We start from the raw sequence: 576,716 nt of genomic DNA on the forward strand, positions 1-576,716 counted from the left end.
AAGCTTAGGTTAGCCTTTCTCAACCTGTGGGTCCTCAGATGTTGTTGAACTACAGCTCCCATCACCCCTAGCTAGCAAGGATAGAGCTCAGGGATGATGGGAGTTGTAGACCAACATCATCTGGGAACCCACAGATTGAGAACTGCTGGCTTAGGCAGTTAGGTGATAAATAGGTTGTATGTCTAAATCTGCTCTCCAAGACTTTCCCAACCTGGTGACTCTAGATGTTTAGGGTTGTGCTGGCTGGGGAGCACCAGGTTGGGAAAGTGTTATGTACTGAGTTGAATAGGATCCAAAATGCAGCAACCTGATTGGTCCTAGCACAATAGGATTCAGAATGCAGCAGTCTGATTGGTCCTAGAACAATGCAGCAGTATGATTGGTCTGCAGGAGCCACCCAATCCAGCTCCAGGTGGAAGTGAAGCCACAACCTGATTGGCCTACAGGAGAATCCTGGAGTTAGCCAATCACATGCAGCCCATTGTGTAAATAATGTATATAAAGCAGATATTTGGGGAAACATCCATTCCTCCTCACCACTACGAGCTGAATAAAGAGCATGAAATCCACTCTCGACTCCGAGTATATTTCAGAAAGGCTGTTCAATATCATTCTGATTTCAGTTAGCCTGCTGGTTCCAGGTTTTCTGTTGCTTCTCTGGTTATCTACGAGGAGTCCAGGGAAACAGCTCAGAACCAATATATGGTTCTGCTATAGTCTAATGCTACCACATGGGGCTGTTTTTGAAGTAGTCTCCTATATCTGCTAAGCTGGCTGTGTTGGACGGGTCTCATAACAACAGATGGCGTCAGAGCCTTTTGCATAGGGCTGACTTTCCAGCAGTCGGATCACTCGCATGATCTTTTTCTGCTTAGAAACACACGGGAGGGATCTCTTTGTGATATCTATACTTTTGGATTAGGATTGGCTGAGTGGTGCAGAGAACAGGAGATCCACAAAAATGCCTCCGTAAGCTCCAGGAAGTGCGAAATATGTGGAGGGCAGGAGAGAGGGGTATGGCTTTGAGATTTTGAGGAAGAAAGTTTGTGCAACATATGAGTTGTGCTCTAAAGGAGCAGGTGACGCAGTATCTAGTGCAATCATAAAACTCCCCAACATAGCCTGTTAACTTCAAAATTCTATGCCCATAACATACATGTAGGGATGCTGGTGGTGATGTGGGTTAAACCACAGAAGGCCGGCGGTTCGAATCCCCGCGACGGAGTGAGCTCCCATTGCTCGGTCCCTGCACCTGCCAACCTAGCAGTTTGAAAGCACGTCAAAGTGCAAGTAGATAAATAGGTACAACTCCAGCGGGAAGGTAAACGGCATTTCCATGCGCTGCTCTGGTTCTCCAGAAGCGGCTTAGTCATGCTGGCCACATGACCTGGAAGCTGTACGCCAACTCCCTCGGCCAATAAAGCAAGATGAGCACCGCAACCCCAGAGTTGTCCGCCACTGGACCTAATGGTCAGGGGTCCCTTTACCTTTACCTTTAACATATATGTATCTCATAGAAGCCTGCATACAACCTTATTTCCAAAGCCCTCCCCCCCCCACAGCTACAGATGAACACAGTGCTGACGTATTAGCACTGAATAAACATTTTCACAATTGCTGCCTTTGCAGAGAGTGTTTCCAAAATAAGCAGCCCAGCAGCACAGAGAGGGACAGACTACAAATGCCAGATACTGCCTTCTCAATGAATGACAATTATGAAAACATTATTTTTCTCAAGCAAGCATTCATGATGTAATAAACAGATTACGATATATGGTGACTTGAGGACAATGATAACTAAGCTGTTGGTGGGAAGTTCTCCCAAGACCAGTATTTTTTTAAAAAAATTGGTCCCTGCTTTGCGAAAGCCCATTATCCTGCAAGATAATGAGGCATCTAATCATAAGCCTGCATTTTTATTGAGGCTTGATCAGGGCCTGTATTTTAAAATGAGCTTAAAGATTTTCAAATGTTCATGCCAGGCAGAAGAGCAGCTGCCTAAGAACCTTGGCAAAATGTTTTTTCTCCTAGACAAGGGCCCCCCCCTGATTTATAGCAGAAAACAATTCTCAAAGTCGTAAAAAGGGAATTACAGGCTGACAGCCAAGGTTATACTGACCCTACATATTACAGAAGATAAAAAAAGAGATAAACATAATTAAGAGTGGGTAAATAGTAAAATAAAACCATGTGCCTCCCATTCAACTTGAGCCATATTTTCCTAAGGTTCAAAGGTCAAGAGCAGTGAAAAAGGCAACTGGCTTGGCTGGAGAAGATAGGTTTTCTTTCTTTCTATTTTTGAGGCTGGAAACTGTTTCTTACTTTGAAAAGGTTTATTCTTCTAAAAAGCTATCTATGTTATGTATTAAAAATATATTGGCTTAAATGTAATTATGCAAAGGAATTAGAAGCTAAGAAATGTTAAATCCTTATGCTAGATTCTTATTTCATATAGTTGGAAGAGATCACAGGGGCCATCAGCCACCAGCCCCCCTTGCCAAGCAGGAAACATCATTAGAGCATTTGTCAAGCTTTTGTTTAAAAGACCTTCAAGAGAAGGAGATCTTTCAATGATGATCCTTGACATCTGTTTAAGATAAAAATTTAAGATTAACCATTTGTTTTGGAGGGCAATAGGGCGAGGTGAGCTGGTAATTAAGGTTCCTTGTTGAGACACATGTAAGATATATTACTACTTATTTGTCATTTATAGATAGAAGAATATATAGCTTTTTGATTCCCATAAAAGGACAGAAGGAAATGGGTGTATCTTTTATGATTGGTTCTAGCAAACAGCCAATAGGAATTTCAACCAGGCTGATTGGACAGAGGCAGCCACAGGAGGAGCAAGGGGGCTGGATTAAGGAAATATAAGTGCTGGCTAGAATGGCAGGAGGCCAGGCCAGAGCTTGGTAACCATATACCACTGTGCCTCATATTTATTTGTCTGACAAATAAATTATTATTTTAATTTCTCTATTGCTGCGTTGAATATTTCATTCCAGCTAAGTGTTAACCACAAGCAGGGTGCTACAATAATTGTAGGCACTTCACATTTTAACTCCCTTATGGGCCTATTCGCTCTAGTTAGACCTTTAAAAAAAAGGGGGGGGGGGAATTAACAGTGAAAAAGGAACAGTGCTTGCCTGAGAAACCACTTTAAATGCAGCATCTAGTATTGTCAGCCCCCTGCAGTGAACTCCGTAGAAGAACAGCAGGTCGTGAATCTCAGACAAACGCAGAAATCAAATGGTCTTTTTATCTATTATGCCTCATTCCTATTAAAAGCAGCTTAGCAGGTCAGGGAGGAACAGGGAGTAATGGCAGAAAAGCTGAGAGGGAAAGAGGAGTAGTATTTGCAACCAGTAACATTTAGGATAAACCATGAGTGTTAATTGTGGTGGGGAGCTGTTTTGGGAACTGAAAAGCAAGAAAGATTTGGCTGAAAAGCAAAACTCAAACAACACTCCTTGGCCGTGGTGGTGGGAAATACTAAAATATTTTATTCAGTTTTCTGGTTCAGTGTTAAGAAGCAAGGAAATGGTTTTCTTTAAATGTAATAACCTTTTCTTCTTTACGTTTTACAATACAGTCAAATCAGCAAGGTCTTAGAAAAGAACACAGTAGGAGGGCAGGTAGCAGCGGGGTGCAGTGGGCAAAATGGGGAGTTCACGTTAACATTTTTCTCTAGCTCTCCAGAGCAGATTATTGTAGCTCAAGGCAAGGGAAGTATATTGTTTGCTTTGCCTATCTAAAAACTATTTGTGTGATTTAAAATGGACAATACTGATGTGGAGTCATCAGCTACATAATGACTGTTCCCAAATAAAAGAGGAAAAATGAGATAACCTGCATGCATAAGGATAAGCTTGTTACAGTCAAGGCTGCAACAATACATTCAAAGCTGGAGATGCTGGAAGCTGTCAAATAAACAAGGTGGGTGCATTAACATTTGCGGACCCCAGTCAGTTCTTCCATTTTCCCAGTGAAATTTCCATTTATTAAGGCTACAATGGGACGTGGGTGGCGCTGTGGGTTAAACCACAGAGCCTAGGACTTGCTGATCAGAAGGTCAGCGGTTCGAATCCCTGCGATGGGGTGAGCTCCCGTTGCTCAGTCCCTGCTCCTGCCAACCTAGCAGTTCGAAAGCACATCAAAGTGCAAATAGATAAATAGGTACCGCTCTGGCAGGAAGGTAAACGGTGTTTCAGTGTGCTGCTCTGGTTCGCCACAAGCAGCTTAGTCATGCTGGCCACATGACCCAGAAGCTGTACGCCGGCTCCCTCGGCCAATAAAGCGAGATGAGCGCCGCAACCCAGAGTCGGTCATGACTGGACCTAATGGTTAGGGATCCCTTTACCTTTACCTTAAGGCTACAATATGAAATAATAAAAGTCTGTTGCTTGTGTTCCTGTGCTGCAAAGGCAGCGGCGGGGGGGGGAATATTACAAATTAGGCAGAGCTGGCTCTGAAAATATCCATGTCTGAAAACTCAAGGGTTTCTCTCCCCCCCACCACCCCAATTTCCTTCCAGGAGCTTTCAGAGGAAGTACAAATAGTATTTTGGATCCTGGCCCAGACAATGGATGTGAGATAAGTGATCACCAATGAATTACTAAGAAAGAAAGAAAGAAAAAAAATGGTGCTTCTAATATTGTGAACTTGAAGGTAAAATTAAAAAAAAATATCTTGTTGGGAATCTGAGGCGAGATACTCACGTAGCAGAAGTTGCCCCCAGTTCTAGTCACCACAGAGAGGCAGCTTAAGGTCCAAAATAATTTACTGCTGCAGAAGAGTAGGCTTCAGTAATACAGTTCCAGACACTGGTATATGCATACAGTTTGTAGGCTTTGCATATACAGATACAGATATGTACAAGTATAAAGTATCTCTGTTGCTCCAGCAATTCAAAATGTAATACAGACTCTGTCGCTTCTCAAGACTGACCCTGACACACTTCACAAGGCCCCAGGCCCAATGATCTGGCATGCCTTAAATCACATATAGAGATGGCACTGGACCATTGCCATAGCAACTGGCTTGGCTGACCTTGCACTGCTTGACTTACCTCAGATTATGAGGTGAACTGTGCTCATGAAGGAAATTAACCAATTCCTCCGCGTCCAGTTCCTCCAACTGGAACATAGTATGCTTTGGGGTAGCAGTGGGGGAACTCCAGCCCATGGGTCAAATGAGGCATTTGCAGGAGTCCTGTTTCGGTCCTTGAGGCCATTTTGTCCACACCATGCTTCCCTTCCCAGTACCTGATGTCATGTGTGAAAGACATGGCTGCAAAGGAGCAAAGCTTTGCTGCTAGGATCCGCAGCATTGCTTACACTGACTGGCAGTGAAGAGCACCAGGGAATTCAAATTTGCAGGGGGTGTTGTTGTTTATGCTGCTGGGACTGACCAACTTGGGTGCTGTGGAATCACAGTGTGTGTTAGGATAGGTGCAAGAGACTGTCCCGCTCGCTGGACATTCATCGGCTCCTCTGCATAGGGGTGGCATTTGGGCATCATCACTGGCAGCTGGCGGTGGGTTATGAAGGGATTTCCACAGATGTTGGGTCATCTCTGCTGTTTGGGGATTTTCTGGTTCTGTATTCTTTCTTGTCCCTCTTGAGCTGAGCCCACAAGATACAGCAGCTCTTCAGCCAGCACCATGGCAGCGAATCTCTGTTCCTGGTGTAACTAAGCCATAGGATTGCTCTGCCCATTCCAAACTATACAGCTGTCGGTTATCCAATCTCAGTTCCAATTTGCAAATCACAGGGGCATGATCAGATCACACTCGCACCCTGAGGGATAAATATATCAAATTATCTATGAAATTTTGGACATGAAAATGTAATCATATTGCAGAAATGATTCATATATTTCTAAATAGAATGAGAAGTCTTGAACTGTTGGATGTATCCATTGCTATGCATCTATTAACTCCAATCTACTTACACACTATTAACCACCTTAACATTTCTATTAATAATTTGCCATCATTCCATCCCTCCATTTTGTCTTTTTTTTTGCCAGGTTGCATCACCGTCCTGAATTACCCTTTAGTTACTAATTGTCCCTCTTGGAGTTGCTCCAGTAATTTGTTTATTTATCTATTTATTTTAAGAGGATTAGCCGGCGAAATGTTGCTTAAATCTCATTTGGAATATATCCAGCACTGAGAGTCCATTCCCCCCCCCAACTTTGATAATTTCCCTTAGTAAAGAGAAATTAGCAGTTATCATCAGTTTTTGTTTCCAAAACAAATAAAAATACTTTCTGAAAACAGTTAAGTCTCTGCTTTTGTTTTTATCTAGGCCCCATCTACACTATCTATTTAAAACGGTATCATGCCACATTATACAGTCATGGGTTTGTCCAAAGAATCATGGGAACTGTACTTTTTTTAGAGGTGCTGAGTTCTCCAGAGACCCCTATTCTCCTCACAGAGCTACAGTTCTGAGTGGTTTGGCAGTGAACTCAAGAGGAAATTCTGGAAATTTCAGCTCTGTCAGGGAGCAGGGGTTTCCTAACAACTCGCAGCACCCTTACAAAAACTTCCATCCCTGGGATTCTTTGGGGGAACCCCTGGCTGCTAAAAGTGGTAAGATTTAATTGTATAGTGCAGATTTAACTGTATAGTGCAGACTGGGCCCTAAGGGAGATAAAAACTGCAAAATGTAAGGTCAGCAAGGCACTAGCAGGGCTTTGGCACTATTGGCAGTTTTGTGGTTGTGAGTTTGAATCCTGAAGTCTCCAGACAACTTGAAACATCATCATCATTATTATTAACATAGCATTATTATATATTTTTAAAGGGTTTAATCATGGGTCATGTAGCTGAGTCAGTGGTGGAGCCTTCAAAGTCCTGCTAGACTTGCAGACATTTTTGGACTTCTGGACACTGGCAGTGAAACACTGCTTTCTAGACAGTGTCCTGGTCAGCCAGTTTAAGATGCAGCCACCCACCTTCTGGCAGCATTTCCTGGGAAGTTTTCTGTTCCTATTATTATAGCCAGTCATTCTGTTGATGAATATATAACCTAGTTGAAATGACTCATGGAAGAACAGACACCATTCTGGCAAGATCATCTCATTTGCGTAATAAGTGTCAATACACTCATTATGTGAATGAGACACACAGAAATGAAAGCAAACATGAGGAAAGGTAGTAAAAACAGTTTCAATTTAGCTCCCATCTTTTGTTTTAATGGCTCCTCTCTTGCATGTATTCAATTCCATGGGATTTCACAGCAGTGGTCCAAACTGGTGGCTTCAAATTTTCTGCTGTTTAGCATTGCACTTCACATATTTCTAGTATATACACCCTATTTGGCAGAAAATAACAGCCCCTTTTGTACTTTAAGACTATGATTAAGTCTGGCATAATCACCAACAATAATCAATGTTAATAAAGTAATAATAACTATGAGAACTGATGTAGCTTAGTTGCTAAGTGACCAAGATGTGACTCAAAAAGTCACTGGCATGAATCTTCCCTCTGCTATGAATCAGTGCAGGTCAGTTTTGGATCACATCATTTGCAAGCACCCACATCGCACTATGTCTGAGCGTAATTTAATCCTTGTCACAGCATCATCATTCCTGGTGGAATTGTTAAGGGTTGCTGGGCTAGGACTGGAAAGAGACAGGTTGTCAAGGTCTGGTTGGGTGAGAAAGAGTGGTGGGAATCACTGGCTCAAGAGCCCCCCACAGGGAGAGCACAGAAGGCAACGACTTAGATCCCAGATCCTGGTGGTGGGGACAAGCTAGGAGGTATTAGAAGTCCAAGGAGGGGACAAGCTAGGAGGTACTAGAAGCAGGAAACACGAGGGATATAAATGCAATCAATGAACTAAGCAATACATAAAGACACCACTATCTCAAATGAGCTCCCTTCCAAGGAAACCTAACCCAAGGCACTGAGACCTCTCAACGCTCAGAAACTGGGATCATCCAGCCATACCCAACGTAAAAGTACAGTAGATTTGGCAACCACTTTGAAGAAGCAGCCTCTTCTGTCATTCATGCCAATCACAAACATTGATTCATGCAGCCACATGTGTGATGGAGTGTGTGTGATGGAGTGTGTGTGTGTGTAATTGTTACCATTAAAGGTAAAGATAAAGGTACCCCTGCCCATACGGGCCAGTCTTGACAGACTCTGGGGTTGTGCGCCCATCTCACTTAAGAGGCCAGGGGCCAGCGCTGTCCAGAGACACTTCCGGGTCACGTGGCCAGCGTGACATCGCTGCTCTGGCGAGCCAGAGCCGCACACGGAAACGCCGTTTACCTTCCCGCTGGTAAGCGGTCCCTATTTATCTACTTGCACCCGGAGGTGCTTTTGAACTGCTAGGTTGGCAGGCGCTGGGACCGAGCAGCGGGAGCGCACCCCGCCGCAGGGATTCGAACCGCCGACCTTTCGATCGGCAAGTCCTAGGCGCTGAGGCTTTAACCCACAGCGCCACCTGCGTCCCCAATTGTTACCATTACACATGCTAAAAAGAACCCAATTTAAGGTATAAGAGGGAGGTGTGCCTTAAATTTATTTATTTTTAAAAGTGTCCCACCTATTGGAAATTTGTGGGGGTGGGGGGTGGGGTGACAACAATCTTAATACAAAGAGCCTTGATAGGTTCAATGTGTACTTACTTGAGTGCACTGGAATAAGTGCTACTTGATCTAATGACAAAGATGACACATTCCTTCTGAGGTTTGTTCCAGAGTATGAGCCTGATTACTAACTCCATAATTCTTTTGAATTGATGCTTCAAGAGATATCAGGTTTCTTAAAAAAATTAATGCATGTGTATGCTGGGAGCCAACCACGATGTGCAGGACAGGGAGGTTTAAACCTCCCCCAATATGGAGTGAGGGGTGGGGAATTTACCCAGGATGCCAAGTCTTCCTGTTTGGATAGACATTTGGCTTAAATCAGGGATGGGGAACTTGTTCCAGATGTTCCTACATCTCCCATTAGCATCAGGTATCAGGCCAATGGACAAGGATCATGGGAATTTTATTTCAACAACATCTGCAAGGCCACAAATCCTCTCACCTCTGATTTAAGTTCTTCCATCTAAGTTTTCAGGATTGAGTGCAATCACCATTGAAAACGATCATGTAGATTCCAAAATTATTTAAATGCTCCCAAATGTTTGCCCCCCCCCACCCCACAATCAGAGCAATCAGAGGGAAGAAATGAACAATCATAAGGCAATCAAATGGCAACAACCAGAAGAAGATGGGCAATCAAATGTCTCTGATTTACTCATGAAAATGTGCAGGATTATAAGAGGGGTTTGTGGTGTTCGGTTTTTTTTATTAAAAAAAACCAACAACCACCACACGCGAAATCTTTTATTTTGCCAAGAAAATTAATTTATCAAGTGAAGGAACAGCTTTTAACCTTTCTCACAGAAATGGATTCTTTGTTTAAGAAATGCCAGATCATACTGAACAAATGTATGTCAGGATGTTACTTTCTATCCCTCTCTCACACACTCCCAGCCCTCAAAACTGAGTGGAACAGAGCCAACCCTTCTTAGCAGGAAAATAGCAGGTGTCTGTCAGCCTGGAAACCTTTCCATTTCTTCCAAGTGTGTGTGTGTGTATGTATATACCATAATAATTGACACATTTGAAGGGCATTCGGATGTGCAGCACATCAAAGGTGAGGTATATCCAAAATGGGCATTAGGTAATATTTTTAAAAACTTTGGCATATTTTTAAACACAGGGTTCTTTCTCACCACAATAGCCTGTTCAGACATTTGCCTGAACATGTGACTGTTCAAAGCGTGGGCGGGCGCATGTAAGCCCCATCTCCAAAATCCTCGCCACTTGTCCATGCTTGACCTCCCCCATGTTAAAGCAAGTGCGCTCAATCTGCTCATGTTTAAGATGGCGTGTGCGAAGACGTTGGGTGTGGGGCTTGCATGCCCCCTTCCACTGCCCAATCCATACTTTACCTGAACTCACCTGTGGTAAACCCCCTTAAAGTTTATTTGATCAAATGGTGAGATGTAAAAGTAATAAATGAATAAAGTAAATGGGCTGCCAGAACTCTTTGGTAAGATAAGAAAAGGAGGGCAGTTCCCACCTAGCCCCTTAGCCAAGACAAAACAAAAGAACAATATTTTCCAAAGTAAATACATAATTTATTCAATGACAAGAAATCAATTGTATACATAGATATGATAGAAATTTAAACCTGCTAGAAGTTCAGCATTCTGTTTCCTGCCGTTACCCACCTGATGCTTCTGAAGAGGTCATAGCAGGGGTCACCAGCATGGTGTCAATGGGCACACAGGTACACACAGAAACCTTCCCTGTCAGGAGAGCTATGAGATTCAGGTGATGGTCAATCCCAGCAGGTATATAACAGGTATATAACCCGGCCTGGTTCCCTCTTTTGCCTCAAAGGTCTAATAACAGATTTGTATTGGGGAAACTGCCAGGAAGTTAAATAAACTCTTTCAGAGTATTGCCATGCTGATCTTGTCAAGAAACTGTGCTGCTGCTCCTTAGTTGACAGTAGCAACCTTGGAGCCACCTGAAAACGGATCTCTTGGGTCACATCTAGTAGGGAATGGGATGGAAAGTCACGTACCTGTTGAGCTGGCAAATGCAAGCAAGGGTCTCTGTGTTCCCTTGATTGACACAATTTATGGCATTAGATTTGGAGCCGTGTGATTTTGTTGATATTGCCTTTCAGAAATTACGAGCATCGGAAACTGACTTATACTGAATGAGACATTGCTTCATCTAACTCAATACTGTCTACATTGCTTGACAATGGCTCTCCAAGGTTTCAGACATGACTCTTTCCCATTCCATCTTAAACTGCTTATGATGGCTCGGTTCACACTGAGATCTTTGATTCTCTCTTGTGGAAATTAAAAAAAAGGCTTAACTGCAGCTATTATATTTATGTATATATATATTACCCAGAGCAACAAGCTCTGTAAGAAATTACTTTTCTCAGTATCAAGATTTAATCAAAGACATGAAATGAATTAAATATGACCACTACTATCTTAAAGGTAAAGGTAAAGGTACCCCTGCCCGTACGGGCCAGTCTTGACAGACTCTGGGGTTGTGCGCCCATCTCACTTAAGAGGCCAGGGGCCAGCGCTGTCCGGAGACACTTCCGGGTCACGTGGCCAGCGTGACATCGCTGCTCTGGCGAGCCAGAGCCGCACACGGAAACGCCGTTTACCTTCCCGCTGGTAAGCGGTCCCTATTTATCTACTTGCACCCGGAGGTGCTTTCGAACTGCTAGGTTGGCAGGCGCTGGGACCGAGAAGCGGGAGCGCACCCCGCCGCAGGGATTCGAACCGCCGACCTTTCGATCGGCAAGCCCTAGGCGCTGAGGCTTTAACCCACAGCGCCACCTGCGTCCCGGCTTAGCATCAGTCTAAATGTTACTTATCTTATCTAAATGTTAGTCTAAATGTTACTTATCTTAGCATCAGTCTAAATGTTACTTTTTATCCTCAGGCTACTTTTTAAAGCAATAGACAACATAATGTGCTATTCATTCATTATAAGCTATTAGCATATATTTGCACCACCTCATTAGCTTTAACAAAGCTATACTGATCACATGCCAACCAAGAGCATTGCCCTTAGTGTCTTATCAAGGTGACCGTCACCATTGTGTTTATTTTATAGATGGTTTTCTGCTTATTCATATTAAAAGTGTCTATGTCTAAAACTGCTGGCATCAACAAAAAAGGACACTTGTTGTTTTTTTTAAAAAGACCCATTGTTTTCATTGGATGGCTTTATTAAAATAAATATAAATAGAAACCACTGCTCAGCGGTTATGTGAAAGGGGAAAGAAGGTGAAGCCTAGCCCAGTAGCAATGAATGAGAGAAAGAAAGAAAGAAAGAAAGAAAGAAAGAAAGAAAGAAAGAAAGAAAGAAAGAAAGACTGGAGATTTGCCTAATCAGTTGATCTTCCTTTGTAAATCAGATCACCTGCTCTACATGAATCACTTAGCTTAATAGTCACTGAGGATTTCATTTCGCTGTGTGAGCTGCAGGACGGTGCCTTTGAATTTTATGGAATTAATTGCCCTGGCAGGGAGACTTTCCATCATAATTCAACTTTCTTCTTAATCTGTTTCAAAAAGGGGTGGCCATCTTGCCCATGTACATGAAGGATGGGGGATAATTCTGTCTCTAATCCAGGCTCTTCCTGTTTTAGGATTCCCCCCCTGCCCAATTCCTAAAACCACTAACAGATGCCTCCTTCGTAGCTAGTGCATTTTATGTCTGTCATACTGGCAAATTCAGGCTGTGCAATGAGAGCTGATTGGGAGGTCTCTTGCAATAAACCTGGCTTCCCCAAAAGCTTGGACATTTTTGTGATAAGGGAAGTGACAGGAAAATGCACCAGGCAGTGTGGAATAATGCCTGCTTTGAGGTGACCCCTGCTTTGAGGTGTCATCTAACTTCTCCACAAGCAAATCAGCACAAATGCCCATTGAATAGCCAGCCACCCTGCAAAGAAATCAGAATAAATAAGTTGTCTGGAAATGCCCTTTGTTTTGTTTTTTTTGTCAGACAATCTTAATGCCCTCCATGCATCCAGATAAGGCTGATGGGAAGCTTGTGTTATAATTGAAACTTCTAGAGCCCCGCAGCAAACATGTTGCCTATTTATTTAAGGTCAGAAATACAGTGGTACCTCGGGTTACATACGCTTCAGGTTACACACTCTGGTAACTCAGAAATAGTGCTTCAAGTTAAGAACTTTGCTTCAGGATAAGAACAGAAATCGTGCTCCGGCAGCGTGGCGGCGGCAGGAGGCCCCATTAGCTAAAGTGGTGCTTCAGGTTAAGAACAGTTTCAGGTTAAGAACAGACCTCCGGAATGAATTAAGTACTTAACCCGAGGTACCACTGTACATCTATATACCTAATCAGCTGAAGATGAGAGAATCTTTTCTCTGTCCCCTGCATTCCTGATCCATGGTTTCAGCCACTGCATGTTCCCTGTTTTCCTATCAAGCCCTTCTCTTCTCATTCTCCCATTGCTCTGCCTCCCATCTCCCCCAATCTTCTGATACATGTACAGTACTGTTCTCAGTGAGTCTTATTTGTTTGTTTATTTATTTAATTTCTATACCACTCTATACCTGAAGGTCTCAGGGCAGTTCACATAAAATATCAAATACACAAAATCAAAACAAAAACAACAAATAACCCCCACCTCCAAAAGAGACAGCATTCACTTCCACAAGGGCAAAACGGTACAGATATCTCCCCTTGTCTGCCTGCCTCTCAGCTATTTCCGCCAAGCAGGGTATATCTTTTTACTTGCTCAGCTCTAAGGATCAGGGCTTTCATAGTTTCATGCACTTAGTGCCCAAGACGCTGGCCTGATAGCCTGTCTTTGATGGATTGTCTGGGGGGCGATGCAAGGCTTTTTAGTTGCATAAACATTCATGTGTCAGAAAAGCATCAGTATGGTATTGTGCAAGAAGAGAAGAAGTGTCTGTATTTGATATCCCACTTTATCACTACCCTAAGGAGTCGCAAAGCGGCTAACATTCTCCTTTCCCTTCCTCCCCCACAACAAGCACTCTGTGAAGTGAGTGAGGCTGAGAGACTTCAGAGAAGTGTGACTGGCCCAAGGTCACCCAGCAGCTGCATGTGGAGGAGCAGGGACGCGAACCCAGTTCACCAGATTACGAGTCCACCGCTCTTAACCACTACACCACACTGGCTCCCGCAAATGGCCCTAGTGATGTATGGGATAAATGTCGCTGTGTGTCTCTTTTCTTCTGGGTGCAAAGATCACATAATGACACATAAGCCATATAACTGTTGCACCACAGATGGACCTAAACCATTGCTATTCTTACAAGGCCCTGAAAGCATCGAAAGCATTAATCAGCTGTGCAGATTCCTTCAGAAAAATCAATCACATTACTGTACTCTCATTTTTTGGGGGGGTGACAGTACGGCGCAGAACAGAAACCTCTTCATCAGATATGATTGAATTATAAGATAAGAGGAAGTGCTGAAGAGCCTGATACGAATGATGTAGTTCTATGGGGAGCAAAATCTTTATTTATAATATATATTTGGCTAAAAAACTGGGGTTTAGACAAGTAAGAATAGGATTCCCTAAAGAGGAATGGTACATCACTGAAAATGTAGTTTTAGAGCTCCCATCAATTCAGGGCTATAGTCACATCTTCTCATACATTTAAAACACAAGAATCCTGGGAACTGTAGTTTAAGGGTGCTGGGAATTGTAGCTCTGTGAGAGGCAAACTACAATTCCCAGGATTATTGGGGGAAATCACTTGCTTTAAAAATCTAGTGTGGATGTAACCAATGCGTATGCTTCATATCTATGCAAAACCTCACTATTACCAGCATCCAAGAAAATTGCACAGAAAAAGATAATGGAGGTAAGATTTATATTCCTGAGACTTATGCATGTCTTACTGCAAACATCACCTCTGTGGACAAACAGCTGGCTTGGGTGATGTTCAGTGGAATAATCAGCATGGACCACCAATCTGGATTTGTTTCTGACTGGTACCAGCAAATTTAACAAGACCCTTTACAAGGCCTGGGCATCCCATCAAAGCATATAGATACCAGGAAACAAGTTTGGATAAACATCTTCAGGTATGATCTGTGATGTAGCCTTGCTTTACCTTTCAAGGTAATGGGCTTGCTGCACAAGATGCACTCTGTGCCCAGGTATCTGTAGTAAAAGCCATCTATTCCCCTATGCTGGGCCCTGCTGCTTCCTGCCTAGGTCATAATAAGCTTAACTGCAGTGAACAATGAGACCAAACTATTACCATTATGAGTACATCTTCAGGCTTTTTATACCTGGGGCACTTACCCATAAGGCCATCCTCTGAGACCCTATTAAAGATATGAGCAACAGAAGAATGTAGAGAATGGATTTTGGGGGCTTACAAAATACATATAGATGTGTTTTAATTCAGCTATTAAGGGGGGATAAAAAACCTCAGGGAATGAGGGATGGGAAGCCAAGAAGGAAATGTGTAAAAAGCATGATACATATTATTGGAGTTATGTAATAATTCTGAAGATTTTTTAAAAATCATTGTAAAAATAGCTATATCTAGGATCAGGAAAGGAGGGGTGGGAAGTATTAGCTGCAATTGGGGTGTGTATGTGTATTACATGGGTACACAAAGAAAATGGAAATAGTGGGGCCAAAAGGTAATGAAAACAGGACATAGGAAATAGTGACATTTTTTTTGCACAGCTCAGATGCACATGAGATAGGAACAGAATGACCCAGATCTACAGCCTTTCATGGCCTTTTTGATCTCCTTGTTCACAACTTTTCTTCTCTGTACCAATGTAGTTATATCTCTGGCAGGTGGCAGTAGCATTTCATACATCTGGCATATGCTATGATGAGTCTGCTAGCCAAGGTGCTTCAAGATTCTTCGACTTCCATACTGCACCCTTTTACCTTAGAGTAAGCCCCTTTTGCCTTAATGTAGACATGCATTATATATTAGTCAGCTGTAGCAGAAACAACATTTGCAGCTTTGTATGAATATACCATTGTTATATGTAACTCTATTTTCATAATATTTTTTGTTTGAGTGGTCTGTTGTTGCTTCAGTTTTTCGTGCACTGCTTAGAGATGATTTTAATATGTTAAGTGGTATAGAAATTAAATAATCAATCAACATTTGACTCTCCCCCCCCCAAATATATTGAAAATGAAGGAGGTTATTCAATTTAATTTTACTCACTGACACTAATAGACCCAACTTAGATTTGCTCATTGATTTCAGTGGGTCTAAAGCATACACGGGACGTGGGTGGCGCTGTGGGTTAAATCACAGCGCCTAGGACTTGCCGATCAGAAGGTCGGCGGTTCGAATCCCCGCGATGGGGTGAGCTCCCGTTGCTCGGTCCCTGCTCCTGCCAACCTAGAAGTTCAAAAGCACTTCAAAGTGTAAGTAGATAAATAGGTACCACTCTGGCGGGAAGGTAAACGGCTTTTCCGTGCACTGCTCTGGTTTGCCAGAAACGGCTTAGTCATGCTGGCCACATGACCCGGAAGCTGTCTGCGGACAAGCGCCGGTTCCCTCGGCCTATAAAGCGAGATGAGCGCTGCAACCCCAGAGTCTGTCACAACTGGACCTAATGGTCAGGGGTCCCTTTACCTTTTTAAAGCATACTCAGTTGAGGTAAAAAATAGCACTCACAGACTGGGACACTTAGAGACTGAGTCACACATTTTTGAATGTTTAGGACTTAAACCAAATGTAAATCAGCTTGAAAAACTTCATGTTTATTGATTTGGGAGGTACTGCCCCTCTCTTAGTGGCTAACTTCCTAGCCAAATGCTAACTACGTTATCATTGCATTATTAGGTTTAATACATTTTACCCTCTCTGCTTAATGTGCAGAAACTTGCTTTTAAATTTCAAATCCATATAACCTCAGGTTACATATCTCGGAAAGCATGAAGTTAGCCAGGCAGTGAGAATTCATCACAGCGTAACATGTTACTGATCATTTCTAACATATTATTCTGAAATACTTATCAGATTTTAATTTCTTTAATGTTTTGTCTCCTGTTTCCATTAGAGAGGGCTGCCTGAGGTGTCTTGAGAAGCCATTTTGCCTAATGAAATGTTAGCAGCGCAAATGTAAACTCGCAGCAAAGGTGGTGGTTGACTGTTTGTTTTCAATATGAATTATCCTGAGGGTTATTGTGTTTTTTGTTTTTTGTTTGCAAAATGAAATAAAATGACAAGTGCAGTTGCACAACGTGAATCCCAGTAATATTATTCATTCTGAATATAATTCACTCCAAGAGAAAGGTTAGGGTCCCTGTGGATTGACATTAGCTGAAGTGGAAGAACATTGTGAAGGCCTGTTATCAGAATGAGAGGCGAAATTAATATGTGTATTCAAATTTGGACATGAAATTCAATGAATGTATAGTTTGTAAACACTCTCTTTTTTTTGTTCCATTTTAAAGAGCAGGAAATAAATGAAGACAGCCTTCTAAGATCCACTTTCAGATTCTGTCAGGGAGTATGTGAGAGAACCATGGTGAGAGGAATTTAATATAGCGCCAAGGAGATTGCGCCATCAAGGCAATACAGCGGTACCTCGGGTTAAGTACTTAATTCGTTCTGGAGGTCCGTTCTTAACCTGAAACTTTTCTTAACCTGAAGCACCACTTTAGCTAATGGGGCCTCCCACTGCTGCTGCGCTGCCAGTGCACAATTTCTGTTCTCATCCTGAAGCAAAGTTCTTAACCTGAGGTACTATTTCTGAGTTAGCGGAGTCTGTACCCTGAAGCATATGTAACCCGAGGTACCACTGTAGTTTATGCTTGCCCAATGGAACTATCACTCCTTTTCCCTTAAATACACAGTTCTGGGGTTCTCCTGACTCCCCGGGGGGGGGGAGTCTGCAGGGGGAGGGCGAAGGGGGGAAGGTCCATTGCACTAGTGGACGTTCTTGTGTGGACTTCTGTGGAGTTTAGGATGAAAGCTTCTTCCAGATGTTATTGTGCCTCTGAGAAGCACACCAGCTTGAATCACGTAAGGCACCTAATTCCCCAGTGAATAGTTGGCAGCACCTCCAGTTTGTTTTATCTGTGATTTCCTATGGATGGAGTGTTATCTCTTCTGCTTTCCCCTCTGGGTAGAGCACTCAGATGCTTGTGGCCACAGAGAGTGGGAGTCTCCAAATCCCTCTGCTTAATGGACGTTATGTGCTGAATAGGTGACAGCCACGTCCCCCAGGCAGAGGGCAAGTAGCCACCCTGTAAGCGTGCAGTTTGAGGTGTGTTATGCCAACAAACTCTCAAGTACAGGGAAGTTTCCACATGCATCAGTGAGAGCAAAGGAAGACAGCAGCCTCTGTTAGTGAACACCACACATTCTTCCTCATCTACTGCCACAACCAGCCAAGCATTCCCTTCCCCTGCCCCCAGAGTTTTTATTTATTCATCAAAGGAGCTCAAAATGGTGCATACTGTTCTACCTCTCTTCATTTGCCTGGGCAGGCTGCAGGCGATTGTTGAGTCAGGGTCCCTTCCAACTCTAGAATTCTATGATTTGAAACTCAGTGGGGGAAATGACCTCACTGCTTTTTAAGTCAACAATGTGCGCACAGGCTTAGACACTTACAATGGGAGTGTACGGTCCGGTCTACGGGTGATCAAAATCCCGGCTGAGGACGTCAGGACCAGGGGCAAGATGGTGGGGTGGGAGCAGGAACAAGAGTCCAGAAGCCAGGTGTCCGAGGGTTGAGAAGCAAGGAGCCAAACACAGCAAGGCAGGAAACATGTCTCTGTGGCAAAGAGCCGAAGGGAAATGCTGACCTTATATCCAGTGGCATAGCGTGGGGGGTGCAGGGGGGCCCAGCCGCACCGGGCGCAACATCGGGGGGGGGTGCGCTCGCCGCCTCCGGAGTCGCCGAAGAGCCTCGGGCGCAGGCTGTAGCAGAGCCCCATGTCTCGTGGAACCGACAAGCTGTGCGCGCGTCTGGGCTGAAGGCGTCCGGCAGGCAGCGGCTCTCAGCGCTCGCTGCGGAGGGCGCGCCAGGCAGCCCCTCCTCACAGTCCCGCTGCCGCCGCCGCTGCTGCTGCAGCTGCTGGGCCATGTTGCATTTTCCTCGCCTCTCTGCCCTCCTCCTCTGGGCAAGCGGCGTCGTTTGGGCGGCAGCGCCAGCGGCAACTCGCCTCAGATCACCTGACATGGACCCGCCGCCGCCGCCGTGGCTACCTTACCGTAAATACCCCAGCCCAGGCAGCAGCAAGAAGAAGCTGGCAGCAGCGGCAGGTTAGGGGTTAGGGGCGCAAATTACTTGCCTTGCCCCGGGTTAGGGCGCGCAAATTACTTGCCTTGCCCCGGGTCCTGACAACCCACGCTACGCCGCTGCTTATATCCCTTCCCGGCTCTTGCCACCAGGTGCAGTGAGTTACCAAGCGGCCTCACCTGTGCGGCTGCACCAGAACAAACTTAGGAAGGCCCCAGTCCTGTGAAGCCCTACTGGTCACAGGGCCTGGCTCCTGCACACATTCCTGACAGGGGGAAAGCCCCACAAAATCAAAGAGCTAGGTTCGCTTATGCCTTCAACTGTCGCAATATGGTTACAACGCTGTTACAACTCTGGTTATCTAGGTAGTAAAGCAACTCTCGATGGAAAACTAGGTGGAGAGGCTTGATGTGAAGGTTCACATGTTCAGAATTGCCATTGGCAAGTGATGTCCCATGGCTGTAGTTTCAAAAGCACAGAAGCTGTATCAAGGCTCTGTGTCGTTGTGATATAAGCAATGGAAGACACCAAGGAATCCTCTGTTCTATACAGCTAAATAACAAGTAGGTTCATATGTCTTTCTTCTTTGGCGATCACTCGTAGCTGAGTAAGATTGTCTTCCATAAACACGGTTTTAACAATGAGTCCGTAAGTGCCTATGGAGGCCAATTCATATGTAAGATCTTCCAAGCAGACCTTGGCAGAGATTCTCAGTGTAGATGTGCTTGTGGCCCGAATAAATAAAAAGGCTGTCCATGTTTTAGCACCAAGGTTTGTAATGGTCAACTACAAATACTCTGGATGTCAAAATTTCTAGCATCAGAATACCTTTTAAACATCTGTCTGCCAAGGGAGCACTATACATCTGTCAGAGAATCCCTGCATGTTAGAGAAGAGTGTTATAAACAAAATTGAGTGAAGCAAAGATGATCAAGATCAGTGTGGCAATGCTCTGAAAGAGCTTATTTAACTATTCCCTTCCTGGCGGTTTCACCAACACAAATCTGTTATTAGACCTTTGAGGCAAAAGAGGGAGCCACTTTGCATTGAGGGAAACCGGGAATTCTGGGTAATGCTACATTAGGCACGCGTTATTGGTTGTCTGTTTTCTGGTACACCAGAAAACAGGACAGACTTTGCTGCCTCTGCTCTGAATTCTATCAGATGGACAGGCAGTAACAGTGGGCAATTGTCTCTCAGGCAGTGGCGTAGCGTGGGGGGTGCAGGGGGGGCCGGCCGCACCGGGCGCAACTTCTGGGGTTAGGGCAAATCCACGGGTTAGGGGGCGCAAATCCACGGGTTAGGGGGCGCAAATCCACGGGTTAGGGGGCGCAAATTACTTGCCTTGCCCCGGGTGCTGACAACCCACGCTACGCCACTGCTCTCAGGTATTCTCTACTAGTGATCATCACATTCTACTGAGGCAGTGCTAAGCTTCAGACGGGGGGTAGGTTTCTCAAAAAAAGCTCAGCAATTTGGATGGATTTCTTTAAAAAGCTCAACAACTTTGCAGGTGTCAGGAATTTTTGAAATGTTGCAACCCTACTTCAGAGGAACCCCCAGATTTCATAGAACAGTTTGTAGAAAGATTGCTCTAGCTAGACAAAAACAAGGCAATATGCTAGGGGCTCACATACAGCTTGCAAAAACTGAGAATAGTGAGGCTGCAAGTGTCTTGTTTCATTCCTGCGATATGCTGGGTGGGTTGTAGTACTGTATCTTGAAATAGCTCAGCAACAGATGGCGTTTAGCCACTCCTCCTAAATGGAAGATTCACTTCCCTTTATTGGGATAGCTTATTCAAACCATAAGCAGAGTTGCTAATTTGTTTCGGCACCAAACAAATGTTTTCAGGCTATGCTCATAAAATGCAACAGCAACAGTCTTACTGGATTAGGCACCAAACCATCAGAAACTTCCTTTTCGGAATGAATTCTTCTGTAGTCAGAGGGTGTTTCATTCTCTCTTGGATATTTCCAGTTAGGTTATTTTAGTTAACATTCCACAGCAAATGAATGCTAACATGTCCCTCAGGGATGCCACATGTAAGTGCTTCCTCCTCACACAACACATAATTAGCTTATAGGATTCACAACCACAATATGTGGAGAGGTTTAAAGAGCTTAAATTCCCTTTTTTTGAAGGATTAGGAAAAATAATAATGGTAGAGAAAGCATTTCATGGTGGCTACTGCATTGCTTGGCCAAAACACCAAAAAGCTAGTAGGCATGATAGCCACGTTGAACTATATTCAGAAGCACTATACCTCCAGATATCAGACGCTGGGAACAAACAAGGAAAAGTTTTTGCCTTTACCTATTTTAAATTGTTACACACCACCGGGGCCAGATTTAGATGAAGAGAGGCTACTCCACTCTTCATCTAAAGAAAATAGAAGAATGTTATAAACAAAATTGAGTGAAGCAAAGATGATCAAGATCAGTGTGGCAATGCTCTGAAAGAGTTTATTTAACTATTCCCTTCCTGGCCGTTTCCCCAGTACAAATCTGTTATTAGACCTTTGAGGCAAAAGAGGGAACCAGGCCGGGTTGTCCTGTTATATACCTGCTGGGATTGACGAGCCATTTGACCATCACCTGAATCTCATAGCTCTCCTGACAGGTGATTTGGTCTGCAGCCACAGTGTGGAAATAAATTCAAATTAGGCCCAAATTATTCAAATTAGGCCCCAGTGTTTTTCTTATAATCCCCTTCTCAATGAATTAATCAACTTTAATCTAGCATGTAAATTTTCAAAACTTTCTTATTTGTTAATTCGAGCAACTACTGCTCTCACTTCATTTCAAACAGTATTTCTACCTGCAACACACTTGAGCAAACCTGCCCCTCTTCCTTTCACAGATATTTTGTTTCCATTTGCAACTGTAGCTGCCTCTGATGAGTTATCATTTAACTCTTGGGGGGCGGGGGAGAGTTAGCATCAGACATCATGTGCATGGAAGTTGCCAAATCAATTAACCAACTGGAAGGCTTATTATTAATAGCACCAGTTTTCCTATAACTTGATATTGCTGGATAGTTCTGATGAACTGCAAAAGCATTTTTAGTTTGCTTTCTGTTGCTTATGTAGTGCTTATGCGACTGTGAATAAAAGGTGGCTGGTCTCATTGTCTCGGGGTTTGGGGGGAAAGAGGTGACAAAACTGATTTCCAGTAAGTAAAGGTAAAGGTAAAGGTACCCCTGCCCGTACGGGCCAGTCTTGACAGACTCGGGTTGTGCGCCCATCTCACTTAAGAAGCCAGGGGCCAGCGCTGTCCGGAGACACTTCCGGGTCACGTGGCCAGCGTGACATCGCTGCTCTGGCGAGCCAGAGCCGCACACGGAAACGCCGTTTACCTTCCCGCCGGTAAGCGGTCCCTATTTATCTACTTGCACCCGGAGGTGCTTTTGAACTGCTAGGTTGGCAGGCGCTGGGACCGAGCAGCGGGAGCGCACCCCGCCGCAGGGATTCGAACCGCCGACCTTTCGATCGGCAAGTCCTAGGCGCTGAGGCTTTAACCTTTAGCGCCACCTGCGTTCCCCAATAAGTGCCCCCCTTTATTTCCATAACAAGTCCTTGAGTCTGTACTCTGAATGGTGAAACCAGGGACCTAGAAGGTGCAGGGCTTGTCCTTCCAACCATTGCACAGTCTCGTCAGGGCTGACCTTAAGGCAATTGGAGCAATTGGGCCAAATTGGGCCCCACTGTCCGCTCCTAAGGGGGCCCCTGCACCAGGGCAACCTAGATGAATGTTATTTATATTTATACGATTTTGCAGACTTTGGCTGTGAACTGGGGCCCTACAAAAAAACCTAAAGTTGGGCCCCAATTTCAATTCTTCAAATTGGGCCCCACTGGCTACCCTTGAGTCTCATAATTGCTGGGCCTGAGTTGCCCTACCCTTGCATGAAATGTTGGGTTTGCAGTTTTGGGAGAGGGGAGGTTGCCTGCTGGGGAGTGGGCAGGCTGCTGAGATTTAGAGGCCCTAGGCTTCAGCCTGCTTAGCGTATACATAAATCCAGCACTGACCCCGTCCTTCTGGCTGGGTTTCCCCAGTCACACTGGGAAGCTCCCAATAGAATATTAAAAACAAGATAAAACATTAAACATTAAAAACTTCGCTAAACAGGGCTGCGCTGCCTTCAGATGTCTTCTAAAAGTCAGATAGTTGTTTATTTCCTTGACATCTGGTGGGAGGGCGTTCCACAGGGTGGGTGCCACTACCGAGAAGGCCCTCTGCCTGGTTCCCTGTAACCTCATTTCTCACAGTGGGAACCACCAGAAGGCCCTCAGCGCTGGACCTCAGTGGGGGTGGTCTCCAACTGTTCTCCTATAGGCCTTCTAAACAAACATTCTACTCATCTGTGTGGCAGGTGGTGCTGAGCTCTCTTTTAGACTGCTTTACCTTTACTGTAACCTAGGGACGTGGGTGGCACTGTGGGTTAAACCACAGAGCCTAGGACTTGCCGATCAGAAGGTCGGTGGTTCGAATCCCCACGACAGGGTGAGCTTCCGTTGCTCTGTCCCAGCTCCTGCCAACCTAGCAGTTCAAAAGCACGTCAAAGTGCAAGTAGACAAATAGGTACCGCTCTGGCGGGAAGGTAAACAGTGTTTCATGTGCTGCTCTGGTTTGCCAGAAGCGGCTTAGTCATGCTGGCCACATGACCTGGAAGCTGTACACCAGCTCCCTCGGCCAATAAAGCGAGATGAGTGCCGCAACCCCAGAGTCGTCCATGACTGGACCTAACAGTCAGAGGTCCCTTTACCTTTACAGTATTTGCATGGGGTTGAATGATGTTAAAGAGTGAGCCAGTCAACCATTATCATGTGCTGATTGATTCCTTCCCAGGCGTGGACCATATGAGTACAGTGGTACCTCGGGTTCCATACACTTCAAGTTACATACGCTTCAGGTTACAGACTCTGCTAACCCAGAAATAGTACCTTGGGTTAAGAACTTTGTTTCAGGATGAAGACAGAAATCGTGCTCCGGCGGCGCGGCAGCAGCAGGAGGCCCCATTAGCTAAAGTGGTGCTTCAGGTTAAGAACAGTTTCAGGTTAAGAATGGACCTCCGGAACCAATTAAGTACTTAACCCGAGGTACCACTGTACATCATTAGCAATTGACAGTCAGATTGGTGGGTGCTAGTGGAATTTTGATGGCTACTGTGCGTGTGTTGGGGGGGGGTCCCCCTGGTGCCTCTAACTTGACTTTCCGCCTAAGCATTGTGCTTTTGACATTGCTGCTGTAATTGCCTAAAGTCATGACTATGTTACACCAATATTAGCTCCATTCTAGCAGCCGGCTCATTAAAAGTCACAAGACTTATGCTGAAGATTTTACAGCGATTTTACAGTTAACGGAGAGAAATCATTTTGCAGCCATGACTGTTTCACATTTTCAACGCATCCCTACCGAGATGAACAAGGGAAATTTATTTCAAATACTGTCTGTCCATTAGGAATGATAGATTACTTAAGCAATATATCAGAGAAATAAAAGCAAGCAGCAAGCTTGTCAGCTGTGGTTAGGTTGACACATGTCTTGCAACTTCAGAATGTGTGGATGCTGACATTTTTATCTTTAAGATAAATAGCATTACATTTCCATAAATATCCCCCAGAAATTCTGTTTTTTTAAAATTTATTTGGAATATTTATATACAAACACAATATGAAGCAAGGTGACAAAGAAAGAAAGAAAGAAACTGAGTCAAAGCAGCCAACAATAATATAGCTGGAAGTAAAGACACACATCATAAACTACAACATAGAAGAAATAACTGAAATAACCATTCAGATTAGCCACTTTTCAACATCGGGCTGAATAAGAAAGTCTTACGAGATCTGCTGTAACCAAAGATGGGCACAGGTGAATCTCAACAGGGAAAGCAAACTGGAGCCTGGGTTGTCATCATAAAAGCTGACCAATAGTTGCTTTCACCCCTCCCATAGAAAAGTCTGTGTTATTAATTGAATAGGGTTTTTTGTGTGTTAATAACAAAATTATCCCTAAGCTGTACTCCTCTGTATTTCCTTTCCTTCTGACCTCACTGTTTGCAATATCCCACCCACCTACCATTTGTATATGTATCTGTAATGCAAAACAACAATCCATGCATCTGATGAAGTAGACTGTAGTCGATAAATGCCTATACCGCAATAACTTTGTTAGTCTTTGAGGTGCCACAGGACTCAGTTTTTTCTTTCCCCTTTGGAAAAGTGGTCAATGCAACTAGCACATTCATCATTCGCTTGACAGCTGTGGACATTGAAAACAAATGCCCAGATCTAAGCAGGATGTGGAAATAGGTTTCCATGTCCACAGTATTTGGTGTGCAATTGCATTGTGTAATAATAATAATAATAATAATAATAATAATAATAATAATAATTATTATTATTATTATTTATACCCTGCCCATCTGGCTGAGCTTCCCCAGCCACTCTCGTCTTAGCCCCAGCGAACTGGGCTAGATATATATTTTGATGCTGATATGTACAACCTTGTGCATCCTCATTTAATGTTGTGCACGGCTAGTTGCCTGTAACTAGAGTGGATCGTTATCTAACCCTGCACTATCACGCGTGCTTCCCCAGAGAGGAAGCTCCATTGAATTCAACGGAACTGACTTCTAAGTCATGAAAATAGGCTTGGGTCTTCGCCTCATGCAGGAATGGTAACAAAATGGGCAGCAGGTGAGACTCTCTACGTATAATATTCCATGGATAGCTCAGTTGGTTAGAGCGTGGCGCTGATATAACACCATATACAGCTGTCCCATAATCCCCCTATGGGACAGCTGTATATTCCTGCCTTGCAGGGGGTTGGACTAGATGATCCTTCCAACTCTGTGATTCCACGAGATCTATGATAACTGCGGTGCTACCACCGAGAAGACCCCATTGTTCTCAGAAGGTAGAGCACTTGTAGAAGACCCACTATTATACTGAAGTTTTGGTCAGGATGTTTAAAATAAAGAGAGAGAGAGACAGATGGTCCTTCAGATATTCTGTTCCTAAGCCAAGAAAGGCTTTAAAGGTCAAAACCAGTATTTTGAATTGGGACTGGAAGCCATCAGTGTACAGTCATACCTTGGAAGTCAAACGGAACCCGTTCCGGAAGTCCGTCCGACTTCCAAAACCAAAGTGCGGCTTCTGATTGGCTGCAGGAAGCTCCTGCAGCCAATCGGAAACTGTGGAAGCCCCGTCAGATGTCCGGCTTCCAAAAGAACGTTTGAAAACCGGAACACTCACTTCTGGGTTTTGATCGTTCAGGAGACGATTTGTTCGGGAGCCAAGGCGTTCGAGATCCAAGCTACGACTGTACTGTTTCTAGAGTTCCATAGGCAACAAACAGAAATGCCATTGTCTTTTAGGAGATTTAGAATTTTTAAAAATATCATGTTTGCAACTACAGGAAACCATATCAGGTTAAGAATTTGGTCATTATTATTCTCCACAGAGAGACTGGGCTAAACTCTGTATATCATAACCTTTAACCCTTAAAATGCTCAATGCAGCCATTGCCTCCTTTACACCCCTCCCTCCCGTCTGTTCCTGGAGATTCCACCCAAGAGGGAAGCCTTTCTCCTCCTCCAACTGCAGAATGTGTTGCTGTGAACACAAAACCAATTTTAGAATGGGGATATTTTCAAAAACCCTTCCCAATCCTGAGTCTGTTGCTAGTTCCTTCAGTTGCCATGGTGAAGGGGGTGTAAGCTATCCTTCCAGTGGGGGGAGGGGAGGGGAGAAACTGCATGAAGTTAATAGTAATGTGGGGGGAATCATAGAATCATAGAGTTGGAAGAGACCACAAGGGCCATCGAGTCCAACCCCCTGCCAAGCAGGAAACACCATCAGAGCACTCCTGACATATGGTTGTCAAGCCTCTGCTTAAAGACCTCCAAAGAAGGAGACTCCACCACACTCCTTGGCAGCAAATTCCGCTGTCGAACAGCTCTTACTGTCAGGAAAACAGACAGTACATTGGGGTTGTTGTTTTTTTAACCCAATGCTGATTTGCAAATAAAAATTAATGTACCGCAGGCATTAATGAGACAAAGCAAAAAAATGTGTTGCTATACAATGGAAGCCACAGAAACAAGGACATTTCACTTATTTTGTGGATAACAAGAAGCTGAAATTGAGGGAAGTGGTAGGGGGGCAACATAGGAAACTCGGGGTCTTGTGTCAGGGATTATAATTCTGCTTCTAACTTTATCAACAACCTTCAGACAGATGAAAACTGGGCCAAAGCTCTAGGAAGTTATAGGCACATCAGTGGACAAATAGATGGTGTACAGTGGTACCTCGGGTTACATACGCTTCAGGTTACAGACTCCGCTAACCCAGAAATAATACCTCGGGTTAAGAACTTTGCTTCAGGATGAGAACAGAAATCGTGCTCTGGCGGCGCAGCGGCAGCAGGAGGCCCCACTAGCTAAGAGTGGTGCTTCAGGTTAAGAACAGTTTCAGGTTAAGAACGGACCTCCGGAACGAATTAAATTCTTAACCTGAAGTACCACTGTATAGACATTTTATTCCACAGTCAATGTACGCTGAGTACTTGTTTTTTTTCTACATCACACACAGTCTACATCTAGTGCACATTTTTTTGTCCTTGAAAAGTGCTTATTGAGAAACTGGTGTCATTCCAAAAATAAAAGCTCACTGCAGATTGATTCTGCCGTGTGTCCAGTTGAAAACAGACGAAATGGTCCCAGTTATGGGTTATAGGTGCATGTATCCACAACTGCCCAGTGTTTGTTATGCTTGTAATTATGTCCTCCCCCCCAAATGGTGAGGTGCCTTGAGAACGGTTTTAACTATGGAAAGACAGCATACAAATAAAATTAAGTATGTATGTATTCACTTAGGGCATGTGCAGGGAGGAAAAGGAATGGATAACTTAATAAAGGGGAGGATTTTCAAATGTTTGGATGGGATATGACCGGGAGCCTTCTGTAGGCTACTCTAGGCTTCCTGAAAATAGTGTTATATAATAAAGAGTACTGTAATGAATATAAGCAATGCAAATTGCACTCAGCCAATGTGTTTGCTGTATCCTTTACAGGAATTGTATGCTGAACAGTGAAACCAAAAGAGCAGAAGAATGAGAGCCATAAATTTACTTCTCTACCTTTCCATTTACTAGAACTAGATTAATTCCCTTGGCCTTATTATAAATGCTTTGCTTATTTAAGGAAGGAAAAGAAAATTGCATGGCTTATATGTCTTGCTACAATTCATTTGCATGCCATAAATTCTCAGTGAGGACATTTTTAATACCTAGCAGGAACTTTTTTAAAAAAAATCACATTAAATTTCTTGCATATCCAATCAATAATTTCATTGTGTTTTCATGTTGAATAAAGCAGTAGACATAGGCAGAAAACATAGAAAGAAGTTAGACTGACTGGAGTCCTGCTTTAATGGCAGCAGTCTCACTGTCCATTAACACAATAGTGAATTGGCATAGGGTTGCAGCCCTTTACTTTCCTTCTCTTAAAAGTGATATTAACAGAAAAGGGAGAAGAATCCTGGATCAAGTCCTACAGAAAAAAAGCTAGGTGAATCAGGGCATTTAGTTTCAAAACAAATTGTACCCCCTGTGCTTTCTGTTCTGAGACCTTCTGAGCTCTTCTTGACCTTGGGCTAAGTGGAGAAATGCTGTCCAGAGACTGTGAATCTATTAACCCCCACTCTTCCAGTGTTTATTCTCCTAGCTGTTCTCCATCCAGTTTTTCCCAGCTTCTGCCTTCTGAACTATGCCCCTCTGCAAACCACTGTCCCAAATCTATACTGTCCTGCTGCTCCTGGGAAGGTTCAGGTTCCCAGCAGTCCTTCTCAGTGCAGCCCGGCTCAGCATGGTCCCTGACATCTTCTTCCTCTGAGCCTGGATTCTGCTCTGACCCCGCCCCTTCCTGCTCACTAAACCCTGTTGCCTCTTCAGCTTCCAACGCTTCCTCCTCCCAGTCTTCTCCCTCTGACCCAGGTATCCTTCCACCAATCCCTGCCCCTGAGCCTTCTTCTCCTGGGGGTTCCCTGGCTGGTGCCTCTCACCACACCTCAGCATCCACCCAGTCCATAACAACAGATGACTGCCCTGAGGAGTTCTGCAATCTACAATCTGAAACAACAGAGGAAGGGAAGTGGAGATAAGGTAAACAAGAAAACGATGAGTTGTTTCATTGACTTGGGCTGAGGCTTCATTACAGATTTAGGGAGTGAACCTAACCTTTGACTGTGGGCAGAGGCACTAGGAAACTCAGGAACCAAGAGGACAAAACCTTTACAAAAGAATGGGGAAAATTTATAAGTTATTTAAGAGACCACTGTAAGCAGATGGAAACATTGGCAGGATTTTGATTTCACTTGTGATGTAACAATTACCATGGAAAATATGGATTGACACAACAGTTAGAGTTCGAAGAAGATGTTTAAAATGGGACTCCAGGGAGTGGGTAGGGGCAAGTCCTGAGATTCGGAGGAATTTCTGTATATGGGTATGTATCTGAAAAAAATTCTTTATAATTCGGTACTGTAAAATCAAATAAAAATGATTTTTTAAAAAAGATTGGGGAGAGGTGTGCATCTGCTTGGCCCCACCAGCAGAGGGAGCCCCTGCTGCAACGACTGAAGCCATGGGCTGTGTCAGAGCTGTTGCTGGCAGTAGTAGCCAACACAGGGACCCCAAATTCAGTGTACTGTAGGGGCAGGACCAGCCAAGGAGCAGTGGCCCTCCAGACAGCAATATTATTAAAACACAGGGCAACCACCAAGAAAGTAATGAATTCATAAAGTAATTAATAAACTAAGCAGTGTTGAATTATGGAGTGAATATGAGGGGGAATACAAAATGTAGGTGGGGTATTCAGCACAGATATTACTTGCAAATTACAAAAACAGCTGGTGGGATCACATTCTCTCTTATCATGTAGGATTTCTTTGAAAGTTGAGAATCATCCCCAGTATAGGCACAGATCCACACACCCACTAGTTCCATTGATGTATTTCTTTTCAAACACAACCTATCAAAGGGAAGAGGTGCACAGCCACTATGCTGTGACTCTGCCATTCGCTGGGAATTATCTCTTGTTAGCAGTCCGCAGTGTGGTCAAACTAGGCCATTCCAGGTCCTTGGGAGAGTATGCAGAACGAATAAGCTTTGTGCCATGCGCTGCTGATACTCCCTGGGTTTCGAGGACTCTGCCTTGTTATGATTAGTACAAGCAATCAAGGACACGAGAAAATATCCAAAGCGTTTGGCTGCCAAGTGCTGGCACACGCTCACACCCATCCTTTTGCAAAGGCTCTGTTGTGAGAAAACAAAACAGCAGCATTATCTTTCGAATTCAGGAGATGATGAGGGTACAGAATAGGCAGCAGGATTGCTGTGGAGTCAATGGATTGCATCATAATATTGCTGTTCATGGGGGCATTCTCTGCAGGTGTATTTGGGTCTTGTTCTTCATTAACAAACTGCAAATGGAAAGAACACTGCATTCCTTTAAAAAAAAATATAAGCACAGAAAGAGGATAAAATTTAGCATTCTTACGTTCTTAGGTCTGATGGAATTACCGGTAGATATTAGTTGACAGGACTTCATTATGGGTCCTGTCCTCAATTAATACATGGTAGACCTGTGGAAATGCAAACTTCACAGATAGCTTAGTTGGTGAGATTGTGGTGTTGATAAAAACGTATGAGGTGACACCGAAGCAATGTGGGAAATAATCTGATTAATGCAGAACCCTAGGAATGAGTTATTTACATATAGCCAAAACTTTTATAACTCTTTCCTGTTGTTCTTATTATAAATCAATTGCAGGAACCTTGTGCTCGTGGTTCTAAGGGATTGCCTTTGTGCTCTCAGTTCCGTTCACAAATTTCTAAGCAGGAAGCAAGACATGGGAAAACTCCTTCAATCTTTTAGATTTTCCGCATAATGGTGGGTATTAAAGAAGGGCTGCGTTTGGATGGCTGAACTTGAAACTGCACTCAGTTAAATGATTTGCCCATGTTTCATGTATCTAGCAACTGCACAGATCAGGGCTCAGCAAGCTTTTTCAGCCATGGGCCGGTCCACCGTCCCTCAGGCCATGTGGGGGGCCGGACTATATTTTGAGGGGGGGGGGAATGAACGAATTCCTATGCCCCACAAATAACCCAGAGATGCATTTTAAATAAAAGGACACATTCTACTCCTGTAAAAACACGCTGATTCCATGACCGTCTGTGGGTCGGATTGAGAAGGCGATTGGGTCGCATCCAGTCCACGGGCCTTAGGTTGCCTACCCCGGCACAGATCTTTCAGAATAAGATGAGGGCAGACGTGGCATTGAACCAAGGTGCTATGCACATTTCATCCTGTTAGCTTTTGCACTAAGACAAAGTGTTCAATAAATCAGCCATATTGTGCACGGTGAGCCACAGAATTAAATGCACAGCAGCTTTTTAATTGCCTGGTTCTCCGCTGAAAACACTGCGTGTCAGAGTTATCTTACAATAAATAAGGCCACTGGCATCAGACTGTGGAACATCTGTTGACCCTGCCTGCTATAGAGGGAAGACTTGCGGGAGTTCCTTAGTCTTGCCAAGATTCGTCTAGCAAAGTGTAATAAAATACATCTAATAAGGAACATCATATTGCAATAGCAGAAAAAGGCAACAGTATCTGAAACTGAAAAGCAGTGTTGATAACTGACCTGGCCAGCATTATTTAAATTAGAAAAAATAGGAACCTCTGGAATTTTGATGGCCAAATGTAAAGGTAAATAGGAAAAACTCCTGAAAGGTCAACAAGTCAGCACCTGTTGGATCAGCCTTCCTCAGCTTGGTGCCCTCCAAGTGTTTTGCACAATAATATTGTGATTATGGTGAGCCATTTTGTGCTCAATGTTTGTTGTTGGAAAACCAGAATGCAGATATTAAATCAAATCAAAGCATCAGCCAGCATTGGAGGTGTGGTCCTAAACATCTGGAAGGTTGGGAAGGCTGTCAGATAATATGTAGTACTATAGCATATCGTTTTCATGGGTGCCATACAGCAGTCATTGTACATTTACAGAGCAGTCCGATCTACCAAGCGGGAGAACTTGGGCAGAACCCCTACCTGCTGCCTCACAGCAGTTCGTACAGAAAATGGAACAACTGATGGCTCCTTTGTTCTTCTGCTTCTTCCCTTTTCCATTGCAACCATTGGAAGGAAATTAACTATGCTAGCTACAGAGCTTGTATAGTTTTAGGGTCTTTTTGTTGTTTTGCTTGGGGGTCATGTATGCCAAGGAAACAAGAGGGCACAGGATCCTGTGGAGTCATACCCCACCGCCAAGCTCTCTGTTTGATTCCCACCCCGCTCCGAGCATCGCCCTTGGAGCAATAGCGGTGAAACAAGCCTCCCCACCTTCCAGCTGTCCCATATTGTTGGGGACTCTTGAGTTCCAAGGCCTAACACTAGAGGGCATCAGATACCTGAGCTGCAGCAGTTCCGATGTAGCAGAATCTGCTTGCTTGCCTGCTGCAGTCAGAAATCAGCGATACCCTCATTAGAACATGTTTGCTGTGGAGAGGAGCAGAGGGACTTTCGAGATATTTATAGGAGAGGAAACTCTACAGCAACATAGAGCTTTGCCTGGCATACAGTTCAGGACCAGAGTCAGGTGGTAGAGGAAAGCACAGATTACAAGAGCTATCACCTTTTGGGGTACTAGTTTTTAAACATATTAATTTATTGATTTTTCGATTAAACACATAATGAATCAAAGAACAAACCTTTCCCCCTCCTCCTTCCTTGAGGGTCTGTTGTTTTCATTGGATGCATATTCAGGACATATCTGAATGTTCGCTGTATATGAACGTAGCTTAATCTATAATCTCTTTAAGAATTGTCTGTGCGCCATTGGAGAAGGTTTGGAACTTTATTTTTTTATAAATATTTATTAGAATTTCCAAATTAATACAAAGAAGAAGAAAAAGAAAAAAGAAGAAAGAAAACAAAAATACACAAAAAGTAACAAAAATACAAAGATACAAAATTAAAAAACAGTTAAAACAAATATAGTTTCCATTACTTATTTCCATTAACTTGTTTCCCAGACCTCCTCTCACCTCCCCCTTTTGCATTCCAGTTCAAATTCTTAACTCAGCAAATCCTTATTATAACTTATTGCTCAACCTTTAGGAGAAGGTTTGGAACTTTAACTGCTGAAAACACATGGAAACAAAAACCCAATTGTTCAACAAAATAATAATAGTCTACACTGTTCCCTTTTGCTTTCAACTGTTCTGTTAACGTTTTCTGAAACCATTGATCCAGAGTTAAGTTGGAGGCTGACTTCCAGTTTCTGCCTGGAAAAAAAACCTTGGTTAAGGGTAACCAATGTGATGTTGTCTAGGAGTTGTTGGACTAGAACTCCCATCAGCGTCAGTTATCATGGCCAATAGTCAGGGATTATGGTAGCTGAAGTCCAGAAACAAGTGGAGGCAGTGGCGTAGCGTGGGTTGTCAGCATCCGGGGCAAGGCAAGTAATCTGCGTCCCCTAACCTGGTAGGGGCAGAGAGCTGCGAGTGCGAGTGCCCCCCCCCAGATGTTGTGCCCGGTGCGGCCGGCCCTCCCTGCACCCCCCACGCTACGCCACTGAGTGGATGGGCACCACATTGCTGTCGCGTTTGCCTCCTAGGATGGGTCAAGGAAAGGGTTAAAATGGGTGTGATGTGATTGGCCAGTGAGAATGCAAGGGGGGAGTAAAAGATAGAGGGGTGGTTTTGAAAAGACAGTTGAGGTCTGGGGGTTGACGGTTGAGGTTTGTCAGTTGGGAGTTGAGGCTTGGGTGTGGGAGAAGAAAGAGGGTGGAATACGCAGTGGGTTGGTTGAGTTGTATTGTGAGAGAGTGAGAGAAATTGTTAGGGAGTTAGATAGATAGTTGGGAATAATTAAGTTTGAAGTTGTAGGAACTAAGATTTAAGAAACTGACAAGAGAAAAATAAACCGAAACCATACGCTTATTCCTGCACTTAAAAATAAACTTGATTATTTGTTTATTAACAACTGTCTGGACTCCATGTGTCCCCGTGAGAAGCGGGGTGGCGGCAGCAGTGAAGAAAGCAACCGCAGTGGTGGTACAGGGTCAATAGACCGTGAAACGTCTGGGGGCCCTGTGTGATCGCCACAATTGCCTACCTTTGCTATACCTCTGTGAAAATCACACCATGTGAGAATATCTAAATCAAGGTTCAGGTTAAACATCAGAGTCAGCTAACAATGTAGAGTTATCGTATTTTTTGCTCTGTAAGACTCACTTTTTCCCTCCTAAAAAGCAAGGGGAAATGTGTGTGCGTCTTATGGAGCGAATGCAGGCTGTGCAGCTATCCCAGAAGCCAGAACAGCAAGAGGGATCGCTGCTTTCGCTGTGCAGCGATCCCTCTTGTTGTTCTGGCTTCTAAGATTCAGAATATTTTTTTTCTTGTTTCCCTCCTCCAAAAACTAGGTGCGTCTTATGGTCTGGTGCGTCTTATAGAGCGAAAAATACCATAAGTCTACCACATATGGATGCGTATTTGATCAATTATCACCTGACTTTGCGCTTTGCATAGTTGTTACGGTTCAAACTTAAGCAACACTTGACATACCCTCCACATCCCTTGGTTACAAAGGGAATTATTAACTTTAACTTCCCCTCCATAGAAAGCCAAATAACATCCCAACCTCACGATATACTTCACATTTAATAGCCTAAGAGCTGCCAGGTGGATGACAGCTACTAGCAAGCTGATTTTGGCTAACCCAATGTATAGGAAAGGTGGGATGGTCTTAAAGAGAGACATGGATGGAGATAGGGTTTTCTCTTCCTTCCTCATAATACTAACACTTGGAGCCATCTAATTATATCGATTGGCAGGAGGCTCAGGCCAGACAAAAGGGGGGGGGGAAATAATTCAGACAATGCATAATTAATTTATGGCATTCACCCCAAAGTTGTGATGGCCAGTAGCTCAGATGCCTTTAAGAAGAGGTTAAATAAATGCATGCGAGATATTATGATGATCTCCAGTTTCAGGAGTGGTATCCCTCTGAATGTCATTTGCTGTGGATCAGCTATAGGGGAGGCTGTTGCCTTCAGGTCTTCTTGGCGGGCTTCCAGGCAAGTGTCATCAGGCTGGGCATCTTAGAGATCCAGGATGCTGGATGAGGTGAACCTTTGATCTGATCCATCAGGCCTCCTCTACTGTTCTTCCTCCATATCTGATGGTCAGAAAGGTATATATTCTATGCATGTTAATAGAATCAAAGAACTGTCGAGTTGCAAGGGACCCCGATGGTCACCTAGTGCAACTCCCTGGATTGCAAACCATGCAAACTGTTGAAAACCCTCCAAGGAAAGAGAATCCACCACCTACTGAGGAAGTCTGTTTCACTGTCAAATAGCTCTGTCAGAAAGTTCTTCCTGATATTTAGTCAGAATCTCCTTCCTTGTAACTTGAATCCATTGGTTCGAGTCCTACCCTCTGGAGCAGCAGAAAACAAGCTTGGTCCATTTTCTACATGACAACCCTTGAGATATTTGAAGATGGCCATCCTATCTCTTCTTTTCCAGGCTGAACATACTCACCTCCCCCCAATTCTAGGCACCCTAACCAGTAATTTGACCTTTGTGGATTTATTTCCTTCTGAAACACAGACCTTGGGAAGTTGACAGGAGTGCAGGGCAGGTGTGTGCGTTTAGCCCTTTCCCTCTGGGCCGTTTTCTCCAGTGAAAACCATCCTTTCTTATCCATGGCAAAAGGTCATACCATCTCCCTTCGGGAATAAAGGAGTTTGTGGGAGGTAGCTTTGACAGGAGAAGGGTTAAGCACCTTCCTGCCTTGTAGCTCCAGCGAAATTCATAGCTCACCATGGGTGCCTGTTAATAAAGTAAAAATAAAACAACACATCTGCATGGAAGTCCTGCAATATATCTTGGTGTGCCTCCACATTGTCATTATTTTGGGAGTAGGATTCAATCTTATACCGACAAATTCAGGTTGCTTGTTTACAGCTGATTGGCAGGTCACTCCCCAAAATTATCAGACTTTTTGCAATGAGGAAAATGCACTGCAAAGTGTAGGATAACTGTTGCTTTGATGATACATCATCTAAGCTCCCTGCAAACAAATCAGGATGGGTGTTCAGTAAACAAGTCATCTGGAAGTGTCCTTGTTTGGTGCTAACTGAACACTGCATTAAGATGGTTTTGCTGCATTTGGGAACTGTGAGTACATCTTAACACACCCACACCTGTAAAAAACATGCAAGATTTCTTAGATATGTACGAGCAAATGGAAAGAAAATCCGAACTTGAAACTATTTTGTTTCCCATTCCCTGACATTGTGACACCTGGAAGACAGACAGTTTTGAGGCTCTAGTTTTACTAAAAATGCATATAACACCCTTTCAGTGCAGAAATTCTGCAAGGAAGTGTGGAGCAGATGCCTTTATTTGCAGTTTTTAACCTTGATAATGAGAAACGTCCAGATTCTAAACTGAGGCATGTCACACTGTTTAAGTGGTGAGTATCTCATGACTTCTCCCATAATATTAAAATGAATTTCTCTACCTTTCAATTAGTCTATCAAAATAAAAATTTATGCACAACTTCTGTGACATATGGATGCTAATGAATGTATTATGCTTCCCATCTGCTAGGCAATAACTTAATGACACGCCATAGAAGGTTTGAAGTAAGGGATTGAAATAAGATCAGGTCAATGTGGCTACGTAGGTTTTTGTGGGGGGAGAAATTGCTCAGTAGCATAATTTAGCATATGAAATGTGACGACAGGGGTGAAAAGACCGAAATTCTTGCAAAATTAAAAATACCTTCAGTTTCATCTGAGAAGGATGGGATGCATAAGCTGTGTTTGCAAGTTGATCACAATAGGCTGCAATTCTATGCATACCTACCCGAAAGTAAGCCACATCGAACTCAATAGATGTGACTTCTGAGGCTTGCCAATGCATATAAATGGGTTTGGTCAGGTTCCATTTCTTTGATGTTAAAACACTAAACATTTTATGCGTTTGGATAGCCATAAAGACATCACATTTTAGTAAGCAACACAGAAAGCAAAGAGCAACTGGATATGACAAAAGCTGCCACTTTAAAATAAATATTGCAGATACAATCTCTAGTTTTGTGACACTGCAATGATTTATGCTTGCAATCTGATGCACACCTACTCTGTGTTACATCCTATTGTACACATTGACACTTCCTTCTGGGTAAGCATGCATTAGAATGAGCTGCTTGCAGTTACCTGCCAAATGTCAGGTTATGAATACAGTTGCCTCCACATGGACAGGAACCATAATGTGTTGATGGAGAGTGTCCAGACTAATGTCAGAAGCTGTTGGGCATATGACATGCTTGTATGGAAACTCTGCAAAGTGACCCAGACCATTCACATGTTTTGCACATGGAATACAGTAACCAACACTTAGGGGCCAGGGTCCCTTTGGCGCCCCCAATAAAATATTTGAGGGCACTGCCCCCCAAAGTTGAAGGACACTGTCATTCAAATGGTGTGTGTGGTGTGATGGATTATATGGGGGAGGGCTTCCCTGAACCCTTTCCAATATTTTATTCAAGTTGGCACCCCTGACATGAAACCACCAGTAGGCACCGTTCCCACTGACTTCCCAAATGGATTACAATGGTACCTCGCAAGACGAATGCCTCGTAAGACGAAAAACTTGCAAAACGAGTTTTTTGAGTTGCTTCGCAAGACGGATTTTCCTATGGGCTTGCTTCGCAAGACGAAAACGTCTTGCAAGTTTGTTTCCTTTGTCTTGCAAGTTTGTTTCCTTTTTCCTTTTTCTTAAAACCGTGCATTCACTTCGAGGAGCAACTCATAGTGAGGTTTTTGAAGACTTTGGTGATTTTTGAAGCTTTCCCAAAGTCTGTGCTTCGCAAGACGAAAAAATCGCAAGACGAAAAAACTCGCGGAACGAATTAATTTCGTCTTGCGAGGCACCACTGTATAAGAGTCATATATTCAGAACCAGGCTATCTTCAATCAATATTGATTGATTGAAAATGGCCAGCCAGCCGGACTGGTAGCTGGGTTCTTACTGAGGATATTTGGCAAGACAACATGACAGTGATGTGGGATTGAGGATTGGAGAGATCCTTCTGTTATATTATGACAATGGACAAAGCTGTATTGTAAATTTCGAATAAATGTTTTATATATATGAATCAGACTATAAAATTCTCAGGTTTGCTGGTTAAATCAGGATTACATTGCAATACGATAAAAAGCACCTGCCCCCTTGGTCTCAAAGCAAGATACCTAAGATCTCAAAAAGCGCAGATCATCATTTTTTAGGCAAGAATTTACATTTTAGGCAGGAATAAGATCTGGCCAGATTGAGAGTCTCCCTCACCTCCCTTTCTTTCTCAGGCATCATCTGGGAATATGTTCAAAAAATATGGTCAGGCAGGGATGCCAGCTTGAATTGGGGGAGCCCAGGTAAGCCATGCCCGGCTTAATCAACCACAAGACACGGCACACACACACCATTTGAATGGCAATGCCCATGAACTTTTGGAGGGTGAACCCCTCAAATATTTTTTTGGGACCTCAGCCCCCCATAGGCATAGGCAAACTTGGCCCTCCAGATGTTTTGGGACTACAACTCCCATCATCCCTGACCACTGGTCCTGTTAGCCAGGGATGATGGGAGTTGTAGTCCCAAAACATCTGGAGGGCCGAGTTTGCCTGTGCCTGCCCTAGGTGTTGACTTCCCTGCAGTCAGGCAAAGGGAGTGGTGGCTTTCCTCCCTCTCCCCACTTTTTCTTCTTCCCCAACCATATTCTGCATCACATTGTATGTAACTGGTATATGGAAAAAGACTTTGCAACCTGAAAAGAGAGACTATGGAGATACGCTTGTAAACAAAGAAAATATTTAATAACTATTATTATCATTATTTTTTAAAGAGTGTGTCTGTCTGGCAATAAGAAAGGTCTCCAAACTCCCTATACATAGTGTGCCAGCTCTGTTTACCCAGCTGGCAAGAAGTGGGGAGGCGAGAGACAAGTGTCCCCCGCCTCCCCCCCCCCCCGTGAGAGGAAAACACCTTGGGGGGGGGCAATTTTGAGGGAAACCTCTCTTCCCCCTCCTTCTCCTCCCCCCTCCCCCGCTCCTCAAATGGGGAGGCCTCCTCCCCCTCCACCACAATCCAGGACCAAGTTCCCCGCCACGGGGTGCAAGGCGCCCCTCTCCGGCCCGGGGCTCCGAAGTCGCCGGGCATGGCGTCGCGAGGTGCCCGACTCCGACGAGGTGGGACCTGGCCGCTCTCGAGGGCGCAGCCGGGCGAGGGGCTCCCACGACAGGGGGCGGGGAGCAGCAGCGAGCGAGACCCCCTCCCCGCCTCCAGCCCGGCAAAGCAGCGAAGGCGAGGTCCCCGCCGGCGGCTTCCCGCCATCCATTCCCTTCCCCTTCCTCGGCTCCACCAGGAGGAGATTGCCCCCGCCCCCTGGCGCCAGCAGGCCGGTGATTGGGGGGTCCTCAGAGCGGGGAGAGCGGGGCAGGCCATTCCCCCCAACCTCTCCTCTCCTCCCTCCCTCCCTCGGCTCGCTCGCTCTCCTCCCCCCCCAACCCCCAGTCGAGGGAAGGCAGAGCACGCCGCCGCTGCCAATGCGCCAGGCTGGCGGCGCAGGAGGAGATGACGCAAAGGGCCGTGCGCTCCCCCCAAAAAAGTGCTTCTCCCGGACGAAGATGGCGGCAACTTAGCGCAGGGCCCCAAGATGAGGGTGGCCCCCGGGCAGCAGGAGGCAGCCAAATCCGCGCCGCGAGCAGGGGGGGGTCGTGCCCGGCGGGAGCCTCAGCAGAAGCAACAGCAGCAGCAGCAGCAGCAGCAGCAGAAGCCGCAGCGCAGTGGCACCAGCAGTGCTAGCAGGAGCAGCCGCAGCAAGAGCCACAGCAGCAGCAGCAGCGGCAGCGGCAGCCTTCGCCCCGCCGCTCCTCCGGCGTCTCCTCAGCAGCTCGGGTCAGGCGACGCGCAGCAGCCAGCCTCTCGCCAGGAGGAGGAGGAGCAGGAGGGTCTCGTCTGGGGCTAGCGGGGGCCCGGCTCGCGGGGTCCCCCGGCTGGCTCTCCAGGGCGCCGGGGTGGGGGGCGGCGGCGGCGGAGCAGCGCGCCATGAGGCGAAGGGCGGGAAGCGGTGGGCTGGCCGAGTTGGCGCCAAAATGGGGGCCCGCGCTCTGACCATGCCCGGGTGACAGGGAACGTGAGGGAGGCAGGGGACGGCGACCGGCCCAGCCCAGCCCAGCCCAGCGCGCAGGAGCGCCACCCCCCCCGTCCCCGCCACCCCCATTAGCGCCACCGCCGCCGTCGTCGTCGCCCTTCTCTGAGGGGGGAGCCCGGCGCCCCGCCGCGCCGTGTCCATGCCCGTGGGGCCGCCGAGCCCGGCTGCGGAGCCCCCCTCGCCGTGGAGCCGGCCGGGGCTGCGCGCTCCCGAAATATGAGCAGCCGCCCCCCGGGAGGAGCCGGCTCGGGCGTGTGCTTCGGCCCGCGGGAGCCCGACAAGCCCTTCGCGGACTCGGAGCGGGCGCAGAAATGGCGCCTGTCGCTGGCCGCGCTGCTCTTCTTCACCGTGCTGCTCTCCGACCACCTGTGGCTCTGCGTTGAGGCCAGGCAGGTCGCGGCCGGGCGCCACCGGGACCCGGAGCGGGCGGCAGCGGGCCGGGAGGACGGCATGGACGGCGCGGCGGAGGCGGAGGGCGGCGGCGGCGGCGGCGGCGGCCAGTGCTTCAGCCTGCTGGGCGACGCCGAGGCTGCGTGCCGCCGCCTGCAGCAGCCCGGAGCCTCGGCCCAGGCGGAGCTCTACCTTCCCTTTTGTAGTTCCTACACGCTGCGCGAGCTCTTCGCCGGGCTTTCCCGCCCGGACACTCTGAACTGCACTCTGGACCTAGGCGAGGGGGACGAGGACGAGGCGCTGGATGGCCAAAGGCGCCGCAGGGAGGAGGAGGAGGACGAGGAGGACGATTGGCTCGGCTCTTGCCGCCGCTGCGTCCTGGCTTACCAGAACTACGACCAGCAAGCGCAGGACCGCTACCGAGAGTTCGAGCTGGTGCTGCAAAAATACTTGCAGGCGGAGGAGTACTCGGTGAAATCCGGCCCGGAGGATTGTAAGGTAGGAGTGTAGGTGGTTTTGTTTGTTTTTAACCCCCACCACTTTGGCCATGTCTTTCTCCCACCCCTGCAGTCCCTTGGATTCACGGTTGGTCTCTTTGGCGACGCTGAGGCTTGTGGCTGCTTCGTTTCTGGCTGCTTCTCCCTCCCTCCCTTCCCCCGGTCCTGATCATATGCGATGGGCTCCTGACTCGCGCTGGCCCCGCTCTGACTGCCAGGGGCTGGAATGCGGCTTGGCAGGGGAAGAGGCGCTGCGTGCCAATGAGCAGGACCCGGGAGCGCGTGGGCTGCTGCTGCTGCTGCTGCTGCTGCGCGGAGGCGGCGGGGGAGGGGGAGGGGAGGCCGAGACGTGGTCGCCAGCGGGGGTTTCCCTGGCCCTGAAATGATCAGGGGATCTCGCTTGTTTCCCGGAACTGAAAAAGCGTCATTCGCGTGGCGGTGCGAAGGTCTGCTTTCTTCGCAGGGGAGGGTGGGGGCATTAACTTCCGAGTTGCTGGATCAGGGAGGTTGTTGGGATGGATGGAGTTGGGTCCTGAACTTCTGAGTGAGGAGGCGCTGCTTCTTTCGGGCTTGATGGTTTGTCTTTCGTTTAAGGAGAGCAATGCCAAATACCTTGGGCATTTGTTTGGTGTCCCTTCCCCAGCTTCTGGCTAACCGGTATGACTACCAAGGACAGCTCTTGGACTGGTCAAGAACTTTCTTGTGTGTCCCTGGAGGGACAGCCTTGTGTAGGACATTTGCTGCGAAAGCTCTGCATGCTGTTGAACTCAGGGAATCAAAAGCCTGGTAATTTTCCTGGGGTGTCCAAGAGTGTGGTAATTGAGTCTTAGAGGAAAGGAAGTGGTCCCAGGTGGCTCTTCCTCTCTCTCTGTGTAAATGTCTCTGTTTCAAGTCTGCTCTGCGAATCCCTGGAGTTAGAATATGCCCTAGGTTTATGGGAGTCGCAAGCAGAGTCTGCAGCGAACTGTGTGGGGGAAAAGTAGTGATGGCAGAGTCTTAGTGACTGCCTCTTTGCTCTTTGTACATAATGCTGATTTCTCATTTTGCCCTAACCTCAGGCACCTTGTCCTTTAAGAAAAGTGTTGCTCTTGCTGTAGTGACATGTTTCAAAGGTCGCAGTTCAGTGCGCACTGCTGTGGGAATAAGTTCCACAGAAATCAATGGGGTCTAGCTTCAAACGTTCTGGATAATAGGTTCTGGATAGTAGCTGTCAACTTTGTAGATGAACTGTTGTTTGTTGCTTATAAACAACAACCAAGGGCTAGAAGCAGTTAAAAAAAACATATATGCAAGCCCTGATTTAGATATTGATGCATCTTGTTGATTTCAGTAGAAACTACTTCCAGGAATTGTGTTTGGGATAGTAATATATTATCTTGTGTAGTGGAACTGCAGTGTTTTCTTTAGGGCTTATCACCCTGATGTAATCTTAGAGCATCCAAAGAAAATCTAAAAGTTGTAGATTAGACTTACTTTTTTTTTTAAAGGAAAGCAACGCTTGTTGAAAGGATTTGCTTGTCATGGAAACAGGGTATAAGAAGTAAACCCCCCAGCAGATAATTTTTAAAGTTTACATTGAATATATTACCTTTATTCATAAGCAGAGCAGTGATGATCTAAGAGCTGCTGGGATGCAAGCATCATTTCAGGTGTGCAAGTCCTTAAATAGTACCTTTAAGAGTTTTAATGCTTACTTGTGTGACCAAAACAAATTGCTACTTATTGTTAAAGTGAAAGGAGAAACGGCTTTGTGGGCTGGAAATATTCAGAGTCTGCTTCTTAACAGCAGACATTTTATTTTGTTCGGGAATAAAGTCTGCAAGGCAGTTTTATGTGATGGAACTGCGGTACGTAGAGCTGCGAATGCTTGGTGCTCTCCATGGTGCTGCAGATTTTCAGTACTGTCCATGGTGCTTGATGTCATAAGCAATGCAATGCAACTGTGTTCTCAGAGCCTTAGGTTTAGTCATAACAAATCACCTATTTCGACAAATGTAATAACTGAGCACTTTAATGTTCGATACGTTTGATGCATATATAGTAGTATGAACGGTGGATATTGTGACTTGAATATTGGAAAGCACATACTACAGTATGCTAACTGTGTTCAAATATGTAACTATGAAGTTTTAATGCTTTTGCAGTCTGAAATGTTTGCTTTTTTGGGGGGAGGGGAATGGACCAAGGCTTGTAGTACTGTTTGAGAGTAATGTAACAGATATATTAGAATACCGTTTTACTGAACACACATTTGACACTCTATATCTGTGCTTTTATCCACAAATAAAACCTCTGGTCTGATGTAGATATGTTTCTTTCGGTTTAAGTGACAGTTAAGGGTACATTTTGTTATGATTCAGCTGTAGGTAGGCCTTACATAAACTGGAACCTTACTTACAGCCCATATTATGTCTTATTTAATTGTTTGGTCTGTTGTGGGCTACTTTTCACTGTGCATTAAAAGAGGCAAGAATATTGAATTAAGTCGGCCGGCATGCATCTAAGCAGCAAAGCTGTTAAAACTGTTCGTTCCATTTTAGAAAAGAGAGCACTTCTTCCAGTTTACAATTTGTACTTGATGACAAAATCAATGATGCTTGCTATGCACACCATCTCCTGTAGCATTTGTATTCTGTCATGTATTTACTTCCTACTAAAGCAGCCTCAGATAACAATTGGTTAGTATATTAGAAAGCAGAAACTATAGCATTGCTGATGTCCTGTCTGAACATTAAAATGTATGCCTAGAATGATATTGGCAAGGATAATTGGCAAAGGCTCTTAATACTACACAGTTTGTACATTTTATCAATATGCTATAGAGAGCTACTTATTCACATTTCTTTTTCCAATGTGCAGTTTTTAAATCTTTCCTATCTATGTGGCAAGCAACCCAAGCAAAATATGGTACTGTCCTGCATCAGTTTCTATGTACTAGAAGAGTATTTTTGCAGTCATAGCTCACAGTTCTCTCCAGTTAGAAAGATGCTATGAATTGCTGAGTATGAACCCAAGTTTTTAATTTTATAAATCAGATTAACACATAATTTATCCTGAACTTACTTGGATTTACCTGATGTACTGGCATGACTGGTTGGTTTAGAATTAAAATTAAAAACCACATCTAAGATTGTTAGATATTTTTGCATTGGTATTGGAAGTGGAATTATTTTGATAGCTCGTGGTAATGGTGTAAGTATGTTTATGGTTGTTCATGCAGTGGTACCTCCAGTTGTGATTAGGATCTGTTCCGGAGGTCCGGTCGGATCCCAAGGTTTCTGCAACCTGAGGACTGCTTCTGCACATGCGCAGACTGCTTCTGTGCATGCGCATAGGGCGAAACCCAGTAAAATACTTCCAGGTTTGCTGCGCACACATCCTGAAGTTTACGTAACCAGAGGGTTACGTAAACGGTGGTACGACTGTACAGTAGAATGCGCCAAATTTATGTGTCTGTTTAGATCTGGCCTGGGTGCTGATTTAAGGGCACATGTTGTTGCTGATTCTAACTTTGCAAAGTTTTAATTACAGTTGGACAATTTCATGCTACGCTCTTGAGAATTTTGCAAAGGCGAAGCCCTAGGCCAATTACCTGACAATTAAGATTATAGTTGTGTAATTTACTAGAATGCCCATGGCTCTTGACTTGAGTTGATGGGTGCTATCTTTTAACAACCTAGAATGAACCCTTTTGCTTTACAACTTTTCATTTATAATATCCATATCCTTGTAAACAAGTTGGAATTTTACATATTTACAAAGCATGGTATTCATATATTCATTTTGATTTTTTAAGCCATCCATTACTATGTACCTCACTGGAAAAGTTACTTAGACAGGTTTGGAGACATACCAGACACCATACAAGACATCCCTTGTTTTCATGGAAGATGGAATAAATTGGAGCTCAAACCTCATTCTTGTCTTCAGAGGATGTCTTCGAGTGTTTCTTAAGTTGGTAGTTAGTCATAAAGCAAGCCTCAGGTTGTTGCTAAATGAGAACTGGGTCAACTAATAAAGTTCATGCCAGCATGTATGCGTAAAAAACATTTTAGTGAAGCCAAGTATTTGAACACATGTGTTTCAGAAGTATTGCAGACATAGTTTTAGGCCTAGAATCCAGCGCAGAATTAGGCATGTTTGAGCCCACTTGGCTGAAATCTGGAGCCAACCTCGCTACCAGCCTCCTATTGAATTTATCAGTGGTGAAACATTGCTCCATGGTAGAGACAGTGCCATAATTTCCCCCTGCTTAAATACAACAGTACAGGCAGTCAAAAGCACACTGCTATTTCTATCTCTCTACTCCTCCAAGGAGGAAGCAGGGCAGGTTGAGTCTCCCAATCCTCTCTGATGTTTTCTGAGGGTTTAGTAATCATCCAGTGCTTGGAAAACTTTGGAACAAACCGGAGGGTTTCTTCCTGCTACTCCAGTATGCTCCAGTAAACAATGGTTGGGGGGGGGAGGCGGAGAACAAGACTAGGCCATTTTTGCAGTGGTTCCCCACTTGCGGAATGCTCTCCCCAGAGAGGTTTGCCTGGTGCCTTTGTTACAGATCTTTATCGGCCAGGCAAAAACATTCTTCTTCTCCCAAGCTGCTGGACAATTAAACAATCTATGGCCTTTTAATCTGTGTGGGTGTGTGCATGGGTGTGTATGCATATTGTTTTTGTTAGTATGTTACGTGTTTTTGTGTTTTGATATTGTAAAGTGCCCTATGATGCTTGGATAAAAGGCAGTATAGAAATTTAATAAAAAATAGATAAAATAAATCAAATGTAGACGAGGCTCAAACAGGATCATAAGCAAGAACAGGCTAAATTGGTATAGCCTGTGAGGGAGATGCAAATGTTGAGAAATGAGGGCTGATTTGATTTACATGCTTGAACTTTAATGCCTTGATCCAAAGTCATGGAAGTGTTTCTCATTAAACATAGTGAACATTGAACAAAATTCCTAGAGCACAGCATGGGCAAAGAATCAAGTTCTTAAGCAGCAAATACATTGAGATGGCAGAATGTATTTTCATATCCAAGTGCATTATACACTTAGTTCTAGGAAAATCATAGTGCAGTCCTGTATGTGTCTACTTAGAAGCAAGTCCCAGATAAGTAGTTATGAGATTGCAGCCTTGGGGAACGTTTTACTCATGTACACATCATTAGGATTGTTTGCGTAACTTATTTTGAAGCATAATGGGTTTCCTCTCTTCTTGTTCTACCTGGAGAATTCAAGGTATATAAAAATAGAATTCAGTTCAAGTTAATGCTATGAATAAAGTTTAAATATTTTTACATTTATGAACAATCATGCAAAAGTACAAGTATACAATATTGATATATTTTAATAAATCATGCATGTAGCAGGTGTTGCTTTGTCGGACTATAGAAAACAAAACATAGCCCTCTGCAACTTATTCCAGAACTTTGTAAACATTGTACAGGTTGCTTGGGGTCGATTGGTGCTTGTTTTATGCTGAATTGGATTTTATGGCTGGATGTATTGCAGGGTTGTTTTACCAGTTTATTGTTTTATTATTGAATTGCTGCAAGTTATATTTGAAATGTTGCTTATATTGCTGCTACAGGCTATTTAGAGAATATTTTTATTAGTTGACTCATAAATGGAAATAATAAATACATACATCGGCCACTTTCGTATAAAGCAATTATTGATGGTGCTTCATTCCTGAACCTTTGATCATGGCCTATAAATACAGTCAACAGTGAAGGCATAAATATAATCCTTGCAACCAGTAGGGAAATAATCTTCTTCTTCAGCAATCACACATAGCCGAGTAAGATTTAAGCAGAGGCTTGACAACCATATGTCAGGAGTGCTCTGATGGTGTTTCCTGCTTGGCAGGGGGTTGGACTTGATGGCCCTTGTGGTCTCTTCCAACTCTATGATTCTATGATTCTAAGATTGTCTTCCATGAACACGATCTTAACAGTGAGTCCGTAAGTGACTGTGGAGGCCAATTCTGGATCCACATGTCCTTCCACAGTGGGGACATAGGTTTCCGGGTAGGAGCTGATCACGGTGAGGGTTTGCCAAACTTGCACATTTCCCCCTTTCGTCCTGAGTTTGAGTGTCTTCAAAGTTCATGACACCTTTGGTAAAGACTGTTCTCCAACTGGAGCGCTCACAGGTCAGTGTTTCCCAGTTGTCAATGTTTATACTACATTTTTAAAGATTTGCCTTGAGAGAGTCTTTAAACCTCTTTTGTTGACCGCCAGCATTACGCTTCCCATTTTAAAGTTCGGAATAGAGTAGCTGCTGTGGAAGACAATTATCAGGCATCTGAGCAACATAACCAGTCCAACGAAGTTGATGTTGAAGAATCATGGTGATCTTTGCTTCTTCCAGTACACTGGCATTAGTTTGCCTGCCTTCCCAAGTGATGTGTAAATTTTTTTTTTGAGACACCGTTGATGGAAGTTGATCTAGTACCAAGATGAGATATGTTGGGCTTGTGAGACTTACTTTTTTAGTTTTACTAGAACCCTGAGATCTACCAACTGGAGCCAGGTACAAAATAGTGGTGGTGGTGATGGAAACACAGATTGAAAGAGCCATGTGCTCTCAAGGACATGTTTAGTAGCTCAGTAGTATGTTTTCAGTACCAGAACTGAGCAAACAGTCTCATCACACAAAAACTCAGTCCTGGTTTCCTCAATATGCAGGGGCAGGCTCAGTATGTGGTTTACCAGATATACAGGGGCAACCCTTTACTTAACAAAACTATTCTACTGTACCTCCTAAATATTTATTGGCTGGTTGTTTTGCTTTTGTCAAGCACACTTCAAGTGGCACCACAGATACACTCCCCCCCCCCAGGGTCTCAAATCTCTCTCAACTTACTGTTATATATATATATATATATATATATATATATATATATATATATGGGCTAGAAATTAATAAAAGATTTTGATTGGGATGTGAAGGGAGAAATACAAACGGCAGAGGAATTCTTGGACTAGCCTATGCAAAATGACCTGCCCTTTAAGAAACAATAGAGGGGCATTGGCAATGCAAGAGAACTGTCCTCCCCGCCCCTTGCCCTGAGGTGTGAACAGAGACAGGGGTTTGGAAAGCTGCCAGGGTAACTGTGTGTTTGAGGTGACAGGAAAAGAGCCTGGTTGAGGGAAGGAGAATGAGGAAGAAGGTACAAGTCCTTTTTGAAATGACCATGCTGTAAGATCTGGACTCCCTCCATGCAGACTGAAGGTGTTAATAGGTGGACAAACCTTTTCTCCCTTAAAGCTACGGCAGTCTCCACTGAGTTTCAATTCTCCAGAGGTACACAGAACTGAGTGAGTGCCTGGAATCCCATGGGCTCTTGCCACCGCTCAGCAGAGAGAGGGAGAGGCACCCAACTTTTGTAACAATACATTGAAAATCTCATTGGAGACCTTAAAAACACCCCAAAATCTATTAATGTGATTTTGATTATTTTTTATTTTTTTTGAGATTGGCTGAAGGTTAAAAAAGGAATAACTTGCAACTTTATGGAACAAACACCATTTTATTGTTGTATATTCATAAACAGGTGTAAGTGCTAACAAACATAATTGTGTTTATTTGTTTTATTTAAGACGTTTATGTTCATACTGCTTAGTCATTAGCATTTTTAATTGCTGTACATAAAAGCAAACCGCAGAAAATGAAACAATAATACAGTAAAAATTTATCAGGGAACCAGTTCATATGACTGGGAAAGAAAGGTGCTAATCACAAATGTTTATCATAATTAGGTTGGGCTGTTTAACTGATAATGTAGTTGTTACATGTGCCTTTTATATAAAGGAAGGTATCACTTCTAAAATGCAAAAATGTTGAATTAATTAGGATGTACATCTTGACTATGTGATATATATTTCACAAAAGGGATGTGGGTGGCACTGTGGTCTAAACCACTGAGCCTCACCAGAAGGTTGGCGGTTTGAATCCCTGTGACAGGGTGAGCTCCCGTTGCTCTGTCCCAGCTCCTGCCAACCTAGTAATTGAAAGCACACCAGTGCAAGTAGATAAATAGCTACCTCTGTGACGGGAAGGTAAATAGTATTTCCATGCACTCTGGCTTCTGTCACGGTGTTCTGTTGCTCCAGAAGTGGTTTAGTCATGCTGGCCACATGACCCGGAAAACTGTCTCCAGACAAATGCTGGCTTTCTTGGCCTGAAAGCAAGATGAGCGCCACAATCCCATAGTTGCCTTTGACTGGACTTAACATCTTGACTATGTGATATATATTTCACAAAAGGGATGCGGGTGGCACTGTGGTCTAAACCACTGAGCCTCATCAGAAGGTTGGCGGTTTGAATCCCTGTGACAGGGTGAGCTCCCGTTGCTCTGTCCCAGCTCCTGCCAACCTAGTAATTGAAAGCACACCAGTGCAAGTAGACAAATAGCTACCTCTGTGACGGGAAGGTAAATAGTATTTCCATGCACTCTGGCTTCTGTCACGGTGTTCTGTTGCTCCAGAAGTGGTTTAGTCATGCTGGCCACATGACCCGGAAAACTGTCTCCAGACAAATGCTGGCTTTCTTGGCCTGAAAGCAAGATGAGCGCCACAATCCCATAGTTGCCTTTGACTGGACTTAACCATCCAGGGGTCCTTTACCTTTTTACCTTTATATATTTCACACATACTTTGGGTGATATCCAATGTTTTATACGCAGAGTATGGCCCACTAGAATCAATGAAATCAATTTACTTAAGTCCTACTTAAGTGTGACTTATTTGATATCATTCTATAAACCTAAACATACCACTTTTACTGAAATCAGTAGACATTTTGAACCATGCATGAGGCACAACCAAAGTACAGGCTTGCCTTGTGATACGTTACCATTCGATTTCAAAATTCCTGCTTTACTGTGTTTTATCGGATACTTCAATATAATCAAATTTAGGCCACAGCTAAGCACTTCTGAAAGTCTCACACATGAAATCCTTCAGTGATACTTGTTAATCTCACAATGCCTATTTTAAAAGTGCAGTTCCACTCTGAAACTCTTTTCAAATTGATAATAGTTCATATTTATTTAGTGCAGCTTAAAAAAAGCTTACAATGCTCAGTTAATAAAAAAATGCATGAGAGGTATTTATGATCAAAAGGGAAATGAGAAATATTTCACCAAGCAGTAAGCTCTAATTATAGGAGTCATAATCATAAAAAAGATTTTTTAAAAAAATACTTTCTGAGTCTGAATTGTATTTTGGCTTGATTTCAATTCTGGAGGATGTATCCTGATACAAGCATTTTATTTAATTTTCTAAAAAATTAAAAACCACCAGTCCAACATGCAAAAGCTATACTGAGAATGTGCGCTAGAGCTATGGTTGGCAGCTGTTTTTAGAGGTAGGTAACTTTGAGGGAATTGGGAGTGGAGATTCAATTCTATCTCCCCTGCTAATGGCTTGCTGGCAAACTTAACTGTTGCTCTCTACCTCTTTAATGGGGGGTTTTGGAGGCAGCAGAACAAAGGATGACAATGAGGTGTAAAGTTAGATCGAACTCCAGAATCCTCTTTGACACTGCATTCACTCCAGGCAAGACCTATATTTAGGGCTCATGCTGTTACTGAAGTGATATGGTAACTCTGCCCTTTGGCTTATTGTGTGCCATAGTTGTTTGTGAAGCATATTCATTTCAATGTCAAGTTTCTTTGGTATAGACTGAGTGTTCCCCATCTGTCTTCCTTTCTGTAGTTCTATTTTACCTGTCAGGCCAGCCAGCAGCATTAAATAAGGTGCTTCCTAATTGTGCTGACCACAGAGAAGACTCCGTAGAATGGTATGAAGTCCTGTCTTTGGAAAAAACATGTTTGCAGTGTAGACTAATTGCCATGCCTGCACAGCCAGCATGGCTAGGATAGGTTAACCCACATTTCAACCACTTCAGATTGGCAGCTGTCACCACGTCATGCAGTCGTGAATTGCATAGCTTAATGATGCACTGTGTGAACAAGCATGTTGTGGATCTAGCTGGGTGGCAATGCTCAAAATGGCAGAGTGGTGAGATGTATACATGAACACATTTTGTGTGAGTCCTTCGCTTGCCACTTCAACACTGTATTATGTTCGTACTGGCCCTCATAGTGCAGCTGGCAAACCTTCTGCATGATGCGTTAGGTTTTGCCACTGGCACACCTGGCAAGGTTGCTTTTGACTTGACTGGCATCGTTTCTTGCACTGTCAAAGCATAAACTCACATTCTCACTTGTCATGGGGAGTGGTGCTAACAGAAAGAGGGAGAGAGGGGGGTGGGGTTCACCACTCCTGATTTGTTTTATTGCTGTTCTATGGGAGTCTTCTGTGAATGTACAATGCATAGAAGGCATCTTGTGGAGGAGTTTCATTCACTTTTTCTGACCTTTCTTTGCTCTTCTTTCCCCTACCTCAAGCACCCTGCTGTTCCTTGGAGAGAGAGAGAGAGAGGGGGGGGGGTGACCAGTCTTGGCAGCAGGCCACCGACAGCAGCTAGTGGTGGGACAGCGACAGGTTGACAGATAGCATCTCTTCAAGAACTAGTGCCAAAGTATGGACTCCAGCTTGTGGATCCCTAATGTAGAATCACTTTATCACTTTGAAACAAGGTTAATGTAGGGCTCTCTTTTACTAGCTCTCTGTCATACTACCAATTTCTCATTAAAAAGATGAACCTGTTGATATTTGCTCTTCAACAGTTTACTCCACGATGATTCTAAGCACATCTACTTGTCAGTAAGTTGTCAGTAAGTCCCACCAAAATCAGTGGAGCTCACTTCCAAGTAATGAGTTTAGAATCAAGGTAAGATGCAAGCTATAATTTATTTATTTCAAAGTGGTCTTGTTACAGTAAGTGAGATGATTCCAAAAACTAAAGTGTTCCCAAACTCAATAGCTATGATTCTGTTTTTTCTTTCTTCTTCAGTTGGTTTGCAGCAAGTTATTTATGAAGGGTATTACTTACAATGTAATATGCTCCTTTGAATCAGCATTCAAAATTTAATTTGTATCCGTTATGCTTTCACTTAGGAAACAAATTTTGATGTTGTGTTTCATTTTATAAGGAAGGTTTTGAACAACTCTGTGTATTAAAGCCAGTTAGAAATGTTAATTAAATTACTTTCCAGATTACTACACTGGAGCAGTTGAGCTCTAAATATAAAAATACAAACCACAAACCTTTATAGATGTGTTACTACCATTATTTTCCCTTATAAGAACTCTTGAGCTGGGACTTTCTAAATATATTCGAATGAGTGAATGATAAAATAGCCTCTTTCAGAGAAGCAAACACAACAAAAGAGAAGCAACACAGATAATCAGATGATGGAGTATTTTTGTTTCCAACTTGCATCAGTACTGTTTCATTATGGCAAACATGTCTGAGAATTGTGAAGATTTTGGATGCAAACCACAGATTTTGGATGGCAACACTGTTGAGTACCTTGGCTTTGCTCAGAAAGGACTCATAAGCATGAAGGTTTAGCAGTTAACAAATTTTATTCACTGTTATGGTGTTCCTAGTTCTGTTTCGAAGTTATATTTTTTTACAGAGCAAAGGGAAACAATTCCAGATTGATCTATAAACTGTATCTTTGACCGTCTTAGGAGTAAAAAACCCTTAAGAAAACACATGTGAAGTTCAAATCCTGTTATTTACTTCACCACAAAGTATATTGGAAAAGGGCATTCAAGTCTTACCCTGATGTTCCATTATGGGATTGGGAGTTACAGAGCTGCAAACTATTGTTTCATTTGGGAACTGCACGTGTTTGACCTTCACACAAAATGTGGTATTTAGTGTGAGATAGCCTCATCTTAAGCATATTTATCCAGAGATAAATCTTTCTGGATTCAACAGGAATTATCCCCCCATCTAATGTGCACATGCCTGGAATTGCTTCTCAGCCTCAGCCTCATGCTGTCTTGGAATAAGCTCCCTTGAAACCCTTTGAGATTCCTTGTTCTTCTTAGCTCCTGCATGCCAGCAGCCCATGAAAAAGGAGGAAAGAAGGAAAGGTCTCCTGACAGGCTGGCCAACAATTCTGTGCTTACAGAAGAATCAGCAGCCCTACTTGTTCTTCTGTCTCTGACCTCGACTGTTTCATCTGCCTTGTGTTGACCGTTCAGTTAGCTCTTTCTCCAAATTAGCTTCCTTGAGTCCTGTGCTGCATTAGTCTGCATTTTCCTGTTTATTATCCTGCCCTCGCCACCTTTCTCTGGATGCCTCTAGGGGTCCTGACTTCATCCTGGCTTGCCTATTGACCCTGTAGGGCCACATTTTGTGACATTAACAAAAGTCAGTCTGGCGCAAGAGGGTAAAAATATAATGTATGCTGATAATCATACATACCCATGGGCATGAGTATTCAGAAACTGCAATGATATATAGTGCATGTTAATATAACGGTTACAAATATCAAAGGCTGGGCCAGGGAAAATATATAGTAGAACAGGAAGAACAGTGTTTTGTTTTTGTTTTGCAAATTTCAGTGCTGCCATTGGATTTTTGCAGAGGAGCATTTTTATTTGCTCCAAAAAACTCGTGAGAAAGGTGCAACCCATGTTAAATACTGAACAGCCATGTTTAACATAAATTTGATATGAGTCCTGCTTTTTGTGAATGTTGGTAGAAAGTCTAATCGAAAGCATATGAACTACATATAAATTTATTTGGTTATGTGGTTTAAATCCACAGGAAATGATGCCTACTTACTGGTGAACTGAGGCTGCTCTCCTGTGCATGCTTACATGGGCGTAAGCTGCACTGAACACAATTGGATCCCCTTCCCCCGAGTAAACATGCAACGCTGTGAAAGACAGGAGTTTCTTTATATCAGTACTTTATTGCAATGTCAGTATAATCGGAACAAGCGTTAAGTTCACAATATATTTTATTCGCTTGTAAAGTGAAGAGCTAATGACAGGGTATGCTGATTGATAATGTCCTAGGAAGTTTGCCACATAAAGAACACATTCCTTGTTGAAAGCTCCCAGTTTCTTGGTTCTCAACCAATGACAGTAATTTATTGTTGTCAGATTAAATGCAGTTCCTGCTTTTCGTTGCCATGTATAACCTTTCCTTTCCTTTTAGTCTATTGATCTTTCAGACATCTAACGTCAAAATAGGATGTGTCACATTTGTTGGAGGCATGAGGTCATAAGAATGAATTATTCTCTTTCAAACATTGGTGTTGCTTGCACAGGTGACGACTCCTTTGTAAAAATCGAGTTACCAAAAGTAAGTCAGAGCACTACAACTGGACTTGTGGCTAAGTGAGAAGATCACAGGTAACTTCTGCAAATCATACTTGCCTCTTCCTGTTTGTCCTTTACCACTTATTTAATGTCAAGGATAAAAAAATTAACTTAATATTTCATTAAAAAAAATAAAAAGTAGGATGTAATGTGGTATACAAGTCTTAGCAAGCAAGCAAACAAGCAAGCAAGCAAGCAAACAAACAAACAAACCAACAAACAAACAAACATCAACCTGTGTTTGTATTTATGTTAAGCATTTAAAAGCTGCTAGGGACAATAGTGAATGCAATCTCTTATTAGCGTATTTTAATTTCCTTCTCACTTAGCATCCCTTTACAAATATGCTGCCCTTGCAGAGTAGGCTGGTTACCTGGGCCTCTCTATTCAGTTGTGGAAACAAAGATGGCTGCAACGAAATTGCCAGGTGGCATGACATAAAGAAAGCCTTAAAAAGTCTCTCTGACAAGATGTCAGCCTATGAAGTTAATTACTACACTTCAACACATGGTAAAGTACAGTTTATGAATTCTAAAAGTAGCAAATAGTTTGAAGAACAGAAAAAAACCACCACACGTTAAAAGCAAGCAATTCAGCTACATGGAAGGAAAATTATACTGCTTAAAAACACAGCGATCGTTTCAGCAGCGAACAATTAACTGAGTGACTTGTATGGAAAAGGTCACAATAAGGAGGACAAGTGACATTACAAATCACTATCTGCCAGTTTGGGTGACGGAGATCTGGACAATGCAAGAAGTATCCCTAGGAAAGCACTGATTTTCCCACTCCACAGGTCAAGTGCTGCCTTCTTATATTTCAATATAGCAGGGAACATTTGGACCTGAGGTTAGCTTTTATATCCAATCAAGTCATTTAATAGTACTGTTAATTTGACTTGTTGACTTTGCCATATCTGATTTTGTTTTGTTTTGTATTGTTACAAACTTAGATGTTGTATTTTGGTATTTTGCTTATATATTCTTTGCCTTATTTTCCACCCTTCATCCTAAGGCTGTAGAGTAGATTACAACTCGGAAATCACAACATAATTTTTTTGATGGCATCTCAGTTATTTAATAATTCAAAATATTGCAGCCAGACACATTGATTTAAACAGCTCATGGTGCCTAAAGCTATTTAGTGGTGGCACCAGCCCCTAGAGGAAGTGTATTCTACAAGCATGGAACTCTTGCTGAGAAGGTCCTGTTGATGGGTAATTGCAACTGACTATTGCGATAGCCTAACTGGGAGATTACTACTTGGATTGATGTTGACACACTATCCCTATCTGTTGTTTCTTGTGAGCTGGTTTGGATATGGTCCACTGCAAAAAGTGCCATATAACTTTCAATTTAGTTTAACAACACGACTGTTGAATTTTTGACCTGCTGAAGTTTCTGAATATTTTTCAGGCTTTTGTCTTCCAGATAAGCATGCAGTCAATGCACCAGGCACAGCTAATTTTTTTTTTTTAAAAAAATAAACTGCTTGTCATGGCTCTTACTTGCCCATTAAGCAGCTTGCTGGGTCCTGGAGAACTCCCAATCTACAAATCTGCCTTCAGCTTGCTTCCAAATTGGCTGACCCACCTACCATAAATATCTCTGCCTTGTGTAGCGTGAGCTTCAATTTATTAGCCTGTGTTCAGCCCACTGACTTCAGGCACTGCCGAGGGTTGCTTCACTGTGATTTGAGGAAGAACAGATTTAATTGGGTATCATTTGCTAATTGGCGGCATCATACTGCAAAGCCTCGTATGACCGCTCTCAGTAAATTCATGTAAATGTGAGACAACCTGGGAGACAAGGCAGAACTCTGTGGCACCACATAGAGTTTGCCAGATGCAAAACAGTACTGTAGTCTTCCCATTACCATCTTTTGGAATTTATCGGTCAGACAGGAGTGGACCCAGTGCCAAGGAGTGCTATGTCAAAATCTCAACCCTGACAGGAATACTGTAAGGGGTGGTTCTGAAGTCTTCCAAGATATCCAGGCAAATCAACAGTGATGCATGTCCCTGTCTACATTTCGGTGTATGTTGCTTACTAGCACTATCAAGACAGTTTCAGTCCTCAATCCAGGCTGAAATTAGTCTAGATAATTCATGTCCCATTCAAGGATCAATGAGACTGGTAGGCTGCACGAATCTTGTCCATGTCCTTGGGATGTGCTAGCTGCAGCTCATTCAAATGATTGCGATTAACAGAGGCTGAGAATACCTCAGGTTAAGTGCAGACAAAGGCGCATCTGAGTTGGCACAGGTTCTCTGCAAAAGTGTCTTGCAAACCAAACCGCCAACACACTCTCAAGAGTTGTGAAGACGCAAACTATCTAGAACTGCTCACCTGGATTAGAACTACTCACCTAGATTCACACTGTGCAGCTGGTTTTATATCAGTATACCTGTCAAAGAACCCTCAACTGTGGTTTGGTGAAAATTAGTTGTTGCAGATTGGTCCTCTCCTTTTAAGGAACTAGTTGCAATTTTCTGTAGGGCGTCGTGGCCTCTAAAATCTGACTTGTAAGTTTACTTGAAAGACCTGAGAGATGGCCAGGGAAGGGTGAGAGCTCTTCTGAACTCATTGCATCCTACCACCTCTCCTTCTTTTGTAGCTGCTTAAACAGGGTTTGAAACTGACACTGAAAAATAAAACAGTTAAAAAAGAAGAATTAGTGAAGAAATGAACCTCATCCATTGGGCCGTTGATTCTGTAATCTCTTCCCCTGCCCTTCCTTTCTCTCTCTTTTCCTTTTCCCTTAATGGCTGTATCTTTTTCCGATGGCAAGTCCCGTTTAGCTTTTGAGGTGTTGCTGTATTATTGTTTTGGATCTTCTTGCATTAACATCCAAAGAGCATAGATGGTTAAAAAAAAAAGCACTTAACTTGTTGTTGTTGTTGTTGAAACAAATCAGAAAATATGCAGTAATCCCTTCAGAAATGTATGGTTCTGTCTGGATGGCAACTCTGTGCCTCTGAGGGAACTCACTTCCCGCAGAACTGAAGTGTTGATGTTTTGTGAGGAATTGATCTGCACAGTCCTTGCTCCAAGGACGCCACTGTAATCGGAGGGTAGTGTAGTGTCACAGCACTGCACCACCTTCTGCCATTCACCTAAACTGCAGAAATGACTGCAGTTGAAATTATTCTCTTAAACATTAGTCTCTCTCTGGTGAACCTTTCCTGCTGCCTAGGTATTTATCTCAGCCATTTAAAATGAAGGACTTGGATTAAGATGATAAGGGTTGTCCACACTAGCTTTTTAAATGAAAGCTAATCTGCCTTTGATATGTATTTGTGACACTTCTAGCCATCAGCATCTTCATAAAGCACTGCTGCAAACAGTAGCTGCTGAAGGACCACGCCAAAATCTTATCTGGATAAAAGAGGGGCTTTAGTTTTACTGCTTCAGTTTTAGATGTAACAACTGACTGAGGGCAGTGCATTTTGCTCCGGTGGTTGTTGCTGTTGCTGTTCTTGTGGGAGTTGTAAGCTGAGTGGGCCTCTTTGCCCTCTGTCCCTCCGCCACAGATCACTTTCTCTGGCACAAATTATTCCCTGGCATTTTAATTCTGGCTTCTGCGTCTCCCCCTTCCTTCTTGTTTGTTGGCAGCACAGTTCTGCTTTTACACAAGCACATTCTGCAAACAGATTTAGGAGGGTGATAGACAAGCAAGCCCTTGCTTTATATCCATTTATGTGGATACAAAAATGGAAAGGTGCATGGCAACTTTGAACTGGCTCCTGTAGCTGTTCCTTTAACAGTAGTTTGAGCTACAGTCATGGGCAGACAGTACAGGAAGGTTCGTGTCTTGGTAGTAAAGGCAACGCTCTCTCTGCAGGCAGAAGGTCCCAGGTCCAATCCCTGGGGCATCTTCAGGTAGGTCTTGCAAAGATGTCTGTCTAAAATCCTGGAGAGCTACTGCTGGCCAGTGGCCTGGTTTGCTTGACACAGGTAAGCCAAACTATGCTATAGCAGGACCACACAAATGTGTGGGTTCCTTTAGTAGAACCCACAGCCACTTTGCTCATCCCTGGCCCTTTTTGCTCTCAAACTGTGCTGCACCTGGCCTACCATGCTGTCCTAACAAGGACTTGTTGTTTAGCTCTGCCTTCACTATCCATGAGCTGTAGCTGAGGCTTAAAGCACAGCAGGAAGAAGGACAAGGGAAAAAAGCAAAGCAGCTGTGGGCTCCTTTTTGGACTCCCCGCTCATTTGCATGGTTCCCATATGCCATAGTTTGGCTTAGCATTTCATGTAAGCCATCCTCGTTTAGTAGGCCTGGGCGATATATCAATATATCGTCCAAGACTGGTTTGAAGTCCACATCTTGATATCGGTCTCATAGTTTTTGACCAGGCAATATATCACAAATCATGGTTTGTATGTGTGTGTGTGATGCAAAAATCACAATGTGGGAAAACCATGAAGCCAGGCAGTGCCTCTACATAGTTCCATTCTTACTTCAAACATTGTGATATATCAGTATATCGCAATGTTTAGCTGGTGATATATCACAATGTTGAAAACCAGGTATCGCCCAGCCTTACTGTTCATCTCTATATAGCTTCATCCCTGTTTCAGACATTTTGATATATCATGAAGTTTAGCTGTTGATATATCACAATGTTGAGAACCAGCCCTACAGTGTAGGCTATACTGGCGTAGAAAGTCTAATCATCTGACTCAGCACATGGCAGTTTCCTATGGGTAAAGTTTAGTTCTGTGCCATGCAATGCTTCACCTTTTGATTTATGCACAGCAAATAGCTGTTAAAGGGACAAAAGCAGACTTTTTCCTGGTCTGTTTGGCAAGGAAAAGCACACACACAAAATCTAATCAGGAAATCCGCCACTACAGACATAGCCCAAGTCTGATGAACTGCAGCTAAGCCATTCACAAACCCAGCTTCTTCATTGGGCCCTGTTCTATCTCACTTCCCTGTGGAGTTATAAATTTACAGATAAAACTAATCCAGAGTTTCTTCTGTTTTGATGGGGCAGAAAAAATATCTAAAAGCGCTTGTGGAATAGAGTTTAATTAGGAAAAATAAGGCAGGCAGAGTATAAGATCTGATGTCCCCTATTGAATTGTTTCTATATCTCCCTGTTTGCTTTCTTTCTTCCCTTTAAGCTAAGGGAAAAGAAAAGGATGGATTATGATGTCTTTCTTAAAAATAGCCACAGTATTGATAACCAGAAACTGAATGAAAATCAGTGTGGGAGAAAATCAGTGGTTGAGGGAGTAAGGGAAGTGTGGTGAATGTAGGCTGTTTATATATATTTGAGTGCATTTACTTATTGCACAAATAATATGCTATGCTAGAAATGCTAGCTTTCTGTGTGCAAATCGAATGTGCAGCCTGTCCCTAACTGACAAAATTCTCATAGTGGAATGGAAGGTTTCCCACAACAAAACGTATAATCGAATGTATAATACCCACACATGGATTTTAAAGTGGGATAAGTGCACTGCCCATCTTTTTTTCTGAATGTTGGTATTGGTATTACTTCAAATGTACTTCAAATGATGGGCAACCATTGCTTTTCTTCTTCCTTTCAATATTCATATCTACCCATCACTCAAGTATGTCACTCAAGAAGTTTTCTGCCTGTTCCATTTTGTCAACCAAAACAAAATTGAGTTATCAGTAAATTTTTATCCTCTTCTTGTTTTGCAGTCCGCAAATAAGCTCTGGCACGAAACCTGAAGGCTTGCGGTGATTACCTTGAGCTATACTCAGAATTGACCGTTTATTTCTGCTCTTTGCTTTCTTTCTTTTTATTATTATGGCAGTTTGATTCTTGAAGTCCTCAGTTTAAAGTGAATGGAGACTTAGTGTAGCTGACAAGTGACGCTCCTGGAATTGTTGAGCCTCATCAGATACAGCTACTTAACTCCAGCAGCTGAATCAGTGGCTTGTTCCATCACAGCTACAGCAGCACCTTGAACTTGATAAGTAGGGCAGATCCACCCACATCTGTCTCGCTTACTATGCAAAACTGCTTCTATGTAGGCTCTAGTTGCCTAGGCACAGGGTTTGCAAAGCACTGATTATTGCAGATCCGGCATTGCCTCTAAGTGGTGTTGGATGCCTTCTATGGCACAGTTTTTTCTGGTGGGTTTTTCTATGCCAATGCTGGTTTCTGGGTTACATTTTCCCACCCAGTAGTGGTGCATGAAGGCATAGGGAGAGGTTATGTTTCTGAAAACAATAGTACTAGATCTTGCATATGCAGAGAGCTGCAGTGGCTAAGAGCTGAACCAGCACGTTTCCCATATAAATTCTCACCTTTGCTATGAACTCATTTGTTGACCTCAGAAAAGTAGGGAAGGAGTGTGTACTGGAGGAATATCAACATGTCCCCCTATGACCTTTAACCTTTTTGGGTGTTAGCAAGTTTCATAAATAGTCCGTGGGGATGCAGGGAGTTAGAGTGGGAGAGTTGTTGTTCTGGTAGGGTGCTAGGAAAGAGTTAAAAATCTGTGGCTAGGAGTGCAATGGGAGATAGTTTTCGCACTCATTTATCTCAGGGCATGCTGAGAGAAGTCAAAGATCTCTGAGGTGGAGAACTTTTGTGTTCTCTGTTCCATTTCTACAGCCACTCCGAGATAAGCAAACTGGTGATGCACTGAAGCTTTGTTAGTCTGTGACTGCTACAAATGCATTTGAGGTCTTAACCAGATATTGCAGGGGGTGGCAAGGAGACAAACTAACCTTAGAGGAAACAAGCTACAGTTTCCTTTTTCATCTGTCACGCAGATCCTGGCATGTTTAATAAACCACAGTCAAAGCAAAGCATGATTTACCATAACATTGTGTATGAATGCAGACAATGTATGCGAAACGCCTGGAATGTTCAAAAGTACAATATACACACTAAATAATTGTTATGTAATGTGCATTAGCAAAAGCAATGTGACATTTTTTTGTGACAGAGAATGTCCCAAAGGCATGCTTAATTGCACGCAGGCCAGTCCATCAAATTGTTGTTCGAACATTATTTGTTGACAAGTGCTAGAAGACCAGCTTTGTAAATGGTGTTTTTCTTTCTTTCTCTGAAGCCCAATCCACACACAAAAGCAAATGATTTGCACAGGGAATATTCAGATGCAGCCTCTTTCAATGTGTATCCATAAAGGGGTGGTTTTTGTTTCTCCATACCCTTGCATCTTATTTTTGCAATCAATTTGTAGTCATTTGCTGATTATACTCAGATCTTGTGGTGAGCAGCAGCTACACACAAACCGTGTTGCCAAAAAGCACAGTCTTTAAATCGTTGAGGTTAAAGTGTTTACTGCATAATGCCTGTTTGTCTGAATTAGGCTGCAATAGAGGCTGCTGGTGAAGGAAGTGGGTTCAGCTTCTCTAGTGGATATATTTGGTTTTTGAAGACTGGCACACTCCATGGAGGAATGGAGGCTCTTAATCTTGTTTGAATAGCAAACAAGCTGATGTTCCCTTGAATATTACTGCTCTCTGCTATGATTAGCTTGATTTACCAGAATATGTTGTTTTGCTTGCAATTTGAAAAATGGGCACCAGAATAGTTATGTATTAGTCCTGGGGAGGGATTAAATTGTGCCGCATTGTAGGAAATCTTGCTCTCCCTCTAAAACTGTGACCTGTTATTGTTTTGTTCCATTGAGTATTCAACAAGACAATTCTATTCAGATGTTCTCAAAACCTGACCATGATACATTTGGCATTTGGAGGTGCTGTCTGCTTATTTGTTTAGCAGGTTGTAGGGCATGAGGGTGTTTCCTTGGAGCATTGCTAGTATTTATTCTGCGATGTGGGTATTTTGTGGTGCCCATAACAGTTTCTTGGATTTCCAGGTGGGACCTTTGGCATGTGCCCTTCTTAAAGCCCACCTATTGTGTAGGCTTCACTGTGGTAAAGATGATACTGGTTATGAAGCTCTTGTAGTTTGCAGCTTTCCTCCCACCTTAGGAACTGGGAAGCTGGTAAACTGAAATCCCTGTGAAAGTTTGAGTTGTTAGCCAGTAGCCCCCAGCCCACTCACAGGTCCCTGTATGATTTGTAACAGTGGAAACAGTTGGTCCTGGCAAGTATTAAAAGGTAAAGGGACCCCTGACCATTAGGTCCAGTCACGGACGCCTCTGGGGTTGTGGTGCTCATCTCGCTTTACTGGCCGAGGGAGCCGGTGTACAGCTTCCAGGTCATGTGGCCAGCATGACTAAGCCGCTTCTGGAGATCCAGAGCAGCGCACGGAAATGCCATTTACCTTCCTGCTGGACTGGTACCTATTTATCTACTTGCACTTTGTCGTGCTTTCGAACTGCTAGGTTGGCCCGAGCAGCGACCAAGCAATGGGAACTCACCCCGTTGCGGGGAATCGAACTGCTGGCCTTCTGATTGGCAAGCCCTAGGCTCTATATTAACCACTCTCAATTCCAACCTGATAATTGCCACTTGCCCAGATTTTAACATGTCTGAATTAATTTTAAGATGTATTTTAATTAATTGATGTCTGTTTTTATGCATATTGTGTTGTTTTTATGATGTTAGCCGCTCTGAGCCTGGCCTCGGCCAGGAAGGGCGGGATACAAATAAAAAATTATTATTATTATTTAAGAAAAACAATCAAGGATAGAACTGTCAAAGGCTAGCCATGACACTTGTTACAATGGAAACCGTGTGCAGAGGCAGGAAACCACAAGGTATAAGATTATCAGACATTGTGAGCTTGAGATATATATTTCAGGCGACTGATAGACCCACTATGATGGATAGGCAAAATAAACCTTTGTCAAACCCAGTGAGACAGTCATGATCGTGTGTGTGTCTATGTCTGTCTGTCTCTCTCTCTTTCTGTGTGAAAGGATCCTGAATGCAACTGAAAAATATTCAACCCATTGTAGTCAATTTTCAGGTAAATATGCTTCCTGTCTGATGTTTAGCCAGACTGACAGCAAAAGTAAGTTATTGACAACGCTTTTGTTTTATATAAATGGAAGATTATGTATTGGCACAATGACACATGTATTTGTATGTATGTATTTTCATGGAAAATTACTTAAGCAACGCACTCTCCTCTTTCTAGTACTCCCTGTTCTGATTAAGTCTGACATAGCTATCCAGGTGTATATTTGGATTACTGAATTACCCTTTCCAGAAAATGCAGGACATTTATTGTTCCTTTATTTCTTAGGCTGTAAGCCTGCCATCCATCATTACTCACCATATTCTTTTTTAATCAAAGCAACTCTTATTATAAACATTGTCCAAAAGACTGTCACCTTTGGATGATGTACAACACAAGCCCCTCATTGCTTTGATGTGTTTCTACAGCAGAAAACTCTTGAGCTTATAATGCACTAGCAAAATATATTTCCTTAATAATCAATTATCATCAAAGCTTCTTCCACATCAGTATCTGTTCCTATTTCATCAGAAGAAATATTTTGCCACCAGAAGAGAGAATGAGGGAAGGGATAGAGTATATATACAGGTATATATAAAAGTCAGATGGCTAATAATAATAATAATAATAATAATAATAATAATAATAATTGCTGCCTATCTGACTGGGTTGCCCCAACTACTCTGTGTGGCTTCCAACAAATTAAAATGCAGTAAGATATCAACATTAAAAAAAAAATCCATATACAGCACTGCCTTAAGATGTCTTCTAAAAGTCAGATAGTTTTTTTAACTACTTGACATCTGATAGGAGGGTGTTCTACAGGGCAGGTGCCACTACCGAAAAGACCCTGTGCCTGGTTCCCTGTAACTTCACTTCTCACAATTAGGGAACTGCCAGAAAGCCCTTGGAGCTGGATTTCAGTGTTTGAGCTGGATGATAAGGTTGGAGACCCTCCTTCAGGTATGTAGGGTCAAAGCCATTTAGGGCTTTAAAGGTCAGCACAAACACTTTGAATTATGTTTGGAAACATACTTTATATTAGTATTTTTATCCTAATATATTGAGGGCTAGTCTTGGGACTGCTGTGCATGGTAGCCCTAGATCAGTTTGTGTGGAGAGATTCTGGAATCAAATAAAATTCTTAGATGAGGATGGAACTAGAAATTATGACATCACTTTATGGGCTGTATTCAGCTAACTCAGGCATAGGCAAACTCGGCCCTCCAGATGTTTTGGGACTACAACTCCCATAGTCCCTAGCTAACAGGACCAGTGGTCAGGGATGATGGGAATTGTAGTCTCAAAACATCTGGAGGGCCAAGTTTGCCTATGCCTGAACTAACTTATTGTGCTAGTGGAACCCAGTGCAAGGATCACTATTAATACAACAGGAATTTCCCCCCTCTCCTCCCACTCCTACGCATTTCCCCAGAACAAGGAAAATCCTTGTGTCGGCGGACGCTTAGCCTTAGTGCTGCGTTGAATACAATCTCATGGGCTAAGGAGATTGGGTTTGATATAGGGTTGCACTATTATTACCACATTTTTTTGCCAGAAAACCTATGTTTATGATGCCAAGTTCTACCCTGAAGCAATAATGATAACAATATCCTTATATATATTTTTTGTATCTTTCCATGAATAGTTATTTTTCTCAAAAGTGTTTTGTGGAGACTTGTCCTTCCCTCTTTCTTATCCCCCTCACCCGCTCTAATATATCTATTGGGAGCTTGTGAAACTCCTTGAAGGATGCTTAATTCTCCCATTTTTTTATTTTTCAAGCTGTTCTAAGGAACAGAGGTTTAATTTAAGGCTAACGCTTCAGGCTATTGAGGATGTCTCAGCTCCTCCTGCTTGTTCCAAAACCATGAGTCAGAGCCTGCACCAACTGCTCTGTTAGTGTCAGCTTCCAGCTCCAAACTGAAGTTGGGAGCAGTTAGTCACATATAAAAAATGCATGGGAATGGATGTGCATCCATATGCCACCTTGGAGTTGTCAGGCAGGCATCTCTTTAGGCTCCGATGCATCTGATTGAGACATTTGTAGCTCCCAGACATGGGAGATTTTATTCTACCCTGTGTGTTTGTGTGTGCATGGCAGGGGGCAGGGGCTTGGCCAGGTAGCCAGTTTACTATAGCTTAACGATCTTTATCCTTCGGAGTAGACCCTGCAAATTGCAATATGGGTACAACCATATATGTCCTTCTTTCGCCTTCTCTCTCTAGAAAAGGAGACTTGGACTCCAATACCTGGAATGTAGCACATTCAGGAGCACATTTTAGCAGGCTCAGCTTTGCATTGTGAGGTGAGAAGAGTGTGCCTTTTCGTGGACAGGGATAGCTTGGCCACTGTGACCCATCCTTTAGTGGACTGTTGTAATGTGCTCTGAGCATGTCTTCCCTTGTGGCCATTCTGGAGGCTGCAATTGGTGCAAAGTGCTGCAGTCTAAGTAGTGAGTGGTGCTCCTTATTGGGCACATATCACACCAGTGCAGGAGGATATACGCACTGGCTGCCTATTAGTCACCAAGCCACTTTTAAGCTTCTGCTAATAACATACAAATCCCTGAAGAACTCTGGACCATCTTACCTAGTAAGGGCACTTACGATCAGCTAATGGAACCCAATTAGTTTTACTGCGGCTTGATGACCACCAGCCAATTCAGCTTGTAGGCTTTTTCACTAGTGTCACCAGTTCTGTGGAATGTTCTCCCTGTTGAAATACCAGTGGCCCCATCAGTGTTGGCATTCCGTAGGCTCCTGAAGACACACTATTTAGACAAGCATTCCCCAGATCTGAACTTGTGATTGTATTGTTTTAAATGTTTTAATTATTATATTCTTTAACTGTTCATTTTATTGTATATTTTAATCAAGGATGTTTTAATATTGTCTGTTTTAATTATGTAATGATTTTATACTTCTAAATCTCTTAGAAGCCAATTTGACATATAAGTAGTACCGGTATATCTATCTATCAATCAATCAATCAATCAATCATTCAGTCAATATTAATAATAATAATGGCCATTTCTCCTGCACTGTTTTCTTCTTTCCCCTCTTCTTCTCTCCCTTTACTCTTGACCAATAGCAGTGAGAAAAAGCCCATATAAGGATAAAAGGCTCAGCAAGCTTTGGCAACCATAATGCACAGCCCAATCCAAGTTTAACGTGGCTGCTTTGGCATGTTTCTATACTTTGTGACATTTTCAGCAGGAAAATCTGATTCTCTTCCAACATGATAGAATTTTAAGTTGCAATCCCAAACCTGCTGATCTTGGAATAAGCTGCACTGAATTCAGTAGCACTTACTTCTGAGTTTACATGGTTAGGATTGTGCTGTGTCAGATGCACATGCACTGAACCATGGATGTTTTTTTGCTATGCACATTTCAGGCCAGTTGCTGGTGAAATGAGTTTCAGTAGAGCACTAAAGCTGAAGTCTGCATAACGGCATACAAGGTTTGCCTGTGTGTAAAAAGAGCAATTGATATCTATGGAAGGGGGCCATATGATAAGATTATTTTTGGAGTGGGTAGGAGGGTCTGTTATGATGCCAAATATGACTGTGCTGGTAACTGACTCGCACAAAAGTCCCAGCGGGGGGAAAATGTTGAACCTCTCTCTATTATTCATTTGAAAGTATCTTCATCCCATTGTCAAAGTCTGAGCCGTTGTTGGATTTCATAAAATCATAGCATGATTCATATAATTACTGTATTATGATTAGCTTTATTAAAGGACTGAACATATTTTTAAGGTTTATGACAAATGAAAAGAAAATGAAATGTGAAGAAATAGTTTTCAGGCGGAACAGCGACATTCAATATTTAAATGAACACCGCCATTGTTGGGTATTTCTCTCACACGAGATTAGCTCTCAATGGAAGAGCTCTGTACCCTGACTTCACTAATTCAGTCTAACCACCAAATAAGTGAAACTGGTATTAGAAGCTAATGCCTCTCAACAGACACAGAGCCTTCTGCATTGGGATGCATTACAAAAAATCAGAAGCCAGCCAGTTATTAAAGGAAATATCTGAAGGACTATTGTATTTTAATATTTTGTTGGAAGCTACCCAGAGTGGCTAGGGAAACCCAGCCAGATGGGCGGGGTATAAATAAATAAATAAATAAATAAATAAATAAATAAATAAATTAATTTCCAATTTGTATTTTCACTTATTTCTTTCCATGCTAGAAATCAACTATGCCAGGGTTTCCCAAACCTGAGTCTCCGGTGGTAAGGGGTAATGGGAACTGTAGCCCAAAAAAAACAGCTGGAGACTCAGGTTTGGGAAACACTGCAGTTTATTTTAAGACTCAAAGTAGAGAGAGTGCTGCCCATGGAGCATGTCCTTCTCCACAGTGGCAAAAAATATGCGTTGGCTTGTGCTGCAGCATGGCAGCGGGCATTGCACCACCGTCACAAGTCAGTTCATACCCATCTGGCACAATGGCTTAGGCTGATGCTGTTATGAAAGCCACCAATGGTTAATAGAAACCAGAAGCGATGTCGGAGCCCCGTGGTGTGGGTGCTGAGCCCCCACATTTTTTTGTGGGGGCTCAGGCACCCAGGGCCCCCTAGAGTTGGTGCTGGTGCATAAGAAGCTCCAGTAGGCAGGGGGAATGGGCAGAAATTACTTCTTGCCTTCAGTTAGTGGAGGCCTCTGCTAGATAAGTGACTTTTCCATAAAAAGGACACATCTAAATATAACCTCATCGCTTTATATTAGTATTACAAATCTGATTTAGCTGATTTTTACATGCTGTGTAAGTTTAAATACTGCTCCAGGAATATATATACAGTGGTACCTCGGGTTACATACACTTCAGGTTACAGACTCTGCTAACCCAGAAATAGTACCTCGGGATAAGAACTTTGCTTCAGGATGAGAACAGAAATCGTGCTCCGGCGGTGCGGTGGCAGCAGGAGGCCCCATTAGCTAAAGTGGTGCTTTAGGTTAAGAACAGTTTCAGGTTAAGAACGGACCTCCGGAACGAATTAAGTACTTAACCCGAGGTACCACTGTATATATATATAGAGAGAGAGAGAGAGAGAGAGAAATGTACAGATGTATACCTCTAAGAGAAGCAAAGAAACTGAGAAGAATAAAGTGAATCCTTTTAATTATGCGAACCACGCAAATATAATTAGGCATACACAGGTTTAACGCAAGGACTTGATGTAATAGGCAATTATTTAGGGATAAATATGAAAACATGCTGAAATTTATGAAATATCCATCAACGTATGGTAAATTCTGATTGATTTTTAGGGAGATATACTTCCTTTTGTTATATTGGATGAATATTTAACAAACTAAATAAAAATATATAAAATGAAATATTGCTGGAAGTAGTAATAATGAAAACGAACTGACACAAAACTGTAAATTTAGTAGGCTGTTAAAACAAACCTCTTTGAGGCTGCATTATGATTGTTCTGGCCTCTTTCCCCAATTCCTGAATAAGTCTTAAATAAGCAGAAGTATCTTTCCTTACTTTGCTTTTCAAGAAAATGCAAAATACCCAGGACCCACATTCACCATTCATTAATCAAAGTGCATCGCATATGGAATTGTTCCAATCATGGCATCAAAGAATCAAAGCTTAAAGCATTTCCGATTTCTAATATACATTTGGAAATTGAACCGGAGACTGGAGCCACAGTTCGAGTCATATTTATGTGAAACACAGTATACCGGTAATTCTTTTCATGTTTACTCAGAAGAAGTAAGTCCCACTGAGTTCAATGTATCTTACTCCCTGGCCAGACTACACATGACAGGATTGCATTCTTAGTCTAACTTAGTTCAACATGGCTAGTACATGACACTGTGTTTTCATTGCAGCCTCATACATTTAGCAACATGGGGATTGCGCCTGGAATCCTAATATGGTTATTATGAAACAGAGCCGAGGCAAAACTTTAGCAGTTTGCAAATTTTGGATTTTGGATTTTGCTGTCAATACATTTTATGGGGAAAAAATGGCATCCACATCTGTGTTGCTCTGCGAGGAAAGAAACTGGAGCACTGGCTTAGCTTGTGGTTTGTTTCTCTCCAAGCAAATTTTCAAGAAAAAAGTAGACTAGGAACTTAAAGTGCAGTGGTCACCAGAACTAAGATATGTTCCCCCCATGATTAAATAAGTTGTGGGCTCTTGGTGATCAGCAGATGGATAGTTGGATACAGATCTGGGAAAAGAGGGCTTGATGATGATGATAACAACAACAACAACAACAACAACAACAACAACAACAACAACAACAACAACAACATATTTATATCCCGCCCTCCCCAGCCAAAACTGGGCTCAGAGCGGCTAACAACAGCAAAATAATACAGCATTCTAAAATCAATTCATTATAAAGTGCCACATTTTCCTGTTGGAATATAGTGAGGGGCTGTAATTTTTTTTAAGCTAACTACTGTTGGAGTGCTGAAGGAAGACGAATTGTGGGGACAGTTCACAGGCTTGCCACTTGCCACTGTCTGGCTAAAGCATGGTTAAGGAAGCCAAGAATGAATTTCCAAACCAGCACTTACGAAGTGGAGGGTTCTATATTTCAATATTTGCCTTTATGCATCATATATATAAGAAGTTTAGTGTCTTCACCCATTCAGCGGGGAACTCCCAACAGCTTTTCAGAACCAGGCAAGAGCAGCTGGTAAGCATGCCAAGCATTAGATAAACAGGTCATCATGGCTTGTTTGCTCCTCTGTGAGAAGATTTGTGGTTTGTTGTAGAAACTATGGTTAAAACAAACTGCGCCATAGTTTCAAATGCAAGTGAAGCCATCATCTCACACTGTTGCATACCGAGACTGCCCCCTCCCACATTTAGGAGCGAAATATTTCCTGCTGTCAATAGTTGCTTGCGTTTTGTGGGGTGCTGATCTGGAGGGTCCCCAATCTCAAGGGGCTGCTGTTGAAAAGATGAGAAGCAGACAATCCCAACATGCATTAACACAATAGCACCCATGGTGCTTCGGATCCTAGTCTACCTATCTTTCTTAGTATTCAATTGCATGCAGCAGTTTTGATTGTCAAGGAATAGTATTTAGTGTCAAGGATGGGTGGGAGTAGCAGTAAAAATTGTGCATGCTGCAGCTGTCTCAGCCTTTTAAAAGTTAGGGCATGGAGATTTTAGACAAGCTTTTTACTTCTGAGGAGAGTCCCTTTCCCAGAAAAGGGAGAGTATCTCTGTTAAACCTGCAGCTGCCAGCGAGTCAGAGGAATGTGGAGCTTTTACAGTGTTAACTGGGGAGCAAGAAATCCAGATTCAAGGAGCATTAGGTAGTTATGGCAGTTATGTGAAAAGGAGGGATATTTTTGGCCCATGCTAATTTTGTATGTGTTTATTCACAAGGGTGTTTTGTCTCATTTGCACATTAAAATGCATCTAAACATGTATTTTGTATCATTGTATTTTATATCAGTGTATACATATTTTATCCTTAAAAAAACATTTTGGTATGGTTTTTGAGCTGATAACTCTGTCTCAAAATTTAGAGAGGCACAAAATCTGAAGGGTAATTAAGTTCTGATCCATCTATTAGTCTGGGATGTGTGAATTAGGTCAGTTTGCTTGAAAATACAAATCTGCATTGCTATGAAGAGTCTTCTGAATATGGAATAGCGAGAAAAAATTGTATTGTGTTGAATGTGATTATGTTATGCTGCAGTAGCATGCACTAAGTGTGTTTAGGGCTGGGCTTATTATCTCACCATCTCTTCAAAGTTAAAGAAGAAAAAAATCAGTCTGAATGAAGATGTGACTTCCTTTTTAGGCCAGGGGCTGATTTTCTGTTTTCTCTTTCTTGGCAGGCGTGCAGAAACCTCATTGACTTACTCAGCAGGGCCCAATAAATCATTGTGCCTCCCTCTTGAAGGTGGGTTGCTGAATAGGAAGATTCACTTTTGGCAAGTGGAGATTGAGCAGTTTTGGGTTTTGTCTTGTGGAAGAAGAGGCAGACGCAGGAAATTTATTTCTCAACAGGGTTCAGATAAACAACACCATGTTGCCTTTGCAGCTGGGAAATTGGGGTGTTTTTCTCCCCAGCAGAAAGACATAAATGCACAGAAGTATCTTCTTCATTCTTGGCACTGCAGTGCTGAGTTAATTAGAAGACCCTAGTCTCCAGCTGTTTGCATTAGAGCAAGGTAGTCTAGGAAGCACGCAACAAGCAGGTCACTGGGTCTATGGTTGGTTGCTCAAACAATGAAACAGTGAGGAAAGAAAGGATTGATTGGGGGGGGGGGAAACCCGGTCAGCTGAAAGCAGTTCCAAGGGATTGATTTGATTTGGTTTATCGTATGAACTGGGAGAATGTGGCTGCTCTTTTATGGTTCTTCATCTAAACACTGTGTTGAAGGACCATGGCACTTTAGTAGTCCTTCAACACAGTAATTAGTTCTAGCCAGGTATTCTTTCCCCCCAAAGGATGACATGAAAGAGTAATTTCAAATAGGTTTGCAAATCACAGTTTGGAATTGACCCTGATTGGCCTGTTTCAGGCAAATCATAATAGGGAGGAGGGAAACCATATATTAGAAGGAAAAAGAGCTTAAGAGTCTGAGGTATATTCCAGCTTCCCCGAAGATGATTTGAGGCCTGAACCGTGCCATAGAAATGGTAGGTCTGTGCAGGGTGGTATAAACACAATTCAGTGCATATTAGAATCTATCTTATAAATTGACCCTGTTTCTGAATGAGTTCTTGTTTTTCAGGCTGTGGATCCTAAAATAGCAGGCATCTGATTCAACACCCACTGTTTTGTGCTCCTTCCTCTTCCTTTCTTCCCTTTAAATACCCATCAAATGTATGAGCAAATGTCTTTCAGGCACGTAATGAAGCCTCCCTGTTTTGTGCTTCCAAGATGTTAGCATGTGATAACAGGCTTCATAGGTAACTTTCAGTAATATGACCCTTTTATATTTAGCTGCACTCTCTACATACAAATGAAAACACCTGAAGGTATAAATGCCATTTTACATACTGCTGATTTGTGGAATAATAATGACACCCAAAATGCAGTGAATAAAAATAAGGAAGCAATCTGTAATAAGGGAAAGTTTGTCTTTTAAGTCCTTTCAGAATGCCCAGGAGGATTTTTCTCGCAATCTCTGGTTGGATTAAAAAGACTTTTGACTAAATTCTGAGGCTACTACAAGGGAGAATGGCTGACAATCAATTGTGATAAAATTAATTCGCTGATTTTTAGAAAGGAACGTAAGAAATATAAACGTGCTCTAGAAAGGCATGTAAAACAACAAATTGACAGTTGTAAATTCTTGGGAGTTAGTTTTTGGTGTACTCTGTCCTGGTTATGCCAGATCTAAAATACTGCTTTGGGTGCATTGAATATTCCACAGCTGCATTACGGATGTTCTGCTATACAAAAGGAGGTCAGCCCAGGAGCAGTTAGTGGGGAAGGGTGCCAAGATAACCTGTTCTCCCAGAACCAGAGTAGCTGCCATTTTCCAGGAAGTCAGTGTCATGCAGGCCAATCCAGCACTCCCAGTGATGTTTACACACAGAACTGGCCTCCCTGCTGCCACCCTCCCTGTCTGCTGGGAGTGATTCTGCTGCTGGAAGGCCAAGTGTGTTGTGTTGCCCCTCCTCAAAAACTACTCCATATACCTTCAGGTTTCGAAGGGGTGTGCAAAACCAATACTGTACTGTACTAAGATTATTAATGGAATATAGCTTTGGATACTGGGGATTAATGGATCCATAGAGAGGATGCAAACCACTTCTTTGAGAAAGCTCTTTTGTGTACCCAGTGTAGCCTCTTACACTTTGAAGCAGGCATTTCCTCTTTAGAAACAACTTTGCGGTCCCTTGCAATTGGTTACTGTCTGTATTTTATTCTCAATAGATCTGAACCATCTATCCCTGGATTGGATTGATTAATTATGCTTGCTCCCGGCTAAAATTAGTTAACAAAGTTAATGCCATTGGCTATTCACTACCTCATGTTCTGCCACTCGTGTTAGAAAAAACAAAGTGCAGCGTTAAAACAGAGCCTTCTAGATCTTAACTTGAAAAATTTATTAGCTCTGGCAAACAGAGCCTGCACACCATTATACCTTGGTCTAGCCCTTAGCAGTGATTATGTACCTGCTAGATATTTAGGAACAATAAATATTCCTAGATACAGGAGAGCATTTTTTTAAATGGCTAGGTTCAGTGCTCTGTCATCAGTAGTTACGGAAGATTGATTTACCGGGCTGCCTTGGCACTTGAGAATTTGCCTTTGCAAAAGTAGCTCAGTCGAAACACCAGCCCATGTTCTCGCTGCAGTTTTTATAGGGATGTAAGATCCTGTTTGATCTTCCCAATATTTTTACATGCTTGGGGAACTTAGATGAATTCTACAGTATACATACATAAGATCTCTGAAAATATAGCCAAGTTCCTTGCTGTAGCCATCGAAACTGGGTCACAGTTATTAAAAGAGAAGATGAATTCTGAGTCAAAATTATCTTCACTCACTTTAACTATTCCTAATGGCGCTATAAGGATGTTATTATATAATCATTCTAAAAGGTAGAATTTGTGTGTATCCGTACACTATTTCCTAGGACCGTAGTATTTGAAGGGATTGCCTTCTTCCATTTGATTGTGATTGTGCTTACTGAGAAAACCAGGCTCCAGGCATTTCGACCTTGTATAGAAAGGCATTTTGCTTTCATATGAACTAAACCTAACTGCCTGGCAGTTTAGTCACCTACTTGATTGCATATGATATTGGAGCTAGAAATATGAATGGCCTTGGAAAAAAAGGCCTTGGAAAAAAAGAACTGGGAAAACATAAACACATTTTTTCAATGAATATGTAGGCATACTGTATACAACACATTGTAGAACAAGAATGAGGAATAGGGCCGAGCTCCCCCACCCCAGGTGGGCTGGGCTACCCAGATGCCAATCCCTTGATGTCCACATGATGTCAGGTGACTCAGCTTTTAAAGGGCTTGCAATAAGTGCTGATCAGCTGATCAGTACTTACATAGCAAGCCTCACTTGAGGCAGAGAGAAGCTGCATTTCGACCAATGAAGTGCAGCCAATTCCAGTGGGGCCTTTTTACTACTTTGAAGAAACTAGAAGCAAGTATTCCTGTGCTTGCCGTCCTTTTGATCTGGCCCATAAGCAGTGTGGGTCTTACTTTTGACTAGATGTGCATAGGATTTCAGTGTAAATTTCAAGTTTTTATGCTAAGATATAAATGATGAATTTTATGTTGTTAAAGCAGTGAAATAGGTTTGGCGGTAAAACAAATATTGCATATATTTCAGGTTCTCCTGGAAATGAACTGTAGGGGTGGTCGTGGGGAACAGTCCCCTCTCCTGCATGGATTTTATGTTTCTGGAGATTCTAAATCATTATACATGGGCACTTCAGCATGCGTCTAGGTACAGATGCAAACTGTACCTTGGCAGTCTGAATAGCTCCCAAGGAGCTATTCACATGATCTTCAGTTGGTGTGACTGATTTAGATTGACTTTGCAACAGACCAATACCATGTTTGGAGCCACTGCCTTCTGTCATCCTAAGGAAAGTCTTTTGCTTTCCTGACATTTATGCACTTCATCTAATTCTCTTAGGCCTCACTGATATGCTTGACATACTTTTCTCAGTTATGCCAGATAAAAACTCAAACTAAGGAGTTGGGAGGGGGTGGGATCCTTTAGAAGTCAGGTTTTTAAAGGCAGATTTTAGTCACTTGCATCTGCAGCCCCTGCCTCTTGAAAATTCAGCTAGTGTCTCTCTCCCTTTGAGGCTTTGGCTGTCACATAAACCCTGATATTAGTTTGGTGTGTTTGCCTTGTTTCCTTAGAAACCTTTCTGAATGATTCCCAGTAAAGGAAACTTACCACCCTACATTTTCGAAGGTGTAAGCTATAAATGAAAAATGTTTTGACATAATTATCGAAATTTAAATTGCACCTTTCATCTAAGTGTCCCCACTCTATTTAACCTAATGTTTACTTACAATCCCTAAATTGCCTTTATTGCAATTATTCATTGTTCATTATGTTGAGGCAGTGGCAGGTTTCAAGGCTGCAGCAGATCCTGAAAGTGGGACATATTCTGGGGTGGCAGGTATGGATTCAGGTTACACATCATAGAAACTCTGAGCCCTGGCAGAAGGAAGGAGTTGCAATAAGACTAGCTAGGTGGGCAAGGTGCCATGTACTAAGGCTTGATCTCTGAAAGAGTCCTGTTGTTTAGTCATGTCTGACACTTCGTGACCCCATGGACCAGAGCACGCCAGGCATTCCTGTCTTCCACTGCCTCCCACAATTTGGTCAAACTCATGTTCGTAGCTTCGAGGACATTGTCCAACCATCTCGTCCTCTGGCATCCCCTTCTTGTGCCCTCCATCTTTCCCAACATCAGGGTCTTTTCCAGGGAGTCTTCTCTTCTCATGAGGTAGCCAAAGTATTGGAGCCTCAGCTTCAGGATCTGTCCTTCCAGTGAGCACTCAGGGCTGATTTCCTCCAGAATGGATAGGTTTGATCTTCTTGCAATCCATGGGACTCTCAAGAGTCTCCTCCAGCACCATAATTCAAAAGCATCAATTCTTCGGCGATCAGCCTTCTTTATGGTCCAGCTCTCACTTCCATACATCGCTACAGGGAAAACCATAGCTTTAACTATACGGACCTTTGTCAGCAAGGTGATGTCTCTGCTTTTTAAGATGCTGTCTATGTTTGTCACTGCTTTTCTCCCAAGAAGCAGGCGTCTTTTAATTTTGTGACTGCTTTCACCATCTGCAGTAATCATGGAGCCCAAGAAAGTAAAATCTCTCACTGCCTCCATTTCTTCCCCTTCTGTTTGCCAGGAGGTGATGGGACCAGTGGCCATAATCTTCGTTTTTTTGATGTTGAGCTTCAGACCATATTTTGTACTCTCCTCTTTCATCCTCATTAAAAGGTTCTTTAATTCCTCCTCACTTTCTGCCATCAAGGTCGTGTCATCTGCATATCTGAGGTTGTTGATATTTCTTCTGGCAATCTTAATTCTGGTTTGGGATTCATCCAGCCCAGCCTTTCGCATGATGAATTCTGCATATAAATTAAATAAGCAGGGAGACAATATACAGCGTTGTCGTACTCCTTTCCCAATTTTGAATCAATCAGTTGTTGTGTTCCATATCCAGTTCTAACTGTAGCTTCTTGTCCCACATAGAGATTTCTCAGAAGACAGATGAAGTGATCAGGCACTCCCATTTCTTTAAGAACTTGCCATAGCTTGCATAGTCAATGAAGCAGAAGTAGATGTTTTTCTGGAACTCTCTAGCTTTCTCCATAATCTAGTGCATGTTTGTAATTTGGTCTCTGGTTTCTCTGCCCCTTCGAAATTCAGCTTGCACTTCTGGGAGTTCTCGGTCCACATACTGCTTAAGCTTGCCTTGTAGAATTTTAAGCATAACCTTGCTAGCGTGAAAGAGTTCTAGGTTAGGGCTTTGCTTTTGGACTATGGTGTGGTTGCTCAGCCAACTTTTGCTGATGCCCTACTTGCCTTTTCCGACACCTCACTCATGGTACCTTTTAAAAGGCTATTTGAAATCAAGTGTCCAAATGATAATATGAAGAGATAATTCAAATTCTACTTTGTTTGCCTGGACTGCTTAAGATCTCTGCCTCCTGATGTGTGGTCTAAGCCAGGATTTCCCAGACTTGGGTCTCCAGTTGTTTTTGGACTACATCTCCCATTATCCCTAGCTAGCAGGACTGATCTGGGGCCTCAGTTATTTGGGAAGCCTTCCAGCAATGGACCCTATATACAGGCTTGCTATGAAGCTTGTGATTGGAATGGTAGCACTTCCTTCTCTATGTGGTCTTAGCATTTTCCATGAATGAAGAGTGGTTTTTCAGGCTGCTACTGGCTGTGTTTTGGTTGTTAGATTTATGTGGGTCGAAGCAAAAGTCACTGCCATTATAATTATTGGATAGGGGAACTTGCCTGATGCAATTTCAGTGGCATATCTTCTTTCCCTGTATTGCCCTCTCTGCTTCCCTTGCAAAAGAGTTGTCCGGCTCCTCAGTTTGGGCTGTCAGGGGATTCAAACCTTGCCTGAAGCAAGCCCTGAATTCATGTTTCCTTCTAAGTACTGATCTATGGGAAACTTTGCGGACTCTCGTGTGTTTCCGTCTTGCTTTTCGGAAGGGTACGTGGAACAGATTTAAGTGAAGTCATAGGATGACGTTTGCATCCTAAGCTTCTCATTCTGGGGGAATCTTCCTGTAGGATTGCCTCCCCTCCCCCAAAGGTCATTGTTTGATATTTTCAGTTTGTGAGCATGCTGATGTTCAAAACTGGAGGTATTCAGAAGTTAAAAGTTCCATTGACCAGGACTCTGCACCTGCACAGTTGTTGAATTAGTTTGTCATAGAATCATAGCATTATCACAGTGACTGCTGTTATGAATGGGCCATTTCTTCTTCTCTTGTATATATTTGATATCTTCATAGATATGTCACAGATCACCGCTCCTGTTCTCATTTTATTATTTTTTATTTATATTTATATACTTTGTGGCTTGTTGGTCCCACTGCATGCTGGTCCCTCACCTCGTGCCCCGTATGCATATTTTCTCTGTGTGTATGCACACGCAACCACACACTACTCCTACTGACTGGAAATAACACTTCATGCATGAAATTAAGTCAGCTCTGGCTCACAAAAGCATATGCCATAATAAATTTGCTAGTCTTTTAGGAGCCACAAAATTCTTACTAGTTTTGTTGCAAAAGGCTTACATGACTTGTCCCCTCCCCTAAACTTGTCAGTTTAAGACTGCCTAATACATTCATATAAGAAGAAGAAGAAGAAGAAGAAGAGTTTGGATTTGATATATCCCGCCTTTCACTCCCCTTCAGGAGTCTCAAAGCGGCTAACATTCTCCTTTCCCTTCCTCCCCCACAACAAACACTCTGTGGGGTGAGTGGGGCTGAGAGACTTCAAAGAAATGTGACTGGCCCAAGGTCACCCAGCAGCTGCATGTGGAGGAGCGGAGACGCGAACCCGGTTCCCCAGATTATGAGACTACCGCTCTTAACCACTACACCACACTGGCTCTCATATAACTTCCATTTGAACACCTGGGACTTTGTTCTATGACTACAGCTGATGTGGATAATTTTATCGTGAACATTTAACCCACCCAGATGTTTGGCTCTAATGAAAGGAAAAAAAAGAAGTTGTTTTGTCCATGACCTCAGTATGGGACCTCATATGAGACAGTCTCATCTTTTTGAGACTTATTCTAATCATATGTCATGTTTGTTTATGCCAGCAGTCCCCATCGACCTCTTCGGCTTACTTTGGATTTTGTAGATTCAGACACATTTCTAATTTTAAGCATTAATCATATTTGACATTTGATGTAGATTACGTGGGAAGCAGCATGCAAGTGCAACCCACCAAGCACAGCTGCGGTGCAGCCTTAATTTTTGAAATGGAATAAACCATAGGTTATCTTCATTGGAGTGAATGGAGAATGTATACCCACAACACTGGGTGGTTTCCACATAACATCTCCAGCTTTTGGAAGGTAAACTCTATTGGAATAATTTTTTCTTGAACCATGCTGCTTATCCTGGCACATGCCCAGTTTCATTGCCATTCATGGGCTGTGTTAGGGTCTGTTTACAAATGGATCTGGCATCTGTATGATACATACAGCAGGTTGGCCTTGAATGTCCCCACTCAACCCTACAGAGAAACTTTTCTGTAAAACGGCATCTATGCACCTAAATTGCCTACTGCCAGGGACTCCCAAGGTTTGAGCTGGGAGCCCCATTGTCTGGTACCTGGGATTACAGTATTATGTGCTCTCTTCATATTCAAAGGGAGTGTGAATTTGCAACATCAGCCCTTGTGTGCAGTTGTTCGTATGATGCTTATGGACTGGATAGGCCTGGTAAAAATTCTAGGAAACTGGCTCTCTAGCCATGCCTGAACAACAAAGCAGTTCCTCTACAATTCAGGCTCCAGTCTCCCATTACTGGTTTCTAGCACCCAGGCCAGGTCATGACACATGTGTAGAGATGGATTGTAGGGATATCGCGGAGTGGGTAGTGGGGTCCGGGGGGAGCACACTCCCCACCAGCAGGCAGCCACAGTCTGCCTGCACGCGTGACCCTGGGGTGCAGGGCAAACTTCCCCTCAGACAAGCCACGGCTGTCGGAACATCGTCCCCTCTGCCTGACCTTTTGCGGCCTCAGCATTCTGCGGTGTCCTGTCTGTAACCTTTGTCCCTGAGACCTTTTGTCTCCTTCATCATACACTGTGCAAGGGGAAAATGACGCTGTGGAAACAGGTGCCCAAATAACTTTGTACCACCCCACGATCTCGGGACGGAAGATGTGTAAAGGTCACAGCCCAAAATGTATCTGCCTGGCTTGCATATTTGTCTCAATAAAAGGAGGCTCCACAGGACTGGCCAGCAGCTCGCTTCAGCCCACCTGTGCGCAGCTCACATGATGATCAACTCCTGTCTTGTGCCTTGTCTTGTGAAAATTAGTTTTGTTTATGTTCAAGGTGATGAAGAATAATAGAACCATAGGGCTGGAAGTGATCCCAAGGCTCGTCTAGTCCAACCCCCCACAATGCAGGAGTCAAAGAAGGGAGGCATGCAGTTTTGGAAAGGACCAATGGTTATTGCAAATATGTGAAAATGACCTTCCTGCTATAACTTTGACCACTGAGCTGTAACAGAGCCTTCCTTAACACTCTTGAATTTTAACAAATATGTATTCCAATGACATTGCATTTGAGAGGGGTTCTTGGGGGAAATTAATAAAGCTTTGGTGTGCTTCTCATCCTGACAGAATTTGGTGGGTTTTTTTTAATAAGCTCACTAAGTTAATATAAACTAGTTTTGCCTATGAGCATAGAGGAATATACTTGCAGAGCTGCAATAGCCCTGGAAAAAAAGACAATCTAGAGGAAGATAAATAACTGCAGGCAGATTAATAAATAATAATAAATAATAAGAAAATAAATAAATAAGTGTTTTAATTCCAAAGAAGTTACATTAATGGATTTTATTATGTAGGAAAAAGGAGAATAGTAACAGAAGCAAGTTATGAATACCAATAGTGACTGATTTTCTTGAGCGACCATTATTTTCCCTCCAGTTTTCACTTCACCTGCTGTGCAGCTTGAAGTATACAGAAATTAATATAACAAGTGAGGCAGATGGGAGGCCCTCTTCGTGACAATATAACACTCCTTGTAGGTGATGCTTTTTAACTCTCTTCATCTGTGTGTGCATGCATGCATTCATGGTATGTGCATGCGCTCATTTCATGCTTATCACCATCTAATAAGCCTTAATTTGGTTTCATGAATGAAAGGGGGGAGGGGGGAATCAGCCTTCTGGTTATTACAGAGCTATGTTTTTTTAACAGGATGTACAAGCAGCAGCTTCCTTAGAAAGAACAAAAATGAAACAGGCAGGCAGTTCAAATACAGGCAGCGACTGCTTTGCGTACGTCCAATTGATGTGCGACCACCGATACACACATTGCTTTTTTTAACCCTGAAAGTGGGGGGAACGGCGACTTGCTGATGCATGCGGTAACCTGGAACATAACCCCCACATAAATGTAGTTGCGTGTAGAAACAAGTTTGTACAACAACTTTGTAAAAGGATAATTGATTGCCCTTTTGAAATGCTTTAGTATAAGATTGCATGATGATGAAGCTGTTTCCTTCTAGTTCTTCTTCCTTCTAGTCATCCTCAGTTGCTGTCAGGATAGCGGAGAATGCCTAATTTCTATGTCTTTTGATGGCTCCAGCCCCTGTTCTTAGGACTGTAGGAACAGCAATTCACGCTTCCACGTGGAAAGGCAGAGAAAATGTGACATTTGTAAGGCTTAGCCTTACTGTTTGCAGGCATCTGAAGGGGCTTATAGTGGAGTGCTGATCCTCACAGCTCACTTTCAGAATTTGTAATGGCATCTGTCTCACTTTCCTCATGCTGATGTCACCAGTAATGATTGCTGTGACAGAGGTGGGACTCGGAATCCGTCATTTTAAAGGATTCTGTGTACCTTGGAAACTGTGTTGCCCATTCAGAGGTTTCTAGTCACCTATGTGAATGAGTATGTTTGTGAGGAGGCTGGCTGTGGTGATGCTCTTCAAATGCTTAAGCGCTCTCTTTTTGCTTTATTTTTCTCTCTTCTGGATATGCTTCAGGACTGGGTCCCTCTGTTATTAGTAGAACGTGGGGCAAAGGTTCAGGCTGAGCCCTGTGTATAACTCACATGCATGTCCATAAAAATAAATCTCTACAGAGAGGCTGAAGGCTAAACTGAAATCATAAAACATGATAGAATTATAAAATATATTATATCTTAGGCAAATGACAATAATGGGTTTTGCATTTTGATTGCATTTGTGTTTTTTGGTTTGTAAATTGCCAAGTGGACTTGATTAAATGAGTGCTATAATAATGCAGTGAACAGATAAATATAACTAATTTATAAGTAGACTAATAGGACCTAAGTTATCTATTTTGGGGAGTGTGGAAGAAAATTGAGATATTCTGTTATTATCACCACAGTTCTTAGGTTAGATAGTATCACTTGGCAAATTGCTGCATTTATGAACATCACATTTTATGAATGTATTTTGTAACTGGATCTATATGTCCATAAAATAACAATAACAACAACAACGATAACAACAACAAGAAGCATATGAGGCAGCATGTTTGCTACGTGAGGTGAAGAAATAAAGAGCAAGCAAAATGCTGTTAGCCCAGACACTGTTCAGGCACCTGGAAAACACTACAACCAGCTGATGATTAATTTCTCTGTGCTTTGAGATTTCTGAACAATTCTGAGACTCTTTGCCACAGATACTGTGGTTCATGATACTGTTGCTTGAGGGATTTTGCAGCTCACCAGTGCTTTTGCTGAACTGCTTGGCCTGTTGCTTAGCTGGGATCTGTGCAACCATCTAGGGGGCTGAATGGTGCAAGAACCAATTAGTGGTGGCCCATTAGAGGCAGCAGATAGTCCGAGTGCCTGGGTGTCATTTGCAATGTCATTTGGTGTTTTGTTTTCATTGCGATCAGAACAAAAATGTTAACCTCTCCACTGCCCCACACTTTCTTACACAGGATGCTTTATTGATCTACTTGTGCGTGAGCTCATTAAGCACCGCTGAACTCAATGATTAGGAGGAAAGGAGCCAAAAGCAATGCAAAAAGTGACCCATCTGACAGCAGCAAAGTGTAATGGCTGCTCTGTGCCCATTCTCTACTGTTCTTTGGGAAAAGCAACAGTTTTCTGACCAATGTCTTACAGAAAAGAAAAGCAAAGGGAAAAAACCCAGGAAGCAAGGATAGATAGATACTTTTTTTGCATACTAAATGTTGCACTGGAAACTTTCCCAGTATTGAGATGCTCTTTAAGTTTAAAAACACAGCCCTCTGGCAAGTTTTACGGCACAGGAGCCAATGAAATTAATGGGAGATGTACAAGAACACACAATTTCAGTGTGTTCTATTTCAGTATATGTAGGAGGACTTCCCAAATGATTGCACCTATCATTTAATGATCATATGCAAATATGTACAATTCTAATATGAACACCATCTTCAGGAACTATAGACTGATAAAATATTCTTCTGTGAGAGAGAAAACAGAGTGATCTATCAGTTTTTCAACACTAATAATAAGCAGACAGAGCTTGGGTGAGAATGATTGCAATAAGAAATATGCATAAATGTGTTGTTCAGCCATGAATATCTGGAATACAAATCTGTTGGTTGGCTTGCATCTGTCTGTCTTGAGAGACAATGGAGAGTGTGCCTTTGTGAGTAATGTCAAACTGTTGGAAGGTTGCAGCGCCTGCTGTGGCTGTAGAGACTGATAGAGGAGAGACATGTTTTGCTGCAACTTTGCAGATGAAGGTGTCCAGTTGTACTGGTAGACACCATACTGTTTCTTCTCCTCACTCCTCCCAGGGGTCATTCCTTTTCTGGTCATTGCAATGGATGCACAACCTGGCTGCCTGTCTCCAGGTACAAATCAAATTGAACAAATATTTAAAAGCAACATATTTATAGGTGACAACACAATTCTCTACATGTCTTCTAGGAAGTAAATCCCACTGAGGTCAATGAGGCTTATGCCTGTTAAAGGGAGGAGTAAGAGGAAACCCTGTTGTGTAGGTAGAAATCATAGTGCTAATATAATTAATTGATTGGATACAGCCCAGTAACGCATCTGGTGACATTCCAGGGCTGTAGTCTTTTTTGGCGATGTTGCTCATTTTAATAATAGAAAAGTAAAGTGTATGGTTGGTAGAGACTGGGGGGAAATTGATTCAGAGCACAGTATGCAAACAGAAACACATCCATCTGAAATTCACTCTTATCCAAATTTTGTGATGCAATTATTGGTGCAATTGGTATAAATTATCAAGTAATTTCTTTTATGTTTAATAATATGCATATTCCAGAAGTTCTGCTTACTGTACAGTTCCATAAGATATATAGAAGATCTACCATTTGAAAGCTGCATCTTTGATAAAAATCTTTGATGGTAGAGGTTATACATCCATTTCAATTTATAAGAGGCTAAATGTCAGTAATATTGAGCTTTTTTTTTTTTTTTTAGTGATAAAGCATTACAGATCTTCAAGCCTTCAGCATTGGTAGCAGACCAGCTGGCATTGATAAGGTCTATTTTTAGGGCAGTTGTGTTGTGTCCATTCATCATGGCCAGTGTTGAAGGGAAACTTTCGTGGAGTTTTCATATGTTGAGTTGTGGCAGAGAAGGAATGTGGCAGAGAAAGGTGGCTGCAAACGAATATGCTTTACACTGCCACAATGCAGATATCCATGACTATATTTAGTCAGCAGGCCAAGTAGCAGAAATCTACCAGTGAAAATGCCATGCAATGACTGCCTTTCAGTGTTAATTAGGGTAAGCAATGAAAACCCATGCTGATTCAAGTGAATGTTATGTTGGCAACACAGTGTGTGCACTTTTACTTAACCCTCTGACATGGTGCTCGATGACTACCTCGTACCTCTAGGGCAAACTCTCCTGAGGACTAGGGTCCACTAAAACAATGCCCTTAATTTCTCAGTGTTGCCTGCCAAATTACCACCAGCTCCATGCTGCCTGTTTCTGCAGTTCCTTAGTATTCTTTGTTCTGCCTAAGCTAGAGGAGAGCAAAGCATTCCCTGTGACTTGCCTTTATAATTGCAGCCTGCTTGTAACTGCTTATTCATTCAAAAGCTTTGCTGCAATATTTTGAAACAAATTGCCACCATTCTGGTACTGCAATTAATCTGCTGTTCAGAGAGGTATAGTCTTATTGCAGACTTACCGCTGTGCAAGGAATCTGGCAAGTCAAATTAGCTTTGGAAGCTGATTTTGAATATTGTATCAAAATCATCACAGCGAAGGTTCCTTGATAGCTGTCTGATACCCAAAGTCTGTACTCAGAGAGAGGGGGGGGCAGTGCTTGTGCTTGTATACTTTCATTACTGATGCACCAGTCTGTCTGTTTTAATTTCTCCCAGTTTTTCATTATTCCACTCTTAAATTCACTTGTCCACATCTCCAAATTTTTCCAATCGTTAAGAAAATCCACCAGCATTTTAGTGTGAATTTCTCATATAGACATTCTTCTATACAATTCTGTCTGATATACATATTCTTTTTGTAAGGAAGTTTTCCCCAGGTTTGCCTTTAAATAAAAAGTGGATCAAATTTCTTCCCTCTCTCTAGCTGCCCATATGTGGTTTGTCTTTTTTTGCTCTCCCTTAGAATCTCATAATAAGCTATTCAAAGTCAGCCTCATTTGACGGGCGGAATTTTTCCGAAGAGTTACAGAGGAAGGCTGAAGCGTGTATCAACTACACATAATGTACTGCTACATTTTGCAAATCAATTCCCTTGAAATGAAATGGTGAGATTTGTGTGGGTTAGCTTCTCAGCTGCTGTATGCTGTCTGGGAAATCGCATGAACCACTTGGATTAAATGGGGACAAATGCATAATTCTCTTTTGATAGCAGGGCCTTTCTCAGAATGCTAGGCCCTGAGTATGTTCATAATGCTTAGTTGCACTGCATGAAGTGCCGGCAAGAGTTTGGCTTCATCTTGTTATTTAGAAGTAATAAAAGCATTTGACAGTGAAACACTTAACTTGAATGGTAACACTTTTAACTTCTTGCTTAAATGTAAAAAGTGGAATACCAGCTGACACATGAAAACAAATGCTAATTTTCCCTGGTAACATATACACTCTTGACAGGAAGGATGCAAAAAATACATCTGTCACCATATGGCCATACTAATGACTAGGCAGTTTGAACATTGATGCGTCTTGATTTAGGCACATTCTCTGTTGCTAAATGTGTAGTTTTATATGGTAGAGTCAGACATCTTTCTTCTTCTGATAAACACTTAGAGGAATTTTTGGATCGGCGACAAACTTGCTGGGTTTCTGGAAGAAAAGTTGGAGAGGCACTTCGTTGAAGTTTGGTTAGGCTGAGATCAGAGGGCCAATGCCCTGGAAAAGATACCTTGCACCAGTAATAATGGGCCAGTCAGGACTTGGGTACTAGAGGGGTACATTACTCAGGCATTAAAAATTTTTCATCTGCTTTAGCAATAAATTGATGCTATCTTCTTCCGTTATGCATTGTTACTGCTTTATTTATTATCATTTGATTTTTTGTGTGTGTGTGAGCTGCTTTTGAACATATAGGATATGGGGTTTTTAAAACAGCTGTATATTAATTTTAAAGAATTTATTGCAAAACTCTACAATACAGCTTTACAGAGACAAACACAAACCAAAAAACAAAAAAATCCCCAACCCGATTCCAAAAGCCAAATATCCATTTTCACAAAAGCATAATCCTGATAATTTGGAGCAGATACACGCTACATTTATGTAGTCTTTATTTGATTAGTCTTTAAGGTATCACATGGCTCTTTGTTACATTTGTGTAGGTGTGTGTGCTGTAATTGATAGAGATTAATTAACTTCTCTTCATTTGAAGCAACAGGGGTGGGTAGAAATAATCTGTACAACAACACTGAAACTTTAATTTGCTTTTGCAGAAGCAGAAATTATGATTAAGATGCGAAAGGAGAGAATGAAGAAGAGTTAAGCACATGTGCAAAACTACTAATTTAACCCTCCCTTTCTTTGAATAATTAGGAATGATTGATGCAGCTCAGGGGCTCAATTTATCTCTGCTGCAATATCCCCGACACGCTGTATGTATTTTTGCTTCATCACAGCCTCATTTGCAAGTCACTGTAGGCTGTGCCCTAGTTCCTTAAAGCTTGCCAGGTGCAATTTGGAAGCCAGAACTCTGTGCTGGAAAGCGGATAGGGCTTTAACATATATCAGTGTTAGGTAGTATGAATTGATTCTAGGCTAACGTCTGGAGTGAGCAAGCTCAGATACCGCTTGAAAATGTGCTTTGGTTGCCGCTTGCTTCATGTAAATTGACAAATGTTTCTCCCACTGAAGAGTATAGATTAGTCTTTTTGTGTGTTGTGTGCCCTTTCCAATTTACCTTATTTTCATTAAGTTAAAAAATGAGCTACAAGCTTTTTGGTCTCTTGCTAAGCAAGCTCTGGCTGGTTCACGAAAGGAGATCATTACAATATCCTACTGGGCTCTTTATCACAAGACTCTTGTGACCGTGGCTGTTCAGTATGAAATCTTATTACAAATCCTGTCTGAGCACAGTTCAGTGCAGTGATTAGCAGACAACTTGGAGCCTACCTTATAGGAGTTTAATGCATTTAAGCAGCGTTTTTTTAAAATAAAAAAATCAACAGCAACAACTCAAGATTTAGAAATCAACATGAGGTTGTCAACCTGGAATTGGTTTCTGTGGTTAGTTAACTAAGTAATGCCTGCTTGAGTGGACACGCTATGGATTAATTTATCACATTTGCTGTCATTTTGCAGTGAATGTAAAGAGATAATGTCATATTTTGTGTCATATTTCACAGTGGTTATTATATTCACAGAGCTCGCAATCCATGCTTAGAGCTGTAGAATTTTAAGGAAAATCTGGCCTGCTTGCCACTTGTGACCCACCGAACTGAATGTGCGAGTGCGCCAACCATGTACAGCTGCCCACTGGGGACTTGGAAAATATTTTGCTTTTGCTGCCTGCCCAGGACTGCAAAAACAGGAGAGGTTGTCATATATCTGACAGGTCACAAAACACATCTGGGGGCTGCCTTCACTTTAGTGAGTTGTACATGCTTGAAATGTCTCTTGAGAGTGGTGGGGGCAGGTGTTGGGATGTTGAATCTTGAAGGTGTGAGAGAACTGGGTTTGCATTATTAATTAATCTACCCAAGAGATAAGACTCATGACGTCAGTGCTGAGTGTTAGGAAGCTAAGTGGGCATTCACAAAAAGAAAAAGTTGTCTTCTGTCTGAAACCTTCCCAAAAGAGAGGTATTTAAATTAGTAAAATCTGTATCCTCCTTGAAATTCCACGCATTCCACCCACTTTTCCAGGTCCCTTTCTCTTTATTCCACATTTGCAGACTTAAAGATACAACTTTAACAGATACTGTGTTCATTATGACCACATGACAGGGTCTGTGAAAGACAATAGTATCTGATTTAAAAACAGCAACAAATATTGCTGTAGTATCCATTCCTTCCAGTAAGCATTTCACTTGTCACTAATTTGAACATGCATTCTTACTAAACGCATATAATCACTGATACCAGTTTTGCCCTTCACTTTCAGAGAAAGAGGCGGAAAGAGCAAAAGCAAGTGTGGGTGCTTACAGACAAAATTGCAATTGAGCACAGTATGTGAGAGAGTAAAATGTCTTTATTGCTTTCATGCTACACCTGTTTATGCAGTAACCCTAGTTTACAATTTAAGTTAGGGTGGGAAACCTGTAGCCCTTCAGATACTGTTCAGTTCCCATCAGCCCCTGTCAATAGTTGGCATTGATGGGACCTGCAGTCCAGCAACAATGGGAGGGTAGCAGGTTCCTTACCCCTCATTTACATGATTTTGGGGGGAATGAGTGAACTTTCAAGAGCCATCTCTCTCTATGTCATAAACTGAAGGGTGCTTTTTCATCTCAGAAATTATTCTTTACATTTTGTACATCCTGCATTTTTAGCTCATGGTAACTGCCTAATGCAATTTACAGATAAAATCAAATGCAATAAACACACACAAAATACAAACTTGTAACATGCAATGCTGCAGTGAAAACACTCCAAGGTAAAGGACTGGAAAAAAACAGGCAACAATAGATCAGACATCAACTGAGTTATAGGCCTGCTGATTCTCTCTCTCTCTCTCTCTCTCTCTCTCTCTCTCTCTCTCTGTGTGTGTGTGTGTTGGTATCAAAACACTGTCATGGTATGAGCCAACTGGATCTTCTGAAGCAAGGAATTCTATAACCTGGAAAAAATACCACCTCCTGTATTACCAAGTCTTCTCCTGATAATCTAAGTGGGTTCATCATGTGGGAAGATATGGTCCTTTAAGTATTCAGGTCATAAACCACATAGGGCTTTAAAGGTGATAACCAGAACCTTGGGCTTGAAAACAGAACAGAAGCCATGCAATTTTAAACTCTTATTTCTTAAGTCGGCAAGAAGCAAGCAAGCAAGCAAACAAATCTAATCATGTAAACCTGCTGTTGTATCTGAATAATGTAGCCCTTATAACAAAGCTTCAGGTTTTTTGCAAACAAGTGCTTAGGGTACCATGGTGATTGACATGAGGTAAACACAGGTAAACACAGGAAAAGAAAGTATTTCTTTATCCTGGCTTCATATACTTTTTCCAAGGCCACTGTGGCATTATGCTTTTCCTTTTAGAACATGTAAATATTGGTCGGACTTTGTTTGACATAGCTTCCTAAATGAATGGAACAAGTTGAGAAAAGAATAGACCTGTCTTTCACCCCACATCCCTTTCCACCATCAGTATACCTAGTGGTGTTCGATGGGCTGGAGAAGCAGCAGTTGTTCTTAAATGCTGAAAACTGTGGCCTTCAGCTCCCCCTCCCCAGAATTAAGAATATTGAATTTAGGTCATCTAAATTATGGAAGAAGGTTATTGGCAAACTTTATATTAGCAGAAAGACTGTCCTGGCATTTTAGGAAATCCATCCTCTGTTTTCAAAAGAACCAACACAGCAATTTAAATTGTGCACAAAGATAAAGGAAAGTGTACATGGAAGACTCTCCCTTTCCCCAACAGGCAGTGATGGAGAGAAGAATTCTGATCAAGAGAAAACAAGAGTAAGGATGCTTTTGTAGAGGTTTTGGAAATTTTAAATTGCACAAGTTTTGGGGACAGTTTGGTGCACATAACAAATAAGGGCAACAATATCAATCAATCAATCAATCAATCAATCAATCAATCAATCAATCAATGTTTATTATGGCAAACAGCCAGTATATTTAGGAGCAACAATATCAATAACCTATAGTTGCAGCAACTGGCTTTCTGTGTGATTTGATGATTAAATTAAATAAATTATTTCTAGGTCAGCTATCTAAATCCAAAATAGGCTACAACTGTAGAAAAAAGGGTTTTTGTAAATAATTTGGGTTAAATATTGTCTGACTGCTGCAATCTGTTCAGTTCAAGATGCACGAATGCCTGAATGGGCTTTCAGACTCTGCTGCAGTTGCTGCCAATCAAAGATGTTTTCAGAGGCATGTTAATGAAGCTGGATGGGTGCTGTGGCTGAATTTTCCTTTCACTTTGATTAATTGAAACCATCATTTCTTAGGTATAACAAGGAGAAGGAATTTAGGTTGAGTTCTAAAGTCAAATTTTTTTTTGCACTTGATCTGGCGGGGGGAGAGAGAACAGAAGCAAATCCTTAGATCTCTGTAACACATTTTGATTGAATACACTTGAAGCAGAGAGAGGTGGATCTTAGCACACAATGTATGACAGCCTTTTAATGACAGTAAAACAAGTAATCAAAAGCAATGAAGGGACTAGGTAAATAAACAGAGAAGTGCCTGCCATCAGCAGAAGGTTGTTCTAACCTGTAATGTTTTAAAAAGCAGTTTCTTCAAGAAAATGTCTAGTTAGTTGTAGACTGAGAAAACCTAGGCAAGGAAATCTAGTCAATGCAGCAAACAGTGATGGAAGCAAAAACACTTTGCCCAGAATGCATCGCTTAGAGAAAGCATCCCTTTCCTCAGAGCAAGGCATGGGGATGCAGCAGGCATTCTGGTGATTCACAGAAGAACAGGCTGGCTAGCAACACTAGGTGGGTAGGTTTGCTGCCCCCTGCCCCTGATGCCTGAGGCAATTGTCTCAGTTTGCTTACTCTACCATTCCTGAACAGCATTAATATAAAAAACACCACCACATTTATGGAAATTCGTTTCCAAGTTTTAAATCGGATGGCGTTCAATAACTTCAAATAAAAGTAATTAAATGAAACAACTACACAATATTTTTGTCAGAATTATTGCAATTTCTGAATGCGCACAGAATTCTTTTGTGGAATTAATTGTTTTCAGTTCTTGTAATTCTTTGCATCAGTTTCTTTTTAGTTTTTAAACAAAATATTGAAAGTTCTTTAGCATCTAGTTAATTTGCATGATGAAGATACAAGCTGAATAATAAAAAGTCTAAGAAACTGAACTCATGATCTCCTAATATTGTTATCTTCCAAATTGTGAGAATGTAATACCGCACTGGCAAATAAAGTTTCCATAGGGACATATGTTTTTAAGTCTCCTAATGCATCAGAATGCAGCTAAGATCATTTAATTACAGTTTCACAGGCAAACATTTTAATCTTGGGCTTGTTTGTGATCACAAGATACCCTCTTTATTCACATGAATTCTATTCCCCTCTACTTATCCAACACATTGGATTTGTTGGCATATCATGTTAAACCATGGTTTAATGTACCATGGTTTAACGTGCAAGCTACAGTGATCCCTGGGTTCATTCACCTCCCTCCTTTGCTCCTGCTGCATGGCTCAGAGAAGGAGTTTGGAAGCTTTTGCTAACATGTTTGCTTCGACTTTTAGATAAGCATGATTTGCCATGTCGTCATGACACAGAATTATGGTTAACACACCCAAGATGAGGTTCAATAAACTAGTTGTATTACCCATGATTTGAAGATGACTTCAACATCCATGCTGAGTCAGCTGACTCTGGGTTGGCTCCGATGTAGATAACAACTTGTGCCTCATTTTAGATTGCTATTTAGATTCTCTGATTGCAAAAAAAAAAAAAAAGGCAGCTTAGACTTTAATATACTGAGTGTGAAGCTGGTTGTTGGAGAAAGTAATCACAGACGTAAATGTTTAAAGGGCTTGTTGCCTATAGTGTCTATCTGAAAGCTTGTCTGAAACATTTTATGTAAAATGTTAACTTACATGTCCTGCAGGCTCCTGTAACTCCCACTGTTATAGGGGAGCCCAGGACCAAAAATTAAGTATGAACTTTGTTGATTAAATAGCTGATTTAAATATTTTATTGATCATGCTAATCTACGTTTAGATGAAACACACACACACAAATATTAGTTTTACGTTTGTGCCCATCTGATAGGAGAAACTCTAAAACTCCTGGAGAATGTAAGCATGACTCGCAGGGTCTTCTAAAGGTCAAGGACAATTGATATAGAAATAAAACCGCAGAAGAAACTACTCAAGACTAAATGTCAAAGGCAATGATGAGATTGTGGGGAGAAAGTTAATAAAAAGTATGAAATTTCAAAGCACAGAGAGATGAAGTAAAGTTTTATACATGTAATATTTAACTGAATTTCATTCTTAAGGTGAGTCGCCTCTCTTACTAACATTTTAAATAAATGGAAATATTATTCCATAGGTGGTAATATGGAAACTAAAGAGAAAAATCAAGTAGCGTATGCCTTTTTCATTTTTGGTTATATATATTTTCATTCTTTATTCTTGGAAAATAACGAAAAGTCCTGGTGTTTAGATATAAGAACCCATTTTTCTTCAACTAAATCACCCCCCCCCCGACTATCTGGCTGGCACCATAAGAATGCTGTTACCCCACATACCCCAAGAAACTGCTTAAGAAGGTGTCATGTTTGAGGGGTGAAATTTCTCAGCGAGAAACTAATGCCTTTCCTCTCTTCCTTCCTTCTGTGCAATAATTCCTGTCGAAAAGTGTTGTGAGTTGACAAGCAGGACATAACTTTGGCCCGGACTATTAACTCATTCATGCTGTCTCCAAACAGTGACAAGTAGGCCCAAAGTGGCTAATAAAGGTAAAGGTAAAGGGACTCCTGACCATTAGGTCCAGTCGTGGACGACTTTGGGGTTGCGGCACTCATCTCGCTTTACTGGCCGAGGGAGCTAGCGTTTGTCTGCAGACAGCTTCCGGGTCATGTGGCCAGCATGAATAAGCTGCTTCTGGCGAACTAGAGCAGGGCATGGAAACGCCGTTTACTTTCCTGCCAGAGCGGTACCTATTTATCTAATTGCACTTTGACGTGCTTTTGAACTGCTAGGTTGGCAGGAGCAGGGACGGAGCAACTGGAGCTCACCCCGTCACGGGGATTTGAACCGCTGACCTTCTGATCGGCAAGCCCTAGGCCACAGTGCCACCCGCATCACAAAAGTGGCTAATAGTGGGTGCTTTTAGGACTGCATTTCTTAAAATAAAAGAAGGCAGCCTCCCCAAGCAAGGGGTGCATTCAGTTGTTTGGGGAGACATATGTCTACCCTATATCTGTCCACTTCCATGGGAGCTTGAGCCCCACAAGGAGGCTATCTAAAGTCCAAGCAGAGAGCAGGGAGGAAGAGGATGCTGGAATTCTCTAATGGACAGAGGGTGGCTGCTGGCTAAAGGGTCATCCCTCTGAGATAGATATAGGATGTGTTGCCTCTGCAGGGAGCTAGAGCCAATTGTATACTGACAAGACCAGTATTTTTCCAACAGTTGTTAGACTATGGCAGCAGAATTGGGGATGGTGCAATGAATGTGTTGAGACAGATGCTGCTGCTGCCATTTTTAAATGTAATAATTTGTACACTCCGAAAAAAAGTCAATGCTAATATCCCAAAGAAGAAGATTTCACTAACGCAAATGATTTGTCAAGCACTGTATTTACACAGATTTAACTCCTGAGCACCTTTAAAACACTTTTGTCTCCTACAAGTACCTTTATGTTGCCTGCTGTATTTATTAGGCGGCCAGGCTTAAATAAACCAAAGCAAATGATTATTTTTTCCAGTCTGGCTGAGGATTTGCAAATAATGCAGACAAGGTATTCTTTTCTAGTTCATTAATCTCTTCAATGCAACTCAATGAGATTTTTTTTTTTTAAAAAAAACCTTTCATGAAACAGAACAAGTGAGAGAGCCAACTAGTGTTTAACTGCACATCTTAAAACGTTGCTCCTATTTAAACACATGCAATCAAAAAGTAAATTAGTAGGAATTTGTTTGAATTGCCTCATTAGGTTCCAGGCCTAGCTGTAGAAAGCTTAGTTGTTTATATTGCTGCGAACTGTTCATTCAAGGTGCAGTTCTCTTCAAAGCAGTTCTCAGCACATCCTCTACATGGAAAACATATGTATCAACTTCCTGCTGTTTTTAGGATTTTGAAATATGCCCTTGCCAGAACGCACTGAATAATTCTTTGTACCAACTGCATGCATTGGTATTCAGGTAGAAGTATTTATGGAGCAGCTAATCTTGTCATCTGGTAGAAATATGTAAATTGCAATTAAACAAACTGCAATATGTAAGGACTGAGGAAAAGAATGATTTACTTTTGCTTTTAATTTTCAGAGTATAATTTAGGAGAGGAATTAGGATAAGACTTTTAGTCTATTTTTCATCAGTGTTGTCTGCAAAGTTGGCATGTTTGGTTTTATATCAAGCCCATTCTCCTTATATATTTCTCTCTCTCTCTCTATTTGTTTGTCCATTCTTAAAATCTGATGCCTAGCAAAGTAATGTCTGGCGTGGAACACACACAACTATAATGAAGTTACTGTAATGATAAAACTGCATCATTACTCTGAATTTATTTCTCAATTATTGATAGTACACTGGCGTTAAACGGGCATTGGTAGATAAGATGTAAAAACTCATCAGGGTTGGAGTTGTTTTTGTGCCTGTAAAGTATCATGAATGGTCACAGTGCTATAGACATAATTAATTATGATTATGGCCAGTTGAATGGATTTGTTATTTGCTGAATGTTTCACTGGCAGTAAAATGTTCTTCTGACATTTTTGCATAGTCAGAGTCTGAATGGCTGTGCATGGTATTCATAATAACATTTGTCGTGAGAAAAAAAATATATCAGTTTCTGATTCACAACTTAAGAAGTTCAGTTGCTTCGGTGCTTTATTAATAACACACATTATGATAGTTCCCGTTTTGGTTCATGTGGTTCTGGGTTGGTGTGACATGGAGCCTGCGTCTCCTGGTCCACAAAGATAATGTCACACACCACACAAATGCCTGGTTGCACAGAGACTCTGCATGATAGGCTGTTCACATGCAGAATGGAACTAACAATGCTATATGTGAAGTGCAAGAAAGGATACCTAGGTCACTTCTTCCTTATGTCAAACTTGATGCCATCCCAGATGGTCCTACTGATGTCCACAAAGCTTTCTAGGCCTCCTGACTTCAAACTTATCCCCTGGGCTGTACTGGCTCTCTGTTTTCATTGTCCTCTCAGTATTCTCTTTCAAAACAAAAGTCGCAAAGAAAGGCCTATGAGTTACCTCCATCTCACTAATGTTTTCCTCCTGTCCCAAGGCTTTTCGTCCCTGTGGTGACTCACCCATATATTGTTCCCCCCTAAGGAAGAGACTTCCCCCCATCCTATTGGGGGAAACACTAGACAGGCTGGATGCACTCTGCGGATTTTACACTGTATACCGTAGTCAACTCAAAAGTGGCTAAGTAGTATTAAAGTCAATTGCTTCAGTTGTTTTTGGATGTTTTGGGGGACATTGCTTTTGCTTTTAGATACTGGCAATCCTCAGCAATCTTTTGAATGTGACACGAGAGCTAGTGCTTTTACAGTACTACTTCTTTAAGGAACTAGACTCCTTTGGCTTAGTCATTTGGGAAATCTGAAAGGGGGGCTCTCGGCACAGAGTTACGGTTTACTGTGCAACACACCACCACAAGTGACATGCCACCCCACATTGCTTTGCTTTTTGGAATTCCTGGCTGCTGTTTTCAAATTTTCCTGTTGATTTCCTTACACAATTTTAAGACGCAGGGCATTTTTCTACCATCGGCTCCTCTCCTTACCCCATGTCTTAATTCCTTCAGACTGGATGTTCCCTTCCCCTGTTTTAGGTCAAGACAAGTTCTGACATTTCCCATTTGCTTCGTTAAAGGTAAAGGACCCCTGACAGTTAAGTCCAGTCATGAACGACTCTGGGGTTGCGGCGCTCATCTCACTTTACTGGCCGAGGGAGCCGACGTTTGTCCGCAGACAGTTTTTCCGGGTCATGTGGCCAGCATGACTAAGCTGCTTCTGGCGAAACCAGAGCAGCGCACGGAAATGCCGTTTACCGTTACCTATTTATCTACAGTGGTACCTCAGGTTAAATACTTAATTCGTTCCAGAGGTCTGTACTTAACCTGAAACTGTTCTTAACCTGAAGCACCACTTTAGCTAATGGGGCCTCCTGCTGCCGCCACGCCGCCGCTGCACAATTTCTGTTCTCATCCTGAAGCAAAGTTCTTAACCTGAAGCACTATTTCTGGGTTACCGGAGTCTAACCTGAAGCATCTGTAACCTGAAGCATATGTAACCTGAGGTACCACTGTACTTGCACTTTGACGTGCTTTCGAACTGCTAGGTTGGCAGGAGCTGGGACTGAGCAACGGGAGCTCACCCCTTCACGGGGATTTGAACCGCCAACCTTCCGATCGGCAAGCCCTAGGCACAGTGGTTTAGATCACAGTTGGTTCTTGAGTATTCACTGCATTGTGTTCCCCTGGCATGACAGGTTAAGTTGCAGCCAATGCAAAGCAGGTAACAAGTTAGCAAAGTGGTGTTTCTGATGAAGAGTGTGGACTCGTGCTATAGTAGGCCAGCTAGTTTGTAAGGCAGCCTTTGCTAACTTGGTATCTTACAGGTTCTTGCTAGGGCAAATGGGAGTTGTAGTCCAAAAGATCTGGAGGTCACCAAGTTGTCAAAGGCTACTCCAAGGAGCCCCAGTGCTTTGTTCTGCAACAGACTACGGACCACTTCACACACCATGTGTTTTAGGTGTACATCTGACTGTTAAGTGCATGTACATCTAAAAACTTAGAGTATGAATAGAATAAACATATGCTTGCAAATCACACAAATAAGTACACATATCAGAATTGACTGTGATTCCCAATACTCAGAAGCAAACCCAATGTTGTTGCTGTGTAATGTGTGAATCAGCCCTGAAGCACCTACATATATTTTTGAAAATGTGAAAGGAGATCACTTATTGGAACTATCACGAGCAATTGATAGCACACATTATAGTAGGACACGGTGCCTGGCCCTGTTGTGCGATTGGTGCATATGTGAATTTTGTTAGAAGAGGACAGAGAAGTATGGGGGAGCCATACTTTCCATTTCCTCTTACATTACAGACTGAATTATCATTTGTCCCTTAAGACATTGAGCACTTCATCATGTTTCAGCAGGCCAATCAATTGCCACTTTTCATTTTAGCTGGGAATGTTATATTAATTATCTGAGTATTCTTGCCATAATGAGATACCCACAAGGTTAATCTGTGTCATGTTCAGGATAAATGCTTGATACCTACTGGTAAATGATGGTAGAAAGGTCTGAATGTTTTGTGATGGAATGACTCAGAGCTGCTAATTTCCAAAATGCTTTGCACCTTTCTAACTATTCCCATCACTGTGCATGTTCTTCTAAAATTGGGAGAAGAGGGGTGGACAGTCAACAAAAATGTTTGTTATAGCATGCCTGAAATGGAGATAAAGTCATTCTGATTCTCTTACATTTGGCAGAAATGTTTGAGATGCCTGAGACTGCTAATAGTGGGTTAGCATTACATCTGAATTTAAGATGTAGTAAGGTAAGATTGAAAAGAGATCCTATAGTTCATGCTCAGCTATGTGCTGAGAAAACTGCATAGAATGTATGCTTTCATTTATATAGTTCTATTGTATAATCTATATTGGAGTACAAAGGAATGACCTTTATGAACTTCTAGCTCTTGATGAGAGTGAACACATGATTGCCCGAGAGGTGGTGCACCAGTTAAGATGGCCTGCCACAAGAGACTTATCCTTTAGAAATCTGAATGACTCTTGGTTGCCATGGCAGATTTTGTGGCCAACATTGCTGGTGATCCTTGTCAAGGCCCTGGTCTCAGTGTGGAACACTGAGATGGAGAGATCCATCAACATGATCACTATTAGATACCTGTTCTTCTGCTGCAGAGCCCAGATATCTTATTGCTTCTTTAGGGAACTTAAGGTGATGAAGCAGGTCAGATGATGGCAAGAACACTGGCAGCATTACTCTTGGAATGAGTATGTTTGAATACAAGTGAGAGTGCATAACTGTGTCCACCACATGACAATTTGTTTAAACTCTTGGTAACCAGTTGTGACAAATTTTCTAGGCACTTTGATGACAAAATAGTTTACACTGCTTAAGCCTAGACACAGCATTTGATACCGTTCTGATGGAGTTGTTCAGATCACCATTTGCCCATAATAATAATAAAATTTTATTTGTACCCTGCCCTCCCCGGCCAGAGCCGGGCTCAGAGCAGCTAAGATTATATAAATAATACAATATGCATAACAACCAATTGATTAAAATGCATCCCAAAATGAATTCAAATAAATTAAAATCAAAGTTAAAACTGGACAAATGACAATGGATTGTGTGGTTATCTTCCATTTTTTGCAGCCTGAGGATGTGGACTTGCAGTAGTACGTGCTTCAACCTGTAGTCTCAACCCTTGCCTTTCATGGCTAATAAAAACTTAGAACAGGAAGGTTGACTTACTGTATCTTAAATGTTGTTAATGCATCTTTGGGTCAGGTGGTGGCCCCCATCACGTTGAACTAAGTCATGTAGCAGCCCCTCTTGAAAAAGCCCTCCCTGGACAATCTAGTTTGAGGCAATTATCAACTGGTCAGAACTCTCCCTTTTGGGGGCAGAAGGTGATATTGCCACTCACCTGCAGACACTTTTGGAGTAGACTGATTATTCTGACCTATTTCAGTTTGGCTTTAGGCCATGGTTTCAAAGTGAAACAGCCAAGGCTTTCCTGATAGATTACCTTCTTTGGGAGAGACAGTGAGATAGTATGATACTGTTGATTAACCTGGATCTTTCATTGGCTTTTGATACCATTGATCATAGTGTCCTACAAGACCAGCTCATTGGGTTGGAAATGGAGGGTCTGTTGAAATGATTCCACCTATGGGGTCTGTACTAGAGAGTAGCATTCAGAGGCTTATGTTTGACTCCATATCGCTTGATCCATGGGGTCCCTCAGGTTTCCGTTTTCTGTCTAACAATGTTTATCATCTATATGAAACCACTGGATAAGTCATCCAGGGATTTAGAGTTGGCTGCCACTAATATGTGAATAACACCCAGCTCTTTTTCTCCTTGTTATCTGAGTCAGGCAAGGCTGTGCAGGTCCTAGACTGGCTGCTGTCATGTGCTGGATGCGGGCAAATAAGTTGAAGCTGAATCCTTCTAAGATGGCTATGTTTGGGTCTGGTGATTTCTGGGCCTGGGAACTGTGGGAGTGACCTACTCTTGAGGAGGTAGCAGTTTCCTTGAAAGAGCAGGCTTGTAGTCTGGGGATGTTTCTAGTTACCAATCTGTCACTTAAGGCATATATATCTTCAGTGGTATAGAATGCCTATGCTCAGCTTTGGCTGGTTTGGATTACTGTAGCATGCTCTATATGGGGCTATATTTGAAGATGACTCAGAAACTGCAGTTGGTGCAAAGTGTCCTGTCTGGTGAGAGAAGCCACCAGCCATTGTCATGTCATGTGAGTTCTTAACAATCTTCACTGGTAGCCAATACATTTCTGAGCCAAATTCAAGGTTATCAGGGTGGTGGTGGGGGAAACACTGTTCCCAAACTGAAAACTGCAAGTAAACATAGTTTTGAAACAAAGTACAGATAGCACAAAACATTCATTTCTTTAAAATGTCCCATTTATGTTATTTTTTTTGAAGTTTTATCACAAGATATATTTTCCTTCTATTTTATTCTCCCTTGAAATCATATTGATGGTGTGTTGATGACCTAACTTTGCCTAGAAATAAATCATTCTTCTAGTCTATGGGAACACAAGAAGAAAAAGATTTTTCACATAGGATTATGCTCTCAGTTGGGAAATAAACTGAAGTTACAGGCTGCCACTGAAAAATACTTTTTTTCTTGACTCCTTGTGATAAAGAAACAAGATCATCCTAGTAAGTTTTAAATGAGTTCTAACTTTTCTTCTTACAGTTGCAAAAAATCCTTTCCTTCCACTCTGCAGTTCTAATTGGAAATCTTAGGTGGGCTGCTACTCCCAGAGCTCCGAAATTGCTCCTGCTAATGCAATTCCCTGTCACAAAATGCGCCTAGAACAGTGGGAGTTTCGAAGGCTGGTAAAGGGAAACTATATACAGTGGTACCTCGGGTTAACTACTTCATTCATTCTGGAGATCCTGAAACTGTTCTTAACCTGAAGCACCACTTTAGCTAATGGGGCCTCCTGCTGCCGCTGTGCCGCCAGAGCACGATTTCTGCTCTCATCTTGAAGCAAAGTTCTTAACCTGAGGTACTATTTCTGGGTTAGTGGAGTCTGTAACCTGAAGCGTAGGTAACCCGAGGTACCACTGTACAAAGGTGAAAACTGGCTGTAAGCTTCTCTCTCACACTTATTGAAGTTGTCACTTTATTTACTCGATAAAACATTTGCATTATTCCCACCCTATATAGGCTGAACTAGGACAAAGATGTTGGAGAGATGGCACAATCCATCGGTGTGGCATGTTCACCTACCACAAGATCTGAGGATGCTACGTGTTGTTTAGAAAACAAGGGTCTATGGCAGTTTCATCCAGCATTGCACATATGTGAATCTTACTATGGTCATTCTTTGAGATCTGATATATTCGAGCACTTAGGAAAGCCCCATATGGTTATGACCTGGACTGGACTGCATGGGGAACCGTGATCAAATTCCTCTCAGTTATTAAGAAGCTGGGTGAAATATTCTCTCAGCCTAACCTACCCAATACGGATAAAATGAGATTATCTATTTTCACATGCTAGCAACATCCAGTATTTATTTTATGATCAGTCTCATATCACACCATTCCTTTGCCTCAATCTCTTCAGAGGAATGGTGGAACATAGATTTAACAAGTGGAGCCCTGCTGCAGCAGAATGTTGCAGCATGGAGCATTTCTGTTCAAGGTCCAGCCACTTCATTCCATTTATCTGCACATCACCCCTCAGGTTCCCATCTGTACTAACTGCAGTCTGTGTTCCAACTAGCATGTGAATCTATGGGTGAAATTACAGGTTTGGAAACAGACTTAGGGTTCCTAAGACTGCACTTGCTTTGTAACACTCATGCAGAATGTGGGTTTGTTCGCAGTGGAAAATCAGCAAATGGAAAGAGGGTCTTCTGCGCTTCCAGTGTGTACTGATTGCTACTCCACCCTTGTTGTTTCTTTGTTTTTAAAATAAATATTTCGCTTCCTTCCAGTCGGACTCTTGAGGCCGGAAGAAGCTCAGCTGTGGGGGGAAAAGCTGACCCTTGTTGCTTCTGTATTTAGATTTTTATTTTATTGCATTTTTACTGCAAAAGAATTTCATTGTAGTCTATATTGTCACTGAGCACCATCTGGATATATTTTCATGATAGGCAGTATAGAAGTATTTATAATAAGTAAATAAAAACACCCACAAGCATTTACGGGGCAGGGGAGGAATTATCTGGCAGAGGAAGGGTTAAGTATCCTCACCCCTATCCTGGCTACTTATTCTGCACTGCAAATCACCCTGCCCCTTAGTTCACATTAATCAGCCAGCCAGCACTGTAAGTTTCTCTGTGTGTGTTTTTTAAAAAATGAACAATCAATTGCACAGCATTTCAAGAGTCTATGATGCCCTAGGGTAACATGACACTTAAATTGCTGTTTGTTTTTAAGAGTTAATTGGTGTGTGTGTGTGTGTGTGTGTGGTTTTTTTCTATTATTCCCGCTGATGACACCAGATATCTTCAGTACTGCTTCAGGTTTCCTGTTGACCCATGACGTACTTGTGAAAATTGATATTCACAGCATGCTGGCCAGGAGGAATAAATTAGAGCAGAGTTATGGTCCCTAGAGATGGTGGATCCTGTTCAGGCATGAATTCTTAAGAGAATGAGGAAATGACATATTTAAAAAGTACAAGGGTAACCTGAGGAATTGATCTAAGTGTTTAGAGATTAGTGTTCGAGCTATGTCAATAAACAATGACATCTCTGCACATTGCACTGCAGCTGGCCATCAGGAAGACCACACTTTTGACATACTGTTCCTCCTTTATGGAAGCGGCTTAAGACAATTACATTTCTCTTATGGCAAACTCCACCCGAAATTGGATGGTGCAGGTGCTGTTCCATGTGGGTAGTTGCTTGGAAGCACAATGCCAGACTGGGACCCCACAGCTGCCTGCCACGCCAAATAATTTTTTAAATGTCAAGTATACATTTAAAAACTCTAGCATGTTTATTGTTCAGGTGTACGTGATTGCATGGATTCACAGTTATATGACCCCAGTCTTAATGCAGATCCAACTTTATTGGCATTTTAAAGGTTCGAAGGGATAAGGAACAGGAAAGAGTGGTAACACTGTACAGTGGTACCTCGGGTTACATATGCTTCAGGTTACAGACGCCACTAACCCAGAAATAGTGCTTCAGGTTAAGAACTTTGCTTCAGGATGAGAACAGAAATCGTGTGGTGGCAGCGCAGCAGCAGGAGGCCCCATTAGCTAAAGTGGTGTTTCAGGTTAAGAACAGTTTCAGGTTAAGTACAGACCTCCGGAACGAATTAAGTTCTTAACCCGAGGTACCACTGTATTTTGGCAAGCAACATGAGTAGATAACAAACCCCTCTCTGACCTGGTTCATGCATAACATTAAGCCAAACCATGGCTTAGTGCAAATGAACAACTGTGCAGGTTCCTAGACTGAAGACTGCAGGTGCAAAACTTTTCCACCAGTCCTTCTGCCACTACACTCTTCAGGGTTAAGCCGTGGTTCGGCTTACTGTTAACACCTGGACCAGGACTTGTGGTTTGTTTCATTTCAGACAAACCATAAGTTGTGGCCAAGACTTGTTTTTGGTTTACCACTCATATTTTTCTAAGTACTCAGCATGGTGGTGAATAGGTTAGAAGTTGACTATGAAGTTCACTTTCTGAAAAGTTCAACTCAGCTATTTGCTTGATCTGAACCAATTCCTTAGGTCTTTAGATTAGCTTGACACCCAGAAAACTTACCCTCTATACTGCTCTTGCTCCCGGCGGTTAAAAACTAAATAAAACTTGTATACAAAACAATGGGAAAGATTTGTTTGCGGCATAGCTAAGCAGGCACAGGACAGCAAGCCTTAATGGAAAACCAACTATCCAATCTGTAATATGAGACTGAAAGGGGAAGGATGAATGGTAAATTAAGAAGAATAGCCTTGCTCCATTTTTATTTTTATTTTGCTTTCCTATTGAGTACAAGTGTACAAATACAAGGATGAAGAGGCATGCAAAAGTTGGTGAATGAGTCCTGAAAACTCAGCAATTATATTTTGACTTATTGAGACACAAGCAATAGGAACATTTGACTATTCATTCAGTCAGCTCAAAATATTCAAATACTTCTCCACCTGCCCCAGTACCAAATTGGGATGAAATTGCTCTCTCCGTCCTTCAGATTGATCTCTGAAGAGCAGAGAGTAAGATTTTCCTATAATTGTGCACTAGGCTTGGTAGCAGGAACCTACCCATCCAGTGGTGAGGACGATCCTCTCCCCAGTCCTCAGCACAGCACTCCTACATGCTCCTCTGTTGACATTTACCATTGGGAACTGGTGGTAGCAAGATGATTGGTGAATAAGGTGCCTCTCCTCTGCCTTGTGGGCACTATTGCTAGTTGGCCAGGGCACTCTGGAAGCAGGAAGGACTGCTCTGCTTTGTTCTTGGTCCATGGCTTCTTCTGGTTTAGAATACAAACTTTAGAACCAGGCTGTAAAAGTGCTCCTTAAATACTATAACTACTAAATGAGTAGGGGAGTAATTATTATGAGTTAAGCCAATATAAAACGTGATATATGTTTCTAGGGTGGTGGTCTACTAGCATTTTTGTTCTAGCCTGGTTTTAGTTACGGTAAGTATTGGGGCTTGAATATTATTTTATTCCTTGCTGAGTGACTTACGTGCAATCTTGATTTTAATTAGGTGCAGAAAATGTGGGATTGGAAGAAAGTGATAGATTCAAAACCACATCCAGAATTGCTTGCTTTTACGGCGGGGCTAGAACACGGTGCCAAAATCCTAGTGCCCTAGTTCATGTCTGTAAATACATTTCACTGAGAGCTTTAAAACATTCTTTTCTAGCTGCTTGTGTAAAATGGATTGAAAGTCCTCTGCATTTTGCTTGAGTTCATGAAAGCACATTATATAACTGGCCTGCTTTTCTCTGTTTGTGCAAAAGGCCATTGGTCCACTGAACCATGAAATGTAGGAACTGGCGGGCTGCTGCTTCAACCTAACATGAGGGGAGGAGAGACCAGGGCTGTTTTTCAGCTGGGACAGTGGGCGCCATTGCCATTATAAGAGAACAAGGGAGATGTTCATGGTGGGTTCTGGCACCATGAAAAATAACACTGCTAGAGACAAATAGCAGGGTTGCTTTCTTTTAGAGACTTTTTCAGAAAGTTTGGGGAGGGGTTCATGTTAAGCAGGATTTGCAGGTCTCAGAAACCTGTTTTGTCAGGGGTGATGCCAGAAAAACAACATGGAAAATGAAATCTCTCAAACCACTTTCAACTTTCTTAAAAAAAGAGGTATCTATGTTCAGCATTGATAGCCATTTGTAATGTGTGAAGTGCCCTTAAAACCATAGTTACCTTGAAATACAGTTTTTGTGCTTTCCCCATTGAGGAGAATATGCTGAAATGAAATTGTGGAAGAACCCCCACAATGTACACATTTAATGTTTACTAGGCATTGGGCTTTTTATCAGCTTTGCTCAAGATCAGTGCTGAAATATATGGTTTTAGGGGTTGAAAATATGAGGCTCGCCCTTACCCGCAGCCTTGTGTTTTATTTTGCCATTTTAGTTTCCTCACATTAAAGCAGAATTAAGATTATAACAGTATGTATGTGCTCTTTTTCACTTCATGACTGTTTGACTTTAACTAGATTATTAATGTTAGGGGTTACGATGGGACAATTAATGTAGGACAATGGTTAATGTTAACAGGACCTTGGTTTTCATTGGCTCTGCTTCTGATGAATTATTGTCTTTACTTACTCTCATTCAGCTTTATTATTCTGTGATAGGTTGTAAACAATGCAGGTTAAATGCTTTCCTTCTGTTGGTTAATATAAATCAACACCCATCTGTCAAGATACTCAGCATCAACCAGTAGTGTGCTTTATTCCACTGCCATAAAACTAGATTTATGAAAACTGTTGCCTTCCAATAACTAACTCTCTTCCTGTCACATCAGCATTCAGAACATGACTGAGATACAGAATGATTCTAAGAAATAAGCTGTTTATTGTATACAGAAAAACAAATCAGCAATAATTAAACATTTGATGTTATGCTCCCTCAAAATCACAGTGGGAAGCCATATGTGTTTGCTTTGGAAAGAAAAATTGTCTCCAAAGTGAATAATTTGTTTATGATGGGTAACTCTTTATTTCTAGTTTGAAATACACAGCATTCATCACAGCACACCATGTATGGACAACTTTCTATTTGAGGGGTTAAAAAACTCTAACCCTTTTCAGTGGAAACGACTTGTATACTGGTTACATCATCTATGTTGTTAAATTAATAAATGTACCAATACAATGTAAAGTCTAGAACATAGTGATGTGTATCTGCAGAATTAATGGCTTCCAATAGTTTCTCAACAGTTGTGTGATAAAATGTTAATCACTGTGAGCAATTGAGACCTGGGTGTACCATGAAGCCAGGTTTAGTGCTCAGTTTCTGTGAGTCCCAAGACAAGAGATCAATAGTATCTTCCCCATTGCTTCTACAGTGTTTAATCCAATTTGCCCACTGGTCTCTTGAACACCAGGAAGACAATGAGGAATAAGCGGTTTCCCAACCAGCATTATTTTTTTAGTGCAGAATGGTTTGACATTTTGCATTTCCATAGTCAACTCCAACGTGTTTGCCAATGAAACAATGGATGTGAAATTAACATGGTGCATTACAGCATTTTCTTCATTTATGAGCCAAATAATTTTCTTAAGCTTCAAAGGGGATACATTTGATAAATTATCTCCAGTGTTACTATATAGCAAAGTAGCTGTTGATAAAGAGCAGAAACTAGAAAAAAATGATGGCATAATTATAGTTTATAGGTACTGTAGTGTATTCTATGAATTCCAATAAAGTATTCTATTTTCATCTAGATATAATCCTCTCTTTTCCAAACTCCACCTCTTCTTTTTATAATTTTACGTTGTACAACTGTAGCGTAATCATAATAGGCTTCTAGCCTTTTGAAACATAATTTGCTTCTAATGAAGTGAATAAAATGAAGCTATCTTCAGGTCAAATCTGGTTTACTGAATATAAAAACAATCAGATTGTATACAGTGGTACCTTGGTTTGCAAACAGTCTGGTATGCATACGTTTTGGATTACAAACACATCAAACCCAGAAGTGTGTGTCCCAATTTGCAAACTTTTTTTGGATCACAACCCCCCTTTTTTATGAACAATTTTTTTGGGGAGGCCCCATTGGCGAAAGTGCGCCTTGGGTTACAACCTGTTTTGGTTTACAAACGGACCTCCGGAACTACTGTACTAATAAACCTTTGTCCCTTGTTTCACATGTGGTTCCCACCGGCTTTGATTTCTCGTTCTAAAATGTTTTGTATTCTCTCTAATATGGACCTGCCCATCATTTTGAGAGCTTTAGAGAGTGTCCTGCTTTTAGATAATTTTTTTAAATCTTTAATTGTATTGTAAAATCATCTGTGGCACAAGGCAGAGTTTGTGCCTGCCAGAGCCAGAATGTGTATGACTTGGTTCACTAGGAAAACACATTTATTATACCTATTTCTGAACATTTATTAATTAATGATGACTTTGGACTCGCTGAATGCGGGAGAGTGGTGGAAGGCACCAGCAGCGGAAGCCCGAGGGAAGAAGGCTCAGAGCCAGGGGATTGGTGGTGGGATGGCAACGAATTGTCAGAGGGAGCAGGAGCAGGAGGTGTCAGAAGCGGAAGAGGTTGATAGGGTTTAGTGAACAGGAAAAGGCTGCAGCTGAGCACAGTTCAGGCTCCAAAGCAGAAGTGGAGGCTGGAGAGGAGAGGAGAGGGCCCAGGAGACAGAGATGAAAATGGCAGCGTAAGAAGCCAGGGAGTCTCCCCCTCTGGCTGCAACCAAAACATATGCATATTTTGCATATAAATATTTTTAATGAATTATTTTACAATGTTTCTAGGCTATTCTTCTCAGCTGAGAAGAACTCCTCTTTAGAAGAACTCTTCTAAAGTGATTTGCAGAATAGAAATTCAGAACACAATATCAACAACCCCTTCCCACCAGTTAATAAGCCAGCAGCAATAAAACAGACACCCAGCCGATAGTACAAACCCAGCTTGCCTTGAGACTGACAGTTAAAAGAAATCAAAGGAAAAGTCCTCCCAGTCAAGAGGAAGGTTGTTTTTGTGTAGACCACCTGAAATAGGTTGGTCTTTAAGGCCCTTTAAAAGATTTGAGAATGGTAGTGTTCAAATATTAGATTTTTTTTTGCTTTTTTTTTGCCCAATCACCCAGTTTATAGATCTTCCTAATCCGTCTACCATGCTTTGCCCATCCCAAAAAATTAGGTGCTACACGCAGAATCGACCAATACTCTAATAACTCCTGACTCAAGAGAACTGGTGGACCCAACCACTTACATAAATACGGTATTTTTCTATGTATAACATGCCCCCATGTATAAGATGACCCCTATTTTTTGGGAGTGAGATGAGCGCACAACCCTAGAGTCTGTCAAGACTGGCCCGTACGGGCAGGGGTACCTTTACCTATTTTTTGGGAGCACAACAAAAAATTTTTTGGGGGGGGATTGTTGTTAAGCTTTTTTTGGGGGGTGGGGGTGGGGCACCGCCACTAATCGTTCTACAGCCTGCCCACCACTGCAAATCACACACATTGCCACAGACACCAATCGTCAGGACACTCGTCACCCAAAGCCCCCTTGCCTACTCAACGCAACCACAGCCACTGCCCTAAAACAACGTCTCATTGACACAGCCAATCATCAGCAGGCCTTGCGGCAAGCAACCAATCACATGCCCAATCGCCACTGCCAATCTCATGCTGGCTGCTGCCAACAATCACCCCCTCTGATATCTGTGTATAAGACGACCCACAGTTTTGGCCTATTTTTTCTAAGAAAAAAATAGCGTCTTCTACACAGAAAAATATGGCACATGATTTTATTTGTGTTCTGGCTTTCTATAGTTCCAAATCATGCTCAGGAGGCTTACAACATGAAAAACACATAAACACAAGAAAAGTAGTCATAAAAAATAAATAAAGCATCAAAAGGCTAGCAACCAAATTCCACATAAATCACAATAAGAGCTAAAATACAGATTCACAAAATGAATATCAATAACAGCAATATACCTTCCCCCCACCGCCCACCAAAATCCCCTAAGCAATACCCCAGGTCTTCCAGGACTCACAGCTAAGGTGGTATCACTTACACCACAGTTGTGGAATCTGTTTTTTTCTACCCTCTGCTTCTTATTCTTTGTTGAGGGACTTCATAAAAAAGTTTTGGTAATTATATAACAGAATTACATCTCTCAACATATTTGCCAACATTCTTAAATAAATCTAAAAGGTTAATGAGGCAGGACATTCCTTTGCAAAGCCCATGTTGATTCTTCCTCATCTGGGATTGTTCTTTTAAATGTTTAATAGGTCTGTGTTTAAGACTTCTACCAATTTGCTTGGAACAGGAATTAGAACAATAGCTCTGATATTCTGGACCCCACCCCTTGCCCCTCTGAATCCATTAATGAGACCAATTTCACTGACCACAAGTTGTGAATTTTTGTTAGAAAACTGATAATTTCAGGCTTGATTTTTGGAAGGACTCTCTTTGTATGCCATCTGGACCTGATCACCTACATAATCTATCATTTTTATTAGTTAGCCCTCAAAATTTCATCTCTCATCTACCCTTAATTTGATTTAGCTCAGGCTTTCTCTCTGAAAAAAGTAGTTCAGAGACTAATGGCGATACTTACATGTTCCTTTATGAAACTGCTTGAAGACAGGACACTAAGATGTATTGTGTTACTCTGAAAAATGGAATGAAACAATGGGTAATGTTGGGAACATTCCCAGCCAAATGTAGGATCCAGAATAATAGACTGTGTGTTCTATGTCAGAAGGTTAATATTAGAAGTTATGGGTTGTATTCAGTGTAGTGCTAAAGAGATCGTTTTGTCAGCACAACCATTTTTGTTTGTCTGAGGGAACAATATATTCTGCGCTTCCTCAGGGTATTGTTCTAGGGGGTCTCCTGACCCTCTGGAGCAGATTTGGGGCTGGTGCATGAAGGAGGAGAATGGAAACAGTCTTGTTATCCTAGAAGCTAGCATTGTGATGGCTTTTGTTAGTGCAGTGGTTAAACTGAATACGTATTAAAGTGTTACTTAGAATGTTAGAAGCCCTTATTTCCATACTAAGAAGATTGCTTCCTACAGAGGTGGGGACATTTCCTGTAGAGTCACTGATACTTTCAGTTAATAACGATCAAAAGAAATAGCATATCCTGTTTAGATTTCTTGGCATGGAAATAGCGTGCATTTTGATTCTATCTTAGGTATTCCAGCTGGAAGATGTCTAGGTTGCAGTTGTCTGCCAGCTTACAGGTGGTATAATTCACACTCCTAATCATCTTGGAGGAAATAACCAAGCTGCACTTCCAAGCAAACAAAGATGTTAAAGAAAATTGTTTTGGCTTTTTACAACTTGTTTTACATTTAGTTAAATTTATAGCCTGTCGAGTTTCAAAAATTGCAGCGAACGTGGAAGCCATGTGAGGTTGTTTGCCTTACATATCCACCGAGGAAGGAAATTCAGGATATTTTGGCAAAGTAAATGGAATCACTGATCTTTGAGGGTGGGGAGGAGACAACTATAAATCATCTGTGCCTTGGAATAATGAATGCATCACTCAATGTAATCATGGGATTTTACTTATCTGGGCAGTTACAAATGTACCTTCAACAGCTTTGAGTCTCCAAATTTGGAAGTATGATAAACATGAGAGCTGCTCTTATTGGTTGCAACTGATCCAACCTCCTGTCTCTGATAAGAGCCAGTATACAATGCTTCACGAAACAGTGGTGGATAGAGGAAAAGCTGGAGTAATTTATTCATTCCCATTTATCTGCAGGGTCTGGTAGCCAGAGGTTAGCAACACCTATATAGGTGTTCTGTGATGCTTTTTTTGTGTGTGGAGGGGGGGGGGAGGGATGTATTGTTTTCTACACAGTGTACTTGCTGAGGCTATAATATGATGTGGAAGATACGGGTATGTATCTTTTGCCATTGTGTGTGCAGGCATGTGTAAAAAGAGCTGAAGAGGCAATTCTCTGCAGCAAAATGGCACTAGGGGACAGGCTTAAAAGCTCATTCTTTCCTTGCACTGGACTATCCACATGATGTTAAGCCTCAGCAATAGCCTTGGGTGCATGTGTTTTAACAATCTCCCTCAAAGAAGGGAGAAACTACATGTAATGAGCAGTGTTAGAAACTTAAATATATAAAGCTAGGAGCCAAATGGCTCCTTAAACCAAGGTTACAGTTGCCAAAACAGAATGCCTAGTTGCCATTTTCCAAATGGTGAACTGACTGTGATTGATTTTCAGCATTTGGCTAGTTCAGAAGTTTAGGTTAAAAACTCATGAGAACTTGAAGAAGAAAAATCACTTGATCCAGGGACAGTCCACATATATATTGGCCTATTCCGACCTCTTTTTCTTAATGGTGACTGCTCCTTCTAAGGCTGAACAGAAAAAAAAAGCATTTAGGTTCCCGAAATCCATTCCAATTGTACAGATAAAATATAACAGGATAGAATTCTACGGGATGTGTTGCTAGTGTGTGAAAACAGTCCAGATGATCCAATGATCCCCAGGCATGTACCTCCAGATGGTAGAGATGTCAGGCATCCTAGCGCCCAGGCATCTTCACTTGGTCACAGGTGGCCAATAGCCAGGTGCAAAATTTGCTTGGCGCCTGGCTAATTTTGAACTTTGATATTGAGCAGTTCTAACCTAGCTGTCATTGAGCATTTGTGTTAGCTTGAATTAACTTGCACCATTGGTTTCAATTGTACATAGTCATGAGTGACATTAGTGGGATAAGAGTCATAATGATTGTGATGGTCAGGTTTGAGCATTCTGACTTAAAATACAAAACCCACAGACAGCATTTCTACATTTGTTTCCTTTATGCGTATTTTACTTAAGTTCATCTCGAGAAGAATTAAATTCTCACCATTTGTTTCCAGCACAGTGATATCTGAAATGCAACCATTCTCAGAATTCCTGGTAAGACTGAATAAATAATCTTTATTGCAATGAATAAATAGGGAGGAGTGCCATTACAAAAAGCCTGGAAGTTCAGGCAGTCTGTAGAGGAAAAAGGAAGCCATGGGAAAGAAACAGGGAGGAAGTCCACATATTTCTGTAATTAATATTACATTAACTAATTTCTGAATTATGAAAGACCTGCTGCAGTGAACTCTAGAGCAGTTTGGTACATTCCATGATTACTGTTGTTAAAGTGAACATTGAATGTGTCAGTTATAAGTGGCCCCATCCATATGTGCATTGTCTACACAATAAAGTACAGAAGAAGACATATAGTAGACAGTGTTCTAAATGGCTATAATAATGGCAAGATCATTTATCTGAAAGCTGAGTCAAGTTGTTCTTTCCCAAAACATCGCTGAAGCACACAAGGGGAAGTAACATTTCTTTTCCCAGAAGATCCATGTTTAGTGGCAGAAATGTGCATGTCCTGAAAGAGAGAATGTCATGAGAATCCCTTTCTCATCAGCACTAGGAAGATGATGAATGTTAATGAGTTGCCATGCAAAAGGAGGAAGAGCTGTTTTGGCACTATAAAAAGCTTTTTTTTTTTTTAACTAGACTTAATGATGTGCAGCCCTAACATTTGTACTTGTTGCAATGGAAAGGTTTCCAGTCCTACAAGTTAGGAGAGGGTCAAGGAAGAGATCTCACTTCTGGGAAGCATCCAACAGGAGGAGTGGGAGGGCTGCTTGGGTGCAACTCCCCCCAGTTTTTCTCTCCTATTAGAACAGCAGTTAGATCCCCCAGTGAACTCTCTGAGTGGGGTCATTTGCTGAGTACTTGGAGAGTGCTAGTTGACCTCTTTCAAGGACTTTGCTGCTGGTCAGACCATGATAATGGGGAGCTCTGTATCCCCCTACGTTCAGACCACCTCTTATGTCACAGGGCAAAAACTGCACCATGAAGGATGAACCCCGCCCCATGACCTCCCAAAGTGGTGTTCTCCTTTGGTGTTTACCCCTTTGAGGTTGACCCAACTACTTACAACAAGTATGGCCGCAATCAGCTGAGGCTCGGGGCCACGCCAATGCAGCCCACAATCTCAGCTGCAAATATTCAGGCCAGTGGCGGAACAAGTTGCAAGCAGACGGAAAGCAGTCAAATCAAACAAGCTGCTGGCAGTCAGATAAAAACAAAACAAAACACTCTTAATGGAAAGACATAAAGCACTCTTGCTGGCAAGAGGAGACCCACTTTTGTGAACACATGCTCCTTCTCTTTCCTCACTCCAGAGAAATGTTCAGCTCCTTTCCATTTCTCTCCCAAGGTTAACCATAGTTTCATGTTAAATGATTAATGCCAGGACGAAACACTATGTTAGAGCAGCGTTTTGTCAAGTTACCCAACAGTTGGGTTAATGTTGATGTTGATGTCACAGTTCCATTATATCATTTGAATATTTTATAAACATATGAGCATAAACGTATTAGCCTTCCTTGGCAAGTTTTGCCTTTCAGTAGGAGTGTCCACAGCTGCTTAGATATCTCAGAGGTGTTCCATTAAACCAATAAATACTTTATCACAAGTAAGAAACTCACTTATTATTGAAGGCAAAAGAGGCCACTGGTTTTTTTATGTGCAATCTATGCTAACATCGGGATACTTGAGGCCAGGCATTGTTTTCTAATGTGGTTGGGAGTTATTGAATAGTACTTAAACTAGTTGAAATGTAAAGCTAAAGAGTTTTGTTTTATAGAAACCTGCTGAATGAATTCAATTCTAATTTGGGATACACATAATGTTGGTTGTACTGTAAATCTGACATAATCCTGTTGTAAATATCAGCTCGTGCCAGAGGTATGTAGAATCAAATTTTGTTATTGGATTTTAATGGCACAATAATAGCACCTGTTGCACACTGGGGTTCAGAAAAAAGAGATTTGCAAATAAATCAGTTATTACAAATGCACAATAAGTATCCAGTGCTGTCTGTAATCCAAAGGATATAAAAGCCCTTCAGTGCTATCCCTGGCTTCTGCATGTTCAGGGAGTAGAGAGCTCTTAAACATTGGTGCTAGAAGTAGGATTATTGTTGCCTTGGAGAGAAACTGAGCTGGTGCAATTGAGCTAGAATGGAAGAAATGAACAGCAACACTCCTAGCAGAAATCAGTACATTCCAGTAGCAAATGGAGGCTTTACAGCATTGGCTCAATGAAGACTTTAAAGCAAGCCTAGACAGCAGAGACACATCTCAAATACAGCAGAAGCAAAAATCGTATCCCTTACATCTGGGGATGAAAGCCTTGTTGGAACAGAATTTACAAGGGCTTAAAACTCACTTGGAAGCCTGGCTGCAGAGAAGCCAATTGGAGTTGTTGAGGGGATTCATGAACTAGATGAGCAGCTGACTAGCTTTGGATATAAAACATTTTAGCCAGTAGCTGAAAATCGGCAGGCTTTGGTTAGCTTTGGAACTTGTAGGGATAAATTCTATCAGAACTAGAAACTTCTGGGAAAAGAAACTGCAGGAGGTGAAGCAGCTTGCAGTCCACAGTAGGAGCAAATTGATCGGAGAGGGACTAGTTGCAGCGTGGAGCTATGTGCAAAGAAAAACTCTCACAGACTCTTGTACCCCATGTATATCTGTAAAGGCTTCAGTGGAGGAATGTGTCCTAGCCCTCACTGCCAGACAAAAGAACTTAAAACTCCCAGCTCTAGTTCTGTCAAAGGCTTTGATGCTCAGATCATACTGGAACGTAAAGCAAACCACAGATTACAAGATTCAGCTTCACAAGGGGTTAAGTGCAAGCTAAGACACTGATGCAACAAGCGACAAGTCTCTCTGTGCGGTGGCCAAAGATATTTGCTCAGCAGGCACCTGGAGTACTGGGGCTATGCAAGGCTTGCTGTTGGCACTGCACCCTTAGAGATGGGGGTGGAGTCAGCGTTGGCTCAGCATCAGATTAGCTGTCTCCCCCAAAGAGCACAAATGCAAAATTGTTAATGACTCAATATGGGTGAATTTTGTATTGTTGATAGTGGATGCCTTCCTTGATTTGATTTATTTGCATTTCTGTGCCACATTTCATTCAAATGAATTCCAAAGCGGCTTACAAACAATAAATAACAATGGCATAATAGAACATAGTGGAACATCACAAATACAGCATCAATCATATAGAATAATTAACAAATCTGCAATAAAACAATTACAGTCTATAAAACACTGTTGTTGTTCCCTTGTTAACATCGCAATTAAAGGAAAAACCTTTAACATCAGAAGCAAGAATATTAACTGCAAAAAAATTGGAAAACTGAAACAGTATCAACAAAAAAAAGAGTGACATGAGAGATTATTTGATTACCTTGAATTGGCAAAAATGACGGATGCAATTAGGGGACAGTCTAAATAAAAATTTCAGAAAGAGTGGGGAAAGTACAGAGATTATTTTTTTAAAAACAGTGCCTTCAAATTAAAACCTGGACTTGCTTCGAATAATTTTTGCAAAACAAAATACGGTTTACATATACAACATATGGAGAAGGGTAGAAAAGACGAAATGAGAAAGAAACAGTTTATCAAGTTTAAAATCAGTTGAGGAAGAAGGAAGTCTATTAGAATAGAATAAGAACTAAAGATTGGATAACACTGTTGGCTATTTGCAGTATGGTAGCACTGCAGAGAGCTTGCTGGGGACACCATGCATTAAAAAGGGACTCAAAAAGTACTTAAACAACTGTGAGGGGAGACTCTGTTTGCCATGAGCAGGTGATTGGGTTCACCAGTGCTGCCCCACCACCAGCCCGGGGAACCTTCAGAAGGGAGTTTCTGCTGCCACAGACATTATGTGGCTCATTATTCAGCTCATTAAAATGCACATAATGTCTGGGAACAGTTCCCTTATGAAGGCTTCTAGGGCCGTTGGGTGGGGAAGGCATTGTGGGAAAAGCTGGCCAACACAGAGTCTCTCATCCCTTGACAGTAAATTACTTAAACATCAGAATCCATTGTTTCGTATCTCTATTTTATCTTATCTTATCAAGGATTTATTACTTGTCTATGATCATAAGATCTCAGAGGGGGTTACCGCATAATAATACACTGTTAAAATCAGGGTTTGTTTTGTTTTTTTAAAAGTTACACCAGCAAAATAAACTATCACAACTATCAAATACAAGGGCAAAGATGTGCATCTTAAGTATACACTGGAAACTGCATAATGAAGATGTCAGACGTATCTTTGCAGGGAAGCTATTCCACAGCTTAGGGGCTGCCACAGAAAATGCTGGCACCTCCCAAACTTGTAAGGGGGGGGGGTGGAATTGCCAGGAGGCTGTCCTCTGCCAACATTAACACCCAACAGAGAAGGAGGGGAGATCTCTCAGATATTGGAGGGAAGTCAACAAAATTAGAGAGAAAACCAGACCAAAAAGTGTTATTGATGATGGGAAAACTGATTTGCCCATTCAAGGGTGTAAATTCTGACTTTGTAAGCAGCTACTTTTACAAAGTATCACCTTGTGCATTCTTAATTTTTGATAACCTGTCCATTTATCATCTTTTCCTGGGTGAGTTGCGGGCTGTCAAGTATTTTCTAGGCACCAGCCTTTATTTTGAGAGGGCTGAGGTTATGAGTTTGGTGTTCTTGATTAGCACGAAGGGACGTGTTGCTATAGCTTTGTCTGACAAACTTGATTAATATTCAGGGTCATGGCAAAAGGACTTTAATATTCCCCTGTTTTTTGAAATCCCCTCTCCAGCCTTGGGAATGTGGCATTAATCAGAACCTTGAATAGGGACAGAGAGCTAGCCATAAGCAATTGCAGTTTGAATCAGACAGTGAGTGTCAGGCAGAGAGGGAGGGAGAGAGTATATCTGTTTGCAAGTGAGCTGAGAATTGAATGAAGTTGAAATACTTGAGGATGAGTTTTTGTCTTTGGGAATCTGATGCAAGATTAGAAGTTGTGTGGTCTGTTCTAGGAGACTATTTCCTTTCAGCATGCTCTAAATGTATATTTGCAATTGCAACATACTTTATAAAGTTCAGCTCTTTGGCAAGTGTGTTCAGTTTCTGACATTTATTCAACTCATGAAGTATACAATTTGGAAAAGGAAAATTAAACTTCCTCCCCTTCAATATACCTAGAAACAGTAAGCAGGAAAATTATATAATCAAATTCAGTTTAAAACAACATTTAATATTTTATAATAACAAATACAGTTAATTTAACTGAATTTGCTATACCACTAGATCGGCCTTTTGGTGATTATTATGTACTTGAGTATCCACATCTGAGAACAACAAAGAAAATGTGATGTTATCCAGAGATTGAGATTATCACCCTTTAGAAAAATGCAGTAATGTGGAGGTTGTCCTCTTGGTGCCTGGGAATGCCCTTTTTGGCAGCCCCAGGCAGTGGCACCAGTCTATGAGCTTTCAGGTTTTTTTAAATAAAAAAAAACCTAAGTATCTAATCTTCCTGGAAATAAAGTTGTGAAGCAAAATGTGCAGGTACTCTTCTAAGTGGTTTCTGTGAAAGAAGCCTGACAGGCTGCTCCTACCTGTCAGTGTTTTTAGCCATTGACTAAAGATGGAACTGTGATTGATGTGCACTGTTTGGACACCAGGCAGTAGGAATCCTGGGGATTCTAAAGAGCTCTTTCACCCTTCCATTTAGTGCACCTTTCCTGCTTATTTTCCAGTCCTCAGAATCTCTGTAGTGTACCCTTCTCTTTTTTCTAGCAGCCAAGATGCATTTTCTCTGTGGTAGGTTTTTCTGAGATCAGGTAATCCCTAGAAGTCAGGCTTCCTCAAACTCAGCCCTCCAGACATTTTGTGTCTACTATTCCCATCATTCCTGACCACTAGTCCTGCTGGCTAGGGATCATGGGAGCTGTAGGCCAAAAACATCTGGAGGGACCAGTTTGAGGAAGCCTGCTAGAAGTTATTTTCTTCAAATATGACTACACAATAAGTGAGTGTGGCTGTTAAAAATTCCCCCAATCCTCCCCCCCGATAATGGCAAATGAATTTTGTGGAGACTTATGCATGCCTCCTGCTGTGAAGGAGCTAAATAACAGGCATTTATTAAGAATTTATTATATTAACTTATGATGCAATGCTATAATCAAAAATAAGTTCCTTTGCATTTAATAGGGCTTACTCCCTAGTAAGACTACGCAGAATGGCAGCCTAGGCTTTGGCATTGCAGGAAAACATTCCCTTTATCAGCATAAGTTCCACAGGCTAAGTTTTTTAAGTATGGAAATAGAAGTAAGGGAAAAACAGTACTCTCTTTAATGTTGTGTTAGCCATGCCCAAAGCAGCCATATTATATCATACTGCACCCCCATGACAGCCATTTTATGACTGGTGCCCACAGCACTCTCAGAAACTGAAATGTACCCATTGGCTTTCGTTCTACCTTAGTAAAGGGCAGCAAGTTATAAAGGGAACAGTGTAATTTGTGTTAGAGTCTTTTATCGTTTCTCTGGGGACAGTTCGTACATCGGCATCTGCAATATGGCTGGCTGGATGAAATGGGTATGACAAGAGGAAAGGTACAGGAAGCTATTTATGGGGACCTGATGTACAAGCTTGGACTGGTAACAATGACTCAACTGCTAAACAACACTTTTTTCACTCAGGAACCAATCATGCAACAAGTTTTGAACAAGGATACTCAGTGTGGCTAAGCTAGAGATAGTTGGCTGCTAATACTCTACTGACTTGACCAGCTGTGGATAATGTAGGCTAATTAGTCCTGATGGTCATAGATCTGGGTTGCTGGAGGATAAAGTACGAAATGATTTCTTCTGACCTTCTCTATAACTTCCTGAATCAATCTGGGGTTTCAGAAGACTGACACAATAGTAATACTTTGTCTCACATTGTATTCCCATGATCTCACTTGCATATTAAATGCATCTCACACACAACTTATTTCATTGCTTGTGTTTCTCAAAATATTAACATTTGGTAATAAAGTTGTTTTTAAAAAACCAACCTCATATTTAATTCAAATTCATGTTAGCCACTGAAGTCACTTATTGAACTCCCTGCCATCTTTCAATATAGCTGCACACCTCAACTGTGCTTGTGGCACAAAGTCATCAGACTCATAAACTGACAGCCCTCTAGACTCAGTTATGACCATGCTTTCCTAAATTTCATGACCTTTGATCACCTTTTTTTTTTTTTTTGCACTGACAAAATCAGCCATTAATCTGCATTAGGGTTTAGAGACAATATGATCACTCACAGGTAAACTGCATTGGATTGCTATGTCTTAGATCCATAATGGAAAGAAGGTCAAGGCTGCTTTTCTGATGATTGCCTTGAAAAAGCAGCTCAAAGGCATTAAGAGCTTTTTGACAGCTCCCTGTGTTGTCTTGGTGTCTAACAGGCTTTTTTCTCCTTTGTACTTATGTACTTTGGTTTTTGTCTTTTTAAAAAGACTGCCTGATTAATTTCTACAACTCTTTGCCCACCTGCTCTCTCCCTCCCTTCCTCCCTTTCTTCCCTCCAGTGGACTGTGTACGATCCCTTCCTGATCCCTTTAAATCTGGCGCAGACGTGCTGTTTGTTTCGGTGGTGCAACATGGGTTAAAACTCTGGTATGATGTTAGGTTAATCTCTGACAACTCCTTCAGTGCACAGAGCCATTGCACCACCACGTAAGGCTTTTGTTGTTGTTGCAAACATCCGCAGTCTGTAGCAGGTGGAACAATAACCAAGCAACTCGCCCCCCCCCCCCTTTTCTTGCTGCTGCAGACTGCTATCCAAATATAACCTCTTGCTAGAGAACCACCTGACAAGTCTTCAACAGCAGTTTTGCATCTAAAGCGGCTGTTTATGTCTTTCCTATCTGTGCTTTCAGATTACAGAATGTGCAGGGTTTTTTGGGGTTTTTTTTTGCTGCTGCTGCTGTTCACTGCAGAACTCAGAGCAGCTAATTCTTCCATTTGTCACATTATAGAACTGGTTCCCCACAGAGGCTTTATACACACTCAGATTAACTCCTCAGTAGCTTCCCTTTTTATTTGCCTTTTAAAATAGTGCTTGAAACCTGACTTTTTCTGCCTTGAACTGAACAGTTGTAGTGTTTGTTTATTATTTAGGGTTGTTGTTGTTTTAAAAAACCTTTTACTAACATAATGAAGGTTTGGTCTGTTTTGTACTGCAGAATAGTTGTTTATGTGCAATCCAGCTTTTAAGAGGGCATGAAAAGACTAGCCTGCCAAGATGGAATAAGGAATCTTGTGTGTATCAGCTGTGAGTATTGGCATCAAGCTGACACATGGAAGGTGCACCAAGCCTATATACCAAATAGTGGCAATATGAGTATTTATTTTAATTTATGTCCTCTCTTGCCCTAAGGGTGAGAAGGAAATGATTATAAAGCAAATATAAAATATCTGACTAGAATAACAAATCCATTTAAGCAGTCACAAAAACAGCAGATAAAATCAACTACCCCAGAAACTAACCTGAATCTTGCAGCATTTGTGAAGGGCTCTCAAATTTGGACGATTTGGAATAATTTCATTCATGTAGCTGCATGTATGAGTGGCAGCTTAAAATGGAACCATGTGGGTAAATCTCCATGTGGTAAGTTATTTGTGTGCAAAAGTGTTTCCCTGTGCTATTTGTGCCATTTTTGTCATGCCATCACAAACACACATCCTCCCTAAAGGAAGACTTTGTTGACAGCTCATCAGCTATATGGTTTACCATGTAGACTTGTACCCATGCATATAATTAGCCACCCACATATAAACTGCATGCAGATTCAACAATACATTTATTTCCAGGCCACTGGTTTATTAAAAAAAAAAATTAGGGAAATTGCACCATCAATTAAATACCAGCTTTGAGAGATTTTTGGTGGGGAAATGGTTCTATTTTTGATCGAGCTTCTGTGGCTGCTAATTTCTAAAAACAAACAAAGCCAAGAGAAACAATTCTGGATGAATGAATGAAACTTTGTGTCAGCCATTGGCCATAGCAACAAAAGAACATTGCAGTATACACAAAACAAAATAAAAGTCAATTATATAAATTGTGGAAAAAATGTTGCCTGATCTAGTCTGGGTTTTTGCCAGTCTCCAAGGAAAGGAAGGTTATATGTACACATTGAGGCTCCCACTTCAAACTATAGATGAAGGAATTCTACTTTTGGCTGTTCACTTCCTGTTTTTAAAAAATACTCTGTGCAAATATAAAACTAATATAACAGAGTTCTGTTGTTGTTTAAAGTGGCTACCATTATGAACTGGATCTTGATGTGCTATATCCAGGGTAGTTTTTATTTCAAAGGTGGGCAATATTTAAAAATAAAATCCCATCATCTGATGTTGATTCTGAATCCAGCACTACCAAATTCTGTATGTGCAGATCCAGCCTTCATCTTCTTAGAGGCTTAGCAAAGGCCCAGTTTATTTCTGGGATTTGGTCATTTGGGAGATTTAGACTGACCAAAGCCTGAGGTCAGTCAGAAACTGTACGAGCCTGCAAACCACAGTGGTGAATTGCTGCACATGTTACCAGGGTTATTCCTCACCAAGATACAGTTATTTTGAGGCCTATCTTTAGTTGCTATGCACAGTGTAATGTTTTCTTATGATTCACCTCAGAATTTGATTCAAGATTCTTCAGTGACAAATCACAGTGGCCCCCTCAACTGTGTTAATCTTATTTGTAAGAAGTCTTGTTACAGAAAAAGCTTAATCGTTAATAGTAGGAGGAAGGATTTCTTTAGAATTGTAAGACTAATTGTAAAAGGAGTTACATACATGTAAAGGAGAATGGATTCTCTGACTTAGTAGATGTCTGAAAGGTAAGACAAGAATGAAAATGCTACTGAGAATAGCAATGTGCACTTTTTGTGTGTGTGTGTTTAATCATTTTAGTGAAAAGTAATACCACTTCTTTAGCGTCTCATGAAACCTTGTACAACTGGTGAGGAGCCCTTTATTATACCTGATGCTTCCTCCTGGAAGGACTGATCATATAATTTGATCTGTTTCTTTTGTGCTGATATTTCACCTAATAGAGTGAGAATGTAGCTGACTTTTTCATCAGCAAAAGATGTACCAATTCAGTGAGGGGTCTCCTAGAAGTTAGCAAGAAGAGTCACATTTCCCCCAAAGCAGCCATAAATCTATTGGAGATCTCCTCCCTAGAAGACAGTAGGTTTAAATTCCAGTAGCCTAATTAAATGTGCATCATCTGAAGACTGGAGGAAAAATGTGAAATGTTAGAGGTATTAGCAAATTGTGAATTGAGAGGTAAGAGCCATAGCTCAGTGGCAGAATTCATGCCTTGCAAGCAGAAGGTCATGGGTTCATTCCCTACATTTCCAATTAAAGGATCATTAATAGCAAGTGACCTCTGCCTGAAACTCTAGCAGGCCACTGCCGGTCAGACCTGTATGGACAAATTATCCAACAAAATATAAGGCAGCTTCATATGTTCATTATAGAAAATGTTCACTAAGATTCTATGTTCAAACCAAGACATCCCCAGGTAGGGAACCCTGTCTGAAAACCTAGAGATCCACCGAGCTAAATGGGTATTCTTCCTGTGTTCCTGAGTAGATCCAACCTTGCTAACATTATCATGTCAGGAGGCCAGGCAGATTCTTAAGCCCATATTGCTACTGTGTTTGTGAGAGCATCCCCCCCCCGCCACTTTTCATCTCAATTAGCATGCAGCTACATTAATAGTCTGACTAGGAATCCCGTGCAACTAGTGGAACATTTTTTATTTATTTTTTGCTTTGAATAAAAATTTGAGTTAAAATGTACAATTGGATTGATTAAAAAATAAGTTGGATAACAAATGAAAACTAATGGATTGAGTTAACCCCGGATATAATTCCATTTTAATGCTGAATGAACCAATTTGGCTTAGTTTCATATTTTCAGGCCCTATTGACCCTTCATTCCTGCCTAATATATTTCCTGTCAATGACTAACTTATGTCCCATTGATTTCAGTGAGTCTGTTGTAAGTATGCCTTAGGGGTGAATTCAGTTTCACATTTGTCTGATCTGCTTGCCAGACAGAATGATGCTTCCTTTCCATCCCCCATGCACTGTTCTTGGGGTTCTCCTGACCCTCTGGATTGGATTTGAAGGACCAATTCTGCTAGAGACTGTGTACATCTGCTACAGCACTCAGTTGATTCTGTATCTAAGTCTTATCAGCAAACATAATAGCACACAATTCCCAGAACTAAAATGAAAAGTATTATTTTAAAGGATCTGTCCTTGCTGGCCAAATGAAGAAGTAATTAGATCCATGGACTGAAGATTCCCTACCACTTTTATGAGTAGCCATAGAGGAAGGTAAGTACCTGCAAGTCAAGGATTTCATTCTACTTCCCTTGCATGATTTTACATGGCCCAAACAAATGAGTATTTCCATCCCTGTTCAAGGTTTTAATAACCACAAGTTGATTGATGGCCATTAGCTAGGACCTAACTCACACAAGCAGCAGAATGAAGTGTGTATGAAGCGGCTGAATTTTGGATGATTGAATAACTGTAACTCTTCTGGTTGCAAGTGGGATATAACTTTCTCCTACATTAAAAACCCCCTGTGTTAAAAAAAAAAGGAAAAATGAACAGTAGGAATAAGGATCTACTTGATCCCTCTTCCTGCTGTGTAGGTTTTATGCTTTCCTCCCCTTAAACAGAGTGGGGAGCATTCAAAATCTTATTTCTCCAGACTAGCTAGGATTATCACAGTCCATTCCACCATTTCATAACTCTACAGCATTATTATGTTGTCTGAACTGACCCAATATTAAATCTCTTTAAAAAGGATTAAACATATTCAAGGAAGATAGGTCCTGTAATTTTCATATACAGATACAGAGGCAACAATAGGAATAAGCAACAAGGGATAGCCGTATTCTCATTTTCTGTGTTTGAACTTTCTAAAGATCTCTGACTGGCCATTACTAGAATCATAATTTTGAAATAGATGGATCTGGCTCTCACCCACAAGGCAATTCTTGCATTCTTCAATGCTGTATTAGAGAAATACTCAGGATAAAGTATATTCTTAATGTAGTAGACTAATTAGCATTCCAGGCACAAATTCCCCGAGGGCTAAAAAACTGAAGCCAAATACAAAATAGCTATACATTTTAAATTATTCAAACAATGAAGAACCTTTACACATTTAAGGGTTCTTTTATTTTTCATCAGGACTATTGAAGAATATAGTTTTTATTCAGACTTCACAAATTAGAAAAGAGCCTGTGCTGAAATCACAGAGAGCATGGGTTTCTTTAAAAACAAACACCAGCAACAATAACTAAGAATCCCGTGGCACCTGGGTGCAAATATATGCATATTTTCCCATGATTAAGGCTGCAATCCCTCCCTCCCTCCCCCCAGCGATGTTGATGGATTGGGGGCAGGCTATGTTATGTCCCTTTCATTGGCAGAGAGATGTGCTACCATTATGGGAGGGGGGATCTGCAGCAGTCAGAGTCAAGCTCCCACTAGATATTCTCCCACTGGTGGTAGGCAGCAGCAAGCCCGCCAAATGGGGCATTTGGGAAGATGTGCTGAACCCTAAGCTCCGCTTTCCATGGAACTGGTCCTCAAATTTCTTAGCTACACCAGCCTTGACCAATCTCTCCACCCTTATGCTCCCTAGCCCATATTAGATTGTTTTGCCCACCTCTTTAAACTTACCACTGAGTAAACATGCATAGTGTTGTGATAGCATAAGCTTCCCTGGGCTACAGCCTGTTTTATCAAATGCATGAAGTGCTCTCCTTGGTTTTATTTGCACACACATAGACAGCAAGTTTGTAAACCATTTAAATAGAAACAGGAGGCGGACAGCCATTGGAAAGGGTGCAAAATGATCTTGTCTAAGTATGGAGTTCCATAGCCTAGGTGCTACCACTGAGAAGGCTGCGAAATGCACATAGCAGCAGTAGTTCCATCACATTTCAATACATTGCTCAAGTGTATGTGAGCTAAGAATAGGGTGAGCCACTTACAGGAACAGTTACTGGCAGTAAAACTGTCTTGCTTCTTATGCCGTTTTAGCACATAGAGAGGATCAATTACTTTTTATAGTGCAAGGAATGGGAATCCTGTGGCTCTTCAGTTGTTATCGGACTTCATCTTCCATCTGTTCCTGTTAGCAGGGCCAATTGCTTGTAAATCAGCTTTTTTGTTGTTGCCCAGTTGAGGTGTTGCAAGTATTTGTCTTGTGTCAGCAAGGAAGCTGAAATGAAGTCAAGACATATTCTTGTTGTAATGGTGTGGAAAGAAGGGAACAAACACAGGTAATCACTGGTGAAAAGACTGAGAGCCTGAGTTTTGGATTTTGACCATGGAGAGCTGGGTTCAAATCTTGGCTAGTCTCTATCTCTCAGCTCAAGCTACTTCAGTTATTTGTTATTGAGGATAGAATAGGAAAACATGTATTTAACCCTGAACTCATTGTATAAAGAGTGGGATACAAAAGCAGTCAATTCATAAATTCATATTCAGAACAAATTAACTTAAGGATCATTTCCCCACATGCATTCATAGTTCCTTATTCCTCTCAGTGGAACTCCTTATGTAGTCAGGGTTATGCTAAACAGCACACTTTCACAAAATGCCACGGTAAAGTCCTTGTGAAATGTAAAGCACAATGCAAACTGATGGTGCTACATGAGTCATACTAATGATATTCCTTTTAACCCAAGCATTTCTCTGAATAGTGTGGAACCCCAAAGACAGAAAAAAAGAACAGCAGAATTAACATGCAAAGGGTCACTTCACATTCCAACTCTTTCCTTGAATTAATGGTTTTGAAAATTTATATGAAAACCACAGCTACAAGCCAGTGCAATTATGCTCCATTAAGTGTGACATAATAAGGGATAACACTGCTAGATTTAGACCTCTATGTATAGTATCATAGAATTGGAAAGGACCCCAAGGATCATCTAGCGCAGTGTTCCCCAAACTTGGGTCTCCAACTGTTTTGGATTACAGATTCTATTGTCCCTGACCACAGGTCCTGCTAGCTTGGGATAATGGGAGTTGTAGTTCAAAAACAGCTGAAGACCCAAATTTGGGAAACCCTGATCTATTGCAACTCCTGCAATGCAGGAATTTCAACTATATCAAACATATAAAACCATAGAATTGTAGAGTTGTATATGGTGATAAGTGCACACACTTCTATTAGGGTTCAATACTCAATAAGTCCTCATCTTAATATAAGTTGACTATAATTCAGTGAACAGTATCCAGTGTAAAAAGTGAAATGCTGTAAAATGCTGTCTTGGAATTGGTTCTTTGGGTGCTTCTACACTAGTCTCTTCTCCAGTGCTGTCAACTCTTATAAATTCATTTTTTATAGAGAATCCAGTCAATGCTGTTGCCAAATGGTTGCTGTCCAGCATGTCTCAGTTGTCATTTTTTGTCCTTTCAGTTTTGATTTATGTTGATTTTTGTTGTTGTTGCTAACACAGTTGGAATTGTAAGACCCAGTTGCAGCAGAGAGGTCAGGCAAAACACTATGAAGGCTTTTCAGGACTCCTGTGTATTTAAGTTTTCATTTTTAATATTTTACCTGCTCTAAGTTCTTCCTATTGATCATGGCTGGGTGATTTTTGATGGCCAGACTTTTAATTATCCCTTGCATAGCTCCTCAGTTTCCTAGGACCAGCAAATTAACATTGGATGGGATCGTAGCTGGGAATAATTATTAGAGCAGGATCTTGGACTCAAGGAAGGACCACTTCCATCTAATTGCAGAAATACAATGTATCAGCACCCATTAAGATTTCCAACCGAGTACAGTGAAGGGCTCTGAAGTTCAGGAAGTTTCTTGAAGGGCAGAACTGTCAGTATCCCAACTAGAAAACGCAGCTCTGTCACCATCTTCTGACTTAGAAGATAAGTCCTTTGTAGTTCCTCTTGTCTCCTGAGCCTTGCAGAAGTCAAAGACTAACTACAGTGGTACCTCGGGTTAAATACGCTTCAGGTTACATACGCTTCAGGTTACAGGCTCCCCTAACCCAGAAATAATACCTCGGGTTAAGAACTTTGCTTCAGGATGAGAACAGAAATCACATGGCGGCGGCGCGGCAGCAGCAGGAGGCCCCATTAGCTAAAGTGGTGCTTCAGGTTAAGAACAGTTTTAGGTTAAGAACGAATTAAGTACTTAACCAGAGGTACCAGTGTACTACATAAAGTGAGGTCTTGCCAGCCTGCTCTTCTGTAGCTGCTTCAGCCACCAGAAAACCTTGGAGCTGTCCAAGGTCCTGTTCTTGCTTACTCTTGGCTTGAACTTGATTTGGATCAGACACTGCTTACTTTCCCTGAGACCATCAAGCTCCCACTAAAGTGGACAGTGCATTAATTGTTGTTCACAGGTTTATCTGTGGAAGGTTTGGATTTGTGAATAAAATATAATTATTCTGTATAATGACATTCTGGAGAATCCATTAAATGTAAGCTTGATGCTGTAGATTTTTAATGAATTTACGGGAATAAGCTATATGCTATTTAATGGAATCCATAGGTTGTTATGTTTGTTGTAGCTCCTGCAGATTTTCAAGTGTATAATTTATTCAGGCAGATGAACTGTACCACTGTTATTCAGCAAATTAGAGTTTTGACATAATAGCATAGAGAATGTAATGGGGAAAGAAAATTTAAATTCTAAAGACCTTTAACAGTATTTTCTTATTCTCTTTTCCCCCACCTAAAGACCCATTAAATAATCTAAATCAGTATTGCCATATTGGGAATGGGTGGGGGTTGATTTTCTATTTCTGAGGTGTAGATAATGACAAGTGACTATTGACTAGAATGTATTTCTAGAATGTATTTAAGTCATTAAATAGGACAATGTTATCTCAAAGTTTGAGATAGGAAGTATTAAAGTTTACTTTATAACATATGTGATGCAAATAGAGTAAGCACAAACTTTTCCTGTTTAATAAAGCTTATTATCAGAATAATTGTAGGTCTTTGTTGCTCAGATACTCAGTGTTTGAATTATACCCTAACACAAACTTAATTCTCTTAGATAAACCACTCATAATACTAAAATATTGCTGCATGTGTCTTTGAAAATCAGGGAAGGTGAAGAATACCAATGATGCCTAGTTGGCTGCCTAGTCCACAAGTCACACTGCTCCTTGGTTTTTCTTTCTCTCCCAGTCTTCGCGTGACAAAAGGCATAACTCTGCAATTGAAAAGGAAAGATTCCTTTAGGAATTGTTTTAGAGGCTCCCATTTGAGATTTTCTGGTGCAATCTCTTATTTCCTAGTGGGAGTGACACCACTCGGGTCCTCTATTTCTGAGAGTTGGAAAGGATATTTCTGGGAAAATTACTTTGGAAAAGAAGTGATATTGTCATTGGTAGAACCGCAGCTCTGAGCAGCTTGTTTGGATAAACACTACCACAAAGATGGCCTTTTCAGGAAGACTGTTAGACTGAACATTATGTTTCTAAAGGTGTTTACAAATTACCTCTAGCTTCTGGGAGGAGCTGGGAAAATGCAGTTTCATTTCGGAAGCTAAATGGGAAAGGCCCTGGACAGTAGCCGAGTGGAAGGCCACCTGAGAATTCTGGTGGTTAATTTTGAAAATGCTGCCATGTCCTCATTATTTATGTGCTTTCTTCAAGTTTGGGAGTCTTCTATAATATGTTGGGAACTAATTGAGACCTGATTTCTGAAAGTATAAGAAAGGTAAAGCTAAAGGGATCCCTGACAATTAGGTCCAGTCGTGGACAATTCTGGGGTTGCAGCATTCATCTCGCTTTACTGGCCAAGGGAGCCAGCATACAGCTTCCGGGTCATGTGGCCAGCATGACTAAGCTGCTTATGGCGAACCAGAGCAGCACACGGAAATGCCGTTTACCTTCCTACCGGAGCAGTACCTATTTATCAACTTCCACTTTGCTGTGCTTTTGAACTGCTAGGTTGGCAGGAGCAGGGACCGAGCAACGGGAGCTCACCCCGTCGCAGGGATTCGAACTGCCGACCTTCTGATTGGCAAGCCCTAGGCTCTGTGATTTATTCTCTGAAAGAATAAAGCTGGAATTAAATGGAAACACAAGCCACATCTATGCTATACATTTAACACATTTTCACTATTCTAGGAACTATAGCTTGTGAAGGGTACTTAGAGTTTTTTTTTTGTGAGATCCCTTTTCCCCTTACAGAGCTACATATCCCTTACAGAGTTTCCAGAGGTCCCTGGAAAAGGGGTCTAATTGATAAACTACTCTGGGAATTGAACCTTTTTTGAGGGGAATAGGAGTCTCCTTACAACATTCAGACCCCATAACAAACTACACCTTCCAGGATTCTTTGAGGTAAGCCATGATTATTAAAGTGTTTTCAGAATGATTTAATTTTTCCCCACTGAATGTGGCCATAGAAGCAGCTGCTTGGACTGTATGTCTACATGCACCTGTAGGCTAGCACCGTCTCTCACAACATAAACATGCAACCACTTCCTCTGGCTTACGTACTGATCCTTTTCTGCATACACTTTTGTGTTTTGTCAGGTTGCCAGTTGTTTATGGAACGAATAGGCGTATTGCTGTTTAGTCATTCCTTCACAGTGTAACCTGCAGACACTATTAAGATTCTGGTCTCTCCTTCTCAGCACTTGAACATTCAAAATATTAATGTGATGATATGGCTGTCAAGACTGTAAACCTGAAGGTACTTTACAATGTTTTTGATGCAAAGAAATGAGAAGTTCTCCAGTCCACAGGTTACAGGTCTAGTTTCATTGTCATCTTAGGAGCTGATGTAGATAGGAACTACTCTTAACGTACTGTTTGTTTTCCAATGACACAGTCACCCTCTGTATCCAAATGGTGTTCAAAACTGGGCCATCTATGAAAAGAGTGTGGCATTTATCCTTGTCAGGGGCATCCAGGAAAAAGCTGCTGGGTGCTGCCTTTGTTCCAGCTGCTGTAGATCAAAATCCAGACTGCCGTTATCATTGTTATTAGTTGGGGAAAGACGTGAAAGTTGGGTTGCTAGCCATTTGGGAAAAGGGGGGGTGGGGAAACTGGTTCTACAGAATCAATTGTTATGCATACAAGAAAGGAGTATAGAGGCTTGTCTCCACCACAGTGGTAAGGAATCATCCTGTCAGCACAAGTATTTCCACTTCTGCAATGGGATTTACCTTCCCCCCCATACCCTCTCCCAAATCTGCTCTGGAGTTGACCTCCAGTGTAGATTTGGGGAGGATATATATATATATTTGTGTGTATGTGTGTGTAAGTAGGTAGGTATAGGAAATCCTTGAACGGTTACTTAGTGATGCATTGGATATGAACTGTGCAAGTGCTGGGAATCTTCTTGAAAGAATGTGAAATTGTCATTGCCTATACCAGGGACGTGGGTGGTGCTGTGGGTTAAACCACAGAGCCTAGGGCTTGCCAATCAGAAGGTCGGCGGTTTGAATCCCCGCGATGGGGTGAGCTCCTGTTGCTCAGTCCCTGCTCCTGCCAACCTAGCAGTTCGAAAGCGTGAAGTGCAAGTAGATAAATAGGTACTGCTCCGGCGGGAAGGTAAACGGCGTTTCCGTGCACTGCTCTGGTTCTCCAGAAGTGGCATAGTCATGCTGGCCACATGACCTGGAAGCTGTATGCCTGCTCCCTTGGCCAATAAAGCGAGATGAGCGCTGCAGCCCCAGAGTCATCTGCGACTGGACCTAATGGTCAGGGGTCCCTTTACCCTTTATACCAGGCCTGCACAGCGCAATGACCCATGAAGCCGAATGTAGATGTGTGTTTGTGTGTATTGTTGTTGGTATTGCTCGGTTTCGAGAGCCAATGGAGTGCACCTCCGGGGGTGAAGTTAAACTGCTGTGTTAGTGACCTCCCTGGGGCACAAGCCTGGGCAGTGTGTATGGAGGTCCTGGGCTGCCCAGACGACTAGACCACCCCTCTTGGTCTTGCTGCTACACTGCTGTGAGCGAAGCCATGGTCTCCTCCAGACAAACCCTGATTCAGATGATACACTAAGGCAATCCATTGCTTAGGTCACAGCAGTGCAGCAGCAGAAGAACCAAAAAAGGAGCAATGTGGCCATGATCTCCTCTCTGGATCCCTCATGTTCACACACCCATGCTAAACCTCAGTTTTGCTTATCTCTGTGTATGAATCAAGCCAGTACTGGAAAGCTTCCAGGATCAAAGTTCCCTATACATTTCCTCCCCCTAGAAACCGAGCAAGTTCGTTGACCTGAGAAACGTCACTGACCTCTTTGATATATTTTATTTGTTAGACCTTATGTCACCCTTCCTCCCAAAGGATGGCTTGCACCTCGCTGCTAAACACAGGTTTGGCTAAACCTTATGTTTCCGAATTCTTCTCCTTCCCCATCTCCTCTGCCTCCACAATCTGCAATGCCAACTTGCTTTTGAATTATGAATCACATGGGTGACCATTCAGTGTGAAGAATGGAAATGGAAAGAACATTTGTTCCTATTTTTAAAAAGTTGCAATTCTTTCATCCTATTTTGTAAAACCGTGACTAACAGAAAACACCAAAGAATTTGACTCATGTTATTTGCTTCTATGCAGTTTGCTACCACCATGTATGTTATTGCCCGTTATAATGCATCTTTGGTTCATGAATCCTGGGCATTTAGGCTGTGTACACATGATATCTTTAAAGCACTTTCTTTCCCCCAAAGAATTCTGAGCACTGTAGTTTACCCTTCACAGAGCTGCAATTTCCCAGCAGCCCTTAACAAGCTACAGTGCCCATAATTATTTGAGGGGGAGAAAGAGCTTTGAATGTGCTTTAAAGGTGCAGTGTGTCAGCTCGAGCTGCATGTTATGCAGCCACCTTTAAGAAGACATACCGTATTTTTCGCTCTATAAGACACACCAGACCACAAGATGCACCTAGTTTTTGGAGGAGGAAAACAAGAAAAAAAATATTCTGAATCTCAGAAGCCAGAACAGCAAGAGGGATCGCTGCGCAGTGAAAGCGCAATCCCTCTTGCTGTTCCGGCTTCTGGGATAGCTGCGCAGCCTGCATTCGCTCCATAAGATGCACACGCATTTACCCTTACTTTTTAGGAGGGAAAAAGTGAGTCTTATAGAGCAAAAAATACGGTAATTGCAGTGAGGGAGTAGAAGTGGAGGAGGGGATGCTAAGCCTTTCCCTGCTGGCCATTTCCCCCATCTCAGCCCACTCCAAGTCAGGGTTCCTGGGCTGTATTTGTGACAGAAACCTAGAACCTCAGGGCAGGGAGGAAGGCACTAAAAGAAGCTGGAAGGGGAGAGTTCGCAGGTGTAAAATAGTGTGGGGAGGGTTAAACACCTCTCCTTTCCATATGTTACAGATGATACTGCCAGAGAAGTGGAGATGAGTTCACATATTTATCATGCAGGAGCCTAAAGCTTTAGAACAGGTGCCCCTAAACTCAGCCCTCCAGATGTTTTGGGTCTACAGCAATAATCATAATCATAATTTATTATTTGTACCCTGCCCATCTGGCGGGGTTCCCCAGCCACTCTGGGTGGCTTCCAACAAAGATTAAAAATACATTAAAATGTCACACATTTAAAACTTCCCTAAACAACTCCCACCATCCCTAGCTAACAGGACCAGTGTTCAGGGTTGATGGGAATTGTAGTCCCAAAACATCTGGAGGGCCACGTTTGGGGATGCCTGCTTTAGAACAAGGGTGGAAAATCATTTCTTCTACCCGAGGACCACATTCTGCTCAATCTTCTGGGCGACCCAAGCCAGGAGTGAGGAGGGCCAGAGGCAAAAGCGAGGAAAGCAGCAAATGTGAATTTTAAGTGTACAGTAGACAATGTTCTGCACATTCACAAAAACGTCTCTTTATCCCCCATCCAGGAAGCAAGATATCGAGGACACATTCCAGGCATGCAAAATCACTCAGTGAGAGTGCAAGGCATGGCTGGTGAGGTTGTGTGGCCTGAAAAGGGGGGGGGGTGTAGCCTGGGAAGGGTCCCAAAGGCCCAATAGAGAGGGTTGCATGGCTGCCGTTGGCACCCAGGCCTCAGGTTTGTGATTCGAGGACCCCTCCCCCACTTGAGAATAATAAAGACACGTGGACACAGTATATAAGGTTAATGGGCTAGAAAAGGCCACAACTTTATTGATTACAGCATGTGAGAGGTATTGGCTTAGGCATTGGACAACAGCAAATTTTGACTCCACCCACTCGGAGAGGGGTGAGTCTGACAAGGGTTATCCACCAGTAGGGGGAGCCTGTTGATGCAAATACAACTATAAGCTCTCCCCTGATGTCACCGGGGGTCGTGCCATGACCCCCAGCCACACAGGGCATTGGACAGGATCCATGACCGCCGGATTCCTTTAACGGAATACCCATATGTGAAGGGGTAGGCGATGGCCACACCCTGCCCTTCATACAGCAACAACACATTCTAATGCCTAACCGCCACCCGAGCCCAAGAGGCTCGCCGCCAATACCCTCACAGCTACAACCAATCCCTAAGGCTTCTGATGATGTCGGCCAACCATATATCGTTGCCGAGATCTGAAAGGTGAACACCGTCATTCCGGAACAAGGTTTGGTCACCAATCCAGTGCAATGGAGAGGAGAGCTGGCGCAGCCACATTTGAGCGGCCAAACCACGCTCCCGAGCTGCCCTCTGATTGGGTGCCGCTCGGGGGCGTGGCGACAAGGACAGGGCAAGGGCCGGGACACCCCCTGCGCAGCGTGGGAATCAGTTTCCCGTTCACAACCCCTCCCCTCCGGGAGGAGGAGAGGCTTTCCCATCCTTGCTTTAGAAAAATAGCAGATGCCACAAGAAGCAGTGTTTAGTTTTGTTACTCTGTTACATTTTGCCTTCCGTGATGTGTTTATTGTCTTTTTAAGGTCAGAAGAACTGACCCACAATAGGATATAACGAAACAAAAAAGCCATCCATCTCTCTTATCACCATCTTGAATATTACTTATTATTCCTCCCCCCCATGAAGTAGTTCTTGCACTGTCATCACTGACAAATTGTGACCTGACGAAAGGTCACAGAGCACTGTGCAGAAGCACAATCTCTGGCAACGATTTTGCAATCCTGTGCATGCTTGCTTGGGAGTAAATTTGATTGAAATAAAAATGGGATGTACTTCCATGCAGGATATATGACTGCAGGAGTACAACCTTTTAATGTGTCCCCCCCCCCACTTTTACCTTAGTGTGTCCCCCACCCGCGGTTGTTTCAAAGTGCAAGTATATTTCAAAAGCTGGTATGTGTGTGTGTGTGTGTGTGTGTGTGTGTGTGTGTGTGTATATATATATATATATATATATATGCAGTTTTTAAAATTTGATTTTCAAAAAGAAAAGAAAGGGAAACAAAAGAGAAAAAGAACAACATTACATCAAACTATCATACAAATTCCGCATATCGAGATTGCTCTGAATCTCCTGACCTCCCCCCATCCCATCCATGGGTCCTCTTAATTCTATTTTCAACTGCATATCAATACTTCTCCAATTTTTCATCTTCCCAGGTTATCTGTACTTTCTGTTACATTACAAGTGGCAAAAGCTGGTTTTTTAACAAATGGGAAGCATAAGAAATCTTTAAAAACCACTGATTGCTGCAGCTGGAATAAAAGCAGCTCCATTAGTAGTTAATATTTACAAATGTGAAATAACCTTTACACATGCCCTGTTCAGCTTGGGGCCATGGTTCTGAATGAAGAAACTAGTTCTACACATGTAATGCCTCCTCTCTGTCTGGCTGCCAGGGATGCTCATGAATGGATCCTTTCAGAAGAACCATTGATGAGAAGTAAAAGGTTCTGTAAGGATTGAATCTTCCAGAACTTGAAAAAGAACCTTTGAGACTTGAAAAAGATTTGATTCAAATTAAATATAAACCACTCTCTAAAATGCATAGGCTACTCCTTGACTGGGAGGTCAAGGAGGAAGAAGTCAAATCCGTAATGGTGCAGTGGGCCAGGGACTTTGGCTACAACATCCAAATGGAATCATGGGAGAGGCTTAGGAGGGAAGATATAAAATTCATGGCATGCTATGATTTAAAAGAGAACTGCATGAAAATGCTCTACAGGTGGTATTTAGCACCTGTCAAACTGGCCAAAATGTTCAGATCTAGCCCAAAAACCTGTTGGAAATGCAGGGGGGTGGAAGGCACATTGATTCACATGTGGTGGAACTGTAAAAAGATCAGAGAATTTTGGGAGATGATCTATAACGAACTTAAAAAAAAATATGTTTAAATGCTCTTTCCCCAAGAAGCCCGAAGCCTTCCTGCTAAGAATAATGAGTAATGAAATCTCAAAGAAATTCAGGAGAATTTTCATGTATGCTACAGTAGCAGCCAGAATTTTAATTGCAAAAGGATGGAAAGGAGAAGCTATCCCATCCAAATTAGACTGGCAAAACAAATTGCGAGAATATGCAGAACTAGCCAGATTATCAGCAAGGTTCCAAGATGTTAATGATGAAAAATTCAATAGAGAGTGTGATCTATACAGAGTTTATTTAAAAGAACATTGCAAAAATATAAATCTGTTGACAGGTCTGGATTGACTTTCTGCATGTAATAGGAGAATCTTACAAAATTAATGTAATTGAGACAACCTATAGGAGACAATTACATTAATTTTGTAAGAATCTTACAAAATTAATGTAATTGAGACAACCTATAGGAGACAAGAGGGACGCGGGTGGCGCTGTGGGTAAAAGCCTCAGCGCCTAGGGCTTGCCGATCGAAAGGTCGGCGGTTCGAATCCCCGCGGCGGGGTGCGCTCCCGCTGCTCGGTCCCAGCGCCTGCCAACCTAGCAGTTCGAAAGCACCCCCGGGTGCAAGTAGATAAATAGGGACCGCTTACTAGCGGGAAGGTAAACGGCGTTTCCGTGTGCGGCTCTGGCTCGCCAGAGCAGCGATGTCACGCTGGCCACGTGACCCGGAAGTGTCTCCGGACAGCGCTGGCCCCCGGCCTCTTGAGTGAGATGAGCGCACAACCCCAGAGTCTGTCAAGATTGGCCCATACGGGCAGGGGTACCTTTACCTTTATAGGAGACAAAGTTTAGTGTGCAGATAAAGAATGTAATCTGGGAACCACAATGTGGGGACCGGAGGTCATGTTGAATCCAACTACAAATTGTTACATACAACAAGCACCAACTATGGAATGAAAAAAAGGAAGGAAGGAAGGAAGGAAGGAAGGAAGGAAGGAAGGAAGGAAGGAAGGAAGGAAAGAAAGAAAGAAAGAAAGAAAGAAAGAAAGAAAGAAAGAAAGAAGAGAGGTAAAAGGAGGGACAGCACTTGGAAGCAGAGGACTGGACTTAGTTGCGGCCACCATTGAATAGATAACAGGAGCAATGACTAGTTTTTCCAACAGGGGTTTCTGCATGCAGTCTTGGCTGCTAATCATGTGCACACAATTGGATTGGAAGACCAGTCTTAGCCAGTGTTTCTGTGTGCAAGGTTTTCTTTTATCACCATCAGAAGGGATGCACTTACTGCATGAGCATCTCATTCTAGTGGCCAGCTAGTGACTTGAGAAATGGATCCAGCCCTCAGAGTAATTTCTTTGGCCTCCAGTGATCCTATCAAATATTAATCAAGGGTGCTGAGAACCTTTCAGGAATCTCAGTTCTTGCAAAGAAATGAGCAATGCACCTAGGTGTTAAACTGAATTAAAGTGCTCTGTCTCCCTAGTGGAATAAATCCACTTTTTAAAACTCAGACTTTTTCTGGTTTAGAAAGTGATTGGGAGATGCACTTTCTGGTTTAGAAAGTGATTGGGAGATGCACTGAAAAATGTAGGGTGAACAAATGATCATTGGGAAGATGTGTAACCACTCAGCAAGCAAATCAGCATCAACGTGGGAAGAAGGCTCATTGTCATATAACCAGCCCGTAAGCAAATTAGAATGAATGCTCCGTAAAGACCATGCATATAGTCTAATCACCACATAGGTTTGTGCAAGCAAATCAGGATATAGGCGGAGTAAACACTGTAGATCACTAAGTTACTTTCTGACTTTTCTTCACTCCCACTAGACAGTTTTCTTGCACAGTTTTCTAAAACAGGCAGCCAGCTTGAGGCAAACATACCAGATACTGGTTTACATTCATAACCCTAATAGTTGACCATAAGATTTTGAATGTGTTATGACAAAATGGTCAGATGTGACCGGCAAGGGCAGTTCTGATACTGACTTCAATAATATTAAATTTACGGATTAGTTAATAAAATATTATTTAGTATTTTAGCTTTGTAAACCTTTCTTGATTTTACTGTCTTATCTTTTATAAATCGCTTTGAGGGTTTTTTCCCCTTTTTGCAATCAAGTGGTGTATACAATTTTATGAAATAAACCACTAGCAGATCAGCTTGTTTATCTGTCTGGAAGTTCAAGTAGCCTAAAGCAGTTTAGATTGTAAGAGGCACTAATGCTTCTTTCTGGACTCTTTCTTACAAAGCCCTAAATGGCTTTAGTTCCAGGATACCGCAAAGACTTCTTCTTTTCAAATCATCCTGCCTGCCCCATAAGATCAGAAAGAGTCTAGAGCCTTGTTTGAGTAGGGCATGAGTGAGGGCCTTCTCAGTAGCTGCACCTTATACCCGTGGCATCTTGCCTATGAAGTACAGTTGTCCCCCCTTTTCCACCGACTTTCATTGCTTACCAAAGACGGTGTAGGCTTTTGCTGCATGTGGCAGATAATGTTTTTATGCTTGTTTTTAACAGCTGACTCCTTGCTTGTTTGGTTCATATTGATGGCTTCATATTGTTGCATGCCACCCCAATATCGGAGCACTAAGGGGGTGGGTCCGAGGTGCTTACCCTGGGCTTCGTTTTCTGGGAGTGAAGAACAGTGGAGAACTGTGCTTTCTTATGATATGTAGTTTATTTACACAAATGTGCAACTTGAGCCTATGATGGAGGTGCTCGCAGCATTAACACCCAGAAGGTCTTGTTTTTTTCCATAGCCACAGCCTTGGTTCCAAGCAGAAATCAAGCATTGCTCTCTCTTTCTGGTTTCTGCCTGCAGCCTGCTTCTAGCTCAGCCTCTCTCACACACTGGCTACTGTTCTTATCATTATTAGCATTCTTGCATAGAGCAGATTCTGTTCTTACTAACGACCCACACCTCGGGCCATTATCAAGAACCTGGTTTGGCTCCTTGAACAACTGAATCCTTCATTAGATTTTAAGGCTTGCTGGATCCAGGAATTAGAAGGGACTTGGGCATACAGCCTACCCCACCCCACAAACTCATAACAATATTGTAGTCTTTATGAAATGGCAATTGTAACTGTTTAAATCACCCTGGGTGAAATATAAATATTTTGATAAACAAATAATGGGGGAAGTAGAATAGAAAAACTGCTTCCTTGTCTCAAATGGGGAAAGGAATGGATAACTTGCCAAATTTTGTTGTTTTGTTAACTAAGACAGCTTCAACCTGATATGGCTTGGGAACAGGCTTTGTGTGGAGTCCTGGTTTACAGGCAATTAGAAGAGGATCTGGATATTTTCTGATTTATTATTATTGCAAGGTGCCAAATGCTTTGCATTTAAAGATCAGCAAAGTAGGGTTGAAACTAAGTAATAGTGGTGTTATTGTGGCTTGAGCGTGTGCATGAAAAACACACTCAAGCCACAATAACGCAACTGTTACTTAGTTTCAACCCTTTCTTTGGTTTTTTTTCCTGCTACTTCAACTCTCACATAGATGACTTATAAAATTAAAAAAAGGAACAAAACTATCACTAGGAACATAAAATTGCTGTTAGTTTAATTGGTCTATTAGCGAAAAAAGACTGGATCCGATACATTTGCCTGTGAGTGGTTAGAGTTTTAATTTTTCCCCAAGATGTGAATTCACAGGAGAAAATTAAAGCCAAATCACTAGTTTCCTTGTGGATAATAAGGGTGAAAGTATAATGTACTTCCAAAGTAAGTCATTTGCAACATTTCTTCAAGTCTTGATATGGAGAAGGCTATTGTTCTCCCTTTATATAGCCAGTTTGGGTCTTTTCTTATGGAATTTCTCTGAATATTTCACACTTGGGTACCAGTCTAAAACTCTGTATTCATCTCTTGTTGAATTCTCCATGGGGTGTTTCCCACCATTCAAAGGCCATGCAGTTATACAAAATGATGGTGCCTCTTGGAGAGAGGTGTGTGAATAAACCTCTGGTTTATATTGTACAAAGGTAAGAGTCACATCCATTGCTCCTCCCATTATTGTCTTCTGGCCCTGCTCACCACCAGCTTGTGATCCCCATGAAGTTCTTCACAAAGGAATACAATCCATGAGCTGAAAAAGAATTCCCAACCATGACCTAGCTCCATCTTGAGTTGATAGCCATGCTGATCTAGCTCCACCAGTGAGTTCATTGCTAAGTTGAGCTTTGAATGAGTAGCTTCCAGAGTCAGAGGGTTAGGACACTAAAACAGCATTTTGATGCTTTTCAGGATGCTTCTTCACAAAAGTGTTCACATGAAGCCACTGTTGGATGCAGGAATTTAAGCCTCGGTGGACTTTTAAAGCTTGACCTCTCTTTCTACCTTGTTGCTTTTGCTTAAAACAGAGCTTTCTGACTTAAGCTCTGTGCACGCTGATCATTTTTCCCTCACCTCCCTTTTCTCACAAATGTTTCTCTTGGCACCACAACTCGCCCCAGCCCCGGTTTTTGTTTTTTTAAAGCACAATTCACCCTGCTTCCTTTTCTAGCTGTTCTCTAAGCTCCACCCATTACTATCTGCATTACAACTTGTAATGAACAAGGCTTAGACAACTAATTGTAAAATTCCACAACCTCAAGTTGCTACAACATGTGGAGGGTGCTGTGGGATTACAGTTTATTATTATCAGTGTTCTATGATATAAAGTCTTTTTGTACCTAATGAATTCTGAAAGCAAAGTAATAATGGCATACATTTTTACAAAAATGAATGCTGCCACTGGCTTAAAAGTGCTTTCCTTATGGGCTTGATATGTGGATCTGATACTGAGAGGCAATGTGGTGCAGTACTTGCCGTGCACCACATTGCCCCATTGCCGTGGGAAACCAGGGCTCCAATTCCCATTCAGCCATGAAACTCAGGGAGTGACCTTGGGCCAGTCACCATTTCTTAGCCTAACCTTTCTCACAAGGTTGTTGTGAGGACGAAATGGCGGTGGGAGAACTGTGTACACTTGCCTTGGGTTTCTTGGAGGAAAGTCGAGAGGTAAATGTAAAAATACGTAGAAATAAGAAAGAAACTATTTTCCAGTGCAACCTTTGATTAATAAGCACCTCACCCCTATAATGGCATCCATTACAGTTTGGTATTTGGGCTGACTTGTGAATTTTATTTCTACCTTGCATGCGTCCTGTTTGTCATGCCTTCCTTGGCAGTGCTTGAAATGAATGGGAGAGCAGGTGTGGTATAGTAGATTGTGTTTTGTACTTTGGCCTGGTCTCAAATCTTTAGCATGAAGTCATGAAGTTCGCTGCTGGGTGGCTTTGGACAAGTCACTGTCTCTCAGTCTAATTTTTCTGCCACGGTTCTCTGCTGAACCAACCACCTATTTATTTAATAAAATTTATATGCCACTTGATCGTAAGAGAATCTTAAGTGTCCCCTCCAAAAAAAAAAACCCTATAAAAAGAAAACATTAAAAATATTGATAAAGCAGTTAAAAACAGGTATTTAAAAATATTAAAAACAGAACAGTAAAACACATATAACTTCTACATGTCCACATAGGCTTGCCTTAACAAAAATCTTGGAAGGCAAGTGTCAGGGAACTGCCATCAGAGACAGAGGTGGAGGGAAGGCTCCAGAGTGATGCCAGAGAGGGTCCCAGCAGGGAGAGAGGCAGCCCATCTGCTGGGGAAGGAAATCAGCGTAACACCAGGGGTAAAGGGGGGCAGATGGGGGAATCGGAGAGAAGGCTCCAGGACTCTTCACCGGAGACCAGTGGGGAGAGCACGGGTACTCCGCTGCCCACACCCTCCCTGCGCAGAAGACTTCCGCGCAGGGAGAGTAGGAGGAGACTTGGCATCAAAGAACTTTTTTGCTGGAAGAAGTTTAAGAAACGCCCACTGACGGATTCTGCCAGCGACTGAGACAGCCACGCAGTGAAGGGCTGTCCAGACATAAAGGGTTCAACCAGGCAACTAAGCCAAGAGTGGCGGCAACTTACGCATGAGCAACCCCCTAGAACCATTACAGCAAGGAATTCCAAAGTGTAGGCAAACCATTTTGGAAACCTTTTTTTTCCCCCATCACAAAAACCCTGTAATAGTTACCCTTAGCAGTAACTATTTCAAGCTCACTCAGTTAGCTTCATGAGTCAACAAAGGTATTGAGCCAGGTCTCCCTAGCCTTAGGTTCAATATTCAAAGTATCATACAGCTTCATCTTGAACTCACTTGAACCTGTTGCCTTCATAATTACGTGTTTTTAGTTGTCTTATAATGACAACTAAATACTGGGCTATATTTTTATTCAGAATTTTGATTCCAAGTCAGAAATACTTTGGAACAATAGCCATTTCCACTTAACCCATCCAAATAGGGAGATCTTTAGTTGTATTTCTATTATTTGTATTTATTTTTGTTTCTTCTATACAAATTATAGTTTCTCCTCTGATGGAGCTTCCAGCTGCACTAATTTGTGGACAAAGGCTACCATCAAAGCTCTTATAACTTTCCACCCACTGCATTTTACAGCCTCAAAATAATATCCTTGTTACTTAATGTGACTCATTTTTATGCTAGTCTGTCCTTGCATAGCTGTAAACAAAATTGTTTAACCTTTGAATTAAACATCAGTTGATATTCTCCACAGTAAAAAAACCTGAACCCCCCCCCACATACATACATTTAGCAACATCGCTAGCATTTTGGTAATAAACATATTGTGTAGCACCAGTAATTCTAAGGTTCAAAATTTTCCAGAGTATATGAAGTCTTTTCTGTTATTATGGATTTACGTATTGGTTAGTCTTCCTTCTCTGGTTCTGCAAACACACACAGGAACACGCACCCAAAAGTTGTTTTTCGGAGCTGAATGCATTAAGTGGGCTGACTAAATAAAGCTGAGTGAATGTTGGTAATTTTGTGGCAAAATGGGGCTTGTAAAATCCGAAATGTGTGTTCCATAAGACATGTAATAACAGGGGTCTTCTCAGGATAGCGAAAAGTATTTTTGGATGGTGTTCAGTAAATTAGCCTATAAGTTGCTTGAAGAACAATAACATACAAAGTGCCCCTTTCTGGCTTTATAGATCTTGCATAAGCAACACCCCAAATCCACTTTAGTGTGAAGATAAGAGTAATATCTGTACTTTATCAAACTGCTGAGGAGGAACTAGAGCATTCTGGAATTTCTCTCCTCCTCACATAAGGGATGCAGTCCCCATTACAGTGGAACCTCAGTTTAAGAACTTAATTCGTTCTGGAGGATCATTCTTAACCTGAAACTGTTCTTAACCTGAGGTACCACTTTAGCTAATGGGGCCTCCTGCTGCCGCTGCCGCTGCGCCGCGATTTCTGTTCTCATCCTGAAGCAAAGTTCTTAACCCGAGGTACTATTTCTGGGTTAGCGGAGTCTGTAACCTGAAGGGTCTGTAACCCAAGGTACCACTGTATTTGTCAATCTGTACAAGATCATATTACTTAATCTAAGTGGGGATATAATTTTTCCCCAGCTTCATTATTTTTTAAAAATCTTAATAACTTAATTCATTGCATATGAAGGACCAGTTTGCATATAAAACTCACCATGCGGGAGGCAGTTTAGATTATTCTACATGGGAGCTGTTAGACTACCAGAGGAATCAAGTCATTTTCAGCAAATTACACCCTCCCCCCCCCCACACCATGAACACCCACTCTCATCTGTGGGGTGAGTTGCTGTGCATTGCTGGTGAGATTTCAGGTTTCCTTTATGTGGTTGCTGTCACATGTAAATCAACCACAAGAAAGCTAACTTGGATCTTCCCCATTTACTGAGGAATTTAAGGCCCATGATCAATTCTGCTCTTCTTGCTCTCATTTTAAAGCGTTTTTGAAAACAGAATCATGTGCATAGGTGGGACAGATTCACCTGTCCATTGCCTTGTATGCACCATAGTCTTTGCTCCATCTGGTCAGTGACTGAAATAAATCAATTCATTCATACATTCATAGCCTTTGTTGTGTCAAGACAGAGATAGTGATGAGATCGACTCCTAACGGCCTTGGAGACCCCAAAGAACAGCCATGTTTGGTCTCTTTGCACATGCTGACGCTGCGTAGCATTCTGCAACACACCTTGGAGTTTGTTTCTTATTTCAGAAATGAGAAAGATTGAACAAGAACAGTGAATCTTTTAGGGGCATGGAAGCTAAGCCAAACCTTTTCTTAGCATGTTATCCAAACCTGGTTAAGCTATCTTCTCTTGGGCCATGATCTGTAGCCAAGAACAAACCTTGGCTACAGATCATGGTTAGTAATGATAATAATAATAATAATAATAATAATAATAATAATAATAATAATAATAATATTAGGTTTGTTATTTATAGGCCACCCATCTGATTGGGTTGCCCCAGCCATTCTGGGTGGCTTCGCTTCCAGCAACATATGAAAACCATGAAACATCAAACATTAGGGAGGGGAGATCTTAACAAGGATCCTGGGTTCAGATGACACACTATACTAAAACTTGGCTTAGCTCCTATACCTCCTAATTTAAAAAAACCTAGGAAGAGCAAAACAGCTGTGAGATCCTCTTTGGGGGCCATCACATTCTGGTTTGGCATAGCGTTACAGTGGTACCTTGGGTTGCATACGCTTCAGGTTACAGACGCTTCAGGTTACAGACTCCGCTAACTCAGAAATAGTACCTCGGGTTAAGAACTTTGCTTCAGATGAGAACAGAAATCGTGCAGTGGCGGTACAGCGGTACAGAAGCACCATTAGCTAAAGTGGTGCTTCAGGTTAAGAACAGTTTCAGGTTAAGAACAGACCTCCGGAACAAATTAAGTTCTTAAGGTGAGGTACCACTGTACATGTGAACGCAACCAATGAGTGTAAGTGTTCTATAACAAAAATGCTCCTTTGCTTGCTGCTTCTTTTCTACAGATCTGTGATTAATACTTGATTTTGTACTTAAAAGGGATTGGAATGACAGGGGAAGTCATTCTGCATGCTTGAGAGCAAAAGCCACACACAAATGCCCCTCACTGTCCTTTATTTACAATTACTTGTCAGGGCTTTGTGCCTTGTTGTAGCCCACCTCAAAGCGGCTATGGATTTAACATTTGCCAGTTCCATTTGATGCAATTTCCTCTGGGCATCTTGTATATATCTCCATTAGTGAAAGAATAAACATTCAGCTTTCTTGTTCTTCCACTGAAGGTAGAGCAATTAAACTATAACCCTAGTTTGTCAAATTTATCTTGAAATGCAGGGAAATGGTTACATATTGTTTATGTCCTTCCCCTTTCCTTGAAAGTAATGTGAGGGGTTTTGGGGGGTGGTGGGGAGGAGGGAGTTAGGCTGTATGCCTGAATCCCTTCCAACTCCACTTACCCCCATGGCGATGCAGAGCTGGGATGCTGGGAGCTGTTCTTGCCAGAGCGTGAGCTTCGACTCACGCTCCTGGCTTGAAATCCAGCTCTGTGCCAGCCTGCCGAATTGGCCAATGGCAGGCTGGCATGGAGGGTAGGGCTCTTTGTGGGTGGACCTGGGGGAGCAACCAAGCTTTCCTCAGTTCCGCTCCTGGGGGATTTAAACAGCTTGCGCCGGCCCCCAACGCCCAGCTCTTAGGATTCGATTGCTGGAATAGCCAGTTTCCAGAAATTGCATTACAGTATTCTTATGCAACAGAATAAGACATTATCAAAGTCCCTGAATGATTCACACACTAAAAGTTAAAATGCATCTGCTGTGGGTATTGTAGATCTGACTGGCAGCCATTCATAACATTCAATGGCTTAATTGGGATAGGTTTCTTCACAGTTATTATTATTATTATTTTTTACAGCACAGTAGATCTATGTATTTCACATAGAGCAATATCGCCGAACAATTGTTATAGTAAGTTCTCTACGTGTGTAGAAAAACATACCCTGCTTTTGTGTTATGCTAGTTCCCAGGCTGGTGCAGCAGGGAGTTGGGTCCATTGCAGTCACATGATAGCAGCAGAGCCAGTTCAGTCCCACCTGCTCCCTATCCCAACACGTCCCATTTCAGGACCTTCCTCAGGGTACTGCCGTTTGGGCATGTGCACTGAGACGCTTCCCTTAACAAAGTTCTGTGTACAGTGGTACCTCGGGAGGCCCCATTAGCTAAAGTGGTACCTCAGGTTAAGAACAGTTTCAGGTTAAGAACGGACCTCCAGAATGAATTAAGTAGGTTAGTTTCAGAGTAAGTTACCTTTTGGCTGAGATGAATTTAAAGGGAAGTTTAGATCACATTCTAGTCCATTAAAGGTAAAGGCACCCCTGACCATTAGGTCCAGTCGTGGCCGACTCTGGGGTTGCGCCGCTCATCTCGCTTTATTGGCCAAGTGAACTGGCGCACAGCTTCTGGGTCATGTGGCCAGCATGACTAAGCCGCTTCTGGCAAACCAGAGCAGCACCCGGAAACACTGTTTACCTTCCCACTGGAGCGGTACCTATTTATCTACTTGCACTTTGACGTGCTTTTGAACTGCTAGGTTGGCAGGAGCAGGGACCGAGCAACAAGAGCTCACCCCGTCACAGGGATTCGAACTGCCGACCTTCTGATCAGCAAGTCCTAGGCTCTGTGGTTTAACCCACAGCACCACCCGCGTCCCCTTCTAGTCCATTAGGTGGGGTTTATTTCATAGCTTATGCTGTGCTCCTCCCATTGGTTTTTTGATTGCATCAAGGGTGGTTGTGGGATTTTGGAGGCCTGTTCCTGTTTGATAGGAGAAGAAGGAGAAACTAAGCTGGGAACATTTTCAGCAATCAAGCAGAATAACTTCATGAGGATTGCATATGTTTCCTGGGTCCACATGTTTCCTGGGAAACAGAACAGGGAATCAAGTTAAATCATCAGGCCTTTCTTGCCAGTACAGCTCCTGAAAGCTGTATAAGTTCAATGTCAAAGATCAAAAAAGTAAATATAAGAATTATGCATCTATTCCTGATACCATGGGTGAGGGCAAATGCTTACCACATTCAGTATATGCTTTGGAGACATCTTATCCATTCTTTCTCTCCCTCTCGAATGCTCTCTGTGGTTCCAAGCAAAGGGGAGGTTTCCAAACATTACTGGTGAAGACTTTCAGAAGCAGTGTGGCTACCACTCTGAATCTTAATCCTTGAAAGCTGTGTGTCTCAAAAGTAGAAACACTGTTTTTTTGTTTTGTTTTAAAAAGAGTGGAAGAGGCATATATGCTGTAGGATTATATCACCTAAAATGTGCATTTGTTTTAATTTACAGGACTTTCTCCATCTGCTGGCTATGTATGTACCAGCAGAGATTTTCCTCTTGACAACAGAGCCACATGCTGTCACTGGAAGGTCCCTGGACATTAAAGCTTTTTGAGCAGATTGAGAGAGAGAGAGAGAGCACAAGGCAACAGCTGCTCTCTATGAAGTTCAGTAAAGCAGAGAGAAAGCAGTGAAGTGGAAACCTCATTTGGATCTGAAATACCTCTCTTCCCCCTTCAGTGTCCATCTAGCTTCATCTCAGACTGATCAGTCTGCTCCTTCAGCAGTCTCTTATGCACAAAAAAGAGTAATAACTGTATAGACTCCTTCTCTGAGGTGGTGGTGGTGGATTTGGGCTGGGACACAGAAGACATACAAGGTCAACATGCAGAGGAGAGGGAAAAGAGGAAGAAAAGCTTTCTAAAAGACAGCTTCCAAGTGGCCTGACGTATGAACAATACTGCTTACTTCTTTCTTTTGGGAACCCCTATTCAAAAACCACATTCTCCTGAAATAATATTGGCTTAGAAAGCTTTTATAATATGGGAAACAGAGTGTTATAATTCGGGAAGCCCAGAGTCACCAGCTGTTGCCTAAATATTGCTAAGCAAGATTATGAAGAAGGAACAACCATACATAAAATCATAAATCATAAAACCGTTCTTTATAATCTTGCTTAGCAATATTTAGGCCTTGACTAGAGGCTCTTCCATAATGTGTGAGATTCTGACAGTTTCCATCTTCTTGAAGTGCCCCCACGAGCACACTGCCCAGCCTGCCGCCTCCACCATTGGCAGAGAAACAGTGGCTTCTGGTGAGATCTCGTAAGACATTGTTAAAATCTCACAAGATCTCATCAGAACCCATTGTCATCGTTGCTGCTCTGTGGGCACTGTTTTGCAGCCCTGGTAATGGAGGCTTCCGCAGGGCAGCATTTATTACTTAAATGCACACATTGGCCACATTTCAAGAGATTTAAGTAAACTTGAGCTCACTGGGTTTAACTGCACTTAATTTGATTGTGTGCATCTTGACCCTTATTTTGTTGAACAAAGAACTAACCATTGCAACATTTTCTCCTAGGTAGCTACATACCTAACTCTAGGCAATGGCAAAAGGCCATTCACTGGTTGTAAGCAAGAATCAAGTGCTATGCCTGTAGCATAATTTGAGGACATCTGGCACTTACCCCTAGATAAATTACAGCTGGAATATTATGTACACACACAAGTCTGTGTCTGAATTTATTAGCAGTCTCATGAGAGGACTGAGAGTTGGTGTATGATAGGGGCATTAATCATACAAGTAAATGCTTGAAATAAATTCAAGATTTGGCCCAAGACTTTGATTCCCTGTCATTTATCTTCATTTTGGCCTGTTCTTATTTTCAATAATAGAGCATCCTTCTAGGCTAGATGAGGCTTCTGGCGCTTAAAGGTTAAGCTGTCAAATGTTATTCGTTTTCCTCTTTATGTGTTTATGAGCTATGAAATAGCAACTTAAAAGGTGGGGAAACAAACCTTCCAAAGAATTGTTCACACCCCAGGTTTGGGGGGCATTCAGAACTAAGCTGTCCAATATATTGGTAAGCAGAAGTTGCATTCTGCAAACATAGTTTACTGAATACTCCAGAAAATACTATTTCCCCCTCATCAAGAGTGTTAAAAGTATATGAAGGTAAAATCCCATATCCTTTCATTCTGTCACACGTGTAGCTTTATTAATTTTTAAACTTACTTTCTTGGCTGCCACTGTGAATCCCCTCTCCCTCAGTCAGGGGTTACTAAAATATGTGAAGGATGAACTCCCTTATTTATATATATCATGGCTTGTTGTCTCTTAGAAGTCTGACTGTTGTTACAAAGCAAACCAAATGTCCTATCCTATCATCCTCCTTTATCCATCTGTTCCTTGTCACTCATAAATAAATTGTAAACGCCTTGTGGACAGAGGGTGGTCTCTTTTGTTAATGCTTTAAAGTCTATTCTATGCCGTAAAATAATATTATTTCCCAGACAAGCACCTAACCATTTTTGCTAAATATGCATGGGAGGGGAGCAGTCTGTTGCTTTTCTCTAGCTGTGAATCCCATCTAGATGAAAATAAGCCTGGGCAAACTTAACCTGAAAATCTACTCTTCTATTTTTGTTTATTTAAAAAAAAAAACATGGGGAAGAACTAAAGAGTAGGTTATGACATGAACAATTAATATTTGTGACTTTACAGGAAAATCTGTGAGGATAACTTGTCTTATAGCAGAAAAAACTGTCCCATCACTTATGTATATATCACTTTCTGTGACATGCTGAGGATGTGATATGATCTCTGAGCAGTCAGTTTTCAGCAGGAAAGCAAAATTAGCTCTGAAATTTGGCTTATTCATGAGCTTCTGCAGTTAACTGATGGGTTTCTCTCAGCACATATGACTTGGTGGTGTGTGTGTGTGTGGGCAATGGTTGGGTTTTCTTCTGTTTTGGCTGCTGTGAAATGTGAACTGCTTCTGCACCAGGCACACAATTAGCAGAGCTCTCTACCTTAATTTGATTGTCAGCAAGGATACGTGTGGGAGTAGCAGAGACCATAGAAACTAACCAAATTTTTTTTTGCTGCTTAACAACTTGACAAGATTATGCAATGAAGAAATTAGAGGAAGCAGGAAGGTAATTTTATTTTCACTCTCTGTCCACTGTTTTAACACATTCTTTTTTTTAATGCAGCTTTACTATCTGACACCTCCAAAGAGGGATCTTATGTCAGAAAGGTGTATCCCTAATAAGTTCTGAAAACTATACTATTCTGCTACTTGGTTGTCCTAATGAATATTGTATAACTGCTAACTGGCTAAAGTGCTAAATGGTACTTAAAATTTCTGCATTCCTCTAGACCAGCCTTCGTTGGAAAATGATTCATTTATGTCTGTGGTATAAATGTTGGACTTCAGCTCCCATCAGCCCCAGCTAGCATGGCTGAAGGTCAGAAGCTGTAGTCCAGTAACATCTCAAGGGAATCACAGTGGCTAGCCTTGGCTCATACACAGCCAGATCATTGATTTGTATATAGCCCAATGCTGTCCTTTCTGGCTGACAACAACTCTCCAGGGCCCCCAGCAAGGCTCTTCCCCATTCATTTTTGCACCCTGAGATGACACAGGCAGAGATTTAATCTGGGACCCAGTCGTCACAATGAATGTGCTCGGCCACTGATGGATACCAAAGAATGGTGCGCATCCAGAAAGCCTTCTTGGCACTAATCCGCAGTGTAACTGGAGTGCAAACGTTTATGGAACCATATTAGCTCAGGGACCTGTGAGTGGCTCAAAGGGCCGAGAAATGGGACATGGGACATCTCCTGCTGTCACTGCTGTTGCACATGCAAGGTTTGGAAGTTGCTAGTAAGAAATTTCAGGGCAAGTTTTCTTTAATAGAAAGAGAGCTGTCTAAGCAGTGAAACAGAACAAGACACAAAGCTAGTTAGCTAAAATAACCAGGCAGAATGAGGTGCTGCACCAGGGACAACCAGAAAACAAGTGAGAGATTTTCTAGCTGGCCTTGTTGCTTCCGTAGCTTCACTGGGGTCCTGATGTAGATCATATTTTTGTTCCTTCTCCCAAGCAGGGTATGAAAACCTAGTGTTGCTGAGCTTGTAATGTGCTCAAAGGAGACCAAGTATCTTCCCCTTTCATGGGACTATTCCCCATCTCCTGAAAGTAGGCAAGTGGCATTTTGGAGTGGTAGTCTTATCTGTAAAGACAAGGCAGTCATGGGCCTTCCTTCCTCCTTTCAGTAACAAATATTTCAGTGGCAGCTTGCTTGTCCTCAGCAACCCAATAGTATCCATTATGCCCATGAAACTTACAAAAACTTAATTTGACTCAGCACCTCCTATACCTTCTGGCCTGGGTTTTGGGTCAGACTCACCAACTTCTCTGGTCATGGGCATGACTGTGGGAAGGTCTGGAATTGCGAAGTGTGTGACCAGGTGTTGTTGTTGTTGTTTAGTCGTTTAGTCGTGTGACTCTTCGTGACCCCATGGACCAGAGCACGCCAGGCACTCCTGTCTTGCACTGCCTCCTGCAGTTTGGTTAGACTCATGTTTGTAGCTTCGAGAACACTGTTCAACCATCTCGTCCTCCGTCGTCCCCTTCTCCTTGTGCCCTCCATCTTTCCCAACATCAGGGTTTTTTCCAGGGAGTCTTCTCTTCTCATGAGGTGGCCAAAGTATTGGAGCCTCAGCTTCACGATCTGTCCTTCCAGTGAGCACTCAGGGCTGATTTCCTTCAGAATGGATAGGTTTGATCTTCTTGCAGTCCATGGGACTCTCAAGAGTCTCCTCCATCACCATAATTCAAAAGCATCAATTCTTTGGCGATCAGCCTTCTTTATGGTCCAGCTCTCGCTTCCATACATCACTACTGGGAAAACCATAGCTTTAACTATACGGACCAGGTAGGGTATGTCAGATCCTCCGCATGTTAGGGATGCTCTGGGTGCAGCATCTTCCAGGCTGATGGTTTTTGGTGTTTGTCAGAGTTGTGGGGCAGGAGCTGCCCTGTCCTCTGGGCCTGGATCTGACCAGGGTGGTATGAGGGAACAACTACTCTTTATAAAGGGACTGCTGTTTTTCAAGTCTGTCAGAACCACTGCTGACACTGTCTGCCATAGACAGATATCTGTATCTTCATTGTAAGAACTGTAGCTTTAAGAACCTGTGCTTGAGTTTGCTTTCCCATCCCCTTTTCCTGATGTGTCAGGTTTCTGTAGGTTGTGAGCCTCAGGTCATCAACCATCTTAATGCTGCCTGCTGCTCTGAAAGCCCTTTTTGCTAAAGGGCCAGGTAGAAATGATTTAATTAAATACATGCAAAACAAAACAAATTGCAGCTTTGTGCCCTTGATTGGGGCTAGGGGAAGGGTTGGGATTATCAGGCCCCCTCTGTAGTTCCAGCGATGGGAGAAAGCTCTGACTCTTCTGCAGAGCCTAGTTGACTTCTCACTACAGTGAAGATTTCCAAACCCTGCTTAGGGGTGAAATGGATATTTGAAGATTGTGTTCAATCTTCAGACTTAAAAGTGAAATATTTTTCTTGCTTGTTTTTCATCTGACCCCATATATAAACTGTTTTCCAGAACTGTGAGTGAAGCTTAATATCTCTTAGAATGTAGCAAGAACACTTGTGACGTTCCACAGGCCCATCGCCTTGGCAGAATGAAAAAAGAAAATTGTGGGTGTTGTTTGTACAGTGTTGTATTTTCTTTAAGCCCAAAATTACAAATGAAAACAATGAGAGTGCTAGGGTCCTGCATAATGAAGCAGCAAGCACCATAAGGTGACTCTGATTGCCTTCCGATAAATAGAAAAACTTGGAAAGGGAATAATTTGTGTGATCATACTAGTTTGGAGAAAAGGCAATAATTGTCAACACAAATTACTGTCATAACAGAAGAACAAGCTTTATTGACATTTAAATTGTGTGGATCAGTGAGCTCTTTGATATTGTGCTGCATATTTTCATGGAAAACAGAATACATTTTACACAACAATGTTTATTGAGAAGAAAATGTATTGAAGAAAAATACTTGTAGGTTTGTGTTTGACAGTAATTTCAGAACCATTGCTTGTGCTGTGAGTGAGGGTTTGTGGTTTTTCTTTTTTCAGAGATTTGAAAAATAACAGTGCGAATTTGGAAAAGGGGTCATTTCCTGCAAAGAGATATTCTGAATATTAAATAAATCTGTCTCAGAAAACTTTTTGAAATGCTTTTGCATGAAAGATGTGAAATGCCTTATTTAACAAACAAACAAAAACTGCTGCTTGAAGCCACCTAAGTAAAACCACTTCAAGCAATTCCAATTGATATGCAAAAGCTGTTGGAAATTGTATTTAGCTATTATCTCTTCAACTTCCATATTGTTGGAAGTGTTTTTTTTTTAAAGAATGCAGCGTTTAATATTGTGAAATGCATTGTATAGCGTGTTAAAAAAATAAAAGCCCACCTCCAAAGCATTTTTGCTGTTTTTCCCAGTAGAAAGAACACGGGGAAGCAGGGAAAGCAAGGGCTGTGGGGCCTGCAATGCAAATCTATCAGCTATAAGAAAACATTAGTGACCTAACTTTCTAATTGAGACTAACAAAGCAGTAAGAGATCAATTAGCATAGCCACTTGACATTCTGTTGGCAAGAAAACATACACACGTACATCGAGGGGTGGCCCTAATGAGAGATGAAGAAATAAAATCATTGTGGGGTGGAGGGAAGCTTAGACAGAAAGAATAGTCCAAGGAAGCAAATCCAAAGTTGACTCTGAATCGTTGAAGTTTTTACAGTAGCAAAGTGCACATGAGGCAATGCATGGGTACTGATGACTTATTAGACTAAATGAGCAGTAGATTAATCTGCGAGGTCTTTTAAAAAATGGAATGTCATACACTGGGAAGATGGCCGGTTCCTGTTAAGAGGCTAATAGATTTTCATAAATTTTGCATGAAAAATAGCTATTCTTGGTCAGAACAGCAGCCTTTGTAAGGCCTGTAATTACTGCTTTGCCCTGTGTCTCTTAACAGATAGTGATGTACTTTTGGATATGTTCAGGGTTTCGGGTTAAAATGGCAGAATGATTAGAACCAACTGAAAACACAGAGCACAGAATCAGACTATGAATGACCAGAGCATCATCTTCCAACCTTTATGCCACTTCGTGTTGCAAGTCTTTTAACGTTGTGAAAGCGGAAGGACATTTCTGTGTTAAGCGAGCTGCAGAAATGTGCACTCAGACATTTTAGTCCTGTGCAAAATGGTTCGGATTGTTAAAACTCATTGAATTATCATGTCTTGGCCTGTGTTGTTCCTGTTGCTGACACATCTGAAATGGCAGAGGGTGTTTTTCTATGCATGCTTGTCACTTAATGAATGCAACCTCAAGTAGTGACAAGAATGTGTGAATGAGCTGCCACAGGTCAAACACTACAGACAGAGCTGTCACATCCCCTTAAAACATAGTGCTTTTCAGCAGAGTCATTCCACACACTCAGCTGTGAATAATAAGGCAGCAAACAATTGAACAATGATAAATGTTGTGATGTCAATGCATGGGTGAACCACTGCTTGTTGGCTGAAAGGAAGAAGGCAGTGGTTTGGTTTCCATTGCTACAGGTTTTATGCTGACTAATGTCAGCAATATTTTAAGATAATATCTAATCTGTGGTGAGTGAGGCTTTGTGCCAAATATTGACCTTTCATGCTTCGCAGATAAGTTCATCACCATCCCCACAACTACCACAATATTTAGCATTACATGTTATTGTAAGAATAGATCTTATGTCATGTCATTAACACTTTCCAGAATGAGTTTGGTAGTTGTGGTAAACTCAGCCTTACACGTTTTTATAAGATGCTACTTTAAACATTTCAAATGAGGGTAGCCTTTACGCTGGCAAGACTAAATGTCCTTCCATTAGCAGATTGGACGTGCTGACATAAAGGAGTTCCTAAGAAGGAAAGATTTTGCAGTTGCAACGCTGTGTCAGTAGAAGACACAGCTCAGGTACTCCTTGAATGCCCTTTTCCCTCCTAAGCATCTTAGAAGCAACTACACCTGCCCATTGTTAAGATCACAGAAGGGAAGGATGTCTCTTGCAAAGACCTGTTTTTTGTTGTCTGATGTAGAGAAGTATGTACAGTGGTACCTCTGGTTACGAACTTAATTTGTTTCGGGGGTCCGTTCTTAAGCTGAAACCGTTCTTATCCTGAGGCACACTTTTGCTAATGGGCCTCCTGCTGTGCGTGTGCCTCCCATTCACATCCTGGGGCAAAGTTCGCAACCAGGAGCAGCTACTTTGGGTTAGTGGAGTTCGTAACCTGAAGCGTTTGTAACCAGAGGTACCACTGTATCTTTAGAACATCCAGATTTCTTACTAAGGTTCTACAAGTTTGTTTAACAAAATTTAAAAGGGGGGTGGATATGGGGAATGATTTGTCCTCTAAAGGTCGGGGAGTATTAATGTAAACCACAATTAGTAGCCGTATTCTTGTTGCTATTATTTTTAAGTGTGTAATGGCTGTTTGCTAAAACACAACAAACAGAACTGACTGACTTTAAACATTTTCTCCTTTCCATAGATCAGTTTTGCTAATGTTACTGACAAGTCCAATAACATTTCCAGAAAAGGCATTCTCAAGGATCCTGATTATTTTAGAAAAACCTTCAAAATGGTGTGTGATTTAAAAAGTAACGAGTAAACAGCCCTGTGAGTGTAGCTGCTGTGTGTCAGGCAGAAATCAACAATTGAGACTTTCCCCATCACTTCATTTCTAGTTGGTTTCCACATTTTATGTAGTTGTCAAAAACAAAGTCTCTGCCCATAAAAAATGTGCCAATCCTGATTCTAACTTATGTGCAGTTTAATAGTAGGGATGTTGATTCTTACATTAGGCCCTTTGTGTTCATTGCAGCTGAGATCAATGTGCAGAGGATTGCAGCTTTATTTTATCTCATCCACATGGCTTGGATCCAAATATTTTGGCTTAAACTGAGGTGCAGACATTTATTGGCCAATGCTAAAATTAACCCAGGAGCCTTGGAAATAGTTGTAGTTTTTCAAACCCACAGGTAAATGTGTTATTCTGGGTGTGTTTTCTTATTTCACTGATGTGATTAGAAATTTTATCCACCTACAACCCTTTGTATTTTTATCTCATCTTATGGCCCATCCAAGGAACTTACAGTAAAATTAAGATAAAACCACGATTAAAAGCAGAAGCTCTCATCTGTACTAGAAGTTAGTGGAAGGATAGAACACGAGCAAGATATTAACAAAGAAAAATTAAATAAAAGACAAGGCAGATAAAATACACGGAGGAATTAAATGCTAATGAGATACTAATGGGCAGATGAGTAGTTGGGTACATTTTACAGTAAAGATACTTAACATGCCTTCAAGATTTTGCTTTTATCTGCACATCATTTTCCTTTTTTCATGTATTACCTTATTTAAGTCCTGAATAATTAAATAAATAATCATTTACGTATGTAGTTGCTTAGGAACCAAAGGACGTGCACAAATGTATCTTGAATGTTATTGGCCTAAAGTCTAAGCCTTGACCTCACATACCTGAATGAACAGTGCCATGAACCGTGCATAATTGACTACAGTGCTTGCAGATGAAACGTGGAGAAGCTGGTTTTAAGAGAGAGATATAGCAGTAAATAGCAAAGTGTCAGGGGCTATGAACAATGCTGAGAGGCTGCTATTCATAAATCTTACAGGTATTTAGAGTGATGCCATAAAGCATTCTGACAATAGCTCTTTGTGGAACATAAGCAGCCACTATTAAGTATTTGCTTGGCAGCTGTTTTGAGGCAAATATCAGAATAGGAAATTAAACATATTATACTAATTATTCTACATGTGCTCAATGTAGCACTAGCATATGTTGGAGGGCTGGAGGGGAAGGTGCCATCACCATTGACAAAAATTCATCCTTTCTCACCAAGAAGAAAGACAGCAATGAATCGGAGGGGTTGTACCTGTTGTTGGGCCAAAGTGTGCTGGGCCCGGGGGTAACCCGAGCAACGTGGTCCAGGTCCCATCCCAAATCCAAGGGTTCCGCAAGGAGTATGCTTTCAGCAATTGAAGACACACATCTCTACATCTCCTTTGCATCTGTGGCTGAATAGAGTTAGGCTCCAGCATAAGTACCCCTGCCTGGTGTTGCCCACTCCACTCTGCTAAAATACCAGTTTTTCGGGGCTTATGCTGGTGTAAGATCCATTGTGCATTTGAGCCAGGATGGGAGAATTATGCCAGCTTATCTCTGGTTGAGCTAGAGTTCGGGATTTACGCTGATGAAGCCAAGAAACAGGCAGCTCAACCAGAGACCCACTACATCCTAACACTCTCATCCCAGCAGGTTTAGGGTTAGGATTGTGCCCTTATTGTTTGTGTGATGGAGCAGACAGAACATTGCAGGGTTGGGCAGGGAAATCGGGGTTTATTCTTGTTTACCTGTAAAGCTTACCAGGTAAACTCTTTATCATACTTGCCCTACTTTACAGGGCTGCTATGAAATGACATAACTCTCTGTCAGCTTTTCTGAATTCTCTGGAGGAAGGGCGGGATAACCGTGCGCCAAAAATTACTTCATGATAAGTGAATGAGTACCTTTTTGAAGCATATAGCCTACTCGAGAATTGTTTTCAGTATATCTAAAAAACTGCCTGCTCACATATCAGCCCGCCCAGTTTTTTTCAAAGGTCCTTCTCTGGTACCTTCCACCTTCAGAACTTAAGAGCAATACGCTTCCTGGAGGTTTTTACCTCTTGCCTACTTTCTTTCATTTTAAGCAGCAAGCCAATTCCAATGCTATCTCCAATGCTATTAATGAGCACTAATATACATTTTACTGCTTCTTCTAAAGCTTTACTATTTAGCTGTTTTATTTTACGTTTTATTGTATTTCTGTTGTTTATAATCATGTTTATGTCTTTCGTTCCCATCGTGTTTTATTGATGTTTTGTAAGCTGCCTTGTAAATTCCCTTGAAATTAAAAGGCTGAGTAGAAATACACACACACACACACACACACACACACACACACGTGTGTGTGTGTGTGTGTGTGTGTGTGAAGGTTCTTGCTCTTGGCTCCTAGACACAAACAGCACAAAGAGAATACATGTTTGTTTGTTTGGATGTAAGTACCACTTACTGTGTCCATCTGGGCTTTCTCCACTGTGTGTTTAGAAATGCAGCCTAAATTCAGGTGGCCAGAATCTGTCATTTAGTCACTTGTTCTATCAAGGAAAAAGGTACAACAGTGACGAACTCAATTTGTGTTCAGAGAGAAAAAAGAGGACAAGCGCTGTCTGCTTAGAGGCATGAGTTGCTTGTTATCTGAGTTCAGCAGCAGGTCAGTTCTTGTCTCTGTAGGTTTCACAGCAGTCAGCGTCAACGAGGAGAGGTTTTATTGGGCTCATTTTCTCCTAGAATTATAGGAATGGTTTTTGTCTGTAGCCAAGCCTCTGATTAAATAAAAGGATCTGTCCAGGACTATCCACTTTTGTGTGTGTGTGTGTGCGTGTGCGTGTGCGTGTGCGTGTGCTGAAGAGTAGTGGAACTGCTGTCAGTGGAGTATGTGTAAATGTATTAAGTGATGTTCAGCCTAGGTTCTCTCAGATGCAGTCACCTCATTCTGTTTTAGTTAAAGTGCAGTGGGCTCATTGGGAAGGATCTGTGGCTGTAATACAGTGGTACCTCGGGTTACAGACACTTCAGGTGCGTGTGCGTGTGCTGAAGAGTAGTGGAACTGCTGTCAGTGGAGTATGTGTAAATGTATTAAGTGATGTTCAGCCTAGGTTCTCTCAGATGCAGTCACCTCATTCTGTTTTAGTTAAAGTGCAGTGGGCTCATTGGGAAGGATCTGTGGCTGTAATACAGTGGTACCTCGGGTTACAGACACTTCAGGTGCGTGTGCGTGTGCTGAAGAGTAGTGGAACTGCTGTCAGTGGAGTATGTGTAAATGTATTAAGTGATGTTCAGCCTAGGTTCTCTCAGATGCAGTCACCTCATTCTGTTTTAGTTAAAGTGCAGTGGGCTCATTGGGAAGGATCTGTGGCTGTAATACAGTGGTACCTCGGGTTACAGACACTTCAGGTGCGTGTGCGTGTGCTGAAGAGTAGTGGAACTGCTGTCAGTGGAGTATGTGTAAATGTATTAAGTGATGTTCAGCCTAGGTTCTCTCAGATGCAGTCACCTCATTCTGTTTTAGTTAAAGTGCAGTGGGCTCATAGGGAAGGATCTGTGGCTGTAATACAGTGGTACCTCGGGTTACAGACACTTCAGGTGCGTGTGCGTGTGCTGAAGAGTAGTGGAACTGCTGTCAGTGGAGTATGTGTAAATGTATTAAGTGATGTTCAGCCTAGGTTCTCTCAGATGCAGTCACCTCATTCTGTTTTAGTTAAAGTGCAGTGGGCTCATTGGGAAGGATCTGTGGCTGTAATACAGTGGTACCTCGGGTTACAGACACTTCAGGTTACAGACTCTGCTAACCCAGAAATAGTACCGCGGGTTAAGAACTTTACCTCAGGATGAGAACAGAAATCGCGAGGTGGCAGCGCAGCGGCAGCGGGAGGCCCCATTAGCTAAAGTGGTACTTCAGGTTAAGAGCAGTTTCAGGTTAAGATCGGACCTCCAGAACGAATTAAATTCTTAACCAGAGATACTACTGTAGAGCAAAACCTCAACCCCCATTAATGGAAATGGGCATATCACATGCACACTTGGGCTAATGTAGAGGGCTGAGTCGTGGTCTAGATCAAGGAAGGTAACATTACACATTGATTCTAGCCTTCTCTTCAAATTAGAAAGGATGTTTCACTGACACAAAACCAAGATGGGGATCCCTTTCATTTTATTTCTTCTTCCTGACCCAGGAAGCATTTTACCTCTGTAAAATACGAATTTACCTCTGTAAATGAAAAACCCCATTTGCCTTTTTTTTACTACTCTTCATTGGATCATTGGTCTATCCCACCTACAAATCTGGGGGAAAGAAATCATAAAGTGCTACAATTCTTTGGTGTCCTTTATCTCCACCTCTGCAAACGTGGGAGAACTCTCATTCTTCCCTGCTAGAACAGAAGGCATGCCCTAGGCGTGGGGAGACTGAGAGGAGATGGGATAGTTGTCTTCAAATATCTCAACTGCTGTCACGTGAAAGATGAAGTAAGCTTGTGTTCTTCTACTCTGGAGGGTTAGGACTTGAACCAATGGCTTCAAGTTACAAGAAAGGAGATTCTGACTAAACACTAGGAACCGCTAGCTGGAAAGGGGAAAGAGGTCGGTCCCTGGGCGTGCCTGGCCTTAAATAGGCTAGGCCCCGCCTCCCCAGCCGATTGACGGGCTGGGTCGAAGGCACACCCGGGGATTCCCTGTTCTCGCGGGGGCAAAAGGCCAGCCCCCGTGTGTGTGGGAGGGGATTGCCCGCAACACCCTCTCCTCCCAAGCTCAGAAATGGCTTTCTGACTAAACACTAGGAAGAACTTTCTGATAGTAAGAGCTGTTCGACAGTGGAAAGTACTTGCTTAGGTGGACTTTCTTGAGCGTCTGTCAAGTATGATCTAGTTGAGATTCCTGCATTGTAGAGGATTGGACCAGATCTTTGGGTGTCCCTTCCAACTCTACAATTCTATGTCTATGTGAGTTACTGAAACTGGTTTCAGGGTTACTTTTTTAAAACATAGCCCACCATTTCTTACTCACTTTACTCTTGAATCATTTAATCAATGCCTTACTTAATCAACCTGGATTCTAGTAACGAGGCTTTTACCTGGGGGATCTCACTCATGTGGACTGGTTTGCCTTAAATGCTGCTTAATTGGCCTGTTTTGCTTTATACAACCAAGGGGTATATCTATATCTGACTCATGTCTGCCTCTTTCCCTTTCACAATGCTGTAAGTTTGAGCATCGATCTGTTTGGTGCTGATTATGCTACTTGTTGGTAAATCGCACAAAAGGTATGTCTTGGTAGTCTTCCTTTGCCAGGGAGACAGATGCTAGAGAGCTTGCTAAAGCACATTGAAAATGGCAGCATATCGGTATTGGTTTCTACACACACAGGGAATCCCCTGTGTAAGCAGTATTATGTGCATTTGTAGATTAAAAGAAGAAGAATGGATGTAAAAAAAACAAAACCCAAAGCAGCTATGTGAGCTGCATTCCTAGGAGTTTCTGCAATGTACAAACTCTCCCTCTGCCCATATGTCATTCATCATGGTGATGAACACCCCCCCCCCCCCGTGATGCATAATGGTGTGGGTGGCTTTACAACACTGCCGGCCTACTGGTATTTTATAGAATAAATAGCGAAGTAAAGATCCCTGGAGGCTTATGGGATGCTAGGTATCTTTTTGAGTTGATGGACTGATAAAATCCGCATTTATTTTCAATTTTATAACTGATCTGGATTAACAAAAGAATAATTTCTAACCTGTTATGACTTTGGTTTGCATCTCCTTACTTGGTTGTAGCAGCACCATTAGTATTTTGGGAGAATAAGCTGGAGAGGTGTAGGATTTGCAAACCAACCTCAGTCTTCCTTACTTGACAACTTCTGGCATCTTAAATGTGCACAAAGTTTCTCCTACTATCACTCTGATGGGATATCTGGGTGCTTGGAACATTGTTTTTTTTCTTGAAAGAGAGGGAGGCATGAAATCAAAGCATTTTCATTTTGCTTTTAAGTGAAGCGGAAATTTACCCCAAGGTCATACTGGCTGTAACATGCATGGCCTGTTTGCTTAAGCCACCTGAGCAGATACTGTTGTCCTTAAGATCTCTTATTATTTGACTTTGCCTGGCATTTTCCATCTAGTGGCATGATGTGCCTTAATCCTTCATTATTATTTTTTAAAAAAATCTTCTTGGCGTCACAGTATAATATAGAAAACAAGATGCAGGTCTGATTTTCCTAATCGTGATGATTGAGACATGTTTTTTGTTTCTAATTCCACTTGTTTTGTCTGCTTTATAGTTGTCAAATCCACTGCTCACAACTCCTTTGCTCTTAGAGACCAGGTAAAATCTTGAGCAAATATGCAAGGTGGGACACAGGAAAGATGAGTATGGGATACTAGGGAAAGCACTTCTTGAGAAACTGGCTTCGTTCTGCAAATAAATGCTCATTGCAAATTGATTCTGCATCAGCTAGGAGTGTGTCCACTGGAAAACAGATGTAGGTGGTCCCAGCAATGGGTGTGCTTGTGTATCCACCCACACCTGCCCAATGGTGCTGTGGGTGGGTGTAAACCACGTTCAGTACCCTCACTTCCTTCTGCATTCTCCCCAGGTATGTGCAGGGGAGGGGAAGGAGTGGATAACCTATTCATCTGGAGAGGGTTTCCAAATGCAAATAAAATCACCACACACCCTGCCTAGAGTCTACAATCAATCTAGCCTACAAACAGGTTTGTGTGTACACAGTTTATTCTCACAACACTCTTAGTCTAGACAGCATTTAAGACCAAAATAGGAAATGGAAAAAAGCAACCATTAAGACTGCTACCATAGCACCATACTGCGTTTCCTTGGCTAGGAAACTCTAGTGTGTATTGTTCCATATGCTCTCTGTCCCCCTTCTGGTGGTGAGATAAATGGGATGAAGTAGGAGAAAGAGGACAGTGGCAGCTGCCACTGTTCAGTGCTACGTAGGGGAGGAGGCCTGGAAGGTAATAGGAGCACTCAGATAGGATCCTTTGCTTGGAGGCTGGTTGCACTTACCCAAGCTCTTCTCTGCAATAGTCAGGGTGCCTTTGACTCCCAAAGAAATGCAACTTAGGACCATAGAATTGTAGAGGTGGAGGGTGTTATGTACTGAAGTTCTCACCCTGGGCCAGCAGGGGGATACTGTAGATAGTTATGCAAATGAAGGATAGAAAGTGACGTTCAGTGATTGGATAGTTTGTATGCAAATGAAGGATCAAAAGTGACATTCAGTGATTGGATAGTTTTAGAAAGTTGATACAGTTACCGTTGTTCTGGAGCTCTATATAAGCAGGCTGACTGAGCTCTTCAGTTCAGTTCTGTTCTGGCCTTTGAATAAACAAGAGCTGTTTGAAGAATTGCTGTGTCGTCTGATATGTTCGCCCACAACTTAACAGAGGGGACACACAACTGTCATCAAGTCTATACCCCTGCAACTAGCCCACCTTCTACATAAAGCTTAGCATGAGACTCTACACAAGGGACTGTAATTCTGCTATTGCAAAGTTATTTGTGCAGAAGCAATACATTTGGCAGGTATGGCTGTACTTCTTTGGATGCATACATTCAATTTCCATGGACTGATTTCTCACATTTCATTTGCTGGGCAATATCAGTAAGTGGGGGAACAGGAGAGCTCAAATGGGAGAAGAAAGGACAAGCTGCAACTCAAGCTTTCACTTATTATCAACCAAATGAGAAAATGATAGTGGCCTGGAGTACAGATTGCAATATTTATAAAGTAGTTGTTAAAAGTGAGGGAAATTGTCAGTTTAGACTAGAGTATTTGGACCAAATCCCTGCAATCTGAGCTAATTATTTCTGCAGTGTTCCTTTTGCTCAGATGCAGAACAAAACACAAATGCTTGTGTTGCAATGTTGTGTTCGGATTTTATCCATATTTGTTTTGTTTACACAAACGTGCAGAGACATATTATTTGCAAGAATTATATGTTGAAATGGGCAGGATGTGGATTAGCATTATTTGAATGTGCATAACAAATGTACTACCCTGAAGGGATAGGAAAGGTCTTGATTGAAATCCCCCAGACTCTTGTGTGTGCTCATCCCTGGGCTTTCTCCTTGTGGTATTTGCTTAGTTCATCTTCATGGACTATTGTTGAAAGTGGAGCACATCAGTTCCGTTAAAACGATGTGCATTGTTCAAAGTCAGGATATCCCCTTAACCTCACCATTCTCCTATTAAACATTATTTTTATTAAAGTTTTGAAACTATAATTGTTGTTTCCTTGGGTAGTAACAGAAAACCATCTATTTCCTCCTTCCACACTGGGGTTTGTACAGATGAATTATTCAAAGTTTTCTTCTAGAGTTTTGAAAGTGCTGAACACCACCCAAGTGTTAATTAACATGATTATTATTAGCTTCATGCCATTTGCACTGTCTGGAAATCTGTACCTTAATAACCCAGTATTCCGACCTGTTTAATGCACTGTGCAACTCAGCTGACATGCACCTCTCATGCTAGGAGTAATTTTAAAAATAGAGGAGTGGGTGCTGAACTGTTGTCTATGCATGGCGATTTATTTCTATACATGTCAATTTATACCTTGTAAATAGCAACAAAAAACATGGCAATAGATTTTTTAACTCTTCAAGCAACCATACTGACTATTAGACCATGCATTCAGGATTATCAGTCTTCAGTGGCAAGGAACATGGGGAAATATATGCCAAGGTGGATTATTATTATTATTATTATTATTATTATTATTATTATTATTATTACAGAAAATGCAAAGCAGTCAGATGTTCAAAAATGAATTTGGTCAAATAATTCCACATCCTTGGCCACAAAGTTTTTCCAGTATACCTGATGTCATATATATATTTAGACACAATCATCATCATCATCATCATCATCATCACTATTCTGCTTAATCGCCATGGTGGATTGTAAGCAGTGTACAAATGCAAAACCAGTTAGCATGCAGAATTAGAATGGAAAATAAAATAACCCAATTAAAGCAGCACAACATTATTTAAAATAGCAATTGAATTGATTAAAACAGGAGGTCCAAATTAGGATATTGGGGTTAATGCTTGCCTAAACATGTGATTCTTCAGGGACCAGTGGAATGTTAGTGGTTGATGGGGCCTCCTGCGTTTCATCACATTTAATTTTCTAGAGTGTGTGTCTGTTAGGAAATAACAAAATGTAAGTAGACACCCCTCCATAGCAATAATAGTACTAATGTGATTTGCAACATCCCTGGGGTGCTATCCAACTAAACAGTTCCACTAGCACAAGGAGTTTTAGCAACAATTCTGTGACCTCACCTGTCCCACGATAACCTCAAAATCTGTTCTGAGGGTTCCCACAACCCCCTGGAGCAGTTTATAGGGTGTTCAGGGGTTGGAGAGGGCAGTGAAGTTCCTTTGCACAGCTAAAACTCTTTGCACTACCCCTGGGCTCCAAAGAAAAATTCTGAATGGCAACATTCATATTGACTATGTTAGCATATCACACTAAACCAGGCATAGGCAAACTCGGCCCTCCAGATGTTTTGGGACTACAACTCTCATCATCCCCAGCTAACAGGACCGGTGGTCAGGGATGATGGGAGTTGTAGTCCCAAAACATCTGGAGGGCCGAGTTTGCCTATGCCTGCACTAAACCATGGTTTAATACAAGAAGCTGGAATGAGCCCAAGCAAGCCTTAGACTTGTACACTATCCCCCTCAACTTTCTTGTTCCTGTGCGGGCTCAAGGAGAACTTGGACCTTTGCTTTAATTTTCACTGGCTTATTAAATTAACCAGCATTTGCTATGCATCATGATCTCTGGTTTGCTACAATATTCAGTTATTCAACCCCAATGTTTTGGGGTTGTCGTACTTGCATCCACATCAATGTTACCTTAATGTAATAGACTGGATAAAACAAACTTTAATATCTGACTTAAAATATTCAAAACCTGAGGCATGCTTGGGTGCTTTCCAGCTCTGTCATATCATGCAGTGTTTGAAACTCCCATTGTTCTAGGCACATTTTGCGACAGGGAATTTTACTAGCGCGAGCAGTTTCTGAGCTCTTGGCGCAGTACTGCACCTAAGATTTCAGATTAAAACTGCAGAGTGGAAGGAAAGGAGGACCTTTTACTGCCTCCCCACTTCCAGCTACTCTCTGAAGACTGGAGAAGAGACCCTCTTAAGAATCTTAGGAGGTGGACAGGGGACGGACTAGATCATGTAAAAAATGAACATAATATTTTAGCTGCAGTTACAATTGCAGGTTAGTCACACATATGGAAATAGGGTTAAACATACACACAACTGAGCTAAAAGTAACCTCGACTTAGGGTACAGCGAGAAGATGCAGTCCTTTAATAAACATTCATTCTCTGAGCCTGCAAAGCTTGGACTGCATGGTGTGTTTCTTGTTTCTGCAGATTATTGCACTCTCCCCCCAGTCATTTGAATCTCTTGCTGGTTGTGTTTCCCTCTCATTCTTATATTATAATGCCAGTTGTCTTAAGATCTCCATTCTTTAAGCATGCCCTGCTTTCTCCTGAGCAGCCAAGACCACCAATAATGGCTACCAAGAAGACAGCTGGTTGGGGAGGAGACCATCTCTTGGGTCCTCGTGGCAATCTGAGGCCTGTCTCTGCCTGTGCCAGCACAGTCAAAAGAAAACCTTGCAGCTGCTTAGTTTTTTTCCTCCTAGTGTCAATGAATAACCAAACCCCAAGACAGAAAGGAAAAGCAGCAAGCTGCTTCACTCTCTAGGAGCCTAAGGAACAGCAGAAGCTGGCCTGCTGTTCTGTGTTGCTAAAATATACCAGGAGTGCTTGAATTGGAATGTCAGAGCTGCTGGTTCCCAGAGTTTGTTTATTGCACTCATCTGCCAGAGGCCTATAATTTAAGTTCATTCTATCCAACTGGATACCCCTGAAGGGAAGTTACAATTAAACACACACACACACACTCACACTCTGTAGCCTTCTGCAAACTTCATCCCTGGCAGAAGGTGTGATCTTGTGCAGTTCTTTTTATCATTGTTATCTACACTGGGAAACAGTGAAAAAAAATCCCAAGTTTTTGACACTAGGTATTTTGAAACGTCCACGGCATGGGTGCTTAATACGTATGCTGAAGAATATTATGGGCTGGATCCAGAGATGTAGCATCAAAATAAATTCTGCCACTGTCTCGTTAAATGCTATGTATGAGCTATCAAAAGATGTTTTGTGATGTACAAGAGAGTGTGCAGTTCCTTGCAGAAAGACATATTTTTGGAGTGCCTCCCCCCCCCTTTCTTGCATGGGCAGAGCAATCCTAGCGTTGGGGAGCAGTTGGGTGGAACAGCAGATTGACTACTGAATCCCAAGCCCTGTTGCTGGTACAGGGCAGGGCAGAAGGTGGGGTCACTGGGATGATTATGATTAGTGCAAACTCCAGACTAGCACAACTCAGGGGCATAGATAAGGATCCTTTCAGCAGAATGCAGCATCTTTTGAGTCGGTTCTATTCTAATGCTGCTCAGCCTTGCAACATCCAGTTATTGAGAGCTCTGTGCCTGCTTGCAGCTGCTACAAGCAGTAGCTTGTCAGCCAGTGTTTTTGAGGGCATTATTAGAGCCTCTGCACCAGTTGGGTCCCTTTGCCCCATACCAGTGGAGGTCAGAGGACAACTCTGCCATATCCCGACACCCTCTAATAGCACAGAGCTAGGGTTGCTTTGCTAGTTAGGAAAAAACCCAATAACCTTGTGCTCCTTCATGCAGGGCCACTTCTGGATCCAAACTTACATTCACCTTTGTAATTTGTTCCATTTTTAATGCACAAACAACTGTTAAGTATGAGTGAAAACTGAAGTCAGTAATGTTCTGTTTTGGTTTAACGAATTATATGCTGGTTTAAACCAGGGTTTCCCAAACTTGGGTCGCCAGCTGCTTTTAGACTACAATTCCCATCATCCACTGGTCCTGCTAGCTATGGATGATGGGAGTTGTAGTCCAACAGCAGCTGGAGACCCAAGTTTGGTAAACCCTGGTTTAAAAGGGACATACTGTATACTTTACATCAGCAGTGGCTAGACCAGATATAGGCAACCTTCAGCCCTCCAGATGTTTTGGACTACAATTCCCATCACCCCTGACCACTGGTCCTGCTAGCTAGGGATCATGGGAATTGTGCTCCCCATCACCCCTGACCACTGGTCCTGCTAGCTAGGGATCATGGGAATTGTAGGCCAAAACATCTGTAGGGCCGAAGATTGCCTATGCATGGGCTAGACTGTGGCCCTCCAATTGTTGTTGGACTCCAACTCCCATCTGCTGCAGTCAGCATGGACGATGGGAGTTGTAGTCCCATCTGGAGGTTGCAAATATAAGCTGCCACTGCTTTGCTGCTCTACAGAGTGTGATCAGTGTTGCTTTTTTCAGACAGCTTTGGTGTGCCTTTTGCTTGTAAAATTCTCATCAGTCTGTCCTAAATTTATGCCAGTCATTTCAGTGCAGTGATCCTGAAAACACTTACTGACATGAGTCATCTGGTTGAAATCGATGGATGAATTGTTCTGTTGAAGTTAAGATAACTGCATACACGGGTACAGTTATGCACCAGTAGAGTACTTAAAGGTAAAGGTAAAGGTACCCCTGCCCGTACGGGCCAGTCTTGACAGACTCTGGGGTTGTGTGCCCATCTCACTTAAGAGGCCAGGGGCCAGCGCTGTCCGGAGACACTTCCGGGTCACGTGGCCAGCGTGACATCGCTGCTCTGGCGAGCCAGAGCCGCACACGGAAACGCCGTTTACCTTCCCGCTGGTAAGCGGTCCCTATTTATCTACTTGCACCTGGAGGTGCTTTCGAACTGCTAGGTTGGCAGGCGCTGGGACCGAGCAGCGGGAGCGCACCCCGCCGCAGGGATTCGAACCGCCGACCTTTCGATCGGCAAGCCCTAGGCGCTGAGGCTTTAACCCACAGCGCCACCTGCGTCCCTAGTAGAGTACTTATTTTCCCCCAAAACATTGGGACCAACTTGTTTATATTTTAGATCAGCAGGTAAATTATGATGTTGTTAAGAGATAATGAGTTCCATGTTGTTTAGTTTTTTTTATTAATCATTTTCCTTCTCAGGTCCCAATGTTCCTATCTTGCTGGGTAGTGTCTGTACATCCCCAAAAGTGATTTATAACTGCAGCTACGTCAGCTGTGAGCTAAAAGGATTTACTACCCACATTTATCCTCTCAGGAGTCAATTTGTATGGGATATTAGATTTGTAATGATGCTGCATCTTAAAATGGAGGGGTTATACCTAGGGATGGCTCCTTTGCTTTTGATTGATTTCAGAGCCTGCTCAGCCAGTTATAAATAGGAAGGGTGATGTCGGACTTTAACAATATATATTCGCTTCGTGTATCAACAAGCAGAAAAGTCCTGGCTTGTTTTTGTAGTGGCGCCTCAGCATCCTTTCAGACAGGTAGCCCATATTCAGATATAGCCTGCCAAGAACTGGGGTGACCCATAGGCAGGCCTTGGCTTCATTCCATTCAGCCCATATCATTATGTAGCTCCTTTGGTTGCTGTGGACACGGTCTTGTTAATAGTTGACTGAGGGGACGACTGAAAGGAAATGAAGGAAGAAGACCATAGAGATGACCACAGAGTCAACTACAGTGAATGAGAAGGATGGAGAGATGACATTACAGTACAGTGGTACCTCTAGTTATGAACTTAATTCGTTCTGGAGGCCAGTTCTTAACCTGAAACTGTTCTTAACCTGAAACTTGCTGCTGCTGCTGCACCGCCGGCACACGATTTCCGTTCTCATCCTGGGGCAGAGTTCTCAACTCAAGCTAACTCTTCCAGGTTAGCGGAGTTTGTAACCTGAAGCGTTTGTAACTCGAGGTACCGCTGTACTGGAAAGTGAAATGGGAGGGGAGGTATTTTATAGAAACCGTTTTGATCAAGTTACATGAAAGGTGCCACAGTTTATGCATGAAAGGGAAACTGTAGCCAAATGTAGCCAGTGTCTACAAAAACACATACAGTGGTACCTCTGGTTAAGAACTTAATTTGTTCCGGAGGTCTGTTCTTAACCTGAAACTGTTCTTAACCTGAAGCACCACTTTAGCTAATGTGGCCTCCCGCTGCTGCCTCACAATTTCTGTTCTCATCCTGGGGTAAAGTTCTTAACCCGAGGTACTACTTCCGGGTTAGCGGAGTCTGTAACCTGAAGCGTTTGTAACCCGAGGTACCACTTTATTTTTAGGAGGGCTACTCAGTTCCTTCTCACTTCGGTTCATAAATGACCGAAGCCCACCTAGGCATTTCATGGAATTGTGTGTGTCTTTCCACTCCCATGATATTCTTCAACCAAAAAGCAGCCTTAGGAGGGTGTGTGAGTAAAAAGAAAAAGTGGTGGAGCTTAACCCTTTCTACTCTCAGCTCAAAATCCCCCTCCCCTCTCAGCTCCTTATAACCCCATGCTGTTCTTTGGAGGAATACAGTTTTATTTTTTGGGGAAGGGGGTTAGGGGCTCTTCAGCTATATATAATAAAATCATTATCAGAATTGTGTGTGTTTCCTCCCATAAATAAATAAATAAATAAATAAATAAATAAATAAATAAATAATAAAGCTTCCTTCTGCTTTACACAGACCCACAGATGCTTCAAAGGATTTGCTTAGTCACATTTTAACTTCATTCCGAATCTTGCAGGCCAGAAATGCTGCAAGAAATGTCAGCTTACGTTACCTTCCTGAACTCACTACTGTCACAGCTGATGCTTTTGTCAATATATGATAGCTGAATTGCTTTAGGACATGATCACCGAGGGCTAGAAAAATAAATAAATCTTGTAATATTCTGCATAACTGTCTGTCAAGAATTGTTGTTTGTAACTTAGGGTATTTGCTGCCTCTACTATTGCCTGAATGCAGATAAAGGTGTTTTTTTAATAATAATAATAATAATAATAATAATAATAATAATAATAATATGATTGGTTTTAAGAGCAATACAAATATGCAGAATAATTACACCATGTAGTTTACAAATCTTGATAAGGAACTTGATTAAAAATGTGTAATATGAAAAGATACAGTAAATAAAGAGTGATCAGTAGGGGGAAGGCTCTGCTATGAGCATATTTGTGCATTTCTTAACAATAAACAAAACAGAAAATCCTATTGTGTGAATGGAGAGCATACAGGGTGAGGGAAAGGTCCTCATATGTATTTCATTAAATCAGCCATAAACTTTTGAATGCTGGATTCAGGTTCAAATTGTGCAAGTCATCCTTAGCATACTTAATAAATTCATAACATATTACAAAAATTGTTTTGTTTTGTCCTCTTGCTACTCTTAATTTACAAGCAAGTTCCCCCCTCCAATGGTGCTATTTCCCAAACTTTGTTGTACCATGCAAAGAGAGTATGCCCAGCTAAATATTTCCAGTGTCTTGAAATGATAGGCCTGGCAACTAATAATAAATGTGACACGATCTCTCTGCTGCGCCATCTGTGGGGAGGGAGTACAGTTAATCATTTTACCCATTTATTTTTTGAAAGATGGGGTTTCAAAAGGGTTGTAGATGTAGGTAGGAGTTCTTAGGCCTAATTGAAACCAATGGCACAAATTAGTTGCAACTAACCTGCCTATTGATTTCTGCATGTCTTAAGCAAGGGACTTTTGGTTTGGGGTTAATGTTTTGTAGAGAGGCAATAAAGGGAACTGGTGGGGGCAAGAGACCTCAGATAGTCAAACTGATAGATTTAATCCCTTGCTTTAAAATAGGACTGAGAAGACTGTCGTGTCTAGGTACAACCATCAGTTACAAGACTCATTTTCTGTTGGCAGTAGTATAGATCCCCCCCCCCCCGTTATGCACTGATTACCTGTTAGACAGATGGAACTTATATGTCCACATATAGGTGCTGTGGTCTAAACCACTGAACCTCTTGGGCTTGCTGATCAGAAGGTTGACAGTTCGAATCCCTGTGATGGGGTGAGTTCCCATTGCTCTGTCCCAGCTTCTGCCAACCTAGCAGTTCCAAAGCACACCAGTGCAAGTAGATAAATAGGTGCTGCTGCGGCGGGAAGGTAAACGGCGTTTCTGTGTGGTCTGGTTTCCATCACGCTGTTCTGTTGCTCCAGAAGCGGTATAGTCATGCTGGCCACATGACCCAGAAAGCTTTCTGTGGACAAACGCCAGCTCCCTCAGCCTGAAGCGAGATGAACCCCACATCCCATAGTTGCCTTTGACTGGACTTAACCATCCAGGGGTCCTTTACCTTTTTCTTTTACCTTATATGTCTGAGGTGTGTTATATGTTTCAAAAAGGTCTGCAGCTATCTGCTATGTCAGGCTTCCTCAACCTTGGCCCTCAGATCTTTTGAGACTACAATTCCCATCATCCCTGACCACTGGTCCTGCTAGCTAGGAATCACGGGAGTTGTAGGCCAAAAACATCTGGAGGGCCGAGGTTGAGGAAGCCTGTGCTATGTGCATTAGATAGTGGCTGGCAAAGAGCAAATCCATTGCTGCTTCTGGCTAGAAACTCATGAGAACTTTTGCCTTGCAAGATTACATGCAGTATTTGAACCTGGACTTGGGACACTCTGCCTGCAGAGATGACTGGGGACTGGCAGTAATTGACTTGTTGCTGACTGAGCCACTGGGACTCATGGAGTGTGCCAGGGTGGGGAAGCAGTGTTGTTTTGCATGCTGTGTGCACTGTGATGCAGAGAGGTGTGCTGAAGTGTGTGCATCCATGGACCACCTCCATATGGGATGACGTGGGCATTGTCATTGGCTCAACCCGACTTGTGGGCATTTTCAAAATGTGTCGCTTGTCCATTTTGTATCCTGCAGGAGGCAAGGAGTAAATTGAGTTCATTCTGGAATTTGGACCAATCAAATTTCTAGAGCCATCCCTGCTGTAGACAGAAACCTGATCTTGGGCCATCTTTTCCCTCTTTTCCACCCCCCACTGATGCCCCTGCCACAGATTCTTCCCTTGTTGCTGTGCATGGTATTTTAATCTGATGGTCACATTTCTAGTCAAACCACCAGGCCTCCTAGAGGTAGATAAGGAGACTCCCAGAGCCATCCCTACATTTTTTCAGTAGGGGATGGGTTGGAGGTGAAAAAGACTTACTTTTGCTATTTTACACTTACAGGGTAGCTCCTCTTTACTCATCTCTATTTCCATCCCTCACATTCAGATTCCAGTGGTACCTCAGGTTACAGACGCTTCAGGTTACAGATGGTTCAGGTTACAAACTCCGCTAACCCAGAAATAGTACCTCGGGTTAAGAACTTTGCTTCGGGATGAGAACAGAAATCGTGCTCCAGAGGAGCGGCGGCAGCGGGAGGCCCCATTAGCTAAAGTGGTACCTCAGGTTAGAACAGTTTCAGGTTAAGAACAGACCTCCAGAACGAATTAAGTTCTTAACCCGAGGTACTGCTGTATAGATGGCCATTGTCTGTTGTGATTGAGTAAATTTCAGACAAATAAAGACGTTGACCTGTAAATTCTGAATGCCTTACCTTGAGTGCTTTGACCTGTTCCAAAGTGGATCTTGGTGACTTGCCAACTACTAAGGAGGGCATATGGCACCTGACTGGAGTTGTACAGATGGTTTGTCAAGCATGGCCATGGCTCTGGATTTCATTGCCTACTGACTGGGTCAATGTATTCATCTTTGTTCACCCATCCATGGCTTCACCAGCACTCTGTCTTCTTCCGTTGTCTTTCAGCTACCCTTGCTGGGCTCCCTATTTATTTCCTTTCATTCTAACTTAGGCCCACCAGTACTCTTGACGGTTTCATTTAAAAGTATACATTTTTTTAAAAAAAAAAATTTCATAGGAAGGGCAAAGTGAATGGTATTGTGTGGGTGCATTAGCTGCCCTTTCAGGGTTTTTGTGAGCGAAAAAACATTGTGTGCTAGTCTTTATATATTATTACATTTGATTCATAAATTCCTACATGGATGTTATCTCCACGCAGGAAAAGAATAATGTGTGTGGTGAACTTTGGAGCTCTGGAGAAGGCACTGGAGGAAGGATGAATTTGTGGCCCTCACTTTTCCATGTCAAGGACATTGCTTGCTGAACTGTTCAGCAGGAAAATGAAAGGGAAAGGGGTTGCTGCCTCTGTGACCAAGCCTTAGTTATCCAAAATCCAGCTGGTAAGCTCTGCTACAGGCTTTTTGCCCTCTCCCATTTAGATCCCAAGAAACGGGATGCTGATTGGAATTTCTGGATTGTAAGGATAAATAAGCAGTGGTTTTCCCCAGAAACAAAAATGAGTCTCGGACATGTTGTCTGAACTAGCTTTATCTTACATGACCTGCATCCTCCTAGTACTTCTCCATCACCATCTTTTCCATGACCATATGCCAGCTTACTAGTAGTTCCTGCCATAGTCATTCACCACCATGGAAAGCTAATCTCCATTGTGCGATTTCTTTCAAGGCTGCCAAGTCCTGTTCTGTCCACTTCTGTTGGTTACACAATGAATAAGCTATCGTTCTGTTTCACAGAAACCTCCACAGGGCAGCCACATTGTGAGAAGTGGCCTGTAAGAGATGAACATTTTGTTTTTGAGGGGCATTTAGTGCCCTTGGCTAATAGCATACATCCAACATTTCTCCGACGAAAATAGACACATCTTATTCCATGCTCTCTAACATTTCTTTGAAAAAAATAGAGATGCCCCCTCCACCATTTCTCCAGTCGAAATAGGGATGCCCTATTCTATACCCTCCAACACTTCTCTGATGAAAATAGGAATGTCCTACCATACCCTTCAGCATTTCTCCAATGAAATAGAGACATCCTAAGGAAAAGCAAAAAGGGACATGGGTGGTGCTGTGGTCTAAACCACTGAGCCTAGGGCTTGCTGATTGGAAGGTCAGCGGTTCAAATCCCCACAACAGGGTGAGCTCCTGTTGCTCAGTCCCAGCTCCTGCCAACCTAGCAGTTCGAAAGCACATCAAAGTGCAAGTAGATAAATAGGTACCACTCCGGCGGGAAGGTAAATGGCGTTTCTGTGCGCTGCTCTAGTTTCGCCAGAAGCGGCTTAGTCATGCTGGCCACATGACCCGGAAAAACTGTCTGCGGACAAACGGCGGCTCCTTCAGCCTGTAAAGTGAGATGAGCGCTGTAACCCCAGAGTCGTTCACAACTGGACTTAACTGTCAGGGGTCCTTTACCTTTACCTTTTAAGGAAAAGCAGGACATTCCAAGATCAACTCAGAAACTGGGGCAACTTCTCTGTAAAGACTGTCCCTGGAAAATAGGGTCCCTTGGGGAGGGGTCTGTAACAGCAGATTGCAGGGCCTAACAGGGAGACTTTTAAGGGCTCTGCAAGCAAGGAGAAGAAGATATGAATGATCGGTAATTTCCCACAGTAGAAAAAGCATCCAAAAGGTTGTGCTAAGATGAATAAAGGCTAGGCCTACAGCACTGAAGAATCTAAGATATTCCCACCCACTCACCCTTTTAAGCCCACAGCTAAAAAATGTAGTGATATTGGCTTTTGCCTCAGTGACCCTTCACTTTCCCAGTCTTATGAAAAATGCCCCCTCAAGTTTCCATTAAAAAAAGAGAGGATATAAACCAGTATATACATTTTAGTTTGGCAATTGTTGTTTCTCCTCCACAGTAGCCACCTTCCCATCCTAGTTAGCAGTGGAATCCTGTACATGTCTACTCATAAGTACAGTGGGTCTTACTCATGGGTAAGTGAAAGATCTGAGCCCTTCACTGAAGAAAAAAAAATACAGGAGAAAAAAGCCATGGCTGATGTGTGTGATTACAGTCTGCCCCTTTATCTTTGGTGATAAACACCCTGCATATGTAATTAGGATGGCAGTTTTTACAGTAGAAAAATCTTTGATCACAGAACGATATGGTCTGAGGAACAGAAGAAACTGTCCTCCTTTCCGGATTTTGGCATGGAAGATGAATTTAATCAGATTAAGACCCTGCCGCTGTGTTTCCTCCTAGCCTTCATTTTATCATCCTGTGGATGCTGGAAGTGTATCAGCCTAGACACATTCTTTGAACTTAAAAATAGCTTCCTCCCATGCTAATATTTAACCAGTATGCATGAAACTGGCACCCGAAAGTGATGATTCAAGGTCCTTAATTCTGTAACAGTGTTGTAGTGCAAATAACTCATTGTGCTCCTTAGCAGGCGTGGATATTAATGAGAGTTATGAGACATGGAGTTATTCTTCTCCTCAGACAATGTTTTAAGACTTTAGCTGGTGAGACAGCAACCTTAGAACTTAAGAAATACAGAATTGTGGAATGGGTGTGGAATGGGTGTTAACAGCCTGTGCAGACTGACAATGGGCTTACCAATGATTGTTTATAATTGATGGCCAGAAGGGCTGGGCAATATATGTATATAAGGATGCAACTATGTAGAGGAGAACACTGGCCAGGTACTTTTTTGTTTTGTTTTAAAGGACAGAAATACCATTGCTTTTCCTGCCCTTGGAATGAGTTGGGGGCAATAATAATAATAATAATAATAATAATAATAATAATAATTTTATTATTTATGCCCCACCCATTTGGCTGTGTTTCCTTAGCTGCTCTGGGTGGCTTACAGTGCATATGAAAACATAGTAAAATGTCAAACATTTAAAACTGCCCGATACAGGGCTGCCTTCAGATTGCTTCTAAAAGCTGTGTGGTTCTTTATGTCCTTGACATCTCATGGGATCTACAGGCATGACTAGGGCAAAACGTAAGTTTGGATGAGCCCTGTGACTGCTTCGCACTGATGGGCAAATGAATTAATGGAAAAGAAATGGGGAATAAATATATATTTAATTAGTTGTGGTTTTATTTGCTTTAATTGTAATTTTGCTTCTCTTGGTGCTTGAGTCTTGTTATTTTACATTTGCGTTTGCCAGTTTAAGTATGGGTTTTGATTTGTGAGGGGAAAAGGGGAATTGTTTTTAAATAAAAAGTTAACAATTACACTTAGGTAAGGTAAAGGGACCCTTGACCGTTAGGTCCAGTCGTGGCTGACTCTGGGGATGCGGTGCTCATCTTGCTTTACTGGCCGAGGGAGCTGGCGTACAGCTTCCAGGTCACGTGGCCAGCAGGACTAAGCCGCTTCTGGTGAACCAGAGCAGCTCACGGAAACGCCGTTTACCTTCCCGCCGCAGCGGTACATATTTATCTACTTACACTTCGTGCTTTCGAACTGCTAGGTTGGCAGGAGCAGGGACCAAGCAATGGGAGCTCACCCCATCATGGGGATTCAAACCGCTGACCTTCTGATCAGCAAGCCCTAGGCTCTGTGGTTTAACCCACGGCGCCACCTGTGTCCCAACAATTACACTTATTTGGACTTAAAGATGCTGCTATCTCTTTGAACTTTATTCAGCATAGGTTTAATTTGTGGCTTTTCTTGGTTTGGGCTGCTGCTGTTGTTTTTTAGGTTAAATATGAATGGATACGTGGACCAGAACTAGATTATTTTGAAATGCTGTTTCCAGTCTTCCAGTAGCAGGAAATCATTTTAGAACAGCATTATATAACAGCTGTTACTGCTGGTGACCAGCATGTTAATGTTTTCTTTGTGCCTCTCATGTTGCTGTCAGGCTTGCTTCACAGTATCTTCTTCAAGGACCTCTACAGCGAAAAGGAAGCAAAGTTAAGGGTTATGCAACTTCTTCCTATTTACAAGCAAGCAAGCAATTGGTAACTCCGTCCTGAATTGTCCTGTCATTGTGACCTAGAAATGTCACCGTCGAGCTGCATTTACTGCTACCACAGTATAGAACAGGGAAGAATGATTATTATTAATCATTCCAAGAATGATTATTAGACACAGCTGACTGTCCTTAAACCAACTGATTGACCCTACATGCAGAGTAAAAACCGCCTGTTTTATGAGGCCACATAAACCAAATGTCAGTAGAAGGCCGCTTAAGGAACAATCATTCCATTCTTTGAAACCTGCTTTGAGGTTTGTTTGTTTTCTACAGTCAAGTAGTTGATATAAATTGATGAAATAAATAAACATAAATAAATCCTCTTGTGAGGATTAGATAGAGGTGTCCCCTCCACGTGGCTCTGCCGGGCTCCCCTGATGGGCGGGCCAGGAGATACCTGGTTTTCAACATCGCAGTGTATCATCAGTGAAACATTGTCATATATTGATATATCACAATGTCTTAAATAAGGATGGAACTACGTAGAGGCAAACAATGAGATCTGGTTTTCAACTTTGTGAAATATTGCCAGCTAAACATCACAATATACTGATATATCACAGCCTTTCCCTATAGCTGGGGATCCCAGTTGAGTATGCCAACATCCGGGGCGATTCCCCGCTTAGCTTATTCCTTTTCCTTTCATCCCTTGAGTTGAAAACTGACTTGGCAATTGACAATATTTCATTTACACTTTCCCCATCATAGCCTTTATGTGAGTTGAGCACTTTTCAAATATCAGCAGGGGACTGGTCTTTGAAAAACCCCTTCACAATCCCACAAATAAGGATGGAACTGGTTTTGAACTTTGTGATTTATCACCAGCTTAACATCGCGATCTAATGATATAGCACAATGTCTGAAATAAGGATGGAGCTGGTTTTCAACTTTATGATTTATTACCTCCTAAACATGATTTATTACCACCTAAACATGGTGATATACTGCAATACAGTGCATGGTGATATACTGCAATACTGCAATATTGCAATACAGTGGTAACTTGGTTTTCAAACATAATCCGTTCCGGAAGACCGTTCGACTTCCAAAACGCTAAAAAACCAAAGCATGCATTTCCAGAAGCATTTCTGTCCTGAAAACTCAACATGGAAGCCATGTGGCACATTCGGCTTCCAAAAATGTTCAAAAACAGAAGCAGTTACTTCCGGGTTTTGGGCGTTTGAAAGCCAAAACGTTCAACTTCCGAGCTGTTTGAAAACCAAGGTACCACTGTATATCTTAAATAGGGATAGAACTGTGTAGATGCATTGTCTGGCTTCACGGTTTTCCCCACATTGTGATTTTTGCATAGCGCGCGTGCGCGCGCGCGCACACACACACATCATGATTCGCGATATATTGCCAGGTAAAAAAATATGAAACCAGTATCATGATATGGACTTAAAACCACTTTTGGGGATGATACATCGCCCAGCCCTAACACACATCATGATTCGCGATGTATTGCCAGGTCAGAAACTATGAAACCGATATCATGATATGGACTTCAAACCTGTTTTGGACCATATATTGATATATCGTGGTGGTCTCCGCGAATATGGATGTCTCCTCTGAACCTTTCCAAAGTGCAGTCTGCTTGGGAGCTACAACAGGTGGTGTTTCCATCACTGGTACAGCCGCCAGTGCCAAAACAGGGGATTTGGTGGGCAGGACAGAGCAGGGCTGGTCAAGGATTATCCAGCTTGTTGGTAGGTGTGGGGCCTAGTTTGGCTCTTTCTAGTGCACCAGCATGGAGCTGGCACAGAAGGAAAATGGGGAGCACCTCCTGAGAAGCAGGAGCTAGCAGGGCCTCAATTACATCACTGGCTGTTTCACTCCGATTATTTCGGGAACTCTCAGTTAGGATTGCCCTGCCTGCCAGCTTCGCTGGTTCAGTTTTTGTTCGGAAAACATTATAACATCTTGAAAAATCCAAATGCTTTATGCTGACTGGGGCAAAAAGCACCTGCTGGCAAAAAAATCTGGTGTATTTTATTCCAAGTATTTTGAAAGACGAAGAGAGGCGTGCCTGGCTCCCCCCACTCCATCGGAAGATTCCACTAAATAGTAATATATGTTTGTTCTTTCACTGCACCCAAAGCAATGGGATGGAAGTTACCTGCTATACATGTGTAAGTCATTTTACTTGATCTCCCTCCCCTGGTTGCTGACAATAACATCTTGTAAAGTCCCACACACATTCGATACCTGTTGACCTCAGTATGAAGCACAGAAAAGCTTGTATTGTACAGTGGATGTGATTACTCTGAAATCTTGTCTCAGCACATGGCTCATCAGGTTGGATTATATGATGTCACAGTGTGTGAGAGAGAAGAATGGTACACTATTTAATACTTTCAACGTTTCCAGAAAGTTGGATGTCCTTTTCCCTTTCATTGCACTCTGCGAGCGAAAAATCCCACTTGGACATAAGTTCTTTGGTTGGCCATCCTTTTGGTAACCCTGGTAACTGCAACACACTGAATTAAGAGGGCACTGGAACAAATGCTTATAGCAGGAAATGATTCCATTGCTTTATATATGAACAGATTGCACCCAAATGCCACATTATTTCCAGGAGACTCGAAAGGTTTTTGAAGGATCTCTGGCAAAGAGATCCTGGCTATCTACTTGGTCATATGTTGCATTTTATTGCCAAACAACTGTTTTGGCAGCTTTACCGTTTAATAGGCATTGTTGTATTTCTGTCCCAAATTCCCTTCTTTTATTTGTTCTTCCTCCCTCTCATTGTTGGCAAATCCTGTGCTATTAAACACATTACATTATTTAGATAGCATGCCCAAAAAACATAGGCTTGGATCTTAAGTCACGTAGAAAAACATAGGATAACACCCTAAACAGATCTTTTGTTAGCACATCTCTTTGGTTCACACATAATGATAAGCTAAACTATGGTTCATTGCGTGGATGGGGAGCTGGATACAGACAACCCCTGAAAACAAAATTTGGCTTATTGTGACATGCAGATCAGACTATTATGTGGTACTATTTAACACTGATTATTTATTTGCGATCCCTTTGTTTTGCTAGAAAAGGAAGGTAACAATAAAGGCTGTTTTTATTTATTTATTCTTATAGTGTGTGCAGTCGGCTCCACTCTTGCCTCTGTTTTCTGAAACCTACAAAACCTATTTGACCGGAGCTGACAGTAGGACAGAATCCACTGCATGGTGACAGTCCATCTCAAGCCTCACATGGAACATGTTACTTAAATGGGTGAAAAAGAATTACCTGATTTCATTTTTTGTTTTTGTCATTCACAGCCTGTCATGCAGATATGCCCCCCCCCCCAAAGAATTAAAGCAGGAAGTGTGACTAATGTTAGCAAAACTAATGCTAACTAAGATGTGTGGCCAGGTATATTATTTTCTTTACGGTTTCTGAAAGCTTCATAGTTACCATATACCCCAGATCTTGTGCTGCACAATTAGTGGCATATTAGTGGATTTCCCCACACCGATTCGCACCCTCTCCAAATACCAGATTTTTATTCAGAAAGCTCACACAGCTGGCATCATCCCAGGTGCGTGGCACCTGCCAGCGTTAAGACTCAGAATGAGAACACTGATACTCATATCCTGTCCCATTTCTCTCAGCTGTGTTTTTAATTTGTTCCAGATTCAGTGAGGTCCATGGAGAGAGGTGATGTATAGGCTGGTAGCTCACTGCACCGCTCAGTGCATCACTTATGATTCTGACATATGCTAGCCTGCCTGCCTTTGAAGATTTTACTCTCCACCACCCTACTACAATGTACTCATCCCTCCTTTGTTGCTCCCATCACCTTAGTCAGTGATCTCGCTTCTTCTGTCCTCTTCCTCATCCCAGTGAAGCATCCATACCAGTTCTACAATCCCTGCTTCCCTCCCCTAGGTCTAGCTGACTGCTGCTATGTCAGCTATGGCCAAGCTGGTCATTCCACTAGGTGCATGCCGAAGGGATCAGCATGTTGCAGTTCCTGGGCTGTGACCTGCGAACAGGCTAATGGAAGGGTAGCAGCTGGTGTCAAAAGCATTCAGCTGCTGGCTGCTCAGCATGCAGGATAGATGTTTCGTCTGTACAACTGATGGGACGGCCTGGGATATTAATTAACACGAGACAAAGCACTCCAGACAACATGAAAGCCCATTTCAAGCCTGTTGCAAACTTCAGGGGTAGAGACGTACAGATAAAAGGAATTAGATTTACTGGAGAGGAATTCTCCTTATTTGTATGGACATGCACCATCCTTGGCTTTCTTGCTTCCATCTAGAAGAATAACGGCTTGATAAAACAGATAGGCATAGTTTGATAACACTCCTACAAGAGGAATGGGAGAAACTGACACCTTTTCCAAGGTCTCATTCATACACACACACACACACACACACACACACACACACACACACACACGTGAAACTCGGAAAATTAGAATATCATGGAAAAGTTCATTTATTTCAGTATTTCAACTTAAAAGGTGAAACTAATATATGAGATAGACTCATGACATGCAAAGTGAGATATATCAAACCTTTATTTGTTATAATTGCGATGATCATGGCGTACAGTTGATGAAAACCCCAAATTAACATTCTCAAAAAATTAGAATATTAAATCAAATCAGCAAAACAAGGATTGCAAATAGACCAATATTGGACCTCTGAGAAGTAGAAGCATGCATATGTACTCAGTGCTTGGTTTGGGCCCCTTTTGCATCAATTACTGCCTGAATGCGGCGTGGCATGGATGCTATCAGCCTGTGGCACTGCTGAGGTGTTATGGAAGACCAGGATGCTTCAATAGCAGCCTTCAGTTCTTCTGCATTGCTCAGTCTCATGTCTCTCATCTGTCTCTTGGCAATGCCGCATAGATTCTCTATGGGGTTCAGGTCAGGTGAGTTTGCTGGCCAATCCAGCACAGTAATCCCATGGGCATTGAACCAGGTTTTGGTACTTTTGGCAGTGTGGGTAGGTGCCAAAGTCCTGCTGGAAAATGAAGTCAGCATCCCTATAAAGCTCATCTGCGGAAGGAAGCATGAAGTGCTCCAAAATCTCCTGGTAGACGGCTGTGTTGACCCTGGACTTAATGAAGCACAGTGGACCAACACCAGTTGATGACATGACTCCCCAAATCTCTTTTCTGATGAGAGCAGCTTTTGCATCTCATTTGGAAACCAAGGACCCAGAGTCTAGAGGAAGAATGGGGAGGCACACAATGCCAGATGCCTGAAGTCCAGTGTGAAGTTTCCACAGTCTGTGTCGATTTGAACAGGATGTTGGACTAGATAAAGCTTTGTCCTGATCCAGTAGGCTTATCTTATGTTCATATGTTAATAGTGAGCATTCAGTTTTCTGTACTCTATACAACACTTCTCACATTCATGTATAAATAACGTATTGTCCCTGGATACAGAATGCAAAGCCTTGACATCTGCATGTCCCAAACAATCTAAGTCCCCTCCTTTCAACAGCAGATCCCTGTACAAGCATCTCCAAAACCCAGGATAGCTTCGGAAATAATCCTCTGACAGAAAGTGAGAAGCCTGATGGACAAACATGACGAGCCTTTGGATGTATCTGCAATGGATTGCAGCCATTGGCTTCTAGATGAAATTGTGATCCATGTTTGAAGTGCTCCCCCCGCCCCCGCTTCTCTGAAACAAAACTTAGCGAATGCACCCTTTGGAAACAATTGATAGCCCTGCCTTTCCACAGCACAGCATGCCAGTGGTTCGAAGGTGTGCACTATTAAATAATTATGCAATCAGTTAAATGATTGATTGGTTGCTCTCCTTGCCACCAAATGAGATAATTATAGCATAGCAACAATCACTCAAAATAAATTGATTGTTTTTCAGGCTTCACTCAAGCATTCTGTACATGTATTGCTAGACAAACCTTGTTAATTATATTCTCTTAGTGGATAGTGTCTTCTGCCTGCTTTTTTCTGAATAACCATGCGTACTTAAGTATTTTATAATGTGCACTGCCCTGTCTAGAGTGCTCAGAGGAAGATTCTTGCCATTCCTTCTGTCTTAATGCTTTACTTACTTTCCTATTTAGGTATTCCACATAAAGCTCCATGGGCAAATTGAAATTCCAGCCCCGAGGCCAGGCTGATTGTGCATTCTGAAAGAGACAAGACCTTCACTCCATTTCACAAATGGCAATATTTTTCATTATGTCCTCACACTGCATGCAGTTGAAAAGGAAGAATCACCCAAGTGCCCTGTGAAGCAGTGGGCAACAATCAGACCTATACCGCTTCTACTAAAGACCATCGGGGAGAAAAATGCCATTCAAGATCTAGAACAAAATGCCATGACAATAGCATTGGCTCATGGCAGTGGTGGCTCTATAGCTGTGGGAGTGATAGTTTGAGGATAAAGTAAGATAGAAAAAAGAAGCCGGATTTTATTTATTTATTTATTTTTAAGTGGCGTTCTTTTAAAATCTATTTCAGTACTTGGTGCAATCACATTTTGCTCCACAGTGCTGACAGGCTGCAAGCCAGAAGAAGTTAAGCAATTAATAACATTAGTGCTAATGGTAGTCCTATTGAAATTTAAGCATATTTAACTTTTTATGGATTGCCTTTCTGTTGAGGTTTGCTGCACACTGGGTCAGCTATCCCCTACCAGCCCAAGGTCCTATGACTAATGTTGCAAAACACTTAATGTTTCTTGGCCCCTTTAAAATAAATAAATAAAGGGGACACAGTTCAAGGCACCACAAATATAGTTTTAATTTTAAGATTATCAATAGTATTCATTTTTTTAAAATCACCATTTGGTTTTTAATGAACAGCTTTTGGATATGATTTTTAAGAAGCACCAATATTTTATTTAGTAGTAGCAATAGTTTTAGATGTTATCTTTTATTACATTTCTGTAGTTGTTTTCTGACGCTGTGTCATAGCACTAGTTTTATGCTTTGCATTTCGTGTTAATAGCGTAGAAGATAAATTAAAACAAGTTTGCTGTCCAGCAGCTTCCAGCTGTGGGAACTTGCAATGTTACCCTTCATGGGTGTATAGTCTTGTCCATTTTCAACCCACTCAATCTTCTTTGGTTCAGTTCTAAATCACAGCTATAGACAGCATTTGTATAACACTTAATAATAAATTATTAGCATTATTAGAATTCGTTCTTGACTTGTAGAGACTTATTGCCCCGAAACATATTCCAAGAACTTATTGTTATCAGAATATTAATCACCAGCAATTTCAGATCTCAGCCCTTGTGAATAAGAGATAATGCTTCTCTCTAGACATTGACACAGTATCAGTAAGAGAGTTTTTTTTTTCATACGCAGCGTCAAATCCATTGTGAGTCTCCTGAGCTTGGTAGATGTGCAGCTTGGAAACGGAAGCTGTGTATAAATTCTATTTTACATGAATGAGTCTTGGCAGGACAGTGTCTTAGCAACCACCTGAGTAACTAGTGGATGATCTGGCATTGGGGGAATCAGCAATTCATTAGCATCTTGCTAGCAGTGTAGCTCTGATTATTTGCAACATGTGAGAGATGGTGTCTCATATATTATTAATAAATTGAATCATAACATATTTATGCGTTGGGGCTTTCGAGGGGTAAAATCCGAACCCAAACCGAAGCACAGCTCATAGTTGAAAATTGTGGTTCGAGGACCCGACCACCGCAACGTGAAAAGAAGACACAGGGACACGTGATATAAGGTTAATGGGCTAGAAAAGGCCACAACTTTATTGATTACAGCAATGAAAAGGTATTGGCTTAGGCATTGGATCGCGAAACAAGTGGGTTTATTCACCAGGGGTTCATCACCTGTTGATGCTAATCCAACTATAGGCTCACCCCTGCTGTCACCGAGGGTCGTGCCATGGCCTCCCGCCAAGCAGGCATCGGACAGAATACACGACCACCAGATTCCTTTAACGGAATACCCCTAAACATTGAAGGCATAGGCGATGGCCACACCTAGCACTTCGACACACCACAGCACATTATTCCAATGCCTAACCGCCACCCGAGCCGAAAGGCTCGCCGCCAATACCCTCAAAGCTGTAACCAAACCCAGATGCATTTGCTGACACTAGCTAACCAACTGTCGTTCCCCAGATCCGATAGGTGGACACCGTCATTCCGGTATAAAGCTTGGTCGCCGATCCGGATACAGTCATGATAAATGACTCGGCCATACAAAAAGTGCACCCAACGGGCTATTGCACAATTTAAGAGTTTCCTGGATTTTTCAATGGCCATACAGTTCTGCACACTGCGTCACACAATTCTCTTCAGGAAGGAGGACCAGAACACCGTTGTTCCGGGACACAAGGCAGCCACCTCATCCAAATCTCTCTTTATGTGCCATGACAAGTCCACACTTCTTCTGCTGATAAGGATGTCAGGAGGGCCAAACGCGGCAACTCTCCCTCTCAACAATGGCATAAGCAATGCCTCGTCACGAAAACCAGGAAACTCGCACTCCAGGTGGCTGCCAGGAGGGCCAAACGTGGCAACTCTCCCTCTCAGCAATGGCATAAGCAATGCCTCATCTCGAAAACCAGGAAACTCACACTCCAGGTGGCTGTCAGGAGGGCCAAACGTGGCAACTCTCCCTCTCAGCAATGGCATAAGCAATGCCTCGTCACAAAAACCAGGAAACTCGCACTCCAGGTGGCTATCAGGAGGGCCAAACGTGGCAACTCCCCCTCTCAGCAATGGCATAAGCAATGCCTCGTCTCAAAAACCAGGAAACTCGCACTCCAGGTAGCAATCCGAGGTTAGGGGTGAGGCCACAGCTAACTGACCGTACGTGGGCCAATGGACTATACCATGGTCACAAATCCAGACACTTCTGAGAACGGCTGAAAATAAAGGAGAGAGAAGAAAAAGAAAAGAAAATTACGGATAAGTAGAGGTAAAGGAGCAGAGCGCATTCTAACGAATGTAGCCTTTATAAGCGTCGGATTCCACCGGCCCATTTCCTTAATCGTATCCACTGGCAGGCCCAAGCGTGCAGCTGTTGAGGCGGCGCCAATCCTAAATGAGTGTGCTGCATAATCCTGGGAAGATGAACCACAGGCATCAATAACTTTGCGGAGTGCCCTTGTGAATTGGTGTCTCAACAAAGGTGACCCATGCTCGTGAACCAGGACCGGGCCAGGACCGGGCAGTCTGAGGTACCATCTAGTGTCTTTGACCGGGCATGGGCCCCGCTGCGCTGAAGCTGTAAGTTTTACGAGGGAACCCCTACCTGCCTGGTCCGTTTGGGATTGACGTATGCGCACAGTCATGCTAGCTTCGGTCAACTGCAGTTCCTCCCACTTGCGTTAACCTCGGCTACCACTTCACCAACCCTCAAGGCGCCAAAGAAGGCGATCGCATATGCTGTGGAAAAGAGGCGGGCCTCGAACTTGGCCCAGCAGATTGACCTAAGCTTTGTGCGTATCTGAGATAGCAGCCCGTAAGAAATTGGCTTACGGCTCTAGGGGGATTGTAGCCTGCCCCAAACCTCAATAGCTCTGCGGATCAGGAAGTCACTGCACAGGTCAGAGGAAAACATGGCTCTAGCAAAGAAGCTGATGGCGACTACGTGTATCTTTAAAGTTTTGGGGTCCCGTCCCAAATCGTCAAGATGGGAAAGGTATTGCAGAATGTAATCCGTGGTGGGTGGCACGCTAGGCAAAAGCCCCAATATCCCTGACCTGAAGCCCATGAGCTCCAGGTGCTAGCCACCGGAAGCGAGACATCTGAGAGTGAGACCCTTAGGGTAAGAAAGGTTGTGGATGAATCTAAACTCACCATGGGTCTTTTTGGGTACAATACCAAGGGGCGAGATATGCAGGTTTGGGATAGGGGGGTGTACGAATGGACCAGCCACCCTCCCTGCGGCCACCTCCTTAGCTATTTTCTTTTTCTGCAACCTCAAGCCTTTCCCTTACTGACATCTGGTTAGGGGAAATCCTTTGCAATTAAAGAGTCGGTTACTGGTATTCTGAAACCCTCTGACAAAACCCTTCCAACGAAAGGATGCTGCGCTTCCATCTGGATAGCTAGACAAGAGGTTGCGGAGAGGAGGGAGCTGGATCAGTGAAAATGCTAGACCCGGAGGGTCCCTATCGTCTGTTCCCTGCTGCGGGGGCTCCTCTGGAGCTAGAATGGTGGAACCCCTGACCTCCCTGAAAGGGCTGCTTCTCTTTGTAACATGCTGCAGCTGGGTGTACCCCTGCACACCTCTCGCATTCGTGCGGATACTTACCAGACTGCCTTGGCATGACCCCTTATTGAATTTCCAACACACCTTGCGCTTTGGCTCCCTTCTTAAGTCCGGCTTACCCATGCGATGAGAATCTAATGGTTTCTTCTCAATATACGGGATGACCGCCACCGACCAGATGCCCTTTTCAAATTGATCCCAGCGTGCTAGCGGGATCCTGGAAGCCTTCCTTCAGAACTTTTATCATAGCTAACGGTGGCGGCCCCCCATAAGGCACATAGGCTGTTCTGACTCTTCTTCCGTGTTGCCCGTTTTCAACTTGCTCTTCTTACAAACGTGCTTCTTCTTGGTGCGTCTTTTGCCTGACAGTTTGTCCCCCTCAGCTGTCTGAAGTTCCCCCTCCAGCTGCTGTTCCTCCTCACCGGCTGACGAGGTGCCCAATTCTGGAAGCTGGACCCAGGGCTGCTTATTCTGCGAAGGACTGGACACAACAGGGTTATTGACACAGGCCGGCGGCCTCCTCGCAGGCGACCCAATGCAGTTCTGAGGACCAGATGATGCCGAGTGAGCCCGAGACCTAGTTTGCACTGCTGCAGTTACTGTCCAAGAGCATATCAGGGGTAGCAGTGGAGGGCATGGGGTTAGGGGATTGATTGGAAAAAAGCTGCTCATAATCATCAATGAACGATCTAAATGCATTTAGGCAGTGTGAAATAGGTTATTATCCCGTCCATGTGGCACCCCCGATGAATTATGGCTATTGGCACCCATGCAGCCTGAGGTGTGAGCTGATTCCGTTGCAGAGCGCTTCCTCTTAGGCACCATGGATAACATGCTAAAGCTACTGCCACAAACACGAGCTACCGCTTACAAGCAGTTGTACAGGGACATGTTATTGATTCTGGAACAAATATACTAATTAATGATTGTTTTACTTATAATAAACAATGATTCCCAAGCATTATCAGCCCCATGCTCTAACCAGTTGAGCTATCCAGGCTCTCTAGAATTGTGTGGGACCCCATGGGTCATTTAGTCCAACCCCTTGGAATGCAGGAATATGCAGTTTTCCATACAGGGATCGAACCTGCAACCTTGGCATTATTGTCACCATGATCTAAGCAACTGAGGGTTCCGAAATATATGTCAATTATTTATTATTAATTTTATTTTTATTTTTATTAGTTTTATTTGTCTATTTATATATTTATCTTTAGATTTACTTAATTAATTAATCAATTTAATCTTGGTATGTGATGCCATTCCACTTATTCTCTTTATTTATTTTTTATTATATATTATTATTAATATTCTTTATTTAATGTTTTATTTTAATATTATTATTATCATCATTCTATTATTATTTATCTATTATTTATTGTTCTTATTATTTATTATTATTATTTACTAGAATCTAATCCAATTATTTGTTCAATCAATTACCACTGTAAGTAGAATTAATTACTGATACTATCAATTGTCTACCGTAAGTGACGTTGATATGAAATAATTATTCATCACTTGACTGTTCTGTTTGTATATGTCTATAAATTTATTTGACACCAAACAAATGGGTCAGGTGGATAGACCTGCCTCCTGAGGAGCAACTCACAAGCATGTAGTGATGAAACAATAGGAACAGCAGAGCAACACAGTCCCCATACTGCAATCAAATGGAATCAAAGAAAATCGCTCTCAGGGAAATGTCCTTTAACTAACACTTTGCAAAACAAAAGGTAATGCTGGAGGCCCAGCAGAAGGAAAATGCTGCCATAACAATGTTTCCTTGAGTTGATTATTAACGCTTGGCTATATAATGTTTCCTTGAGTTGATTATTAATGCTTGGCTATATAAATTCTTAACATCAGCTGAATTAACTACACTGTGCAAATTCCATGCAATAGTATGCTCAGAACGTACTTCCTTATTAATTTATGTATCTGTTAGTCAATATACAATTCAGGCAGATGCACACAATCAATTATATAGAGCTGCTTCCTCAGGTAAAACTCCTAGTGATTTAGAGGGATGGTACCATAGAACAATCAGAGAACAACAGACACAGGCCAGAGCAAAGGGAACTCTGAAAGGGTGGGGGTGCTGGGAGGGAGGAGGGGTGAAGGGAGGAGAAGAAAAGCCTGGGGGGGAGTTGGGGGGGAGGAGGGGGTAAAATGAACATGCCGGGCAAGGAAAAGTTTAGAAGAAAAGGAAAATAGCTGTCCTTTACAGTGAGCCAAAATGAAGTGGAAATATAAACCGCAACCTGTTTTGTTTTGTTTTGTTTAAAAGCGGTTTTCTTTAGGGACCCTGTACTGGCAAGTGAAGCCAATGACAAGAACCAGGCAAAGGTACACCTTCAAAGGTTCTAAACATATAAATGTACAATGCTGAGGAATGGTTCCCTGGTCAGAAACCCTGAATTGTCCCCCCCAAGCCCTGCCTTATTTCTTCCCCCAAATGCCAAGCGAAAAGGGGGGGGGGTGGCTTAGATAAAGTAAGAGGGGTGAGGTTTAAAAGCACAGTCTATTCTAAGCCCCAGCATCATTTAAAATTTTAGAGGGGGCTCCCGATTTAAGTGGTACCAATGGATGGCAGGGTAAATCAAACCCACACTAAAAGAGTAATAAATCAACAAACGGCAGGCAGAAACACACGCTGCCAGCACACACACACACGACTTAAAATTAGAGAGGAACAGTCAAGGGCAAGGGAGGGGGGGAAACGTACAAGCACCCTGGCCAACAAATTAAAATGTAAGGCAAACCCAAAGGCAAACCCACTCAGTCACCCAGACCAGCCAGGCAATCGGACGGGCAAGGGCAATAGAGGGGAAAAAACATACATGCACACTGGCCAAAATTAAAATAAAACGCACAGCCACCAAGGCAGAGGCCAGGGAAGGAAAGTGAGGAGACAAGGGAGATAGTAAGATGGCATTCACACTCAGACCTCGCTGGTGGTGGAGTGACCATGTGCTGGGCAAAGGAACAAGCTGCAGCTTAAGAAAGGTAATTCGCACTTAAAAACACCCAAACAAATCCAGCACCAGGAGTGGGGGGAAATAAAAGGTTAAATGTAGGTTTTTACACAGAAAAGAGGACACAGCAAGACAGCAAGGAAACTTGGGTGCGTAGGTTTTTAAAAGCCGTAAAGCAATGAGCGCACGCAAGCCTCCTAAATTTAAAAAGGCAAGCCAGGAACCAGACAGCCTCCACACACACAAACACCCCCCCCCCGACTCCAAACCTCGTGGCTGAGCTCTTCCCTACGATGACTCCTGACTCTCTTTCAGGGAGGAGAGTCTCTCTCAAAAAGTTGTGACATTTTTAATAAACCTGCCCTTGGATCTTATTCCTGGAATTCAGTAATTCAGATTCTTCTTTCTTCCCTTTGTTTAACTTTGGTCACGAATATATAAGCAGTAGGAAACCTGAAGACATCCATAACCTATCACACAACACAGTTCATAATTCTGCAATGAATTGTTGTTGTTGCTGCTTTATATTTCCACTGTACCCTTCTGCAATAAGCACTCAAGGCAGTTAACAATAAAACAAAAATTACAGTATAAACAAATTACTGTACAGGCAGCGACAATTTTAGGAATGTCCAATAGACGCATGATCGCCAAAGCGTGGGTCCTTTTGGACCCAGAAGAAGGTAGAATGGTGAGTGGCAGAATGGTCCCCTCCCAAAATGATGCAGGGCTTGGATGCTGGGGGCTACTCTTCCGCTCGCTTCTGGGTTTAAATCCTGCTTCATGTCAGCCTGCCGGATTGGCCAATGACAGGCTGGCACGGAGGGCAGGACTCTTCAGGGATGGGCCTGGGGGAACAATCAGGCTTCCCTCAAGTTCATTCCCAGGGGATTTAAACAGCCTACGGTGGCCCCTGACACCCAGTTCTTCTATGGTGGTGAAGGTCCTGTGTGAGTGTCTGGAGGCAGTTGGAGGATGGATGGTGGCTAACAGATTGAGGTTGAATCCTGACAAGACAGAAGTACTGTTTTGGGGGAACAGGAGACGGGCGGGTATGGAGGACTCCCTGGTCCTGAATGGGGTAACTGTGCCCCTGAAGGACCAGGTGCGCAGCCTGGGAGTCATTCTGGACTCACAGCTGTCCATGGAGGCACAGGTCAATTCTGTGTCCAGGGCAGCTGTTTATCAGCTCCATCTGGTACGCAGGCTGAGACCCTACCTGCCTGCAGACTGTCTCACCAGAGTGGTGCATGCTCTAGTTATCTCTTGCTTGGACTACTGCAATGTGCTCTATGTGGGGCTACCTTTGAAGGTGACCCAGAAACTACAACTAATCCAGAATGCGGCAGCTAGACTGGTGACTCGGAGTGGCCGCCAAGACCATATAACACCGGTCTTGAAAGACCTACGCTCCCAGTACGTTTCCAAGCACAATTCAAAGTGTTGGTGCTGACCTTTAAAGCCCTAAACGGCCTCGGTCCTGTATACCTGAAGGAGTGTCTCCACCCCTATCATCCAGCCTGGACACTGAGGTCCGGCGCCGAGGGCCTTCTGGCGGTTCCCTCGCTGCGAGAAGCCAAGTTACAGGGAACCAGGCAGAGGGCCTTCTCGGTAGTAGCACCCGCCCTGTGGAACGCCCTCCCTCCAGATGTCAAAGAGAAAAATAACTACCAACTTTTAGAAGACATCTGAAGGCAGCCCTGTTTAGGGAAGCTTTTAATGTTTAATAGGTTATTGTATTTTGGTGTTTTGTTGAAAGCCGCCCAGAGTGGCTGGGGAAGCCCAGCGAGATGGGCGGGGTATATATAATAATAATAATAATAATAATAATAATAATAATAATAATACAGCGGATCAAATGCTTCTTGAGCATGTGAAAATTGCGTCTTTCTAGTAACAGAGAATTTCAAGCCTATATTTGCAACAGAAAAACACGGTAAGAAGATTTAAAATGTTAGTACCTCCAATTTCTTTCAAAAAAATTAAACACTGAGTACATTGCACAATTCTTAGACTACCCATGTTTGACATGTGCCATACTTTCCAGCCTTTTAATCCTCATTTTGCACTCCCACTTCTTTCTACGGAAAAAGGGGAAATGTATCTTATGAGACCCAAGAATGAGGCTTTCATTTTGTATTATCAGCACGTTTATCTCCAGATAGAATTTCTTTTCCGTAGAGTCACACTGCAATGAAATTTCCATTAAAGCTTACTCCTACTACTCCTACACACTCCAGGAACTTGATGTTAATTCCTTTTGCTTTCCTAAATATTTCTAATGCATGCACATTACAAAAGTCTCCTGGCAGTCATGATTATTTCCACCAGAATTGTGTCCAGCCCTTTCTCTTTTATCCAGCAGAATAAAATAATAGCACAGGTTTTTTTTTAAGTAAGCAGAGTTTCAGAGATAATCCATTGTTTAGGATTTAAAATTGTCTTGAAGTATAGGAGTTGTGTTGGAATTTTTAATCAGTCCATTTATTATTATCCATTTAATAACTGTTTATTTATTTTCTTTACAACCTTGCTCCATTCGCAGGTGAAAACTATTTAACTTTCTGCTGCAACTATGGTATACCATGATGTGTGAATGCTGGCATTGTATTTAGCTGAAGTGTGTCAGTAAGGGCTTGTAGAAGTCCTCACTTTGTCAGAAGGTTAATTAAAAGTTGACCACACCTGTGTTTTGTTTTTCTGAAGAAAAAAACCAAGCCTGCTTGTGATGTGACTTAATACCCTGTTCCAAAAGCACCCAAGCCTAGCAGGTTTGTCTGCTAAGAACAATCAATCTCCTCGCAGCCTTGGTAGGTAAGTACAAGGGGGTAATATTTTACCTTGCAGGGAAATGGGGAAGAGAGATGTTAGCAGAATGATATAAAGAGAAGCTGTAATAGAAAGGGTGTGTGTGTGTAGAGTTTCTAGGAAACAATTTAAAATAACAAGGTTTGACTTCCTTGGAGTTTCTGAAAAGACTGGGAATCATCAGAATATAGCTTATAACTATTACAGTATTTGATAGTTCAGTTTCCTGAAACTTCATGATTCTTTATACTCAAGGAGACAGTTTTTGCATGCACTTGCCATGATTACACTTCGTGTCACACCCAAATAGTTTGTAGTGTTCCATCGAGCCAAGTGTTTGTATAGGGTGACCTGCCAGTGCCTCCACAATCTGTCTCTTTTGCCGCTTGCACGGTCTGCAAAAGCTGGAAATTGCACCTAGAAAGCCACAGTGCCTAGCTGTAGCATGCATTGGGTTTGGTGGGGCACACACTGTTGAAGCCTGCTTTGTTGCTTTCTCAAGAGTGGCAGCCAGATATCTGATAGCATTCCATTGTAGTTGTACATTACAGCACTCATAATTCCTCTCAGCATTTAATTACGGCCCTAGCATTCTACCTGTAAGCACTGGAAGCTGGAATGAAACCAATTAAAATAATAAATCAAAGTTAAGGTTTCTAGCAGACCAGAAAGAAACCTGGCTTTGCCCTGTGACTTTTAGAGCAATTTGGTGGCAAACATTGGGTGACACTGTTTATCTCCATACGGCGAAAAGCTTAACGTGTGGCTTTCTGCACATGAAACTGTATGGAAACTGGATAGGTTGGCGAAAGGCACAGTTACAGAGCCTTGCTGAAAAGTTGGCAAGCCCAAGGCAAAGCATCTCATTCGATGGTCATATGGCTGCAGGGAGGCAGAACAGGAAACGGGTATGCTGAAGAGGGAGCATGTTCGCTGCTAAAGTCAATTAGCTGCAGCTGTGCTGCATACAACGTTCTCCATCAAACGTCTGTGATTGTCAGCATTCCCTATGATCATGCTTGGCTGAATTAATATAATGCAATTAGTTTGGGTCATTCAATAGATTAACTCCTTTGCCAGATGTGGAATACAGCTGTTCTGCCAGGAGGATGTCTGGGTGCGTACCCTCTCTGCCTGCAGATCTCTGTGTACTGGCCAAGTTGTTGGTGATGGGAACCCTTTCATTTGAAGATCACAGGGTGGTTTACAGTATAAAAACACAAAAATACATACCATAATAACCAACCAACCAACAAAACACACAGTTTTAAAGGCCATAGATTGTTTAATTAGCTAAAGGCATGAGAGAGCAGTAATGTTTTTGCCTGGTACCTAAGGATTTGTAAAAAGAAAAAGAAAAAGAAAAAAAGGTGCCAGATGATACTTTGCTAGGCTATCTGACCAATTTATTTAACTAGGGTTTACCAGAATTGTCACATATTACCTAGCGAAAGTCCAGGGTCTACAACAGATTTATGAGTAAGAGAAATTCTCCAGGTGATTTCCACCCTGTCCCCTCATTATTGTGCCTGTGCTGGAAAATACTTTGCCTTTTGAATTTCTGCGTGATGCAGCTGTGGAAGGATCAGGAGCCTTGCTATGAAAACAAAGCAGAACAGGTAGCCCTATTCAGTCCCCCTAATTGAACCCTGTCCCAAATTAAACAAACGTGAAACTCTGATTTTGAATTGTGTGAAAGCCTTTCTTGAAGGATAATTTTATCCCATTGATGTTTTGTGAACCTGTCTTTCTACCAAGAAGTACAGCAGGGAAGATGGCAATGACTTGACAATTAATCCCTGCCTCATGTTCCTTAGTCACTGCTAAATTGCTGCTAGCACAAGTATCTCTAAGTGATCTTGTATTTTTGTGTTGTCTAGAAAGTTTACACTAGCTATAGAACTGTGCGGTTATTTCTGCTGGCAGATGTTTGCTTGAAACACTGTGCTCTCACTAAAGCCAATCTGCTTTCCATCAAAATGCACTTGAGTCCTGTCCTTAGCCGATTCACACTGATTATTCCCACATATAAATGTTTTGTGTTCATGAAGTGGTTAGAGCCCTCTGCTGGTACCTAGGTAGACTGGGATTATTCACGGTGGCTAGTTTCTCATGCATGCATTTGCTTGCTTGTACTGTGTATTGCATCATTCTTCATCATAACAAAGGGCATGCTTGTCTTCTAAAAAAAAAAAAGTCAAATCATTGATAAACAAAGTTCCGCAGTGTTTATAGCACTGGCTAGCAGTAGTTCCCGAGTGTTTCAGATAGGGAATATTTCCAGTCCTAACTGGAAATTCTGGCTGCTCACATGCAGATTATTTACCACTGAGCTATGGATCACTGCCTTGCTGTGGCGAAGGGGCTTGAGTAACTCAGAGGAGCTATGAGCTATGCTGTGCAGGACCACCCAAGATGGACAGGTCATAGTGGAGAGTTTTGACCAAACGTGATCCACCTGGAGCAGGAATCGGCAAGCCACTCCAGTATCCCTCGTCTATCTAGGACGAGATGGTTGGACAGTGTTCTTGAAGCTACCAGCATGAGTTTGACCAAACTGCGGGAGGCAGTGGAAGACAGGAGTGCCTGGCGTGCTCTGGTCCATGGGGTCACAAAGAGTCGGACACGACTAAACAACAACAACATGGCCCTAGCAGTTTCAAAATAGTTTCAGAGATAGTCTAAGAACTGTCGTAAGAATTTCCTTCTAAACCACCTCTTAATGGTTCATGCCCTGGTGAGGGAATAACACCTTACAGAAAAATGCAACTAAGCGAGATAAACAAGCTCAGCATCAGGCAGGAACATACCGTACATTTCGCTCCATAACACGCAGATTTTTCCTCCTAGAAAGTAAGGGGAAATGTCTGTGCGTGTTATGGAGCGAATGCCTACAGATGGCGGGGGAATCTGCTGCAGTTGTGAGCAGTCCGTGGCTCGCTTTGAAACAGCAAAGCGGGTGTAAGCGGCTCCTGTCAGCGAGCCGAGCTGGGGAGGAGGGAGAGAAGCAGAGCAGGCTTGGCTGCTTTAAAACAACCCCGTCCTCTATGTTCCTCTCTCCTCCCCACTGAGCTGCTAAGTAGCAGCAAAGCTTTTCAGCCAGCCTAGCCGGGAGGAGGGAGAGAAGCAGAGGGGGTTGGCTGCTTTAAAACAACCCCGTGCTCTCTGTCCCTGCCTGCAGTTTTTTGCTGTCCGATTTTGGATTAGCCACTGTAGGGGCTGTGTGTGTGTGTGCTTGAGCTATCATTCTCCTCCTCCTGCTTCCCGTTCACTCTCCCTGCGCCCCTGCGCTCTCCCTCCGACTTTAGAATTGACACTCTGTGTGTCTGTGTGTGTGAGAGAGGGCTCCTTCTCCTCCTCCTGCTTCCCGTTCACTCTCCCTGCCCTCTCCCTCCGACTTTAGAATTGACACTCTGTGTGTCTGTGTGTGAGAGAGAGGGCTCCTTCTCCTCCTCCTGCTTCCCGTTCACTCTCCCTGCCCTCTCCCTCCGACTTTAGAATTGACACTCTGTGTGTCTGTGTGTGTGAGAGAGAGGCCTCCTTCTCCTCCTCCTGCTTCCCGTTCACTCTCCCTGCGCTCTCCCTCTTTAGAATTGACACTCTGTGTGTCTCTGTGTGTGTGTGTGAGAGAGAGGGCTCCTTCTCCTTCTCTTGCTTCCCGTTCACTCCCCCAGCGCCCCTGTGACTTCCAGCGCCCTGCAACTTTAGGGCCAGTTCTCTCTCTGCGTGTGTGTGTGTTTTGACCTCACTGCGCTTGTTGGGGGGGAGTGTTGGTCGCAATTTTTCTTGATTTGTCTCAGAGTGGTTACTATCATGGTTTCCTTGCTGGGGAGGAGGGAGAGATGCAGAGCCTGCTTGTTCTAAAGGAGCAAAGCCGGAGAGGAGCCTCTCCTGCATTATCAGCAGCATCCTTCTCCACACCCCTCACGCGTGCTCCTTGTCCCTTGAGTTCTTTTCCTTCCCTCCCCACTTAAAACGTGGTTACAAAGCACGGATCCACATGGATCCTCAGGATTTTTGCACTAGGTCACCGCAAATTCACCATCAGATCACATAGCATATCCATGGCTACAGCCTGCACCAAAAAACACACGCACCCACTGTTTCATGGGGCCGCAATGGCGCAAAAACGTGGTTACAAAGCATGGATCCACATGGATCCTCAGGATTTTTGCATTGGGCTACCCCAAACTCACCGTCAGATCACATGTCTGTGGCCACAGCATGAACCACAAAAATCATACATCCACTGTTTCGTTTAGAATATTTTTTTCTTGTTTTCCTCCTCTAAAAACTACGTGCGTGTTATGGTCAGGTGCGTGTTATAGAGCGAAAAATACGGTAGTTTATTGAGAGAGAAGCTATTGCAATAGCAACAGCTGCTTCATACCAGGCGTGCAGAGAACCACCAGTTGGGAGAACTCTGAGGCACAGTTTAGCAAACCTTTAAAGGGTTTTTCAGAAATGTACAGGCATTAGCTCACAGAACGTATACATGAAAGGGAAAGACCATTGGTTAGGAAGCTAAAACTGTCTTTCTTTGCTTTGTTATCTTCTATTCGCCCATTATCTTGGGTGCCCTGGTACCTTGGTGTTTTAGGATTTATGTTTCACACACTTATTGTCCGTCTTCTTGACAACCAGACCTTCAAAAAGTCCTTAACTGTGCTTGGGAAGACTCAAGGTGAGAACAGTCTGTTACGTATACATTATATTCCTAAGCTATGCAAGCTGCACTTAGAAAGATATTGGGGGGTGGGATGGAACAGTCGGGGTTGAGAAGTCCACATAGGATGGAAATAGAGCATTGATACATAGGTTCCATCAGAGAGGGTAGATGCAGGGATTATGAAAGCACATGCATTTTATTCAATGCTAAATTCATACAGAATCAATGCTGAGGAAAATGATTAGCAGCCCCACCTCCCGGTACCACAACCCTCCCATGCTGCTTGTAATTTTGACCCCAAGACAGTTACTTGATTAAAGTCCAGGCTGATGTATCCACTTAATTCCTCTACTGGGAATCAACAGCAACACCTATATGTATGTCCCAGAAGCCCATCATTGAAGTAAATGAGAATGTCATAATAATATACATAAAACAAAGAAAACTTTTTCTGTACACACCTCTGGTAAAAGTGGTAGATGGAGAAAGATTGATTTGCCTGACTTTGATGAGACTCTGGAAATAATAATAAAAGGGCTGAACACAGGGTTGTGTTGATAAAATTCCTGTGACTATTGTGAAGTATTAATAACAAGAAGAATTAAAGCACATGCACTGCTTCTTTGTTTTTGTGATTTAATCTTAAAGGTATCCCCAAGACTGGATCTTTGAATCTTTTGTTCCACACTAAAAGGTGGTTCCTTTCATAATAAAATCCAAGATGGTGCCCTTCTTAAATGAAGAAATATACACGTGATTGTGTTTCCTAAGGGCCTCTGGATAGCAGTGTAAGCAGTGGGCATTCCCTTATTGTAGAAAGTTTCCTTGATGCTGCGTAAAGGCCTGCCTTGCCTCTGTTTAATCTCAGATGGAGTAGTAATTACATAATACATTTTCACAACTGTTGAGGGGCATAAATCTTTCAGTTCATTTCTCTGTGTTGCAGAATGATGACTGCCTGGTATTTAATTTATTCAATCTTATTGTTAATAACAATGACTAATTAACAAGTCTATAGTGGTAATTCAGCAACCTTAATGGGCTGCTTCTTATTGGAATTGTTTTGTAAAGCAAATGATGCAGATTCTTTATAAATTTACTAATGTGATCTTACTGCAGAAGTCAATGTTTTCTGTTAAGGGCCGTAATTCATCAAGCATGGATCTCATGTGGATTCCAAAGGAATGTGTGAACAGTTGGGCAGGAGCTCAGTGTTTGGCAGATTAAACTACAAAACCTTTAGAATCCAGTGTGTGTGTTTGACTGTGTAGCTTTCCTGTTGGTTCTCAGCTAAATCTTGAGAATTGCATAGGGTATTGAATCATAACCAAAAGGTACTTAAATATCACAAGATGCTTCTCCCCGGCCCTGCACAAGTAAACCGCTAAAATAATAATGCTTTATAATGCTGGCTCTCTCAGCCAGTAAAGCGAGATGTGCTCCGCAACCCCAGAGTCGTCCACAACTGGACCTAATGGTCAGGGGTCCCTTTATCTTTACCTTTTACAGTGGTGCCCCGCAAGACGAACGCCTCGCAAGACGGAAAACCCGCTAGACGAAAGGGTTTTCCATTTTGGAGGCGCTTCACAAAACGAATTTCCCTATGGGCTTGCTTCGCAAGACGAAATGTCTTGCGAGTTCCTGCGGGGTTTTTCCCCTCCCCCCCTTCCCTAAGCCGCTAAGCCACTTATCAGCTGATCCGCTGATAAGCCGCTTAACAGCTGATCCGCTAAAAGCCGCTAAACCGCTAATAGCGCTAATCCGCTAAGCTGTCAATGGGCTTGCTTCGCAAGACAAAAAAAACGCCATATGAAGAGCCTCACGGAACGGATTAATTTCGTCTTGCGAGGCACCACTGTATATGATTCAAAACACTTCATATATGCTACTTCAACAGTTCTTACAACAAATGGGATCCTCCTTAATGAGGGTCCTGGTTGCGCACAGGGAGAGTTGTTGCCAGGTATGGCCCAAGCCTTAATCGTTTGGGCCGATCGGGGCAGTTGGCGCGATTCTTGGGGCCTATAAAAGCAGCAGTGTGACGTAACTGGGGGAACTTGCATCACGCTGCCGAACACCCGCCCTCCCTCCCTAATTTTAGGTGCTGCTGCTTTGGCCTTGCTTTGGATTGGGTTGCCTGCTTTGGAGGAGGGGCTAGGTAGGAATTTTTCCATTTGGCAGATTGGATGTAGCCACTTGGTTTTTGCCTACCCCCTTAGCAATCGTCACAACTTTGTAAGGTTTGGCGGTTAGGCATTGGCTTATTGAAGTGTGTAGGAGGGGAGGTGCGGCCATCACCTGCCCCTCCATGAAGAAGGGTATTCCGGTAAAGGAATCTGGGGGTCCTGGACCTCGTCCGAAGTCTGCTTGAGGGGCTAGGGCCATGCCAGGACCACAGGAACCCCGGGGTGAGCTTCGTTGGTCTTCATTGATGTTGCTCCCTCGTTTGGTGTTTACCCTTCCAGACAGAGAGGCAGGAGTCAGTTATAGTCTGTTGCCAATGCCTAAGCCAACACCACTCACTTTGCTGTAATCAATAAAGTTGTGGCCTAAATTTTGCCCAATAACTTAAACTAAAATTACGTGTCAGTGTGAAGTTATTTCAGGGGAAGGGCTTGGGGGCCTTGGGCACAACCTTGTAAGGTAAACCAGTGCTATTTGTTTATTTGGGGGTGGGTATGGAATGATACACCACCCTTTATTATTGCCACTGTCAGATGCAGTGGGCTTGTAGAAACTTCTGAACAGTCTTCAGAAGTAGTCCCACACCAACTCACTGCAAGAGTTTCATCCTTGGAAATGTTCCCTCAACAGTTTCATGTCTATGTTAACAATGATGGGAGATAGGATGTGATGGTGCAAGTGCTACAGGGTGAGACTCATGGCACTTAACTTCTTAAAATCAGCTCTCCAGTTAGGAACAGAACTATTGAAACAAAGGCCTTTACTCTACAGAAGGATACTATGGCTGATCATTTCAAAAGCCATCATGGGATCTGGGAGAATTAGCATTGTCAGACCCTTCCAGCCCTTCTCCCAGTGTAGGTCACTCACTGGCGTGGCCAACATGCTTTCATTACCAAATGTAAGCCTGAGGCTAGATTGAAATAGTTTTAGATAAGAAGTATTTCATATAATTTTCCTTTTTGTTGACACAACACCCTCATATAATCACCATACCTACTATTCCTGCATCTAGGCCACAGAAAGATTTCAGTCCCAACCTCCCACTTTAAATATTCCAAGGTGGCGGTATGCTGATAATTTCTACCATGCTGTTAATGCATTCCAGACATATTTTAAGACGTCTACTAATGTAAATCTCGTAAGGAGTGAGACACACTGTGAAATATCTCCTGGGTGGGATTACAAGGCAAGTACAGCAGTTGACCGCTATTTGTACCGAAAGCTTCTGAATTATGGCAATTAAAATGAGTAAGGACTTCTTCTCCTCACGCCCCCCCAAAACCCAAACTCTTTTGACAAAATATGGCTCTTGATTCAATAGAAGTTGAAATTTTAAATGCACTTTTCCTGAGCAGTCCTCAGAAGTAAATCCATTTTTGAATAAACAGACTGCTGAGTTGCAGCTTAATTTTAAACATGTATGCATGAGTGCATCTGCTTACAGCATTACGAATATTGCCCATACAGAACTCACCCAACGTCACTCTTGAGTTCCAAATGTAATAAATGAAAGGTTTATCCCCCACCTCTTCAGAGCAATCTTTGCCGTTGTTTCTCCCCTTCTTACAGTGTGTGGCTTTCATACATCATTGCCTAGTCTGACTGAATAATTTATAGGCATGTTTTACTTTAACCTGTAATCCAAACTGTTGCAAGACTCCGGAGTCTTGTGTGGATGATTTACTAAAGGAGAACTCTGCTAGCAGATTTCTTGTCTCTTTTTTTCTCTTTAACCCTCCAAGGAGAGCCAAACAAAGACAATATTATATTCTTGCTACATTTCCCTCCCTCTCCCCCGACATGGCCAATAGCAGGCCTATTTAAACTTCAGTGCAACGTGTCAGACACAGGTGCTAAGCACCAGCTGCAAAAGGGTTATCTTTGTCCTACTTGTTCCCTCCAGGTTTGCTTATTTAATATGAGGAACAACAGCAGTTCTACAGCGAAATGAGCCATTCACTTGCATAAATTAAGCAGCATGGGAGGGAGGGGGGAGAGTGATTTATTGTACCTTGTCACATAATTCAGAACTCATTGTGTTCCGTTCACAGCCACTTCATTAGCCAGTTGGGATACTTAAGAAATCTCAACTTGTATATTAAAACATGGGTGTCAATCATCAGATGGTTTCATAAACGTGGTCTTCAGGGTTGCTGGTTCCTGCTTTATTAGCTGCATTATTAATTCGTGCAGCATTATTCGTAGGTGTAATTAGCTTGATTGCTGAAAGGGATGGGAAGCAAATGGTTTGAAAAGTTTTGAAGCTTTATTGGTAGAATGCTGTGCTAATGCAACTCAAGAGGCTTGAGAGTGGCAATTCTTGGGCTAGTAAAGAACCTTGCATCAAAGTAGGAGTGGAGAACTGGGATGGGGTGGGGGCAAATGCAGAACTTTCCAAATGGCTCTTGGTACTCAGTGCACGGATAGCTCAGTTGGTTAGAGCATAGTGCTGATGATGCCAAGGTTGCATGTTCAATCCTTGTATGGGACAGCTGCGTATTCCTGCATTGCAAAGGTTAAACAGGGCCCCTTTCAACTCTACAGTTCTATGACTTTTCTCAGGCCACACACCCTCCCTAAGACACCTCCTCCCCCCATCCTTGGCTGGATCTACATGGACCTGTTTAATGTTATTAGAACGATATTAAATATATGGGTCTAGAATGTCACAGGGCATACTTATAAATTAAAAGCGTTTCTTACCTTTGTTTCCTCCTTCAAAACAGTCTTTCCCTACTGCTGGTTGCTCTGCAACACCCTCTGGTGTCACATTTTAATAACACATTGTGAACGTTAAAGGTAGGACGTCATGTGTCCATCTACACTATGAAAACCATTCCTTAACCCTTCCTTAATGTTAAAAACCACGAGTGTAGATCCATCCTTTAGTTCACTTCCTCCTTCAGTGTTTTTGACTGAGTGGAATGTGCCCTTGAGCTCTGATGATGACTCTTGCTTGCTGGGATGGAGGAGAGGGCAAAGGGTGTGACTTTGTATACTGGACAAAAGTAAAATGTATATCCATTGCTCTGCACACTTTTTCCTCTGGCCCTGTCCACCACTTCCATGTGGCCCCATGAAAGCTACCCAGAAGGGAATGTGGCCCCTGGGCTGAAAGAGGTTTCCAACCCCTACATTAAAGCAAATGGGTACATTTTCAAATGAGGAAATGTAGATTACCACTGGATTGCTTTCCCTCTGTGCGAATATTTCACATGAAGGAAGTTACTGGGTTCAACTTGGTTTCTCTCAGGAGTTATTTCAGCTAATTCTGCAAACATCCCTTGCTCCTAACATCCACATGGAAGTGTGAGCAGGAGAAGCTGATGCACACAGGTTTTCCAAGCAAGCTGGAGCTTCAGGGTTCTTGCTCACAAAGGTCTATGCATGCCAGCTTCCATGCTGGAAGTGTTGAAGTTGAGGTTAAGGTTGGGGCAGCGTTGGAGCATCAGTGCTGGGGTAATGAATGCATGGAAGGAGCTTGCAATATCAGGGTATGAGTAAATCTAGTCCAGGGTTTCCTAGACTTGGGTCTTCAGACTTGGGATTGCAAGTCCCACCATCCCTGACCACTGGTTCTGCTAGCTAGGGATGATGGGGGTTGTAGCCCCAAAACAGCTGGAGACCCAAGTTTGGGAAACCCTGATCTAGTTTATGCTACTAGGCAAGCAGGGTTAAGTTCACTGGTGGCATTTTCAACATCTGTAACACCTAATTTAACCCTTTTCTGTCTCTCAGGATTAGAAGAATGGACTTTCCGGCAGGCTCTCAAGTCCACCGTGGAATTAAGCTTTTTGTCTAGGATTTTAATATTGTCCTTCAGGGACCCATAACCATGACTAGAATGTACAGGCAGTGGGGGCGCAGGGACCCATTGATACTGGTAGGACAGAAGGCAGGTAAGCCAACAGTAGATAGAGCCAGAGCCAACTAATTCTAGTTTTTCTTATGTTCTGCTCCCTTTTTAGTTCTTCATGGGCTACGGAAGAGGAAGCTAGCAGCTGGTGCCATCCCCTGCATTAGTTGTAATTATGAAGGCAGGCAGGTAGGGACAGGCCGAAGGCTGGCTGAGGTTAATGTCCATTCACCCTAAAAAGCTGCCTCCATGGATGAAGGGATTACTCACCAGAAACTGTGCACACATTGGGGGAGAGGAGAAAGGGGTCTGTTTTCTTCTATTGGTGCTTGAGATGGCTAAATGAATGCAAAATAATAGAACACACAGTGTCTTTGGAATGTTGCTCCCCGCTGGGTTGCTTTCTTCTTATGGGAATATTTCATGCGAAGGAAGTGAAGTTCAGTTTCACACTCTACTTTTTTCTCTCATGAATTATTTTAGCTCAACGGTCAACACTGGTACCCTTAAGCGTGGCTTTGATTGTGTACATTCTTGTATGAATTCTTCGGAAGTGGTGGTTGTGAATGCAGCTCTGATCAGAAAACGGGAAACTTAGTCACAATGAACCCTCTTGTTTCATGCAAACTCTCTGTCTGAGGGTGGCCAATTGGGCTGCAGTGTGCAGGGTCGGCCGGGATAAATAGCCAGCGAGCAGACCTGAGTGAAGCCTGCTTCAACCAGATCTGCTCCCTGAGCCATGCTCCCAAGCGCCCGTGGATTGGCTAATTTGAATTTGGGATTTGGCGGAAACCCAAGCACCTCAACGGTGGCCGGGAGGGAGGTGGCAACAGACCAAAGATGGCGCAGTGCAGCAGTGTGCCGGGCCACAACCGCCGCTCACTGCAGAGCACGGTAAGTGGCTATTCTAAATATACCTTTTTTTAAAAAAACAAACAAACCCATAAATGTTAGAAAGAGTGAGTTCAAAATAATTTTATATGCCCCAAGGATTCAGTGGTGTTAAAAGAGGTTTCCCTAATGCTTTGTCTACCAAGGACTGTCTAAACCTGCACTGTCTAAACCATATGTTGTTGGTTGTTGTTTTTTTTTGGGGGGGGAATGTAAAATACCCAGCACAGGCTTGCTCTAAAGTCCTTGTTAGCATTCATACATAGTTAGACTGATGTGCTGCTGTTTTTCCTATCTAATATAATCAAGCTGTATGGGTGGTACGATATCAAAGACAGTCACGGATTATATTAATTTGCTAAGGTTAGCTTCACTCAGTGGTTTTACTGTCTGGAAAGTGGAATATCTGATTAAAGTTAACATTAAGAAGATCAAATGCCTTAGGACAGAATTCTATTTATTAAAATTTGCTGTTAGCAAAAAATTGAATCAGCCAAAATGCATTACATTTTTGTGACTATTTATCTGGATTCAGGAGACAGCAGAAACTCTGGCAATCCCTTCCTCCTTCCCACAATTTTTTATTTGTTACATAGCAGTTAATGCACTTGTTCCTGTGAACTGCCTAGCAAAACATTGTTTGGGACAAATAAATGATCAAAAAGCGATTTCCTATTAAATGCCTTTCTCTCCAAGTTTTCCTTGGGCGCCTCAGTAAACTTCAATTCACTTTATTTAATTTTCTTTTCCATTTCATTCTTGGGGTAGGAGAAGAAGGTATTACAGCTATCAATAGTCTAATACCACAATTAAAAGGAGACCATATGATGGCTGGAATATGTTTGACTTTGATATGGGAAACCCAACTTCAAATTAAACTATTGACCTAACTGGTTAACCCTGGAAAGGTGATTTCCTCTCACCCCACTGGGTGAGGCTACAATTGAATTTCTTGGATGCAGGGTGAGAAGCAAGGTAAATATTTGAAATGAGCCAAAGCTGCTCCTTAGCTTCCATCTCCCTGGTTTATCCTATGGTACGTTTACTGGGACAGGAGCTTCTTCTGATTCCTCAGTATTGAACAGCTCAAGAACTCATCAGCAGGCTTTGCAGTCAGTATGATAGTGCCCGCATTTTCTGGCTACCCAATTCTCATGGCAAGCAGCCAGTTCTGGCAGAGGAGTCATCAGAGGCAGTGGGTGGGGAAGATCCATAGCTCACTTGAGGAACATTTGTTTTACATGCAAAAGGTCCCAGGTCGAGTCCACAGCATATCCAGGCAGGGCTGGGAAAGATTCCCTGCCTGAACCCCCGGAAAGCTGCTGGCAGTCCTGAGCTGGATGGACCATTGGTCTGATTACGTGGAAGCTGTGTTCTTTCATATGTTGGTAATCAGGGCCCCGCATCCGTCCATTAATGTGCTAATGCCGCTGATAGCACTGTCTACCTTCCTTTCACACATCCATCTACAGACCAGACATGGCTAGGAGGGCTACATTCTGCTGTGACCCTTGACAGAACCTATTTCTGTCTTGACTAATAATAATAATTTGTTTATATGCCACCCATCTGACTGGGTTGCCCCAGTCACTCAGGGTGGCTCCCAACAAAAGGATAATAAAAACACAGTACAACATAAAACCCTCAAATCTTCCCTGAACAGGGTTGCTTTCAGATATGTTTTTAAAATCACATACCTGTTTATCTGTTTGACATCTGCTGGGAGAGCGTTTCACAGGGCAGGGGCAACTACCGAGAAGGCCCTCTTTCTGATCCCCTGTAACATCAACTCCAGCAGTGAAGGAACTGCCAGAAAGCCCTCAGAGCTGGACCTCAGTGTCCGGGCTGGACGATGTGGGTGGAGATGCTCTTCTGCTATACAGGGCCAAAGCCATTGAGGGCTTTAAAGGTCCACACCAACACTTTGAATTGTGCACAGAAACAAATTGTGCTCGGACTGGTTGTCACAATGTTCTACAGTCGTCATGGATTTGGGAGATGGGGGAAACGACTGCTTTATTATTATTAGTATTATTATTAAACCACACAGAAAACTTGCGAAAGCACAGTGTGATGAAGTTTGAGTACCATCAGTAGAGCCAGTCAAAATTTTGACTGAGGTTAAATTGAGCAGAAAGAAACCATGTTAAAAAAATAAAATCCCTGACATAGATGTTATCCACAGCCAGTGGAATTTAAAAGCTAACTGCTCTAGTTCACCCAATGGCAAAATGTTCTCCCAGCTATCAAATTAACTACCTTAGATTTATGCCTCTGGCTCATCCATAAAAACCCTATTTTGAGTACTCTGGAGCCCTGACATATTATATTGATACCTCTTGGTGTTGCCTTGAATGTAATACCAGTTTTGCTCACATTCTTTAGAAGTGCCTCAGAGTTTTACACTTCTGGCAGAATCTGGGACTAGGATTACCGTATTTTTTGCTCTATAAGACTCACTTTTTCCCTCCTAAAAAGTAAGGGGAAATATGTGTGCGTTTTATGGAGCGAATGCAGGCTGCGCAGCTATCCCAGAAGCCAGAACAGCAAGAGGGATTGCTGCTTTCACTGGGCAGCGATCCCTCTTGCTGTTCTGGCTTCTGAGATTCAGAATATCTTTTTTCTTGTTTTCCTCCTCCAAAAACTAGGTGCGTCTTGTGGTCTGGTGCATCTAATAGAGCGAAAAATATGGTGCTTTCCCCTTTTTTCATATTGAATCTTCCTTTTAATATTTCAGTCTTGTCTATATGCCTCTTCTTTTGGCACTCTCTTGATACCTGGTGCTTTAGAGTCCTTAAGTGACTGAAGGGCAATCTTATGGTAATATCTGTCAGGATGAACATCTTTGGAGGCAATGGATGTCCAACTAAACTGGCTGATTCCCAGTTTAGTCTGGCTCAGATGGCATTAAGTCCCCAAGCCTGTTTTAGCTGTGGATACTCCAGCATAATTTGCTCATCCCAGCAGAACTGGGTCAAGTGTAAGGAGGGGAAAAAAAAATCACATTCTGCAGCTGTGACCAAGAGAGTGGGGGCTTAGGTTGGATCCTAAGCTCTTTCGGCTCAGCCATGTTACCTGGCAAGCTGGCATACAACATTAAAAAAGTAAAATAAAAAATTAAAAACTTTTATTCAAAAGTTATAATACAGCTCTGTTCACTGCCATAATATCACAGAATGATCACGCCAATCCTCAGTCCCATATCACCATCATGTTGTGTCGCCAAATACCCTCAATAGGAATCCAATTACTATTCTGGTTTGCTAGACATTTCCAATCAATATATCCCCTTCACAGACACCTCTGCGATGATGACGACATTAAAATATCCTGTTCTTTTTCAATAAAAGGGGGTGGGGAGGAGAACATTATTTTAAAGGTTTTTGTTTTCCCTTTGCCATGTTTAGGCAGCAGCAGCAGCCCGGCTGCTGAATGGAGTTTGGATCTGGTATAATTTCATGCTGGCTTCATTTGCACTGCCTTGGTTTATGGCAACTTCTTGTGCACAGGATTGCTTCCTTAGTAACTGAAAGCATCATTTTGCGATAGTGGAAGTCTTGTGTTTTCCCTGTTAGTGGCTTTCTGAGTGAGTGATATGCTGTATCTTTTGTTAAGCTGGAAATCATCACCATCACCATCATCATCTGGGCACCTTCAGCAATTAATAATAATAATTAATAATAAATTAAGGCTAACAAATATCTCTTTCTTCAGAAAATCCACTAACTAGAAGTAGAATCAGTGACTTTAATACAAGAAGTGTATCTTTCACAAAGCAGCACACATTCCTTCTTCACCCAGTCAAAACAACCTTTCTTCGCATCCTTTTTCACCGTCATTTCCTAAAGTGTTACGTGAATTGGGATAACTTTAAAAAAGAAAAAGGAAACTCTTGAAATATAAAGAACTTGGAAGAAAAGGTATTGCTTTCAAATAGACTCCTCTGCAAGAGAGAGAAGAGAGAACAAAAAACAAAAAAAATCCTTATTTCAAATGGAAAATAAACACAAAAGCAGCTTCTAAAGTTTATGTAGCCTGGAGGTTTGCTAACATTTCATTTTCTCACCTGTTGCCATAAATTATAAATGCAGAATGCTCACATGTGCAGTCAGAGGAAAAAGGGAGAGGGAACACGAAGATGAACTAGAAATTGTTCAGAGTTGTTCTCTAAAATGAACTTAATTCATCCAACAGTTATGAAAACCGCTTGCAGATGAAGATATATTTGAATTACTGCTTTAAGTTGGTTATTCAGAAGTATGATTCTCCTTGTACACTGTTACTGTATTCGTTATCATGAACTATTCCCATTCTAAGGCTTCATTTACACTGCCCCATTGTATAGATTTAAATTCCAAAGAAAGAAACTAGAAACAGAAAAGAAATCTTCACTGCTCTTCTCCAAGCAAATTATTTAGAGCAGTGTTTTCAAGCTGCATTCCTTGGGAACCCCAAGGAAACATATTAGGCATTTCTAAATTATTAACATCTCTGGTTTTTGTTTTTGTTTTGGAACTAGGTGCATTCTTGTTTTATGTAGTTTCTGGTTTTGTTTTTTATTTACATGGATATTTCCTTATTTATTGCCCAAAGAACTTGGTACTATGGGGCACCATACAAATGCAGAAATCCTATAAATAAACAACAGACAAACTTCTTTGAAAGACATAGTGGTGTAGCAAGTTTGTTCCTGGGCCCATTTTCACTCTAGGTAAGGAAATGGAGGGCACAGGAGGCCTGGTCAGTGACCGATATGAACTTAATATGCACCATACAGCTTGTCTCAGAATCCTCAGGGAAGAGTGCTGCTTGCACTCTTTCCATAGGTGTCTGGCTGACCACTGTAAGAACAGGACGATGGACTAGGTAGGTTTTGGGGCTGATCCCGCAGGGATATTTCTAATATGTTATTATATTCTTATGTATGTTCAAGCACATACCTGCGGTCTTTTGCAACTCAGTGATCTGAAGGTATTCTCGGTTTAATTAATGGGAAGTATGTTTGAGAAAGTTTTTATTGTTACTGAGTTGCTGTGGTCTATTGGATAACGTTGAACCTGGAGTTGTGGTTCGAGGACCCGACCCCCGCAATGTGAAATGAATACACAAGGACACGTGATATAAGGTTAATGGGCAAGGAAAGGCCACAACTTTATTGATTACAGCAGTGAAAAGGTATTGGCTTAGGCATTGGATCTCTAAAACAAGTGGGTTTATTCACCAGTAGGTGGAGCCTGTTGATGCTAATCCAACTATAGGCTCTCCCCTGATGTCACCGAGGGTCGTGCCATGGCCTCCCGCCAAGCAGGCATCGGACAGAATGCATGACCGCCAGATTCCTTTAACGGAATACCAAAAAATTGAAGGCATAGGCGATGGCCACACCTAGCACTTCGACACACCACAACACATTATTCCAATGCCTAACCTACCCACCAATACCACAAAAGTTGTGACGATTGCTACAAGGTAGGCGAAAAAAACAAAAAGCCTAATGCCAAATGGAAAAACTCCTACCAGGCCCCCTAGACAACCAGGGCGACCAACCTAAGGTCCATAGCAAGGCCAATGACCTGAGCCTTAACTAAAAGGGAGTGGAGGGTGGGTGACTCGCGACGAGACGATGGCGAAGAATGAGGCCGGGGAGAGGCTGGCACTGCAGCAAAAGGCTGCTGAACACGCCCCCTCTGTGGCACCTGGTTGGATGCCTACCGGGGGGCGTGTGCGCCAGCCAGGTGAGACGGAGGCAGGGGGCTAACGCCCCCTGCTAGGGGCGGTGCTCGGGCTCCCACCCACAACCACTCCCCTCTCTTGCAGGGAGGAGAGTCTTTACAAAAATACCTAGTAAAACCTTTCAGCAAGTCCCCTTTTCCTTGCTTATTCAACAGATGTTATTTGTTTACTTTGGATGAGAATGAATGAAATAAGATGGTGACAACTTTGCCATATCAATTACTAGAAATAATGCAGTATTTCTAGGAAAAGCTGTAAACATTGGCATTATCATTTGTTTTCGATCACTAATCGCCACCAACACAAGGTTGATTGTATTCATTCTAATTGCTTGTTTAAAATGATGTTCTTGTTCTATTTTTCTCATTGGTGTTTAGTGGATCAATAATACAAGAGAAAACGAATTCTCTTTAGTTTAATAAAAGGTAAAGTTACCCCTGCCCGTACGGGCCAGTCTTGACAGACTCTGGGGTTGTGCGCCCATCTCACTTAAGAGGCCAGGGGCCAGCGCTGTCCGGAGACACTTCCGGGTCACGTGGCCAGCGTGACATCGCTGCTCTGGCCAGAGCCAGAGCCGCACACGGAAACGCCGTTTACCTTCCCGCTGGTAAGCGGTCCCTATTTATCTACTTGCACCCGGAGGTGCTTTCGAACTGCTAGGTTGGCAGGCGCTGGGACCGAGCAGCGGGAGCGCACCCCGCCGCAGGGATTCGAACCGCCGACCTTTCGATCGGCAAGCCCTAGGCGCTGAGGCTTTAACCCACAGCGCCACCTGCGTCCCCTTTAGTTTAATACCTGATACCTAAAGAATAATAATGCGGTTGAATCAAAACACATTCTTTCCACAAATGAATGATAGGACAGATCCAGCCAAATGTCTTTCAGTAGTAAGGAGTAGCATATTTTTATAGCAGAAGTCACAGTAGAATTTTTACTCCCCATTATAGGATCCACTTTTTGATCTACATAACATACCTACATACCAGTGGGACTCAACACTGATTCAACCAGTGGTTACAGCTTCAGTGAAGTTAAAGTGACATATTCCAATCCCAATTAAGCATGGCCATGCTTGAGCTCTCTCAGTAATCAGGATGCCCCTGCCTTGAGGTATTGCTGTAACTTCATTGAACCTGTGAACCCTTGTGCAAAAATACTCCGTGAACTGAAAGAAGAGAGTTTGCGAATGGGTTCAACCAAATGCTATGTAGATTTGGACATCTCTAGACCACTTTCAGCCCTAACAAGGGCCACAGGGGGATGAGGGCACTTCCAAACTGTCTTCAGTTTTCTCTGTTTTACTTCTGTTTTCACCCTTAATTTCAAGTAGGAATTTAGACATGTGCCCAACTATTTCCCATTGCAATCAAAAGGACTTTAGATGCTGGATTCTGCTCTATTCTTGAGAATAAATGAAAAAGTAAGTTTTCTTACCCGTCCTTACTGTTTCTCTGAGCCGATGTATTACAGTGTGTTCTGTATATTGCTAACTTAGTTGTACTGCACTGTACTCTGCATAAGGGGAAATGGCTGCAGAGAAGACAAGGAAGCAGTGACTGCAACAGTACTCCCTCAAGCAAGTGTATGTTATGCAGATTGGGGTGCAGTGCAGAGCTATTAAATTTCACCAAAGGGTGACTTTGTCTTCTTGCGAACCTCCTAATGAGCTTTGGAAGGGATCCAGCTCCACAGCAGGAACCTTGCGGTTTCAAATTGTGCTTCTTATCAGCAGAGCTCGTGCAGATCCCATGAAAAGGTCTGGGAGTTATGCTTGAACATGCCCAGGAGAAGTTTTTGGTAGATTCTGTCCAAAAGAATTGCACCTTAATTCTTCTTAATTTCATTGGAGCTTGCAGCTGAGAACTCTTCTAACTCATAACCATAATAATTAATTTCTGTCTTAGCAGTTGCATTGTGTACTGTTCAATTAAATGACCTGAAAACTTTGGAGCTTACCTTGGGAATAAGCTCCATTGGATTCAGTGAGACTTTAGAACGATGGGTGCAGAATGATTCCGGATCCATGTTGTACACATTCAAGATGCTCAAAATTCCTATGCTTGAATGGCCTCTTTAAAGCTATACATGTTGGCTTTTGTTTAACAGAAAACACAAGAAAGGAGCAAGCTTCAAGGAACGCTAGAACATTGTGATCAGTGATGTGATGGGGAAAAAGTGTGCTGTGGTACATACTACCTCCAATCCAAAGACATATAGTTGCATATAAATTTCATTTAAATTGAGGGAACTCTCTTAGTCACAACTAAGTTGTGCCACTGGTTTCAGAAAGACTCAAGTGCAACTTTCTCTTTAATCTCTTGTTAAAGCTTATATAAACTAGCAACCATCACTACCTGAAATAGCATTTAATTACATAAATTAATTAAGATTTATGTGAAGAATGACTTTTCTTTTATCTGTTATGAATCAGTTTTATTGGATGACTTCTACTTCAAGAACAGATATAATCTTTCTATCCACTTTTTCCATAGTTCATAGAATTTTATAAACTTCTAACATGTTCAGTCCCTTTTTTCAGAACTAAAAAGCTGCAGATGCTTAAACTCTTTCCTTTTGCACCATTTCCAGCCCTACAGTATTGGTTTGTGATGGGGGGTGGAAGAGCAATATAACAGTAAGCAGTTAGAACTACTTTAATCCTCCCTCTGTCACTTTGTGAGGAGACACAGTGCGTGGCAAATAGACCCCCTGCCCTGGTTACAGTGACATAGTAAGCTCCCTCAAACAATCCTAAACAGTTTACCTCAAAATATGTCTTGTTGAACTCAATGGCTTGCCTTTGGGGAAGACATGCACAGAATTGTACTGCAATGCTTGTAGAACACCACATATGCTATTGACCTGTTAACTAAGAATGACATCGGAAATGAGCCAACTTAATAACAGTATGTAGAAGAAATGTATCTTCCTGATCAGGCAGCCAAAAAACAAAACAAAACTGTAACAGTCTCAACGTCTGTCTCAGTTGCAGAATGTAATCCCCAAGCAGAAGAAAAGGTACAGTTCTCTGTTTACTGAATGTAGGGAAGCTATACACTGCCAATCCCCGGGATAATAGCCTACTCAAAGCTGAGGCAGGGCTTGGTTGCTTGAAGAGATGGAGCACAAAAATAGAAATTTACATTGCAAGAATGCAGCGGCAGATGGTAATTGGCATTAACTTCTTTATTGAAATTTGAAATTAAATTGAAATCATCTATTCCAAGCCCCTGCAATTCAGGAATCTTCTGCCCAACGTGGGATTCAAACCCACAACCCTGAGATTAAGAGTCTCATGCTTTACTGACTGAGCTATCAACCTTCATATTAGCTATAAATAATTTTGGAATCAGTATTGTAAAATATAAACATTATTTAGGACTTGAATGCATGCTTCCTTTTACTCAAAGAGCACTTTTTTATTTGTAATCTTATTAGGCACTCCCAGGTTAGAGACTGTAGTAGTTTATGAAGACAATGATTTTCTCAAACTAATGTCTTGACTCACACACTCTGCATGCTTCCTCCAGCTTTCTGTAATTAAATTAGTAATCGATAGAAGGTAGTTGGTGTCCCCCTTCTCCATAATCCTTAGATAACTCCTATTTCTTTACCTTCCTTTTTGGTTTTTAATTTTGTTTACATATAGCATTCTGTAGGGATCTCTGAATTGCTTATATCATTCTTGAATGCTCTAGTTTTTCAGAGTGGTGAACATTCTGTTTCCAGCTCCACGTTTACTCCTGAAAAACAGATTCTAAAAGACTAGAGACCATGGTTGAAGATGCAGGGTGAGGGGGGGGAGAGAATTCACTATTCCATATTTTGTAGAGAAAGCTCTTTGCAAAGTCTGCTTCTTGTGATTCTCCTCTTTGTTTACAACCTGCTGCGTATTTAATTGGATTCACTCACTGCGAGGTTGCTCCTACATAAAGTTTGTCTCCATAGATACCCTTTTGGAAGATGTTTATGTTAGAATTGGTCTTCCAGGAGTATAGTTCAAGAAAGACATTCAAGCTTGGTGAACAAAATTCCTGCTGGCTTTTGTTCACACAGTTGTTCCAGAAAAATAAGTGTGTGTGTGGCCAGTTTCAAGAGAACAGGAACAATGGCAAAATCATTTACAGAAAGATGCACTGAACGTTGACTCAAGGTCCTTGAATTATAAAAAAGACAGAGGCTGTGTACACACCAAGGTGTTAATGTGCACTTGGGTCACACAGATGTGATTTTAAATCTGGCTAGAGGTTTCCCATCTACACTAGTAGGTGGTACTTAATGGGATGCATTTGTGCTGTGTGGTGTTTTCCCTTCCCTCACTTCCTACAGGGGCCCTCCGGAAGTTATTAAAACCTGAGATCTGTTGTCGGAATGCACATAGGTGTTTGTTTACCTGTGTGCACAGACCTTTTCTTAAAACAAAAACAAGTGTTTTGTCTGTGAAATAAATGCTGCAACAGGCTATCATGAAAGGCAGTGTTTCATAGTGGGAAAAGTGGCAATGTTTGAATTATTATTTTAAAAGTGCACGCTTGACTTGCCAGATTTGCACCAAATAGAAGCTTCAAAAATATACTTGTGTGTTGGCCCTGCAATTTAGTGAATAGCACCCTGTCAGGGCAAAGAACATGGGCATGTCCTATTTCCATACCGTCCCCACCCTGCCAAACACAGAAATATGTGGTGCAGCTTGGAGAAAAATATAAATGGTATGTTTCAAGGACAAGCATAGAGGTCCAAGGCAGGAGAGGGAGAGGGATCTGGGGAGTGTGTTTTTCTTTTCAACTTTCCTTTCCTGCCTCCTGTAGCTGCAGCTTGGGTCATTTGTATTTTTGTAATAGCTATTTGCTCAACAGCAGTTTGGCACAAAATAGTTGTGTTATAGATATATATGTCTCTCTCTCTCTCTCTCTGTGTGTGTGTGTAGATGTAGATTTAGATATAGGTGTGTGTGTGTGTGTGTGTGTGTGTGTGTGTGTGTTCACACACCATGCACATTAAAAATAACAACGACAAAGATGCATTTCAGTGTATCCACACTCTGGTAACATGTGCTTTTATTTTAGATTTCCCCCTTTCCCTCCACTTATAGCATTGTCAAAGGATTGGGAAAATCTGAATTCAATGGGGTGGATGTGGGGGGGGCACCACTGGGATGAGGATGGTGTCGTGTGGATGACATGAAAAACACCCCCACGTCGGATGCATCAATTCACTTTAAACTGCTGTTGTGTATGCACACCTTTCTCTGCTTAAGTTTCTTTGAGACTCCTTGGCTGTATAAAGTGCCAAACAAATGTAATAAATAATAATGCAAGGATAGTCACCAAGCTTATCCCCACAAAAAAACCATTGCTTCCACATATTAGGGTTAATTTAGTGCTGCATTTTTGTGAAGCTGCCTTTAAAAAGTCACCGAGCTACTCCCAAGCCGACTATAAACAGAAGCGTGTTTGGAGAGCTAAAGGAAGTTTAAAAGAGGAATTGCTGCATGTGGTGCATATACACTCATCTCATTTTATCTGGTTTCAAAAATGTGTTTAACCAGAGGTGATAGAGGGATGAAAGAAATATGTGTATACCATCAGAAGTGATGCTTTTTTAAAACCCCTTTCAGCTCTCAAACTATGTTTTTGCTGCTGTTTTATTGATTCCATTCTAAATGCTCCCCCTTCTTCTTCTTCTTTTTTTACATGCAAGTAAGAAATAAAGCTTTATTCAAGACTTACAATAATAGGTCAGGCTATGGATAAAGATTGCCAAAGACACAGCTATAAAGTTCAAGAGTGGCTCGTAAGCCTGAGACTGCACAAAAGCTCAGCAAACAGCCACATCTCTCACACCAGCTTTTAAAGACAATGACCGCTCCCCGCTTAAAATGGGGGGCGCCCTTTGCGTGGACGCGTGCAGCCCCTAGATCTGGAGCGGCTCCAACAGCATAGGCTTGGCTTTGCCTTCCCCCAGGTGGGAACACAACATGCTCACTTGTGAGATTCACTCTCCCTACGAGACTGGTGTACCTGAAGACCCACTCTTCTCCAAGGGGTGTGGTCTGCTGCGAACAGCCAATGCCGTGCCAAGTTCTTCCTCTTCCAGCTGTCCATCCTCTCCTTCTGGTTGCCTTATGCCCTCCCACATTGTTAGTGAATCTCTCTGCTTTGTGGAAGGGCATGACAGGTAGCCAGTGGGACTGCCTCTCCTCCCTTGGCCTCCAAAGGTAACGGGATGGGCTCCCCCCATCACTCTCTGCACTCTTGTGCTGGTCCCGAGGGTTAACGGTGTGGCAAGGTCCAAGTCCAGTCCGAGGTCAATGGTGCAGTATGGAGGCTGTCCATCAAAGCTGAAGCGGGGTCCAAGGCAGGGAGTTGGGTGAGGTCAGGAACTCTGGCAGAAGAGCAGGACACGGTGCAGGCAGGAACAGGCTACCAACAATGTTGCTCCCGCAATCTGGGGCTGGCTGGCTTTTATCTGCCCCAAGGCATGGGGCAGCCCCGGTCCACAGGTGACTCGCCTCTCCTAGCCTGGAGGTGAGCACTCCTCCTGCGGGAACTTAGTTCCCTCTGCCTCTCTGCCCTGAGCCTCTGCAGCTCAGGAGAGGCTGGAGGGTTACCGGACCCAGAGGCAACCTCAGCTTCCCCTGATGGGGCTGAGAGTGGAGCACTTGCAGGCAATGGGTCCTCCATCACCTCAGGGGCCAGAGCAGACTCAGCTGGAGCCTGCACCTGAGGATCCAGCACAGGTGAGGACCCTTCAGGCTCAAGCCCTAGCCCCGGCTCAGCTGGTTCTGGAGGCAGGGACTCCTGTGCAGGCTGGGATTCCTCAGGTTCAGCCTCCGAGTCCGAATTCCAGGCTTGTGGTTGGCAGGACACAGCCAGCTGTCGGGTCAAGACCCACCTGGGTCAGAATTCTTAAAAGTGGTTTGTTGTCAAATGTTCCTTTGTCCCTCATCTCACCTGACCATCAACACTGCTATTTTACACATGAGAAAACCAGTGAGTCTAAGGGAGTGCGACCTTGCTTTGTCTCCTCTATATCTCTGTGCCTTTTGAAAGCATTGACCATTGTATACTCCTTGACTGGCTTAGTGGGGTGGGTACTGGGGACGCTGTTTTACAGGGGTTCTGTTCCTATTTGTTGGGTCAGTTCCAGAAAGTAGCTTTGGTAGAGTGCTCGTTGGCCTTCTCAGTTATGCAGCAGGATTCTGCAAGGCATAATTTTATTCCTAATGCTATTTAACATTTATATGAAGCCACTGGGAGTTGTTACTAGGGGATCTGAAGCACTGTTTTGCAAATAATATATATTCAATCTCACTTCTCATCTCTGCCCTGGTTTTATTTCCATATGTGCTAGGTTATTCTGGACTGCAACAGCAGTAGCACAAAGTATTGCTTCTTTGTGAAGAACAATACAAAATACTTCAGGAATTGGGGCTTGCAATTCCACTAATAAGAAACCACTGATCCACTGGCCTGGCCAGTTACTTTCCATCCTATGTACTACAGGTGGAAGTTTTTTCCATTTTGTGTTGTTATACTGTTGCAACAATCCAACATATTATAATATTAATTATGGCCCTCAACTGAGAGTTCATATCTATTGTAATGGGTGGGAAGATAAAATGGGAAGAAATAACTCTTCTTTTCTGTTAGAAGAAAACAGATTGCAGTTTTAGACTTTTAAGAAGTGCAGATGCACAAAGAACAGCCGGCTTGTGGAGGATATAGTTTGTGTGTATTTTTTACTCGAACCATCCACAACCAAGAGCAAAACAGTGGCTAAGAATGGGTCAGCATATGTTTAGTATTAAGGAACAGGGTTTTGTTTCCAGTACCATAACTAAGCTCACAGTCCTTCCTGTGCCCCCCTCTGCCTCCCCCTTTGGAAGGAAATTGTAGCTTCCTTCCAAAGTATCTTCGTTTCACAATTCAGAAGAAGAGAAAGCTTTTTTACAGCATGGTTCTATATATGCCTACTGCAAACTTTTAATGTTTTTAAGTGTTTTTAGTGGCTTTTAAAAACATGCCTTCAATTATTTTTCATTGTCTTGTTTTACCATTTTGCTGCCTGCCATTGGGTTCAATGAGACCTGTTCCCAGGTAAGTTGCTATAACAGGTGTGGGGAACCTTAGGCCCTCCTAATGTTGCTGAACCTCAAGTCCCAACACAGTGGCCACGGAGATGGAAATTGTAGTTCAACAACATTTGGAGGATATATACTGCAGATCACTCAGCGATAAATCAGGAGATCCCTAGATCCCTTTTACCCATCTTGGTACAGTATAATGTTCAGATTGGTGCTGTAAACAAATATTCCAATTCATATCATTAAATAATAAAACCCACTGCCTTCTACAGTCAGTGGGTGCTTCCCTAGGGGAGAAAAGAGGGAAAGATATAAATAGTGTCCGTTAATGAGCCCAACAGGAAATGATTAACTTCTACACTTCTCTGGCACCCTAATAAGTGATCTTAATTATGTTATTTTATGAATCAAGCTGCAAGTCTTATTCAGAACAAACCCTAAAAGTGTAGCGTATGACAGGAATTGGCAATACTTTTATGCATCTGGTAACACAGCAGTGAATCGGCTTGCTTGAAACATGCATTTGAATACATATAGATATGGATTCAACTGTTTTTAATATTTTAAATGGGTTTGCCTCTTCATCTCAGCTTGATTCTGCATCGGATTCTGTAAGAACTTCCTCCATTCCACGTTAAAGATGAGATAGAGATAGAGATAGAGATAGAGATAAGTGAGGTACTTTTGTTGCCAAACAGAATGATCCCACCGCCCTTATTTGGTACAAATTAGGCCACAACTTAGTTGATTACAGATGTAAAGGAGTTTTTGCAAAGGCATTGGGATGAATTCCGGATTCATCCAGCCCACCCGCTAGATTACCTGGGGGTCAGTCTTGAGAAAAGGGTAGCCATATGACACATCAAATAGGTGCAACCCAGACAAGATTGCTGCCTCAGAAGTTCTATGGCCCTTAGCACCTTCCCTAGGATCCCTTCAATATGATAGCCCCTTTACCCAAGAGGGGAAAACAGATTCTTAACACACACACACACACACACCAGTCATGACCCAGTGCCTTATCCCACCAAGAGTTGCTACGAGGTATGTGAAAACCTGAGACAGACTCAAGTCGTCAGAGGGAAAAATTCCTCCCTAGCCCTGAATATAATAAATGGTATTTCCATAGCAAGGTCAAACCAGATACCACCCCTGTGTCAGACATGTGAAAACATGGGTGGGGCACCTGAACTGGGGCTGCAGTGCTGAGAGCAAAGGTGGGCTTGTTTCAAGCCTGGGGAATAGACCTGAGAGGAAAACCATAGTGGAGACAAATGAGCTCCGCTTTCCACAACCCCACCTCCAGGCCGGCCTGAAGTCAGCCAAATATGCAGGCGGACAATTCCTGCTGGCCATTGGGCTAACTGGCCTGCAGCATATGGCAGTGTTGGAAACTGAGATATGAAAGCTAGGAGCTAAATGGTGCCTTAATCCTAGGTTATGGGCACGACAATGGAATGTCTAGGCGTGCTTTTTTATAAAAAGAATACAAAGCTGAAAACGAATGAACTGCAGCTAAAATATTATGTTCAATTTTCACATGTCTAGTCCTTTCCCTACCCACCCCCCTAACATTTTTAAGAGGGTCTCTTCTCCAGTCTTCAGAGTAGCTGGAAGTGGGGAGGCAGAAAAGGGTCCTCCTTTTCTTTCATTCTGCAGTTTTAATCTGAAATCTTAGGCGCAGTACTGTGCCCAGAGCTCATAAACTGCAGCTAAAACAAAGGGAGTTTCAAACACTGGGCAATGGTGGTGGGGAACATTCTGTGCCACAAGCCCCCCATGGCACTCAAGGTGAGCAGACGTGCCAGGTGTCTATAGTTCTCCTATCAATCATGTTGGCATCCTATAAGACTTCTCCCATGTGCTTGTTGCACAGAAAGCACCAACAAGTAGCCATATCATCAGCATTAATTGCTCACCCTTCACCCTGTGGTCCCAGTGTGGGTTATAGCAATAGCTCCAGATAAATCCCAGAGTCTACAGCTTTCAATCACAGGAAGTACCTCTCATCGGATGATTATACAGCTGCTGAAAAAAAAAATACAATATCTAAACATAGTGCCAAGGGCATTAAAAAATATTCTTCAATAATTTCCTACCTGTATGATGTCTCTATGAAATCAGTGAAAGTGATACCATTTCTACAAATCCAGTTTAAGGTTCGGATAATCAGCTCTGATGGGAAGACAAATTCTCCTCACTATTTTTGGAACATATTGTTCCTTTGCTTGCCAACCCCCACTCCGTTTTACAAGGGAGGTAGTAACTACAGCTTGTTATTATGCTATTTGCTGAATGCTTTCAGTTAAACCTTCTGTGTCTTGAACAGAAGCCATGTTTAAGCCATTTCAGAAACATTTTGCAAAAACCTGGAAGGCAAAAGGATTCTCCATCACCGATTTACATCATTAATGAATATAGTTGTTTGTTTGTTTGTTTGTTTGGTGGTTTTTTTGCATCCACTATGAAATCTTACAAGGTTGATCTGACTTTGGAGAAGGATCCATTTTGAATGGAGCACATAGTATGTGAGGACAGAGTAAAAATAGCACATTGGATCAGCTTGCCTTCCTCTGTACCAATATTTTCTCATAGATGTAATTCTGGAAAGAAAGAAACCTCAAGGCTTCTAAAATGAAGTTAAGACCAGGAAGCTCCTGTAATTATGTTCTTAACTATTGAGTAGTCACTTAATTATGTAGCAGCCATTGCATTCAGAGGATTAAATTAAAGAATGATTGACTATTCATTATATAAACCAATTTCCTGTTTATTATATCCATTTTGAAAGTACATAGGTACCTTTGGTTTCACTGTTGCCTACTGCCTTCCATCATCACATGTTGATTACAGCAAAAAAGCCAATTCTGACATATTATCCATGTTTTCCCTTCTTTGATTTTGTACATGTAAACGAAGTTCCCTTTTATTTTACTAACAAAGAACATAAGAGTACTCCCAGGCTATGTGTGGCCCTCACCTGGTTTAGGAAATGGGCTGTTCATTATGTGCAGAGTTAATCAAGAAAGGGTCTTTCGGCTTTGTGGGCCACTAATACTTATGCTAGTGAAGTATCACAGGGCTTGGTAATCGGGCTTCACTCTAATCTAAATATTGGGGCAACGTTGGCTCTGTTGAGTTGCCACATTTCCTCTCATGGCCCCACTGTAGGGCCTTCAAATGACTCTTGCGCATTGTGCTGGAGGCAGGAGTGCAATTTTCTCTCTCCTTTTATCGTTTTCATCTCTCATTAATTGATGGAGAATGGTTTAAAAAATGCAGGAGAACTTTTCAGCGCGCAACACATTCTCATGGGTAGGGCGCAGGTGTTTTGTTATCATTACTTTCAAAGTGACTGAGAGGGGCTGGGTTTGGGGAGGGGGAGGTATCCTTTCTTTCATTCTACAAATTGTTTCTTCAGTGGTTTGCACTCTGTAGCCTCTGCTGGATCAAAATCCCCTATGGAAATGGAAGGAGCTACTACATTTGTCAAAGGGCATTTCTGGATCCAGCACACTTGTTAGTTTTTCTTGGGAATTTTCAAGAGCTATTTGATACCTCTTGGAGCTACCAAATGGTGTCCTTGCACTTCTTTCTATATATTGCTCTTTCAACTCTGCATCCCATAGTAAGGATACTATGCCATCATAGCTCACAGCTGTTGTAAGCGCATTGGAAGAATTTCCTGGCAAATTCATTCTGGTGCAACTCTGGTTTAATGTGTTTTTGTTAATAGTGTTTTGTTTTTTTAAAAAACCCTCTTATATATTATTTTGTTTTAAATGTATTGGGTGCTGTCTTTTTGCAGGCAGCTATGTTACATTTTTATATTTTGCTTTATATCATAGTGGAAAAAAACATGAGATGAATTAATAAGATCCAATTACTGAGCATACTGCTGCTCTAACCAGGAGTGCTATTAAAGTGTCTAATTAATTTTTACTAATAGGCAATCACCAGGAAAGGGAGAGCAAGAATCCACCACTTTTAACATTGCTACTATGAAAGCAGCCAGGCACAGCCCACCACAGATAAAGTTTTAATTTCATAAAGGTTGGAATTATCCCCAAGATGATGTGTAATAAAATTTCCGATATCATGGCTGCACATTGGTGAAATGTTGCAGAAAACTAATGTTTACAGCCACATTTTATTGTTCGTTTTTTAAAAAAAACCTTTGGTTAGAAAGGTAACGTTTTATTGAACGTTGGCTAAGAAAAGTGGATGCTGTATTTTGAATTGTGAAAGTGATCGGCGCTGCTGTTTTTAATAATGGGTTGCATTTTTGCTGTATGTAGAAGTTGAAATGTTATCTAAATCTCTCAGTGGAAAACATGTTCCAGTAGATGTGTTAATATCTGGTTAGGGAGGCATTAGATTTTGGTATTTGAGAGAGAGAATAACATAGCTACTCTTTCCACTCCACCAGCCAGTGGTGCCATCAGGACAAGACTTTGGGAGCATAACTCAGGGGGCTCACTCAGCAGAGAGGCATGGGATAGACAACAAAGCAATGTTTAACATAAAAATGGAAGTAGTGACAATGAAGGGACTGTGACTGGATCTACACACATCAAAGAAGCATTTCAGGGAAAACAGGCTGAGAAAAATGGGACTTCCCATCATCATCTGGTGGCACAATGTTATATAGCACATAAAGGGTAAAGGGCCCCCTGGCTGACTCTGGGGTTGCGGCGCTCATCTTGCTTTATCGGCCGAGGGAGCTGGCGTACAGCTTCTGGGTCATGTGGCCAGCATGACCAAGCCGCTTCTGGCAAACCAGAGCAGCACACGGAAACGCCATTTACCTTCCTGCCGGAGCGGTACCTATTTATCTACTTGCACTTTGACGTGCTTTCGAACTGCTAGGTTGGCAGGAGTATATAGCACATACAACACATATAAATAACTTTTTCTTTACCAGTATAGCTGAGTCCTGTGCCAAAGAGAGCCCAATGATGTTCTGTTGCCTAAAGGCCCGCAACAATTTCAAGCCAGGCCTGCACATTGCCAGCTAAAGCAAGGAAGGAGGCTATAAAGACCACTAAATCCAGAATCTAAAGTTACCACTGATTTCAAGACAGGGGAGGAATAGAAAATTCCCACGACACTTTGCTTCCTGGTCTGGATAAAGAAATAGAAGACACTTAACAAAAAGAGAAGTTTTAGAAACATGGAACAAATGTGTATTGTTTTTTTTTTTTAAAAAAAAATCCACACGACAGAACTCACTTCTTTGGCATCAGGCATGAGAGATGAAAATAACTTGATAATAACGTGGCACCATGGAAACAATTAGCCTGGGGAAATCCATAAAAGAGGACTGGATAATTAAGGGCATCATGAAATTTTCTAGAGATATTATACAGTTGGAATAATTTGCACCAATAGTGTGGGTGTGTATGCACATGCACATTTGTGATGAAACCCAGACCCTGAGTATATCAGTCAGGAGCATAGCTGCCAACTTTTCCTTTTTCTTGCGAGGAATCCTATTCAGAATAAGGGAATTTCCCTTAAAAAAGGGAAACATTGACAGTTATGGTCAGGAGCCCCCTGAGCTGGAGTTCCTCAAACACAGATGCCCAGAAATATTATTCCCTAAGGAACTTTCCCCCTTTACCCAAGGACTTCATGCTCCCTGGTGTCTGCCTACTAGGGCAGACAGTGTACAAGGTGGGAGCTAACTGAGAGGTGATGGAGGGGTATCTTTGGCTGCAAGCATTATCCCTTTAAGATTTCTCTTCAGGAAGCAGGCAGTGTGTGGGAGGGGTAGTCTGGACAAAAGGGATAAAAAGCCTCAGTTGAGCTCCAGACCTAATTGGAACCTTATGCTTGGAACTGTCCAAAGTCCTGAATTCCTGCCTGACCCTACCTATCTGAGTAAGCAATACTCTGGCAATACCCTCTGGGGTACCCCCTGTACTCAGTACAGAACTTTGTTCAAAAGCAACTTGCAGCCCAAGGGACTCCATGGGACTCCATACATTCAAACTCACATTGTATTTTCTGATAGCATTCATAACAACATAACTAAGGCTTAACTTCGGCAAATCAGGTGTGTTTTTGAAAAACTGATGGGTTTCATTTTCCTATAGTTTTTTTCTTTCTGAGCAGAATTAGATAATGTAGGAAATATAGGCTGCTGACTGAAATTAAGAATGCAATTTGGCACCGCTTTAATTTTACTTTAGAAAACTCTGTTTTATTGTTGACTGCAAGGAAAGTGAATAGCACTGTAAATACATTGGGGGAAACACAATGGAATCATATTGCCATGATTGCTGCTACTCTTATGTTTCTGGGAGAGTGTCTCAGGCCAAAGTGGCAGACAGAATAAATGCGAGCAAGAGAACTGCAGGCAATTTGGGATGCTGATATCATGATAAAATTATTATTTTCTTTTTTTAAAAAAAGGCTGATGTATGTGTTGTCATGAAGTTCTGTGTCATCATCAACATCACGTTGAATAACTAATCAAAATTTAAAGGGATTTTTTATTAAAAAAAGAAAACTTTTTTTTCATTAGAAGATGGAAAATTCATTGTGATTTAACTCATTACAGATAATTTAATTTCGAATGGATTAAAGTTCACATTCTCACAAAGGAAGTGACATCATGAAATTAATTTAAGCATTGAATGGTTGGCTGTTGTTGAGGTGGGTTTTTTTTATTATCCTTAATTATAGAAACATTAAAACATTAAATTGCAGTTGCAACTGCAATCCAACAGAGCTTATCAGGCTCTTAACAGGCAATCATAAGATGTTTACCAGATGGGTTTCATTGTAATTTAACAAAAAGTACAAATACAATCTTTCTCTTGAAGTTGACACATGCTTTTTCAGGAGCCCTTCAAATAATCATAATGAGTACTCAACTATTGACCTTGCCAATTTCAAGTTATTTCATCAAAAGGTCTTTTAGTAGATTTTCATTTAAACAACTATTGAATTCAGTGGGACTTAGTTCTAAATAGACATGGTATTTTTTATTATTATTTATTAAATTTGTATACCGCCCATCATCCAAAGATCTCAGGGTGATTCAAATAATAAAATACAAAATAAAACCACAAAGTACATAACAAAAACAAAAACAAAACAAACTAACAGCGCACACACCCTCGGGAAGAAATAAAGATTTAAGGACACAAACAAAGGTTGAAGGGGAATGTTTTCTCCTGGTGCCTAAAGATGTATAATGAAGGTGCCAGATGAACTTCCCTTGGGAGAGCATTCTATGTTTAAGTTTGTACTGTGAGGAATACAAAAAAGGGACTCAAAATCTGTTAGGGGCTCCCACCTTTCTCTTTTTTTAAAAAATAATATTTATTAAGAATTTAAAGATTACAAAAAGAAAGATAAAGAATTAAACATGACAATATAATAAAATACAAAAACAAAAACACTACATGAAACACTGAATTAACAAAACAAAACAAAAACAATTAAAAACACTTCCAATATTTTCAATCTTAACTTTCATTCACTTGTTTCATTGACTTCCTCACGCCTCCCTTTTTGTATTCCACTTCAATTAACTGTTTCAGCAATTCCTTTCCATCTTCATCTGTTTTCTGTCCTGTAATTAATCTTAACATATTCTAACCTTATTTTTTTCCCTTTAATACATTAACAATCTATCTATACCTAGTTCCTTATAACATTTCTGCCAAAGCCATATAACTTCATTCCACCATTTTTCTATAGCTCATTAATTTTACAATAGTTCTGTAAATAATCTTTAAATTTTTTCCAATCTTCTTCCACCAACTCTTCTCCCTGGTCTCGGATTCTGCCAGTCATTTCCGCCAATTCCATATAGTCCATCAACTTCATCTCTTTAGGCCTTGAACAAAAATGCAGCTCTGTGTAGTTAAGGGATGCAAGCATTAGACAGCTGAGGGAAAACACCAACAACATGGAATTTCAAAGTGAAAAGTGAGTAATTTATTAAACATGTTATATCAAAATTATGCCAGGACTAAGCAACCTATAAATCCTTTTAATGAAGATATAATAATTGCAAATGCATTTAAATATGCACTGAAAAGAAAGAAAAAACATTCCCAGAGGTACTGCATAGAAAATAAACTTTGGTGATAGTAGGGTTGCCATATTTCAAAAAGTAAAAACCAGGACACCCGGAAGTTGTTGAACAAACCCCAAAGTTGTTAAGCTTGCTTGCTTATTTATTTATTTATTTACAAGCACACCATAGGTGATGGGATAAAAAACCCCTGCTATCTGTTAGAACTCAAAACTAGAAAAAGTATACATAAACTGAGTTGTTCAATTCTAACCGTGAATTGGATGTAAGATTCACATTGAGGGGCTCCTTCCAATGCTGCTGTTGTAATATTTTGTATGGTATCAGCCTGTCATTCATTGGATCTGCCTTGTTTGCAGTGCAGTGCAGTCCAGTACATGCTTACTCAGTAGTAAGTCACACTGAGTTCAATAAGACTTACTCTCAGTTACGTTATGTATAAGATTGCAGCCTAAAAGCTGTCATTTATCCACCTCTTTGTAAGATTATTTTCTTATTCATCTTCCTATTGCAGTATGTGACACACACCCTAAAGAATTTTAGTTGTCTTCCCTTGGCTCTTTGGTCTTCCTTTGAAATTGCTCTGTTTGTTTACCTGAGGGAATTCCCTCAAGCTGTACATTAAATTTCTGAGGCAACTTCATCATGCAGCTGAGGCAAGCTGAGGGTGTTGGGTTCATCTTACCCAGGCATCCGCAACCTATGGCCCTCCAGATGTTTTGGCCTATAACTCCCATGATCCCTAGCTAACAGGACAAGTGGTCAGGGATGATGGGAATTGTAGTCCAAAACATCTGGAGAGCTGAATGTTGGGGATGCCTGATCTTACCCTACTGTTTGGACTCCATTTATGGTGGGGGTTAGCCCTTTTCACAGCTTAACCCCCCCCCGGTGTGTGTGTGTGTGTGTGTGTGTGTGTGTGTGTGTGTGTGTGTATATATATGGGGAGAAGACCCACAACTGTACTTGATAGCCCCATGTATGGTAGCTCAATCTGGTGCAGATTGCTGATGTGGGCAGCATGTGACACCTGTGCTAAAACATCTACCTATATATGTGCTATCAGTCTGGTATAAGGCTCTTTGTGTTGATATACAAAGCCCTGAACAACTTGGGTCCCTATGTGATTACTAAAATAATCTGGAGCAGAGCTGTTAGTGTCCCCCTGTGTTACAGAGACCTGTCTGTCCTCAGTTAGAAGTTGAGCATTTATTGACACCAGTCTCACTTTTGACTTTTAGCCATTTCTTGAATCCTTTTTTAAAAAAAATAATGCCAACAGGCCTGCATACTTATTATTTAAAAACGCCAGTGTTTTTAATGATTGTTCTGTATTGCTTTTAAATGTTGGTTTTTTATGCTGGTATATCCACTCTGATGTTTTGTGAAAGGGCGGCACAGAAATACTTCTATAAATAAATAAAATGACAAATAACAGTGTAAATAAAATATATACCAGCTGAGGAGGAAGACTTGAGTCTACCCTGATAAAATCTAGGGCCACTTATTATCCAATAGAGATCCTCCCCACAACCACATAGAATTTTCTATCCAGAGGCATTTCCTGCCATAAAGGGTCTTTGAGACCAGGAGTAGAGATTAAAATTAAAATTGATAGAATACTTTAGGGCTTAAACTGGCTGTTGACCAGAAGGATTTAGGAATATAGGCCCTTCTGGGAAGCTAATACAATTACCATCCCCTAATAGGAATTTCTCTCCTTAAACCAGATATCAAAAGCTCCAAGAAATGATGACTAGGAACATTAATGTCTCTAGTCATCGTGATCTGATTTTTTTCATTAGTCTTTATAATGCAAGGTGGCTGTCCAGAAGCTCCTGATCAGATTGGAAATCAAGCTCAGGTAGTGAATTATTTTTCTTGAAGAGAACAAAGAGTACAGTGGATGCTCGGGTTGCGAACATGATCCGTGCAGGATGCACGTCCGCAACCTGCAGCGGTGCATCTGTGCACGCGCAGGTTGTGATTCGGAGCTTCTGCACATGCATAAAGCGCGATTTAGCACTTCTGCGCATACGCAACCGCCAAAACCCAGAAGTAACCCGTTCCGGTATTTCTGGGTTTTTGTGGTCCACAGCCCAAAGAAACACAACCTGAAGCATCTGTAACCCAAGGTATGACTGTATTGTAGTATATTTGTGTAAATTTTTGCACCTTAAGCTTGGACTGCAGAGGAAACCACGGTTATCAGCTGGCCACCCATAGCCATTAGGCAAGGTTTCATGTGGGATATGGGACCATGAGAGCTCATCTGTGTATGGTAATCATAAGCAATTTTAGAACTCTAAGGAACAAGGAAAGGGTATTCCCTAAACATCATGAGTGGAAAACATTGAGCTAGTTGATGGGGAATTTGAAATGGGTATGTAAATCCCCATTGTAACTGCAATGTTGCTTAGACCGAACGTATCTTGTAAGTAGGTTGAGTAACTAGCATTGCACTTCCATTTTGAAAAATTGTCACACAACATCTCAAGTTTTTCTATGCATTCCACACCTGCAGCAGCAATTAAACAATCAAATACCCAGTTCTTGCTGGTAAACATGTTCTGAAAGCACCTGAGAAGCAAATGGCATACCGTATTTACTCTAATGTAATGTGCATCTTTTTGGGCCAAATTACGTCGCAAAAATTAGGGTGCGTGTTAGATTTGATGGTGCATTAGATTCAACTACAAGCTTGAAAAACACTGCTGACATTAGCAGATACTTTTTTTTTTGGTTTCGAGGTTTTGAAAATTGAGGTGCGCATTAGATTCGAAGGTGCATGAGATTCACGTAAATATGGTAAGATGTTTTGCCGAATAAGCAGTGTAGAGCCATTCTAATAGTTTTAGTACTACCATTCTCTTGGAAGGTACCCTTAATAGATTTTACTTCATACCTGCCGGCATCCCAATTAAATGAATCGCCATACCAATTAAGCAGCAGTTCTTCTGATGAGTGTCATTAGGTTTATTACAGTTCCCTGAGAAATGCCCTTGTTAAGACAGTTCTCCCATTTACCAGTGTATTTGTTAAGGAGCACAGGAAGTGGTCACTACTAAGCTGGTATGAGTGACATTGAATTAAAGAGATCTTTCTGAGGAATTACATTAGCTGGTGGGTTGCTTTTTAAAATAAATAAATAAAATAAAATAAAATATTGATTAACATTTTCAAATACAAACCTAAACAAAAAAAGAAACAAAAACAAGTACAGATAGTGCATTCTATATTCAATCTGTAGATGCAAGGCCTCTATTTTCAATGCACTCCAGAGTATCACCCCCTTCTCTGCGCATCTTTGCAAAATGAATCATGCACAGCCAAGGGTTTAGAACCAGATAACTCTAAAAGATATAAGCGGAAATCACGTAGCTTCAAAGGCTTCATGTTTTACTTAAACCCTTTGATGATCGGCTATTATGTGTTAATTTTTCAGTGAGTGCAGTTTGAGAACATGTAGTGTCTGACAGAAAGGGAAAGATGAAACACCGTGGTTGTTATCTGGAAGAATGTAAAGTACTTTACTGGGTAGAACCATAAGTTATATCATGCACCATTTCCTCCCACCAACACAAGGTCATTTCACCCATCCCTTTTGTAGTGGATAGTGTTACAATATGTGACATGAACCCACATGTGTGCCCAAGCGCGCGCGCACACACACACACACACACACACACACCAACGAGAGATTTGGGATCTTTTGCTGGAGTTATGACATGTGCTTGTTATGAATATGTGCTTACCCTTAACCTTAACAAGAAGTTCTCACACCAAAGAAGCAAAGAAAGCTTGGTTTATTATATGAAACGGAAGTGACAGTATATAGATCAGTGCTGTTTCAGACAACAAAATTACAATTTAAGCAGGCAGCGACTCACACAATATACATGCACATCTTAATCTAAAGAGTAACAGAAATACCAAACTGTTTTCAAAAATCTTGTAGAATAGTGAGCTTGGCAATTTTGCCACAGAAACCCACACTAAATAGCAAGGCAGAAATGGAAGACTATACTTTCTGGTCCTTGAGTGTGCTGGACATGTTCTGTTGAAGCTAGTAGATCCAACTGCCTCCTAGCAGAGCCAGATGCCTTCTAGGAATCTGGGTTTTTAAATAATATAATTAGCTAATGCTTACTAGGAGGGAAAGGAGGGGCTTTGAAATTAACTAGTTTCTGTCTCTTTGTCATCTTGCCCATCCTCTTTGCTTAACAAAATGGTAAAAATCTGTGATAATGAGCCAACTCAACCTGGCTATATCTTCAGAAGTTTAAACTTTGCTAGCAACTTCGATTTACAAGGTGTGAGGAACTCGGGAGTTTTTCCCTGAATGCCTTCAGATGAAGCTCTCATGTCATATTTAAGTTATGTCAACCCTTACTTATGCTATGACTTACAGAGATAAGCCATAGAAATAAGTTCAAATTCACACACTCCTGTTCACAATAGCCATATATCTGTGAATGATGGAGCATGAGTTCAGATAAATGGCTAATTCATATTTCAATGTCTTGGCTTTTGAATACTTTAAAACTGGATTTGGTCTGCGATTTGAATACCAGAGGAAGCTATCGCTTCATCCCAGGAGTTTCTCATTTTAAACAGCTCTATATCAAATATTATCCACTTTTGAATTTGGGTTAGAAACTAGATGTGTGAAATTTCCTTCCAAAAACCACTTAGATTCTGAAATATCCACCTCTTCTCAGTCTTGCTGGGCACCATTGATTTGCCATGTTGCTGCTCTTTCTTAGCTTAGTCAAATTGGTTATCCCACTCCATTGGAAATTATGTAATGGTTGGAATTACATCATGATGTCACTTAGCCAGTCAGATCTGGCTGTCACTATGAGCATGTGAGGACAGTTGAAAACAAGAACAGTTGAGGACAGGTTAAGTAAGCATATTGAAAGGTAAATTTAAAATTCCTAAAACTGATTGCGAAAACCAACTGCTACTAGTTTTGGCAAAGCCCTACTTATAAACAAATCAGCCACCTCCATCAAATCATATTACAGCTGTCAAGTGTGGCTGTCAAGAGTTTTATTTCCCCTTCTTCATTTTTTTAGCACATTGGCTATTTTCCCCAAGATCAGTCTGGATCTTCAAACTGAAAAAAGGGTAAAGGTAAAGGTAAAGGTACCCCTGCCCGTACGGGCCAGTCTTGACAGACTCTGGGGTTGTGCGCCCATCTCACTTAAGAGGCCAGGGGCCAGCGCTGTCCGGAGACACTTCCGGGTCACGTGGCCAGCGTGACATCGCTGCTCTGGCGAGCCAGAGCCGCACACGGAAACGCCGTTTACCTTCCCGCTGGTAAGCGGTCCCTATTTATCTACTTGCACCCGGAGGTGCTTTCGAACTGCTAGGTTGGCAGGCGCTGGGACCGAGCAGCGGGAGCGCACCCCGCCGCAGGGATTCGAACCGCCGACCTTTCGATCGGCAAGCCCTAGGCGCTGAGGCTTTTAACCCACAGCGCCACCTGCGTCCCATAAAAAAAAAGGGACTATAATGCTAAAAGCTCTTTTGCAGCACATTTTTGACACTTCAAGCTTGACGTTTTGTGAACAAATAGATCAATGCATGTATTGTATTTTTTTTAAAAAATCACACTTTCAAGAGTGAGTATAGCTCTTCTTGAGCAGTCCTTCCAAGGCTGTGCTCTGGTGTGTTGCTGCAACTTACATAAATGATGCCAAATGTTATATAAGAAATGAAGTACTTGGCACTGCCAAAAACACATTGTTCAGTACATGAGTATGAGTAGTACTAGTAAAACAAAATGTGAAAAGGCTCCCTGAAAGAACTAGATAGATCTCAGGGCAGCTAAACAGTCATCATTTTCCAACAGTTATGACCAAGGGTGGGAGGAAGTGTTCAAAATGTTTTAAAGTGAAATACTGAAGCCTGGGCCTCACTTTGTAATAAATAAAATAAAACATCGAAGGAGAAAGGAAAAGTAACCCATAAAAACCTAAAACCTATTTAAAGCTACATTTAGGCCAATGGCCAGGAAAAGCTAGCTCTGTGTAACAAATCACAATAAACAGTTTTGATAAGGGACAAGTAAAAATCACCCCAAACAAGTATGATTAATAAGGGCCGTACAAAAAGTATGTGGACAACTCAACACAGAAATCCCAACCCAACTTTTACCAGCAACAAGAATGAAATCTAAAAATTGTGGATTAATAGGTATTCAAACAGAAGAAGTCCCCTATTTCTCAGAGACTAAACTGGTTAAAAATTGGGAAAAAGAAGAAGGGAAAAGATGAAAAATAAGTCAATGAAGATTTAAGAGGCATATAAAGAAGGATTATTACATTGTGTTATGTACTGAGTTGAATAGGATCCAAACTGCAGCAGTCTGATTGGTCCTAGAACAATAGGCTCCAAAATGCAGCAGTCTGATTGGTCCTAGAACAATAGGATTCAGAATGCAGCAGTCTGATTGGTCCTAGAACAATGCAGCAGTATGATTGGTTGGCAGGAGCCACCCAATCCAGCTCCAGATAGAAGTGAATCCACAACCTGATTGGCCTATAGGAGAATTCCGGAATTAGCCAATCACATGCAGCCCATTGTGTAAATAATGTATATAAAGCTGTTACTTTGAGGGGACTTTCATTCCCTCCTCACCACTATGAGCTGAATAAAGAGCATGAAATCCACTCTCGACTCTGAGTATATTTCACATTGCTAGATTGGATGGAACCCCTAAGGGAAAATGTATCATAAGGACCTGGGAAAAGTATACAAGGGCCAGTGGCAGATGATGGTATGGTTAGAAACAGGCTGGGGGTCAGGCTCCAGAAAAGTAAGTCCAGGAAGATTGGGCTGAGCTGGGTTGCTCAATGAAACAGATTGCTTCGAGTAGCTGAATTGGCTAAAGCTCCACTGACAATTCAGTGCAGAACTACAGAATGGAGGACACCTTGATTTGCCTTTTCAGTTGAGAGACCTGAGCACTGGTAGAGCAGGAAGTAAGGCACTGGAGATTTGTGGGGGGCAGAGACCCTGGTTCAAGTCTCTCTCTCTCTCTCTCTCTCTCTCTCTCTCTCTCTCTCTCTCTCTCTCGACCTTTCGACTTCTTTACAAAGCCAAGACCATCTGCCCTGCTCTGGAAATTGCAGGGAAGGTTTCAAATGTGTCAGTCAGCTTGTATGTGTCAGTCAGCTACAGCCAGTATGCTGCACGCACCATATATGAGCTTCTTCTAACCCAAAGTTTAAAGATCTTTTTGGGGGGGAAAAAGAAGAAAAAAAAAAAGAAGAAAAAGGAAGAAGCATACCAGTCAACACTGATTTTGCTCCAAAGTTGCTTATTTCCTAGGAGTTCATCTTCCCTGTGAGATACCAATGGCCATTAGGGAAGCTGTCTGCAGGCTTTGCGTGCAATGGCTGCAACCTAAATGAAAACCAAAGCAATTAAAATTCTGTATTGGTTTGAAATCTGTCAGTACGGTCCTTTTCAGTAGCAGAAGACATGTAGAACAAAGCTAACTCTGTCTACTATGAACATATTTTTACTGGGGAAAGCATAATCAAGGGAAATATGCCTAGGAGTGATCCTTGCAACACAATGCCATTCAATCAAGTGAAAATTGGCAAAGCTTCAGAATCCTTGAAGTAACATGAAACGTGACCCATATGGCTGTTGGCATCAGATTTGGGAGGTCTGTGTTTACATACTTGTTCAGCATTAGATTTCCTGGGTTGATTAAGGTATATTACAAGCTCTCACAGTTAGTTCCAACACAATCCTTGGCTCACACATGAACATATTTCATAGCTCATGCGCGTAGTGCTAAGCCATAGTTTACTGTATGCATCTTGTAAGCAACTTGAATGGATGGCTTCCTTTCCCATGTGGTATTTGATGAAGAATCCATTTGAAGGATGCAACACTTTATGTCTCTTGCCAGCAACCAGTCACATAGTACGATCCTCGGAAGCGAATCCAACTGTTCTCCCCTTGTATGTTTTTAAAGGATTGGAGCCTTCAGTTCCCATTGGTAAAAATGGAAGAAACTGAACAGTGCTTCTTTGTTTGTTTGTTTGTTTGTTTGTACAAAAGCAAATAAGAAAATGATAAAGCACCCCGTAGACAAAAAGCTATGAAATGCAATTATCTGCATGTCCAGTTGGGCAAGAATTCCTATTTTGAGAATGTAAGAATTGTGGCTTGTGGGATTCCTATAGGCATCTGGTTGACCCCTGTGGTGGTACAATGTGGGCCTTTGGTCTGATCCAACAGCCAGGTTCTTATGTTCTTATCGAACCCACAATAAGAAGTTAATACATTAAAATATTGAATGCATTTCTTACCGCTTCATTTGTCGCAATATATATATTTTTAATGCCAACTCCTATGTCAGCTTCATCTCTGACTTACGGCATGCTGACACTGAAGCCTGTTTACCTGGTTATCTCTAGTTATTACCTGGTATTCACCAAAACAAAAAAGAAGAAGTGAGAAGTAAATGACCTGGATTAGAGATGAAGAAAAATGTTGGTCTCAAGCTACGGAGGTGCACACTGATGAGAAGCTGCCATGAGTCCAGTTGAAGTATTATGTCTGAGGAACAACATGTGCAGATTGGAACAGTCTGCTTTCAAGGCTGGGCTAGATTATGGCATGCAGAGTTCTGCCTATACCATTGTCCCCTTGCACAACTGTCTCTGCTTGTGGTAACAGTGGTGAGCATCGGCTTTTTATGAGTTGTACAGCTGTGTCTTATAGCAGGGGTATGTAATGTGGTACTCTCCAGGTGTTGTTGGACTTACAGCTTCCTCATCCCTGATTACTGCCCTTGATGAAGGCCTAGCAACATCTGGAGCAGTGTTTCCCAAACCTGGGTCTCCAGCTGTTTTTGAACTACAATTGCCATCGTCCCCAACCACTGGTCCTGCTAGTGGGGATGATGGGAGCTATAGTCCAAAAACAGCTGGAGACACAACTTTGGGAAACCATGATGCAGAGGGCATCATATTAGCTACTTTTGTTTTAGAGGGACCTTCTAAAGTAAACCATTCCTGGTGAAATGTGTTGATATTCTAGTTCTTAAGTGTTCATTTGTACCTGTTTATTCTACTGTTTTTGACACCTCTTGACACCTGTTGTTACTATTTGCTATTACTAGATCGTGGTTGAAGTTATCTTACAAGGGATGCATAATAAGGATGAGGAATGTAGTTAAAATTAATGCACTGTTCAGTTTGTGTATAGTACTTTTTTATGGAACTTGGATTTTTGGGCTAAGAGTTATGAAGCAACTTTTTTTTTTTGGTCAGACTGGTTGTGGCACTGTTTATGTATCCTTTTCTTTCCTTATATAGCAGTTTCCACTCTACAGAAGATACCTTCTTATTATCAGTTGGTTCTTCTAATTGTCTCCCTCTGGGGTTTTCCTTTTGCTGGCAGAGGAGGACTTTAAAGTGAGGGGGAAAATAATGCTTCCTCTGCAAGACCAAAACAACAATATTTTAAATGTGTTTTTGTGCCTTGCTGAATGCATATTTCAACATTAGGAACAGAAGTACTGTCTCCAGAGCAGAGCAAATTGAAAAAATAATGCTAATTATTAGAAGTTGGATTGATTTTAAGAAGCTGCCTAGATAGATCTATGAAATGTTAACAGTAGCATACAGGAAACAAAGATGCCGTCTCTGCAATTTGAAACCCAGCCATATATGTACTCAGCTTTTGTACAGATTGGCTAATGTACCAGGCCAGTTGCTCCCTTTTCCCAAGGCAGTTCTGGCCATTGTCACACATTTCTTGGTTGCATCGGCTTCCAGCAAAAATAAAAAAACACAATAAAACATTGAAAACCTCTCTATACAGGGCTGCCTTCAGATGTCTTCTAAAAGTCATATAGTTGTTTCTCTGTTTTGACATCTCATGGGAGGCTGTTCTACAGAGCGGGTGCTACTACTGAGAAGGCCCTCTGCCTGGTTCCCTGTAAATTCACTTCTTAAAGTGAGGGAACCACCAGAAGGCCCTTGGAGCTGGACCTCATTGTCTGGGATGAACAATGGGAGTGGAGACTCTCATTCAGGTATACTGGGTTGAGGCTGTTTAGGGCTTCAAAGGTCAGTAGCATAACTGCAACATATCCCCATCCCTCCGATATTTGGAAGGCGGGGGGAGGACTGGCAGAATAAATGCATTGTTAAATTACCTAGTATTCAAACTAAAGAAAGGAGGCAGCCTGCTGTCTTACATTTGCTTAAGGGTTGAGCAATGAACTCATAATACCCAGTTTTGAGGCCCTCTGCTGCTTACCAGTAACAGAATCGCTGCTGACAGTAGCGTTTGATCTGCTTTGCTTTCTACAGCTGCAGCACATCCACTACATCCCAGTGTCCTCCTACAGCACAGATCAGGGGGTTAGGATTGCACAAGGTATGTGATAAATGAAGGCTACTCTCTTGTCTGTCGGAAGAAGTACTTCGGCACACATTGCTTTTAGGTGTTTTGGGGTTTGTTTGTTTTTAACACCACACTTCCTACAAGAAAGGACGCCTCACAACATACAATATATAAAACAGAATAGAATAGGGGGAAATGCACAATGAAAGTAGCTTGAAATCAAAGACACTTCAAACACAAGTCAGCATCAATAAATAATCAGCACTTTCTGCTCTAGAATCAACACCAACTTATTTTAAGGTAAAACTCCCCATGCATCAATTGCCACAAAACACTTTTCATGGAGTTGTTTGTAGGGAGGTATTTAAAACTAAACACACCTGTAAATAAAAGAACATTGGGCTTTCCCAAAAAGCTACTTTGAAAGGTCAGGGGTCACTTTGGAACAGCATACAATGCAGTGGGAGGCAAGTGGAAATTCTTTCACTGCCCAATTGCTGGCATCCGTCTGTTTTGAGAGAAAATGGAGTGAGCCTCCGGGGGTGAAGTCAAACAGCTGCAATCACAGTCACTTCTCCGGGGCACAAGTCTGAGCACTGTATATGGAGTTCCAAGGCTGCCCAGATGACAATCCCTCCATCTCGGCCTTGCTGATATGGTCCAAAGGAAAGCAGAGCAATGTGTTTTGCACTAGCTTGGCTGCAGGAGTTGCCAGAAGGAGGCGTACAAGATGCCATCCAAACATCTTGGGGACTCCACTGCAGATTTGGGTAGGATTTACTCCTTAGCCTTTTCTTTTCCCAAAGGTATCCTGCAAGGCAGCAGAGGTTAAGGATGAGACTTTCCCTTTTCCTTGATGGACTGTCTGAAATGTGCTACTTGAATAAACAGAGTTGTGATTGCGAGTCAGTATGAGTTTAAATGTTAATATAAATCTAAAGTTGAATCAGTTGTATAGAACTTAAATTTCATGGTGTTTCATATAGTGCTTTTCAAGACATTAGTTAACTGGTACATGTAGCCAGGGAATACAAATCACCAGAAAATTAGAGGAAAATGTTACTGCAAACCTCAAGTGCCTGGCATTAGCAATAATAAGGAAATGGCTCCTTTGGTCTATGTCTGTGGGGAAAGTAAGATACCAGCAGATTCTTTTATCTTGTTGTTTGAAAACAGCATTGGCATTGCCTGATTATGGTAACAGTTAAAAAGTAATTAAAAACTTATATTTCAAATAATGTGAAATAAACTCATAGATAGCCGGTATGATTTTATTGGTTCGCTTCACCATTGTGAATAGAAGTTGAAATTGTTTACTGTACTGTATTGCCTGAAATACTGCCAGTAATTATCACAGCACATATCATTAAAGGAACATTATAAGCCAATTATTACAGAAATCTAAAATGCAACATCCAGAATTTAAAATAACATTAAGAACATTTGGTATCTCATGTTACAGACAAACGAGACTTGCTAAGAGTGCAGTTAGTAATGTTAAATTCTCGAGAATAATGTTTTGGAGAATATTCTCGAGAATACAGTATTCTCAATTAATGAGAATATTAGAGAATTTTCATTTAAAATAGGAGAACATTTTAATGATATGATGATATGATTTTAATGCATTGAAAATGATATTAGTTAATATACATGTTTATTCATGGGTAAACTTGTTCAGATGTCAACCAAAAACTGTACAGATACTTTTATCCCCCCCCCTTTTGAATATTTTATTAGTTGAATATTAGTTGAATATAATATTGAATGGGGCAATGCACTGAATCCATATTCTTTGATTTTTTGCACCAAACTTCAAATTGAGAATTCAACGTGAATGTCGCACGTTAATCACTAAGCTTGCCACTAACTATATATTTACCATCAATTTTGAATTCTAATTATGTTGTGTATGTATGAAATGTAGCTTTTAAAGTAAAAGGAGTATTAAAAAAACTCAGGTCCGCTACATGAGTACGTTCTTTAATAAGTATATTAACATGGTACAGTATTTTCAGTGCAACACTAATAAAATACACTGTATGGCCAAGGGTTATAGAATTGCTAAGAATAAGGTCACACCAAAATAGGAAAATGGCTATTACATATAGTTGAAATACATACGAATTCAAATGTTCATCAAATTAAATGAATAGCGTTTTTTAAAAAAATAAAATAAAATAAAATGTTTTCTGTAGCTCACATTTCAGAATTGCCAACGGTGAATAACACAATCCCCAGTAATGTAACTGGATAAAAAAACCTACATCATTCATTACTTACACTGGCAATATCAAAGCTTGACTTATTATTTACTAGATTTTTAAAACATGGGTTGTAAAACTGGTTCTTGCATTAGAATTTATAGTTTGCAGAGAATTTTCTAGCAGAGAGAATATTCTCCGGAGAATATTCTCACCTCACCTCACTAAGTGCAGTACATCAGCAAATTATCTGAGATTTGAAATTATTGTAGAACTTATTTTCCATGTGAAAAATGTTTTTCTCTCCCTTTGATTGAATATGTATATTAACAACTTTAACATCATCATTTAATTTTTCCAGACATATGGAAACCATGTTAGAAGTGTTGAGATTTTGCAAAGAAAGATTTTGCCAAGAAAAGCCCAAATATGGAAATATGGCAACCCTGATTGATAAAATGAATGGGATAATATTAAGTATCAAGTTATTCTCAGTTCACAAATATGAATTTGACTTCTTGGAAAAATGTGAAACAATATCTTGTTAATATGCCTTGATGCCAAAATTGTTTCCCCGAGTACAAAAACCATATTTATTGAGTTGCTACAATGTTATTATCCCAAAACGAAAGCTGAAGTAGGTTAATTTTTATTATTATTGAAGAAATGACTTTTGGAATCAATGCTGAAATAATATTGTGTCTAGCAAATGGATGCTAGTGCTGTTTCACGCTATGTTGGGCTGGAGTTTTGCACCCACTGGGTTTTATTACATCAGGTTAGACAGCTAAACAGTCAGCTGTGAGTTACAGTCAATTCAATTAATGCCAGTTAATTTTATCTGCTGGGACATTAGGTGGCAATTGAAGTAACACAGTTTGAATAACCCCCTCTTTTCTCATCTTTATTAGAGCTATGCAGAGATCTCAAAGTGATTGAGTATATAGAGTAAAGGCTGTGAAACAGGGACATAACTTTGTTCTCCATCTCTCCCAAAAAAAAAAAAAAAAAAGGATTGGGGAGTGTTTGTGCAGGATCATAGGAAATTTCTGTGAATCTAGCCCATTTCACATAACACTGACAGACCATGGATAACTGTGTCTGGGTGAGCATGCAGACATTCAGAGGGAAAATTACAATGCTTTGTGCCTCCCTCAGTGCTGCTGCTGGAATATTACCTGGAGCTAACCCATGGTTTTTATATGCCTGTTGTCTTTGTCCATGGAGTTTTCTTGGCAGGGATACTGGAGTGGCTTGCCGGTTCCTGCTCCAGGTGGATCACGTTTGGTCAAAACTCTCCACAATGACCTCTCCATCTTGGGTGCCCTGCTCGGCATAGTTCATAGCTTCTCTGAGTTATTTAAGCCCCTTCACCACAGCAAGGCGGTGATCCATGAAGAGGTAGACGACATCTTAAAAAGAAGAGACATCACCTTGCCAACAAAGGTCCGTATAGTTAAAGCTATGGTTTTCCCAGTAGTGATGTATGGAAGTGAGAGCTGGATTATAAAGAAGGCTGATCGCCGAAGAATTGATGCTTTTGAATTATGGTGCTGGAGGAGACTCTTGAGAGTCCCATGTACTGCAAAAAGATCAAACCTATCCATTCTGAAGGAAATCAGCCCTGAGTGCTCACTGGAAGGACAGATCATGAAGCTGAGGCTCCAATACTTTGGCCACCTCATGAGAAGAGAAGACTCCCTGGAAAAGACCCTGATGTTGGGAAAGATGGAGGGCACAAGGAGAAGGGGATGACAGAGGACGAGATGGTTGGACAGTGTTCTCAAAGCTACCAGCATGAGTTTGACCAAACTGCAGGAGGCAGTGGAAGACAGGAGTGCCTGGCGTGCTCTGGTCCATGGGGTCATGAAGAGTCGGACACGACTAAACAACTAAAGAACAACAACAACAAACCCACGGTTTGGCATAGCTTTACATGCAAACCTGGGTTGATTAAGCTTGTTTCACTCCAGTAAAACCACACGCAGTATGATGAAACTTTGACTACAGCTTGCGGTTTGTGTGGAGCAGATTTTCCCAAACTTGGGTCTCCTGCTGTTTTTGGACTTCAGTTCCCATCATCCTTGACCACTAGCCAGGGATGGTGGGAGCTGTAGTTCAAAAACAGCTAGAGACCCAAGTTTGGGAAACACTGGTTTGGAGCAAGACAAAGATGCAGCACTAAGGCAAACCATATCTTTTATGCTGCCTTGGCAATTTTGTATTGAAATGTAGGGGTCAAACTATATTAATTAAAGAAACAAAATAACACTGATGTAATTAAAACTTTAAGAATCCAGCAAGTGACCACATTTATGTGCGTGCAACAGTGAGGTTGCCCCCCCCCAAAGCAGCAGCCCCTTCACACACATTCCTAAATAGCCATAAAAATTCTCCAAATATGACATGGTACAGGTGAGTTTATGGTTCAGGAGAAACCCATTTCCCCCACTATGTGTTTCTTAATACACATTTGCATTTATGTACTTTTACACATGCCTCTGCTTTTATTATCCCCTCACCCCCGTTGAAACGTGGATTGTAAGATCCTCGGCACAGGGACAATTTTTTTCTTCCTCAGTTATTCTGTAAAATGTTTAGAGTAATAATGAAATTAATAATGATGCTCTCCCAGATTTAGTCATAATATGGTAAAAGAGTTCGGAAGTTCAGACAGGACCCTACCAAATGATTTTGCTTTATACGAAGCTTGGCTTTTTGATGTACAACCAGTAAGTGTGTTTTAGGAAACCGATGATTTACCTGCCTAGTGAAACCAGGTCATGTTAATTGGAGATAGCTTCTTTCCATTAGCAACCAAAACCCAGCCTACTAATCTCCAGTAATGTCCCCACATTATCTTGGGAAATTGCAGAAAATAACTCTAGCCATCTCTTTAGAAGATAATTGGGCTCCAGTGTTGCTGAGTGAGTAATGATGGGAGTGCCTTTCAAACTAACACTACTACCCTGTCCAAAATTAGGAGGAGAAAGACATAGATCTCCAGGCACAATTATTTAGCCATTTCACAGGTTTAAGGAAAGATGATGGTGTTGGCTCTTAAGTGAAAGCCCTCTGCATATGTGAACTCAGTAGGTCACAAATAAATTATTTGTGTGGATTTCCAGCAGTTTCTGTTTTACGCACTCCCACCTAAATGCTTCAGGTTTTTTTTTGCATGATTGGTAACTTTGGCCTCTGGAGAGATGCGATGTGTGAAAGAGGAATTTTGTTTGAGACTCTTTACCAGTGAAGGTGGGTGAAACCCAGACCTGGTGGGGAGTCGATGTCACGTGGGTGGTGCCCCATACCTTGTGAGTAATTTTGCTGTAATATTAAGTCAACCGTTTGGTGGCTTGTCTCCCTGTTCACTTAAGGGCGGAACTTCCCCTTTTGCCTTGTGGCAGAATAGGATGAGCTGGCCCTGGTTTCAATGTGCTTCACTCTGTTTTGCACTGTGGTCCAAATCTGTTTCTCAGCAGCGAATTAAGCAGAGAAGTCGGCACATACATTCATTCATTTGATCCCTGATGGAGAGTGATGCATTGCACTACTAATTCTACTTTTAAATATGTTAGGATGTCTTACTTAACTGCTGCTATTTTTAATTTCACATAACTAGCATGTCTGGGTTTATATTTAGAATCAGTTATGACTGTCTTATATTCTAGTAGCTGCTGGTGGTTATAATAATTTCAGATGTTTATTTTTATGGATTGTAATTTTACAAATAGGAATTTGTTGGGAGCCCCCTTGGGGAAGGTCAGCCCCTGACAGCATGCAAGAGCTGAAAGATATTTAAGTAAATGAATTTCCACAAGCAGTTCTGTATTAAAAAAAACAGTATTTGCCACTGGCTTGTTCAGAAGTAGCTCTGCCCAAAATAATTGCTGATCCTGATTGAAAATGGGTAGAAGTAAAGTGGGCTTGATTGCTTAGCATTTATATAATTTGCATTTGCTTCTGAAAACCATGCCTTGATTTGCCTGAGCTGAACATAGGCTATTCACCAATTTTATGAGTGGCAACAACATTTGGTTCCTTGTGCTATTTGGTATAGGACGATTCTAGCATAGAACAGTGGATAAATTAGAAAGATATCCTTTCTGCTCCTTCCATACCTGTTTTGATTGTAAGGGCTGAGCCAGATGCATGTATCATGTGCAACCAATCTCCTTCCTAATGACCACCTCTGAGTGTTCCTGTGTGGAGATAGTACCATGTGAAGTATATCAACTTACTTTGAATTAGAACAATGCCTATACTCTCTGAAGTAGTTATAGGACTCCTCAAGATTGCAGCAAGAGCTGCAGTCCCAAACACAGATGTATGCATCCATTCATGCAGAATATCTCCATATAGGACCAAGAATGAAAACAGAAGAAATCTACAGCATATTGGAGCCAGGCACAGGTTGTAGATAATTTGAATGTCATGAGCCTTTATGCATGCATGTGAGTGTTATGGAATATGAGTATAACTGAGACAGCCAATTGACTTGTTATTTTACTACCTGTAGACATAGTTAACAGTTTGAAGAGGGAATGAAGCCAGGGTGCCATTTGTTTGCAGCAATTACCATCAAATACTATTTGATGTACATTAAAGACTGTGGGATGTTTTCTGCTCACCATGCTATCATTTGCTTGATCCAAGAATTTGCTCTGGGCACAATTCAACAAGATATAAGCATTTTTGACATGTTGCTTTCACATTAACCATGTGTTTAAGGGGCTTAAAAATGTTTAATTTTGTATTATGCCCATAATTTAGAAGAAAACCCACTCATATAATTCTTAGTCGGGGTGTGTATGATATATTACTATGCCATAGTTGGGGTCACTTTATTTAAATGGATAAAGAATAGTAATACCAATTGATAGCACTCCAATAATGTGTTATCAGTATCTTTGGTAGTATAGCTGAGTTAAATAATTTTGCCATGCATATGACTTTAAGTAGCTCTTAAATTCCTTCATGAATTCCTTTTATGAAACATAAGAGTCTAACCTGTTGGCAAAAGTCTTTGGACTTCAATCTGGTAAAAAGCAAAACTGGAACTGAAAAAGATTTGCCTCTCCATCTGTGTGTGTCCTACACACACACACACAAGCTTGAAATGGTTGCTTTATTAAATAGTAATTTGAATCAGTGTTCAAAAAACCTTTCCATTGATTCCAGATACCTTTTTTGAATTGCCACTCAACTGTCTGACTGAGAAGCAAGATGGAAAGATACTAATTCATTTTTATGTATAGTTATACATTTTATTTTTGTACAGGCATATAGAACAGGTCTACAGTGGAAATGGTTGTTGGTTTATTTACTTTGCCATGATTTATCATGATGATCACTTGTTTTTCTTCACCTCGGGGCTGGTTCATGCACTCCCTATATACACAGTGCATGGAGTGTGAAGGCTTGTGCAACTCTACTACAAGCCAAGATTTAGGGGAAATGGGGAGAAAATAGGAATTGTTTGGGAGTTTACAAGCATCATAGAATTGTAGAGTTGGAAGGTACCATGAGGGTCATCTAGACCAACCCCCCTGCAATGCAGGAATGATTTGTCCAATGTGGGGCTCGAACCCACGTCGCTGAGATTGAGTTTCATGCTCTACTAACTGAACTATCCCAGAAGATATATACACATTCCCATTGGGGGATGGCATTCTGAATTTAGAGCAGGGTTAAGGAACATGTGGATGTGGCTGGACTACAATTAATTGTCCTGAACCTCTGATCATTCTGGGAATTGGAATCCAGTAACATTTGAAGGGCCGCAGATCCGCACCTCCGATTTAGAGAACATAACAGTCCATCTTATTAGGAATTAATTCCTTGGTCCTGATCCCAAGTAAGATAAAATTCAGGCATGCTTCACTTTTAATACAATTTGTAGACTAGGCTGTATCTCTACAATGGTTGTATGAATCTGGATTTAATACAAAAGCAACCCAAGATGTGTGATGCAGGAAAATAATAATTTGAGCAAAATATCATAGTGTATACACACAATTTAGTAACACTGCAAGTGGAGTTAAGTACTGTGGTACCTCGGGTTAAGAACTTAATTCGTTCTGGAGGTCCGTTCTTAACCTGAAACTGTTCTTAACCTGAGGTACCACTTTAGCTAATGGGGCCTCCCGCTGCCGCCTGCTGGCACGGTTTCTTTTCTCATCCTGAAGCAAAGTTCTTAACCTGAGGTACTATTTCTGGGTTAGTGGAGTCTGTAACCTGAAGCACCACTGTATGATCCTGTCTCTCAAACACTTTAAGCAGATTGCATGGCAGGAGTTATGACCTCTACTCTCAGTTGTCTTGTCATTTCGTTTTCATTCCCTCTGGTGATCTCTCTTCTTTGTAGTCTGAGGTGCTTTTTGAAGTTTTAAGTTGTGAAGGAAAGCATTATTATAACGAGCTTGTTAGATCAAAGTGGCACCCACAGTTCAGCAGCAAAGCATTTGATCCAGAGTGCCACAAATTCACAGAAATGTTGGGCTGAGGTGGTTTCCAGAGAGCACAGCAGTCTTAGGGCTGCAGTTCTGTATATAAAGGTAAAGGTAAAGGTACCCCTGCCCGTACGGGCCAGTCTTGACAGACTCTGGGGTTGTGCGCCCATCTCACTTAAGAGGCCAGGGGCCAGCGCTGTCCGGAGACACTTCCGGGTCACGTGGCCAGCGTGACATCGCTGCTCTGGCCAGAGCCAGAGCCAGAGCCGCACACGGAAACGCCGTTTACCTTCCCGCTGGTAAGCGGTCCCTATTTATCTACTTGCACCCGGAGGTGCTTTCGAACTGCTAGGTTGGCAGGCGCTGGGACCGAGCAGCGGGAGCGCACCCCGCCGCAGGGATTCGAACCGCCGACCTTTCGATCGGCAAGCCCTAGGCGCTGAGGCTTTAACCCACAGCGCCACCTGCGTCCCTATATACCAATTCTGTATATACCAGGGGATAAATCCTGTTGAACTGAGTGCAGAGTTGCCTTGTTGACTCTGGGCACATGGGCCTTTTCTGTCACTTCATCGCTCACCAAGGTTAGCTGCAGTTGCTTCGTTAACTTTTCCCCATCAGGAATGCCAATGATAGCAGGGAGTGGAAAGCAGGGAATGGAACATAGGAACGGTCTCCCTCGGGAGGTTGTGGACTCTCCTTCCTTGGAGGTTTTTAAGCAGAGGTTGGATGACCATCTGACATGGATGCTTTAGCTGCATTGCAGGGGGATTGGACTAGATGACCCTTGGGGTCCCTTCCAGCGCTACAATTATATGATTCTATGAAGCTGCCCTCTGAAGCTGCCTTATGCAGTGTGAGACCATTAGACCAACCTGGACTATCCAGGGTTTCATGGAGGAGTCTCCCCCAACCCTACTTGGTGATCCCAGTGATTGAGCCTGTAACCTTTTGCATGCAAGGAATGTGCTCAGCCACTGAGCTACGGCCTTTCCCCATAAAATGCAAGATTTACAGGCTTGAACAAAGATTAAATAACCCGGCATTCTCATCTGACAGCTCAGTCGTGAAGGTGGGCTTGCAGCACCATCGAAGAACAAGGTACATCCATTATGTCTACAGCATTCCCAACTCAGCACCATTGAAAAACAAAGAGCATAGCTGTCAACGTTTCCCTTTTCTTGCGAGGAATCCTATTCGGAATAAGGAGATTTCCCTTAAAAAAAGGGAAAAGTTGACAGCTATGACAAAGAGTGAACTCTCCTTTTATGTCTGTTTCCACAACATGCCCTACTCATTTGCCCTCCTCTCTTCTTTACCCTGCCCAAGCCATTTCTCTCTTCCACATTTCCCTTTCTGCACATGCCTTTTTTTTAGAGAGTGGGATGTCCCTAAAATATGGTTTTGTGAACTGAGATCATTTGCTGCACAGTAGGATCAGAGCCTCTTTTCACACTTAACCATCATGGTCAAAGTTTTAATCACTAATCTGGTTACTTGTGGTGTAATTTATGTAGGCCATTAGCCGCATCGTAAATAAAGTTCTTTTAGAGCCCTTCAAATATTTAAACCCTTCATTAACACAAGTGTTTTATTGCTTAGTATTCATTAGACCAGAGCGTAATTTGTTTAATTTCCAGGTATAAAAGAAACTCAGTATTGAGTGTTGCAAGGAGATTAAGGCTTTGAAAGACGAGGAGAGAAATGTGTTTGGAACATCATAATCCTTCCTTTTTGAAATAAGCATAGTTCAGTAAATAATGGCATATGCATTGTCTGTTGCAATTTATACTTCAATAGCAGGATATAGAGTTGTTTAAATCACAGGTCCTCCATTTTTCTACAAGCCTTTATGCGCAAGAGAATGGATATATTTCAGTTCTTCAAACAAAGTAGAATTGGCACTGCTCAATTTGAAAAATAGTTTGTGATTGTCAGCAGATTCTTTTATGTATTGAGCACGTTACATTTCTGGCAGTATGAAAAAGGCTCTGTATGAATATAAAGGGTTTCTTGAATTAAGTGCTGAAGACTCTGTCTGAAATTACACTGTCCAGGCAGCATCACACTTTCCCTGAATTCATCTTCCCACTCTGTCCATGGGTGTGGCTGCCCTGCCTCCGACACCCCGGGGTGTTGATATTGTAGATTTTGCTGATTTTCAAGCTGTTTTCTGTGGGTTAGTATCCTTTAGGTAAGTTCACGGCCACTTCTGAGTTCTGAGGCACTAAAGGCAAGAATTCAAGTCTCATGGAATTGATGCCCAAGCCCAAGCTTTGCTAGGAACATTCTGTTTAATAACCAAATCAACTGTTAATCATCACTCTTTGTTCAAACACTCCATCACCTTTTCAAGTACTGAGTTCAGCCAGATTGCAGGTTTCTTTCCAATGAAATGTTAATAGGAATCAATAGTGAGGGCTTGTGTTGCAGTATTACTGTGGATTTTCTCTAAGGTTCAGTTCAGATTTTCTCACTTTTCTGGGTGTCCTCAGTTAAGGGTGGAATGAGAGGGCATTTCAGGTAAAAAAAAAAATGTTGCCCAACATAAAAAGGTATTGATCAGATTCTGTGATTCTGATCTTTAAAATGAACTTGCACTGGCAAGCCCTTGAAATAGAAGACTTCTTCTATGGTGGTCTTTCAAATAGGGAATAGTCATCTGTAAAGTAAAGTGGGTTGCCTTACCACTTTAAATGTGGCTTGCATGCTGTTGCCATTTCCTGTTTGCCTTGGAGTGATTTCACCAAGTTCCCATCCGGCCAACGGATTCTTACAAATAGGGTCATACTACACATACTACATAAGCTTCAGTATGCACTTAACCAGCAGGGCAGATGGTGCATGCTGTGCTGGGGGGAAGGTCCAGAAGGTAAAGGAACTCTAAGTGTTAACATTGCCTTATGTATTACAGTGGTACCTCGGGTTACAGACACTTCAGGTTACAGACACTTCAGGTCACAGACTCCGCTAACCCAGAAATAGTACCTCGGGTTAAGAACTTTGCTTCAGGATAAGAACAGAAATCGCCCAGCGGCTGTGCGACGGCAGTGGGAGGCCCCAATAGCTAAAGTGGTGCTTTAGGTTAGGAACAGTTTCAGGTTAAGAACAGACCTCCGGAACGAATTAAGTTCTTAACCCGAGGTACCACTGTATACAGGAGGATTGTTTCAGTAGGATTCTTGTATCTTACTGGTCAGGCTGTTATGTATTGTTGCACAAAAGCTAGCAGACGAAACCCTTATATACAAAGGTCTACCAGAAATTACTAGAAAAAGTGAATTTTCTTTTGCATTAGCAAAAGCCCAGATTACTTTCCCCATGTGTCCTCCTTTCCTTTGTGCCTGATGAACAGCTATTTAACTCACCAAATAGAGGTTGACTTGATGACAGAGATAATATTGCCTATAGTCATGGGCATAGCCAGGACTTTTGTGGGGGGGGGGAGGCTTTTGTTGGGGGTGGGGTGCAGATCCTCAGATTTGTATTGATTTTTATTGGGGGGCAGCTTCCCCCCTATCCCTCTTGTATACACCCATGCATATTGTTGTTGTTGTTTAGTCGTGTCCGACTCTTCGTGACCCCATGGACCAGAGCATGCCAGGCACTTCTGTCTTCCACTGCCTCCCGCAGTTTGGTCAAACTCATGCTGGTAGCTTCGAGACACTGTCCAATCATCTCGTCCTCTGTTGTCCCCTTCTCCTTGTGCCCTCCATCTTTCCCAACATCAGGGTCTTTTCCAGGGAGTCTTCTCTTCTCATGAGGTGGCCAATGTATTGGAGCCTCAGCTTCAGGATCTGTCCTTCCAGTGAGCACTCAGGGCTGATTTCCTTCAGAATGGATAGGTTTGATCTTCTTGCAGTCGATGGGACTCTCAAGAGTCTCCTCCAGCACCATAATTCAAAAGCATCAATTCTTCAGCGATCAGCCTTCTTTATAGTCCAGCTCTCACTTCCATACATCACTACTGGGAAAACCATAGCTTTAACTATACAGACCTTTGTTGGCAACATTCATATAGTCTTATATTACTGAATCTTGTGATTTGTATAGCAGTGGTGAAGTAAATCAAATGCTAACAGAATCATTTTTCTTCCTTGGTTATTTAAATGTCATCTAATAAACTGGGGAAGTTGCAGTTTTATATCTCAGACAGGCTGGTGCTATTGATGATCTGGTGGTTGCATTTGTATGCCTTTTCTTGTTTCCTGTGATAATGAGAAGAGTTCAGATTCACACTTAAAGAAAAAAACAAACAAACAGGCTTGCAGTTCCAAAGCTAGTTGGGAAGAAAAAATTATTTGCTAAGTACTTGGTGTCTTGGAAGAGCAAAGGCTGTTTAAATGGTACCATTTCCCCCTCCCCATGATTGGTTTCTTGGTGTAATATGGATTTTGCTGTAATTATAACACGAGTTGGTTTTTAATGCATAATTAGTCTCATTAATCACTGTATTGAACCTGGTAGGAAATTTTGCGAGTTAAAACAAAAATTAATCACTTCATGCATGAATAACTGAGCTTTGAGCCTTAATGGGATCATGCAGCAGCAGTCCCAAAAGCACTAATACATTCAGGGCTCAAAAGGCAGACAAAGCAGGTGGAACAAGAGAGTTGATTTTCCTGGATCTGCGTATTTAAGAGAGCAGGCTAAAAGCCTTATCATCCAAACTTGCTCACCAAGTTAACTTTGTTTCCCCTCCCCCAAATCATCACTTAATTGTCTCCACAGAAGTAATATGTGAGTGGAATGGTTGCAACATTTTGAGCTTTTTTAGGGAAAAAAATAGGTGATGTTATAAGAAGTGTGTAAATCATAGGAGGAGGAAGTAGCTACAGAAGACATTTTTCTCCTTTTCTCGTACTGGAACCTGGGTCATCAAATGAACCTGAATTGTGGGATATTCAGGACAGACGAAAGGAAAAACTTGTTCACACAGTGCATAGTCAAACTATGGAATTTGCTAGCACCAGATGTGGTGTGTGGCTGCCAACTTTGCTCTAAAGGGGGATTAAGCAAATTCATGAAGTTTGAGGCTATTACTGCCTACTATTCATGAGAGTTGCATGGTACCTGGAGGGACAAAGCTGGCATGCTGAAGAACAACAGTGAGAGACGGCTACTGTTGCCTGCCTGCTTTTGAGCTTCCCATAGGTATGTGGTTGGCAGACAGGATGCTGGAACACATATGCCATTAGTTGTGTCCTGTTGTTGTGTCCTGTTATTTGGAACCAAGCTTTAACTTCCATGAACATTATAGCCAATACAGGCCATGTAGTTTATAATTCAGAACATTCCACCGGTGTCTGAAAATGATGTCTTATGCATCTGGGATCAATCCATTGATGGCAAAGATCATAAATTCAGGGAAAAGGGAGACAAGCAGGGAAATTTAGTTGGAAGCAGCCCTGTGTAGGAATGGGCGAATCTTGGTTTCTCCTTTTTCCATTCTCAAGTTCAGTTCCCCTCATTTTCACATCAGTTTGTATTTTTTTCTAAGTCCTCATGCAAATTCATCAGCACTTTAGTGCAAATGTTGCTTAATATGCAAATTTTTTACAGACCAATTTTCCCTAATATGCATTTCTGCATGCTATTTCACTGATATCAGTGATAATTTACAAAATGAACCAGGTCCAAATAGTTACAAAATCATTCAAAAAAGACTCAGAATTGCACTGGAATGCATTAACATTTTCTTTTTAAAAGAGTGTGAAATTTGCATGGTGGCTTTGTAACTTTTTCAATACTATAAGTGGTGCAGTCTATAAGTAAGGCTGCAATACTTTCTTGGGAGTAAGGGCCAAGGACATTTCCATAGGATTTTCTTCTGGGTAGACATGGTTAGGCTTGCACCATAATATAGTAAATTAAAGTGTTGCACTGAGGGTGCATATGAGCATTTAGAACAGCCTTCATGGTTATACTGGTAGCAGTGAGATGAGATGCAATATAATCTTAAGAGAAAACAAAAGGCGTGTAGCAGTAGCAAGTCAAAATGGTTAATTGGACCTCTAGCATTGCTGGGTACATAAATCTTTTAACAGTTTCCTCTGTTAAACAGTTTATACAGTTTCCTCTCACAACCCTTCAGCATACCTGATCCTAAATGCTGCAGATGAAACATGCTAAGCAAATCTACATCCACTTAACTCCCTCCTGCACACCACCTGAATTTTTAAATGCTTCGCTCACTGAAGCATTGCCAAATGCCTCTATGCACTTTAAAAAGTTAGATGTGGTTAAATGTGGATGCTAAGGAGTTCAGAACTATAATGGTCTCACAGAATTAAAGTGTTTCAACCTAACAGCACTTTAAAAGGTTACAGATCCTTAAAAGAGTTGTTTTTTAAAAGAACAATTCAGCTCTCAAAATAAACTTGAGTTGAGGCCAATCAGTAGTGTGGTTCCAGAATGATTCTGCCAAAACCAGAATCCATTTGTCCTGAGTTTCCCTCCCAAAGGTAAACACGAGACAGGCATAGCACTCCAAACCCTGTTATGTATGGATTTAGGTGGAGGTATCCCTCCCAGCTGAGTTTGCCTCCTATCAGCCAGTGTTTATGAATGATGCAAAGTGTCATTCAGTTGGCACCAGCCTCCTTCTTCTGTCCCCCAAATATGCATGTGAGAGAGGGCTGCCAGGGAACACAGCATATTCTGGGGGCATGGAGGGAACGGGGCTGAGCCAGCCTGGAAACTGCTGGAGCCTGAGCTGGTCTCACTGCTGCCACTTGATGTCATCTGACCCAATCTGGGTGCAGTTGCTGTGCCAATCAGGAAGGAGTTGTGGCCTCATTGCTCTGCAAAGCCCTGTCAGTGGGGGAAAAGTTTGGCTTGCACCTTAGATCCAATAGTCAGCTGTAATACTTCTTAAGGCCTTAAAAATGAGCTGATAATTTACAGCATGGAAGCATGCATGTCCATAGTTACATAGATGCATGTGAAGTTCCATTGAAGGATCAAAATCAAACAAGATAAAAGAGAGAGCTTCCGGAAGGAGGGAGCTTTTAGATTATTTTGTTCTGGCCAGAGTTGGGGCAACCATGGAGGGATGATTCCCTCATTCACCAGTCAGAGTTGAGGTCTCCACCTGTCCCGTTTATCCTGACATGTGGTTATGGGAACATCTAACTTGGTCCCTGTCCTTTTGAAGCTCCCAGCATCTGGGTATGTTGCTTGATTGGCACATGGTCTTTGAACTTGCGGTCATATGTGCCATCTTCTCAGTATGTGAGATCATTTGTGGCATGCCTTAGAATTGTTATGTTCTAAGAACCAATCAGCATCAAGGAAGAGCAGTCTCAACCCCCTTATTGATGCAACTGCCATCACATGAGAGACTATCGCATAAGGCCAATCTCAGTATATTCCTCTTTGTTCCTTCCTCTGTGTAACTGATATACTGGGGAGTTTCATCTGTGTATATGTCTATTTTACCTATTTTAAAGTTTTATTATGCAACCTGCCCTGTGATTTTTGTATAAAGAGAGGTATATAAGGTGAATTAATGATTGAAAATAACCCTCAAGTATCACTGGTTCCTTTCTGGAGGGACACACTTACTTGACTGCTGATATACATCAGGAATGGGAATCCGTGGCCTTTTTGGGGTTGCTGGATTGCATCTTCATTCAGTCCCAGCCAGTATTCTCACTGATCAGGAATGATAGGAAATGCAAGATGCTTTTTGTGAAATGGCTATAGGGGGAAAAGAGACAGCTTTTTATGTGCGTTTATTTTTTATTGATAAATATACTTTGTTTATTGTAATAATGAAGCAGCTCAGTAAAAACTGAATATAAAAAGAAATATTTACTTTAAGTGTTTAAGTGCAAGTTCTTCCATCAAACAATAGCTAACATATTCTAGTCTTTAAAGTGTACAGTTATCTTTAAAAAGAAGCATTTCAGTCTATTTGCAGTGGTGTGTTTATTTAAAAGAATTGTTGGGAAAGATCTTCTACGCAAAACCATTTTTCTTTCTGTCATGTTTGACAGTGCTTCTGCCATGTGCCATTTTTAACCAAATAATAAATTCAAGAAAGTGGCTTAATTATCACTAAAGTTTGTGTGCTCATATATTGTAAAAGTGACATACAGGAATTGGGACACTGAAACAATAGGAAGAAGGAGAAGTGAGGCAGAGAGGGATTAATGCTCTAGAATTTGCTTGGTGACATTTTTTTTTTTGTATTTTTTGTAACTATAAATTTATTCAGTATGAAAACTATGGGTGGTATTCAAGTAAACCTGATTCATAGTAGACCCATTGAAATTAATTAACTTAATTTAGTTAGGTCCATTAATTTCAATAGGTCTACTCTGAGGAAAACTTAGTTGACAACTTTCCCTAAAGTCCCTATCTAGCAAAGGTTAATTGTAGCTAAGGCCAGGCTTTTTTTCATTCAGAACTTTCCGGAACAGTGTTCCGGCACCTCTTAGATGGGTGCCATTGCCATTATAAGAGAACAAGGGAAGCAGTCATGGTGAGTTCTGGCACCTCTTTTTCTAGAAAAATAGGACTGGCTAAGGCAGCAATGCTGTACACATTTAGTTGGGAGTAAGTCTCTTGTGAGTTAAACCACTGTGGTTAAACCACAGAGCCTAGGACTTGCCGATCAGAAGGTCGGCGGTTCGGATCCCCGCGATAGGGTGAGCTCCCGTTGCTTGGTCTCTGCTCCTGCTAACCTAGCAGTTCGAAAGCATGTCAAAGTGCAAGTAGATAAATAGGTACCACTCCAGCAGGAAGGTAAAAGCCGTTTCCGTGTGCTGCTCTGGTTTGCCAGAAGTGGCTTAGTCATGCTGGTCACATGACCCGGGAGCTGTACACCAGTAAAGTAAAGCGAGATGAGTGCCACAACCCCAGAGTCGGTCACCACTGGACCTAATGGTCAGGGATCCCTTTACCTTTACCTTTACCTCTCTTGTGAGCTTATTGAGACTTTATTCTAAGTAAATGCACTTTTTTTTTTGGGGGGGGGGAATATCCCACTCTTCCACTGTAAAGCAATGTGTAGGGTGGCTTACATCATTAAAAACAACAAATCACACACAGAAACAACAAGAACAACAACTGAGGCAACAGCAGCAGGTAATTACCAACTAAAATATGAGAGGAATACATTAAAAAATAGCCAGGAGTCATAAAAAATAGAAGAAGGGTCTGCAGAATCAGGCCAATGGCCCATTTAGTCCAGCATTCTGGTGTCATAGTGACCAGCCAGATGCCTGTGGTTTCCAAATAAAAATACAACAAATAAAACATCAACAGATGATCAGCTGATTAAAAAATGAAAGAATTTTTGAGGGTTGTAAGATTTGACTGCTGCCCATGTCAGCCACTACTTTAGACCAGGGCCAGCCTGGCCCGCCAATGAGGCGATATGAGGCAGTTGCCTCAGGCGGCAGATCTGGCTTCTTGTTCTGCCACTTGCCGCTTCCTGTTCCATGCCTGTCTGCTGCCGTGGCTGCCTCCTCCATGCTCATCGACAGCAAGCGGCAGCAGAGGTGGCTGGAGCCGGGGAGTAGAAGCATTTTTTATTTTGCCTGAAGTGGCAAAATGTCCTGGTCTGGCCCTCCTTTAGGCATAAATGTTTATAGGAGAAAACACAGGATGAACAGAATACTAATATACCTAAGTTTGAACTTCCAGGGTCATTGCCCATTCATTCAGCTTCTAGCCTTCCTATTCCCAAGGGCTGGAGATGGTAAAAATAGTTTAAGAAGGGGAGGCAGAAACACAGAACAGTATACTTGCTTAATGGAGAATCAGAAGAATTTTTATTTGCACCAGCCACTAGCCATAGCAATAAAATAAAATGTACTGAAGATAGAGGTAAAAACCTAGCTGTAGAAAATACATTTGGGGTTTTACACCAATAATCAAATAATAGATCTTATTCTAATTGCCCCCGCTAAAAACCTTGCAGTTTTTGCTGTCAACTGATCATCCTGATCTGCTAAAAGAAAGGACACAGTAGCGATGGTTGAGCGACTTGTCATGGACAATAACAGAGGGGTAATAATGGAGGAATTCTAAAATTATATTCCTTGTTGATTAGCTCTGGTCCCCCACCCCCAATAATCTATCTCAAAGAGAAAGTCTTATAAAACTTTCAGATGGTACCCAGGCTTCCAGGTTGATGAACTTCTAGAGGAAAGGGGTTTTCACAGTTGTGGGATGCCCACCAAAAATCCCTTGAAGATCCCCTTGCTGTTTGGAATTTGATGTATGTATTCTCAAGATGTCACTTGTGGCTAATCTTGAAGATTGTGATGGAGCACAGGAGAGCACAGGAGACTTTACTATGGGAGACCCAAGACTGGTCTTGTCAGTGTACACTAAGTTTTGAATTAGGTAGGGAAAACAAATTCAAATGGGACATGAACACAGTGAGAGGAACCCCTTAAATATCTTTGAAATGCTTTAGAAAGTCTTCTCTAGAAATAATATAATTTGTTGTATATAGTTCTACTTTTTAAATCCTTGGTGTGTGTTTTTTTAAAAAGAGAGAGATGGTGATATGTTACAGCTACAGTCTTGTTCCCATAGAGTCATACTGTGTTCAGTGGGATTTCTTCAAAGTAAGTGGGTTGAGTATTTTAATGCCCAAGTTATAAAGCACAGAGAGCTGAGATTTTCCTAAAAAATAATTCCTCAGATCCAAACAGGAAGTGGGTAGCAGAGGAGGGCATAAGACCCCCTGCCTTGTACAGAATCCATGCTGCTGCAGTTACTCTGTTATCACAGACAAACAGTCCCTCGATTTAAATATTAAGATGTATTGTCTTGCTTCTGTTTACATTTTATCTTCAAGGCAAAAGAAAGTGATATGACTCATGTAGACTTTGTTCTACTTACAAAGTTAGCCTCAGATTCCTTTGACTAGTAAGCAGAGTATGAAGCCTACATGGCTGCCTTGCAACTTTTATAACAGGTGCATCAGGTGTTGCTTTCTCTTTTTATATAGTGCATAACTAAAACTTGAAGAATGGAGTTATAAAGGGAACTAGGAGAAACAGGAGGAGCTGACAACACAGACCAGGTGTATGATAATGAGGGGGTCTTGGTTATAAAATGCAATAAGGACAAACAGGTGATGATGTCCTCTCAAGGATTGACTGAAAGAATAAGTTTAAGAATATCTTAGGTGGGGATAAGATAAAAAGGTAAAATGGTAAGTTGGAAAAAGACGGCAGAATGGGATTATCTGCTCTCTAGGGAGTGGATCAAAGAATTCTAGAATATCTCCACGTCTTATCTTAAAGGATCACTGACCATTAGGTCCAATCGTGACCGACTCTGGGGTTGCGGCTCTCATCTCACTTTATTGGCCGAGGGAACCGGCGTACAGCTTCCAGGTCATGTGGCCAGCATGATTAAGCCACTTCTGGCGAACCAGAGCAGCGTACAGAAACGCCGTTTACCTTCCCACTGGAGTGGTACCTATTTATCTACTTGCACTTTGACATGCTTTTGAACTGCTAGGTTGGCAGGAGCAGGGACCGAGCAACAGGAGCTCACCCTGTTGCGGTGATTCGAACCACTGACCTTCTGATCGGCAAGTCCTAGGCTCTGTGGTTTAACCCACAGCACCACCTGCGTCTTATCTTAGGTGAAGGCAATTTTATAATCTTAGCACCTGTCTGAGTACTGCAGCAGTAAGCTCTCATAAGGCTACCACACATAACGCTTTATAGGTGTACACTTAAGTGCCATGAAAAATGTGATGTTTGAATGTGATAAATACATTTGCACAACAGTAATTGCACTCATTGGGATGCAGCTCCTCCTTGCATGCATGGCTTGGTGGCAAACCAGGCTTTGCCTCTGTGTAATGTGTGAAATGTCGTTGGGGAATCCCCAGGAAGTTCTCAGTGCTATTCTGCCTCTGGCCATTAAAAAATATAGCAGACGCTTCCATAACAAACAAAAAGTTGACTTAATTACCCCCCCCCTTTCATCAGGAAAGGCAGCATTGTAGAACTATGGATCTGAACAGAAATCAGTTCCCCAGTCATGGTCCCAGCTGTGAAATAGCTTAACAGAAATATGGAGAGATTCTACAAAGCTTTTTGTCGCTCGCCTCTTTTTCTTTTTCTTTTTCGGCCTGTTAGGAAAATCAAGGTCTTTTCATTCTCCAACACAATGTTTTGTGACACTAGTGTTCCAGAATAGGAAGCCCACCCGTCAGTTTTTATCATCACACATTCACCCGCTATGTAACAATGTTTCCGGTTTGAAAAGGAGAGATTTTATTTCAATTCGGTGAGAATTATAGAACTACAAAGGCAAGCAGAGCAGAGGTCTTATTTCATTGACAGCTGTGGGAGAATTTTAGAGCAACCATCTCTCCCCACCCCCCCGCCCTCTTCTTCCAACAAAAACTTATCATCGCTCAGGACTCTGTTGTGAATTGGCCTGCAAATGTCACTACTAGTCAGCTGTTCTTTTAGACTGTAAATCGTTTAAGATTGCCTGATGATAGAAAGCCAAGGCACAAATGGAGCTGTCTTGCTGTATGCTGAGGTTTCCATTAAAAGCTACTGTAGTGCAGTGTATAAAATACTGAACTTCGTCCAAGTTAGAATAAGTTATCTTTAAAACTGTAGTGGGAAACAATTTCATATCATGGTAACACCCCCCCAACAAACGTGTGTGTGTGCGCGTGCGTACGCACCCACTGTTTGGTTTACGTTCCCTTCAGTTTGCATGGTTAGCTTAGGATTCCAAAAATTCCTACAATGATACCTTGGTTCTCAAACTTAATCCATTCTGGAAGTCCATTCCAAAACCAAAGCATTCCAAAACCAAGGTGCGCTTTCCCATAGAGAATAATGCAAAATGGATTAATCCGTTCCAGACTTTTAAAAACAACCCACAAAACAGCAATTTAACATGAACTTTACTATCTAACGACACCATTGATCCATAAAATGAAAGCAATAAACAATGTACTGCAGTCACACAATCAATCAATCAATCAATCAATAGCTGAACTGGGTTCCACACAGTCACACAAAAAAAGAGCCACAAAAACAAAAATGCAAAATAAATAGCAAAAACAGACAGACCTCAGCGTAACACTCAAAACGGTAGTGTGGCACTCAAAACAGAAGCGTAGCACTCAAATCGGAAGCCTAACACTCAAAACGGAGCACTTTCGGCTTCCAAAAAAAGGTTTGCAAACCGGAACACTTACTTCCGGGTTTACAGTGTTTGGGTTCCAAGTTGTTTGAGTACCAAGGCATTGAGAACCAAGGTCCCACTGTATTTAGTTTCTCTCTCCTGCCCACCCCTTGGGGAAGGAGTGGCAAACCTGCAATCATCCAGAAATTGTAGCAACTTTAACTCCCATCAATCCTTGCCAGCATGAACCGTGGTCGGGGGTGGGGTGGGGGTGATGAGAGCTAAAATCCAGCAACATCTGGGGATCCAAGGTCCAAGAACACTTTTGTAGTCCCGCAACATCTGGAAGGCCACAGCTTCTTCGTCCTTGGTCTAGAAAATCTTGGCTAGAATTTTTAACCCGACAACAAACTTAACTGTAGTTCTCTGAGAGCGTTCACAATGCATTTATTTCTACAGTCCCGAATCATTAGTTATCCTCAAAATGCTCAATGAAGTAAAACCTCATTTAAAATTTGAGTTGGGACAGTTTGGGAACTGTGAAGTTCAAGCCATTCACATTGGAATTATTTCTAAAACTTAAACCACCATACGTCCTGAACACTGCAAGGTGGCATATAAAATGGATGAATGTTTCTGTTGCACACTACAGGTGTCTCCACAGCATTGGCTATGCATAAAGACACCTGAAATCTGTTGCAGGACCCATCCACTAAGGACTGAAAACCTCAACACTCTGTTTTGATGTTTGCGGTGCGAGATGAAAACAAAACTAGTTTATGTCTCTGTTTAACCAACACAAATATAGAATTCTACCATTAGACGTAACAACTGAGTCATAAACTGAGGGCACAACTCCTAAATCGCAGGCTGGCCTCATGCAAAACCAAGCTGCTCTTTCCCTCAAAGTATATTCCCGTCACTGCTGGTATAATAGTATGCAGACATAAACCAGTGTTTGGAACTTATTCGTCTTGAAAGCCATGGTGCCGAGAAAGAAAATCTTGAGTAAATTAGAAAGGGGTTTCACTTGGCAGTGTGATTTTTTCCCCCCTGAAGACAATTTGCCCCTTGCCAGAGAGGAGGAAAAGATGGTAGAGAAAAAGATGCTGAGACCAATCCTTAAGACAAGGATTCTGCCAGTAGCAGATAAAACAAAACAGAAGCCTTTCCACTCCTGATGGTGGCTTATCCTGCGTTGTTTTCTGCTTCTTTTTCTTGTAGATGCCTCTCGGCGGCCTCCCTGGTAGTGTTGGTGAGTATTCTCGTTCAATTCCAACAATCCTGATAACCACTGAATACATATCAGAACAACTCGTACTATTCAGTCATGTTATGAAGTTGTTGTTTTTTTAAAGCCCTCACCATAGTCCTTTTGATTTTGACACCACAACCTGCCTGGAAGGAGAGCACCCACCAGCACCCACATCTTCCATCCTTCTCATTCTTTTATGGCCAGAAGAAGGAGTGGGCAAAGGTGTACTTCTTGACTTACCTTAATCGCATTAAGGTAAGTCATGATGGTAGGTCATCTTGCTATCTTAACCAAGCAGATATAGCTATAGCTATAGCTATAGATTATACACTTCGTATTTCAATAAACAGAAAGGCTGTCAAGTTTGAGTAATACAAATGAAAATATTATGAAAGCAGGTGCTTTTAGATCTGCAGACTAAATCAAGGAGGTGATGGTGGTAGAAGTTGCTCCGTTCATTAGTACTGAGCTGAAACTCTGTGTTTGTGTATATATATCTGTGTGTGTGTGTACACACACAAACACATGCACGTTTTGTGAACATTTTCACACCCTTTTTGGTGCCACCTTTTGGCCATCCCCCCCCCTTTTCCAACCCCTTTTTTTAAAAAAAAAACTGCATGGTATCAGGAGGCAAGGGTGATTGGCTTCCACTGTCAAAACACCTAGGCCACAGTTCCTTCTCCAACCCAGATTGGGAAGGATGGAGATGTGCTTCCCAAGGCAAACCCCACTGAAAGTAACACCATTAGGATGTGCCTTCTTTGTGTACACATTCTGCCCTACCTGATCATGCACATGACTACCTGACTAAAGTTGGATCAAAGGTGACAGTCTTGTAGGTCTGTTTGCCTTCTAAGGCAGGCGGTTTCGTGGACAGGCTCCGTACCACTCTAAGTGAACTGGTGAATGGCAGGCTGAATTGTCCGCCTGCTGTATATTGGCCAATGGCAGCAGGTAGTGGTGGGCGTTCCCTTGGGCATGGGACCAACTGCCCAATGGGACACTTGGCCCCATGCCGGGGGACAGGATAAATTGTGGCCTGCCAGGCCACTCGGCCTCTTGCAGAAGAGCAATAAAATTGTGCTTGCATTGTGGCAAGACAGGGAGCATCAATCTGGCTCTCTGTTTGCCCACAGTGATGTCATCATGTAGTCAGATCATATTAACTATGTGGTATCACAACATCAACACATTCACTCTGTGATCAAGGCTGGGTGGGATCACATAGCGACAGTCTTTCATGTTAAAAAGTGATGCTGACGCATCAGAAACGGATGCATTGGAAATATAGCAAAGCAAAATTTCAGCACCCCACTAGTATTAATGTGCATTGGAGAAGTGCTAATGTATTCCATACAGATTAATATTGACATGACCAATCTTGTCATTCCTGTGGGGCCAGTTCTTTCTAAAGGCTTCTGTTATAAGTATAAAGCAAAATCTCAGAGTGTTTCATGAATCTCACTCATTTCCTACCCCCTTTTCTCCTTGATACTGTATTTATAATTTTTCTTATCACAACGTCCTATTAATTCCTTTGCAGTTCTTTGTCCAAAGTTATACATAGCAACTTGGGAGAAATGGTTTGCTGCTGTGTCTGTTGGGAGAGGAACTGAGTGTTTACCTTTTTAGGTCACTATTTTTACCTAGCCCAGGGAGAAACAAGTTAGTGCTAGCTTAATATTTTCCTTTGGGGGCAATTATTACATTCTTATCTTCTTGATTTCTTTTCTTTTAACATTCAAAATAAGTACCTTTAAAAATACTGTTTTGGTACGTACTTCAATGAAATCTGAATACAAGATTGAGACTAAAATTTCTCAAATATCCAAATATGTTCCTCATTATGTATCAGTGAGAGATTAATAGGGAAAATCTAAGAAACAAGAGAGAACACTGTATTGATCTGAGCTACTCTGACCTCCTGTTATGCAAAGCTGCTTCTAGGTTTTGGTGTCGCACTATCATTGCATTTTGGAAACTGGTGTAGAGTGGCTTCAATTTTACATCTCATTAAATAAAGCAGCATCAAGGTAGTTTTTACAACCACCCAGCATTATCTCCACTACAAAAAACAAGCTTGTTTGCTTTCACTTTTACCTATACAAAGAATTCATACATGAACTTTCAGGAGAGAGGATAAGAAGTGATGCAGAGGGTGAACTGAGTAAAGAAATTATGACCTCAGAATGAGATGTTACTGGTCATGAAAAGATAGTGGAACTGCTGAAATTGACAGAAGGATTACTAGACCTGTACAGTAATGCCAGTGCTTCAGCCCTAACTATTTGGTCAGTGCAGATTTCACAACAGTTAAGCACTCTGGGGAGGTCCTCATTGCGGAATGGTAATTGGTTAAAGACCAGGAAGAAGGGAATTGGAATAAATAGGCAGTTTTCATAACCACAGAATCATAGAGGGGACCATGAGGGTCATGTAATCCAACCCCTTGCAAAACAGGAATCCTTTGCCCAATGTGGGGCTTGAACCTATGACCCGAAGATTATAATGGAGCACATGTTCCTGCAGAGGCCTTCCCTGGTGCCTACAGGACCCCATTCCCCTTCCTCCTGAAATTAGACTTCAAAAAAGCCCTTGTTTAGCCAACAGAAGGCTTTTTTCCAAGCCTATACTCACAACTTGGGTCAATTTTGGGAGTGGGGGTTACTCCTGGGAAGGGGTGAGTTGTAGCATGCATGTGGCGCCCAAAGCAGTTTCTCTGGTTTGTAGATATGGCCCCAGTTCTAAAATGTTGGCCAGTCCTACAATAGAAGGATGTAAGAAGTGCATTCTCCCAAGGACCAGTGCCTTTTAAATGAACTAGAGTTAGGGGTGAACAGTGAGGTGGTAGTTTGCTGATGACACCAAATTGTTCAGGACAGTCTTATGGGAGCAAATGGGTACCTGATGGACTCAGGTTCCAAAGCAAACTCCTTGAACTACCAAGGAGCAGACCGTGCAGCAGATTTCAGAATCCAGTTCTGCAGGTCCTGCCCCTCACTTCTCTCTACAGCTGTTGACTGTTGAACCCACTATTAGTCCCGTCTGCTCCATCCTGTCTTCACATGCAGGGGAATTCCCTAACTTGTCAATGGTTTGAGACCCATCAGCTACCCTCACCTGGTTTTGCTGGCCAGTCAAAGCCATTTCCTGGAGTGTGGCCACTGTCACATGCTGACAGCTTCTAGGAGCCACAGGTGAGAGCTGAGTGCAGAGTGCGGACCAAAGGTGGACAAACTGCCCCAGAAGGAGCACAATGTGTCCCTCACTAGAGGTCCCCTTCTAATGTAGGTATCGTTTATCGTTCATAATCTTATAAACAGAGCAACCTAACTTCAATAGAATATTCATAAAACTGTTGAATTTATAGCTTAATTGATATTCATTTTAGAGTGCAGTAATCAACAGCACTATGTGGTAATATAGTTTTCAATTATAGGATAACATATAAGAGGAGAAAAGCACAGTATAATAGGATTGATGCATTGCCATAGATATGTACATAGCTGCTGAGCTACAGGTGAATTTACCTGAGGTAGGCTGTCCATAACTCTTGGCGTGAGGTCCAGGATTCTTGCTCATAGTGTGGTGTGTGTTTTTGTGTGTGACTTTACAAGCCACAGCTGAATTATTATTGAGATGTGGCTTTGGCTTTAAAACAAATAGAGACCAACAAAAGACCATATGGCTTTTTATCTGGTTTTTTGTTTTCTGCTCAGGATTCATATAACCCAGGTAAATATTAGCAAGATTTGAAGTGATATGAATACATTGTTTAGAGTATGGTAACTTGTCATAATGAAAGATGAAAAGGCTTTAAAAAAATCATCAAGAAAATAAGAGCTAATTCGGAGCTGAAAATTTGCTAAATCTAATGGGATTTCACCTATGAAACCAATTAACTCTAATCTCAATAGCAGCGACACTTTTTAACAGGGCCCAGTCATTTTCAGATAGGTGCTAATGGACATCATGTATTTACATGTAACACAGTTCCACAATCTGCCTTTGTATTTCTGTATTCCATTTTCATTCTTATTCCTCTTTGCATAGCAATAGGTAGACGGATAGGCACGCACACCCACCCTCGCACACAATTTGATTTGAAACTTGTAATTTATCAAGGGGGAAGGACCCATAGGTTAATTGCAGAGCGCTTCTAAGTATGGAATAAATTTTCATGAAAATCCCTATGTTGAGTTTTAGCCACACTGATTTTTCTCATCCCTGTCTTACTCCTTGAACTTGACCCCCCCCCGCCTTGGTTCCACTAAAAATAAGAACAATTCTTGCATACTTTATGAATTATATGGGGTATATTATGTTGCTCAGGGGGATATAGTTTTATACCCCACCTCCCGTAGGTTAGGGCCTGCACTGGTATAGAACTGGGTCTCTGCCATGTGAAGAGTGGGAAGGGAGTATTTGAGGATTCAGTGTGGGGCATGACCCCATTAGTGTTGCAGAGATGTGTAGAGTCAGATATTATTGTATGCTTGGCAGTGATTATTAGTAAGAATGATGCAAATGTTTGGTAAGTGTATGTGGGTTTATAGCATTCAGTGTGAGCTGTTTTGGTGTGCGTGGTTGGCAGAGATGCTGTATGAGAATGGCTGTAGTGAATGATATTGTGTATTTATGTTTTTGGATTTTTCTTGACATAAATTTTCTGAAATAGTGCTTATTGTATATCTATGTGTTTGGAATGTATGTTCTGATTTTCTTTATTGTTAACCTCCCAGAGATCTGTGGAAAGTAAGGAGCCTGTAAATGGATTAAATAAATAATATACACATTATTATACAACCGTACCTTGGTTCTTGAACAGAATCCATTCTGGAAGTCTGTTCGACTTCTGAAAACATTTGAAAACCAAGGCACGGTTTCTGATTGGCTGCACTCAGCTTCCTGCACTCAATCACAAGCTGCGGAAGCCACGCCAGATGTTCGGCTTCCAAAAAACATCTGCAAACCGGAACACTCACTTCCGGGTTTGCAGCGTTCGGGTGCCAAAACGTTCGAGGCATTCGAGAACCAAGGTACAACTCTATGTACTATTATATGTGGTTGCCTGGAGGCTAAAATTAGTGCAGAATCCCAATCTGGAGCCTTATTCACACATTACAGTACTTGTTTGTAGGGCAGTGGACCTGGGAGTTGGGGGCATGTTTCTAACAGGAGTTTGTATGCTGTGAGTTTTCCTTGCAGACTACCATCCAAAACACTGCCAAGGTACAGCACCCTGTGCCCTTTTAAGAAACTACCAATAAGAAGCCTTTTTAAGAAACTGCTGGCGCCACTGTGATACATTGCTGTTTGATCATTATTAGTCATTTCATTTTTATACAGCTTCGTATTTTTAAGGGAAAAAACTGTCCAAGCAGTTTGCAGCACGTTAAAACATCAAATAATACAATCCAGAATAAAACAGAAGCAAGTCGGATACGAAGTATACATTCAAAGCAACATAATTAACAGAAAACTAAAACATCATCTTAAAGATTTTTCAAAATAAAACATTACAAAGGTCAACTACAGAATGTGCATTTAACACAGCAAAATTAACCAACCCCCCAACCCTTAAATATTTCAAAAGCAAGCTTTACTAAATGAAGTCAAATATGACATGCACTTTTTAAACAGCATAATTAATAAGAGAATAAAATGATGTCGTCTCCCTTTTCCCTAAGAAACAGCTGGAAAATAAGTTATCTGCAGGCTTCCAAAGAGACAGCTGAAAGGAAAACAGGATCCTAAGAGTTGGAAGGGACCACAGCGGTCTGGTCCTGTGTTTCTCAACCTTTCCCCCGACCGTGGCCCCTTCCGACCATGTTTCCTTCCTGTAGCCCCACCCCTGTCCTACTGGTAGAAAGGTAGCTATTTTGTTCGTAAATAGAACATGTTTTATTTATTATTTTTATAATTATATAAATTATATAATTTTACTTGTGGCCCCCTTGGAATATCCTGGGGGGTCCCAGGGGGCCATATGCTCATCCAGTTGAGAAACACTGGTCTAGTCCAACCCCCTGCCATGTTTCCCCATCACGGGGCTTTAACCCACGACCCTGAGATTAAGAGTCTTCATTAAGAGTATTCTCTACCGACTGAGCTATCCTAGGTTCAAAAAGAGTGCTAGTTATGTACTGAGTTGAATAGGATCCAACATGCAGCAGTCTGATTGGTCCTAGAACAATAGGATTCAGAATGCAGCAGTCTGATTGGTCCACAGGAGCCACCCAATCCAGCTCTAGGTGGAAGTGAATCCGCAACCTGATTGGCCTACAGGATAATGCCGGAATTAGCCAATCACGTGGGGCCCATTGTGTAAATAACGTATATAAAGCAGACATTCTGGGGGAACTTCCATTCCTCCTCACCACTATGAGCTGAATAAAGAGCATGAAATCCACTCTCGACTCCAAGTATATTTCAAGAGGCTTGCATATAGGAGGAGGTGGGCGGAGCCAGTGGGCAACCCCCCCAAAAAAGTTTTTAAAAAAGAACAAAACAAAACACAACCAGTAAGTAGTTGGGTCAAGGTTAAGGAGATGCTGCAATCTGACTCAGACCGTTCTGAGGTTCAGGAAGAAGAGGAGGAGGTTATTTTTCTAGATTGACTTGAGTTATTCTATTCCACCATGCCCATTAGAAGGGAAAATCAAAGACAGAACTTGTGAAAGAAATGAAAGGGAGGTCCAGGAAGGCCTGATGAACAAGTCCTTTTGCCCCATCAGAAATAATCCAGCTCTACCAATTTGATTCACTCGGTTGGTGAGGAAGGAGAGAATCGCATCAGTGTTAATTACTATGGATAAACTCGAACCTCCCACAAGCTTCTAATCACATCTAACTTTAAACTAGAGAGCATGACCTGGGCAATTACAGCACATCGGGCAATCAAGCTGTTGGAAACACATGAGACTATATCTTAACTGTAAGGGTTGTTTGTTTAGGGTACAGTAGCAGAAAATAAAACAGATGTTTTGCTTTCTGAGAATAGCTTTGGCAAAACAGGCAAAAAGCTTGCACCCACTCTGAAGCAGTACGAAGGAATCCCTAGTTGAGCAGATGCATTGCCGTACAAAGATGCAGAATGTAGGCTTCCCCATGCACAGATTGTAGTGGGGGCGATGATTGCCTTCTCAAGGTGGATTATCTAAGGAAATGGAGAAGAGGGACAGGAATTAAGGGTGGGGGTGGAAAGACAAATTCAGTTTGATTCACATTTTAATGCAAACCTACCTAATTTGCTCTCCTTGAAAAAATAACACAAACCAAAATGCAGCTAACCTTTGAAGTTCCAAATTTTATGATGTAGTTATGCAGCCCCCCCCCGAAAAAAGTGCATATTGGTGTGGGGGGGGGAGTATACACAAAACATACATATATTAGGAAAATAACATGTAGAATATTAGGGGAAATTGCTTGCAAAAACATGCTCCTAAAATACTGGTGAATTTTCACGATATCTTTTTTCCAATGATGTCTGAAAGATACGTTAGAATATTTGGAGAACTATTTGGACATATGTGGATTTTTCATATAAACAGGTGCATGTTTAAGTCAGAGTAGATGTATTGTTGTTATTGATGGTGTTTCTTTTTTCTTTTTGTTATATTCACAAACTCTACAGAGATACAGATACAGATATATAGATATAGTGGTACCTTGGTTTACAACCATAATCAGTTCCGGAGGTCCATTTGTAAACCAAAACAGGTTGTAACTCAAGGTGTGCTTTCGCTAATGGGGCCTCCAATTTTTTTTTGTTTGTAATCCCCCCCCCCCAAAAAAAAAGAGTTTGTCATCCAAAAAAGTTTGCAAACCAGGACACGCACTTCCGGGTTTGACATGTTTGTAATCCAAAATGTATGCAAACCAGACTGTTCGCAAACCAAGGTACCTCTGTACTGAAAACTAATGCAGAAATGTGATGAACTGAAGAATGGGAAAATGAGAAATTTAGAAATATCAAAGATTTGTCTATTCATAAAAGTTATCATTGTCCCCCAGGAACAAAGACATTTTCCAGGATGGAAAGGATGGAGTTAATTTACCTAAGTTTGCTATACTTTCCCACTTTATATACAACCCACCTTTCTTCCATGTAGCGGAGCCCGTGATAGCATTCTTGGCTTCAGCATGCTGAATTGTCACTGGTTTCAATCCTGTTGATGAGATAAAACCAAAGGAACACTCATTTATTATTAATCACAATACAGTGGTACCTCAGGTTACAGATGCTTCAGGTTACAGACTCCGCTAACCCAAAAATAGTACCTCGGGTTAAGAACTTTGCTTCAGGATGAGAACAGAAATTGCGTGGTTGCAGCGGGAGGCCCCATTAGCTAAAGTGGTGCTTCAGGTTAAGAACAGTTTCAGGTTAAGAATGGACCTCCGGAACGAATTAAGTTCTTAACCCGAGGTACCACTGTACTGAATTGGTTAGTGCACAAGAAAACGCTTGTCCTTAAAGTAGTAACCGTGCGTCTTTGCATTTCCCCAGTAAACATGTTTTCCCTGAACATCCAAGGATGATAACAATTTAATCTTTAGGTTGCTGTTTTCAATGGAACACCTAGCAGATTAGAGGCATTTCCATTGACAATAGGATTTAAACGTTTAATCCACCACAGCTCCCAAGCCACCATGGGAAGCTGCCAACTGCGCCCAAATTCGCAGCTCTATAAATGATCAGTTTCTGGATTTGTGTCAGACCACTGGATTGCTCATTAATCCATGTGAAAAACAAATCTCTTTCCACCCCCACCCCCCCAGATTGGGCTACTTTCATGCTAGCAGTGTGCATGTATGAAACTTAATAATTAAAGATGTGATAAGAGCGTAACAATATAGCTAGTATTTCACAGGGAAACAGAGAATATTTTCCATTATTTCAAGTAGCACATTTGAGGCCGCCAAGTAATTTGCCAAAATAGATTCATCATACACCTTGCTTTGATGCTGTGCTTCTTCTGGTGCCATTTTCATGTTCCTTTTTTTTGCCTTCAACTGTCCTCAGCATCAGGACCAAACTGCACAATATTTTAATCATGTGGTTTGGCCTTAAATGCATGATACTTCTTTCAGAAATAGCATGGGCTCCCTGATCGAGACCAAACCCCTAGCATGGGGCTAGAGCGCTTTAACCCATTACCACATTCTGTTCCGTGTTAGAAACTCAGATATATAAGGTAGGCTCAAAATGGCTCCATAAACCAGGGTTTTAGTCGCCAAAATAGAATGCCTCATTGCCATTTTTGGGCCTTTCTGGTCCCTGAAATTCATTCTGTTTGTGTAGATAAAATATAATGGATGTGTTGCTAGCTTCCAGGTCATGTGGCCAGCATGACTAAGCCGCTTCTGGCAAACCAGAGCAGCGCACGGAAACGCCGTTTACCTTCCCGCCGGAGCAGTACCTAGTTATCTACTTGCACTTTGACATGCTTTCGAACTGCTAGGTTGGCAGGAGCAGGGACCGAGCAATGGGAGCTCACCCTGTCGCAGGGATTCAAACCACCAACCTTCTGATCGGCAAGTCCTAGGCTCTGTGGTTTAACCCACAGAACCACCAGGTGCAAAATGCACCTGGAACCTAGTGAATTTAGAAGACTGATTTTGTGGTCTTGATCCAGATCAGGGACCCTGCACCTTCTTTCTCTCTTTCTCTCTTTCTCTCTTTCTCTCCCCCTCTCTTTTTGTGTGTGTAAGTTACCATTCACACCAATCCATAAGTGTCTGTGACATCATCAACAACACCCCCATTTCCTTGGACTAAGCCACAGTGTTCAACAATTGAAGCTGGAAAAGACAGTATGGACAAGGGAGTGGGGTGGGGATGGCATATCAAACAACAGAATTGTGAATCTGATTGCAGTGAGTTCTGAAAGTGAAATTGCTTCAAATGGAATTTGTAACGACAAAAAGTTTGAGAGGGTGTATTGTACCCCTGCGCCTTGGATGTGCAGAAATCAGCAGATGAAGCTTTTTGTGTCATGGAGCTAAGCATTATCAGTCACAAATAGCCATAGTTTAAACTGGCATTAAAGAAAGAGCCACAGGGATTAATTCACAATTTTAGAATCCTTCATTGGGAGGGCTTGGGGATTGCTCAGTTAATGAGTGCTGAAAGGAAGGAACAGTCTTATTATTTCATGTGTTATATGGCTCAGCCTTAGTTTTTTAAATGATGGGCAGGATTCTGGCTTAGTCATGCTTACAGTAGACCCATTTTTTTCCCATTGGGTCTCCTGTTCTTAGTCAGAATGCTAAGTCCTGTACGTAGTTGGCACTATCTGTGAATTCCCCCCCGGTCGCTAAGGCTGAAATCCTAACAATATCTACTCAGAAATACCGGCACATCCAACTGAATTAAATGGGGTTTACTTACAGGTTAATTGAGTAAGGATTGTGGCCTAAATTCTCAACAGAGAAATAAAAGAAGCAAGTGTACTTCAACTAGCTTAAAAGGAAATCCTAGAGTACTTTCACTAGGAAGAGTTAAACTTCACATATTTTTAACTTGATTAGAGGCTTAGGAGGTGTTAATTAGAATGAACTAGGTAATTAAACATAATTACTTTTTTAAGGTCTTAAAAGAACATTTTGACAAGAGTATGACATTCTGTTTGTAAAAGAAAGAAGTAATAAAAAACTTTCGAACATTTAGAAAGCAACTATGTAATCTCCTAATCCAAAAAGTATTAGCAGAGTAGTTTGGTAATGCATTTTTCTCTTTTACATATTACCATGAATGAGCATTCACAGTTTTGGGTCTGGAGATTGCTGTTTTGAAGTAGGGGGATTCCGCTAGATTCATTAACAGCTTGCAACTAAGTGCTGTTAAGTAACCATAAATTTTGTCCCTTATACATTGACATAAACTTCAATTGTATATGTCAAGGGTGATCAGATTCATAGACTAGCAATGTATTTCTACCTGTAAGTACATGCAATTTATCACACAGGGATTAGAAAAAACCACATTTGTTTAGATACAGCATAAGTGTTCTGCATGGTATTACACACTCTCTTGGGGGGGTCATATTGGCAGTTTGCGGATACACCTAGAATTGTATTGGACTTGGACTTTCAGATTTCTACTACTTCTGCTTGCTTTAACTTGTTCAAACGCTTTCATTACACAGACATTTGTAATTTTCTGGCTCTGTTATCGCAATGTGGTCTTGTGGGGATGCCCTGGAAGACTGTTCAGAAGCTGTAGCTGGTCCAGGTTTGCTTGCTTAACCTTTGGAGCAGAATTAATGCCAAAACAACTCAGCTGGTTACTAATAAGGTTCCAGTCAAAATTTCAGGCTATCACACGGATGCCTATTGCACACCAGCGGTGGTATCCAACTAGTGAGAGCCAGTGTGGTGTAGTGGTTAAGAGCGGTAGTCTTGTAATCTGGGGAACCGGGTTCGATTCCCCGCTCCTCCACATGCAGCTGCTGGGTGACCTTGGGCTAGTCACACTTCTTTGAAGTCTCTCAGCCCCACTCACCTCACAGAGTGTTTGTTGTGGGGGAGGAAGGGAAAGGAGAATGTTAGCCGCTTTGAGACTCCTTAAAGGGAGTGAAAGGCGAGATATCAAATCCAAACTCTTCTTAAACAGTTCTGCTGCTGCAAGGATTTCTAGCTGCACGATGGAACTTCTCCACCTTCTCCTCTCTTTGTGCACCATTGCATGGTCCCTAAATCTGTTCTAGGCTTCTCTCCAACTCTCTGGAGCAGATTCTGGGTTTGCACAGGGAGCAGAGAAGGCAAGGAAGTTCCACTGCATAGCTAAAAGTCCTCCTGCTAGCAGAGCTGTTTAGTAGAATATCGCCCATGCTTCCATTCTTATAGTGTTTGAGATCAGTTCTTCACCAGACTTTCAGTATCTGTTTTCCCTTATGTTGCTGCACTATTTCCCTGTTCTTTACAGCTGCATGCATGGGTCTCTTGATGTTGTAGGATACTCTTGGTGCTGAAAATCCTGGCTTATAAATTGAAACCCAAAGCCACATGCATCATTACAGCATTCCGAGCCATTAATGCAGTTTTGTGCATAAGCCACAGCAGAGGAGCCAATGGGAAAAATATTCCAGTTGGCCTTCATCTTAGGCGGGGTTCATTTCTAAAGGCAATGCAACAGTTGTGTACACCCAAAGCCATGTTACCCTTGGAGCCACCCTGTGGCTAGCCCGCTGCGGATGGTGGTGGTGGGCAGAGGGCATCCCTACCAGTCCCAGAGTTGGCATGCTGAGTAGGCCTTACCTGTGAAGCACAGCTGACAACTTAAAAGGTATTTTTTGCACTGGGTCCACTTGGGGTTACCTGGCACAAAAGTAACTGTTAAGCTCTCAACCTTGCTTCTTGGACAAGGCCATTTCAACACACCAGCTCTGGGAGTGTTATGGATGCTCTTTGGAGATTTTACAGGAGAATCCAATTTCCTGAAAGATCTCACAAGAGCATCCCATGTATGGTTGAAATAGCACAAGGAAACATGTGTAAGATGCAGGCACGCTCTGTTTCTCTTGATACATGCGGACCTCTGTTTGGAGAACTGCTTATTAGTTGCATCCTAGATCATAGACAGCCTGGGGCACAATTTTTCAAGACAGTCTAGCCCCCACTTGAAGTCAGTAGGACTGAAATTGGTTTAAATCTTGGCACTTCGCAGTTGCGGCTTGTAAACAAAATCTCTCTAATCTGGCAGCAACAAATGATCTCTCTAATGATATGTTTGTTATCGTTACTGCCGGGGAGGATGCTTTTATACTATATTTAGTAAAGCAAATATTTTTGCTAAACTTTTCTGCACATAAACACTGATTGGCAGCAATTTGCAAGTAGTGAAGCTTTTGTATATCCAGTGCCATGGGTTAGATTAAATGCTTCTACAGGCAAGCAACCTTATTAAAATGTGTGTTCTGTCTCATTAACTATTGTTCTCACCAGACTCTGTCTGGGCTTGCTACATGCTTAATGCGTGCAAATCTCAAATGACCAAATACTGAAAAATGAGGATCTAAAAGGGGAAAAAACAGAAATAAGGACATCCAGTGACACTCTATAACATAACCCATAGAGCAGATTCAAGTGCACTGAAAGACCTTGTTGGGTTCTACACTGACTTCAATGAGAAAATTTGTGTAATTAGTGAATGAATCCTTTATTCAATACTAACTTGACATTAGCTAGCCAGGTTCTCAACTCCAAATTACTTGCATGATGATTGTGGGCTGAACATTTAGGACAGGGTAAGATTGCCATCCTCTAATATGAACTTGGTTTTCAACTTTTGTTGTTTAGTCGTTTAGTCGTGTCTGACTCTTCGTGACCCCATGGACCAGAGCACGCCAGGCACTCCTGTCTTCCACTGCCTCCCGCAGTTTAGTCAAACTCATGCTGGTAGCTTCGAAAACACTGTCCAACCATCTTGTCCTTTGGCGTCCCCTTCTCCTTGTGCCCTCCATCTTTCCCAACATCAGTGTCTTTTCCAGGGAGTCTTCTCTTCTCATGAGGTGGCCAAAGTATTGGAGTCTTAGCTTCAGGATCTGTCCTTCCAGTGAGCACTCAGGGCTGATTTCCTTAAGAATGGATAGGTTTGATCTTCTTGCAGTCCAAGAGTCTTCTCCAGCACCATAATTCAAAAGCATCAATTTTCACCTTAATACAATACAATACAGACATCCACCCACACATGAAGCGATCTTCCATTCACTTTAAAGCGATGACAACAAATTAATAAACACAAAGCTGACATTGAAGTACCACACCCTCTGCTGCTGTGTGCTGACCCAGCAGCAAAGAAAGCAGTAGAGTTTTGATCTCACTTACCCAGAGTTCCTGCATAAAATACTTCCTTAAGCAAATGTATTTGGGGACAAAGTTAAGTAAAGCATGCAAAATGTTCATATTTCTGTGCCCCTTTCCCATGTTTTCAGTCATAGGTCCATTATACCCCCCAACCCCCCTTTTGGGTCTTTTGTATTTTAATTAGCACAACAAACTTGTGTGTAAACTGTATACTTCCTAAACATATTTTATATGCATTCTTTTCCTATAGCATGCATTTCTGCATGCTTTCAATAATAAAAGAATTGTGCATGTTTCCCCTCTAAAATGCACATTTTTGAACTAAAACCACATAGCAAGATTTGGAGAAATGCACAATTTGATTGAAAGCTGCACTCCCAAGAGACCTGCCCATATCTATATATCCAGTTTACAAAACATACCTTTTCTTCATGCAAAGCTTCCAAGAAAAATAATGGAAACTAAAGAACATGCAGACTACTGTCACAAATGCACAAAAGTAGCAGGAAGAAAACCAGAAAGATTTCAGACCAAAAAATAACATTGTTTCCCATAACATGTGGCTGAAATCCTGGTTATCACATTGAAATCTTCCCTAGGCTTTGAATGGTAAATTGCTGTGATACCTATGTATTCTACTACTTTCTGTTAAGGTAAATGAGAGAAAAGTTTGATACTAATTGCTGGATCACATTTCACAGCTTGCCACAATTTTAAGATGTACATGGTTACATATTCCCTGCTCAACTTTAAAAACCAAAGTGGGGTGTGATCGTCTATCACATCATGTTGATTTTTAATCTTAAGAGAACCAACATAAGAACTACAATACTGCTTTCGAAAGCAACCACCATGACCTTTGATCCCCTGTCATTCACCAATGACAACCCACCGAATGAATAGAATATAACCGGTAGAGTTGCTAAATTCCCAACTCTCTTAGAAAATGACTCAGGACAACATACCATTTTATAAGACAAAAGAAACACTAATTCATCAAATGTGTAAATTTTTTTTTATGATAACTGCATAAATGAAGATGAAACCTTTTTCTAGCAAAAATAAAATTAAATAGTATAACCTCAAAAATAATAATAAGAAGAATACAATTTATGCCAAGAAACTTTGACAATTCAGTCTCTGTCGTATGTTTCTAGATTTTCCATTTTCAAATTTTCACTTTTTGAAAACTGGTACAGTATTCCCTCTGTCATGTCTCCAAGAGAATTTGGCCTTCTCTGGGACTTCCAGAGCCAGTGTTGGCAGAGAGACACTTTCCATGTTGGGAAGCTCTAAGTCTACCTCTTCATGTGGAACTTCCTCTTCTGCAATTTCCTCCCAGTCACCATAAGACTTGGCTATTTGAGATGCTGCCCAAGATGTTTCCTGCAGAACAGCTGCTTCATCCTCTCGATCAGTACTTTCCTGTTTCACTTCTTCTTGCCATTTCCCCTTAAGGCCTGAACTTTTTGGCACCTGCAAGGCTTTCCCTCTACTTCTTCATCACTTTGTTTTCTTCCAGAATTTTCTTTTTGGCTTTCATAGTTGGTTTTTCTTCCCACTTTCCCAGCATCTGATTCAGCTTCCTTTGAATCCAATCCTTGACTGTCTTCAGAACGGTTTTCAGTGCAACTCTCCTTTGAAGGAGACACGAAATTATCAGGGTGCTTTCAGATTGATACTCCTGCTTCTGCACTGTAGTACAGTGGTACCTCAGGTTACATACGCTTCAGGTTACAGACTCTGCTAACCCAGAAATAGTACCTCGGGATAAGAACTTTGCTTCAGGCTGAGAGCAGAAATCGTGCAGCAGTGGTGGGCAGCAGCAGGAGGCCCCATTAGCTAAAGTGGGGCTTCAGTTTAAGAACAGTTTCAGGTTAAGAACAGACCTCCAGAACGAATTAAGTTCTTAACCTGAGGTACCACTGTAACAGGTGTGACCATTTTCACTTGTCCCTCCCATCCACTGTACTGTCTTTTGGAGTTCCTGAAGGTTGTCTTGAAATCATTCAGGTTTCTTCCACAGTTGTTGTCCAGATATAGTGTTGCAGCAATACACATAGCCTTCTGGGGGTAAAAAAAATCCTCACATCCACTCCTTTGTTTCATCTGTTGCTGTTTTTGTGCGCTCTCTCTTGCTCTTTCTCATCCTTTCCTTTATTTTCTTCCTGCTTTTTTGGCGCTGAGCTTTTAATTAAAATGAAATGTAACAAAAGGTAGATCGCCATTGTGTTTCTCTGGGTTAAAGGAGGAAGAAAATGTGTAAAAGGAAGTTGTCATCACTCATTTGTTGCACCCAGGCAGCACCCTGCCTCACATTCCTTCAGAAGCCACATGAAGTTTTTCTTCATTGTTAGTGGTATATAGTGACATCTATTAAAAATCTATTGCCCTGTTTTCCATACAGATGCATAAATAAATAAGTAATTAGTTTTCATAATGGGTGCATTACTCTGTTAAATATATTGGCCCGTATGCACATTCCGGATGTCATTTTTCATTTAGCGTTTCTCCTATTTTAAGAGAGTCCTCCCTACTGTGTTTTAGTGTTGCCTTAACTTTCTGTTTTAACTAGATTTTGTATCATTCATGCATCAATGATACAAATGCACTTTTGGAAGTAGACGGTAAACTGTGGGAATAAAAGATAATGAGAAGCAAAGCAGTAGGGAAGTAGAAGAATGGTTTTGAAGTACCCTTCTTAGCATCCGTGAAGCCTTGCAGAATTCTCCCTGGTTCTTGTTACCACACTTATGCATTTACAGAATGTTTCTGATGTTTATTTTTCCCTCCATCTCATTGAGTAGATTCAGTGAACTTTGGATCCAGACCTAGTTAGTTCTCCACTACAGTTTCCATGGAAATCAGTGGGACTCAAGTTAGTAGTGGCTAACTTTTTACATTGATTTGAATGGGACCCTAAGGGTAACATACTTGGGCTGGCTTTAACTCAGTAAAATGCAACATGGCCCACAAGTTCTTCCTTTCTCATTCAACATTTGGCCTGAACTATCATGCGGGTGGCGCTGTGGGTTAAACCACAGAGCCTAGGACTTGCCGATCAGAAGGTTGGTGGTTTGAATCCCCATGACGGGGTGAGCTCCCGTTGAGAAAGAGAAAGAGAGAAAAAGAGAGAGAGAGAGAGAGAGAGAGAGACCTATGTAAAGAGAAGGTGCAGGGTCCCTGATCTGGATCAAGACCACAAAATCAGTCTTCTAAATTCACTAGGTTCCAGGTGCATTTTGCACCTGGTGGTTCTGTGGATTAAACCACAGAGCCTAGGACTTGCTGATCAGAAGGTCGGTGGTTCGAATCCCTGTGACAGGGTGAGCTCCCGTTGCTCGGTCCCTGCTCCTGCCAACCTAGCAGTTTGAAAGCACGTCAAAGTGCAAGTAGATAACTAGGTACTGCTCTGGCGGGAAGGTAAACGGTGTTTCCGTGCGCTGCTCTGGTTTGCCAGAAGCGGCTTAGTCATACTGGCCACATGACCCGGAACCTGTATGCCAGCTCCTTCAGCCAATAAAGCGAGATGAGCACCGCAACCCCAGAGTCGGCCACGATTGGACCTAATGGTCAGGGGTCCCTTTACCTATCAATGGACTTGTGAGCTGAATTCAATATTTGCTTGCAGTTGGTTCTTCAATGGAGAACATGCAGATGGGCTAGCATGCCTGGGTAATATGTTGTCAGCTTAATTTGTATTTAATGTAGTTTATTTACATTAGAAGTGTTAAAGGAAGGGCTTGCACCTACATGTGCTTCACTTCTCACTGATGATGCTAACGGCAAGTAGGTGTTAATTGCTTGAAAAACAGGGACATCAAGAATAATCTGTGCTAGCATCACCCACATGGCTGACTCTCCTGTGCTGTAAAGAACATTGACCCAAAACAACAACAAAGCAAAAAGAAAATTTGTTTTGTTTCTTACATGGCAATTTTTGTTGATATATAGTATATGACTAAAACACTGTTCGCTCAAAAGAGTTTGGGGAAAATACAACCTCTCACATACGTTAATATGTATATTTATTTTTTGCTTCAAGTTAAGGTAATAAAAGGGACATGGGAGGCGCTGTGGGTCTCAGGACTGCAGTCGATAATGGTTAGAACTGTGCAACTTCCTTTGCATGCTCACCAACACCTTAGTAGCAAGCAAATTCTACCTATACCCTCATGTACCAATTAAACCATCCTTAAGACAACTCTCCTTAAGGGATGCGGGTGGCGCTGTGGGTTAAACCACAGAGCCTAGGACTTGCCGATCAGAATGTCGGCAGTTTGAATCCCCGCAATGGGGTGAGCTCCCGTTGCTTGGTCCCTGCTCCTGCCAACCTAGCAGTTCGAAAGCACGTCAAAGTGCAAGTAGATAAATAGGAAGGTAAATGGTGGGAAGGTAAATGGCGTTTCCGTGTGCTGCTCTGGTTCGCCAGAAGCGGCTTAGTCATGCTGGCCACATGACCCGGAAGCTGTACGCCGGCTCCCTCGGCCAATAAAGCGAGATGAATGCCACAACCCCAGAGTCGTCTATGACTGGACTGGTCAGGGGTCCCTTAACCTTTAAGGTAATAAAGTTTGCAATTGCAGGCACCATTCTTTAGTCCAGGGGTCAGCAAACGTTTTCAGCAGGGGGCCAGTCCACTGTTCCTCAGACCTTGTGGGGGGGCCAGACTATATTTTTTTGGGGGGGGAGAGAAATAAATGAATTCCTATGCCCCATAATTAATCCAGGGATGCATTTTAAATAAAAGCACACATTCTACTCATGTAAAAACACCAGGCAGGCCCCACAAATAACCCAGAGATGCATTTTATATAAAAGGACACATTCTACTCATTTAAAAAAATGCTGATTCCTGGACCGTCCACAGACCGGATTGAGAAGGCGACTGGGCCGGATTCGGCCCCCGGGCCTTAGCTTGCCTACCCATGCTCTAGTCCTTGTGTTTCTAAAAACTCTCAATCAGTGCAAATTTCCATCCCTTTTCAAAGGATGTGAAGGGTCTAGAGGCACTCCTCTCAAAACCAAAAGTATTTAATGCTAATGCATAGTTTTCTGAAATCTTCATGTTTAGATTTATATACTGCAGGAGATTTATATTATTTTGGCATAATCCTGCACTTGAAGGTTTGTATGTTTTTTTAAATGCTGGTTTGCAGTGATGTGAGGAAGTAGCTAGGACAGGCTCAGCCTCTGATCTAGGTGGATTATGTGCAAAGTCCAGAAGTAGAGATATACTTGTATTTAAAGTGAGGGTTCTGGAAGATATGACTGATGAAAGCCCTTGAGTTGGAGAACAACTCTTTCTAAATCACAAATATCATTTCAGTCAAATGAAAGAAATGAAGGTGAGTCAAATAGCTGATGAGAAAGAAGATTAGGGAGAAGGAGGAGGAGAAAAGGAAGAGAGAGTGGGAAGGTATCTTATTTTGGTTGAAAAGCTGTAACCAAAGATGCACCACAGGGTTATGGACCTGCATGCATTCTGCTTAAATGTTGTGTAGTTTATTTGTTGATTTTTAACAGTTCAGAATAGCAGTATATCAGACTGGTTTTTTCTAATTGTTGCATCAAACCTTTTTCACAAAACTTTCTTTCAAGTTTAACCTCCACTGTGTGTGAACAAACTCAGCACTTTCTATGTGTGTCTTGAAAAGACTGGCAAACAAACCTTACTATCCTGTTATCTGTTACTGCTAGCCTAGTCAGTATGATGGGATTATAACTAGTATTAGAGGACCAGAGACCTGTGGTTTGCAATGATCAACTCCTTTGACTTTACAGTGTACTGAAAAATTGGATTTTTAGGGGCGTGGCAGGAGATTCTATCTAATACCCACTTAATTTCAAATGTTCCTCTAAAAAGTGACAGTTTTGTGGCTGAGTCTCTTGACAAAAATAACATGCTACTATGTTATAAAACAAGGTTATAGAATGCATATGCTTATCTCTAGAACAACAACATACTTAAAGCTTCATTAGTTGGTTACTTACAAATTTGTAAGATACAAATAAAAAATGAAGAGCAAATGAAGAAATGCCTTTTACTAGGTCAACAACTAATGTTGCATATTCTGGTCGTGAACTTTTAGGTCATACAAAAATCTTCAGGTATAAATATTAAGAACATAGCTCTTAAAAATGTGTAACGAGATAGCAATCCTGCTGTTTACAAGGCTTTTAGACTCTGTATGTTGAGGGAACCTCACCCACATTGATTTGTCTGCCGAGGAACTCCTGTTTGCCTGCCAAGAAATCCTTGGGGTGCAAACTCACTTCTCATCTGGCATCTTCACTTTAGATTTAGGTGCCAAGTTAAGACCTTTGTTCTGCATGCCATTCAGCCTTAGCTCCTTATTTATTTTGGTTTGAACACTTGCTTTGACTTTTACATAACCTTCTCATGTTTCCGTTTTATGGCATCGGCAGGCTTTTTAGTTGCTTGCAATTTTGAATAAATCTGTACTAGTGTATCTTATTTCCTGATGTCATTTGTTGCTATTCCATTCTCTGTGTTTTTTAATGGTTCTGGTCGTTGCACAATCCCATGAGCAATGGATTTCTGAAGGGCAGTATAGAACGTTAAAAATTATGATCCCATGCAGTACAAGTGCATGAGGACCGAATGTGCAAAACAGTGAAAAAGACTATCACAGTGACTAAGAAGACCATGCATGCTTCCCATAGCCCAACCCAAGTTTCCATCTCTGTACCATAAAGGATAGGCAATGCAGTATAACAAAAAGAGCATCAGAATAGAACTGAGGAGACCCAAGTTCAAACTTCTATCCAGCCATAAAGTTTACTGGGTGCCCTTGGATCAGTACAGTGGTACCTCAGGTTACATACGCTTCAGGTTACAGACTCCGCTAACCCAGAAAAAGTGCTTCAGGTTAAAAACTTTGCTTCAGGATGAGAACAGAAATCGTGCTCTGGCGGTGCGGCAGCAGCAGGAGGCCACATTAGCTAAAGTGGTGCTTCAGGTTAAGAACAGTTTCAGGTTAAGTACGGACCTCTGGAACAAATTAAGTACTTAACCTGAGGTACCACTGTATTTCTAAACTTACTCTATTCATAAGATTGTTGTGAGGCTGAAAAGGGAGGAGGAAACATGTTGCCCTGGGATTGAATTGTATAAACCTCATTTTCCCTACAAAGGCTCTTGTTCCTTGTCTTGCACACTTCTTTTGGTGGAGTGTGTTGGGGGAAATGGAGCTCCATTGAGAATTAGCTGTGTGTCACATGGTGTTTTCTCTTGACAAAGTCAGGTCCAAAATAACCAAAAGAAATAAACTCAGGCTCCTATGGAGCCCCGGCTAAATGTGACGCTGTTTCTCATACCCTGTTAATGTATGGAACGGTGTTAAGGAGATGACTGCCTTTCAGAGGCAGCTGTTTGTCACTCAGAAATGGGCCGCAACTTTGATTTGAACATCTATAATATGGGGTCAGCAAAGTTTATTGAAAATAAACAAAGGCATTTCCCATAAAATATTGATGGCAGTTGTTCCACAGAGAAGGAAAAAAACCCCAGAAGGAAATCAATTTCTCTTCATTTGAAGAGTTACCTAGAGACATGCCACTAGAAATTATTGCCTCTCTTCTCTTACCTGATTCTGTCTAACAGATTTACGGATGGCAGTCGTCAGAACTGCTCAAATGCTTCCTTTCTTCTTTAGTTCACTTGAGGCAGTCTGAGAAGTGGGAGAAATCTTTCCCCGCTTGATTTCATCCACTGTCATTTTGGGGAATTTGGATTTCGGCTACCGAAAGCTGGCCCTTGGTGTTGGGTAGCATAACCATAAACCCCATTTTTCAGCCCCAATTCAAACAGGTGCTACTACCTCCCATCCAAAATGCTACTGTCTGAGCAAGAAGTGCATCACATGACTGTTCTCACCATGCATTTCATCTCTGCCGCACACTAAATGTGAAAAATGTATTTTCTTCGTGTTAGAGACATTTTTTTTATAGATGTGAATTTTTTTAAAAAAAACTAGACCAATGTTGAAGAAACATGATATCTCTCTTAAGAGATTAAAAAGATTGGAAGCAGGTCATGGAATCATATGCAATTCCCCACCATTGCCTTTTTCCTCCTGGTTTGAGAATCCCTCTAGTCATCTGCAGGTAGGAGCTGTGCTCAGTCCTCCCTTTATCTCTCTTAATCGAAGTTAAGAGATTGTACCTTTACAGCTGCAGCAGCACACTGTACCTATTATTACAGCTGCTTCATATACTGTACATCCCACAGCTCTTCCCACTTTCATGGCTGTTCCAGAAAACCAAATGTGAAGATCTATGACACCCAGGGATGTAGGTGAACCTCATAATTTCCTGGTTTGGAATACAAGCCTCAGCTATTTGTACTTCTTACATCCAATATGAGATTATTGCAATCCCCAGATTTCTTCTCTGGCTCATATGTCATCCAAGGTTGGAGATTTGCCCACCAACTTACCTGCACATTCACCCCTACCTGGTGGCTGGAATACTGCAGCAACCCAAGTGCCATGAAGGAAGAAGGGACTTCTACTGTTTTTTTCTCCTTTTCTGTTGCTAATTCTTCACTGTAACCTTTTGGGGGCTTTCCATGTAAAACAAAACAGAAGTCCCAGATTTTCTTCTAGACTCATACCATAGTCTGCAATGCTACAGTATCTTGGGTTCTGAAAGATTAGAAAAATGTGTTCCAAGACAAGACCTCATGATTTGATCTAATACTTCAGAAGCTAACCTCCCTTGTCAGTTTCTATTAATGCTAGATCTAATTTTCCTGTCAATATAACTATTCCCTTGATTGCTTTTATAAACATGTTACATATTGATTGGCGATAGCAGGAGTCATCTCCGAAAACCCTGACATTTTCTTTTAACAAGGCATCTCTCTATGTATTTGGCTTGTTCTTTTATTTTCTGTGCTTGTAACAGCGCTAGTATACCTATTAGAACAGTATTTTGGGGGTGGGGAGGGGAATAGAAGCAATCCAGTAATTATGTTCACAAAAACATAAGACACACACAATATTCTCTTCCAAAGTCACCCCTGTCTAAACTAGTAAAATGTTATCCCCGCACCCTCCTCCCAAACATATTGTAGTGGCATAGAAAGTTGTGGCTTTTTCTTCTTCCCTTTTTCTGCAGTGCTGTAAAAAATATTCTAATGGGTATCCAAAGCAAACACCAACTGCTAAGCAGCTGTGATCTGGCACCATGTGCTGTCAGAAGCCTCACCTGAATTGATAATTATGTTTGTAATAATAATACCAGTTTCAGAAGACGGTGCTTTCTCTGAAATTGTGTGGATCCTGTCTGCGTGGTGTCCAAGAGAGCCACCTTTAATCTCGAAACACTGGCTTCAATTGAAGAAGACAGCAGAAGACAAACACACCAGGAAACCAAATCAGCCTGGGTTGACACTGGCCCATTAAAGGTGTTAAAAGATAAGTCATGTCCCATTCTGAAGGACCGAGTGCTGCTGGATAACAAAAGGAGGCAGGGCTCAGCTTTGGCACTTCGAGACAAAGGCTTGACAAGATGCTGTCACCTCTCCATATACCTTTCCATATACAGTGGTACCTCAGGTTACATACACTTCAGGTTACAGACTCAGCTAACCCAGAAATAGTACCTCGGGTTAAGAACTTTGCTTCAGGATGAGAACAGAAATTGTGCTCCGGCGGCGCAGCAGCAGTGGGAGGCCCCATTAGCTAAAGTAGTGCTTCAGGTTGAGAACAGTTTTAGGTTAAGTACAGACCTCCAGAACGAATTAAGTACTTAACCCAAGGTACCACTGTACCTCCACTTTTTTTTGAAGCAGAGAAGCACCTTGAAGCAGAGAAGGCAGGGGTTGGGGAGGCAGAAGAAATCCCTCTCCCCCCCCCCCCTGAGGATTCAGCAGCTCAGACTCTCAAGTCCGAATGCTTTCAGGTATTTACTTCTAGGCACCAGTGGCTCACGAAGGGGAGGGGGTGTGTGCAGTGGCATCTTCCTGGTGGCAGCTGTGCTGTGCTTGCCAGGACAGGGATGTGGTGTGTTACCAAAAAGAAGCAATGCAGCAGCAAGCAGCAGCTTTGTCAGCTGCAGGTGGCTGGAAAGCCAGACAGGATGTTGATGTTTGTGACTGTTACCATGGCAAGAAAGGGGCAGTCCATTCACCGTACTGAGCACTGGCTGTTAGCTCAGTGTGTGTCATCTGACCTGTACAGGATGTACATGGGTGGAGTTTGTCTGTCTGTTTCCCCTCCCTGGGGATAGCAGGGTGGAGGGTGAAGCAGTGGTGTGTTTTTCTCACGTCTGGGAAAAATCGCCGATCACAGACCTCGCCGTTTACCTGCCGGGAGTCGCAGGAGGGAGGTCAACAAGGAATTCAGCCGGTGCCTGGAGCGTGGCACATTCCTCTGACCGAGGCAGAATTGCAACATGGTGAGGCAGTGCCAAGGTCAGGGAAGGTCTAATGCAGCCCTGCAGGTGTGGCATCTCCACCGCTGCCAACCTTGAGCTTCCTTGACTTCGCCGCCTTGCAAATGTTTCCTAATTTCTGGGTCTGTAATATTGGGGAAATACAACCCAAGCTTACCTTTCTCCCTGGAATCAATGGGACTTGAACATGCTTGTCTTTGCCTAGATTGTGTTTATTATTACTTTGCTAGCTATTAATAAAGGAAGCCCCCTCCCCCTTCTGCAATAAGAACGGCCGGGCTGTTCATTGCACTCTTCACTTAACCCCGGTTACTTCCTCTGCCCTTCGGCAATTTATTTATTGCACTCACAGACTTCCTTTTGTCTCATTGCGACCCCAAAGTGGTTTCCGATACTCAAGCAGCGTATTAAAATTCATAAAACACAATTAAAAGTATCACAATTTCATTTGGAGTGACGGTAATGGCGCTGCAACATGGAATGGTGGATCTCATCTGTTACCTATACTTTGCGTTCCCAAGATGTAGAGCCTATTGTTGCTTCTGTGCTGAGCGGAGAGGTCATGCTTTACTCCTGCTCTTAAAAAAGAGCTGAATATCTCTCCTTTGACTTCAGTGTGACTTCTGCATGGGAACAGTGTCCTGGATAAGATCTTTCATCTGAAACTTTTCCCTCGGCCTTTTGTTCTCTGCGATATTTCTTCACTTCAAATCTCACTTTAATGCTTACCTTAGCCTATGCTAGACTGTGAAACTCCGCTTTTAATTTTGATATTGGAATTGCAAGAGAAAATGCCGTGATAGATTTTATTTTATTTTTTTAAAGCTGCACAGTTGGAAAAGAACATAAGCCAAGCATACGTCAAGGATATTGATGCAAAAGCAACTTTTTTTTTTAAAGAGTCTATTCTAAATATACAATCTAAAATATGTACAGGTGGTGACAAATTTAGGCACATCAAATTTACATGTGATCCACCATGCACGGGTCCTTTTGGACCCGGAAAAAGTCAGAATGCAGGCGAGACACACTGATAACATGCAGGAGCTGGGAATGGAAACCACCGCCCTCCCGCAAAAGTGTCACCACCTGTACTGTGAACAGTTTCACACGGGTTTGAGAAGAGGAAAAAGGAATACAAATTATCACGAGTTCATGCTTTTAGAACTGAAACAGAACCAAAGGCAGAAACAGTACCATAATGCCCCTAATGTTGGCTATCCTGCACTATGGATATAATTTCAAAAGATAACACAGGAAAGCTCAGAGGTCATTTCTCCTCTGGTCACTGCTGTGGATGCACAACCTGTCTGCCTTCAGGCTCTGTGGTTGTCTACAAGGAATTCCCACACAGCAGGGTTAATGCTGCCAGCCTTCATGTCACATTTGCAGACATCTTTATAACACAGAGCTGGTCTGCCAACAGGCCAGGTGTCTGGAGCCAGCTCCCCATAAAGCATATCCTTGGGGATCCTGTCACCTTCCATTCTATGTACATGACCAAGCCAGTGTAGATGTCGCTGAGACAGAAGTGCAAGCATGCTGAGAACTTGGGCGCATCTTTGTCTGAGACTCTGTCATGCCATGGGATGTCCACAATCTTCCACCTTCTCGACTGTTGGGCCCACTATTGGTCCCATCCTCTCAATCTACTGGAGGGAGTAACAAGTCCCTATCTCACCGACAGTTTAAGACCCACCAGCTCCCCTAACCTGGTTTAACTGGCCAGTTGAAGCCATTTCATGGGGTGTGGCTGCTGTCACATGAAAGTTTCTAGGAGCTATGGGTGAGACCCGAGTACAGAGTGGGGACCAAAGGTGGACGGACTACCCTAGAAGGAGCCCTCTCCTTCCATACCCCATACAGCTCTGTTCCTTGACTAGAAGAATCAATTTGAATAGGTCTCAGAAGGTAGAAAGTTTAAAAATCATTGCTCTACTCTGTTTGCAGCAGGTGATGGAAAAGCTCTGCTGCTAGGAGTATTTGTGGGATAAATATGAAGTCTCGTTGACTTTGAAACTAATTCCCAAATCAGGGTACTTCCATGCACAGTCCTCTCTATGTGTGCAATATAAATACGCCCTTGCTTTTCATTTGCAGAGCACATTTTGTACTCTACATCTACCCTCAAGGTTGTGCTTCTGCAGCAGGGACACAATGCCACAATATTTTATTCTTTCCCTGGATAGCACATTCATTGCTTTTAGAATCTAAATGTCTCCAGTTACTGCAGTTTCTCTTACTCTGTGATGGTCTGACCTCAAAATTCTCCTATTGTATGGCAGGACATTTGACGTATCTCTAGAGTCTCTCTTTCCCTCTCTCTCTCCCCTTAACTTCCACTTCCAGAAATATTGCACTGTTGGAAAAGAAGCCTCCAAATTCACTCTTATCCATATTTTGGCACCAAGGAACCCATTTGTCTTTATTTTGTCAAAGGCGTACTATTTTTACACTGTGAAACGACGTTTCCCTTGTTGTCACAAATTAGTGACTGAATATTTTGATGGTCTGTCACTTCTCAAGGTGTTTCGAGCTTTAAGAAACTTGAGCACTTCAAAAGCACTTTAGGCTCTGATGGAAGTTCCTGCAAGCAAGCTGAAAAAACGCAGTAATGAAGCATTCCCCCTTAAATCTAGATGTAAATCATTAGCTTTGATCAAAGGGACACACTAATGGAATTGGCCAGGGCCTTGCAATATCCTCCTAGCAGACACAGTTCAAGCTTCTGCCAATTCCTCTACTGATGTGACTAATTTATGACTTTTTTGCCTGAGAAACGAGATAGATGCCTATCCCTTCCTTCCCTGCTGCTTTTGTCATTGTGCTGCTGCACTTGGGGTGCTCCCATCTTCCTAGAGAAGCCCATCCTTTGGGGATCACTTCACTCCATATATGCCCGCTTGGCCATTTTGTTTTGTGGAGCCGGCACCGCTACAGGTGTCACATCATTCTACACTTGTACGAACTTGACCCTTTGGTGTGGCAGCACCTATGCTATGGAATTCTTACATATTGACATCAGGTAGACACTGTACTCAAAGCTGAAAATATTTTATTTAGGCAAGTCTTTCCAGATATGTAGAAGATTCAGGTAGGTAGCCGTGTTCGTCTGACGCAGTTGATATATATTGTCCAGTAGTACTTTAAAAGGTAAAGGTACCCCTGCCCGTATGGGCCAGTCTTGCCAGACTCTAGGGTTGTGTGCTCATCTCACTCTAGAGGCCAGGAGCCAGCACTGTCCGCAGACACTTCCGGGTCATGTGGCCAGCATGACAAGCTACATCTGGCGAGCCAGCGCAGCACACGGAACACCGTTTACCTTCCCGCTGGTAAGCGGTCCCTATTTATCTACTTGCACCCAGGGGTGCTTTCGAACTGCTAGGTTGGCAGGCGCTGGGACCGAGCAACAGGAGCGCACCCCGCCGCGGGGATTCGAACTGCCGACCATGCGATCGGCAAGTCCTAGGTGCTGAGGTTTTACCCACAGCGCCGCCCGCGTCCCTTTAGAGTACTTTAGAGACCAACAAAGTTTGTTCTTGGCATAAGCTTTCATGGAAGAAATGTGCATGCACATGAAAGCTTATACCAAGAACAAACTTAGTTGGTCTCTAAGGTGCTACTGGACAATTTTTATTATTTTTTATACATTCAGATATGTAGAAGTTCTATGTGATTTATCTCCCTGACTGTTATTGATCTCAATTTATCTCATGAATCCTTCTATATACCTCCTTTTCATGTTTTACCTTTATTTTTTGTAAACTGCTTAAAGGTGTGGTTTATTAAAAACAACAACAACCACTGGTATATAAAGTTTGTGAAACAAAATGAATAAGTCCTGACATAGACCCATTAACATTATAGTAGCTTGAGCAGGAGATTTACTGATGTGGGGGCTCTTCCCCCACTCCTTTGGAAGAAGTTTTCTCTCTCTCTCTTTTTCCTTTTTACAGAGCATACATGGTTAAACAAGATCACGCTCTATTACTTTTGAACCTTGCACCAGTGTCCAGGGATTCCACCAGTACTCTGTACTTTTCTAGCATTTGTGCATCATAGCAACACCTGTAGTTTCTGTAGTAGCATAAATACAGTAGCAATAGGATTAACATGCATTTAATGCTTCAGAGTTCACATATTATCTCAGCCATCTGATCCATTATACAGCCTTGGAACTAAAGCCCAGCAAACTGCACCTGGCTTCAACCCCTCTACCCTTGGGCATTCCTAGGGGAAAGAGAATGAGAAGGAGCACACATCTAGGCTGTGGAAGATCAACCATCATAGCTCAGCAGCTTACTGAAGAGCCATCTGCTGCACCCGGCTGCTCCTTCTCTTCTCTTCTCTTCTCTTCTCTTCTCTTCTCTTCTCTTCTCTTCTCTTGGGCAGTCCTGGGAGGAGCAGAGGCTATACCAAAGCAATGCCATGTGTTGGGAATAACCCAATTGTTACGGAATCATATTATTTTATAGAGTGGCTGGGACAGCCCAGCATGATGGGCAGGGTATAAATAATAAAATTATCATTATTATTATTGCATGTAAGCTGCGTTGGGGGCCACTCTGTATTGGGATAGAAAGCAGATAGAGGGTTAATCAGTTGCTCATTCCATTTGTGCTTTTCTGCTGGAACCAAAAACCCCTATTGCACATTTGCCTTCCCTCTCTACTTCATAGTACTTGGTCAAGAGAAAGTGAGAGTGGCTGGGTTCCCCCCCTGAGCTGTGCTAGGGTGACTGTGTGAGGCATACTGTGGAATTTAGTTCTCTACATGGCAATCAGGCTGACTCTGAGAGGTAAACAAACAGACAGTGGAACCTGGCCCAGACAAAAAACGGAAACTGCAAGCTATTGTTTCCTCCAGTCACTCAATAAAGCGCCTGTAAAATAAGAGGCAGGGTTGAGGCCAGCAGTATGGACAAATTGTTTTGAACAGTGATTCATTCACAAGGCCGTTTTGAATGTATGTGTAAGCTTCCGCATGAAAATCCATCGGTCATAAGTGCAACTGCTTAAGTGACGCTAAATTCAAATGTAAGCATTTTAAAACTTTATTCGCTTTTCCTCTACTGTTTCCTGGAGAGGGAAGGTGGCAGGCAGAAGACATTTGACTTTCTGCCTACGCCTCCTTAAAGCAAAGGATTCTCTTTCATGGGGCAATATACGCTGGTGATAAGTCTTCAGCCGTTGAAAGCAGCTCGCCCATGCTGACGTGTCAGCTCATTATTACGATTTCTGTAAGTCTCTTTATCCCATTCTCTGTCTCTAGTGAGTCATCTTCTACATGGCTATTACAAGTTCAATGCATCTCAGTCAGTTACTGCTTTGTCCTTTATGCACTCTCCAATCGTATTGCATGACAAACTTGTGAAGATGCGCCATTTCTTTTCATAGATACTTGCTGATAGCAGTTTTCCTAGAAGCAGGGAATTTTAGAGGAAATATATAGAGATACCGAGTGATATTTAATGCTATTCATACTCAGAATATTATAGACCCATTGACTACACTTGAGCCCATTGATTTCAGTGGGTTTACTCTTATGTATGACTTAATTGGATATTACTCACTGGATTCCTTATTTGCAAATTTGACTTCTTTTCTACCCTTTTCTTCCATGGTACCAAAAGATGCCACGATTTAATAAGTTTCTGCTGTCATGGTTCTGTGTAGGTTATCACTCAGTGGTTATTCATTTTAAATGAAAACCTTTTATGAAAAGAAAACCGATAGTGCTCTTTTAAACTGTTGTCTTCTTTGACAAAACTATTATTTCTTATCAGAGCTTCCTTTCCTTCATTCATTCTTTCTGACACACACACACACACACGCACACGCACACTCACTCATGCTAAGTATTTACAAGACATCACTGTCTGTATTCAGTTTGTTCATGAAAAAAGGGGCATTGGTGACCTTACTTTACACAGCATGAACCTTGCGCGCGCGCGCGTGCGTGCGCGCGCACACACACACACACACACACACACATATATATAATGTTGTAGTCTTCTGAAGATTACTATCTTTGTGTCTGTAGGAGCACAGCATTCAGAATCTGCCATACTGAGGCTGCAGTCTGAAACATTAGGGGTTGTCACCCATTTTGGCCCAGGGGGCACTTTTTGGATTTTAACATAGTGCATATCGTCCAACATTTCTCTGATGAAAATAGGGATGTCCCATTCCATACTGATAATTCTGCTATTTAAACCCCACACATTTTACTGGGTTGCCCCAGCTACTCCGGGCAGCTATTTTATTATATATAAAAACATAATAAAACATTAAACATATATAAAAAAACAACCAAACACCTTACCTGTACAGGATTGCCTTCAGATGGCTCAGGGGTTGGATAACTCCATACCCTCCAACATTTCTCCAATGAAAATAGGGGCATCCTAAGGAAAAGTGGGACATTCTAGGATCAAATCAGAAACCGGGATAGCTTCTCTAAATTAGGGATGTCCCTGGAAGATAGGGACACTTGAAGGGTCTGCATAGCGCCAAAGGTGACAGTCACAAAATGACAGCCATGGGAGGCATGGCATAACACAAAAGTAGAGAGGGTACAGTCATTGCTGCCACTCACACTCATATCCAGCTGGTCCTGATTGTGAAGATACAGCTGTTAAAGACACAAGATCCTAGTATTCCCCAATGCCAATTCTAAACCAAAACCTAAGCAACCGTCCCTGCACCCACTTACCAGGGAGTAAGTACCATTAAAAAGAACATTAAAAGTGTAGTTGCATTTCAGATTTGGGGCTTAGGAGGAAACCCACAGCCTAAGCCATACCCCAGGCTAACTCTTGTTAAGGAACTAGTCCTCAAAATGTCGACACCAGCCTCAAGTCTTCACTCCACCACACAAATCAACCTAAAGATAACTGAGATGATGGTATATTTAACTTTTTAAACCTTTTAACCCAATGACTTTGTACAAAACTGTGGAGAGTTCTGAATAAACAATAATAAAACAATTGGCTGCCACATGTAATCTTTTTCTGCTTAAGATGTTTTCTGTCCCTTTATAATAAAGCTCACAAGCCTGGGTAACAAAAGGGGAAAAAAAAGATTTAATACGTTGAGTGCAATCAACCATCACAAAAGTAATATGCTTCAGAAATCTTCAAGTGAGATCTTCCCACAAAAATACAAAACTTTCATTATAAAACTGGAAACGTTCTTGTGTTTGCTAGGTCTGCCACATTATTAAATGCTTGCGATTGTTTGTGACAAAGGTTATCACCAGGAACTCCAATGCAAATCTGCAATGGAATTAACCATATCGGACAACAACTTAGCAACATGGGAGGAACCAGGCCCGTGCAGAGGTAGTGAAGCCCTGGGTACACTTGCCACAGGCCTCAGAAGGCTAAACTGGCCAGGCCCCCCACCCCCAAGGACTGGCTGGATTTTGTTTGAGTTTGTACCTTCATTCTAACAAGACTCCCATCCCAACTCCCGAACATCAGACAAGCTGTGGACAGGCCTGGGTGGAACTGTTAATCAGCTTTTAGAGGATCTGTGGTATGATGATGATGATGATGATGATGTACCCAACAGAATGTGTTGGGATTGGGCCGGGAGTCTGCATGTCTTATCATTCTAGACAAACTTGAGTCTCCAGCTGCTTTTGGACTGACCACTAGGGATGGTGGGAGTTACAGTGCAAAAAAAGATGGAGACCTATGTTTGGGAAGCCCTGCTCTAGCCATTAAAAAAAAGAGTCAAAAGCTTTTTAAATATATCTCAAGATCTTTGGAACTCACTTTTCGTGCCAAATGTCAGATTTGTGCTCAATAATATCAGCTGCTATAAACAGGAAATAAACACAGGTGACTAACTGAATTAGTGCAAAAAAAAAAAAAAAAATCACCCACTGCTTTATCACTCTGATATACTGCTTTCCAAAGTAGAGACAGAACATATTTAGCACGTTGGCTCCATTGTACACAGGCTTAAGACTGCAAGGATTCTGGCATATCTGACTGCTTAGAAAGCGGCTTGATAGATTGTCTCAAAGTGGCTTTGCATGTTGACACTGAGCGAGACTCTGTGGCTGCATTTCCAAAATTACCGGACCTGGCAGATACTCAAACCAATTTAGTTCAGGCTGGCGTAGCAATTCCTTTTCTTTCAGATCCATGATTGCTATTCTTTGAAACAATTGGAACCAAAAATACAGGCTACAAAGTCCAGCATGCGTTGGACACTGCACATATTATTTGGAAACAAAAGTCATTAGGTGGCTGCCAGTTGCTCGTTGAATGTAAACAATGCAAAATAAAAGCCAAAGAAGTAGAAGCTAAAAAGAGCTACTTTTTCAGTCTTTCACCAAAAATGTAAAGTGTCACTCCAAACTGTGGTCCAGCAGCTGGAAGATTTTGCTCTAATCTTATTTTCCTATTTGAAGTGCACACTTTTGCAAATACATTCTTTAATCATATTCATTATAAATGTGAAAGCTGCACTTGACATTTCCACTTCACTAAGCCAATGCTTAGTGCCAATGCAGACAAATTGAAAAGCTTCGTTACATCCCCCTTGTCTCAAGAGGGCTGTCGCAGGAACAGCAAACACGATTTGATTCACAGGAATGCTAATTGTGAAAATAACAGTTGTTGGGCTTTTGGTTGTTGTTGTTTTAAACAAAACCCAACACCACTAGCATTTAAACGCAATGAATAAAATTATCATCTTGTACATTATTCTACAGAAACCCCACAAATTTTCAAGTTTTGCATCAGGCAACCTACTCACATCAAGAAACTAAATACCCATGTATATAACTCTGGAAGATTCTGACATGGTTTCATAAACTGCTAATATTTCCTATTCTACCCCAGACCAGCGTCTTAGTAGAGGAAGGTGTCAGGGCTGGTGTCAGTATCAGGTCAGCAAAAACTGACATGGTGTCAGGGAAGTTAACTATTTTTATTCAAAGAAACGAAACAGCTCAGGAGGGCAGGCCTAGTGAGCACAGCAAGTCTTCCTGGTAGATCTTACCCCAATGAAGCAGTTGCAAGGGCTGAAGCTCTCCGCCTTCCCACAGCTGCCTAAGTCTCTTCCTCCCCTGGATGCTTCCCAAGCAATTTGAGGCTCCTTCGTCTTGCCTTTCTTTGCTCCACCCTCTTCATACCTCTTTGGGTTCTGGGAGATGGAGGGGAAGGGAGCTGCCCATCACAGGAGGGAGAGGCAGCCTGGCTTCCTCACCAGCCTGACTCATCACTTGCTCTTGGCACCCATCCTCACCCACCTCCGCTTCTGCCTCTGATTATGGATTGCTCTCTGCCACCATTTCTTCCCACTCACTAAACCCTGCTGCCTCTTCCACTGCCAACACCTCCTCCCAGTCTGCTCCCTCTGACCACTCATCACTGTCCCATCACCAATCTCCTGGCTAAGAGCCTTCTTCCTCTGGTTGGCACCTCCCACCCCTGCTTTGCATTTAGACTTTTAAAAAATTAAAAAGTAAAAGCTGTGGGGTCGCGAAACTAGCAAGGGACACAGAGCTGTGTGTTGTAGTTGTTGTTGTTGCAATCCGGCTGTCCTGAGAGACATTGGAGTGTGCCTTCGAGAGCCGGGAGTCAAACCACTGTGTTAGCAAGCATAGGCGTGATCTCCCTGGGATCCTGAGCTGCTCAGACAACAGATGTGGTTGGCCTCACAGATGTGGTTCAAAGGAAAGCAGAACTATACGTTTAGCTCCAGCTTGGCTACAGGAGTCGCGAGAAGGACTTGTACAGTGTACCATCAAACTGTCTTAGAATAGAATAGAATCTTAGAGTTGGAAGAGACCACAAGGGCCATTGAGTCCAACCCCCTGCCAAGCAGGAAACACTATCAGAACGCTCCTGACATATGGTTGTCAAGCCTCTGCTTAAAGACCTCCAAAGAAGGAGACTCCACCACACTCCTTGGCAGCAAATTCCACTGTCGAACAGCTCTTACTGTCAGGAAGTTCTTCCTAATGTTTAGGTGGAATCTTTTTTCTTGTAGTTTGGAACCATTGCTCCGTGTCCGCTTAGGGACTCCACTCCGGATTTGTCTAGGGTTTACTTTTAAGCCTTTTCTTATCTTGAAGATACGAGGCAGTGGAGGTTTGGGATTACAGTTTTTCCTTCTCCTAGATGACGAGCCCCATCTGCTCCTCACTTATCCCCTCCCTCTCTCTTTCTCTATAATCTGAGCTAACAGGGAGAAAGCAAGTGGTCAGATGATATGTTAATATAATGAATGTAATTTACAGTTACCATGTTCCACCTTAAAAAAAAAAAAAAGTGTCCCAGGAACCATCAAAGCAATTACTGTTGTTGGGTTTCTTGGCTACACATTTAATGGTATTTGTTTGGATGTCACTACAAGCATCTACCATGTATTGCATAGAACTATGCAATGCATAGTAGATATTTCCGGCTGTCAACCTAAAAATCAACATTTCCCTTTGCGCTCATACTGGAGCTGATTACAGGTTATATAAATGCAAGTTTTATCATGACAGCAGAGCAGAACTGATGCTGCATACTAATTTATTCATTAAAGTGTAAATGAGTAAATTATGATTGGGAGTGGGCGCACGGTTTGCTCCCACTATTGCTGTAAGCGACACATGTACAACCCAGGCTTGATGTCTCCTGAAAAGCCTGGTGGACCCTTCAGTGCAGTTTGACTTGCTTTCACTGGAGCACTGAAAAAGCACCAGAATACAATCAGAAGCATCGGAGGGTTTGTTAGAAACGAGCCTACTAAGTGAATAAGCCAGTGGGGCACCCTTCTCTGATTTGCATGGACTGTGATTCTTATAGGAATAGAATGTACCATATAGGAAATGTAGAATGACAAACAGACTTTTGGGGTATTTCATAGAGGGTTTTGCTGATGTTGTTATTAACCCAATTGTCTGAGATGTTTTAAATTGTTTTCAGTTGTTTTTAACTTGTGTGATATATATTTTTTTAATTCAGGAGTTTTCTTTCTGCATTGAAAGATACAGGATGTGCCTTGGAAGAGAGGAGCTGGGGAAGAACAGGGAACCTTCCCAATTGCAGTGGTTGAGGGTAGGGGAAGGCATGGGAGGTAGGGCACATAGCATAGACAGTTAGTGACTTTGCTAGTTCCTCCTCCCACCTGGGGAATTGTGGTTGTCCTGTCAGCCAGCCCTTGGGTCTACAGCTGCTATCGCTGAATGCCTTGTTGGCTGTGAATAAGACCTCCCTCATCCATGATCTGATTATGGATGAGGAGGCTGATCTAGTCTATATCAATGAGACCTGGGTGGGTGAGCAGACTAGAGTTCCCAGTAGTGATGTATGGAAGTGAGAGCTGGACCATAAAGAAGGCTGATCGCCGAAGAATTGATGCTTTTGAATTATGGTGCTGGAGGAGACTCTTGAGAGTCCCATGGACTGCAAGAAGATCAAACCTATCCATTCTGAAGAAAGTCAGCCCTGAGTGCTCACTGGAAGGACAGATCCTGAAGCTGAGGCTCCAATACTTTGGCCACCTCATGAGAAGAGAAGACTCCCTGGAAAAGACCCTGATGTTGGGAAAGATGGAGGGCACAAGGAGAAGGGGACGACAGAGGACAAGATGGTTGGACAGTGTTCTCGAAGCTACCAGCATGAGTTTGACCAAACTGCAGGAGGCAGTTGAAGACAGGAATGCCTGGCGTACTCTGGTCCATGGGGTCATGAAGAGTCAGATATGACTAAATGACTAAACAAGAACAAGTCTTCTCCTTACGAGGAGATGCATTTGAACTTTGCATATGTAGCAACCTGGCCAATATATGCACTGCAGCCCATCTGTAGGATAACCACAGTGGGTAATATGGGCATGTCACAGGCTGGGTTCTTTTAAACAATTCATTTGTGCAAAGGTCAAATTATATCTCCGTTTTCAAATTAAAAAAATATTTTAATATCAGAAAGGTACTTTACATGAAAATCAAATGTCAGGTAATGCTTTATAATTTTCAAGCATCAAAAGCTAATTTCTAAACATATTTTCAGGTGAGGTGATGAAAGATTGCTGGGTATCTTAATTGAAGTCAGAGCACTATCAGGCTGAGACATTTCCAAGTCCTTTAAATCAATTTCCCATTGTAAGTGCTAAATGCTGATGTATCAAAGGTAGTGAGACTGAACAGGAAGGCTGTGATCCTGGGAAGAGCCTACTGATATTTATATGTAAGCCTCATTGATTTCAGCTGAACTTATGTGTGATTCATTGTGTGTAGGATCACTGGCTGCTGCTTCTGGAGGGCATGTTTGGAAGGAACTATGCTTGCTTGACCCATTTTCTTCAGAACAGCATGCAACAGGAAATTATTTTTGATATGGTGTATTGCAAGCAAAGAGAACTGAGAATTTAGTGATCTTTTAGACAGAACTGAGTAGCAACTAGATTTTATGTTTATGTTGTTTTTAATGGAAAACATCAGACCCTCTGCAAGTTTTCCTATTTTCCAAGGACAGTCCTGGATTTACAGAAGCCATCCCAGTTTCAGATTTGATCCTGGAATGTCCCTTTTTTCCTTAGGATGTCCCTATTTGCATTGGAGAAATGTTGGAGGGTATGGAGTTATGCAACCCCCGAGCCAAGGAGATAAGTAACTATACAACCTTCAGAAGACATTTGAAGGCAGCCCTGAATAGGGAAGTTTTTTTTTTTTTTTTTTTTAAATGTTTGACGTTTTATTATGCTTTTATATATGTTGGAAGTCACCCAGAGTGTCTGGGGCAACCCAGTCAGGTGGGTGGGGTATAAATAATAAAATTATTATTATTAGGGAATAGGACGTTCCTATTTTCATCAGAGAAATGTTGGAGAGTATGAGTTTGTGCTGTCCATGTATTTCTGTTGGCCAGCAGGGTCAGACAAACTGAGCATAGTTGGCTGGGTGGTGACTGGGGGTTAGAGGACAGAGTTGTTTGGGTCACAGGGCCTGCCTTAGATCCTAAGCTAGCCCACTGCCTGCCAGTAAGGTAGAGGGTACTTCCTTATTGCCAGTTTTGAAGTAAGATTCATCTGCCAATCTGGTCTTCTGATATACATGGAATGTGGTGGTGCATAGGCAGTATCTTGTCCTTTGCTTCAGGCAGCAAAATGTCTTGAACTCACTCTGTTTGCCCGGAAGAAGTAGTGGTGCTTGGGGCCAGAACCCAGTTTGTATTAAGTGCCAAATTAAGTTGGCTGACCTTGGATTGGGGAGGGGCCACCATCTGCTGCTCTGCACAGGCAACAAAATGTCTTGGGCAGGTCTGAACTGTAGAATTTGGGGCATCACATCATGCTTTCTTTTCTGACACCCGGCACCCCATTTTGCTCAACCTCCCGTCTGGAGAATTTCCAAGTTTGTTCACAACTTTGCGACATATTGGTTGGCCCTAATCAAAAAGCATCACCCTATTGTGGACTTCTGTATCTCTCCACCCCACGAACCATCACGAGTACCTTCACTTTTGCTGCTTAATTCATCAAAAGGGCACTTGGCACCCACACACAGGAAGCACTCAAGTTCCATTGATGCAGAATTTTATTGAACCACTGAGCCTCTTGGGCTTGCCAATCAGAAGGCTGGCAGTTTGAATCCGCACAACGGGGTGAGCTCCTGTTGCTCTGTCCCAGCTCCTGCCTACCTAGCAGTTCGAAAGCACACCAGTGCAAGCAGATAAATAGGTACCACTGTGTGCTCTGGTTTCCGTCACGGTGTCCCATTGCACCAGAAGCTCTTTAGTCATGCTGGCCACATGACCCGAAAAGCTGTCTGTGGACAAACGCCGGCTCCCTCAGCCTGAAAGCGAGATGAGCACTGCGACCCCTTGGTCGCCTTTGACTAGACTTAACCATTCAGGGGTCCTTTACCTTTTTTTTACCTTAATTATCTTTCATATAGCTTCCGTGTGGTAACTATCTTTCAGCCTACATCAGTGAACTAGGACAGCTACATATGACATGCATGCTATATAGGGGGGGGGGAGTATAAAGTGAATTTGCTCGTTCAGGAAAGAACAGAGTGGGAAGTTCTAATAATTATTAAAATACTGCGTGAATGTTTGCATTTAAAAGTATGCTTTCTGTTCAATTAAGGTAGAGAATTTTAACTAGACGACTAGAATTATGAAAAGTGCTTTCCCTCTTTTCATCAAAGGCAGATAAAGGTACATTCCTTGAAAATGACCTTCTTTTCATTGGCAATGCAAACATTCTGCAGCAAACATCTGCAGTGCAGTTGAGAAACCCCTACTATTGATCCTGACCCTGGCATAGAAGGACCTCTTTTTCCGCAGCTGAAGGGTAATTTGAGTATTTGTGCTTACTTACTTTAGAGCTTTCCCCCAGGGAAGCTCTAGTCTATCAATAGGATCTGCAGCTTTCTACATTGTGGAACAGGGTCAGCAGTGGCAAAATTTAGCTCTGTCTCTAGCTGGCTGGATTGTTATAGAAACAGTGAAGTTGGCCACAAATACTCAAGCACACAACCAAATTGTGAGGATTTGATTTGTGCCAGGGTTAAAGCAAAATAATACCCAAAGCAGTAGCAGTGCAGTCCTAACCATGTCCACTCAGAAGTAAGTCCTACTGCATTCATTGTGGCTTGCTCTCAGGTGACTGGGTTTAGGATTGCTCTCTAAGTTATGTAAAAATTTGGACCAAGCCTAGAAGCGGCTTCTATCCATTTACATATAGAATAAATAGCTCTTCTATCATTTTATTGGGCAGTTCCATTTATCTAGGCCATTTATGCTGTATGAAGGCTGCAATCCTTAGCATTCTTGCCTGGAAGTAAGCCCAATTGAACATAGAGAGCATGCTGTACTGTAAATCAATTAACATGAATTGGTTTTCTGTAGATTATGTGGATAGATTTATGTAAACAGTATTACTAGAGATTTATAATGAAATATTAGTTTGTATGCAACAGTCCTGAGCCAAAAGGATACAGTTTTTGGTGCGGAGAGCTGGGGTGTTTTTTTTGGGGGGGGGGGGAGGGGGAGGATTTGAAGTGTATCTGTGATATAGTACAGTGGTACCTCCAGTTACAAACTTAATTCGTTCCGGAGGTCCGTTCTTAACCTGAAACTGTTCTTAACTAGAGGCATGCTTTCACTAATGGGGCCTCTTGCTGCTGCGGTGCCGCCAGCACACGATTTCCGTTCTCATCCTGGGGCAGAGTTCTCAACTCGAGGTAACTCTTCCAGGTTAGCGGAGTTTGTAACCTGACACGTTTGTAACCTGAGGTGTTTGTAACTCGAGGTACCACTGTAATAATTTTTGAAGTCTACAAGCTTCAGAAAGTTACTTTAATCTATCGTCCTATTGGTATATTACATTAGAAACAATATAAATAGCCAATGTGTTCCTTTACACTTCTAAAGTATTATCCATATATGGTGAAATCCAAGAATAAAATTAACCTATTCGTTCAGAGGATGATGGGCTTACTATTCATCTTGATCCATTAATATATGCCAGTAATCTACTCTTATTTAATTTCATACATAGTTTTTGCAGCAATAGTATGCTATGTGAAGCATTAGAGATAATTGTCTGTCCTGTCATCAGCTAAATGGGAAAACCGGAGTACTGCTATACTAAAACGGATAAACTACATCAGAGTTAAAAAAAAGGAAGCGAAAGATGTAATAACTTCTTAACTTTATCCAAATGTGATACTTTATTTATTTGCCACCGAATGAAAGGCTGCAGTTCTATTTATGAGAAGCAAATATTTAACTTTTTTTGGCAATGATATCACTATCTAAAACAGATAGATAACCATGAAATGGAAGCAGAGGTAAATTCAAGAAGAAAAGTTCAAGTTGATGAGATGTTCAGTTGTAACAAAATCTAGGTAGATAAGAGGGAGAAGTGAGGATGTGTAAGAAAACTGTAAAGGAAGACAACTCTAGTGAACAGGCAAGGGCAGTATCAAAAAAAGAAGCAGCAGCCGGTTGAGAAAAAGATGTATAAATCAATGTCTAAATGAAGACCTGTTGCTATTAAAACACATGTGTCTGGAAGAGCCTCTGGTTAGTCATGGCCTCTGTGTTTGATATTCTGTGCAGTGAATTTTGATTACGGTTCCCCTCTAGAGTTACTAAAAAGATGGGTGAGGTCAATGAGTTGTTCTCTCTAAGGAGAGAATTATTACTGGGGCTTAGAGGGAAGTTTTAAATCTGCCAGGATTTTTTCTTTTCTTTTCTTTCAGACACTTTGCTATAAATTGGTCTTAAACCAACTCTGTATTCCTTGGGTGTTTGACTTCTGCCAGGTCTCTTAGCGGCAGCTGCAGTCTTCCCAGAATCAGTATATTATGAAGAAACAGATGACCTACACAGTGTATAACACATAAGCTTTAAACCAAGACATTCTTCCCACCTTGTCTTTTCCTCCCATTTCCCATTGCTCTGCCAACAGCAGCCTTGGGGTTTATGAGGAAATGCCCTAAATCCCAAAGTCTCATAAAATGTCCTAAATCTTATTAATGCTAAGTGGTATTCAGTGTTCTTGTCGCCAGCGCTGAGCCTTCTCTCCTGCATTCCCCCTAGTCTTGCCCAAATGGGACATCTTACATCTCACCACTCTGCATTCTCATTTCAGGAGTAGCCGAAGCTCATCTATAGGTCATGATTCCTTCCTACACACACTTTTATCCTGTGGTGACTGGCACTCTTTCAGGCTAGTAGAGCAGAAGCAGGAAGACCAAGAGAGGGAAGAACTAATGTCAAGCAGAGCAGACAAATCCTGGTTTGGTCCCCATCTTTCCTCCCTGCTGAGTTCTACAAGGGACAACGCTGAGACTAAGATGGAGGAATGCGTGTTAGCAGAATGGGTGGAATGGGTGTTAATAGAAAGCAAGCAGTTGGGAGCTAGCTAAAGGTGGGGTGTAGTTGGCACCATTTACCCTAAGAGACCAGCCTCTACTACCTCCCTCCCTCTTTCTCTGCCCTTCCCAGAAATTATAAGAGAAGCCAAGGAAGGAAAGTATTAACAGCACCAAACAGGGTTAAAGAGGATAAGCAGTACCTTTGCAGCATTGCCATTGTAGATGTTGTGTAAAAGGTCCTACTGTTTCCAGTTTCCCCCAGCATTTCCATGCCCCTGTATCCTTTTCTGTTTTTAATGTTGCAACCATTTTGTGTTGCGCCCCCCCCACCACAGCCACTGTGTTGTGTTATGCCCATAGCTGTCAACTTAAAGATTTGAAAAAGGGACCAGCAGCCTCGAAAATAAGGGATCAGCAGCCAAAATAAGGGATTTTAGTCAACCAGCAGCCAAACGAAGCCTCAGGCGGTGGTTCCCACAGCACAGCAACCCGGCAAAGGGGATGCAGCAAGGAAAACCACCGTCACCTCTCCGCTGGGAAGGGCTGAGCAAAGGCGAGTCCCCAGGCAATGCGGCCAATTTGATCGGCACAAAGCATGCAAGCTCCACCCCCAGTCGTTCTTAGACTCCTTATTGGGTGAGCAATGCAGCCAAGCAACACAGTTGGAGCCTCCCTCCTCCCTGGCCGGCAGAGAGGGAGGGAGAGGAGCTGCTTCCTTTGAAACCTGGGAAATTTAAGGGACATCATCAATAAGGGACAGCAGCAGGACACGGTGCTGGGATAAGGGAGTTTCCTGCCAAATAAGGGACGATTAACAGCTATGGTTATGCCACACACCCCACAAAAGCCATTTTGTGACTGGCACCCCTGGGACTTTCTCAAATCCCCAGATGTGCCCACTGGCCCAAAAATGGTTATAGCGTTCCTGATTACAGCATATTTGAATGTGTCATTTATAGGGGTTTAAGCATTCCATTGTAATCTGCCTTAGTAATGTAGCTGAACTGCAGGATATAAACCCAAACAGTAAAAAAAAGTGTGTTGTTGCTATTCTAACTGGAAAGGTGGTGATCTTCCTCTCTGAGTTTTCCCCCTCTGTGTGTAATCTATGGATCATCAATATTTGGGTCAGTGCTTTAGACTGCGCAGGCTCTACCATGCACCGTCACTGTCAATTGTATAAACTACTGTCACCTTTCCATCGATTGGTACACACCCTGAAATGCTTGCTGCTACTAGCAACTATTGCACAAAATAAAATGGGAGAGATTAACCTACCATGGCGGCTGAGTTGAGAATTGAGGGGAAAGTTGCCCCCTGTATTCAGTTACTTCAGTCTGGCCCTAGATGGGAGGTGTGGGGAGGGGGGAGAGCAGCAAACAACTTTGCTTTTCATTCAGTTTCATTCTTCCTTTTTTGTTGTGGGCATAAATGAGGCCAGCGTATGAGCTGAAAGAGTTTGTCGCCATGTAGCAGAAAGCTGTAAGAGGAAGTAATTTTATTGCAGCTGGAATAGAAATAAAGGTTATTGCCCTGCAGGTTTCTGGGTGCTACTAATACCCATTTGTCTTGTTAGAGCTTTTATGTAGCTTTCTGACTTGCTGAATTCTGCGCTGTGCTTTGCAACTGTAAACTGCCTTTATTGAATTTATATACATAGGGAGAAGGATCAAATGTTGTGGCTCTTTGCTAACCTTCCTCTTGTATCATTTGTCATGATGGAAGGTGACAGATAAATCCCAGGTGGATACAGTCACTAGCTCCTCCTGCAACATTGATTTGCAATTTATGGGTCCTGAGTGATCCAGCCATAGCTGTGGGCATTATTTGACATTCACTGTAAAGCATCAGCATGGGAAGAAATTAGAAGAAAAATGTAAACTGCAGTCTAAAACAAACAAACAAAAAACCCTTAACAGATCTTCTGAAATTCTGAAGTGAATATAGCTCCCTTGTCCCAAGCAAAATAAGTAAATTTTAAAAGAATCCATATACAGTTGTACCTTGGTTGTTGAATGGAATCCGTTCAGCTTCCGAAAACGTTTGACAACCAAGGCGCGGCTTCTGATTGGCTGCAGGAACTTCCTGCATGCAATCGAAAGCAGCGTCGGATGTTCGGATTCCAAAGAATATTTGCAAATCAGAACACTCACTTCTGGGCTTGTGGTGTTCGGGAACCAAAATGTTTGCGTTCCAAGGCATTTGGGATCCAAGGTATGACTGTACTAAAACTTAGCATCTTATTTTGAAGGCAGGATGGCAAAGTTATTTAAAGGAAGATACAGTGGATGCTCGGGTTGTGAACGTGATCTGTGTGGTAAGGTTCGCAACCCACAGCTTTGCGTCTGCGCACATGCAGGTTGCGATTTGGCATTTCTGCACATGCATAAAGCATGATTTAGCGCTTCTGTGCATGCGCAACCACCGAAACCCGGAAGTAACCCATTCCGGTACTTCTGGGTTTCGGCGGGTCCGTAACCCAAAGAAACACAAACTGAAGCATCTGTAACCCGAGGTATGACTGTAATGACTTCACCATTTTGTAATTTTTCCTCTGTTGTGGTGTGCTTTGCTATTGTAATATTTCTATAGCCTGTGGTCACATGTATTTTTTTCACATTAAGCCTCAAGTTTGCAACTGTCAACCTCCCAAAAGGAAATGTTGCAAAGGGCATTCTCTTCTTCTAAAGAGCGTGTGTCAGAAACTCTTCACATGCATAGATATAATCTGTGCTTAACTTGGGAGATCGTCTACTGCAAGATGTGATGATGGCTGTTCCTTGAAAAGGGAACAGAGAAATTCATGGCAGATCCTATCAGTGGCTATTCACTCTGGTAGCTAAATGAAACCTCCATGTACAGAGGCACTGTATAGCCTAACATTAAGTTCTGGGGGCAGGCTACAATGAGAAAACTAGCAAATTTATGCCTGGCTTTAATGAGTCTCCGGGGGTTTCTGGTCACTATTGGCACTGAACTAGATGAACCTTTATCTTAACCAGTAAGGCAAATTGATCATAGTTTCTGGATTTTGATACACATGAACAATAGTTCATGAAATTGAAATGGAACTTATAGGGCCAAGAGAATCTCTGTGTTTTTCTCATCTCATAGAAGTTTCCATGGACTATCTTCCTTTATATACATAAAAATGTAAGGCTGTCATCACACAGTCCCCGTTGGAGAGTTTGTAGTGCCACATCATAATCCTGGATTTTTATGAGGGGGCTGGCAGGAGAGAAGCTCACTTGCATACTTATTTTAGCAAATAGTACTGAGTCCAGGAGTTCATACAGTATTTCCACTGACCAGCACACCTACTCAGCATTCCTTCTTCAGCATCGGTATGGTGCTCTTTTGTTCAGCAGAGGCAGCACTATTATGGCCAGAAGGATGCACTTTGTTTTTACTAGAACTCCAAGATAAAGCAATCAGAGCCAGGTGCAAAATAGTGGTTTGTAGAGGCATCAGCCTTTGAGGATGAAGGAACGTGGTGTCTTTGATCACAGGCTCAATACAACCATTGGTTTTCCAAGCTAGAACTGATGTCACAGTGCTGATACACCCCCCCCCCCAAAAAAAAGCTTGCACAATTTCATCAACATGATTTAGCAAGGGTGGGGGGACCCTTTGTTGTTGTTCTTGTTCAACAATTGACATCAGAATACTTCAGATCCCTCAGAAATCTACCAGTAGATCCCATTCTATCGCCTACCCACCCTTGCTATACAGAAAGCAATGTAATCTCTTTTTAGGAGGCTTACACGTTCTACATTCGATCTCTCTTATGCGTATCAGCTGGTGTTTCTGATGAAATGGCATTCATTGTGAAGAGCAGCAATTCCAATCATAAATGGTTAAAAGGAAAGTACTATCTGGGGAATTAAAGGGAAAGAATGGAAAAGGGAATTAGTAATATATCCTTTCAGCTCTATTACTCACAGGCAGTCTGGAACTATTACCATTTATGCCTTAGTTCTGTCTCCTGAATCATTACAATGAGTGGCAGTGCCAATATTTGTATTCTAGTGAGACACGCCAATGGCCTCCAGCAATGCATTGGGCCTTTCTTCATAATGCCATAGCTGTGAGGGATGCCATCTGCCACAGCAGGGGAAAGAGATGCCCTCTGGCCATAAATATATTTTTTTCTCCTCCTGCTGCTGCTGTGTAGAATTTGCCTCCCCCAAAAGCTGACGTATTTTGATTCTCTGTTTGTCTATCCCCAGATAATGTAGTTGTCTTTCTGTGACTGTAAAGAGTAATGATCCAGTCCTGCAAGTTGTGTGAATTTGGGGTTACACCAGGACTACAACTCCCATCATCCCCGACCATTAGACATGCTGGCTGGGGCTGATGAGAGCTGGAGTCCTATGACGTTTGGAGAACCAGAGGTTTCCTATTCCTGCCCTGTGTCTTTTTCTTCTTCTTCTTCTTGTGATGTCTTATTAAAATCAGATAGGAATTGCAGCAATGTATTTCTTAGGAAACATAAGGATTACTCTTGAAACCTTTTCTGTAATGTTTGTTATTGGAATTTTGGGATAAATTACATGTTAAAAGCTCGTTGTTCTGGTGAAAATAACAAGAGCCAAGCACATATATAGCTTTAGTTGTAAGATGAGAACTGATCATAAGCTAAGTCCCAGGCCTATAAAGTTTCAAAATGTGAGTACTGTGGGTGATCTTCATGGTCCTGCTAACTTTCCAATAGGGATGGGAAAATCTGCTCATGTTGGTTTCTTATTTTTCCAACCTTAAGTGCAATTCTCCACATCAGTTTGTGGTTTGTTTAAGTCCTCGTGACAATTTTTCAGCATTTTTGTGTGAATTTCTTTTTATATGCAATTTTGCCTAACATGCAGATTTTTGTAAGGCAATTACCCATCATATAATGTGTTTTGTGTGTTATTTTGAAGAGTGACTGTGCTTCAGTTCACATATAGCTTCGGAAAGTGCTAATTAGGTAAGTTCACCCTTAAGTGTGATCTGAATCAAATATCTCCCCTATCTCTACTTTTCAACTTCTCCCACTCCTCCAAGTAGCATTCCTAGTCTTCCACGTGAATTGAAGTGTTGGAAAAAACCACTCCCTTCCCTTTTTCCTCTACTGAAATTAGGTACCAGTTTTTCCAGTTCTCTCCCCTCAAACCAGTTTCCATTGCTTCTGACACGTTTTGAGCATAAGTCACGCCATGACAAAGAAAATGTTGGGAACTGGTGTTTATATTGTTAGAGTGCAACATTTCTAATATCTAAAATAAATTGCAGTCTCCTGACAAATGGGAGGCCCCATTTTACAGATTGGGAGCTGATGAAGAACACGTACCCACTTCACTCAAAACACAAAGCAACAGGGAAGCCATTTGATACCGAATCTGCAAGCTGTTCAAGAGAAATGGCAGACTGCCAAGAATCATAATGTTTTGCGGTGACACAAAGAAATCCACGTAAAGAACCACTAGACACAAATTGTTCCATTGTGGAGAAAACAGGTTCATTTCATGCAGTCTCCACACTGCTTACTGTTCCTGTTAAGCAGACACCTTGAATCCACAGCAAAGGTTGATCTTGAGCCAACATTTCCTAAAGTCGCAGGTCAGCTCTCTGTCCACCAAACCAAACCCTGTCTAGTGATCTTGTGCTTCTAAACCCAGGCCCAAAGATGATGAAACACACTGCAGTAAATACTGCTAAGCAGAACTACTATGCATGGCATTTTTTTAAAAAAGTAAAATGAGGCAATTTAATATATATATTTTACATTTTATTCCTCCATGTTTTAAAATTGCCTTAATTAGTGTATTTTGTTTGCTGCTTATAAGTTGTGCATAGCATAACCCTTTGTTTATAGAATCAAAGCCCACACTGCAGCTTAAAAGAAAAGGACTGTGGTTGCAGGCTCATTCTGTGGACTAAGAGAAAGAAAAGCAGATGGTACAAAGGAGTAAGATCTTGCAAGAAGTCTCTTCATGTGCTTGGGAGAATTGTGTTAGCATAAATCTTAATTCCCCCCACTCTTGTTTCAGGCATTATATCTGTCTGTCTCTGCCACAGGTTTTGAATTCAGAGCAGCCTCCTGCTCAAATTGAAAGATGCAGTTCAGCAGTTTGTATACAAATTTCCCCGTAATTATTCCAAGACCAAATACATTCTAGAATGGCAGTGTTACCATAGCTACAAATAACCCCAGTGCTTTAAAGTAGAAAGAGCAGGAATCACCCAGCTAGAAGAAGGCACTCCCCAAAAAGATTTGTTTTAATATTTCTCAGAGCATGTGAAAGTCATATTTGCCCTTGGTTTCATCAGCCATTATCATTCATATTACATTAAATAATTGGGTTGTGTCTGCCTCCTTCCCATTGCCTTTGCAGACATCTGATTAATCTCTCACTACACATACATGGCTGACCTTCTCTATGCCTTGATCTTTTAGCAAGGAGCAAATGCAATGCTTGTTTCTCCCTCCCTCCCAATAAACACTTTGCCATATTCGGTCACATGCAGGTATATTCCATTCATTTTTTTTTTAAGCCCTCAAGCGACTCTCATGGCAGACTTGAGCACTATAACAGCGCCACATGCACCCCCGCTTCCCCAAACAGCGAGGTGTTCCAGGGCAGTGCTGCGTTGTCCAGTTTCCTTTGGATAAGAGAGCACAGGGGAATGATGGTGTCATTGCTTCATTTTTACAAACACACAAGCGGAGCCTAAGGGAAGGCAAGCAAGCTCTTCTACAAGGCAACAGACTGAGCACCCTGCATCAGATCCCTAGAAAAAGAGGGAGACATCCTGGATCCCAAGGTGCTTGAGCTTCCTCCAACATATATCCAGTAGTGATCAACAAGAGTGGGCTGGTGGCACTCAGCTGACCTCCAGTCGCCTGTGTTGCTGCTGCATACCGGGTTGGAGAAGCAAGGTGGCAATGAGGTCAGTACAGTGCAAATGCACCTGCAGGAGTGCCAGACTGACTCTGCCAGCGTGCTTGCACTGCACCAACCTTGCTGCTACCTCCCCCTCTCTGTCCTGCTATGCAACAGCAAACAGAGATCAGGTAGAGCCATATATCCACCCCACTGCCCACTTCAATTCTTTCTCTCCACCTTCTAAAACCCTAGTCATTGTTTCTCCCACACAATCTCCTGAGGATGTCTTGTAGTCCTATCATCTCTCATCCACCTGAAAGGGAATTGCCTATTTAAGGAACACCCGCAGCTATTAAAACATTAAAGTTTGTATGTTTCACACACCTAAGTCCTATCCAGAATTCCTTTTTTGCAACCACAGCATGAAAAGGCCATTCACAGCAATCAGATAGCAAACTCAAAACCTTCGTGAGAACCTGTGAACCCATAATTCCTGACCATTGGTCATTCTGGCTAGGGCTGATGGGAGTTGGGAGTCAACAATTTCTGAAAGGCCACAGGTTCCTCACCGCTGTCATATATATCCAGAAATACAACTGGATTCTTAAAATTGAGGGGTGGCAATGTCTTCCCTTTATTTTCATTGTGGATGCTCTGACAAACTATTAGATTGGGAGCAGCCAGGAAGGGAGATTGTTTGAAAGTCTACCCCTCAGTACTCAACTCAAATTCCTCTATACTTGGAGAATCTTCACGGTAACAGTAGCCCACCTCTGCCACAAGTAGAAAGGTGGGAGGGAGAGATAAATGTGTCAGAATGTACATCCATGGACTCATTATGACATGCTTAAGATTTCAGATGGTAGTATGGCGGTAACAGTATGGTATAACAGCTGCACCTTGGATTGCAGCTGAGGTCTTATTCAACAGCTATGGCACATTTCTTAAGGCTGGAGGAAGGGTGGCTGTTTTCCCAGCCCATAATAGAAAAAAAAACTGTTACTGCTATTGGCAAGTCAAATTCAGAACATCATCCTACGATAGCTGTTACCTCGAGTTGTAAATGTTTATAACAACATTTTTTAAACGAGCTTGGAAGTTTACAATATAGAATTTTGCAGAAATTATCATAGCTTATAACTGTGCTAGCAGTCTATTCAAATGGATCTGTTGGTGTTTCTCTGTATTTCTCATCTTCATGACAACATAAATCAAGTAAGCAATATGTGGAATAGAGGGAGGGAACGGGAAGGTTGAATAGAACGGAAGTAAGGAGGTCATAGGTGGTTACAGAAAGTGAGATGTTGCAGATTACTATAATAATAATAATAATAATAATAATAATAATTTTATTTATTATTTATTATTTATTATTTATGATCTCCTCCCTTTCCTCTCCCTCACATACCAAAGGTTGCTTTTTTTGGCAAATCTTGCTGCTGATTTTACGTCTCCGTTTTCTCAAATGTGTGTTTTTGGCACACCCCTTCTGGCCTGCACAACTCTCGGAACAGCTCTCAGACCCTCTGGGGCACAACTGTCATGATGTGTCTTGGCCCTCCCCAGCCAAGGAAGGTACACGTCTGATAGTTAAGACTTTATCGACAAGAAAAGCACAACAGCAGCTTCCATGGTGCTCTGAATACGTAAGCACACAGGCTTCTAGCCTCTAGGTAGCTGTCCATAGCTCTAGGTGCTGAAGAGCAAGTTGCAACAACAGGGAGACTCCTTTCTGGGTAATAGGATGGATTGCATGCTCACAACCTGAGATTTCTCCTGCATGGAAGTTGCTGGTGCTCTTCCCTCCTGGTCTAGGAGACAGTGGAGTGGAGGAAGCTAAGGATGCTACTGACCCATATGCCAGTTGAGCAGCCTCTTCTTCTGCCACATCTGATATGCCTTTCTCTTTCTTGGACTGCCCTGACTCTCCCCCCCCCCCCCCACTCCTGGCTCCTGCCTTGCAGGCAGCCTCAAACCCCATAAATCACTGGTCCCCTCTCCTGGGTCACTCTCCTGGTCACCTGCCTTTGCCACACACTCTTCGGAGTCCTGCCACTCCCTACATTGTAGCTTCTGACAACCTCCATACGAGGGAGGGAGATATTGTGCATACATGGCATATACAGCTAGGAATTTATGTCAAAACATGTGGATGCCAGTGGTGGTGTTGGTCTGATTCTGCTGCATATTGTGTATTGAGCAAGCACAGGTTCCTTTTCCTGGTAGTGGTGGGGACGTGTAATAGGCCGTAGGACAAGAGAAAATGTAAGTGTTGTTTTTAATATACATATATACATAGTGCAGAATAGAAGATATTATCTTTAAAGAGAAGAACCTCAGGTTTGGTTTTAGTACTTTAATTCAGTGTTTCCCAACCTTGTGCCTCCAGCTGTTTTTGAACTACAACTCCCATCATCCCTGACTAGCAAGACCAGTGGCAAGGGATGATGGGAATTGTAGCCCAAAAACAGCTGGAGGCACAAGGTTGGGAAACACTGCTTTAATTTCTTGAACAATTCCCAACAGTTCTTGGATAACTTAAAAGAAGCAAGAGAAAATTAAATATGGGGTTATGATATGAAGTGACATGAGGCTGCCACTTTACAAAACTGGGTCTAGGTCTGGTCAGGACTTGGGATCAATGTATATACTTCCTTGGGCTGTGTGATGGAAGAAAGGCAAGATATGGCTGTGAGTGAATGAATGAATGTTGCACTTAGATTTTGGGACGGTGAGGAACATATACCAGTTAGTAAAATAATTTTCATTGTAGCAGTTAATTAGTATTACCGTATATAGTAGTAGCAGCAGCAGTAGTAGTAGCAGTGGTAGTAGTAATAGTAATAGTAGCAGCATATCCACGGAATATACATTTTTGTATTATATTTATGCTGATTTCTGTATTTATGACATCATTCAAGTGATAATATAAATTACAAAGTAGCAGTTTATTCTTGCCTGTATCCATAATGTCAATATTTCATTAGCACAGTGGTTCTCAAACTTTTTTTCTCTGGGGGCCACACTTTCAAAATAAAAATTAGCCTGCGCCACACTGATTTTTTTCATTGTTAAGAAATACATTGGGTTGGATTGTCCTCAGTATCACTTGATGCTCTTCCTCTCATTTTGAAAATATCCTTATTCTGCAAATATATCTATCCTTATTCTGCAAATAAAACAAACAAACAAACAAACAAATAAATAATACTTTTGATACTATACTACACCACACTGAAATGTTACTGTTTCTCTCTGATTGTCCTTGAAACTTCCTACCACTCTTCCTGCCATGCTACAACCTTTGAGAACCACTGCACTGGCAAGAAAGCAGATTAGCCAAAATAGACACATTTATTCTTGCACACTTACTTAGTAAAATTACTCTGAGGTAGATGGGTTGCTGAAAGTTGCAAGTAGACCATTCAGTGTAATGCAGCTTGAGTACATCTCCTTTCAACTTTTTTCAAAATCAGTCAGCAGAAAGTGTGTGTTGGGGGTGTGGTGCTGGGATGCAGAGGGGTGTCTAACTGTTTTCCCCACAATCCAGATCACACACCCCTGCTGTTAGCTGCACTACAGTAAATATACATGCCGGCATTTAGAGAGCTGTGTTTGCTGGATTGGGGTAAACAGGGGAATTGCAAGTCACAGCTCTGACATTCTTGCAATTTAAAACTATTTCAATGAGTTACAGAATTGGAAGTGACTAACGGCAATCTACTCTTACAGTGCGTAAATGTGTGTGTGAACTGAATTCTTTAAAGTATGTTTGAATGGCAAATAGTGTCATGTTGCACATTGTGTTTCATCAAATCAGGATCAAGCTGTTCTGTTGGCCTTTCGGAGTTACCTTTTCTGACTTATTTTTCCTATTACTACATGGCATTTGTCAATGGATTCACCTTGCTCACTGGGGTATAGACAAAATGCAGTTGCATCCTCTGAAGGAAAACTGCACTGCATATAGGAATGCTTAAAAAAAAATCAAGAGGGAAAACTCCAAACTACCATTTTTTTTTTTACATTTTGGATTTCCTTCCTATTGTTAGAGTCAGGTTAAAGTTAGTAGGAAAATGATTTTCTTTGCTACATTATTATACTGTATACAACACAGTGCTAACTGCTTTGCTTCTTTGAATAATAATCCCTAGTTTCTAAAGAACCAGGGGAAAACATGCAAGCTGAGCTTTTAGAGTCAAGAATCATCTTGTGTAAATAAACATGTGTACGTAAGCTGACTGAACCTCTTGTGCCTTGTGATCTGTGAAAAGAGAATTTGGAAGACAGTGCTAAGGAACAGTGCCAGCCTCTTAGCAACTGGGTGCCATTCTTTTTCACCAGCTCTGGAGTGAGTGCCTGCTTCTACCTAAGACAAAACTGAGTGATTTCCTTTGGTGCTTTCTGTTCCTGTACCTCCTATACTTTGATCATGTCCTCTGCTTCCTCGTTCCAGTTTGCAACTGCTTGCAAGATTTACAGCTGCAGGTATGTTAGCAGAAACAGTAAAGTCCTCCAATCCCACCTGGTTTTCATTCCCTAAAGGCCTAACCACACATTACATTAATGAAATGATTAGCAATTGTATTATCATAAATGCCAGACATGGAGGTTTAAGCCTTCTGTAGCCTAATGGCAGTCTTAGTCACAATTCTCCACCAACCCTTGACATGGCAATTAGCAGCAGTAAACAACAACACACCTCTCTTTGGTGCCAATGTCATATTTTGCCCAGAACATGTCTGAGGAGGGAAGGCTGAAAAACATGTTTGTTTGTTGCATTTCTACCATATTTTTTCCTCTAAGGAGCTCATTTAATCCCTACAACAATCTTGTGAGGTAGGTTAGGTTGAGAGTGTGTGACTGGCCCAAGGTGAGCTTTATTGATGAGGGGAGATTTGAACCCTGGTCTCTAACCAGCACACCACACCAAGAGATGGTATAACTGCCAACAAGTCATTAATGCAACATGCAACTCATATTCCACTCTGAGGTGGGGTGTTCTGAGCGAAACCTTCAACTTCAGTATAGTACGGCTGTCACTTCATTGCAAATTTCATTACTTGAGTGTGTCAAGTAATATTTGAGTACATAATAAACTAAGGGACCATATTTAATGTGCTCAAGTAAATACAAATTGAATGTTTCAGAGTGATTAGCACATGATTAACTAAGCTTGTGCTATTCAGCCTTTGTCCTTATCAAGAGCTTTCTGAACTTTCTGAAGGATGTGCTAAAGACCAATTAAACAAATTCTGAAAAAGCCACCTTGTGTGAATCTTGATAGCTTCAGAAAGGGGGTATAAGAACTCACTGCAATTGAAGTAAAATATTAACCCATTTGCTCCATGTTTCATAAAGGACTGTGTTATGCTTTTTAAGCAAACTGGAAAGGAGTAGCTTGCTAGTCTGCTTAAAAAAAAAAAAAAGAACTGCCTCCCCCACACCAACATTTCTGGTTGAACAGACGTGTTCAAGGATGGCAAAATACCCCTCTGCTCTTAGCACCTTTTAGTTTGCATTTTTAACCTCCTGGTCTGCTGCTTCACTGCCAATTTCCACATCTTAGGGCTTCTTCCTCAGCCCCTCTGTGATCTCAGCTAAAATCACTCACAGTGGGGTGGCTAGAGTGAATGCACCCCTTTTGCCAAAGCAAACAAACCAACACTCTCTGTACTGTTGTGCTACATGGACAGGTCCATTCCCCACCAAGGCAGCATGACAAGGCAGGGTGTGTTAGCCCAATGGAACTTCCCTCTGCAGCTGCCTCCTTACTATGCCTGGAATCTTTAACAGTACAGTGGTACCTCGGGTTACAGACGCTTCAGGTTACAGACTCCGCTAACCCATAAATAGTATCTCGGGTTAAGAACTTTGCTTCAGGAAATTGCCCAGCGGAGGTGTGGCAGCAGTGGGCGGCCCCATTAGCTAAAGTGGTGCTTCAGGTTAAGAACAGTTTCAGGTTAAGAACGGACCTCCGGAACGAATTAAGTTCTTAACCCGAGGTACCACTGTACTGCACAAAACACAAGTAAAAGAGGGAGGTAATGGAAGGCTTCCATCTATCCAAAACACTACCATTAACAGGGCCATGTGGCCATCATAGATACTAGCAAAGATATTGTAGCATGAGTTTTTGTGGGTAAGTGCCTACAACTCTCATTACTTCTGCATTGGTATCTAGGCTGAGGCTGATGGTAGTTGGAGTCTGAAACATCTGTAGGCCACCAAGTTAGGGAGCAGGTAGCCTACTTCATCACAAGCAGGCACTTGGTTGCAAAATTTCATGCTACACAGTAGCCTATTAATCTCTAGAGCAGTGTTTCCCAGACTTGGGTCGCCAGCTGTTTTTGGACTGCAACTCCCATCATCCCTAGCTAGCAAGACCAGTGGTCAGGGATGATGGGAATTGTAGTCTGAGAACAGCTGGAAATCCAAGTTTGAGGAACATTGGTCACAGGACTCTTGCTTTTTATTTTTCTCTGGAGGTGAGTGTGAATTAGATTGCACAATGCATTTGACAATGTATCTGAGACATAATTTCCCACCAGTCACTAATTAAAATATCCCTTTAACCATTAGCATACACAGTAAGCCAAAACACTGGAAGATTGGCAGGTAAAGCAGAGCCTCCAGCCTAGCAACTACCTACTTGTCAATATGCTTTCACTTGCTTCTGTAGGACAAGATTAGGCAGACAGACCGGCATAGACTCACATTCTGCCTTATCTGTCAGTGTAGGGAAAACAGCAGGCATAAAACAAAGGCAGCCAAAACTAAATCATGTCAAGTCAGGTGAAGCCAAAGACTTTGACACACCTGCACTGCCACACTTGAGAACTGTTCCTCGTCAACAAACATTCTAAAAAAAGTCCTGAAAGTAAATGAGTGGTAGGTTATTAGAAAAAATGTCTAAAAGGTGGTGCTGAGAGGGTATAATTGAGAACTCCTGTAAAGTTGATTCGGTGAGTATAGGAAAGGGCCTTCCTAGCACGATAGCCGACTAAGATAATGACGAATGAATTTATTTCACTCTGTGATGCTTTCATCTCCCTAACCACTTCCTGGATGATAGGTCTACCTTGGGCTGATTGCTCTGCTCTGGTAGTAAAATAGGTGTGTGACCAGCTTCTAGAAACTCAAAGTGCTGGTGAGCAAATGAGGAGCATTTTCCTTTCCTAGGTGCAGGCCCTGAGATTTTAATTTTTGCAGTGCCAGAACAGCAGTGACAGCTCATCTGGTGGCCCTTAGTAAAAAGGAAACGATAGAGAGAGAGAGAGAGAGAGAGAGAGATATCACACAGTGGCCACCTCATCTCATTTTAAGTATCCTGCCCTACTCCGCCACTAGCCAGAGAGCATCAACTATTATTCTGAATTCAGTTTGGTGTGGAGAGGGTAATACTGTGCTTTTGAGAGGAGTCCTATTGTGATGATTGAACTGAATGGGGATAATAGGGGAATAGATATAGGCCATCTTGGCTTTGAGTCCTGGAAGACCTTGAAGGCCTTTTCCCACCTGGCCTGGGAGGGAGGGGCCCTGACTGACTCCAGCTACAAAAGCTGAGGCTGCTGAACAGACTCTTGGGTTGGGGTATTGCTTAATAGGATTTGTTGCAGGAGCCGGGTGGGGGGGTTTGTTGCTGTTATTGATATTAATTTTTTCATCTTTATTTTGTATCGTTATTATGATTTATGTGGAAATTGTTTGATTTAGTTGTGTACTTTTTGATGTTTTATTTATTGTTCGTTGCTACCTTTGTCGTGTTTTGAATTTTGTGTTTTTTCGTAGTTAATGAATTTTGTGTTTTTCATGGTTTTAATTGAGCATGGTTTTAAATAAGGAAAGGCAGCATACAAATAAAATTACATATGTACAGGCATCCCCCTCCCCCCGATTTACTTACATTCAATATGCACACAACCTTGTAATACATGTATCACACTGAACCTGGACGTCATAAAGACTAAACTGAAACATCACTAAAAGTCTAGGGTGGGGGCGGAACAGGGTGTTTGCTAGGTTTTTCAGTGGGTTTTAGTTATATGTGGCATGTGTGGTGCCCCAGAATGTAACCCCACCTAAATGCGGTAGTTGCCTGTATTTGAACAAGATTGATTATCTGAGTTGTAAATTAATTGAATTTAGATTTTCTGGAGTGGGTGAATATTAAAGAATAGTGAATGTGTTTTGGGTGGGAAATTTCATTTCTAGCAATTATTTTTAAATTTACATGCAGAATTGTAAAATAGCATATGCAGATTAGTGCCCTGTTTTGCCCTCTTTTGGAGGCGACATGAAAGTCGCCATTCTATATCTAATTCTGGGCAGCAGTCCTTGGACCAAATGTACACACCATTTTTATCCCAAACACAAATGCATAAAAGGAAATGGCACCATATCGCACATTTTTCATGACATCTTGACCTTTATATTTCATTTTTGAACGACAGGCCTGGAAAGGATGCTCTGTGAAATCATTGATGGCTTGTTGTTGTTTTTAAAAGAAGCGCAAAGTAGAACTTGGTGATGGGTTTACGTGTATCACTAAAAACAGTCTGGCAAGCTGAACCATTTGAAGTTGTTTTATGCTCCTTAAAAGTGTCACTGTGAACTCAGTGGTACTTCAAAGCATCCTGCTCTTCTTTGCTGAAAATATATTTTGCACTTTCATCTTCAAGTATCATTTTAGTTAGCACAGCACCATTACGGTTTTATGTTTTGAAATATAGGGCATGAGCTGCTAGATCAAGCTTCATCAAGTCCCAGCATTTTCAATGGAAGTGTTAAGGAATACTTATAAACATTTATCATTTTAACCAATCAGTTTTGGCACCAAATGTTTGTGTGTGTATATAAGTGTGTGTGTGTTCGCGCGTACGCACATGCTTGAAAGAGCGTATATATGCGGTATGGAAGGGGTAAAGTGGTGAGCTTTTCCACACGTTAAATTTCTGAAAGGAAGAATATCAACTGTGGGACTGATCTATCTGTTGAGGGGTCTGCTGCTTCCTCTCACCCCACTTAGGTGCTGCCTGTGAAAAGCAGACATTAAACTGCCTAACCTGATGGGTTGGGTGTGTAATTATCAAGACCATGATAATGATGACAGCATTGCTGAAAATTTATACCAGCTTCTCATTCAACGTGTACACACACACACACACACACACACACAGAACAATTCATTTCTATTTTTACTTTGTTCTCTATTGTGCAAAGCTTTAGCTTTCCTTTACCAAAGTTGCTAGTTATCAAGGTCAATATAATGTTTTAAAACAGAAAAAAAAAATTTTTTTTAAATGTGACAGCAAGTTATCCATACTTCCTGTGATGTTACACTGTGGACCAAACATCATGTGATGAGAAATGCATGTATTTTAAAAAACATTTTTTTTAAAAAACAACAACAACAATCCAGCCATTTCCCGAATAATCCCTTCCCTCAGCCTGCCTTATGTGGAAAGAACAGACATGCTTTTCCTCCTTGGGCAAATTGCAGCCTGTTGGGGGGATGAGGTCATTAGGGAAAATGACTGAAAATGACTCCAGACCAGACTGGAGCTCAGATCTATGGGGCTTCTTTTCCTTTCCTTTTCCTTTTTTTAGTTCAAAAATTCAGAATACATGCTTATTTCTCTTCTTATATAGTTTAGCTGACATACATTCCACAGCATTACTCCCATGGCTGTGGTCTCAGCTGATACTGTGTTGGAAAGATGAGATTTCATGGTCAGAAACACTCAAAAGAGATGGGAGCCCAAGACTGATGGGAGTTTCTTAAAGGTGAAATACTGAAGGCCAACCTCCTTCATTGGTGGTTTTCAAGCAGAGGTTGGATGGTCATCTGTCGTGGATGCCTTAATTGAGATTCCTTCATTGTAGGGGGGTAAGACTAGATGACCCTTGGAGTCCCTTTCAGCTCTACAATTCTATGATTCTGTTATTAACAGCCCACTACTATATATATCTGCTCAGAAGTAAGACCCACCGTGGCCTAAGACTGTCAGGTGTCGATCATTTCACGCAGCAGTGTGTTAATTTTGCGAGCCATCTTTAAGTTACAAAATGGTTTCATTTATTGTGCATCAACTAAATTAGAATGGAAAACACTTCATTAAAGCTCTTGGTACATCTGTCTTGCATGCACCATCTAGTTAATGAGAACAGTTGGGTTATGAATGGATGGTAAGTGCATGAAAAAGCCTGGGAAACAAAACCACAAACTCACTGAGTAGAGTACAAATTATGTTCTTGAAATAGACTTCTCTCCTGTTTCCTGGTCATCGCAGAACCCCTCACATATGTACATTAATGGCAAAAATGATAATGACATAGCACAGTATGAGTGGAAGAGAAAATCAAGAGTAACCGAAGAATATATTACTGTGGATAAATAGATTGACTGGCACTGATGACATAATTAGAACTATGCAGAAATGCACTGGGTAAGGAAGGTATAAAATATTTAGACTGCAGGCTTATGCTCACCTACATATTCTTATTCATATCTGCCTCAATAAAATGAAGAGTGGTCACACTCCCCATTCAGAAGAGCCTCCTCATTCCTTTCGAAAGAGATGGCAGATCTATGCACTGAGCCATCAATTCCACTGAAAAGAAGAGCTCTTCAATGTGTGCACACTCAGTGTCACCAACTGGCCAGAAATTCCACCACAACTAGTGGTAAAATGGGGGGAGGGGAGTGAGAAAGAGCATATTGATATAAGAATTAGAGACCCCAGGTGTATATTTTTATTTTATTTTAATAATGTTTCAATGTTTCGCTTTAATTGCATTTAACCTTTTAGAGCGTGTTAGGCTTGATTTTTGTGTGTTCCACATTTGTGAGTCTTCCCCTCCTACACTTCATTCCATCTCTCCTTATCTGCCCCTGAAATACAGTACAAATGGCAGGATGTTTTAGCACCAGAGTGTAAATCAGCTATCCTTGAAGCAATCTGAGACCCAGGAAGAGGATTTTATAATGCTCTTTCCTCACTGAAGGCTAGGTTGCCAAGGTAATGCTGGACAACTGAGACCTCATTTGGTCTGGGCACATCAGAGCCACTCCAAGGTGACTGCGGGGGTGAAGATACCAGTATGGAGCCATGTATGCTTGACTTCTCATGACCTGTAACCTTTCCTGACATATGTGAAGATGTTTTAGGACTCTTAGTTTGCTGTGTTTGAACTACTATATAAGCTGCCTCGGGGCAGACCTTTCCAACTGGCACGTTGAGCTGAGTGAGCTCTGTCCTATTGCAATAGCTATAATAAATGCTGGGTCCCTAAATCTGGATAGTGGACTTGGAAATAGTTTCCTTGGTTCGGTGGTTTAATTCAAAAGGTGGTTGTTCCTGGGTAACAAACAAGGTGGTGTAGAAGTGAATTCTTACCACAGTATGAAGCAGACAAATGGGATGGTGCTAACCAATGTAAATATTGGATTCTAGGGCTAGATTTGTAATGAATTGAGTGTCTCTCCGAGTATCTGCCAGCCAAGCCATTGGGGTATTTGGAGGGGATATTGGGTGAGGCTTGGGGTTTGTGACCTAGGCAAGAGTCTCCTCTACTGTGATTCCCTTCCTGTAGAATTCTGAGTTGCATCAGGCATCATCAGTATCTAAGTTTTGCTATTTGCTGAAGACGCACCTAGACTTTGGGGACACCGTAATGTTGCTGTTATGTAGCTTTTGAACTTTGAGGCACCGAGCCAGTAGGATGGTGGTAGGACCCATGAGTATGTATTATCATGTTGTTGCTGCTGCTGCTTTGGAGTTGTGAAATAGCTTTGGCAATTTTAGCCATTATTTTGCTTTCCATTGCAGTTCCTCCTTCCACATTGTCCTCATTAAATTCTCTGTGATCTTGTACGAAGAGCAGTATGTATATGGACATAATTAAACAAATGGTTCATAGGGCGATGTTTTGCAGGAGTGCGGAGGAAATGCACACCTTACACTCCAAGTTGCTCCAACCTCTTCCACCCTGCAGCCTCATTTTGCTTTGCTCTCTGTCCAGAGTAGTCTCAAATCTACCACTGGATTCTGGTATTGTGGACTCTGTGAAGGCTAAGGAGGAAAGTCACCGGATTAGGGCAAGCAGCTCGTTGAGCTCCCAGGACTCATCTCAGAAGAGCTAGTAGGAGAAGAGGCAATTCCATGAGCCATCTTATCTTCTTGCTTAAGGGCTACTTTAGGAAATGGATCAGTGGTAGATCCCCTGCTTTACATGCAGAAAGGGCTTGGATCATTCCCTGGATTCCCTTGGATCATTCTCCAGGTAAAAGGATTACGGTAGGTAGGGTAGCAGGTAGGGTAGCAGAGGCAAGACCTCTGCTTGAGACCCTGGAGAGACAGGCTGTCAGTCAGAGTAGCCAATACTGGGGGCCATCTGGAAAAATATCCTGACCTGATGATACAAGGCAGCTTCCTTGGAGAGCTCTGAGCCTAGCACAGATTCAAAAAGCAATTGTGAAGTGTAAGAGAGAATCCCTTTATATGTGGAGGCAGCCATCAACCCAAGCCTGTGTATATTGGTTTCAACACCTAAAACAAGCCTATTTTCCACACTTACAACAGGCTCACATTCAGCTTTTCTTTGCTCTGGAAGTCAACTACAGACTGCATATTTAATGCAGCAAAGTTAACAAAAACAAGTACAATAAACTTAAACATTTGAAAAGAAAACATTGCTAAAGGAAGTCCAATATAAAATGAACATTTAAAGCAACACAATTAACAAAGAAACTTAAAATACTTTCATAATCATAAAGGTAAAAGTAAAGGGACCCCTGACCATTAGGTCCAGTCGTGGCTGACTCTGGGGTTGTGGTGCTCATCTTGCTTTATTGGCCGAGGGAGCCGGCATACAGCTTCCGGGTCATGTGGCCAGCATGACTAAGCCACTTCTGGCGAATCAGAGCAGCGCACGGAAATGCCTTAAACCTTCCTGCTGGAGTGGTACCTATTTATCTACTTGCACTTTGTCCTGCTTTCGAACTGCTAGGTTGGCAGGAGCAGGGACCGAGCAACGGGAGCTCACCCCGTCACGGGGATTCGAACCGCCGACCTTCCGATCGGCATGTCCTAGGCTCTGTGGTTTAACCCACAGTGCCACCGGTGTCCCTTTTCATAATCATAGAACTGCCCAAATGTTCCCTATGTTTGTTCTGAACAGTGCAAATTAGAAAAATCTGCCTCTCTCCCTATGACTTGGGCATAGGGGAATATGTGTGGTTGTCGGTGTTTCTAGCAAGCACAGATAGTGCCTGGATACAATGCCAAGGTAATATTTCTGGACTCGGCCACATAAGGACATAGGAAGGCCCTTTGTGGGGGAAAACAACAGTAGGACAGTACTTCCCTGTCATTTAGATGCATTAGGGCTTTGCCTGTTTATTGCAATGCATTTGTGATTTATGACACATACAAATTTCCTACCACAAAATCTTCTCTGTAGTGCATGTTCAGAATCTCAAAGTACATTGCAAAGCTCAGTCTTCCTTTGGTTACTTCCTTTCCTTTGGTGAGATTCCCCCCTCCCTCTCCCAACATGTCATGTTTTGGAAATCACAAGTTGCTATCTCTAACACTTTACGTTTGAGCACACGTTAATCTCGAAGATTATAACTGAACTGCTTTTAATTTGCCAGTGCCTGTACACATTATGCAGGCCATGGGGAAGCACTTTTGCCTGACAGCTGAAGTTAAATTATTCAGGCACACTTGCTTGTGTGATTGAAAGACCCTGCAATTGCTGGAGTGCTTATGTAGGGTTGTTGTTGTTGTTGTTGCATCCTGTTGACAACCAGCACATTGCTAAGTGCACCTTTCTGTGTCCATTGTTGGTTGCTTTGACTGCCTGCTGTTAAAAGACACATGCTGTTCTTTGCCCGTGGTTATGTTTTTAGCTTCCTGTAAACACTCCTCTCATTTACTCAGCGATACATTTGGTTTATATCCCTCTAATTCCCCATCGAACGCATTTACCAACATGATATGGTAATGCCGTTGTAAATTCTAATATAATCAATTTGTTTATATTAAAGCTTCATTCCACCAGTACTTTTCTATCTATCTATCTATCTATCTATCTATCTATCTATCTATCTATCTATCTAACTGTCTGTCTGTCTGTCTGTCTGTCTATCTATCATCTCTATCATCTATCATCTATCTATCTATCTATCTATCATCTATCTATCTATCTATCTATCTATCTATATCTATCTATCTATCATCTATATCTATCTATATCATCTATCTATCTATCTATCATCTATCTATCTATCTATCATCTATCTATCTATCTATCATCTTTCTATCTATCTATCTATCATCTATCTATCTATCTATCATCTATCTATCATCTATCTATCTATCTATCTATCTATCTATCTATCTATCTATCTATCTATCTATCTATCTATCATCATCATCATCTATCATCTATCTATCTATCTATCATCTATCTATATCTATCTATTTATTTGCTATGCACTTGGATACAAAATTTTGCATGATTGTTCTTGAGATCGAGCACCAGCCTTTCATATTCTGATACAGTTGGATGCCATTTGAATCAAAATGTCAGTTTTAAACTTTCAAAACTGTGCTGATTTTGCAACACTCTGCACAAGACTGCTCATTCTAAGTAGCTTTTTATCTGTTTTGTCTTGTTTATGCTGCCTTTCCTAGGAGGGTTTTCTTTGTATTCTCTATACACATAGCAAAAAAATAAAAAAAAGTCTTGCAGAATTATTGGGATAACCAAAATAACAAAAAAAAAAAAAAATATCTTGAGGAATTTTTGGAATAGCCAAAATAAGCACATACCGTATTTTTGGTTTGTTTGTTTTTTACCAAAAAATTAGGTTTAAAATTGGGGCTCGTCTTATACACGGGCAGTGCTGAGAGGGTGTTTTCTTAATTTGGAGTCCCCCAAAATAGGGGGCGTCTTATACATGGGGGCGTCTTATACACGGAAAAATACCGTAATTGTTGGGCCACATTTACATGTATTTAGCTTACTTTAACTGGCTTGTGTGTAGTGTAGCCAGTGCGGTGTAGTGGTTAGAGTGTTAGATTAGGGGACTAGGAAGATGAGGGTTCAAATCTCCACTCAGCTAAGAAGCTTGCAGGTGACCTTGGGCCAGTCACTTGCTTTCAGCCTAACCTACCTCACAGGGCTGCAAGGATAAAATGAGGGAGGATGATTGTAGGTTAGTCATGCCTTAACAGTGGTGGCTGGTACGCATTGAGACTGATAGGGCTGGAGGCAGGGAGGAACCAGAGCCAATGGCAACTAATTCTAGCTTTGTTCCTGTTCTCTTCCCTGTTGAGTTCTATAGAGACTAACAGCCACGCCAACTCTAAGGGGCCGACGTGCTTCCAGCCCTCTCTTATCTATGACGGGAAGGGGCTGGGCCAGTGTGGTGTAGTGGTTAAGAGCGGTGGACTCGTAATCTGGTGAACCGAGTTCGCGTCCCCGCTCCTCCACATGCAGCTGCTGGGTGACCTTGGGCCAGTCACGCTTCTCTGAAGTCTCTCAGCCCCACTCACCTCACAGAGTGTTTGTTGTTGGGGAGGAAGGGAAAGGAGATTGTTAGCCGCTTTGAGACTTCTTAGGGGAGTGATAAAGCGGGATATCAAATCCAAACTCCTCTTCTTCTCTTCTTCTCAATGTTGAGGTGCGTGTTGTGCGCATGCAACCTCACACATGTCACAGCTTCAGTGGCCAGCTCCTCCAGAGCACTCGGCCTTCTCCAGACTTTGCCACATTGTGCACGGGTCGCTTGTGTGATGTCATACACCTGCGACACGTGTGATGTCACACACATGTACCGTACACTAGGCCCCTGAATATAGGGGGCAACTTGATGTCTCAGAAAGAGGAGGAAGGTTACAGCCAGTACCATCCCCAAACCTATTTATAAGCAAGAAGGCAGACAGGTGGGGGGGGTGTGACTGAAAGCATACTGATGTTGGTGGGTCAGTGCCCCATTTGCCCTAATGGAACAGCCTCCATTGTGTTTTCAGGGCTCATTATCCGTCAGTCATCGTGTTTTGGCATAATCATTAGCAGTGAACATGGTGCCGTTGAAAGCTGAAGTTGGATTCTTTTGCTCATCTAGAGAGAAGAAACAAGATTGTTCGTTTTCATCCTTATACCCACAAGGATGGATACATGCTGATAGGTTCCATGTGCTCAAGTACTGCACCAGGAATTGGCAACATGTGCAATGCTTGATTTGATTTTTACATTTTCATAATGGCAGAAACAAATTAATCTAGTTTGAATTAATTGGAAACTCCCATAGTTTTACAGGCAGAGCTGTCAGGCAGCTGGTACTGATTAAGCTGTAGAGAAAATCTCATTCTATGAAATGCGGGGGAAATCCTGCTTATTAATTTTAGTAGCTTATTAACATTATGATGGCAATATGAGCTGTCGTAGGTACTCATCATTTGCCTGGAGGGAATACTACTATTTCTTGGGCTGCAAGTAGAGATGGGGGAGAAACCTGATTCAGTTTGCATTAAAAGGCAAATCTGCATAATTCACTCTTTCCAAAATGATGTCCGAACTGAAACACAACCATATTTCAAATTTTGCACTTGGCAGGATTTTGCAGTGCAATCCTCCTGCCAAGGAATGTGTACAAAAATGCACATACAAAGGTACAGTATTCATGAAGATGCATTTATTTTATTTTCATGAAGACTTTCTTTTGAATCAATTCCAAACTGATGTTGGAGTGTCGAGAACTGAACTTAAGATTGGAAAAAAGGAAAAAAAACCTGAGAGACTGACTGCTGCTTAGCTGCAAGCCTATGCACACTTAGCACAGAACTCAATGAGACATATTTTTCTGAATATATGTTTATGGGATTGCACAGTTAGTATATTACTCAAACTAGCTGCATCAAGTGAGTATTTGATGCCCAGGTAGCAAAAGGGACAGTGTTAGTGTTATTGTAGGGGATGGCTGTGCCTTCTGGTGATAGCCCTTTTTCCGTGTATATTATATGAAGTGTGCACATCTAAGACAGTATGTTGTAGTGGTTTGAGATTATTGTACTCAACATCACTGTAAGCTCCTTTGGCTCAGGCTCATTGAGCTTGAAGCACTGGTCCCAGGATCTGAACTACACTAAACATGGCAGCCCTAGCAGGTTGTTAAAAGTCTGAGAGCATTCCAGGAGAGCTGAAATGGAAGATTATGTGTGCAGCTTTGGAAAGGAACAGAGTTCACCTAGAAGGAATGAGAGTTTTATGGGACCTACTATAATTTGCTAGGGACGCAGGTGGCGCAGGGACGCAGGTGGCGCTGTGGGTTAAAGCCTCAGCGCCTAGGACTTGCCGATCGAAAGGTCGGCGGTTCGAATCCCTGCGGCGGGGTGCGCTCCCGCTGCTCGGTCCCAGCGCCTGCCAACCTAGCAGTTCGAAAGCACCTCCGGGTGCAAGTAGATAAATAGGGACCGCTTACCAGCGGGAAGGTAAACGGCGTTTCCGTGTGTGGCTCTGGCTCGCCAGATGCAGCTTTGTCACGCTGGCCACGTGACCCGGAAGTGTCTCCGGACAGCGCTGGCCCCTGGCCTCTTGAGTGAGATGGGCGCACAACCCCAGAGTCTGTCAAGACTGGCCCGTATGGGCAGGGGTACCTTTACCTTTACCTATAATTTGCTTACCACATGGCTCCCTTTATTTTGAATTATTAAAGCCTGGGTTTTCAGGTGGGGCGTTCTTGCTAAAAAAGATGTAAAACATTCAGAAATTATAGGTTTGAGTAAGGTAGGATCCCCTATTTGAAATGCCATATTGAGCTTTATGCCAGAGAGGCCAGATGAGATTTGCCCCTTTTGACTTTAATATCTGTGAATTATATCCACTGCAATCTGGAAATCGTTCCCTCTTTTCAGCCTATTAGATTACCTTTATAGGTTTTGAGACAATTGGTTCAGAAAGTAAGTACGGATGCAGACTTAACTATGCCTGAGGCAGACAACTGCTAGTCCAGGTTCAGGTCAGTGGGTTCATTTCTTTCCGCTGGAGTCTGGGAGGCTTTTAAGGCCTGTGATTAGGTGGCATACTTTCTTCAGCAGAGACTGAAAGCTTTTAGCCTGCTCCGTCAAAAAACACTGTAAGTCCCGCAAATGAATCTTAGTTGTTACAATAATGGGTGTTCCCCCTGGGAAGGAAAAGAAACTGGGAGAAAATTTGTGTTTAGAGCAGATTATTTAAGATTCCTTTCAGAATTCCAATGTATCTCCTAGTGTCAGGAAAAATTTGTACATTATCTAGCACTGTGGTTTCTACCTAAAGGGCAACATCTTATTGGAAGAAAAGTAAAGCATGTCACTCAGAGCTGCCATTTAGGTGATTGCCCCTTTGGACCTCTGATGCTGGGAGGTGTAAAAGGTAAAGGACCCCTGGATGGTTAAGTCCAGTCAAAGGCGACTATGAAGTTGCGGCGCTCATTTCGCTTTCAGGCTGAGGGAGCCAGCGTTTGTCCAGAGACAGCTTTCCAGGTCATGTGGCAAGCATGACTAAACCACTTCTGGCACAATGTGATGGAAACCAGAGTGCATGGAAAGACAGTTTACCTTCCTGCCGCAGTAGTACTTATTTATCTACTTGCACTGGCATGCTTTTGAACTGCTAGGTTGGCAGGAGCTGGGTGACGTAACGGCCACTGAGCCTCATTTCCCCTTGTACCAGAGTATCCTGAAATAAACAGGGCCCTTCTTTCTCTCCTCCTTAACCATGATCTGTAGCCAAGTGTTGTGCTACGGGTACACGTTTTACTTAAGGAGAGAGAGATCATAACCCTGATCCCAGTCTGGAAAAATTGCTCAGCCAGAAGTTGGCTTAGGTGCCGTCTAGCTCTTTCCTAAAAAGTCTGTGGAGGATCAAAGCTGGTGTGCGCTCCTCTCTGAGAGCAGCATATTTTCATAGTCATGGTAAGACATGCTCTGGCTTTCCAGGAGGTAAGAATCAGGCCTGTATGGCTTTTGGGGACTGGATTATTAATCATGCTAAAAGCAAAACGCCTGGGGTGAGGGGAAAGTTATACTGCCTCATAGCACTATATTCTTTGCTGCATTAGCAAAGAGATATCAAGAGGAGAAAGGGTTCGTGCACCCTCTTTCCTCCCAGGAAAAAAGTTTGAAAAGCTTATTGGGCTGTTCATAGATGAGCAATAGTTCTCAGAGTGTGAGGCAAGCACTTTGTGTGCCACAAACAGGTGCAGTGTGTGCAGGTCATGGACTTCAAGCCTAGGTTTCTCCTTCAACCGCACAAGAGGAACATGATTTCTGCCAGCTCCTTTTCCATCCACAGCCACCATACCATATCTGAAGGGCCCCACAAAGGCCCAGGAGCAGATTTTTGTTGGGCATAGGGGGCTGCAGAGGGAATGGGGAGGCAGGAAATCTGTGCCCTGTATATTCCATTCCATTCACAGAAAATAACTTTGGGTCCAAGTCCTTGTCCTGTGTGTGTCATCATCATCATCATCATCATCATCATCATCATCATCATCATTTGCAAGTGCATTGGTATTTTTTAAAAACTCTTTATTACTTTTTTAATTTTCAATTTCCCAAGATATTGCCCTCAGGAGCTTTAAAGCAGGCCTGTTCCAACACAGTGGTACCTTGGGTTACATACACTTCAGGTTACATACGCTTCAGGTTACAGACTCCGCTAACCCAGAAATAGTACCTCGGGTTAAGAACTTTGCTTCAGGATGAGAACAGTAATCGTGCTCTGGCGGTGCGGCGGCAGTGGGAGGCCCCATTAACTAAAGTGGTCTTCAGGTTAAGAACAGTTTCAGGTTAAGAATGGACCTCCGGAACGAATTAAGTACCTAACCTGAGATATCACTGTACAGAGCAAATCCAGGTCTTCTTTTTCCCATTGTTGTCTTCTGTAAGAGATGTTATGGTCCAGTAGCTGAAAGAGGAAAGTGATCCTGGAAGAGGTTTCCCCTTTTCCATGGCTTTGGGCCTCAGTTTGCCATTTGTAGACTGGGAATAGTTTTCGCAATGCTAATGCAAGGGCTGCAATGGCTGTGATACATGACAGTAATACCTGTCCTTGGTACACTGGACAGGTTTGACCTGTTTCCCTTACACAGGGGAGGCTCATTGTGATAATGTTTGTGAACTCCCTAAGTCTATGAAATCTGGTCTCCACTTTTGTGACCTCACAGCAAAACAAAAAACAAAACACTAAACTAAAAAAAAAAAAGTGAAGCTATTTCTGTGGACCCTTTTTTAAAAAGTGCAAAGACACCTCTAACACTACTGCAGCCTAAAATAGCATATCATTTTCTTGCTCACTTGCAATGGTAGAGACAAAAATAATAAAGGTGATAATTTGGCAGGATTAGCAATATTTTTTTCACAGCCACATACGAGGCTATTAGAACAAGGACAAGGCTGCCTATAATGGGCAAAAAAAGTAATGTGGTTACCTTATCCGCCCCATGCAAGAAATTAACTTGATGTATAACATATGCTCTGTCTCAATAAATTAACTTGCAATAAATCTGGCTACTGGGAAATCTTTCCTGAAAATCCTTCATGGCTCAAGTATAAATAGATGGGCAGGCTGATGGAAAGGTTCAGTTAGAAGGAAATGAAGTTTGCTAACGCCAGCCAACAAACGTAGCCTGCAGAGTCCCAAAGAACCCAGGCAGATGAGCACAGTGGAAATCTTCAGAAATGGTTGTTGTTGTTGTTGTTTAGTCGTTTAGTCGTGTCCGACTCCTCGTGACCCCATGGACCAGAGAACGCCAGGCACCCCTGTCCTCCACTGCCTCCCGCAGTTTGGACAAACTCATGCTGGTAACCTCGAAAACACTATCCAACCATCTCGTCCTCTGCCGTCCCCTTCTCCTTGTGCCCTCCATCTTTCCCAACATCAGGGTCTTCTCCAGGGAGTCTTCTCTTCTCATGAGGTGGCCAAAGTACTGGAGCCTCAGCTTCACAATCTGTCCTTCCAGTGAGCACTCAGGGTTGATTTCCTTCAGTATGGAGAGGTTTGATCTTCTTGCAGTCCATGGGACTCTCAAGAGTCTCCTCCAGCACCATAATTCAAAAGCATCAATTCTTCGGCGATCCGCCTTTATGGTCCAGCTCTCACTTCCATACATCACTACTGGGAAAACCATAGCTTTAACTATACGAACCTTTGTTGGCAAGGTGATGTCTCTACTTCTCAAGATGCTGTCTAGGCCTGTCATTGCCCTTCTCCCAAGAAGCAGGCGTCTTTTAATTTCGTGGCTGCTGTCACCATCTGCAGTGATCATTGAGCCCAAGAAAGTAAAATCTCTCACTACCTCCATTTCTTCCCCTTCTATTTGCCAGGAGGTGATGGGACCAGTGGCCATGATCTTCGTTTTTTTGATGTTGAGCTTCAGACCATATTTTGCGCTCTCCTCTTTCACCCTCATTAAAAGGTTCTTTAATTCCTCCTCACTTTCTGCCATCAAGGTTGTGTCATCTGCATATCTGAGGTTGTTGATATTTCTTCCGGCAATCTTAATTCCGGCTAGGGATTCATCCAGCCCAGCCTTTCGCATGATGAATTCTGCATATAAGTTAAATAAGCAGGGAGACAAAATACAGCCTTGTCGTACTCCTTTCCCAATTTTGAACCAATCAGTTGTTCCATATCCAGTTCTAACTGTAGCTTCTTGTCCCACATAGAGATTTCTCAGGAGACAGATGAGGTGATCTGGCACTCCCATTTCTTTAAGAACTTGCCATAGTTTGCCGTGGTCGACACAGTCAAAGGCTTTTGCATAGTCAATGAAGCAGAAGTAGATGTCTTTCTGGAACTCTCTAGCTTTCTCCATAATCCAGCGCATGTTTGCAATTTGGTCTCTGGTTCCTCTGCCCCTTCTAAATCCAGCTTGCACTTCTGGGAGTTCTCGGTCCACATACTGCTTGAGCCTTCCTTGTAGAATTTTAAGCATAACCTTGCTAGCGTGTGAAATGAGTGCAATTGTGCGGTAGTTGGAGCATTCTTTGGCACTGCCCTTCTTTGGGATTGGGATGTAGACTGATCTTCTCCAATCTTCTGGCCACTGCTGAGTTGTCCAAACCTGCTGGCATATTGAGTGTAGCACCTTAACAGCATCATCTTTTAAAATTTTAAATAGTTCAGCTGGAATACCATCACTTCCACTGGCCTTGTTATTTGCAGTGCTTTCTAAGGCCCATTTGACTTCACTTTCCAGGATGTCTGGCTCAAGGTCAGCAACCACACTACCTGGGGTATACGAGACATCCATTTCTTTCTGGTATAATTCCTCTGTGTATTCTTGCCACCTCTTCTTGATGTCTTCTGCTTCTGTTAGGTCCTTTCCACTTTTGTCCTTTATTATGGAAATCTTTGTACGAAATGTTCCTTTCATATCTCCAATTTTCTTGAACAGATCTCTGGTTCTTCCCATTCTATTGCTTTCCTCTATTTCTTTGCATTGCTCGTTTAAGAAGGTCTTCTTGTCTCTCCTTGCTATTTTTTTGGAAATCTGCATTCAATTTCCTGTATCTTTCACCATCTCCCTCGCATTTTGCTTGCTTCTCTCCCCCGCTATTTGTAAGGCCTCATTGGACAGCCACTTTGCTTTCTTGCATTTCCTTTTCATTGGGATGGTTTTCGTTGCTGCCTCCTGTATAATGTTACGAGCCTCCATCCATAGTTCTTCAGGCATTCTGTCCACCAAATCTAAATCCTTAAACCTGTTCCTCACTTCCACTGTGTATTCATAAGGGATTTGACTTAGATTGTATCTTACCGGCCCAGTGGTTTTTCCTACTTTCTTCAGTTTAAGCTTGAATTTTGCTATAAGAAGCTGATGATCTGAGCCACAGTCAGCTCCAGGTCTTGTTTTTGCTGACTGTATAGAGCTTCTCCATCTTTGGCTGCAGAGAATATAATCAATCTGATTTCGATGCTGCCCATCTGGTGATGTCCATGTGTAGAGTCGTCTCTTGTGTTGTTGGAAAAGCGTGTTTGTGATGACCAGCTTGTTCTCTTGACAGAACTCTATTAGCCTTTGCCCTGCTTCGTTTTGATCTCCAAGGCCAAACTTGCCAGTTCTTCCTTTTATCTCTTGACTCCCTACTTTAGCATTCCAATCCCCTATAATGAGAAGAACATCCTTCTTTGGTGTCACTTCTATAAGGTGTTGTAAGTCTTCATAGAATTGGTCAATTTCAATTTCTTCAGCCCAAGTAGTTGGTGCATAAACTTGGATTACTGTGATGTTAAAAGGTCTGCCTTGGATTCGTATCGAGATCATTCTATCATTTTTGAGATTGCATCCCAGTACAGCTTTTGCCACTCTTTTGTTGACTATGAGGGCCACTCCATTTCTTTTACGGGTTTCTTGCCCACAGTAGTAGATATGATGGTCATCCGAACTGAATTCACCCATTCCCGTCCATTTTAGTTCACTGATGCCCAGGATGTCAATATTTATTCTTGCCATCTCATTTTTGACCACCTCCAACTTACCCAGGTTCATGGTTCTTACATTCCAGGTTCCTATGCAATATATTTCTTTACAGCATTGGACTTTCCTTTCGCTTCCAGGCATATCCGCAACTGAGCGTCCTTTCGGCTTTGGCCCAGCCGCTTCATCAGCTCTGGATCTACTTGTACTTGCCCTCCGCTCTTCCCCAGTAGCATGTTGGACGCCTTCCGACCTGAGGGGCTCATCTTCCAGCATCATAACTTTTATATGCCTGTTGTCTTTGTCCATGGAGTTTTCTTGGCAGGGATACTGGAGTGGCTTGCCGGTTCCTCCTCCAGGTGGATCACGTTTGGTCAAAACTCTCCACTATGACCTGTTCATCTTGGGTGCCCTGCTTGGCATAGTTCATAGCTTCTCTGAGTTCTTCAAGCCCCTTCGCCACGGCAAGGCAGTGATCCATGAAGGGGGTTTAACACTGTAGTCTCCAGCTAAGTCATTGCTCCAGGGTCATGACACCTAGGCGCTGATAAGGCTCCAGGCAGGGAATAAATAATCAACAGCTGAGCATCGGCCAGTAAGACCCCCAAAGTGCTGACTTGGGTCATAGATGGTAAAGTTAAGAGGGTGTTTCTCTGCTGATATGGCAGTGCAGGGCATACTTCCTTCCTCTCCACCACCACTGTTCAGGTTAAAGGTCCGTATAGTTAAAGCTATGGTTTTCCCAGTAGTGATGTATGAAAGTGAGAGCTGGACCATAAAGAAGGCTGATCACTGAAGAATTGATGCTTTTGAATTATGGTGCTGGAGGAGACTCTTGAGAGTCCCATGGACTGCAAGAAGATCAAACCTATCCATTCTTAAGGAAATCAGCCCTGAGTGCTCACTGGAAGGACAGATCCTGAAGCTGAGGCTGCAATACTTTGGCCACCTCATGAGAAGAGAAGACTCCCTGGAAAAGACCCTGATGTTGGGAAAGATGGAGGGCACAAGGAGAAGGGGGCAACAGAGGACAAGATGGTTGGATAGTGTTCTCGAAGCTACCAGCATGAGTTTGACCAAACTGCGGGAGGCAGTGGAAGACAGGAGCACCTGGCGTGCTCTGGTCCATGGGGTCACGAAGTGCCAGACATGACTAAACAACAACAAACAACAACATTATCACAGACACAGCCAACATGTGGTAGAATGTTTGCAATGACGGCTCATGCAATAATTGCCATCAACCATGACAAAAATGTCACCAGATAAATCCAGCTTGAGTAATAAGCTTTTCATAAATTCTTGATTGCTGAGAAAACTTGAGCTTCCAACATTAGCCACTAATAACTCGGGACAACGAAACACCTTCCATGTAAAAGTGTTAATGCTGATTTTCTTTCCATCTACAGTGCTGCTTCAGTTATAAATAATGCAATTTTACATTCGCTTCCTATTAGTAAGGGTCAAATGTGCAATTACATAGTTGCCTCAAGCAGAGTTCAAGCTACACTAGTGAAACATGTAAATTCGCAAAAAATGACTTAATAAAGCACTTAGCCAATCAGTTCAAATCAGATAACCTGAATGCTTAAACTCACAGCCTCTATAATTTTGAATACACAGTTTCTCTTCCTACACATTCAGAAGTTCTCTGTAGCTTTTTGACTGAGTGGAAAAACAGATGTTCTATATAAATTCTGAATTCAGTAAAATTGTTTCATTTTATGCTTCATAATGTATTTATATATAGCCTTGAGGTTATTTGAATGGCAGAACAGCTCACTGCTGGGGCAACCCCTAGAACAAAACTTGCTTTCTTTCATAAAACACTACAGTGGTACCTCGGGTTACAGACGCTTCAGGTTACAGACACTTCAGGTTACAGCCTCCGCTAACCCAGAAATAGTACCTTGGGTTAAGAACTTTGCTTCAGGATGAGAACAGAAATTGCGTGACGGAGGCACAGTGGGAGCGGTTAAGAATGGTATCTCAGGTTAAGAACAGTTTCAGGTTAAGAACGGACCTCCAGAACGAATTAAGTTCTTAACCCGAGGTACCACTGTATTGCAAAGAGCAGGGTTTGTTTGTTTTTTAAGTGCTGTGGTTCATAAACTAGTCCCCATATTGCAGTGAATAGATTCTTATTAGGATTATTTTATAGCTTTATGAAAACAAATAGGATCTGTATAATGGGACTCAGTGGTGCTTCAGTTTAGCGTTTCTTTGTTACTATCACAAGCAAAGTGGATTTAGCTCGTCTCTGCTCCTAAAGAGACTGCATTACAGTCAAAACCACCAGCTTGCTGGAGAGGGGCAAGAAGGCAGTGGCAGAAGATAAGAAAATGCTTTGAAGTACAGGATTAAGCATTGCTACAATAATTTTGTAGGTTGGGGTGTGATCCCAACTGGTTAGGCTTTTTGTGGCAGTATAATTGTGTGCTTCTCCTTCCCAGCTCAGAGCCTATTGAAACAGAATATGGCAGCTATTCTCTCTTCAGGTAGTTAGGAAGCCATCCACGTATTTCCACTATTTGACAAAATGTAACCTGAGTATGTTGGAACAGAGTAGTTGTGCGTGCTATTTTACACTATAGGACAGAGGGAAAGACTGCTTAAGTTGCCTTGTTAATTGCAAGGAAGTAGTAGTATGGTTTGTTAGGCTGTATTATGTAGCTGTAGTCAAATTATTACTGTTTCGTTTTATAATAAATTGTCTCTTCTTATCCCAATGTACCATATTTTCAGAGCTTTGAGCATTGTACTCTATCAACAATACATACATGCCTCCCTTCTCTGGTGGCTGGGCTGTTCCTTACTTTTGTTAGTGTGGCCTTACCATTAAATCTCATGCCATTTTTTCAATGTCTGATGTAGAGTGGCCGCTGATGCAAGGGAAACAGGTCAAACTCTCCTGCTCCAGTATACCAACACAAAAAGCATAGCCAAAAAAAGGCAATCAAATGAGGACACAGATTTGAATAAATCATAGTTAAAGCTATGGTTTTCCCAGTAGTGATGTATGGAAGTGAGAGCTGGACCATAAAGAAGGCTGATCGCCGAAGAATTGATGCTTTTGAATTATGGTGCTGGAGGAGACTCTTGAGAGTCCCATGGACTGCAAGAAGATCAAACCTCTCCATTCTGAAGGAAATCAGCCCTGAGTGCTCACTGGAAGGACAGATTGTGAAGCTGAGGCTCCAGTACTTTGGCCACCTCATGAGAAGAGAAGACTCCCTGGAGAAGACCCTGATGTTGGGAAAGATGGAGGGCACAAGGAGAAGGGGGCGACAGAGGACGAGATGGTTGGATAGTGTTTTCGAGGTTACCAGCATGAGTCTGACCAAGCTGCGGGGGGCAGTGGAGGACAGGGGTGCCTGGCGTTCTCTGGTCCATGGGGTCACGAAGAGTCGGACACGACTAAACGACTAAACAACAACAGTGTTAAACTGCCTAAGGAGCCAGACTTGGCTTGTGACTCTGAGCCTGATGATCAGGAGACAGTTGAACCAGGGGCTGGCAAGCAGGTGCCTGCTGAACCAGCTTCCACAGCACCAGAGCAAAAACCCTCATGGACAACTTCCTCTGAGTTTGGAGAAACAAGTGCTTCTCTCAGTACCTTGCCAATCCTCCAGTAAAGGGGCCACACCACACAAAAGGCCACAGAACGGAAGAGTCGATGGTTCTCCAGAATGGACAAGCTCATTCCTGGCAAATCAAAGCATTTATTGCCCCACTGACCAATCTAGCATGAAAAAACAACAACAAAATTTTGTGTACAGAACATTCAAATAGCGTGACCGGAATCAGTTCTGTAAAGTAGATGAAATGGTTTTAAAAGGCAGGGGAAACTGTTTTTTATGTGGCTTGCTGTCTACGAAACGTAGTTGGCATGCTGGATATAAACTACTTCATATTTTCCACATTCTGTAATTTACCACGTTGTCTTAAAAAGGTAAAGGTAAAGGGACCCCTGACCATTAGGTCCAGTCGTGACTGACTCTGGGGTTGCGGTGCTCATCTCGCTTTATTGGCCGAGGGAGCCGGCATACAGCTTCCGGGTCATGTGGCCAGCATGACTAAGCCACTTCTGGCGAACCAGAGCAGTGCAAGGAAACGCCATTTACCTTTCCACCGGAGCGGTTTCTATTTATCTACTTGCACATTGTTGTGCTTTCAAACTGCTAGGTTGGCAGGAGCAGGGACCGAGCAACAGGAGCTCACCCCGTCGTGGGGATTCAAACCGCCGACCTTCTGATCTGCAAGTCCTAGGCTCTGTGGTTTAACCCACAGCGCCACCCGCGTCCCTTAAGGAGAGTTGTCTTAAGGATGGTTTAATTGGTACATGAGGGTATAGGTAGAATTTGCTTGCTACTAAGGTGTTGGTGAGCGTGCAAAGGAAGTTGCACAGTTCTAACCATTATCGATTGCAGTCCTGAGACAAACCTTTCAGTGATGCAATTCTAATAAGCAACCCCAGGAATTAATTTGGTATGGTAGCTTTAAAGGAAGTACCTGTTTGTATGCTTAAGCAGGATAGAAGGTATCTGCGTGATTTATCACTGCCCTTGGTGCATTAGGCTTAGTCCTGCAGTGTAGGAGAAAGAGCAAGTGGTTTTCCTTGGTGTGTTATTGTTGTGGAAAGGAAGGGGGCTTTCATTGTTGATTCCAGCCATGCTTGTGACCACGGTTGCTCCAGGACACTAGAGAAAAACACTTCCTGGGGGAAACAAAGGTATTTATGGAAGCAACAGGGAAATTAGATAGATAATCTTTTAATCCATTCATTTAAGTGCTCACAGTTTCCTTTCAAGGAAGGCGGTGCTAAACCCAGAAAATGGATCATATTAAATGAACCCCAGGATCACATTAAATGACTAGGAAATTGAAAATGGGGCAAGCTCTTCAGCACCTGCCAACTCTTCTGAAGAGATTACAGTGCTGAAATTTAAAACAAAAGGAGGCTCATAGAGCAGCTCAATATTTTCTAGTGACATGTGTGTGTTCTGCTGCTCTGTGGTGCAGGGAAGTGAAGATTAATATTTCAGATCCTTAGAACCAGGGAACGGCAGTATATGTCATAAATAAGAGAGTAGCTCTTCTCTAGACATTATGAAGTTCCTTTCAAGAATGTAGCAGCTCCTTTCCTGAAGTACCTTTTGAGCAGCTGAGAGATGATCAGTATTTGCCTTTGCATTCTCATAGAGAATATGAGAATAGATTCATTCCGCACATGTTATCCTTTGCCAGGTGAAGCATTTGTTAGGACTCCACACACAAAAAATCAAAAATCAAATCTTCATTTTCAATTCCTTCCTTCCTTAACTGAATTCAAAATACATTCATTAGGGCAACCTTTTCCAGTTTGGTACCTGCCAGGTGTTTGGAATACAAATCCCATCAGCTCCAGACAGCATGGCTAAAAGTCAAGGATGACTGGAATTGTAGTCCCAACGAAACCTGAAGCGTACCAGGCTAGGGAAAGCTGCATTGGGAAGACACAATATGCAAACGTCGCATCCAAAGCTTTGAAACTCAAATCTGAACTGAAAGAAGATTGAAATCAGTGAGAGTTGATTGCTATGGAAGTAATAAATAAAGAGAATCCATGGAAGTCTGGAGGTGCCAGGGCACAAATTTGAAGAATGCACAGAAAAATAGAGATAAACTTTGCAATGGAGATTCCCCAGGAATTTGTTGATATTTTCAACTGTTGCTCATCCAAACTTCAGATCAGAGTTGATCCATTTACTACAGGCTGTTTAGGTCCTTTGAAACACTGAACAAATCAATGTTTATAACAACAAAAACACAGATTTAGGAGGTTGCAAACTTGCCCACTTTCAAAGTGCCGTATTTATACTGGAGCGGAGTGTAGTTGGAGAGGAGAGGCATTTATGAAAGTGGAAGACAGTGATGAGAGAAGCCAAACAGGAGTCTGGAGCCACAGCACTATTACAGTTTCAAACAATTGAGTGAATTATTGCATATTATCTAGGTAATTTGGAAACTGCCCAGAGCGTTAGCTAAACGGAGAAAGGCAGTTGCAATATCAAATGAATAAATGGCAGATATGCAGCTCAACCTTCACAGTACATTTTGGAAACCTATCTGTAATGATGTATCTCATATGCACATCAACCCAGAAAGATGTTATGATGAACCTAACGGGTTTTTGTTTTTTTTAAAGCACTAACGTTTTCCCTATTCGAGTTGGTGTAAGAACATAGTTGTTCAAAATGCTGTTCAAACTTACAAGGCACCCGCACCAGTCCCGATTCTAATGTAGGGTACACTGTTTTCTTGACCAGAAGGAGGGACTGGGGTGGGTTATTGGAAGAAAAGAACTACAAGCAAACGAACCTGACTGCCTAAATTAAAGGCACCCAAAAGCCGTCTTTTTGTTGTTCGCATGCCAGCTATTTTGGTTTCAACCACTAATCTATGCTCTCCTCACCTGTTAATCAGAAAAAGCACTCAGCAGGCAAACCAACCCATGCATTGAGATGTCCTACAGAGCCATTGATATCACAAGATGCCCTGTGCAACAAACTATTAATCAGACTTGATTGCTTGCACCCATGTTCTCCTACAAGTACTGTTATCAACCAGGAAAGAAAACGCAGGGGATCATCAGCAGGTTTGACTGAAATTATTCTGCTGCCCCTGATAAGGGGGATGTTTTTGGAGCACTTGTTAGGCCTGACTTAAAACCATGTTTTTTTCCACAGAATACAATTATAGGATCCCCTAAGGAAAAGGGATGTGGATGTCAGACTGTGCTTTGTTTTCAAGATAAAACTACTGAGCTCACATTTTTACATTCACAATAGAGAAAATATTCCCCTTATTCAAGACTGAATATTTGCTCCAGACTTTCTTTCTACATCTGCATTCTCTTTGCATATCTGGAATGAGCTACGAATCTGCACAATAATCTATTCCTTGGCCTTTTTATGATAAGCTCATCCCCTCCAGGATTCATAGCACATATTCTACCTAGACAAATCTTGTAAAAGACCAGTCTTCTAATTTTGGGTGTCTATAAACTCTTTGTTGCCGCTGCTGTTAACCTCACGATTAGATTACCAAAATGTGCTGTACGTTGAGCTACCTTTGCACTTAGCTTGAAAATTAGTACAGTGGTACCTCGGGTTAAGTACTTAATTCGTTCCAGAGGTCCGTACTTAACCTGAAACTGTTCTTAACCTGAAGCACCACTTTAGCTAATGGGGCCTCCTGCTGCTGCTGCACCGCCGGAGCACGATTTCTGTTCTCATCCTGAAGCAAAGTTCTTAACCTGAAGCACTATTTCTGGGTTAGCAGAGTATGTAACCTGAAGCATATGTAATCTGAAGTGTATGTAACCCGAGGGACCACTGTACAAAATGCAGCTGCTAGGGTGCCTATTGTGGGACACAAAGCTAGGAATATAATGGTTTGGGTGAGATATTCAGTTCAGTTTGCATTTAAAGATGAACCGACCTAACTTGAGAGAATATGTGAACCAAAAACACGGCCATCCTGTGAAATTTGCTATTTTCCAAATAAGAAATGCTGTTCCCTAGCCAAGTAATATGTATGAGAACTGTTTTGCTAGGTTGAGGTATGCATTTAAAATGCTTTTACCAACTTCAACTGGTGGCCCAGCTATGCCCCTGTCTGGACAGGGATAACTTAACTGGTAATCTCTAGCTTAGATTACTCCAACACATTATACATAGGACTGCCTCTGAAGGCAGTTTGGAAACTTCAGCTAACGCAGAATTCAGCAGCCAGGTAGCTCACAAGGGCAAGACGGTTTGAGCAAATTACAGGAATCCTCGTCCAACTGCACTGGCTGCCAATTAGTTTCTGGGCCAATTCAAAGTGCTGATTTTGACCTATAAAGCCTTAAATGGCTCAGGAACACAATACCTCACGGACTACCTCTCTCCCTCTGAAACTACCCAGACCATGAGATCATTCTCTGAGACCTTTCTTGGTGTGCCTCCTTCACATGAGGGCAGGAACATGAGAGAGGGCCTTTTCTGCAGTGGCTCCCTGTTTGTGGAATGCTCTTCCCAAGGTTGTTTGGCTGAAACCTTCAGTATACACCTTTAGGTGCAAGGCAAAAACGTTTTTAGTCCAACCTCCTTCCAGATATGTAAACTTCCCATTGGGAGTGTGTGTGTGTGTGTGTGTGTGTGTATAAAGCATTTAAACATACAGTGGTACCTCGTGCTAAGAACTTAATTCGTTCCGGAGGTCCGTTCTTAACCTGAAACTATTCTTAACCTGAAGCACCACTTTAGCTAATGGGGCCTCCTGCTGCCGCCGCTACACGATTTCTGTTCTCATCCTGAAGCAAAGTTCTTAACCCAAGGTAATATTTCTGGGTTAGCGGAGCCTGTAACCTGAAGCATATGTACCGGTAACCTGAAGCATCACTGTACTGTCAAATGTCCCGTCCAGGAAGGACTATACCATATGCCATTTCCGAATGTTTTCTGCATTCCACGGATCCATATCTGCTGTCTTCATTTGTAAAACAAAATAGCTTCCCCACCTCCTCTAGCGGGATTCTCCTTCAGGCAAAAAAAGAAAGCAGGGCGCATTACTAGCTTAAAATGCAGCCAGGCTGTTTCTGAATTCAGAAAGAAGCTTGTTTGGGGAAGAGTATGTCAAAATGCAGTTTTTGATTAGAAAAAAACTAGATAGATACAGGATAAATATGGAATGTGGCTGATATCATGTATATGGTGCTTTTTTCTATATAGTCCACATGTAATCTATATCTAGTGTATTCCCCCTTACAAAAAAATGCTTCTTGTGAAACTATCTTCATTCCAAAATAAAGGCTGATTGAAGATTGATTCTGCATTACCCCCACAGTGTGTCAATTTGAAAAATGACGAACGCAGATGTAGGCAGCTGTGGCAAAGAGAGGTGCACCCACACGGACTCAGTGTCGTTGTGGGTGGACGTATCCCAAGATCACAGTCATTACATCCTTTTTCATTCACTTGGGGCATGAGCAGAGGGATTTCAACCCATGGGATCTAGAATCAATCTAGATTGAAAGCAGCATGTTGAAGATGAACGTAAACAATTCAGGATTAAGGAAATCTGCTTTTTTGTTCTGCGAACAGGTTAGTGTGTACACAGCCAAAGACAGTAAAATTATTGCCCTCAGGGTTTGTTTTTTCTTCCGGTCCTAATTAATGATCTGATAATCAGCCCATGTATTCTTTTAGGCAGCTTGTTTTACATAATTTGGACCAATCGTTTCCTATTATTTTAGTTTACAGATTGCTGCCATTCAGTTGTGACAGGCAGCTGAGTTAAACATAAATGGATGAATCTCCCAGGGTGGGGAATGGATGTGTGCAGTCATCACATCTAATTGATATTCATACTTCCTTTATCTCATCCTTTATTAGAAGTGGAAAAAGAGCAGAAGTATGAATCAACATTCTCAACACATTTGTCAAGACATTAGATGTTATACTGATGTATTTTTAAAGGGGAAAGGCGTTGCTTGATTCATCCCTTAAAAGTAACAGCATATGCATTGTGGTTGTTTCGCCATTGGTTGGTACAAAGGAATCAGTGCAGTTACTTCGGGTCAGGATCCAAATGTGCCTTTCCGCATGTAGAACTGTTTTACACTTTGCGCTAGAGCAGGCTTTCTCAGACATTGCTGATCCACTTGTACCTAGCAGTAGCACTGCCGCCTCTGTTCCGAGACTAAACTAAGCTTCTCGTTCACAAAGAGCTCATTTTGCACTTGTCAGCTGTGACTTGTTTGGAGATACTGCATTTCTGGAGGAGCTGTGGCAGATTCTTAGAGAGGAGATGGTATGATAAGATCTGGCTATCAGCGGTAGCTGAAAAGTTGACCCAGCAATGTAGAAAAGTGGGAGGCAGAGGATTAAAAAAGATTTATTTATCTTTTACACATGTCTTCCAATTCTTGCCTTGGCTAGAAGCAGTGGTTCAGCCTCCAATTAACCAGAACACAATTTGGAAAGACTTACTTCCTTGGGTATGGTGGCTATTCTCTCCCCCCCCCCACCTTCCTATCTCCTTGTTTGCTGCAAGATATTGAGCCAGTAAGGAAGATGTTATCCAAGTAATGACACATGAATTTTGAATCCTTCATGTTATCGTTTGAAAAAACTTCAATATTTTTTATAAAATGAAATTAAATCCAAAGATCTTCCATTTGCCCAAGAGCTTGTGTTGTATATCTGTTGTATAAGCAGAAACAATGAAAATTGCTGTATAATGTACCTATTATTACAGAATTGATCAAACTCTTGTAGAACCATTTGTAGAAGGAAGTAATGACACTGTTCTTTCCATTCATAGTTCTTTGGATCTCTTAATCCTTACATTTCAAACAAATGCTGTTCTATTTCTGGACGGGTGAGTGGGGGGCAACTGGAACAAATGTGCATAGAATAACTATTCAGTGCAGGATTATTATTATAATTGGGTTTAAATTTAGGCACGTATGACCATGTTGGCAAAGTTGCCAGTCTTATTACTTCATTTTAAAAAAATGTACACAAAGCCTACAAGGGGTGTGTAAATGCATCTGTGCAGCAGTTGTGTAAAGGAAGTCTGCCACTATTAGTGACCCATGCAAACAGTGCAAGGGAGTGGCTATTTGTAAGTACTCTCCCCTTGTTGTGTTGGCCTCCTCTCCAAACCACAGCTGCAAACAAGCCTTAATTAAGAGAAGATGGGGGGACCCAATTCTAGGCCCATCTGCACCCCCCAAATGCCAGCGAGCAAGCAGAGTGGCAATCAAGCCACAAATTCACCACCACTGCATTACTGCCATCGGCTTCAGTGAAACTTGCTCCCAGGTGAGATTGTAGCTAGCAGGGTGCTCCTTTTGCCTGACATTCTCTTGCCCTTTAACCAGTGATTTACATAAACCATTGATTTGCATAACTCCTTTTGTCTTGGTTACTTCTTTCTTTCTTTAAGTGTCTGGCTCTCTCTTGCGGAACTGGAGGGTTAATAAATCAGATTACAGTGCTGAACGGACACCATGCAATTGTTGAAACACGGGGCGGTCAAAATGAAATGTCGTTAAAGAACCAAACTCTTACCTTATTGAAGTTTATAGAAAAGCTAAAGATACCCTGCCCAACTTTTTTAAAAATGTAGAAAAGGCATCAGTGGGAATTAATGGAGGTTTAATGATTTATTTGAAAAGGTTAATTAGTGCACTCAGGGGACAAATGAAGGTAACTGGATCCAAAACATCCCTCAAGCTGGCATCTGGTAGATCCTTCTTTCCTTCATGCATGTTGAGTTTTCAATCAGGATAGCTTGATACCAGCACACTGTCCCCCCCCCCAATAGTCATTGGTGCTGTGTAGCGGGAAATTTTCATTTTGCATGCATTTGAATGAGTAAATCCATGCAAACAATAGTGTACACATTTATCTCTGAGAATTAGTTTCCCTAGCCTCTTCCCTAGCCCCATTTCTGCCACAAAGATGATTTCCCTCCTCCAACCCTTCCAGAATGACTGACTGCCCAGCTCCGCGAGACATATAGGCAAGCAAACAATTCCAAAGCACGCATCATGAACTTTTAGCATTTGTTTTGCAAGCTTCTTTCACAAACAGAATCCTGAAGGATGAACAAAGCCCCTGTTAATATTCACTTGGCAACAGGCTTCGCAGAGCACCAACATTAGAGCCTGCTATATTGACAGATAACGTTGCGAAGAACTCTGGGGTTAAACAGCTGTTCTTTCGTGGAAGCCATCATGGGACTTCCTCCTTGACAGTCGTTTTGCAGTGTCAAGGAAAGGCCTGTAGATGTTCATTTAAAGGTTTATAATGTTTAATATAAAAGAAGTAGAAAGGGTAACCTGAGTATTCCACATAATATTGTATCAACAATATGCATGCAAGTTTTTGATGGTACTTGGGATTCTGCTCCCCGTCAGTCTTACTGTCAATGTTTCCCCAGCAAGTTAGCCCATTTTGGTGTGTGTGTCTTAGCTTTGACTGCCCCCCCCCCGCCTACTAAACCTGACAAGGTCCAAAACAATTCTTATTAGAAGTGCTACTTTTCTAGAAAAAGAGGCCCCGAAGTTCACCATGAACTCCTCCCTTGTTCTCTTAGAATGGCAATGGCTCCCACCTGAGAGGTGCCAGTGCTCAGCTCCTGTGAGCTCCAGCTGAATAAAAGCCATGCTTATTAGGCTTTTTGTATGAACCATATAGTAAAGGTAAAGGGACCCCTGACCATTAGGTCCTGTCGTGGCCAACTCTGGGGTTGCGACGCTCATCTCGCTTTATTGGCCGAGGGAGCCAGCGTACAGCTTCTGGATCATGTGGCCAGCATGACTAAGCCACTTCTGGTGAACCAGAGCAGCGCACGGAAATGCCATTTACCTTCCCACCGGAGTGGTACCTATTTATCTACTTGCACTTTGACGTGCTTTTGAACTGCTAGGTTGGCAGGAGCTGGGACTGCGCAATGGGAGCTCACCCTGTCACGGGGGATTCAAACCGCCGACCTTCTGATTGGCAAGCCCTAGGCTCTGTGGTTTAATCCACAGCGCCACCCACGTCCCATGAACCATATACCTCCCATGAAAAGGGTTGCTCATTCAGAACGACATCCAAACAGGGTTGCCACTTTGCCTCACATGCACTGCTGCAACTCTCTTTAAGCGTTGGTCAACAAAACCCATCTCCTCCCTTGTCAAGGGAAGGCAAGATTAGAGATTGGGCTCCACAGATGGTTGCAATTTTATTCTTGAAGAAGAAACTGCTTTCAGAAAAGAAAACGACAACATGAGAAGGGCTGTGGGTTCAGTAGTAGATGGCAGGTTTGGGCCCTGGCATCTCTAAGTGAGGCTGGGAGAGATTCCTGTCTGGAATCTCTTGAGATCAACAGCATGCCAGTGTAGTCCAGTGGCTCCCAAAGTGGATAGTACCTCCCCCTTTGGGGGGCAGTGGGATTACATAGGGGGTGCTAAGAGGCAAGAAAGGTGGCAGGGGGTGGTGAACGTATAAATGACAATCAGACTTTGAAAGGCTGGTTCACGGGATCAAGTTACAGTGGTACCTTAAGTTAAGTACTTAATTAGTTCCAGAGGTCCGTACTTAACCTGTAACTGTTCTTAACCTGAAGCACCACTTTAGCTAATAGGGCCTCCTGCTGCCACCGCACCACCGGAGCACGATTTCTGTTCTCTCTCTCTTTTTTTTAAATAATATTTATTACTTTTCCAACAATTTAAACACTACAAAAAAGAAAAACAATACAATACAATACAATACAATACAAAAACACTACACAACACCAACACATTAAACCAACAAAACAGAACAAAAACAGTTTAAAACACATCAAATAATTTCAGTATCTTATTTTTCATTCACTTATTTCCACGACCTCCTCACACCTCCCTTTTCGTATTCCACTTCTGTTAATTGTTTCAGCAATTCCTTTCCATCTTCCTCTGTTTTCTATCCTATAATTATCTAGGCACATTCTAACCTTATTTTTCCTTTAATACTCTGTTAATCTGTTTATACCTAATTCCTTATAACATTTCTACTATAGCCATATAACTTCATTCCATCATTTTTCTAACATTCATTAATTTTACAGTATTTCCGTAAATAATCTTTAAACTTTTTCCAGTCTTCTTCCACCGACTCTTCTCCCTGGTCTCGGATTCTGCCAGTCATTTCCGCCAGTTCCATATAGTCCATCAACTTCATCTGCCATTCTTCCCGGGTGGGTAAATCTTGTGTCTTCCAATACTTCGCGATGAGTACTCTTGCTGCTGTTGTTGCATGCATGAAAAATGTTCTATCCTTCTTTGGCACCAATTGGCCGACCATGCCCAGGAGAAAGGCCTCTGGTTTCTTCAGGAAGGTATATTTGAATACCTTTTTCATTTCGTTATAAATCATCTCCCAGAATGTCTTAATCCTTGGGCATGTCCACCAAATTCTGTTTCCAATTTTAATTTTTCCACCTGGAAACCAACTTTTTTGTCCAAATTGTATGCCTCCATTATTTGATAATATTGGAGTCAATCTCACACTTTATTTTTCAATTTTTCAAAACTCTGCAATTTTTTCAAAACTCTGCAATTTTATTCTGTCTCCATCTTGTTCCAAAATTTTCCAATATTTCGGCCATTTGGCCTCCATATTGAGTTTTTTGAGTTTTTTCTGTGCCTTCGCTTTCATTGGTGACAACCATCTTGGGGTTTTCTTTTCTAACAAATCCTTATATCTTATCCAAACATTAAACAATGCTTTTCTAACAATATGATTTTTAAAGGCTTTATGTGCTTTTACCTTATCATACCACAAATATGCATGCCAGCCAAAAGCATTATTGAAACCTTCTAGATCCAACACATGGGACGCAGGTGGCGCTGTGGGTTAAAGCCTCAGCGCCTAGGGCTTGCCGATCGAAAGGTCGGCGGTTCGAATCCCTGCGGCGGGGTACGCTCCCGCTGCTCGGTCCCAGCGCCTGCCAACCTAGCAGTTCGAAAGCACCTCCGGGTGCTAGTAGATAAATAGGGACCGCTTACCAGCGGGAAGGTAAACGGCGTTTCCGTGTGCGGCTCTGGCTCTGGCTCTGGCTCTGGCCAGAGCAGCGATGTCACGCTGGCCACGTGACCCGGAAGTGTCTCCGGACAGCGCTGGCCCCTGGCCTCTTAAGTGAGATGGGCGCACAACCCCAGAGTCTGTCAAGACTGGCCCGTACGGGCAGGGGTACCTTTACCTTTACCTTTTAGATCCAACACATCAGTGTTTTCAAGAAGCAGCCATTCTCTCAGCCAGCAAAAAGCAGCTGATTCATAGTACAGTTTAAGGTCTGGCAGGGCAAATCCACCTCTTTCTTTGGCATCAGTTAATATCTTAAATTTTATTCGAGGCTTTTTGCCCTGCCAAACAAATCTGGAAATATCTTTCAGAAAGACAGAAAGATTTCTGTTCTCACCCTGAAGCAAAGTTCTTAACCTGAAACACTATTTCTGAGTTATTGGAGTGTGTAACCTGGAACATATGTAACCTGAAGCGTATGTAACCCGAGGTATCACTGTAATCAGTTTTGTTGAGTTAAATAGTTTTCACTGGATTTTGAATCTATGTGCAATTGATTATTACTCATTGAAATTTTATTATAATATTTTCTTCCTTAGCAGGTCATGTGAACTGCTATTCTGAATAAAGCTTTTTATGAGGTAGGGGGCACTGAGGGTGTCTTTATAGAACCAAGGAGGTTGTGGCCCAAAAATGTTTGGGAACCACTGGTGTATAGTTACTAGCCAGCTAAATGAACTGATGGTGTGACTAAGGCAGCTTGAAATGCTCCCACAAGAAACCCCATCTTATCCTCTCCCTCTCTTGGCCACCTCAGCAAAGTTCCACCACAACCCACTTTTTCTGATCCATGACACAAGCACAAGACTCTACTCCTCCCTGGTGTGGACAGCAACAGAAGCCCTGCAGACCTTTTCTCTTTACCTCCTGACTCCAACTTAAGAGCCAAGACGGAGGCATGTGAGAGCGACCCACTGATGTGTGAAGGTGAGAATTCTGCCACATTTCTGTTGCTGCTCACATTGAAGAAAACCCCCCTTTGCCTGTGGGTTGTCTCTTGTGGGAGTGAACCTATGGATGGACCCAAGATTGCCAGTCCTTCAGCCTTTGCTTGGTTAAGGACATGCCCCCTCTCAAAAAAATAAATAGCTGTGACCAAGGAAGCAATGGGCAGTTATACTAGCAGACGTCGTATTAGTACTGCTAATGAACAGCAGTTCTAACACTTGACGGTTTTTTGGTAAAGATCCCCCAAGGAATAAAAGTCTTAGAATTCTTTCCATTCAAGCAATACCACCAGGAAGTACTGCTTTATGCATCAAATATTCATTAGGAAGAAAACGAAAGGAGAACGAGGGAGGTGGTGAGTGAGCTTTCTTACTGTGTATTAACATTCATATGAGCTGATCATTAGGAATTATCATGTCACCTAGCTAGTTCCCAGCCTAGACAACAGGGATTTTACCTGTCAATCACCCATCCCTGTAAGTGCCCAAAATAGTAGTATTTCAGAGTCGTTCTCTAGATTAGCTGAGTTTGAAGGAATTTGGAACCTGAGTGGGAAATAAAACACTGGATCTCAACATGGTATTTCCCAGGTCTGTGCACACCTAGTAAGAACAATTTCCTAAGTAGGTGCATAGGAGTTTACCATAATCAAAATCATTATTGGAAAAGGCGAGATAAGGGCTGCAAGAAAGCTGATCTTGAAAGAAAACACACTTGACTTTTTGCTTTCTCCTCCCCGCCTACGATCATAGCATGTGGTTTCTGCGGATATAGCTGACAGCTTATTGCTGTGCTGAGTATCACAGGCCTGTTAGCACCACATCTATCATGCGGCTTTGATGCTTATAGAGATGGCATCTTCAATCCTTTAAAAACACAAAAACAGTCCAAAATAGTTACCACCACAAGGAGAAGCAGCTCAGAGTTAAAAACAAACACAAATAGACCAACCACGACAGCAAAGAATAAACAGCGAACTAGGATTCAGTTGCTAGATCAAAGTGGGGCTGTGCATATTGCACAGCACTTAATACCGCCTAAAGCTGCAAGATTTCTTTTGTGGGGAAAAATCACACAAATAGTATAACAAGACCCATAAAGGTGGAAAGTGATATTAGATATGAGTGCTTTATGTAGACCTGTGGAAGAACATTCTTTGTTTAAATCAACCTCGGTTGCAGTTAATAGCTATTTCTTCCTAACTCTTTTATTGTTTGGTTGTTTGGCAGTCCCATTGACTCAGCAATTGATGAGTGACTCATTTCCTAAGACAGATTTTCAGGAAGGAGAAATTACTTTCCATGTGTTCTTTCCTTGTTCTGTGTCCAGTGAAGAGCTTTGGTTTCCAGCAGTACGTCATTTCCAACGGGAACCAAAACAATTCAAACCTGTGCACATCCTTGCAGACCTGAAAGTGTTCCCTGCACTTGATGAGATTGTACTAGTTTTGATACACAGTAGACAGATGCAAAATGATTTGGCTCTCTTCGTGAGCTAGCTGATGCACAAGCCTCTTTAAATGGTTACATTCCTGGACTGGGAATCTGCTGCATGTCCACAAACTTCCACTTCTCCTTTCTCCTTACCGCATGTGCCCTACTTAACACAAGACTTAATGATCTGTCAAATCAGTTTGCTGCGATGTCCTAACCAAGAAGCTTATTTGAGCCCTTCAAGCCAAAATTGCAAATACAAATAAAACCGTGGTTTTCAATCGTGGTTTGTTGGGCTCATTCAAACCACAGTTCAGCAATTTGAATGGCACATAAAAACTGTGATCTAAGAATCAAAGAAAATTTATATTAACTCAGTGGATGGTGTGGTATATTTTTTATTTGACAAGGAATGTGCTGATTAAACCAGGGCGTAGCATCTCCTGACAATACTTCCTTATCCTGTGTATCTTTACCCTGGTTACTTTTTTAGAATGTAAAGTGTGGGCAGAGAATTAATGACTTACCCAAGGTAATCTAGATGCATCCATGTTCTTTGACTGGAGAGTCCCATATGTAACATATAAAATGAAATTCAGCAGTGCAATGATTTTAGAAATTCATGAAACTTTCATGTGCAGAGGCAACATGGCTCTGGTATAACTCAACTTAGTTATGGAAGGGGGTACAGTTTGGCTTTCCCCATCATTAAAAAAAAATCCTGATAGGTAATGGTATTTTATCATTCTTCCTGGTTATTCCTTTTTACTCACCCGTAGCAATGTCATTCCTACTAAGAATTCTGTCTACCTGTAGTATCTAGCTATGGTTTAACTCTGCATTCACACGTGTGGAATCCACTTTTGTCACCTTCTGGAAGGAGAAACTGGTCTTTCCTTTCAATTGTGATAAAACTTGCAAATTTACTTTGAGCAGACTGCTGCAGGAAAGGAAAAGACGAACAAGTGATGATAGCTCTAGCATCCCTGAGAATGTTGTGTCTGCACACAGCGTATGTGAAAGCCAAAGACAGGCAATAGCATGTTGGTATATTATTATTATTATTATTATTATTATTATTATTATTATTACTACTACTACTACTGCTGCCATTTCATAAAAATGGTCCAAGGGGTTGTTCAAAACCTACCCAGCAAGAACAACTATAGACCCTTGAAGAAAGGCCAGATTTAACAACACACACAAAACTACCATTTCAAATATCTATAAAACAATTTGAGACAGTAAAAATCAATTACTGTCCAAGGCTTAGGCAAAGAAATGTATTGTGTTTATCAAATATTATATGCTTATCTGCCATATCATAGCTTGGCTTGATAAGAGTCATTGCGCGAAGACAACTGCTTTATCAAGCAATAACTTCATGTATTGTTTGAATAATATAATCTGTGGTGTTGCCTTCAGCCTTGAAAACAAATTGTCAAGATTGGGCTTGTAAGCCCCTTCCATAATGAAGACCTGGATGATTTGTGAAATTTTTCATCCTATTCTTATGCAGACGATATTTGACATTTAAATCATATAATCTTTGAAAGCAGCATACCAGCTGAATAGTTGATTCTGCACTTCATAGTAAGATGCAGTCCACTGATACAATAACAGGTGTGTGATGCCAGCATCAAGCTTCCATAGAATATGAAACAGATATAACATGCAGGCAGTTAACTTTTACCATTAGGACTTGTTCAGTGTAGATACTTTTTTAGTCTTTTGATGAATCCTGACTAGTTACCATGCTATTCCAGTAAAGAGCATCTGAATAACTGAATCATATGGAACGAGGGAAAGTTCCTAGGGTATCTCTGTGTCATGGAAACATCCTGTGGCTTTGGCTAGGCAGGAAGTGACATGTGATATGGCATTCTCAGTAGCAGCCCCTATTAGGGAGCTTCCTCCTGATTCCTGCTCAGTTGTCCCTCACTCTGGCTATTCTTAGGCACACCATAGAAACTTGTTTATTCTGCCTGTAATTTGCAGTTCCACAAAGAATTCCATTGTCCAAAACAACAGAATGCACCTTTGTAAAAAAATATTATTTGGATTAAGAATGTGCTTCCTGACTAAATCTAATGCTTCAAGTTCATGCTTTCCATTTGATGTTCTTGGTCTGTATGCAGAAAGTGAATTTGTGTTTGATAGAGTCAGAATTCATTTAATATAAGAAAGAGAAGTTAATACTAGTTGTCTCTGGAGGGTCCTTGGAAAATGAATTCTTCGTAGAAGAGTCTCACATGCTCTTGATAAAAATAAAAGGTGCTTCAAATTGGGGGAAAGAGAGTTGTGAAAGGCTGTTTTTACTGCATCTATATTTTACCAGTTTTTAACTGACATTATTATCATCAATATTTCACTGCCTGACATTTAAAACATGGTTTAATCTTCAGTTTTCTTCAGAACCACCTTGCTCATATTTATTTTGGATATTTCCACTATCTTAGACTGTCAGAATCAATTCAGACATTAATCAAAGGTGTGTTTGGATGTTACTTTGTCTCCTGTTTGCATACAACTCCCATCCTCTGGTGGCTGTATTGGCTTCTGGGCTCAAATTGAAGTAGTTTTAGCTTAATTCAGCTAAGGATCATGTAATCCTTCCGGACCTTTTGGTTCCATATAGGTTTACAAACTTCAGTGGCCCTGGTCTTGGATTTCTCTCACAACTTTGTGAGCACAAGAGACAGGGCCTTTTCTGAGGTCGTCAACACATCTATACAATGCTCTCCCAGAAATCTGGCAGGCTCCCCCTTTGTGTCTGTTCCACCAATTATTGAATACATTATTCTTACTTTGATTGGCTTTTAATGTGCAACACTCAGGGCTATAGTACTGTACCTACCTGCCCAGAGTTGGGGCCCATTTAGCTTAATGGTACTTAACTTCTGAATAAACACATATAGGATTGTACTGTTAGCTTTATTGCTTTAATGGTTTAACCTTGCTACTGTAAGGTCACATGTGTGTATATAAGAGAGATAGAGAGAGTTGTGTTGTATGTTCTTTTTTATTACTTTTAGAAATCATAGAATCAGAATTGTAGAGTAGGAAGGGACCTTGAAGATCATCTTCAATGCAGGGATTGAAACTGCAACCTTGAGCCTAAGACTAAGGTACTTTCAAAAATGTATAACTTGCTGTTGAAGTGGAATACACAAGATGAAACGGTTAAATCGGCTATGATAAAGTGGGCACAAGACATTGGATATAACATTATGTTTGAGGACTGGGAGAGGTTGTGGACTACTGGGCTGAATTTTACTGCATGTAATGCTTTGAAAGAAAATGTTATGAAAATGATATATAGATGGTACATGACCCCAGTCAAACTTGCAAAAATATACCACTTGTCTGATAACAAATGTTGGAAATGTAAAGAAAATGAAGGAACATTCTTTCACCTCTGGTGGACTTGCCCTAGAGTGAAGGCTTTCTGGGAAATGATATATAATGAGCTGAAAAAGGTATTTAAGTATACCTTCCCTAAGAAACCAGAGGCCTTCCTTTTGGGTATTGTCGGCCAGAAGGTGTTAAGGAAGGACCGAACATTTTTTATGTACGCAACAACAGCAGCAAGGATACTTGTCGCTAGGCATTGGAAAACTCAAGATCTACCCACACTGGAAGAATGGCAGATGCAACTGATAGACTATATGGAACTGGCTGAGATGACTGGCAGAATCCGAGACCTGGGAGAAGAGACGGTGGAAGAAGACTGGAAGAAATTCAAGATTTATCTACAAAAATATTGTAAATTGTATGAATGTTAAGAAGGATGCGAGAGTATAAACAACTTAGCACCATTAAGCTAGATGAAGTGAATTACGAAGATAAGCTAAATTTAAGAAAGGATAAAATTTTTTGGAAGTTGTAGGTTATATTTAAATTCTTTAAGATTTGAATAAAGGATAGTTAAAATCAGAGATATAACATTGGAAAAGTAGATAATAAGAATAGAAATAAGGGGATAAATTTGCTGGGAAAAAAATTATAAACAGGAACGCAGGAGCGGGAGATGTGAGGGAGTCCAAAGAAGTGAAGAGAACTATGTCAAGAGATGTTATATTGTATTGTTTATTGGCATTGTAATTTTAAACAAAACTGTTAATAAAAATTATTTTAAAAAAAGAAAAGAAACTGCAACCTTGACATTATCAGCACCACGCTCTAACCAACTGACCTTGTTAGTTGTATTTGTATGTATTTATTTCCTGCCATGGAATTGCACCTGTAGAAAGATAGGAAATTGTGCCCACTGCCCACCATCCCCTTCCTAGACGGGTATTGAATGCTGTGTGGAAGAAATTCTGGCTTAGAAGTTCTACTTACAAATTAGGACGTGACATTTTTACAGAATGACATAAGCATGAAGGATATGTTGCGATGTACAAACTAGACAACTCGACTTCTCCCCCTCTCCCACCATTCTGTCCCGTGCTTTACAACTACAACAGCTTCTACTTTCATGATACAGAATATTGGGGCTAGGGGAACAAAATATTGTTGGAGGAAACTGGTTATCTGGACATTTCGGTCTGGGTTCAGGCCTGGTTTGGGGACAAAATTGACCTTTGTTACCCTGATGGATCATCTCTTCAGGGAGAGAGACAGAGGAAGTTCAATCTTGTCAATCATGCTGGATCTCTCAGTGGTTTTTGATTCTATTGAACACAGCATGCCCTCGGATTCTGTCTGTGGGCTGAGGGTCAGAGGCACTGGATTAGAGTAGTTCAACTCCTACCTGTGTCCTGAGCAACCCCAGGACATCCCTGATGTCCTGCAATGCTACACACACACACACACACACACACACACACACACACACACACACACTTCCAGCCTCAAGGCAGCTGTCCCCAGGTCTGTGTCCTACAGAGCAGTTGCAGCAACAGTGGGACACCCCCCCCCCCCGCTTTCTTTATGTACTCTTGCTACACAGAAGCCATCATTGCTCTTTCCTCTTCACTCCAAATCTTAATGACTGCTCCCAGCAGCAGCATATACAATAAACATATGCTGCGATTCAGCACCTTACAGTTAACTGCCAGGGTGCTGAGGCACAGCCACTCAATGCCACTTGAAGGAACCATCTCTGCAGGTTGACAGGGGCTGGCAGGGCTCTGACAAGTGTGTGGTGGAGGCAGGGGGGCCATGAAATTGGCCCCGAAGAGGGGACCAGAAGTTTATGGGGGTTGGTGCCACCCGTGAGATAGGGCAGGGGGACAAGGAAGGCTCAGAGCAGGGGGAGGCAGATGAAGGTGTGCAGGATGTGTTGGGAGCAGAAGAAGAGACTGTTCAGGTGAGGGACAAGCCGGTCAAATCCCTCTTATCCCCCGCTGCACTGACTCCTAGTATGTCTGCCTGTTCTGGATGCCCTTGGAGCAGGTACACAGTCTGAGAGTATTGTTTGATCTCTCTCTCAATAGATGTCAATTGACCTCTGTGAGCATGGAATGCTCACAACCAATTTTTTACATCACTGTTAGATTACTGTAATGAGTTCTATGGGCTTAGTTGGGACTCTACAGCTAGTGTAGACTGATGCGGCAAATTACTGAGTGGTATGTCTGGCCCTACACATTTATGCTGGTGCTTAAGGATCTGCACTGGCTGCTTGTTTGCTACCAAGCCATTTTCAAGGTTTCATTCTTGAGATATGAAGGCCTAAAGTGCTTGGGACTAGCATACCCAGCAGACCACTTTCCCTGCTACTAATTTTGTTTGCTAACCATCACATTAAGATGCACAATGAAGTGTCATATTGTACCCTAAGGGCAGATTTCACTATCTATGTATTCAGTAAACAGGCAGCAAGATAAGTGTTGGGTTGTGAACAAGTGGTAATACTTGTGACCGGCAGATACTAATATCTTTGTGAGCTTGGTGACTTTCCACAACATAAAGCCAATCTTCATGGTAATCAACAGTGATGGCAATTTCACTGGCACTCTGTTTAGAAACGCTGGTGCAAAAGCATTCTTCTATTAAATTTTAGCAAAAGCTATAAACTGATGAGGTAATGCTAAGTTAGAGCAATACATTTGTGATTTACTAGTCTACTTTCTCTACCCTACTTTTAACCGATAAAATACAATCTGCTGATTTGTTTTGTTATAGTAGCTTATAAATTAACTGGTGGAAATATTTATAATCTATAAGAAATAATTTATATGCAGTAAAACTAAACAATTCTCCTGTAATATTAAGCATTCGTGTACCTAACAAATAATAGCCTATCATAAAACTCAGGAAGCTCTCAATGGAAGCCCTGCAGACAATATGCATTCCTTGTAATAGCTTGATTTAATTTGGCAGATAAGATTTAATGCAATAAATTCTTCAGATTTTACCACAACTGAGTTTAATCTTACTTGGGGGAAAAATGACAGTGGAAAAGCACAGATGCAATCTGTATTTGTCCCTTTTTTGTCTTTTCTAAATTCAAGTTACTGCAGCTGTTCTGATAGATGACACTTTGGTATTTTTCTCATGTATCTTTTTAGATACATACAAACCAGAATGAAGGCTATAGAACATCTCAGAAAAGGAAAGGCACAGACCTTTTCATTCACAATATTTGATTTTTTTTTATATAAACCTTACATGGGAAGGAAAGTAGATTCAAAAAGAAATCCTTAGAACCAAATCTCAGAATCAGGTATGACCCAATTGAAATAAATATAATTAAACCATCAAATGGTATCAAAGTGCCACTGATATCCAAAGGGCTTCAGATGCACATAATGTTGTATGAAATGTGTTTATAAGCACTGTGTCGGAGAACACATAGTAACAAGAGGTACATGGTGTGCAAATGTCAAGTGTACAGGGAATAAAGTATCGTATACAGCTACTTTGTCAGGTATATGTTCTGCAATACAGAAGTGGTGTGTGTGTGTGTGTGTGTGTGTGTGTGTGTGTAGGAGAAAGCTATTGCAGTCATATCTCGCTTGTGGGCTTCCCATAGCCATCTGATTAGCCACCGTGGAGGCTAGAAAGGGCTTTAATCTGATCCATCAAGGTTCTTTTTTTCTGCTTAGTAAAGGTAAAGGGACCCCTGACCATTAGGTCCAGTCGTGGCCGACTCTGGGGTTGCGGCGCTCATCTCGCTTTATTGGCCGAGGGAGCTGGCATACAGTTTCCGGGTCATGTGGCCAGCATGACCAAGCCGCCTCTGGCGAACCAGAGCAGCACACAGTTGTGAAGACCATGACCAGGTTTGTCTGTGTGCCTGCTCAGTCTCTGTCCAGCTCCTTACTGTTGAAGTGGCCCTGCTGTCCCTTCTTGGTTATCTTTGAAACTGGACTTGGACCAGGCAGCCCTTCAAACAGAGGACTCATTGAAGCAGAATGCTGTCCTCTGACACAACTTCAGATAAAGGACTGTCCTATGTAAAGTAGGAGTTACAGCCAACCTATGCAGATCCCACTTGCTAGATCATTTGTCACTTGGTACCTGATTACTAATGATTCACAGAATGTCACAGCTTTAATCACATGTGTGTTCCCTCATTCCTCCCTAAAATGTGTGATGGTTACCTAGTCTCATATCTCAGTATGCAGCTTATATATCTTGCTCTTGTTTAAGAACACAATTTTATCTTTTTATATATATATAAAATTAAAAATAACCTGTCAGGTTTCTCTGCTCTGGAATCCATAGAAAATTGATTTTTCCACCACCTCCACAGCTCTCCTTGGTTTTCGTGCAGCATAAGCCAAGACATATGTTTTATTGAATCGAACCCTTAGACAGTACATCATATTTTGGAGAGGCAACAATTCTGCACTTGAGACCTACACTCGGTGTGAATTCTCCAGAGGACTCTTTCTACCCCAGCAGTTTGACATACTGTCCCTTTTACTGCTTTGCCGTGTTTAACAGTTAGAAGTAGAGAGGAAGGGCATGTAAAAGCAGGAGAAAATGAAAAGGAGACTGAACAAGAGGGAGAAAGGGTCTGAGTCTTTGTATTTGGAATGTGGGTAAATGATCCTTTGTACTGTTGTAAAAAAAATTGCCCTTTTCCCTTATGGGGTATCCAAGAGCCCATATAGAGTCCTTACATAGGTTCCCTATTGGTAGGAGAAAATAACAGAGGCCAACCAGAGAATATTGAGAAGCAAAGCAGCTAGTAAGCTTGATCTTTATTGATCTGTTGCAACAGGGTGCTCCCCTCACACGCAGGAGAGGAGGAGGAACCCAGAACAATGGTGTGCTTTTGAAATTGCCACCCTGTAGATCAAAACCACCCCCAGAAACATCATACATACATCACAGAATGGGTGTAACCTAAGACCACACCTCAGATACATCACACCTACATCACAGAAATGGCGGTCTAAAACAGAAATTTGAATGTTGTTTTTCTCCTGTCATTGTTTATCTCCTGTCTGGCAGGTTACTTGATTGGATTGCCTGAGGAGCCTGGCCAGTCTTTTGTAATGATAAATACTTAGTTCCTGGGCCAGGTCACCGGTTAACACCCTATTCATATCTTAAATGTGCCCTTAAGACAGGATTTGTGAAGGAAAAGACAATGGGGAGGCTTTTCCATTTTCCTTTGACCTTGCAGAGAAAACATTTGGTCAGTTTGGGAATAAAAATGGTTCCTGGTTGGTCTTTCTGTGCTGATCTATGTATGTGCTTGGTTGGTACACTTATGAACATTTAACATATATCTAAAACCTCAACGCAGGTGGCGCTGTGGGTTAAAGCCTCAGCGCCTAGGACTTGCCGATCGAAAGGTCGGCGGTTCGAATCCCTGCGGCGGGGTGCGCTCCCGCTGCTCGGTCCCAGCGCCTGCCAACCTAGCAGTTCGAAAGCACCTCCGGGTGCAAGTAGATAAATAGGGACCGCTTACCAGCGGGAAGGTAAACGGCGTTTCCGTGTGCGGCTCTGGCTCGCCAGAGCAGCGATGTCACACTGGCCACGTGACCCGGAAGTGTCTCCGGACAGCGCTGGCCCCTGGCCTCTTAAGTGAGATGGGCGCACAACCCCAGAGTCTGTCAAGACTGGCCCGTACGGGCAGGGGTACCTTTACCTTTACCTTTAAAACCTCAAAATTCCTATCACAGTACATTCAGGTACTTTGATGCACAGTCAAAATTCTAGGTTGCCATGTTTGCGTACTTCAAAGGGCAGTTAGAAAGAATAACACAACAACACACTGTGAAAACAACATAATAAAGAAACATGTCTTAATAGCAACCTAAGGGTTATGGTTCCTCACATTATCTGGGATGCTTGCAACAATGTACATTACATACATCCTGATTATACTTGCCTTGTTTATGTAGTTTCCAGTTCCAGCTGGCCTTATTTAATCAGAGCTGACATTATTGCAATGTAGATCTACAGCTGAACAGGAGAAATGAAGAGTGACATAATAAGGGCTATTTCCTTGGTTTCTCATAAAGAGGCTTTCAGTTGAGTCTTAGCGATAACACAAGGATTACTCAGTGTTGCTGGCTACCTTCTTTCAGGAGAAAAAATGATGTCTCCCGGCACAGTGTATTCAGAAAACAGTACTTTGTTTCGATGCAGAATTTGCAACTTATGAACCATTTGTGACAGATTGATATTGATTTTGCAGGCTTTGTATCCCCTCACCCTACCAGGGTAAAATATAGGCCTCCCTGCCATTAAGTGGTTTCCCTCTTTTCCCTCTCTCCTCTAACGCCTACAAAACATTTTGAAACATGAACAGTGACTTAGCTTTTATTTCTTCCCAAAGCAACTTTGTGAAACAACATCATATTAGCTCGAAACAGTCTTTTTTTAAAAAGCATGTTTATTTCTTTATTGAAAGTTAAAAAGCACATAATTATATGTGCACTAAACATGGTGAGATGTAAATAAAAGAGAGAGAGAGAGAAAAGAGAACAGCAGCCATATAGAAGGGGAAGTAAAAGTGGGGGGGGGGGACCCAAAACTATATACTTTACAAAGTTGTTATTATACTTTACCAGATCTTAACCTATTACATTCGTACATTGGAAGTTGAATGGAATCTGTTCCGGAAGTCTGTTCAACTTCCAAAATGTTTGGAAACCAAAGCGTGGCTTCTGGTTGGCTGAAGCAAGCTCCGTTGGACGTTTGGCTTCCAAAGGAACATTCGGAAAATGGAACACTCTCTTCCATTTATGAATAGTTTATGAATAGAAAGTGAATATGCACACAACCCGTGTTGCAACTGCAAGCTGTTGCAGCCAATATTAACCAAAGCACAGCTGCACCCAATAGCTGTCTACCCTGCCCTTCTTGTGAATAGCTTAGCTTTTGCTATTTGGGACCTCCAGAAAGGAAAGAGTTGAAAATAGATACCATAAAAACATTATAGTAAACCAAATGAAGATGGTGTTATCTGGGCTTAGAAACAATGTGTGCATATTACTGCACACATACGAACTCATATTTTATATTGGGAGGGACGCATAGAAAATAAACGCTGATGTAATGAAGGAGTAGCATAAATGTTGGATATTCAATTACACTTTATAATAAGCTTGGAGGCTTCAATATTGTTTCATTACCATACACAGCCAGTGTTGTTTATTTGTTTGATTAATATGCTGCTCCATCTTGGTAAATAATTTATCGTTGGTAAATAATAGCATACTCCAGGACTATTTCTTTATTCATACTCTTAGAACCTGGTGTTGGAAAAGTGATTTAAAAGGTTCCAGAATACTGAACATCTTCAGGTATTTGTAGGTACTTTCAGAGGCCCAGGGAGGCCCAGGCCACTTCCAGCTTTTGAAGCTCCTAGCCATACTAAAAATGCAAAATGAAAACACAGGAAACTAAAATAAAGGCATGCATATATCCTTTGCAAAATGCAGTAATTATCGAGGAAAAATCTAGCTTTCGTACAGAGTCAAAGTTGGTATTTTGGCTGTGTACACACTATACCTTTAAGGCATGTTCAAAGCATGTTCTTTCCATCAGTTAAGGGGTGCCGGGAACTGTAGTTCTGTGAGGGGTCAACTACAGTGCAATCAATAACCAAAAGCCTGCTTGAGATATTTTGGCCAGCAAATATTCACAGTTTCCTTCTCATGGGGCAATTATGCACATTCTCCATGCCTGAGGAACATGCACAGTGGCTGGTTGATATGCATATTAACTGCTCAACTTATGTCCCCCTTAACATTTACACAAGTGTTGTGTGCTGTGCAGCTTGCATTTCCCCATGGCAACTATTTCTTAAAACAGTCTTTAGAAGCTGGAGAATTATGAATTCTACCATTTAGGACTTTCTTGGGACTCTCAAAAACTACCGTATGGTTCTGCTGTCATTCAGATAACTCATGCATGTACTGTACATGTCTACTCTGAAGTAAACCCCACTGAGCTCAATGGGAATTACTCCCAGGTAAGTGTCTGTAAAGGGACGCGAGTGGCGCTGTGGTCTAAACCACAGAGCCTAGGGCTTGCCGATCTTCTGCCGATCGGTGGTTCGAATCCCCGCGATGGGGTGAGCGCCAGTTGCTCGATCCCTGCTCCTGCCAACCTAACAGTTCAAAAGCACGTCAAAGTGCAAGTAGATAAATAGGTACCGCTCCGGCGGGAAGGTAAACGGCATTTCCGTGTGCTGCTCTGGTTCGCCAGAAGCGGCTTAGTCATGCTGGCCACGTGACCCAGAAGCTGTACGCCGGCTCTCTCGGCCAATAAAGCGAGATAAGTGCCGCAACCCCGGAGTCGGCCATGACTGGACCTAACGGCCAGGGGTCCCTTTACCTGTAAGTGTCTGTAAGGCTGCAGCCTCATCAATCTCATTAGATTCCCATAGGGTCTCCCATCTGCTATCAGCCATACCAGCTCCTATAGAGCATTACATGGGGTTGGCCTCGGATGCAGTCTTTCTTATGGCTGAATCAAATGTTTCTCATGATGCTGGTTCAGTCCTCATGTGTCACACTTCAGGATTCACGTAAAGAGCCATTTGTTTAAAAGCCATCACGTTATTTAGATTGTTGTCACATCAGCTGTAATTGTGTGGGTTTTTGTTTTCTTTCTAACATGGAAGGTGTTCTAATTTTATTTTTATTTTTATTGTTAACAGCCTGAATGTTAATGATTTCTCTTTTTGGTTCATTTCTGTTTTGATAATGGTGCTTGCTTATTGGATATTTTGAATCATTTTATAATAATATGTAATGAAACATCAAATTAGAAAAAGAAAGCTTCCTCATATGAAAAGTGTGCCGTTTCTTAAGCTATAAAAGATAGTTGTAGGTTCAGGTGGATGTAAAAATAATTGCAACCAGTGGGAGCTCTGCACCTTGAACAAAATATTTGCAACAGGTATAACTTAGCCATTTTCCATTAGATATTTCTGAAATTCGAACAGAATCATACTTCTGCCTGGGCCAATTCAACATGCCAATTTTTATACCGATAGGACAAATTGTCTTTATTTTATAATGAATCATTTTCCAGTCTTCCTCTCCTCTCAGCTATAAACGGTAGAACATTGAAAATGCCAGCTGCAGTGTCATATCTTGGGATCACCCAAGAAAGATGCTTAGCAAGAGGTTCCGGGCCAACAAAACGGTTTAACTTACAGTATTTGTATGTTTCCCAGTTTTCTGGGTGCCTTGCCTGATCACTATTAAATAGTGATCATGTTGTTTTTTTTAAAAAGCTGCAATAAAAATATCAGTGGCAGCAAGTAAAAAACTAGAAAGATGTACAACAATGCTAAAAGTACACAGCAGATCTGGAATTCAGCGTATTAAGAGCACATGGATCTAAGGTGCTTGAAAACATACTGAAAATAGTATTGACAAAGACACTAGGTAAGCTTCTCTGGGAAGGGCATTCTCAAAAGGCACTCCAGATCAGGATCTGGGTAGTTTTGCCTCCCACACTCCAATGCACAATAAATTTATGGAACACATTGCCCCAAGATGAGGTCATGGCTGCTAGCCTACGGCCATGTGGATTATGTGTTTGTCTTATAGGATGTATAAAATTATGCATGGGCATAGAGAAGTTTTTATTCCTCTCTTGTAATATTAGAACTTGGAGACATCCAAATGAGCTGAATGTTGGAATATTCAGGACAGACAAAAGAAACTACGTCATCAGAAAGTGCATAGTTAAATGATGAAATCTGAGCCCAAGTAGTAGTGTTGACCACCAATTTGGATGGCACTAATAGAGGATTAGACAAATTTATGGGATATAAGGCTGTCAACACTATTAGCCATGACGGCTATGTGATACCTCCATGTCAGAGGCAGTATGTCTCTGATTGCTGGTTGTTGGGAATCACTACCTGTTGTGCTTTTGGGTTTTCCATAGGCATCTGGTTGGCCACTGTGAGATGAAGAAGCTGGACTGGTTGAGTCACTGGCCTTATTGAGCAGACTGTTGCATTCTTATGAGCACCATGTAAAGTTTAGAACACTATTGCCTATTCTGATTGGCAGATATTCTGGGTTTTGGCAAAAATTTCGGGGACCACTGGCATGCAACTGATGTGCTTCGCCATTCAGCCAAGGCACCTCTCCCAAAACATCTGTAAAGCTTAGATAGCATGGGAAAAGGATGGTAGCTCTATCAGCCCTGATAGATAAACAGACGCCTCCAGGTATATGGGAAAATATGATGGGTTTGGAGGGAGAGTTGTTGTTTTCGTGCCCTGCTTCTTTGCTTTCCAGAAAGCTGGTCAGTGTGGGAAATGGATGGTCTAACCCAGAATAGCGTTCCTGTTGTTTTTAGGCTGATGCCATCACCAGTGTATGGTGCACTGAGAAAATCCACTTAGGTGCCTTAAAATATGCCACCTCTGCTCACAATGTATCGAAGCGAGGAAGAGAATACTCTTCACTAAGATGTCTCAGTAGCAGAAGCATAACAGGTCCTCTACTGTTAGTTGGAAGGTAGCAATTGACTTCTAGAGTGGGTGGTGCCACCTCTCCCGTTATCAGCAATGCCTAGCTGCTCTTAGGTAACTCCTTGAGAATCAGCAAACCCCTTTCATTTGCTACTGTGGAGTTGGATTTTTACAGCAATAATTTATTCAATATTTGTATTTTTCCCAACAGGAGATGCATAAGAGATAAGATCAGCCAAGTCACTGAAAGCACAAGGGTTATTAGTTTCATAGCTAGCTGTTTCGAAAGCCAGTACAATTTTTAAAAAGCTCTTATCCAAACAAAACAAAAGTTTCACCTTGATTTTTTTAGCCTGTAAATAACATGTTTAAGCTAACAACAACATGGAAGCTCTCCTTAAGCAATTGATATTGCATTTGTAATGGGAATATCTTTCCCTGCAAGGTACAATGACAAAAATCCAACTGCAAGTGGTAATCATAAACCACAGATTAGCAATAGATTTTTTTTTCTTTTCTTAGCTGGTCACCTAGCAACTTTGCCACTACCTGCTGCCATTGCAAATAAGCTGAAGATAACAGCTTTGTGGGTAATTACAGAAATTAAACTTTTACTGACACAAATTAAAACCAGAACAGATAAAATGAAATGGGTTTAAATTGAACCAAGTTCTCTAGGAAATTATCCCTTTTCAAGCTCCCAGCTGTTGAATTTGCAGTTCCCTCCTCCCTTAAGTTCTCATTGTGCTTTTTGTGAAGGCTAGGTACAGAGAGGAAAAAGGAAAAATAATCAGTTAGTCTATACTGCTTTTTACAATTGCCAGTGGCAGAAATGTACTTACTAATCCTCTCAGAAATGCTTAAATGACCATTATCCAACAGCTTAGATAAGAATAATAATATTAAGAAATTGTATGAGGCAGTTATTTTTCTGGGATTCATTTATTTAAATGAGCATTCTGCCCTCTTCTAAGGGCTTTGGGCAGGTGAGATTTTTAAAAAAACAGATTAAAAACATCTAAAAATAAATACTACCCCCCCCCCCCAGTAAACAAAATATACCTTCTATTGGCTTCATCCCCAGGTTTTTTTTTAAGTGTATTGTTTTTATTTTAAAAAATTACCTCCCACTTTTTAAATATACATATAAACTCAAAGCAGCTTATGACATTAAGGTTCATATGTATAAACAAATCAAAGCTACAAATGAAAATCTCAGCTCCGTCATAAGAAAGATCTTCTGGGATATTGTTTTAGATTTTGTAAAAGAAGCCCTTGTAATGCCAATGTGTTTCCTGAGGTAATCTGGGGGTTCTCTAGCTCTGAAAGAAGCTCAGGGTGCAGTTCATCGGTGGACTTCTTGGGTTGGTAGATTTCTTCATAGTACACACCGTATTTGCTTATCTGCCAAGGGAGAGGTCTTGCATGTAGACTTGCCAACAAGTATGCTGGGGTTCGCTGGGCTGGAACTTAGTTGGCAGGAACAGAGCCCTGCAAACTGAGGTGGAGGACCGTAGATCACGGGCAGATCCTGGCAACAGAATATGGTGAATAGCGAGTGGAGCAAGATCCCAACTCAGAAAGCCAGAAAGAGAGCGTTGGGATGGAATCTGGCGAGTTGGTGTGATAGTCTGGTGAAATACGACTGGTCATGGATACATTTACAGTTGTGAGCAGCTACTGAGAATGACTGTTGACATGCCTCTGCTGTTCAAATACGGATGGTGAACTTTAGTGAAAGTACTCATTGGTAGTGCTATTTTTCGGGGGGGGGGCGTGTCCCGGAACTCACCATGAATGCCTTCCTTGTATGGCAATGGCGTTCACCTGAAAGGTGAACTAGAAATTGAAACCCCGGTCATAGGATTAAATGAAAGGAGATGTTCTCAAATGTGTATAAAGCCCAACCTATTCATGAAAGCATATATGAAGATTAACTGGTACAGGTAGAAAAGTATTACGTCTAAGCATGTTATTTAAAAAGTAGATCAATATGCTCTTGAACTACACTGCCAGAAATATTTGGGGTGGTGGGCTCACTGTTATGAAATCCAAATTAATTGTCCTTCCAGTTGTTTCTACGTATGTCCTTTCATCCCGAGAATTTAGATGTTCAAGTGATAAAAAAAATGGAAATAGTAAATTTATATAGCATGACACCTAAGTGATCAAAGGAACCCTGTAGCACATTGCTTTTAGCTGCTATACCTGGGTTTTGATCTTTAGTTGCAGGGAACCAGCACCACCTTCTGTGAATATTTGTGATTGACTTTACATGGTGAAACTGCAGCAGGCAAACTGATTGGCGTATCATTTCTGGAAGCTCTTTCTTGTATTTTGTTTCCATTGTTCAAGTATATAACTTTGCCAAACTGATTTGCATTCACTTTGCTATGGGGACTTTTCAATGGAGGCATAGCCAAAGGTACAGGACCGAAATCCTGTACAAGCAGACAGAAATCACTTTAAAATCTGGGCCTGGCAGCCGGCAACAAGGTAGCTGAAGAGGAAGCAGGTTTCGCCTCTTCCTCCAGGTGTTGCTGCTGTTTGGAAATGGCTCTTAACTCTCCAGTGCATTAATTTCCCAGATAAGCTCCACCAGCCATACCACAGTTCCTGTGCATTTTGGCATATTAATCTGAATTAAGCGCATGAGCTCACATTTTTTGCTCCCCGATCCCATTCTGGATCTGGGATCTTTGGGCCCAATGAGAGAGAGCCAGGGGCCATATCTCCCTGCCCAGTACCACAGCTGCTCCCTTCACTTCCCCATGCAAGTGCAATGGAATCCTTCATCTCACTGATGTGCTCAGCTCCTCATCTCTCTACCGTCTTGCATTCTGGGGTCCTGGAATATCTCATTGGGAGTCCCATGCCTAGCATATTAATGTGAGGTTAGAACTTTAGATAAGTGGGAGTTAATACAGTGTGCTGAGGAATTCTTGGCAGAGATTCTAAGTGCTTTCCTTTTTTTAAAATTGAGAAGACTAGCTGAGATTGCAATATTAAAGTCTCATCTGGAAGCACCCAGCTGCTTAGATTCAATGCTAGTCCTACTCAGAATAAACCTACTGAAATTAATGATCCTAAATTAAGTCATATTCCTTAACTTCAATGGGACTACTCTGAGTAGGACTGGCACTGAATGCCATGCAGAGAGTAAGGTTTGGGCCCTGTGGGCATTGTAGGGTGCTATCTCCCTGAAGGACCTATATGGGAGCAGTGGACTTAGTTCGGTTGTCTTGTTGAGGCACAATAACAAAGTGAAGCCAATTCTCCAAACAGATCTTCTTTCCACTTGCATGGGAAAGGGAAACAGGTGATCCGGAGCCTTAGTTGTTGTTGCAGCTTGCTTGTCCACATAAAGCTAAAGCCTGTTTTAGTATTACATGCAAACCAGGCATGTATTTCATGGAATTAATGGGACAATGATTGGATAAAGAAATAGAAAGCATTTCAGAAAATCATTTTCTGGAACTGGAAGGAAAGTAATGCAATTTACCTGAGTGAGAGTCTCTTAGAATTGTGTGCTGTGCAATGTATACATAGTTAATCCTGGCGATGTTGCTTTGGCTCATCTGTATGTCTGATTCTTTTGTTTCTCTCTCCCCCCCCCCCACCTCTTCCTTAGACTGTCTACAAAGCCTGGCTCTGTTCCCAGTATTTTGAAGTCACACAGTCTCACTGCAACAACACAATTCCTTGCAAGCAATACTGTTTGGAGGTTCAGACAAGGTGTCCATTTATATTACCAGACAACGATGATGTCATCTATGGAGGATTATCCAGTTTCATCTGTACAGGTAGGACAGATTTCAGCAGTCGTTATTTGGCATCTCTCTCTGAACACACCACCATATGATAGGGCAAAGTATAGTCATTCCCAAAGGCTTTCAAAGGTTGTAAAGCAAAGGTGTCCAAAGGAAGCTTGAGAACAACATGCCCGTGGGTGGGTATGGCTGAGGATCACTACACAACGTGCCCTTGTCTGTGCTTCTGTTTCCCCATCACCCTGCTATTCCATTGCTATAAGGTGGTACAGAAATTCCTCACTTCCTCCTTTCTACCCAAGAGCCCTTCCCAAAAACCCCAGCCCAGTCCAGAGCCCTATGTCTGAACAGCTACCACTTCCCACCCACCCCTCTCTCTCTGTTGACTTACAATTCTCAGATACAAGTGCATGCCAGGCTAATCTTATTTGTTCTCTTTCTATTGGGTATAATTTATTTTAATGCTCCTGTGCACCTCCAGCTCATGTTGCCTGCTCAAAAGCCATAGTTGCTCTTTCAGGGCCTGTCTAGAGAGAGCCTCTCATGCTGCTGGTTGAGCTCTTGGGTTCCTTCTCCCTCCTAATTCCCCCCCCCCCCATGAACTGCATAACCCAATGCCACTTCCTGCCACTGTAGCTTGGCAGTTCCAGTCTTTGTGCCCCTGCTCACATTGGTAAGTGATGGTGATAACTGGGTGATTGTTGGGCTAATATTGCCGATAATGCACTATGACCTCACCGTATGTACTTATTATTTTATTTTTTTACAAAGTACCACATTTCTTGCATTCTGCACGTCAGGCTGGCCACTCATGCAGCCTGTCAGCTGAAAAAATGGTGAAATGGTTCACCTGTCTAAGACCTGTTTAGCTCCCAACTTCACTGTTGTGAGTAATCAATAGCTATTCCCCCTCATGGCTATGTTCTGCTTCTGAATACCAGTTGCTAGAAAGAGACAGAGAGGGGAGTGCCCTTGTGCTCAGGTCCTGCATCATCATCATCATATTATTATTTATATCCTGCCCATCTGGATGGGTTGTCCCAGGCACTCTGAGCAGTTTCCAACACATATAAAAGCAATAAAACATCAAACATTAAAAACTGCTACAGAGCTTCCTTCAGATGTCTTCTAAAAGTTGTGTAGCTCTTTATCTCTCTGACATCTGATGGAAGGGCACCACTACGGAGAAGGCCCTCTGTCTGGTTCCCTGTAACCTCACTTCTCGCAGTGAAGGAACTGCCAGAAGGCCCTCGGAGCTGGACCTCAGTGTCCAGGCTGAACGATGTGACTGGAGACGCTCCTTCAGGTATACAGAGCCAAGGCTGTTTAGGGCTTTAAAGGTCAGCACCAACACTTTGAACTATGCTCAGAAATGTACAGTGGTACCTCGGGTTACAGATGCTTCAGGTTACAGATGCTTCAGGTTACAGACTCTGCTAACCCAGAAATAGTACCTTGGGTTAAGAACTTTGCTTCAGGATGAGAACAGAAATCACGTGGCAACAGTGGGAGGCCCCATTAGCTAAAGTGGTACCTCAGGTTAAGAACAGTTTCAGGTTAAGAGCGGACCTCCAGAACGAATGAAGTTCTTAACCCGAGGTACCACTGTACTGGAAGCCAGTGTAGATCCTTTAGGCCAGGCATAGGCAAACTCTGGCCCTCCAGATGTTTGGGACTACAATTCCCATCATCCCTGACCAATGGTCCTGTTAGCTAGGGGTGATGGGAATTATACTGCACCCCTGCTGTGTGTAGAACGCATACACTGAGCTCAGCATACTTTCTATAATTCACTAAGGTACCATATCAAATTCCTGATGGAAAAAAAGGGACTTTGGTCACATCTTCTCCTTAACCTAATTAAAGGAGGAGAAATTCTAGGTTTTGCAATACTGCAGGGAGAATAATTAATTATTGAACAGGAACCTTTTATCATGCTTGCTTTTGACACTGCTATTAACTGTAACATATGCATACAATATCATGGCTAATTAATTCTGTTGAACATGCAGGGCAGAATAAGTTATTCCTCACTTTTAGACATTCACAGCTAATACATATATATATTAGGGAGTCTCATATGCCCATACCAAGCCCAGAGAAATCTGCAAAGTCTGACATAGCAGAAGGACCTGGAGTCAGCACAAATGCAACAGCCAAAATACCAGCCTAGCCCTGGTATGTACAAGGACTACCTATCCCAAAGTGGTAGGAAGACGACTCACACAGAGATCTGCTATCCCAGGTGGTTACTGTTATTTACCTTGATGCTCCTTTGCTCTGTCTGCAAAGAAGGCTGAGGTGCCTGAGATATCATAGTAAAAATACAGCCATTTACATACAGTTGTTAAAAATCTAAAAACTACAAGAACAAAACATCAGCATAACAAGAACAATAATTACGCTGTTAGATTGAATGAAATTTTACCTCATGGCAACTGCTCTTCCCCAAGATGTGCATTCAGTCTTGGCCCAGTATACCAGAAGGAGCGTCTCCACCCCCTTTGTTCAGCCCGGGCACTGAGGTCCAGCTCCAAGGGCCTTCTGGCGGTTCCCTCGCTGTGAGATGTGAGGTTACAGGGAACCAGGCAGAGGGCCTTCTCAGTAGCCCACCCTGTGGAACGCCCTGCCATCAGATGTCAAGGAAATAAACAACTATCTGACTTTTAGAAGACATCTGAAGGCAACCTTGTTTAGGGAAGTTTTTAATGCTTGATGCTTTATCGTGTTTTTAATATTCTGTTGGGAGCTGTCCAGAGTGGGTGGGGAAACCCAGCCAGATGGGCGAGGTATAAATAATAAATTATTATTATTCCACAGCTGAGGTGCCACCACAGAAGAAGCCCTGTCTCAAGTCCCCATACCACAGACCATGCTGGTCAGGAGGATCAAGAGCAGGGCCTCTCCTGCCAGCCTCAAAGCAAGGGGGCATTAGGTATTAGGGGAGACACTTGGGCCCTAAGCCTTTTAAGCTTTTTGTATGCCAGCACTAAAACCCTCAGTAACTCATGGCAGGCTGTATTGTGCTTTTAAAGACATATGATCCCATCTAGCCTGATAGCTACCAGCTGCAAGGTGGTCTTCAAAAACAGCCTCAGTTAGAGAGCAGATATAAGGCACCAGGAGTAGCATTTTGAGGGGAAGGGAGTCAGCACTCTCCCCAAACTTGGTTTTTCAGACCATGTGTGACTGTACATCAGCAGCATTTATAATTCTGACCAAATCACTAGGTTCTGTGCACCAAGTAAATTGAACCATGAACATTTATGGATGTGCTTTTCTTCCATTTTCAAACATGGACTCTACAGTGAAGTTCCCATTCCATAAGCAGTGAGGTGAGCAGACATGGCCTTATATAGACAGCATGTACTCCCAACCTTGTCATATCTCTTTCTCCCGTTCAATTTAATATTTATGTGTTATCAAAGGAGCAGCAAACCACCATTCAATAATAAAAGAGTTTCTCTGAAAATAGTACCAGAGGGCTCATGCCATAAACAAATAACAATATTGCGGTTGACCCCTCATATTTTTCAGTCGTCGCGCTCTCCACAGGTGGCAATGTTTTGCAGTTCTTATGCATGAAAGAGTCTGAAGTGGCAGCCTGCAGTTCTGGTTGGCTGGTCTTCAGCTGCTTTCTCCCCTTCTTGCCTGCAGGTCTGAAACAGGAGGGGAAAAATGTAGGGCTTATTTAACAGGCCTCTGATCACTCTGGTTCCTGGGAGAGAAGAAATCTCTCCGTTTTTGAAGTAAAGAGGAGGCTGTTTTGGGAACTGCATCTTTCTCCCCCTTCTCTGCTTAACAGGGCAACTATGTTTAAGTGTCATGAGTTAGCCTGCTCTCCCTTCAAGTATTTTGTTGGTGCCTTGAACTGTGTGGGGGATACACATGATAGAGTAACCACTTAGGCATAACTTTTTTATTTTAAAAAAGGAGATATGTGCTATCCCTTCAAATTCCTTAATGGCCCCCATTCAGGAGTTGAATGGACTGTACTTGGCAACTACGGTAAATTTGCATGTGTTGACCCTTATCCAAGGTATGGAGAACTCTTGGGGTATGCCTGAATGTCTTTCAGGAGACAAGGCTGGGATTAGGTTTGTACCAAGGTCAAGTAGGGTTCATTATGAAGAATCTCATATCAACCTGAGGTCCAGTGCCAAGGGCCTTCTGGCGGTTCCCTCGCTGCGAGATGCAAAGGGAACCAGGCAGAGGGCCTTCTCAGTAGTGGCACCCGCCCTGTGGAACGCCCTCCCACCAGATGTCAAAGAGAAAAACAACTACCAGACTTTTAGAAGACATCTGAAGGCAACCCTGTTTAGGGAAACTTTTAATGTTTAATAGACTATTGTATTTTAATATTCTGTTGAAAGCCTCCCAGAGTGGCTGGAGAAACCCAGCCAGATGGGCGGTGTATAAATAAATTATTATTATTATTAACCTTCTTACTTATGCCATAAACCATAGAAGTAGTTTAGATTGACACACCTATTCACAGAAATGTCTACAGGACTCCCATGAAGGATATATAAATTATGCTAGAATGCAAATGCCAACAATTTCAAGCCTGGTGCGTTATAATTCTTATCCAAAGAGCAATGAGAGGCTCGTAAAATAGCCTAGGCCTAAAAATAGCAAGAGGCACTCTGAAGTTGCAACAATTCGGACATTGAAATCCCTGCAAAGAAGTATAAATGCTGTGGGGAATTTAGGGATGCTAAATCTGACCAAATCTTGGTGGTCAGTGACCGCAGGGGGAAGGTAGTTGTTTATACACTAAAACAGGGTTCCTAATTCAGTTTTTATTTGTGCTGGTAAAACGTAATTATCAAAAAATCTCCTGCCGAATCAAATACAGTGGTACCTCGGGTTACATACGCTTCAGGTTACAGAGTCTGCTAACCCAGAAATAGTGCTTCAGGTTAAGAACTTTGCTTCAGGATGAAAACAGAAAACGTGCTCCGGCGGTGCGGCAGCAGCAGGAGGCCCCATTAGCTCAAGTGGTGCTTCAGGTTAAGAAAAGTTTCAGGTTATGTACGGACCTCCGGAACGAATTAAGTACTTAACCCAAGGTACCACTGTAATATAAAGGTAGTCAAGCTTCCATTTCTTAGGCAGCTGCCTGGCTAAAATAGTTATAACCCTGTAAGGCAGAGGAGTATTCTCTTGCAAACATATTATATCATATTGCTGGAGCAAACAAATAAAATTATTATGCACCCAACATGCCAGATTCCAGGAAAGTATATATTAAGACCTTTTTGATTTCTAGAAAATAGACTGCTAACAGAGTAGGAATTTTGGACCTCTAACCTAGGCATATTTCATCCGGTACCTACGTTCAGGCCAATATAATGAATATTCCTTTCTTGCCCATTGGAGTGTATCTGGATTTTATTAAGATAGGTGACAAAGGCAGGAGCTATGGCTCAAGAACTTCTTGCTCCTTCCTTTCAAGTTGCCTTTTCCAGACTGCAGTTCCCTTTTCTAATAAGTACATGGAACGGATATCTAACCTGCAATGGGGGGGGGTGTGTGTGCTATTATTTGGACAACATTTTAATTTGATTAACAGCTCTGCAATCAGCAATCATGAATTAGAGACCAAAAGTTATCCCGTACATATGGCTCCTGAAAGATTAGTTCAATACTGCCTCTCTGATCACAGTTAGACAGATATTTGCAATGTAAACCATTTCCTACATTCAGGGAAGCCCTTGAATTTCCGCTCGTAGTTCAGATTCTGTTTTCATTATTCTGGTGGGTTTCTTCACTGGCCACTTTTGAAGGACCACCGGTAGAACATCTGGGAACCTCTTTCTAAAAGAATTTGGTCCATCTCCTGAGTTCATATTGGTGTAAAACAGGTCTCTGGGTTGAATTCAAATCCTGATAGGGACTTAAACAATTAAATGACATCTATCAGATTCAGTAGCTAGAGAGCTCAGACCTATCCCTGTCTTGATATACCTTCAAACCTTCACCAACTTCAGCTTGGTAGGTCCTGTCTGTGGGGCTACAGCCAGAATTCCTGTCTCCACTAACATGACCTGTGTACCAATTATGGCATTCAAACCAGACACTTCCTTTTCCAAAGCATCAATTCTGCTAAAGATTCCCGCTGCTGATTGTTTTGCCAAGAGACATTGGTCCACATAAAAGTTCCCACAGTGAGGGAATTTCAGTCTCTGTTGTGGCCAAGTACAATATACCAAAATTGTTACTATTTATTGTTGATGTTTTGGTATATCTAGGAAGCTGAAGTTGCCTGGGAGTGTATGCACCATCTCCCTAAAAGTGCAGTTCAATTGACCAGTTAGCTAAGCTTTCAAGAGGAATATGTAGCGAAATCTCTTACTTGGGTAAAAAGCCTCATGTCTTGCACACTTGCCATGTAAGGAACCAGGGCTGTCTACATAAGATAAATTAATTGCAACCTGCCTCAAATGCTTCAAATGTATTTACACTTTGATACAACATATATTCATAAACATTTATTCATAAACATTTATCTGAGTATTTATTGTTATTTTAATTTTCTGTAACTGTTGAATGTCATATGCTCTAATCTAAAACAAAGATATGTCTCAGTGCAACCATGCTAAACAGTTTAAAGATGAAAATGAATAAAAACAACAGCAATAATAATGGCACATATTTATCAAACATTTTGATAATTGTGGTCCATGTAAGGCTTTTAATGTATTTTTATTAAAGATTTCTTGGCTTTTAACGTTAAACTCATCTCCTGGAATTTGAGCCAATAGATTGCAGTCTCAAAGTTTTTTTTACAGCCAGTGAGCACGACACTGCACAAATGCTGTAGCAAAGTGCTATTGATATTTAATTGTTGTGTTTCAAATTCTGTGAACTATGCATGGCTTACCACTGCTATATTTTTTGTAATGTTTGATAGGTAACTGGGGACACCTAGTGGAGACCAATAAACATTTCAACCCATATTCAACAGATACTGTGAAATATTCAGAGGGTACAAGCTACACTAACAACTTAACTGGTTTAATAGTCATTTTTCTCTCCAGGAAACTTTGAAAACTATAGGGGCTCTTTGGGGGGATGGTAGAGGGCCTACAACTCTTAGCATTATTTGGGAGGAAAGCCATGAGGTTATGCTGATATAAAAGCAATATGACAGCTTTATGATAAATTGGAAACTATTTATTGAATATTGCCTTTTAAAAAAAAATTGCCTCTCCAGTCAACTATCAAGGCGAGAGCTGGCAGCAGCAAGTTAAATTACATCAAATGAATTGCAACTCTGCCAACTGAACAACTTCCTGCTTTTTGTTATATGGGATGGGGTAATAAGTAATAGGGATGCAGGTGGCACTGTGGTCTAAACCACTGAGCCTTGGGCTTGCCGATCGGAAAGTCGGTGGTTCGAATCCCTGCGACGGGGTGAGCTCCCGTTGCTCGGTCCCTGCTCCTGCCAACCTAGCAGTTCGAAAGCACATCAAAGTGCAAATACAGTGGTACCTCGGGTTAAGAACTTAATTTCGTTCTGGAGGTCTGTTCTTAACCTGAAACTGTTCTTAACCTGAGGTATCACTTTAGCTAATGGGGCCTCCCGCTGCCGCCGCACGATTTCTTTTCTCATCCTGAAGCAAAGTTCTTAACCTGAGGTACTATTTCTGGGTTAGTGGAGTCTTTAACCTGAAGTGTCTGTAACCTGAAGCGTCTGTAACCCAAGGTACCACTGTAATAGCAATGGCATCCACCTAAGAGGTGTTGGAACTGAGTTCTGGCTGAAAAAAACAACCCTTCCTGTAGGAAAATAATTTTTCTTTTTTTCTAAGTGCTAAAGTAGCTGCTGAGCGAGGCAGCAAACAGACATTTCTGCCAGCTCATGGAGAATTAACCCCCTTTTTTCACTTTCTTTAACATCCTAAAAGATATAGCGGCTTCATGGAAGGGGAGTGGAACCACCATAAGTCCAAATTCAATACTTTGTAGGAGGCCGGGGCACTCTTCAGACTTGTCATATTTAATAAGGGCCCCAGTATCTCCTAACTAGTGTCAGGTGCCAAAGACATATGGTTAGAATTATATATCAGTGTACAGTGATACCTCGGGTTAAGTACTTAATTCGTTCCGGAGGTCCGTTCTTAACCTGAAACTGTTCTTAACCTGAAGCACCACTTTAGCTAATGGGGCCTCCTGCTGCCGCCGCTGTACGATTTCTGTTCTCATCCTGAAGCAAAATTCTTAACCCGAGGTAATATTTCTGGGTTAGCGGAGTCTGTAACCTGAAGCGTATGTGACCTGAGGTACCACTGTACTTCATACCACATTTTGAGTCTAGGAATTTGCTCTCGGTACCAGAAGTGAATAGATCTTACAATGATTTTATGCAAAAGTCTACTTCTCATTTTCCTGTTGAATAGCTACTTCCACCATTAAGCTGACTATAAAGTAACGCCCGCACAATGTAATGTCCTAACCACTGGGAATCAGAAACTTTTGCTGATCCACTGCAAATTACCCAGAGATTTTCCAGTAGATCCTGTTTGGCCTCATTGCCTACTCCAACTCTAAATTATGTAACAGTAATTTTAAAAAAATAAATAGAAGGTAGCTTTACATAAATGTTTGGACTCTTCCCCCCAGCTTATTGTTGCCTATCTGCAGGAAGTAAAGCTAAGTGGAATGAACAAGAAAAGGAACTTTTAGTAACTTATAAACAGATGGTGACAACTACGCGGCCCTAAGGCTAACATTCTGGCGCTTCAGCTGTTTTCGTTCACTGGAGTGAATTAAGTGTAACAGTGTACTTCCTCAAGCGGCTTTTGAGCAATAAGTACACCTAAATCCTCAGCACGTTTGCTTGAAAATCAGCCCCATTTATTTCATTAAAACCTCTTCCTCCATGCTGGTATGCTCAGAATCATACGTAATGTAAAGTGTTATAGAAGGTTCAACTGTAAATAGTTCCGACTGAATCAGTAACTTATTAGCAGCTTCTTAATACTCCTAGAGGGATGCGGGTGGCACTGTGGGTTAAACCACAGAGCCTAGGACTTGCAATCAGAAGGTTGGCGGTTCGAATCCCCGCGACGGGGTGAGCTCCTGTTGCTCGGTCCCTGCTCCTGCCAACCTAGCAGTTTGAAAGCACACCAGTGCAGGTAGATAAATAGGTACCGCTCCAGCGGGAAGGTAAACAGCATTTCCGTGCGCTGCTCTGGTTTGCCAGAAGCGGCTTAGTCATGCTGGCCACATGACCCAGAAGCTGTACGCTGGCTCCCTCGGCCAATAAAGTGAGATGAGCGTCGCAACCCCAGAGTCAGCCACGACTGGACCTAATGATCAGGGGTCCTTAATACTCCCAAGCGTGGGGTGAATCGTCTGCGAACTCGTTTACTCATAAAAGAACATATTGTGAATTGGAAGCTACATCACCAGTGGGTTCAAACTGCCAAAAAGAAGTGGTGGTCTTGCATGAAAGCGAGGGTATTTTGGGAAATGATACATGATGAGATAAAAAAGTATGTTCAGAATGAGTATACCAAACCCAAAGAAAACCCAAAGAAATTGTTAAAGCTGTTTATGTACCGTATTTTTCATCCCATAGGACGCTCCGTCCCATAGGACGCACCTAGTTTTTTGGCGGGGAAATAAAGGAAATTCCCCCCCCCTTTATTTCCCCCACAAAAGCAGGTCGGGGAAGCCGAAGCAGGTCGAGGAACGGCGCTGTGCCTCCCTGCTGTCCCCCGAGCTTGTGGGACAGGCCGATGTCTGCCTCAGGCGGCAGGCTGCTATCCGCAGCGTGGGGAGCCCTGCGGGGAACTCCTGCAGGGCTCCCCACGCTGCGGATGTGCTCCCGAAGCGCCGGGCGCTCTGCTTTCAGGGTGCCCAACGCTCCGGGAAGCAGGCTGCTATCCGCAGCCTAGACATCCTTGCCAGACCTCCTGCAGGGCTGCCTAGGCTGCGGATGTCTTCCTGAAGCCTGGAGAGCGAGAGGGGTCGGTGCGCATCGACCCCTCTCGCTCTCCAAGCTTCAGCGAAAGCCTGCATTCGCCCCATAGGACGCACCCAGATTTCCCCTTCATTTTTGGAGGGGAAAAAGTGCGTCCTATAGGGCGAAAAATACGGTATGTAACAACAGCAGCTAGGATTCTTTATGCAGAGAAATGGAAGGAAGAAGAAGTTCCCACCAAAGAAGAATGGATAAGTAAGATAATGGACTATGCAGAACTGGCAAAATTAACAGAACCTAATAATGAGTGTCTTATGGAATAATTTATGCATTTTCGGATTACTTAAAGAAATATTATGGTATGATGAACTCGTGAGCAGGATTTGAGCAACAGAAGCAATTAGATTACAATATCGTGGTTATGGTTCAATAGATAGAAGATAGGGTGCAACCAAAGGGGGGAAAACAACTCCATGGAAAATGGGGTGGGAAGTCAACAAAAATAAGACAGAAGATGAAACTGGGTTTTGATTGTATATGTTAACAATGTTGAAGCCGAATAAAATATAATGGGGGTGGGGAGGATCTGCCAAAATTGAGAAGGAAAAAAAAGGCTTAAGGCTCATCCACACTTCCCCCTGTCCTCTGATTTCTTCTGTTTGTCCGCGGATTTCTATGGGTTTTTGTTTTCCCCTGCAGCTTTCCCCAGAAAAACGCATGGTTTGTTGCTGAATCAGAACAAATGCCACTACTCAGAAAACCTGGTTGATGTTTGTTTCAATTAAGCAGCAAACTGCACCTTTTCCTGCAAAAGGGGCAGAGCGTAAGAAAAAATTACCAGGCCCATGTCTAGAAATCATGGGAGAAAGAGGAGCATGGATGAGCCCTAAGACTACACAGAAAGGTTCCTAATGGAACACTATAATTCTGTGATTCTGTCTTTGGTTTCTGTAATATCTATCATCCTATATCATCTGCCACCATGAATCAGCCATGAAGCCTCCTTTAAGGCAGTTAGGAAAATAAGATGTGCATCAGTCCTAAGCCTATTTTAAAAACTCACATGCACAAATTTGTTGGTACATGCAACACTTTTCTATGTAGCTATCTATACCTGACAAAAGTAATCATGAGTGGATAGGTGTGGCAGGGGAAGTGATCTTCTGAATAATATCAAGACCAAAACTTATTTCATTTTCCTCTTGGAAATAGAAAGCAAATGTAAAAGCAACAGTGATCCAATCATTCGAATACAAATTATGCAGCAAAAAGCATAAATACAAGGAGCAGCACTAATAATAGTACATGAAGCAGCTACAGAATCAAAAGTTTGTTTAAGGAGGATGGAGTGAGTGGAATCTATTGTTTTATTATTATTTTTATTCCTACTAACTTGACTTTGTCTGACGCATTTCCACATAGACTGTGTCGTGAACCATTTGATTATAAAGAAAATTATAGCATGGTTTGCAGCACCAGAAAAGCAATGCAACACAATAATAGCTATACAATAATACGTATCAAGTAACACTACAATAAGCCTTCTAGTTGAATATAGTGTGAAATAGTCACCAGAATTCACTTACTGTTGTTTTCCCCTCCCTGCAGGGCTCTATGACAACTATCCAACCAATGCAGAACCAGAATGCTGTGATGTCAGATGGGGACTATTATCAGATAACCAATCCAAAGGGACTATAAAAACAAGTGACTCGATGTGTCACCGGACATCACTCACAGTTTCATCAGCATCAAGACTGTGTAACAGCAGACTTAAACTGTGTGTTCTCGTACTAATTCTCTTACATACAGTACTAACAGTCTCAGCAGCACAGAACTCAACTGAACTGGGCTTTGGCGGCATAACAACTTTGGAAGATAATTCAACCAATGAGGAATAAAAGATCCAATTCATCTTCTCCTATGGGCCTACAGCAGGCCCACATGTACTGCAGTCAAACACAAGAGACTGGGTCCTTTTGCCCTCCATTCAGTCCTCCAAAGGCCTTCTGGGTAAAACTCAGCAGAAGGGCCACAATCCAAACAAGGACACATCAAATACAGCTTTTTATTGACTAAAAGGCTGTCTGGTGACTTAAATTTCTCACACCATTTTATACACTGTGTTTTAATGTTTGGAGTTTCTTTCTTTTGTTTTTGCACTTGTTAATACAGGATTTTATTTTTTGGACAGTTTCTCAGAGCTAAACTAAGTCTTTTCACTGTCTTATCTATTTCTAGTCATTGTGTGTGTTCATCCAATAGTTCTGTCTTTTATGTCTTGTCAGTTTCTATTAGAGGAAAGAACTGCTGTGGTTCCATGGCATAACTAACTAATGGATTAATTTTTATTTTTAGAAAAAACAACAACAGTAACCTTGCCCCCTAAATGGCCCTACTCCCCCACAAAAAAAAATGGTTCTCCTTCTCCTCTCCAGTGCCCCAAAGCCGAAAATGCCCGCTTGCTTTTCCGTTTGTGTAATCACAATGAATGGGCGCACGATTCAGATGAGCCTCTGCCCATGTTGCACAAGTCACCTGACTGGAACCCAAAGTGAGGAGAGATGGGGAGGCAAAAGAGAAGTGCTCTCCTTCTAAGGTGGAATCGGACAGTGAAATTGTAATGTAACAAAACCTATAACAAACTGTTGCTCCAATTCCCATTTTCAAAGAAGTTTAGTCCTTTCTCACCGGTCAGTTGAACAGGAGCAGCCTGGGATGGAAGACAGTGCATGCAAAGCCATGTTTAGAGCTCAGCAAAGATGACTAGATGAGAGAGGCCTTCACAGTGGCGGTAGAAGTTTGGCATTCATTGTGAATTACGGTTTTTTAATTCCGCCGCAGTCATGCGAGCAGCACGTGTCAGTATAATCTATAGGAGCAAAGAGGTTCAGCAAAAAACAAAGACTTTCCTTTTCCCCTTTACCAGTTTCTGATTATCTCTCCACAAATTCCCCCAGAAAACACATGTGTGGACATGAGTGCACACCCAACCTAGTTTAAATAGCAACATTTCTTGGAAATCTCTGACCCCCAACCAGGGTTCCCAGATGCCTGTATACTGGTGTTTAAAGACGCAGTTGTGTTTCGTCCACATCACACATTTGTTGTGGGAACATTGGTATAAGGTGTGTGTTTCCTGCAGCAACCCAGTGTATGAAACTGTCCACAGTCTATTAAGTATGACATATTAATGAAATTCCCCTTGAAACTAAAGGCAGATGAGGACATTGGGGGGGCGAAGGCAGAACTAAACGTTAGCACAGCTGAAAAAGAAAACATAATGTTTTTTTTTAAAAAAAATCATAATAATAGATAAACCATTTCCATGAGTGTGCAATAAAATTTAACATGTTGGGCCGAGTAGTCAAAGCGGGGCAGGGAGAAAGAATAATCCAGTTGTCTTTCCCCCCCCCATTTCTTTCTTTGTAGAATCATATCACCTGCTGAGTGTATAAGAACTTGCTTTTTAAAAAGGCTTTTTAGAGTTTACACTAGAATAAATGGAAGGAAAAGTTAATAAGGGCTGTTTTTTTAAAAAAACTTTTCATTCCTTCCTGTTCTCTAACTACACTTGGAAAGTGCACTTTAGAGTTGTTTGCTGTGTAGCTGAGAGATGAAGGAAAAAAGATAGGAAATATTCTCTTAGCAAACCAATTATCTACTTTCTAGCTATGAAAAACCCCATCCTTCCCTGGCCCTTTCAAGAAAACGTTTCTGTTCATCACTGCGGTGTTGATAATGCATTTTTATTCATGTTTTATGGTTTGTGAAGTTCTGCAAAAAATATATATAGATATATACAAAAAAAAAAAACAAAAAAAAATCCCTACTGCTTTAGCAGGTTAAAATAATGCATTTGTTTAAGATGTATAAGCTCAACTATTTTGCAAGACTTCTTGTTTTGATAGTGTTTTGCTATGAACTGAGAATGAGGATCTTAAAATGACCTGTGCAAATACAAAAAAAAGCACGTAAAATGCAGAATTATTCAGCTTCAGTTTGTTTCCTTACCCTTCTCCCCTCCTTACTGCGCATGTGCACACACAGGTATTCTACTTGGCATTTAAAAATGGTGCTTTTATTTTCCCGCCCCCCACCCCGGAAGAGCACATCTCATATGAATTATACTCATAACTCTACTGTGGAAATACTTTGAAAATTTAGGGGTGGGGTGGGGGTGGGGGGAGAGAAAGCTTTAACCGATAGTGGAATGTAGATTTCAAAGAGCATTTTGGTCTGTTGTGAAAAAAAAGTAATGCAGCAATAAGGGGTCTGGGCTGCTGTACTTTAGGGAGTTTGCTAGAGTCGCGCGACTAAGAAAGCACATAGGTGAGCTCTTGTTCAACTGACCTCTTCTCTTGATCTTAAACATAAATGGTCAGTAAACAGTTTGTTATAAACCTTGATCTACCTCTGCTGTGCAAAGGCCATTCAACAACATCCATTTCTGTGACATTCATTGCATTATCATTTTGGTTCACCCATGGACTAAGACACTCATTCGTTCTTTTTTTTTTTTTTTTTTTTGCACTGCCCCAATACAGTAGCGAGTTCTCTTCGTCCCACATTTAAAGTGGCATTTAATGAAGAAGTGCTGGTTCTTCTCAATGGAACCCTATTTTGCCTCCTGCTGACCTAACTGCAGAGAATACCAGAAAGGAACATTTCTTCTTCTTCCTTCCCTTCCCTTTACTTCTCTTCCTTTTTTTTTCCTTTTCCCTTTTTAAAATGTGCTTTCAAGGGGAGAGGAAAAACACAGCTCTAACGCTCCCTGGCTTCAAGCGATGACACCAGGAGGGAGAGAAATAGAGAGAGCTGAAGAAAAACAGTGGCAACGTTATTCACATGCTTAAAAAAAAGAGAGAGAGCTAAACAATGAATAAAATGAAAAAGGAAGCACAAACCATTTTAATTAAAGACGTAATGAAACACTCCAAATAGGTGCCTGCAGTCAACATGGTCTGTGAATTCTCTATCACTATTTCTCTCCCCACACTTTTCAGTCTATTTCCTTCATTTTTTATTTTTATTTTTAAGGAATATCACGTTCCCGGGTACACTGCTGTTGTGATGTCACGTTATCATTTGAGCCAGGGTATTTCTGCTCCAGCAGTGTGGTCTGTATCATTTCTTAGTGGCAGCTAGGAAATCACACATAGATTTCCTAATGGAAGATCAGAGAACCGTTAATCATGTATGATGCAAAAAGCTCATCCCATCCATTCCTCATCCGTAAACAGTTTTCTCGGCACAAACCTGAGCATGCTTGATATTGTGCACCTATTACTTTTGCCCGAATAAATTTGCATCTTGCCACTGTAACCGCCATCTTGTTCCATTTCTCCTTGTGCTGTATGACTTGGACATACATGATGAAGAACCGGCTTCAAGATTAATGATGTTCATGTGTTTTTAAAAGCAGAAAAAGAGAGGTATCTATTTCAGAGTCATATAGACCAGACTTCCCTGCCCTCCCCCCTCCACCGCAATGTGTTCTATCATTTTATTTTTTTTCTGAAACAGGGAAAATTCCAGAGTTTGTGCAATATATGAATACTGCAAAGCCAAATGTCATAGATCACAACCAGAGCTATATGTTAATTCCTTATTGCATTTACATTTGAGAATACATTATATTGACTTTTCCTTTCATTAAAGAGATAGAATACTTTTTTTTTTTTGCAAATAATAGCTATTGAAGGCTGTCCTTCCGCACACCAATGAAAAGTGGAATAAAGGTTGAGACCCACAAGTGGTACAAGAGCACCGTCAACATCAAAAGACTCTGTGGGATAATGGCGTTGGGCTGAAAAGTTTCCAAAAAAGTATCATCATGCATAGTTTCCTAAAAGCATAGAACCACTGAAAGGTAACAGGAGCTGTCCAGTACAACAACACAGAGGAGGTAGCAAGTGTAACTGGCTATATTGTGTGATATAGTCCAATGCAGTAGTTTGAGAATAGCAAGACGACAAAACAGAGTCCTTTCTGGTTCCTGGTACTGTTTGCTTTTCACTACATCCAGTCAAAGGAGTGAAATGAAGGCAGGGGGAACACGATCAGAATTAGGGGCTCTCGACATCACTTTCCATGGGATGGAATAAAAGCAGAGAAAGACAGTGGGGGCAAAACCCAGTGAAGTTCTTTGCCTATTTCAAAGGTTGCTAAGAACTTTTGAGATAACAACGCCTGGATCCTTGATTGTGTAAAGCACGTAGGATAAACTACTGAGTCTGACCATCTAGTTCAGTTCTGTTGACACTGACTGGTAGAAGCAGCTCTCCAGCCTTTCCGGCATGGGACATTCCCGGCCATCTCTTGAGATGCTGAGAATGGAAACTGGGACCTTCTTGCATGCAAAGCAGTTAGTAGTGAGCTACAGCCCCAGTATACGTCCTAGTATACATCGGTCGCATTATCCTGCATATACATTAAAGTGCCAGACAGTTCCATCAAAGCGGAACATGCCTTTAAGGATTTCACAGAAATCACAGAATTGGGAAGGGACCCTGAGGATCGTGTAGTTCAACTAGCTGCAATGCAGAAAGATGCAGCTTTCACATGCAGGGATTGAATCTGCAACCATGGTGTTATCAGCACCCCTCTCTAACCAACTGTGCTACCCAGGCAATGCTGCAATTGCAGGCCACCACCCAAAGTTCCTTGAACCAAAGAGGTCTTTGAACAGGAACACACAACTGGCATGTTTCAAACCGATGGGGCTTTCAGATGCAATTTGTGATACGGGAGAACATTAAAAATGCAAGGCCTACTGGCTGGGTTATAGTTTAAAATGTATTTTTAAAATAAAATGTTGCAAAGCTGAGTTGTCTTAGGCCATTAGTGGCCTCTCCATGAGTTGATGAAATGAATTTCCTTGTCTGGGCTTCTCTTCATTTTTCTGCTCAGGGCACACAGGGTTTCCCTTGGCTACTGGCAATGGCTGCCCCAACAGTTCTCCCAAGCCATCAATAGCCTCCACACAAATTCTCTCGCCTAGGCTACTTTTCTGCCTTTTCCCTCAGAGCACACAGGCCTTAAATACCAAATTCAAAAAATAAAATATTAACAAATAATTAATTTTGGAGTAGGCTGAAGATTTCCTTCTTTCCTGAGTTGCAGACCTACCAAGGAGGCGACAGGTCCAGTTCTGACTCTCTCCCTGAGGTAAAATTTCAACCAAGCTGCGATAACCACTCCTTGCAGTTGCTCCAGATAATTATGCCTCTTTATTTACTGTAGCTATTTATATGCCTCTTAGTCACTAAAGCTTCTGAGCAGGTTCTAAGCAGTTACACATTCATGCTTATACGTCATCCAGGCCTGCAGTGGAGGTAGCTAATGGTCTTAGATTTGGTTGCAAGCATTCTAAATCTAGGAGGATGTGATTATCAAAAGTGTGCACTGACCACAAGATACAGTTCAGACATTCAGTCAGCGTCTTGTAAAAATAGCCTTCAATTTGACTAGGACCTCTTCAGAGGTTTCCCAGTTCACTTCCGTTCCAAACTGATTTGGATGTTTTCCATGCCATTCCCTATCATGGGGAAAAATCAACAAATAACTGTAACTTTCATTTTCAATAGAATCTGCAGTAATGGTAGCCCCTGCTGAGTTGGTGAAACCTGTCAAACTGAAGACAAACAGGAAATGATGGATTTGTGCTGGGTTTGAAGATATATATATATATATATATATATATATGGGATCTGTTTTTAACAGTGGTTCCCCATTAGGAGTCCGGGGAACCCTGGGGGTCTGGGAAATGCACCCAGGGGGTCTGCAGCCCCATCCCTTGCCTCCCCCCTACTAAATTGTTGCCATTTTTGCATGGCAATATCACAAATCTTATGGCCTGTTTTGGCACTGTATGATTTTTCCATATATTGGCCAAAATCAGTTTTGAAATCACACCGCAATAATGATTTTGACCTGGCACGCTGAGGGAGAGCAGGGCAGCTGGTCTCCCTCACTTCAAGGCACTGTGGCTCTACCTTCCCCTGGCACTGAGGCGGAGCAGCTTTTCTCAGTCAGCAGAAAAGCAGCAGCAGCAGCAGCCACAGTGGACGTGCATCTTCGTTGGCTTTCACTGCTGACGGCGCTTGATGCACACATCCCATCCCCATCCCCTCCCACTCAAACCATGTGGTGGAAATGACTCCACTTCCTCTCTCCACCCGCCCAATCTTTGTGACTGGCTCCTTCCCTTATCCTCACTAGGCCTGGCTGACCATGAGGACGGCTTCACTCTGCAGTATATCATGGGTGAAACTGCCGCCTCCTGAGTCTCCCTGCTAACAGCGCCCAGCGCGCTGAGTGAAAGACAAGCTGCGTCCGGGCGCTGGAGGCAAAGGAACTCAGGAGCAGTGACAATTTCACCAACGATATACCGCTGAGTGAAATCACCATCGTGCTCTGCCCTCATACCGCTGCAGAGGGAGAAACAAGCGAGATCCCTTGTGTTAAGTTGTGGGTGAACATATCAGACGACACAGCGATTCTTCAAACAGCTCTTGTTTATTCACAGGCCAGAACAGAACTGAACTGAAGGGTTCAGCCAGCCTGTTTATATAGAGCTCCACTAGAACGCAACAGTAACCATTTTCTGTAACTATCCAATCACTGAACGTCACTTTCAATCCCTTATTTGCATATGTGGACCTGAGTGAAAACTATCTACAGTATCCCCCTGCTGGCCCAGGGTGAGAACCTCAGTACATAACACCTTGCTTCTTTACACAGCTTGGCTCAGGAGCGTACCACTGCCCTTGTCTCAGCCAAGCAGTTCTACAGAGCCACACGAGCCAGGGGCAGGGTGGGGGCTCCATTAAAGTGCTCCCGCTCCCCAGCATGCGAGCAGGAGTGGGATCACAGCTGCTAGGCTGGGGAGGTGCAAGCTCTGCCACACTTTTCCATTGAGGGGTGTACAGTTCTGCCCCCCTTGTTGGAGAAGTCTAAAGGAGCCCCCACCTCACCTCCAGGGACATTGGGGCTTGCTCAGCTGGGGGGGTGGGAGCCTTCCCACCCCCCAGCTGAGCAGTGGACCGGGGCCAGATGCATTGGCCCCAGCCTGCGAGGCACTGGGGTGAAAGCACCTCAGCTCCTGTGGTGAGAGCTGAGGCAGTTTCACTGATGCAGCTTGTTTCAACATCATGGTTTATCACCAAACTGCGATATTTGGCTGGTGATACACCACAATGTTAAAAACCTGACACTGCCCAGCCCTAACCCCACACCTGATCTGCACGCACCCCACCCGATCTATGTAGCTGCTCCTTCCCTCATCCCCACGCCCAATCTCCTATTTCAGACATTGTCATATATCAGAATATCACGATGTTTAGCTGTTGATATATCACGACGTTGAAAATCAGATATCGCTCGGCCCTAGTCTGTTTTTTACTATACCTAAAATCCTTTGCTTATTAGGGGCTACCCCACATTTTGTTCAAAAAATTGCTTTGAAGAGGTAATGTCAGGCTTCAGGAACTCAGCTTCCTCCACCCCCAGCCCCCTTTGGCAGTAGATAAGCAGAACAAAGTGAAAGGAGTCTCTTACCAGTTTGAAAATTTAAAGAGCACAGCGAGAGAACAAAGAATCCATTCCCAGGAATGAAGGTGCTGCCAATTAAGGGTTCCACCCACTTCTTCCCTAGTCACCCACATCACGACCGCATCTTGTAACCTGATCTCACAACCACGGTGTTTTCTTTGCTGCCACCTTATCTGCTCTTATTGACCTTCAGCTGAATAGATGAACACTTTCAAGCAACAGTGAGTCTGTTAACTCTCCCCCCCCCCCAGTTCTTCTCCTAGCTGTTCCCCATCCAGTACTTCCCAGCTTCTGCCTTTTGAACTATGCCTCTCTGCCTACCACTGTTCCAACTCTATACTGTCCCACTGCTCCTGGAAAGATTCAGGATACTGATCAGGACCTGGGGGAGGGGGAGACTCCTACCATTCCTCCTCAGTGCAGCCCTCATTAACACGGTCCCTGATACCATACAGCTATCAAAATTTTTAAAAGCAGGGGCGTCCATGGATTGGCTTTTGAAGAATAGGGAGTCCTCAGTAATTAGCTAACTGGGAACCACTGGTTTATAACATTTTTAATCTGGTGGTACAACTGGATAAAAATTTACAGGCATGAAAGCCCTTCCTGAAGCAATGAATATTGTGAAATTTTAGAAAGATATGTGAAGGGGTTTTCGTGCAAGGGCAACTTTTACAGTGTTGGGGTAGTTACCCTCCCTATTGTTTCGTTCAAAAATCTGTATGTATGAAAATGGCATACAGTGGTACCTCGGGTTAAGTACTTAATTCGTTACGGAGGTCCATTCTTAACTTGAAACTGTTCTTAATCTGAAGCAGCACTTTAGCTTATGGGGCCTCCCGCTGCCACTGCGCAATTTCTGTTCTCATCCAGAAGCAAAGTTCCTAACCCGAGGTACTATTTCTGGGGTAGCGGAGTCTGTAACCTGAAGCGTCTGTAACCTGAGGTACCACTGTAAATGATAGAGGTGTCCCCAGGTCATAAGCCTGGAAAATTTCAGAAAGGGAGTTTTCTGCTAGGTCTCCTTAAAGCTGATTAGAGAGAGAACTAAAGGGGATTCGCTCCCCTCCCTGTTGCCTTGTGGACAACATTCAGTATGAAAATGGTATAGGGGTATCTAGGGGTTGAGATTGAGTGAATGAGACCAATAGAGGGTCCAATGGTTAAGAAAGCGATTTCTACATGTGCTGCAGACAGAAGTAAGGGGCAGATGGGGCACTTGGGAAGGGAGGAGATCCTAAACTTCCACTGCCTTGTGGGCTATATTTGGGAGAAGAAACAGCTAAGGAGTAAACCCTACACAAATCCAGGGAGGAGTCCCTAAGGTGGTTGGATGGCGTCTTCATAGAATAGAATCATAGAATCATAGAGTTGGAAGAGACCACAAGGGCCATTGAGTCCAACCCCCTGCCAAGCAGGAAACACCATCAGAGCACTCCTGACATATGGTTGTCAAGCCTCTGCTTCAAGACCTCCAAAGAAGGAGAAATGTACGCCTCCTTCTGGCAACTCCTGCAGCCAAGCTGGTGCCAAACATATTGCTCTGCTTTCCTTTAGACCACATCAGCGAGGCCAAGAGTCTTATCATCTGGGCAGCCCAAGTCCTCCATCCCCATGGTCCAGGGGCGGTCACCTCGGTGTTGCTAATGTCACACTTAGACTTCACCCCCAGAGGCACACTGCATTCTCTCTTGAGACAAATGAATGCCAACAACAAGAAACAGCCCATATTAGCAGCAAAGCCTACGCACAAAGCAGTTAAGCAAGCAAGGGGTTTGGAGGTGGTCAGTGTCAGCAAGAATAGATGGAACAAGGCTGGCCTGTTCCTTCACCATTCCTGTCCCAAAGCAGAGACTGGAGAGCCCTGGGACCATTCCCTCCGATTTGAAGCTAGACCTTTCAGTCAGAAAGCTATAGCACTCACACGGCCAAACGTTCTTCTTATATGTTCAGCACAGGAAGGAAATGTGGCATCATTGTCTTTGACTCTCCAAATTGCTTGTGATATTTCAGAAACCAGCCCTGTACAGGGATGTTTTTTAATGTTTAATGTTTTATTATGTTTTTATATGTGTTGGAAGCCACCCGGAGTGGCTGGGGCAACCCAGTCAGATGGACCAGATACTACAACAACAACAACAACAACAACAACAACAACAACAACAACAACAGGGTGTCCCTATTTTCATCAAAGAAATGTTGGAGGGTATGCCAAATATTATTATAATTATCATCACATCTCAAATTGCTATATAAAACTTAAAAGCACAAGGCTGGTTGATTTAGTCATTTAGATTAAAATTAAAAAGAAAGTGGGAACCGTGCCTGTAGGCAATTAGAAGAAGGAGGCAAAGAAGGGGGGGGGGGGAGAGGCGAGTCAAGTGGTTCACATAGCAGAGAGGAAAACATTTGATGCAGTTTACAGACTTGCAAGGAGTTAAGAGATGTGGATTTTGGTAGCCCTAAGTTCCAGAGAGGGACGCAGGTGGCGCTGTGGGTTAAAGCCTCAGCGCCTAGGACTTGCCGATCGAAAGGTCGGCGGTTCGAATCCCTGCGGCGGGGTGCGCTTCCGCTGCTCGGTCCCAGCGCCTGCCAACCTAGCAGTTCGAAAGCACCTCCGGGTGCAAGTAGATAAATAGGGACCGCTTACCAGCGGGAAGGTAAACGGCGTTTCCGTGTGCGGCTCTGGCTCTGGCTCTGGCTCTGGCCAGAGCAGCGATGTCACGCTGGCCACGTGACCCGGAAGTGTCTCTGGACAGCGCTGGCCCCTGGCCTCTTAAGTGAGATGGGCGCACAACCCCAGAGTCTGTCAAGACTGGCCCGTACAGGCAGGGGTACCTTTACCTTTACCTTTTAAGTTCCAGAGAAAGGAAGCAGGAAAGGGACAGGAAAATGAACCCATGATCCAGACAAAAGAGTACTAGTACAGCAGAGAGGACAAGAATGCAAATAAAGAAAGAGAAGCTGTAAGATAAGAAGGTGCCAAAACAGGAGAATAATTAAAAAGAAAAGAAAAGAAAGAAACTGAAACTGGATCAGATAAGGAAACCAGAGTCCATGTAAGTAAGACTCTGTAAACAAAGGAGAAATGCTGGCAAAACAAGAAACAGAGAGGCAAACTAAACAGGAAGCAGAATTCTCAAAATGGTTAAGAGACTGGAGGAAGCTAAGAAAGAAACCAACTGGGAGGGAGAGAATTACTGTAATGAAACTAGCCAATGATGGGGTAATGCTACTGCAGCAGAGGGTACCGCAGAATAGCTTAAAATAGTGGCATCAATTCATTTCTACACACAGCCAGTCTGAAGCAGAATCAAAGGTGAGTCAAGATGTTAGAAATACAGAGAGTAGTGAAAAAGAAGAGGTGCAGGTGACTGTGTGGAGGTTAAAAGAATGAACAATGGGACTAAGAGAAAGAACAATGAGAGAAAAGGGGTCCCACGACCCTTGGGAAACTACAGGGGATGAGGATAATGATATAGGAAATGAACCCTCAAAGAGCTAAGAAAAAGGCCCCAAAGGCACATGGCCACCAAAACCTAGTAAAGACCATGAAAGAAGAGAATGATCAAATGTATCAAAAACTGAAGATGCATCAATTAGAAGAACAGAGGACGGAACATGTGAAAAACAACAGGTTTATAGCAAGAAGAGTAGATAAGCAGAAGTGAGTGAGAGGTGACAAAAAAATGAAAAAGAAGGAGCAAGAAAATAGATGGATGAAGCCACAAAGGATAACAATTCTTTAAGGACTCTCATCCAATGGAAATTCAAGTGCCTATATACAACACGTAGTGTAAAAACTTACTAGGACATTCTCCAAAAGCTTAAAATCCATAGCTCCTTCCTTTTTGTTTTCTCTCCTTCCCTGCATCTAAGCATTCAAAACATCTCTTTGACTGAGACAAAGTGCCTTCACAAAGACATTCTTTACCCATTCCATTTGGGTTCATGGGATTTGCATCCCTCTCTCACTTACTCATATACATGGGTAAAGGTAAAGGGACCCCTGACCATTAGGTCCAGTCGTGGCCGACTCTGGGGTTGTGGCGCTCATCTCGCTTTATTGGCCGAGGGAGCCGGCATACAGCTTCTGGGTCATGTGGCCAGCATGACTAAGCCGCTTCTGGTGAACCAAAGCAGCGCACAGAAACGCCATTTACCTTCCCACTGGAGCGGTACCTATTTATCTACTTGCACTTTGACGTGCTTTCGAACTGCTAGGTTGGCAGGAACTCATATACATACACCTCCCCTAATCATTGCTGACTGGCCTCTGCGATGCTCTTTGCACCTATAATCAGGGATGTGTATGTTTCATGATGTATCTAGCACCAGAGCAATCATGTTTTTCTTTTTCAAAAACAGTGTGTATGACTACATCACCACTTATTGCTGCAGATATAGGGGAGGAAGGGCCTTTCCTTCACTACTCAACCTTGAATGCATCTACTTCTGCTTTCAAGGAACAATAACGGAAGAAAGAATTCTGAAGGCGTTAAGACTGAAATTACAGAGCATGGGAGAAAAGACTGGGCTTCAGGCAACTGATCTCCAAATAGAGGGATGCAAAGGACAGATCTACCATCAGCTGATAAAGCAATGATGCCCATTCAGACAGTAGCAGCAGCAACACTGTTATGGCCCAGTGGATAGAAAATAACAGTGGCAGAAAGATAATGATGTGAAAGAATCTAGGCGTTCACACAACAGGTGGATTACATAGATGTAAACTGGAGGAAAATTGTGTGTGTGTGTGAATTGGTATTAAATAAAGAAGGCAATGTTAGATGAGGAAGGGGCAGTGGGGATTTAGTATTCTGAAAGATGCTGTAGGATGAATGGAACCACAATGAGACTCAGTACATCTGGAGCAAGATCTTCTCTCTCTTTTTTTGCCACAGTCTTACAAATGACTGGGGGTGCGCAAACCAATATCTATAGTAAAAGATTCACAGAATTGTAGAGTTGGAAAGGGTGACAAGGGTCATCTATTCCAACCCCCCGCAATGCAGGAATCTTTCACCCAACATGGGGCTCAAACCCACAACCCTGGGGTTAAGAGTCTCATGCTCTGCCGACTGAGCTATCCAGCCTCATCCAGTAATTTATGTTTAACGTAGGATATCCAAGTCCCTAAAGATGGTCTTGAATATATCTCATTGGCACTGAGTATCCATGTTCATGTGTCTGCATCCCCTTTTTTTCTTGTGCTGCCCTTTCACCCAGGAATGGATCACAAAACCAAAGGGTGGCAATAAACTCACATGTGCTCACATTCTACAACTACTATGAGCCAGGGAAATGGAAGTGCTGTTTCTGTATTTAGTTCAAGTTCAAAGGCAAGTTCATACAGCCTAATGTTGGATTTGAAACATAAATATATGAAGCTGTGATAATATGACTGTCCTCCACCAGTCCAACGAAGTTTAATTTTCATTTCCTTTTGATCTACTCTTATTTTGGAAAACAGAATTCTGACCTGGATGCAAAGTGGAAAATTGGCAGTGTCAATATAGGGCATTCGCAATAACCATTTAAATCTTGCTCTCTATTAAGTTGTCTACTTGCTTGAGCAAGTCCTACTGAGCTCCTAATGTTCAGCACTGACAACTTTGAAAAATGGCCAAATTCCTGCTGCTTTTATTATTATGGCTGCAACATTATAGCTGCAATCTTATACGCACTTACTTGGGATGAAGCCTCATTGAACTCGCATCTTAGTTTGATGTGTATAGGAGTGTGCTGTTAGTCAATTAATCAGTAGATGAAATGATTAAAAAAAAACTTTGCTCAACTAAAAACGTGCCCTGATTAGAGTAGCAGCTTTTAAAAATATATACAGCTGAATACCAATGTTTGGGAAAAGCTGTATATGGAGAGGAACATTTTAAAAGAGGCATTTTTCTTCAGAAGAGGCATTTGCCTGTTTTGACTCATATGTGCTTCATAAAAACCCCCAGAAGCAAATGAAGTGTGCTTCATGTTTTACTCACATGCAAATCTCTAATTGAATCAATAGCCTAACTGATTCTAACTAATCATATCAACTTTTTACAAATTGGGTGGCAGCCATTTTTAAAATTATATGTATCCTGCCTTTCAACCACTTGATCCTCAAGGAAGCTTTAAGCTATTATTTCTTCTTCTTCTTCTTCTTCTTCTTCTTCTTCTTCTTCTTCTTCTTCTTCTCTTCAGGTTTCTGTACTTGAATTATTTCACTCAGCTACATCAGGCTCTCATTTTTGGTGGCCACCAGAGAAACTTCTTGACAGCGTACAAGAGGACCACTGCGCTTATGCAGAGTGCCCCTGATGAGAGGGAAAGGTGACCATGTAGGGCCTTAAGCAATGTGCCTATGGATGCAGCTTTTTGGAGCATGTAGGAAGTGATTCTTTGATCAAGCAAAATTGTCGCTGCAGCCTAGCTGCAAACTCATCTGGGTACTCCGAAGTGACCAGTATTGGTGTGAGCTTCCCCCAGTTTGAGCATCTGGAGAAAGGTTTATCAGTGATCACTGGTCTGCAACAGTAGGCTTATGGGTGCCAGGAAGGAAACAATGCAATTAATAGGTGTCAGTAGAAATTTATTGCTATCGCTTGGAGCCACCAATGTGTTCTGTGGACAGACAGAAGCTTTCCAGGAGACAGAGATCCCTTTATCAGGCTGGAGCACTGCTGCACACATTGTGGGATGGTAGCTGTGAGACCATCACTATTTACAGCCCCTGCTTCATTTCCTGTAACAGCCGCAGGAACCAAACTGGACCAACAGAACATGCTGAAATGTTTTGCCAGTCTATGCTACCTGGACTAGAAACATAGCAACAGCAATGCATTTGGAATTTCTGTGGGTAGCTTTCCTCTGCAGCCATGCTAGGTTGGGATTCCAGTAGTAAGTCCTGTGTCGTTCAAGCTATTTGGTGAACACAAAATGAGTGAAGAGGCCGCAATATAGGGAATGAAACAAAATGAGGTGCGGCGATAGAAAACATACAAGTGTGCAAAAACAAACAACCGGAAACCAACTAAGTCTTAATCGGTGTTGAACAAATATGCAAACATTCACTACTCATGAGAAGGTAAGGTCACTAATGTACTTCCCTCAGTGTGGAAGATCTTTCCTTGGGGATATAAGCCTTTTCAAGATGACACCAGAGAGGGAATGAATGGGTGGAGAACAGGGGTGCCCACTTGAATAAAATATTGTTGGGCAGGGCAGGTAATCCCCACCCTGTATAATGGATCACAAGATGCATTTGAATGACAAGGTCCATCAACTTTGGGGCGGCCCTCAAATATTTTATATGGGGGGCCAAAAGGACCTCAGCCACTAGTAGTTAGCTCCTATGGTGGAGGAGGTCACAGGTGAGGAAGCAGGAATGAGCCTGTTGCCTACACCTTCCCCCCCCCCCCCATGCATTCATCTGAACCTAGGCCAGGACCAGCTAATGTACTCTCTATATGATGTTGGACTACAATTCCCAGCTGTCTCAGCTACTATGGTCAATGGTCAGGGATAACGGGAAGAATAGTCCACAACATCTGGAGGGCACCATGTTGGTCCAGGCATGTACAATTTGACCACCATGCCTGGTCCAGGCATGTACAATTTGTATGCATGAAGACATTGTACTCAGGTTCAGATGAATGCACAGAAGTCCATGGGTGTGATTCTCCCTGTCCCACATTCTCCAAGCATTCGTTTTCCTTTAGTTTTTACCTGAAAGGGGTTATAAGTGTTGAGATGGCAAACAGTGATGACAAGAAGGGTTGCCAATTCAGGGATTACCCATAGACATCGCTGTGCCCATCCAATGCCATCTGCAAAAATGTCTCAGTAAAGACGCCCTCAGAAATCCAGATTATTTGCTCTTCCTGCTCAGTTCCTGGCCTCTCCTACATTGAGTGTGTCCTCTTAAACATGCCAGCCTAAGGTAAAAGACCCCTGGACAGTTAAGTCCAGTCAAAGGCGACTATGGGGTTGCGGCGCTCATCTCGCTTTCAGGCCAAGGGAGCTGGCGCTTGTCCACAGACAACTTTCCGGGTCATGTGGCCAACATGACTAAACTGCTTCTGGTGCAACAGAACACTGTGACGGAAGCCAGAGCGCACGGAAACGCCGTTTACCTTCCCGCCACAGCGGTACCTATTTATCTACTTGCACTGGCGTGCTTTCGAACTGCTAGGTTGGCAGGAGCTGGGACAGAGCAACAGGAGCTCACCCCATTGAGCAGATTTGAACCTTCTGATCGGCAAGCCCAAGAGGCTCAGTGGTTTAGACCACAGCGCCACCCATGTCCCCTGTGGCCTACCAGTACTTGACACCCACTCCCCTCTCTCCTGCTTTCTTGCATTTCAGTCCTTGTGAAAAGGAAGGCAGAAAATAGCAAGGGAGCAGCCACCACCGCCAGCTGTGCAAACTATCAGGAATCCTATACCGGTTTCACATCATTGCGCAAAGTATAATTAAAAAAATAAAAATCTGTTCAGCATGCCTCCTCGAGGAGGTAGGAGGAAATAAATTACACCACCTTTCAATACTGACAACTGTTGCAAAATCAAATGTTCGGTACACAAACGTTTTGAATAGAAGGTTAAGTGGGAGCTTGCAAAGCATACAAGCACAGAAACTCCACCACATCCCTTGAATTTAACAAGGGCCAAAACAGGCAACTGCCAAGGGAAGCAGCGCGATTGGGATATGACCCAAAATAGATATATATAAAATTGGCAGAAGGCGAACTCTGAGATTGACCACTAGATGGCAGTGCTGCTCTACCTTTTCAATAGAAAACATTTCCCTAGAATGGTTTTAAAGTTCAGACACACTCTTTAAAGTTTCTAAGTGGCTCAGATTAGGGACAGTGGCAGCAGCTGCCCAGAGGACTCCCAAGCAGAGGGGAGAGGAGGCTGAAGGAACGCTCCGCAAGGGAGGGTGTTTGAAAAGGGAAGAGGGGCTGCTGGCTCTGCAGGCAAGGGGTGACATAACTGAGCGTCTGAGGCTCGTAGTGCTTTTTCCCACAGGGGAGCCGCAGAAGGAATGCCAAGGGAGTCACTTCCTCTGCTCTAAGTTATCTCTCCCATACTAATCTCCCCCTTTTCCCATTGTAATCACCTGCCTGGCGAAGAATCTCTAGAGCACAGCCAGTTCAGCAGTGGGGGGGATCAGCCACAATGACTCTTTGCACCAGCAGTCCTTGGTGCAACCGGAAATCAGAGCCCCTCCTTCAGCATTCCATCTTAAGAGTATAACAACTTCAGACTTTGTGGCTTTCATCCCATGCCAGCAGCACTTCCTCCCCTTCTTCCCTCCCACCCCCCCCATTTTGTTTCACAGCCTGCCTGAAGAAGAGCTCCGAAGAACTCAGGAGCTTGATCACTGTTTCATGACATTTTGGTTGTTTCTAACCAAGGTACTGCCCCTTGGCAGATTTAGTATTACTCTAGGTGCTAATCTCCGCAGCAGTAGTGTTTCATTATCTTAAAAAAGCAGGGAGGTGGAAGAGGGAACTTCTTCTAATGGATGAGACAACTAAGGCAAGTGTTTTATGCCTGTGACTTTGCTCGTCTCGGGAGAATTGCTTTATATCCCTGTTCTAAATCCAAGGTAACGTTCTCTGAAGAATAACATTATGGGCTCTTGGGATCTCCATTTTGCCAAGGCCATAATTTTCCCGTAGCAAAACTTTCAGGAAGAATACAGGCAACTAGTAAGTGGAATCTGAGAGAATGAAAACAGTGCTAGTGTCTAGACATGAACACATATGCAGGGCAGCAGAAATCACACTTCTCACATGTTCAATATTCACATCTTCACCATGTTTGGAGCACAACCATCAAATAATAGACATTTATCCATCTTCCTCACTGTTAGGTCATATTAAGGCTGGATCTACACAGATATAAAAAGCACCATGAAGAAAAAACACTATTTAAAAAAAAGAAAATGGCTCCCAATGCCATTTAACATTGACTTGCAGCTCTATAGCACCATCTAGTGCCACAGTTTTATAACACTCTCATAACGTTAGAATTGTAGCTGTGTAGCTGAGTCCTAAGAGCCCAACTACACGTTACACTCTTTTTAAAAGTGTGCTTAAGCTGGCCTCTTTAATTTTGAAGGACCAGGAAGGAAGGTGTCTGTTTCTGCTTCTACAAGGTAAGGCCTATTGACTAGAAACATGCCACATTGATTCCAAGGGCCTTGCTGCCACTTTCTGTGTTTGCAATAGGTCTTTAAAACACAAGAGCTGGTTCATGGAATACTTTGCAAAAAGTATGGCAGAAATTTCAGGCTTCCAGAAATATATGTGTGAAGTGTAACTGGCATACCTCAGCCCCAGTGATGCCCAATTCATCTGTTCTAAGTGTTGCATAGGAACCAGATTCCTTGATGTGTCTCTGTAAGGTAAGTGTGAGTGTGTGTGTGTGTGTGTGTGTGTGTGTGTGTGTTTTATGTGGCTATGGTATTTTGCATCACTTTAAACTCGCTTCACTGAATTGCATTTGTCATTTTAACCCCCTTTTTAGGTGCCTTTGATGTGACCTTGTAACAGCAGAAAGTGATGTTTTAATGAATAAGGTGATAAACAATTGGTGGTACTTACCTTTTCCTCAAAAAGCTGCCTAACTTCCTTGTTACCTCGACAGTTTGTCACTGACGCTGGAATGCTTCAACAGCTCTTGCTTCTAGGATTGCTGATTCTATGAAAATATGAAATTAGAACATTTGGTAACATCACCAGAAATGCCCAAAGCTTCTACTTAAAACATTTTATTTGTGAGCAATCTGAAGAGTGAGGCACTCGTTCTTTTCCCCAGCTGTTAAAATAACATGTGAACCGGCTTTCAGATTCCAATTCAAAATTTCACCTTTAAAGTAGCAAGCATAGATGTTTACTTCTCCGAGGCAGGTTTAGCCTTTTCCCTAGCATATTAACAAACACTATTTGCCAAGCTGCCCATCTTTCAAGTTCCATCACATTTCATTCTAGTTTAATCCCTTGTTGTTAGGAGAAGCGGAAAATGCAATTAAATGCACTTTGAAAACTCTTTCCCCAGAGTGCTATTTACCATATTGCCTACGCTAAGCAACCCTGGTAACATTTTCCATCTCCTGACACCCTCACCCCCACTTATGTGCTAGCTATGTGGAAGTACGGGAGAAGGGAGAGGGGAGACAATGTACAATAGCAAAGGCTACACAGCTGCAATGCCTAGGATAGATAAAGGCACCATTTGCACTATGAATTTAAAGCTGCATTATACCACTTTAAACAGTCACAGCTTCCCCTCAAAGAATTCTGGGAGCTGTAGTTTGCTAAGGGTGCTGAGAGTTGTTAGGAGACCCCAGTTCCCACAAAGAGCAACAATTCCCAGAGTGGTATACAAGCCAATCCTCCTTCACAGGGAACTCTGGAAATTAGTTTCAAGTAATGCCTCTTGTCGCGTTTCCGTGCGCTGCTCTGGTTCGCCAGAAGCAGCTTAGTCATGCTGGCCACATGACCCGGAAGCTGTACGCTGGCTCCCTCAGCCAATAAAGCGAGATGAGCGCCGCAACCCCAGAGTCGGCCACAACTGGACCTAATGGTCAGGGGTCCCTTTAATGCCTCTTGTCACTTCGAACGCAGACCTTGCCGATGTTCTCAGAAACTTTTCTGCAGGGGCAGAATGCTGTCACCAGACTCATGACTGGGGCCCAGATTTCGCAGAGCAGTTTGTTTGATCTTTATTGCCTCTTGGCCTGTTTCCACATTAAAAGTGCTGGTGGCAGTCATCTTTGGAGAATCTGAACAGCTGGGGGCAAGAGTCCCAGATGTTATACAGCTGAGGTATAGTGGAAGAGGCACTGCTCCTTGTCCTATCACCATTCGTGATAGTGAGCATTAAGACAGGACCTTCTCAGATGATTAATGAGTCTATAAGACAGGGCCTTCTCAGTTGTGGCTCTAAGCTTGCTACCAGTCATCTGATCCCTGTGCTGTTGGGTTGTTGTTTTTTGGTGTCTAAGCCATTTCAGCTGGCCTTAGGGACCATTGTTCTTTCCCCATGTTGAATTGCTAGTGTGCTGCTGTTATTGAAATGTGGGTTTTTGGTTTTGCTTTTCGCTTCTCAACTGCTTTCTATTGGAATGTTGACTACAGTATTGCCATTTTGCGTTAAATGGTTATAAGCTGTACTAGGGGAAAGAAGAATGGAGATTGCATTTCAATAGAAACCCACAAACCCACAATCTCACAGGGTGCTAGACATGCAGCTCAATATGTAAAGTGACTCAACTGAAAAACATTTGTGAAATGTCTATATGTCTTATGCCTATAATGGCCGCTCACAAATGCACACTGAGCACTTCTAACATGAGAAGCAAAAAGTGATGCACTTGCGGGCATGAAACCATCTAATGCTGAACATCTGTGTCCAGAACAACAATCCTTTTTTTAAAATTTTTGATAAAAATCTAAGGGAGTCCCATCATGTGATGTAGGAGAGAGCATCTGTCATGGTGTAAATATCCTCCAACTGAGTGGTATTTTCTTTGTTGCAAATCCAGAGATGTTCATTATATTGGTCCAGCCAGAAAGTGTGCATTACTATTTGCCGTTTTGTAGTTCCTCAAATAAAAGCTTGAGTTAAAGCACTTGCTTTCCACATTTAAATAAGATTAAGCTGTAATCTTCCAGGGTCTTCTAGAAAATCTCATGGCAATTCAGAGTAGCCACTTTTCATTTCTTATTCTAATCTCTGAATATTGCTGTTCAGCCTGCCATCCACAAGCCATCTGCTCTCACGTAGCCTTGGCTTTTCTCTGTAAGGTTGCCAAGCAACTCATACACAGCCTGCCCACCTGATCAACTTAGTTTTGATTCAGGGCTATGCTTTAATCCATTGCTGTTTAGACGATTTAAGGAACCATATTCAATTCCGAAACCCTCTTACTGCTTAGAATTTTTGGGACAGGATGGGTTGAGAGGAACAGAGTGATACTCTGAATCACAGTCAATAGAAAAATTGTTAGATTTAGTACTGGTCTTTTTATGATGGCTTGAGGTGGATTGCTGGCAGAGCCTATGGGCCATTAATTGTTTCCTCCTCATTTGTTTAGGGAAGCTTTTAATGTTTAATGCTGTATTGTGTTTTTAATATTTGGTTGGGAGCTGCCCATAGTGGCTGGGGAAACCCAGCCAGATGGGTTGGTTATAAATAAATTATTATTATTATTATTATTATTATTATTATTATTATTATTATTATCATCATCATCATATTGCACATAATGATAAACCACTGTTGAGCCGCAGCAAACCTTGGGCTTGTGTGCACCCACTCTGCAAAGATAGTGAGGAAGGTTATGGAAGCTTTTGCTCCCATTTTAACAAACCATAGTTATTTCTATTTAAGAGTTCAGGGTTCAAACCTGACACTAAATTGAAATAATCTAAAACTGAAGAGAAAACTTCCAGTCTCTCATGCCCTCCAACATTCCTACAACGAAATGACTAGGTTGCCTCAGCCACTCTGGGCGGCTTACAACACATATAAAAACATAATAAAACATTAACCTTTTTTTTTAAAAAAAAAAAACTTTCCTATACAAGGCTGCCATCGCATGTCTTCTAAAGGTTGTATATATTTACTTATCTCCTTGGCTCGGGAGTTGCATAACGCCATACCCTCCAACATTTCTCCGATGAAAATAGGGACGTCCTAAGGAAAAGCGGGACTTTCTGGGATCAAATCTGAAACCGGGACGGCTTCTGTAAACTCACGACTGTCCCTGTAAAATAGGGACCCTTGCCTCATGGCAATATTAAACAATGGGGAACATGTGAACCCAAGATTTGATGCATCTCACATTTGTGATAAATGCATGCAGTTGAATGTTAATTTCCCCAGCATACAAGTCATTCCAAAGCGTTTTAGTCATGAACTAAGGCTATGATATCAATCTAACCTTTAATAATTTTACTAAAATGCTAACAATTTAAATACATATATTGCTTTGAATAACATCAAAAGTAAGCTGATTTCTTACAAGTAGAGGTTTATCAGATAAAGGAGACTGGCTAAGTTCCAAGTGCCGAAAGCATATATATATATATATATATATATATATATATATATATATATATATTACAGAATTGGAAATAGAGAGACAAACCATAAATTACTGCACATGTTAAAATTGTGAGTTCTAAAAATTGGAATGAATTTATAAATAACAACGAGGTTTGTGATTAAGGCTCATAGATAAAATCCCATTATTTATTTTATTTAAGCAGTTTGCATGCTCCTTAACACCTTAAGTTTCTAAGCAGTGCAGAATAATATTACAAATAGCATATGTGGATAAAACGAGTTAAAATTAATCACAAAAAATGGAAAGCTTACTAATAATACCAGCTGCAATAGAAGGATCTTCATCAAATGCCCAGATTTCAACAGAGAAATAACCTAACTGATCTCAGCAGGGAGAATCGGGTCCACACGCAAGGGGATGCAAGGCTCCTGATGTGTAGGAGCTTCACACCTGAGCTATAGTAGTTTTGTGGCATCGTCTGATGTAAGATGTGGTTCCCGTCCTGCTTTCTGAAGACCCACCATTTGTATTTGCCTTCAGTTTTTCATTTGTTGTTTTATTTGTTGTATCTGCATTTGTTGTTTACTAAGCTTTGAAGGGATGCGGGTGGCGCTGTGGGTTAAACCACAGAGCCTAGGGCCTGCCGATCAGAAGGTCAGCGGTTTGAATCCCTGCAACGGGGTGAGCTCCCGTTGCTTGGTCCCTGCTCCTGCCAACCTAGCAGTTCAAAAGTACATCAAAGTGCAAGTAGATAAATAGGTACCGCTCCGGTGGGAAGGTAAACAGCGTTTCCATGCGCTGCTCTGGTTTGCCAGAAGCGGCTTAGTCATGCTGGTCACATGACCCAGAAGCTGTACTCCGGCTCCCTTGGCCAGTAAAGCGAGATGAGCGCCGCAACCCCAGAGTCGGCCACGACTGGACCTAATGGTCAGGGGTCCCTTTACCTTTACCTTTAAGCTTTGAAAATGATCTGGTGCGGAAGGTTAACTGTATTGGAAACAGATGTAGCTCCGAGATTTGAAAAAGGTCTTCTTATTAAGAGCTAACTAATATTTCAGTCATTGCAACTGTGGAATTGTGTGGGAAATCAATATTTGGAGGGAAAAGGAAATGAAAGCTTGGTTGGGTCAAACACCCTTTTGGTTGACCTGCAAAGGAAATCTTGCTCTGTTCTGCTGCTACATCTTCTTCCAGTTGTTCGTCTCTTGTTTATCGTTCTTCCTCACGCAAGACAACAACATGCAGCCAATCTGCTCAAAGGCTTCCAGTCAATACCATTAGGAATTCTTTGCTGTTTCTCCACAATTATCTCTGGCAGGAAAAAGATTCAGAAGCGGGCTTCTCAGAAGTCAGGGGGTGTTTCCAGCAGGGAAGAGTAAGGCCTGCAGTCATACTAGATTTGATTGCATTGGGACTGGCTGTCGGCCTTTTGATTACAACTTTTCACTTGCCCATTGTCACAAAATGAAAAATGGTGATTGAAGGCTTTCCTCCCCTTCATTTTTGCTCAATAACCTGTCTTTATATTTGATAGAGCCACAGCCTGTTAAAACCGCCACCACTACCAGGCTGGCATTAGTTATAATGAACCAAACCAGAGTGCTTGTTCACAGAAGATTCCTGAGGTAACACCAGTTCCTTGCCTCCCAAGTCTTTTGTCCCCATGCAATTTTTAAAATATAGCTCCAAACCCATGGGTTTCACAGTGTCTTTTTCACATCAAGCACAGAATATACTGTTCGTTTCTTTGTTTGTTTATTCATCATAATATCTCAGGGCAGTTCACAGAATAAAATTCAGGATAAAATATACGGCCTAGGACCCTTGTACCTATGGGACCGCCTCTCCTGGTATGCCCCACAGAGAAACTTACGGTCTTCAAATAAAAACATCTTGAAGGTCCCGGGCCACAGAGAAGTTAGGTTGGCCTCAACTAGAGCCAGGGCTTTTTCGGCTGTGGCTCCGATCTGGTGGAACGCTCTGTCACAAGAGACTAGGGCCCTGCGGGACTTGACATCTTTCCGCAGGGCCTGCAAGACAGAGCTGTTCCACCAGCCTTTGGCCAGGGCACAGCCTGACTCCCTCCCTCGGCAGTCTTCGCGGAGCTCTGGCCCAATGGTTGCCAGTGGCTTGATTTGAATTAATTTTATAATGAATAGTTTTAGAGTGTTGTTTGTGCTGTACTTTTGTACTGTTTTATTGTTGTTAGCCGCCCTGAGCCCGGCTTCAGCTGGGGAGGGCGGGATATAAATAAAATTTATTATTATTATTATTATTATTATTATTATTAAAAACAAGGGGATGGAATATGAACTTCTAGGCCCACATCCTGAAGATAGGGCGGCCTTCTGCTCCACTTTACAGAGCGTAGTCCTCTGTTTGAAGGACTCCTCTATTTAAAGGACTGATTAGTTGAAGTTTGGTTTTCTGTTAACAATATAAAGCACCATAAAAAGAAGAGTCAGAGGGACTCTAAAGTTGCCCATGGCCAGTTAACACCTCAGCGGCAGACTGAGCAGGCCCACACATCACCTGGTCATCGTTTCCCCCACTATGGGGAAATGTATCATATTTCTATTCAAATTACAGCAATTGTTTCTAAATTACCATTTGTACACACAAGTTAGTTTATGCCAATGAGCCCTGCTTTTCTCACCAATGTATTTCTCGTTTATCAGTGATGCATAAGGCGCAACCCTACTTTTGAGGGAACTGTGCCATGCGTCTAAAGCTATGTTGGCAGACAAACATGGCCGTTCTCCCCTGAAGAATCCAGACAGTGGAAAAGCAACTGGCCGGATTCCAGGGGTGGAGAATGGGGGCAAAACAGGGTTATGTCTGGCGGTCTAGATAGGAAGCTGCTCAGGACATTGCCTTTCATAGGCCCCAAAATTCATCTTAAAGAGGACTGAGCACACCAATAGTGGCCGTTTCCAAGGACAACAGACTAGTGTGCAGATGTAAAAACAAAGAGTTGCCCCGAGGTTTTGCTTGTTTGAATAATGATGAATCAAGCAAGATCCTCTTGATAACTTTGCCAGGAGACAAATAAATCTAAAAGTGAGTCACAAATATCCTTCCCCTACTTCTGATATGGGCTACAGAGTCTGCTTTACTTGCCAGCAAACATTCTAATGACTGACAGTCTTGTTACAGATTATTCTCAGCTCAGCTCCATATAATATTCATATACATATCTCCAGAAGTATATGGGGTGACGGGCCGAAATATTGGGAAATATTGGAACAAGAAGGAGACAGATTAAAGCTGCAGAGTTTTGGAAAAACTAAAAAACAAAGTACGGGATTGGCTTCATTATTATCAGATAATGGAGGCTTATAATTTGGATAAGAAAATTGGTTTTCAGGTGGAGAAATCAAAATTGGAAACAGAATCGTTAGATCCTAAAACTAAGAACTTGTCAAGAATGTATAACTTGCTGTTGAAATGGAATACACAGGATAAAATGGTGAAATCTGCTATGATAAAATGGGCACAAGATGTTGGACATAACATTATGATGGCTGACTGGGAACAGTTATGGACCACAGGTATGAAGTTTACGGCATGTAATGCCTTAAGAGAGAATATAATGAAAATGATATAAAGGTGGTACATAACACTAGTCAAGCTTGAAAAAATTTATCATTTGCCCGAAAATAAATGTTGGAAATGTAGTGAGACTGAAGGTACATTCTTTCACCTTTGGTGGACATGCCCAAAGATTAAGACTTTCTGGGAGATGATCTATAATGAGATGGAAAAGGTATTTAAATATACCTTCCTGAAGAAACCAGAGGCCTTTCTCCTGGGCATGGTCGGCCAATTGGTGCCAAAGAAGGACAGAACGTTCTTTATGTATGCAACAACAGCAGCAAGAACACTCATCGCGAAGTATTGGAAGACACAAGATTTACCCACCCGGGAAGAATGGCAGATGAAAGTGATGGACTATATGGAACTGGCGGAAATGACTGGCAGAATCCGAGACCAAGGTGAAGAGTTGGTGGAAGGAGATTGGAAAAAATTTAAAGTTTATCTGCAGAAACACTGCAAAATTAAGGAATGTTAGAAGGTTGTTGGAATGAAGTAATGTGGTTTTAGCAGAAATGATATAAAGGATTAGGTTAAAATTGATTTTTTAATTGGTGACAGACGATAATTACAGTATATTAAGATAAAAAACAAAGCTGGAAAGGATTTGCTGAAACATCTAATTGGACTAGAATACAAAAAAGGGAGGTGTGAGGAGGTCAAGGAAATAAGCAAAGGAAAGAAAGTTATGTAAAGGTTTGATCTGGGTTTTTTTTTGTCAATTGTTTGTATTTTTTCTGTCTTTTTATATTTTTCTTTTTTTGTCTTTTTACTTTTTATCTTTGTAATCTTTAAAATTTGAATAAATACTATTTTTTTAAAAAAAACAACCAGAAGTATATGGGTTGACAAACGTGCTAAATGCCGATGGTGTGCATGCAAGTATAAGAGGCCAAAGACTTGCTGGTGTTTGTAACACCCCCCCCCCCCCACAGTTATGAGCCATTGGGTATATAAAAAAAGAGATGCTAAATGCATTGCTAAAATGCACCGTTTTGCAAGTCCAGTGCTGACAGTTTATTCTTTATATATAACATTTAACATATTTGTTTGAGCATCATAGAGATGTTTATTTGTTACTGAGCATAAATTATATACAAAAACATCTACGGCCAAATACTATTATTTTAAAGGGTGCTTTCTTAAAGAAAGTACCTCAGACAATAGTTTGACAACTACATGGGGAGGTTAGATTAGTCTATATTTCCCAGCGTATTTTCATGTCTCCTTCCATGTTGCAAAAAGTCCATTCCTTTTGGGAAAGAAGTCTGTTGACCTCCTAGCCAACTTTTAGCTGTGCAACCTGAATCTGCTTGTATGCGATTAAATCCAACCCCCAAATAGTGACAATGTAGAAGCACCCTCAGTAGCTTTTCCTAAATTCTACCTGTCAGGTTTCAGAGCTTCTAAGACAGGAGTAGACACCATAGTGCCCCCCCCCTCAGATTTTTAACTACATTTCCCATCAGTCCCATGCAGCCTAAGCAATGATCAGGGATGATGGGACTTACCGCTCACTATCATCCAGAGAGCACCACATTAACAACCCCTTTTCTAAATGCTCAAGACAATTAATACGCAACCAACTGTGATGTCCTGAAAATCTGTACGCTCCCTGAATAGTTCGGAAGCAATTTTCCCGAGAAATGCTTATCTATCAGTAACAGCCCATGGATCTCTTGGCTTTAATGGGTGTATTATCATTTAACCAAGACAGAAATCCTGAAAACACTTACTTACTAGGCAGTAATCCCCAATGAATTCCATAGGTCTCATTTTTCTGAGTAAGCACACTTAGAATTGCACTGTTATGGCAGCGCTGCACGGTTTGTGACCCACCAAGCCAAAAGACTCACAAGGCTGCCAAACCATGTATGGTGGGCCCACCAGGGGCTCAATTAATCTTCTTGCTTTCCCTGCCTGCCTGGTATTATCAAGCACCTGGCAGGGTGCAATATGCATGGCTGGTGGGCTGTTTTTTTACTTGGTGGGTTACAAATTGTGCTGGCATGATCTACAGATTATAGCCTCCTCTATCAAAACCAGGGTTTCCATTCTTTCTTTCCTCGCTCACTCATTCACATCTCAAATCTTTCTTTCTGATTGCAACGTGAGTCCTTTATTTTCTCGCCCTCTGTCTGCTCTGTCCTTCCTTGTTCTGTCTCCCCCCAACTCCACCTTTCCTTATGTATCTTATTATTTCATCTGCAGTAGGCTGCTGGCATTACTCCTGAGAGGGCCTGACGTGGCTGTGTTTTTCAGTGACCCTGACCACAGCACCTACTAGCAAAAAATGCAGAGATTATTATTCTCACAGACATATTTATAAAAGCAGGATTTCGGGCTCTCTTTGGTGTATTATTTTCTCAGCTGGTTCATCATGCATTTTCCAGAAGAGGTGAGGGAAATACTCTTATCTAGGGAGGGATTACTCAGGGGTAACAGTATATTATTTTAAGGATAGACAGTTAATTTGCACTACCAATGTGAATCAAATCTTACAAAGAGTTCAGAAGCGACATTCGGTCCCCAGGTGTTTTGCCAATAACTTACTGGCGGTGCTGGTCTTGGGGCTGTTTGTCTAAGTAGTGAGCCAACACTCCCCCCCCCCTTTAAATAAACTTTTGTTGCAAATCACACAGATTACATAGGTCTGTTGGTTGCACCCCTTCAGAATGCGGCTGCTAAAAAAGAGAAAGCAAAACATACTTTGAGTCTCTGGCTGTGTTTGAATTAGCCCAGAACAGGAAAGCAACCAAAGTGGGAGCTGTACTGTGAATCCTGATTAGTTGGCAACCTACCAAGCAGAATTCATGGGCAAATCCTCAGTTTATTTGTGTTTTTCATGCTTCCTCTGCCCACTGTAGGAACAACGGGCCAAACTTTCCACTTGATGATATGCAGGGTCCCTGCCACCAGCTTGCACGCACACGCACACACACACACACACACACACACACACACACAGAGTGAGAGAAGTGCATGTATTTACAGAATCTGGAAAGCAAGGCGCTGGGGGAAAGATTAATTGAGCATTAGTAGGACGTGCTGCAAGCATCATTGGCAAAGCTGAGAAGACTGCTCTCCAACATTTTCAGAACTTCACAAGCGGTGTTTATCAAGAGTGTGATTCTGCGGGAGAAGTCAGCACATCAGACTGATTGCCCCAAAGCATTAGACTCTTTTAGAGGTTGAGTGCCCCTGCCTCTAGAGGGTGCTGTTTCATGAAATACTAAGCAACAAGAGGGGCTCTCTGAAACAGACTTGCTGTATGGAACACCTCAGGCTCTCAACTATTCCGTTCCACCCCCTATTCTTTTGGTTTTTCCTTCACCCTCTCCTAGGAGTCGGTCAGCATCCCATTGATACTGAGCACATTCACCCTCACTATTTTTTTAGGTTTGTCAGGGATTTTCCCTAATGCTTTTGGATACTTCAGCAAACCTCAGGGTTTCCAAACCTCCTCCTTGTGTGTGGGTGATGCTGTTTTGACTCCATCAGCAATGGCGCTCACATCCTGAATATTAGAAATAGAGGGAATGATAGGGCACAAACCCAGGCATCTTCCTCCTCTGTCATGTCCCCAAAGGAGCTAAACCTTGCTGCCCCTTTAATCCCCTTAAATAAAAGCATGCATTTATTTGTAATGTTTGCACTGGGCACAAGAATATCAAAATATGGTCGTGAACTCTTGTGCAGATGCAAAGCAAACTTGGGTTGGATGAAGACACTCTTTGCATTACTATGGCCTATGCTGGGATAAATAAAGATATTTATTTATTTGAATGGGCCTTTTGCCTGTGCATCTCCTTTGCTGCTGCCTTCACAGCATAAGCAATCAAACCAGGAATCTTCTAATTAACTGTGTTTTCCATTTCATCCAGACTGGGAAACTATGGTAACTTGCTTTGGAACAAGTCAGAACATTAAACTATAGTTTGAAAGAAATGGGAAACTATGGTTAACTAGAAACTTCTAGCTTTATTGTCTTCACTGTGATGAGATGAGCAAAAGGGCTGTGCATATAAGAAAAATGCTAGCTCGTATCTCAACTTATTAAGCCAATACAGGTATATGATCATTCATACCAGGCCATTGTTTTCTAATGTCCATAACAGAGGTCAGCCATGGAAACCATTTTAGTTATTTTAAAAACTAGCCAAATTTAGCCAAGTGGGTAGCTGGTCTGACTAGGGTTGCCATATTTCAAAAAGTTGTTGAGCTTTTTATAGTTTTGCCCAAAGTTTTTGAGCTTTATGGGCAAAATTGCCACAGTCAACAGACATTTTCACCAATTGCTGACTGCACTATTCCATATATGTCTGGGAAAATCTAGAGGTATGGCAAACCTAGCCATGTGCATCTTTGTTTTCTCATCTCTGAAACTGAAAATTCTACCACTTGTTCAGCCATCCCCTTATCTCTTTTCCTCCAGAGAATGCAGTAAATTCTGCCATTTATTATGGCAGTATTTCTAAGACACGGCAAGTTCGTCATTTCGTTCACCTGCAAGTGATCATTCAGAGGACGGAACACTTCAGAAATACGGTAAGGTTTGTTGTAAAAAAATTGTGTTCAAGAGCAGAGCATAAATCATCTTTTAGGGCTGGAAAATGCTCCATGGTGAATATAAACAGTTTATATTCTGAGAGTGAGGGCTTTCCTCCCTTCGAAAACCACAACTTGATGTGTGCACACAAAATATTTCACTATCAAACACTTTAGAGAGCTTCTTGGAAAAGAAAAGAAAAATCTGTGGTCCAGAATCATGCCTGTCACATGCAACCCCGCTAAACTTTGTGTTTAAGTTGGACTTTAAATGGATTAACTCAGTTGAAAGATTATGATGTGTGCAGTGTGATGTCCTACTAGTATGTCAAAGGGGAAAATGACACATTACATGCTGATGCATGTGCTATAATATCTCAGTGGACTTTTTTGTGGACAGAAAAGCATTCCATTTAGAATGGAGGTCAGCATTTGTGACAAAGATCCTAGATTCTTTCAAGGTTCTTTTCCTGGCTTAATTGCATTGCCAATTTGACATACCTGCCCAATGGTGTCAGGTTACAGGGTTACGTAAAAATTATTCCAAACATTATTTCAGAAAGCCTAATTACTGTCACGGACTGCCCTGCATTTTAATGACTTCAACGTTACAGATGCAGCAGATATATCAGACCCATGCTTATAGAATATAACATTGGCTCAAGTTATTTTCTTTTCTCTAAACCTAGAAAGACTATTGCTTTTCTGACAAAAGTTTTTCCAGAACAGTTCCTACAGCCCCACTTCCTACATTCCAGCTGTGCATGGTGCCTTGGTGCACAATACATTTATGAAATATGTATTTCAACCATGGCAAGTTGCATGGAATGAACACTTGAGGAATTCACAATTGGGAATGATTTTTTAATTACTTCCTCACATCCCCGGAAGTGAAGAGTTCAGGGGTTTTTTAGGTGCCTCTTTCAAAATGTTGCCAGTTCAACCCACCCCGCCACCCATTTTAGTACTAACAGCCATACCACAGGTATCAATTTTTAAAAAACAAAGATCTGACATTTTTAGAAAGGGCTGAAGAGCCATTTCCACTTGCTAGTTTCTGAACACTGAATGTAATTAAGGAAACATACAGCAAAAGAAAGCTGTGATCTGACAAGTTCTTGTGGGGTTTTAAAATATCTCCTCAATCGTCTCTGGCCAGATTTACAAGAGGGGTTACCCCCCCCCCCAAAAAAAAAACAAACACCAAAAACTTCTGCCACTTCTAAAGTTTTCTCTACAAGAACATAGGACTACATAATGTAATGAGAGAAATATAAAGAGGCTTTTAAAACTGAGAGGCTAGTTTGCAAAATGGCTAATAAATCCTTTTGCTAAATAAGCTAATCATTAGAATCATAGCTCAAATTTTGAAAAGCTGACATGGGGTAAATTGCCAAACCTGCCTCCTTTGCTAATTTTGGAATGATATATCATTTAACCCGTAATTTGGGATAAGCACATGATGTTTTCAAGAAATGTCATTTGCAGTACATCTGACAATCAATTGCATCTCCAGTGTATTGATAACAGGCGTTTCAAAGCCTGTTGAAACCATCTCTGCATTAATTAAAGGTGTGTTTTGCATGTCCCCATGGAGCATTCGACTTTGTTTAAAAAACAAAACAAAACTAATTGCATAGCTATATTCGCACCCTGCATCTGCAGTTTATGTCGAGAGGATACAATATCATTTTGACAAACACCCAGTAGCACCACCATATTACAATAAACGTCCCCCTATGGGGAATTTCTTTTAGAGGTTATTATACCGCCGTTTGTTATTTCCCTATGTTTGGAAGTGCCGTAACAGAGGCAGGCGTGTTTTGCATGTTTATAGATATTAAGGCCTTCTTGTTAAATCCTACAGACCTGCTTCCTGATCAGTGCTAGACCCACACCTACTAATTAGATTGATTCATCTGCCAACCTTAGCAAGGCGCTGCCAGTCTGGAGAGGCTTCGCTCTCCAGTTGGGAGAACAACAGAAGTGAATTATTTCCTTGCAATTCTGTGGAGCTTCAAGTAACTCAAGTACTTCTAAACTTTGCATCTCTGTGGAGCTTTGGGCTCCCTGAATGCCTGGGATCTGAATGAGCTCAGTCTTTTGTTCCTCCTTTATTGTGATTCACTCACAAGGATGAAGGGGTCTCTCTCAATGAAGTGGGTTTTTCAGTGCAGAGGTTTTAGTTGAGATAACCCACCCATTGGAGGGCATGCCCTTTGGAGAAGCCCTTCAGATTGTTTAACGAAGCAAAGAACTGGAAAAGGACTTTGTTCTTCTTATCCACATCTCAGATCCATAGCATTTAGCAGCACACTAATGAATCTGGTGTGATGGGTGGGAAATGTTCTTGATGTAGCCACTGCTGCCAAGTAGTGGCAACTTCTGAATTTTTTAGTTTTTGCTGCTGTGGATTATATATATATATATATATATATATATATATATATATATATATATATGGAAGGACCAATATGTTCTAGCATTCGCTTAACAGATTCATTCTTGTTACTTATTCTGATGGGTTTTTCCTTGGCAAGAATAAAATCCCATAATATTGTACAGTGGTACCTCGGGTTACATATGCTTCAGGTTACAGACTCCGCTAACCCAGAAATAGTACCTCGGGTTAAGAACTTTGCTTCAGGATGAGAACAGAAATCGTGCTCTGGCAGCAGCGGGAGGCCCCATAAGCTAAAGTGGTGCTCCAGGTTAAGAACAGTTTCAGGTTAAGAACGGACCTCCAGAATGAATTAAGTACTTAACTCGAGGTACCACTGTATCTGAAAACAATTTGTGTCCATTCTGAGATGCTTAAAATGTCATACCTACATACGTCCAGTGTACGGTACTTTCTTTACAGAATACTTTATTGTCCAGGTCAGAGAGCTGTGCACACACAAGACTCCTACATGTGTGGTCTACCCCTGTTTTAAACTGAAGGCCCAACTCCAAGCATACCAAGATTTATTAGCATGTGGAGGTCTTTCTCTCCCAGTCAACTAATTAAATGGAAGAAGCCCTAGCATGCCAGAGGCCCCAAATACACATGAGAGACCACATGCCTTCTGGCTCTGGGTGACTAGTGTGAACCACAGCCCAATTTGCACCCCGAAGCAGCACCCTGATGGCCACTTGGAATGAAACTACACTGAGGCAGCTATATTCAGCAACTTGCCTGAGTTCATCCCTGCCTCCTGCCTGTGTTTACTGTATAAATAAACACAAATGCCTTGAGAGGTGTTAGGAGAGAACCAAGCTCAGTGGTACCTCTGGTTGTGGACGGGATTCGTTCTGGAGGTCTGGTCGGATCTCGAGGTTTCCGCAACCCGAGGACCGCTTCAGCGCATGCGCGGGTGAGAAACCCAGTAAAATACTTCCGGGTTTGCCGCGCGCGCATCCCGAAGTTTACGTAACCAGAGGGTTACGTAAATGGAGGTATGACAGTAGTTGTCACAGCTATGGTTCATGTTAAAATTAGAAGTTTAATGTTTGCATTGTATGCGTTGAAGTTAAAACGTATGTAAAGGTTTGCATTTGCAAGGCAGAAAGGTTTACATTAAGCAGGAAGTTCCACTCTAGGTGAAAGCAGAAGGCTAGTGTTTGCCCTTTCCATAGGCTTAAGCTGCCAGATGACTCACTGCTGGAAACCCTGGAAACATGGGCTGTAGATCTCGCACAGCAGGAGTGATGGCTAGCAGTAGCAGCAACAGATGAAACAGATGAACAGTAGCAACAGATGAAGCGCTGCAGTGAGCTTAGGATCTCTCTGTCTCTGGGAGCAGAAAGAGAAAAGTTTACTGGATTTGAAGGACTGAACTACACTGCCTACTACTTTGAGTGTGCTGTGTTTACTTTGTTTCTTTGTAACATTTATGTTTTGTAACTAATACAGTATTTAAGACTGTTCTTCAGTAAAGCTCTGAAACTCATTCTTGGGGTGGAAAGCTCATTTATTTCTACACAAGGTCCATATCAGAGATTCCACTGAACAGCTCTACCAGTTCATACATACATATGCATCACCTGATGACTGTCACATGTACTTGTGAAAGCTATGACAGATATAATGCCACATATGATCCACATAACCTCAAACACAATTCATGCATTCGGGGCAAATGGGTTCTACGTGGGAAGGAGCATTCAGCATGAAGGTTTGTAGGGAGGCTCTAACCACATGTTTCTGAATGCGTTTGGAAGCCTCCTTGCAATAGAGAACCCTGCGTTGTTGGGATTTCTGATGTAGAGAGGATTGTAAGCAAGGCCGCATAAACACACTTAGAATCCTCCTTCAGACCTTTGCACTGAATCTGGGAGTGAATGTGTGGGAATGCTTGAGGCAGGGCTTGTGTGAACACCACCAAAATCCTGGGAACTGTAGTTCACCCCTCACAGAGCTACAGTTCTGAGCACCCTTAACACACTACAGTTCATTTTTCAGGGAGAGTGGTGTGCTTTAAATGTGTGCACCCAGTTTAAATAAAAGGAGAAGAGGAAGGATGAATGGCAATGCCCCTCATTCCAGTGTAACACTGGAAAGTGTAGCCTGGTGGGGTAAACTATAGTTCCTGGCATTGTTGGGGGAAGTCATGTGTTTTAAATGGTGTATATGCAGGGTCAATGGCCAGCTTTCCTGATACAGTTTCTCCACCACTCTGTTTCTTTGTGAGTGAGTGTGTCTATCTGTCTGTTCACCACAGAAGAAACACAGTTTTCTCTTAAGCACCATCTTGGGCAGGGAGAAGCAACAGAAGGGAAAAGAAGGAGAGAAGTTTCCTTCCCTGTCCACCCACCTTTCCCCTGCCTACTTGTGCAGATGAACCATGCAGGATGTTCACTATTCTTTAAAAATCGCTACATCTCTGGGAATATGGAAAATCAATTATAATTCTACTTTCAGCAGAAGAGCAATGAGAGGTGACACCATCCACAATTTGTAGAGGACATTGAAGTGTAGGTGGGTTCCCACAAGGCAAGACGCAGTGATAACAGCAGACATCCTACTGGTTTATTCTAGAAGTGGAATGTTCTGTGCTGCTTTCTTCTTTCTCATTCTTTCCTGCTGTTCTGAGAACATTAGCGTTCATGGTTAAAGGTGGGGAATTTCACCTACCTGAATGTTGCATAAGAGCACATGAAAGTCAGAGCTCTTGACTCTGCCCTGGTAAAAGGTTCATTTTGCTGCTTCGACAAATGCCTTCCCTTTTTTCATGTGGTTAAGAAGCCGTCAAACGAAGTATGATGAGGTTTTGGCTTGTAACAATGACTTTGACCTATGTGTAATAAATCTCAGAGAGCAAGCCTGTTTCGGAAAGGCTGCTGCTACAGCTAAAATGATGCTGAAACACAGCGCCCTGAATCAGTGATAATGTAATCAGTAGCAGGGTGTGAAAAGAAGAAGAAAAAGATTTGCTTCATTTAAACAAATAGCAGTTACGAACACAGAGGAAATGGTATATTAAGATATCTAAGCACAAATGATAAGGAACACAGAGGAAAATATAAGAAATGGAAACGAGAAGGCAGTTGAAGCTCATGAGATACAAAGCAGAATTGATTGTATATTGTGACTTAGCCGCAAGCTCAGCAAAGCTAAGTTTCGGTGCTTGCAAATCCCTGATTCAGCTATTGCTATTGCAAATGCAACCATGGAGAGGGAAGAGGTTGGCTCCAGTTCTGCCAACATAAGTCTGCACTGCTAAGTCGGTAGAAGCAGGGAGAGGATGGATTGATCAGTACAGAAACTCACATCAGCAGAAATCTGCAGTTACACAAATAGTGGCAGCTCTACCCTATGAAAGTTAACTCACAAGTAAATGTTTACTTGCTAAGTTTGATAAGATGTGTGCTTACTTGAAAGAGAATCCCACTATGATCAATAGGTTTTCCTTCTGAGGAACTGTGTTTAGGATTGCAATCTTACCTTCCAAGTTAATATGCATGTCCATTGCTATACTGGATTCATAATAATAAGGTGGACACTGATTGGATAATTAAGGCGCTTATAGGAACAGTGCCATGATCAGGAGTAATAACTTCCCAAGTAACAAAACCAATATGGTTCAGTGCACGGTTTCCAGAAGGCATAAGATCCAGCTTAATTTAAGGATTATAACAATGAGGCTACACAAGAGAAGGTGGTGGCATGGTATGGCTGGCTGGACTAGTCTCTCTCTCTTTAATAGGATTGATATTTGCATGCAGTGGTGCAAGGCCCCACTTGCGTTGTCGCAGTTTCCACAGACCTGTAGGATCTGATTTTAAACTGGAATGGAAGCAAAAACAGATAGCAGAGTTCCTAGGCATTTATTTTTTAAAAAAGACAGCTGAAAAGTTTTAAGTCAAAAAGATCCTTCTAATGTTGCATACTGTTAAATTATAAAACAACCTCTAATCCATATACGCTATGCCAGAAGTATTACTAATCAGATTAAGCTTGGTTTCTAATACATGATATTTTAAGCAAGCAAACAACATGAAAGAAATAGGATTTTGATTTCCAAGCTCTGTGGCATGAAAGATTGCGGTATGTGCTCACTTTTTCAAGATTTCCTTTTGCTGTTCAAGGGAAGGGAGCTCAACACAGAAGGAATTGTTCCTGCCTCCTGCATATAAAGTTGCATTTGAGACCGCTTCAGTCATTGCTCATATGAACAGGGCAAGTGAGTACAGATGGAGCTATGAGTCAGTATTCAGCTGTAACTTCTGTAGTAGCAGTTTTCTGCTCATTGAGGAGCCTTGTGTGATACTGAATCCTCCAATCAGGAACCTCAATAGGGTGGGAAGTCTACAGCAGTGTTCCTGGCTGCAGAAGTTCAACCTCAACATGAGAAGGTTATTGGGAGCACGACAGAGTGTTAGGGTCCATGAACACACCCCAATTTGCAACCGGAATTGTGTGAAGGGCTAAGTCAGTGGTGGCCAAACTTGGCCCTCCAGCTGTTTTTGGACTACAATTCCCATCATCCCTGGCCACTGGTCCTGTTAGCTAGGAATGATGGGAGTTGTAGTCCAAAAACAGCTGGAGGGCCAAGTTTGGCCACCACTGGGCTGAGTGTATCTTCCAGGTCCTAGTGTATCTTCAAGATCCACCAGTGCCAAGCGTAGTTTGTACCCTAAGTCAGCCCAGCCAGGGATGTTGAGTATAAATTCTCTTGGGACTATAGATTCCTTCAAGATAAAGTGCAGATGATTGTCTACTGAGAAAAAGTAGTGGAGGAAAGTGAATCACACTTTCCCATCTGATCAGAAATCCAGGGAAGCAGGAGAGCCACATGATTCTCCTCTCAGCTTGAAGGCAAGGCAAGAGAGCCTACAGCAGCCAATCAAGCAACTCAATGAACACTGCAATAAGTTAGCGATTAGCAAACCATCATCATCTCCATCGACTCATTCTGATAAATGAGGGAGATAAATCAATACCCTCCAACTGACAAAAATGACACAGGAATGCGAAAACGGCACCTCTTGCTCGTTACAGCCTTCTCCTAACATACCAAACCATGCAAGCACAGAGAGTATTTTTTTAAAAACTGCCGAGAAGGAAGCAGAAGGAAAGGAGCAAGCAGATCCAACCAAAGATTCCAGCCTCCAGATTAAGCGCTCGCATTTTAGAGTCACACTGTGTGTATGTAAGTTGCACTTTCTAGTGCATTTTTAGTTATGGGTATGCATCAACACTTGGACACCACAATAGAAATTTTGGATTAATTCCCTACTCCAACCCCTGGTCATGGTATTGGTTTAGGTCCCCATCCACCACTCCACCCCAGCCAGGTTCAAAGGATTGCTTATCCTCTTATTTTGCTAGTACCTTCCTTTTAAAACTCACAGTTGTCATTGCACATACAGCTACACAGATCTAAAGTGATAATTTGCTTTTGTCTATAGGCAACCCCAGTCCCTTTGATAACAGCTGCTGGTGCGGCTCCCATCTCCCTGGATGCACTTTCTTCCCTTATCAACCACTACATGAGTCTGCGCTTGAGGAGTTAATCAATTAACTAAGGGCTCACTAAACAAATATCCCCTTGTCTTGAGCTATGACTGGCCAAGAATGATTACTCATTTACGAGTATCATAACTTGGTTGCTAAGAAGAATGAACAATGGGAATTCCGGTACAGGGTTTCAAATCAGAATGCCTTGCTGCAAGCTCAGGTTGTGGCCGTTACTATTTATGTTTTCTGAGTGTTTTATATTTTTCACATTTCAGACCCTCTACATTTCCATAAGCAGTACACAAGGAAGGTAGAAGACTTTGACAAATAGAATGTTGTCCCCAGCGAGGTCTGCCTGGCGAAACGTTAATTTCAGAGCCAGGTAAATATGTATCTCTTCTCCCAGGCATTTGACAGATTGTCATGATTTCACTGCTTACTGATTATATGTTTGTGCGGCTGTTTTGTTGGGTCTGTTTTTATTGCGGCTGGCAGAGCAGGATTGGGGAGCATTGCTCATCTGGCTTCCCAACGGGGAGGCTGCTGCCAGCAACTGAGAGGGAGAAGGAAGAAGGGAGAGGCAGGGGGCAGGGGGCAGGGGGAGGTCACTGCAGTGTGGGCACAGCAGCATGAGAGTTGGCTTGGCTCTGCTGTTGCACCTGCACCACACCTGCAGCAACCTCCATGTTAGGAAGCCAAGTAAGCAGTGCTTTTCCACCCTGCTGCTGGTCAGTTTGATGGGATATTCTGGGGTTTTTTAGGGTAATGTATTATTCTTTTTTATTTAAACATAGAATTGTTGAGTTGGAAGGGACCCTGAGGATCATCTAGTCCAACCCCCTGCAAAGCAGGAATACGCAGTTGTCCCAAACAGGGATCGAACCTGCAACCATGGCATTATCAGCATCACACTCTAACCAACAGAGCTTTCCAGGCTGAAGGTTAAAAAATAAAAATAACTTAGCAGAGGATGGTTAATGCTTTAAAATTTTTGTAGGTCGCTGGGAGATTCCTTACTTGCCAAGCGACTAGCAATTATAATGATCATCAAAAAGGGAGTAGCGGTGAGACTTAACACATTTGTACATTTTAGAAACTGTGGCACAGCATTCCTGCAGGTGTTTAATGCTTTCCCACAACAGAGCTGATGAACTGCACAGATACAGGGAACAAGTATGTTGGACTGGATTTCAGTAGATGGGGTGGGATTCAGTTTCACCCTCTTCCAGTTGTTCCATCTGTGCTAGCATTCCAGCTCGCCAGAAATAACAATACACCATGTCCTTCCTCATGTGCCATTCTGGGAGGAATTATCCCAACCCCCTGACTCAACTGCAGGGGGAGGAGCCCAAAAGCCCTGCCATAGAAGTGGAAGTTCTTCCACAGAGCTTTCACTGATGGGGTTTGTTGGGTGAGACCCACACGTGGGATGGTATTCAACTAAGTTTGACTTAGAGTAGACCCATGGGAATTACTGGGCCTTAGCTATGCTCCTGGAAGACTCCCTGGAAAAGACTCCCTGGAAAAGACCCTGATGTTGGGAAAGATGGAGGGCACAAGGAAAAGGGGACAACAGAGGACGAGATGGTTGGATAGTGTTCTCGAAGCTACCAGCATGAGTTTGACCAAACTGCGGGAGGCAGTGGAAGACAGGAGTGCCTGGCGTGCTCTGGTCCATGGGGTCATGAAGAGTCGGACACGACTAAATGACTAAACAACAACAACAACAAGTTATGCTCCTTCATTTCAATGTGTCTATTCTGCGGGTGGCACTGTGGTGTAAACCAAAGAGCCTAGGGCTTGCCAATCAGAAGGTTGGTGGTTCAAATCTACACGATAGGGTGAGCTCCCGTTGCTCAGTCCCAGCTCCTGCTAACCTAGCAGTTCGAAAGCACATCAAAGTGCAAGTAGATAAATAGGTACTGTCCGGCGGGAAGGTAAACGTTGTTTCCGTGCACTGCTCTGGTTCGCCAGAAGCAGCTTAGTCATGCTGGCCACATGACCCGGAAAAACTGTCTGTGGACAAACATCAGCTCCCTTGGCCAGTAAAGCGAGATGAGCGCTGCAACCCCAGAGTCGTTCGCGACTGGACTTAACTGTCAGGGGTCCTTTACCTTTATCTTTACTCTTCATAGAACTTAAATATCACCTATGGGTTCTAAATTGGATAGCCAAGCACACTTTTTTCAAACATCACAGATTCATGTCCCATAGCACAGCCCATCACAGCTGAGGGCAATGTCTTTCAAACTTGCACCAAGTCACTTGGCAACCAGGACTTCACAGATGATTGGCCCAACCTGTCAACAGGTGCCAACTAGTTGAGATAAGGCCAAACAGCAATGTATGGGCAAACAGTGGAAAAGGGTGGCTACAAGACTAAATTAATGTGTGCATTTTGACCCGAAGCTGGTCACAGCTGGGCAAGTCTACAGTATTTTTCTCCCAGGTACAGCCCAATCTATTTATGTTTATACAATGCCTTCTCTGTTCCATCTTAAAAGTTACAAAATGGTTTTGTAAGTTGCTGATGTTTATTTTTACTGTTTACCATTTATGTCGATTCTAATGGATTATTGAATATTGCTTTATTTGATATAAGTTGTTTATTTTAAAGTTACTGTGACTTTGGTGCTTTTATGTGTGTTGGAGGCCACCCAGAGTGGCTGGGGCAACCCAGCCAGATGGGCAGAGTATAAATAAATTGTTGTCATTGTTTAGATCATTCAGTTTGTAATCACAGCAAGGTCCCTACCAGTGAAGAAGTGAGCAGTGTGCAAGTTTATCCCTGGGTGGAGCTATCGAATGACGCTGTTTCATTATAAGATGCCTCATTCCAAGGAGTTTGTGGGTTTATATACCTTATTAATTTTAAAAAACTGTATCCAAGGTAGGAAGATTCTCATCATCCATATAAATATTTCAGTTCATTCTTATTTGCATGTCACAGAGCTTATGGTTTCACAGATATTTGAGGGAAGGGTGACTGTAGAAGTGGAGGAAAGGCTGAGAAATGGGCTGGACCAATCGGTTGCTGCAAAGGGAAAGTAATTACAACTTGGCTCTGCTGTTGCACCTGCACCACACCTGCACCTGTACTTACAAATTTCCTACTCCGCCACCCACTGGAGACATACAACTGTAAATTGTCAAACAATCTGAGGTAATAATAACCTAATTTTTTTTTTTGCCAGTGATTTAATACTGAAACATAAGTGCAATTCTGGTATTCAAACAACGTGTGAGAAGAAGAAGAAGAAGAAGAAGAAGAAGAAGAAGAAGAAGAAGAAGAAGAAGAAGAGTAGTTTGGATTTGATATCCCACTTTATCACTACCCGAAGGAGTCTCAAAGCGGCTAACAATCTCCTTTCCCTTCCTCCCCCACAACAAACACTCTGTGAGGTGAGTGGGGCTGAGAGACTTCAGAGAAGTGTGACTTGCCCAAGGTCACCCAGCAGCTGCATGTGGAAGAGCGGAGACATGAACCCAGTTCTCCAGATTACTAGTCTACCGCTCTTAACCACTACACCACACTGTTGAGGAGAGTGTGGGGTGGCAGAGATGGGCCACATCAACCCTGTACCCAGTGTCTCCATCCATTGTGCACTACGCTCACCTTCCAGTATTAAGTGGGAAGTTCTGAGGGGGGCATCTATTGAACATTCAGGTGACCATATTTTAAAGCGCCCAGACAATCTGGAGCCCAGATAACTCAAGGTTCCTGATCATGTGGAGCATCCAGCTGGACATGGTTCAGAGGCCCCCTCAGATGTTCCCACTTGACATGAAAAGGTCTTGATGAGGTTGGGGTTGTACGCGCAACACCTGCCGTCCTGTATCCCACATTTACTTTGAAAACCTGAAGAGGGCTTTTGTTATAGACGTTTCTGCTTCTCAGCATGTTCTCACTGACATGAGCAGCAGCAAGCATAAAACAGGATAATCTTGGGGTTGCCACTGTGGTGCCTGCAGGTGCGAGTGTGCCTCCAGAGGCATGCCATGGTACCAGACAGCTAATTTGCTCCGTTCCACATCAGATTACCCCCTTGCCCTAAGGTAAAGGTAAAGGGACCCCTGACCATTAGGTCCAGTTGTGACCGACTCTGGGGTTGTGCGCTCATCTCGCTCTATAGGCTGAGGGAGCCGGCGTTTGTCAGCAGACAGCTTCCGGGTCATGTGGCCAGCATGACTAAGCCGCTTCTGGCGAACCAGAGCAGCACATGGAAACGCTGTTTACCTTCCCGCCGGAGTGGTACCTATTTATCTACTTGCACTTTGATGTGCTTTCGAACTGCTAGGTTGGCAGGAGCTGGGACCGAGCAACGGGAGCTCACCCTGTTGCGGGGATTCGAACCACCAACCTTCTGATTGGCAAGTCCTAGGCTCTGTGGTTTAACCCACAGCGCCACCCGCATCCCTTGCCCTTGCCCTAAATCAGATCAAAATGGCTCCCTGGCTGCTCCCTGGGCTGCCTGGAGTTCCTTGCAAGGCCTTTGCTGCGCTCACCCCCTTCCATTCTTTCTGGACAGCAGCAGGCCTTTGGATTACATGGATGGAAGAGAGAAGGCCACTGGCACATAAGCCACCTCCTCTCCCTCCTTCCATGTGTGTCCACCCCACCCAACAGCTGACTGATGCAGCTGAATGACAAAGCTACACCCAGCAACTACACCCATGCATTGCTGGATAAAGGTCTGTGCATTTAACATCTGCTGCAAATAATGATATTATTAAAAGTGTGTCAGAAAAGTAATGGTAAAAACAGAGTGGTAAGAATGAGATACTTGCTTCTGCCCTAAGGACTTGGGTAGAATAAAAATCCTTTAACCATAACAGTCACTCTGAACCTTATGGCCCTGTCTTAGGACACAATTCCACACTTGTGAAAAAGCCCTGCTCCACTGTGGCTATCAGTCTAACATCTTCCAAAGGAGCACCAGGAAATGAAGAACCTATGGCTGCAGTGTAGTAGTGCCACATGAAGGCGAATGTTCGATTCAGTTGCTTGGTCAGATCTCCAGACAGGCAATTTAAGGGATCTGCCTTCTTCCAGCAGCCAAGCTAAACGCCAGAAATGGATCGGTCCTTGCACTTACCTGAAAGGTAAGAACAAAGACCAACTGTTCTGCATAAGGCCATAAACACTTCTCATTTGATGAAGATGCTAAATCGAGAAGCTTATGCCAGGAAAGGCATGCTGTAAGATTATCATAAAACCCAGGCAATTAAATCTGTAAGACTGCTATCCTACATACACAGACTGGGGAGTATGTGTCCTTGAAGTAAGAGAGCCTTAGTTCAAAGTAAATATATCCATGTTTGAGCTGCACAGCTGTGATCCAACACACACTTACTTGAGGGTAGGCTCATTTGATTTATGGGACTTGCAGCTGAGTAACCAACTTTAGGAATTGTCAGCACCAGCCACCACTGTCTAGAATCTAAGTGGTAAGTTTAAGCAGCATGACTGTAATATTTTTACCTGTGGCTTACCCAGCCACTTATAACTACATATCAGAGTATCTATGTTGGAAATAATACAAATATTTGTACTAGAAATTTTCTCAAAACTATCAACAGTCTGATCCAGGATCATAACTTTTTCAATATTTTAAAAGCAATTGCATTTATATGCATATAAAATGTTTGTTTTATTTTTTTGCAGAATGCAATAGTATTCTTTGATTGGGTAGTGAAAATGTAACTTTATCAGTCAATGCTGGAACTTTTGGCTTTAGTAGAAAGAGGTTATATGTCTGCTCAAATCTCGGTTTATAGGTATCTACCTAGTACTAGATTCTGATGGTTTGGGGGCAGAAAATAAGTTGTAATTACTTTCCCTTTGCAGAATATGCCAGCCCAAAATATCTATCCTTTGTAGAAATGAGGTTTTCATTATTCATGTCTCTTTCTCTATATAATGCATATCCTAGATTGCATACATGCATAATTCATTTTCCAATCCAAATAGTAATTGCTCTAAATTTTGTTTTATTTCAGTTTTGAAAATGAAGTAGCCAAATTTCCAACTTGGAAAGGGAAAAATCAAGAGTAACTGAAAAAAACTGTTCAAATAAACAGGAAATTCTAGGTATGATCCAGCCAAATCCCACTGATTTCAATGGGAGTAAAAAAAAAAAAAAAGACTTAAAAGTTATCCCACAGAAATCACCAAGATTTAAAAATTGTTCACTTTGGCTAAATTAGGTTCTTTGATTGATAAAAATCTTTTTCAAAATCAGCTTATTTTACATCTCTCATGCTTTAGAAAAATCTTGTCACAAACGTAGCATTTGCTAACAATACAAAATGCAGTTTTCAAAATCTTAAACCCCAAAATATTAAAATCCACAAGCCCAGAAGAACCACTATCTGCCAAGCATGGTCATAAAAACACAGTATAAAGAGAATAAAATGACACCATCATGTCAGCACCCTACTTAAAACTGCTCCTTAAAAGTGACAGAGCACTGATGGAGAAAAGATGATTTGTTGACTAATATTGCCAATCAGGTTTCCCTCACACGTTTCTTGGTATACACAGGGTTAAGCACTGAGTGTTTCCAGCACTGCAGCAGTCACAGGGCATTTTTTCCCCCTTCCCAAAGTTAGTGGACATAACTTAGAGAAACTGTCCCACTAAGGTCAGTGCTGGTAGTGGCTTTCACAAGCAGCACATAATCCAGTCAGGTCTCTTTGAAATAGTTCTCTTCAGAGGAATAGGCTGGAAAGTCATTTTTAAAATATAGCATCATTGAGAATGCTTTATTATTCAAATACTTCTTGCCCAATGCTTTATTTTCTCTAGCTTTGCCACATCATTTTTCAAAAAAAGACACCCAATCATTCACCCCTGTAGCACTTCTGTCAATTTCCACAGCTATTTTATGCAATGAGCTAACTTTTAATTGCATTAGATGCCTGCAATATCAAAAATATTTTAGAGTGCCATTTGATGGCAAAATAAAAAAGAGTAATGTCCTTCAGAGGAAATGTTTTCAATTTTAGTGACATGTTTAGTGTTATCCTCTTAGTATCATTTCATACAATTAATTTTTAAAAATAAATCCCATTTTCAATACTTTCCCCCTCAGCAGAAAATAAATGTTTAATAAACCTGAATAAAGTTAAGTCTGACGAGGGCACCTGCAACCATAAATTCTCAGCAACCAGCCTATTGGAAAATATAATGCTGCCGTGTCATTAAAGGGGAGAAAAACATTCAGAGTTCTCGATTTTTCATACTGTTTCCCAATATTAGCGTGAACCGATAGCATCTAAAATATGTGTTTTGACAAAAGTAATTAAAGGGTGGACATTTTGAGTTATTCTCAGATTTGAAATGAAAGCTTGTCTCCGTTATTATATCTCATCCATCAATTGTTTCCCACTTGGCGTGACCTTAAAGCTACTCTAGCATAGCGTCGTCACCTTGAAGGCAAATTCTAAAACTCATTAGAAGTCACTTCTTTATTTCCCCAGCAACTCTGTTGGCTAGAACAGCAGCAGGTAAATGGACTCGACGGATTTTAAAGGGAAAGGGTGGAAGCTTCTGGAAGAGAGTAGGACCTCTAAGCAAAGTCACTGCCCCTCAGGCACATAATATAAGTAAACTAGGCAGCAGATTCATATCTATCTACCTACCTATCTATCTCTATGTATCCATCTATCTTTAATTACAAGGAAGTCTGGGGGGACTTAGAAGCAAAGCATTTGGGGACATAGCCACAATGGCTTTGCATAGCCTCCAACATCTCTCATATGAAAATAGGGACGTCCTAAATAAATAAATAATACCCTGCCCATCTGACTGGGTGGCCCCAGCCGCTCTTGGTTGCTTCCAACGTATATAAATATATATATATATAAATTAAACATTAAAAAAACCCCTTCCCTATCAGCCTTTAGGTGTCTTCTAAAGGTTGCATGGTCACTTATCTCCTTGGCTCAGGGGTCGCATAACTCCATACCCTCCAATGAAAATAGGGACGTCCTAAGGAAAAGCGGTACATTCCAGGATCAAATCAGAAACCAGGAAAGTTTCTGTAAATACCAGGCTGTCCCTGGAAAATAGGTAAACTTGGATGGTCTGGCTTTGTTCTACCTCCACGGTCAGTAAACTTCTGAAAACCAATTGCTGGAAATTGTGGGGAGTGGGGCAGAGTGCTGTTGCTTTCAGCTTCTGCTTGTAGGGTTCCCACGGGCATCTAGGTGGCCACTGTGGGAACAAAATGCTGGGTTAGAGGGATCTAACAGAGCAGGGGCTCTTCTTAATGTTCATAGTTAGCTTGCCATCAAAATGGAAACAGACGGGGGAGGTGTTTGACAAACATGGGCTGGCAAAAAGTCAGCTCTCATCATCGACAGAGGGCCAAGCATGGGCCTAAAATAGAAATTAAGGAAATGATGGCCATGATGCAGGCTTTATGCGATTGCATGGGGAAGGTTGAAGGGAAGGTCATAGGAAGTGAGGTGCACAACATGGTGGCTTAGACTGCCACAACCACTGAGAGGACACCACTGCCACAAACTGCCATTGCCCCTTTTCCAGATGGTTAAAGGTAAAGGGTAAAGGGGACCCCTGGCCATTAGGTCCAGTCGTGGCCGACTCTGGGGTTGCGGCGCTCATCTCGCTTTATTGGCCGAGGGAGCCGGCGTACAGCTTCCGGGTCATGTGGCCAGCATGACTAAGCCGCTTCTGGTGAACCAGAGCAGCGCATGGAAACGCCATTTACCTTCCCGCTGGAGCGGTACCTATTTATCTACTTGCACTTTGACGTGCTTTCAAACTGCTAGGTTGGCAGGAGAAGGGACCGAGCAACAGGAGCTCACCCTGTCGCGGGGATTCAAACCGCCGACCTTCTGATCAGCAAATCCTAGGCTCTGTGGTTTAACCCACAGTGCCACCCGCGTCCCTTTCCAGATGGTTAGGAGGACTCAATTGGGCTTAGATGTCAAGGAGGACACCTCCAAGTTCCCCAAAGGAAGCCATGTGACTATATGAAGTTGCCTTATGGAGTCAAGAAACCAAGCACAACATTGGCCTATCTAGTCTGGTCTTGCCCAGCTTTTTGGATCATGGTTTTCCAAGGTCTCCTGCTCTTTCATGCTCTACTACTGGGCCCTACCATATGAAGTCTACCATCAGGTTATTGTCTCTTCCATGAGTGTAGCCGGGGGGCAGGGAGGGGCAGCTGCCCCCCAATGAATAAAAAGCAATAAAAATACAGAGCAAACAGGTTCTGCCTGCCCCTAACAAAAGGCCTGACCCCACAAAAAAGTCCTGGCTACACCAATGGTCTCTTCCCAAACTGGGTCCTTGCTCAACTCGGAGATATGGATGAGGATGAAGAGAAGAAAAAGCTCAGTTCATGGTAGTGATTTTTACTCAACTTTTTATATTTGGCTTATGAAACTATATACTTTCAAGCAATCTGGCAGTTTGAAGCAAAACTTTATTTAATAAATAGATCCTTGACTGCATGCTAAAAACATTAAATAAAATGAAAGGACAAAGTGAACACCCGCTTTGTAACCCCAACGTATTTAGAAGCTAATGAAATGAACCTTTGTGTAGGCATCGATGATGAAGAAAAGCTGTCTGCAGCCAAAATATTATTCACCCACCCATATGGATTTCTGTAAATGCACATTATTCTGCAAGCTTTTGGGAAACCAAGATAAAGCACATTTATGTTGTTGAAAAGGATTGCATACTGTGAACTACTGTTCTCATGTTGGGGTGGGGGGAATTACGTCCCAATTGCTTGCAGAAATTCAGGTCGTATGGTCAGCACATGAATTAATTATCTCCTTGTGACTGATTGGGGTTAGAGCAAATAATGGCTTGTTAGCATTCAGCACCCTCAGCAAACTGTAGTTGGCATGCCAGGGCATGGTCCTGCCCTTTCCCATTTAACTGTTTCTCCTTTTCTTTTTTAGTCATGCTTCACTATTTGATATCACTAGGAAAGGAAACTACAAATGGAAAATGAAGGTTCAGAAAATAGTAGCTGCCATTACTCTGCATAAAAAACACACATTCCTCTCATCTACTGGATTGCTCGGTTTCGGGAATAGCTTTCCTGGTTCATACAGTGGTACCTTGGGTTACAGATGCTTCAGGTTACAGACTCCGCTAACCTGGAAGTAGTACCTCAGGTTAAGAACTTTGCTTCAGGATGAGAACAGAAATCGCGTGGTGGCAGCGGGAGGCCCCATTAGCTAAAGTGGTGCTTCAGGTTAAGAACAGTTTCAGGTTAAGAACGGACCTCCAGAATGAATTAAGTTCTTAACCCAAGGTACCACTGTATCTAAAGTTTACTTACAGACATGAAAGGTCAAAGGCAAAACTACACATTACACGGGAGGGAACTTACACATCACCCCCCAAAAAGTGGAAATTCATCACCCCATAAGATGAGGAAGATCCAGATTAGCATAAGGTTTGTCATTGCTAATTAATATGTATGGCTGCAAATCGAGAAAGAATTCCATTAAAACAATGCAAGTATTATAAGCACTGTAATTTAAATAAAAACACATTACTTCTCACCATAGTGGAGTGGACTGTGATTGGATAAGCTGTGTTCCTGCTCGGTTTGCTGTCCAGATGGTAACTTTAAGCCCTGCTCTCTCTTTTCATGGTCCTTCATCTTTCAACTCAACTTGGACCCTTCAGATAGAGGACTGTTCTTTGCTAGCTCTTTAAACAGAGTATTGCCCTTTTGTAAAACAGAACAGGTTGTTATCCTGCTCACATCATCAGGCACAAAATCAGGAGCAATGCACACACCTGGTGTCACCCACTGAGCTGAGCAATGCAGTATAGGCTAATGAGTGTTGGTGGAAACACCTGAGATTCTTATCTGCTTTGTAAACCAAATGCTTTGCCATGTGATTCTTTTGATTACATAGTTTGGTTCCTCTACATTCAAAGTACCACTGAGTTAAGTGTGATTTATTTTCAGGTATGACTAGGACTGTAGCCTTAGTGATGGTCACGGTCTCTAACTCTTTATACAATATTATTGTAAGATATAATAATTATAAATAAATACAAGCAGGGGGAAAATTTATTCCTCTTGTATTCATAGCTTCTGGAAGTAGTAGAAGCCTAGCAGCTGCACAATGACAGTGGGTGGCCACATTGGAGAGAGGTCATCCTATAGCTTCTTGTCAACTACATGGGAAGATAATGAGTTGTGCAGGAATTGCCCTTCTCAATTCACATGCAGCAGCAGTTCAAGAAAAGCGGAGATGCAAAGACAAGATGGACTGTTTCAAGAAGTGGCAAAGGGACATTTCTAGATTTGTCTGGCAGGGCAAAAAGCCCAGAATAAAATTTAAGATACTTACGGATGCGAAAGATAGAGGGGGGTTTGCCCTGCCGGACCTTAAGTTGTATTATGAATCAGCAGCTTTTTGCTGGTTGAAGGAATGGCTACTTCTTGAGAACACAGACATTTTGGATCTAGAAGGTTATGATAATGTATTCGGGTGGCATGCATACCTGTGGTATGGTAAGGTTAAAGTGCATAAGGCGTTTAAAAACCATATTGTCAGAAAAGCATTGTTTAATGTCTGGATTAAATATAAAGATCTTTTGGAGAATAAAACCCCAAGTTGGCTTTCACCTATGGAAGCAAAGGCTCTGAAAAAGCTTAATATGGAGACTAACTGGCCAAAATATTGGGAAATTTTGGAACAGGAGGGCGATAAATTGAAATTGCAGAGCTATGAGAAAATTAAAGACAAGGTGCGGGATTGGTTACACTATTTTCAAATAAGAGAGGCCTACAATTTGGATAGGAAAATTGGCTTCAAGGTGGAAAAATCAAAATTAGAAACAGAATTGTTAGAACCCAATGCTAAGATATTATCAAGAATGTATAACTTGCTGTTGAAATGGAATACTGAGGATGAAACGGTAAAATCTGCTATGATAAAATGGGCACAAGATGTTGGACATAACATTATGTTTGCTGACTGGGAACAGTTGTGGACCACTGGGGTTAAATTTACGGCATGTAATGCCTTAAGAGAGAATATTATGAAAATGATATACAGGTGGTACATGACCCCAGTTAAGCTTGCAAAAGTCTACCATCTGCCCGATAATAAATGTTGGAAATGTAAAGAAACTGAAGGTACATTCTTTCACCTTTGGTGGACGTGCCCAAAGATTAAGGCTTTCTGGGAGATGATCTATAATAAAATGAAAAAGGTATTTAAATATACCTTCCTGAAGAAACCAGAGGCCTTTCTCCTGGGCATGGTCGGCCAATTGGTGTCAAAGATGGATAGAACTTTTTTTATGTATGCTACGGCAGCAGCGAGAATACTCATTGCAAAGCACTGGAAGACACAGGACTTACCCACCTTGGAAGAATGGCAGATGCAAGTAATGGACTACATGGAAATGGCAGAAATGACGGGCAGAATCCGAGATCAGGGAGAAGAGTTACTGGAAGAAGACTGGAAGAAATTTAAAATCTATCTACAAAAACATTGTAAAATTTTTGAATGTTGATGACATTGAAATGAAATGAATGGGTTCTAGTAAAAAAGGTTAAATAAGAACATGAAAGAAGGGATAGATATTAGATAAAAATCAGGAAGAAACAATACGTGAAGAAAGATAATTAAGGATAAAATTAATAAGAAGGAATTTGCTAATTAATTTTAAATTGGAATACAAGAAAGGGGGTGTGAGGAAATCAAGGAAATAAGTTTATGAACGGTAAGAAATTAAAGAGAGGGATTTTTATTTTTAACTTTTTGAATTTTTTTAGTGTTCTAATCTTTTTTTCTTTTTTTCTTTTTTTGTATTATGTTTAAATGTTTATATGTTGGAATGTTTATATGCTCTGTTTTTTTATGTAACTTTTTTCTTTGATAAAACTTAATAAAATATCATTAAAAAAAAGAAAAGAGGAGATGCAAGTGTGATGGATTTAGAGTGAGTGAAAACAGAAGGATGTGTGGCCACAGGAAATTTGGAGGACAAGTATTAAGAGGATCACCCTTTTGCATAGAGCTTCATTTCAGCACCAGTTTGGACCCCAAGATCTCCTGAATGGACTTCCACTCAGAGAAAGGGTGCTCCCAGGGCCTGCTGACAGAAGGTAAGAGGCAATTTTCAATAATTACCCCAGTAGCACCTGAACATCGCCCACCCCATCTGTTCGAGAAGGTTTGAAGGCCTTCTGGAAAGTGTGGAAGGAACTGCGAGGGACTACCAGCAGAGGATGAATCAGCAACCATTTCATTCCACTTCCTCCACAGCCCTCTCAGAGACAGAAGAATGTCTTCTGTTCACAAAAGGGCACCTTCATTGGCACTTATAGAGTGCTTTGGAGTTCTCAGGGAATTTCACATACGTTAGCTCAGTAACTTGTAAAGCAACAAATTACTCAATAATTTGTAAAGGCAAACGCATGTGCTTAACTTTTGCTGAAATCAATGGGATTTAAGTACTTAATTTTGGCTGGCTTGTGTCCAGTATAATTAAATATATTGTAGTACTAGAAGATGCTTGATCTCTGCTGTAAGCTACATTTTTACTCCAGGTCAGGTCTTTCGAATTATCTGATGTTTATCATTCCAGATTTTCTTAATAATTTCTGAAGGAAGTGGATGAGGTCAGCATTGTTAAGAGAAGTGTCACATATAACACACTTATGTCATATGCCATGTGAATGAATTTGGGTCTTATTATCAACATCAAATGGACATTTTTTTGGGGGGGGGGCGGTTTAAAAGATGCCAAAGAATTCCATTATTAAGCCTTGAGGCATCTTTGGAGAGAGACAGTCATAAATCAGATTGATAGACTAAACAGTCAATGATTCTCTGTATTAACCAAATAAGATCAGAAGCAGGCCATTATTCCTAATGAAAAGCAAAATTTAATTAGCTAATCTACCAGTGTCATTTAGTGAATCAAAAGCTTTTGAGGGGTCAATGAATCTTGCCCTCATCAGCTCATTATCTTCCATCACTAACAAGATATCATTAAGCAGCTTCACAGGAGCTGTTAATGTCTGGGAGTGCTGGCTGCTATGGCCATCATTAAAAAGAAGCTAGTATTTATTTGCAATTAGAAGCTTTTAAAAGTATTACATTAAAAGGTACATAAATGTGTATAAAATTATCTTTGAAGTAACGTTCTCTGCACTTTCACATGTGTTCATTTTTATGCTCATTTTTAGTCCTCTAAGTCAACAGGGTCTCATCACATAAACAGATGACAACAATGTTAAGTACTCCATAGGCATTATATAGACCTCTGCACCTTATTTCCATCCTTTTTTCATTTTATCCTGCTTAATTTATGGAGGTCTATAACCCAATAATCCCTAAGAAGAATATCAGGGAAATTGTCGTCTCAGCGTTCTGCTCTGCATTGCTTTCTAGAGAAGATAGGAAACAGTTTCTGCATGATCCAGGTGGAAGGAGATAGCTAGGCCACCAGTCAAATGGTGATTGTCACATAAGAAGGCCCTGCATGGTTCTTCTGCCAGCTAAATCCACATTAAGAAAAAGCACATGGAAAGGTCCTCCATGATATGTACTACTTCAGATTGCAGGTAGAGGATTGCATAGTTCTTACTCACTCCCCCAAAACAACCAATCCTGTGGGAGGCCAGTGATGGGCACCAACTTAGATGGCTTTAAAAGAGAGGAAATTCATGATGGAGAATGATATTTATGGCTACCAGCCATGATGACTATGCTCTGCCTAAACAGCTGGAGGCAATACTGCTTCTGAATACCAGTTGCTGGAAGCCACAGCAGTGGAGAGGGCTTGGGACATAATAGCAGGTTTGCCACAGGCATTTGGTTAACCACTGAGAGAACAGGAGGCTGGACTAGATAGACCATTGGCTTGATTTAGCAGGTGCTTCTTATGTTTATGAATTCTGGCCGCAGAAATTTGCATACCAAACAGAAGAATTATTTTGTCCATATATTTAATGATGACAAACCATGGGCTGCATCCAGCCTTCTCCATTCATTAGCGCAAGGGCTCTTGAGCTAGCAGGTGGGTGAGTTTTTAACGATGTGCAACAGCTGCACTAGCAGAAACAGATTTCAGAATCTAGTGTGCAATAAAGTTACCAGCAACTAGATTGTGCATTCTCTTGCACACTGTTAGTGCCGACAATGTTGTGGTTTATTTTTAAAGTGAGGATAGCTCCCCAACTTCATTGCCCATCTCCATGAATGCACATAAGCTTCAGGGTGGAAGCAGATAGTTTCTCAAGACAGAGTGTTCTATATTCTGGGGTGCAATATGCACATTGGCCACATGCACATCTCTGTAGCAAACAGTGGAAATCCTTCTGCATCTTCCAATACTTTGAGCTCCACCAAAGAGCTGTGAACGAATTTTTCCATTTAATCATGAACATAACAGGTGTGGTTCTTTTCCTGCCCATTACAATATGCTGCCTTACAAAAGGAGAATGCGTGTGCAGATGGTCCATTTTGCCCTTTTATTTGCACTGAGAGTGGCAGAATAAGAGAAAGTGTCTCAAGCAATTCAGCAGAGATAACTTAAACATTAAGAAGTAAAATGATAATGAAGCACGGGATTACTGTGAAATTATGAGCAGTAATGACATGTCTTTATATACATTTCCACCTATAAAAAAAAGAGACTACCAATCATCTACAAGTTAATGATGGCTGAGCACATTCTGTTATGACAGCCAAGTGTATTCTAGTGTGACAGCCCAAAAGAGTCCCAGAGGAAGTTTAATGATCAATTGTGGCAACAATCCACAAATTAAAGATCCTCCGTAGCACGCAGTGCCAGTATGAGCTGTTAGGGCTCTGGAAAAACCTTTTTCATTCTCTCATGCCAAATGATCCATGGCTTAGGGGCTCACATTTGTGTAACACATTGTAATGGGTGTGAGGGAGCCATCCCCATTCTTCACGTCAATGATCCATGAATAATAGGAGTTGTCTGACGAGTGTCTGAGTCCATGCCAGACTGCTTTGGGGAGAGACTGGAGTGTGCTAAGGCTGAGCAAGCATTAATGTTCCTCAGTGAATACCTTAAACTTTCCTATTTACACTTTTAATTTTTTTTAAAGAAAAGACTCTAGTTCATGTATATGACAGCAACTAAACAGGTGAAAAATCAATTTTTAAAGGCATGGATATTTTCCTCCTTTCAATTTGAGACATACAGGTTGGGTCCATATATGCCAGTGCTTGGCAAAAGCTAGAAGTCCATTGGCAGGCGCTGGAGATGACCAACTTCATTTCAGGATGGGAAATGGGTTGGGTAGATCTAAGCTAGGACCACTCTGCCCATAAGACACAGAATATGGGATCCATAATTTCGCCCTATCTCAGAGTCTCCAAAACATGTAGAGATGGTCCAAAAGCCTCATAAGCCTCAAGTCAGAGCTCCCCCCACCCCCAGCCAGAACTCACTGGAACTCAATTCCGGCACCTTATTATAAGAGAACAAGGGAGGTGTTCATGTTGTGCCACCTCTTTTTGTAGAAAAATAGCACTGCCTCTAGTGATGTCATCAAAAGCCTGCGTTGGGCCTAGAGACTTCTCTGCAGCCTGAACCATTGCTCACCTGGCATCTCAATATGGAGCATGTGGTTATGGAGAGGGAGGGGGCAAGGCAGAGGAAGCTCAGTGTGGTGCAGCTACAGCGGTGGAGCCAATCTGCTGTTCCCACTGCTGTGCCCAGCACATTGCCCCCTCTTCCTCTCTGTAACCATCAGTGATGTTCATTGTTGGGAAGGGGGTGAGCAATGCTGCCCTCCTGATCACTACTGGCTACAGATTAGCCACTGTTACTGTAGAGGTAAACCTGAGAACATTCAGTGGCCACTTGGGGTAGGGAAGGGGTGTTATTGGCAAACTGGCACATCCAAGAGATTCATATGTGGCTTCTGGTTTTTGAAAGCACAGCTCCCCCCACCCCGCCCCGGACTCTCGACCTATACGAAGCCCCTTGCCTCACCCGTTCCTTGGTGTTGCTTCAACAGTGCCTCATGAACCTTCCTTTTCCAACATCAAGCTTTGTAAAAGTTTCCAAAGGTTCTCGACTTTGAAATTTGAATGAACTGTGAAATGAACTGTTGCCAGAAACTTTCTTTTTGTCACAGTTCATTCCAGCTAGAGAAATTTAATGTTCTTGATGCAGAATGGAGAGTTTTTACTGAAACAGTTTGCTGTTCCCTTGAGATAAATATACTTGCAGTTTATATCCAGGGAGCACACCCCACTGGACAAGGTCATTAAAATAACTCTTTTCAGTTATCCAATAAATTGTCAGAATACACACACACACAGTATATATACTCATTTATGTACCACTGAATGTCAAAATAGACTTCTAAGCAATCTACAAAGCATATAAACCGATTAAAAAGGCATTAAAATGTAAAAACCCATGATTAAAACACACAAGAAACAATCCTTTTGAAGCAACACATCAGTTAAAACTGGAGAGACAGAGATAGATTCAGATAGGCACTGGAATGCCTTTGAAGAATTTGCTGTACTGTGTACTGTACATTAGTGGCCAAACCTTAACTTAAGTAAGGTTACCATAATCTCTATCCTAGAGCTTCAGTATGCTGATGACAACATAGTGTGTGCACACTCAGAGGATGACCTCCAAACCAAAATATCTTCATAGGAGCTTACAGAATGCTTGGTCTATCACTCAGTATCCAAGAAAACCAAAGTGCTGCACCAACAAGCCATCAAATCTCAGAAATACGTATTTTCCAAAAGCTTTTACAAAATTTTTACCACTAGCATATGTAGATACTGTGTGAGCTTCAAACAGAATTCAGTTCCATTTGTCACTGCTTTGTCTGGCATTTCGTAAAAAAATGAAAGGTTAACCCATAACAAAAGAATTCCAGTTCACTGCATGGAAAAATGAGTGAGTATAGTTTCTTCATGATCTAATAATAGGAAAACATTAACTCTCTGCAATAGCTCAGTCAGCTTTCAAAGTGTACCTTATTGTATGATATCAAGTTGGAAAAATACATGTGGATTATGCACTTTGAAAAGGCAAGGGAACTGAGCCATTTCCTGCTTGAATACAACCGTCAGTATTTCAGGTGTTCTTAAACAATGTAGTGAAATGATCCTTTCTTTTCATTTCAACAGCTAGGGCTCAGCTTGGACAATCCAGTTCACCAGAACGATCCTTTCTCAAATATCTAATTCCCCTATCACATACAATTATAGAAGAATGGAAGGGAGGGAACCCACGTTTGACGGATGAATGCTATTAGCCATTGCTAGGCGTGCTGAGTATGATTCATCAGCAGCACTACGTGCAGTCATAAGGCCATATTTTTACCATTGGTGGGACGCATAGGCTTAGAGTTGACTCACTGAAATCAATGAACTTAAGGTAGGGCTTGTCCACACACTTCCGCTTGTTCCGTGCTTTCTAGGCACAGCTAAATGTGGCATTGTCCAAATAAGGTATTTAGCTGTGCTGTACCAATCAGCAAGAGGCGAGTATTGAAGTGAAATAAAAAAAGGATTCCATACAGTTAGTATAAAATATGGAAGTTGCGGTAGCTGGAGGAGTGAAGTTCAGGGGCTCATAAAGTCTCCCTCAAAATCTGAACCAGAGAAGAATGCCCAGTTCCCCTTCCCCATCTCTGCTGCCCTGCTCTATCCCCAAAGCCACCTCTTAAAGGTAAAGGGACCCCTGACCATTAGGTCCAGTCTGGGGTTGCGGCGCTCATCTCACTTTATTGGCTGAGTGAGCCAGCATACAGCTTCTGGGTCATTTGGCCAGCATGACTAAGCCGCTTCTGGCGAACCAGAGCAGTGCACGGAAATGCCGTTTACCTTCCCATTGGAGCAGTACCTATTTATCTACTTGCACTTTGACGTACTTTTGAACTGCTAGGTTGGCAGAAGCAGGAACTGAGCAATGGGAGCTCACCCCGTCGCGGGGATTCGAACCGCCAACCTTCTGATCGGCAAGTCCTAGGCTCTGTGGTTTAACCCACAGCGCCACCTGCATCCCAAGCCACCTCTTACTGAACCCTAAATACACTGCCACCTCTCCTTTGTTTCCTTTGGAGTTCAACAGCAGCAAAGGGGGCAAGCAGGGAGAAGAGTGGAGAGGGTTCCCTCCCCCTTTCTTCCCTCCTTGCTATTGCTCTCTCAGGCTGGCTAACCATATGCAGGGGCGGAGGAAGGGGGTGTGGTCTGCCCCGGGTATCACCACTAAGGGGGCTGTTCGTGGGTGTGCCGCCCCAGGCGCCTGAGCGGCTTCCTCCACCGCTGACCATATGCTGGTGTGCAAGAGCTTCTGGGAAGTGTAGTTCTTTTCTAAGCACTTCCCCAGCGGTCAAAAACACCTTTAAGTGATTATCTTTGGCTGGGCTGTGAACAGACTTGCCATAAATTTCATTGAGGCAAACCCTCCCTAAGCAAAGTAAGCTTTGTTTGTTTGCTTTTAAAATTGCTCAGTTTAAGCCTTATTTTTCAGCCAATGAGCCAAAAGTATTAAATGGGTAGCTTATCATCAGGGCTGTGTCTCTAGGAACTAGTTGTCCTTCTGAAAGAGTTAGATAAATAAACCATTTGCTGATTCTATTAGCCAACTTTAAACATCCTCTTCTCAATTACCTCTGGGCAAATCAAACTGATTTCTCTCTCTCAAATAAAATCTGTTAGTAATTTCATTTGTTCAGGAAGTAAAGATTACCAACCTGTAAATCACCATTATGCATGCAAATTCATTAGCTCCCTTTGGACAAATAATTATATGAGTCGTTATTTCAAAGGCAAAAGCTAAGGAGCTACTCATTCCAGCAAAGAGAGACTGAGAACTCTTTCAGGGTATCCCCTTAAAGAAGTGATGGCTAAACTTGGCCCTCCAGCTGCTTTGGGACTACAACTCCGATCACCTCTAGCTAACCGGACCAGTCCCAAAACAGCTGGAGGGCCAAGTTTGGCCACCACTGCCTTAAAGGGATTTGAGGGTGTGTGCTTTGTCTAGATGCCCAAACAGGGACTGATAATGGTGATCTTATGGGGTTGCCCAAATTTGATGTATGTAACCTTGGGTTACATACGCTTCAGGTTAAAGATGCTTCAGGTTACAGAGTCTGCTAACCCAGAAATAGTACCTTGGGTTAAGAACTTTGTTTCAGGATGAGAACAGAAATTGTGCGGCAGAGGTGTGGCAGCAGCGGGAGGCCCCATTAGCTAAAGTGGTGCTTCAGGTTAAGAACAAATTCAGATTAAGAACGGACCTCCGGAACGAATTAAGTTCTTAACCCGAGGTACCACTGTATGTCAAGGGGTGATCCTTAACCTTGGTTACTCCTGCAAAATCAACCATCATTCAGATTGGTCGATTCTGGATACACACCTATCGTCTCTGCCAAAACTTGCTGACATCTGTAATCAATAAAGTTGTGGCATGTTTAAATTCCAGTTGTTTGCCCTGTATTTGTTGCAACTATATCTTGCTCTTGCCCGACCCCACCTCCTGAGGCTCCACAGTGCCTGAGCTTGAAAAGCAATCTACAACAGATTTACATACCCTCCATAACTTCTCTGATGAAAACAGGGACATCCTATTCCGTAACTACAACGATGATAATAATAATGTTATTATTTATTCCTCACCCATCTGACTGGGTTGCCCCAGCCACTCTGGGTGTCTTCCAACACATAAACAAACATAATAAAACATTAAACATTAAAAAAACTTCCCTATACAGGGCTGCCTTCAGATGTCTTCTAAAGGTTGTATAGTTGCTTAACACATAACTCAATACCTGCCAACATTTTCCAATGAAAATAGGGACATCCTAAGGAAAAGTGAAGGGACGCGGGTGGCGCTGTGGGTTAAACCACAGAGCCTAGGACTTGCCGATCAGAAGGTCGGCGGTTCAAATCCCTGCGACGGGGTGAGCTCCCATTGCTCAGTCCCTGCTCCTGCCAACCTAGTAGTTCAAAAGCACGTCAAAGTGCAAGTAGATAAATAGGTACCGCTCCAGCAGGAAGGTAAACGGCGTTTCCGTGCACTGCTCTGGTTCGCCAGAAGCAGCTTAGTCATGCTGGCCACATGACCTGGAAGCTGTATGCCGGCTCCCTCAGCCAATAAAGTGAGATGAGTGCCGTAACCCCAGAGTCGGCCACGACTGGACCTAATGGTCAGGGGTCCCTTTAAGGAAAAGTGAGACATTCCAGGATCAAATCAGAAACTGGGATGGCTTCTGTAAACCCGGGACTGTCTCTGGAAAATAGGGACACTTGGAATATAGTGGTAAAATTGGGATGAGAACAGATTTAGAGTACCAGACAACATGCCTCACAAAACTCTCACCAAAGGCTAAATATGAATGCCAAGTCCTAATAAAACGAACATGCTTCAATTCTGCCATCAGCATCTCTTATTCCTTTTTATGGGATAGGATAGATCAGATAGCTACAGCATGTGTGTTTTTTAAAAAGGGAAATGCTTTTTTTGGAGGGTGGAGGGTAAAATATCCTATATTATGCAGTTTTATGCTTGTTAAGTGACTAGATATCGTAGCCTTGGAGCAAGTTCTACTGATTTCAATGGGGCTCACGACTAAGTAGACATACCTAGGACTGCACTTTTAGTAAAATTTTAGTAAAATCGCTTCAAGGGCTGGTGGGTGCGCAATGGCTTCCATGTGGGATTTGCTTTAAATTGCTCCTTGTGGCAGCTTGCCTTCACAAGGCCAGCTGTTCATGCGCAGATGCTTGTGCAGCTCCTTCATGTGCAGATTACCATGCCTATATTGGGCCATTTTCTCCATGTCACTGCAAACCAAGTGTCTGTTTCATAGGCGCTGTTCTTCCAGAGGGACCTCGGAAGCAGATTTGCCTGCACACATCTACAGGAACTTCATTACCTGAAACATGCAAGGTATGTAATTTTATCTCCCAAGGGCATCTTTCCAGGATCCAAACAGGGACGTGGCATAAAGAAGAATGCAATGCTCCTATAGTTTTCAAGTGTCTGGTTGAAGGAGCTTCACAAGTGAATTGTTCGATGCATTTTTCAAATCTGAACTCTCGGTGACTTTTCATGAGCCAGCTCAGCTTCCTATGAAGGAGAGCAGGCAAATTGCACTTAAACAAGGATGCTCAGCACGTACCCTGTTCAATAGTTCTTAGCAATGGAGCACAAATGCTATTTTTTTTTTGTTTCAGATAAAAAAAAAGATATATATTTCTTTTTGGATTAGTAAGATGATGCCCATTCTTCCCTTGAAGCCTGCTAGGGCACAGATACCTGCCCAGTTCTGTTTCTGGGCCATCTGACTTGTTTACACAAGTCTGATTCCTTTTTGCCTTACATATTTGCACACCACCACACTTAGCGTTGATCATATTGTTTAGCAACCACAGTCATTATTATCCATTCCCATATCTAGTTTCCTACTTAATTTGGAACTTTATCCTGCTCAGATAATGTTTTAAAGAATGCAGTTTCAATATCTGTGGGATCTGAAAATAATATTTGCTTTAGATTAGCTTGGGGGAAGGGTTATAGCTCAGTGGTACAGCATCTGTTTCATATACAAAAGGTCTGATTCAGAGGAAGGCACCTTCTAATGTATGTATTGTTATAAGTTTGTGGCTGCTAGAAATTAATTAAGGCTTGGGGTGCTAAAACTGGGTGCCAGACCTGTGTGCATTAACCCTAGACTTATGACTAATATCTTACTATACAATAAAAATGTAAGTGTGTCATCATGCTGCAGTTTGCTTGGTTACAGACACTTGGCAGTGAATGGGTGGCCCAGGCAAGCCACACTGGTTTAGGCACAACAGGTTGCAGCAGCCTCCCAGAAACTGCTCTGCTCCTCCGATTCTTTCAGCTGCCAGCCCAGATACCCAAGTGGGCTGGCACAGGTTGGGTGTCTGCTGCTTCTGGCACCACCGGATAAAGAGTTGACCTGACAGAAGGAGCAGCACAGGAAGAAAGAACGAGAGCCCAGCTAGATGGCTGGCTAATAATCTGCTACTGCTGCCCCTACCGCTTAGTATGAAGAGTCAGCCCAAATATGTCAGTCCTGCCAAACTGACTCTTCATCCTTCTTCACTGTAGCAGCATGAGGTGGAAAGGAAAACACTAAGGCGTTAGTGGGGGTCAGCAAGATCCAGGGATCGTGGGGTTGATGAAGTGTGGGGCTTTGGGTCAAGAGCGTGATGAGGGTAGTGGGGAGAGTGGAGGATTGGTGAGGTCTAAGGTTGAGGGTTTGTGGGAAGTTGGTGAGGGACTGGGAGGAGTTGGAAAAGGGAGTGAAGAATAAAGGAAGCAGGGGTTCAGCCCCTAATAGGTTGGATGGGTGGATTTTGTGGTTACTTCCCACAAAATCCACTTCTCTGTCATTATCTGAGTAGTGGCTAAAGCAAACTAAGTACAGTCATATCTTAGAAGTTGAACGGAATCCGTTCCAAAAGTCTGTTTGACTTCCAAAACGTTTGAAAACCAAAGCATGGCTTCTGATTGGGTGCATGAAGCTCCTGCAGCCAACTGGAAGCCACAGAAGCCGTGCCAGACATTCGGCTTCCAAAAATAGTTCGCAAACCGGAACACAAACTTCTGGGTTTGTGGCATTCGAGAGCCAAAACGTTTGAGAACTAAGCTGTTCGAAAACCAAGGTATGACTGTATTCCTTTGCAGATCTGGTAAGAGTTTGTTGGAAATTCCAACTCATTCTAATGAAAGAAAAAGGACAATTGAGCAAACATTATAGCAGACCAAATGAGGAAGTACTGATGTGTCTGGTGGGGTGAGGGATGAGGAAATGTGGACCGGCAATACTAATATATTCACCATATTCTTCCATTTTTGTCAGAGTTCATAGGTTTTATAAGAATTGCATGCAAATATTCTCCAGCAGCTTTTGATAGAAATAAAAATAGATATATTGTAGGAATGTTTTCAGTTTGTGACACTTCCAAATATAAAATATAGTAATATAATACCATAAGTAATATTGTCCTGCTTTCTTATTTTATCTGCAGCTATCCGGGATATGTATGGCACATTTCATAACATATTTCCACTTTTTTTTTTAATAAATAAGCATCCGGAATAAGAATTGCAATAAGGCACTATGAGTTGGGGAGGGGGGGCTTACTCTATGATCACAGCATTTGATTTCGCAGAAGGTAAATTCTATCCATCATTTTGTCCTTTGCTGTCAGGAAAACAGCTTCAAGTTTAATTCTATAAGGCAGGTAATAATAAAATGGGCACAGAGTCAAAGCAGATCAATTAAATTAACAGCCAAAGAAGAAATATATCAGTTGTGGATTTTTCACATTAAAAATAAAAAATAAAAAATCCACGCGGAAGTCATATTAGATATGTGGTACTCTTGGTTTGAAATATATATTTATATTCAGGAAGTATATATTTAAATACAGGATAGATGTGGATGAAATTAAAAGATCAACTCTGCTATTTGTCATTGTGTACCCATTCATGCTGGCTGCACAGGGTGCATTTGTCACAATCAGTCAAGCACTTCTGCTGTGCGCTAGCCATTCATTTGAACAAGACTTGCACAGACTGTCCTGGAAGCTCCATTGACATGTATAGAGGCAGCCATGCCTGGAGGGCTGCATCATTAGACCAGCAAACAGCCCTGTCCAAGAGTAAGGATGAAGGTATTGTTACACTCAGCCTAATTTTCTGAGCAGGGAGAAGTTCCAGCAAAAAGCACTGCTCACTCAGGTTTTGTTCCTGTGGTAGGAGATCACAGGTATTGACATTTTGTGGTGTAACAAATACACAGGTTGAACCTAGGTTAGAGGCACAGCTTAAATGTTCCAACACACAGACAAATCCCTGCACCACCTCACTGAGTTTCCAGACAGAGGCTATTAGCACCCCAAAATGTTGTTAGCTTGCTGAGCCGCAAATTCAGCTCTCTGTGAGCACTTGCAGATGGTTGTTCTTCTGGGATGGGATTGAATCACCTACTGACCAACTCAGGTTGTTGCACGGTTAAGCCACTTCTGAACTGGAGAGGAGGTGGAGTTGCGGGCTTCACGGCGCCTCCATGTGCGCGGGGGCTGGCTCTCAGCCTCCGTACGATTGAGGGAATCCCCAGCCGTGTCATTCCCTGGCCAGCCAATTGGCTGGCCTAGGGGGAGTGGCCTGGGCTATTTAGCTCCAGCGCGGCCGGGGATCTCCCTCTTTTGCCGCTGTGGCAGCTTTGGGGGGGGGGCAGTCATTGACCACCCTAATATCCAGTTCATCAAGGTGGCGAGCTTTTGCTCGAGTGGCGGTTAGGCATTGGTATAGGTATTGTTATGTAGATGAAGGGGGAGGAAGTGCCATCACCTCTCCCGCATATTGTAGAGTAGTCCGATAAAGGATTCCGGGGGGCGTGGCCCTGTCCGAAGCCTATGGAGGTGAGGGCATAAGGCACGCCCCCGATCGGTGACCCCGGGGGAGTTCCTAGTTGATGTGCATCAGCAGGACTCCCTCTACTGGTGGTTAACCCTTCCCAGTCTTCAAGCAATCAGGCTGAAGCCGGATAGTTGATTAGGATCAATGCCTAAGCCAATACCGCTCATCACCTATAACCAAGAAAGTTGTGGCCATTTTTTTTGCCCATTAACCTAAATAATTGTGTCATATGTCGTTATTTCCACTGGGGGGAGGCGGGAACTCGCCACGCAAAGAATCCCACTCCTCCACAATAAAGAGAAATGCAGTGAAGAAAGTGACAGGAAAATACAGTGGGAAGTGTGGGATAACACTCGCTTAACACAGCATGGCATAACTCCAACAGTCACAGTTCATGCTCAATAAATAGCTGAGTGTCCAACCTCCCTGCGGATGTTGTGCAAATGACTCAGGACGGATTCTGAAAAGATGGGTGAACTGAAAGGAAGTGAGCCAAGTCATAGAATCATGGAATTGTGGAGTTGGAAAGGACCACAAGCATCATCCAGTCCAGCCCTCTGCAATGCAAGAATCTTTTTGCCCAGTGTGGGGCCCAAACCCACAGCCCTAGGATTAGGATTAAGCTACAACATTTTTTGGTATTGTTCTCTTCTTTCTTAGACACAAAAAATTGCTATTAATGCATACTTAAAATTATGTTTGGTAGAACCTCTGAGGGATTTGTTTGATTCCCTTCTGTTTGCATTTTAAAAGCACACATGAGGCATGCCGGTCCTTCAAAACACAGTGGTCTGGTTCACACATCATGCTAAGCCAAACCATGGATTAGCATGAACATACAAGTGTGGAGGCTCCTGGGGACGAGATCTCAGTTCCTTCACTTATCACTGGTTGTTTTTCCTGCTGTGCCACATTGAGCTAAGATGTCTTTTAGCTTAATGTGTCGTCCAAATATGGGCTCGTGCTTTGGGTCTCTGGTACAAACTATGAGCTGTAAACCATAGGACAAACCTTGGTTTCAGCTCATGGAGAATGCTACTAGTAGTAAATAAAATAGAATTTTTAGAAATAAAAAAATGTATCCTACTGGGCATGATCACATGCACAACCACCATTCTGGAGCAAGCTGTCAGGCAACTGTTTCTGAGCATATTTGTGAATATGTTCGTAACAGAGAAATAAGTAACTTTGTATAGTCAAGGGCAGTGAAGTGAAAATCCCTGTGCAATGGTTTGGTGGGTCATACTAAGCAATGCTCTTTTTCAAGATCAGATTGAATACTGGCAGAGAAATATCTTAGTACTTTCCAATTCATCATTTGTTCAGGCAGCTTAAATGTCACAGATACGTGAAGGACTAATAGCAATATGTGGGTTTGTGAATGTGTGTGTGTTAAAACCCTTACAGAAGATGTTATATACTTCCTGGTTGCTTAATTATTAAATTGCAAGTGGAACTGATGAGTGAAAAAACAACAACTGATTGCTGACCATCTCCTAACGAGAAAAAGAACTTGTTTTCCCCCTCATGTGCTCATACAGTTGCACACACTCACAGTCAAGGTTGATGCGGCATCTGTCTTTCAGGCAAGACCTGAAGCTGTGCCACATCAAGGCTTTGAAAACATGAGGTCAAGCACTTCATGTCAGGTCACATAGCCAGTGAATTCCAGAGTTTATTTTCAATCTACCCTGGCACTTTGCAGGATCCCTGCTGTTGTTCCTGGAATACAGCACCTCTCCCTTGACTAATTCCTGAGCAATGGACTCTCCCAAATAAAAGCAGGGAATGTTTTATGAATCAAACAGAAGGAACTCAGCAAATCAATCTCTCTCTCTCTCTCTCTCTCTGTGTGTGTGTGTGTGTGTGTGAGAGAGAGAGAGAGAGCTGAAATAATAGACTATATATTAATTAAATGAAACATTGCAAGAGTAGTATAATCAGAACCACACCAGTAGGCAGGGCCACAGGGGCGATTGCCCTGGGCACAATATTCTTAGGGATGCAAAATTTCAAAGAAAAAAGGGAAAGATAGTAATTAAAAAAAAAGAAACAGCACCATCCCACATACTCAGGAAATCTCCCAATGTTCACATGGGCAGAATGAGGTGATGGCTATTGCTAGGGTGCCATCTGCACGAGCTTTAGAAAGATACCCACTTCCAACAGCCACAGCTGCCACTAGGGTAGGTCACCATGCTATTGCCCCTTCATTCTAACCTATCAGTGTGTGGTGCCAAGGTTACTTGCCTTGCCCAGGGCGCTGGCCACCCATGCTATGCCACGGGAACCACACCCAATGTTGTTTGGCTGTCATATTCTTAAAACTGTTTTATAACATAGTTTGTTTTCTAAACGTCTCAGTAGAACCAGAAGCGGGTGGCACTGTGGTCTAAACCACTGAACCTCTTGCGTTTGCTGATCAGAAGGTTGGCGGTTCAAATCTGCACAACGGGGTGAGCTCCTGTTGCTCGTCCCAGCTCCTGCCTATCTAGCAGTTCAAAAGCACACCAGTGCAAGTAGATAAATAGGTACCGCTGTGGTGGGAAGGTAAATGGCATTTCCATGCACTCTGGTTTCCATCACAGTGCTCCATTGCACCAGAAACAGTTTGGTCATGCTGGCCACATGACCCAGAAAGCTGTCTGTGGATGAACGCCTCTGCCTGAAAGTGGGATGAGCACCGCAACCCCATAGTCGTCTTTGACTGGATTTAACCAACCAGGGGTCCTTTACCTTTTATCTAGTAGAACAAGAGTGGAGTGGTGGTTAGAGTGCTGGGGAACCAGGGTTCAAATGCCCACTCAACCATGAAACCCACTGGGTGACTTTGGGCCAGTCACTGTCTTTCAGGCTAACCTACTTCAGAAAGCTGTTGTGAGGATAACACAGAGAGCGGGGTAAAGTGTGTATGGCACCTTGAGCTCTTTAGAGAAAAGGTGGGACATAAATGAAAAAGGTAAAGGTACCCCTGACCATTAGGTCCAGTCATGGACGACTCTGTGGTTGCATGCTCATCTCACTCTATAAGCCGAGGAAACTGGCATTTGTCTGCAGACAGCTTCCGGGTCATGTGGCCAGCATGACTAAGCTGCTTCTGGCAAACCAGAGCAGTGCACAGAAACACCGTTTACCTTCCCACCGGAGTGGTACCTATTTATCTACTTGCACTTTGACATGCTTTCGAACTGCTAGGTGGGCAGGAGCTGGGACCGAACAACAGGAGCTCACTCCATTGCAGGGCTTCGAACCACTGACCTTCTGATCAGCAAAACCAAGAGGCTCAGTGGTTTAGACCACAGCGCCACCCACGTCCCAGATGATAGCTAGATTTCTACAGACACACATACATTACATATGCATTATACTTTATAATGTCAGCACTTGTTATTTTGCAAATTCAGGATACACCTGCTGGTCAAGATATTCAAGAAGTGCTTCCACACTCTCCCTTTGCCCAGTTTTATACCAAAAAGAGAGAAGAAATGCATAATATAGATTATTTTCAGGGGGAAACAGGAACCTCTAAAATGGGATGACAAACCTGATCTGGCTGGCATGTCAGATTCTTGTCTCTCCTACCCATCAGGGACCAAATTTGACAGGCAAGTGAGGTCACCCACCTGTTAGTCACCTGACACCACAGTGGCATCATCGGCACTTCAAAGCACCATGCTGAGTTTGCAAGGAGCCCTGCCTGGTGCTTTGAAGTGCAGATGATCAACTGGCTCAAAGTCATCGCTGATCAGCTGATGGGCAGTGGCTTCAGGCTGTTTTCTGCAGGGATCAGCTGTGCAATCTGATTCCCCGTGGAATAAATGGAATCCCATAAATTAATATTTCACAAAGCCACCTCTGGGATTCTGTGTGACCCTGAGATAAAAGCTCTGAAGCATTTAATGGCAATGGTAAAGCAATGGAATTATGCACAGAATAAACTATTTTTAAATGCAGCTTACTTGTGAAGGCACTATTCTTGTACCCATTCACATTTCAGAGAAAGCTTAAATTTGAGCTTTTATGGCTCCAGTATTTGCACTGCTTTGTCTGTAGGCAGAATCAGCAGAAATGCAGTGATGTCCCCCTCCTTTTTTCTTTTCTTTCCCTGTTGTGAGTGATAAAGTGAATTCCAGTATCATGCAGCACTTGGATTGGACTGAGGAGCTCTCGGAGGCTGAATTTTTCTTGAGAATTCTTGACCGCTGCTGTTTGGCAAAGGTCAGCCTGAAGGAAGAAAGACTGGCTGCTGAGCATATTCTGTGGCTAAGATTCCATTGCCGCCTTTCCAACAATCCTTGCTTGAGAAATGTAAGGTGGTGTATGAGACTTCATGAGTTCCCTGTGTAGCAATGGAAAACACAAGGTCTTTTCAGGTATAGAAGCAAAAGTTATTGGGTTTAGTGGTAGCAGGGAGAGTATGCATGTCCTGTTCTGCACTGTTCCTGAACCCTATCTGATAGGCAGCCTGCTATTGGAAAAGACACGGATTTTCAAACTTGAGCTACAAAGTGTGAAAGATCCATGACATCTCTGCTTAGGATAGCCAAGGCTTAATCTTGGAAGTTTCCAGCAGTTCCATCCCATTATGACTTTGCTTATGAGATCTGACAAGGCCACTGCTTGAGGTGGTTTTGCTATATAATCTGAAGAACCATAATTCAGTCTATTCTGAAATCCTATATTTGCTGAGCAATGAAGACTAGCACTGTTTCAGGTTTAGCACATGCTCAAAAAAGTCTAGTTCATATAGCAGTGATTTAAGTGATATAGGGTTTTGGGGGTTTTTTTAAGAAAAAAAAACCTGGGCACAAATGTTGCTTGTCTGAAAGCAATGCTAACTTGAGGCATGAGTAAATCTCATGACATTCACTTCTCCTAGTGTGGTGTAGCATAGCCTGGCACACCAATTACTGCTCTATAACATGCTTCTAGAAGTAGGGAAGAAATTTGGTTCAGTTTGCATTTTAATGTGAAACTCGCCAAGTCATACTTCCTGAAATGATACACACACCAAAACACTACTATACAGTGGTACCTGAAGTTACAAACACTTCAGGTTACAAACGCTTCAGGGTTACAAACTCCGCTAACCTGGAAGAGTTACCTCGAGTTGAGAACTTTGCCCCAGGATGAGAATGGAAATCGTGTGCTGGCGGCGCAGCGGCAGCAAGAGGCCCCATTAGCGAAAGCACGCCTCTAGTTAAGAACAGTTTCAGGTTAAGAACGGACTTCCGGAACGAATTTAGTTCGTAACTAGAGGTACCACTGTACTTAGAAATGTGTACTTCTCCAAACCGATTCAGTACTCCAGCCAAAAGATGTGTACAAGATGTGTACAAAAACCCACATATTGGGTGTAAAGGAGAACAAAAATATAGTAGCAAAAATAATGTACAAAATTCATTATATCAGAGCAGCCTTTCTCAAACATGGGTGCCCTCATCCTTAGCAAGCAGGACCAGTGGTCAGGGATGATGGGAGTTGTAGTTCAATGTCACCTGGGGCCCTGAGTTTAAGAAAGGCTGTATTAGAGAAAATGGTTTTCAAAAGTGTGTAAGTCATAATTGAATACAGAAATGCATATATAAGGAGACATGGGCACTAAAGTGCTGGCAAATTTTCATGAAGACTTTAAAAAAATTCCAACTGATCCAGAAATGCGGAGAGTTGCACTTAAGACTGGAAAACAAAAACTGAAACTGAAAGGTACATGCATCCAGGCATTATAATCTGCTTCTGGCAACCGAAAACCAGAGCAGGACCAGTAAAAATGATTTGGAAATGATCAAGATGTGTAGGTTGAGAGAAGAGGGACAATTCACTACCAGCAGCGTCACAAATCCAACTCAGTGGTGTAATGTTGGAAAATGTTGATCACTTCTCCTACCTAGGCAGTTATCTTTCCACAAGGGTCAACACTGATGCCAAAATCCAGCATCACCTGAGCTCTGCGAGTGTGGCTTTCTCCCAATTGAAGTGCAGAGTGTTTGAAGACCGGGACATTTGCAGGGAAACCAAAATGCTTGTTTACTACCAGATACAAGAAACAGGAGATAGTTGTCCCTGCCTTGAAGGATAAGATTTCTTGAGAAATTTGACAGGCCACTGTTGGAGATCCAGTGATGCAGTTTATGGACTGCTGGTCTCCGAACTAACCTGGCTGGTCTTCAGCAGTCATTTCCTAACATGTTGAAATATGTGCCTTTGAAGAAATGCAAAACATCCTTACACAAACCACAATGAGTAACAGTAATCCAACACATCCGATATCCTGATGTCATTCTTCTTCCACAGCTTTGATGCAAAATGTGAACCTTTCCCATCTTTTCCTCTAATGATACTTCACATAACATTACTAATACAGCTCTAAAGTTTTCATACACACACACACAGAGAGAGAGAGAGAGAGAGAGAGAGAGTGGGAGAGAGAATTGTGTTTACTGCAATTGCTGGGTTATGGTCATAAATGTTTATCCATGGGCATGTTCTGTAAAGATAGCGGCACTCAAAACATATGTTTTTTTCAGCTCAGTTGCTCCAGAATAAGTGCAGTTCAAGGATGGAAAACAAATTATCACAAATAACAGGTATTTTGCCTCATTGTGTGAAAGATCTACTTCACAAGTGGTCATTCCAACTGTCTGTTCATCCAAGTGTAGGGAATTTTCTGCACCTGTTCAGAAATCTGGAGAAGCAGCTTAAATTCTCCACATACTTGGCAGGACATAACATATGACTGGTATATCAGGTGACTTGGTAGAGTGGTTCAGGACTGGCTCTCCCATGAAGCAAGGTGAGGTGACCGCCTCAGATGGCAGGATCCATAGGGACAGTGGATCCCAATGTAGATTTTTATTCCCCCTTTGTTCCTAGTGTCAAACTTTACTCCCCTCTTCTTCCCTGGTGGGAAGATCAGTGCCATTTTGTGGTTCGCCTCAGATGCCAAAAAGTCTTGGGCCAACCCTGGAAGGGTCATCTGTATTCACCTTCCAAGTGTGTTTACTAGAGAAACAACCACCACCCAAACATTCCCAAGGAGGTCATGGGATGCTCTTTATGCTTAATCCTAGCAGCATAGCTCAGCTGGTTAGAGCTTTGACCCTCCAGATGTTTTGGCCTACAACTCCTATGATCCCTAGCTAACAGGACCAGTGGTCAGGGATGATGGGAATTGTAGTCCAAAACATATCTGGAGGGCCGAAGGTTGGGGATCCCTGGGTTAGAGTGTGGTACTGATAATGCCAATTTTGCAGGTTCGATCCCCATATAGGATAGCTGCATATTAAGGTTGGAGTAGTGCCTGGGGCTTGCCAATCAGAAGGTCGGCAGTTCGAATCCCCACAACGGGGTGAGCTCCCATTGCTTGGTCCCTGCTCCTGCCAACCTAGCAGTTCAAAAGCATGTCAAAGTGTAAGTAGATAAATAGGTACTGCTCAGGCGGGAAGGTAAACGGTGTTTCCGTGCACTGCTCTGGCTTAGTCATGCTGGCCACATGACCCAGAAGCTGTATGCCGGCTCCCTCGGCCAACAAGCGAGATGAGCACCGCAACCCCAGAGTCATCCGCAACTGGACCTCAGTCAGGGGTCCCTTTACCTTTAGATGATCCTCAGGGTCGTAGAATCATGTTGGAAGGGACGGTTCCAACTCTACGATTCTATGATTAATGTTTGAAAGCCATTTGCCATGTAGGTGGGGCTAGTTAGATGACCCACTTACTTGCCGTCCAGATGGAAAGGAGGGCAAAAACCACATGGGAAGGACTACTCTGTTAGCCCCACCTACACGGTGATTGGCTGTCAGCATTATATAGAAGTGGTTTGTCGAGGGAAGAAAATACGTGCTAATTTTAGGCATCTTTGAGCAACTGGGAAGTCACTGATCAAATCAGCTGAACTTGCTAAGCTCAAACACAGCCTCAGACCCATACATTTTCATGATAGATTTTTTAAACTAGAATAATCGGAAGAATGATAATCTGGGTTTTATATCCTCAATCAATTTACAGGCAATTTCACCATAAATTTTATTTCAACAAGACTTAGTTTAAGTATAATTAGTTATGCCCATTCATTCTATGATTCTATGATTCTATGATTCTATGATTAACATTAGCAATTTAAAAAACAAGTATTTTGCCAACAACTCCCATCTGCTACACTTCTATTGGAAATGTATCTACACTGGGAAACTATTACTATTTAAAAAAAAAAAGTTAAAGGAATCTTGCCACACAACTGAGTCACAAGCCTGAGTTGAACCTGCCTTTAAGAAATGGTTTTCATCTCATTAAAGGCATGTCAAACATACACCTGTCACCAGGATGTGGCTTTTGAATGTGTCCATTTCCAATGCTGCTGCTTACTAAGTTAATAAAATCAGATTTTTCATGAAATCTTGAGAAGGTTCTCTGGGGAGGGGAGGGGAGGAGGGATAGATTATGGAAAGACATGAAGAGTGACAAAAAAGAAAAGAGAAAAGGAAGGCAGTTTGCTGAGAAAAGCTATTTCCCGATGTGACATTTGTCTTCTCACTATAACTTTCTTAAGGAAAACATTTACCATCACAGCTATCTTGTGGACCTTCCGAACGCAATCAAAACTCTGACAGAGCTGTACACATCTGTGAAGGAATGCTGCCAAAGACGTAAAGAGCATCTTACTTCAGTCAGATGTGTGAATACTCCTTACAAGGAGATGGGTATATATTCTACATCTTCTCATACTGTGTATCAGCTGTCAACAGCCACTTTTTTAAAATTCTTCACCAATTCTGGAAAAGCTTAAATTGCCTTTTAGAATGCAAGTACAGCTGGGGAACCTGTTTTGCTGGGGATGTGTGAGACTGATTCTGGATTACCTATAACCATCTGATTTGGGGACTGGATAAAACTATGGTGAAACCTCTCCAGCATAGGGCGGGTGTGGGTCAGGCAAGGCTGCTCTTTTCACTGCTAGGCTCGAACCAGACTGCTGTAAATTTAAGCTCTGTGCAGGACCCTGCTCTCCAAATCACTCCGAGAAGAAATAAAGCTGAGTAATAGAAGAGAGGTTCAAAGAGCTCAGCGTGGAAGGGGCACAACTTTCAAGCTGTGCTTTGGAAGTTTTGTTTCAAGTGTAGTCTCCGTGCATCTTTGTGGGACGGCATATGGCATGTGCTACAGATGGATAGATAATGATACATGTACAGCTGGATGTCTCTGGCATAGGTGGGCCAGCTTGCCTCGTGCCAGCTGGCGAGCAGCAGCTAGGTCTGTAGGATGATTTGATTACCCACAGCTGTTGCACAAAGTCAACATAAAGCAGTGGGAGAGGGGAGGTGGGAGATGCTGTGGCAGAGGAGGCCAGAAGGGGATCGTGCACTAATCCTTACCTTGAGGAGGGGGCGAATTTTAATCAAGCGACAATGCCTCTCCCCCAGACAGGACTTTCTTAATATGCCAAGGTCTCGTTTGAATGATGCCTTTAAGATGAAGGTTAAGACCGGCTAAGTTTGAGCAACTTTGCGGAAGAATTCGCGTGAGCCAGTCCTGAATAATGCATGAACGGCATTGACAGCCCCCCTCCCCGAAACCCCAACCCTCTGTGTGGTACTCAGAGCACAGCTGGCGTTTGCTTTGTGCTGTATACCATCCCTAACCGAAAGAAAGCCTAACTGCATTTATTACTGGCATTCATCCTTTGTACCCATTCATCTCCCATACCACTGGTCTCTCTGCTGATATGCTACATATATGTATTATACATGCTATTATAATCTAATGTATTACATGCCCCATATTACCTGCATCACCTAGCCTGCCTACATTTAGGTTAAATGACCCTTAGGAGAGGCATCCATCTTTGTTTACGTTGCACTGTAAGTGCAAAAATCAGGGGTGGGGGACTTCAGGCTGAATGTGGCCCTCTAGGTTTTTTACATGGCCCCTAAGCCTCCCCCCACAGGTAATATTTCTTCCTCGGTCACATCCCTTCTCCCCAGGCAACCCCCACCCCTCACTGGGCCTGCTCCAAATCCCATACCCTCCAACATTTCTCCGATGAAAATAGGGACGTCCCATTCCATAATGATAGTTTTACTATTTATACCCCACACATCTTATTGGGTTGCCCCAGCCACTCTGGGCGGCTTCCAACACATATAAAAACATAATAAAACATTAAACTTTTTTTTTTTAAAAAAGTCTTCCATATACAGGATTGAATTCAGATGGCTCGGGGGTCAGATAACTCCATAACCCCCAACATTTCTCCAATGAAAGTAGGGACATCTTAAGGAAAAGTGGGACATTCTGGGATCAAATCAGAAACTGGGACGGTTTCTCTAAATCAAGGACATCCCTGGAAAACAGGGACAGTTGGACGGTCTGATATCTACCTTGAGGGTTTTACCTGTTGGTGTCTCCTGCTTTCCTGGGTGGAAGGGGGGGGCATGTGAGAGTGCATGGGAACTAGACGACTGTACAAAGGTAACATTTGCATTCATGGCTTTAACCTCATGGTGTACTGGATCATTTTGCCTGGCTGTTAACCAAAAGGTTGGTGGCTTGAGCTCACCCAGGATTCCTGCATGACAACGGATCAAAATAATATTGATTTTACCTTTGAAAGAAAATTACAATCAAGTTTTCTTACTTCAGTGCTATCCCACTAGAGCGTGCACATGAGAAATCTCTAGAGATGAAGCCTTCTGTGAGTTAGTGTGTCAGATGTTCCTGCCAGCTCCAGATAATTTGTGAAGGGCCCCCCATGATTTTGACTGCCTAGGGGTCTCAACAGGGTTCAATCTGGCACTGGTATTCCTGCACTGCAGAGCCTTGGACTAGATTGTCCTCAGGGTCCCTTTTGACTCTACGATTCTAAGAAATCACTTTTGCCTCTGGGCCAGCCCACCACTGGTATGTGCCCACCCTTTTGTGTGGGTGAAGGGATTCACAACGTGGCAATGCAGTCTTAGGCTGAAAGGGCATGCTTGCCTCTGCACTGCTAGGCCACCAGCACCACTCTGGAGCTTTCCCCCTAGATGTCTGGTACCTTGGAGGTTGCAAGGACAAGGGGAAGAGGCAGCCTGCCAGTTGGTCATGTCTAGCATGGACCTTCTTTGTTAGCCTATTAGCAAAAAGCAAAAGGAAGGCCATCTGACCTATTGTTGGGAAGCTACCTTCTAAGAAGTCAGGTCATGTGTCTAAATCGGTCTCCAGCAGTTTTTGGACTACCATCATCCCTAGCTAGCAGGACCAGTGTTCAGGGATGATGGGGGAACTGTAGTCCAAATTTGGGAAACCCTGCAATATAGCATTACCTCCACCGATAGCCTTACCTGGGGATGCTGGGGATTGAACCTGAGACCTTTATCTGCGAAGCATGAGCTCTAGCACAGAGACCCAGCCCTTTCCCATCAGCTGTGTAGGCATTTAACACATTTAGATTCAGGGTTTGGGAAGCTTCCCAGATGCTCTGGCCACTCCAACGAACCTGTTCCAGACTTCTCATTAGATTTTATTCCTTCAGCAAGATAAAAGGTTTTCTAATGAAGGCAACAAAGCTGTAAACTCCAAAATGAATTCACTGACGGCTTGGCCACCAGGGCAAAAGCTTTTGCTGCACTAACATGGTGCTGACCTAGCTAGCTGGCACAGAAGTGTCATTCTGAAAATCCATTTAAGAAGGAGCTGGAGGACATGAACTCGGGTTGACATGAAAGCTGCATGTGTTTCATTTAAAAGCGTGTTTATTCAATTAATGCATTTGTTAGGGAGAACACATTTGTGTTAACACATTTGTGTTAATTAAGGGAGTTTGTTGCCTACTCTTCATATATTTCAGCCAAACAGTTATGATCTCCTTGCCATTACCTATGGGCATTTGTCAACCTACAGAATGGTAGCATGCATGCATAATAACAAAGAGGTGAAATGCAAAATTTTGCGAGTCCTTAAGGTGAAAGCAAATGCTGCTGAGGAAAACATTAACTCCCTTGCATGCAAAGAGTGATGTCAAGAGCCTGGCAGAGTTGATTTTGATCCTGCTCTTCAGTCAGCACTAATTTAATTTGAAGGTCCTGGCAGCAGGAATAATCTTTGGTCACAATGAAATTAAGTGCGTACTGGCACTGCTTCAGATATGAGGCTGATGTTTTATAGAATAATAATACAGTATAAGATGGACAGATCCTGGCCCCATACTCCTTCTCACACTGAACAGCAGAAACAAATGATAAAGACTGCAGTCCTACGCACAAATCCAATTGAACTCACTGGAAATTACTTCTGAGTGCAGTTGCATAGGTTTGCACTGCAATACATGCCCCCAGACTTTTGAACCTATAATAATCAAGGCAGTATTGCCTAAACTAGGGGTAACCAATACAGTGACCTTCAGATGTTGCTGGATCACAATTCCCATCATCCTCAATCACGTGGCTGATGGGAGTTGAAGTCCAATGTCTGAAAGACTCCATTTTCTCTACCTCTGCTCCAAACAACTGCTCTTACACTAGTAGGTGGCCCACAACCAGGTTGTCTGCTGAGGAAAACCCGGTCACACCACCGCCATGTTGTAGAGGTTATTGTTGAAGTGATTTTAAGAGAAGGGGCGTGTGTGTGAGAGAGAGAGAGCCAGAAGAATAAAGACCGAGAAAAGCAGAAACAAAGGTAAAAATAGGGTTACATGAAATTAGATCTAACCCCAGAACATTTTGTCCTTGTGGGAATTTTATTGTATGCTGCAACAATTTTATTAGCCGCAAAATGGCTTTCATCCAAGATACCTACAGTAAATGAATGGCTGGAGAAAAAAAAGTATGGTATGTGGCATTGAAGCAAATCTTACCGAATTAGTTCAAATCAGGGAGAGGAGACGGAAAAGAGAGTACTGTGAGAAAACCTGGTCTTCTTTCATGGTTTTTGTGCAGCGGAAATTTAAAATAGAATTGCCATTGCTTTCGCACTACTGAGATAAAAGCTAATGGAATATATAGATGAGATCTGCAGTAATGAATGCTTCTGGATTCTTTTCTTTTCTGTGTATATGTGTATAACATGTGCGTGTATCGCTATTAGAAATTAGATGTTCTGATAAATTATATAAGATGACTAGCCAGAAAATAAGACACATATTTTTATATGTGTATTTATTTGTTGTTATTAAAAAAAAAAGTCATAAGGAAAAATTATCCAATCAAGCTTGGAAATGAGTGCGGCAAAAGGAAGACCTTCTCTAGAAATCTACGAAAACAGTTTGGCTTATTCTGAGCCCCAAACAAACCCTGCAACACTCTTGATCATGCCATTAGTAGTTCAACAGGGTCTGATCCCTCCCTCTGCTCTTTCAGTGAGTCTGCAAGCCTCCCCTCTACTCCCTGCAGACCAGCTTCAAACAGGGGGAGGTGTGGGAGAGATCACTTTCCCTTCTCATATTGCCACTACAGCAACCAGTCAGGAGAGTGGGAGAGTTTCAGTTCCTTTTTGGCTCAATTTTTTAATCCAAGCCAGAGGAGGGGTTTCAAAGCTAAAACATTCATCTTGTGTTGTGGAGATAACCAGGAGCCTGAAAATGTGGTTGGTTTCAGGTTTGGAGTGGGTTAAAACATTAGGGCTTGAAAGGTTTAATACCAGGGCTATTTTTTTTTAAGGGGAAACTCACCAAAACTCTGTTCCGGCACCTCTCAAATGGGCGCCCCTTGTCCAGACCCTCCAAGTGTCCCCATTTTCCAGGGACACCCCTGATTTAGAGAAATTGTCCCAGTTTCTGATTTGATGTCCCACTTTTCCTCAGGACTTCCCTACTTTCATTGGAGAAATGTTGGAGTCGTCTGAAGGCAATCCAGTATACAGAAGGTTTTTTAAATGTTTAATGTTTTATTATGTTTTTATATACAGTGGTACCTCGGGTTACATACGCTTCAGGTTACATACGCTTCAGGTTACAGACTCCGCTAACCCAGAAATAGTGCTTCAGGTTAAAAACTTTGCTTCAGGATGAGAACAGAAATCGTGCTCCAGCCACACGGCAGCAGCAGGGGGTCCCATTAGCTAAAGTGGTGCTTCAGGTTAAGAACAGTTTCAGGTTAAGAACGGACCTCCGGAATGAATTAAGTACTTAACCTGAGGTACCACTGTATGTTGAAAGCCCCTCAGAGTGTCTGGGGCAACCCAGTAAGATGTGTGGGGTACAAATAGTAAAATTATCATCATGGAATGGGATGTCCCTATTCTCATCGGAGAATTTTGGAGGGTATGCATTGGTTGGTCACTGAGTTCCAACACCAATTTTTCTAGAAAAACAGCACAACTATTCAGGTGTATTTCCTACAGAGTAGTGGAGTGGGGAGAGGTGAGGCTGCAGTGAGGTCAGTGCAGTGCAAATGCACCAGCACAGCCAATCCAGTGCCCCTGCCCATGTGATGAAAACACTTCCTTCCTTTCCCTCATGATGAAGACCAGAAACCTATCTGTAGGTAGGAAGGTCAAGTAAGCATTTGCACCCCACCATGTTGTCTCTTGCTGTACCTACAGAAATCAACTACAGTATGTGTCCTTCTTCCCTCTTCATTGCTAATAAACAAAAACAAGAAATACACTTTATCTCCACCCCATCCTTTCCAGTCACTATAACTGAGTGTCTAGGTGTATAAATATCTGAACACAAGAGTCAAGGGGAAACACTCTTTAAAGTTCTTTTCTTTGTGGGAATCTGCCTCAAGAAATTTAGAAATTAAAGCATGTCATTCCTTACATAAATGTTTGTCTCTTGTAGGCCTGGTTTTTTTGTTTTCTGTTTTAAAAAAGATGGAAGAGAAGATTAAGCACATATCGTGTGTTTTTGGAAAGGGGGCTGCTTCTGAGTTACAACTCGCTTTATTTATAGAGACCTCAGTCTGAAAACTGTTAAAAGTAATAAACCCTGTCTTTTTGAAGAATACAACTCCATAATTTAATCATGCCTACAGGGAAAGGCACAGGCAAATAATTGTGTTCATGTCATTCAAGTGTGAAATCACCAGCATGGCTTGAAATCTAATTTGAGCAAAACTCTAATGCTTGGGCCGGTTTTGGACAACCGCAATTTCATTTTTCACTCCCCTGCAAACAGAGTTTAATGAAGTGTCCCAGATTCAGAAAGCCAGTGTGTTTCCATGTTGCTATCCTTCATGTCTGTCTTTCTACCCAAATCACACGTGGTGTATTAATATTCCAGCAATCCTACAAGGCATGCATTCTTATAATTATGTTGTATTAATGCCTTAAGCAGGTATGTTATTTAACACTGCAACTGAAGACATAACAGCATGTCCAAAGCTACTGCTGTTAAACAGCCATTTAAAAAAAATTGAGCGGGGGGACAGGGGATGGGACCACACAACCGTTTTAGCAAACTTTTTATACCTGGTTCCCATGGCATTCTACATCGGTGGAAGTTACGAACAATTGCAGACCCCTTTATGTCTTTATTCAACAATATTCTGCTCAGAAAGAACATGTTGTACAAAAATACCTGCTGTCCGACTTCTCTGATTTTCTTCTGCCCTCAACAGAAGTTTTGATATGCCGGTATGCGATACAGCTATAATGTCAGTAAGAATCTGTGGTTGTGCCACCGTGTGAGTTACTCCCCTCACTGAAGTTCCTTACACAGTTTCGACTCTACAATTTTAGAGCAGTTTATCAATCGATCCCTCTTCCCAGGAGTCTCTGTGAACTGTTGTTCTGTGAGAGGAATAAGTGTCTCCTAACAATCCTCACCACCCTTAAATTACAGTTCCCAGGATTCCTTGGGGGAAGCTGTGACCGCTGAAGATTTCTGTAAAGCTATGGTGAGGGTGTAGGACATGCTTCTGAGAAAGCTAGCATCTTACCTCAATTCTACCAACCCTGAAAACATGCTTAATTGTTTCATACTAAACGCATTATGCACATTGTCAGTGGCGGGGGGAGGGGAGAGGCAATCAAATACCTCTTGATCCATGAGTTCCATTTATTGATAGCCCTGGTCCACAAAACCAAAAACCAAAAGGCCAGGGTGGAATTTAGACACATATAAAAAATGTTTTTGTTTTTGTTTTTAAAAAAGTATTGAAAAATATACAGTGGTACCTTGGGTTACAGACGCTTCAGGTTACAGACTCCACTAGCCCAGAAATATTACCTCAGGTTAAGAACTTTGCTTCAGAATGAGAACAGAAATCATGTGGCGGCAGCAGGAGGCCCCATTAACTAAAGTGGTACCTCAGGTTAAGTACAGTTTCAGGTTAAGAACGGACCTCTGGAACCAATTAAGTTCTTAACCCAAGGTACCACTGTATTGAATTTGCCATGAGCTCACCATCACCATCTAGTGTCACATTTGTATAATGCACTTAAAACGTTCTATTTGCAGCTGTATAGTTGAATCCCAGGATTCCTTTAGCTTGGAACATGTAACACTTCTGTCTTCTCATGATTCAGCTCCAGGTTCACATCCAGCCCATCACTGCCTCTAAACACCTGTCTAGCACTTCAGCAGCCTCTCAATAGCCCATCTCTCCCTCCCTACTTTCATATGCAGAATCTGCTTGGAATGGCAGCTGAACATTATTTTAACGCTGGTGATAGGACAGCATCATTTGGCATCCTAGTGAGACAGGCTAACTTGAAAGGTTAGAAGGCTAGCTTAGGCAGTGTCAAGACACACCAAGCTCTGTCCTCCAAATCCAGCAGCCACTCTCATCCCCTCAGCAGCCGCTGTTTGAGACAGCTACTTTGCACTTCCTAAAGGCTTGTGGTCTCTGGACACTCATCAAAGCAAGGCAAATACAATTTCCAGAAGCTGTGTAAGACATTTTTTTAAAAAATCAAGCTCGCTTTTGGAGCCTAAAGGACTGAGTAGAAGAATTGCTTACATTTTGCTGTTATATGTCCCAGGCCCTTGGTACAGATTGGATTTATAACTCCAATTAATCGATCAAAGAAAGAAAGAGGCTGCAATCACTTATTTGAAAGAAGGTTCAACTGTTGTTCTTCCATAGAGATGTGTGGAGAATCCACTGTTTGTATTCATCACTGTTTGGCTGAGTTCATCACGGCAGCACAATAAAGGAATTCAGAAGGAGATTCTACATTGACTGGCAATGTGAACTCTGAATGATCACTGCTTAGCAATGTTTGGATGAACATGATTGCAAGGGTTAGAGGTGGATAAAGGCAGAAATTATCCTGTTCTGAGAACTCACAGACTGAGGAAATTTAATTCCTCCCCCCTCCTGACACACATACACAGAGCAGTGACATAATCCAGGGAGATGTAAAAAGTATATAAAATATACTTTTTTTACAGGAGCAGGTTAAATAAAGTGAACAGTGTTCTTAATGGAAGATAAATGACTGCTTGTATGGGTTTTCCCCCTAACCTCCTTGTCAGATTAATCTCAAAAAACATCTCTAAAACTGAACTCTAAAAGGCTGCTTAAGGGCAGCTTCACCTCTCTCCAAAACTAATAGCCACAGTTTACCACCTATGCCCTACACATGTGAAATGTTTAAAATATTTGGCAGGAAATTTTCTTCCCACATTTGGTTAGGTTTACTCAGTGAACCCAATGTGAGATAATCCAAAAAAATGTAGGTTCAGCAAAGGTTGGGGAAATATTGCAGCAAAACATAAAGCCCTATTGGAAAGCTTCTTTGATCTTCAGATTATCAAATGCAGCTTCTAATTTGACAAATTTTTAGTGGCAAAGCATAATATCTAAACATTCCTCTTTTGTCATAACAGTTTAATCCCTTAAGAATGTGATTTAAACACATGGGGGAGCAAAGGTTACCACAAGATTTGCAGGAAATAGGAAACCTGCCTCAGACATCTAACTTTTTTGAAAAAGAAAAAATAGCAAGGCCATTAAATTATATAACTATATTCTCTATATGGATTGGCACTGCCCAGTCATACTCACTTCAGGTTATATCAAATATACATTGACTTCAAAGACAATTGCGTGGTAGGTGGAATATAAAAGCAGCAATGTTCCGTCCTTCAAAACTTTCCACTTGCATTTCAAATCACTTAAGATCAATAATATCTATAGTGAAAGGATGGTTTTATTGTAATTGAAGCCTATTCCATTCACATTAGCCAACAAATGCCTTTGAAAAGTATTTACCTAAAAGATTGCAAAGGGAAATTATAGCAGAGTTAGAATGACAAAAATAAAAGCAGTATCATTCCACTCTATCTATAGGTGCAAGACAAAATGAACCCAAGACCTGTATCACATACTCTAGTGACAGCGACTGACAATAGGAACCCAAACATTATTCAACTTATTATATAGTTTGGGGATGCTCAATGAGTGGGGAGGAGGCATTGCTGTGGTCTGTTATGACTTCATCTTTTTGCATTGCTACCCTGCATTTGACTCCTGAGGTAGTATGGGGATTCTGTTGATGTAGACCCCCACCCTGCTCCCCCAGCAGTGACTTTAAGTGAGCTGGTAGAGGTGATCTTGGAGATGTTGTTGGAAAGCCCTGGAAGATGTGGGTATCTATGCCAAAATCTCCTTGTCTATAGGTTTTCATGGACTGCGACAACCATGGGAGTAGGCTTCACTGTTTTGAGAATGGACCAACCCCTGTTTATCTCACAGGCAGTCATGTTGATACTGTGGTCTTTCACTAGAATTTGGATACAACTTATGGCATACAAAACTGCTCTAAGAGGTCTTCTCTGAACCAAGAAAGCAGTTAGCTCCTTGACTTAAGAAAGAATTAGAGGCAATGAAACAGGTTGGGCAATAGTTTGAATGAATGACAGTACAGTTGTACCTCCACTTACTTATCCCCTTGGTTACGTAAACTTTGGGATACATAAGCAGCAAACCCAGAATTATATTTCTGGGTTTTTGCCACCCGTGCATGCGCATAAGTGCTCTACTGCCACGTGTGTGCGTGCAGAAGCTGTCTCTCCAGTTGCAAAAACCTCGGAATCCGTCTGGACCTCCGGAACGGATCCCGTCCACAACCAGAGGTCCCACTGTAAAGTCATGACAACGCCAACTGAAATGCACAACCTGGGCTATGCATTTAAATATGTGGTTCTGGTTGTAGTTGTGGCTTTCTCTTCTGATACAGGAAGAATCTTATAAGTACAGATTCCCATCCAGAGTCTTGACTAGAAAGTATAGTAAGATGAAAATGAGGGAAATCTCTTGTATACAGCTGTGTAGCCTGATTCTATGTTTACTTGAAACAAAGCCCCACTGAGTTCAATACGGTTTACTCACAAGTAAGGCCCACTGAGGCTTAATTCAAAATAAACTTCGTAGCATCAGGCCATACCTGCATGAAATCAACCAAAGCCTCCCTCCCGTTTTCTCTTCAAACTCTGTGTCTAAGTGTATTACTCTAAAGTGTCTTTGAAAATATAATGGAATTCAGAATTTTGACCACAAAATGGCTCACAAAGCCTTCTCAGGGTGAATTTATACAAACATTAAACCTATAAGCACCTAATCTCCTTTAGAATCAAGGAGTTAGTCAAAGGGAGGGAATGGACGGGATCAACATGGCTCAGAAAGAACGTTTAAGCGAAGGTAAGCTAAGCACACACACACACACAAACACAGACAGCGACTTAACCCAAAAGCATTCCAACCAGTGCCAACACAGCTGCTTTTGCAGCCAGCCAAACAAGCACCCTCTGCTGCCAAAGAGAACATTAGGGGAAGCAGTTTAGTCTTTGGGTGCCGCAATTACTCAGCCACAGTTCCAGATCTATTGTTTCCATTTTTTTCAGCTATTCTTCCTGGAACAGATGTTTTGTTTCGGCGTTATCAGCATGGTACTGTCCCTGGAATATTAATGACTGCCAACAGCAAATAGCAAACTCCCTTCGCCAGATGCAGTGCCAGCTTTGGCCATCCTAGGTTCCATTCCAATGGAGGCTTCACTCCCAGAAATGCAGAGTTCTCTCCTGACATACCTGTGTTTCTTGAGTGGGTCACATACAGGCATGCCGTGATCACACCGAGATGAGGATGGAGGAAGGGAAAGATCCTCTGCCTATGGAGGAAAACGCAACCCTGCTCGTGCCTGCAACCTGTTGCAGCAGGCAGTATAAAGGCTTGAGCCTTGGTCTGAGAGGCAGAAGGTGAACTTTATTGGCCTAGAGAAGTGAGTACAACTCACTTCCCTCAGCCAACCCAAGGAAGTTGCAGGTAGGGGTGGGGTGGGAAATTTGATTTTGCCCCCATTTAATGGAGAACCTACCTAATCCACAGTTCCTACAACAACATGCAACAGAGCCATTCTGTGAAATTTGTACTTCTCCAAATTTTACAGTGCAGTTCTTCATATCGGTGTTGTTTACAGACACACAAAAAACAAACATGCATTGCAGGGAGTTGGGCTAGAGCTGGATGATCCTCAGGGTCCTTTCCAATTCTACTATTCTATGTAAAAGTGTGCATAAAAAGGCACGTGTTATGTAACGCACATTTATAAATAAAGGTGTCATATTTGGAGAAATGTTTTTTGCAAAAAAAATGTTTGTATTGGGCTAATTTGCAATAAAACACTGTTGACCTTTTCTGGAGACTTTAAAAAGAAATGATAACTGATATGGAAATGTGGACAACTGAACGAAAGGGTGAGGACTGGAGGGGAACCCCAAATGGACAGATTTGCTCATCTCCAGTTGCTTCGCTCTCAGTTCAGGTGTAAAAGGATTCTGAGCTGTCCTCACCCTGTAAAATAACTGCAGGGAGAAATGGGAAATTGGAGCTCAGGGATATGTTGCCCCGGAGTGCAACACTCGCCCCTTCCAATGACTGCTTTGAAGAAATCATGGCCGTTGCTGGGAGGATGAGAGGCTTCGCCTGCAAATTTCACATGTTCCGCAAATGGCACTTTCAAATAGTGTTCCCCAACATTTCATGAAAATGTCCAACTGGGAAAAAGCCCTTTCCCTGTGTTTGGAACTCGCTCACCTTGTGGCATGAAAGCCTTCCCCGCTCCTCCCCAGTCCACTTCTGCCGGAAATGCCAAGAGATAGATTAAAAACTAAACAGATGTAGTTCCCTTTTGTCTTGGGAGAATAAATGCAGGAGCTGAATCTGTTCCAGCACTTTTGTATTTCTGTAAGCAAGCAATCTAATTATAAAGAAAGTTAATGCCAACGTTAGTCTAGTTACCAAGAGCCTGAGTTGCACCAAATGCCAGCAAGTGTTAGCTTTCAAATAAAAGCAGTTTGTGTGTTTATTTAAATGTCGAGCCCAGTCCATTTGAAATGCTCCTTGTGGGACATTACAAATTTAAATACAAAAATCTGCGTGAAGTAGCCATTTTAAAAATCAGGGTGAAATAGGAAAACACAGCTTGATAGGCCCTGAGAGCATCTACTAAAAGCTAGATCGTAGAAGAGTTTGGATTTGATATCCTGCTTTATCACTACCCGAAGGAGTCTCAAAGCGGCTAACATTCTCCTTTCCCTCCCTCCCCCACAACACACACTCTGTGAGGTGAGTGGGGCTGAGAGACTTCAAAGAAGTGTTACTGGCCCAAGGTCACCCAGCAGCTGCATGTGGAGGAGCGGAGACGCGAACCCGGTTCCCCAGATTACGAGGCTATCGCTCTTAACCACTACACCACACTGGCTTTCGCCGATAAACCAACCTTCTGAAAAAGGGGTAGGGAGGACGGACCGTGTTCGTTGGGAATTACTGAAAATCTGCCCTCAAAGTCCCAGTCACCAGAGAAGTGGACTTTTCCAGTAAAACCTGCATATATTGTAAAAGAACACATTGGAGGAAGTAGCTGCTCTGAAAATATTGGCACTATAGAGTAATAGTGGCTTAACTCTTTGGTTTGTAGCCAATGTAGCACTGTGTCAGGGTCTCATCAGTGCAATAATTGCTGCTAGCACAAAAGGACTTTCCCCTTCTCCTCCTCCTCCTCCCACATGCCTCCTTGATCTGTTCTAGCGGTTCCCCCAATTTTCCAGGGAAGTTTTAAGGAGGGTGTGGGGAACACTCGGGGGGGGGGGGGAGTCCCATTGCACTACTGCTCTAGCATCTCTGACTGTAAGCATGCCTGCTTGGGGAGTAGGGAACTTATGTGCATTATGGGCCAAAACATCTAGAGGGAACCAGGTTGAGGAAATCTGGTTTTGGTGAACATCTGCCTGCCTTGCAGCTACTGAAAACCCAGGATCCTTGCTATAACCTCCAACATGATGTGGCCCAAATTCAGGGCACTAACTTCTGGGTCTGAAATCCCACACAAGTCATGTGACCTGTGCAAGATCACAGACCCAGAAAGGGTCTTTGGGGGGTCATGGAGCCCAAAAATGCAGACCTGAAAAAACTTTTCAGAACTCTTTTCGGCCCAAAATCATCTGAGAGCAAGGCACCCCAAATGGCCACCGTGCTCACGGGGAAAAACCAGAATGTACCAGTTTTTCTGTGGCAGTTGACGGGTATGTCTTGCCAGGAAGAATTAGCTCCATCAATACTAGAAAAGAAAGCTTTGTGAGCGCTGCAACCCTCTCCTGGCATGAGATCTGAAGTCCCTTTCAGAAAACGAACTGTAGGTGCTTGTATGAAAGTGCTGATGTTTTATATGATTTTTAATGGCATAATGTATTTATGTTTAGGTTTAACATGCAAGTTGCTTGGTGTCCTTTAAGAAGTCTTAATAGTAATAATACATTCTTTACATCAAAAGAAAGTATTGTGCAGCAGGAGAACCAGCTGGAGTGGTCCTTCGGCAGCTTATAACAACCTGTTTGTGGTCGGCCTGCAAGGATACGCTGAGTATTCTTCCTCACATTAACATAAACTCAGCCCCACAGCCAGCAGGAGCAGACGAATCATGGCTCACACTGCTGGACAAGTGAAGCTTTTAACAGCGCCCTCCTACCTTCCCTCTCTTTCATCAGCAGGAAGTGGCTGGAAAGCAGGCAAGGCTATAACAGAAGGGTTCGAAACCTTTTTCTCAAGCCAGATTAAGTCTCTTGGTATTGGAAGTCTCCATATGTTCAGCGATGCACACCCTGTTTTTTGAGTCTGTCCGTGGAAGAGAAATGTGTGCAATACAGCCTGATGTTTGACCACACATTGACATCTTGGCTGCTTGTATCTTCCTGCCAAGTTGTGAGCAGGATTTCACAAGGGGCTGGACGCAGATGTGTCCAATGCGGTCGTTAGGAAGGATTAGCGACATGATTTGTGCACAGCCCAAACCCAAGAAATGGTTAATCAAAAGTACATCCCATGAGTCTCTGATTACTAGAAAAGTTGAAGGGAGAAAAGTTTGCGAGCCTCTCCCTAGGAATGACGAGAGAGAAGGGAGATATAGGCACCCACAAATGATTAAGACAATCTCAGGCCACCCAGAAAGCTAAAATCTGGTGTGCATACAGCATGGGGGAAGTTGATTACTTTGAAAGTCCTGGAAATGAGAATGTTTTTTACACATGTGGGACACACCACGGCAAAGCTTCTTGTGCAGAGCAGTCCTAAGCGATAGATAGCATGAGACGCTTGAGCTCAGAATTGTGGGTTTGAGCCCCACGTGGGCCAAAAGATTCCTGCATCGCAGAGGGTTGAACTAGATGGCCTTTGTGGTTCCTTCCAACTCTACAATTCTATGATTCTATGTTTCTAAGCTGTGGGAATCCTGTGGCATCTTCAGACTTAGATTTGGTGGGGGTGTTTCCAGTGAGTGCAAGAAAAATCTGCTTGCAGAAGAAGAAGAAGAAGAGGAGTAGTTTGGATTTGATATCCCGCTTTATCACTACCCGAAGGAGTCTCAAAGCAGCTAACATTCTCCTTTCCCTTCCTCCCCCACAACAAGCACTCTGTGAAGTGAGTGAGGCTGAGAGACTTCAGAGAAGTGTGACTAGCCCAAGGTCACCCAGCAGCTGCATGTGGAGGAGTGGAGACACGAACCCGGTTCACCAGATTACTACCACTCTTAACCATTACATCACACTGTATGCCTTGTTTATTTGTATGGTGGGGAGTAGCTAATTGGGATGGGTTCAGTTTTCATTGTCATGCAAACCCACCAGATTTGAACCTCTCGGAATAATATATATGAACCCAAATCCCAGTGTCCTCCAAAATCCACACTTTCCTGAGTCCCCCCCACTGCCCATATACTGGTGAAAATAACATACAAAAATGAATTATATTAGGGAAAACTGCATACAAAAATGTGCATCTTATGAGAAATGTATGCTAAAACATGATTTTTTGTGAAGGCTTTGAAAATAAAATAAAAGAGCAATCCGGTACTGTGCAGGCCTGGCTGGGGGGTGGGGGGCTGGTGTTGGATTAGGTGTAGGTTTCCCTCTGACCCACTTGCCCACATCAGCTAGACTCCTCACTCTGTAAGTCCCCATTCCACCTGCAAACTTTCAGGAGGGTGTGTGTGTGTGTGTGTGTGTGTGTGTGTGTGTGTGTGTGTGTATAAGGGTCCTGTGGTGATATACCTGCTGGTGGAGGCCAGTGGAAAGTCCCCAGACAGGGGATTGGATCCACAGCTGGTCCCACTGTCATCGTGTGACAGCACAGATTGTCCTACTCACCCACCTATGTCCCTTTCCACCAGAGCTACTATCTTGCTGCTCCACAAAGCCCTGCTGGAAGAGAAGGGAATAGTTTGGACTGTGCCCATAATTGCAAACTGATGTGTAAAGGTGAAGGACTGGATTTAAGATTAAGACATTGAAACGGACAGATTTGTCCATTCTTTCTAGCTAAGTTTTGACATACTTCTCAAAGGCAAGTTGTCCATTTTTTTTTTTCAGTGAACTAATGACAACACAAACATTGATTATGTTTCAGGTGAAATGAGCATCTGGCAACCAGCACACTGCTATTATCTAATAATTCTGCATTTGGTCACTCCGTAAAGGTGCCTCCAACAAGCTTGCTGGCATAAACACAAATTCTGTCATGTTGCCATCTGCTCCTCATGGAACCAAGTTGTTTTAGATCTTGATAAATCCTCATGGTATATCTTTTTCAACTCCTTGCCAATGCCCAAACTATCATTGAGTTTAGGCCTGTCACATTATTATTGTGCTTGTTGCTGGGGGTGGAAATCCCTTTGTTTTAATTGTTTGATAAATAAACCACAAGCAGTAAAACAAGAACCTCCATCTCTGGAGACTTTCAAGGACAGGTTAGGTGAGCCTTTGTTGAATACTTGTCTGCCTATGTTCTTCTTGGTAGTGGACTTCCTTCAGGTTATTAAATCTACACGCACTCTCCAAACTCAAGTTTCTACTTTCCCATTTCAAGCAAAAAAAGAAAAGGCAACAGGTATGTATGGGTGTCTTCCACCTGCTCTATTTTCCACCTCTTCTTCCTAGCACTGTTGCCACCACCTCTGTTGTGGCACCTTGAGACAATATTGTTGGCAGCTTAACAAAAGATGGCCAGCTGCCAAGTTTCTACCTTCACAGCCAATGTATGAGATACTAATTTTGATGAATACAGGTGTTACCCGGAGGGAAGACGCAACATGGGTACAGTGGAGTTTGGGGTTTAGCCATGCCCCTCAAGTCATACAACTCTCCCTGTCCCTCTCATGATGAATATGAACTTCTGCAGCAGCCAAAATACCCTGAGCCCGCCCTGATTTTAAGTACTAAAACTTATGGCAATCTCCAATGCTAACTTCACTGCCAGCATGGGAGCATTTTCCAAGTGCTTGTCTGTTAATCAGAGCCATGACTCATGAATCTCACATATGACGCATTCCTGCATCTGCAAAAAAAAAAAAAAAAAAAAGGAGCACTAGCATCTAAATTATCTCCAACAGCGTACCTATATGAGAAATTTGTCTCAATAAATTCAGTACCTTTCTGGAAGATGACTGGAGAGATTGCTTGATTAGGCCTTTATAATTGCTACATTATTTCATTGCAGATTAATCAATGTTCATGCAAAAATTCAACACCCTGTAGGGCATGATCACAAATGGATGTAAGATTTACAAACAAAGCTGGATTAGAGATGCACAATTTTGTTTGTTAGAGCTGAAGATGTTTTGAAAGAAGGACGTATATGTCCATTCTGCCTTCACCTCTGCAAAGGTTTCACAGATCTTTTTGTTGTGTTTCAAAAGCTTGCACAATCTGAGCTGAGGCAAGTGTGATGTGTATGCGTGTGGGTATATACTATATGTTATATACACTTCAAGTTCAAAGCTTTTCTCACTTTTGAGCTCTTTTAGAAGCTACCGTCTGTCTCCAGCTGTCCTTTGCAATCATCACTTTTTATATCTGCATCTTAGGTCAATGCAAGACAACGTGTTTACTGAGCATTCATTCTGGAGTGGTAATAGTCACACTATATTCTGCCTTGACCAGACCACATCTGGAATACTGTGTCCAGTTCTGTACACCACAATTTAAGAACAATGTTGACAAGATGAAACGTGTGCAGAGGAGGGCAACCAAAATGATCAAGGGCCGGGAAACCAAGCCTGATGACAAAAGGTTGAAGGAGATGGGTATGTTTAGCCTGGAAAAGAGGAGACTGAGAGGAAATAGGATATCCATCTTCAGATATCTCAAGGGCTGCCACATGGAAGATGGAGCAAGCTTGTTTTCTCCTGCTCGGACTTGAACCAATGGATTCAAGTTACACGAACGTAGATTCTGACTAAACATCAGGAATAAGCATGACAGTAAGAGCTGTTCGATAGTGGAATGGTCTCCCTCGGGTGGTTGTGGACTTACCTACCTTGGAGATTTGTAAGCAGAGGTTGGCCATCTGTCATGGATGCTTTAGCTGAGATTCCTGCAATGCAGGAGATTGGACTAGATGACCCTTGGGGTCCCTTCCAACTCTACAACTCCACAGTGCCTGGCTTAAAACTGTCCACCAAAAACTCCACTCTTGGGGCCTATCCCTACAAGACCTACTCACTATGGGCCTTACCAAAGCATACAGTCTAATTAGCCAACATCTAAAAGATACCGAGCATCAGAACAACTGGGCCACTATAAGGAAATTCTGCCCTTGGTATGTTCATTTTCCACCTCTCCATTTTGATTCTCTGGCCCCATATCTGAACAAACTTATTATCCCAAAATACAGACGTGCTTTTACACTTGCAAGATTGGATGTTTTGCCATCTATGGTACTTGAGGGTCGATTCCAAAAGATCCTGCCTGAGAAACGTCTTTGCCCCTGTGGAGATGGTAGCACCAAAATAGCGGCACACATCCTCCTGTCTTCTACTCTACAAAGACCTGAGGGACGAGATCATCACCCCACTCGTACTAACCATCCTAGGATGCACAACCACTGCCACAGTGTCCTTTCTCCTGTCAGACCAAACGGAGCAGATAACAGCAAAGGCTGCTAGGTTCATAGCAGGGGCAATCAGAATAAGGGCCACTGACTGACTGCTGATTCAGGACTTTAAATTGTGCTCTTATATCAGATTTCCTTTTCTGAGTTTACTGTAATGTTTTACTGTTGCTATGGCCATTGGCTAAAGCAAATAAAGTTTTGTCTATCTACAACTCTATGATTTGTTTCCACAAAGTTTGTGGGGAGGATAGCTGATTTGCCTATGGGAAAGTTCTATGATATCACTTCAAGCCATTCTTACTGCACATGTCCCAGTGCATTTTCCTTATTTCCAGTGCATTTGCCTTATTGCAGAAAGTCCAAGCTTTTTGGAAGGGGATTTGTGGCACAGTAGCGCCCAGACCCCTTTAAGTCTGCAAACTGAATTTGTCAGCGTGCAACTGAATCCCACCTCGGGGGGGGGGGGGGCCGAAATAGAGGTGGTCTGGAAGCAACCTGGCTCTAACTTGTGCATCTTTATCCAGCCTTTCAGCAGTTAGGAGAATAATATTTAGTGGGGTTTCAGTATTGAGGAAATAGTTAACTGAGAAGTTAGCAGCAGCTGCATAAGACCGTCAGTCTCATCTGTATAGCCTGTTATACACTCACGTATCGCAAAAATGCCTAATTTATAAGGGGAAACAACTTTTTCTAATGTGCATATTATTTATACAGTCAGCTTTAATCATACCACCTCCAGAAGCACAATTAGACACGAACCTGCAAGTCTAAACCCCTTCTCGCTAATAACACATATCCAAATCAGGAACAAGTGATTTTGAACCAGCATGTGCCTTCATCTCCCCCACCCACCCACCCCTATTATTTTTCTATAATCAAGTATATTTTGGTAATGCTTTTTCTCCCCTTGTTACTTTTTATTTTCTCACCTCTATACTTTCAGGTTCTACCCAGTGTCGAAATTAGAGAGATGAGAAATCATGTTTTTTATTCTTCTTGTGCTATATTTACAGCGGAGACAGCTTGCAATGTGACTAAAATGCAGAAGATCATGGATGGTGTTTGAAGTTTGGTACCAAAATGTAAAAATAAACCGGTAGCACACTCCTAGGCATGTCTTGTCACAATTAAATCCCATTCAGTTCAGTGGGGCTTACTCTCAGGGAAGAGTGCAAAGGATTGCAGCCTGAATTCCATTCTTCTGTTTTGTTCCATTCTTCTGTGAGTCATTCCTTGCCTTGCCTTACTCTGTCCTTTCCTACTGTGCTTTGCAGAAGGTCTAGCTATAGTGGAGATTCTCACTAATGGGGAAACTATTAGTTGCAACTAGAGCAGGATGCAATGACAAACCTAGACAGACAGACAGACAGACAGACAGAAATCTTAAAATGCAGAGACATCACCTTGCCAACAAAGGTCCATATAGTTAAAGCTATGGTTTTCCCAGTAGTGATGTATGGAAGGTGAGAGCTGGACCATAAAGAAGGCTGATCGCCGAAGAATTGATGCTTTTGAATTATGGTGCTGGAGGAGACTCTTGAGAGTCCCATGGACTGCAAGAAGATCAAACCTCTCCATTCTGAAGGAAATCAGCCCTGAGTGCTCACTGGAAGGACAGATCCTGAAGCTGAGGCTCCAATGCATTGGCCACCTCATGAGAAGAGAAGACTCCCTGTAAAAGACCCTGATGTTGGGAAAGATGGAGGGCACAAGGAGAAGGGGACGACAGAGGACGAGATGGTTGGATAGTGTTCTCGAAGCTACCAGCATGAGTTTGACCAAACTGCGGAAGGCAGTGGAAGACAGGAGTGCCGGGCGTGCTCTGGTCCTTGGGGTCACAAAGAGTCGGACACGACTAAGTGACTAAACAACAACAACAGAGCAGGATGATATATTGGTAAATTGTCTGAAACCGGTATGGTGTTCAGGTCGCGATACCGGTTTCAGACATTTTTAGCAAGCAGTACATCATGGTGGCTGGGAAGCCGCAATGTATTTCCATCTCAAATTGCCTGCAGATAGCAAAGGCACAGGCAGGAGGATTCCTGACCCTCCAGCTGAGCAGTTTAAGGAAGCCCCCTCACCCCTCCAGCTTGCGCTAGGCAGAGTGGTATGAGGACTTGCTCAGTAGAGCTGGGTGATGCAGGTCAGCTTCTTTCTCCTCTAAGGTGGGCAGCTGAGATACATCCTGGACACTGCTGCATTTAAAAGCGAACCTACCTAATTCACAGTCCCCCAAAGAGTAAGTGAACTGAACCACAGCCACCCTTCAACATCCACACTGCTCTGAATCTTGCGGTGTAGTTCTCCAGCCAGGTAATGTTCACAAAAATGCATATATTGGGGTAAATTATGTATCTAAATGCATATATTAGTGAAAATGACATGGAGAATGCAATCCAGCCAGCTGGATGGGTTATAAATAAAACAACAATAATAACAACAACTACAACAACAATAATGAAAATTGCTTAGCAACATGTGGACATTAGGCAACCTTTACATTTTGCCTATTATCTTAGGTTCTACAAATGTTAGAAACTTAAAATAATTAAAAGAATAATAATAAAGAAAGCTAGGAATCTGAGGGTTATAGTTCATTGGAGGGGCAATCGCTTGCCTACCCCCCACCCATAGCAATCACAATGGTTATAGGGGAGTTCTAGAAAGATAAGGCGCTGAGGGAGCTGCCTCTTGGCAGATTTATTTTAAAAATATGATATTTCTTGTAGCAATTCCTAGGAGGAAAGGGAATCCATCCAGGTTATTGTTTGTTGGGTGAGTAATCTTCTCTAAGATGAATCTTTTTCTCTTGGCGTCTCCCAGCAGAGACAGAAGCACATCCATTTTAACAGCTATCAGGCAAGCACAAAATGAGGCTTTTCCTTTGAAAATCACAACAATAAAAGGTTAAAGAAATCCCATTGTGCCCTGGTCAAACATATTTCCTTCACCTAGCAAGCCTCATTAATTCCATTTACAGTAACTCTGCAGCACTTTCCCTTGGCACAATCGCTCCAGTGCTGGATTACCAGATAGGCAGACTGAGCACATGCACCAGCAGAGCATGTGCAGAGCAAAAAAAAAAAAAAAAGAAAAGAAAAGAAAAGAAAAGAAAAGAGAGAGATTTTTTTAAAAAAAAAGAATTTGAGATTTGAGATTTATTTATTTAAAAAAACAAAAAAATTGTCAAGGTTAAAAATCAGGACTTTCTTAGACTTAAACACCACTACACCCAATTCCGCCATTTTCCTGCTCTCAGGGTTTCCCAACCTTCAGTCTGCAGCTGTTTTTGGACTACAACTCCCATCATCCCTAGCTAGCAGGTCCAGTGGTCAGGGATGAATGGGAATTGTAGTCCAAAACCAGCTGGAGACCCAAGTTTGGGAAACCTTGATTCACCAAAGCCACTTTTAAGCAGAATCCTTAGCAGTTTCAAGAGTTGAGTCACCACTTTTGGCTATGGCAAAGGATCTTGTGACTTTAACTGTTGCCTGGTAGGCTGACATGTAAAAAATAATGGTGAAGATTTATTGGGTCAGAAAAAAAGTCAGCGGTTAGATAGATAGATAATACTTTATTCGGCTATAAGCCCACAAGGACAGCGGTTAAATTTCTGCCGTTAAAAGTGGAGCGACTTTGAATATAGTTTGGAAGAAGGTGGCAACTCTACTTTGCCAGGGGAGGCCAAAACAAACTCTCCCAGTTGACACCAAGCAGGCTCCATTGTTTTAGAGGGTGGCGCTGTGGGTTAAACCACAGAGCCTAGGACTTGCCGATCAGAAGGTCGGCAGTTCGAATCACCCGACAGGGTGAGCTCCCATTGCTCGGTCCCTGCTCCTGCCAACCTAGCAGTTCGAAAGCACCTCAAAGTGCAAGTAGATAAATAGGTACTGCTCCAGCGGGAAGGTAAACAGCATTTCCATGTGCTGCTCTGGTTCGCCAGAAGCGGCTTAGTCATGCTGGCCACATGACCTGGAAGCTGTGCGCCAGCTCCCTCGGCCAATAAAGCGAGATGAGCGCAGCAGCTCCAGAGTCAGTCACGACTGGACCTAATGGTCAGGGGTCCCTTTACCTTTACCTTTAAAAAATACTTGTGTTTGACAAGCTTACTGACACATGTAAGTTTATTATGCATACTTGTTTTTTTAATGTAAACTGCTTAGAGGGTTATCTTTTTTGATTGAGCAGACTTTAAATTGCACTAAATAAAAAAATAAACATTTTATAAATTCTGCATTGGTGAAGAAGCTGTAGTTGCAGCTCTTGCTCCCTTTCTCTCCCTTTAGTCTTTAATAGGCTACCTTTTTCTCATTGTCCTGGCTGTGCCTTGTTTCATAGCTGCATGTGTTTTAGAGAGGCAGTGGTTATCTTCTTCTTCTTATCCAGTTTCCCATTTGACCTGGAGAGGAGGGAGAGATGGGTCTGCCTTGCTCTTGTGGGGAATCTGTTTCTTTTTGTGTGTTGTTGAAATGCAACTCCTATCATGCCTGACTATGGGCCATGCTGGCTGCAGTTGAGTTGCGGGAGGAGGGGACATAGGTTCCTAACACCTGGTCTTCAGATGATGCCCCCTCCCCCAAGAATTCACCAAACACATGGAGATATGGAGTGAAACCATGGTTCCTGGCTACACCCCTGAAATCAGCATGCCTGATGGCCATATACACAATGTTCAGGATTTTAGCTAGGGTTGCCATATTTCAAAAAGTAAAATCCATGCCATACACTTGGGTTTGCCCGGACATTTTATCTGATTTCCCTAAATTCCACCTGGACGCCATTTTCAATGGATGAATCCTGGTTATGTTCAAGGAATTCTGGACATATGGCTGCCCTATTTCAGCTGAGGGTCCCATGTACTGCAAGAAGATCAAACCTATCCATTCTGAAGGAAATCAGCCCTGAGTGCTCACTGGAAGGACAGATCCTGAAGCTGAGGCTCCAATACTTTGGCTACCTCATGAGAAGAGAAGACTCCCTGGAAAAGACCCTGATGTTGGGAAAGATGGAGGGCACAAGGAGAAGGGGACGACAGAGGATGAGATGGTTGGACAGTGTTCTTGAAGCCACTAACATGAGTTGGCCAAACTGCGGGAGGCAGTGGAAGACTGGAGGGCCTGGTGTGCTCTGGTCCATGGGGTCACGAAGAGTCGGACACGACTAAACAACTAAACAACTATTTTAGCTGAACGTGGTTGTTGTTTTTTTTAAAAAAAGCCGTATTTATATAGCTTGAGCTATATAGCGTTGTGTCTGCTGCTATGCCAACACCGGTACCCTTGTTTGGCCTTGCCCACAAAGAACAAGTGTGTCAGTGAGATGGCAGCCATATGAAATGCTTCCAGGGGCAAGTGCTCTACCCCTGGCCAGCACCGCATAGCACTCAGTCCTGACTTGATGTAAGGGAAGTGCTTTGAGCCCTTGAAAAGTGCCAAGTATGATTATTATTTATGCTATTAAGCACTTTGCTGGCACAGAGCCAGGAGAAGCCCTGGGAAGATAAAAAAAAAGAAAAAAGAAAAAAGAAATACAGCCAGGCAGGGGGATAGAAGAATTGTCAGCAGAAGATTATGGTCATTATCATGTATGACCGTTTCCTCTCCCAGTGAGTTCTGCAGTTTTATTTCCAGTGTGCCAAGAGCTGGTGTTGAATATGCGGCATGCAATAGAGGTTTTCTGAAATTAAGGTAATTTGTCAACTCTTCTAAATCCCTTTTTAATCAGACTTTCCCCCTCCTTTCATATGGCAAGGGAAGCTGTGATAAATATAATGCCTTGACAGCATTTTACCAATTTGTTTCTGTGCTGTGGCCTTGAAGAAGCAGCACATTCTCATCTGAAGTTGGGAAATCAACGCAGTAAACAGATGCAAGGAGGGCAGGGACAACTCCAAACACAGATAAGGGCAAGATTTTCCCAGGGGTTACGTGGGAGAGCTTAGAAAGGGTGCAGACAGGACCGGGCCACTGTCTGAGCTACAGTGGGTACCAGGAAGGAAGTCTCCCCATGGTGAGTTTACCGTGCCTCTTAAGCAGTCACATTACAAAGCAGACAGGAGAGGGCTGGTCCCTCCCAGGCCCTACAAGAATCAATCGGAGGAAGCCTGATGCTATAGAGCCATTTCCTGCCGACTGTGTGGGAAAACTAGCCTGAGTGCAAAGTACAGCCAACAATTGGACAATAAATGTTGATAAACAGGAAAAATAGCATTTAGCTCCTGAAATCAATGGCTGGAGCTCCCGAAGCATTCACAGCACTGACAAGTGAAGAGGAATTGAAACAAAAAAGCATTGGATTTGGGAAAGAATGGGGGAGCCTTATCTGCCTGGAAAAGTTCCTTTTCAGTATGAAATTAATGTTGCAAGTGATGATGCACAAACTCCAAAAGTAAAGGAGGGGGAGGGAAAGAGGGAGACTCCAAAGGAAGATTTTTCTAGGCCGATGGATAAAATTACATCCAGCCTAGTTTGCAAAAGAGGACAGCCTAGCTTAGCAGGTAAAAAGAACTTAGATTTTAATCGGCTACCCAGGTTATAAGGTTTTCCAGCAGAGTAAGGAAGTGAGAGTGAATGGGAGGTGGGGAGTTGCTACACCACAGTTCTGCAGCATAGGTATTTACTGAAAAAGATCACTAGAGATCCTGTGTCCACAGGGAACTGGGTGCATGCTCTCCTTCCATCCGCTTGTCACCTGATCCTTTCCATCTTCTGCTCCGCCTTATTACCAGAATAACCCTAACAAAAAATTGTTTACAAGAAGTGGGGCTGGAAATCCACAGTGCATGGGTTCTATAACTTATAACTCATAAGAATTTGAATTACCTGAGGTATTATGTACTGCCAATGCAAGGGAGCCAACTTGCAATAATGCTAGAACTGTATTTGGTTTGCACGAGTTTAGCTTTAGGTAAAGGTAAAGGTACCCCTGCCCGTACGGGCCAGTCTTGCCAGACTCTGGGGTTGTGCGCTCATCTCACTCTAGAGGCCGGGAGCCAGCGCTGTCCGCAGACACTTCCGGGTCACGTGGCCAGCGTGACGAAGCTGCTCTGGAGAACCGGCACCAGAGCAGCACACGGAACGCCGTTTACCTTCCCGCTATAAAGCGGTACCTATTTATCTACTTGCACGTAAAGGTGCTTTTGAACTGCTAGGTGGGCAGGAGCTGGGACCGAACGATGGGAGCTCACCCCGCCACGGGGATTCAAACCCTACTTAGCCCTACTCTGGTTCTATTCTGTGTTTATGTTGTGAACTGCCCTGTGATCTTCAGATGAAGGGAAGTATTCAAATTATTCTTCTTTTTTATCAGTGTTATTTTTCCAGTGGGAAAAGGTGCCAGAACTCACCATGAACACCTCCCTTGTTCTTGTCCAATGGCAATGGCACCCACCTGAGAGGTGCCAGAACTGAGTTCTGGTGAGTTCCAGCTGAAAAGAGCCCTGATTAACAACAACAACAACAACAACAACAACTCAACTCATGCTGAGGGAACATACACTGCTTGCTCCATTCCCAACTTTCCTGCACTGATTGGGAAGGTCTGGAGATGATTTCTAAACATGGGGTTCGAAGCCACCACACAACTAAAAGCATGCATGCAACACACACAAATTGTTTGGACAGAGTTTGATGAATGCCTGAATGGGACTCTCGTGGCACTGGAGATAAACAAATTCCCAAATTCCCTGGAATGGCAAGGAAATCCTCCAGATAATATGAGTTTTAATAAATATCAGTAGTTCATTACATGTACTGTAGAGAATTTCTTGGGCTTGAAGTACGCCATTGTAAAGGAGCCATGAATGATCCCCTTCTCTTCAGTGTGCTTCTGAATGCCATTAGCAAAGTGCTCATACAGCAGGTCTTGCTTGTAAGTTTCCCACGGGCATCTGGTTTGCCACTGTGAGAACAGAATGCTGGACAAGATGGGCCATTGACCTCTTCCAGGCAGCTCTTCTTATGCTCTTTGTAGCTGTGCTTTTCTCCATGCAATAAATCACTGGTTTACAAATGTAAATGAAAAGCTGGCTTGAAGGAATATGACATTTTATGAACACCTGGTTGCAATGGACTGCCCGTTGCAGCATGGACTAAATAATCGAACCCCAAGGCCAATGGCAGGACAGTTTACGGACCCCAGGCTGTCCCCGCCCCCAGAAGAGACTTGTTGACACCTTCCATTGATGCAAGCACTTCATGAAATTCAGCAGGGTTGACAGCGAGTGGTAAAATCAATGAGCACCTATTGTGCTCAGCACTTTGTAAGAATTGCATTGCGGTTGCTCAGGGCTGGCAGATACTCAAAGGGTGGCTACCCCTGTTGCCTCAAGGGCTTATCTGTTCCTGTGTAATGCTCCCTGCCAGGCAGAGTAGCATGTGCGCAAGTACATAGCCAATCTGATTTTTACCAAGGTGGTTTCAGTTCATAAGCACCAGCAGAAAGGGGAAAAGGGGGAGGGGAACAGTTGCACTTTGCTCCTGTCTACATGTGTGTAAAGAAAAGTAAAGTGTGGCATCATGTTTTGTTCAGAGGCCTTTCCTCGTGATTGGGGGGGGCACTATTCAGTGAGAAAAGGAAGCCCCAAAACTGAATGACTTGTGAAGTGGCAGTCAGTGCTTGTTAACAATTATGGGCTCCTTTGTATCCTCCTTATTTCAGCAACTGTATTTGAAGAAAATGTTGTATTCAGAGTTGCTTTAGATCTGGAAAAAGAAGTAATGAAAGAGGAGACTAAGTAGCCTGAGCTTCCTGTCTCTGGACTGTCGGATTTCATCTGAAGAGGGAAAATGTGTCTTTCCTAAGGATGGACAAATCTGTTTTTGATAGACACTGCACTGGTATTACACAAAAATGAACTCCCACCCACCCACCCAATGTACCCAATATGCATGTCTTTGTATGCCATTCTGCCTATTTTTGCAATCAGTTTCCTCTGACATAATGAAAATGTTTATGTTATCTTCACCAACGCATGCATTCTGGTGCACACTTTCCCCTAAGATACACCTTTTTTTGGAAGTGCACATTTTGAAGAATAAGCTGGTTGGGCTTTGTTTGCTTTTTGGGTGGGGGGAGGGAGCTTCGATTCATAAGTTTGCACCAGAATGCAAACTAAGCTGGATTTCTCTCCCATCCCCTAGTATTTCCACGTGAGAGAAGTGTGCATCTTTTTAGGTGAGCATCTCTCAAACCTTTTGGATGGGACTTCACTTGAAAGTGTGAGCAGAAGAAGCGTAAGTGACTTGTGCTTCATCTCTAACACCTCTTCTTTGAAATAACAAAAGTTGGTCCCTGAATTTTCAATGTATTCCTTTGCAGCATTAACCTCATATTAAGGGGGAAGGGGAGTTCCACACAGATCAATTTGAAAGTACAGTGGTACCTTGGGTTAAGTACTTAATTCGTTCCGGAGGTCCGTTCTTAACCTGAAACTGTTCTTAACCTGAAGCACCACTTTAGCTAATGGGGCCTCCTGCTGCTGCCGCACCGCCGGAGCACGATTTCTGTTCTCATCCTGAAGCAAAGTTCTTAATCTGAAGCACTATTTCTGGGTTAGTGGAGTCTGTAACCTGAAGCGTATGTAACCCGAGTTACCACTGTAAAAAAATTAAATTCAAAAGGGATCCCAACAGCACTGAAAAGGTGCAGTTCAACAATATTATAGAATGATTAATAAACAAAAACAAAACCCTAGCAGCTCTCTGGTCAAGGCTTGGCTTCTTAACATATGAACACAAAAAGAGCTGCTGGATCAGGCCAGTGGTCCACCTAGTTCAGCATCCTGTTCCCACAAAGGCCAAACAGATGTCGGAAGTCCACAAGCAGGACCTGAGTGTAACAGCACTCTCTCGTTCTATGGTTTCCAGAAACTGGTATTCAGAGGCACACTGCCTCCGAGAGAGGACAGCTCTTGCTTCTCAACTCTCTCTCCATTCACTCATCATCCCACACCATAGGCTGCCAAGGGACAGCAAGCAAGACTAGACAAGAGCAGACACTTTTACTGATAATCCCGGAAAGGGGCAAACATAGGGGGAGGGGGAAGAGCTACCCCCCTCCAGTTCACCCCTCTTCCAGGCTTTCTAATTTGCAAGGAAAGTGAAGTACTTTGCTCCATCAAAATGAAATTACTTGTTAGGTTAGTCCTCTTGCACTCGAGGGAATCATGCTGGCTTCCACTAATGCAGCAATTTAGTTGCGTATAGCCCAATATATTTTAAAGATCTGCAAGTGCTTCTAATTTAAGCCGTTAGATAAGAACTTTGTCACTCAGCTTCTGTATAGCAGGCAGCACACGACTGGTACTAAATAGATGCTTAATAATAAACATTGCTACTGCTGTGCAAGTATACACAGCATCCTCTATTGTAATACCATATTTTCAGTATATATTGTGCTGCTGTCTTCAATATATTTGCAGGGCCTTTCATTATTTAATTAGGTGCCAATGATTTCAGATGTTAAAGCACAGCAGAGTATTGGCGTTTCAAAGGCAAGTGCTTGTCAGAAGAGGGCAGCAAACACCAGCACACTGCGGAATGAACTCTGGGCATCCCCCCAGAGTTTTTTGTTCATCCCCTGCCTGCAATGAAAACCTTTAAGGCAGGGGGAGGGAATCTTGGCTTCTGAAGTGCAGCCTTTGGGTTCCCACTGTTTTAAGATGGTTTCCGACATTTTGCAAAACCTACGGCGAAAGGTGTTAGCAGACACTTGCAGTGTGCAAAGAAATAAGGACAGGCCCAATGAAATATTTTTACCAGATACGGTAGACTTGTTAGGTGGTTTTAATTCCCATCCTCTGGAAATGTTAGACAGATTCTTCTGGCCAGAAAGAAGCCTCCACTCTTTCCTAAACTTGGCTGTGTACATGAAATAGGAGGCTGTCCTACCTGCTCACTGTCAAAGGGTCTTGTGTACATCCCTCATTATTAAACTCCCTCTTGCCTCACAATTCTTTCCTCCTCTGCTGCAGTGGGAATAGAACAGGATTCCCTTCCTTCTCTCCCTTAACCCATCTCAGCCCTCTGTCTCCAGGAGTCTGAAAATCCAGCGCACGAAGCACAGTGCTATGGAATAAAACTTCTCACTCCTCGCCAGCTGAAACTGTGCTAGTTCTGTTTTCATCTTTGCTCCTTTTATTCCAGTTTCTCTTTGCCTGTAGAGAAAATATGAGAGCCGAGGTGGAACGCTGCCTGCTGAGGTGGCCGTTTCCTTTCTTGATTTCAGTTCCTCAGGAGTCTAGCTGCTGTTTTAGCCCATCTTGAGCACAGGCAGGAGTTCTTAGTCCCTGAAACAATCTGCACTTCGGGTCTCTTGCCCTTTGTTCTTTCCCCTTCCTCTCCATCGGCCTTGGTTTGTTATACTTCTTATTTATCCAATTTGTGTAACCATCTCTGCTCTAAACATTGTATGAATGTTTTTAGAGGGTTAGGATGTAATAAAAATTCAGTTCTAGTTTTATGCAGAGTGCTTGGGAATTTCTCCCACGTTCATAGTTTCAATATATTGGACAGAGTTCCTTAACTAAAGGGGACCAAAGGGGCATAGTGCATTTATTCTGTTCTGTTTCTGAACTCTCTCTCTCTCTCTCTCTCTCTCTCTCTCTCTCTCTCTCTCTCTCTCTCTCTGTGTGTGTGTGTGTTTTAATGGAATTGTGCTTATCTCTTATCCCTGAGCCCGGCTTTGGCTGGGGAGGGCGGGATATAAATAAAATTTATTATTTATTATTATTATTAAGCATACTGTGAACATGTGTAGCCTTGCTTTCTACCTTTTCTCATTTGACAAAACTCTTTCGAAAGAGGGAGGGGGTCATTATTTGTAATTGTAGTTTTACCAAGTTGTGTGTTTGGATTTGATCATTATTATTTTGCAAATCACACTTTTGGCCTTCCCTTCTTCAGTCTGCCTCATATTATAAATATTGAGTGGAGACTCTCCTGTGATGTGTAAACAAACATATCCTTCTAGCAATGTCTTCTCAAACTTTTTATTTAATTTTATCAAAATTGCTTTATTTGTCCGAAGCAGGAATCTCCAAACAAAACTTGGCCTGCCTCCCCCACAAGGAATTTCATGAGCTTTATTGAATCTCTCAAACTTTCCTAAAAGTTTAACCTAAGAAGGAACCTCACCGCTTGTGTTGAATTTTTGCTTTTGGCAAAATTCTGTGGCTACCCTTTTTTTTCTTGCAAAGTGCTTTTTCGTTATTGATAATTGTTATAAAAACAACTCTTTCAAGATAAAACTGATTTGGAAGGAATTTGATATGTTATTTACTAAGAATGTGTGGCATAGTTAGGGGAGAGGGTTTTTATTTTTTTTAAAAAAAAACCTCTTCTGTCACAGAACTTTTCTTTCTTTTTTGCAGGGGTTAGGGGAAAGAAAGAGAAAGGTCCTTGTTTTTTCTAATAAACTGTAATCAAACAGGGGAACAGCAAAGCATCTCTTCCCACTTTTTGCCATACTGAGCAGATACATGTAAACAAGCCTTCAGGGGAAAAAACGACACAAGAAATACGCCAATCTCTAGTTACTATAAATGGATGCCTTTTGCCATAGTTGTCTAATATAAGGCACACCGGGTTAGATAATTGTTGAAGGATAGAGCAGCAGGAAGAAAACAGCTCTTCCTCATTTGCAAGCATTAATGGGCACAAATCATTAATATTTACAGGTGCCCATTGTCTAGGTTTCAGGCACCATTTTCGGTTTTTTTAAAAAATAAATAAGCTAGGCTGATTGGCAAAAAGCAGGTCAGATGGCAACCCTAATTGGAGTGGAGGATATGAATTGTGCCTATAGACTCAATTTACCCCATTGCCTTTGTTTTACGCCTAGCAAGGTCCTGTTTCATTCCAGCAGATTTGCAACCTGAACACTCCCCTGTGCTTGACAAAAGAGGGGACCTAATTAATTTGCACCGAAATCTGCAGAGAACTACCGAACGTATTAATTCCATTTTCAACACAGTGGGCGATAGCCACTGTTAGTTGTATTCGGGGGAGACCCATTGAAACCATGGGTATTAATGATGGGGCTGTGCTGAATATAACTTACTGTGGATATCACCCATCTTTCCCGCCCCAGCATTAAGAGGTGTATGGGAATGTGAAATCAACATTTTTCCATTCTGTGGAAGAAAAGCATGTTGTGCTTTGCTGAGCCCTGGATTTACAGAGACCCATCTCCACTGCAAGAACGTGGTTTGGATGTGCTTCTCACACAGCCCTTGTTTTTAAAGCTTTGCCATTCCTTTGCTGGAGTTGCAAAGCCACATCCATTTCTATCTACCTGTAATCTCCAAATCTAGGCATTCTAGATTCCTGCAGGAGTTAACTAAATACAGGATATTCTGCACAAGGAGGAATATCTTGGGGTTGGGCTTTTGTGTATTTCAGGAAATGTCAAGGATCTGTTTATTGAATGAAATGCATATCTTTGGACAAATCTCTGCACACTACCACGTAGAAAGCATTTGAAACTCAGTGGTGGAAATGCTATGCAAGTGAAACTCTTGACGACCTGGATATGGAAGTACCCAATCAGTTTTTATTTATGTTTTTAATCCAACACTTTCCCCATATTAATTTTTACCTATGAACCGCTCCATAAAACCCAATCTTACACTGATTCAGCGGTCCAACATAAGCATGTCTAAATGAACTATATTAAAATTTTATTTATTCACCTCATTTTGTTTATGACCCACTTTCCATAAAACATACCCAAGGGATTAGCAATTTTTTGTATTAAAGAAAAAACACCATTAAAATATCAACAATAAAAACATACATTAAAACAATTTCTATTTCCTTTTTCAAAGCATAAATCTATATATTATTAATTATTAGGTCTTGTACAGATGATATCTAAATTCTCTCCTGGAGCTGGGAAAACTTGCATTTCTTCAGTTTCTGGAGTACTTCTGTTACAAACAAATCTGTCTTCCAGGGCAAATTGTGGGTGAGTTTTGTTTGTTTTCCTTTTATAAATAATTATTTTACTTTAATGAATATAGGCATTACACATGCCATACAAATGCTAAGTGATTATACACACATTAGTAAGAATATCATATTATTTTCACCGTTTGTTTTCAGTGCTCCAAGAGGCAACCAGTGAAATGTTACTGAATTGTACACTGTTGCACCATTTGAGACATCAGTGCTTACCCTTCCATCTCCTGCATGCCCCATGCATGTTTTTAAAAAGATGCCTTATCCTTATACCTTATTTACTACAGGGAAAGAAGTGCAAGGAAGGAGATCCACTCAGCTCAAGCACCATTGTGCTACTAGCTATCTATGCTAAGAGGAAAGAAGCTGCCCTTGCAAATAATCTGAATCATACAAAGTTCTTCAAAGCAGAGATGGAGTATTGCTAAGGTGCAGAGAGCAAGCGGGAGACTAAAGCTAAATCTACACAGCACGTAGCCTACAAGCCAAGAGTGTCGATCCCCAGGGAACTACCAGTGACACTGGAGCCACAGGGTCTCACAGCAATAAATTGTACACAATAAGAAGGGAAAAAAGAGTGCAATCATAGCCGATAGTCAGAGGCCACCAGGACATTCAGCAGTAACAGACAAGTGCTGCAATAACTAAGTCAGCCCAGGGCAAGGCAAAACAGCCCATTTCCTCCTACTAAATCCACAGCAAATATCTGCATCTCTTTGGTTTTCCAAGCAGAAGAAAAATTATAGGGGGAAATGTGGTATTTGTCGTTTGAAACTTCTATAAATAGGTTTACAAGGATGGAGCTCACCGTCACTTGCAAATTAGAGGGGCTGGAAAGGACTTTTACAAGATATAGTTGGAAGGAGGGGTGGTGGGGAGAAATTTGATTAAGTTTGCTTTTAAATAGAAACTGAATTTTCTGAAACAATCTGTGAATTTGAAACCAAGCCATTCTTTGAGATTTCCACTTCACTGAATTTTGCAGCACTGAATTATCCAGCCAAGCAATGTGATCAGAAATGCATATACTAAAGCATGCATTAAAATGCACTTATTGACTAAAACAACATACCAAAAATGCATTAGATAAGGAAAATTGCTCGGAGGAAAAATGTATATAAGGCAAAGTAGCAAACAAAACTATGTTTAGTAAGAGAAAGTCACACTAAAATACTGATGTTTCATGAGGATTTTAAAAAATCATATATTGCTGCAGAAATGTGGAGAGCTGAATTTAAGACTGGAAAAATAAAAATCTGAAAACTGAAATTGACAACGCTCCATCCATGCTTGCAGTTCACTGAAATTGACAATATCCATCTACCTAAGGTGGGAAAGGCTGTTGTAGGGCATGGTCTGCATATGTACTGTGGGTACAGAACTGAGATTTTTTATTTTTAAGGGTGGGGGAATGGGGAAATGGCTATTATTCTTTGTCCCATTGACCCTGAATGCATCCTGCTATTTGTTTGGTACCAAGTCTGATTCTATTCCAATTATATCTGCATAGTGTCTCCTGCTTTCTATTTTAGGACTGATTTTGGGGCAATAGCATCAAGCCTTGCTTTCATCTATTCCCTAAGTTTGTTCAACATCCAGCCCAATGAGTGAAAATAGATTCTTCAGTTTCACTCCATTGAATGCGCTCTAGTCAGCTAGTGATGGTAGCAGGGTCAGACCAACAACAGAACAAATTCAAAACATTTATTTAACTCTAAGCAGAGACATGATGAAAAGATACAGATTTGGCAATAGCTGAAATATCAGAATAAAAAGAATATATGAATGAAATATAAGAAGCCAATGTATAAATGGGAAACGATATTCGATTAGCAAATACATATAATTAACCAAACAGCTACCAATAGAGCATGCATATTACGAAACATCTTCCTAGAAGTTTCACCAGTCCAAACTAGTTAAAAGCTTAGTAAATCTCCAGGCTTATGTTTGTTTAAAGATTAAAGAGGGAGAAATCATAGCTTCCAGTGCAAGTGGTGATCAAGGAACGGACCTCTGTGGACTTGGGAGGAAAGTTGAGAAAGCTGAAACCAGGATCCAGTGTATAGGATCCAGAATGGTCCGAACAGAAAATATGTTTGGGGGTGGGGTGGGGATAGAAGGGCAAAGTCTGAGCACCACAAGGGAATAAACAGAAGGCAACATCAAAATAAAAAAAAGATTTTAGGGAGAATAGAGCCCTATAAAAAGTCCATCTCTTCCAAATTGTGCATGAGCCAAATATCCAGACCCCAAAAGGCTGGCTTGGGCTAAACAGCCAAGAACAGCTTTGAAAACGTGCTCCAAACAAGAAATCCTTCTGTCAGGGAGAAAGGAAAGAAAAACCAAGCTGGGCTCCAAAGCCCCCAAAATAAACAAAACTCCATTAGCAAAACTTGGAGCCAAGCATAAATAAAAATAAGCAAAGAAATATGAAGGAGGAAGATATGGCACTGAATGCAGACACTTTTTGATCCTGCTCCCCCTTCCAGAAGTTTGTCTTTTGGTTTGCCCTCCCCCCCCCCTCACATTTTCTCTATGAAATCCAGTTCTGCATTGGCAAATGATGTCTGGAGTGCACACAAGCAAGAACGTGCATCTTATTTTTACTTAATATTCCCCAGCTTTATCGGAGTGCAAGGAATTTCCAAAAGGTCACCCAGAGCTGCTAGCATGTATCTTCTGTGCCTTGGGACATGATCTCAACTCTGCCTTTCTGTTCTTATGTCTCAGCATGGCGTCCAGGCAGACACACAACCCTGCCCTTAAAATATTCAGGCCGTCTTAAATCATTAGTGTTTTCTTGACCAAAGTTTGCTTCCACTCCATATTGTTTGAGATGATCTCCTTCACCATAGAGTTGCCCCCCAAACTGGGCTGAATAAGTACGAAGAGTTTGGGAGAACTCAAAAGCTTACTCACAGCACTGTGATATTCTGAGTTTGTCCCAATAGAAGTACCGGTATTTCCATCTTGTGGCTTTGGGATTGCATCCCCCAGGAGGCTCTGCAAAACTGAAAGCCTGCTTCTGTATTCAGCCCATCCACCAGATTGGCAGGCATTTTATTACCAATAATAACCGGTCCAACACCTTCCCATCGAACAAACTCCTCATTTTAGGCTCAGCTCTGCCAAGTTTGGGTGGGGGCCAAATTGAGAAACCAATTTCACCTCCTCTGCAGCAAATTGCACAAGTTTGACGCACGGTTCTGATTTTCCACCACATTGGGGTCTGGCTAAATAATGAATGGCAGCGTTCACAGAACTATTTCTACCACAAAGCTATTCTATCACATGTCAGAAATGTGTATTATATATGCACAAAGTGAAATGTACATTCTTTTTCAAGATGAGAGGCGCTTTCAATATTTGCAAAAAAAAATTAAAGTGTGCTTTTTGATTCTCCACCACCGAAGCCAATGGAATGGTTGCTGTTAACATGAATGGGATCTAAATTAGGCATCACATCAGCTTCTGTCAATCATATTAAATAAACATATTATAACTGAGACTCACATGAATGATATAAATGGGCCTTGGCAGTTCTATTAGGATGTGACAAGCTATGCTGGAAATATTGTATAAAATATTGATTGACAGTTGGGTACACTTCTTTCAGATTTATGGATCCACAATTAAGACACTCATCATTGCCTATTTCCAGAAGCATTCAAGTCACACAGTTTTCATTTAATTTAGATCAACTTTTACATGTGAATATTCAGCTGCTGAACCAGGCCTATAGAAAAACTCAGACATTGTATATAACCAAAGTGCATCCCCATCTCATGGATATCCACACAGCAGTAAGATCCATTGAGTTCAGTACTCTACAATCCCTGAAGATACACTGTTAATCAGTATCTCAGGCCTCAGAATGTGAACTGAATCATATCCAAGGAACACCTACCAGAGAGCTGAATCCACATACCACCAGTCCAGACGTCAGGGAATCCAGATGATCCTAGAGCCAATGTTCCAGGTGGAGAACAAAAAGCAACAAGGTAGGGCCAGGAACTACAGACATTGTTTCCAGCATCTGACTTCTGCTGAGAGCTCCATTTAAGAAGGCCGGAGCCAGCTGGTTCTCATCAGAACCTTCTCCTCCTGACCTTGAAGACTGCTCAGCTGTGGGTGGAGTCATTCCACCTTCTTCCCCTTCAGGCTGCTGTTCAGCAGGTGAAGCTGATTCCTGGCCCATGACACTCTCGGATCCTCTTTTGCAGGGTGACTTGAACTCCATAGCAAAGGAAATCTCAGGGTTGTGGGTTCAAGCCCCACTTTAGGCTAAAGGTTCCACTTCAAGGGGTTGGACTAGATTGCCCTTATAATCCCGTCCAGCTCTACAACTTCATGCTCCTATGCCTCTATAAATAAAATAATAAAAATCCACAAATTGTCTCTCATAAATTACCCACAAACAAGCACATTATTTTGAAAGGATTTGTTCAGAAAATTGCAATAGTCATGTGAGTGGGTGTATAGTGGACAAAAAACATTTCTCCTTCCCACAGAATGTGGGGGGAGGCAACAGATGATGGCATGGTCATCATGAAATAGAAAGAAATAGAAAGCAGAGTCCAGAAATTGAAGAAACATGAGGCTCTGTCATTCAAATGACCCACTTTCAACCTAAGGTTTTAACACACACACACACACACACACACACACACACACACACAAACAAACACAGCTCCATTTTACCACTGGGCATGAGGGCCATGGAAACATTGCTTGAGCACATGGAAAATGGTGCAGGTTTTCAACATTAAGCCATTTGCCCCATGCTGGTAAAACCACATTTGTTTATCTTGGAAAGTGTTTAGTGTTACACACACACACACACACACACACACACACACACACCAGCCAGTTTATTTTCAATAGCACTTAGAAGGAAACACAGGGAAACAGTTACCAAGAAGACGTGTTTAAAATCCACTGAATCGAAGGGTTGTATCAGGAGGTCACATGGCCTATTTAATTTTATCTTTGCAAGTCCCTACACAGTCCCTTCTGACTGTCTCCATGTGTAAAGAAATATGAGATGCCTGCCATCACACAGATGCATTTCTCAGCATTTCTGTTCTGTGATTGCAGAACAGGTCTAAACAGTCCAGTCTTGATTTAGAAAATTACAGCTGGGTGTAATTCATTTGCAAATTACATTCTCCACATGATCCTGATTCTGGACCTGGAGATGGCTGGGAAAGGCATTTAACGGAGATAGAGAAATCACCCAGTATATTTGTACTTAAGTTTCTTAGTTCTGTTAAGCTAATGTGAGTGTAGTGGCATAAGCAGAATTGTACCCATTACATTTCCTCTAGCGAACATATATTTTAGCCATTTTATTCTCACAGCAACCCCGCAGCAACCCTGTAAGGTAGGGTAAGCTGAGCAGTATTGGCAAAGGCACTGAGAGAACTCACTGGGTGAGCCTGGTTCTCACCTGTAATGGTTCTAAGGGGTTGCTCGTGTGTAAGCAGGTGCCTATCTCCCTGGCTGGGTGCAAACACCTGGCTGGGCTGCCAAAGTGAACCTCTTCTGTCCAAACAGCCACTCACCTGTGGTTGACTCAATCGCTGGCAGTATCCGTGAGTGGGCGTTTCTTAAACTTCTTCCAGCAAAGAAGTTCTTTGACGCCTAGTCTCTGCCTACCCTCTCTGCACAAAAGCCTTCTGCGCAGGGAGGGCGTGGGCAACGGAGGACCCCTATTCTCCCCGCTGGTCCCAGGCAAGGAGTCATGGGACCGCCTCGCCACTTCCCCCACCTGCCCCCCTTCTCCACTGGTGCTACGCTGATTCTCTTCCCCAGAAGATGGGCTGCTCCTCCCGATCCCTGGACGCTCTCTGGAATCCCTCTGGCTTTTGCGCTCCCCCTCCAGTACTGATGGCAGTTTCCTGACATCACCGGTAAGCACTCTACCCCACAGTAGCATAACAGTCCTCCTGCATACCGTTTTCACTGGTGGTGCCCATTGTATGCCTCGCTCTTCCCAGCGCTGCTCTCTTTTGGCCTGTATTTTGGAGCTTTATAATTTAGGAAGACTTTGGAAGAACTGGTTGACAAGTCTTATCTGTTGCTGGCATATGAGCGGATTTTATTTGCTGCTATTCTGTGCTTCTGGTGCACCAGGGTCTACACCAGCATAACAAAGTTGGCCAGAATGCCAGAAGGGATACAATTTAGGAGCTTTCTCCATTATCTGCACAGCAGGGGTGTTCAGTCAACAGTTCAAAGGCTGAGCTGAAGTATTCCCTGCTGGTTACCTGCTTTCAGCAATAGGGGTCACTGTTTGGTAGTACCCGATTGGTATGCTGTCAGATTCTAGAGCCCCCTATTGGGGGCTCTTACGTAATTCACAAAATACAGAGTCCATTCATAAAACACAGTGTTCATTCATAAAGCAGTAACATAAATCTCCATTGCTACATATTGGGTGTATATTTCAGCGGTTGAACGTGCAAGTTTATGGCCATGCTGTAGTGTAGTGCTTATGTGACTGTGAATAAAAGGTGGCTGGGCTCATTGTCTCAGGGTTTTTTGGGGGGAAGATGTGACAAAACTGATTTCCAATAAGTGCCCCCCTTTACTTCCATAACAAGTCCTTGAGTCTGTACTCTGAATGGTGACACCAGGGACTTAGAAGGTGCAGGGCTTGTCAGTCCAACCCCTGTACAGTCTCATCAGTGCTGACCTTAAGGCAACTGGAGCAATTGGGTGAAATTGGGCCCCGTGGGCTGCTCCTAAGGGGGCCCCTGCACCAGGGCAATCTAGATGGATTTTATTTATATCTATAAGATTTTGCAGACTTTGGCTGTGAACTGGAGCCCTACAAAAAATAATAATCAAGTTTCGTGCCACTGCTTCAAAGTGGGCCCCACTGGCCAGCCCTGAGTCTAATAGTTGCTGGGCCTGAGTTGCCCTGCCCTTGCATGAAATCTTGGGTTTACAATTTTGGGAGAGGGAAGACAGCGGCACTGGGAAGAGGGCAGGCTGGTGAGGCCCCCTAGACTTAGAGGCCCAAGTTTTCCTGCCCTCACATTAAGTCTTGGGGTTGCAATTTTGGGAGAGGGGAGACTGCCCGCTGCGGAGTGGGAGGGCTGGCGAGGCCCCCTAGATTTAGAGGCCCTAGGCTTCGGCCTACTTAGCCTATACATTAATCCAGCTCTGGTCTTAGTCAACGCCTTATTATGTACTTAAAGGAATGTGCATCTACCGTGGTACCTCGGGTTAAGTACTTAATTCATTCCGGAGGTCCGTTCTTAACCTGAAACTGTTCTTAACCTGAAGCACCACTTTAGCTAATGGGGCCTCCTGCTGCTGCCGCGCCGCCGGAGCCCGATTTCTGTTCTCATCCTGAAGCAAAGTTCTTAACCTGAAGCACTATTTCTGGGTTAGCGGAGTGTGTAACCTGAAGCGTATGTAACCTGAAGGGTATGTAACCCGAGGTACCACTGTACTGCCTTTGCTTCTCTTTCAAGCAAACTGGACAATAACTGCCCCTTCTAATATTCTAGTTCATTGTATCGCCCCCCTGCCCAGTGCAAACACTTGCAAAGTGGCTCAGAAAGCAACTGGTCGCCATTATCAGTATTCTAGAGGTGTGCATTCCCTTGCAGAGGTATTTCTCGGTGAGAACATTTTAATTGGAAATGTCAGGCAATTTGCTTGGTTCTTTCCCCCCTTCTCAGTCAGAATCAGAATTCTGTTGGTTTCAGAGTTCTTAATCTTTAAATAAAAGAAGTTGTTCAATTAAAAAAATATTTGAATAAAAGTTATCATTTTATATCTTTTGTTGGTGAAACAAGTTCATTTAATAAGTTTGTTGCTAGAGATGAATCAAAAACTTTCTTTCCTTTCATCTGTATGAGAAATAACTGTGGGGCCTTCCAGGATTTTTTTTTTTTTGCAAAACCTAATTGTTCTCTTGCAGTATAATCTTGTGCATATTTACTCTTAATCCCAATGTCTTCAGTGTGACCTGTTCACAAGTGACTATGCATAAGATTGCAGCTTTCAATATGATTTAAGATAAGTTGAGATGAAATGGGCTCCTTTCTGAATTTTGAATCTCTTACTAGATGGATATGCTCTGAATATTTTATGTTCCGCATTGGCATTTGACACCCAAAGATTATACGGCAGCAAATATCTGACTGCATCTGTTATATACCAGCCAAAATCTGAAAGTATGGCAAGTAGCAGCAGTCAGTATTTTAATAGTATCTGACATACAGTAGTCGATGTCTGATGATATTTGGTAGCCATTCATAGTTGACAATATTCAAAATTCAGCAATCTTCACTGGAAAGTATATGACAGCTGATCAGTGATTTCTCATGTGTTATTAAATATACGAATTTGTTTCATTCAAGCAACTAATTAACACATTCAGCATTCAAACTGTCAGGACAAACACAAAAGAAAGTCAAATGCAACAGTAAAAATGGCCACCGAAGGTCACATATTCATGTAACTACCATCCATAATAACTATGTTCTCCCTCCACTGTTGGAGTGGATGCCAGTGACTGGGGAGTGTGGAAAGAGTTTGGCTGAAGCCTATTATATGAAACTTTAAAATTGCATGAAGCTGAGTTCTCGTATGTAGCAGAGTGGCATGAGACAGCAGAATACGGAGATAGAAGAAATAAACTGTACCACTACTGCATGTGGGAGATCCCACTTCTAAAATATCTGCTTCAGAAAAACTCCCTGCAAGTAGAAAACTAGTGCATCAGAATTCAACTATTTTTTTTTTGCTTATTCTGCTGCCTTTCTATTTGCAGGGAGTTTTCAATCATAAGGGAGATTTCAGATTCCAGCTCCCACCTGCATTGTGCAGTCCTTTCTACTATTTTAGCATTTATCACTTCAGAGTTCCTCATAAATGAGAACAAGCCAACACACGCTTATCTGAACACATCTTGAAGTCACTTGAATATGTCTACAAGTTAGCAGAATGTTATTAAGGAACCTTACTTCCCAAGGAAAATTAATGTGCAAGCAAAATCCTGCAGCAGTGCATGACCAGAAATTTTGCTGTTTCCCCTCATCTGATGCATGAACAAATAGGGGACCCGTGTAAAGACTAGCTGGTACTTGAACTACAAAGAGAACTGGGTGAGTTGACAGAGCATGTCCAATACAGTTCAAGAAAATTTCATGCAGGTGCAAAGGAGGCAAACTCTGTTAGGACTTACTGAGAGCAAGGACAAAGCGAGGGCATTGGCAACAGGAAGGCATAAGTTACAAACAAGGTGGCTAATGAGCAGAAAACGTATGGGTGCATGAGTGGGGGAACTCGGGAGAAAAGGCTGAAGGGAATTTTGAGGGCACAGTAAGGGAGTACGGCTCGAATTTGGGGGCACTGCAACTGCTAAGACAGAGGCTGGAGGTGCATGCTATGAGCGACTCAATTATGCTTCTAAAGAGCAAAGCCATGTCAAGTTCCCTGCTGCTGTAAAAAGCAGTAACCCTTGGTCATCATGTAATCACAGTGAGCATTTAGCCATCCCATTTCCACTTGATCGCTTGCTGTTGCTGAGGTGGGCAAATGTAGAACCTGACGAATTTGTGACATGCATGTGTGTTACTACATGCTGATTTTGACAACATCCCTGAGTTGCTCCTAACATCTCATTCTCCCCTTAAGATTAGGAATCCACAGGGCAGAATGATGTTTTCTAGGGCAGTACGTAAGCTACGAGACCAGTAGTAGATCCAAAGGTCAAGAAGGCAATTTCTGCACGCGCTGCAGAGAGAAATGAGGGGCAGGTGGGGCCTGTCAACCTGGGAAGGTAGCCCATCTAGCAGAAGGAAAAAACCTTAATCTCCGCTGCCTTGTGGGAGAAGAAATGGCTAAGGAGTAAGCCCTGCACAAATCTGGAGTGAAATCCCTAAGACGGTTCGATGGTGCCTTTTATGCCTCCTTCTGGCAACTCCTGCAGCCCAGAATGTGATCAACTCTCAACACAAAGCAGCGGCAGTCTAGAAGCGCCAGTCACAGAATTCAAAAGCTCACAGCTTAAAACTGACATTAATTTTAAGCCCCATTCCCGGTATTGTTGCATGTTTTTACACTGCACAGCAAGGCAAGAAGGCATAACAGTTTGTGTTGAAGGAGTCTGTCAAAACCCTCCTCAGTGACCCTGTGCAAGGAGTGCCGTTTACCAGCTCAGGTGTATATCAAATCTGTTGCTGTTGTTTTGTTTTCCTGATCGCTATTATTTAAGTTCTGAAGAATTTGAGCCGGCCTGGAGGACAGGAGTTCCAGCACGTCAATGCAACAACAATCTTTTCCTGAGGAATAATAAAATGGCGGGATGAAAATGCCAGTCATGTCTGATGCTGAGTGAAGCCACATTTGTGCCAGGAGTGGGAGAAAACCCTGACAATTCATTATTATGAGGCCCTGTAAAACGGCCAATGGAATTGTGGGAGGGGAGGAGGGGGAGAAACCCTTTGGATTTCCTTGAACAGACTGCTCTGAAAACCTAACAGTTGGGACTTTGCAGCAGCTCTTACATTTACAGAAAGCCATCAATCTCGTTCAATTCATGTGCCACAGTGGGCATTTCTATTTTGCGGTACTTGCCCAAGTATTACCCCCACCTCCCCCGTTACTGACTCTTTTAAGGATTTGAATAGCCCCCTGAGCAATCCCAAAGTTTAATATTGACACAGAACATGTGTGCAGGCAACTCAGCCATAAATGAATACTGTTGCCAAACTGAGCAGAACACACACTGCCCCAAAATTGCCTCCCATATATATAGGGACAAGAGAAGTATTTGGGGTGTTTTACACACACACACACACACACACACACACACACACACACACACACACCCGCCATTGTAATAGTCTGACTAATAAAGGAGACGCCATGTTTAAGTGGAATGTGGCTTCTCGGCTATATCTGTAATTGCATTAGGAGCGTCACAGTGCTCCACATGAGTTACTCATATCCCATCTCCATCAGCTCCTTTGACATATTTTGCTTACTGAACACTTCAGTAGCTTGGCTTGATGCTGCTGCAGAAAATTGAAAGCTGTGACTCTTCCCTCTTCTGTGAGACTCAATATCGAATCAAAGGCAAGAGCCCCCGACATGAACAAAAATTCAAGAAAGGTAGAAGGTTTGTCAGAACAGTAGGTGACCAGCCTAATTTAAATAAACAAAGTCTATGTTCAGATTCGGAATCAGTGTCTCGGGGATAACGAGCCCGCCTGAGATATTTTTTGTTTTAAATGTATTTTCCCACAAGGGAGTGTGATGCTGAATAAGATCTAACGTATGTTTTCAATTAAATGTTTATAGTCGACATACTTTACATAACAATGGTAATGTAGGAAGCAAATATTCCAAAGCTCTTTGGTCTCGGGGCTAAAACTTTATTCTTTTATAAATTATTAAACATTCGTGGAACAGAATTGAAAAAAAGAAATACATATGCATTTGATGACAATTATTCCATTGGAATGTGGTCATAGTAATTATGGTACTTGGAATGTACCACCCTCAGAATACACATGGATGACATGTTGATTTTTAATATAAACCACTGTGTTAACCAAACACAGTGGGATGAATTATTTTTGCGCCTCTGTCTCCAGTATAATCAAATGTAGATGGGGGTGGGGGGGGGGGAGAGATGTGGAGGTCATTTCCTTTATTAAAACTATCATAAGTTCTCCAGAGGACACTCTCCTGAAACAGGTAGAAAACTATTATTAAACTATACATTACTCTATATATTAGTTAAACAAACATATAAGAAGGAAAAAATAGGTTCATCATCTCACTTAAGTTCTTGAGAAATTACCTCCTAAAGTTTTGTTTTATTTTCCAGTTCTATTAATGAAAATGACAGAATTCGTGGGTTGGTGGGTGTGTTTGTGGGTGTGTTGAGAGAGAAAACACATACATTGCAAAGCTTTGTATGTTGCATAGGAATTCTAGAGCAGTGGGAGAGGATTCCGTATTTCTAAAACCAGGGATAAATTCCAATTTGCCCACATCAACCAAAACGACAGTCCAGCCATGAAAATGCACATTGCTCATTAGTCATACAGAGCTCTCATGAGCTAATGTTTTGGCCTTTTGTGGATTTTTCAGATAAGGGGAGCTTTTCACGCTTGGACACATTTTTGAGCCAAAAAACAAACACAAAATCTCATTCGAGCAAGACAAATATCCCCTGGTTTGTATAATGCATTGCTAGCTGTCTGAGCCTGCCCTGGTGGGTGATATCACTGAAACAAGCTATTTGGTCTTGTCCCCATAAATGATGGTGTGCTATAGAGCTAGATAAATGCAAGGATGGAAAGAGGTGCATAACTGAAACGAAACGCCGAAGATAAAAGTCCCATGACTGGAAAGAAAAGTGAATGTTTTAAAAGCACGTATGCAACCTTTAAAGGTAGAATGTATGCAGTGTAACCCAAAAGAGGGGTCTACAATAGTTAGCTTTGGGCTGGTTCCAAGCCCAAATAACCTTGGCATTCCATAGGATTGTGCATTAGTTTTAGCTGATTAAGTGAGTAAACTGCATAGGCATACAAATCTGCTCCCACCTCTACTCAGGGGCATGCCTGTAGGCTTTATAGAGCTAAATAGACATTATGTATATGTATACAGTATGTATCTATATACCACTTATATACCTTATATACCTCTTTGCCTTTTTTTTTTTTTTTGCACTTGCCAAGCCTACCCTCTGTTTCAGTATAGGATTTCCAGTCACTTCAGGGCTGAGTAGATTTTTTTTTTTTTGCCTGCCCACAAATTGGTCAAGCTGGCCAGATTTCTTCACCTGCTTTGCACTGAGGTCTAGGGGTGGGTGCAGTTTAATAATAATAATAATAATAATAATAATAATAATAATAATAATTTATTATTTATACCCTGCCCATCTGGCCGGGTCTCCCCAGACACTGTGGGTGGCTTCCAACAGAATATTAGAAACATGATAAAACATCAAACATTGAAAACTTCCCTAAACTTCAGATGTTTTTTGAAGATGTCAGGTAGTTGTTTATTTCCTTGACATCTTATGGGACGGTGGACCTCAGTGTCCGGGCTGGACGATGGGGGTGGAGACACTCCAGGAATACTGGGCTGAGGCCGTTTATAAACGTCACTTTGGTTCCAAGATTGGTTTGGTCACATTGTTGGCAGGAAACTGTGGGGAAGGTTAATGTTAGATAAGAGAACAGGTGAATACAGTGGTACCACGGGTTAAGTACTTAATTCGTTCCGGAGGTCCGTTCTTAACCTGAAACTGTTCTTAACCTGAAGCACCACTTTAGCTAATGGGGCCTCCTGCTGCCGCTGTGCCACTGGAGTACGATTTCTGTTCTCATCCTGAAGCAAAGTCCTTAACCTGAAGCACTATTTCTGGGTTAGCGGAGTCTGTAACCTGAAGCGTATGTAACCTGAAGTGTATGTAACCTGAGGTACCAATGTACCTTTGACGGTGAAGGATTTTTCCAGAGGCTACCTGCTCTGGACCATCCCTCAGTCTGGATCTGGAATGTGATTGTTGCTTACTTGCCCAGAGTTGTGGGGCCCTGAGAATAGGTAGGGCAGGAAGGTCTCCTACTCACCATAAATGCCACTGGCTATGTTACCTGGGGGTAGCAGGAGCTGCAGGTTCAGCCACATCTAGAGTGCCATAAATTCCCCACTCCTGATTTAGAATCTTGAGTGACTTGGCTTGTCTCCTTTTCCATTAGCAGATACATCTAGTAAGCCTTCCACGAACAGAAGGGTGCAAATGGGACCAACTTTTTATTTTGCTTTTGAATTTTAGGGTCTTTGGGATTGCATAGAAGAGAAATTAATATGCATTCTCTGCCTTGTAACCTAACAAGGACAGGGTATAATCCAACCAGAGGGAAGCCTCATCAGTCTTAATGATATAGATTTTGACTGTGTGCTTATTTCTCCCATTGAAATTAGTGTGAGTCTCAAAAGTGTTAACTTTGGCTGAATCTTGCCCCAAACAAATAGTACGAGCAACATGTTTATTTTCCTATCTCATTATTTGTAAGTCCTGAAGTGCATGTGCCTTGTCCTGTTAAACAAACCATCAAAATGATTGGCTATTTATTTACTGATTTTGGGGTGGGTGGGAGGAAGGAAGAGCCTGCTTGAGAGAGGCAGCGTTGGGGTGGGGGTGGGGAGTCTCATTCTAAATTACCATTCCAGGTCTCTTGCTACAGAATGGTGTCATAAATTAAACAATGCACGCTGATCTGTCATGGATGACCATCTATTTTCCAAGGCCCTAGAGATGTTATACAGAATAAGCTTAAACTGACAAATCAGCTAAGCCCCACACAGCTCACATACTTTGAAACTTCAAGAAGGGCTGGAGGGAGGGGGACACACACAACAACAGCCTACGCTTTTAGCAGATCTCGATTGAGACATTTATGTTATATGTGTTAGCCTAGGCTAAAGTAAGCTTGACTGCAGCAGAAAATTGCTGGAATTGTGGGTGAGCAGACCAGCAGCTATTCTGTGTTTCGAGGTGAAAGACTGGAATGTGCCTCTTGCCTGGTGGAAAGAATGTGCTTTGTGCTTGGTACAAAGATAAAGGACTTGCCACTATGTACCACCCCACCGAAAATGTTCTAAGAACACAGTGAAACTTTTGTTTTGGTTTACACTTGGCTAACACTGGGAGCGCTAAAGAAATACGAGGAGCGCAGGTGGTAAACATCAATCATTCAATACAATCAAGGGCTATGAAATATTGGAAGAGTTGTGCTTGAGATTTTGCATTTGTCATTGCTAGCAAGCTATGCGCGTCAAGAATACCATTGAGAGGGATTGCCACACTTGGTTAGCCACGGTGAGAACAAGATGCTGGCCGACATGGGCCATTGTCATGGTCCGGCAGGTTCTTCTTATGTTCCTCTGTTCCCATGGAAGACCCAAAGGGCTTTAACGGACATTGCAATCATCGCAAACCGATTCATTGATTAAACAAACCCGGCCGCTCAAAAGTGTAAGATGTAGTAGCCATGTGCCTTCTCACAACTCTACCTTAAAAATCAAGTCAGTATCCTGGAGAATTTCAGCCTTGGATCATGTCTTTCTCTCACAATCTCTCTCTCACACATGTACTATACATTTTGGAAATTTGTTTCCCTGCTTGCTATGCATCGTAAGATATCATAACCGAATTTTATATGATGGCTCTTAAAATCAAGAGCGGGATTTTGTCAGTGTTTGTATATAATTACATGCTATTTGCAATCAAGATGGCGCACTGAACCATTCAAAACTGGACAGATTGTAACCACTGATTTCAAAACTGCACCCATTTTCTCTCTCTCTTAGAATTCCCAAGACCCACTGAAGTCTGTGAACCTGACTAACTTAGGTTCATTAATTTCAATGGGGCTACTCTGAGTTGAACATAGTTGGCTACAACCCAATATGTTAAGACTTTAGACAGTGGCGGAGCTTCACGCTCTGGCACTGGGGGGCAGAGAGCAGGCGGGGTCGGGGTTGGTGCACGTTCCAGGGGTGGGGCGCGCCACCCGCAGGGGCGTGGCGTGTGTCCTGGGGGTATGGAACACTGCCTGCAGGGGCGTGGAAGGCAGGAAGGCAGCTGCGATGATGCCCCACTGGGATTGCGCTGCCGGGGGTGGTGCGCTCCCCCCACACTCCTCTTCCTCCGCCAGTGAGTTTAGAAACTTGCCAGAAAGATAAACACCCTGTAATAATTAGACTAGCTCTGGAATCCCATTCATTGCTGAGACACACCGTGCCTGGCTTCTTTCCTGGAAACTTTGCTTCTGCCCAAAGGTTGTTGATTGCATGTAGTACAATGTGATGGTGAGATGGAAGGATCTTATCACTTAGGCGATTGTCCTTGCACAAACACCAAAATTCTACCAGTTAGAATAGGACAGATAGGGCATTCTTCCTACTTCAAAAACTGATATAATTCAACTCTAGTAACTAACTGCCCACATCTCCAGAAGACCAAAAAAAATAAAAAATGGTGAAAGAGACTATCTAGGAGTGGGGGGTGGGATCACAATAATGCATTTCAGAAGCCAAGAGTGGAATTTATTCTTCTCTTCATGGGGAGTACAGAGGAAGGGGGAAATGATGGCTCCCCCCCCCAGAGAAATCCAAAATGAAATGGAGTTCTGCCAAAGGGTAGATTGGACACACAGACAAAAGACCAAAGATAAGCATCAACCATTCAAAAGCAGCTATTTGAATGCTGGCATAACTTGGTGTAAAAAAAGGGGGGGGGAATGACCCACAGATATTTATTTGATTTGCAATAAAATAGGGTTATTTTAAATATAATAAAATAGAGTAGCGTGTGGCTCACTAGAAGGTAAAGATAACAACATATTTTCCCCCAACTAATTGTGGGGATTGACAGAGGGAACTATATCCCTGAAATACAGGTTGTTATATTCTTCCCTTGGAATTAAAAGGAGGATTGTTAATATATTTATGTATGTACAGAGCTATCTTTATGAACCTCTTTCTTCTCTTCTTTGTTGTATGGGCTAAAACAAAACCAGTTTGCTCCGTTTTCAGCATCGCATAGTTTGGGATCCATGTGCTATTTCACCATCACCAGGAGGTATAAGCCACAGTAAGCATGTCAATACATCATTAAAAGTGTTGATATCTTGATGTGACTCAACGCCGCTATGTAGCTACCTGTGATGCAAAGTCACCTCAGCTTCCAAATACTTATGGCAGGTCTGCAGCTGCTGAGCTGGCTGGTAAACAACTTCTGGTTGGCTGGTAAAAGCAGGGGGCAGGAATGGTGTTGTTTTTCAGCTCAAGGGCCACATTGCCTTCTGGGAAACCTTTTGGGGGCCACATGCCAGTAGTGGGTGGGGCCAGAGGCAAGTAGGGGCAGAATGACAAATGAGAATATACCTTTGTACAATAGGGTACATTTTACACACACTCTCACACCTTCCTCTATCCTCCATCCAGGTACTCTAGATGAATTTTCTTAGTTCAAGGGCACATTCCAGCCAAGGAAGGTGTGGCCGGGCTGTGTGTGGCCTGGGGAGAGTCGTAAGGGCCACATGGAAAGTTTGGAGGGCCACATTTGGCCCCTAGTCTAAAGGGATTTATTGTACCTTAAGTCCCTTTTAAAATGTACACAATAAATAAAGGAAAATTGTGTCAGAAATAATAACCTTTTAAAAAACAGGATGTCTCAGTGGTTTTTCCTTTTAGAGCCCCAGTGGATAGCATTCCTGAATATTGATGCTCCTCCTTCTTTCACCCATTGAAAGTATTTTATTTTATTAAAAATTCCTCACAAGTAAGGGTGATCCCTTACTTGTGAGGAATTTTCCAAAAACAAAACATCCTGCCACGGTGCTGTAAGGTGAGGAATGTCCAGAGTGAGGAATTAACTCCATCTTGTCAAAAGTATACCTACAAGTCAGCAAAAGGCATGTCCACCAGTCTCACATCTCTCAGCCACTGCAATGAGGCAGTTGCTGCAACAGAGAGCTTATGTATCTCCCCCACCAGAGCTGCATGCAAGCAGGAGAAGACTCCACCTGCGTATAACCTTCTGCTCCTCCCTCTTCACTCCTCTTCTGGTCCTGGGAGACAGTGGAGCAGGAAAGGTGGGAGCAGGAGGAGGAGGAGGTGTGGAAAACCTTGTCACTACACCAGCCTGACGTCCCCCTCGTTCCTATTGCACCCGGTCTTCTCTCTCCAACCTTCAGCTTCCTTTGACTCTCATTTCCTGGCTGTTACTGGCTCCCCTAGATTGCTGATCCCTTCTTTCAAGTCAGTCTCCAACCCCACTTCTCCTGGTGCCTACCTATGAGTATCCAGCCACCACTCCTCAGTGTTCAACCAATGTCCTACCTGATGATCAGGTAGACTGTAGCTGGAACATCCATTATGACCAGTATAAAGCAGAGGACACATATTTTCAAGATAAATAAGAATTAATAAGCTCATTCCAAGATAGAGCACATAAGAACATGTAAGCAGGATATAACTTGCCTTAGGAACCCCAGGAATCTAGGCTTTCTAGGCTTTCATTGCGATGAGTTTTGTCTCAGTGAAAAGTGGCCAAATCAATTACTTTATATTTGCAACTAAAGGGTGGGACAGATCGTTGTCTAATGAGGAGCAATGGTGATAACACGGAAAGACCAGGCTGCCCTTCAAGGGGACTGAAAAACAGTGTGTGTGTGTGTGTGTTGGGGTGGGGGTGTAATTTGATATACTTGTGTGAATCCACTCTGGGTGACTGATGTCCTTCTGTTAATTAACCGGCAATACATTTACGCTTTCCAGCCAAAAAAGGCTTTATTACTTTGCTGCTTCCAAGACTCTTGAAAGCTGATCTTTGCTCAATGCAGATTCATAAATTCACTGGGGTCCACCTGGGCAAAATCCAGCCTCTGATGTGTATCATTTGCCATAGGAGGGGGGGGGGAAAGATTGATAGGAGTAGTTCTAGCCCATAGCAAGCTACTTTGGAGGGCCAGGATCTAGGGCAGGGGTGGCTGTGGCCTTCCAAGTGGCCACAACCAGCAAATCCCATGGTGAGGGATAATGGGTGATGTAGTCCTGCAATATCTGGAGGGCCCTTCTCCTGATCTGGGGAAGAAGCTTTCCAACTGTGGCTTTCCAACCTGACAAATTGGCCATTATTGTCGCATTTCAAAAAGAGATTGTGACTCCTGCCAATATATGCAGTCCTGTAAAATATTAAACGCTTGGTGCCAGTTCTGCAAGCAAATGTAGATTTATCCCCACTAAATTTGTCCATCTATTTTGCACCTCACACATGTTCTAACATTTTGAATCTCAGCCATGTCGAACAAGCATATGGCCAGAGAATCTGCTTCTTTCAAACCTACTCGCTCAATACAGAACTGAAAATACCATGCCAGTCTCCCAAATACCACTCACTTAAACCAGTCTCAACAAAATGCAAATCCCCGTATATATCAGATAAAAGTTGTTACCATTTAACAATTCTAGATTTCCCCCTTCACCTTGCTCATCCAAAAATGGAGTTTAATTTGTGTGCTAGACAGAAACATTGTCCTTAGGCATACGGATGAAAGCTGTTGCCTCCAGGGGTTAAATAATATCGCTTCCTCAGTCAAAAATTGATTGGGAGACTGGAGGCATTAAACCTGATTTGTTAACCCAAACCTGCCTGGTCTAATTGAATTCTTGTCACTTTCAAAGACGGTTTGTCCAACACACTTAAGTGTTTAATTTATAGCCACATGAAGATTGACTGGGCATCTCTTTTGTTCCCTAATCACTGTTTGTTTTAACCTTCACGAAGCATTAATGTAATTACTCCTAAGGACAGAAAAATGTCTGTGCTGGCCTTTAGTTCATCTTCAGTTACTGGGTAATAGACTTGCCTCCAACTCCAATAAAGCGATTCTGATTGCATATTGCATGGTATTTTTAATCATTTGAATGCTTGCTTTGTTTCTCTCGGTAACCATCAGGGCCCTGTTTGCTGTGTTTAACCCCTTCTCAAGCTCCGGCTCTTTTCAGGCATTATTGAAGCTGACCGGATAGTTTTTGTAGTTACAGTTAAGTCAGCATTCATGCATTCAGAACTTTGTTGACTCAGTTGCGGTAATACAGATTTTCCCACACTGTCTCCTCGACACTTGCAAGTCCAGTTTGTACCAACTTCCATTGTATTAAGCAAACAGCCATAGTGCACGAAAATTCCACTCATTGTTCGCCCTAAAGCTACAGGATTTTCTCCAGTTCACAGACAGCAAAACCCATTGTTATCCCCAAACTCTCTTAAGGTGGAATCTGAAAAGAAATCATATGACCCTGAACTGGATTAGCTTTCAGGAAGTCTATGGGTTTTGGTGTTCTGTGGAAACATCCCCAGGCAGACTGGGCGGGGGGGTGGGGGGGAATAAAGTCTACATTTCGGAACTAGGGTCCATTTTAAAACACATTTGCATGGCATATCTGCAGCCAACACTTCACAAAAGGAAACTGGACATAACCTACGTGGACAAAATTTGATTTCGGAATTGCCAAAGAAATGGATGGAACCAGTCTTTTGTAAATGCCTCAAAACCCAAATAGATTGATACACACATGCATTCTGATTGTTCAGCATCAAGAATAAACCCTGAATTACCTGTCGCTAAAGAAAATATTCACAGATGCAGCCTGAAATACATCCTTTCTCCATCAGGAAGCACCATCTGTTATACAAACCATATGAGGTTTCTCAGTTAGAAAGCACTAATATTTTAAGAGTTAGCCCCTGCCTTAGAAGAAAATGATAAGTGACACAAGAATCACCAATCTAAAAATCATTATTATAAACAAATGAGTTTTGTTTGTCATAGAATGATAGAATTACAGAGTTGGGAGAGACTCTGAGGTTCACCTAGTCCAGGGGTACCCAAACTAAGGTCCGTGGGCTGGATAAGGCCCAAGTGACTCGTTTATCTGGCCTGCGGCGACCCCCTCCGCCCGCTGCCGCCACCTACTCTTACCGGCGCTGCACTGTGCGGCTGCCCACTTCCAGGTCGGAGGAGCACCAGAAATATCTTGTGCGCATGCACAAGCATTATTTGTGCATGTTCAAGCGTTATTTCTGGTGCACATTTGGGTCGGAGGAGGCCCATGCACATGCACACAAGCTATTTCCGGTGCTCCTCCGACCCGGAAGTGTGCCAGAAATAGCGTGTACACATGCGTATGGGCACATGCTCCCCTGCCTTCCGGCCCGCCGTGCGATCAGCACTGGAGACACCAGCCCGAGGCGCGGTAAGTTTGCTGACCCCTGACCTACTCCAACCTCCTGCAATGCAAGAATCTTGCCTAAATTACGTGTTACAGATGACCATCCAAACTGGATGTGAATCATCCCCACTGCAATGTTCAGCTGGACCCTGGATGGCCCTTGGCTGGCTTTTGACATGGCTGGGGATGTTCACCTTGGGTCACCAGTTGCTCTGTGCAACTTGGTGCATAACCAGAACTGTATTTGGAGTGTAAAAAGATTCTGATCCCTGTCCAGATATAAAACACATTTGGTGGCTTTAGGCAAGCCATTCTCTCTCTCTCTCTCTCTCTCTATCTATCTATCTATCTATCTATCTATCTATCTCTATATCTCTCTCTCTCTCTCTCTCTCAGCAAGTCCTACATCATAGGATTGCTGTGTGGCTAAAATAAGATAAGCCCCATGTGATAGAAGTTCTTCCATGTGGGGGTCTGACAGGCACTTTCCCCTTGTAGGCATTTGTTGGAAGGCGCCCAGAGTGGCTGCAGTAACCTAGTCAGATGGAAACAACAACAACAACAACAACAACACCATTAATAAGGTATTTGGCTTAATGGGTTCCCGTTTCCTTCCCATTTTTATCCTGCTCCCTTTACAGTTCTGTTCTACCACACGGTTGTAATTTGATAGTTATTATGAGCCCATGTTTTGTAAGTCACAGTGAGCACACCTGGTAAAAAAATTAAGTGAGGCACAGTGTTGTTGCGCTTTATAAACAAACGCCTTTACGCAATCAGGTTGCCGGTTGTTTCATTGAAACAACGCGGCTGCTGTTCCATCTTGGATCAAGAGAGATGGCAGTTTCTATGCAGTGCAGTGAGAGATGGGGCTCCCTCCTTTCTCCCCAGGCCTGGTGAGGACTTCTTAGTACCAGAGAGAATGTCATGCCACGAGGGATGTGAGGCACCCCTATAGGAGTTACAGCACTTAGAACATTTACAAACTTGGTGGTTGCCTACAAAAGGTTGCTAATCCCTGGAAGGCAATGCTTTTCTCATGCCCCCAAAATTAACAGTGGGAGGGAAACCAAGTGGTAGGGTCACCAGATACTTTCAGCAATATTATTCCATTCCTTCGTATGTTGCCTTGTGCAACCCTTCCAGTAAAGCTTGAAAACAATTCAAAAGACTTTTACCTCTTTCTCATTAAGGCTGGCATTTCCCTCTTCTTCTTCCCTGCTTTGGCTGCAAGGCTCAGTGGAGCACATCAGACCCTTTTAACCTTAGCGTTCATCACCATATGGAGTGGGACATCACTTCTGTTTTGAAAGCATAAGGTCACTCTGGAATAATTTGCTATTTGAGTGCACTATAAACCTGTAAACCCATCTAAGGATGGATCTGTATGTGCCTCTTAACATGCCAAAGTGGACTGTTTTTGCCACTGGTTTTTGAGGTCCCACAGGTAAATCGGGCCCTCTCTAATATGTGAAGGTTGGGAGGAAAAAATCCCTCCCTCCCTCAAGCCAGCATCAATGTTGCCTGCAACTCCTTCATCTCATAGAATCATAGAGTTGGAAGAGACCACAAGGGCCATCGAGTCCAACCCCCAGACTCACCACCCAGACTGTGCAATGAGGAAGAGAGGCTGCAACTACCCCTGCCACTAACCACATTGACCTCCTTGATGTCATCCAACAGTGGCTTCACAAGTTGATCTTCTAGCTAGTAGGTGCAAGTGGGTAAAGGAGCTATTGGATGGACAATGGGTGTGCAAAGACAACAGCAAGAGGAGGTTGTGTGTGGATGTGCAAGGACTGTGGCGCATTTGCTCTGTCATTACCCACCCACCAACAGAGGGCCCAACTCCCGAGCAGGGCCCACAGATAATGTCTACTCTGGGGTCTGCAAAAAAAAAAAAGTGTTTTCCCTGATGGACTATGGGGCTCAGTATAGGGACACGGGTGGTGCTGTGGTCTAAACCACTTAGCCTCTTGGGCTTGCCAATCAGAAGGTTGGTGGTTCGAATCCGCACAACGGGGTGAGCTCCCGTTGCTCTGTCCCAGCCCCTGCCTACCTAGCAGTTCAAAAGCATACCAGTGCAAGTAGATAAATAGGTACCGCTGCAGCAGGAAGGTAAACGGCATTTCTGTGTGCTTTGATTTCCATCACGGAGTTCTGTTGCACCAGAAGCAGTTGAGTCCTGCTGGCCACATGACCCGGAAAGCTGTCTGTGGACAAACGCCGGCTCCCTCAGCCTGAAAGCGAGATGAGTGCCTAGGCTTTTTACGCAAAAAAACTGGAGGGAGTGGTGGGGGAATTGATAGGAAAAGTTAAAGATCTCTTGGTAAGAACTAAGGCTTTGGAGGACTCAGTGAAGAGGGTGCAAAAGGATACGAAAGACAGCAAGAAAGAGATGGACAGGATTAGACTAGAAGTTAAAGAGACAGGAAGAGTTGTTGGATAACATGGCTATGACGCAGATGCGACAAAATCAATCTAATCTAAAATTTAGAGGAATATCAGAGGATTCAAATGAGAATATTCGAGTTAAAGTGGTGAAAGAGCTGGCAAGATGGTTAGATAGAAAAGAAGAAGAGATAAACCATTCCTTGGTAAACATATTCCGAATAAGAATAAAATCGGCCAAAGCCAGAGGGAAAAAACTGCCAGGAGATGTAATAGCCATGTTTAATTCATTGGAGATAAGAAATGAAATTCTGAAACAGAACTACGTTAAAAGGTTATATATTTGTGGTGGGATGATGAGCTGCTTGTGCGTTGAAGCTGGATCCCTCAGAGCTCACTCAGTGTAGTGAAACCCTGCCTTGAGCGGAGCCCTTCAGCATGGCTCCGTCAGTCGCTGGTAGAATCTGACAGTGGGCGTTTGCGGAAACGTTTCCAACATAAAAGCTGTTTCACGGACATGCGCCTCCTGGATTCCCTGCGTGACAGTTTCCGGCGGGGGGTGGGGGTCCTTAAAAGCTGTTCTGATACCTCCTCACTGTTCTCACTGGAAGTATCCCAGAGCCTCCCCTCCGACTCCCTTTCCTTTGGAGCTCCCGCACTCCCCCTACTGGTTCCCTCTTCTGCTGAAGAATTGTCTCTCCTATTCTCCTGAAGCCTTCTCACCACCTGTCCTTCCGATGGCAGTTCCCTGACATCCACCTCCCCCCCAGGGCCCCCTTCACCCCCTCCCGCCTCTTCTCTTACTGGCGGCGAGGACGGAAATCCCTGGAAGGAACTCCCCTCATCCTCCGAGGATTCAAACACTTCTAACCACGGCCTTCCGCCTCTTTCCCCCTCTTCCTCTCCTTCGTCGGAATCTGTTTCCACCTCCACTCCCGACTCTGGGAACCCTTCAAACTCCCCTTCCTCATCTGTAGTCCCGAAGTGTTCCCTCCTAAACCTTGCCACTGGTTGTGGTTTCCTTGGGAAACGCCGATGAAACGTTTCTATTAAAATCTCGTCTTTGACTTCCTCTGCCGGTACCCATGTGTTTTCTGACTCTTCCTCCCCCTCCCATTCTACCAAGTATTCCACCTGATTCCCCTTCCACCTGGAATCAATGATCCCTGCCACATCCATGTTGCGTTCTCTCTCTTCTATGACGGGTGTCCGGGTGACCTCCCTCTCATGTTCCCCCCACTCACATCCCTCTCTGTATGGCGACAGTAATGACCTGTGAAATACTGGGTGCAATTTCATGTCACTGGGCAATCGGAGTTTGAATGCTACTGGGTTAACCTGCTGTATGACCTCAAAGGGTCCCAACCGTTTGGGTCTCAATTTCTTACACCCTCCCTTGAACGGCAGTCCTTGGGTGGATAGCCACACCCGGTTACCCACCCTTATGGTTTCGCCTTCCCTCCTATTTCTGTCTGCTTGCTTCTTATATTCTTCTTTGGCTTTCTCTAAGTTGAGTTGGAGCTGACGGTGGATCGCTTCCATCTCTTCAACAAAATTTTCCGCTGCAGGTACACTCCACCTTCCCCCGCCCTCTCCTGGAAACGCCCGAGGATGACACCCATAATTGGCTAGAAAGGGACTCATCCCTGTGGACACGTTCTCCGCGTTGTTGTAGGCAAATTCTGCCAGAGGTAACCAGTCTACCCAGTTTCTCTGTCCTTTACATAACACCTCAGATATTGTTGCAAAACCCCGTTTGCCCTTTCTGCTTGCCCATTTGTTTCTGGGTGCCTGGCGGTGGAAAAACTTACCTCCACATGCAACATGCCCATTAGTTTCCTCCAGAACCTAGAAGTAAATTGTTTTCCTCTGTCGCTCAAAACCCTCAAGGGGGCGCCATGCAACCTAAAAATGTGCTCCACAAACAACCTTACGGTTTCTTCCGCTGTCACTGCATGTGAACAAGCTATAAAGTGGCACATCTTAGTTAGTAGATCTACCACCACCATGACCGCGGTTTTCCCTTTGGATCTCGGTAGATCGGTCATGAAGTCTATGGATACCATCTCCCATGGCCTTTCTGGGGTGGGTAAGGGTTCTAATAACCCTGCTGGCGCCAACCTCTCTCCCTTTGCTCTTTGGCACCTGTCGCATCCCCTGACATACTCCCGCACGTCTTCCCGCACCTTGGGCCACCAAAACTCCCTGGTAACCAACCACATGGTCTTGTGCTGCCCGAAGTGCCCCGCCGTGGGGCTGTCATGCAACTGTTTAAGCACCCGCCCTCTTAGTTCCCCACCTGGTATGTAGAGCGCCCCTTTGTAATATAGTTTTCCGTTCTTTTCCTCAAACCCCCCTGCGTTCTCACCTGTCTCCCTGAGTTCCCTAAGTTTCTCTTGGGCATATTCATCGTTTTCAATACCCTCTACCAGTTCTCTTTGCCCCACCAATGCCGCCCCACAAACCCAGTGGTCCTCTGAGATGATATGTCTTTCTTCCGCCCCTCCTTCCCCCTCCAAGTACTCAGGTTTTCTGGAGAGAGCGTCCGCCCTGACATTCTCAGCCCCTGGCACGTAGCGAATTTCAAAATTGAACTTGGAGAACTCTTGCGCCCATCTTACTTGTCTCTGGTTCAATACTCGGGCTGTTCTCCAGTATTCTAGATTTTTGTGGTCTGTCCGCACTTGAACCTTGTGTTGCGCCCCAATCAACAGGTGTCTCCATCTCTTGAACGCTTCGTGGACAGCGAGTAATTCTCTGTCGTACACTGTATAATTCCTCTCAGACTTGTTCAATTTCCTCGAGAAGAAGGCACACGGCCTCCATTCCGACGTATTCGCTCCTGGCTGCAGGAGCACGGCGCCCACCGCTCTGTCTGACGCGTCGGTTTCCACCCTCATCGGCTGCTGCAGATCCACGTGTAAGAGTTGTTCTTCCGAAGCAAACGCCCTCTTTAAACTTTCGAAAGCTCGCTGCGCTTCTTCCGTCCAGACAAATTTCTTCTTACTGCTGAGACAATCCGTGATGGGGGCTGTTAAATGGGCGAAGTTCTTGATGAACTTCCGATAGAAGTTTCCGAACCCCAAAAACCTCTGCACATCTTTCTTAGTTTTCGGTGGCCTCCATTCCAGCACCGCTTGCACCTTGCTAGGATCCATGGCCAGCCCCTTGTCCGACAACCGGTACCCAAGGAATTCCACCTCCCTGGTGTGAAACTGACACTTCTCCAGTTTCACCCACAGCTGGTTTTCTTGCAGTTTGCTCAGTACTTCTCGTACATCTCGCACATGCTGCTCTTCATCCTCTGAGTACACCAGTACATCGTCCAAGAACGCAGCGCAGTTCTTGTACAGCAATGGTCCTAGTACGTGATTCATGAATGATTGAAATACTGCTGAACCCGCCTGGAGGCCGAAAGGCATAACGCAGTACTCAAATGCCCCCAAGGGGGTGAACATAGTGGTTTTCCACTCATCTCCCTTTCTCATACGTATCAGGTTATACGCCCCCCTCAGGTCCAGCTTGGTAAAAATCTTCCCTTTTCTCACCCGGGTCAGAATGTCATCGATTCTGGGCATAGGGAAAGTCACGGGTTCGGACACTGCGTTTAGGGCCCTGAAATCCACAATTAATCTCGTTTTGTCCGAGTTTTTTTTGTCTACAAAGAACACTGGGCTACCCCCCACCGCTCGTGACTCCCTGATGAACCCACGCTTGAGGTTTTTGTCAATAAACTCCCTTAGCTCCTGCATCTCTCTGTCAGACATTGCATACACCTTGCCCACTGGCAATTGCGCTCCTGGAAGTAAGTTGATTTGGCAGTCAAAGGGTCTGTGCGGGGGTAGTTTATCTGCTTCCCTTTCGCTGAAGACGTCGGCAAAATCTGCATATTGTCGTGGTACCCTACCTTGATCCATTGCTTCTATCTTTGCTAACGTGGCCTGAGTGCCTACTTGGCCCCCTTTTTCTGTGCAGTGTCCCATACAATGTGCTGACCCAAAGGAAACCACTCTCTGATGCCATCCCACAAGCGGATCATGCAGCGCTAGCCAGCTCATCCCCAAAATGATGGGCGCTCCTCCCAACGTGGCTATATTAAACGCTATCCGTTCCGTGTGTCTTGCCACCCTCATTGTCATGGGGACAGTCTGCTGGTCTACTTCTCCCCCCAACAGCGCCCTCCCATCAATCGTGGTCACCTGCAGGGGATTTTTTAAAGGAATGGTCTGTATCTGATGGGCGGCTGCAAACTCCTTACTCATAAAGTTGCAGGAGCTGCCTGAGTCTAATAGCGCCTTCACTTTTAGTGGGTGTCCGTTTGCCAGCTCCAGCAATACCTCTATTACAAGAGCTGGTCTTGGGGGTTCTGGCGTGGGCACATTTACTGTTCCTTGGCCTGGCTGCTGTGCCCCGTCGGTGGCAGCCAGGCGTTGGCTTTTACTTGCTCCTTAGCTCCTTCTCCCTCCTCCCCAACAGCTCCCGCCATTCCTTGCCATTCCTTTCTTTGCGGACAAACTCTGGCAAAATGACCTGGCTGTTGGCAGAGAAAACATTTCTTGGCGCCTTTTCCCTCCTTCTTCCGCCCTTCACTGGGGTTTGAAATTGCGCGCAGCGCGCGCTGTTCCGATTTCCATCGGCTCTGCTGGCAGAGAAGGCTGCTCTGGCATCTCTGGAATGCGGAAATCCCTCCAACGCTCCCCTTTCCCTTCCCGCTTCTCCAAGGCTCTGGCCTCCTGGCGTGATCCTATGGCCAGCGCTGATTTAGTCAGATGGTCCATAGACTCCGCCCTGGGCCCCCGGGAAAGTTCGTCTTTCACTGCCGAAGATAGTCCTTCTTCGAACAGCATTTGTTTCGGTTCCGCTGACAAATCCCATCCTAATTTATGGATCAACATGGTGAACTCAGTCCAGTACTCACGGACAGATCGGTTCCCTTGTTTACACGCCATTAACTGCCTGCGCGCCACTCCCTGCTCAATCTCGCTGGAAAACATCAGATCCATGGCGCGAAAAAACTTCCTTGTGTCCCTTAGGGCTTCATTATTGGCTGCCATTAGTGGCCTCACCCAATCTTTGGCCCCGCCTTCGAGATGCCCAATCACATAAGCAACCCTCGAATCCTCATCAGGAAAATCATCAAACTGCAGATTGAGGGCATATTGCATCTCTGTCCTGAAGGCTTGATAATTCCTGGGATCACCCCCAAACTTCTGCACCAGTCCTGGCACTTTCCTCGAGAGCTGGGCGGCTTTCCCCTTTTCTGCATCATGAGCCCTCCTCTCCTCCAGCCTCGCCGTTTGCAGAGCTAACTGTACCTCCAACATCCTGTACCTTTCTTCCAGGCTAGGACCGGCTGCAGCTGCTCCCCCATCTCCGGCTCCGGCTGGGTTGCTCATGATGCCTCTCTTTGCACAAGCTGCTTTCAGGGACTGTCAGATTGCTGTGGTGGGATGATGAGCTGCTTGTGCGTTGAAGCTGGATCCCTCAGAGCTCACTCAGTGTAGTGAAACCCTGCCTTGAGCGGAGCCCTTCAGCATGGCTCCGTCAGTCGCTGGTAGAATCTGACAGTGGGCGTTTGCGGAAACGTTTCCAACATAAAAGCTGTTTCACGGACATGCGCCTCCTGGATTCCCTGCGTGACAGTTTCCGGCGGGGGGTGGGGGTCCTTAAAAGCTGTTCTGATACCTCCTCACTGTTCTCACTGGAAGTATCCCAGAGCCTCCCCTCCGACTCCCTTTCCTTTGGAGCTCCCGCACTCCCCCTACTGGTTCCCTCTTCTGCTGAAGAATTGTCTCTCCTATTCTCCTGAAGCCTTCTCACCACCTGTCCTTCCGATGGCAGTTCCCTGACAATATTGAAGAAAACCCAATTATTATTTATAAAGAGATTCCTTCGAGATTTCTTCGAAGGAGGGACCCATATAAAAAATTAACAAATCAATTGAAGAAAAATGGGATCTTGTACAGATGGGAGTTTCCGGAAGGTATCTCATTTTATTTCAAGGAAAAAAAGTTTAAACTGTCTACCATTTCAGAACTTCAAAAATTTGCAAGGAGATACGAGAAGGACCTGGGGAAAATGATGGGGGAGGAGGAGGTGGAGAACCAGCAGGGGGAAGAAAGGGGGGGGAGTGAAGAAGAAGAAAGAGAGGAGAGTTCAATAGGAGAAAGAGAAGAACTAGAGAAAGGAGACAAAGAACAGTAGATTGTGTATAGGCCTGATAAGTTAATTAATATTACATAACAGATGGCGTTAAAAATACTAAACTGGAATGTGAATGGGCTGAACAATAAAAATAAAAGGAACCAGATTACACATGTACTATTGAAAAAGAACTGTGATTTAATATGTCTCCAAGAGACGCATATAATAAATAAGCATAAGAGATTATTAAGCAATAAGAGTGGGACTAGATTTTGTGACATCAGATAGGGTGAAGAAAAGAGGGGTGGTAATTTATATAAAGGAAAAATATGACCCACAACTATTGTATAAAGATGATCAAGGGAGAGTAGTCATAGTTCAGATGGTGTTTCAGGGAGAAAAAATAATTGTTGTGGGAATATATGCTCCAAATGATAAAAAATCCGCCTTCTATTCTGAATTAGGAGACAAATTGATGGAATGGATGGATCAAAAAATGATATTAATGGGAGACTTTAATGGGGTGGTGTCTCCAAGCCTAGATAAGTCAATAAAAAAACAAGAGACGAAGGAAGGTAAATTACCGCGATCTTTTTTTGATATGGTAAATAACCTGGGATTAATTGATGCTTGGAGACTCAAAAACCCCACTATAAAACAATATACTTTCTTCTCAAATCCAAATCAAAGTTGGGGGAGAATAGATAGCATTTGGATTTCGAAGGAACTGACTCAGAATTTAACTAAATCGGAAATTCTTTCACGAACTATATCTGATCACAATGCGGTTTCCATTGAGTTAAAAGGTAAGGATATCAAAACAGCCAGATGGGGAATGAATGAATTTTTATTTAATGACCAGAAGATTGTGAATAAGGCAATAGAGACAATAGAAGATTATTTTAAATGGAATTTAAACGGGGAAACTGCTATAGAGACGGTGTGGGACGCAGGAAAGGCAGTTATGAGGGGCTTTCTAATACAGAAAAATAGTCAAGTAAGAAAAGAAAAAGAGACAAAGAAGGAACAGATCCTAACACAGATTATGGAAAATGAAAGAAAGTTAACTATTAACCCCAGTGAGGAGACCGCGAAGCAGAATATAAAGATACTACAAGCTAAATTTTCTACAATAATTGACCAAGAGGTAGAATGGAAAATTAAAATGATGAATCAGAGGACGTTTGAATCTGCAAATAAGATAGGCAAATATTTGGCGTGGCAAATAAGAGAAAGAAGAAAACAAAACACGATTAGTAAGATAAGGGAAGGAGAAAGGATTGTGGAAGAACCAAAAGAAATAAGAAAGATATTCCAAAAGTATTATAAGGATTTATATAAAAGAGGAAAGGAAACAAAACAAGAAATAGACTGCTTTTTGCAAGAACATCACCTAAAACAAATTTCAAAAGAAGAAAAAGAGATATTAGACCAGACAATTACTCAAGGAGAGATAAAGAAGGCCATTAAAAAGATGAAAAGTGGGAAAGTGCCAGGGCCAGATGGCCTTTCGGCCAAATATTACAAAACGCTAAGTAACCAAATATCCCCAGTGTTAGGAGAAGTGATGAATAATATATTAAAGGAAGGAAGGATCCCGAATACCTGGAAGGAAGCATATATCACCTTGATTCCTAAAAAAGATGCAGATACCTTGGAAGTGAAAAACTATAGGCCAATTTCATTATTAAATAATGATTACAAGCTATTTGCAGATATAATGGCAGAAAGGTTAAAAAAGGTCCTGAACAATAAAATACATAAAGATCAAACGGGCTTCCTCCCAGCGAGACAATTAAGGGAAAATGTAAGGAACTTGATAGATATTATTGAATATTTGGATATGAGTATAGATAGACAAGCGGCCTTAGTGTTCATAGACGCTGAAAAGGCGTTTGATAATATCTCGTGGGATTTCTTGAAGAAAAGTCTGGAAACGATGGGAATGGGAGAGAAATTTAGAAAAGGCATAGAAGCAATATATAAGGAACAGAAGGCAAAGTTGGTAATAAATAACACCACAACAGAATACTTTAGTATATATAAAGGAACTAGACAGGGCTGCCCCCTGTCTCCTCTATTGTTTATAACAGTATTAGAAATACTGAACGAGAGACTAAGGGGGGCAACAGAAGTTAAAGGAGTCAAGGTAGGAAAGAGGGAATATAAAATCAAGGCCTTTGCAGATGACATCGTATTAACCTTAGAAGACCCAAAAAATAGCGTAAAAGAAGCTTTACAAAAAATTGACGAATTTGGAGCCGTGGCAGGACTTAAGGTAAATAAAAATAAAACCAAAATGTTGGTCAAAAATTTAACAAAGGAAGAAATGATAGATTTAGAACAAAGGACGGAAATTGTGGTAGCTAAGAAAGTGAAATATCTTGGAATATGGGTCACAGCTAAGAACATAAATTTATATAAGGATAATTATGATGTCACCTGGAGGAGTATAAAGAAAGACATGGAAATTTGGGGGAGGATGAAACTCTCCTTTTTGGGGAGGATAGCTGTTGTTAAAATGAATATTCTGCCTAGAATGCTATTTCTATTTCAAACTATCCCCATACTTAAAGGCTTAAAACAATGTAAAGAGTGGCAGAGAGCCTTGGCGAAATATATTTGGCAGGGGAAAAGGCCACGGATAAAAATGAAAATTTTGATAGATAAAAAAGAAAGAGGGGGCTTTTCTCTCCCGGACCTAAGTCTATACTATGAAGCGGCTTGCATACTCTGGTTAAAAGATTGGATAAAACTGGAGAATAGAGACCTATTGGACCTGGAAGGTTTTAATAATTGGTACGGATGGCATTCGTACCTTTGGTATGGGAAAGTGAAGGTCCACAAGAGCTTTTTAAACCATATTTTTAGGGGACCGATATACCAAGCATAGGAAAGGAATAAAAACCTCCTTGAAAGAAAGACTCCCTGGTGGATTTCACCAATAGAGGTTCTAACGGTCAAGAAAACAAACATGGAGGAGAAAAACGCCACCTATGAAGAAATGTTAAGAAAAACAGACCAAGGGCCCAAACTCAGACCTTATGAAGAGATAAAAAGCTTATTCACTGGTTGGTTGCAATACCACCAGGTGAATGATTTGTTAAAAGAGGATAAGAAGTTGGGTTTTGATGATAAAAAATCAAAATTTAACATAGAAGTAGTAGAAGGCAAAAACAAAACCCTATCCAGAATTTATGATATACTATTAGAGTGGTATACAAAGGACGAGGAGGTGAAGGAGGCAATGATTAAATGGGCAATTGACTTTGGTTATAACATCGATTTCGAAAGGTGGTCGGAAGTGTGGAATTGTAACATAAAGTTTACAGCATGTATGGCACTGAGAGAAAATGTTTGGAAGATGTTATATAGGTGGTACCACACCCCTGTGAAATTGGCCAAAATGTATAGATTAAAGGATAAGAAATGCTGGAAGTGTGGTGAGGTGGAGGGTGATCTATATCATTTATGGTGGACATGTAAAAAGGTGAAAGGCTTTTGGGAATCACTTTATAATGAGCTTAAAAAATACTTAAGTACACTTTTCCCAAAAGACCTGAAGCCTTTTTGCTGGGAATGACGGGCAAAGAAATCAAAAAGGAAGACAAGACGATATTCCTCTATGCCACCACAGCAGCGAGAATTATGTTGGCACAATACTGGAAAGTGGAAACCATCCCCAGCATAAATGACTGGCAGATTAAAATGGTAAATTATGCTGAGCTTGATAAATTAACAGGTAAAATAAGAGATCAAGATGAACAGAAATTTCTGAAAAATTGGAGTAAATACTGGAACTATATTGGAATAAATGTCTAATGTGAACTGGCGGGGTTAGAACAATACTACCAGCGAGTGAATTTAGGATTATAGATTAAAAATCAAATACGTAATGGAAGTAGATATTCGATACTTACCAAAAGGGTGGAAGGGAGTCTAGGGTGGTTTTTTTTTTTTTGCACGATGTAGCTAAACTATTTTCTTTGTATAGTTGGAAAAAGGAAAAAGTTGGCTTGTATATCTCTGTTGTAGTGACCCCTTTTTTGTAATCTTTTCTGTATATATATATATATATATATATATATATATATATATATATATATATTTCTGTTTTGTGTATAACTTTAATAAAAATGTATTCGGGGGAAAAAAAAAAAAAGCGAGATGAGTCGCCTTTGACTGGACCTAACTATCCAGGGGTCCTTTACCTTTTACCTTTTATGGGGCTCAGTCTAGCTGTCATTTAAATTTCCCACAGTGTACCAGAATGACACTATAGCTCATGGAGGAAAGGACCCATCAAACAGAATTTACCCCTCCCCCCAAATAATCTGAAGCCAGCAATGGCAAGCGAGAGAAACAAAATGCAGCGCAAGTGATTTTGAGGCTCTTCACTTAAACCAATTGAAATCATTTTCCATAGTATATAGTATTTCCATTAAGAATATGTAGCATAGCTAGCAGTGGCATATCCATTAAAATTTGGATCCGGCAATAATTTTAAAGTCGCCTATGCAATGGTTCTTACATTGGTCTGTATGTAAATATTTATCAGTTGCTTTATTACAATCGGTGTGCTTGTGCGATGTGCAATCACAAAACATCTGACGCTACACACCAGGGTGGGGTGGGGAATTAAAATTAAAACGTTTAAACAAAAAAGCAATAACTCAAAAACCCAGATGGACAGCAGCAGCAATCTAGCAAAGATCGCTTGATTGCTGGAAATAGCTTCCATTTCAAAGCATGGGGCTTGAGGTGATATGAGCGTTCTAGCTATAGTGTCACATCTGGGCTAACACATCTGCACATGGAAATCGTCACCTTTTGTTGAAGCCGCCAAGCGATGAACATGCTTGTGTGAATCTGCTCTGTGACACCTGTAGCAGAAAGGGAACATGGGGATCTGAAAAAGTTCCTGCAGTTTTGTTGAAAACAACTGAGGCAAAAAATAAAAATAAAAATACAGTTCACATTCATTTGCCATGTATCTATAGCCTGGTTTACTTCTGTGATAGAACTCAAGGTGGCAGAGATTGGGGTGGGGAAGATAATTCCCATGCAGTCCCCCATCACCAACAAAGCTTGCTGCATCATCTGGCTCCAGACCATGCCCTGTGACCAAAGCACATAAGCTCTCATTCTCTCTCCCACTTGCATATTTTCCTTCTGATGGCCCAGCCAGCATGGTATTAAAAGAACAATTTGGCATATTGCCGAGAGAGCTCTGTGGAGTTCAAATGGCCTTTGCCCTTCCTTTTGCCACAAACATTGGTCCAGAAAAAGTTACCAGCTTAAATTGGAACAAGGGACTTTTGAAAGACCCTGAAGTTATGAGTAACTAAATTATTCACCACATCTGCTTCAGTTGGCTTAATATCCTGTTGGAAGCATTATTTATTTTCTTAAATCACAGTCCTAGGAGCTTCAAAATGCCCATTCAAGTAACATTGGTGTTTTCAATGGCCCATGAAAGCAAGAGAAACAAGTTATGAACATTAATACTGCAGCAATCATTCTTTCAGCGCGGACAGATAAGTAAGGCCGAAGGTACAATCCTGAATTTTTTCCCCCAAGGAAATAAATATGACGTACTCCCATTGTTTCGTAGACTCTTATTTAAACTGTAGAAGTAAGCCCAGTGTTTGGCACTGGCATTTAGGCAAAACGTTAGACCATTGTGTGGTGGAAAAAAGGAAACTCATATCCAGCATTCAGGACTACAAATATGGCAATATATATATAGAATGCCTGGATCACACATACACTCAGAACTACCAACAGCTGCTCTTAACAATTCTCGATTTGGGGCAGTGTGGGTGATTCCCGCACCCAAAGCACTGAGCCAAGGAGGCACAAAATCTTCTTCATCATAATCATCATCATTGCATGGGTAAACTGTACCCCCCAAATATTGTCAAAGTAAGAAATATTAGGAGGGTGCCAAATTTTGTGCTCGCTCAGGACGCCATATTACCAAAGTCCACCTCTGCCAAAGTCCACAACCAACTCTTTCCTCAGCTTTTGCATACCTGTATGCAATATGGGGATAATAGTGTATTTTACATGATTGGTGTAACAATTACTGAGATAGTGATCCAATCTGGAGGTCACACAAGAGCACCATAGCTGCAAGGAGAAGTTCAGAACCTTTTGCTTCCAATTCTGTTTGATCATGGTTTGTGTTGCCTGAACCCAGCAAACCACAGTTTGTTTGTTTGTTTGTTTGTTTGTTTGTTTGTTTGTTTGAAAGAAGACAATATCAAACCATAGGTTATGAAGCTGCCTTGTTTAAACAATCCATAGCCAGTTTATGGTTTGGATAGCAATGCTAAACTTTGATTAACTGAAGCTTGGAAGTGAAAGTTATCAATCTTGCAGGCATACTAAGGAAGGAGATCGGAGAGTGCAAGAGTGTAAGGCTTGTGACAACTTGTTATTGCCATGTTAAACTAGAGTTTAGTGTAACCTCCAAGCCTGCTCCCTTAGAGGTTTGGGGGTTTTGTAGTTGTTGTTGTTCCAGTTACTGTTTAATGGTTTGGCTGTCAAACCTTGGGGTTTTGCCAAGTTGGCTGACACTTCTCTTGTGTGTGTCATGCCATTTTGGTTACATGAGCCACAGCACTTGCAGCCTGGCCATTAAAAATGGGGGAAATGATGTGCCACCCACATGGGGCAAAAATCTTGCTGCATGTTCAAAATTAGCACAGCAGAAAGAAAACTATCCTAGAAACCTGTTCTTCCTGATGTCCTATATTGATATGTTCTGGGAGGTTTCTAGCAGTAAGATATGCAGCCCATGAGGACTATATTGCATGTGCTTCCTGAATCTTTCAATGGGCTGCCACTTTTGCCACTATGTAGCCTGGCTACATTATCTCAACAGCATGGGGAGGAACACGGGGCAACAATTATCTGAAATGCACTCTGCACGCGTCTGGTTTATGAATGCATAGGCTGAGGGACTGTTGCTAAACAACTGCCAGGAAATTGCTCTCCATATGTTGCTGGAAGAAAATGGCTGCCGGATCGTCATGTACAGTGTTGTGAACAATATGTATCCAGAACCCCAAAATTCTCTTTCACAACCTTTGTAGGGAAGGATGCTATATCCACCGCTCATTTAGTTTTGTCTGCAGGTTAAGTTTCCCTCACCCTGCCGTTCCCCACATCAGCAGTTTATCTTGATGTGGTTATTTATTTAGACAGATTGTTTAATTTAGAAGAGGAAACAATGTCCATTGGGTGAAGCCTGAGCAGACACCTCTGAGCTGAAACAAAACTGATTGGGGATTACGCTTTGTACTATTTTGTCTGATGAAAAGAGGAGATAATAGGAGACATCGGGATAAATGTAATGAAGAGAAACAAAACAGAGCTTCATAGGGGTTAATCCAAGCCCACTAGTGAATACAACGAGGTTAATCTGGCCAAAAGAAGCTTTGCGTAAAAAGCCTAGGACAAAACTTGTTACTTTATGATCCAGTTGAACCTAATGAAAGACTCTGTTTGGAAAGGAGATTTGGGATTTGGGACCCAGTGGGGCAGAAGACACCTCCGTGACTTTTCTCTTGTTTTACATATATCGGGAGCCTTGTTTTAGCCCAGTAAGTGATTTGCAAATATCTTCATTGTCTCTTGCTGTCTTTAAAAGATCACAGCCAGTGTTACTATATTATATTGTATGGAGAAGTAAATGCAGCTTTGAGTTACATGGGGAAGTTTTTATCTAGAAAATTTTATACTCGAAAGTGCAAGCAAGTTTTTGGTTTAAGCCTAGTAGAGTCCATAACTTTCCATAAAATGATTAACATTCACTGGGATGGCATCTCAACAGTTTCACTTTCTTACTCCTGAAGACTATCCCATTAAACAAATACATTAGATGACATAGTGTTTCAGGTGCAGCAGTGACTAAACTATGCAATTAGATACTGCAAATGTTTGATAGAAACCACACTTTCCCTGAAATGGTGTAACAATTTGAACTTTGGCCACAGTACAAAGGAAACTATGAACTAAATGGTAGGTTTTATGGGAGTTCACAATATCTTTATCAACTGGGTCTGGGAGGGGGGGAGGAAATGCTTCGACAATATTTCATAAGCCAGGCTGTGCATGTATATTGTGGGAGTTTGCATTTTCTTTCCAAATTCAGCATTCCACAGAGAGCAATAAAGTAAACAGAACATAACATTGTAAAAAACGGTTATAAGAACATGAGGTCATGAAAACTAATATTCCAGTCAGATCAATGACGTAGTGACTCCGTATTTAGAAAATGGTTAAGACTATCAATGCTGCATCATTTATTTATTTATTTTGCAAACCAAACAAAGGTGAAAGATGGGGTTCGGAGAGGCATTTTTTGGACGCTGCCCAAAGATGCTTTGCTAGTGAGAGACTAATAAATCAAATAAAAAATTTGATCTAAAAATAAAACCAAACCTTGTTGCCCCTGCCTACATGGTTTTTCCAGAGTGATTCAGTCTGTTTACAGCTCTTCATAATGTGAATTCTTAAACATATGGAAGCCTCAATGGAAGCAAAAGGACCCCCCCACACACTTCAGACTGTTGCCTATCATAACTTAGAAAGTGATTATTTTGTTTTTTAAGGTGATAAATATGGGGACAGAGGAGCCAGGCTAGCATGCCCATCCTTTGTGTGTTTACTGGATGGCTTCTGCGTTAACATAAGGGGAAGGCTATATAGTGTTATCGTGAAGCTATGGACCAAATTATATTCAATGATTCTTACCCATCATTCTGTGCAAATATTTGACCTGAATCCATGCAGGTCAGCTTACCTGTTGGAGCTGCGTCAAGAGTCTGCTGGCAGCAATATTGCTGCTGCTTACCAGAAGGCTTGTGGCAAGGTGCATGGAGGAGCCAGCTTTTGCCATTCCACTTTTAGTGGGAAATCTTCTTACAGTGGACTCATACTTTGCTCACACAGTTCTATTATTGGTTTGACTTTGTCAATTTTTGTATTCGTTTTTGCAATATGTTCCCGCCACCCTGTTAAGAATATGCACCAGTGTTTCTGTTTCTTTCCTCAGCAGTCTTTTTATGGCTTGCTTTTTGTTGCCTAAGCAATTGTATGGAGAAAAGCAGACCCTTAGGACATCTACATGACCTAATGTCCTTACGTATGTCTTGAGCACATCTGTTTGTAAGCAAGAGTCATCTGTGTGGATCAAAAGTACTTCAAAGAAGTGTGCTTAGCCTAAGGAGCTATACACCCACAACGAATGGGGCCAAGTACTTTATTCCAGACCAAACATTCACAAATAATGAGGTCATTCGGAGGCTCTGCAGCAGAGTGACCACACACCTAACCTGTGATACCATTTAGGTAGGCAGGGGAGAAGGTAGCACCATTTTTTCTGGCCAACTCACTGATTGTACAACTGTTCTATTTAGGCCTATGGACAAGGTGCAAACGGCAAATGTACAAATCTATTTGCCTTTTTATGATTTGTTTGGCCTGTGCTGGTAACATCAAGATGATTACAATGCACTGTGTGCGCATGTGTGTTAGTGTAGTAACCACAATTTTTTGTATACTTGTTTTTAAATTGAGCAGGCTTTTGAACCTTTCTGCAAATCCCACCCACCTACTGAAGTGTCTCCCATTTCCCACAAAAATCCGAAATGCATACCCTCCAACATTTCTCCAATGAAAATAGGGATAGCCTAAGGAGAAGCAAGACATTCCAGGATCAAATCAGAAACCGGGATGGTTTCTGTAAATCTGGGACTGTCCCTGGAAAACAGGGACATTTGGAGGGACTGTGGAATGGCATCCCTAGGCCCATGCACAATCAGAGCTCATGGCATAGCTTCTTCACAGTTCTTCATGACAAAGATCCCTGAAGGAGGGACTTCAATGATGCCTGCACTTAAATCATCAGCTGACGCTCTTCCCTTGTCAAAAGCAAAATGGGTAAAAACTGCAAGAGTCATAGCCCCCATCTAGTAAATGCCCTCCCTGGGGAGATTTGCTTGGTACAAACATTCCTTTCTTCTACACATGAGGTGAAAAACTTTTATTCTCTTGGGCTTTTAAGTTTGGGGCATTTTAACTCTTGTCAATGACTCTTTCTTCTGTTCAAGTGTAGCATTAATTTGTAGCATTCTTGTCCTGGTATTGTACAGGTCTAAGCCACCCTGGAACCAAGCATGGTATTTTGTTGTTTAGTCGTTTAGTCGTGTCTGACTTCGTGACCCCATGGACCAGAGCACGCCAGGCATTCCTGTCTTCCACTGCCTCCTGCAGTTTGGTCAAAGTCATGCTGGTAGCTTTGAGAACACTGTCCAACCATCTCGTCCTCTGTCGTCTCCTTCTCCTTGTGCCCTCCATCTTTCCCAACATCAGGGTCTTTTCCAGGGAGTCTTCTCTTCTCATGAGGTGGCCAAAGTACTGGAGCCTCAGCTTCACAATCTGTCCTTCCAGTGAGCACTCAGGGCTGATTTCCTTCAGAATGGATAGGTTTGGTCTTCTTGCAATTCATGGGACTCTCAAGAGTCTCCTCCAGCACCATAATTCAAAAGCATCAATTCTTCGGCGATCAGCCTTCTTTATGGTCCAGCTCTCACTTCCATACATCACTACTGGGAAAACTATAGCTTTAACTATATGGATCTTTGTCGGCAAGGTGATGTCTCTGCTTCTTAAGATGCTGTCTAGGTTTGTCATTGCTTTTCTCCCAAGAAGCATGGTATAGAAATATTTAAATAAAATAAAGCAAGCAAACAAAGTAGGAAAGATACTGCATCAGTGCCAAAGAAAACCAGCACCCTGTGATGTGCTAATGATCACCCCTTAGTTTTCTGAAGTTGTGTAATTGGAACAGGAATTCAATCCTGCTTCTGAAAACCTACTTTCACAACTGCAGATGAGTGAAAGATGATCGTTAGATATACATGCAAGCTGGTCTAGTCAAACACCTTTTGACTTCCAAGTAACTTCTGTACATTCAGCGGGGATCATTTCCCCTTTTGCTAATATAACTGAAAGTAGTTTTCTGTTTCAGTGGGCTAAGAATTTTCCAAGGAAGCACCTCCACCCCTGCCTGCCAAACAGCTCATCACGCCAGCATATAGGGCTGCATCCTGCTCTCTATGCATCAAGAAAATGGCCTGCGTGCCCGGAAAAAAATGCAGCAAAGTGCTGGGTGCTGCTGCAGCAATGCAATCTCTTTACACACCATTTAGCACGTGAGGGTTCTCTCTCCTCCTCCCCCCCCCCACCCACCGCTGCCCCCAACTTTAAAACAACGGATGAATGAGCAAACAAAAAGCCAAGATGGGCAGATAAAAGTCAAAAGGCGGGGAAAGGACTGCAATGTTAAGATGAGTTAAAAGCTCTCCCTGACCCTCTCCACTAACACCATCTCCCTCCCGTCGCTTCCCCTGTGAACTTTTTGTGTTGCGTTCAGCTTGCCAAAGGGAAGGACGGAGGGGGCCAGGCAGAGAACACATCCCGCTTCATTGGGTAACGCGAGTGTGAAAGAGAGTGCGATGGCTTAGAAGTAATAAAAGTGACATTTTGAAGACAAAGTTAGTCAGGCTCTCCGAGAGGGAGGGTGGCTGAGGAAAAGGGGTCCCCAGCTGCTCTCCCTTCTCCTTTGCGTTTATACTTCTCCTTGCCTCCCTTCTGGTCAGAAGGCCTACCTGGAGAAAGCAGAAGAAGCTTCTGTGCTTGGCAGAGCAAGTGAGAAAAGCAGACCCTCCAAGTATCCCTATTTTCCCAGATTTACAGAACCCATTCCGGTTTCTGATTCGATCCTGGAATGTCCTGCATTCCCTTAGGACATCCCTATTTTCATCAGAGAAATGTTGGAGGGTATGGAGTTAGGTGACCCCTCAAGCCGAGTAGGAGATAAATTAAATCTACAACCTTTAGAAGACATCTGAAGGCAGCCCCTGCATAGGGAAGTGTAATGTTTTGTTATGTTTTTATCTATGTTGGCAATTGCCCAGAGTGGCTGGGGCAACTCAGTCAGGTGGGCAGGGTATAAATAATAAAATTATGTGTGATTAAGAAGATGACAACGATGGAATAGGATGTCCCAATTTTCATCAGAGAAATGTTGGAGGGCATGGAAAAGTCTCATTAAGGCAAAGGACTAGCTCTGGTCAAAACTCCCTAGACCACTGGTCTTCTAAAAGTGGGTCGCAGCAGCAACACTACCACCATACAAGTATATAGTATAGATATGTTTTAAACTGTTTCTGTTTTATCTGTAAACCACCTTGAGCCCCTGTCAGGATATAGGCAGGGTATAAATAAATATGTCATTACAGTAATAATAATGTGGTGTAAAATTAAAAGTGGATTCCCCCAATGCATATTTGGGCTTTAGCCTTTATCCTGAAAAGGTTGAGGAGTATTGTCCTAGAGCAGGGTTTCCATCTGTTTTTGGACTACAACTCCCATCATCTCTACCTAGCAGGACCAGTGGTCAGGGATGGTGGGAATTGTCCAAAAAACCAGCTGGAGACCCAAGTTTGGGAAACCCTGGACTAGAGGAAGAGATTGGTAGATACAACATGGGCATAAAGGGCAATTCCTTCTCAATTTACAAAGTCTGTTGTTTTAAAAGCCTTTTATTTTATAAAAATTTGTTCTGCTTCCGAGTCACCAACCGATTCCATTTCCACAGATGCTTTCCCCCTCACACCAGTACAATGGTACCTCAGGTTACAAACACCTCGCGTTACAAACACTTCGGGTTATAGACTCTGCTAACCAAGACGTAGTACCTCAGGTTAAGAACTTTACCTCAGGATGAGAACAGAAATCGCGCAGCAGCGGGAGGCTCCATTAGCTAAAATGGTACCTCAGGTTAAGAACAGTTTCAGGTTAAGAACGGACCTCCGGAATGAATTAAGTTCTTAACCTGAGGTACCACTGTACTTCCTATCAAGGATCTTTCCCCCATCTCTGCTGTTGCAACACACTGTAATACCATGAATGTCATGAGGCAATAGAGAAATACTGTATCTGGAATTTAGCTTAGGACATCAGCTCAGCTGAAGCACACTTCTATTTCATTCTCATCATTCTTTTTCTCTTCCAAGTCTTCAGTTACTAATCCCTCTAAAAGAGAGGGAAGGTGAGGGAACTGAGTTGTGCCAAATGTATCGATTTCCCAAACGTATCCATCTTTCACCCCAAGGTGTCAGGGTGGAAATTAACACCAAAATTTACGCAATAATATTAGACTTTGCCAGACTCAGAGTCGTACAGCTGCTGGGTTCAATGGGGCCTCGCTGGACCCACTGCAGCTCCTGCCACCCTGATCTCCACCGCCCTAGTTGGAGCGTCACTCTCACACTCTCCACGTGGCAAGTCCATGATAGCAGTTTCAGGGAGCCTTGCCATTTTCCCACATCTCTTCCAAAGAATGGCAGTCAACATTATCAGATTCATTGAAAGCTCCCAAACCTGTTCCTTTCCTTTCCCCCAGCTTCCCTCCCCCACTTTTTTTAATCACTGAGACACGATCTGATGAACATGAAACTGTAAAGTGTATGTGATATCAATGAGGTAAATTTAATTATGTGCCTATGTTCTCCCATTGACATAAATGGGACTAAAATGCTACTTGTTTATTTACAATAAATATAAAAAGTGCTTCAGTGTTACTGAGTGAAGGTCTGCATTTTTTAATCTTCCACCTCAATTTTAGATCTATTCTTGACATGCTGTGGATGTGTGGTTTGTAGGAAAGGGACACTGTGGGAGGTTAAAGGAAATGATATTGCATCGATGTGGACGGGAAATAAAAGGAAAAAATAAACTGCAACTGGGTAGTCTATATAAGGGGGAACACGCAAGGACTCTAGTGTAGAAGTGAACCCCTCTCTTGTTCAGATGGACCTCGAATATCATCTGGACAAAACTTGATAATCCAAAGCCCTCCGAACCTTCAAGAAAGAAAGGAGCAAAATTAGGATGTGGGCATTCTACAACAGGATTCAATCGTGCAAGAAGCTTTTCAAATTGAAGGTTTTTCTGGGTTGTTCTTCCTTAATGCAATCAACAGCTAGCAACCAGTGAACCCGAGGATCTCTCCTTTCTCCCTTTCATGTCCTCCACAGTGTTTCTGCAAACAAAATAATAAGGGCTCTCAGGTCCTCCAAACAAAGTGAAATGCAATCCCTTCATGGAGAGTGCATCAATAAATGAGTGAAGCGCCTTGCTCTCTTTGGAAGGGCAGAAGCAGATCTACTTGGGGATCTTAATAATAACCCTTATTAAGAACAAGCCCGGTGGAGGGATTTGCTTTTCCTGCAACACCTGAAGAAACAAATGTCGAGAGAGAGAAGGAAAAACAGTTTTCCTTAGGTTGGTCTTTGAAATTTGTTTTCTCTTTTCTGCAGGGGGTTGCCAGTCAAATTCCTTCAGAAGGAAAGGGGGTAATGGTTATGAGGGGAAAGCTGGAGGGAAATGGAGGGTGTGTGTTGTGTGAAGTGTGTTTTATGCAGAAATTAGCATGGCATTAAAAGCTGCCTCAGGGATATTTATTAGTTCCAAGGTGCATCTTTTTATTGTGGGAATGACATCAGTCCTTTCAATGCATTCCCAACACCTTAGATTCAAATCAAAACAGCGTTTGCACAGATTCAGGGATAGTGAGCTGATGGGCTGCCATATGAATGCGGCCCTCAAAACAATTGTGTGTGACCCTCCGATTGTTGATGTGGCCATTCAGATATTTTACCAAAGTCATGTCAGAAGACATGCTATATGCTCACTAGCACGAATGAGGAAGAATCATAACTGATCAATATATCCTCTCCTACCTTCCTAAACATTCCTACACTCTCATGCAAGGATAGTACGATGGTGTGAACAAACCCAAAGGTTCGGGCACTTGTGAGCCTGCCTGCATCTTATTTATTACATTTTTTTAAATCCCACACAGCATGGCATCAATGGGGATCCTCACAACAACAGTGCAGAGGAGGTTAGTCTAGGAGAGAGTGAACAGCCAAGGTCACCCAATAAATTCCATACAGGAGTTGGGATTAGGAACATAAGAGTGTCCCTTATGTCTGATCATTTGTTTCTCTAGCTCCAGTGCTGTCTACACTGACTACCAGCAGCTCTTCAGTGTCGGCTCTGCCAGTGCACTTGCTTGGCACCTGTAAGTGGCGTCCATTTTGCTTCCCTGGAGGCCAGGTGTGTGGCAGTGCCCCACTTTACTGGCCTCTCCTATGCTCTACCACTGGCAAGTTAAGCCAGAATGGAATGAAGCTCTTCTGTTCTGTGTCTGGTGATTTTCATTATGCCATACTGGCTCCCAATGTTAAGAAACCTTTCTAAGCATCCTACCACTTCTGCCCTCTGTATGATAATGACACTATGATTTTGGAGACCAGAGTTTAAATCCCCACTCATCCATGAAGTTGAGAGCTATGAAGGTGAAAGCCAGGAAGCATTGCCGCTTGGTTTCTCCATCTAGGGGCAGGGTAGCCGAGCCACAATACTGGGATTGTGGAAGCAATGGGGCAGGCTTCTTGCACTTCTGATACTTGAGAGGGGCACTTTGCCCCACCTCATGGGCAGGTAGACCCTGCCTAGTTCAATAGATCAAATTGCCAACGTGTCAATCACACGATCGCAGGCTCATTTTGTGGCCCCGAAACCATGAGCAGGAGTACAAAGATAAAAGGAGTCGTGAGCTCTCATGTTGACTTTTTTAGCTTGCATCCAAAACATTTAGCCATATGTAACCAACAAGCAAGCCTGAGGCAGAACGATCAACTCTTGCGATGGAAGTTTCAAAAGCTGATTGCCGGCAATAAAAGTGCTTTCTAGTTGGACAGCAAGAATAAAAGCTGGCCTTCATTCACGCAAGGCCCATCTATATACTGCCGTGCTTTTAAACATAATTGCAGCATCTGCTTCTCTCGAAGCTCTTTGAAACCAACATGAGATTCGGGGTGAATTGCAAGTCATGTAGAGTGCCAGATGAAATGGACTTGAGGACAACTGCACTGCAACAGACTAAAAAGTTCAGAAAGTGAAGGCAGAAACAGCTGCTGTTTTCGAGAGATTCTTCTAATGGTATATTATTAATTTTTATTATTTATTATTTTGTATGCTGGCCTTCCTAGCTTCATAAAATTGTCATCTAGTCCAACCCCCTGCAGTGCAGGAATCTCAGTATCCATGACAGATGGCCATCCAACCTCTGAGAGTCCACAATCCCCCCGAGGGAGACTGTTTCATCTGAAGATGACAGGGCGATTCCCAACATAAAACTACAAAATGAGAACACAAAAGACATAATGAAAAACCAAAAACAAACCAATAGCCCCCTTCCCACAAACACATTTGAAAGGCCATAGAATGTTAATCAGCCAAAGACCTGGTTATAGAGAAACATTTCTGCTTGGTGCATAAGGATGTGTAATGAAAGCACCAGGTGAACCTCCCTGGAGAGCCAGTGTGGTGTAGTGGTTAAGACCGATAGAGTCGTAATCTGGGGAACCGGGTTCGCGTCTCCGCTCCTCCACATGCAGCTGCTGGGTGACCTTGGGCCAGTAACACTTCTCTGAAGTCTCTCAGCCCCACTCACCTCACAGAGTGTTTGTTGTGGGGGAGGAAGGGAAAGGAGAATGTTAGCCGCTTTGAGACTCCTTCGGATAGTGATAAAGCGGGATATCAAATCCAAACTCTTCTACTTCTTCTTCTTCTTCTTCCACAAACGGGGAGCCACCTCAGAAAAAGCCTGTTCTCATGTTGCCACCCTATGAACCTCTTGTAGAGGAGGCACATGAAAAAGGGCCTCAGAGGATGATTGCAGGGTCTAGGTCAGTTCATATGGGGGAGGAGGTCCTTGGGGTATTTGCCTACAAGCCCCAAGCATTGCCTGTTGCTAGTGCTGAAGGATCCCACCTTCATCAAATTGTGGGAACCTCACTCTTTCGGAACAAATGGAATGACCTGACTATGAAGTGTCAATCAAAATAATTACAGGGACAGCTTTTTTTTTTTTTTAAGGGGGACATTAATTATATTGTATTTTCTGTGATCATTCTAATCTGTGTGGCTCAGTTTACAATATTCTATTACTATATTCAGGTCATTGAAATTCTCAGTCAGGCAAAGCATGTGATTATCGTCCCCTTGTTGTACATCATAGTAACAGTGGCAGCCGTCTCAGATCTTAGGTGTCGATTTACTGTATTCTCTGGCAAGTATGCACTTACTAGACAATATTAGGAGCTGTGAGAAGGCTTTCTTTTCTTCCTAAAGCCTGGTACTCACCAGTCAGAGCAGAACAAAATAGTCTGCTTCTATAGCACCGGCACACTCATTAAACTCCTGGAAAGGAAAGGGGTGGAAAAGGGGGAACGAGAATAATGTCTGCGTATTCGGCTGCTCTCTCTTGTAGTCCTCAAAATGTGACATGAGAAAAACATGGAGAATAGAAGCACTATTGCTCTGGAGATCCATCTGCGCTTATCTCTCTAAAAGGGTCTCTATGTGAAGTCTTTTGCCATGTGACACAAAGGGAGGCCCGGGTTTTTTACCTAGCCTATTTCACATTTCACTGATTCCATGAATGAACTGTGAAAATTGTTTCCTGTTTTTTTTCCTTCTAAACCACTGAGATGCTAGTTTGCAAAGTATGCGGGGGCAGGGGGAGAGTTAGAGATAGAAGGAGAGCCCTCCTCGGTTTCAAGAAATAACATTCCTTCTTGGGAGTTAATTTCAAAGTTAATTTGGTTGAGGGAAGAGTTCCATCCTTGGTACGTTTGAAGTAATCCATCTTCCTTAGAACCAGCATCATTACGCAGCCACCGCCTGTTTACAACATCCAATTTATAGGAGGGGGGGGCGGCGGGAAAATAGCAACAGGAAAATCAGCCCCTCAGCTCTTTCGGATAACTTAGAATTATAGAATTGTAGTGTTGGAAGGGACCTCAATGGCCATTTAGTCCAACCCCGTGAAGTACACAAATATTTCTCCCATTGTGAAGCTCAAACCCACAACCCTGAGGTTAGTTCAGAAAAGCTTGTACTGTACTGGAGAAGAAGTCAGCAAATTGGGGAAAATTTCAACAAGGATACTTATTTAAGCTAGAAGCCCCATTTTCTTGAGATGAAACTTTTTTTTTTTAATGTAGGATAATGTTGAGAATCTGGTTTGTTTGAAAATCCATGCATTAACATGAGCAGAGCCAAATATCCAAAACAGTCAAAATATCTAGATGTGCATGCAGTCAAGTCACAGCCAGAATGTTGAGGTCTGGAATGCTTATTATCGCAGGCAGTCAACGTATGGTTGGTTTTTACCATAGGCCTATCCTGGAGGCCAATTTAAAATCTACATTTCAATCAGAAGGGATGCTCCTTCCATGCAAAGAAAAAGAAGAGGAGAAGCGTGTGGCGATCACACAGGGTCCCTGGACATTTCACCGTCTACTGATCCCTGTGCCACCACTATTTCTCGCTGCCACCACCCAGGCCCTACCTGGTACAATACTGAGTACAGTCAGGGTTAAATTGGAGCATTAACTTCTGTTTATTTATTGCAGTTTAACAAGCGTGTGGTTTCATAAACGGTATCAGTCCATTACAATCATGGGTTGCCTATCCAGACCTATAACTTTTGCTACCTGCTCTCACTCACTAAACCACCTCTCAGATATTTACTTGTCTTCCTAGTTCCTAAATGTTCCCGACTCAGCTTATTTCGCTACACTAACTCAACCTACCCACAGACTCTATCCCAATTCACTCCCACTCCTCCCAACGAACTCTTCCCTTCACCCCTCCCAGAGCTGGTTTTATAGTCCCTCTGACTCCACCCCCTGGGTTCTGATTGGGTAACCTGTTTAACTATTTCACCCCCAGCACTCTCATATGTTAACATCACAAAGGGCAATCACATGCACTTTTGGAAATATTGGGGTGGGGTGAACATGTGTAAATTGACAAGGACGAGTGGCACCCTGGGTAAATCTGTAACTGTGGGATGTAGGCAAAAGGATCTCCCCCAGAGCTTCTTTATGAAACCTGCTGGAAGTCAAATGGCCCAGCGTACCTTCAAATGTCAAAGCTCACAGAATGAGAACTTTTGAACACTGCCTTTGAACATCAAGCTCTTGTGGTGATGACACTAGTTTCCAGGCTTCCTGTTAATTAATGTAAAGATAAAAATAACATTCCTCATATCTGGAGCTGCCAGTATCCTATCACGAATCTAATAGCATGACCCAGTCACTGGTAGTTAACTCAAAAGATTAGCATTTAAATCAGCCTGGTAAAAGCTTGATAGGCAAAAGGTAGAGAGGGCTTCCTAGACCTTCTTCTGTGGCAATGAGGTGAAAGCTTTTGAAGTACTCTGGATCATAGCTGTCAACTTTTCCCTTTTCTTGCGAGGAATCCTATTCGGAATAAGGGAATTTCCATTTTAAAAAGGGAAACGTTGACAGTTTTGCTCTGGATTCAGCTCCAAGGATACTCCAAGGATGACAAAGTAAACCATCTATTGAAGTCTGCTACTCCATTCAGCTTATGTCGGTTGAACAGAATTATAACCTCAGTCTAGCATGTCCCAAAAATTTAGATCATCGTGAAATAATATTGCAGAATCTTGACTGGAAGCCTGGCATTCTTTTTTGGAAGGGAAATTATATTTAATAAGATAGCATCAGGAGTTGCAGTTGACAAGATGAAAAGGAGAGGCGAGGGCAGGGGGGTAGTAAAGCAGCTGTTGGGTGCTTCTGTGGGAAAGGAAAAACTAAATCAGCACATGGAAGAAATCAAGTGTGATTGAAAACAAGGACTGGGGTCACAGGTATGCAATAACACACCTGGAATTACACATCCCCATAGAACTATAGATTCACAGCTACTGAAAAGTGATTTTTTAAAATGTAATGCTTTGCTCTGTCATCCTAATGTGCAGTTGATCAGATTTTCTTTAATTTTATTTTTTGCTTTGAAGAGAAGCTTCCAAACCTGGGCATACCGAGCTTATTACTATGATGTGGTGTGTCCCATTCTTTTCAGAGACATGACGGTGGAATGATTGAGGAAGAGCTTTAATCACATGAGCTTTTGTAGCCAAGTCACGACTGGTGTGTGCTGAATGTAGCCCATGCAGAGAAAAGATATTAGGACTCTACGACAAGAGGTAATAAAGAAGAGATATGATTGAAATGTACAAAACCATGAGTGAGTAAAAACCACAGTTTACCATTTGACCAAATGCTAGGGCAACTGGGAGACTTGATGGCGGCTAATGAAATTAACAGGCAGCAAGGTTTGGCTTTTTTAAAAAAAAAAAATAGACTGACATTGTGCAAATGCAATCTAAGGGGTTCTCTGCCACAAGGTGCCATATAAGTATATAACTCCTAACTCCCCCAGTAGCATGTGGCTTGGCTTACTTGCCTGAGTCATCTATACCTATTGCTTAATGTAATATATCTATTACCTGTGTATCACACATTGGTATTTGATATGTATCACCTATTAGTCTTATGACAGAGTAAGCTTGATGGCGTTTAAATTTCTTCCATTTCTGCAGTAAATTGCATTCCAATCAAGACTAGACACCTTTTCAGGACCACCAACAGCTCCTAGGGATTGTGGTTATTCCATCAGTCCTAGTGACTTTTCCCCCTAAGTCCCTTAAAGGTAATGGGACCCCTGACCATTAGGTCCAGTCGTGACTGACTCTGGGGTTGTGGTGCTCATCTCGCTTTATTGGCCGAGGGAGCCGGCATACAGCTTCTGGGTCATGTGGCCAGCATGACTAAGCCTCTTCTGGCGAACCAGAGCAGCGCACGGAAATGCCGTTTACCTTCCCGCTGGAGCGGTACCTATTTATCTACTTGCACTTTGATGTGCTTTCGAACTGCTAGGTTGGCAGGAGTCCCTTAGTGGAGCATATTTAAAAAGCCTGCCTCGGAAGAATCATGCTGAGAAAAGGCTACTGGTTGTAGGGTCAGCTGAGTAAATTTTGTTACTATCCTCTTTCAATCTTACCATAACCTACTTTTTAAATGATATAATTTTGACTATAAAAGTATACAATAAAAAGTATTTTTTTAATTAAAAAAAAGAAACTTCTTCCAATCCAGTGGGGAAACATACAAAATTTAAAATTATCAATGTATAACCAATTACCTGGGAAACAATAAGTGAAAATTATTCTAGTGGTTGATATATATAAACTCTTGCTTCTCAAATGAGCATCCTTCTTAAAATCTTTTGTAATATGTAAGACAATGACCTAAACACTCTCAAACGAATTAAGATTAAAGGTAAACTTGGAGATTTCCAAAATGATGATGCCGAACTTGTCTAATTTCCACCAGTAATTAACTTTGCATCTTCCCCCAAAATAATATCTTTGAAGCATCCAAGAAGTGTAGCCTTAGGAGCAAAGGGAATATCACAGCCAGTAATGTCTTTTGTTGCCAGTAACATTTCCTACCAGTGGCCTGAAACGCAGTAGGATCAACGTTTCCTTCCTTTGGCAACCACTAGAGGGAAGCTATGAATGTTATAGCTGCCCTTATGGTGCTTCAAGAATGAGGGATGCTTATTCTGCAAAACTGATTTCCCCCCCTTAATCCTTCAACTACAAGTATAGGATGGATAGAAACAGAAGTACATACAGTGGGACCTCGGATTACAGACACTTCAGGATAGAGACGCTTCAGGTAACAGACTCCGCTTAAACAGAAATAGTACCTCGGGTTAAGAACTTTGCTTCAGGATGAGAACAGAAATTGTGCGGTGGCAGCTCGCCGGCAGCGGGAGGCCCCATTAGCTAAAGTGGTACCTCAGGTTAAGAACAGTTTCAGGTTAAGAACAGACCTCCAGAACAAATTAAGTTCTTAACCCGAGGTACCACTGTAATGCTTGGAGTGTTTATAATACCCCAAACTACTGGGAAACTGGGAGAATATGGGCTGTAATAACATAAGGAGATCCAATGGCCCAGCATCCTTTTCTCACAGTGGCCAGCCAGATGATGCCTATGGGGAATCCCCAAGCAGGACTTGGGCACAACATCAGTCTCCCCTCCTATAGTTTCAGGCAACTGATATTCAGAAGCAGCACTGTCTCTGCCCAGAGCCACTGTGACATGTAGCCACTGCTTGTCTTAACCTTCATGAAATCATCTAATCCTTTCTTAAAAGGCATCCAGTTTGGTGGATCCAGTTTGGTGGCCATCGCTGCCTCCCATGGGAATGGGTTATGTAATTATTTTGTGCTGTGGGGCATACATTTGCATCTTTCTTTTCCATCCAGGAGCTCAAGGTTGTATACATTAACACCCCCCCCCTTTAATATTTTCAACAGTGCTGTGAGGTAGGCTAGGCAAAGTTAGCATACATACATATAAACAGCAGTTCTTGATGGTAGATTGTGGAGAGGGAGGGCAGGATGAGGACCCGACAATTCACATACTGTGATGGCTCGAACTCGGAACCAGAGGTGTCTCAGTCCGCACTGAATCCTTTGCCTCAGGTGGCATCTAAACCAAGCCTGAGGCCTGATTCTGAGGAGCCCCAGTCTGCACAGTTTCCCCTGCAACAAGCACCAGCTGGGCTGAGTCAGGGGCCTGAGCCTGCCCTGGCTCCGGAAGCGGGGATTACATGGTGCCTTCAGCTGGGCCATCACTTACAGTTGCTCCACTACCAGTTGGGTCAGGAGAAGCTAAGGCAGCCTCTGGGTCCAGTAACCCACCGACATCTCCCGAGCTGCAAAGACTAAGATCTGAGAGAAGGAGATACCTGAGTACTCGCAGGAGGAGTGCTCGCCTTCGGGCAAGACAGGGAGGTGAGTCACCGGGGGATCAGGACCGGCTGTTACCCCGACAAAGATAAAAGGCTGTCGGACCCTGCCCCAGGTTGTGGGAGCAACATTACTGTTTGATAGAACCTGCCTGAGACCCTGTGCCTGACCTTGCCTGGTTTCTTGCCTTGTGTCCTGCCTTGGCCTTGTCGGACTGACTCCTCACAGAACCCTTGGATTCAGGACCGGACCTGGACTGCGTTGCTCGGGTTACCCCCAGGCCCGGCACACATACAATGTACTGGGCCCAATAAATCAACTCCAGGTTGGTGGTGATGCTCACTGCCAAGACCAGCCTCTAGACTTCCTCTTCTGCCATTGAAAAACAAAACAAAACTTGTCGCAGGCCTGTGTTTGGAGCCCTGTCAAGGACCTGTATATAACCCTGTTCTATTAACCTGCTACAATATCAGAACCTATACGGATCTTGAATAAGTAACTGTGGTTTACCAGGCAACGTAAGGATCTGCAGAGCTGAAGGGACACAAAGTTCACATGTTGATGTGAAATGATTGACAAAACGTTTGGCTGCAGACCTCTCTTTTCAGCTAACACATGGATGTAAATAAAACTGCCCTGATTCTTGACTGATCTAGCAGCCAAAAATATTCTATTGTACATTTGAGCATCTGTTTATTTGCAACACAGGACTTCTTTCCCCCATCCAATCCTTTGATTTCTTCCTCTCTCTATATACATATTGCTTACATGGCTTTTCATAATCCATCTATGAACAGGCCCTCAGTTTTGTCATTCTTCAGGTAACAGCTTGGGGTAGGTTGGAACGGGTCCATAAAAATACAATGTGTAATCTCGAGGACTTCCTGCACAGGAAGGCAAAAGTTCAGACCAAACGGCACCAAGCAAACAATGTGACCTGCGATGACTTAGTGAGAATAAACACACAGGTGAAGAGTTAACTTTCTGCTGGGGGTTTTCTCAGCAGTTCTGAAAGGATTAATACTTAGGTCTGCGGAATGTAAAATTGCAATTTGTTTCCACCAGTATTAAATAAACCTGTTCACTGGGTTGTTAAGGAGAGTGTTGGATTTCCCTTGCTACGTTTCAGAAACACCACAATCATTTCCCACTGCTTTGACTTTTTTTTTTTATCAGAGCATTGCTATCAGCTCTGCTAAAACAATGACCGTGTTTCCAGCTTCTCTAAGCTCCATAATCTCATTCTTTATGTTAAATGTAAGTGGTTTGCACACCTGGGTTTTATTTAGCCAGGTATTTAAAGTCTGCTGTACTTTGTATTTTATATTCCTTTGCTTAGAATTATGGGCGTAGCCAGGATTTTTGTTTGGGGGCAGGGGCAGCCAAACTTGTTGACCTCATTTTAGGAAAGCAAAGTTGCTGGGCTTTTTAAAGGAAATTAAAATTGTTGAGCTTTTCTTGGAAAGTCATGGGTAAAAATACCCTGTAAATAGGACTTTGCGGGGAGCAGGCTTCTGTTGGGGGGGGGCAGAACCTCAGATAATTGAGCACTTTCAATGTTTTTCAATAATACTTATGGATCTGGGGGGCAGGCCCCTGCTCCCCCCCTGGCTACGCCCATGCTTAGAATCATGAACTTGTGGGGAAAGCCATGCTGCCATTCCCTCACCCCACCCTACTTCCAGTCCCACTGTTCATTGCTCTCTGGATTTCCACCAGTACATGACTTGTAGCCTCTATGATCCCAACAGCAATGCCATACTGTCTTTCATTTAAGAAACAGCTATTCATCATCAGTCCAAAGATCTCTCTGCTTTGTATCCAGCCTCAGAGAATGACCAGATCCAGATATATAAATAAATACATACATACATTTATATGCTGCCTTTCCACAGTTCAAACTATGCTCAAGGTGGCTTCCAACACAGGGGGGGAAATACATCACAGCAACATAACAAAAGTAGTCATAAATAAAACATGAAAACATACACAACCAAACTGAACAATTTCCACATAAATCACAACCTTAAAAATGCAGCAGCCCAGCAGGAGAGTCTGTTCATCAGCCTTAGATTTTGTAGCTGGAGTCAGTCTGGACCCCACCCTTCCAGGCCACATGGGAAAAGGCCTGGAAGGCAATGAGCAGATCTTCCAGGACTCGCATATGCTAGACAATGCTCTGCCTTCCCCAATATATGTCCCTCTAGATATTCTCGGGTTCTAACTCCAATTAGCACCAGCCAATATGCATAGCTAATGCCCAGGACTGACAGCACTTGTATTCCAGCAACATTGTATGGCAATAGGTATGGGGAGGCAGCTTTAAGTGCATAGAGTATTGGGTTGTATCTAAGTTCTACTTCTCTTAGTCATGTCCATTGATTTCAATGAGTTTACTCTGAATATGCCTGACATTGGATTGGAAGCATAGCGTGGGGGCAGCCAGGGAAGCCATTGCCCTGGGCACAAAATTCTGTGTGGGTTGCAACCAGGTGCCCCCATGCAGGCGTTGGCTTCCATGGAGATCCCCACCCTACCCTAGCAAAGGCAGCAGAGCAGCTCAGGTCCACATTGAGTGGCTGTGGAGGGAAGGAGGTGGGTAAGTTGCGGGACGCTCCGGAGTCGTGTGCAACTTCCCTGCCCCAGGTGCCAGCAACCCATGCTACACCACCGCATTGGATACAACTCGTTGATTCCACCTCTTACTGGGGTTGTATCCAAGGTAGTGCTATGTCACTTACTGGCATACTTGTTCTGATGCTGAAATGTTTTGGGACAGCAGAATGCTGTTGCACCAGAGAATGCGTCAGCACATTGCTAGCAACTTTGTTGCACAATCTGTTACACGATGAGTTTCCCCTAGTGCAACTGTTGCAATGGATTCCTCTGTTAAAGGTAAAGATACCCCTGACTGTTAGGTCCAGTTGCAGACAACTCTGGGGTTGCGCGTGTTAGGAAATCTGCCATATCAGGAGAAACTGGCCACTCTCCAGGCAGCCAGCACGATCTCCTGGTGACCTCCCTGTCTGCATTCCCCGGCAGATGCAGGCTAGGTCGCGATCGGCGATCCTCCTCAGCGTGAGAAGAACACACCGCTCTTCCCCCTTCCCAGGTAGGGGGAAAGAGAGAGAGACAGAAATGTATTTACATGCCTTTATTTCTGTCTTTGCAGCATTACAGAAGAAACAAGTCTGCTCTCATCAGAGTCCATCAGAAGAGAGAGAAAACTCCACCTCCTGTACTTCCTGTACAGGTCATATTACACTCTGAGCTAATTCCGGTGCTTTGCACTGAAAATAGACCCTCCCTCTGTTCCCACGGAACAGTTCCAACATTCCCATTATGTTTTGCTTCCAAGCCACCTGCTGCTCGCGGTCGCATTGCATCCATATCGTAACAGCGCACTCATCTTGCTCTAAAGGCCGAGGGACCCGGCGTTTGTCTGCAGACAGCTTCCAGGTCATGTGGCCAGCATGACAAAGCCACTTCTGGCGAACCAGAGCAGCACACGGAAACGCCGTTTACCTTCCTGCCGGAGCGGTACCTATTTATCTACTTGCACTTTGATGTGCTTTCAAACTGCTAGATGGACAGGAGCTGGGACCGAACAATGGGAGCTCACCCCGTCACAAGGATTTGAATCGCCGACTTTCTGATCGGCAAGCCCTAGGCTCTGTGGTTTAGACCACAGCACCACCCGTATCCCTCTAGGATTCCTCTGTTACACGACATTAAAAAATCACCTGTCTGCAGCTTCCCCCCTCTGATCTGCAGGCACTTAGGGAAGGCTGCCTTCATGAGCACTTGATGTCTCGTGACTACTGCTTCTTTAAAAAATCCACACTAAGTCACACACCAGGGAAACGTGAGATCTTCCCTGAAAATGTGAACCCTGAGCTGCTCCGAGGCAAATGATTCTCCATGGTCGGAGGCACACTTGACTCCTTTTTATTATTATTGTTTTCACCTGTGTGTTTTCAATCACTTTAAAGGTTTCAGACCACTCTATGGGGCTGTTTTACATGCTACCCTGAAGTGGGGGTGAAACAAGAGAACTCAATACATTTTGAAGCCTGACACAAAAACCCCAAAGGGTAAAAATACAATACTAAACTAAATAATTTTATGATTTGCTGCCCTTTTAATGGTTTCCCAAAAGCTGATACGTGGGGCAAGGTGCCTCACCTTGCCTATTGGTGAGGCTTGTTCTGGTATGAAAGTTTTGTTCCCTTTCTAGAAGTGCAAACTTTGCTAGTCTGGATTCTGAACAGATATATTGTGCAATCCATCTCCCTACCTCTCCTTTGCCTCACCTCTCCTAGTTCATTATCAGAGCTTTGCACAGCTCCCCATTTTATTTTATTTTAGTGTTTGGTTTCCCCCAAATCTAACCGTCTGATACGTTCCAAGCACTGAACATATTTTATGAGTGCTAGCAGTTTGATACCCGCCCAGTGGCTGAATCAGGACAGAGGCCTCAGTTGCTCTTAAGCAGTCATACACACATTTCAATAAACATTCTATACAATAAATATTCTATATAACTTTATAGAATGTAAGGGATACAACATGGGTCTTGTGTCTTCATGGATATTCCAGAAATTCCTTTCAAAAATGAAGTCTAACATTTTCATTTGTGGGGCTTTGTGGAAAAGGATACAGGCAGTATCATTGTCCACTAAGTAGTCGAATTTGCTCCCACCTTCCAGTTTTTGTGTTTGGTTTGGTTTGCCATTGGGTGAAAAGGCATTGTGCTTGTGTTTTCAATTTCTTTTCTTTTTTTAAAACTTTTATTAGCATGCAATGAAAATGAGACTGAAATCTTATACAGTGGTACCTCAGGTTACATATGCTTCAGGTTACATACGCTTCAGGTTACAGACTCCACTAACCCAGAAATAGTACCTCAGGTTAAGAACTCTGCTTCAGGATGAGAACAGAAATCGTGCTCCGGTGGCGCAGTGGCAGCAGGAGGCCCCATTAGCTAAAGTGGTGCTTCAGGTTAAGAACAGTTTCAGGTTAAGAACGGACCTCCGGAATGAATTATGTACTTAACCCGAGGTACAACTGTACACACTTATCTGGGAGTTAGTCTTATTGAACTTTTTTTCTGAGTAGCCATATATGGAATTGCATTGTAAGTCATTTTAAATGCATTTTTGTCCTGGCTATTTTGCAATTATTTCTTTACCAACACCATCACCCCGATATATTTCCATGGAAAAGGTAAAGGATCCCTAGAAGGTTAAGTCCGGTCAAATTTTACTATGGAGTGCGGCACTCTTCTCCACTTTCAGCCAAGGGAGCCGACGTTTGTCTGCAGACAGCTTTCTGGGTCATGACTAAACTGCTTCTAATGCAATGGAACACCGTGACAGATGCCAGAGCACAGGGAAATGGCATTTTACCTTCCCGCCGCAGTGGTACCTATTTATCTACTTGCACTGATATGCTTTTGAACTGGCAGATTGGCAGAAGATGGGACAGAGCAACGGGAGCTCACCCCATCACGTGGATTGGAACTGCCAACCTTACAAGCTCAAGAGGCTCAGTAGCTTAGACCACAGCACCACCCATGTCCCAGCTACAGGCCTGCTTGCAACTGAGGAGAAAGTTCAATAAACAATTCAGAAGTCTCACTTAGGAAAATGAGACATGCTGTACTTCTTAGAGACAGTAAACTCTCTCAGTCCCCACCCCCATACTAGCTAATTTGTTTAGAGAGAGATATCTTCACAACTCGACCTTAAGTTGCATTCACACAGTAGCATTGACATGGAAATTCTGCATCCCAGGCAGAAGATGGTGATGAGCAGCACTGCATGTTGCAGCAGCAGCAGCATGGAAATGTCATACATAAGCAGCTCTTTCTTGCCTCCTGTGTGCAAAATGCAAACAGTATTATCAAGGTGTGGAAAAGTATGCAGAACAGCATTGTGGAAAAGCATGCAGAACAGCATTTGCTCACATTCATCATCTGTTAGTTTTGGCTTTCCTTTTCCTACCACCAACCTATCCCCCTGGCTCATCTTTCAAATTTTAGTCTGTGAGCTCCTTGGAGCAGAGGCCTGCTTTCGTTCTTTTCTGCTTATGGTGTTAAAAGAAAATAAAGACTATATAAGTGTAAGCAAGAAGAATCAGGGGGCTGTATCCAGCAGTTCTGTTAGTGCCAGTACTTTTGGCTGTGCAATGAAACCCCTCCTTTCTCCGCCCCCTGCCTCCCACCCTCCATCCACTTTTGAGGGTTGGGGAAAGCCCACAGGGGAAATGGCAGGGAAAGAAACTTCTGTTGCACTCTCAAAAGTGCTTGTGGAACTGTTTCGTTGGATCTTGCCCATAATGTGGACCTCGGGATGATAAGGAGGGGAGCTAATGGCGTCCATTCATAAGAGAACTTAATGGGCTGCAGCCTGCAGCCAGAATTTGCCTTTGATGGATGGTAAGGCTATTTTGTTCATGAAAGCCTTGTGATCCAGCAAAAGGATCCCACTGGCAAGAGACACAACCTTTGCTGATTTCTGCCCTCCCTCTTAAAGTCCCCAGTGCTACCTCCTTCAACAGCATGAGAGGTAGCACTGGGGGCTGCAAAATAAAAGGAGAATCAGCAAAAGTAGCCTCCCCCCACCAGTGGGAATGGTCTCTGAGTGAAACTGGTCCAGAAAACTTGGCTCAGTTGAATAAAGTGTGGTGCTGATAACGCCAAGGTTGCAGGTTCGATCCCCAGGTGGGATATCTGCCTATTCCTGCCCTGCAGGGAGTTGGGACTAGATCAGTGTTTCCCAAACTTGGGTTGCTAGCTGTTTTCAGACTACAACTCCCATAATCCCTAACTAGCAAGGTGAGTGGTCAAGGATGATGTGAATTGTAGTCCATAAGCAGCTGGAGGCCCAATTTGGGAAACACTGGACTAGATCAGGGTCCCTTCCAACTCTAGAATTCTATTATTCTATGAAGTGAAATCTAGACCCACACAACACATATTTTATTAAACTGAAGCAACCATTTGTATGAATTTGGCCATCATTTCAGAAAGCGCTTTTATCTCCCGGGTATAAGATGGAGTTCTTGGAGATTAAAAGAAGTCACACACACCCCTTCAGAGTAGGTCACGTGGTGTTTGAACTCTTTTCCACACCCTGATAATAAATATCTTGACATTTCCTCCCCTTGCACATACTTCACTTTTGCTTTGACTCCTGGTCACCAGGTGCTCAGCACCTCCTCGTAAGAAATGATAAGCTCTCAGCATCCTGTCAAACAAGGCCCGGCTTATGTAAACACAGTGGATTTGAATTATATCTGCGTCTTTGAACACCAGGATGAGGTGCTTAGCTAAATGTGACTAAAAAGAAAGGGAAGATGCAGTCCGAAAGCCTCTCAATTAATATTTTGAAGGGCCTCGTTCCATAAAGAGACAGAAGTTCATATTAAAAGAATACCATCTTGTGGACAGCAGCTAACTAGACCTAAAATAGGATCTTCCTTCTCTCCTTTGAACTTCAAAGCAGAACAAGATAAGCAGCACTTCTTTAAAAGAGATATTTGTGACAAAAGGCCTGGTTTTTTAAGAAGGGGGAAGGGCAATTTTTGCTCAGGCATAGCCCCTTTCCTTCAGAAGACAAGGGCGCCTTTTAATTTATCCCACCGTTAGGATAAATAAACTTTTCACTCTCTCGAGGATCTTTCTAAAAGGGAACTCAAGAGTCTGTGCCCTTCTGTGTGCACCACACCACCACCAATGAATCACAAATTCTTCAGGGATTTCTTTCTTTCCAAAAATTAGTTGGGAATTAGTGCCTTAATGGTCTTCAGATATGCTTTGTTTTCAAAGTGGAAGCAGCATATGGGTGACTATTTAGCTGCCAATAGGGAAGTGGACATCGGCATTGATTTTATTATTCAATTAGCGCTGAAAATAAACAGCACATGTGCGTTGCGGGGAGAGTGGTACAGGAAAATCAGGATTATCTAGCTACAGCAGGAAATGGATGCTAATTATTCAAACATAAACACTGGGGATATTAATAAAGGTTTACCAAAAAAAAACCCACTATTACACAAGGCCTTCTATAATGAGGTAGTTCTGGTTTGCGCCATGCCTTTTAACAGAATGCATTTTCTGCTCGCCAGAAGGCTGTCCTAACCTTACAGTAACCCTATGAACTAATAGTAAACTCAGCTCTCTGAGTGTGGAGAAGGGTTCAAAGCCCAAGGGGACAGTGCCTGCATGCAGGATGGAGGCACCATGTCCCAAATACACCCAGAACAAAGAGGATGAGTGACTGGATTTCTAGTTCTTTATTGGCAAAGCGCTCAGTTACATCAGCTCCTAACATGCAAGTGAATACAACAACACTCCCAGCTAACTAGCTATCTAGGCACCTACGACTATGGACGGCTGGAGCAACAGTGTGACTCTGCCTTTTTAAACTCCCTTGTCCAAAGTGGTGTGCTCTTCCTCCATGGCAGCTCTAGTTGCTTCAAGTGCTTCCAGTTCTTCCTTGAGAGTGGAGACAACGGAGCAGGGGACCTGAGGGTTTCCAAAGCCATGGATTGCCTCTGGAAGCACCTCAGTCTCTCCAGCATCCAAGACCTCCTGCATCTCTTCTCCTGTCTCTTTCTCCCCTGTGTGAAGAACAGCACTATTCTAAGCAATTCTGTTGTGTAGCTGTTTTAAATACTGTTTTTTCCCCACCCCTCACTTATTCTATAGAAACTGCATTCATTGCATAGGATTATTGTCTAGTAGGGAACTGAGCTCTGCACCCACATATTACACACACACACACACACACACACACACACACACACACCAAACAACAACAACAACTCTGCACAGATTGCAGCCACATTTTATTCATAAAATGAAGCTTCCTTCTTGTCCAGATTAAACAGGTGAAGTTTAAACCTTGCTCTGGGGCTGGCAGGATGCTCTGTAGCCTTAAAACAGTTTTCCCTTGTGTCTATTTTAGAGTGTCCAAAGGATTCTCGGTGATTATTTGGAGATGGCAATTTCTGAGAAAGTACTTTCTAACAGATGAAAACACTATGCAGGCTTGGACAGAGTGCTTTCCTCCCATGCAAATACAGCCAGAAGTTTAAAGTAAAAAAAGGGGGGGTTATGGGCTTAATAAGTCAATTTCCGATGCTACAAAGAGGCATGAAAACAGGAAGTGTGAGTCACTCACGTTTCCGTGCCCTCTACACAGGTTCACAAACATGTGGAACTGTTCTGATACTTCAAACCCAGACACATTATTCATATTCTAGATGGTGGGAGAATAGGTCTTGGTCTTTGTGCAACATGGAAAGGGTGCCAACTAGATGCAGGGTAATACAAAGGGCACAGGAGTACCAGAACTTCTCCTTGCCTAGAAAGCTTCCAGCCTAACTATGTTCCACATGCCAGCTTTAAAGATGACTGTCCCATATTTGAAGGGCTCTCAGAGGAAAGTCCTCTTTTTGGAGGAGTCCTCTGTTTGAAAGGTTATCCACTCCAAGCTGATCTAAAGGCATAAAGCCAAAAGAAGGGAGAGCAGGGGTCTGGAAGTTGCCCATCAACAGCTGGATGGACAGCAAACTGAGCCAACATACAGGTCTTAGAATCATAGGATTGTAGAATTGGAAGGGACCCTGAGGATCATCTAGTCCAACCCCCTGCAGTAAAAAAAAAAAGGCAAAGGTACAGGACCCTTGGATGTTTAAGTCCAGTCAAATTTGACTATGGGGTGCGGCACTCATCTCCACTTTCAGGCCTAGGGAGCCAGCGTTTGCCCTCCGACAGCTTTCCGGGTCATGTGGCCAGCAGGACTAAACCACTTCTCAAGCAACAGGACACTGTGATGGAAGCCAGAGCGTACAAAAATGCTGTTTACCTTCCTGCCACAGCGGTACCTGTGTACGATATCTACTTGCACTGGTGTGCTTTTGTACTGCTAGGTTGGCAGCAGCTGGGACTGAGCAACGGGAGCTTACCCCATTGCGAGGATTTGAACTGCCAACCTTCCAAGCGGCAAGCCCAAGAGGCTCAGTGGTTTAGACCGCAGTGACACTTGTGTCCCTACTTAAACCCCCTGAAATGCAGGAATATGCAGCAGTCCCATACAGGGATTGAACCTGCAACCTTGGCATTATCAGCACCACGCTCTAAGCAACTGAGCTATCAGCTAGTTACAATATTCCCCACTATGGTATGGCTACTTCACTCAAGTAATTATTCTACATTTACATTAGTAAACATGAATCGCATATGCAACCTTTATTGAAATCTGTGGTGTTGTTTGCCCTCTTATTATTATATTTTATAATTAGGCTTATTTAGGCTGCCCTATCTGTAGGGCTGAGGTCCTCATCACTTAGGATTCGATATACAGCGAGTTTTGAATAAATAAAGGATTGATCTGATCTATGGAATTAAATTTTGCGAGACTTGCTTGCAAATAGATACATCTCAGGACCACATGGTCAGGTGTGTTAAACTGCCTAATTCCTCCAAATTTCACCACCGTTTGTTGTGTAAGGGATATTTAGATTTGCGTGTCTAGCAAGCGGGAGACTGGAAAAGTGACAGCTGGCTGTGATAGACTTGACAGCCAATGGGAAATTAGCATTACCTGAACCAAATTAGTCAAATGAAATAGGAGGTTGAAAATTGCATAAATGTTTTTCCCTCCCCAAAGCCTGCAACCCCATCTCTTCTATCGGTATGTAGTGGGGGGTCAATTGAGTGTGAGTGATGATTTTGCATGTTAAAGAGCCCCATTATTCTCTTGCTGATTTTTCTTTTTTGTCTCTGGATACTGCTCTCTTGTTTTTGATCTGTGCTCTATTGTGGAGGAAAAGAGTGTAGGACTTGCAGGCAAGGGCTGCAACCCAGATGTTCCAAGCCACCCACAGATCCTGGTCAATGGGCCATAAATCAACGAGGAAGAGAAAGATTTGCAAAAGAATCAAGAGGCAACCACCAGGGGAGGCTTGGATAAATGGGAGACTGCTAGGGGCATGGTACCAGTAGATGGACAGGCTGAGAATTATTATTTTTTCCTAGGGTAAGGCTGTGTTCCCTAATGGCCCCAACACACATCAAGAAGGATTGCTTTGCATGCTTAGACTCCTCATCAAACTGTCATATAACAACATCTTGCAATAAACGTCAGGGTCATTGAGCGACTGAATGCTAAATGCTGGCTATACCCAACGACTGTGTAAATACTAAGTGGGACTTTCCCAGTAAAGGGGGAGGGGTTGTTTGGCGACTGCGGTGGCGGAGGAAATATACCTCTTTTTAAAATGCTGTTAAAAGTGTTGGTTGGGAATCGGGGCAAATGGTAGTGATGGCAAAGCAAACTTCAGTTCCTATTGTCTTCTGAAAGACTGGCTGGTGGCTGACTGGCTGGCCAACTGAGAAGGGAGGAAGGAGGAAGGGGTATGGTAAAATTCCCTGCAAACAACTGTTCTGCTTAGCCACCCCAGGTATAGCACCAGCATTTGTGGCATTGGGTTGCATAACCAGGCCCCCGCAATAATCACTATTGCAATGATTGATCATTGCCATGCATCACAATCAACAGTACTGGTGATATGCCAGCAGTCTCGTGCATAGGAGACCAGAGTTTGATCTGCCTATTATTCTCTGTTTACATTATCAAATATTTACAGACGCAGGTGTGATGAGCAATAGTTCAGCTATGTTTTTAAACTGTAAGATGTCCCATGACCCAGTGCACTGTGGGACTCAGGTCTGGCTTCAATAAAAATAATAATTTTGGTTTAGAAGTAATAAGCACTTTGCCTTTTTCCCACTGAAAACTACATATATGCAACAGAGTAATGTCTGTAACATTCCATTCCATTTGCAACACATTTGCACATACGGGTTTTAGGAACTATTCTAGATAAAAAGCTTTTAGCTCATTTGTAAGGTTTAGAGTGTGTACAGATAAGTTCTAACAATATATGCATGTTGGACTGCCTTGTGATGTTCTTAACTGGAAAATGAAATCTTGGGTGACCTTGTTCCATTTAATCGCCCTGATGAGATACCCCTTGATTTTAAATCACATGTCACTTAGAGTTATTTATAGGGCAATGGTGGAAGTGAAGCCACTCACTGAGAGTTAGCAGATATTAGATTTTACATCATACATTTTCACTAATGGGTTTAAGTTAACAAGTATAGAAATCCTCCAGTGATTCAAGCTATTTGAAAATTATCCATTTATAACTTTTACCAAACATATGTCTGAAACTTGCATTAAAACTCTGTATTTTCTCTCCTAATGGAAGTCTATTTGGTGACAATATCATTCTGAAAACATCAAACTTCTGATGCATCACTAAGTACTGATGGCTCCAAGTTTAATTGCCTGTGTCAGAATCTCTGCCCCCCCAAAAAAATTAGGCACTAAAATCCATCAATATGCTACAACACTTCAACTACTAACGTTAAGAGTCTCTTAAAAACTCATTGCCATCTGCCCTGTCATAGTAATAAATGAAGCACTGAGATTTCCATGGGACAGTCTTTCAAATTAGTGAAAGTTTGGGGAAAGAGTTATGCGCTTCAGAGCCAGATGGAGATCTCACAGCAGGAATGGAAGTCAACAAAGTGGGTAGCAAGGGGATTCTATAAATTCACAGGATCCCTGGGCAGAGCTAAATGGATCAAGTGACAAGGAGACTGAACATTAAACACCATTGCTTTATATGACATTGTCTTTGTGTAATGTAAATGCAGGGCCGGTGCGTTTCTTTATTAGAGGGGAAAGGCTTATTGTTGATGGTGTCTGCAGGAATCTTCTCTGTAATGTGTGCAATCTCTGGTTTTCTTTGTTTCTTTTTCTCAGCAATATGCCAGAGTTTACCCTTAGACGAAACAAGAACATTCTAATGAATGTTCCATAGGCACAATGTAGAATTCTGCTGCTGAGGCTAAGCAGACCTGACCTTGTAACTTGCCTGGATAGGAGTGGCTGGGATGGAACTGCGTTTGATTGAATATCTGTAGCTTTTCCAGCAGCAGCAAAGTTAAGCTCAGAGATGCTCACATCAATAACAAAGGAAGTGTGCTGCTCTGAGGATTTTTTTTGGGGGGGGAGAGCAGGTTAATAGGAATAATTGATTAATCAATGAATGGCTGGATGAGGAGTCTGTAGTAAAGCTGCTCTCTTTGCTTGTGTTCGTGTTTGCAATTAACTAAAATGTCATTTTGAAACCCTCTCGCTACGGTTTCTTGCAGCAACGGACAATTTGCAATGTATATAGCATGGCATTTGTGAGCTGTAATGTGTCCAAGGTGCAATGAGGGCATCATCATGTGGCTAATTACATCTCAGCATATCCAGGTACGGCTGGGAGAAACCCCTCTTTGAAATCCTGCAGAGCCACGGCCAGACACTGCAGACAGTTCTGGACTAGATAGGCCGGTGGCATTGCTACAGGGAAGAGAAGGGCAGGCTTCCCAGCTGCCAGCAGTGGGCGGGGGAGGTAATATTTTTGCTGCTTTTTCGTATAATAAATTGGGTCCTCCCTTAAAGAGGGCATGTGTTGCAGTGCGACCTGACAGTCAAACCCTGTGTTGTGGGTGGGTACAATTGGATAGCCACAACACCCTATTGGTAGGTCGATGCTGGGTTTAATCAGGCCAATGGGACGCTAGCCAAACGGATCGAGGGACCTATATATGCCCGTGCACGTGACCCTGAGCTTCCTATTTGGGCCAGTGCATTGGAACACCTGCCTACCTCTCCCTACTTTTAGGGTTTGTGCACTTGACCTTGCTATGCCGTCGTGTGTCATCTGTCGTTGGGACAGGGGCACAGCAGGAATTTCCCCACTTGGCTGATTGGCTGTTGCCATTTGGGTTTCACCTGCCGCGTAGCAAATTGTCACATTTTTGTATCTTATTGTTAGTGGTCAGGAGTCCCTTTACCCTTTACCCTTTACCTTTACCTTTACCTTTGTGGACGACTCTGGGGTTGCGGTGCTCATCTCATTTTACTGGCCGAGGGAGCCGGCGTACAGCGTCCGGGTCATGTGAACCAGAGCAGCACATGGAAATGCCGTTTACCTTCCCTCCGGAGTGGTACCTATTTATCTACTTGCACTTTGATGTGCTTTCGAACTGCTAGGTTGGCAGGAGCAGGGACTGAGCAACAGGAGCTCACCCCGTCACGGGGATTCGAACCACGACCTTCTGATTGGCAAGCCCAAGGCTCTGTGGTTTAACCCACAGCGCCACCCGCGTCCCATATCTTATTGTTAGGAAGCATTTATTAACGTGAAACATTTGTTTTACCTACTAATATTACTATGACTTTTTGTGGCTGCTGATTTATTTTTGGACCTACAAAAGAGGACACAAGTTTGCAGATGATACAAAACACATGCAAATTTTATGCGAGTGGGTTGGAAGGCTCAATCCATATCCAGCGCCCTGGGTTCAGAAAATCCTGTTGCTCTCCTTGAACCATGTGTGGAAATTACTCTTGTTTATCATCTTAGTATTACGGCAACAATTCCTACATAAGATATCAGGATATGTTGGTGGTTCAATACTTGGCTTCGCTGCTCCCAGCTCCATCACTTGTGATCCATTGATTGCAATTAAAGTGAGCTTCATATAAAGCGTTGCTGCTATTGGGAGCTTTTGTATTTCCCCTCACCAACCCCTGCCTTTAGCCTTGCTTAACACGATACCCAATATCCTACATCTAAACAACTTTTAACACACAGAGGGGGATATTAAAGCAAATAGATGAAAGCTGCCAACTTAGTAAATTTTCCTTTTGCATCCCTGCTATGAGGATAAAAACAGATACATTGATCCTTATCAAATTGAATGTAACACACTGGTCTGAAGCAGTTTTGCTTGGGAATAAGTCCTATTTTGTTCAACGGAAATTAATACAAAGTCAATGGAGTTAGGGTTACACACATACCCATGCATACACATGTACGTACATATCATAATTCCTCCTTAAGCCTATTTCCATAGTCAAGTTTAACAATCCAGGGGTCCTTTAGCTGATGATTGTTGGTCCTCCATCAACCCCTCAACCAATCAACTGCCCTGTTCAGCAGTGTCTTTCCCTGCCTCTCTTCACAGTCCAGAAACAGGTTTTTGTTGCTTCTATCTATTTGTGTCTCAGACCAACTCCAGTAGTCTCTTTCTTAGCTTTATTTTGCTTTTTGCCAGACTTCCCTCTACTTTGGATTTTGCGTCTGTTCTTACTTCATCTACAGATGGAGACATTTCCACACACACACCCACATCCAACAGAATTGCAGGTAGTACTATTAAAGAGGCATTCTTGCCTTTAGTGAATACTCTCATCCCACTGCCATCTCCTGTTAGCAGGTTTTGCAGACCCTTGTACAGTGGTGCCTTGGGTTACATACGCTTCAGGTAACAGACGCTTCAGGTTACAGACTCCGCTAACCCAGAAATAGTACCTTGGGTTAAGAACTTTGCATCAGGATGAAAACAGAAATCGTCTTTCCGGCTGCACAGCGGCCCCATTAGCTAAAGTGGTACCTCAGGTTAAGAACAGTTTCAGGTTAAGAACGGACCTCCAGAACGATTTAAGTTCTTAACCCGAGGTACCACTGTAATGCTTTAAAAAAAAAACCCGAAGACGAGAACAGCGGTCTAAAAAACACTATTGACACTTCAGAGTACAGGCAACTCCCAATTTAAGCAGGGGGTTGCATTCCAACCAAGTCACAGCAAATTCAAGTGAAATCAAGTATATTTGAAACACCATTGGAAAAAACCCTGCAAACACACCCCATTCTGCCCCTGCCTTTTGTGATGTTTTCAGGTCACTACAATACTACTTTAAACAGCCATGGCTTCCCCCAAAGCATTCTGGGAAGCTCAGAATGTAAAGTGCACTGAGAGCTGCTGGGAGACCCTTATTTTCCTCTTAGATCTACAATTCTCAGAGTTCCCTGTGAAGAGCGATTGCAAAACCACGCTTGAGAATTGTAGGTCTATGAGGGACAGAAGGGCTTCCCAACAGCTCTTGGCATCCTTAACAAACTACAGCTCCCAGGATTCTTTGGGGGAAGCCATCACAGTTGAAAGTGGTATTATAGTGCTTTAATTGCTTGGTGTGAATGTGGACAATGATGTGTGCTTCTGCTGATGCACCAGAAAATGCAGTGATGATGCACCAGAAAATGCCTAGGACTTAATTTATGTCAGGACTCTCCAAGGCTCTTATTTTCATTGTCTTGGCTCAACTATGGAAGCAATAATAAATTGAAAGTGTTCCTAAGCAGGTGCAAATTTCCTCATCACTGGCAAACTTCAGCAAGTCCCCACAAATCAGAGATGAAGGGTACATGCCTCTGGGTCACAGGGTATTGCTTCCACACAGACCTGAGCTTTCCAATCTGTCTTTCTAGAGAAGGGTGTAGCCAGTGTGGGGGTGATCCAGATACTGTTGAGCTCCCATAAGCCCCAGTCAGCATGGCCAAGAATGACGGAAGATGTAGTTTGGCTCAACCACTCTTGGTTCCAGCAAGGCCTTTTTTCAGGGGAACTCACAGGAACTCAGTTCCAGCATCTCTCAGGTGGATTCTGGCACTTCTCCATCACAGTTCTAAGAGAAGGAGGGAGGTGTTCCGGCACCTCTTTTTCTAGAAAAATAGCACTGGTTCTGGCTCTGGTGGTGACTATACTGCATCACCCCCAACCAAATACCTCCAAGGTGATGTGTGACTTGCCATCCTTTGTTTGCTGGCTGCCCATCCCTGCCAAATAGTGCTAGCCTAGGTTGTCACCTAATGTTGTCTAGCGCTGATAAGACCAGCCCTTCAGCCAGCACATTTTTTTTGCCATGAAAGGAGAGTTGATTGGGACACAAAACAGTAGAAATTGCTTCATTCATACCACACTACCCCCCCCCCTCGTGTCTCCTAATCTAGCTTGTTTACAGCTCCTTGGAAATGCAGGGTCTGAACCTTCTGTTCCTGGTATAAGGTCAGAGTAATGCTGCGATTCTAAGCATCCTTATCTGAAAGAACATCTCATTAAAATCAACGGGGCTTACTTTCGGGAAAGTATGGCTGTGAGAGGAGGGTTGGTTTTTTGTTTTTTTTTTGGCTTCAGACTGCAAACACAATCTGTACCTCCATCTCTAGCTGCCTTATCAGTGGCTCACTTAAGTGTTATTTAAAACAAATTTCCAGGCCAATAAAGCCTCTCCCCTCTGCAAACGTAAATTATATTTAATATTCCTGGGAACATGTAATGCTGCCAAAAGCTGAGGCAAGCCAGCTTGCATGACTTCAATCCATTCTCAGCCCTTGATTACAATTTGATTTCCTTTGGCATCGAAAAGCAAAACTATTTTCGTGAACAATGTTTTTCCTTTACCAAGCGCGAGATCCCCCCTACTTGACAGAGGGCCCAGTCATTTGTAGACAACTTATCCTGCCTCTGAGCAAGAGCTCAGCCCCATCCTTTGATTTTTAAGCAGCACAAAGCAAGGAAAAGGGAACAGAATATCTATTGCTCACTTGAGAAGTGCATTGTTTGAAGGCGCAAGCTATCATTCAGCTTCCCTGCAATCTTTACCACCATCTTGTGCCTCTTTAACATCAAGACATATGGCCACCCCGGGGAAGCTGACGGTGATTTCACTGATATTGGATAACGTGTGCGCAACTGGTGCTAACCTAAACTTCCTCGCTTATCCAAATATTACACAGCGGGATTTCTAAATGCTAGTTGAAATAAAGATGCCATTCGAACTATGACAAATGTGCACACTAATCCACAATGAGGGTGTGGTTCCCCCCCCCCCCCATAAAATATAAGCTTGTCATTTCATTCAAACAGCACAATTATCCTTAAAAAGGCATGCGGAAGATTGTTCTTCCATTCACAGGGCTTAGCACAAAATGTTCCCATGCTCCTTCCCATGATCAAATCGCTAAAAGGATGGATAATTGTTTGCAAAGCTACATGCTTTCCCCTCAGTTTTTAGTCAAGCCTCAGTAGTCCCTGATGCAGTTACCCCCCCCTCCACACACAAATGCACCGCTGAACAATGAAGGCCTTCTGCCAGGAGTTGTTTTCCAAACAAAAGCCACATTTCATCGCTTAACATTTCCCTCCCACATATCCCATGTACACTGAGAAAATCTGCTGAACTTGAAGGAAGAGCTGGGGCCATGTAGTAGCTCTTTTGATTCAGCTCTGAAATTTGCTATTCGTGTGGCCCTGAAATTTCCCCAGGCTGTGACACTGGGAGAAGGGGATGCAAAGAAGGTATAAGGCTCAACTTGCTGTACTCTCTTCCTCACAACGATTTCACATTGAGCCTAAGTATTTTGTGCCAGGTCTACTGCTGTCTTGGAGGAGGCAGCAGTGCCTGTATAGTGGTACCTCTTGTTGAGAACTTAAATTCGTTCTGGAGGTCTGTTTTTAACCTGAAACTGTTCTTAACCTGAAGTACCACTTTAGCTAATGGGGTCTCCCGCTGCCGCCATGCGATTTCTGTTCTCATCCTGAAGCAAAGTTCTTAACCCGAGGTACTATTTCTGCGTTAGCTGAGTCTGTAACCTGAAGCGTCTGTAACCTGAGGTACCACTGTAATACAAGTTTTAGAGACAACAGGAAAGGTTCCATTTTCAACAGGGCTTGCCTTGCTCCCTTGAACTTCTGGCCCACAGCTATCTCACTCTCACAACAGAGTTTATCTCATCTGTTGAGAACTAAGGTCAACTGCGCCGGCCCTTGCATTAGGCAGAGTGCTGCAACTGCCTCAGGTGATGGATGCTGGGGGCCAGCAGCTGTACTAGCAGCCACCTCCTGTTCCTTCTGAGCTCCTCAGGCCTCCTTCTTCAGGTATGGTGGTGAACAGGACTGTTTCTCACTGCCAAGTAAGATTCAGCAGCCATGCCAGTTGGCTTCTGTACAAGGACTAGGTAAGAAGTGAAAGACAGTGAACATTCTTGAGCCCTGAAGGCCAAAGGTGAATTATGCCCCTATTCATAGCTTTATTCCAATAGCGTTGGGCCTGCCAGCCAAGGGGAGCTGAAGCACTGTTGAACTCCAGCGTCACATCCACTCTGCCAAGGAGATTCAAGTGTAGGCTGTTCTGCAGAGCCCCCTCTCCTCCCCCCTCCTGTTGGCTCCCATTGTGTAAGGAACATATTGGCCTCCTGAGGATGGATGTCATGCAAGAGGCATGTCAAATGGCAATTTGTTAGTGTTTAACGCACAAATGAAGCAGGCATGACCAGAAACCTGGGGTGCAAAGCAAGGGTGAAGGAGCCAATTTTGTTCTGGGTATTTAGCTGCAAAGCACTACTGAGGATGAATGAATAATGTTCCTAGTCTCCACTGCCCTGGCCTGTACCCTCCTGGCAGATACAACAGGCAAATTTTCAATTTTACACAGTGTGCTGCTTCAAAAGGACTGAGGAGATAAGGTGTTGGGTCACATCCTGAGTCTCACCTATGGCCATGTGGGAGCCCTGCTTACCTCTGGAGGCAGGCAGGTAAATTTATAAGAAGGGTGAAAATGGGTTTGCAAGAGGTCTTGCTTCCCATGATATGCACAAACACTTATTTCATCCTGCTGTTTCCCTCTGGTCAAAGAGGCTTTGGAAACAACAGAAACTTCTTGGGGGGACCTGTTTACTAGGAAGCTGGAGCAGTATACAGACTATGGATAGGTACACACTATAGATTTAAAGCATATGGTTTTCCCCAAAGAATCATGGGAACTGTGGTTTGTTAAGGGTGATGGGAATTGTAGCTCTGTGGGAGGGCAAACTACAGTTCCCAGGATTTTAGGGGGAGGGAGTCATGTGCTTCAGATATATGGTGTGCATTCAGCCTATGACACCAGTGCTCTTTTCAAGCTGCCTGCCACTCTCTGGGGGAGAAACTTTCCTCTGTCTTTCGCCTAAGCTTCCCAAAGAAAGAGTCAGATGTACCCACTTAACTAGTGGCCGGGACATGGGTGGCGCTGTGGGTTAAACCACAGAGCCTAGGGCTTGCTGATCAGTAGGTCAGCGGTTCGATTCCCCGCGACGGGGTGAGCTCCCGTTGCTCGGTCCCTGCTCCTGCCAACCTAGCAGTTTGAAAGCACGTCAAAGTGCAAGTAGATAAATAGGTACCACTTCAGTGGGAAGGTAAATGGCGTTTCCGTGCGCTGCTCTGGTTTGCCAGAAGTGGCTTAGTAATGCTGGCCACATGACCTGGAAGCTGTACGCCGGCTCCCTCGGCCAATAAAGCGAGATGAGCGCCGCAACCCCAGAGTCGCCCACGACTGGACCTAATAGTCAGGGGTCCCTTTACCTTTATCTTTATTGCTGTGGATACTTATGCTATTAATTTATTACATTTGTATCCTGTTTTGTTTTGGGTTTTTTTTTTTTTGCTCTGTAAGAGTCTTAAAAGAGAAAGGCTACGGCAGTAATAGTTGAACCACACTGTACAGAAACAGAATCGTTATGTTTGTTACATAAAACTCGGACCCTGGATAGTCACAGCTGCTTTCATATCCTCTGTCAATGGTCTCTCCCTTCCTTAAAAAAGCCCCCTTAAATAAACTACTGCCAAAACAACCCACTGGCGTCTAAAAGCCATTTGTACAACCTGCAATGCAAAGCCAAATGAATCCAGCATTTTGACTCCATTAAGTTAATGATATTACACCAGGGACGAAAGCATCCCAAGAACGAAATTAAATGAATAGCATACATATAAATATATATATATAGCAGCAAAATCCGGTAATGAGCTTTCATTAACTTTGTTCACCTAACCACATATTTCACCCCTCTCCATAGCCTTGACTTACTGTCAGTGGGACACAGCTCATCACAAATGCCAGATTAAGTACATTAATTATATAGAACACTCAGCAAGTTGAAGTTTCCTTTTCATCTTGCATCTACCTCTCGGTGGACTGCTTTCAGATCCACTAAGCAAAAGCAAATATTGCTTTTCCCTAGAAGGGGGAAGTTGCAAAGCAGTATTACCGGCAGCTGCAAAATGCCATCGGGTCTCCTCCTCCTCCTCCTCCTCCTCCTCCTCCTCCTCTTCCTCCAACTGGCTCAAAGCCAGAGGCTGCTTTCCACCACCTCTCAGGCAAAAATGATCTCCTTATGTTTACTACCAAACACACTACAAACCTTATCTCAAAGTGGTGGCATTGTAAATAGTCACTCCATCCTCTGGCTTCCCCACCACCAACATCACCACACCCTGACATGCAAGCCATATTCTCACAAAAGAAGGATTTAGTCTCCTAGTCCTTCAAGGAGTTTTGGCTGCACGCAATCAAAGAATTGCAGAGTTGGAAGGGACCCCGAGTGTCATCTAGCCCAACCCTATGCAATGCAGGAATCTCAACTACATTGTGCCTATCCCATTTTGTCCTCTCGACAACCCTTTGAGATGTGTTAGAAGACGTCCGAGGGCATTCTGGGAGGAATACTCATGAAAAAAATGGAATGAGAGAGAGAGAGTGGGGAGGGTGTTTCCTCAAAACACTAATGTGAGGTTTGGGAACGTGTGCAAGAGAGGAACGGTAGGTGGAAGAGACAGGGTGGATCTAGACACACCAAAAAATGCATTTCAGGAAAACACATTGTAAAATTCGTAATGGGAAATCACATTGGCGAAAGACGGGACTCCACAGCGCCATCTGGTGTCACAGTGTTATAACACACATAGAACGCTTTTTCTTTACTAGTGTAGCTGAGTCCAGAGTTGCTTAACCCTTCCCCAGATGCCAGTTCTTCCTTTCAAATGCTCCAAGACATTTAAAATGGGATCCCTCCCCAGTTAGGGCACCAAATGAGAAATAAGCCCAGCTGAGGGGGAAATGAACTGGGCATCACCTGCAAGCAGAGCCAGATGGTACACAAGGGTTAAGTACCTTTTCCTTTTTCCTCCCTGATACTCCACTCTAACTGCCCAGTTGCCCCTGCATTTCTGCTATTTTGACAAATGCTGGTTTGAAAACATGTGTTTGTGTACTAATGCAATGTCTAGCTCAGCCTTTAAACCTTGTTTGTGTTGGCCTTTGCAAGTCTTTGTCCCCCGTGTTTTGTTCTACTTCTGAGGTTTGTGGTGCACAGGGGACGGAGCCCACGTCAGTTTGCTTACTTTTGTTTAATGACTTGAGAGACCCTGAGAATCACAGGAGAAGATTTAAGGAACAGATGTGACACTAGAGCTCACTTATATTAGCTGAAGTTAAGTGTTTTCCCAGCATTCAAAATGCAGACTGAGATACTGGCAGATTCAATTTATTATTTGTCCAAAGTTGTGTGCAGATGTGATGATTTGGGTCTGAATGCCCTGGAGGTGCTTCAGCGAAATATTCTGTGTCTGACTAGATGTAATGTGAGAAGAAGTGAGAAGGTTGAGTGAAATGTAACAGCTACTTATTCTGAACGTATTTATCACTTTATTTATCTTGGTGCTGCTGGGGGCATGTCAGAGATATCTTGCTGAGGCACACAAAGATACATATGACTATTGCTTCCTAATCCCTTCCCCCTCCATGTTACACATTCATCAGGAAGACGTTATCCTGTCTGCTCATCTGATATTATTAAAGAGTGATGCAACTTTGGGCAAAAATGTGGGTGCAGAGGAGAAGAGTGGCTAATAAAAAATCCTGGCTCTCTTGAGTAGAAAGCCATGTCCTGAAAGAAACTGCCTTACACCTGCTTCCTGCCCCTCAAAAAGAGAGACAGAGAAACTGAAGATGCTTCCAGGCAGGTGCTTATTGTGGGATAGATGCTTGTCATGTGTGCAAGCCTTTCTGCCACCACCCACATGACATAGCTGGCATCAAAATGACGGTTCGTATTCCCACCCCTGCCCCATTTAATCCAGATTTACCCTTTCTGGGGGAGATCCAATAAGTAAAAACAAACAAACCACCTGTTGCCAATGTCCTGTTTGCAATATCTCAGCAACCCATTTGCAAATTCATCCCTCCCTTCCCATTCTGGAAGCATCTGATACTCCGCCTGGAGAAGCCTCCATAGACTGAAACTTATTTGAACAGCAGCGATTTGGAGATCAGTTCTGGCAAGTGTTGCACAGTGTTAATGAAGCAAGTTGGCAAACTGTAGGAATAACGGTGTAATTCCAAACTGTAGGAATACTGTATAATTTACACCAGCATGATGTATGCCAGCATAGGTTATCCCATGCCAAACTCTGTTCAGAAAACTCTGGGAGGGGCTGTTTTTTAAAATACCTTTTATTTTTAAGGCTTTGGAAGGACAACAGCACTAGCAGATCCCAATACTTACCGTATTTTTTGCTCTATAAGACTCACTTTTTCCCTCCTAAAAAGTAAGGGGAAATGTATCTGCGTCTTATGGAGCGAATGCAGGCTGCGCAGCTATCCCAGAAACCAGAACAGCAAGAGGGATTGCTGCTTTCACTGCGCAAAGATCCCTCTTTTTGTTCTGGCTTCTGAGATTCAGAATATTTTTTTTCTTGTTTTCCTCCTCCAAAAACTAGGTGCGTCTTGTGGTCTGGTGCGTCTTATAGAGCGAAAAATACGGTAACACTAAACAATCTGCAGAAGGGCTTTATATGAAACTAAGGTATGTGGAATAGAGGCACAGGGCAAAGCTGTGTGTGGGCCAGAGTTTTGAGCACTGGGCTTTAGGCACAGCTGTTAACTTTCAGATTTGAAAATAAGGGATCAGCAGCCTTGAAAATGAGGGACCAGCAGCCTCACCTGTCCCAGGGACAGTCTATGGGATATCTAACAATCCGGGATAGCAGCGGGAAGCAGCAGGAAACGGCGCTGGAATAAGGGAATTTCCCGCAAAAAAAGGGAAGGTTGACAGCTATGCCTTTAGGTCACATGACTGAGCTGAACAGAGTTGGGGATAGGTGCTCATCTTTCCTTGCCTTCTCACACACTCCCCCAGAATGTCCCTTTGGGGAGTGTACACTGGTCTAAACTACACTGGCTTAAGTTGCCATTTTCACTAAATACACTTTTTTAAAAAAATTCATTGCTGTGTAATTAAAATATGTTTGTTGGCTATTATGTACATTTTATTTTAAATGGCTTTTTTTCCAAACTACCCTGCACCCAACTGTTCACATATGCATACAAACAAGGAGAATGTTTCGTCGGGTGAAGATTCTTTCCATCTGTCTTAAGGTCACACTAAGTATGCGCTAGTTTTTAGAGTCAAAGAAATGAGGACCCGTCATTTTCCAAATCCATTAAGCCGATGTGCTTAAGCACAGGGTATTTTGTGCCGAATCCAAGATTCCCCAAACTTCTTGCCATTCTGATATTCCTCGGCTCTACAGCTCTGGCGAATTCCTTAATAGCAGACTCCCCAGCAACACAGTGATCCCTCCCCAGACATTTCTTACTGTAATATTAATGCAAAGTTGATTTGGTAACCCTAACCTCTGCAGCCTAAAGGCCTGGGTGCAATCCAGCTCTCACTGAAGCCAAAAACAAATGGTCCACTGAGGTTGTTTGCAACTTCAAATGCTCGTATTATCGTAACCATAAACTTTGCTTTCAGCAGAGTTCCTTGGACGTGCAAAGAATATGTGAAAGGTTAGCCAGATGTCAATCAGCTGGTTACACAGACCCCTCTTCAGTGCTGGGGGGTGATCACTGAGAAACTGAAGGGAAACTGCCTTCTGGGTGTAGTTTCAAAGGGCGGGGATGGACAGTGCGATAGATTCCTTTTCCCAACGGTTTCTAAATCTGTCCCTATTGTTCTTTACTCTCTCTCTTTTTAACCTGAATACTAAAACTGGATGCAGGCCAGTGAAGGGACAACAACATCTTGAGAGAGAAATCTATGTGTTCAGCATGGAGTCATCTATATTGTCTGACTCCCATGTGCACCGCAGATTACACCAGTGGAAACAAAAGAATTACGCAACAGGAGAGCCTTGCCTTCAAATAAACAAAAGGAACGTGACTTTCTGGGGAAGCTCCTTCCTGCTGATGTTGCAGCAAAGGAATAATAAAAATTTCCACCCCGTCCCTCTTCTCCCACACTTAAAATAATCTTCTTGGGGCTCATTAAGAGCAGCCAAATAAAGTTGCTCTTCCTTAAAAAAATCATCATAATCATTTAAACTCTGCATCTTATCACATGTAAGCATTTCATCTGTTGTAGAGCTCAGTCATCTTGATGTTCAGCTTGTCCTAATTTCTGGGCTTAGTTACTAAGGGTTAAACATCTCCTGCACTATTTTAATGTGCTCCTACAGCAACCATGGAATGGCATAGCAAAGTTAGGGAGGAGAGAAAATAATTATTAGTATACACCTCTCAGCTGTATTATCTTCCTAATAAACTACAAGGCAAAGGTGATTTGCTTGTCTTTTTTTATTAGGAAAAGGTGGGGGAGGAGATGTATCATGGTGCCAATATTAGAGGACAGTGATAGAATTACCATGGTATTAGTGATATTGCAGTGCATTCACAAGTGCTATGATCCGACTTTTTGGATGTAACACTGATAATCATATTAGCTGAATAACTCAGCGAGCAAAATGAATTTTCAATAACACTGCTGAGCAATTTTCCAGACAGTTTCATGCCTGGCATAATCTTGTTTCCTTGTTTTTTATGTTTTGTGTGGATTTAGTGGGGCAATTATTGTCTGGCATTTGGAAAGGAAGCAAGTGCGACAGCTTGCCAATCTGCCCCCGTTGGGGTGTTTTAATTAGGCATGCCAGTTTTTATTAGCCCATCAGAATGGAATGCCATATTTTTCATTATTCACTTTATATGTTTATGTACCATTTGGAATTTGTTTGCAATGGCAGAATTTGAAGAAAGGGCTCCCAATGCACTTGTCAATTAATGCACCCAGATTAATTAACTTAGGACATCTGACAAAGTGCAATGGTGGGTTTTTGGTTTTTGTTTTAATTTGCAGAGATAGTGGTTTACTGGCAGGAAGTTCTTGTAGGATTTACCCTTGGTAAATGTCTTATTGAAGATACTGCTAAATTTTTGCAATAATTAATTCACCCAGTCATCCTTGCAACACCCCCATGACATAGGGCATCAATTGTCCTTTTGACAGATAGGAAAACAGATGTGGGCAATATGTGATGTGGCCAGAAAGGTTTGTGGCTGATCTGAAGAACATGGGTCTTTGAGGTCCAGACCAAACAGTCTTTCCACTGCATTAGTCTGGACCACACAATAATAAACAACAATGATAAGAATAACTAGGATCCAGAACACCACTTTGGAACCTTGTAGAGCTGGGCAGGGTTTGGGGATCTCCATACAATTGCATACAAACGTGTGTATTAGGAGAAAATTGCGCTAGAATTTTCATGAGGAATTTTTCTATTAAAAAAGTCACAAACTGATGTGGGAATGTGGAGAACTGAATTTAAGATTGGAAAAAGGAGACTCTGTGAGAAAACAAAACAGACAAGAGCCAGACATCCCTACTGGCAGCTGAAAATGACTTCAGCACAGCAGCAGTGTTGACAATACACAGTGCCTGACAAAGGAGAAGCAACTGGCATTCACCACCAGGCACTGAGCAAAAAGTGGTTGGTGCAAAGTTTTCAGGCAGTAGGGTGGTATCCAACTTTACGAAGGACAGCCTGTACTGTATTTGAAGGTCTGCCTGGTCTAAAGCTAATTTGAGCATTAAGCATCATCAGAAAATAGAGCAGCGGCCTTGAAGTTGCCCATTCACCATTCAAAGAAGACTGGGGTCACCCAGTCAGTCTTCTTCCACTATAGTAAGAAAAATTGTATTTGTATTTAAATTATTTCTAAAAATGCATATATACATTAACATAAACAAACTTTATGCAGACCTTGGAGCTTTTCTCCTGCTTTTCCACTGTGCCTCCATATGAGCTGTGCTTGGATTTAATTGTTAAAATATTGAATTGTATAACCCAAGCCTTTGCAATAGCCCACATAGTTACCCTCAGCTGTCCAAAGCTTTTTAGCTCCTTCCTACAGAACCCTCATCACATGACCATTCTGGGTGTAAAAGATTGGCCATACTAAGGCTGTAATCATATACAAACTTGCCTATAATTTACAGTACAATTCTATATATGTCTACTAAGTCCCACGGACTTCAGTTAAGCTTACTCCCAGGTAAGTAAGTGTAGGATTGCCACCCATGTCCCATTGAATCCAACAGGGATTACCTCTCAGCATACAGGCATAGAATTGCACTGTTAATTTTTTGTTTCTTTTTTTTAAGTGTGCTGACTGGTTTAGTAGAGAGAAATAATTCTGACTGAAGTTAACTGATTTATGTAATATGTAAAGCATTACAATTGCCATCTCATTGTGTGAATTAATTAATCAGAGCATGAACGAATTACTGTGCTTGTGAGACTTTGATCTGACAGATGGAAGAAATACTGGGAAACTACTGGGTATCAAACTACAGTGTTGGAACTTAAAATGTTTCTCCATGCTAGTCACAAGTTTAATTATTCCTCTCCCCCCCCCCTTCCCCTGCTGACAGACCCAAATTAAAATAAATGAGCCACATCAAGACAAATCTCAGATGCACAGTGTGCCTTGGCCCATATTGTTCTTCTAATATTGGAGCCCTATAAACTTTATGAATAAAACCGTTCGGCTTTCATTTCAATTTGGGAGTGTTAAGAGGAAAGTGCTATTTAATGTACCAAACAATTTGCACTGGTCTTTTATTTTATATTAGCTAAGTGCCCATCAGTGCGGCAGGTTGCATTTTTTTTCTTTCTCTTATTCCATCTTGTACATGATACAGTGACAAAACGAGGATGTTTTGTAAACAATGGCTGGGATCCAAAGAGTCCCATTTCCAAGCAGAAAGCAGCTCTTGTCAGTCCATGGGGGGTGGGTGGCTGGAGACCCATTTTCTCTCCTGCTGCCTCCTCAGATTGGATTCTGCTTTTCAGGGGACATGTGAAATTGCAACAGGAAGGAAAGCGGGGAAGTGCTTAGGATCACACAGAGCATTAGCATTGTGTGTGGCCCTTTGACCTATGTCCCTTTTAGCACACAGGTAGAGATTCTCTGAGGTCTACACCCTGGCCTAGCTGACCAAATGATAGCACTCCCTACAGCCTACAGCAGTCACACTCAAATGTATAGCGTTCTATTTAAAGGGGGCTTTGACAGATTCCCATAAGATGGATCTGTGGTTGTTACCAATGATGGCCACATGGAACCTCATTGTGTCCAGAGGCATGCCACTGAACACCAGATCCTGTGGAGCATCAGAAAGAGAGAGATGCTCACACCACGGGAAGTTCACTATAGCTTTCCCCAGGTACTCTTCGAAGCAGTACAGAAATCTGCAAGACCTCATTGGCTGGCTACTATAGCAGGAATGTGTGTATCATTACAATAGTGCTTCTAACTCCATGAAAGTTCTAACTTCTGTTTGCTGCAAACAGACAACTTTTTTTTAAGAAAGTTGAGAAATGTTTCATTGCACACCCACATTTCTTCTGCCTGGTGGCTGCCTCCAGAAAAAAAGTTTTTTGTTTGCATCTTTTTCAATATAGGGTTGTGTTCAGGTTCCAGAGTTTGTGGGTGCAAAGGCATCCAGAAGTCCTAGAGTTAGCAAATATCAGAGATTGCTAAATATTTGGAAGTACTAAATGCTAGGAGACTTCACCTGGTGTCAGACAGTGTGAGAATTCAAGCTGGGCATTTGACTGGAGGATAGGCTGTTAAGAGAAGATAATGGTTGTCTCACTAGCCAAGACATTAGACCAATGACAGAATTGGGAGGGAAGAGGTTTCCAGGGTTACAATAAGCAATGGCGTAAGCTGCAGGAAAAATTGTGGCTTTTTGCAAGGGGCCTAAATAGTGGGGGGAAAGGGGCACCGGGCAAAACTGTTGGTGGGCTGGTGGAGACAAGCTGGGGCAGAGACACAGTGATGAAATTTTGGCTGCCCTGGACTCCAGTGCTGCACACCTGCAGGAAGCAAGCCTCTCTTAGCATGATGAATGCTCTGAACTCTCTCTGCAGTAGACTCAGGTGTATATAGGTCTAAATAAAACCATATACCTTTAAGATACATTCTCTGCTGTGCCTCATTTCTCCAAAGGAAACACAAACCCTGGATAAGTGTCAAGACCCCCTGAAATCTCGCAATGCTCAGCAGAGGCCCTTGGCAATAACTTGGTTTATAAGAGGCAAAAGTTGGATGACTATGCAAACCACAAAGGGTGATTTATCTTCTGAATTGCCACTGAGTTTCTGGTGTGCAGCCTGAGAGCACTTTGCCCGTTAGCTATTTGAATATATGGGTTGTCAAAAGGCTTCACGGAGCAACAAGTATGTTTGTTTGATTTTGATTCATGTGGCAGAAGCATAAAAATATTGTCAAAGGTTGGCACTGTGGACTCTGTAATAAATGCAGAAGTACACAGCCTCAGGATATCGTAAGAGTAAACAGAAATAAAACAAATGCAAATAACACTATCCCCATAAGCCGTCTTTTAGCAATAATATGCCTGAAATCATAAACTGGAGTGCTAAAGACAATGCCCTTTGCCAGTCCCAGCCTATAACTATATCCTTCCTGAGGCCCCGTTTCCCTTCAGACAGCAGGGTTGTTTTTCAGAATCCTGATTGGAGTTTGAAGACTGTCATTTATTGAGTTCTCATGTCATCAAACTTTGTTTTGCATCCTTGGGTTCCCAGGCCTTTTCTGAAACTTCCTTGCATCTTGCTTGAGTGAAAACATGGGTTCGAGAGGGGAAAACAGGAAGGCTAAAGTTCACTCTGAAATCTTAGCTATGAGATTTTGCTATGTAAGTTACACACAAATAAGCTTAATGGCGTGGAATAACTTGGAATGCACAGTTTCCAAACCTTTTTCTGTATGTAATGTCCCTGGTGCAATCTCATTCTTCTGAATGGTTGGGAAGAGGGCAGGTGGACAAGAGGGACATCTAAAAGAGGAACCAGGAACTTGTGACCCTCCAGATGTTGTTAGCATCAGCCTCAACTAGCTTGGTCAGTGGTCGGGGATAACGAACATCTGGAGCAGCATCTGAAGGACCACAGGTTCACCACTAACACTTAATCATAAGATGGGATATATGGTGATTGCTTATGCTTCAAACTTCTAGAATATGCCAGAGGATGAAAGGGGAGAAGGTGGGAGCAAACCAGAGATTTGTGTGGCTCATGCATATAATGCTAAACTATGATTAAATGTTATGTCCAACATGGCCCATTATGGCTCTCACTGCCCAGCAAATAGATGGTTTATGATGCACATTATCCCAATACCTGAACTCAGTTAGTTTGCCAATTCCATGTTCCTTCATGAAAAAAAATAGTAGCTCAGTTACATAAACCTTGGTTTGCATGAACCATAGGTAAGGACCCAAATGATGTTCTTAGCTTCTTATGGAGCAATCTTATGCACAAGAAGCTGGTATAAAGCAAACCCCTGAAAATTAAGCTAGTGTAAAGTTACATCAGATCCCAACCCTGTTCAGCACCAAGGCAGCTGCTGCTGCTCTGTCTACCTCTGGCAGAAGGAAAACAAACATTTAAAATAGTTCTATGCTGGGTTGCCAGGTCACATGACTGAGCTGAACAAGTTTTAGGATTCAGCCTAAGTCCCCCTGTTGTGCCCTCATAACACCCCTTTTTGGAGACCTGCACCCAGTATGGATGAGCAAATTATGCCAGCATATCTTTACCTTGGGACGCGGGTGGCGCTGTGGGTAAAACCTCAGCGCCTAGGACTGCCGATCGCATGGTTGGCGGTTCGAATCCCCGCGGCAGGGTTAGCTCCCGTCGTTCGGTCCCAGCTCCTGCCCACCTAGCAGTTCAAAAGCACCCTTAAGTGCAAGTAGATAAATAGGTACCGCTTTATAGCGGGAAGGTAAACAGTGTTTCCGTGTGCTGCTCTGGTGCCGGTTTGCCGGAGCAGCTTTGTCACACTGGCCACGTGACCCAGAAGTGTCTGCGGACAGCGCTGGCTCCCGGCCTCTAGAGTGAGATGAGCGCACAACCCTAGAGTCTGTCAAGACTGGCCCGTACGGGCAGGGGTACCTTTACCTTTTTACCTTTATCTTTACCTTAGCCTGGCTTTGGGGACTTAATTCTGACTGAGCCCAGTTGATCAAGGAATCAGCCCACTGAGCTTGAGATCTAATCCATGCTAAACTGCTCATCCCAGTGGATCTTGCCATAGGATTTCTCTTTAAAAAAATAGTTTCAGAAGAAACATGGTTTGCAAGCCTATTGCATGCCATAGTTTCTTATTCTGGCTCTTGCTTAATCACAAAGTATGTTTGGTCCATTCACTGCAAAACCATAGTTTAAGCTTCCATAATCATGATTTGGTGTGGTTAAACAGAACCTCAGTTCAACCATGTTCGTTTACTTTCCTAATTTTCACACAGATTGTGTACATTTGCACAGTGACCTGCATGAGCATCTGTTTGTAAACTATTTATGGGAACTGTTTACTCTATTTATGGTTCAGGGAATAACCAGAGGAAGATAATCCAGGATGTTACTGCCCTTGGCAATGATCCAGGGAAATCCTTCTCCCATAGACTTTCTCCAGGAAGAAGTCAACATAGGAAAGCTATCCCTGCATAAACCAGGAGTCTTTTATCTTTTTCATTGGAATTCATTTTCTTCAGAATTATTTCTCTTATTAAAAATAATACGATGTTTTATTTTAAAGGCCCAGTATGGCTATTCTCATTTAATAATCACATCTGCAGAGTGCTTTGAAGAATTCAAAGTACTTCATGTACATTATTTCAGTTAACCTTGTAACAGCTCCACAAAGTAGGTTAGTATTATTATTTGCATACTGGATATGTGAGAGATTGTCGTCAATATGCTGATAACAACATAGTGTGTGCACACTCAGAGAATGACCTCCAAACCATCCTAAATACCTTCGCAGAAGCTTACGGAAAGCTTGGCTATACCAACAAACACAAATCAACCTCTCCACAGTGCCACAAATGGTGTAATGTTGGAAAATGTTGATGATTTTTCCTACCTGGGCAGTTATCTTTCCACAAGGGCCAACACTGATACTGAAATCCAGCATTGTCAGAGCTCTGCGAATGCAGCTTTCTCCCAATTGAAGCACAGGGTGTTTGAGGACCAGGACATTCATAGGGAAAACAACATGCTTGTTCACAAAGCTCTTGCACTACCAACTTTACTGTACGCTTGTGAAACATGGACCACTTATAAACGCCATCTCCAACTCCTTGAAAGATTCCATCAGTGGTGTCTCCGAAAAATTTGGGAAGACAGGCAAACTAATGTCAGTGTAATGGAAGAAGCAAAGATCACCAGTGTCAAAGCAATGATTCTTCAACATCAACTTTGTTGGACCTGTCATGTTTTTCAGATGCCTGATTATTGTCTTTCAGAGCTATGACTCTATTCCCACCTTAAGAATGGAAAGTGAAATACAGGTGGACAGAAAAATAGGTTTAAAGACACTCTCAAGGCAAATCTTTAAAAATGCAGTATAAGCATGGAAAATTGGGAAACACTGGCTTGTGAGTGCTCCAATTGGAGAATAGCCTCTACAAAAGGCATCATGGACTTTGAAGAAGCAAACTCAGGATGAGAGGGAACAACAAGCTGAGAGGAAGGCACATTTGGCAAATCCTCACCATGATCAACTCCTGCCAGGAAACCTATGTCCCCACTGTGGAAGGATGTGTGGATCCAGAATTGCCCTCCACAGTCACTTATGGACACACTATTAAGACTGTGTTCATGGAAGACAATCTTACTTAGCCACGTGTGGTCGCCAAAAAAGAAGACTGGATATGTGAGGAGAGGTGGAGATGCAGCTGAGAAGGTCTGACTTTCCTGGGGTCACCTAGTGAGTTCATGACATAGGTGTGATTTGGACCAGATTCCCAGATCAAACTTGTAGCTACTCCTGAAAACAGTTTCAGTTCTCTGGTGTAATAATAATTTTAAAAACTCTCTTATGCAGGACTCTTCCTATCCCCAGTCGATGGATCTCATCCTCATTGCAGCCTGATTTGAGAGGGAGGCTAGTTTGAAGTTCCTGATTTCCTCAGCAGTTTACCTTCTCTTCAGGATTTTGCACACACAGAGGTCCTGATCAATCTCAAGCCTCCTTCCTTGGAAACAAGGTGTGGTTAGGGGCTCCTTTGACATGAAAGCAACTCAGGAGGCTTGCGGTTAGAGCAGTCCTTCTCAAACTTTTCACCCCACAGACCACTTGAGAACGGCTGAGGACTTTGGCAGACCACTTAATTATTTTTATGCCTCCTGTAGCAATTGCAGTTTGCTGCACTGGACGCTGCATGGCTGCTATAGAGTTCTCCCTGTAATACAGTGACAGAAGGAATAAATTGAGCAATAAAAAATACTGTTAAAAATCATTATGAGTATTTAATGGGATGGATGTGGCCATCTTCTAACTCTAACCACAAATCCACAGATACGCTGTGGACCACCTGAGTGAAGGTCATGGCCCACTGCCACTCTGCAGACCACAGTTTGGTAACCCCTGAGTTAGAGAATGATAGATGCTTTTATTCTCAGAGCTACCTATGCACCAGCACTTGAAGTGCTCAGTCATATAAATCATAGCCCATGTCTGATTTAGAAAAAGTAGGGGCTCAACCTGCTTCCCCCACTGCCCGCAAGAAAATAACTATGCAAGCAGGTTATAGTGCATTTTTATAGAAAGCGGGAAAGACCTTTACATGCACTTATACATATGCATACAGATGAACCCTAAAGATAAGACAATGTAGGTTTTTTTAAGGGTTAGGTTCACACAGAAGGTGTGCAGAGGTCCAGGGCCCTGTTTATGGCCTGACATCAAACATAAAAAACACCTAGTCCTTTCATGCAGTCAGAATTTCATAATCCTTTCCTTATAATCTTCAATTATAATGGTAGTTGTCAGGCTCAAGAATGTGGACAATGTGCTTGGATCAGTGAGGGCAACCACTTACTTTCTGGGCCTTTGGCTGAAAAAAACCCAGCAGGGAGGGAATAGCTGGCTGGGCTGGAGAGGTGATCAATGCCTTCTTGCAACAGGTGGTGGTCCCTGCCTGCTTGAAGAGGTAAAGGTAAAGGGACCCCTGACCATTAGGTCCAGTCGTGGCCGACTCTGGGGTTGTGGCGCTCATCTCGCTTTATTGGCCGAGGGAGCCGGCGTTTGTCCGCAGACAGCTTCCGGGTCATGTGGCCATCATAACTAAGCTGCTTCTGGTGAACCAGAGTAGTGCATGGAAATGACGTTTACATTCCCGCCAGAGTGGTACCTATTTATCTACTTGCACTTTTGACGTGCTTTCAAACTGCTAGGTTGGCAGGAGCAGGGACCGAGCAACGGGAGCTCACCCCGTCATGGGGATTCGAACCGCCGACCTTCTGATCGGCAAGTCCTAGGCTCTGTGGTTTAGACCACAATGCCACCCACGTCCCTTACCTGCTTGAAGAAGGCAGTTGTCAATCCACAACTTGAGAAACTTTCCTTGGATTTGGCAGCCCTAAAGTACAAACTTAAAACACACATTTCAAAACCCGATCATGGCAGACAGCTCTCCCCGGAAAAAAACACAAAACCCTTTCTAGCTACTCTACACTTTGCTGGAAGAAAAAAAAGGAGAGGAATTCAGGGAACGACCGTGAAGGAAAGCCAACCAGGCCTTCACAAATAGGCGGCTGGGAGAGGGCAGGTGGGAGGCCGTGCGCCTTGAAAAGCAACCAACCCTCCAATTTCTCCTCAACAATGTTTGTATTTTCCCCCCTACCGGGATGGCTGGAGGTACAGCTGCCCTTCCATTTGTGTCCGTGTGCCCAGCTTTGGGTGAGGCTGCCCCCTGACAAATAACATGGGAAGCAAGCGATACACTGAGTGCTTTCAAAAAATAAAATAAAAACACACACACACACAAAACAAGGCGCACAAATTGTATAGGGGCTAAATGGAACAATAATCTCTCCTAATGCAGTGTGCTCCAGCCGACCATTGTCCGCCTGGGAACGCCACAGCTGCAGAGCAGAAAGCCTCCCTCCCTCCTCAGTGTGAGGTAAATTCCAGCAGCTGTGCCAGCCTCAAAGTGGGGCTGAGGGAAATGGAGACGGAGGCCTCACAATGAGGGAGATCGGCGCTGCGATGCACTGCATTTGCATGAGAAAAGAGGGTGCCAAACCTGGAGTATATCTTCTTTTCACACAGTGGCTATAAAGTCGCTGAAGAATTTCATTTGTCAAGTGGAGTGGAATCGAGGCAGCAGCATGTTTCCTTACACAAATATTTACTGGAGCCCTCTGGTTTATTTGAGGTGCTCCTGATGCAATATGGTAATAGCTGCCCCCCCCTTGCTCCGCCACCCACATTTCACACATTTGTTCTGACTGTTGGCACCAGGAAGTGCTTATTGTTTTCATCAATGCCACGGGAGTGATGACATGTCCTTCCCAACCCGCCACCCCCCACTCGTATCAATTGTCATGGTGTACTTCCTGGCTTAAAAGTTCTCATGAAAAGGTTTTTATGTCTGCAGAATTCTGGGACTTCCTCGCCCCAGTTCATTGTTGTCTATTGTGTTCCTTCAAGGCCTGATCCTTCTCCTTTAGAAACACGACCAAGTCTTGCACATTGCAGACAGGGAAGCAGCGCCCGCCTGAGACATTTTGCTGCCTGAGTCTCACCCTATTGCCCAAACCCCACTCCCAGTCATAGCTGTCAACGTTTCCCTGTTTTAAAGGGAAATTCCCTTATTCCGAATAGGCTTTCTCGCAAGAAAAGGGAAAAGCTGACAGCTATGCTCCCAATACTTTAAAAAAAGTCTTGTTAACACCATTCAGCTAGCAAGCACCACACAGCACCACCTGCAGTCCTCAAAATACTTCCCCACAGCTGAACAGGGTAGCATTTTATTTCAGATTCATGAGATTGTGCTGCTGCTGCTGCCTCAGTTCATTAGCACATCTTCTCCAGTCTGGGGCGTGTGGAGGAAGAGTGAGGAAAATAGGGTTGTTTGTTTGTTTGTAAACTGCTGGATAGATATTTGGATACTATAATATTAAACAATGAAGGGATCATTGAGTTGTTTATATGTACAGTGGTTTGGTTACATACTTAGTTCGTTTCGGAGGTCCGTTCTTAACCTGAAACTGTTCTTAACCTGAAGCACCACTTTAGCTAATAGGGCCTCCCACTGCTGCCGCACCGCCGGAGCACAATTTCTGTTCTTATCCTGAAGCAAAGTTCTTAACCTGAGGTACTATTTCTGGGTTAGCGGAGTCTGTAACCTGAAGCGTATGTAACCCGAGGTACCACTGTATTTGTACGATATTTTAACTGCATTCCCCCCCTCTGTACATATATGTGAATTAGGATTGCCATCTTTTTAAATAGGTCATGCCCTCACATGTGCTGTGTGGATAAATGTTTTAAACGCACAAGCTGGCGAAGCTGCCTTGCTTCCTTTCACTAGATGGAGCTGAGAATTTAACCTCCTTCATGCTTTAATTGTATACAAGGTCTCTTCTTCTGCTTAGAGGGGCAGTGCTTTTGTTCTAAAAAAATGTTTAAGGCCACTCTCCTTTTCCCACTCATATTGAAACACTGCCCCTCAGTGAGGCCAAACTTAGTTTCACAAAATGTTTAGGGGTATGCGTACCCCTGCATCCCCCCCCCAAGAAAAAAAAAGCACTGGCTGTGCCATTGGATCTGACACCCATGGTTGCATAGCTCAGCACCCCAGTGCTTGAGCATTTGAGAATGAGAAACCTGTGCGCATAGGCTTCTCACACACAGCTACTTCCATGGTAACCCATTCCTCTGTTCCCAGATGTGAAAGATATTCATTCTTATGATACTGTTAAAGATATTCCGTTTTAGGCACCTGATTTCTCCACCCACTAAGAAAAGGCTTTGCTTACACAAATGACTTCAGCTTTGTAAGATTACATTTGGAGCTCCAAAACTTTGCTAGTTTTATTTTTTTATTTTTATATTGATATTTATTCATTTTCACAAACAATTTTATACAGCCAATCACATTTTATCACACATTCATTTTTTTTGACTTCCCTCAGTTTCTCTGCCAATCTTCCGTTTACATTTATATTATTAGCGCATTTCTAAACTTATTATTGCCTTTAAATATCACATCTCCATCTTACTCTCTTTTTTACAACATTCCTTATTTTTTCACAGAGTCTCTTGAAAACCAACAAGCATTATCTGTTCATCACTTTTACTTTTCAGATAATCTGTAAATCTTCCCCAGTCCTCGATGAACTTTTGGTCCCGCTGATATCGAATCTTCCCTGTTAATTTATCCAATTCCGCGTACTCAGTCAATTTCAGTCTCCATTCTTCCACCGTTGGAATTTCTTCCTGCTTCCATTTTTGGGCCAGAAGTATTCTCACTGCAGTTGCTCAAAACTTTGCTAGTTTTAAACAGTCCATTAAGAAGTAGTTCTTGTTACCTGCAAGCCTGGAAGGCCAAAACTAGGTGAAATCAAGACATTTATTTTTTTAGTAAGGATACTTGCCGAAGCCTTATGCTTACCCCGACTTGTGTTGCCATGTAACAGTAGCTTTGCTTTTGAAGTGGAAAAGCTGTAAAGCCATTTAAACATGTGCACTGCTTGTGGAATTTACATGATACTCAAGTACAACATAAAAGCAAAGGAATAAAAAAAACACAACAAGAATATACTTAGTTGTCAAAAGCTGCAATTTCATAATGCATTTGTGGCTTCCTGTTTCATTGGCAAAGGATAATGGTAGAAACCTAAAGACGATAGAGAATGCTTTTAAGAAATAACACTGAGACGTGGAAGTTGTATATAAAAGCTGGAAATGCTGCCGACTCCGGGGACCTTTGAGTTTTTCAGAAGCGTCTTGAGTGTTTTTAGTTTCTTATAGCTATCGCTTTAAGGCACACATTTCCTACACAGAAGTACCTGTTTGTGAAAGGAATTCTACGAATCCCTTGCATAGTTTGTTAGGAGTATAAACAACATTAACATTTATTTTACATGACGGTTTTACCATGTGCATGTGAAGTCAATCACAGTTTTATGCTCTGTCTGTATGCAGTGATATAGAACCTGGTTGTATTGTTGTTTTTAATTTTTAAAAATCTGTACACGATGCATTCTGAATATTCTTGGCCAATTAATCCATATGGCGCAAATAGAGATGCATTTCCATGCTGTTGTGCTGGTTTCTGTGATCATCAAACACCACTTTCTCTAGCTGCTGCAAATACGGGAACAGCGCCTAGGTAACTGCAGCTGCACTGAGGGGGGCAGAGAAGATATCTTGTGGTGCAAATTCATCTCTGGGAAGACGTGTGACAATCATGCGTGGGGAAAACAATTTGGGTAAACTGAACCTTAGATGTACAACATGCATTTCTCAATTCCTACTGCGTTTATGATTCATTCAATTTTCTACACAGAGAAGTTACTTGCTTGTAAGACATTCAGTTTGTAGAAAGTGATCCCTTATTGTGCCAACTATTTACACACACACACACACAGAGAGAGAGAGTTCTAGCTTGACTTGGATCTGCACATTTGATGGCCTTAAAACAAACTTTGTATGTGTTCTTCTGCCTCAAAAACCACAGCACTATGAACACTTATGGACACTAATAAACCATCTTCAGGGCTGAAGGAGACCCAGATGAGGCAGAACAGCCCCTGACCTGTCTTGAATTCTTCCCACCCATCACACACATAATATTTTGACACATTTACTTGTCTCGTATTATTGTCACATCATATTCATGTCCCTGTCAATGGCTGCTGCCCACAAACTTGACATGGAGTTGCCACATTTGATAGCATCCCAATGTCATTATGCCTAGAGTGATAGGAACATAGAAAGTTGCCTTATACAGATCAGACCATTGGTCCATCTAGCTCAGGATTTTCAGGCTGACTCCTCTCTCAGCCCTACATGGAAACGCCAGGATGGGACCTGGGAAACTGCATGCGAAGCAGATACTCTGACACTGAGCTGTGGCTCCTCCTCTATGTTTGGTGGGGTAGTGGTTGGAGTTTGAGGTTGAATCTTGACAAGACAAGTACTGTTTTGGGGGGACAGAGGGAGACAGGTGTGGGGGACTCCCTGGTCTTGAATGGGGCAACTGTGCCCCTGAAAGATCAGGTGCACAGCCTGGGAGTCATTTTGGACTCACAGCTGTCCATGGAGGGGAAGGTCATTTCTGTGTCCAGCGCAGCTGTCTACCAGCTCCATCTAGTATGCAGGCTGAGACCCTACCTGCTCACAGACTGTCTCACCAGAGTGGTCCATGCTCTAGTTATCTCCGCTTGGATTACTGCAATGTGCTCTACATGGGCCTGCCTTTGAAGGTGACCCAGGAACTACAACTAATCCAGAATGCGGCAGCCAGACTGGTGACTGGGAGTGGCCACCGGGACCATATAACACTGGTGCTGAAAGACCTACATTGGCTCCCAGTACATTTCTGAGCACAATTCAAAGTGTTGGCTGACCTTTAAAGCCCTAAACGGCCTTGGCCCAGTATACCTGAAGGAGTGTCTCCACCCCCATTGTTCTGCCCGGACACTAAGGTCCAGCACCAAGGGCCTTCTGGCAGTTCCCTCACTGCGAGAAGTGAGGTTACAGGGAACCAGGCAGAGGGCCTTCTCGGTAGTGGCGCCCACCCTGTGGAACACCCACCCTGACTTTTAGAAGACACCTGAGGCCGCCCTGTTTAGGGAAGTTTTTAATGTTTGAAGTTTTATTCTGTTCTGTTGGGAGCCGCCCAGAGTGGCTGGGGAAACCCAGCCAGATGGGTAGGGTATAAATAATAAAATTTGTTGTTGTTGTTGTTGTTGTTGAACTAGTACTAGGGAAAGATAGGTTCAACTCCCTATTCAGCTATGAAGTTGCTAGTCACAGCCTCTCAGCAAAACCTACTCATGGGGCTGTTGTGAAGACAAAATGCATTGCAAAGGGCTGGACTAAATGATTCTCAGGATCCCTTCCAACTCTTCGATTCTATTATTCTAACTGTTATGTACTGAAGTTCTCACCCTGGGCCAGCAGGGGTATACTGTAGATAGTTCAGGTCCACATATGCAAATAAGGGATCGGAAGTGACGTTCAGTGATTGGATAGTTACAGAAAATTGTTACTGTTGCATTGTAGTGGAGCTCTATATAAGCAGGCTGGCTGAACCCTGCAGTTTAGTTCTGTTCTGGCCTGTGAATAAACAAGAGCTGTTTGAAGAATCGCTGTGTCGTCTGATATGTTCACCCACAACTTAACACTAACTCTGTGGAGAAAGCCTAGGATAATAACATCATAACTAAATAAAATGATAAAAAATAACTGTGCTTTCAATTACAGGGAACTCCAAATATGTGAATGATGCTTGCCAATAGGAGCAGAATTTTTAGAGGGGATAACTCGGCAAATACATGTAACATGCATTTTAGTAAGTACACGTTTTGGGCCAAACTCTGTTCCCAATTATATTAATAGGGAAATTGTTCTTACTTTCAGCTGTGGACAAGAGATACCTCTGTGCCTATTAAAACTCGTTATATTTTGTCTTCATGCACTTTGCTCTCCAGTATGATTATTTTAATTTTTTTACATTAAAATTGATTTTTTTTGGGGGGGGGGTGTAATCAGTATCTCTTACTAACAGTGAACTGTGTGGTCCATGTTTAAATGTCCTGGCTTCTGTTCTCAGCACCTGAAGTTAATGAATTAAGGAACAAAAAGAGCAAGGACCTCTTGTGACTTTTATCAAAATTCTATTCCAAAGGTTGATAAAAAGTTCAAATTGTGAACAGGCCATATTATCATTAAGATGAAATATTTAGTGACACTGTATTTTGAGGAGTTATCTTTTGATAGTAGTCCACCGTGTCTCACAGGTGATAGGTGCTGGAGAATTCAGTCAATAATTTAAAAGGTACTTCTCATTTTTCAAGCGAAAAGGTCAAAAAGTGCGAACTTTTATGAGGCATTGTCTGATTAAGCAAAAGTATAGTGTCATTTAGCATCCTGAACAAATGCTGTAAGAGTTTAATAATTGAGACTGAATATTTTACAATAAGCTGCTCTTGAAAACTTTAATACGTTACTAGCAAATGATCAACCTTGGTGCCCTACACCAATGAATTAAATGAATCTTTGTCCTAGAGACAACAGAAAATTACCTTTTTTATTTGACTGTAATGTTCTTCAGCAATAATACTGTCACAAATTACTGCTACTAATAATACGTTTCAGTCTTCCCTACAGGATGGTTGCAAGGAGAATGGAAGGTTGAAAAGGAATTATGGGACTTGAAATTGACTCTTGTACTATTTTCAGACTAATATTGAATGTTGAAATGTATGGAAGATCTGAAATATTTGGGGAGTTGTTCTAATTCCAAAACCAGCATTCAAGTCCAACAGCATTTATTTATCAAGAAGTTAGAAGACAAATACAAAGTTTGAGATAGATTTTTAGAGTTGGCTAAGATGTGACCTGGTGGGGGGAAGGTTACAGCATGATGTTTGATTTCTGTTTGATTTCTTAGTCCAAGGCTGTGGCTATGGGATAAATTAGGACCTCTTGGGGTGTTAATGCTGTGAACTCTTCCATCGTATGTTCAGATTGTATATATGTGTGTCAATAAAGCATATATCATTAAGACACCACAGCTCCACTGTGCCTCATTTCCAAAAGGAAGCCAGAACGCTGGGTAAGTACATGGAACCCTTAAATCTCGCACCACTCGGATATCGGGTTGGCGTGCAACAATATTGTACTATGCCATACAATCCACTTTTGCCAAACCTAACACTTTGAAACTTGTCAGCCATTCAAAATTGTACACCAAACAGAAACTCACTCAAGGTCTCCAAAACCATCAGTCTGCCCTTTCGTCAGGTATCATTCCACAAAAGGAGTCTTTGAAGGTTTTGTGAATATATTCATGTTTGCACATTTCTTGGGAAGTATTGTTGATATTTTTAATGTCATTCATTGTGAGCTGTATGAATTCGAAGGATGAATAAAGAATGTCAAAGAGGGAAAGATTAAATAAACAGGACTTTTTAAGAAGCAACATTCATCAGAAGCAGAAATGTCCCAGTGCAGCACAGTTGTGTTCATTTGCCTAGAGATTATTTTCTTTGGTCAGGTAGCCAAAAAGGGGGGAATAATCCAAAAGGTCTGCAAACAACTCATCTGTCTACTTGCCATTTAGGAAGAGACTTTTGTTCATTTGAATTAGTCTATAATATGAATTAAAAACCGACATTGGCTGGAACCAACATTTAAATCACTTTTTCATTCATTAACAATATTAACAACAATCACACATTCATATCAGTCCTGCAAGGGAGACTCAAAGGCAACTTCAGGCTCCTGAGTGAAAAAGGATCCAAACCTCTTTTGAAATTGACCTTTGGTGATCTTCAAATAAGAAACACAATACTTTTAAAAGAGTGATGTTGCCATGGTGAATAAAAACCAGTATGTTTCATTTGCTTAAAAGTCAAAGGCTTGTAATAAACTCTTACATGCTGTTATTCAGATTTGGCTTAGCAATAGTTTGGCTGTAATAAATACATACAGCTGGATCCTCTTCTGTTGTTGAGGAAATAAAAGAGTACAGTTTCGGTTTGCCCAGTCATTGGGGACACTATTACAAAGCATTACAGTGCCAGACTTTACCCAATTCAGCTGGATTCCACCATAATCTTGTATGTGGTCAACAATTCTTGCACATCTCAAGAATACCCCCACAACATTCTTTCCTTAGCAGCTTCAGAAAAATGAGCAAACATCACCCACTGGAAATTTTAACACTGAAAATCTTTTACCTACTTATCACCTTCTAACTATTTAATACGAAAATGCACTTTCTGAATGTCAGTGCTTCTGCAAAGCAGCCACACACCCAGTGCTGGATTTACGTATAAGCTAAACCAGCCCCACTGTCTTGCCCCCCCCCAAAAAAAAAAATAACGGGAAAAAACCTGGATGTACATTTCCAAAATATAAGATAAAAAAACAAATAAAATAAAACCTACATGCAGCAACTGTGGCAAATGGCTTTAGATACCTATTAGGTCCATAAATTACCATACAGCACATATTCAACAAAAAAACCAGAGCCAATTTGTTGTTGGAAAAGGACAGTAGGACATATAAAGGGACCTGTTGTCAGGAGCTTGTCCTACACTCGAGTAGGACCCTTCAGTAGCTTAGGGCCTCATCAACCCTAAATCGAGCCCTGCACATACCCCTCCAAGACTATGTGATAGGAGGAAAATGTTGATTAGATTATTTGAAAATCAGGACTGGATCTTCTTTATACCGGCAGCTTAACGTGGAAATGAAGTGATAGAATCCTGATGTCATAAATAGCAGAGTTCAGACTCCCAAGTGGGGTGCCATCTTTTTTATGATCCACAATATGGAAAGAAAGAGAGAACGAAAGAATGAAAGGAAAGATGGGGGGGGGAGAGAAAACAATCCTTCAGATAGAAAGGTAGCACAGCAGGGGCAAAGCTGAGGTAAACTATTTCCCCTGTTATGCTCATTTTCTACTTGCAGAGAATTTTTATGTGGGGCAACACATAAAGCTCTCCTTTTTTACAATCTAAAGTTGTAGACTTCACTTTGCTACCTCGGTTTTGTTACATTGTACATGCACACTTGGCCGAAACTGACATGTTTGAGTGTAAACAGCTGGGAAAAAAGCAATACATTTTAACACTTTTCAACATCTGTTTCAAAGCGAAATAAAGCAGCTAAATTGAATTTAATAATCTCTCTTCCTTCCTCTTCTTTTGAATAGATTAGACACTACAGGGAGCCATGTG

The 576,716-nt window shown here is 42.5% G+C and overlaps 1 protein-coding gene and 3 long non-coding RNA genes across 7 annotated transcripts in view; all 4 read left to right on the top strand.

Annotated features, from left to right (window-relative positions):
• Positions 1–40,253: 40,253 nt before the first annotated feature.
• On the top strand, positions 40,254–381,187 carry NALF1 (NALCN channel auxiliary factor 1). 2 transcript variants are annotated; one of them, XM_079972935.1, is made up of 3 exons: positions 40,254–40,989; positions 364,240–364,411; positions 375,921–376,163. In XM_079972935.1, the coding sequence occupies exons 1-3, from the start codon at positions 40,310–40,312 to the stop codon at positions 376,011–376,013; spliced, it is 945 nt and encodes a 314-aa protein (XP_079829061.1). In that variant the 5' UTR covers positions 40,254–40,309; the 3' UTR covers positions 376,014–376,163. The 2 variants fall into 2 exon arrangements, with proteins under 2 accessions (XP_079829061.1, XP_079829060.1); XM_079972934.1 differs by having other exon boundaries at positions 40,259–40,981; positions 375,921–381,187.
• LOC307214507 lies at positions 251,256–259,951 on the top strand. The gene is made up of 3 exons (XR_013838169.1): positions 251,256–251,282; positions 258,273–258,303; positions 259,850–259,951. It is a non-coding gene; the product is annotated as an uncharacterized lncRNA (long non-coding RNA).
• A 33,055-nt stretch (positions 381,188–414,242) lies between the features above and the next one.
• Positions 414,243–424,123, top strand: LOC307214475. Of its 3 annotated transcripts, none has more exons than XR_013838132.1 (3): positions 414,243–414,412; positions 416,998–417,193; positions 423,973–424,123. It is a non-coding gene; the product is annotated as an uncharacterized lncRNA (long non-coding RNA). The 3 variants fall into 3 exon arrangements; XR_013838133.1 differs by lacking the exon at positions 423,973–424,123 and adding an exon at positions 420,031–420,509 and having other exon boundaries at positions 416,981–417,193; XR_013838134.1 differs by lacking the exon at positions 423,973–424,123 and adding an exon at positions 420,031–420,509.
• A 152,176-nt stretch (positions 424,124–576,299) lies between these two features.
• The window catches only part of LOC307213945, a 505-nt gene continuing 88 nt past the window's right edge, over positions 576,300–576,716 (top strand). The window contains exons 1-2 of the long non-coding RNA XR_013837781.1: positions 576,300–576,407; positions 576,692–576,716. The exon at positions 576,692–576,716 is cut by the window's right edge and continues 88 nt beyond it. This is a non-coding gene — a long non-coding RNA (uncharacterized lncRNA). The remainder of the gene's footprint in view (positions 576,408–576,691) is intronic.

The sequence above is a fragment of the Podarcis cretensis genome (genome assembly GCF_951804945.1).
Source record: "Podarcis cretensis genome assembly, chromosome: 4".
Classification (NCBI taxonomy): domain Eukaryota; kingdom Metazoa; phylum Chordata; class Lepidosauria; order Squamata; family Lacertidae; genus Podarcis; species Podarcis cretensis.

What these genes read in the sequence shown, in the direction of transcription:
- NALF1 (XM_079972934.1), top strand. Translation starts at nt 40,310, where the DNA reads ATGAGCAGCCGCCCCCCGGGAGGAGCCGGCTCGGGCGTGTGCTTCGGC. An exon ending in CCGGCCCGGAGGATTGTAAG is followed by an intron (nt 40,982 to 364,239) that starts GTAGGAGTGTAG and finishes CCTCTTCCTTAG; the next exon opens with ACTGTCTACAAAGCCTGGCT. An exon ending in ATCCAGTTTCATCTGTACAG is followed by an intron (nt 364,412 to 375,920) that starts GTAGGACAGATT and finishes CCCTCCCTGCAG; the next exon opens with GGCTCTATGACAACTATCCA.